The 576,716-nt window shown below is 36.3% G+C and overlaps 2 protein-coding genes and 1 long non-coding RNA gene across 3 annotated transcripts; 2 read left to right on the forward strand and 1 right to left on the reverse strand.

The window, feature by feature from the left end:
* Positions 1–749: 749 nt before the first annotated feature.
* On the forward strand, positions 750–31,108 carry LOC109457094 (uncharacterized). The gene is made up of 3 exons (XR_002138958.3): positions 750–948; positions 27,704–27,779; positions 30,110–31,108. It is a non-coding gene; the product is annotated as an uncharacterized LOC109457094 (long non-coding RNA).
* Positions 31,109–42,302: 11,194 nt separating this feature from the next.
* ELAPOR2 (endosome-lysosome associated apoptosis and autophagy regulator family member 2) lies at positions 42,303–210,617 on the forward strand. Its single transcript, XM_019749771.3, has 22 exons — positions 42,303–42,692; positions 128,891–129,011; positions 148,692–148,887; positions 151,905–152,052; positions 154,820–154,906; positions 156,761–156,866; positions 157,910–158,062; positions 158,661–158,749; positions 167,738–167,918; positions 171,750–171,878; positions 176,064–176,154; positions 176,834–176,936; positions 178,089–178,226; positions 179,728–179,991; positions 180,611–180,784; positions 182,897–183,086; positions 184,326–184,422; positions 184,985–185,086; positions 194,018–194,144; positions 199,034–199,212; positions 200,225–200,390; positions 210,002–210,617. Exons 1-22 carry the CDS (start codon positions 42,444–42,446, stop codon positions 210,059–210,061), a joined length of 3,150 nt encoding a protein of 1,049 aa, XP_019605330.2. The 5' UTR covers positions 42,303–42,443; the 3' UTR covers positions 210,062–210,617.
* Positions 210,618–217,599: 6,982 nt separating this feature from the next.
* GRM3 (glutamate metabotropic receptor 3) lies at positions 217,600–434,307 on the reverse strand. Its single transcript, XM_019749770.3, has 6 exons — positions 433,342–434,307; positions 310,228–310,839; positions 289,630–290,485; positions 242,912–243,978; positions 231,369–231,543; positions 217,600–218,154 (listed from the first exon to the last, which is right to left on the reverse strand). The coding sequence occupies exons 2-6, from the start codon at positions 310,693–310,695 to the stop codon at positions 218,081–218,083; spliced, it is 2,640 nt and encodes an 879-aa protein (XP_019605329.2). The 5' UTR covers positions 310,696–310,839; positions 433,342–434,307; the 3' UTR covers positions 217,600–218,080.
* Between the last annotated feature and the right edge of the window lie 142,409 nt (positions 434,308–576,716).

The following is a 576,716-nucleotide window of genomic DNA, read 5'->3' on the forward strand; positions in this document are numbered from 1 at the left end:
TAAGTACAGAAAAATTGATCAACTTATTTTAAAGAAAACATTCCAAAAGACTCAGGTCTGCTTCCTAATGCCAGGGAAAGTGTGATCTGTCTATTATTACTATGCTTCTGTGAAATGGCAACTGAAAGTTTCCCCCACACTGCTTCTAAGAACACCTACTCCCAACTGCAGTAAACACTCTGTTGGTCCAGGTTTCTGCATATATACCATGGTGTTCCTATCACAAAGCCAAAGGAGTTGGGTCCGAGGGGTCAGACAAAGTCTATAAAATAACGTATTGAAAGGGGAAAAGTAATCGTTGGTTAGGTAGGTGGTATATGGGGGTAACACTGGGATTCTACCCAATAAATGAAAAAAAAAAAAAAAGGGAAATGGGATTTTCCTTTGAGATTTGATCTATAAAATTAATATATATTGGATGGGTCAGACATACAAAATACTATCCAGGAAGACAGAAAGACTTACAAATAAAAGTAAGACATGTTGGTTACCTAATTAGTGATGCATGTATGTGGATATTTGTGAGTATGTGCATATATAAAGTGAGACAATCCAATTTTTCTCATCTGAAAAATGCAAATAATGATCATACCCATTTCACAATTGTGAGGCTTTAAATGGAATGAAGCATGTAAAGCACTTAGTACAGTGTCTGCTGCGTGATAAGAGATTAGAGGAGGCAGAGAAGGTAGGAGCGGCGCCAGAGCACACAGCAACCCAATTGCCCTCTTCTCTGCACTGAGGTGTTCCCAGGAGCTACTCTAAGTGTTTCATGTGTTTTAACTTCCTTAATCTTGACAACAGGCACTTTTAAGTACTACCTCTAAGGAAGGTACTGTTATCTCTATTTCACAAATTAAGAAACAGACACTACGAAGTTACTTAAGCACGATGTCACCAAGGTTACCGAGTTGGCAAGTGGACCAGCGCTGGAGCCAGGATGGACCTGTGAGTCTGTGCTGTTGGCATCTGTGCAGTCTGAGTGTACCCAGAGCCCACTTTGAGGTTCTGGTGGTTTATAGGGGTTCCTACTTCTTGCCGGGAGGCTTTCTTATCCCAGAGTAGTCATTTCGGGGTTCTTAGTTTGTGAAACTCCTTACATAATCAAATAAATTTCCATAACTATAGATTTACAGGAGACCTCTACATTCTTTAATCTTTCCAACCTGCTTCCAGGCATCTAGTGATTGCGGTTTCTCTTAAGAGCTGTTTAGATTTTCTTGGTTCTTTGTATGCCTAGTAATTTTGGATTTTATCCTGAACATTTTGAACATTATGTTATGAGCCTTGGGTCCTGTAAAAATCCTCTGGAAATTGTTGATTTGTTGTTGCTGTTTCAGCAGGTAGTCAGCCTGGTTAGGTTCAGGCTACAAGTCCTGACTGTCTTCTGTGGGCAGTGGTTCAGTTTTTAAAGTCTTTATTGATGTCTCGGTCGCATCCCCTGTGTGATCCAGTGGGTGCCAGTCTGGGACCTGGGTGTGGTTCTATACTGTAGTTCAGTTCTAAAGTCTTTACGGTGTTGTTTGGGTCTCTTTTGCACATGCATATCTCAGGGGTGAACCTAAGACTTGTGTGAGTTCATACAGGGATGCATAGATCAAAAGATTCCCCCCTAGCTCCCTCCCCTGTGATTTTTTTCAGCTTCCAAGTATCTCTTATCCATCCTCTGACTGGGATAGAAAGTTCGAGTTTCTCTTAGAGTTTTAGTCTCCCCAAACAGTTGTGCACTTCCCATAACTGGGGCACAAGGGCAAGAGAAAAAGGAAATATCCTGGATTTTTCACCATGCTTTTTGGGGTGGGAGCAGGCCCTTTCTTGAGTCTTCTGGTTGGAGATAAGGACTTTCTCTCAGGGTTTTAGGAGCCTGTATAACCATAAGTGTCACTGCCTTCACACTGGGGTTTGCTTTGGGGAAGATTAAGATAGAGAAAAAGAAAACAAAGAAACAAACACAGATTTCTTTCATGCTGTCAGGAATGCTGTTACCCCATCCTCTGATCAGAAACAGAGTATTTCTCTTGGAGATTTTCATGTCCACGCCTACTGCACAGTTTCAGGATTTGGGGTACCCTCAGTCTAAGTTGGGAAACTCTCTGCAAAAAAGGTGGTTCTTTCAGTTTTGATTTTCTTCCCCAATATGCCTGCCCTTTATTTATTTTCAGAGTCCTCAGATATTGCTTTTTGTATTCTGTTGTAGGAGTTTTAGTTGTAATCAACAGGTGATTTAAGGTGTAGTGGGAGTATATCATCTTAACTAGAACCAGAAACTTCTTAGTTGTCTTGTAAACTGAGATGTGTGACATTCCTGTGTGACCTGATAAATTCAATATGCATTGTTATGTAAGGAACCTTAATCCACTAGAGTTACTTATTCATTGATTCAGTTGTTCACTAAATACTTGAATGCTTACTATGTTCTACATCCTGAAAAATGTGTTGGAATACATTTATAAATAAGTTCCAATTTCTTCCCAAATTTCTCACAGTCTGGTACCAAAGACAGATAAACCAGTAATTGTGGTACAGATTAGGTGCTGTAGTGGATCTTGGATTTTTTTCCCTGGTTTTAAAAAGATTTTTATTAAAATGTAGCTAACATTCATTATTATATGTAATAGTTTCAGGTGTACACCATAGTTATTCAATATTTATATACCTAAAGAAGTGATTACCATAAGTCCAACAACCGTCTGACATGGTACTATTCTGTCACAATATTATTGACTATATTCTGTATGTTGTACATTACATCCCCATGACTTATACCTGGAAATTTGAACCTCTTCACCTTTCCCCATTTTTAAATTTTTCAATTACAGTTAACATTCAATATTGTTTTAAAGTCTATTTTATGTGGTATTGCTATCCCAGCTTTTTAAAACTTTTAATTTCCATTTTTATGAAATGTCTTTTTTCATCCCTTTGCTTTCAGTCCATGTGTTTTTAGATCTGAAGTGAGTCTGTTGTAGGTAGCATATGTAAAGGTCTTGTTTTCTTATCCATTCAGCCACCCTATGTCTTTTGATTGGAACATTTAATCCATTTATATTTAAAGTAATTGTTGATAGAGATATAGTTATTGCCATTTTATTATTCATATATTTTATCTCGTTTTTCTTCTTGAAAAAGTTTCTCTAACATTTCTTGTAATACTAGTTTGGTGTTGATGCACTCGGTTAGCTTTTTGTTGTCTGGGAAACTATGTCTTTCAATTTTAAATGATAGCTTTGCTGCATAGAGTATTCTTGGTTGTAGATCCTTCTTTTTCATCACTTTGAATATTTCCTGCCAATCCCTTCTGGCCTGCAAAGTTTCTGTTAAGAAATCAGCTGAGAGTCTTATGGGAGCTCCCTTGTAGGTAACTGCTTTTATTTTCTTGCTGCTTTTAAGAGTCTCTCTTTGTCTTTAGTCTTTGGTATTTTAATTATGATGTGTCTTAGTGTGGGCCTCTTTAGGTTCACCTTGTTTGGGGCTCTCTGCACTTCCTGGGTTTCTATGTCTATTTCCTTCACCAGATTAGGGAAGTTTTCCATCATTATTTCTTCAAATAATTTCTCAATTCCTTGCTTTCCCTCTTCTCCTTCTGGTATCCCCATGATGCAAATGTTGGTATGCTTGATGTTCCAGAGTTCCCTTAAACTATCTTCATTTTTTTTTTTTGGGGGGGGTGGATTTTTTTTTTTTCTTTTTGTTATTCTTATCAGGTGTTTTTTGCTACATTATCTTCTAAATCACTGACATGATCCTCTGCTTCATCGAATCTACTGTTGATTCTCTCTAATGTATTTTTTATTTCAGTTATTATAGTCTTCATTTCTGACTGGTTCTTTTTTGTGTTTTCTATCTCAATTTTTATGTCTCCTATCTCTTTGTTAAAGTTCTCACTGAGATCACTGAGCATCCTTATAACCAGCTTTTTCAACTCTGTGTCTTGTAGATTCTTGTCTCCATTTTATTTCAGTTCTTTTTTTCTGGAGCTTTGTTCTGCTCTTTCATTTGGGACATGTTTCTTTGTCTCCCCATTTTGGCTGCCTCTGTGTTTGTTTCTATGTATTAGGTAGGGCTGCTATGTCTCCTGGTATTAGTAGAGTAGCCTTATGTAGTGGATGTCCTGTGGGGCCCAGTGGCACTGTCTTCCTGGTCATCTGAACTGGGTGCTCCAGGTGTATGCCTTGTGTGGGTTGTGTATGCCCTCCTGTTGTAGTTGAGTCTTATTTAGTGTTTGCACATGAATGGGAGGGATTGACTCTTGGGCTGATTGGTTGTGACTACAGTGGAGGAGCTGTTGTGCAGGGGCTGACCCTATGGAGCAGGATTTGCTTTAGCAGGGCTCTGGTGCCTGCTCAATCTGCCCTTAGAGTGTGTCTCCTGCAGAGGCAGCCAGATGGTGCTCCAGGTGGGTCTGAACCAGGTGTACCAGCCCTAGGGTCTCCTGGGAGGGACCCCACCACAGGCCAAGTTCAGCTGCAGCCAGTGCCCATTTCACATCTCTGTCCCTCCGACCAGTCCGGTCTTGAGGTGGCTTCTTCTGTATGTTTTCAGTTGTAGGACTTCTATTCAGCTAGACTTCAGGTGATTTTCAATGATGGTTGTTCTGTAGTTTACTTGTAATTTTGATATAGTCTTGAAAGGAGGCAAGCACAGCGTTTACCTACTCTGACATGTTGTCTGGAAATGCTGATTTTTTTTTTTTTTTTTTTAAATGTAGTCCAGAACCTTTGGTTCTAAGGAACAACTAAATGTCTCTATTTCAAAGACATTTCAATGCATGCATATTGAGCAAAATGGAAAGTAAAGTCTTACTTTACTGGGTTACTTGAGAGTGATTTGGAACCTGGATCCATATTTTCCAATCTTTTCTGCCTTCATTACCCCTTGTTTTCTAGATATTATCTGTTGTCTAAGAATTGATCCTCTGAGTTGTACACTTCACAAATATGTTCTTCCAGCAATTGAACTAATGCTGAGCTATAGCTATGAGTTCTAGTTTAGCTTCTCTTCAGGACTTCAGAACACCCCTTGTTTCAGTTTTCTATCACTGCTTTACAAATTATCCCTAAAATTTAGTGGCTTAAAAGAACAAACATTTATTGTCTCACATTTTCTGTGAATCAGAGATGTTAGATGACTCTGGTTTCAAGTCTCTCGTGAGGTTGCAGTTTAGCTATCAGAAGGGGCTGCAGTCTCATCTAAAGCTTGACTAGGAAGGAATACACTTCCAATTTCAATTACATGGTTCTTGGCAGGATTCAGTTCCTTTTGGGATGCTGGACTGAGGGCTTCCATTCTTTGCTGGCTGTTGGTCAGTTCCTTGCTAAATATATCCAGTTACTTGCTATGTCTCTCCAGAAGGCTGCTCTTAACATGACACCTGACTCCCTCCGAGCAACTGTGTGAGAGAGGGAGAGAGAGCTTCCAAGATAGAAGCCACAGTATTTATGTAACCTAATCTCAGATGATAAGCCATCACTTTTGTCATATTATATTTGTTGGAAGCAAGTCACTAAGCCAGCCCACAATCAAGGGAGGGATTAGAAACCTTGACCACCAGGATCAGTGCATTTCTAACTTGCTATAAACAGGACTTTTCTGCCCTAAGTCATGGACTATTATTATAGTCTTTGAATGCTGTCTTGAAGCATCTAAAATTCAGCAGATATTTATCTCTGTCCTTTTTATTTTGTTTACTCATCTTAGCTTTGAGCTACTTCTTTTCCAATAGGTTGGACTCAATCAAACTAGATCTCACTTTTAAAATATCCTGCAGTAATAAAAATAGCCATCTTCCTAAAAAATTTCTACTCTTTGAAAAAGTATGTGAGATATTTAAGACTCCATATTTACACTTGATTAAGATATGCCTTGTCTGCCTGTTGTTTGATTGTTGCTTCTTATTTCCTAATTACTTTTGGGAGAGAGAGGACCTTTTGTCACAGTGGAAAATCTTTTATCACTCAGGATCACTTGGGTAAAATTTTTCAGGCCATGTGATTCTTTCTTAGAGAACTATAAATTAAACATTGTATTATTATTTACATATTAATGCATACCTAAAGATGTGCTTATAGAAATCACAGCAAGGGCATTACCTCCATGGAAAATATACATATTCCATTTCTATTATGTGATCTGCATTAATAGGATTACCTCTAATACAAGATAATTAACAATCCTAACATTTTAGCATTGTATAAATTAGGACAGGAATTCCACTTATGATTTTTCTGCTTAATAAATTTGTGTCTACTTTAGATTTTAATAAATATATCTCATATCCTACAAATATATTCTTTTTTCTTTTTCATATGATTTAATTTTTCCCCAATTCTTGAAAGTTTTCAGCTTAACAATACGAAATTTAGAGTTTCTTTTTACATCTGTTCAGGCAAAATCTACTTGCTACTAAAGTTAACTGAGCGTTATTGACCATATTATTATCACAGTGCTACAGGAGCACATACCAGCTTTGTTGAGAACCATGTGAAATGAAGGTGTGAACATTTTGTGCTGGGGGTTTAAGAGTCTAGAGATAGTCTCTAAAGACAAGAAAAGTCAAATATAATCACTGTACATAGATAATGCCAAAGTCCAAAAATCAATGTCACCTAAATCCTAGAATAAGCTGTATATTTCATTATCCTGTGTCAAAAAGTTTATTCATTGAACAAAATGTATTGAGTACCTATATGTGCCAATTCGGAGCTAAGAATTGTCAATTCCTTCAGAGCTCATAGTACAATAGAGAAAACATAAATGCTAGAAACAGTGCTATCTCCTTTTTTATTTTTATTTTTTAAGAAAGCTTTTTAAGAAAAAGATTTTGTTATCAAATATAGTACACATACGCATATATAAACTTTGACCAAAAAACATTTACCACCCTTTAGTCAATGAAGAAAATATTGAGTGTAAATGGTTTAATTATGTGATAACTCTTTAAAATCTTCTCACCAAAGAAGGATATGAGCTAGTCATTTTAATTCTTTCCAAATAACATTATCCACAATCTCAGTGCTCTGAAACTGTTATTCCCAGATTAAAGACCATCAGTAGTTCTTTTTTATTCACAGAATATCCCCCAAATGTTTAAACCACAAGTATGAAGCCTCGTGGTCCCAGATGACTTTTCTAACACCATCTTTCATTATTTTATTACTTTCCAGCTTTGACTTTCACAATGAATAGCTGTAACAACACTCTTTTAACCAAACCATTCTCATGCCCTCTGCTGTTTGTCTCCATGCCTTTCCACGTGCTGTTCCTTTTACCTGGTTCTTAACCAGGAGTGATTTTGCCCTTTCCCTCCTCCCCCTACCAGGAACATTTCGCAATGTCTTGAGACTTTTTGGTTGTCACAACTGGAGAGTGCTACTGGCATCTAGCGGGTGGAGGCCAGGGATGCTGCTAACCTCGTACAAGGCACAGCACAGCCCCACCCAAGACAAAGAATTATCTGTTTCAAAACATTCCTAGGCCAAACTTGAGAAAACAGACCCAGACAGTCCTTTCCTTTACTCTGTTCAAATTCTAATCATGAATTTCCTCCATGAAAGCTGGTCTTGATCTTTCCACCAAAATAATCACTCTTTTGACTTTGAAGTTTCCTAGCAAAGTACTTTGGGTACTTAGTACTTATATTTATTTATTCAGTTAAGATGATTTTTAGGTTCACAGAGAAAGAGCTGTTTTAGGTTCACAAAAAAATTAAGAGGAAAGTATAGAGATTTTGCATATACCCCTGCTTCTGTATACACATAATTTCTCCCGTTATCAACATCCCTACCACAGCAGTTCATCTGTTACAATAGATGAGCCTCCATTGACACATAACCATCCAAAGTTCATAGTTTACATTAGGGCTCTTGGTGTTGTACATTCTATGGGTTTGGACAAAAGTATAGCGACACGTATTCATTATTATTGTATAATACGGGGTATTTTCACTGCCCTAAAAATCTCTCTTCCCATTCCCTTCCCCCAAACCCCAAGCCTCTGGCAACCACTGATCTTTTTACTGGCTCCATGGTTTTGCCTTTTCCAGAATGTCATATAGTTGGAGTCATACAACTATAAGTTATTTAATCTTTCCAAATTGGCTTCTTTTGTTTATAAATGTGTATTTAAGTTACTTCTATATCTTTCCATGGCTTGATAGTGCATTTCTTTTTAGCACTGAATAATATTTCATTGTCTGGATTTAACTACAGTTTATTTATCCATTCACCTCCTGGAGGACATCTTGGTTGCTTCCAAATTTTGGCAATTATGAATAAATAAATGTATCTAAAAGACTAATGAGGGGGACTTCCCAGATATCAGAACATAGTATAAAGTCATTAAAACCAAAGTAATATGGAACTGACATAGGAGTACACAAATTATTCATTCAGACATAGAGCAGGAAACATGAAAATTTAACACATGACAAGAGTACTTCATTTCAGAGAAAATATTTATTTAGTAATTAGTGCTGGCACAACTGATTGTCCATGTATAAGAAAATAAAATTGTGTCCCAATATTTCATATGTACAAAAGTAAATTCCAGTTAAAAGACAAATATAAAAATTAAAATGTTAATAATTTTAATAAAAAGCTAGTGATAACATATAAAATCTAGGGGGAGAGAAAGACCTTAATAATAATTTTAAAAAGAATCCTAGGAGCTATTTTGAAAAATTGATATATCTGAGAATACAAATACTAAAAATTTTGTATGCATTATAAACTGTAAGCAATGCATGCAGACAATCATTAGGTTTGGAACAAATATTTGCAAAGCAGATGCTGGATTTAACAATGGTTAATAACTATAATACATAGACAGCTCTTATTTGACAAGAAAGACAACTCAATAGAAAATAAAGGACATAAATATGCAGTTCACAAGAGCAAATCCAAACAGCCTATAAATATATTAAAAGATGCTTTAATGTACTGGTCGTCATAAAAATTCATACTGAGTTAACATTGACATATTGCTTATAACTTCCAGGCTAGCAAATATTAAAATAAATAAAATCGAAAAGAAGGTAAAACAGTTATTGCAAGCAGGGATACAGGAACCAAAAGTACAGTCATCATGTTGGTAGAAGTGAATTTTCATAGTACCTCTTTGTACCCAATGTCACATTCTTTTTTCTTTCCACTTATATAAACCTTTCATTCTCTTCTCAAAGTCAAAGATCTCTGGGTGATGCTCATTCCTCTCCATCAGGTCTCCTTGTGTTTCCCCAGGCTGAGGTGACATATAAGATAAAATACAAGTTATTGTATTGGTTTTCAACGCAATCATATGCAATGATTAAGAAGTAGCAGGAAAGATTGTAATATATAAGCTTCCATTTGGAAAGAGACAAAGTGAAAAACACCTAGCTGTCACTGGCCCATAGCAAATATCACACCCTGATCAGCAAGAATGGCAACGATGCTCTCTGGTGTCAAGGAAATTGCTGCCAATAGCAGCCCCTGTTTCTGTTTTCTGGAAAATCTCTTTCGGTCCATTCCATACCCTCTGGTACTTACTGGGGTGGGAGTAGGGGATTCTTCTTGTCCATTACATTTAATGAACATGGATGCGGTGAGCTGCCCAGTTTTAATAGCTCACTTCTAGTTGGTGTGAGTTTGGGGGGACTGAGGATGGCTCTAGAGACTGATTGATGGAACCATCAATTCGATATGGGGATTGCTGATAGAGGAGTAGGGGGCAGACAGGAAAGGACAAGGGATGTATCTGCTGGCTCCGTTTGTGTCTCATCTCTCAAAAGATGTAACCTCCGCCAAACTCGTGAGCTGTGTTTATCTGACACCGATTCTGGGGACCCTAGCCCTTTAGCTCTTCTTCTGAGCTGAGGTAGGGGAAGAGCCAGAGCGTCAGTGGGTCCCTACAGGTCTGGATGGGACACAGTCACTGCAGGAGCTCTGCTATGATGAGAACAGCGTTGTGGCAGGCAGGCCGGCAACTGGTCAGTCCTTCCAGGGAGGCTGAATCAGCTAGCAGTTGGGAGACACTACAAACCACGTGGATAAGTCTGGACATGAGTCATCACTGTCCCCTGTCAGGGAGGCAGAGGGAGGTTGGAGCAGATCCAGTACAACCAGTTGCCACCAACTGAGAAGGCTGCATCTCATACACTCCCCACTCATTTCAGGCATGTGCGAATTCTAAAATGGCTCTAATCATGTACATAATATTCAGTATCTACACAACTGACTTTTTAACGATTTATGCAGGATTTTACGTTTTATCTCTGTTAATTTCATTTTGTTAATTTAACTTAGAATTGGTGAGATGGATAATAGGAGGGAAGCCAGCTAATCTGTAGTTCAGGTAGAAGAGGGAAAGGAGAGGAACAAACTTTTTTTATTTTTAGGGCAAAACTTTTTTTATTAGTAGCCAGGAATCATGCTAGGCTGGCAATTATACTAATTTGGTGGTTTTCATCCTTGGGCATGTATCAGAATCACCTGGCAACTTTGAATCAAATGAAGATGTGCAGGTCTTACCTTACTTCAGTGAGCCTCTGTGTTTCCTATTAACTTTCCCGGTAGTTCCAATACACACCCAGATTCAGTTCTCTCTGCATTAACTCATTACATCCGAGGTAAATATGCTTTCTCTCTTTACAGAAACCCAAGTTAGGATTCAGAGAGGTTAAGCCATTGCTTCAAAAGAGGCTCAAAGAGACAGAGAAACTTAAGAAAGTAATTTCTGCGTGAATTGGTGGGAGTTTAGGACTTTGGGGATCTAGTTAATGTTACTATGACATGTTCTTGCTCACAGGCTGGTGAGGATTGGTGACATTCCAGGTATGCATAGGAAAAGGTACTGCATACTCAACGAAGAAGCAAATATCCCCAACATGACCTTCCTACCTTATAGTCTCAGTCCACTGTTTTTGTTAAACATTTCAAATATTATATGCACATAGTTAAAAAAAATAAAACAACGAAGAAATTTCTTTCTCAATATGAGGTGTTTTTAATATATTCTGGGGGAGCATGGGGCATGTTTATGCACTTTTTAAGATATGTAAGTCATTTTGGGTCACCCCTCCACCTCAATCCCAGCTTCATTAGTTCGCTACTGTATATGGAATACAATATAAACTCCTTTACACAATCTAAAGACTTTGCGTGATCTAGCCCTGCCTGCTTCTTCAACTTTTCCTGCCAGAATTCACCTCAGTGGCTGTGTTGTCTGAGGGTCTTGCACCGGATGGTTTCTCTGCCTGAAAGACTCTCCCCCAATCTTCTCTGGCTTTCAGGTCTTACCTCAGCCTATCTTATGCAGTTTGTCCATTAGTTTGTTTTATTTTCTTTATAGCATTGATGGCTCTCTGAAAGTATCTTATACATATGTTTACTTGTTTACTGTCTTTCTCCTCCACTCACAAGTAAACTCCATGAGAACAAGAACTTTGTGTTGTTTCCATACTATCTGGAAAAGAACAGTGCCTGGTACATAAGAGGGCATAATGCATATTTGTTGAATGACAGAATATACCTCCTTGAGGACACACATATGACCGTACACACACACACACTTTAAGAAATTTATACCAATAGGATCATGCTATCCTGTTTAAAAAAATTAATTATACGTCCAGAAAAACACAGAGATCTATCTAATACTTTTTATGGCTTACAGATGTTCAGGATATAAAATTTAGTTAAAAATAAAAAAGCAGAAGGCAGAACATAATACTATTTTGTGGATGTACTGTGATTTATTTATCTAGTCCCTCACTGATTGATATTTTGGTTGAGTCCAGGAGTTTGCCGTTTCAAAAATGTAGCAATGAATAAAATCATGCTGGTATCTTAGAATACTTTTGTTTCTCTTTCACTTTTAAAATTTTAATATTACAGATGCATTGATATTTGAACAACATTTTATAAGAATCACCATATTATAACTGTTATTGCTGGTGGGAGGAAGATATTATAATTAAAAGTAATACCTACGGATCTTCAAAGATCAGTAAGATGATTATTAGGGAGAAAACATTCATTTTACTTTAGCTCCAGACTACTACAAGTGATATTTTATATGTGAGATGTCAATTTTTAAATGAATTTCCTAGAAAAGAAAGAAGTGTTTTCCTTCTTACTCTGACTTTTGAAATAAAAATCAAGAATTGGTTAACTTCTCAAGTGTAAAATTCAGCAAGACCCATGCCTGCTGACCCATGAGGAATTTCAAAAGGCTGGCTAATGCATTATTGATTGTATGTTTTCTAATTAGTTCTTGGAAGTGGGCAGTCCTAGGGGTGGTGTAGAGGGTACAGGGCCTGGGTCAGATCACATTGTGTCTCCTTTCCTGCTCCATTGCTCTTGTTAATCTAGTTCTAGTAGGACATGAGCAACACAGACAGCCTTGGTGGCAAAAAGTTTCTAAAAAGGCTATGGCCTAAGGATGGTGCAAGGATGTCAGAGAGAGGCAGTTCCTCCAGCTGAACTTTGTGGATAGGAATAAGACGTACTGTTAGAGAGTGAGTGTTCATATGTAGGACTCAGGCCTAATTAGCCAGCAGCATCAACTTCCGCCTCACCCTGGGGCTGCTTCCTTGAATAGCAAGTCATCTTTCAACCAGAGGAGAGGAAAAGTTGAAGGGCAGGGGCCCAGGTCAATTTATCTGATGTACACATCTTAGACCTGTGTTTCTCAAAGGGTTGCCTTTGTACTTTAATTTATCAGTATTTATTTTAAAAGCATTCATGTAAACCTAAGCAGGGACTCCCGCCTGCTGCTCCCAACACCAGTCTAGTTTTGTCACGTCACTACCCTCTGGGCAGCCACAGATTATGGTAGTGAGAAGCAATGACCAGCTCCCTGACACCTGGCAAGGCCTGCCTTTCCTTGGTGCCAATTCCAGGTTTATTTACACACCCAGCCCCAAGGAGGAAGGCCAAGAGAGAATCTGTGTGTGCCTTATGCACTTTAAATGCACAGCGAATTTCTGTACTTTCAAGTGTGGCCAAACGAATGTTTTGAGTCTTATCAATCTGCTAGCAATTCCTCTTTCCTTGGGGAGAAGAAGAAAGAGGTTCGTATAAAGTAGGGAGAGTGGCAGATGTGTTTTCTCTTCTATATCTAGATGAAGTTTGAAAAGAGATGTTTTCAAGTAGAAATTCTAAAACTGTTTAAGCAACAGAAGTCTGAAAATAGGCAATATTTTGGACCCACTTTGATCTGTGTTCCTCTCCCTTTTGTCTTTCTGTATTGCTTTTATCACACACACACACACACACACACACACACGCACCCCGGGGGTGCCAAAAATACACATGACTTGTTTTCATGTTTTGTTATTGGTATATATTATTACAATTACATTTTTTGGCGCCCTCTGTGTGTGTGTGTCTGTGTGTGCGCATATATATATATATATATATATATATATATATATATATATATATGGAGAGAGAGAGAGAGAGAGAGAGAGAGAGAGAGAGAGAGAGAGAGAGAGATACTTATTATAAGGATTTTGCTCATCTGATTATGGAGACTGGCAAATCCATAATCTGTGGGCTGGTAGGCTAGAGACCCAGGAGAGCCCATGGGGCAAGTGAATTTTAAATCTACTCTGTCAGAAGATTCCTTCTTGCTTGGGAGGCCAGTCTTTTTGTTCTATTCAGGCCTTCAGTTGATTGAATGAGGCCCATTATGGAGGGAAATCTGCTTTACTCAGTTTAAATGTTAATCACATCCAAAAACACCCTCCAAGTTAACATATAAGATTAACCATCACAGATATTAATTCAAAACAATTTTCTCCCTCACCTCAATATTTAGCTTTAATTGATTATGGTTAGATTTTTTTCTCAGAGTCTCCAATGCATATTGCTTTATTGCATAGATTTTTTTCTTTTTTTAGAGCCCACCTGTCTAACAAGCTCCCAGGTGATTCCGACGCTGTTGGTCTTAGGACCACACTTTGAGTACCAAGGGACACTATTTTATGCTATGCTCCTAGCTTCAGAGGGGAAGAGTGTAGAGCAGAGCCAAGGGAATCTGTCTTTTGAGTTTCAAAAGTTTAGGTCTTTGGGGAAATAGGGAAGAAGTTAGTAAAAAATTTAAAGATTGGAGAAAAGTTGTGATGCAAGGAAAATATCCCTCGGACTGGATTACAAAGAAAATCAGAGGGAGATCAAGGAGAGCTACTGTGTCCCCAAGAAGACCCCTTACCATCTCCCCTGTTGGGAGACTCAAAACTCCAAGAGAAATGTTGGGAACTTGTGGAGAGTCATAAGAATCATTCATGTGGTATAGGTGGGGATTTAGAAAGGAAATTAATCAGCCAGTGTAAGATATGTCTGATAAGCTTTTTTTTTTTAATGGTAATGATTTCTGTTGTGCTTACTCTGTGCCAGGGTGCTTTATGTATTTTCTTATTTAATTCTCACAACAATCCCATGAACCATGGGTAGATACTTCTATTATCCCCATTTTAAGATGACGTTCAGCAAGGTGAGGGGTCTCGTGCCTGTCCCATAGTTAGTAAGTAGGGGCCCCAGGATATATGATGATGAGTTTTTTTATGCAGATTAAGTGAACTGGCATTTATAACACACAACAGTGCCTGACATATAATAAATGCTATATAAATGTTAGCAATCATTATGATTCCTTAATTTTAGATTTTAGATCTTCTCCCAATTCTTTCTCTTCCGCCCACAGAGCTCAAGTTCACACCTTTTTCTAACCCTACTTCTAAGGGAGCGGACAGACCCTGAGCCCTGTGTTCACTCCTTCCCTAGCAGAGCCAATGGAGCCAGGTGGAGAAAAGCTGCTATGTTCAAGTTTGTAAGGAATAAGAAGAGAGGGGAAGCACCTTTTCAGAACCGGGAGGAAAGTGGTGACAAAATTAGGGTGAAGAGATAGAAGAGGAGAGGACTGGAGGAATTGGTGGAGAGAAGGGAGACAGCTCGGGAAGGCAGAGCCCTGTGTTTGGCCTGCTTTCTCCAGAGGCTCCAGTCGGGAGGAGCCTCCCTCTTTCGTGTAGTGCAAAGGAATGAAATAGTTACGTTGGAGGCTCTGTGACCAGTCCCATATCCTCACTCCCTAGTTCTCTACATTTGGCACTTTGCACTTGAACCATTGAATAAGAACTGCTTCAACCATCTTGAGGGTCTAGTGGGTATATGTTTTATTTGAGCATAGGTGAAAGAGGAGGTAACTGGAGCAGAGAAGATAGAAGATCCTTTTAATGTGGTCACAGGCAGACCATTAATCATGAAGCACAGGTACCTGATTTCAGCAACAGGCCAGAACAGAGCGTTTCACTGTATCTCCCCCACCCTGAATAACCGAACGCAGGTATACCAGATATATACATAGTGACTGATTTGCATGAACTAATGAATTCTCCTTGTTGTGGAAGCCAATTTGAGTTAGGTTTCTGTCATTTGTAGCCAGGAAGAGTCCTGGTTTGTAGGCCAAATAATTTGGGAACCTAATTGATTTTTTCTGTTTAACTAGAAGGAGAGATTTCCAAGGAACCTGAAGAATCAACGGAGTAGTTGACTTAATTTCCCCGGTTTTATAAGGCAAAAGCTCAGGTGGTGGTCTAGGTGGACTAATTAAAAATGAGAAGATGAAGTCAGGATTTTGACACCCGTGTTATGGAGGGTTTCAGTATTTACAAGTATCGAAAGCTCAAGGTGTAAAGGCTGGGTCAGAACTGAGGATCGAAACCTCTTTTGTTGACCCCCATGGAGGTCTGCCTCCAGCGAGTGCGTGCGCTGATCCTATTGACGTTAGGTATTCTGGTTCTATGACAATTATTTTTTATTGTATAATACAAAGTTGGCCTTTGCTTTTTTTAACGCTTCAGTCTCCTGAGTTGATTAATATGAGTCTACTCTTGGGAGATGGCAGTGCACCAATTATTTAGCTATTGTCATTTCACTCCAAATTTACCTTTCTCTGGTCTGCTCTGTGATGATGTAGCTGGGACTTTTCTGAACTACATTTCTCAGAATGGTTTGCCTGTTAGGTCCAGCAAGTAGCCGGCCCTACACGGAAACTGGAAATTAGGAGGAGGAGAGAAGGGATTTGTTTTTTTTTTTATTCTGTTTACTTGTTATTCCTGTTAGTAAGGCACATCAGCATTTTGTTCTGGTCTCCAGCTTCTTCCAGGTGGTACCTGCACTTACTGTCTCTGGGTTACCTCAGTGTTTCTATTTTGCTCTTTCAGCTTACCAACACCTGTGTAAACAGTTCCTTATATTTAATTCCCTCTTGAAATATTTACTTTGGTATCTGTTTTCCTGACTAGGTCCTAACACGTAGTACTAGGAGGGACCCCAGGAAACAGATCCTGGGATATGTTGAACCAATTCTAGAATTGGATCAATTATGCTCTTGGCCTTGAATACACTGCTTAACTTCTTGACAATAGAAATTAAGTTATGAATAATCCATGTAATGTATTGGTATCATGATTAATTAAATGATCTTCTCTGGTTGAGTGTGATGAAATGTTTGCTAAAGCGTACATCTTGGAGACCAAGTAGCTGTCATACATATCTTTTTGGTAGTAAAGAAAACTACAAAAGCTGGAAGGTAGGATAAACTTCTTTTGAATGCACTGGTGAGCTTACTGAGAGAAATTCAGGCCTTTAAATTCTTAGGTAAAGACATTCTGGAAAATTAGAGAGTTTCTGTAGCAGCCCTACAATGATCTCTTTATTTTCTGCATCCACAGAGCTGACTTTGCTGCAGATGGGTCCATAATTTAATTGCGTAGAATGCAGAATTATAACACAAGTTGGATTTATAACCTACTGATCTCTTATGTGAAAGTTAGGACATTGATTGAGAAAGAGTGAGACCTGGAATGGAGTATCTGTGTGAACTCAGACAAAGCTGAGTCTTGAACCTCTGAGTGTTTCTGAGTTTCCTTTGCCAGTAAAATCAACTCCTCTTGCTGTATCTGAGGAGGCTGGCTTTCCCTTACTCCACGATCCTGTAGTAACCTCACCTAAGGCAATTGCCTTAAAAAGAGATGTGTAGCCTTGACAAGACCCCCCAATACCAACTCTTATGGCCTCTATAACTCAAGTCAGAACAAATACAAGGTATGACTCAGGAGGGTATAGCTGGTGTCAAAAGAATTGTAAAGTTTTGCTTTTACATATGGGCAGAAACCTGGTGAATTTATGTGGGAATGGATTTTCTGGTTATTAGATTAAGATAGATGGAGTATAACATTCGATTAGGCTAAATTTATTGAGATGAGTTCACAGGAAGTCTGGATTTAATATATTAGCTCAAGCAGCTGGAAGTGGCTGTAATAGTTTGCTTGGTTGGTTGAAACATGGACTCAATGGTTGTTTACATTCAATGAGGTTGAGATGCCAGAACTTCTGGGCGTAATGTTGAGGAAGGAATTCAAAGGTTTAGGGTGGAGGGAACTTTGGAGTGGATTAATCATATGCAGTCTCATACTGCCCCACCCTCTCCACTATAACACCAGGCAGGGCCCAGCCATGACTCCCTTCACTAAGGCATTGAGAAATGTATTAGTGAGAAGAGCTCCAGCGTCCATAAAATAACTGCATGACTATAGTGGCTGTTCTCTGGAGGCTAGGGATGATGGAAGCAGAATGCTTTGGCTCACTTTACACAGAAAGACACTTAGGACACCCCAGTTTAAGTTTGTTGGGAGCACAGGTAGAACCAGAATCCAGTATTCTAGTCTGAGACTCCTTTATTAAACGTCATTTGGGCCAAAATCCATGAGATTTTTCTGGTGTGTACTTGAAGACTTAAGGCCGCTTTGATTTTACACATTTGTATTCATGCATGTTATTCTCTCTCTCACACATATGATTTATGGGTAGAAAACAATGAGACAATCCTATAATATACAAAAACAAAAAATTGCAATCCATTGTAGTAACTGCTGCATGCATGTTTGTGATCCTCTCAAACCATCAAACTTAAAATATTTACTATCTGCCCCTTTATGGGAAAAATTAGTCCACTCCTGCTCTAAAAATAAAAACACTGCAGATAAAGTTTAAGTTCCTTTTTTTAAAATTAGTTTCAGGTGTACAGAACAATGTAATAGACATTTACACCCCTCACAATGTGATAATCCCCCCCTTCAATCTACTACCCGTCTAACATCATATATAGCTGTTACTATGCCTTGACTATATTCCCTATGCTGTACTCTGTGTGTGTATATATATAACTATATAACTGTGTGTATATATATTTAACTATAGTTGACAATCAATATTATTCAGCTTCAGGTATAGTGCAGTGGTCAGGCATCTACACAGTCTGTGAAGTGGTCTCCCGAATAAGTCCAGTGCCCATCTGGCACCTTACATAATCTTTACAACATTGTTGATTATACTCCTCAAACAGTTGCTTTTGATCACCCCCTTTCGGTCAGTACAAATTCAAGAATATTGTATTTTCAGTATTGCATTTTCATGTTTGTGGACTATCTACAGGCTTAAATAATCTACAATTTCTTTGGTCACTAGGAAAGATGGGGCAAATTTCCCAGAAGACAGAGCAGAATGACTGTCTCCTAAAGAAGGTGGTCTACTTGGTCTCCCTTTTCACAGGTGTATTTTAAAAAGTATAATTGCTACAGAGAACTTTCACAGGTCACTGATACAATGCAAAATTGCCTCCTGATAATTAAGGGGTAGCTTTACCTTTTCAATTGTTAAGATTCACTATATTAAAAAAACACACCTCTTTTCTCACTAATATTTTAAGGTCTACTAATTTGTCAAATTTAAAAGTGATACACATTCATTATATAAAATTAGAAAAATATAAAAAAAGTAGAAATAAAAATAACTCTCTAGACCACTCACCTAAAGACAACCATATTAACAATTTGATTTCTTTTGTAGCTTTCATTTTAATTGAAAAATGCTAAATAAATACAAAGAAAAAAATGGATACATTCATAATTTTCTGATTATTTCTAGCTTAGCCTCAGATGTAATATTTATAGAATATTTAGTCAATAAATAATTAGTTATCATCTGCCTCTTTTCTTCTTCTGAAATGTAAGATTGCATGTGTTTTCCAAAAGTCAAGAAACATACCTAGGACAGGCCATTATTTACTAAATTACTGAAGTCATCCTGGAGATGAAGCTGTTTTGATGATTGATTTTTTTTTTCATTATCCCACCGGCTTGACTATTTACTGCGCTGTTTCTTTTTCACCATTCACATTTTAAAAGTCTTTTAGAGAAAGGGAAATGTAGAAAGTCCTTAGGGTCCTCCATTTCAGTGCCTCTTGTCTTCTCTGTGGAGTTCCGCCATCGCTTCTCAGTCAGATTTGCTCCTGACAGAGGAACAAGTGATAACCTGTCAGTCTGAAGACCTATTTCAAACACCTTTTCTCAAGTGATTAAACAAATATGTTGATGACTTCAGCCTTGTTTCCCTCCCCAAAGATTATGTTTTAAAAAAAAATACAGGGAACACTAATGTATTAGTTTCCTTTCGCTGCTGAAACAAATTACCTGAAATTTAGTGACTTAAACAACACAAACCTATAATGGTTCTCCCTAGACTAAAGTCAAGGTGTTGGCAGGGCCGTATTCTTTTCTGGAGTCCCCAGGGGAGCAGCCGTTCTGTTGCTTTTTCTAGTTTCTGGGGTTCTCCCACATCCCCTTTCTATCTTCAAAGCCTGCAACGGCATGTCCAGTCTTTCTTACATCACATCATTCTCACACTGGCACTTCTGACTCTCCCACCTTTAAGGTCCCTCATGATTACATTGGGCCCACCCTGAATAATCCTTAATAGTCTCCCAGACCAAGATCCTTAACTTAATCACAGCTGCAAAGTCCCTTTGGCAGTAAAGTAACGTCCACAGGTTCTGGGGATTAGGACAGGGGCATCCTTCTGGTGGGGTGCATTATTCTGTTTACTACAAATACTTAAACAAGTGTGTAATGTTTGAAATAGGACAGAATCATTGAGGATATACTGTTTTCCTTTTGCTAGTTCTCAATCATACTATTTTTACTACTTCAGCTATTATAGTATAAAATACCCTTCAGGAGTAAAATTACTATGCTTGCTCACTTTTTTCAAGTCTGGCCCAAGACAAAATTGTGAAGCAATTTGTTTGGCCTGTCAATTTTTTCCCCTCCAGTTCTATTTCTTCTTTCCCAGAATTCTGCACTCTTCTCTTACTCCCAGTCCTAAGCTAATTCTGACAAGATATTTTAAAATAGGAGCTAAAGAAACGACCCTTCTGAGGATACTTTCATATTATCAAAAGGTTTTGAAAATCAAAAGACTTAAAGACACAGAGTGGAGCTGTAAGTTCCAAAATGATCAGTAACAGACTGAAAGTAAATTGTATTCAATTATTTATTCATTATATGCTATGCTCGTCACTGGGGGGTGGGGTGGGATTCAAAGATAAATAAAGCTCTGTTGCCGTTTTCCAGGAGTTGACAATCTGGTCGATTTAAAATTCTCATTATTGGATCAGAGGAGTTTCAAATTACCCATGTAGGTTTTAGGACTTTGTAGCTAAAACATTCACAGATGTTAGGGTTTAAAAACTAGAATTTTTCTTATGGAATTGCTATGGACCTATATTTACCAATGGTTGCACATTGACTAATACAGTGTGCCAATGAAAGGTAGCCTTAAAGTTTGCTATACCTTCTGATAGCAGAAGTTGGAGAGGAGGGAATGAGACATAGACTTTCAATTGGTCAGTATACAATATCTTCTGGCTTAAATATTCTCTTCTGAATGACTCAGATTCTTAAATTTTAAATTTATTTCCCTTGCTCTATACCTTTCCAAAATAGTATCTGGGTGTGTTTGGGGATGAGGCTTATGTGACTGCATGACCATAGGAGCATAGAGGGGCCTCTGGGTTTTAGCTGATCTCTGCTGTTAGAGTAGCTCTGCTGGTTTTCTTCCTGGCCTAGTATCCACTGAAATGCCTGTGTGGTCATTTGGACACTATGCGAGTATATACCCTGGTTCCAGACATATATTTCTAGAGGTGAAATCTCCACATATTGAGGCATCCCAACCCCAGCTCCAGGTTTTTTGCCGATCCTTCAGCTCTCCCAGAACTTCATGCCCCTTTATCGGGGCATTCGGGAGTGTGTGGGTCCCCTGCATCCTTTGTGTGGGCTATAGGAGGACAGGAGCGCTGCTTCAGGCTCATCTGTCTCTCATCAATGCAGCGTTATTGCATCTGCATCATGCTGGGTGAGGCTGTATGTGGTACTCTAACTAGGGCATTAAGTCTTCCAAGCTACCCTTGGGTGTTGCTCATAAGATTGCCAGGAGACAGACTCTGAGATGGAGATTTGCATGTAGGAATTTGAGAAAGGCTCCCAGAATCTACATCTGTGGAGGAATGATGAAAGCAGGATTGAACTGTGATGGAATGCAGCGAAGGCTCAGCTGACCCTATGGGGAAATTCTGAAGCTGGAATGAACCCCAAAGTTGTCCCAAATTAAGGCAAGAGTGCTGGGTATGTAAAACCCTGTATCGACCAATCACTGGATAAGAGTTACTCCCTGCCCCAAAGGGTGGAATTCCCTCGGGCAATGAGACTCTCTTTTGCTGAGAGCAGTTCCTGGAGAAATATTTAGCTGTGGACTGTCAGATATCCACACACCCACGAGCTGGGGAAATGAGTGCTTTAGTCTTGAAGGAAGGAGGACCTGGGGGCCACGCCACAGCATCCACTGTCCTGGGGAAGCATTGCGTTAGCCTCTCCTGCCTCCCAGTTGACATTCTTGGGATCCCCTTTACCCATCTGGATACGTCTACAGGGTCTTCATTCTCCCAACTCTCTCTAGGTATTCCACCCTGAGAGGGAAAGGGGGAGTATAGGCATTTGATCTTATTTCTCCATTTCCTTGTCATTTCTATTTCTTACACACTCCCTGAACAGTAAGGTGTGGGCTTTTTCTATTCTCCTCCTCTCTGGACTGCACGTTTTTTGTTTTTTTTTTAGGTTCTAACACATTTTTTAATTTAGATTTCTAAGCATTGGCTAGTTATTTTTGTATTTCTGTCGCTTATGAAAGGACGGATGACTGTGGAGTGGACTTTTACATCATATTGTTAAGAATTGTCTAGGGTCTGAGATTTTACCCTGCCTTCAAGCTAGTAAGTTAGCCTGTCACAGTTTCATGGATGCTGGCAGAAGACATGAAACTCCTGAGTCAGAGACTGAGGGCTTTATTACTCATGGCACATCACACAGTGCCCATTGTCCCCAGATTCTTGAATGGGTTCCCTCAAAGAGTGTTGAGGACTACATGGGATGTTTTAGGGGTCAGGCCAGAGAGTGAGGTATATCACCACCCATATTTCTTTGGCCAAAACTAGTTCATGGCCTGACCTAGCCCACAAAGGATTGGGAAATGTAACCTTCCTATTGTCTCTGTCATATTCCTTAATAAGACTCTCAAAGAATCTGACACTCAACAATATTTATTGATGATCAGCTTGGTACATATCATTGTATTAGGCACTGTGAAAATAAAAAGAGCATGAACAATTCCCACGCACGGATATAGAAAATGAATTAAGGCAAGTAGTCTTTTTAACTCATTGTGTTTGAATAATAGGTTGTGTACAAAGCACCACTGTGAGATAGTTGTTTAGAAATTAGGGGCCCATTTAAGCCCTAAAAATAATGTATAAATTATGATGTATGTATCAGATAACATGTTTTCTGGTTTCAAATTCTAGGTGTCCTGATCTCTGGTAGTGGTTGCAGACAGACCTTTATGTTCAACAGCTGAAGCCCCAGAAGAGGTTGGGCCTAAAGCAGTGTAGGAAATTGGGTCTAACAGGTTAATTCTTTGCATAAAAAAAACATGCTAAGCAGTATGTTATGACCTAAAGGAGGGTGGGATTGGAACTTGGGATCTGGGTCATGAGAAAACGATGTAAACGAACAGGAAACAAGTGACAGGACGTGATGATTGTTATCAAATAGGCAGGGGCTCTTATAAAAAATAAGAGGGGGGAATGAACTAGCGTGATTATTGAATATATGGTGATGTTAGCTAAAGAAAAGAAAACATAAGTTAGAATGACCATGACCTCTTTTTTATTGCAACCGACTTATAAATATATTTTCAACAGACTTGGTGACCTCGTAATTATGCAATGAAAGCAAATTAAGCAGCTACTTGTCTTCTGAGGTCCAATTTTGTCCCCCAAGCCCATTCTTATTTTTAAATGATTCAGATGATCAAGTAGCCTAATGATGGAGGTAGGGAACTGATATTTGTTGAATGTCAATCATATGTTGGGCATCACACAGGCACTTTTTTTTAATGTTTATTATTTTAATATTTAGAAGGATACTCGGAGGCAGGCATGATTGTCCCCACTTTTTTAAATTAAAGTTTATTAGGGTGACAATTGTTAGGATTATCTCCATTTTAACAGAAGAGAAAGCTGAAGCCCAGTGAAGTTAAATGACTTGATGAAGGTCACGTAACTAATTGTGGAACTGGAACCAGAAATTAGGTCTTTGGATACGGTTTGTTGTTTTACATTGTAATGCTGACATGAATATAACCGATTATTATCTCCTCTGGTTGATATTGTAAGCATTTTATAAAGCCATATAATGTAGAATAAAAGGTTGCTTACTTGAACTCTAAAAAAGAGGTAAAAGGAAGGAAGGTGAAATACTGAAATGTTGAAATGTATTGATTTTGGCATCAGAGAAAAATATGTGTACCTCTCACTCTGGCATTCACACTCTCATTCTTTTTATCTTTCTTTCTAATTCATATCTGATCAGTTTCTGAAAATGGATTAATGAAAGCTCTATGGCTCCCAGGAAAGTCATAATGTATTAAATTATTTTGAAATTTCTAGATAAATAGATTGCTTGCCTTGAAATTGTGAACAACCAACAATATTGATAAATGAACACAATTTTATGTAGGTAGTACATGATTTTGTGCTTTGTTATATGAATTGAATCATATTATATGTATTTTCTATATCCAGATTTTTTGTTTAATATTATGTCCTTGGGATTCATCCATGTTGTTTTGTGTAGCTGGAAGTCTTTAATTTTTGCTGTTGTATGTGAAATTCCACTGTATGTATATACCACAATTTGTTTATCCTTTGTATTATTGACAGACACTTTGTTGTTTCCTTTATGTTGTTGTTGTAACCAACAAATATTGGTGTGAACATTCTTTTTCAAGTATCATGCTGCACATACGCAAGTGTTTCTGTAGGAGACATATATTCTTGGGAGTATAATTGTTGGGTTATAGGGTGAGTGCATTAATTTTATTAGATAATGGGATAGTGTTTTTCCAGAGTGAATGTTGTATCAACTTATACTCCCAACAGCCATGTAAAAGTTTTCATTTGTTCCATAACCATGTGAGGTGTAATCAAACAATACGGTGAATGTTTAAATTAAAAAATACATGTATTACAGTAAAAGACACATTTCCACCAATCCCCCTCAAAATATACTCCCCCTTGCTTCAAATACACTTATCCCATAGTTCTTGCCACTTTCTGAAGCAGTTCTGGAAGTCCTCTTTATTGAGTGTCTTTAGTTGCATTGTTGTGGCTGCTTCGATGTCCTGAATCATTTTGACTTTGGGGAAGAGCCAGAAGTTACATGGTGCCAGATCCAGTGAATAAGGTGGGTGAGGACACATCGTAATGTTTTTATTTGACAGAAATTGCCATACCAGAAGTGATGTGTGACACAGGGTATTGTCATGATAGAGGATGAAGTAAAGACACTCATGAAAAAGGACTTACGGAACTGCTCAAGGAAGTGGCAAGAACGATGGGATAAGTGTGTTTGAAGCAAGGGGGAATATTTTGCGGGTGATTGATGGTAATGTGTCTTTTACTGTAATAATTTTTTTATTTAAATATTCTCTATATGTTTTGATCACATCTTGTATCTTACACTTGTTATTGTCACTTTTAATTTTTGCCAGACTGGTAGCTCAGTATAGTTTTAATTTGTATACCCTTGAGTACTAATGAAATTAAGTATCCTTTCTGATGTTTTTTGGTAATTCATGTTTTCACCTCTATTACTTTCCAGGACCTTCACCTATTTTCCATTAGATTATTTGTTTTTTTATCATTGGTTTGGACAAGTGCTTTTTTTTTTTTAAACATATCTTCTGAATATTAATCATTTGACAGTAGTTTGTGATGCAAATCTTTTCTTTCATTTTATGATTTATCTTTCATTTTTAAAATGGATTTGTTTTTTAAGCACAAGTGTTAAATTTTAATGTAGTCAAATTCATCATCTTTTCTTATATAATTTGACATGTATCTTAGTTAAAACACTTTCTAACCTAAGGTTGTAAAGATAATTCTCTTACCTCTTCTTCAAAAATGTTTCTTTTTTTTTATATACATGATTTTCTTAGTATATATGGTGTGCTATAGGAAAATAATTTTACTTTTTTCAATTGGTTAACCAGTTAGAATTCATACATTCTCCACCAAACTGGGGTACTAACTCTGTCATATATCAAATTCCATGAATTGTATAATCAAACAACCACTCTCCACTCTTAGATCAAATTCACATTTTATTACATGGTTATGACTAAATGTGCTTTTATTGAAAAATAAAGTGTGGTTAAGGTAGATTAACCTGGTAAGCAGGAAGCAGGAAGGGTGTAAAAGAGAACTGTTGAGGCAGAGAGATCAGTTAGGAGTTTATCACAAGTTCAAGCAAGTGAAGTTCTGAATTATAAAAGTGACATGGTAATGGAAAGGACAAAAAGTGAGAAAATTTGCAGAGGAAGAACTGAATGTATTTAGTAAATAATTGAATATGGAAAGCAAACTAAGGTAAGTGACAAGCATGACTATAACTTTTGAGCATGGATGACTCTGATCTTAGAAAAAAATAAGATTATTTTAATGTTAAATTTATTATAATTGATGTGGCTATTGGACACTGAGGTAGAGATTTAGGAAGTATTTCTATATAGTAGTTAATAAGTCTGTTGGAGGGACTTTTTAATAAACTTTGTTAGTTTCTTCATTCTTATTGTTTCATAAGAATTCTTTATATATTCTGGGAATAAATCCTTCTCTCAGGAATATCTCCTTCCAGATTGTGTCTTTTTATTTGTTTGTTTGTCCTTAATCTTTTTATGCTGTCTTCTGAGGAAGAGAAGTTAATTTTTATGTAGTCAATTCTATCAATCATTTCCTTTATGTTTGTACATTTTATTTAAGAAATTTTTCTGTACAGTAATGCCTTGAAATTATTTTCCTATATTGCATTCTAATTATAGTTTAACAGTCACATATAGATATTTAATTCAATTGAAATTGATGGTTATTTATGGTATCAGATACAATATCATATTTTCCCCTTATTGTCCCATCACCATCTATTGAAAAATCTATTTATCTTTCACAAATTTTTAATACCATCTTGGTTATATATCAAGCGAAAAATGTGTGGGTCCATTTCTAAGCTCTTTATTTTATTTAATGTCTTTAATTGCCAGTCTGTGTCAACACTACCTGATTTTAATTTCTATAACTTTGTAATAAATTTTGATATCTAGTGGGGGCAAGTTCTCAAACCTTATGGTTTTTCTACTTCAATAGAATGGTGTCTTGACAACTTTGATCCTTGAACTTAAATTTTAATTTTAGACTCAACATGTTAATTCACACACACACACACACACACACACACACACACACACACACACACCTGATGGGACTTTTATTGATACTGCATTGAATTTACGTAACAATTAAAGAATTGTAATCTTTATGATACTGAATCTTTTAGTTCATGATCATGGTATAGCTCTTGATTATTTGGTGTTTTTTTTTTTTTTTAAAATGTATTTCATTACAGTTTTATATTTTTGTCCATAATGGTTTTGCATAATTTTATTAAATTTATTTCTGGGTATTTAATATAATTTTTATTTTAGTTTTAAAAAAATTCATTTCCATCTCATATTGCTGGTGTACAAAATGCAATAGACTTTTTTACATACTGATTTTGTACTCTGCAAATTTATTGAATGCTTTTCTTCTAGAAATTATCTATAGATCTTGTTGAATTTTCATAACAAAGCATACCACTTGAAAATAATGATATTTTAATTTCTTCCCTTCTATTCTTTCTACTGTTTATTTCCTTTTATTCCCTTTTGGTAATGGCTAGAGACACTAGTACAAAGTTGAATAAAGTAAGCATTCTGGTCATTGTCCTGATCGCAAAGGGAATGTTATTATTATTAAGTATGATTAGTGGTAGTTGTTTTTGTAGCTAGTCTATCAGGTAAAGAAATTCTGCTAATTAAAAAAAAAGAAAAAGAAAGGCTGACTCATTGGCCTGGGCCAATAGAAAAGGAAAGAGAATGGGAAAGGAGAATCTATTGTATTTTTAATTCCAATTATTATATTTTTAATTTCTAAATGTTCTAGGTAGTTTTGCACTCCATCCCTCTTTTTCTTCTTTCCTTCCTTTTTTTCTCTGTCTTTCTCCCTCTCTCTCTCTTTCTCTCTGTCTCAACCAGTTTTGTCCTTTTAAAATATTGTTATTTCCCCTTATATTTTCAGGGTCCTTTACATTTATTATTTATTATTTGTCTTCTAATTCCAGTATCTGAAGTCTTTATGTGTCTAACTTTGTTGTCTGTTGTTTCTCTCACTCTAGGTGGCTCATTGCCTCAGGCATTTTGTGAGTTTCAACTATGTTTCAACTATGTTCAATTATGTTCAACTAAAAAAACGTAAGTTCATGTTTTTTTGAATTTTATCTGTTCAAAAATTTTCAAGCCTTGTATTGGCAATTTATATCTCCAGTGACTATTTGCATTTGTTTATGCCAAACATTGGGGAACTCTAACAACACATAAACATTGGAAATTAAATTTTCTTGCCTGAGGTTTCTTTTGATATCCCCACGTAGTATGAGATTGGGCTTCAAGCCCAGGTGAGGGTCAGCATGTGGATATGAAGTCCACGGGATGATTTTATGTTTCCTTCTACCTGATGCCACATTCTATAATAGGCAATTTCCCTTGCTGTCCCTTGGATTTATTTCTAGTTCACACATACCTTGAGGGTTTAGGCCTTTGGGGTACCTGATTTATTAAGGCATCTCCTATTAGATTCGTCATCTTGGTCAGGTGCCTCTCAGGATTTATCTCCTGTTACCAGTGACTATAGAAGCTCAAGTTCACCTTCGTGGGTAAATATCCTCAAAGTGAAAGCCAGATTCAAAGCTCAGCTTACCTCTCTGGATTCCTATGGGTTTTGAGCATACTTATTTTTTGCTAACACATTAATGTATTTAGGAATATTTTTTAATTATTTTCAGTGGGAAGGTTGGTTATAGTGTCCAGTGTGTCATATTACTGGAAAATTAATTTTTTAGACTTTGAAAACAATTTATTCCTGTAATAAATTTAAGATAGGCATGAAAAGAATGAGGGGCTCCTTCATGAATAATAGCTAGCATAAATACAAGATCATAGACTATCCATTTATTCATTTACTCTCTTATACATTTTTACTGGGCAATATGTTATGCAAAGTGGTGTGTTACATGACCAAAGATGCCGAAAAGTATATTGAAAGGCCCTAGAATTTCAAAGATAATTTATATCATTTATAGGTATGAATGATTCATTCAATAAAGAGGGTACAAGCTAAATACTCATACTCAATTGAAGAACTAAAGCAAATCATTGTAAAGAAGGTGATAGTTTATCTCAATCTAGAGGATAGACAGAGGGAGATGAGTGGAAGTTTATTCCAGGTAGAAAACAAAACACATGAACAAAGGTGTTGAGGTAAAAAAACAAAACAAAACAAAACAAAACATGGAATGGCTTTATACAACTGTATGTTTGACTGGATTTTAAGGAAATAGTTAATGATAAGAATGGAAAGCCAGGCTGAGGCCCATGTAAGAAGGGCATGAATTCTAGACTAAGCAATTTGAACTTAAATTAGTAGGGGGACTGAGGGTTATTAATAGATGTATAAATCTCTCAATTTTATACAGTTTAAAGTGTGTCATTTACGGGCTGATAGTAGATTTAAACTCTAGCAATTATAAACAGGGGTAAACGAGCATGGGATGAAGCATGGGAATGTGAAACAAGTAAAACACTGTTACTGATATGATGACAATGGCTTTTGATGTAGTTTACATAATTCTGATGATGGCTTGATGTAGTTTACATAATTACTTTCTTCTATTGCTTAGAAAAAATTTATTTATGTTCCGAATAGGTTTGAAACTGCATTTTGGTATTTCCTTCCAGGACCAAGATTCAGTCCTGAGTTGTAACCCTAAGGACACACTATTTAGGAACTAATTTCCCCTCTTATTTTGAGAAATAACTGGGATCGCTCTTGCTCAAACAGTTTTGGTCATTTTATCTTATTTTTTAGATTATGACATTAGCTGAACGTCGCATCACTATAAATTTTGTAGGCCACCTCATTTTATTAATGAGAAAAGGAATCATTAAATGTCAATCAAGATTTGTTGTATCAAAATTCAAGGTCTACTTGATAAATGCCAAGGATCAGAAAATTATTAAAAGGACACTAATAGGCATACTATAAGTGGGTAATGTAATTTTTATTTCTGAAATGGGATAAAAAATGAGAATGTGTGTCTTCTTTACTCGAGTACCAAAACCTCATTAGGTCTGGCTAGCTTCTGGGGAAATGACACAGCTGAGGCTTTCTCAGGCAAAATATATTAACATTACAAATGAAACTCGGTCCGAATTTATCTCAAGGAGCATTTTCTCTCAGAGGTATAGTGAGAATTACATTAGCAGTGCAGTTATTAAGCTCTGTTGAATAATTCCATGTTTTAGAAAAGGAAAGTGACCTTTTGTATCTCTCAGAGGGGTAATAGCTCTACAGAGATATTTAAAATAAAACTAATTGGGACAGGACATCAGATGTACAAAAATATGTGGTGAAATTTGGTATGCAGTTAAAAATATAAAGTATCTTAAACAAAGCATTTCATAATATTTGAGAGATGTATGACCTTTATTACTTCCTAATCAAATAACTTTATCTTCTGTTATAGGTTGTGGATGGGGAATAGAGGACAGAAAAATACTGTTGAAAATTCTCAATTTTGTGATGCTTTGAAATATGGGCACAATTTGTTACTTGAACTTCTTAGTAATTACCGTAACTATTGTTTTCTTCAAATATCAGAGTTACATATTTCTAACATATGACATACTTGAAATCTGAGTGTTTCCTTAAAAGCAATGTCAAAAGAAAAACATGCCCCAATTTCTATGCTTTTTAGTGGTCATTATCTTTGTAAGTGATAATGCAATCATGTGTTGTGGCATTCGGATGCTCAAATTAACTTAATGTTGCCTTAAATGCTTTAAAAGAGATAACACTGTAATATAGAACTGAAAGGAAACATTATTTCATACAAAGAAGGACCATTAAACGCCAAACAATGAAATCAAAGGTGGTAGCAAACTGCCAAATTTATTGAATATAATATGGAGTTTCAAAGCCAGGAAATATTGTGTAATAGATTTGTGGCTTTACAGGATTATTACTCAGATGCCAAACATTTATCTATCATTTATCTATCTATTACTATATTCATCTATTACTATAATATCTATTACTATATTTATCTATCAAAAGGATGACTTTCAATAGAGGATAATTCACGTACAGTGATGGTTAATTCAATTAAGGAGAAAGTGAAACTATCGGCTTAACCAAATAGGAAATGCGAACAAAACCCAAGAATTATACTGTCAATCTTAAAAATGCCCAAGAGGTCAAGGTAACAAGCATGGAATATAAAAAGCAACATGTTGTCACACTGCCTAACGAAATCAACTCAGAAGATCAAAGTCACCTTAGAAGACTGAGTGGGAAGACACTGGAACTCAAATTTCATTTTAATGATGCAGAATGTGCTATGCCCAATTACATGAATAAAAAATATGGTATCATAGGTAATGAAATAACATATGTCTAATTTAGTGTTTTGTTTCTGAAAACATAATAAATACGTAGAAGTAGAAATGTTAATCACCAAGGTCCAAGATGGATTTACTATTTCTACATTACTTCACACTAATATGATATTCTTTTTTGATAGGGTTAATAAGTTTGAGCCGGGATGACAAATCTATATTTCAGTAGGACACATAACAAACTCACTGGATTCTTATAGACAAAATGGAGAAATATGGCCTACCTCAGATAGTATATTGGAAGTTGAATGTGTGCTGATACAGTCTGATGACTGATGGCATCTGCAGAGAGGTTTCTAGTGGCTTGTGGATGACGCTTTCCTAAGCCTTCTTCTATGCAGTGTCATTTGTTGGTAATGAACACATAGAAGCCTTCTTAACAAAATTTGAAGTTATAAAAAAATAAAAATACTTTCGATGATCAAATCAGTACCTCTAAAATTGTTGACAGAGTGATGGACTAAATCCAGTAAGATTAATTTTATAAGGGATAAATATAAAATCCTGAACCTGGGAATATAAGGTAAACTTGTTCAGATAAGCTTGTTTTCAATTTCTAACCATGCTGTTATATCTCTTAGAACTTCAGTTTCCCTCTGTGTAAAATGGGAATAATAATTCTAGCTACTTAATAGTCTGAGTAAGGGCTCAGCACAGTTCTGGCACACAGTAAGTGCTCAGTAGGTGTTAGCTAGTTCTTTTCCAGAAATCCTGGGATTGAATCCAAATTCTGTCACTTATTGGGAAAGGTACTTATTCTTTTTAAGCCTCATTTTCCTCACTTGAAAATGGAGATAAAAATAGTACCTGCCTCGTTTCATAGATGGTTGTCCTGAGAATTAAATGAGATGATACACGTGAAGTCCTCTTCGAAGTGTCTGGCACATAGCGAGCTCCTAATGAAGGAATGTTAGCAATTGCAGTGAACGTTAGTGCAACTTCCAGAAAAATGCACCAGGACATTATATTGCAAAAATAGAACTATAGCTTCTCTAGAATAAGGGAAATTATACTTCTACTCAATTATAGACTAAATCCATGCTATTACTTCAGTTTAAATGTATACTTTTAAGAGGAATATACAATTAAATCCTATGAAAAATGATGTAAGGAACTGGGGATGTTTATCCTGGAGAAGAGAAGAGAAGAGGACAGGAGGAAGTCGGCTGAAGGGTTGTCCTTGGAAGAGGAAGGAGGCTTGTCCTATTTGGGGCCCAGAGATAGAATTATGACAATGATAAATTTTTTGCTCCTCTGATGAAGGACTCTCTCACAGTGAGAGCTGTCCAAAGGTAGGAGGGCTGCCTGGGAAGGTAGTCATTTCTCAGTCCTTGAAGTTTTTTTTGTTTTTGTTTTTGTTTTTTAAGTCTGAGAGTCATTTGAGGGAGAGTTGCCGAGAGGATTTGGGGATTTGAGATGAGATTTGGCTCAGTGATCTTTAAAGGCCAGTTTTTTTCCTGAGGTTCGTGATTCTGCAGCTGTTGACTTCTTTACAGTGCTTAACATTGAAAACATTTTAAAAACCCTGCATCCAATCATCTAGTCTTTTCTCTCAAATTATTTTACTGAAGCATCTCATACTAAGTAAGATGTGCACATCCCTGAATTTTAAGGGCTGAAATTTATTTCCTTCACTATTCTTATCTGAGGTATCTGGGTAAATGGTTTTGCAGAATCTACATGCCAGTCATACTTGCATTTCTTTTAAAATAAGGCAGTTGATAAGGTGGTAAAAGAATTGTTGGGTTACAGGATTTCTGATGGCTCAGCTTTAACAGCCAGCAATGCTCCTGTCCCAAGTAATGTCACTACCAATAGACATGCAAATATCTGGTCTATGGTTTACAAACACGCTTGTTGTCATAGTGCATTCTTTGAGCAATGTGTCTCATGGGAAAAAGTTGTATTGATATTTGCTCTCTCATTCAGTATAATATTCTGTTTCCAGGTGGTTTAATTTTTCTTTGATTTTCAGTTCATGGTTCCTGGCCTTAGATAACTATATGTTAAAAAAACAAAACCTCAAGGGCCATTTCTCTGCTTTTATATTGATTAGCAAATATTATAGCAAATATTGATCAGCAAATAAATCATGAGTGGCTTGAAAGAACAATGGAGAAGGAAACCTCTCCAGTGGGTACAACTTTATGGTGAACTTTGCTTGGAAGAAGGGGACACGATATCGGATCCACACCATTTCATGGGTAGCAGCTAAAGTTTTGGCCATATGGTGAAGGAGTTGGAAGGAATAGGATTGCAGGTTTGCTGATAAGGAGGATTGGGGAAGAATTATGTGAGCGAATCTCTTGAAATGGACCCATCATGTGGGAGTATTAATGTCCTATGTGAATTTGTATCAAGTGTCCGTTCAATAACCAGGTGATTCAACCAGATGACTCACTCTGTTGGTAACAGTCAACTTGTTTCCCTTGTGATCTCACTGTGTCAATGAGCTCAGAAACAGTGGCCCATCATATGAAGATTGCACATGCCTCAATAAAAAATGGGTTGCCTCTCTCCAAGGCTGACTCGGTGCTCCTACCATAGCTGAACACCCCATCTCCCAGCAGTAAGACGCCAATGATGAACTCTTAATATTGTGTGCTAGAATGAGAGAACCAGCCTCCCTCCTGGTGATTATAATGGGCCCCTTCCATTGTAGAGCGAACAATTTTGTCCTCCCTGGAATAAACACTTAATCTGGATATGGTTTGTTTTCCTGGGCCACCATGCTGCTTCCGTTGACTTAATACCTTATTTAACATCCTGCCTTATTTACATCATGTTTTCTCACATGATATTGCTTTTAATCAAGAAACCTCTTTCACAGCTAAATAATTAAGGCCAGTGCTCTTGGGGTTCACTGGTATTCCATAAAACCTTCACTCAGATGCATCTGACTTATGGCATAGTAATGAGCTAAAGAACCAATTTACTGTGTCAGATGGGAAATAATACCTTTTGACACCGGGGTATTGTCCTTTAGGATAAAGTATATTCTCTGAACTAGTGACTAATATATGATGCTGTTTCTTCCAAATCAGAACACACTGGCCCAGAAACCGAGGAGTGAAGCAGGGGTGGTGTTTCTCATTCTTTCACTGAATGACCAATGCACAAAATTTTCCTTCCCAAGTCCATTACTTTAGACCCTGCTTGTTTGAAGTTCTTACTATTCAGTGGAGAAACATTCCACCAGGGAGACAATTGAACTGGGAGTTGAGATGTTGAAACTGCCATTTCACCTTTTGGGCTACTCTTGCCAATGGACCAGGAAGCAAAAAAAGAGAAAAGTTTACTATGATTTTCTATGATGGAGCTCAGGGATTCCTCTGGAGTGCCTCACAGTATTGTAATATCCAGTGATAAAAGTTAATGGAGATTACAGCAACCCCATACAGTTAGGGCCACCAAGGCTCAGATTACTTAGGGATTAAGCTTTGGAGTACCCCACCAGACAAAGAAGTGTGACCAGCTGAGACGCTGCCTGAGTACAAAGGGAACTCAGAGGAAGAAAGGTATCAATACCAAAGGTAATCTCAGAAGCAATTCCAGAAATGAAAGTTATTGTCCATCATATTTTCTTCCATGTATATAATATATTCATTTTCCTCTTATTTCCCGTTTTTTTCCAAAATTAATAAATATTTAATATCTACCAAACCTAACATCTTGTCAACTTTAGTGGCTGACAACTTTAGTATGTATTGGGTTGCAAATTTTAAGTCAGTAAAATTGACTTTTTGGGGATTACAGTTCTATGGATTGTAATGCAATATATAGATTTGTGTGACCACCATTACAATCAAGATACAATTTCATCACCTCCCCCCTCCCCCACCCCCCGGTCTCCCTTGTGATAGCCTTTTGTAGTCACACTTCTTGATCACCACCCCTAGTTCCTGACAACCACTGATTTGATTTCTATCAGGAAAGTCTTATCTTTTTGAGAATGCCATATAAATGGAGTCATACAGTATGTATGCTTTTTAGACTGGCTTTCTTCCCTCAGCACAATGCCTATGAGATTTATCCATGTTATAATGTGTCAATAGTTCATTCCTTTTTATGGCTGAATAGTAATCCCCTAGTTTTTAGTATGTGGCGGATTGATGGTAATTCACTTTATAATTTATCTGATAGATTTCAGGATATCAAAATGGGATTGTCACTGAGCTAGAAGAGAAATGAACATCCCACAGAGATAGAAGTTTTAATGTAGGAATAAGAGGGTTTATGTATGTTGAGTAGCAAGAGGGTGGACTGCTGCAGAAATTGCAGTTTGACTCACTTATACCCAAACAGTCCCACTTTCAGTGTGCCTTCCTGAACCAAAGACGTGAGACAGCTAAAACATTCCTAAATTCCCTTGTAGATAGATTCTATATTAAACTAGGCTTTGACAAGGAAATGTACTCACATGAGACTCTGAAGGAGTAAGTGAGCAATGTGAGATGGCAGCTGCATGAGCGTGGATTCATTCTACTGGCTGACATGGCAACAGGGGCTTTTGGTTCTTCTGCTCTAGTAGGTGCAGAGGATTGAATGTTTAGTCTTTAGCATCACATGTGACGAGTGGTATGTGAAGGCTGCAGTGCAGGTTCCACTACAGTGGTCTTGTGGAGAGGGTGGGTAGAGTGTCACTCCCTGCTGTGTTTACCTCTCTGCATATATCCAAGCTTTGTTCATGGCCCTCCAAGGAATTCTGTAAGGTACCCAACACTGTATAATAAATTCCTTTCTCCTTAAACTGGATAAAGTGAATTCTATTATCTGCAACTAATGCTTTGTTTCTCAAATTGAGGATTTGGGGATTTTCCCCCAAGTTCATCTTTGGATACATTTTAGAAACTATTAAATTAATTGTTGTGTATCTGAAATATTTGATATGAACAATAAAAAATTAATTGCCCTTGGGCCGGCCTGGTGGCTCAGGCGGTTAGAGCTCCACGCTCCTAACTCCAAAGGCTGCCAGTTCGATTCCCACATCGGCCAGTGGGCTGTTAACCACAAGTGTGCCAGTTCAATTCCTTGAGTCCCGCAAGGGATGGTGGGCTCTGCCCCCTGCAACTAAGATTGAACACGGCACCTTGAGCTGAGCTGCCGCTGAGCTGCCGGATGGCTCAGTTGGTTGGAGTGCGTCCTCTCAACCACAAGGTTGCCGGTTTGATTCCCACAAGGGATGGTGGGCTGTGCCCCCTGCAACTAGCAACGGCAACTGGAGCTGGAGCTGAGCTGTGCCCTCCACAACTAAGACTGAAAGGACAACAACTTGACTTGGAAAAAAGTCCTGGAAGTACACACTGTTCCCCAATAAAGTCCTGTTCCCCTTCCCCAATAAAATTAAAAAAAAAATTAATTGCCCTCATTTATGGTGATCACATAATGCATTAATTCATGCCACACATATTCACTGAGTGCCTATGTACTAGATCTGGAAATATAGCAATTAAAAGTGAAACCAAAATCTGTTTTCATGGAGCTTCCATTTTAGTGAGGAGAAATAGACAGGTAAAATAGGCCACATGCAAGATGATGAATGCTAGGGAGAACAATAAAGCAGGAGATAGAGAGTGTCAGGGATTTTAGAAAGGGTAACCAGGAAGGCCATTACTGGGAAAATGACATTTGAGTAAAGACCCAAAGAAGGAGAATTCTGGGCAGAGGGAACAACAAATACAAAACCCTCAAGTAGGATGAAGAAACGACAAGGAGGTTAGTGTGGCTGGTTTGCAGGAGTGAGGTGCCTCTGGTATCAGGAAGTCAAGTGCAAACAAAGGCATTAATATTTTGTGCTAACAATTGACATAAAAATGAGACATATATATATATATACACACACACACATACACACACACATATACACACACACACATCATGGGTGCCAAAAAATGTATACATTTTAAGAGATGTTATTTATGTATTATTTTTTGAAGTTGGATTGAATTATGGTAGCAATGCATGATGTTCACTCAAAAGATGGCGTTAATCAAATCAATGCTGGCGTCATTCATTGTATTACAGTTTTAACACAGTTATTTTCCTTTCTTAAAATGTGTATACATTTTTTTGGCACTGTGTGTATGTGTGTGTGTATCTGATTATCAACAAAGTTCAAATACAAAATATAAAAACTATCAGAGAATACTCCTAATCTCCTGAGAAGACATTGGAGACACCCGCACCCTGCACTCCTTTTTGGGGGGTTTTGGATTCCAGTGGAGAAATACTGGTGTGAATAACTTAAGAAGGGAATATTTATAAATAGCTACAAATATACCAATAAGCATGGTGATGCTTTAGTACAGTGACTGATTATGTATATTAACTTCCTTGCACACCAAGCCTACAATGTCAGGTATTTCTAAGCTCTAATTTGAAGCTAAGGGAGATTAGGTAATGTTCCCAACATCATACAGCTGGCAAGTAGTGGCAAAATGCAAGTTTGTCTGACTTCACATTCTTCTTGAATATTTCCACAGACCTTCACAGTAGGTGCAATTCTATATCCAAGTGAAAAATTTTCTCCTTTAACTAAAAATATTTTTATTTTGATTCTTGAAGGAAGTGGAGAGCAAGGGAGATGTAACCCACTGGTGAAAGGCTTTCATGGACTTAGAGAAAGTAAACCAAGATATCCTAATTTATCTTTTCTTCTATGACCTAGTTTCCATTTTTGAATCTTTTTTTTTTGTTCTTTTAAAAATCCTCTCCATTTATCCTCCCGAATTCCCCATTCTTCTTCCTCTACAAGTTATTTAAAATATGGTGATCAAATGATGTGTAAAATATATAACACGATAGAATAGCTTAAGTATCATACTCCTTTTTAATACACTCCAGCTTTCTTGTTTTAAAAATTGAACTCATATATATTTTCTGTAACACATTTGAAAATGGGGAAAAAAGTATAAAGAAATGGAAAAAAATCACCCATAGCATATTATCCAGAAAATACCATTATCAATCATTTGTTCTGTCCTTCCCATCTTTTTAATAGGATTTAAAACACCTACTTAATATCCTATTGTATGTAATAATTTAAACTTAAATATTTCAAAAATATAGAAAAATATGGAGGGTAGTAAAATTAACCTCCTAAGCGGGTGAACTCTAGAATCACTGCTTGTGTATTATGAAACCCCACACTTCCTCTTGCTGAGCAACTTGTGCCTTTATTTTTCCATCTGTAAAAGGGGGATAATAAGGGTACCTACCTCCTAGGGTTGTTTTGAGGGTTAAATGAACTAGTGCTTAGTAAAGCTTTTAGAACAGTGCTGGGATCTTATTAACTCAATAATTGTTAGCTGTTATAGGTCAATAAGTGTTGGCTATGGTAACTACTACCCCAAACTCCCAAAGAAACAATGTTACATTTTGTCATAGTTGCTTCAGATGTTTCCTTCCTTCTTTCTTTCCTCCCTTCCATCCTTCTTTCCTTTCAGCAATAAAGTATTAGAGGTACAAGTGAAGTCACTTTTACACTCCTTCCCAATCCCATTCTCCTTTCTTTGCCTCTAGGCAATTACTGTCCTGAAATTAATCCACATCCTTTTGTCCATGTTTTATAGCTTTACTATATTGAATGTCTCTATTGTGTATACATTTTGTATCATGATTTTCCCAATTTATCTGAAAGCATTTTCTCAAGAACTTTTCTCTCTGTCAGACACTTTTCATAAAACAATTGTTTGTGTTGGGATAATATACCATTGAATATCATTATTTACGAAGCAGTTTCCCTAGTATTAGCTATTAAGGTCTCATTCATTTTCCTTTACAAATAACACTGGTAAACATTTTTTGTCCTTACATTTTTGATGAGTTCTTCAGGTAGGATTGATTGACATCGAAGGACAGAAACTTCTGAAGTAATTCATAATGATTATAAAAATAATTATAGAAAAATTGCAAATATATCTGTAAAAATGATAGAAAAAACATCCGTATGCCACCATTAAAAGATTATCACTACTAACAAGTTTATTTTCTTCTATTCATATTCCTTCCATAAGGCATACTTAATTCTCCCACCCCCAAGACACACACTATACTTGGGAATATACTGTTTAAGATTTATTTCTATCTTTTTTTTTTTTATATTAAGATTATACAGTCACATTTCCTAAATTCATTTAGTATTCTTTGGAAAACATAATTTTCAATGTCTATATAATTCTTCCATGTGAAATAACATAATTCATTTAGCCATTCCCCTATTTTGGGGCACTTAGATTATTTCGTTTTTAATTGTATTAAATAATAATGTGTATTCTTGTACAGAAACTTGTACTCTACTTATTAGATCCTTAAATTAGAATCCTAGAAGTAAAAATTACTTGATTAAAGCATAAACATATTAAAGGCTCTTAATATATAAAGTGCTCTCCAGAACTACCTTTTCTCCTGAATTATAACCAACAACATACATTTACCAAAATTATTCTCTTTGCTAATTAGATGCAGGAAACACTTCACATTTTTTTTTTTTTCATTTTGACTGTTTAAAACTAATTTTTTAAAAATTTGCTACTTAAATTCATTCAAATTTTTTTTCCTAAGATTAGTGTGCTTAGACAATCTTTAAAAAATTGGGGTTATTTATATCATAATCTGTATTCAGTTAAAAAAGAAAGAACAACACAAATCTATGTGTTTAATATCCCTTGGATATAGCTCTGGTTTTTGTTGATTGTTAATAAAGCTTGATTCCATTTTCAGGTACACACTGCATAAAATAAAGTGCAAATTGATGACCATCTGGACTTTAAACTTTTTAAACCTTCATAGTTGTTCTTCCCTACCCCCAATTCCATTAGGAAATTTCTATTAAAGTAGCTGTTAAAAAATTAGACTTTTAAAGTAAAGTTATTAATGTGATAATCACAAATCATTTGGATAGTCTGCTGTTAGATTCTAAAATGGCAGTTATGAAGGAACTGCAGTTTTCTAGGTATTTTCCTTTCTTTATAAGTCTGTGTGCTAGTTTTGATTACCTAAGGTCAAGATGTTTTCTATAGGTTAGACTCCTATGAGAAATTTATTGACAGTGGCAAATTGTCCCAACCAGGAAAATCTGTAATTGTTGTTTAACCTAGGTGCATTGACTGGGAAAGAAACTGTTTTCAATCCGTTAGTCACATAGTAAGGTTTTACTTAGATGACAAAAATAATAATATAATTTGACTCAAGTTCTAGATGGATTAGAGAATAAAAATATATGTAAAAATAAAATAACAAAATAAGAAAATATAGGCATCTAAATGATCTTGCAAGAGGTACAGGTACATGTATGTGTACAACGAAGGAAGGAATCACAAAAGGAAATGTTGCTGTATTTGTGTACATAAAAATGTCAGTCTTCTGCAAAAACGGTCACCAGAAACAAAGTGAAAAGGAGGACTACAAACGGAGAAAAGTATTTGTGACATATATGGTAAACAAAGGTGTAACACAAAAAACTTATAAAGATTGTTTACATATCAATTAAAAAAAGATGGAACATCAGTAGGAAAATGGCCAAAGAGTGCCAGTGGAAAATTCGCACACACTGACAAGGAAAGGAACTATGTAAATAGTAAATATATATAAAAAATTATTCCGTGTTACTAATTATAAAAATACATTTAAAAATACTAGTAAGATAAGCTTTTTCTCTTCTACCAAAATGGCAAATAGCTGAAGTACTATCTAGAATGTTGTGTACTTATAAACTGCTGGTAACAATTGATATAATAATATTTGGAGGGAATTTGTGCAGTAATTCATCAAAAACTTTAAAAATGCATATCCCAGGTGATCCGATGATTTCCATTTTAGAAAGCATCATAGAAAATTAAAAGGAGATGTATGCACAGAATATGTACCAAGGGTATTATGCTAGAATTATTTATAACATCAGATACTTGAGAAGCAATGCTTAATATCCAATAGTAAATTACATAAATCCAAACAGTAGAAGATATTATACAGTTATTAAAGCTGTGTTGTCAGAGACGTCAATGACTTGAAAAAAAATTCATGTTGCTACGGAAAAAATTAAAGCAGTTTACAAGTTATAATTCTACTTTTTCAATACACACACACATTTAAGACACCAGGAACGAAATCCCTCAAGATGCTAGTATCATTAATAGTGTCATCTCTGGGCGGTGGGATTCCTAACGATTTTGATATTCTTCCTGATACTCTTCAGTGTTTTCCAAAATGTTTACAAAAAACATGCATTATTGTTATAATCAGAACACACACATACGAGACAGAGAGAAAGAAGAAAACTTCTCACGTTTCATGCGGAAACGTTTATTAAAAGGACATTAGAGAGAGTGCCACAAATTCAAGTCAACTTACATTGAGTCTGTCAGGTAGATTTCTGCAGGCACTCAATTATTAGAAATTTGAGGGGCTCCTTCTGAACAGCAGATTAACTCACCCGTTCACAGACTTTTAGACCAAGAAGGAACCCTTGAGATCTACCCCGATGACGGCATCATGTCCATCTTGGTCACCACTTGGTGTCCACCACGCCGCTTAGGACGTTTTTGAATGAAAGAAAAAAATGAAGACCACCTCCGTCATTGTACAGATGGAGAAGCTGCTGCCTCCAGAAACAAAAGGGCTTGTCTGAGGTTAAACATGTTATCCCCAGAAAATAACAGCAACAGCAGCAATGATCCCGGTTACCACTACTACCAACGCATATCGCATCTACTGCTTCCAAGCACTCTTCAAGTGCTGTATGGACATCAATTTAGTCAACCTCCACGACAAGCCAAGGGTTAGGTATTGTTAGGATTCTCATTCAATAGGTGAGAAAACCGAGTCACAAACACTGCATTTGTAGTTCGTCCCCCTTTCTTCCACGCCATTTCCCGCACAGCCTAATCACCTAAAAATTCGATCTGACAGTACCCAGCTTGCATCCTTACAAAGGGATGTTTCTAGGAAGCATCTGGGGTACTGTGAGACGCGGGCGGTAGGGAGATTTTAAAGACCCGCCGCCGGAAAACAACGTCTTGATGTCCTGTGTTTTATTCTGGCTTCGTCCCTGGAGCGCCCCTTCTGGTGGGCCACAGGGCCTGGAGATCGGAGACATAAACGGGGGACGCTGGCCGCTCTATCGCGTAATGAGCCTCCCACCCCCCGCAGCCGTGAAGCCCCTTAGGACCCGCTCCGCCGGGTCGCAGCCCCCGCCTACGCCACCTGCTCCCCGGCACCCGCGTCCCCGCCCTGCGTCCCGCCCCCGCGCCGCGCCCGCGCCCCGCGGTCCCTCCCTCCCGCGTGACGGGAACACCGGCGCCGGCTGCTGGGGCAGCGAGCGCAGCGGAGCTGTCAGCCCGCGGACGGGCAGGGGGCGAGCGAGCGGCGAGTCGAGCGCGCAGCCCTCGCGGCCCGGGAGCCGGGATGCGCCCCACCCGGGGAGGCTGCTTTTCTGCCCGCCCACCCACCGACCGCGGCGGGATGGAGGTGCCGCTCCGCGCTCCAGGGCAGGCGCGCAGAAGGGGCCGGGGGAGGCCGCCGGGGGCTCCCCGCCGCGGACTCTCGCCTCCCTGGAGCCCCGCCTGGCTTTGCTGCTGGGTGCTCGCTGGCTGCCAGGCGGCCTGGGCTGGGGACCTGCCCTCCTCCAGCCGCCCGCTTCCTCCTTGCCAGGAGGTGAGCTGCACCTGGTCCTTTACCTGGACTTAGCGGGGGAGGGGGAAGGAGAGAGCGGAAGATGAGGGATGAGGGTGGTGCCTGTTTATTGCTCTCCGTCTTTTTCCTTCCTGGGAGGACCGGGGTTTTCGTTTGTTTCAAGGGATGAAGTTGCCCGCCCCGGAGAGCTGGCCAAGAGAGTGTGTGTGGCTTTGCCGTTTTTTTCGGGTGATGCTTTTCTGTTCGCGCTCCTGTGTTTTGAGGGCTCTGAAGGACTTTGCGGTGCCGTCTTTGGAGTGCCAGGCTTGAGGACCTGAGGCCCAGTGAGAGATTTCGGCAATAAGAGGGGACTGGGGAAACCCCGCCAGTGGGATTTGGGGATCCGTTCCTTCACAGCTTTTCCAGAGAGCTAGATAACTGCCACGGGAGGGTTTCCCGCTCCTTCCCCCCCATCCCTCCTTTCTCCGCTCCGGGTCTCTACAAACGCCTTCTCCGACTCCCCTGCACTCAGCTTCCTGATGAGGCACTGGGGATATGCTAAGTCAGTGTGTGGTGTCACTTGGCATCCTTCTGGCGAAATATGGATATGAATTAGGAAGAAAAAAGAGTGTGTACTTAGGAAAGAGGCTGGTTGCTGATCTAGAAAATTAGAAAAGACAGAATGAATATGCCCCTTTTGGGGAGGTGTTCATTACCTGGCTGAAGCACTGCCACGGTGCATTTTTATTGCTTGAGATTATATTGTCATACAGCCAAGCTGGATAAATTATGGGTAATGAGAGTTTGTCCTGCTTTTAGGGGAACTGAACTTGGTGTGCCAAAAATTTACAGGGGTGTCATTGGTACTTGTACTGGGTATTTAGTGTTCCAGAAAGTACATCCTCTTAATGAAAATCAATGAGAGGAAGGAAGCAACATTTCTGACCTACTTTGAGTGATTATGTCTGGGAGGATATGAGGAGTGGATACTGTTTTTAGGAAGATTGCTAGGAATCAGGGTGATGGGTCATTTTAATTGATGTAGCAAAAATAGCTTAACTAATAGTCCCTCTGGGAAGAAAGGCCGGACCCTGTTTCTTTGTGTATGATGCTCACTTTTGAGTTTTACCCAGACTTGAATTATAGAACATCTGCCTTCTAGACATCATCTGTTATCCATGGATTTCATCTTCCTCTCCCATAGTACCAGTCCCAGGGCAACCTGAAATGAAGGAGAATAGATCAAAGGCACGTGTGCGAGCACACAGTAGTGTTGAAATTGGGGAAATCAAGGCAAGATCTCAACAAACAGCTGTGCTTAATTTCAGTTTATTAGTATAATTAATAGTTGTTTAATCTGTATTTTTCCACTTTACCATTCACCTGGGAATAATCCATTCTTCCAGTTTCTATTGAAAGCTGATGCTTGGACAGCCTCAGATTGAACAGTTGCAATAGGACGGACTTGAAACCCTGCTTTCAGCCCCAAAGTGAAGAACATATTTCTTTTCTGAAATGAAAAGTCTTAAGCTTCTTGTAATATCAGTTCTTAGTAATGAAGAATCTACTTGAAATGAGTGAAAGTCGGAGCCAGTGGGGGTGATGCTTTTGGTCATGACAAGTAGGCTGACCCTTTCGATGAGCGTGTGTTCTACGCACGTACACCTAGAAAGAATGGAGTGAGAGGCTGGAGTCTAAGACAGGAGTATTGAAATGAAAGGCAGGGGAGATGACAGAAGATCTAGAAAAATGATATCCAATTAATCTCAGCTCCTTGTTGCATGCGACTCAACTCCTTGGGGTCCCAAGTTTGAATTTCCCTCTGAAAATGGGAATAAATAAAATATATAGGAGGATTCTACTGACCCTGCCTGGGGTTGGTTGTGTTTTTAGAAATGATGATGCACAGATCCATGTATATTCCTCCTGATGAGTGAGAAACAGTTGTAAGATGGTTGACTGCGAGTTTGACGTTCTTTTGGAACTAGGAGACGCCAAATGGCCTCCCAGAGGCTGAATCTGGTTCTTGGCATCTGGTCGAACCAGCTGAGCTAATTTATAGAATTGATCATTTATCTCTGACGTCGTTTTTCAGTGGAAAGTGAGAAAGGCAGGTGTTTTTCTGGCTTTGAGGGTATGGGCCTGCGTGTGCTTATGGGTAAGGAGGGGCCTTCCTCCGAGATACAGCTTTGGAAAGGTGGGTCAAACTCCCGTGAACAAAGACATAGCTACAGTAACTATTTTGTGTCTACTCCTGCCCATTTATCCTTTTCCTCTCTTTATGAATGGAAAAGAAGGTGAATGCCAAATGTAAGGGACAGCAGCATGTAGTGTGAGAGCAGTTAAAGCGAGGGGGCCTGAGTCTAGGAACTAAAGCCAGCTCAGTAATATGAGAGAATATGGAAGACAGAATATTGAAACACCTGCAGGTAATTCTAAACTTCATTTTCTCCCAGTAGTTTGAGTCTCTCATCACTTATCAGTGTTTTTAGAAAAATAGTCATGTTTAACTAAGTTATATAGACTCTCATTTTCCTTGCCTGGTTTTAGAGAAAAGCAAAGAAAGGAAAAGGATGAGAAGTACAGAAAATTGGCCTGGGAGTAATCTAGTTATGATTGCCTGAGTTCAGGAATAAGGCCCTTCAAAATGACAATTGGGTTATGGGTAAAGTTTCCTGGAGATTTCTGCAGAGGATTGGACTCTGGGGTAAAACTCATAAAATACAGTTTCCTTTATCGAAGTCAATGGATTATGGAGTTGAAAAGGGGAGAAAAATGATGACTTTGGAATGCTTGGCTGGTGATCAAATCAGCATGGTGGAAGCAGAAACACCAACAGGAAGGCTATAGTTTGGGAGACAGAAATAAAAGTCACATCTTTGTGCCAACAGTTGGAGGACAACCATAGGATGTGACTTTAGTAGACAGTGTTTAAATGAAAAAAAAAAAAAAAAAAATGAGGGCTGGACATCAGAAAGTACCTACAGAGTTAATATTCCTCAGCCTTTTTTTGTGAAGGAACTTACACTTGATCTTAGCCAAAAGGCTGAGAAGCGATGTGAAGGAACTTATAAAGGACAGGTATCATTAGGGTTTCTTGGCATCTGATTTTCACTTGTAAAATGATAGTAATAAAAACTGACCTGCCTATCTTTATTGTGAGGATGAAACGAGACTAATATAAGTGAAAGCAAAAAAACCCCAAAAAACTATACATTCAAGAGTTATTACTAGATGAGTAGACCTACATCCTGATATACGGTGAGACTTCAGAGGGTCACAGGATAGGCTTATCCATAAATTAAATAGAATGGAATTTTTGACTCTGAATAATAGGACTTCATGGGGCTGCCCCTAGGAAGAAAAGATAAAGGCCAACAGATGATTCAGAGTTGGAGTAAGGTATTAGGAGATAGAGTACATGAGAGTAAAAGAGAATAGAACTGAGTGGATATGTATGCATTATTTAAATTTGGAAAATTAAATCACAAAATAGCTTGATTCTTAGTTCACTGCTCTAAAATTCTACATAATACAATTCTGCTGGTCTCTCTGATCTTAAGTGAATCATGACTTTTTGCAACAGTGTTTATTCCACAAACATTTTTTGAGCTTATACCATGTGTCAGGTAAAATGTCAGATGATGTGAAATTGCTAATTAAAAAATAAAATTTAATTGGGTAAGGAAGAGACAGATTTGTAAACAAACAATTAGAATGAAGTGATTTGGTGCCATAAGACCAGAAAGGGGCAGTCACATCTAGTAAGGAGGATCAGAAAAGGTCCTATAGGGGAAATGAGGGAGACTTGAAAGATGAGTAGGAATTTGCCGAGCAGACAAGGGCGAGATGTGAGTGTGGGCTAGCTTGGGGGGAAAGACATTTCTGGTTCAGAGTGCATTGAAAAAGCGCAGAAATACAAATAATTGGTTATAACTGGAGTACACTGTTCTGAGGAGCTTAATGAGAGATGAGTCTGAGAGGAAAGCAGAAGCCTGATGGTAGGGGACTGCATGTTATGCTAAGAAGCTGGTCTTCGTTTGCTAGTTGATGGGAGTGATAGAAGAATTTAACATCAGGAATAATAAACTATGCTTTAGTTTGGCAACATTGGAGGCCACATTAGAGGGGTGGGAAATAAAAAGAGGTGAGACTTGCTAGGAGCAATTTTAATAGTTCACTGAAGGCTGACGGACTCAAGAAGTGGCAATGAAGATGGAGAAAAGGGCAAGATGTTAGAAGACAGATTTGACAGTACGTGGATATGGAGGGTGAGGGGATGAAAGGTTCTGGCTTGGTTAGAGGATGGTGCCTCTAACCTCCAGGAAGAGGAATGTGAGGAAGAGGAGAGAGGGAGCTTGGTTCTGGAGAGGCTGACTTTCAGAGAGCTGTTCAGTAGGCAGCTGGGTCTCAGGCCCTGTTGCTCTGGGCCATGGTCTCGGTCAGTGTGGAGAGGCGGGAGGCATTTGAATGGAAAGCCTGGCTGAAACTGCTGGATTGAATGAGATCATTCAGGGAGTGGCAACAAAGAGGACGAAAGATAGGACTTGGGTTTTATGAACATTACAGGGGGCAGAAATGGATGTTTCTACAAAGGAGACATGTGAATAATAGCTAGTATGAGGAAAATGTGAGAGTTATGAGAAAGGGAGAAAAACCTTTGAAGAAGGAAGGGATGGTTGTGTTTTCAGATGCCCAAAGAAACTCAAATAAGATGAGGACTGAAAAGAGAAGACTGAATTTGACAATTAGGCCAGAGTGGTTCCTGTAGAGTGTTGGAGATGGGTTGAGTATTAACTGGGAGGTGAGGCAGAGGTGATAGAATAGAATTTTATATAGTCTCCCTAGATTTGGTAGGAAATTGAGCCTTCCAAGTCCACATAAATCAGAAAACTTGATGATGGCCTTGCCGTCTGTTTCAGACTTTGATGGGTACAGTTGAGAGATAGCCTTTCTGCAGGAAGTTTCTGAGTATCATAGGCCATGGGTGAGGGTGTCAGAGATTCCAAAGCCACACTCTTGCCGAAGGAGTTAGGACTCAGCCTCTGTTCTCAAGCTGTTAACATAATTAATCTTGCCTGCTATGCTCATGGAGGTGAATTTTCCATTTCAAATTCTTATTCTCAGAACCATTTCTCATGTGTTAGGCAAATGTGAGCAAGTATTCACACCATCAATATTTACAATGTAAAACTAAGAGTTGACAGATGCGTGAAGTGTCATATTTTAGCACAAGGATGAAAATAGCAGAGCATAGTATAGGGTGGCATGTTTTCCTGTCTTAGTGTGTTCTTCATCAGTGTCTTGGATCTTACAATAATTCTTTGTCGCCAGAAAACACCAGTCACATTTTGGTTGTCTTTTCCTTCTCCATGAAGAAACTATGGATAATACTCGTCCCTTTTCACCTTTCTTAATCTAAGTTATGTGTAATATTTCAATATTGAGACCATTTTTGTTGTGTACTTATGTACCAGGTAGTAGCAATAAAATGATGAACAAAACCTATGGTCCCTGATCACGTTGAGCTTTATAATCTCATGGGGCCAGAGTCAAAACAACTCCACGTCATGTAATTACATTTGCCATAGTACTTTTATGGAAAATGACTTTGCAGTGGGAAGGTATAGCCTTTCTAGTATCGGGGATGGGGATCCGGGGAAAAGATGGTTAAGCTAAGACCCAAAGCTGAGTAGGAGTTTGTTGGATTAAGGTCATGGGTGGTAGTGTTAGAACATCTCAGAGAGAGGAAGCCTTGTGGCCTAGATCAATTGCTGTAGCTGATTTAACCCTTCCTGGAGTACCTAAAGACCAGTGCTCTTTTCTCTGGATTCCAGTCACAGCCCATTGTTTACTCTCAGGAATGCATATGCTGTCTGACAAATGTTTTGCACACACAGGACCACCCTGTGTGGATGGGCGAGTTGTACCCTGTACAAGGGCACCCAGTCACGGGGGCATGTAAGAACTAGGATCCATCCAGTGCTCAGTGTCCGCATCCGTCCAGAGGAAGGAGTATCTTTTTCTAATTCATGTGCCCAGAGGGGGTACCATTTTCTAAGTCACAGAAGGGTGCCATTTGCTTTACCAGAGGCTCTGAACACGTACACCCCAAGTACATGTTTGGCTCACAGAGGGCAGGGATTTCATCATCTTGTTCAGCAAACAGGGATTAAATATCTAACAAGGCACGTTAGAGGTTTTAAAAATGGGTGAGATATAGGTCCTCTTCTCTGGCAGCACTAATCACTGCTTTGAAAATACTGTATGGTAGAGTGGATGGCTTCCACTTTTTCAATTATAAAAAGGAATTGATCTTTATAATGCATTTAATCCTAATTGACATCTTTTCTCAGTTGTACCAGATTTAAGACTCTGAAATAAAAACCCAGTGATCAGAATATATTGAAGTTTTTTTCTCAACTCAGTTTACGTCTCTGGAATTCAAGCTACCATTTATTACTTATTCAAGGCTTTGCTTTTATGGGCTTTTTTTCTCTAGGTCACTGGTTCTCCGAGTGTGATCCTAGGACTAACAGTGTCAGCATTACCTAGGAACTTGTTAGAAATGCACATTCTTGGGCCGTGTACACACCCCACTGAATCAGAAACCCTGGGGTTGAGGCCCAGTGAGTTGTGTTATAACCAGCTCTCCAGGGATTACGATGCAAGCTGAGGTGGCGAACCGCTGCCCTAGGTATAACGTGAGGAATACAGTCATTAGCTGAAATCCAGGGACCTGTTTCATTGTTAAAATTCCCTCATCTGTAACCCTCGCTTCCTTCCTGCTTCTAAAGAGCATCTTAGAAACTCCTAAAACAATCACACCAAATGGAGTATGAGCTCCTCTCTTTACTAGTAGGGACATCAGCATGTATTTCTCAATTATCTTCTATCCACCAGGGTACAAGGCAAGATGCTGGTGACAGAACAGGATGCAGAGAGTATTGTCATCTCTCTCTAAGAGCTTATAGCCCATAGAAGATGCGAGCATGGGAATTATTAAGTACCTCTCTCTGAGATAGATATTAGAATAGAAAAACATGGCAAAATTAAGAGGTAATGGACAAATGATAAAACATGGTAATAATAATAATATAAGCCTTCTTGTTTTCTGATGTTTGTTACTTATGAGGAAGGAGTGTTTTTACATTTTGCTCCAACTGCAAAGCCTCTTCTTGTTATAGTGGAAGTAGTATTGAAGGTAATCAAAGAACTTATTCAAATCTGAGTCCTTCCGCTGGTTTTTGTGACCTTCAGCAAATCAGCCTCTTTGAGTCTTCCTGTGTCTGCAAATGGAGATAGTAACTCCTTCCTTTTCCACATTAGCGTTGCTGTGAGGATCCAGCTACCGTGTTAGAAAATGCCTTGTAAATTTTAATGTTATGCCAGTTATTAGTTTTTATTCTTGTGTAAGTAAAGAACAGTGTTTCTAAGGGGATGGATTGAAGTGTGAAAGGACTGGTATGTGGATGGGAACATTTGTTTACTCATAAAAGTATTTTATAAGATTTTTTTTTCTAATTACGGAAGTTGTACATTGTGAAAATTTTAGAACATAAAGAAAGGAAGGTATAGAAAAAGAAATGTCAATCTCTAATTCTTCCACTTAGTGATATCCAGTATTAATGTTTTAGCACATTTCCTACCTATATATACATATTTTTTTCTTTTTAAAAACGAAAGTGAACTCATATTGTATGTAGAAGTTACAACTTTTCCTCTTGTTGTAAGCATTTTCCAATGACATTAACACTTCCTTATGAATATTTTAATATGTAATATATTACAAAATATAGCATCATTTGATTGCATGTCATAGTTTACTTATGAGCCATTTGCTAAATCTATCCGTCATTACTCATCTTTACCTTCCTTATCAGAAACACCAGCCCCAATTGATTGCTCTGTCACCACTGAAACGTTTATCTGGCCAAGCACACCATGCTCTCCTGGTTTTTCTCTTACTCCACTGTGATCCCTCTCTTGGGCTTTGTGGTTCCTCCTCCTTGACATTTACAATGTTGCATTCCAGACCTTAATCCTTGGCCCTCTTATCTTCTCTGTCATCCTCACACTCTTGATAATGTCATCCAGTGTCCTGGCTTTAAATACCATCTACATATGGACAGCTCTGAACTTTCCATCTCTTGGCCAGCACTGAGAATTGTTATTTATTAATCGTTACTAATTTGATGGTGGAAAATGCTATGTCGTTGGTGTAATTTACATTTCTTTAATCACTGCTGAGGGGCAATATTTTTCATGTCACTTAGCTTTTTGTATTTCATTTCTAGTGAATTTTCTGTTTAGGTGTGTTCACTTATTCTTTTCTTTATATATGAGGTCTTCATACAGTACAGATAACATATACATTGAAAATATATTTCCCTTGATTTTTTTGTGTCTACATGGTTTGAGAAAATATAATGCCCAGAGAGAGCAATTAATTATTTAGACTATAAAAATGTATATAACGTATCAAAATAGGAATAAATTTTAATTTTTAAAAACTGATGTTTGGTATATAATATTTTATTAAATTCCTGCAGTAGAAGAAGTCTTTCATGTGTTTGGCTGAGAAAAATACTGAAACAACTGCAAAGTGAACAAGAATTCTTGAGTTTGGATTGACAGTCCTTGTTCTAAGAATGTGTTTTTGAAATTTCAAGACAGCCTTACTTAATTCTCTGTTACTTCTTTTTCAGTGGCCACTCATGTGTTTATTCAGCTAGCATTTAATGAGCTCATATCATGTGGTCTTCTTATAAGAAAATGAATAATACGCAAGTCTGTGATTATAGTACAGATGAATTAAAAAGCACTGTGATGGAATTCTGCACAGGGTTATATAAAAGTACACAGAAGGGGCAACCAAATCAGACTAAGGAGCCCCGGTCTCAAAGAAAGTGCTATTTGACCTGAGTTTGAAAAGATTTCCAGGACTGCTTTTCAGAATGCGCAGAGGCCAGCATATGTCAGTCAAAGAAAATAGGTTGTATAACTGCACAGAGAAATTAAATCATACGACAATTTCCAGGGCTAGTGTGAAGACACATGGGTGGGAGTGGCAAGAGATGACTGCATTATGAAAAACGCAGAGCAGAGGGTCTTGTGAGGAAAGCTATGGGTAGCCATTGACACCAAATTAGAAAAATTATTGTTTGTGAGTGGAGGAAGATAAAACGAGGATCATATTGGAGGCTTGAAGATCCGTTAGGAGACTGTTGCTCCTCCCATGAGGAGAAAATAAAGAGCTAAGCAAATGGCTGGTGGGAGAGGGATTTTACAGCTGAGTGATACATTTCAGTCTACCACAACTTTTCACTGTCGACTACTGGGCAGGTGCTTTGTCTTTCACTGAGACTGAAAATTTAGGGGGAGGAGGAGGTGGTTGGAAGAGAGGATGAGTTTATTGTCGGCATCCTGAGTTTAAAATGCCCAAGGGACATCCGAGCAGTGCTCTCCCAGAGACAGTTAGATGCATGGAAGTGTAACCAAGAGACAACTTGGGAGCCATGAGCACATCGGAGGTAATTGAAGCCATTGGTGTTGATGAAGTCACGTCAGCTCTGAGCACATAGCAAGAGCAATGTGTTGAGGAGAGAGCTCAGGGAAATGCCAGCATTTAAGAAGCAAGCAGAGTGAGAAGTGATTGAGAATGAAACTGAAAAGGCACAGCCAGGAGAGTGACAGCACAGAAACTGGCTGAGGGCTGAAGGGGTCGGTGACCTGTCAGTCTGGAGTATGATATAAACGTGATTCTTGATGTCTGGTAAGGCATTCGAAATGTCATTTCCTTGTGGATTAGATGCACAAGTATATGCTGAATGATGGTAGAACTAGGCAGATTCTTGGCTATTTGAACAAACATACCCTAATGTTATTAATTTAAAGAACTGATGCTAAGCTGGAGGAAGGTCTCCAATGTAATTCCTTTGGTCTTAATATCTAATCTCTGTCCTGTTACTGTTGTACTATTTTAATCAGTGCTTTGGTTTTGAGAAGGCTTAACCACATTTTCTAAAGTCAGAGCGCTGGGCAAGATGCCTAATGAGTTAAAAAGCAGAATTGGGATTCAAATGACGTCCAAAGTCTAGCATAATGGGCAAGTATAATTGTTTTAAATATAGACTGTCCTTTTGGGTTCTGAAATTTAGATGTTCAAGCACAGGATGAGGAAATCTTGCTTAAAACTACTGTTGAAGCCACAGATGTCATGTGGCTGCTAAAAGCAATGATGGGGTGAGGTGGTATCCTAGGTTCTATTAATGTGAGCAGAGTGCTTGGTTCATAGAAAGTAACTTAGGTCAGTAATTCAACTTAGGTGCAGTATTTGAAGAGGGACATTGAAATAAGGAGATGTTGGCTTGAGGTGCAAATTAGAAAGATGAACTATTTGAAAAGTATGTCCAAATAATTGAGAATCAAAGGAATTGAGGATGTTTATTTAGCTCAGAGAAGACTTAATGGGGCCACGATAGTGCTTCACATACATTAAGTGCAGTCATGTAAAAGAGATGTTGGTAAAAGGCTTATTTAGACAGCAAGGCTAGGATTGTGGGTAGTAGAAGAATGCAGAATTTCATTCATCCAAGATGTCTTGTATCTGTATGGTCCTGTGCTGCTTCTTTAAACTCTGAACGTTGCAGAGTTCTTGTTTTGGACAACCTGCTGGCCTGGGTCACATCTATGGGCACCATGAGTTACGATTTACTGCACTGGGCCTATAAACTATGGTGGATTTAAGGTGCTGTGCAATGAATGTGTATATACATTCCTGCTGTAACAGGTGAGAAGGTAAATCTTTATCCTTGGTGCTTCTGTCCTAGGACACATTCTTTCTTAATCCATCATCCATGACACTATATTTTAAGGTTGCTACCATGTAAACATAACACCATGCCCTTTGGTATTTAACATCCTAAAATGAGAGTGGCAAGTCGTGGCCATTTGAAATGTAAGTTTAATGTAGACTTCTATTTAATAATTATTGGCATATCATTAACGGATACGAGGCAATAACTTGAACCAAAATGACAGGTGCTTAAACAGCACTGATTTTGGTATGCTGGGGAAGTGCTTCCCTATCTAAAGAGCAGATTAATATTAACATTATTTGCTGTAATTTTTTTGTGGTTTCATTTTTTACATTTGATCTTTTTACAATTAAAAATAATATATATGCATTCTAGAAAAATGAAGCAATAAAAACACCCATAATCCCACCAAATAAGCACAGCACTCTTAACATCTTTGCATTTTGTGATAGGAATAATAAATAGAACAATGGCCAGGTACAATTTTAAGGCATTTCATGTATTAACTCATCCTCCAAACTCTAATGAGCTCAGTCCTAACACTTCCAGCATGGTTAAATAACTTGTGAGCTGGCTGCTGCTCCGGTGTCCACACTCTTAACTGACATGCTGTATTGTCTCTATCCCATATATCAAATATCGCTGCATATATTTCATTATGAATATACATGTATGTTTACAAAATGGGAATATTTTGTATGTACTGCGTCGTAATCTACCTTTTTTGGTATTTAACAACATGCTATGAACTTATTCCCACATTTCGGCTAGTCTAGAATTTCATTCAGTGCTTGATATAAGGTAAGCCTCTGACATTATTTTCTGAGTAGCCAGTTTTCAACAATAGTATTTTGAGCAATCCATAATTAATCCTTTCTCCATTGATTTCTTTTCTATACTATCTACTGTGTATGTATATAGTACATATACATTATATAATCTATTGCTTTATGTATAATCTATAGCCATACATATGTATATATACATACATATATATGTGTATATATATATTTTTATGTATATATATATACACACACACACACACACAAGCATTTATTTGATTTATTTTTGGGCTATTTTCTAAACTATTGATTTTTTTTTGGTACCAAAATTGTACAGAGTTTTACAATATGATTTTGCATGCTTGCTTTCTTTCATTCAAAGATTTAGTCTCAGCTATTCTCATTCCATTTAGTCTTTGAGTTCAACTTCAGAAAAAAAAATCACAGGAATTTTCTCTTGGATTCTGTTAAGTCTCTTCATTTATTTGGAAAAAATATCATCTTTACAATATTATCTTCACATTTGGAGACATCGTCTGCTTCAGTGTTTGAGGCACTCTATATTTCTCACTTGTACAGTCTTTGTTTTCCTAAGTAATTTTTGTTACTATTTTCTGTGACAGTTTTCCCCTATCATGTTACCTTTTAATTGATTTTTTCCCTGATAGGTTGAAAAGTCATTGATTTTTTGGAAATTAATTGTATGATCTAGTCTCTTTTAGAGCAGTCTTATTAATTCCTCGATTTCCTTCATAACAAGTACCATTCATTGAGTAATTAAATGTGTAAAACACTTTACTTATATTAACTTAAACAATTAACTTATATTAACTTGAACACTTATATTAACTTAAGCACTTATATTAACTTAACTTACTTATATTAACTTAAACACTTATTTCATATTTAAATATATTATATTTTTTACTTATATTAACAGTAATCCTCACAGCAATCTACACCTTTGCTTTTAGAGATGAGGAAACTGAAGATCAAAGGCAATTAATAACTTGCAAAAGATGACAAAGCTAGTGAGCCATAGCTCTTTGTGTCCAGAGACCTCGCTTTCCACTGAACCCCACTGCTTTCCCCTGTGCCTGCACAGAACTGGTCTATACTTACAGCTTTCTACAGCTGCTTCTAAGAGGCTGTGTAGTAAATCTTACTAAGTTCAGCAAGAAGCTACTTATAATTTTTTACCCCTTTTGTCAATCATTTTTAGATTATGCCTTTTCTCAACATAGTAATCCCTTACTCATGTGTTTCAGAAACCTATTGTCTCCTCCAAGGTCGATGTTAGTGTTCCACATGTTTTAACAAAGAGACCTCTCTGGACTGCTTTGTTTTACCCACACACAGGTATGTGCGTGGCCATGACGCTCGGAGGATGCCGTGTCTGTGCAGAGTCCCTAGTTCGATTTCGTTATCTGGCAGACTTTCTTCCCATGCTGTGCTGATCAACCAAGGGGATCTCATTCTGTCTTTACTAGATCTTGATGAGGAGAGTTTTTTCAGAAGAAGAATTTTAGAAAGAGAAGAATTTAGAAGAATTTTTTTTTTTTAGAAGAAGAATTGTTTTAGAATTTTAAAGATGCAGAGAGCTGTCTGTGGTTCTTCCACGGGAAGCACATGACTGGCACTGGGCCTAGGGCGTGCTCTACCTCTGTCTTTACGTACCTGTATAGTTCTGGGAGTAAAGGATGAGACGAAGAGGTAAGCAGGAGTGTGGGGTGTTAGTCCGATGACATCTTAATCCAGAAGCCTATCAAACTTCAAAAATAAAAGACCAAAATGAGTTAAAAAAAAGTATGGTATACCAAAGACAATTTGGAATAAAACTCTGTGGATCATAGTTTGGTTATTTTATAACAATTAGTTTGTTTTTGTTTTCTTCCTTATTCCTCTTTCTTTAAAGACTTAGAATTACGTGTGCCAGACATTGTTCTAAGTGTTGTTCTAAGTTTTTTAGACATATTAACCCATTTAAAAATAATCATTTGTTATTAGTCCACTCATTCAAATGTAAATGATATTGCTTTGAACTCTTATTCAGATATTTTATGGAAAGGTTAAATAATTGCCTCAATCTTTTTTTTAAACTTTATTGATGATTAATTGAAGTACAGTAAACTACATATATTTGAAGTAAACAATTTTGTTAGTTTTAACATATTGTATACACTATACTCATGGAACCATCACCATAATCAAGATAGTCATTTCCAATATCCCAAAGGTTTCTTGCTTCCGCTTTGTAACCCAACCCTTCCTGCGCTCTGTTCCGAGGTAGCCACTGGTCTGTGTTCTGTCACTACAGATTCAGTTGCATTTTCTAGAATTTTATATAAATGGAATCACACGGCATGCGTTTTTTCTTTTTTTGGCATGGCTTCTTTTCACTTAGCATAATGATTTGAGATTGATTCACACTGTCGTGTATTCAATAGTTTGTTCCTTTTGATCGCTGAGTAGCATTTCATTGTATGGCTATACCACATATGCCTGTCTATTTTTAACACGATATAGTTCTAATCATAACACTTGATGTTCTTAAGCTCCAATATGATAATGTAATCTAGGAATATCAAGAACTCGTTAGTGAGTACTCCAAACAGGTTGTTTATAAAGTTCAGCAGCAGCAGCGTAAAATATAAATATAAAAGGGACTCCGGGTGTTCTGAGATATTCTGGGAGGTGATTCCATTTTCTGTCTCACTCAATATTTGGTGCTAATTCAGATACATTTTGACTTTCGAAGAGCTAATCATTTAGTTAGTTATGTATGCTTGCTGTTGGATCTACTTCTACTTGCCTGTCTACCTCCCTAGAGGTCATTTCATGATCAATTAATGAACGCATATCTCTCAGAGTGCAAGTGAGAAAAGCAGCTCTCCCACCCCTCAGTCAGAGACTAACATGAGGACTTTTTTTATGTATTAGTCCATGGTGATGAGCGTTTGTGTACTCTGGATAATGAGAAGTCTTTGTGTTTATGTGGAAGGACAATTAAATATGTTCATTATTAGTTGAGATTATATTTTTATAAACATATTCAGCAAGATAGCTAGGTTTAGTTGTGTAGTTGTATTTTTCTTTTTTGTGGGAGGTGATGGGAATTTGGTTGATTAACATGATTGCATTTAGAACAAGGTAAGTACTCTTTTAGACTAATTGTGGTTCTGCAAATTTGGAGGCCTTTTTTTTTTTTTTTTTTTTTTTTTGCTCTGGAAAGACATAAAGTACTGGTGGGAACTATGATTGTGAGACTGGCTGACGTGTGACATGTCCCATGTAGGTTTATTTCTTTGTCACAATAGGTGATGACTTTGACAGGACAGGGAGAATGTGGCTTGCGTGAATTTATAGCACTGAGTTCTGCTTTGTATGGGGTGGACACAGATAAAGACAGTCCTAACCTGACCGTCTTTTCAGCTGTGACTTTCTTCTGACTTTCCGTTAAAAACCAAACTCTTTACCTTTATTTCTTAATTTTTTACTCTCTGTTCAACTCCCTGTAGTCCGGCTTTTATCCCAATCATTTTCTTCAATCTCTTGTTATGGTTAGTAATCGTCTAATTACCAGTGGTTTCTTTTATCCTCATCCTACTCCATTTCTCTACAGCTTGTTTCCAGGCTGCTCTTCTGTTGCTTTCTGAGATGATGAAATTTTGCATCATTCAATCTTATATCCTTATTTCGTTCGTTAGCTACTCTTCTGTTACTTCTTTGTAAACATTGGTTATTCCAGGTTTTTGCTTTTGGTCTTCTCTTTGGTTTGTATATGTCCTCTCTGACTCTTAACCATATTTTTCTTTCTTAATTCTTATATTTCTGTAAATAGAAATAATACATGCTTATTATAAACAATTTGAATAATTTGAACAAGCAAAACAAATGGAAATCACCTGCAATCCCACTATGGAGAACTAGTGTTTACATTTTTCATTTGACTGTTTGTCTTATCTACAACCGTGGTTTAAATAACTCTTAAATCCAATCTCCTGATTCTTCAACAAGTTTCAAAAGCACATTTACAACTCCTTCAAAGACACCTTTGGTACAGTGTCCGGGAATACTTCAAATTAAATCCATCCTGAACCAAATTCATTATATTCTCCTCCATTTTAAACTAGTTTTTCTTGCTTTCATTTTTGATTGTTTATTAGTGGTTAACTTGATTTCATTAGTACTCTTCTCATCTAGAAACTCTACATGGATCCAGTCAGTCATAAAATAAAGTATCTAAGGTCCTTTATCATGTGGTTTCAGGTGACCTTTTTAGCTTTTTCTTTCTGTCCTTTACTCCCTTCCATTTCACCCCACTTTCTTATTCAGCAATCTAACCACAATTTTCAGTTTCCAGAGTTCATCATGCACTTTCATCCTTCCATGCTTCCCTCATTGCCACATCTGAAAAACCATTTCCTCACTCTCCCTGATGATACAGCTAACCTCTCATTATTGTTCAATACTGAACTCAGTGTCCTTATTTGTGGCTGAGATACCCCTACCCAGGCAAAATGAGTCTGGGGCAAGCACTTCCTACATTTGCTTTATTTTGTCTTGACTAGGGAAGAAGCCCAAAGAAAGGGCTCATTACTGTTGTTTTTAAATGTATGAAAAGCTATCTTTAGAGAATGGACTTCAGGAATATTTCAGGCAATAGACCTGGGACCAATGAGTGGACATGATGGTGAGGAAGATCTTTCCTCAGATTAATGAAGAACTGCAACCTTTAAAGATGTGCAGCAAAGGAAAAGCCTTGCTTTATAAACTAGTTAGTTCTTCATCAATAGAAGTATGTAAGCAAAGAGTAAATGACCATGTGTAATCATTCCTTTAATTATTATTGATCACTTTTCCAACCACTGTGCCAGAGGTACAAAGATGAAAAAAAAAATCATTTTCTTTGGGAGCTTATAGTCTAATGTAGTGGTTCTCAATCTGGCTGCACATTAGAATCACAGACCAATAATTTATTTTCAGTTCAGCAATCTCTGAGGATAGAGTCTAAGAAACAGGTTCCACTGTGTGGCCAGGGTTAAGAATCATTTGTCTAATGGTTATTTTTCGAAGTGCCGTTTATTTCATATCACTTTATGCCAGGTCGTGTGATGTTCGTTTATTCTTTCAACAAATGTTTATTCAGCTCCTCTTTTGTGTTTGTTCCTGGTCTAGGTACCAGGAATACATCAGTGAACAAAAACAGAGAGTTCCTGCTCTTATGGAATTTATAAAATGATAGACTATGCACATACAAATAAATGACAGGTGGTGATGAATCTAAGAAGAAAACTAAGGGAGGTGAGGGGACAGAGGAGGTATTTATCTAAGAGGTCAGGAAAGGACTTTTGATGCTATGACATTTGAGCAGTGCCTGAATGAAGAGGGATTAATCCATATAGTGATCTGGGGAAAGGGCTCCCGAGCCCATGGAATAGGAAGTGTAAAGTCCTTGAGATGAGCATATGCTTGGCATGTCCATAGAAAAGTGACCCCCTGTGTCTGAAGTGGAATGACTGGAGGGTACGACAGGAGATCATGGGTGGAGGGGGTGTGGCAGATCACATGGCACCTTTGGGGGCATGTTAAAGACTTTGACTTTTATTCTGAATGAGATGAGAGCCATGGAGAGTTTTGAGCACAGAAGTAACATGATATGATTCATATGTAAAAAGATCAATATGGCTGCTGTGTGGAAAACAGATGCTGGAGACATGGGTGAAAACAGATGAGTTAGGTTATTACAGTAATCTAGGTAAGGCATTATGGCAACTTAGATTAAAATTTTGGTGGTGGAGTAGTGAGAAGCAGTTGAATTCTGTATATAAATTATATTTTTGTGTTTTATGTATCATACTAATATATAAAAGTAATTACACACACACACACACACACACACACCTCCTAGGGAGTGATTTTAGCTGAGAATGAAGTGGTCAAGAACCAAGCACTGGGGCACTCAGGAGAGTGAAGAGAGCTGATGGAAGAGAATGGTCTCCCAGAGGCCAAATGAAGAAAGTGTTGAAGGCGAAGAAAGTGAAGGACTGAATCTATTGTTCATTTAGCTCTCCTGAGAGCAATGTTGAGGATTGATGGTTGGATTTTGTGAAGTAGAGGTCATCAACAATCTTGAAAAGAGCATTTCTTACGGACTGATAGAGGCAAAAACCTGATTTGAGTGGGTTCAGGAGAGAAGGAGAAGAAAGATTGCAGGCACAGTGAGAAAAGGCAATTGTGAGGAGTTTTGCTAGTAAGGGGAGAAGAGAAAAGTGGCCATAGCTGAATGGGATGTGCGAATAGTTACTGGTAATGCTGAGCAAACTCCGCTGTAAGGTTCCTTCCAAATACAAAATTTTGTTCTATGATTAGTGCTTCTGGTTTTATTTTTTATTTATAATAACTTGTTTAAGAATTTCTTAAGATGAGGGGTACTTGCAGTGTTCTATCCTGTTCAACATGAAGCGTTTTTCAAATCAAGTTCAGCCATTTTATTTATATCACATGATTGTTCCTTCTTTCTAGGTTTGGGATATCTTTTTGTAGTAGTTTTTAGGGCTGCCATAACAAAGTACCACAAACTAGGTGGCGTAAAGAGCAGGCATTTATTGTCGTACAGTTTGGGAGGCCGGAAGTCCATAATCAAGGTATCAGCAGCATTGGTTCCTTTTGAGGAAGGACCTCTTCCATGCTTCTCTCTTTGGCTAGTCCATGGCCATCTTCTCCCATGCCTCTTTACATCTGTTTTCCCTCTGTGCCTGTCTCTATGTCCAAATTTCCTTCTGTTTGTTAGGACCCCAGCCATTGGATTTCCGCCCACACAAATTACTTCATTTTAACTTGATTACTTCTATAGAGATTCTATCTCCAGACAAGATTTAAAGTACTGTGGGTTTGGACTTCAACGTATGAATTTTGTGGGCAGGGGGGTGCATAACGTCTTTATTTTCCCATAGGCTCTTTTCAGAAGTTTTATTCTAATTAAACATCTTCTGCTCAGGTGGTGTTTAGGAATAGTTATTGTTACTTAATCTAGTTGTTTTGGTGACTTTAGGTGTCACTTTAGAGGATTTGGGCCAGGAGGTGGGCTTTCTGATGTAAAATGAACACTTGCTGAATTGGACATTTCAGTGAACTGTCTTTTTGAAAAGAAATATAAAACAAGTTAGAGAGGTGGTTTTTAAATACTTTATATGAACGTGAGGTCAGACTTTTCTTAGACTTTTCAGTTACTCTTATGTTTAAAATAATAGAGTAAGTAAGCAGGTAGATGCAAACTCTTTCTGGGAAGAAGAAGAGATAAATCAAAGTGTCTTCTCTAGGAAAATGTGTACCTTTTATATATGTATCATCTCCCTGGTTTTATCAAGATGGCAGCACAGCCTGATTCTAAATATAGGCCAACATTTGACTCCAGAATATATCACCATTATTATAGAGGTAAATTAAGTTATTATAAGAAGGTTTTGTTGCACAAAGAAAAACATAGAAATTAGCTCATATTTGTATACGTAGGTGTATGGTCCAAGGAAATGATTTCAGCAAATTTCTGGCTATCCTATTTCCTCCAAATACTTGCTGCTTTTCTAGCAGTGGATTTTAGTTGGAATAGAGGCCATTAAGATGTATCCTCTTAAAACAATTTGTGACTGTAATGGATTCTATTTCAATACTGTTAAAATACTGATCATAACTAATGATTGAAATTGTCAGCACATGAACCCATTAGCGCTAAGTTCTTAGCTCAGTAAGGGAGAAAAATGTAAATTTGATTGTGGAATAGTAAATATTTTGTTGTGGTCTTATAGTATCAAGGCAGAAACAGTGCTTTAAAATGAAGAAAACATCTGTGGTGGTAATTAGTGTTAAACAGAATATTTATTTTTATATTTTTCAAATTACTTTTTGATTTAGAAACCTAACCTGGCCATAAAATAGCCACTGAATGAATATCTTGGACATAACCTTGATTTTTTAAACTTTGTATACTTGGTTTAAATAATTTTCAAAAAATTTTATGTTGTATAACTTTAAAAGAAAACTCTGAATAAGAAAGCTAATTCTTCTTTAATGTAAAAGAGCAGCAGACATATCCTCAGTGGGTTTTCCCACTGATTAATCCTTATATGATTAAGGATTAAGCCTGGCAGTAGTTCAGATACTAACCATATTAAAGCAGACAATTTGTTGCAATGGATTCTTGCACTGGCTCTACAGTTTACCTCATTGTTGACCACGGCTCAATGAAATCCAAATTCAATATTCTTTTGCATTCATGAAATCACAACCCTTCCATCTTCTCCCTTTCCTTTTGCATGTTCAGTGAGTCTGGAAAGGCATCTTTTCTTAGTGCTTTCTCAGTGACGGTACTGATGATATACAAAGAGCATATGGAAGCAGATATATGCGTAGGTCTTGATTTCATGTTTTGGTAGACTGGTTTATTTAAGCAAATACAACAGGAGAACATATTTGTTGAAGGTTTTCCTTTGTACCAGCTGCTGCTCCTTCTCTTTCCTAGGCTGGCTTGCCAGAAATGTACACCTATATTCCTATGCTATTTGACAAAAATTTCCAGTTGGAAATTTTATTTAGTGAATTAATTAACTCCTTGAAAAATGTGATGTATGTTCAATGTGTATATTTTAAGAATGTTGAGGCTTTTTGAAGAATTGTGCTCAAATTTGATTTGCTTTGAAATGAAATGTTTTTAATTTCTTAAAATTAGTTAATGATAGAGGCTTAATGTTTTTAAAATATTGTTTACAGAATCAGCTTTAATTTACAACAGCTTAAAAAGCAGAAAGTCTAATTTTAGTAATTCAGAAGAAAAGTTTCATTTTTAATCTCAAATTTTTTGGGGAAAATTAATTGAGAAAGAGATAATATTAAATTGGATATGTATGTACCAAGTGCGGTGGGATGGGCATTGATCAGAGAGTCAAGAGACCCAGATATGGGACTTTTCTTTTGGTAATTGGCTGTGTGACCTGGGGTAACTTGCTTCCTCTTGAGCTGGATCTTCTCATCTGGAAAAGAAAGAGATTGGTTTAGATAATAGGTAAAGTCTTTTGTAAGATCAACAGTTTATGGCTTTCTTTTTTTAGTTTTATATTTTTAGGGAAACGGGTTGTTTTTGCTTCTTGTTGGATACTTTTGACTGAATGTGGAATTTTTTCATGCCCGGTATAGTCATACCGGGTAGAGACATGTACCTTGATAGTTTCTAGAAAATAAACATTGAATACAAATAGTCAACAAGAAAGTTTAGTGAATCTGGTCTATGCTACTTTTGTTTGACAGACACACACATGCACACTCACATAGACACGTTTGCATTTTTTACCAGGAGATGTCTGGTTCTATCATTCATTTAGTTACCTAAGTCAATTGAGTTTAGACATTTAGCATTATATACTGAATATTCGTCAAGACAAGGTTTGGGGGCATTAGAGTGTCTCAGCCTTCTGTAATTCTGCCTTGGGTTATAGGACGATACAGAATAACGAGGACTCAATGTTAGCAGTAAATCACATCCATGACAGTCTATAGGAAAAGACTCACAGGTGAGTGACTCACAGGTTAGGTCTGGGTAAAATTTGATTTTCATTTTATCCCTTCTTAGTTAGTTTGTTCATTGACCTATGACCTTACTTCAACTGCTAAAACCTTGTTTTCTTATTTGGATATGATCCTGCCCCACAGGGATGTTTTATAATAATTATTCCTGACTAGAGATATGCTATACTCTCAGATGGAAAGATGCAAATTGTGAAGATGTCTGTGCTTCCCAAATTAATCTATACATTTAAAAGAATCCCCCAGAGTCCATATATAGTCTCCCTCACACTCTTTGGAGTGTGTCTATTGGAGAGGTAGAGTAGGGAATAAAATCATCCTCAGGTTGGTTCATAAGATAGAGTGTGTTCTGAGACCAACTGGGAAAATTTTGAAAGACAAGTGTGACAGGAGGTACTCCCATAATCTACAAATGGGAGTATAAGCTATTAAATACTTTCTAGAAACAGTTGGGTAATATTGTCAAAACCTTTAAAACATATTCTCATCAAGTATTTTATGTCTACTTCTATAATTATCCTAAGTACATTGGTTAACTGAACAATGATGTACGTATAAGATGGTCATTTTATTTATAAGCAATCCAAATTTTTAATAGGTAACTGGTTAAATAAATTGTTTCTTCTATTAAATAGAATGCTGTGGAACCACTAAATGTGGTGTCATTGCAGTGTATTTATTTACCCGAAAGAATTTTATATATTAAGCAGATTATAAAGCATGTTGTCGTGTAGGTGTATAGATTTATGTATTTATTTGGAAAAGTGTGCAACAGATTTACAGTGGTTAGTCTCTGGGTTGCAAGATTATGGATAATCTCCCTGGTACTTCACACACTTACCTCTATTCCTAATTTTTCTACAAAGCCCGTGGAATCTTTGAGTAGAACAAAATAGTGAAGCACTTCAGAGCCTAGGACTCTGCAGCCAATGTGGTTGGGTTCAAATCCCATTTCAATCACTAGCTGTGTAGTCTTGAGCCAGTCATTTTGTTTTTCTGTGCCTTTCTCATGCAAAATAGAGATAATAATAATAAATAACAATAATAATACCTATCTCATAGAGTTGTGAGGTTTCAATATACTTAATATATGTGAACTCTTTAGAACAATTCATAGTAAGCACCATATTAATGTTAGCTGTTTTTATTTGTGTAATGAAAATAGCGAGTGAGAGACAGATGAGCAGAGAGACACATTAGCATATGAAGAATTCACAGGTAGAGGACAGGCTCTTAGAATATCAAGCAATTGAAACAATTTGTTAAACTTTAAAGAGGAATATGACGATGAGATGTTTACTTTTTTTCTTTACTATTTTTTAGTTTTTTAAAAAAATATTGAGGTGAAATTCACATAACATTAAAATTAACAATTTTAAAGTGAACAGTTCAATGGCATTTAGTATTTTGACAAAGTTGTACAACCACAACATATTTCTATAACTCCAGAGTAACCCATTGGTCAGTTTATGCCCATTTCCCCACTCCCTGTAGCCTTTGCAACAACTAACCTATGGATTTATTTATTCTGGATAGTTTCTATAAATGGAATCATATAATATGTCACGTTTTGTAACTGACTTCTTTGCCTTAGCATGATGTTTGGAGGTTTATCCATGTTGTAGCATGTATCAGTACTGGATTCCTTTTTGTGGCTAATATTTATTGTATACATATATCACAATTTGTCTATTCATTCATCCACTGATGGACACTTGGGTTATTTCCACAGTTTGGCTATTGTGAAGAATGCTGCGATGAATAGATATTTATTTATTTATTTTAAAGATTTTATTGGGGAAGGGGAACAGGACTTTTATTGGGGAACATTGTGTACTTCCAGGACTTTTTTTCCAAGTCAAGTTGTCCTTTCAATCTTAGTTGTGGAGGGTGCCATTCAGCTTCAAGTTGTTCTTTCAGTCATAGTTGTGGTGGGCACAGCTCAGCTCCAGGTCCATTTGCCGTTGCTAGTTGCAGGGGGCACAGCCCACCATCCCTTGCAGGAGTCAAGCCGGCAACCTTGTGGTTGAGAGCCCACGCTCCCACCAACTAAGCCATAGGGAGCTCAGCGGTAGCTCAGTTCAAGGTGCTGTGTTCAATCTTAGTTGCAGGGGGCAGAGCCCACCATCCCTTGCAGGACTCGAGTTGAACTGGCAACCTTGTGGTTGAGAGTCCACTGGCCCATGTGGGAATCGAACCGGCAGCCTTTGGAATTAGGAGCATGGAACTCTAACCGCCTGAGCCACCGGTCCGGCCTAGATACTTATTTTTTATTCAATAAGTTTCTTCTATTAACAGTGGCTTATTATAGAAAATTTATAGAAAATACAGAAATGCAAATAATTCCAACTTAAATTGTGCTATAGGTCCTTTCAGTATGTTTATTTTATTTTTTATTTTATTTTAATTTATTTTTCTGGTTTTTTTTTTAATTAAAGTTTATTGGGGGTGACAATTGTTTATAAAGTTACATAGGTTTCAGGTGTACAATTCTGTAATACATCATCTGTATATCACATTGTGTGTTCATCACCCAGTCAGTTCTCTTTCCATCACCGTATATTAGACCCCATTTAACCTCTTCTAGAGCCTCTCCTCCCCCCTTACCCTCTGGTAACCTCTAAACTATTGTCTATATGAGTTTTTGTTCCTTCATTTGTTTGTCTTGTTCTTTTGTTGTTTTCAGTTTTATATACCACATATCAGTGAAATCATATGGTTCTCTACTTTTTCTGTCTGACTTTTTCACTTAGCATTGTAATCACAAGATCCATCCATGTTGTCACAAATGGTACTGTTTCATCTTTTCTTACTGCTGAATAGTATTCCATTGTGTATATATACCACAATTTCTTTCCAGCATAAATAAAGCTGCAGTGAACATCGGAGCACATATATCTTTATGAATAAATGTTTTCAGATTTTTTGGGTAGATACCCAGGAGAGGGATTGCTAATTCCCTCTGTGAGGGTCATATGGTAATTCTATTCTTAATTTTTTGAGGCACCTCCACACTGCCTTCCATAGCAGCTGCACCAATTTGCATTCCCACCAACAGTGTATGATGGTTCCTTTTTCTCCACAGCCTCTCCAACACTTGTTACTATTTGTCTTGTTCATGATAGCCATTCTAACTGGGGTGAGGTGATATCTCAGTGTGGTTTTTATTTGCATTTCTCTGATGATTAGTGATGTTGAGCATTTTTTCATGTGTCTATTTGCCATTTGTATGTCCTCTTTGGAGAAATTTCTTTTCAAGTCCTCTGCCCATTTTTCAATTGGGTTGTTTTTTTGTTGTTGAGTTGTATGAGCTCCTTGTATATTTTGGATATTAGCCCCCTATCGGAGGCACTGTTTGCAAAAAATCTTCTCCCATTCAGTTGGTTGCCTCTTTATTTTGTCGATGGTTTCTTTTGCTGTGCAGAAGCTTTTAAATTTCATATAGTCCCATTTGTTTATTTCAGCTTTTACTTCCCTTGCCTTTGGAGTCAAATTCATAAAATGCTCTTTGAACCCAAGGTCCATAAGTTTAGTACCTATGTTTTTTTCTATGCAGTTTATTGTGTCAGGTCTTATGCTTAAGTCTTTGATCCATTTTAAATTAATTTTGGTACATGGTGACAGATAGCAGTCCAGTTTCATTCTTTTGCACGTGGCTTTCCAATTCTACCAGTGCCATTTATTGAAGAGGCTGTCTTTGCTCCATTGTATGTTTTTAGCTTCTTTGTCAAAAATCATGTGTCCATATTTATGTGGGTTTATTTCTGGGTCCTCAGTTCTATTCCATTGGTCTGTATGCCTGTTTTTCTGCCAATACCATGCTGTTTTGATTATTGTTGCCCTGTAGTACAAGCTAAAGTCAGGGAGTGTGATACCTCTAACATTGTTCTTTTTTTCTTAGGATTACTTTGACTATTCGGGGTCTTTTGTGATTCCATACAAATCTGATGATTTTTTGTTCTATTTCTTTAAAAAATGCCATTGGGATTTTGATGGGGATTGCATTAAATCTGTATATTGCTTTGGGTAATACGGCCATTTTAACTATGTTGATTCTTCCAATCCATGAGCACGGAATGGCTTTCCATTTCTTTGTGTCTTCTTCAGTTTCTTTTAAAAATGTCTTATAGTTTCAACATATAGGTCTGTCACATCCTTGGTTAAGTTTATTCCTAGGTATTGTATTCTTTTTGTTGCAATTGCAAAAGGAATTGTTTTTTTAAAAACTTCTTTTTCTGATATTTCATTGTTAGTATATAGGAATGCAGTAGACTTTTGTACGTTGATGTTGTAGCCGGCAACTTTACTATATTCGTTGATTGTTTCTAATAGCTTTTTGGTAGAGTCTTTAGGGTTTTCTATATATAGCATCATGTCATCTGCAAAGAGTGACAATTTAACTTCTTCATTCCCAATTTGGATGCCTTTTACTTCTTTCTCTTGCCTGATTGTTCTAGTGAGGACTTCCAGCACTGTGTTGAAAAGCAGAGGTGATAGGGGACAGCCCTGTCGTGTTCCTGAACGTAGAGCAAAGGGCTACAGTTTTTTACCATTAATTATGATATTAGTTGAGGGTTTGTCATATATGGCGTTTATTATGTTAAGGTATTTTCCTTCTATACCTATTTTATTAAGTGTTTTAATCATAAATGGATGTTGTATTTTGTCAAATGCTTTTTCTGTATCAAGTGATATAATCATATGTTTTTTGCCCTTTATTTTGTTTGTGTGATGTATCACATTGATGGATTTGCATATGTTGAATCATCCTTGTGCCCCGGGGATGAACCCCACTTGGTCGTGATGAATAATCTTTTTAATGCATTGCATTCGATTTGCTAGAATTTTGTTTAGGATTTTTGCATCTGTATTCATTAGAGATATTGGCCTGTAGTTTTCTTTTTTGTGTCATCCTTACTAGGTTTTGGTATCAGGGTAATGTTGGCCTCATAAAATGAGTTATGGAGTATTATCTCCTCTTCAATTTTTTGGAAGAGTTTGAGTAGGACAGGTATTAGATCCTCTTTGGAGGTTTGGTAAAATTTACTAGTGAAGCCATCTGGTCCTGGACTTTTGCTTTTGGGAAGGTTTCAGATGCCTGATTCAATTTCCTTACTGGTGATCGGTTTATTTAGATTTTCCAATTCTTTGTTATTCAGCATAGGAAGGCTATATGTTTCTAAGAACTTGTCCATTTCTTCTAGGTTATTGAATTTAGTGGCATATAGTCCTTCATTGTATTCTTGGATGATCCTTTGTATTTCTGTGGCATCCATGATAACTTCCCCTCTTTCATTTCTGATTTTATTAGTGTCTTTTCTCTTTTAATCTTAGGGAGTCTAGCCAAGGGTTTGTCAATTTTATTAATCTTTTCAAAGAACCAGCTCTTTGTCACATTAATTTTTTCTAATGCCTTTTTGTTCTCTATTTCATTTAGTTCTGCTCTGATTTTTATTATTTCCTGTCTTCTGCTGACCTTGGATTTCATTTTCTTTTCTTTTTCTAGTTCTTTGAGGTGTAACATGAGGTTATTTATCTAGGATTTTTCTTGTTTCTTGAGATAGGCCTGTAATGATATAAATTTCCCTCTTAAAACTGCTTTCGCTGCATCCCAAAAATTTTGGTAGGATAAATTTTCATTCTCATTTGTTTCTGTGTACCTTTTGATCTCTCCTCTTATTTCTTCTTTGACCCGGTCGCTCTTTACAAGTATGTTGTTTAATCTCCACACATTTGTGGTTTTTCCTGCTTTCTTTTTGCAGTTCATATCCAATTTCAAAGTGCTGTGATCAGAGAATATGCTTGGTATGATTTCAATCTTCTTAAATTTGCTGAGGCTAGTTTTAATGTCCCAATATATGGTCTATCCTTGAGAATGTTCCATGTACACTAGAAAAAAAATGTGTAGTCTAATATTCTAAGATAAAGAGCTCTATAAATGTCAATTATGTGCATTTCATGGAACGTGTCATTTAGGGCTGCTATTTCTTTATGTAGCTTCTGTTTAGATGATCTATCCATAGCTGTCAATGATGTATTTAAGTCCCCTACTATAATTGTGTTTTGGTCAATTTCTCCCTTTAGTTCTGTTAGTAGTTGCTTGGTATATTTTGGTGCTCCCTGATTGGTGGCATAAATATTGATGACTGTTATGTCTTGCTGTTGTATAGTCCCCTTTATCATTATGAAATGTCCATCTTTGTCTCGTTACCTTTTACACCCTGAAGTCTGTTTCATCTGATATCAGTATAGATACACCTGTTTTTCTCTGGATACCATTTGCTAGGAGTGTCAATTTCCACCCTTTCACTTTGAGTCTGTGTTTATCTTTAAAGCTAAGATGTGTCTCTTGGAGATAGCATATGGTTGGGTTTAGTTTTTTGATCCAGTCTGCTACTCTGTGTCTTTTTATTGGTGAGTTCAGTCCATTTACATTTAGGGTGATTATTGATATGTGAGGATTTCCTATCATTCTATCTTTGGTTTTCTGGTAAGACTGTGTCTCCATTGCTTCTTTGCCTTTTTGTTGTTGTCTATTATATTATTTCTGTGTGGTGGTATTCTATGATTTTTTCCCTCTGTTTATTCTTTTATTACAGTATATATTTCAGTTCTGGATTTTTGTTGAGTGGTTACCATTAAGTTTACATAAAAGAAAGTTTCATATTTAGAGTATTCCATTTTCTTCAGCATGCTTACTTTCCCCATTCCCATATTCCAGTTCAGGCCTTTATTCTTCCCCCTTTTATGTTTTGACTGTCACAGATAATCCCTATTTATGCTGGTCAAATAGCCTCCTTCAGTATTTCTTGTAGTTCAGATCGTGTGTTAGAAAATTCCCTCAGCTTCTGTATGTCTGGAAAGGTCTTTATTCTTCCTTCATATCTAAAGGATATCTTTGCTGGATATATTATTCTTGGCTCATAATTTCTCTCTTTCAGTAGTTTGAATATTTGGTTCCACTCCCTCTGGCTTGTAGAGTTTTTGCTGAAAAATCTGATGGTAATCTAATGGGTTCTCCTTTGTAGGTTACCGTCTTCTTTTCCCTGGCTACCTTGAGGATTCTTTCTTTGTCGTTGATTTTTGACAGCTTTAATACAATGTGCCTTGGAGAAGGCATGTTGGGATTGAGGTAATTAGGTGTTCTATTTGTTTCTTGGATTTGACGATCCAGTTCTTTCCACAAGTTTGGGAAGTTCTCGTTGACTATTTGTTTGAAAATACTCTCTGTTCCCTTCTCTCTTTCTTCTCCTGCTGCTATGTCCACTATTCTTATATTGCTCTTTCTGATGGAGTCAGAAAGTTCTTGTAGCATTCTTTCATTTCTTTTAAGTCTCAATTCTCTTTCTTCTTTCAGATTTCTGTCATTTCCAGATTTCTATCTTTGATGTTACTGATTCCTCTATCTGGTCAACTGTACTACCTAAGCTGGCTATTTCATTCTTCATTTTTTTTTATTGAGTTCTTAATCTCCAGAAATTCTATTTGGTTCTTTTTAAAATTTTAATCTCTTTGGTTGAGCAAAATGAACAAAATGTTCATTTTGTTCTTTGAGTGTGTTTCTGAGTTCATTAAACTGCCTGTCTGTGTTTTCTTGCATTTTGTGGAGTTTTTTAAGAACTGCAACCTTGAATTCTCTGTCATTTTAGTCACATATTTCCATGTCTTTAAGTTCATTTTCTGGACACTTTTCATTTTCTTTCTGAGGTGTCTTGTTACCTTGGTTATTCATGGCAATTAATGATTTATTATTTTTCTTCCTAGACATCTACAGGAGTGGGTTCTGCAACAGGTTGATAGAAAGAGGTCTTTCTGTTGTTTTCCAATAGGTGTTGGTAGAATGTTTTATTTTCTCTCCGACTGCAATCTTTTAGTCTCTCTCACACTGTAGTGTTATGTTTTCTCTGCACTATTCTGGCTTCTCACACAACGAGGGGATTCCTTGGAAGGAGGGCTTCTCCATGTGAACAATTCACCTGGGTCATAGGGCTCCACCTCCATGGGAGGATGTGGAGAGCTTCTGAAGTTTCAAAGCTCTTCCTGCACCAGATTCGCCTGTGTGTTTTAGTAGCTCTGTTTACTCCTGCAGCAATCCGCCCAGATATGTGGGGACAGGGGCAGGGTAGGTTGTGAGAGGTGGCCCAGAGCAATGGGGGCGACCACCTCCACAGCCGGTCCTGCTTCCACGGCTCCCTCCCCTTTGCTGGAAGTAGTTGGGCTGTGAGTCTGTGGCTCTGGACCACAGTTCTCAGAACTGCAAATTTTCTGTTCTTTTGATTTGCCACTGCAACTGTTCCACTTCTAGCACCGGGCAGGTGGGGCGGGGCAAGCTCTGGGAGGGTAGGGAGGGGGCGGCTAGTGTCAGTGCCTAAGGCTTCCGTTTTCTGTGGGCTTAAACCACCGTTTTCAGCGTTCTTACCTCAGTCTTTGCTCCAAGGTGTCTGCCATGAGTGTTGGGTTCAGCTGTGTTATATGCTGTCCCCTCAGCCCTGTGGGTCATAAACGGAACCCTAGCAGTCCGAGTTCTTCCCTCTCCCGCAGCTGCGGTAGTTCCGGGAAGCAGCGAGCTCGGAGCACTGAGCTAGGTCTGCGTCCTGCGCCCATGCGGCCCGTCCCCGCACTTCTCCCTTCCCTCCTCCCCCGCTTGTGCGATTCGCCCACCTTTAGATGGTTTCAGTAGTGGGCCTCTTTGTCTTGCCTGTCTGCTTTGCAGCCATTCCTTTGTGGAGTTATAGTTGTTCAATTTGTTGTCAATTCTAGGGGAGATTTCAAGAGGCTCACCTCATGCCACCATTTTTATGACTTTCAGTATTTTTAAATGCGTATACATTATGTGTGTGTGTAAAAACACAACAGTGTGCAAAAACACACTTTTTTAAAAGAGAAAAATTGACCATCATATACATTATGTTTCATTTCAGTATTTACCATATAATGTTATTAAATCTTTTCTGATGTCTATAAGTATTCTGGTGCATCATGACTTTTAATAAACAATTTATTGTACCAATCTCTATTGATAAAAGTTTAGCTTTTGACCCCGATTTTAAGTAAGCTACAATGAATATCCCTTTATATAAAATAACACAGTTGTTTTCTAAGGGTACAATCCTAGGAATAGGCCTGTTTTGTCAGAGTGTATACTTTTAAGGCTTTAGATGTATGCTGCCAAATTTCCTTCCAGAAATATTAGACTAATTTGCATTCCTACCAGCAATATTGGAGTGTCTGTTTTCTTTTTTACTCACTCATTTTAAAATTCATAATCATTATTTTAACCAAAATGTATCTATTTATATTGTATTTTTTATTTATTTTCATGTGAAATGTTTTACCATATGTTTGTTGTTTTCTTCCCTTTATGAATGCCTGCTTCGTGATCTTTATTGAGTTTGTATTTTTCTTAATGACTAGAATTTAAGATATATACATATAATGCAGATGTAAGTCTTGACAATTTGTTACAAAAGCTTTTTCCTACTTTGTTGTTTGTCTTCTCATTTTGTCTATGGCATTTTGTCACAGGGGACATATGAGTCTTTATGTAGTGAAATCTATCATTCTTTACTCTTTTTGGTTTCTGAATTTTTCTCTTTCTTAGGTGATTGGTATACCTGTTTGATAATGGGCAAAAATCCTATATTGTTTTACATGAACGTGGCTTAAAACATACCTTTTGTTCACAAATACTGATTGTCTCAGTATTTATTTTGCTATGTAAGAACTTTCTCCAATGACTTAGAAGAAACTGCAATGAGCTGAGAGTTTATTGAACCATCAACCTATGATCTTCTGTGCTATTCTTTAGAAACAGACATAGATAACTAGAAAACAAGGACACATCTGGACTTTCTTAGTGTCTATTTCCACAGTGTGTGCTAGAGTCAGAACACATTCCCTTAGTCTTCTCTCCATAGTATCTCCGTGTCCAGAGCCTTTAATTGTGTTGACACTTGATGTACTAAGATCCTCATTCATCAAAGAAAGATTTAATTTTGTTCATCATACTCCATTTACCTGTACAGGAAATTGAACTGGCTCATCTTTGGGGGAAATTGTTTTTACCCTTTGAAAATCATTTAACTAGAACCCATCATTTCTTACACATCCCAATATATTTGTCTTTATTATACATTTGAAAAATATTCTTACACCATAGGGAAGCAGATTACATCAATGCTAACGTAAGTAAGCATCTAGCATTTTTTCTTGCATTAAATGTCAGAATTAGAAGTGACCTTTCCGGTGGTATGAAATGGAACATCTGTTTACTTCAAGCTGAGGATTTAATGACGAGTCACTTAGTCTTTATCTGCTTGTTTTGTATTTTACTTCTCAATGATGTGTCTCTCTTTTTCTTTGTACAAATTATAATACATGTTTATTATAAAGGAAATCAGGAAATATCAGTAAGCCGAACATGCCAAGATGATTACTGTTTATACCTTTTTATATACCCATTCAGATCCTTTGATATACAAATATATGTGGTCATTCACACGTTTTTATATAAATGGAATCATGTTATACTCATCATATAATGAGCATCTTGCCATGCCAGGGATAGATATATACAATTTGAAGTAAGTGTATAGAATTCCACTGTGTGGATCCATTAAAATATATTTCAGCGATTCCCCATTGTTGAGCGAATGGAATGTTTCTATTTTTTACTTTTAGCTATGCAATAAACATTGTTGTAGCTATATCTTTTCTATATCTAGATATTTATCTTTAGATGTTTTCTTAGGACAAATTCCCCAAAATGGAATGTGTCCAATTTCTGAGTCTCATAAGTTTTTTTTTTTTTTTTTTTGAGAAATGAGATTGTCAAGACTGTAGACATTTACACTAGGTGGATGTCTTTTTGAAGTTAATACATAAAGTGAGATAAAACTTCTTCAGTGTAAAGGCATTTTTATCTTTCTAGTTCTCTTTCTCTCTCTCTGGCAATTCATCTTCCACTAGAATTTATTTTCCAGACAATGGAAAACAAATGCAAGAGGGTCAGTGGGATAGGAATTCTAGAAAATTTGGTTCCTATCTACTATTTCGGAAAGTTGATTTTTTTGGTTACTTTTTGAGGGCAAATTTTTTGAATATTTGTTTCCATGCCTGGTCTATCTGTTTTGATATTTAGGAAAATTATTACTATTGGTGTTACTGTTTGCTAATGATGACTCACCTTTTTTGTAACTTCTACATTCTCTGTTCCATGGACATTAAGAACCTACCTTGTGCAGTTGTTGGGCAAGATTACGGGATACAGAGAAGATATCTGAGGATAGTTATATAATCTGGTATGGCAGATACTTCAATAGGGTCAATTCTTATATAGTAGACAAAAGCCAATTGGAACAATTAAGTGTAGGTTGTTTGGGCATTGCCTTGTTTTCTATAATTTCTGACTATCTTGTGCCCTTTCCTTGCAAATCTTAAAACTTTCTAACCTAGAAATTTATAATTTTATCAGTGATGAAGAATCTCATTCTGAAAACAAAGACATAGTTTGGGGCTAAAATATTCCTGTACACTAAACCGTAAAATACACAACAGTTACATTGTCATCAAAGTCTTTGAGAAATGATGGCTTTCTCTCTACCTCTTAAAGGTGAACAAAGAAGTTTCTGCCTGTTTGCTTTTGTAGGTTTAGATGAGTTTTGTCTCAGGTTTCTGTATCACAGCTAATCACTGAGCACAGAAAAGATCACGCCGCTAATTTAGGTAAGACTGGAGAGTGTAAAGGGAATTTTACTTTCAGAGAGGTATTTGTTACCTGGAAGGGAAATTGCTGCTATTATTTCCAACACTTCAATTAAAACAACTGGCCAACGCAGGCCTGTAGACTGATAAATAACTCACTTTATGAAAAACTCTTGTGTTAAGAGCTAACTCTGAAATATGAAAGAGAGAGATATTATCTTTAGAGAAAAGTTTTCAATTTTGAAGGATTCAAAACAGGAGGCTTTTCAATACATAGCTTTTTGTAGTTTTTGTTAGTGAGGCGTTAAATTGTTTGCTTGTTGAAAAATCTTTAGGCAGAGAATAGGAAAGAGCTAGGATTAAAATTGGTGTCAGATAACTTTTAAAGCCGATATAACATATTTTTGTCCATTGACCTTTTAGATATAGTGCAGTTCACAACCAATTTATCAATTTAATTTGTGGTCCCAGATTTTGATAGAGAATATTGATAATGATTATTTTGATAAAAAGATTACAGTCAAAAAAGCAGTTTTGCATATATTGCAAAAATATTTACAAAAATGTGAAAACCAACCATATAATACACTATATGGTTGTTTCCTGGTAGCAGAAATCTGTCATTCTATTAATAAACATGAATATACGTATTAGTATGTTGTTAATTTATAGTCATAACAGTTGCTTTTTTTCTGCAGTGTACCACTTCTTTTTTCTTTTTTAACAGCTTTATTGATGTATAACTGATATACAAAAAACAGCACATATTTAATGTATATAGTTTGATGAGTTTGGACATATGCATACATTTGTTGAACCATCACCAGAATCAAGACAATGAACATATCCATCACCTCCAAAAGTTTCCTTGCATAGAAGTTACTTTCTAAAGTGAATCAGAACATATTAAGTTCACGTTTTTTTTTTAGTGTTTTCTCATGTAAATATAATTTTATAGGAACTAAGAATGGTCATTGCAGTGGGTAAGAGAAAAAGTCTACTAATTTCTTATATTAAATGGTTAATTTGTATAAATCAAGATTTAAATTTTAAAACACCAGTATTTGCTTCACTTCATCCAGCTAAATGTTTTTTTCCAGTTATTTCTTTAACCTTCACATTACTTATAAATCACATTATTGTGATTATGTTTATGAAAAGAGTAGGTACAGTGTGACATTGGTCTGCTTGAAATTCTGGAAATAAATCTGTGTTCAGCCATTACCTTTAGCTTCTTGTAGCTACATCTTACCAAAGTCCAGTATTATTAGATGATTATCTGGAAACGTTATTTATTTAAACACCAAAGCTTTTTTACCATATATAGTTAATGTTCATTAATAGTGGTGTTTTTCATCTGTAAAGGTACAGCAAAAACAGAATTACCTAATAGTGAAACTTTTCTTCTAGGGGAACTACAAGAGCCTTTGGTTACAACCTTTTCATCAACCAATCAAAATATTACGTTGTTTTATGTGTGTTTCTACTTAAAGTCATCTTATTGAATATATGCTGTTAACTCATTGAAGTAATGGGCATGATAACTCACACCCGAAGGAAGCTTATCTAATACATATTTTCTTCATAATGCACATAACAACCTTTTATGAACTAGACAGAACCTCAATACTATACTGGGGTGCCATTTTAAAGGCTGAAATCACCCACATAAAGCAAAAAATCATAAAAAAATCCCACAAAAAACTTGGCACAAAATGTACAGTGAAAAGGATACACATTTTGTTTGACATCAGCTGGGAACATGCGTGTTGGGCAGCTCCCATTTTGTGCTGCTCTGTGCATGTCCATGAATGATGGCCAATGCCTCATGAGTATGGATTTTGGGGTTACAAATACATTTTAGGGCACAGGAGAAGTTGCAAATATAGAATCTTTAAATAATGAGAATCTACTGTAGCTGTGTTTGGTAGAAAATTTTCTGAAATGAAACAGAATTGAACATAATTTAAACTTAACTTGCTGCTTATAGGCTCATCATTATGAAGGTGGTTTGGAAGATAATCCAACATGAATTGAGAGTCTGTCATTGCTGCTCCCAGCGTGTCTGACTCTGTACCAGTGTCCCTGGTAGTTCACCATTATCTCTTTTACCACCTGCTCCTCTTTCATTCCATCCCAGCTGGGGCTTCTCAATGTGGCACCTTTAGTCATCTAGCACCTTCTTCCCTGTCTTGCTGCTCCTCATCTGCTGTCGCCTGTAACCTGGGAAAAACCCGGAGATTTTAGGAGAAAGCAGAAAACCACACTCATTGAATCATTAAGAATAATTCTTAGAAATGAGTTCAACTTAATACACTTTAATATGAGAGTGAGAGCAGGACTTGAGTACATTACCTTTGCAACAGTCATTTCCCTTCTGACTCAGAGGCTTTTGTTTTGTTAGCATTTTGTTTTCCGTGATGCACAAGATGATTTAGAATGGCCGAGTTTTAGCTATTAGATCAGTGTGGACCGTTACTCCAGCTTGGGTTAGTATCTTGAGCTTTATTCTTTTCTTTTGGGATTGTATATAAGCCTATAGAAAGCAGACTCTTGTTGGTCATTTTTGCATACGTTCCTGCTTATAGGTATATTATCTTCATTTTATGATTGGACACTGAGGTCTAGAAACATAATCACATATCACATTTTTGTTGCAGTGCAGTATCAGTTTAGTGTCATACATTTTCTAAATGCAAAAATAATCATCTAGCTCAGGATAGAGAGACACCATATACTTGAATAAAACTTATCACGTGTAGAAAGTGAAGATCTATACTGTTTAATACTGTAGCCACTAGCCATGTGTGGCTATTGACTACTTGAAAGGTAGCTAATCCAAACTGAGATGTGCTGGAAATCTAAAATACACACCAGATTTAAATGATTTAATACCAATAAAAGAATGTAGTTTCCCATTAACATTTTATATGATTATATGTTTAAATGATATTATGTTAAAATATGTTACTATAATTAATTTTACCTGTTTCTTTTTACTTTTTTAACGTGGCTACTAGAAAACTTAAAATTACAGATGTGACTCACATTTGTAGTTTATATTTCTGTTGGATAATATACAACATACAACTGATATGGATGTTATACTTGATGTTTAAAATGTATACACTCTGTCTCTTGTTTCCCTCTCTGATCTTTCCTCCCTCTTTTGAATATAACTGTAATGTCCTGTTAGGTAGAAAGTAAGAAATATAATATGCTTATTCAACGATCAACTCCCTAGTGACCCACCGACCACACTTCTCATTATAGGTAGTTGTTATGTACTTCTGTGAAAGCTCCCAAGATACCAAATTAGTAAAAGCTGGATAATATGAGACCATATTTTTTATGTGATGAAGTTAAATCAATTGGCATTCTTGAGAATGCACTGAAACTGAAACACTGTATTGAGAATTTGCTAAAAGGAGTTGGAAATAAGTATCAGCACCTTTGCTCAAGTATGAGTTGTTTTGCAATTTGTTGCTGTCAGTAAGAACTGGTATTACCAGAGTGCTCAGCACCATTATGAGTTTCAAAAGGCTGGATGCTATTTTCAGGTATCAGAGGTGGATTCAGTCCAGGAAAGATTCTGTCCTTTATTACTTTGCTTGGTATAGCATGAACCATTTTGATTGTTTACAAACGTGTTATGTGGTATTTTTACATTTTCTAACGCCTTTATTATAAAAACAACACTTTACTCATGTAACTTTGGACAATGTAAAATTATGTTTTGTATATCTAATTTTAATATAATGTCTATCATAATTGAGTCTATATCCAATATTTTACACACACACACACACACACACACTCACACACACTATACTAATATATGCTCTTTTAACAGACAATAATTGAGCATGTATAAGGACTTTTAGGCAGCAGTGAAAGTCAATCTCTAATATTTGCTGGTGAATTTAATGTTTGGTACCATGTGATGGAGGAAAAAATGTAATTAAAAGAGAGGACTCATACATTTTCTGACTGTCGAGGAAAACACGGTATATTCTGGCTCAGAAATAATGTTGAGTTAGTGATAATTACAGTGCTCTTTGTGAGTTTTTCCTCAAAGAACTACATTGACTTCTGTCATTTCTTCTGAACATTTTGCCAAACATTGGGTTACTATTTGTTCCATTGTATTAGTTTTAGATTTGGTTAATTTTATTAGGCAAAAAAGTGACTTGGTACAAAATAATTGATAGTTTAATTTCTTATTGATCACAACTGATCAGTTTAGATACTTGATTGTTCTGTTTTTTTCTCTATCCTGGATTAGTGTTCTTTGAAATGTTGCCAAGTTAAAATAGTTGCCAAGTTAGATTCAGCTAGCACTGAGGTCTAAGTCAGTTCTTATGACCTTTTGTGGATTTTTCTGCTTTATTTTATCAGAGGAAGGGGAGATTTTTAAAAAACTTATGTTTTGCCAGTTTTCTTTCTTTGATTGAGTAATTTGATTTTATTAGTATACCCTTTCCACTACACCCTAACCTTCACCCAGGAATATTTGTTCTCAGTTTTTTTAGGAGGCTGGGTTACTGTGTCTTTTAAGTTAGAAAGTTTAGGTTTATTCCTTCCATTAATAAAATATTATAGCTATAGACTAGAAATTATAGGCATGAAGATTAATGGTTTCTGAGTTCTGCTAGCCCTACCCATTCATTGCTTTGTTTTGTTTAAGAATAATAGTTATTACTGAATGCATCTTTGGGACCACAGCTAACCTGTACTGTGCCTTTGTGTGAATTAAAAAGAGGAGGAGGTGCTTTCTCTGGGGGCATAGCTTTCACCAGGGCACGTGCCTTTACCAGTGCAGTGCGGGCTGAATTTTTAAGACCTCACTCATCCCATTCAGGAGGGTATTTTTATGCAGTGTTCAAACTGCCGTCACACAGATTCCCTATTGAGTGTCTTATGTACATTATTTAACTTAATCTTTCAGACATTTCATATCCACCTAAGCATTCAATCCAACTGCTATTACTTATTTTGCTAGAAATCATTTTTATTAAAACTTTTAATTTTTCTATGCACAGATGAGGAAACTGAAATTCTGAGAGGCCACATCTCTTGCACAATCATACCTAGCTGGCAAATGGCGGGAGGGGAAGTCACGCCTAGATTGGTGTTGCTCCAAGTCTGTGCTTTCATCTGTCATCTGCTAATTTCTATGCTAGTTTTATGGCCAGAAGTTAAGAGAAGCTAGAAAATCCATAATCACTGGTTGGATGCTGCTGGGCATCAAATTATGGTAAGATGAATGGAATCTATATGAGTCGTCATGCTTTCATGCCTAAAGAGTTTTTTAGGTAGTATCTCACGCAGAATCTTCAGTGGTTTTATATTTATAAACTAGAATAGTACCTGTCTATGAGTTGTGTGGATTATGTGATAATATTATTCCCTAGAGAAATTAAAGATGGTAGCAAAGGAAGGCTCTTCTCTCTTCTACTCTAAGGTTCATCTCTCCTGTCATCTCCTAAAAACAGGAGAAATTCTCAGTGAATTCAAATTTGTAAAGTTCTTGGTGGCCTTCAATAGAAATGTGATAGAAATGTATAATAGTAATATGTTTGTTCTTTAGCTTTCCCAAACAAAAGTGAGAGTATGCTTAGCTTTCCCCTATGCAGTCTGTCATTTTAATTCTATGTTAGTATGAACACAGATCAAAGTAAGAGATAATGTTTCCAATAGTATGTTTCTACTTCCTATACTGGAGCTTGATTTTACTCCGTTCATAACCGTAAAATCAGCGTTGCCCTACTTGACTCCCAATTTCAAAGATTTCCAACTGCAAAGCTGGCAAAACTTTTGTCAGGTGGGAAAGTATCAAGAATCTTACTTTTAGTCCCTCCTCTCCCTCTTCCTCCTTAGAAAGAATTTATTTGTTTATAAGAATTAAAACTGGTCATAGAAAAAAAACTGGTTGTAGAATGGTGATATGGAGGAACTATTCAATGTAAATTCTGTGAGGTTTGACAATAGCCACGGTTCTGATTCAAATTTCATCAATTGTTCCAATAGTGACCATTATAGTTATTTTCTCCCCATCCAATAAGTAGTCTAGGATCCCATATTGCATCTTGTTGTCTTTGTCTCTTTTAAGCCTTCTTTAGTCTGGAACAGCTCCTCAGTCTTGTCTTTCTTGATTTTGACATTTCTGAAGAGTGCAGATGTGTTATTCTGTATAATATCCCTGAAATTGGGTGTGTGGGATGTTTCTTTATGATTAAATTGAAGTTATATGTTTTTGACCCAATTAACAGTCATAATATATTATGCCCTTCCCAGTACATTATGTCAGGAGACAAATGATATCAATTTGTCCAGTACTGATGATAACTTTGATCATTTAGGTAAGTCTACCGGGAACTTCCACTATAAAATTACTGTTTTCCCTTTGTAATCAATTAGCAATTTGTGGGTGATACATTTAGACTATAAATATCATGGTCCCATCAAACTTTTACCCACTAGTTCTAGCAAACATCAGTGTATCTTCTATGCTTATTGGTTGATCTTCTATTGAAAAGAAGGCCTTTCCATTACACACACACACACACACACACACACACACACACACACACATATAAAAAACAGTATGGACTGATGGATTCTTATTTTAGTCAATAATTTTGATTATTTATTTTGATGTGCACATTTGGCCATATTCAGCCAATCAAAGGCCCGTCATGCTAGCTACTGTGTTACTTTTACCTGTTTCATATATTTTTTTGAACATTTACTTACTTTCTGACACAGGATATTTTGGGGTTATTGTATACTTTTTCTGCTTTGGCCGTTGAATTAGCCTTTTCTTCTAGGAGCCCTGATTCCTTTAATGGCGGATAGTATTTAGAAACAGATCTGGGAGAGAAGCATGTTTGTTCTACTGGGTGTCTTTATTCCCCCTAGATCTTCTTAGTATACAAACCTAGAAAATGTATGTTTGTGTGCATATACATATATGCACATATACATATATATCCTATTTAATTATGTTTCTGTCCATGTTAAAAACTACAAGTTTATTCTAATTACTTCAATTCCCGTCAAACAACACAGGGTACATTCATGTCTTTCTCCTTTATATATTGTAACCCCCTTCTCCAACAGTGAGAAATCTGGTTTCAGTTATGCTCAATGTATATACTTATTTGCTCAAGTCTAGAATACATAGAAAGTAATTTCAGATTTACTAGCCTATACCACTGCAAAACATAAACCTACTAGCTAGAGTTCAATATTTGTTTACTTTTTTGAGGTTCAGTGTACATACAATCAAGTGCACAAATCCTAAGTGTACAATTTGAGTTTTGACAAATGGATCTGTGTCACACATACCGCTATCAAGACAGAGGGTATTCCCATCACTTAAAAAGCTCTCTTGTATTCCTTTCCAGTTAATCCCCTCTCCAGCCCTGCTGCCAAGAGGCAACAACTTTTCTTACTCTTTTAAAAATAGTTTAATTTTACCAATTCTGGAACTTTATATAAATGGAGCTAAATAGTACCTATTTGTATGTGTATGTGTGTATGTTTGTGTGTGTATGTGTGTTTCTTTCACTTAGCATTCTGTTTTTGAGATTTATTTACATCATTATGTATTTCAGCAGTTCCTTTTTATCACTGAGCAGTAATCCTCTGTGTAATTGTTCCACAGTTTATCTGTTTTTCTGTTGATGGACATTTGGATTGGTTCCACTTTTTAGCTATTATAAATAAAGAATGTAACTATTAAAATTTTTGTACAAGTCTTCTTTGTGGACATTTTGCTTATATATTTTGGGAGTAAAATCTTAGGAATAGAGTGGCTGGACTATTGGGTTGGTGTTAATTTAACTGTATGAGAAACTGCCAAACATTTGTTCCAAAATGGTTGTGCTATCTTCACTTCCATCTGTAAGATATGAGTGTTCCAGTTGCTTCACATCCTTGCCAACATTCTGAGTTTTCACTCTACTTAGTTGTAGCTATTGTAACAGGTGTGTAGAAGCACCTCTTTGTCATTTAATTGATGAAAGCACTTTTTTTATGTATGTATTGGTCATTTATATATAAAATATGTATTATATATAAAATACATATTGTATATTATATATAAATTATATTTTATATATAATATATATTATATATTATATATTTGGGAAGTTTCTGTTGAAATGTCCTGATTTTAAATTTGGTTGTTTAAATTATTGACTTGTGTGAGCTCTTTATGTATTCTAAGTGTGAATTCTTTACCAGAGTATGTTTGCAGAGTATTTTCTCCCAGTCTATGACTTGCCTACTCTTTTTTCTTAATGTAATTTGTTGAGCAAGAATTTTAAATTTCAATAAAGTCTAATTTACCTTTTTTCTTTTCTAATTGTTGCATTCTGTATCCTGCCAAAAAAATCTTTACCTACCCCTTGTCATAAAGATATTCTCCAGTTGTCTTCTAAAAGTTCTGTAGTTTTAACTGTAACATTTAGATCTATGATCCATCTTGAATTAATGTTTTTTGTATATAGGTATGACAATAGGGGTTGAGGTTTATTTTTCATGTTGATAATCTATTGTTTTAGCACCATTTGTTGAATGGACTCTTTTTTTCTCCACTGAGTTAGTTTGGCACCATTTTGAAAAATCAGTTGCCATATAAGTGTGAGCTCCCTGAATAATTTTAATTACAGACAGAGCTTTACTTTTCATTGAGTTGTTACTTTATATTTTAAGCAGCATTCATAAAAACTTTCACTCAGCTTTGACCTAAGGAAAATTTGTTGTGGTTTGACCACCCTCTTCATCAAGAGCCAGGATAAGGTGTATGCTTTGACCTGGGGTGAAATCTGTCTCTAGGATCTAGGACACGTACCATTTGCTTTTCTCAACGTCGTCCTTTTGCCAATATAGAAGGCTTCCCGGGTAGTTTCTTTCTCACTTTATTTAGGAAATATAGACTTTAATAATGTAACTAAATCAATCTTTAATTTTTATCAATGCATTATATGCCATGATGCTTATAGTAAATAAATAAAGGCAATTAGCATGCTTCTCTTTTTCCCCCTTTTTTAGGTTCATCTATTCAGTGCATATGTATTGAGCTTCTATTATAGTCTGCTTCACTGTGGGCCCATAGGATAAATGATAAATGGCTTTTTTTGATCACATTTCATAATTCTTTGGCAAGAGTTTAGAGCATAGACAAGACTGAAATTTTTCATAATGGGTACCTGCACCCTGCCCGTAAAATATACACACATGCGAGTATACTTGCCCTACTCCTTAGAAGACTTAGGAAGCTGCCTTGGAGATCTCATTCCTGGTAACTCTGGGCTCTTGTAAAGAGGAATCATAGCTCTCCTTCCTACCACTTACTGTTTAGGATTCATTTTCCAAAGGTTAGCCATTTTTTTTTGTAGTCTAATATTTGTCCCTTAGGAAAATACTTAAAACGGTTTAATTTTTCTTAGTTTTTAGACCTTTTGTGCACAGTAGTTTTTAGGGCTTCCTCTCATTAATTGGTTGGCTTTCACGGTAAGAATGCGATGTCTGTAGTTAGGCGTGTAGCTGATGATGTGCCTCCAGTAGCCATCAGCACGCGCCCTTGACTGTGTGTATTAGTTGTCTTGGGTGACTTGTTATCTCTAATCCACTGCACTTGAACAAGAATAACGGCCCATGAGGGAGCAGGCAGGCACAAGCCTCCCAGGTAGAGTTGCTTTCTGCGGCGTCTTGTGTACCAGGACCTGTCAAAGATGCTTAGAGTTTGTGGGAGCTGCGCATGGCTGACAAGACAACAGCATTATGTTTGGAATGTGGACATGGATTGAATTTGTATTAGCTTCTTTTGTACGGCAAAGTGCAAGTACATAATGAAATAAGTAACGTGTGTAAAAGCATTGATTTTTATTTCATACTGGGGCCCAGAGGCCAGGTCTGTTCTCTGCTCTGGTGTTCAATTGGGGGCTGATCTTTAGCCTGCAGCTCTTTTGCATTCATTTTGGAAACAAGCACATCTTTCCTTTGTTGTCCCCACCCGTCCAGGAAAGAGGGACATCTGTTGTCATATCCATTATTTATCTGTGAGAAACAGTTTTAATTATCTGCTCTGCTGCTGGAGGTCTGGCTTGGCTCTCTCCCTTTTGAAAGGATAATAGAACTCGATGCTGTTAATATGTTTTAATTAGTGAGCTCATGGCACAGCCAATGCCTCACACTTAGCTCTTTAGATGGCTTTGTAGATAAGAACCTCTATGGCAAAATGAAAAGCCTGGGAGTGTGCATGCTTCCTTAGAGTCCTGTCCAACTCTCACAGCAGCTGAGCGAAGTGCGTATTTTCTCAACACCATTTTTCCTGTCCGAGCCTGCCAAAGTGGCAGAGACTGTTTCCGGATTATTTCATGTGGTTCCTTTGCATTGTACCTAGCCTAGCTTTGGAGGAAAACGCAGCTCTTTTCTCTAGCATGGAACAGCTCATATTCTGAGAGAATGCTTCATTTATTGCTTTATTTTCAGAGCTTCCTTCTTTTTAAAACAAGGCGTTTGAACCATGATGAACTTTCAGGCACTTCTGAGGTATAAGTTTAGGATCGTCAATGAAAGTTGAGATTCTGGAGATTTATAAACCATAGCATCAGAAATCCAGGACCCATGGAAAGTGACCCTTGGCTGGTACTTTGCATTTATAGCTTTGGGAAAAGGGTGGGTTGAGCCGGTCCCTGCAATGTTTGTCTGTCTTTGCCTTTGTAAACATGCAGGGTAGGGCCTTCCAGCATCCCACTTCTTCCTTGTCTTTCTTTGAAAATAAACGGTGGGATTTCTCTCTTGGCATGTTAACCTGTGCTTTTAAAACTTTATAGTTTTTGAAATGCTTTCATTAGTCTATGTCACTCTGTGCAGTTTGCTGGGCAGATGATATTTTTCTCTTTTGAGGAGCATAAACCCAGCCTCTGAGAAATTATGTGACTATCCCAACCTTTATCACTCTGCTGGCACATACTAAGGCTGGAGTTGAGAACCTGTTTCTAACTCCTGACATTAAGGGTATCACATGGTGATGTATAACAACACTAAGAGATGCCCTTCTGGTTCCCTTTTGCTGTGGAGACAGCTCGCAGTTGAGAGCACAAGGAAAGGCATTCTCGTATTTTAGATCAGAGAAACGCCCTGTGTTACCAGTCCCATGAAACAGGCCTTGCTAAGAAAGGACATATCTATAGACCTTGTGTAAATCCCTACTTACCCATCCGTGTAGGAGTAGGAAGCCTCTGGGGAGATCTAGGTTGTGGTGTGGTAATTACCTCTTTCCCTCCTCTTGGAAGGGCCATTCATCATGTTTCCATCACCAAAGCCAAGCTCCCAAAGCCAGGGAGAACGTCTGGTCCAATGTGTAGCATGGGAGGTTTCGAAGGGGTGTGCACACGTTCCCTTCTTACCTGGAGTTACTGTTGGCTGGCAACCCCCAGAAGTGCCCCATGCTGTACTAGAGTGAAGAGCTGGGGCATAGGACACTTAGTTGTTTAGGGGGTGAAGGCATCTCACCCCACCTGCCTGAGTTTCATGACATCCCCCAAACTGGGAGGGTAGGGGGACTGTAGTTTTCTGTGAGAATGTACCTGCTTAGGAGCGACCTGCTTACCACTGGTGGGGTCTAGAGGAGATGCAAAACTCCCCTCTCAGCATCTTGTGTACCTTTGTGGAGGGAACAATGCTTGGTAGCATGCTTTGCATATCCCACGAATTCTTGGGTGGTAGAAGGCTTCAGTATTTACCATTCATGCAGGGTGAACTGACCATGCCAGTGACAACAATTATTTGTCCCTGGCATCAGATCGTGAAGTAGCAATGACCAACAGAATGGGGACTACTGTTGCGTAAGCAAACTCCACCCCATCTTCCCTCCACATCCAAGCTTTCTCCTTGCTGTCCTCAGTAGAATCAGTGTATGGGGCAGGGAGGAAAGAGAGCAGGCACTCCCTCATCTCAGGAGGGAACTAGAACTGTGACAAGTACAATCTGTGTTAGCAGGGACCGGCACCCTAGCTTTGAGTTGCATTGGACTAATTTTTAAACTGGAAGTGACTGGAAACATTATTGGATCTGACTGAGATATCTCTAATTGGCAAATTAGTGTGACCTTTGCCTGGCTGGATGGGATCCTTTCTGGGTTGGTAACATTTAATGAAAAAAGTAAAGCACCGTGTTGAGATCCTTCAGCCAAATCTGGCAGAAAAGATCAGCCTTGACTTGCACCTCTGGTGGATCACAACTTACTCTATTACGTTCAGATGTGCATAGAAAATAAAGCTGCTTTATTTTTCATAACTGAGTTTACTCAATCTGTCTAACAACACCTCTACTGCTTTTGGGATTTAACTTAACCGAGGGAGCTTTAGATACACCTGTCTCACCGTTTGCTTATATATCCTCCTTTTCTCCTCACAATAATTTGGGAGCCTGATGTGGTGTGCTTTCTATTTCTTCCAGTTGGACCAAGTTTTCCTTTATGTCATATCCTGGCAGAAATGATTTTCAGGGAGCCTAATTTATGGAAGACACCAATAAACAATACACTGTTATCCCTGTGACACATGATCTCCTGTAATTCTCCCTCAGTTCTGAGCTATTTTTGTGAAGACTGTTTTCTAGATGCAACTCAGAGAAGTAAAGGAAATCTTCCAGGTCACACATCTAGCAAGAGTCAGAACTGATATTTAAACTCCGCACTCCATTATGTTGCCCCCCTGTTCTCTTCCCCAGAATACGTCTTATTCTGGGTCAGTGCTCTTCACAGGGTACATCAACTTTGCCAGAAATTCAGCCATGAAGCCACTTTTTGATATGGGTCAGCAGAGGATATTTTGTTCTCTTGATTGCAAACATTGCAATGATAGTACTTTTCCTACATTTTTAATTAGCCAAGCTGAAGCTTGTGATGTGGAGCCAATGAGGAAAGTTTATTTACTAATGTATATTCTGTACAATATGTGGAATGCGGCTGTCACTTGCTTAGGCTAATAGCAAAGACAGAGTAATGACAACCGCAGCAGCAAATTAAGTGGCTGGCTCAGAATCCCCAGCCTGTCAGAAATACTGCAGCGCTGAATCAGATGCTGACTCCTGGCCAGTGAATGAATCCAGGCCACTCTTCTTTTCTACACTCCTTCCGGAGTCTCTGGCATGAGTTGTATTGACAGGACACCTTCATGTTTACTGGGAAACGGGTTCAGGAGCTTTTGCTTTCCTGGTTTAGAAAGCCACCCTTCAGTCTGTGGCTTGCGGGCATGGAGGGGTTTGCTTAAACAGCCACTCATGAATCTGCAATTACCCAGGGTGTGCTACTTTCACCTCACACCTTTATTTACAACTGTCTCCTTTCCTGTCTTATTTTTTTTTCAAACATGTAGTTTCCTACCGTGTTTCCCTGAAAATAAGACCTACCGGGACCATCAGCTCTAATGTGTCTTTTGGAGCAAAAATTAATATTAAGACCCAGTCTTATTTTAATGTTAGACTGGGTCTTATATCATATCATATCACATAATCATATCATACCGGGTATAATATAATATAATATAATATAATATAATATAATATAATATAATATAATACCGAGTCTTATATTAATTTTTGCTCTGAAAGATGCATTAGAGCTGATGGTTCGGCTAGGTCTTATTTTTGGGGAAACATGGTAAGAGTGAGGGCAGCCTTTGTTGATGAGTATTAACCAGGACAGTTTCACAAGCGTGGTGTGATGGCTTGCAGGGATGGTCATCACATGTCACATTGAGCTTTCGATAGTTCATGCAGCATTTTGTCTTGCATATGGACAGTAATGTGTTCTCCGTGGGTTTAATCTGGCTGTGTTGAATGTGTTTTTCCATCAAATTCAGGAAGTTCCATATGGCATTGTTTTTATTCTTGCATCATCTTTACTAGGTGCTGACCTTTAGACCTGAAGTTGGTCTGTTCTGAAAACAAATGAAATATGAATGAGAATCATATCATATTCATAAATCTTTGTTATGAAAGTGCAAAGAATTTATCTTTAGTGTTCAGCATGCCAAATTAGTCTAAACCATAGGGGTTCACATAGAGGAATAGGATCTATTTGATGTAGTCTAGATTCACCCTCTTAAAACACAGGTGAAATGTGGTGCTAAAACTATACTGAATGTTGCTGTCATAGACAGAGCTTGTTATTGCTCCGTTTTCCCTGGGGAGGCTCCATGCTGTAGTAGGTGTGGTTGATAGAGCTGGCTTTGCTGTCCCCAGAAGCTGTTGCATAATTCTAATGAGCAGAGCAGAAAGGAGACCCAGAATTCATGATTTGGGAACTGACCTATTTTTCTACTTTAAGCTATAATTTCAAATCATTTATATTTTTTACTTTTCATTTTATTCACCCAATTGATTTTTATAGTTGAGTAATGAAGATAGTAATTGACAGACTATATCGTTTACTAAAATTGGTTAAGAGTTGCCATGGAGAGTTTACCAATGGGGGTATACATTTTTCATTTTAACCATTTCCCTTCTAGCTCTTCTGTTGGAGTGATTAAAACAAACTTTCCCCCAAATGGTAGAAAATCAAAATACTGAATATTCTACAGAAGTTAAGTAGGATTACACACTTGATATTCTTAAGTGGCCACACTGGGGAATGCCAAGGAAAGGGTATTGGTGCCAGTAGCCTTCCTTAGCTGATTTGTTCTTGGACAATATTGACTGGGTAATTTATTAGGTGTCTCTTTTTACCTCCCTTCTGCAACTATAAAATATGGATAATACCAGAAGTGGGAAAAGAGGGTGTGGAAATGAAACTACTTTGGAAATTTTATTGTTTGTTAACCTCATTAATATGTAAATGCATTTAAGAAAAAAAAATTTTTTTTAAACCATGAAAGCTCCAGAATACTTCATCAACCACTACGCTCTATTAACTATCACTTTTCTAAATTTATTGCTTGATGTGCTTGTTGCTTATGAGGCATTATAGTTGTCTCAGGTTCTTTGAAAAAATAATCAAGAAAGTATGGAATCCTAAAAAGTATTTGGTAGAGTAAGTTGTAAATTATATCTATATGTCTATATAGATATATACCTATATTTATGTATCATATATATAAATTTTATTTATATATTTACATTTTGTTTATGAGAAATTGATCTAATAAATCAGAATTGCCATGTACTATAAATGTACAGTTTCTATTAATCTGAATACAACCCTAAAAAATAGATTAGATGAGTGGTTCTCAATGTGTGTGAATTTGTCCCCCAGGGGGACATTTGGCAATGTCTGAGACATTTTTGGCTGTCATGACTTGGGGGAGAGAGGCTTTGCTGCTGGCATTCGGTGGGTAGAGGTCAGGGATGCTGCTAAACATCCTGCAATGCGTGGGGCAGCCCCCAGAGTAAAAAATTATCTGGCCCCAAATGTCGGAACTGCCACATGTTGGGAAACCCTGCACCAGATCCAGATGTAGGAACTCTGGGTTTGAATTCGAGTTCCACCACTCAATAACTGTCCAAATTAGGCCAAAGTGTGTGACTTCTGTAGGCCTCAATTTCTTCTTTGCAGAAATATAGATAACGCTTTATCTGTAATTTTCAGCCCTGTAGTGCAGATCGCTGTGAGCTAATGCATGTTAAAAGGCTTTACAAACTAAAGGAAGGGTATGAACAAATTGTGTGAAATAGAATAAAACAAATTTGAGTTTTTTTATATTATCATTGTTTAACCAGACTACTTTCATGATGAATTCAGAATTTTCTGTGTAATGATCTCTTGAAGGATGGGGCTTGTACTTAGTGTTTTTGTTTTTGTTTTTTAACATCCTCAAGTACAATGCCATGTATATAGAGGCACAGTATATTTTTGTTAATTATTTACATGCTTACTGTGGACCTTCCATTAATGAAAATCTAATCTTTCATTTGTTTGTCCACCCTTGCATAGTGCTGTTTAATTCTATCAGCTCCTAGGTAATGGGTGTAGCTACTCTCCAGTTTGCTGGGAGACGTCAATGACACTCCATGGGTTTTCTATATAAACCCATACAAAAGACTTTCATAAACGGTGATTCAGTACCCCGAGTAAGTGATTAGGTTAAGGTTTCTAGAGCAAATCACTTTGTGGGGCAGCTGTCTAGAAGAACACTTGATTAAGAGACCCCTCTAATACTTGTGGGGATTTGAGTCCCCTGGGATCTAGAATGGACCCAGAGATATACCGTGTGTCCCTGAAAATAAGACCTAGCTGGACCATCAGCTCTAAAGCGTCTTTTGGAGCAAGAATTAATATAAGACCTGATTTAATATAAGACTGGGTCCATATAATATAATATAATATAATATAATATAATATAATATAATATAATATATAATATAATAATATATTATATAAATTATATATTATATAATTATGTATTATATAAAAAAGGGTCATATTAATTTTTGCTCCAAAAGATGCATTAGAGCTGATGCATGGTCATATTTTCAGGGAAACACGGTCCCCTTGGTCAAGTGACCATGGTGGGAAGCGGAAGAACTAATGGCAGTTCTTTAGTTAAGTTAGGATTATGCTCATCCTTTGGAGAGGATCTGAATTTCTTAGGTTGATATGAAAGCTCGTCAGCTTCATGGACTATTAATTAAGAATGTTGTTGATGATTTCGTGTCTTTTCATGCCCGTTGAACTACTTTTGCCTAAATTTTCCAAATGTTTGGAGAGATAGGTGGGTAAGTAAGGTTGGAGTTTTTAATGCTGAACGTTCAAATCATTCTGGAAACCATTTAAGTCTGGTAGACCCTTATGAGAGACAGAAGAAGAGTTCCTTTGGGCATAAAGCATGAGCAGAGGGGGAGGCTGGCAGCTTCTGAGCTCTTCTTTGGTTAGTTGAAATCAGATTTAAGTGCTAATTTGAAAAATCCTTGGAGTACGTAGTAGCTTCTCTTTGTGATAAACATCTTTCATTTAAATTTATATATGAATATCACCCACTCAGGGAGGCAGAATATTATTTGTTTATTTAGTCACTTGCCAGCATCTTTCATTGGACAACACCTTTACAAAAGTTTATTTGGTACCTTCCCCTCTAGATGCTTTATTCTAAAAACGTAAATATCCATAGAAAGTATGAAGTATATAGAAAAACGCAAATTCTTCCTCCACTCCTCCTGTTTATTGATTTAATTTTAGGGATAAATAGCTACTTGTAAAAATTAGTGACAAGCTCAGAGAGAGAAATTTGTGAAGTCTATAAATGGGTTTTAAAAGGCTTATAAAAATACATGCTAAATTTGTAAAAAGTATAGCTAAAATCGTGATTTTGCTTGAATGTAAATGCAGTTAATATCATACGTAGAATTAAAATTGTTTCAGGATGTATTCAATCAAAACTTCTGAGTTGGTCTCAGGGTTTTGTCCGTTGTAGACTATATCTAGGAAAAAGTAAATTAATATGATGGTGAATTCTGTGGTCAGACACTATTGTGGAAGGATCTCTGAGGGTTTCTGGATCAAGTTAACATTTGAATCAGTAGACTGAATAAAGCAGACTTCTCAACCTAATTTGAGTGGGTCATATCCAATTAGTTGAAAGTCTGCATTGAATGAAAAGGCTGACCCTCCTGTGAGTAGGAGGAAACAACTCCTAGGCAGGAGTCATTGATCTGGGACCTGAGCAAGGCTGCTTTGATCTGGGACATCAGTGTTTTCCTGCCTTTGGATTCCAACTGAAACATCAGCTCTTTCTAGCTCCTTAGTCTGCTGCCCTTCTGATTAGAATTGAACCACCAGCTCTCTTGGGTCTCCAGCTTACGGACTGCAGATCTTGGGATTTTTCAGCATCCATAATTGTGTGAGCCAATTCCTTATTATCTCTCTATCTCTCTATCTCTCTGTCATCTATCTATCTATCTATCTATCTATCTATCTATCTATCTATCTATCTACCTATCTATCTATCATCTATCTCACCTGTTTATCATCTATCTTGTCTGTCTGTCTATCTCTGTGTCTGTGAAAGTATTATCTATCTATATATCTATCATTTCCTATTGGTTCTGTTTCACTGGAGCACCCTAACACAATTAGTGTTTGTCGGAGGATGGGAAGAGGGATGAATAAAGAATGACTATTAAGGGATAGTGGGCTTCTTTTTCTTGGTGGTGGGGAGAGGGTTATGAAAATGTTCTGTAATTCATTAGTGGTAATGGTTGCACAACCTTGTGAATATACTAAAAAGTACGTTTAAATTGGTGGATTTTTATGGTATATGAATTATGTTTCAATTTTCAAAAAGTCAGAATATATCTGGAATCCACTAAGCGAGGCCACACCACTTTTCTCTCTTGCCTGAAAAACTGCAGTAGCCCCTTAACTGGTGTCCCTGCTTTCCTGCTTCCACTTCCTCTCTGTGCAGCAACCAGTGTGCTGTTTTAAAAAAAATCAAATTTATGTCAAGTTATCCTCCTACTTCAACCTCTTTAATGGCTTCCTATCACACTGAGGACAAAATCCAAACTCCACTCCATGGTCTACAAGAAGACTATCTTCTGGCCTCTTTACCTCTCATTTCATGTTACTCTTCTCCTGGTTCCCCACACTGTAGTCAGATTCACTTTCTTTTGTTCCTCAAACATTCCACCCCTTAGTAGCCACTGGTGTCTCTGCTGGGAACGGTCATCCTTGGGCTCCTTCTCTCTCTGACCAGCTCCTTTTCCCCGTTGTTGGTTCTATATTATCCTTCAGGTCATATCATAATTGCCACCTTACATGCACCTTACCTAAAGTAGGGCACCCTATTTATTTCCAGTATATTTCATAGCCTTAATAATATGATTTTTTTATAGGTTGTGTCTAACTAGAATGTAAGTTTTCCAAAGGCCAGGATCTTGCTGTCTTGTTCTTCCTCAGTTTCCTCACATTTAGCTCAGGGGCTGGTTTCAATGTAGTTAAGAGTTTGGCTCTGGGAGGTAGATGGCCTAGTTTCCCTACAGTATTATTGTGACCATGGTACTTGTATGTCTTTTTCTGTAACATGGGGACTCTATCTCATGGAATTCTTGGGAAAGTTAAATTAGATAATTCATGTAAACCATTTGGCACCAGGCGTAGCACATTAGTAAGCGCTCAGTAAATTTTAACTGTCATATACTACATACTTAAAAATTGTTTAAAAATGAATTAATCCATAGAAATAGACTTGTGGGGAAATTACTTTCAATGATCCTTCTATCTGTCAAGTTTATTTGCAAGTTGCATTCTTTTTCTTGAATCTGATTTCCTTTATAGTCTTTCCCTTACCTCATTCCCACCCCCCTGAGGCAAGTCCCTTTATGTTTTTATTATCCTCCCTAAAAGAGGAAAAGAAACCACCAAAGCATTAAGCCTGATGGGCAGACTGGCCTTACTCATGTTGCTAGCACTAGCATAGAGCACAAAGTAGGCCGCAGCAGACCTAGTTGGTCGCTACTCCCATTTACTCTCTCCCATCTTCCTTCTTTCCTCCTCCATTTTGTTTATAAGTATACAGTGTGCCCTGGGAAAATATTAATAACTCTATATACAACACCAGGAATACCTTCTATTAGTCTAAACCAGGAGTCAGCTAGCTACATAAAACCAAATACAGCCCATTTTTTGTAAACATGGTGGAACACAGCAACTCTCACTCATTTGTGTATTGTCTATTAGAGCTACAATGGCTGAGTGAAACAGTTTGCTAATGAACTGTCTAAATTCGTCATGGAGACCTTTCCCTTGCTAGTGGTTAAAGGTGAGCATGTGATCCGTCCTAGCCAAAGAGAAGTGAGGGGAAGTTTCCTTAACCATAAGAGAGAAAAATTGAAAGATGATTTTTTATTCTGTTGCTGGATGTTGTGCTGTGTGGAGTGATACTTGGAACTACTACAACCATCATCTGGCCAGTTTAAGGATGAAGCCAACCCTGATAGAAAGGAAAAATAGAACCTGAGTCCTTCAGGACATCCTTGAACCATTGAATCAATCAACTTTGAAAAAAAACTCCTATCTTGATTTCTTCATGTTATATGACAAAATTCAGTTTTCTTGCTTAAACCAGTTTGAGCAGGCATTTTCTGTTACTTGCAGCCCACAGTATTCGAACAGATATATTAGTACTTAACATGTTGGAATGAATGAATGAATAAGGTGTGGACCTGGAAGTATAGCCCATTGGTCATGGAGGAGTTGATTTATTTCCTTTATATCTGATTTATGGAATGGCTGCTGAGTATGCCTGTAAAACTCAGATTTTGTTTTAGTACCAGCTGAAAAGTCAACTTTTTCTTACCACCATTCTTGCTTCCAATTCCTGAGATACCACTTTTTTATTTTCTTTTTTCTGTATTGGTAGTGAAATTGCCCACCACCCACCCCAAACTCTAACTGCCATCCAAGCTTAATGACTGGGAAATTCCTTAGAAATGGCTTTCTTGTTGTAAGGTTTTAGGAAGCCCTAAAAGGACATTTCACCATATTTTAGACCAGGATTATTTAACCAGTTCGATTTTTAAGAAGCATATGTGTTTGTGGAGCTGTCCCTCAGGGGCGTGCAAATTTTATTCATGCTTTGCCACATCTTTTAAGCATTTAAGATGATGGATGAGGACCTTATACTAATTTGATAGCTTTTATCTTGGAATTTCTAAACACTTGATAAATGACTTTGATTTACTCATTGTTATACCTCTTAATTCAAGAGAATGTTTTATGCTTATCTTTGCAACTCTCTGTGTGTTTGGAACAAAGATTGGGCTAATGTGGTTACCTCATTTCTCAAGTGGGCATCTCATTTCTAGGGTAATTCTCCTGCTCTTTTTTATATAAGGTAAAAGGATATGATTGATAATTACCAAAATTATCAATATTCACTGAACATCTCTGCTACTCTAGGCTCAGATGATACAAGGAGGTATAAAACTTAATTCCTGCTTCCACAAGAGATTAAAATTTGGCCAGGAACATAAGATTTGTAATAAGAAAGGGAATCTGAGGAATCCTATCAGTGGTACAGGTGTAAAAGCTCAAGATCAAAGAGATTTTGATTTGGGATAGATTTCATTGACAATTGTTAGGTGAGTTTGTAAGAATTTAGCTGAAGTTATATATAATATATACACACACACATATATGTATATATATATACGTATATATGTATGTATATATGTATATACGTATATATACATATATATACATGTGTGTGTATGTATATATATACACACTCACCTCTCTCTCTCTTTCAGAGAGAGAGAGAGAGTGAGAGAGAGAGGTGAATCAATGACTTGTTCATAATAGAGGGGGCAGATGAGCCCAGGGTGCCTTCAGACATTAGTAATTAGATTTGACTGGAATGTTGGAATTGTGTAAAAATTGGATTTTGAGACAGCTTTGAGGGACTATATTATGGAGCAATTGGAATGATGGGCAAGTGGTCTGGACTCTTACCTATTACCGTCTTAAATCCATGATTGTTTCAATCATGCTTTGTAAAAGAAAATGAGAAGCAACAATATAATTCTAATTTAATATAAAAATACAGTTATTAAAATGAGAGATTTATCATTGTTAGTAACTAATTAGTTATCCTCCAAATATTTGAAAGTCCTGTTATTTTAATAACCAAGGTGCATTATTTTCTTCCCTCTTTTGAAATTCTACACTTGGTAGTTACAGTATTGTATTGAAGTAACTCATCATCTCTTGAATTCCTCCATTTGTTCTAGAGGTCAGGGCCATGTCTCATTCACCGTTATATTCCTAGCGCATATTACATACTAGGGGATCACTGTGTGGTAGTTGAAATGAACTTAGTTCTGGATTCCAGTCACTTCATTTCATAGGGTTTCATTTATAGTCTCAACAAAGCTTAGTAGTTTTTTTGCAGTTGTGGTAGTTTTTAAGACGATAGAGGATCATGGCATTCTGTAATTTAAAAAATTCAGGTGCTGCTTTCAAATCATTGTAGGATTTCCAAAATTTAACATTCTGAAGTTAGTTTGGATCAAAACATCAATGAAGACATTAGACAATTTTTTTTTTCCCAGAATGATATGGTTCTGTCCCCATAGCATCACAAATAGGAGGATTTTCACCTTTTCATTTAATGTGATTAGACAGCCCTTGCTGGGAAAGACAAAGAGCATTTACAAGGGCTTAGTGAAAATTACTTTCTCTAATTTTTCCAAATGAACTTAGGAAATAATGTGGGTCTAATTTCTTTAGTAAAATCTTATGGTAAATCTCCATTTTCTTTGGATTTCATCCGGACTGAAGATTCTTTTCTTTTTTCTTTTTTCTTTTTGATGTTCATAGCAGCTTTATTCATAATTGACAAAATTTAGAAGCAGTCAAGATCTCCTTCCAAAGGCGAATAGATAAATAAACTGGTATGTCCAGACAATGAAATATTATTCAGCACTAAAAAGAAATGAGTTATCAAGCCATGAAAAGGCACAGAAACTTAAATGCATATTACTAAGTAAAATAAGCCAATCTGAAAAAGCTACATGCTATATGATTCTGAGTATATGACATTCTGGAGAAAGGAAAACTATGGAGATAGTAAAAAGATCAGTGGTTGCCAAGGGTTCAGGGAGGGGTGCTGATGAATAGGCAGAGCGCAGAGGATTTTTAGGGCAGTGGAAATACTTTGTATTGTACCATAATGATGGATACATGCCATTATACATTTCAGACTGAAGATTCTTGAATTAAATATAGGAATAGTAGATTTTAGAAATTTCTTTTATTAGGAACTAATTTTTTTTCAGTCAGTTTCCTGTTGTCGCAGCAGTTTACTTCCCTTTCCTTCATTGATGACACTATTTTTATTTACACATTGGTTAAAGCATTTGAGGTAATTCTCCCCCAATATTTGTTATTTCTTCTTCCTTAGTGAGAGAAACCTGGGCATCATGCTTAGTTAAAAGACCCCAGGCTTCTTTGAGGCTCATGGCAATGGACCAAGTTTTGGCAAATGACATATAACTAGATGTATTAGATGGAATTTCTAGCAAGGCTCTTTAAAAGGGAGAGGGTGCACATTCTCTCCTCCTTCTCTTTAGTTCTTTTTGCTGACTGTCACATGAATATAATGGCAAGAGCTTCTTGGATCATGAGGTGACCTTGAGGGTGGGAGTCAAGAGGGATGAAGCAGAAAGCAGGAGCCTCATGACTTCATGGAACCTCCAAGCCAGCTCTGAACTGCGTGTTTCTTGCTTGCTTTTACCAAAGAGAACACAAAACAGAGCTGGGGCACATTTTTCTGTCAACAGTAATTGTGTAATTACATTTATAATCAGGAATATCATGCATGTGTTTTGAAGGTAGAAGATTGTAAATTTTTCTCACTGACCCTGTATATGATGATAGTCACTAGAAAGAAGGAAGTATGGAAGTGAGAACCTATTTCCTGGAAAGAGAGGCTGTGTGGGGGTACTAAACAAAACATTAGACTGGGAGTACCATACCTTGGAATATTTATCCTGGTCCTATTACTGACCAGCTATTCAATAACAGTTATATAATAGCATGAAACGCTTGCTTCTTCAACTATAAAATGAATCATCATCCCCCTCTCAATCACTTGACACAGGCACTTACCAAGTATTGGCTCTGTGCCAACTATGTGCAGGCACTTTGCTAGTCCTTGGGACTTCCATAGCATCTAATCTGCATCTTAACTGTGGTACTCGTTGCCTTCTTTTTTGATATATGGCAGATCTAAATATGATACAATTATAAATAAATCTATCCATGATTACATACATTGACAAGTTAATAATATACACAGTGCTGGTGAGTTTATTTACAGCTCTGGTGAATACATTTCATTTTTTTACGGCAAATATATTCTATAGATGAAAGGAACAAACATTTCCTCTGACAGATGATAGGGTTTCTAAGCTTTGTGGCTATAATAAGTGGTATAGTTAAGGGTTATATTCCAGGGAAATTACATAAAATCTTTGTAGTTAGCAATTGGAGAGCTTATTCCTTATCTGCAAACACTGGAGAAAGGAATATTTTATGATGAGGGTCACAGAGTATATAGATTTAAATTGAAATGAGACCTAACTAGTTCTCTAACTTTTTGTTCATTGGGCTCTAATGGTAGTTGGAAAATAAATAATCTTTAACCATTTTTTTTTTAATTCCCTGAGAAGAATAGCAGCTATCATAATACTTTGAATTCTTAAGTAACTAGATTTACAAGATTTTTAATTCCTGTGGCTTCTCTTAAAACACTGTTTTGATTTAGAGTTTTTCTTCAAATTTTATCCAAAGCTGAGTCAAAGTTTTGGGGGTTTCTAATTTTGTTCTACAACAATAAGGATGCATTATTTTCCTTATATTTCAATTTTGTAAATTTTCTACTCTGTGGGATCTTAGTTTAAAAAACAAAACTCAGGGCATTTCACTTGAAGCTTGAGTCAAAGAAGCAAGGAACAAATAATAAGTATCAAAAATGGCCAGATTACAGGGGGATAAAGTGTGGGTGAAAATGAAAATCAAATTCATAAAATCCTCTCTAAGACCAAAGTCCATAAGTTTAGTACCTATACTTTCTTCTATGCATTTTATTGTTTCAGGTTTTGTATTTAGGTCTTTGATACATTTTGAGTTAATTTTGGTATATGGTGACAGATAGCAGTCTAGTTTCATTCTTTTGCACGTGGCTTTCCAGTATTCCCAGCACCATTTATTGAAGAGGCTTTCTTTTCTCCACTGTCTGTTTTTGGCTCCTTTATAAAAAATTATCTGCCCATATATATGTGGGTTTATTTCTGGGTTCTCAATTCTTTTCTATTGGTCTGTGTATCTGTTGTTCCAACAGTACCATGCTGTTTTGACTATTGTCACTTTGTAGTATAATTTGAAGTCAGGGAGTGTGATGCCTCCAGCCTTGTTCTTTTTTCTCAGGATTGCTTTGGCTGTTTGGGGTCTTTTGTGATTCCTTACAAATTGATGATTTTTTGGTCTATTTCCTTAAAAAATACCATTGGGATTTTTGATGGGGATTGTATTCAATCTGCATATTGCTTTGGGTAATATGCCCATTTTAAGTATGTTGATTCTTCCAATCCGTGAACATGGAATATCTTTCCATTTCTTTGTGTCTCCTTCACTTTCTTTTAATAATAATCTTGTAGTTTTCAGTGTATACATCTTTAACAGCCTTTGTTAAGTTTATTCCTAGGTATTTTATTAGTTTTGCTGCAATTGCAAAAGGAACTGTTTTTTTTTTTTTTTCATGGCTTTTTCTGAAATTTCATTGTTAATATATATGAATGCAATGGATTTTTGTACATTTATTTTATATCCTGTGACTTTATTTTTTTATTCCGAATAGTTTTTTGGTGGCGTCTTTAGGGTTTTCTATATAAAGAATCATGTTGTCAGCAAAAAGTTGCAATTTGACTTCTTCATTCCCAATTTGGATGCTACCTCATACCTGATATGATTGCTAGGATCAACAAGACAAGTAATAACAAATATTGGAAAGCTTGTGGGGAAAAAGGAACCCTTATATACTGCTGGTGGGAATGTAAATTGGTACAGCCACTGTGGAAAACAGTATGGAGGTTCCTCAAAAAATTAAGAATAGGGACCGATGGGTGGCTCAGTTGGTTAGAGCATGAGTTCTGGGCAATGGGGTTGCCGGTTCGATTCCCACATGGGCCAGCAAGCTGTACCCTCCGCAACTAGAATGAAGTCAATGAGTGCCGTTGAGTTTCCGGGTGGCCAGATGGCTCAGTTGATTGGAGTGCAGGCTCTCAACCACAATATTGCTGGTTCGACTCCTCCACTCCCTCAGGGATGGTGGGTTCCACCCCCACCCCCCACCCCCGTGACTAAGATTGAACATGGCACCCTCCCAGATGGCTCAGTTGGTTGGAGCACCAGCTCTCAACCACAAGGTTGCCAGTTCAACTACCACAAGGGATGGTGGGCTGCACCCCCTGCAACTAACAATGGCAATTGTACCTGGAGCTGAGCTGCGCCCTCCACAACTGAAATTGAAAAGGACAACAACTTGACTTGGAAAAGTCCCGGAAACACACACTGTTTCCCAATAAATTCCGGTTCCCCTTCCCCAATAAAATCTTAAAAAGAAAAAAAAAAAGAATAGAATTATCATATAACCCAACAATACCTCTTTTGGGTATCTACCTCCAAAATTTGAAAACATATATCCATGAAGATATCTGTACCCCTATGTTCATTGCAGCATTATTCACGGTGGCCAAGACATGGAAACAACCAAAGTGTCCTCCTATAGATGATTGGATGAAGAAGATGTGGTATATATACACAATGGAATACTATTTTGCTGTAAGAAAAGATGAAACACTGCCATTTGCAACAACCTGGATGGATCTTGAGAGTACCATGCTAAGCAAAATAAGTCAGACAGAAAAAGATGAGAACCATATGATTTCACTCATATGTGGGATATAAAACTGAAAGCAACAAAGGAACAAGACAAACAAAAACTCATAGACAGACAACAGTTTAGTGGTTGCCAGAATGACAAGGGGGAGAGGGGGAGGTCGAAAAGCATAAAAGAGGTGAGATATATGGTGATGGAAGGAGAACTGACTCTGGGTGGTGAACACACAATGGAATATACAGATTATAAGAGAATTGTACACTTTAACCCAATATAATTTTACTAACTAATGTCACCCCAATACAGTTAATAAAAAAGAAAAGAAAATCAACTCTGCCTCATGAATTTCTCTTCAGTCACTTCAGCATAAGTGGTAGTAAGCAACATTGGCAATGGCATGGCAGTTTCTTTTCATTAAATATAAAAGGAAAAAATATTACTTTAAATTGCTGCAAATGTTACTTTAAAAATGATCTGTCTATTCTCGTATGCTTGTGTACATTTACAATTATTTAGAAGACTTTGAAATCAAGTAACAGTCCATAGCATACTGCAGCTCACTGTGCTCACTTGCCGTCTGTCCGATGGCCCGGAGTGAGGAGGTAAGGTAGCCCAAAGCCAGCGTGCAAGAACCTCCTATGTTTTGTATGTGTGCATTTGACTCTCTCCATTATAGCTAAGCAGAAAGATATTTAGAGCCCAGAGCATATAGCTGGCATGATTTGAAAGGGAAATAAAGCCAAAATTGATCAAAATTGCATATGGTATTTAAAAAGTATCTACCGTCTGTTGGGTTTGTTAATTATGAAAATCACAAAAACAGTTGATTTGGTTAGCCTTCATTTGTTCATTTTTTAAAATAGAATTTCACTATTTATGGAGGGTTTTGTGATTTTAATTTATTTATAGTTGTATAACACTGTGTTAAGTTGAGTCAGTTCCTACGTAAATTGCGGGCATGCATGGAAGAATAATGAATTTACTCACCTAGGCTTCCTCTTTGCTTTCTTAAAACTTCGAAGGGAATTTTATTTTTGGGTAAGTGATACATATTTGGTTCATTGTTTCATACAACACAACACATACTGGGGATCAGCTGTGTATAGTTTCAGGCTCCACGAGAGGCTCTGAGATATTTATAAAGATAGAGACAGCATTGTCCTTCTTGAGTTGCTTAGATTGTCAGGAGCAAGGGAGACGTGCACATACTGACGTAACAAGAATATGTTATCATTTTGATGCAGACATACTTTTTCAAGCTGTGTTGAAACTGTTTTGTAGTTTTAGTGGCAGTACTTCCATAGTGGTTATTATGATCCAGTGGTTAAATTGTCCTAAGTACTTTTACATATTAATTGATTTCATTTTCACAACAATTCTGTGGAGAAGACATTATTATTACTCCTATAATTGACAAAACGTTAAGCAACCTGCCCATTAATCAAATCAGATCTAGTTTCAGAGATCTGGACTTTTATTAACTCCATAATTCTGCCTCTTGGTTGAAAGAGAAATTACCAATTACGAGTAAATTGTTAGCCAAGAACATAGTCATTAAATATATGGTTTCTTTCAACAATGACCTTAAAATTCAGTGCAAAGGCAAATCAAAACAAACAGTTAAGCGGAAGCAGTTTCACAAAAATGTTAAGGTAGAACTTCACCTTTAAATTTAATTTTTGAGAGGGTGATGGTTTGTTCAGTATCATCTGTGAGTCAGATACTTCACAGTAAATGTAAATATAGGCCATTATTGAAAGATTGTGAAACCTTTATTAAGGCAGTTGTAATTCGATGATGTGATATTGTGGAAGAACTTTGAATACCTTTTTGAGTTCGTTTTGATGAGATTTGGCCTCTCCAATATTGGAGCTCTGGAGTACAGCCTTTGGGGAATCACTGCTCTCCACAGCTCAGCCCGCTTAGGCGTGGAGACTGCCCAGTCTCCGTAGAGCCCGGTGCTGCTCTACGGAATTAGGAGAGAGAGGCTAACTCTGAGTTCTGAAGGTGGTTCTGGAAATTTCAAAGGAAACCCCTATCTTTTTGATATGATTCTGCCTGTGGAGGAGGTGATGGATTAAATGACATTTCAAGATGCCTTTTATCCGTAAGTTCCTATAAGGGATTGACCTAAGTGAAAGGTGTGAATGTTATGTGGACATAGATTTTCAGTCATTGTTATCAAGGGCTCTGCCAGACATTATTGTACTTGAATTAGGTTGCGGACACAAGTTAGTTTTTCTGCTTTGAGGCTGAAACAGCTAATTGGTAATCTTGCCTTATTTGCTTAGTTTAATCACCTTGGTGGGTAGCTGTAATCACAGTTGATTTAGATTTCTTCTTATCAAAACAGGGACTGTAAGAGTTCTTTGTGCTCCTTTGTGTAGGTTCCATACGTGTGGGCTCACCTAAATACTGGTCAGTGATATAAACGTAACGTGAGTGTGGGGCGACGTGAGGATGAGCTTGGCCGTAATGCTGGAGAGCTGCACGGATTCTTCTGAGAATGGTTACTATGGTTGCAAGCATGAACATTTGATTAGTTTCTCTTTATTAATATTGTGTAGAATGTGGGTCCAGTGGGAGATCTACTTTCTAATTATTTGTTTCTGCAACATTCTATTACTATTAGAAAAAATGGTTTATGTCAAATGGCAATATTTCTCATTTTTAAACTGTAAGATTGATCTGGATCAGATGAGTGGGGACAGTCCTGCACGATGAAGAGTGTCCCTCCCAGACAGTTGAGAAACATTGATTGATAAATAAAAAAAACCATCTTAGATTTGGGTATTAGACTTATCTCTGAAAGGAAAGGAATTATAAAAAAAGTTGAACTTATTTGCAACACTTTGGACTCCTGCCATCTAATTTTTAGAAAGTTAGTTCTACTTCTCAGCCTCAGTGTTGGCTGCAGCTTGGTACTATTTACGGTATGGATGCCTTAAGGTACTCCCACTGAAAGATTTAGACTTTTCAATTAGATTTATCAGTTGGGCAAAAGTATAAATTCTTCCTCTTCTAATAAGTTACTCAGTACATATTTATCGAGAGCCCATTATTTTTCTAGAGCTATATGTATAAGTATGTACCATGTAACATTTTAGTCAATGACAGACCACATATAGGAGGGTGGTCCCGTAAGATTATAATGGAGCTGAAAAATTCCTATCTCCTGGTGACATTGTAGCCACCTGAGGTTGTAGTGCAATGCAGTACTCATGTGTTTGTGGTGATGCTGGGGGAAACAAACCTACACTGTCAGTCATATAAAAGTATAGCATATACAGTTATGCACGGTACATAAGGATAACACATAACTTACTGGTTTATGTATTTACTATACTGTACTTTTTATCATTATTTTAGAGTACTCTTTCTACTTGTTGATAAAGTTTGCTGTAAAACAGTATGCTATGTGATGCTGGCAACAGCCTCTTACATCTCGTGTTTATCATGGCTCTTGATCTCATCATTTTCTCTTGTGCTTGGTTTAATCCTGTGTTGTTTTATACATTTAGTGTAGCCTGAATTTACAGGGTTTGCAAAGTCCACAGTAGTGTGCAGTAATGTCCAAGGCCCTCACAGTCACTCACACTCACACTCACTCACTGACTCACCCAGAGCCACTTCCAGTCCTGCAAGCTCCACTCATGGTAAGTGCCCTATACAGGTAGACCATGTTTCTATCTTTTATGTAGTATTTTTTCTTTACCTTTTCTATGTTTAGACATGTTTAGCTACACAAATACTCACCACTGTGTTATAGTTGCCTACAGTACTCAGTATGGGAACGTGTTGTACAGGTTTATATCCTAGGAGCAATAGGCTAGACCATGTAGCGTAGGTGTGTGGTGGGCTGTACCATCTAGGTCTGTAAGTGCACTCCATGGTGTTTGCAGAACGATGAAATCACCTAACAACACATTTCTTAGGACATATCCCCATCGTTAAGCGATGGCTGACTGTACTAAGTTCTTGAACCCCAATCAGTTTAGGCATCCGTTAGATCTGTGCACTTGCTGTGCTGACTGAACAGAACCAGCTTCCGCTGCTCCCACAGTGGTGGCTGACTTGCCTCAGGAGCGTTCCCTCGTGTGGCTTGAAGGAAGAACTCAGCAGCATCTTTCTGCCTATGCCGTGTGCCTCTTGCCTGAAGCCCTAAGCTTTCCCTGTTGCCACTAAAACACAGTGGGATCTGCTCAGCACTCACATGTGAGTAGCCTGCAAGTTGTGGGGAGTTAACATCCCATGTCGCTGAACTCTGACCAATGAGAAAACGGAGTCGATAGATACATTTTTCTTTCTTCTTGCTGCTGGACTGGCTGTTTGAAGATCCGGTAGCTTCATACAGCTTTCCTGAAGGCATTCAGTGAATCTGAGCTTTCAGTTTATAAGGAAGCTGTGGCTAGCTTGGTGACACACTGTCTTACGTTTGCCTTACTCTCCTTTCCTGCCTCGTTCCTGTGTCACTTGAATTGTCTTCTCAACAAAGTGCTACGTGTCATACAAGCTTTTACTCAAGATCTGTTTCCTGGGGATCCTGGGCGCATTCTGCTCTGAAAGAGATAACCGTTTGTTGGGTGGGATTACAGGTAAATCACAGTGATATAATGTGATGAGTACAGAGTTATACACAGGAGCTGGGGGTACAAGTGAGGAACAATTATTTCTGGCTGGCTGAGGATGGGTTAGTAAGGGAAGGATACCCAGAAGGAGGTGCTTCCTGAGTTGCGGCTTAAACAATGATTAGGGGTTCATGAGGTACCCAAAGCAGAAAAGGATTCTCCAGGTGGAGGGAATCCTGTAAGTGGCCTAAGACAACTAGGGGCACTTGTTAGAGCTGGAACACGTGGTTTAATGGCAGATGGTGGGAGATACAGCTGGAAGGTAGACAGGGCCATATCATAAATTGTCCTAAATACCCTACTTGAGAGATTAGTGGATTCATGGGGGACAGAAGCCAGATCATAGTCAGTAGAGGGGTATGAGAGACAATAATGGGAGATAGCATAGACTTCTCTTTCACGAAGTGTGGCTGGGTAGAAATGGAAAGGAGCTGAAGGGAGACATGAGATGTAGCAGAGTCCTGGCAGGAAACAGCTCACACAAAAAGTTCAACTGAAAATAATTTAATAAAGAAACTTTATATGGAGGTGTAGACTGCTCTTAAGGGAACCAACAATGGAGTTACTGGGAACTAGCAAAAGCTGAATGATGATGAATGTCAACTATAAATATATGTATATATATATTCATATTCATATTCACAGGATGTGGAGTACAGCATAAGAAAGATAGTGGAAGTGTAACAGCTATATACGATGTCAGATGTCAGAGGGGTAATAGATTGGGGGAGGGGGTTATCACTTTGTGAGGGGTATAAATGTCTAACTATTACATTGTTTTGTACACCTGAAAATAATAATAAATTTAGAAAAAGAATAGATCAGAAAGGTGTTCATAGTCCTGAAGGGGCAAGGTGGGGAGGGGGAAATGGTGTAATGGAAGCTCAGTGGCTGTGGAAGGTGGAAGGGAGATAAATGCTTCCATCAGTTCTCCTGTCAGTGCCCCCATTGGATGAACATAACCAGAATCCTCAGGACAAAAGAACTTGAGTGATATAGTCAAGAGAGGTTAGCCTCTCCAGGCTGAAATTGGAGCAAATAACCTTGGAGAATAGCTCTGAGGAGCAAATGATGAATCACCAAAAATCTCATTAGAGATTAAAAAAAAAAGGGGCGGGGAGAGATATGACTAAATTATCGGTTGAGAAGAAAGCCAGAGAGAGGCAGAGTAATTAATGAAACAAGTTTGAGGAGAGGATGAGATTTGAAAAACAGAGATACTCATTTTTTAAAGTAGGAAGGATACACTGTTACATGAGACCCAAGGGAAGGAGGCAAGCAGATAAGTAAGTTTGTGCTCACAAAGACACAAACAGAAGAGAGACAATTTGAAGAAATTCCTGCCTGGAGAGCTATTATTTTCTTGTTGAGGTAGGATGCAAGGTTATCTGTTGAGGATAAAGGGACTGAGCTTTTTAGTATATGGCTTGAAAATATTAGTGTTAATTTTAGAATCGTGAGGAGAATGGGAAAGTGAGCTGACTAGGGAAGAAGTACACAAAGCCTGCTGAGAGTGGGTGGGGATCCAGCTGAGATAGGAAGTGCTAAGCACTAAAAGCAGGTAATAAAATAGGGAAGTACCCTATTATGCATGTTAATAAGTAAATTGCTAATGTTAGTATCTGTGATACAGTGAAGAATTTTGTGCTATTTTTGGCTCCTAGCTATGCCTTACACATGCTGCTAGATTTCGGAAATCTTGAGTCTCAGATTTTTCACAACACCATTATTTCCTCAATTCTAAAGCACCATTTATTTTAAAATGCATCAGAGTTTTATAACTTTTTTGAAGTGTGGGAGAAATCTTTACTTTGGTAAATGTACAGTAATAATTTCAACCAACAATAGTATAAATGTAACCACTTAACTATATATTATTCTTTATATCTGTGTGCATGACTGAGTCTGTGCCTTCACCTGAAATATATAAACATTTTTCGGAATTACACTGTCTGTCAGCAGTTTGTGACATCCTAATAGTGGTTATTTCTGGTTGATGGAAATATAGCAGGTATTTGCTTTCTTTGTGTGTTTCTATATTTTCTAAACTTTTCACACTGAACATGTATAGCTTTGCAATAGAAAACAAAACATTAAATATTCAAAACAACATATGAGGAACAAAGACAAAGCTAAATAATTATTAGGTTTATGGTAGAAAATAAAGATATTTTGGAGCAAGAAATGTATGAAGAATTATTTTTAAATTTACTTTGAGGTCACTGATTCCCCCAGACGTGGTGTGGTTTGATGGTACAGAGAGCACAGGGACATACAGGTAGGGATTGAATAAAAGGATTTATGTCTGGCCCAGTTCTGCTTTCTGTGAAATTCAGAGAGGCGTGGTGAGGCATCAGTTTTTATTATGATTTCTGCTTATAAGGTTTTAAGATTTATTGTTAGGTTTTAGGATCTAATAAGGGAACTGTAATGGTCATGATGACGTGCTTTGGAGTCATGCGTGGGTTCTTATCCTGGCTCTGCTATAGATCAGCTGTGTGACATTGGGAGGTTACTTAAACTTTTGCCAGTTTCCTTATTTAGAAAATCTCTACCTCATTAGGTGGTAGACAGCATTGAGATATTCGTAAAGAACTTAGCACAGTGACTGGAATATATTAATCAATAATGAGTAGTAGCTGTCATCACCACCACAGCCAAATTCTACCTGATCTGGGGTTTGAGAGATACATGAGAATGTGTTGGTTTTATAGAATTACCCCGTATCTCAACTGTCAGCACCCAATTTGGCTGCAAGTGACAGCAACCCAGTTCAAATCAGTTTAAGCTCAAAAACAGGGTGTATTTCTGACGTAGCTCAAATAGTTGATTGACATGTGGGGACCTCAGGTCCTTGAGCATCTTTACTTCATGGGGTAATGGTTAAAATAGCTACTTTAAATTCTTTGTTGGATAATTCTGATATCTGTGCACTTTAGTGTTATGTTGTCAAACTCAAGGTACAGAGAACAGATTGGTGGTTGTCAGAGGTGGAGGGTTGGGGTGGGCGAAATGCGTGAAGGTGGTCAAAAGATACAAACTTCCAGCCATAAAATAAATAAATCATGGAGATGGAATGTACAGCATGGTGACTGTAGTTAATAACACTGTATTGTATATGGGAAAGTTGCTAAGTGAGTAGATCTTAAAAGTGCTCATCACAAGAAAGAAAATGTATAACTCTATGGTGATGGATGTTAACTAGACGTATGGTGGTGATCATTTCACAATATGTACGAATATTGACTCATTATATTGTGCACCTGAAACAAATATAATGTTATATAAGAATTACATTTCAATTTAAAAAAATTATGTTGCGAGACTCTGGGTTCCTTTTAAATCATCTGTAGAGCTTTTTGTTTGTTCATCTTAGGAGGCAGTTGACCTGGTTAGGTTCAGCCGACGGTTCACCTTCTGTGTATGATGGTTCCAGTGTTACCTCAGTTTTCAAAGCTTTTGCCCTTGTTTATTGGGGGTGGGAGGAGTTGTCTGCCCCTCGCTTGAGCCATTCAGGTTTCAGTCAGAGTGGTGGTTTATGCTGCAGTTGAGTTGTCCCCCGACGGTGCTGTGCGTCTTTGATTCTATTCCACACATGCCCAGGTGGAGGGTGAGCCTGGGGCTTGCATGGGTTCAAACACCGAACTGGGAGAGCCCCTTCTTGATTACTCTGGGGTATTTTCTCAGGGACTCTTTTTATATTTCCTCTGGCCAGAAAGACGGATTACTGCTTAATTTTAGCGTCCATGCTTTTCAGCAATTCCACCTGACTAGGGTGAAGTGGCGAGAGAAAGAAGGGAGAAAAAGAATAATAAGGATTTTCTCCCAAACTCACCACAGCAGGGCCCCCTCCCTTGTTCCGGTTCCTTTATCCAGAGAGACAGGTTTTCTCTTGGGGTCTCAGGTGCTTGCATCACTGTGGTGCCACCAGCACAATTGTACAGATGGTTCTGGCCTTGCAGGCAGGGATGGAAGAGAAAAAAAGAGAACAAAGGAAGTACATGATTTTCCCTCCACCATTATCCAGCTAACAGGGAGCCTTTCCTTAGGCCTCTGGCCAGACAGATGGGATTCTCTTGGGGTTATTGCAGTCTCCACCTACCAGATGGTTCCCTGATTTGGCCGACCTTCAACTCAAAGCCAGGAAGTAAAGGGAGAAAAGAAACCAGCAAACTGACCACCATTGTGCTAGATGTTACTCAAGTGTTGCCTTTCTTCCCCAATCCACCTGCTATTTATTTAGCAGTCTTGTTGTTTGTATTTTGTGCAGCATGGGAAAGAAAAGCTGTAATGGGTTTTCTCCATCTTGGCTGGCACCAGCAAATAGCTTACTAAAATCAGCCGGGTGACATGTCTGTATTAGGGCCTGGCATCCTGTGATTCACTGCCAATCAGAACTTCATGGAATCTTAGAATAGTTTCCCACAGGGTAATAAGGGCAAGGGGCATGCTGTTACCTGAAGAAATGGGAAAAGGCTGCAAGCCACACAGGGCAACAGGTATCTACTCTTGCTGATTGGAAAGAAAATCTTTTAATATATATTTTAAGTTGTTTTCTAGGAGTGTAGTTATGTCACTAGGTGTTATTAGGATTATAATATTTAAAAAATTTCTGTTAACTTGAGAGATTTTTAGAGGGTCAGTTGAGTGCCAAAGGACTTAAATAACTAGCTTGTTTTTATTTAGCTCACAAAATTTGTGAGCAAAACCATGATTTGGATGTCAAAATTTTCAGCCACTTATCACCTGGGCTGTTTCTGTCGACACTCTTTACAAGTAAAGCTCAATGTCAAGTGGCAGTGTTGACAATTATTAGCATTTGAATTTAAATTGTATTTTTATAAATCTTGTCTGTCTGAACTCTGCCAGTAGCTTAGCTGGATTCAAATGTGGAGTTTGCCCTTTCCTAAGCCAACCTGTGAAGTCAGCAAAGTGTGTTGTCAGAACCCCTCCACCTCCTTGTTCTCTTTTTCCCATTTAACTATTCCTACTTTTCTTTATCTACTTTGCAACAGAAGAAGGCTTTTATCTGCCTGCTGGTACAGTACTTAAGCTCTGGGTCTTCTCCCACAGGGTACCTTGTATAGGATTTACCTGACCTGTGTCTTGTGACCTTTGCCCTCAAAGCCTTGCAATGTTGAAGCTCTTCAGAGAAACTAATCTAGATTGAGGTGCTAATGAATGACAATGGAATGAGCCTTCAGTGTTAAACTTGGAGTTCTTACATGGTACCCTACAAAGTCCTACAAGGTATCTTATCCTGAAGTCAGGAGAAATACGAACTTTTTTTTTCACATCTTGGCAAAGCAACTACCTGAGCTTAGGGAAAGGAATACATTCTCACTGTAGAAAAATTCAAAAATATAAAATCACAAAAGAGAAAATAAAAATCACTATGCTTAACACTCTGTTCACAACTGTAAATCTTTTGTCATACACACCAATAGTCATGTTTCCATGTATTGATTACACATTCACACCCACCCCACACACTTTAAAGGGTTCAGATTTGTTGTTTTATAAGCTTTATATTACACACTTAAATATGTCATAAGTATTTTTTGTCTATATGTCATTGGAATCATTTTGTAACAGACTATATAAAATCCCATGATGAGTGCACAATAATTTATTAACCAGTCCCTTATTGTTGCACATTTAGATTGTTTTCAAGTTTTTACTATTTTAAATAATGCTATAATACAAACCTGTTATGATTTCTTTGGGTTACATGCCTAGAAATGGAAAGGAAATTGTTGTGTATATTTAATACATTTCTGAAACTTTTGATGGAGTTTCTGCTGGTGGTTATTACCAAATTTTGCAGAAGTAAAGGTGCCTTTTCACTTTCAGCCTGATTTATATAGAAAAATTTATAGTTTATATTATATACAGATAAGCTTGCAACCATGTGTAATGACATAACAAGTGGATTTTCAAGGATTTGGTTACACCCCTTTTGGAAAATTGGACTTTTACATACTATTTTCTGTTTTAATTTGGGTTAGGCAAAATGAATGAATGAAGGAGTGAATGAATGACCTCCACCCAAGAATCTTTTAAGAGGTAGACTGATTCTCCCTTCCCTCTCATAGGAAGTTCTATCTTATGATAGTGGTAAATACCTTTCTTGCTGTTCTTTTGTTTGGATGTTGATATATAGTAGAAATCAGTACCGTCTTCAGACCAGGCAAGGGAGCCCCTACCTTGGTCTCTGCTGTAGAGGGCCCCACTTTGGCCTTCCTCTGGCTGTGTTCTTCCTCCTGCCTTGCAGTCTGTTGGTGATGGAGATGTGCCCACTTGGATGTTGTGTCCCCCTTTCCGCTACCCTTTTATACTGTACTCCAGGTAACATGACTTTGGAATTACATTCCAATGGTCCAGGTCTGCTTGCAGGGCGTCATGGGCTTTTTCCAGGTCTGTCCTCCTGGCTGTAGACTGTGTGATTGTGGGAGGGACACTGACAGACCTTGGGTGTGCAGCTGGGGCCGCCATTTGTGTGTGAGGAGGCTGTTTGAGGTGCAAGGTGGGTAGAGAACAGGATGGGGCTCCTCAGTTGATGCTCTTGCCCTTGCCCTGCCCTGCAAATGGCAGGGATGAGCCTGAAAGAGAACCTGTCACACGGTGCTTTATTATTATACAGACTTCCTTATGCTATTCCAGGTATGCGCAGAGACAGCTTCCAGACAGAGAACAAGTCAGGGCCTGGAGACCAGAAAGAGTATAGCGTATTTGATTCCATTGTTTCAATATTTCATACATGAAGAGGTTGAGAAATGAAACTTGGAGAAGCAGGTGGAGAATGAATCAAGAAAGGCCTTTTATGTTATGCTAAGATTATGGACTTTATCCTCAGGCCAGCTGAATGTTGTTGCAGGGCTTTGAGCAGGAATGACATAATTAGAACTGGCTGCAGAGTGTCATGGATGTGGGCAAGAGCAGAAGAGGCATGCCAGTCTGGCTGTTGGTGGTTGTCACCCAGGCCGCAAAAGATGGTGATTAAAATAGGGCAGTGGTGGTGAGGATGGAGGTAAGGCACTTTCTCTATGATGGAGGGCTGTGCTGTGGATCGATTCAAGTAGGATAATGTTATGAAAATTATTTTGGAAAGCTTACAGGATTATGCAAATGTTGTTAGTGTTATTAATAACAAAAATAATAATTGTATTGTGGATGAAGGTTACAGTCCGGCTAGTCTCACTTCTAGGGTAAGCAGACGTGAAAATCAGCTGAAATGATAGGGGTAGCGGTCCTAATGTGAGGTGTCGCATCCACGGGGCCTCCTTTGGGAGAGCAAGAAGGTAGCTGTGCAAGTCTTTGGGGATGGCGGTCCAAGTGGAAAGGGGAGCAGTGTTGGAGTTAGGTGGGTGAGGGTTACAGTGTGGATGGGAACTGTCTTTGAGGTGGATTTCATGATTCACTATGTAGCTGTTCACATGTCTTCTGTTTTCCGCAAGACGTGGGTCCTTCCGTTTTCTGTGCTTCATCTTCCTGAATCTGTAACTTCTCTAGTTCATTTATTCCAAAGGGTATAATTCTTGTCTCTTGTCAACATGTCAAAGGAATTGGAGGGGTCTACATTACATTCAACTAATCTTTCTGTTTGTAGATTTTGTTTACTTTCTGAGATATTTGGTGCCTTCAGATCTGAGACTTTCTGCAGTTCAAATCAGCTTTCTTCTTGTTATCATCTGCCTTTGTAGCCCTTAGCTTTAAGATTTTCTTGCTTTGATGAGTCAACAAAGTTCACTTTATGCTTTCCATCTTCCAAAAAAATTGTTGACCACTGCATCTATTGTTATTTTCACTTACTCTATTTTTGTCACCTTATAGTATTTTTATTTATTTACACTCTGCTTCTTTTAGATACACCCCTCTTTTGCAGGTTTGAAGGGAGCAGAAACAAACATATATTTAATTCAGCATGTTTAAATGTAATTAGATAATGAAATAATGATTGCATGTGTTTAAAGATGTTTGTATGCAAGAGAATACATTTTTTATCTTTTCTATGAGAGTTTTCAAGTTAGTATTTCTAACATTGATATTATTATAGATTGCCTGGCTGCAAGTTTCTTGAGAAAATCTGTTTCTTTCAATTCTTTATGGGTAGATTTGTTTTATTTTTTAAAGATTTTTATTAAAATATAGTTAACATACAATATTATATTAGTTTCAGGGGTACACCATAGTTAGTCAGCATTCATATACCTAAAGAAGTGGTCACCATGATAAGTCCAGCAACCATCCGACACTGTACCACGCTATCACGATACTATTGACTGTATTCCCCACGCTGTACATTACATTCACATGACTTACTTGCTTTATACCTGGAGATTTGAACCTCTTATTTCCCTTCACCTTTTCTCCCCATTTAAAATTTTTTCCATTACAGTTGGCATTCATTATTATTTTATATTTCAGGTGTAAAGCATAGTGGTTAGACATTTATATAATTTAGGAAATGATCCGCCTGGCTAGTCTAGTACTCACCTGGCACTATACATAGTTATTACCATATTGTTGATTATATTGCCTATGCTTTACTTTGCATCCCCGTGACTGTTTTGTAGCTACCAATTTGTATTTCTTCATCCCTTTAACTTTTTCACCCTGCTTCTCAACCCTTCCATCTATCACCACGATAAATCTAGTACCCATCTGACACTACACATGATTATTATAATATTATTGACTATATTCTTTATGCTATACCCTACATCCCCATGACTACTGTGTAACAACAATTTTGTACTTCTTAGTCCCTTCCCCTTTTTCACTCACCTCCAACCCCTCTCCCGTCTGGCAACCATCAAAATTTCTCTTTATCTATGAGTTTGTTTCTGTTTTGTTTGTTTGTTTATTTTGTTCTTTAAATTACACATATACATGAAATCACATTGCATCTGTCTTTTTCTGTCTTACACTCCACTCACCACAATATCCTTGAGGTCTATCCATGCTACCGCAGAAGGCGAGAACCCATTCCCATCCATGGCTGAGCAATATTCTATTGTATATATGTACCACCTCCTCTTTATCCTTCCATCCATCGACACACTTCAGGCAGACTCCATATCTTGAACATTGTAAACAATGCTGTAATGAACATATGGATGCACGCATCCCCTTGAAGTAGTGTTTTGGCTTCAGATAAATACTCAGAAGTGGGATTAATAAATCCTCTTTGTCACTTATTATAGCCTTTGTGTTGAAGTCTCTTTTTTCTGGTATATGTGTAAGTATTGCTACCCCAGACTTTTTTTGTTTGTTTGTTTCCATTTTCATGAGATATCTTTTTATATTTCTTTACTTTAAGTCTGTGTGTGTTTTTCAATCTGAAGTGGATCTCTTGTAAGCATCATATGTAAGGGTCTTCTTTTCTTATCCATTCAGGCACCCTATCTTTGATTGGAGCATTTAATCCACTTATATTGAAAGTAATTGTTGATGGATATGTAGTTATTGCCATTTTGTTTTATTCCTATTTTTGATATATCTATATATTTGGTCTTAAATAAATCCCTCTAAGATTTCTTGTAATTCTGGTTTGGTGTTGATGAACTCTTTTAGTTTTTTCTTATCTGGAAAGCTCTTTATCTGTCATTTGATTCTAAATGATAGCTTTGCCGTGTAGAGTAATCTTGGTTGTAGGTCGTTGCTTTTCATCACTTTGAATATTTCCTGCCAATCCCTTCTGACCTGCAAAGTTTTTGTTGAGAAATCAGCTGGCATTCTTATGGGAACTTCCTTGTAGGTAACTAACTGCTTTTCTCTTGCTGTTTTTAAGATTCTTTCTTTGCCTTTAACCTTTGGCATTTTAATTATTGTATACCTTGCTGTAGGACTCTTTGGGTTTATCTTGTTTGGGACTCTCTGTGCCTTCTGGGTTTGTATATCTATTTCCTTTCCCATGTTAGGGAAGTGTTCTGTCATTATTTCTTCAAATAGGGTTTCAGTTCCTTGCTGTCTCTTCTCCTTCTGGTACCCCTATCATGTGAATGTTGGTACACTTGATGTTGTCCCAGAGGCCCCTTAAAGTATCCTCATTTTTTTGGATTCCTTTTGCTGTTATGTTTTAGTGTTTTCTGCTACCTTATTTTCTAAATTGCTGATTCAATCCTCTGCTTCATCTAATCTGTTGATTCCCTCTAATGTATTCTTCAGTTCAGTTGTAGTATTTATTTCTGACATGTTCTTTTTTTATGAGTTTTTTTCTCCATTTGTATGTTTCCTATCTCTTTGCTGAATTCTCCCTGAGATCATTCAGCATCTTTATAACTAGTGTTTTGAACTCTGTGTCTGGTAGATTGCTTGTGTCCATTTTGTTTAGTTCATTTTGTGGATGTTTATTCTGTTCTATTATTTGGGATATGTTCCTTTTCTCCTCACTTTGGCTGTCTCCCTGCGTTTGTTTCTATATATTAGGTAGGGCTGCTATGTTTCCTGGTCTTAGTAGAGTGGCCTTATTTAGTATGTGTGCTGAGTCTCCGTGGCACAGTTACCTGGTCACCTGAACTGGGTGCAGCAGGTGTTTCCCTTGTGTGGCTTATGTGAGTCCTTCTCTTGTAGTTGAGCCTTGGTTGCTGTTTGCACGTTAGTGGGAGGGATTGACCCTCAGGCTGATTGGTTGTGAGAACTGGCTGTGAATATAGTGGAGGAGCTGCTGTGCCGGGGCTGACCCTGCAGAGCAGGGTTTGCTTTAGCAGGGCTCTGGTGCCTTCCCAGTGTGCCCTTTGGGTTTGTCATTGTTGGAGGTAGCCAGGTGATGCTCTACCTGTGTATAAAGTTGGACACCGGGCAACTTTAATACACATGCCAGCCCGAGGGCTTCCTGGGAGTGGCCTCAGCCTCAGCCTGTTTCCTGCCTGGAGCTACCTGGCATGACCCAAAAAGCAATCTTCAGATGGCTGCTGTGTGCACTTGGCTTGGAAGTAGCTTGAGAGGCCAGGTCGCACACAAACCAAGGTTGGCTCTTGCTAGCTTAGGGCTAATCAGCAAGAGGTACAGGACATGCCAAAGTCAGATTCTGCTTGTTTGGGTTTTGTGAACCTTTGAGAGATTTTAGGCAAGTTCATAGCATGAGCCAAGGGAAGCCGTTTATACAGTAAAACCACTGGAAGTATCTTGGGTAGGCTCGGAAGTTTGGTGGGGCAGGGTATCAGGGAATCAGGACAAAAGAATGGTGTTAACCATATTTATGGAGACTTGGATATGGCAGCTGCCTGAGTCTACATACCAGGAAGCAGGAGAGCTCAACAAAGAAGCAATGGCTTTGTTCATCTACTCCATCTGGGAGAAAGCTGTCCCTCTAGCCCTCACCCTGCAGCCAGATAATTCAGTTCTTCCCTGACAACTTTGGAGCTGCTGCCCCAGGACTGGAGTTCTGAGCAAGTGAGTCTGTCAGTGAGTAAGTTTGTGTTCAGGCCCTCCAAGAGTAGGCTCTGGGACTCCAGCGGCTCTCCTTCTCACTCAGCCACAATCTCCTCTGGTTTTCACAGTCAGAATTTATGGGGGCTTCTCTCCCTTGCACTGAAACCCAGGGCTAGGGAGCCTGGTGTGATGCTGGGACACCTCGATTCTCTCATGGGGGCCCTCTGCAGCCAATGTATCCCTCCTGGTTTTTAATGGTCATACGCAGGCAACCACATGTTCTGCATCTCTGACCCTCCTACCAGTCTCAAGTGGCTTGTTCTATATTTCCTTAGTTGTAGGGCATCAGTTCAGCTAGAGTTCAGGAGATTCTCAATGATGTTTATTCTGTTGTTTAGTTGTAATTTTGATATAGTTGTGAGAGGAGGTAAGCACAGCATTTATCTACTTCACCATCTTGACCGGATCTCTGGGTAGATTTGTTTTAGAATGTTCTTTTTTTTAAACTTTCCCTGACATTGTACGACAGTGAAGGAGGTCGTTGGTTTCCCTTTATCAAGAACAGTCAAAATATGAGATTTAGAGTATAATATCACAAGCCTAGATTTTTCTTTGAAAGATTAAGAGGAACCTGAGTTGCAAAAAGTTAGTTGAGTTGTCCAGGATCTTAAATTTATCACTGACAGAGGTGAGATTGGGATCTAAGCCTGTTGTTCCGAGTTCATTATCTACCCCTTTAGAAGCTTGGATTGAGAGCCATGGAAGGAAAATGGTCTAAGCTGGGTCTTTCCAAGAAACTCTACACAGTTCATTCACATTAAAGTGTAAGCCCCATGAAAGTAGGGTTGTTTTGTTCACTTTAGTATCCCTAGTGTCTGTATGGTGGTAAAGGGGAGGTACTTAATAAATATACAGAGGGTGCCCCCAAAAAGTGTGTACACATTTTAAGAAAGGAAAAAAATTGTATTAAAATTGTAATACTCAATATATACTGAAACAAAAGATGACTACCAATCATGTGTATACATTTTTTTGGCATCCCCCGGTATATTACATTACAAATTGAATTGAGTATCTCTAAAACCTTGTTTACAAAGATAGACACTGAACTCAGGTTTAAAGTAATTTTTTCAGAATAATTTATAAAAAGCAATAGTGTCTACAAATGCAGAGAAAAGAATGTGTCATAAATAGATCAGGTACATATTACTTTACTTAGCCACCAAGTTCCCATGGTAACGGCAGGTTCCTTTTATAAGAGAAAAATCTGAATATAAATATCTGCGTAGTGCTACCATGCTCATGTACTTGATAACGTAGTGTAAGGAAGATTTTATTATAAGTTGCATATGTGTCTGCAGTAAGTATTCTCGTGCTTTTGACCTTCCCATGTAGTAGGATGAGTACACTCACTGGAATTGGAGTTGAAATATTTGTGCCATGCTCCGCAGTTTTGTGTTCTCTGCCTTTTTTCTGCTTGCTGTCTTGCTCTCTCCAATAAGGGTACCGAAACACTTTGCTGAGCACTTAAATTCGAGGACCTGTCTCCCCGAGAAATTGCAGTCTCATCATAGAAAAGACGATACTGTTCTCAACCTTTCACATAACTATTCAGAAAGAAAGAAACAGATAAAGAAAAGGAATTACGTTTGCTTCTTTTTGTCCCTCCCCTCTGTGTGTGCTTTCTTAGGTATCAGCACTTTTTCTGTTTTTGAGGCCAGAGGTCTTCTACCACCTTTGCTGCTTTTGATTCTGTACTAGAATTTGTGGTCATCTACTGGGTCTTCATAATTACCTCTGGTCAACTCTTAATTGACTACAGAGGATAGGCAGGGAGCATCAGAGAGCTGATTTTCTCATTGGTGGGCCAGTAATATAAACAAATCTTAGAGTATAGAAGACCAGGCATGGGGTGGCCGGTTAGCTCAGTTGGTTAGAGTGCAGTGCTCCTTACTGTAAGGTTGCCGGTTCTATCCTCACATGGGCCACTGTGAGCTGCGCCCTACACAACTAGATTGGAACAACTACTTGACTTGGAGCTGATGGGTCCTGGAAAAACACACTTAAAATAAGTAAAAGTTTAAAAAAAAAAAAAAAAAAAAAGACCAGGCCTCTTCATTTGTTTGTACTTTCATTGGTTCACTTGCTCATTCACTCACCTAGTCACCTCTCTATCCTTCCTTAGGCTAATATATTTCACTGTGTGTCTTTAGGCATATTATCTTCAGACTTGATCTCATTGTTTATCACACCCTGTCAAACCCACTATTTATGAAGGAACTGGTAAGCATTAGAACAGCTACAAACCCTGCCTATTGTTCAGGGCTTTCTCAAAGTCTTTCCAGGTGGTTTCAGCTCACAGAAATTTCTTCTGTCTCTAAAATCATAATAATGTGGAGCCGCATAATGCACATTCTACCTTAGTTTTCTAGAAAACATGGCCTCTGAAATGCAAGCCAGTTAGTTGCTAAGAAATAGGTATCCAATAGAGGGCTTAAGGAAAATTGGTTGTGATGAGTTAATTGAGAAGTGGTACAGCGTTGTGCTTTATGGGAGCATTAAGGAATTTTTACTGGTAAGTTTCACCAGATAGAATTTTTACTTGCACACTGACTCTACTTTGGAGCCCTTATTCTTTATGCTTTCTTATAAAATTATATGTTTTTTTGTGTGTGTCTGTATGTGTGTGTGTCCTGTCTACTCTAACAAAATCATAAATTTATTGAGTGCAGACGCTATGTGTTATATTTATTTTAAATCTCCCCCACAGCACTTAGGCCATAGTGCTTATTTAATAATTAAATGCCACAAAATAAAGAATGATATATATTAATGTTAATATATAAACACAATGTGTAATGATACAGACATAAACCATATATTTGATATATGTTAATGTCAGTATATAAAATAATACATATGTATTGTTAATATAATGTCAAGAAATCTGTATATATGCATACAAGTATTATTTTTATATGTGTTATTTATTTGAAACAATACCTAGCCTATGTGTAATTAAACTGTAACAGCTGTCATCATAATTGGAAGATGATACGCTAGGCTTTCTGTGAGCACCATGAAGCTTTTATAGTGTAAATGCCTTTGTGTTTGGGGGGGTTTCAGAGAAAACCAAGGCTGGTCAGTAGTTAAACATGTTTTATTCAGGAACATTTGCAATAGGGGAAAAGAAGCCTCAGTATAGAACTGGGCTCAATTCCAATAAGCATGGAGAAATGGGGATTTATAGGCAAGGAGGGTCAGGAACAGTGGACGGAAAATTACTAAGAGGAAACATCAGGGCTAAGGGAGGAATTTTGTTAAATGACTTGACAGAATTCTTGCTAAAACTGGGTGATGCAAAGATGATCATGGAAGCCGAGAGGTCCAGGCTTCATTGGGAAGAGTTCAGAAGAGCCTGACTAAACATTGGTCAAGGAGAGAGTTTTTGTCAGGGGATACTGTGGGCGTCTAATATTTATTTGAGTGTATCCTTACATTTTGTGTTTTAAGTGTAAGATAAAGCACTTTGTGTTTCTGTTATTAGAGAGTTTGTGCCTATACATTTATTTGTGATCGTGTGTGTGTGTGTGTGGTGTGCCATGATTTCTATTGAGGGATAGTCTTTTCTTAAGTATTTGATGATGAGGAATAATTATTCTCTATTTCTCTTTGGATTTTTTCCTGATTCCCACATATTCACAATGTAAGGTTTTTAAGTAATCCCATCATTTTATTATTTGGGTCAGTGTCTTCAGCATTCTTTCATCTGCAGCTATGTCTAAATAACTGCCATCCTTTGAGTGGGTAGGGCCAAGCACTTCTTCGTTTATAATTTTGAGACTGTGGCTTATGAGCAGATATTCTGTTGTTTAGAGTGTGCTCTGACTCATATCAATACGTTTGATGATAAACTCTCAGGAGCCCTGAAATGTAGGAAACATTGTCAGGAATTTTCCCCCTTCTCAGGAAAAATTTGAAACACATTGAAATAGGCAGAAAAGATTACTGGCTGCACCTTTCTAAATTACCAGTTTCTAGAGGGGCTTGCACCTTTCTTTGTCGTTGAAGTATTTTACAGAATTGTGAGTTGTAGGAAACTGATAGTAATCCAAGTGGTTCTTACCCATGGAAATGAAAATTCATTGTGTCCTTTTGAAAGCAATTGATTTATTATGCTCTGGATATTTACCATTTCTGCATCTCTTAGTTAATTCATTCCACTTTCCTGATTGCCTATTTATGTGTATTCTTTGAATTCTCATTTGAACTGGTGGATTGACTTGGTAATTAATGACTTAAATAAAATCTTTGACATCTGTTAATTTTATATTTGTATGAGAAAAAAAATTTACCTTTTCCTTTTAATTGTTCCGTAACACCCAGAAAATTCTTATTTCCAAAGGATCAGTTTAAGTGCTCAATGTTTAGTTAGGTCTGTGGCTAGAGTTTTAGTGTGTTATCTGTAAATCTGAAAACTTAAATGCTGTCATTCTCTCTATTCAGTACCTTGAATACCACTCAGAGTATTTTGGGGACATATATTGTATCTTTAGTGATTTCACTATGTCACACTCTTTCTTAAATCTTTGCTATGGATTTAAGGGTTGCATTCCGAAACAGATTTTTAAGTTATTATTATTTGTTACCAGCCCAGATAAAATAGCCTGTTATGTAATTTAAAATAAAATCCATCTGGCGTGGGTTACAATATAAATCCCTGACTCCAAGTGTTGTCCTATGCATGAGATACGTTTACATTTATGTACTTTAAAATTTAAGTATTTATAAATAAACACATACAAGCTTCCTGATGAAATCCTAAGAATTTTGTAACTTCACAATAGCTGTGGCCCTTTAGAGTTCAAGGGTAATCTAGAGGAGGAAGATAGGGCAAGGAATCTTAAGAAAATTAATTGGCATACAACATCCACCATTAAGTCAGAAAACACAATACAGATCAACAAATATGGTAAATGCTGTTGCCAAGTGCCATCCAATGGAGAGGCAGGGATCTTCAATATGGGAAGCAGCGTATCGAACTTTAGTAACAGTGTGTGACAAGTTTTAACTTGTTTGATGCAGTCAGTTGGGTGTGAGTTATGGTTAAAAGAAGGTGTGGTTTAAAGTGTGCCAAAATCATGGATCGCGAAAAACACATTAACACAAAATGGGCAAATGGTTTCATCCTCCATCAGGACAATGCTCCATGTCACACATCGCTTCTGGTACGGCAATTTATTTCAAATAAAAACATTACTGTGTGTCCCCATCCACCTTATTCACCGGATCTGGCACCATGCAACTTCTGGCTCTTCCTCAAAGTCAAAATGACCATGAAAGGAAATGTTTTGAATTAATTGAGGACATCAAGGCAGTCACAACAGCCCAACTAAAGACACTCACAAAGAGGACTCCAGAACTGCTTCAGAAAGTGGCAAGCCCGATAGGATAAGTGTGTCAGACGTGAGGGGGAGTATTTTGAGTGGAATTAATGGCAATGTGCCTTTTACTGGAATAATTTTTTAAAACGTAAACATTCACCGTATGTGTTGCTCACACCACGTATACTTTTTCCTTCTGTTTATTTCTGGTCTCATAACTGGCAGCCTGAATATCACAGAGGCAGTGGTGGAAGACAGTTTTCTTGAGCTTACCCATTTTATTCAGAGGCCTGCCTTCATTTGAAATCCATGCCAGACTTCTCAGCGTCATTATTTTGCAAGGATGATAACAAATTATATGAGTTTTACATATGAGAGCCAAGATCTTCTCAGTGGGATATGGAACTAGGAAAGACTTCCTAATACAAATAACTAGTAATAAGAGAAACAAGAGAGCCATTATACAAGTACATGGCTGATCAAGGTTATTGTACAATAGGGGACTATGGTGGGCTGAATAATGTCCCCCTTAATCATCTCCCCCAAATATCCAAGTCCTAATCCCTGGAACCTGTAAACCTGATAAGACAGAAAAGGGCTTTGAAGATGTGAGTAACAATCTTGAGATGGGATATTATCTAGGTGGACCCTAAATGCCATGACAAGAGGAAGAGAAAGAAGGCAGTATATTCACAGAGGCAGAGATTGGAGTGATACAGCCACAAGCCAAAAATTCTGGCGGCCACCAGAAGCTGGAAGAGACAAGGAATGGACTTCCCCCTAGAGCCTCCAGAGTGAACATGGCCTGGTTCATACCTCAGTGATACTGACTTTGGACTTCTGGCCTCCAGAATTGAGAAAGCATACATTTCTGTTGTTTTAAGTTGCTAAATTTGTGATAATTTGTTAACGGCAGTTATAGAACTAATGCAGATTTTGCTACCTGATGGGGGGAGCTGCTGTAACAAATGCATAAAAATGTGAAGGTGGCTTTAGAACTTGGTAATGAGCAGAAGCTGGGAGAATTTTAAATCATATGATAGAAAAAGGTCTAGATTGCCTAGAACAGACTGTTGGTGGAAATATGGATGTTAAAGACTCTGTGAGTGAGGACTCAGGAAGAAGTGAGGAGCACAGTAGAAAATGCCGTATTGACTTAGAGAATATGTAAGTTGTAAATGGAATATTGATAGAAATATTAAAGGTTCTCTTGTTTAGGGCTGAGAAGAAAATGAGGAATATTTCATGGAAATTGGAAGAATGATGATCCTTGTTATATAGTAGCAGAAAGCTTAGCAGAATTTTGTCATATGGTTGTGTGGAAGGCAACACTTGTAAGTGATGAACTTGGATATTTCCAGAGGACATTTACTAGTAAATGTTGAAGGTGTGACTTGGTTCCTTCTTGCTGCTTATAGTAAAATGTGAGAGGAAAGAGATAAATTGAGGGGATAGTTGTTAAACAAAAAGGAATTCAAGCTTGATAATTTAGGAAATTCTTAGCCTAGTCAGAGTACAAAAGATGCTAAAATTAGGAGAGCCACTCCTAGGAAAGTTTGATGTGGAGAGAAGGCCAAGAGTGTGACTAGAAAACTTTGCTAGTGCTAGAGAAATTACATGTATGATTTATGTACTTAGATGTACTACTTAACTATCTCAGCAGAAGCCAGGAATGGAGATGGGATTATCAAGGAAAGATCTGTGGAAGATCCTCCATCTAATGGCATGAATCCTGTGTTATACAAAGGAGACCCACAAGGTTTTTGATAATGTTATATCTGCAAAAATGCTGCCAGCTTGAACTGAAAGGGACAGAGATGGATAAAATGGAGGAAGAGTGTTGGATTCCACAGTTTTATAGGCAAGAAACAGCCCAATAAAACTACTCAACTACATGCATGTTCTATTTAAAAAAAAATAAACATAAGAGTGACTCTGAGGTTGGAGCCATAAACTACAGAGGGTTATTCCCAGGCTTTGAAATTTAATGGAATTTGCTTTGCTGGATTTTGAAATTGCTTGGGACTATCGACTTCTTCCGCCCTCCCTCTCTTCCTCCTTCCCTCCCTCCCTCCTTTCCTTCCATTTTATCCCTTTTGGAATGAGAACGTCTGTAACTGTTGTTAATGTCCCAAAACATTGTATTTTGGAGGCAGGTAACAGGTCTACAAATGGAGAGGAATTTCAGCCCTGTATTGATCAGAACCAGAGTCTCCCTCATATCTGATTTAAATTATTAGATTTGGGACTTTTGAGCTGATGGGAGTACATAAAGTTTTGGACTTTCAGTGGATGCTGTAAACAGTTGAGACTTTAGAAGATTTTGGGATATGGTGAATATATTTTGCCTGTGGCAAGGACATGGATCTTTGGGGCCAGAGGGTGAACTGTGATAGGCTGAAGAATGCCCTCCCCCCAGAAAAGATATGCATGTCCTCATCCCTGGAACCAATGAATGATTATCGTTTACGGAAAGAGATTTGAAGATGTGAATTAGTTAAGCATTTTGAGATGGGAGAATTATTCTTTATTATCTCAGTGGGCCCTAAATGCAATCAAAAGGATTTACAAGAATGAGGCAGAGGGGGATAAGACAGGAGAGGAGAAGGCAGTGTGACTACAGCAGCAGAGAATGGAATGATTTATCCGTAAGCCAGTAAATGCTGTCAGCCACCAGAAGCTGGAGGAGGGAAGTAGCTGAGTCTCCCTAGAGCCTCTGGAGGGAATGCAGCCTGGCTAATACCTTCATTTTGGCCCAATGATACTGAATTTGGACTTCTTGTCTCCAATACTGTGAAAGAATAAATTTCTGTTGTCTTTAGTGGCTGAATGAGTGATAATTTGTTGCCGAGGCCATAGAAAACTAATACAGAAAGAGAGAGGAATCAGATTATTTCCCTTATCTGTGTACTCTTGTATTCTCTTTGCATATGAGACATCTCTATGTTAGACTTCTGTAACCATCAGGCTTTTGTATTTGAAATTTTTCTATTTTAAAACATTCTTTCTATTTTAAAACAGTAACCATCTATTCTAAGCATAATGGCCTTATATAAACTGAAAATGCTGGTAAATAAACTGAAGGCTTGACTTCTTGCTCTTAGCTATGCTCTTTACTGGCTGGGTATCTCTGGGTAAATTATTTACCCAGTCTGAGTTTTAGTTGAACAATGGGAATAATATGGACTGTCCAACCACATATTATAAGTATTTAATGATATAAACACATAATGAAAAATACCAGCTAACTAATATAGATATACAATTCTTTAGTGCTCAACTATTAATTATGCTTCCTCTAGCTACATCAAAGTTATGATGAGTATCTTTGCACATAAGTCACTGGCCACATTCGACATTTTTCCTCTTAAATTAGATTATAGAAGTGAGATTTCAAACTTTTGAATACTTTAAAGCTCTTGATTTATATTGACAAACTTCTCTCCCGGAAGCCTGAACCACTTTACTCTCTCATTGGAAGCACACAAGTGTTTATTTTACTGCACTGTTAACTTTAGAGAGTTTTCAAAAAGTATTTTAAATGTTATACCAACTTAATGAAAATCATTGTTTACATTTATTTGACAAGGTTTAACATTTTTCATTTTTCCTTGACCATTTGTATTAGTCTTTAATGAATTGCTTGTATTCTTTGACTGTATTTCCAAACAATTATTTGTCTTTTTCCTTACTGATTTTTTGAAAGCCAATGTTCTTAAATTCATTAACCTTTGTTGTGTGTTGTTTCTTTACCAGTTTCTTGTTTTGTTATTTACCTTATACTTTAGTTTATAATGACTTTTCATGACTTTTGTGTTTAACATTTATAGGCAGTCAAATTTAGTTAACTTTTATTGTTTATTCCCTACTTTTCCCTTCCCTTCATCTCTTCCTTTCTTTCTTCCCTTCTTCCCTCCCTCTTCTCATCGGTCCCTCTGGAAAGCCTTTCCCATTTGGCTGCTTTTAGTGATTCTTTTAGGTATATAGATTTGCCCTTAATTGGCAATGAAGAGATCCAGTCTCTTGTCAAATAACATCATCTCAAATTATTTGTTGCCAAACTTTGTCAAGAATACCAGTAGAAAAACAATATTCAGAGATGATTGCGTAAAGGGTATATTAAATTTTATTTCTGGGGGAGAGTCTGAATGCAGCATAACGACCTTTGTTTCCAGCCTGATGATTACACCTTCTCTAATTGACAATCCTTTCTCATTTTATCTTATGTATATGCAGAAATTGAAGCAGAGGAAACAGAAACTCAGGTGGTCTGTGCCTTACTATGTCACCACTAGCTCCTTTCTCTGTATCATCCTCTTTATCCCCAATGTCCTTAATAAGCATAATAATTGTACCATTAATCAAATGCTAACTCAGGGCAGCCTACCATGCCTAACATTTTACATGCATTATCTCAGTTAATTTCCACAACAACCATACAAGGTACGACATATTATTATTCAAGTTTTACTAATGAAAAAGACGAATGCTCTGAGAGGTAAAGTGGCTTACTCAATATCACATAGATTGTACGTGGAGGAATGGGATGTGAAATCAAACCCAGATCTTTCTGAAGTCAGAACCCATTTCTTAACTGGTATTCTTACCATGTGGACACACACACATACACAGATACCTCCCCGCCTCCCACACCTGATTTCCCGAAGGTGATGTGACTTGGTATTTTTGTTCTCTTCTGTCATTGATACAGTGAGGGAGGCAAAAATAGAATGAATGAAGCAGAAGAGCAACATCCAAGATATTGAACTGAATAAATAGGATATGGAGCTGATAATATTTGGGGGGAAGACTTAGAACTTCTCTCGTTCTTTAAAGGCTCCAATGGCATTTTGTCTTTGTGCCTCTGAGTTCAAGCATCTCATGGGTGTTATGTGTTCTGACCAATGGAAGACACTGAAAATTTCAAAGCAATCAAAGGCCAGAGACAACTTGGTTTGTCTTAGTTGGACAATTATAATAATAAATGTCTATTTTACAGTCTGTGATGGATGGTAGCCCGCTATGGTGGGTGTGTCTTGAGCTTGGGAGAACTGCTGAAAAAAACTGGTAGTTTTTTACTAGTATTGGGATGATTGTTACAGCTGCTGTTAAATTTTAAACAGAATGAGAATTAGGTCAATGGGGATGGTTCCCTTATTTCTTTGAAAAACTTGGGACAGTGGCAGCATTTAATATCCTAGTGTTATTTTGCTCTTATATTTGTATCTATCACTTATTTAGAACTCTGCAAGTCTTCAAAAGAAGTAGGAAAGTATGCTGTAGCCTTTTTGGGTGGGTGAAGCCAGAGGTCAGTGGACATGACTTGAGAGCATTGACTGCCCTGCCCCTCATCATATCCTCAGTGCCCCTCACTGCCTGGCACGATGCATTTTTAGTAAAAAAACTGCAGTGTGGATCAAGTGGGGGAAGAATGAGAGTCAACCAGAGAGTCAAGACACAAATCAGGCTTGCAGGCAGATTCGGGGGTGATTGAGAAAGCACAGTTGTCGCTTTAAAATTGGCTCTAACAAAGGCTTCTTTTTGTAATTGTTTGCAGAAAGATTACCACTTTGAATACACAGAATGTGATAGCAGTGGCTCCCGGTGGAGAGTTGCCATTCCGAATTCTGCAGTGGACTGCTCTGGCCTGCCTGACCCAGTGAGAGGCAAAGAATGCAGTAGGTTTTGACTTTCTGACCAATTGTTTTCCTGATTAAATCATAGCCCCGTCATACTAGTCCATGAATTTCATTATAATGACTATGAGAACTTTTCAAAAATGAACATGTAGCACTGATGTCTCGCAGAGCAAAAGCACCCCCCCCCCTTTTTAAATTAAAGTTTATTGGGGTGACAATTCTTAGTAAAGTTACATAGATTTCAGGTGTACAATTCTATATTACATCATCTGTAAATCCCATTGTGTGTTCACCACCCAGAGTCAGTTCTCCTTCCATCACCGTATATTTGATCCCTTTTACCCTCATCTCCCACCCTCCTTCCCCCTTACCCTCTGGAAACCACCAAACTATTGTCTGAAAAGCACCCCTTTCAACGCTTGGTGCTCCTATATGTCTGTAATGAGACACAGGCAGTATTAAAGGATGTTGTTTTTATTTATTAAAAAAATATGGCACACTGCTTTTTTTTATTTATTAAAGTATAGTTGACATACAATACTATATTAGTTTTAGGTGTACAAAATAGTGATTCTGCATTTATATACTTTATGATGTGATCACCACGATATGTCTGGTAACCATCTGCAACTGTATAAAGTTATTGCCAGACATATTATTGACTATATTCCTTGTGCTGTATATTACATCCCTGTGGCTTATGTACTTTCTAACTGGAAGTTTGTGCCTCTTACTCCCCTTCACCTTTTTCGACCATCCCTTCACCCCCTTCCTTCTGCCAACCATCAGTTAGTTCTATGTACCTATGAGTCTGTTTCTGTTTTGTTCTTTTTATTCGTTTTTGTGTTTTTTAGATTCCACATATAAATGAAAGCATATTATATTTGTCTTTCTCTGTTTGACTTATTTGTTGGCAAGGCTATGGAGAAGTGCTATACTCCTTACTTGAAATAATGGAGGGCAGAGTGGCAGAATTTCTCTTTAATAGATGTCTTTTTTAAATTTAAATTTCTAAAAGTTTAAAAAATTTTAGTAGAATTTACCATCTTAACCATTTTTAAGCGCATAGTTCACTGCCATTAAGTACATTCACCAACATCCATGCACAGAACTCTTTCATCTAGCAATGGATTTCTTTTTTTTCTTTTAAGCCATAGAACTAAGGTAATTTGCCTTTTTCATGTAAACTATAGAGAGATTGTAGAATTGGTGACCATCACATTCAACAGCTTGTCTTTTAGCAGTTAAGCAGGCATGAAGTGCAACATTATGTCAATATATTTATTTTCACTTATAAACCCTACGTTTTTAAATCCTTTAATTTGTCAAGTTACAGGTTCCTGCAGTAGTCTGGGGGTAGACTGGAGTTCAAAGCTGAAAGTAAGACAAAGAGGTTATTTTGATTTTCCTGCAGTCTTCCAAATGGTATTTCTAAAAGCTTAATTCTTTTGTTCCCAAATGAAAGAGCAGATAAGCAAATTAGTAAATGACAGTTAATTCTTTCCTGTTTTTAGAAAAAATGTGTCTCTGTTACTGGCTGGAGGAGTTTTAGAATAGGTGCTGGGTTTACTGTTAAAAGGGAGATGGGAATACAACAATAGTCTTATGAGGAAAATTAGGGAAGAGAACCATTATTTCTCGATGAGTGATATTAAATGAGTACAGGGAGAACCTGAGAACCCCTAGCCAGGTGAAGAGTTCAGTCTGGGAAGAGTCTTAAGAGGATAGTGGGGTCGGTACAGAAGATGATACAAGGTTGGGTGTATGTACCACCTGTGCAGGGAGAGGGTCAGCTCTGTGAGGAAGGATTGTGAAGGATACTTATGGTATTAGCTCGCTGTATGCCTCAATCATCTTCCTAGAAAATCTGTTTATTATTTATCTCTATTTGTTTTTCACTTTCAGACGGGCTCTGAAACCAGATATGTCTGTATTTAAATCCAAGATCTGTCACATTCCGACTATATGATGTGTTCACCACTTTACTCTGACTTTTCTCATCAGTAAAATGGAAACATTGATAGCACCTACCTGGGACGATTGTTGTGAGGATACAATAGGATAATGATATAAACTCTAGGCACAATGTTTGGCACATAATCAGTACATGAAAAATGGTAGCTATTACTAGCAATGGAAATCTAAGCCACTGAAAAAATGTTCAGTTATTACCATAACTGCCTTCAAGCAGAATTTTAATGACTAGTAATGTGGTAAGCACCATGTTGAATGTTATGAATGAACTGAGCTTCTAAGTTACGTAGATCAATTAAGTTTCTTGTGAGTTTTAAAATAACTTGTCTTTACCATAGAAAGACAGAGTCACATAGTCACTTGTGCGCTAACTCCTTGGTTTCCTTGTAAATACCCCTGTGTAGATGAGCTACCTAACCATGGTGAGTACTACTCCTTGTCTAGGTAATGTGCTGGTTCTGGCTAGCCCTGGCTTTTGAGAGCTGATCGTTAGTTGGAAATGAGTCATGGTGGAGTATTTTACACCACGGGAATTGGCAAACACTATAAATCAGGGGCCTCCATTGGCTTAGGAGTTGGTTGTTAAACATTTACCAACATACCACTGATTAAATTTATTGGCCAAACATTCAAAAATATTTTACAGAATTGATGCGTGAACAGGAATTATTTCTGTTTGAGTGTTGCCATGGATATTCTTGGCTCATTATTTGCTATAATCTTCCACAGATAGTGTTGTGAATATGACACTCCAAGAATTTTTCTAAAAACTCTAATAATCAAGTCACTATTAGATATTACTTTAAACATGATACTTACCCTAAAAATGACAATAGTTATGTGATGGCTGGGGCATTTTTTATCTTGGCATTTTGTCTGAAATCTGAATTTGCAAGTATTTCTGCATTTATACTCACTTATATCTGCTCTGGAAGCTGTGGCTTCTGATATGTGACTCTGTCTTTGTATGGTAAAGACAAGTTATTTTAAAACTCACAAGAAACTTAATAGATCTACGTAACTTAGAAGCTCTGTTCATTCATAACATTAAACATGGTGCTTACCACATTACTAGTCATTAAAATTCTGAAGGCAGTTATGGTAATAACTGAACATTTTTTCAGTGGCTTAGATTTCCATTGCTAGTAATAGCTACCATTTTTCATGTACTGATTATGTGCCAAACATTGTGCCTAGAGTTTATACTATTATCTTATTGTATCCTCACAACAATCGTCCCAGGTAGGTGCTATCAATGTTTCCATTTTACTGATGAGAAAAGTCAGAGTAAAGTGGTGAACACATCATATAGTCGGAATGTGACAGATCTTGGATTTAAATACAGACATATCTGGTTTCAGAGCCTGTCTTTTACCCACTGAGTTAGATCATCACTTGAAGATGACAGCCTTGGGGGAGCTTTTAGGGTCCTACGTGGGTGACATAAAGCTCTGTTGGTGGACATCTTCAAGGGGAGATATTAGAAACGCTAGTGCTTCAAGGATAAAAGATGATAACAGTGTTGTCATTCAGGAATGGCATGGTACTTGCCAGACATGCCTGAGGGAGGCCAAGACCTCAGATGGTGGGATGCCCCCAGACTCTAGAATCATCAGTGATGCCCTCATGATATGGCCCAGCAGTTGGGCCATATAAAAGAAAACAAAAAGATGAAATGTGGCAACTTCATGTGAGTAAGAATTACTTAGGGCAATAGTTGTGTGCGACACAATTTCCCTAGATCCTAATGTCTTTCAATGAGGTCAAACCTAGAATTTGGTCTCAGTTGAAATTGTTATAGTTTCTTCAAACTATAATTGGGTAGATCTTTCTTTCTTTCTGAAAAAGAAGCGGTAGAGAGGGCCTTTCCTTAGAAAAGGGATTATAGGAATGTTCCTGTAGCAGTTGTAAATTTTTTGAGAAAATTGATGGGCAAGCTATATTATATCTTTACTTAAAAAAGGAAATTATGTAAAATCTGGCTGCAAGGCTTTTCTGAATGAAATTAATGAGAAGTTAGGTATCTGTTTTTGTCCTGCTTGAACCACGGAGTATATGTGAGCTTGAAGCTTATAGGGCTCAGGAAATGGGATGGAGAGACCCCTCGTTATTAACTGGTACTGGTCCCCACATTGTCCTCTGCTGTGCAGAGCTCCTAGTCTCAGAGGCAGTGCTGCTTGAGCAGGCCACTGAGATAACTTTATATCTCTTCTCTCTGCCGGCTGCAGGCTTAGCTACAGGGGACTTTGCTGCTTCTTCCATGCTCTGGTGCTAAGAGTCTTGTGTCGGTGGGCATCACCCACCATTTGAAATCTTGACATCATTTAGGCACAGCTTGCAAGTAACATGCCATTCCCGAACCACAACACTTCTTGTCTCTTTCCAGAACAAGGGCATATAACCCCTGTCCCAATTCCATCTTTTCTCTTCTGTTGGGTCACTTTCATCTTGCACAAGAGTTTCTAACATCTTCCCTTGACACTTTGGGGTGCCCTTGACGTTCTTAGATCATCAAACATTATTGTCATTTTGGAATTCTCTCTCTCTCTCTCTCTCTCTCTCTCTCTCTCTCTCTCTCTCTCTCTCTCTCTCTCTCTCTCAACAAACTTTTTGTTTCAATCCAAATCTTAGAAATAAAAGCCTGGCTACTAAGCGTGTGGACAGAATTTCTTTACCTATTTCCTTACATATTGTCAGACAAGTCTAGAACACTAAGGGGGAAATAAGCATAAGATATCTCTTCTGTTTGGGAGTATATGCGTGTATCTTCTAGTGTTTACTCCTTCGACTATTTCTCCGTCCATGACTTCAAGTACAACTTTAACACATTATTTTCTAATTGGGAATGACTATTGAAAATATCTCTAATTCTACATTAGTGTTAGATTAGTCATAGTCTTGTGGGCATTATTTAATCTTGTACTTCACTATTTATATAAACTTCTAATATTTCCTTTTCTTGGATCAAACATGGTATGTTCAGATTAGAAAAAAACCTTGAATATAATTTTTTTCTTTTTCATTGCTTTTCTCAGATGTACTGTTGTCACCCACATTCAATGGGCCTCAAGGACTAAGAGTAAATGGTGACAGTTTAGAGTCAACAGCTTTGGGTTTTAGTTTGAAATTGAAAGCAAAAGGATTCTCATAGAAAGTGAGTTGGTTTTAGCTTTCTGGTTTGTGACAGTTAAAAATCCATTTCTTGGGATCATAACTCTTTCAAATGTAGGCTTCTCTCCAGGATTCAATACATAGTTTGTCTCATTTGTGTCAGGAGTTACTGGTGCAGTAGCAGATGAGGCTGGGTAACCTCAGTGCATTGGCCCTGCATGGCAATGGAATGTCGCTCGAACTCTGTTCTGTAAAATACTCATCCCAGGGTTTTCTGTGGTGAAATACCAGCAAGTCTGGAAAAGAATGAATGTAGTGTACATTTTCAAATTAAAATCTCTGAATAACTTACTAAACATTTATAGAACATTGCTGTGTGTTAATTGCATTCTGTTTTAACCAGTTTCCCAAGTGTATTTGATTATTGAACTCTTTCATCCAATGTGTAGTTGGACCCCTTTGGCTAATTTCTACAGATACTGTTTTTGGAAAATATAGATTTAAACACACATGCCGGGCTAATTTAGTAAATGTTTATATGTTATTACTTATAGTATAATTTAAATAATTGTATATAATTTCTTTGTCCTACAAGAATCAGTTGCAGCATTACCACTTTGCTGTCCAGCTGAAAACCTCCCATGGTTGGTGGCCAGGTGTGGTATACACCTCGGATTAAATCCCGTATTTACAGCTGACTTGTATATCTTGGGAAAATTATTTAGTCCACAGCTATTTATTGAGCTTTATTTTATTTACTGAACACATTTATTTAGTATTTCCTATATTCTTGACAGTAGGAATCCAAAAATAAATGAAAAAAAATTCCTATTTTTCAGGACTTTTCATTCTTTTTTTTAAAAATCCAAGTTTATTGGAGTGACAATGGTTAGTAAAGTTACATAGGTTTCAGGTGTACGATTCTGTATTACATCATCTGTATATCGCATTGTGTGTTCACCACCCAGAGTCAGTTCTGCTTCTATCACCCTGTATTTGATCCTCTTTACCCTCATCTACCACTCCCCTCCCCCTTACCAGAAGGTAAGGACTTTTCATTCTAATAAGGGAGCAGATGGGTAAATAAATTATTTATAGTATAGGAGCGAAGTGCATGATAGATATGAAGACTTGGGGTGATCTTACTAAGGAGGGAAGGCTGCCTTCTGCTCAGAGGGAGTCAGGAGAGCGTCACCGGGAAGCAGGTGTAAGTTTGAAGTTCAGACTGAATTATCCATGCTCTGGCACGTTCACATGGAAAATTAGGTCCTGATTTAGAGTTGAGGCGGGATTAAATGCCATACTTAATGGGCCATGCGTGTTCATTTTTTGAGGATCTCTGAGGCGAACGTGAAGGAAGAAGTTCTTTAACTCGATGCAGCACAGTGGCATCTGAGGCATAGGAAACACAGGCAGACGAGCAGATTAGCGGCAGCCCTGGGTTTTCCTGGGTGTCCTGGGAAATCTGCATGGGAAGATGTGAGGGGACAGAGATTCTGGCAGATCTCCTAGGTCCTGTGTGTCACAGCAAAGACTTTGACCTGGAGAGAGCTGTTCACAGGTGTTTAAGGGGCTTAAATGAGGTGATAAATATAATCTACAGTGCCAGGAATTGTAATTATGTGATAATATAACTGAGTAATTATAACAATGAAAAATTATAATAGCCAATCTTTATTTGCTATATGCAAGGCACAGCTGTGAGTGCTTTACATATATTCACTCAAATTCAGTCATCCTAGAAACCTTGCGAAGTCCGTTCTGTATAACCTCAGACAGGTGAAAGGCCCAGCTGGGATTTGAAACCAGGCAGTCTAGATTGCTGGGTCCATGTTCTTAATCCCTATGGTGTTCTGCCTCTTTGGAATACACTACAGTGTAGGCTGAACAAGTGTTAGTCCCCTTCATGAATGCTTCCCTAACATTTACCTCTTGACAGAAGTGTTATGCAAATTAATATCCCAAATGGGTAAATAGGTTTTTTAAAAGATGGCGTCTAAAGGCTCAGATATATTGCTTTGTGAGTCATTTTAATTGGTTGATTTGTTTGTAGATTTTGTTGTTAATTGTGTATATTTTTCTGAAAGGTAAGAGAACAGTATTCAGAATTTAGGGCACATTTATAGCTATAGCCTCATATACAATGAGAAGTTGCATTTTTTTCTGTGCCTGGAAAAATTTTGGTGCTTGATATGTATAATATGCTTTAATTATTTAACATGTATTAGAAAAATATTGGTGTTTTTTTCAATTGTAGAAATTCTTAATTTAGAATAGAGTCCTATTTTATTCTTCCCAAGAGGAGAGGCGATGACATCCTCTCATGGCTCCTAAAAAAAGCTCCAAACACTGGGGCATTTGTTGATTTGAATAACTTTGGTCTCATCAAATTGGAGACTGACTTTAGTGTTTCATGTCTGTAGGTGAAACGCAGAGATCTAATCAGATTTGTAAAAATTTATTTTATATGTTAAAGGACAGAAACATTTTGTCCTCAATAGGCTTAATTTGGAATGTTGATGCATCAAGTTCCAGGTGGGAAGAGCATTGAAGTTAAATGGGCTCAGCAGCGCACAAGTAGTGGATGAAAGGCAGGAACCAATGAGACTGTTCAAAGAACAGCTCAAAATCCGGCTTTACATCAATTGTAGTGTTTGATGGGAACTATGCTTGAGAGAGCTTCTCTGAAAAAAGTGTTTTCTCAGGCAATAAAAGAACTCAGCCCTGAAAATTGCAGAATCAAGGGCAGAGAGACTCTCAGGAAGTAAAGGGTGCCTGACATTTTCTAAGCAATAAGAAAAGTTCAGGATGGTAAGAATCAAAGTGTTAGGACATAAATGGAAGTTGAGAAAACTGATTTCACAGATGCATTGTTCTTTCTGCCCCCTTTGGTGACCTCATCAAACACTCTGACTGTTTTCCTTCCCCTAACCTTCGCTGTTGTATTTTTTTCCTGTAAGCTTTTTGTCATTCATACCTGATAAATTGGAATTGGTCTCCTACCCCAACAAATATTGAAGTCAAGAAGCCACAATAAAATGCATTTGTATTATTTTTAAAGGCACAAACTGCCTTAGTTACCTTTTGCTTATCAGTTTTCCTACCAGGAGCTGGTAATTTTTTTGGGTAGGGTGGGGTGGGGGAGATCTTCTGGCTGATCAGTTCTCTCTAACAAATACAGTGATGATCATATACCCTACCCTGTAGAGCTATGTGAGGACCCATTCATTGGAAAGGATGTTAGAGGTGAGAATTCATTTTCAGAGATGTACAGGCACTACTTTCACTACTCTTTTCAGAGAACAGTGAATTAGAGAACATTAGCCAGAACTGGTCTGTGTTACTGTACTCTTTCATATGTCTCCTGGGCCAATTTCATTTTTGTAAAATGAGAGGTGAGATTATTTTTTCTTCCTTGTCTGTCAAAGAATTTCACAAATAAGACCTTAAAATTCACATCTCTGTAGCCTCCAACTTCATCCCCCAGTCTTAATGAAAAATTAAAGATTGTTATTGATAGGAATGGGTTTTAAGAATTTAGTTCTAATAATATTTTTAAATTAAAGTTTATTGGGGTGACAATTGTTAGTAAAGTTACATAGATGTCAGATGTACAATTCTGTATTACATCATCTATAAATCCCATTGTGTGTTCACCACCCAGAGTCAGTTCTCCTTCCATCACCATATATTTGACCCCATTTACCCTCTTTTAGAACACCCCTTACCCTCTGATAACCACTAAGCTATTGTCTATGTCTATGAGTTTTTGTTTTTTCATTTGTTTGTCTTGTTCTTTTGTTGTTTTCAGTTTTATATACCACATATCAGTGAAATTATATGGTTCTCTGCTTTTTCTGTCTGACTTATTTCACTTAGCATAATAATCTCAAGATCCATCCATGTTGTTGCAAATGGCACCATTTCATCTTTTCTTATGGCTGAATAGTATTCCATTGTGTATATCACAACTTATTTATCCATTCATTTATTGAAGGACACTTTGGTTATTTCCATGTCTTGGCCACCGTAAATAAAGCTGCAATGAACATTGGAGCACATATGTCTTTATGGATAAATGTTTTCAGTCTTTTGGGGTAGATACCCAGGAGAGGGATTACTGGGTCATATGGTAATTTTTTGAGGGATCTCCACACTGCCTTCCATAGTGGCTGCACCAATGTTCACTCCCACCAACAGTGTATGAGGGTTCCTTTTACTCCACAGCCTCTCCAACACTTGTTACTATTTGTCTTGTTGATGATAGCCATTCTAACTGGGGTGAAGTGATATCTCATTGTGGTTTTTATTTGCATTTCTCTGATGATTAGTGATGTTGAGCATTTTTTCATATGTCTGTTTGCCATTTGTATGTCCTCTTTGGAGAAATGTCTCTTCAGGTCCTCTGCCCATTTTTTAATTGGATTGTTTGTTTTTTTGTTGTTGAGTTGTATGAGTTCCTTTTATATTTTGGATATTAGCCCTTTATCGGAGGCTTTGTTTGCAAAAATCTTCTCCCATTTGTTCTAATAATTTTATCGTGCCACTTCAGAATTTATGTAGTAGTTTGTATGTTACTTCACATGGCTAAGCAGCACTGATGGAACTAGAACTCATGTCTTTTGACATCTAAAACAGAGAGGTTTTTTTAATGCTATTCTTTTTCACTTCAGATAAGGATAGTGGATTTTTCTCAGCTTAACTGTAATAAAATCTTCTGGTTGCATGGTTCTGTAAAAGTCTATTTATAAGGTAGAGCGTGTAGGGGTCAGGAAGTCTGCTGAATAAAGAATCTGCCTGGAATGACTGTAGAAATGTTGAACTAAGTTAGTCAAGGTCACATACGAGTAGTTGAGGAAATTTGGGTTTTGAATTAGGAGAATTTGTACCAGATAATTTCAAAAGTCCCTTTTATTCATTCTGAAAGCTTTTTATTTTTATTTTAAACAATCTTCCTTCCTTCCTTCCTTCCTTCCTTCCTTCCTTCCTTCCTTCCTTCCTTCCTTCCTTTCTTTCTTTCTTTTTCAATTACAGTTCACATTCAATATTATTTTTCATATTAGTTTCAAGTGTATAGCATAGTGATGAGGCATTTATATAATTTACAAAGTGATCCACCTGGTTAGTCTAGTACCCACCTGGCACTATACGTAGCTGTTGCTACTTTATTGACTGTATTGTCTAGGCTGTACTTTACATCTCCTTGACTGTTTTGTAACTACCAATTTGTGCTTCTTAATGCTATTCCTGTCACATTTCTCACGAGCCCCCCCAACCACCCCTCCCATCTGGCAACCATCAGTTTATTATCTGTATCTATGAATCTGTTTTTGCTTTGTTTGTTTATTTTGTTCTTTAGATTGCATATATAAGTAAGTCACATGGTATTTATCTTTCCCTGTTTGACTTATTTCACTTAGCTTAATACCTTCCAGGTCTATTCATGTTGTCACAAGTGGTAAGACTTCATTCTTTTTTATGGCCGAGTAATATTCTTTTGTATATATGTACCACATCTTCTTTATCTAGTCGTCTATTGATGGTCACTTAGGTTGCTTTGGATAGTCTTAAGTATTATTACATATCATGATTTTTTCATTCTATGTCCAAATTATGCCTTATATCCCATAACTTGTGAATTATGTAAATTATAGTGGAGTACCAGTATATTTTTTCAATGCTCATGAATATTTATTCCTCACGGGAACACTGCAGTGTCTGCCACAATTAGAATTTGCAGTGTTACCTTCCATTACCCTCCTTCAGCCTTACATTAAGCATGGCAGGTTTTTTTTGATATACTCACAATCAGCCCACATTATTACTTTGTGTATTTTGACAAGAAAAAAACACTATCTTATGATAAATAAAATCTTCCCAATTAAAGCAAACAAGGATTCCATTTAGCCAAATAAAAGAATACCTTAATGTGAGTCAGAACATTAGCAAGAAATAACCTTTTTTACTGTACTGTTATGGAGTCTTCCTGCCTCACCTTTGTAAAATAAGAGAGAAAAACTAGTTTTTCTTCTCTAACAATTTCGTAAATAAGAACTTAAAAAGATGATGGTCAAGTGTTCTCTTTATCATCAGCAGTGAGGGAGGAAGAAGAGCTGAGATTTGCTGGATTCAGTATGATGTTCAATTTCTCTTAGATGCTATTATCTATTTTCTTTTGTTTTCTGTGAGAAGAATTATAATAATAAATCTGGCAGGCACTTGAAGTTTTAATTATATAATAAGGATAGTTGATTGGCTAAATGATTGATGAAGGTAAAATTTATCAATTTTGAGACCCACAAACTATGCATTATTTTCTTTGTTTGTATAGCCCTTAATGGTGATGAATAGTAATAGTTGTAAGGGTATTCTTATAGAGTCAGTAATAAAGTATCTACAGTCTACAGCTTTAACCTTATTTTATGTATCTTATTTAAATGAAACTGAACAGTAGAAGAAAAGTAGACATATTGGCTTGCTTAATTGTGGACTTGATTTAATTAATAATTTTCCCTAACTATACGTAATTATTTTTTATTTAGCAATTAACTTACGTTAACAGATAAGATAGATTTTGCAGTGAATTTAGCTCAGTGAAATGTAAATTTGATCTATTTTGAGGAAGATAAGTCTAGACTACATGAAAATAGAACATCCATGGTGGAAGGGACTGTTTCTATCTCATTCATCAAAATAGCCGTGTGTGTAGTGTTTGCTTAGCAACTATTAGGTACTCAAAATATTTGTTATGCTGACAAATTGTACAATCTGGAAGAAATGGATAAATTCCTAGAACATGCAATCTTCCAAGGCTGAATCAAGAAAAAACAGAAAACCTGAACTGACCAACTACTACTAATGAAATTGAATCAGTAATTAACAAGCTCCCAACAAACAAAAGTCCTGGACCAGATGGCTTCACAGGTAAATGTTACCAAACATTCAAAAAAAAAAAATTAATACCTATTCTTCTCTAACTGTTCCACAAATTTCAAAAGGAAAAGAGGCTCCCAAGCTCATTTTATGAGACCACCATACCCTAATTACAAAACCAGACAAAAACATTACAAAAAAAGAAAACTATTGGCCGCTATCCCTAAAGAACATAGATGCAAAATTTCTCAACCAAATATTAGGAAACCAAATTCAGCAATACATTAAAAATATCATACACCACGATCAAGTGTGATTTATTCCTGGTATGCAAGGTTGGTTCAGTATTCACAAATCAATCAACATGACATACCACAAAACAAAATGAAAAATAAAAATCATATGGTCATATCAATAGATGCAGAAAAAGCATTTGACAAAATCAAACATCCATTTATAATAAAAACTCTCAACAAAGTGGGAATAGCGGGAACATATCTCAACATAATAAAGGTCATATATGACAAACCCACAGCTAATATACTCAGTGGGGAAAAGCCAAAAGCATTCTCCTTAAGATCAGGAACAAGACAAGGATGTCCACTTTCACCACTTTTATTCGGCTTAGTACTGGAAGTCCTAGCCATAGCAATCAGATAAAAAAAAAAAAAAAAAAAAAAAGGGCATCCAAACTGGAAAGTAAGAAGTAAAACTGTCATTACTTGCAGATTACATGATGTTATGTATAGGGAACCCCAAAGATTCTGCCAAAAAACTGTTAGAACTGATAAATGAATTTAGTAAAGTAGCAAGATACAAAATTAATATTCAGTAATCAGTTGCATTTTTATACACCAATAATGAACTATCAGAAAGAGAAAGTAAGAAAACAATCCCATTTATGATTGCATCACAAAAAATACCTAGGAATAAATTTAACCAAGGAAGTAAAAGACCTGTATTCAGAAAATTATAAGACACTGAAGAGAGAAATTAAAGAAGATACAAATATATGGGAGCATATACTGTGCTCATAGATAGGAAGAATTAGTATAGTTAAAATGTCCATACTACCTAAAGCAATATATAGATTCAATACAATTCCTAACAAATTACTAATGACCAGAACAAATAATCCTAAAACTTATGTGGAATCATAAAAGATCCCAAATAGCCACAGTAATCCTGAGAAATAAGAACAAAGCTGGAGGTGTCACAATACCTGATATCAAATATACTGCAAGGCTATAGTAGTCAAAACAACATGGTATTGGCATGAAAACAGGCACATAGATCAATGGAACAGAATAGAGAGCCCAGAAATAAATCCATGCCTATATGGTCATTTAATCTATGACAAAGGAAGCAAGAATATACATTGGAGTAAAGATAGTCTAGTCAAGAAATGGTGCTGGGAAAACTGGGTAGACACATGCAAAAAAATGAAACTGGACCACCTTCTTACTCTATATACAAAAATAAACTCAAAATGGATTAAAGACTTAAATATAAGACCTGAAACCATAAAACTCATGGAAGAAAATATAGGAAGTAAACTCTCTTAGTAATATTTTTACTGATATATCTCCTCAGGCAAGGGAAACAAAAGAAAAAATAAATGGGACTACATCAAACTAAAAAGTTTTTTTCACAGCAAAGGAAACCATCAACAAAACAAAAAGGCATTCTATTGAATGGGAGAAGATATTTGCCAATGAGACATGTGATGAGAGGTTAATATCCTAATATCCAAAGTTTATTTAAAAAAAAAACAACTTATACAACTCAACACCAAAAAAACAACCCAATTAAAAAATGGGCAGAGGACATGAATCGACATTTCTCCAAAGAGAACATACAGATAGCCAATAGACATATGGAAAGATGCTCAATGTTACTAATTATCAGAGAAATGCAAATAAAAACCAAAATGAGATACCACCTCGCATCTGTCAGAATGGCCATCAATAAATCAACAAACAAGTGTAGGCGAGGATGTGGAGAAAATGGAATCCTTGAGCATTGTGGGTAAGATTGCAAATTGGTGCAGCCACTATAGAAAACAGTATGGAGGTTTCTCAATTAAAAATAGAACTACCTTGTGACCCAGCAATTCCACTCCTTGGTATTTAGCCAAAGAAATCCAAAACACTAATTCAAAAAGATATACACACTCCTATGTTTACTGCAGCACTATTTCCAATAGCCAAGATATGGAAACAACCAAAATGCCTGTCAGTAGAGGACTGCATAAAGAAATTATGGTACCTTTATACAATAGAGGATTACTCTGTCATAAAAAAAAAAAATGAAATCTTACCATTTGCAACAACATGGATGGACCTAGAGGGTATTATGCTGAGTGAAATAAGTCACACTGAGAAAGACAAATACCATATGATCTCACTTATATGTGGAATCTAAAGAACAGAATAAATGAACAAACAAAACAGAAATAGACTCATAGACACAAAGAACAAACTGATGGTTACTAGGTGGGAGGGGGCTTGGGGGGCTGGGTGAGAAACATGAAGGGATTAAGAAGCACATATTGGTAGTTACAAAATAGTACCGGGGATGTAAAATACAGTATGGGGAATATAGTCAATAGTATTGTAAAATTATTTATAGTGTCAGGGGGCTACTAGGCTTAATGGGGGGAACACTTCACAAATTATATAAATGTCTAACCACTATGTTGTACACCTGAAACTAATATAAAATAATATTGAATGTCAACTATAATTAAAAAAAGTAGTCATGGGATATAAAGTATAGCATAGGGAATATAGTCAATAATATTGGAATAACTATGTACAGTGTCAAATGGGTAATAGACTTATTGGAGTTATCACTTTGTGAGGTATATAAATGTCTAATTACTATGTTGTTTTGTACACATGAATCTAATAATAAAAAAGAAATATTTGTTGAATGAATTAATGTAATACACTGTGATTCCAGGTACTTACCTATAATGAGATTGTATAAGGTCACTAATTCATCAACATCTCATTACATAAGTAAATTGAAAATCTTTTTATTGCTAGTTATTACTGTTTACTGTTTAGAAGACAAATTTCAGTAATAATTTTGATTTGAACAGAACAATGGATGAATTATGAATAAATGTAATAGATAGCTGTCACCTTTCAAAGCATGAGGTCTCTGGAGGAGGAAAAAGCAAAATCAAGAGGTTCTTGTGGTGAAAGATTAAAAACAGATATTCATTATAGTTAGGCATAAATCATAGATGATAATCAGCATATAAATGATTCAGTTCAGTAACCATTGTTTGGTACATTGTACTGGGTGATTGCATGATCATAGTAATGCTTTGGATTTTCGTGTCACTTTTACTTTCAGAGCAGTTTCCACAGGGTCTCACAGGACCACAGTCAGTTCTATGAGGGAGGAAGCGGAAGTGGTATTCTCATTGCAATGTAAATGAAAGGAGGCACAGAGGGTTAAATTAAGTAAACGGACCCAGCCATTTGGTAGTTGGTGACAGGCAGATACAAATGTCTTATTCTATATGTGATTCTTCTCACCTGCATATTTTAACCTGTATAGACTCATAGTAGCAGAAATAGATGCCAGAAAAGAAAAGGCATAAAGCGGAGAAAAAGCAGAGTGTAGCACATGACCTCTTATAGTTTAGACTTTAAGAGATTGGGTGCTTAGGTAAACTATTATGAAATCCCAGGTTAAGCCCACTGTTAAGTGTGTGACTTGAGCAAATAAGGTCTTTCTGTTCTCATACCAGAACTTTGCAGTTTGATTATCTTCAATTCAGTTATTCCAGGGATTTGAGATTGTTAAAGAAAAATATTTATTTTAGCAATGACTAATTGTTCAAATGAAATTTACATTTACAACAGATACAATCTCTATTTACAATAACTGTCATCCTGCTTTTTGTTGAAAGTGTCCTATGTTATACTCTAAATAACTGTGAATGAAAAGAATACAGTCCCTAAGATTATGAAACCCCTTAAAATCCAACTAAAAGCCAAAGGCCAAGAAAGCAATGTTAAAGTCGAAAGTGGGTGTGGCTAAGATAGAAGATACCAGAAAAAGGAAAGCTGCTCATTGTTGGTGACACTGGGTGGCAGTGCTGTGTTGACGTAATCTTGTGAAGTAAATTGTGTTTAATAAGAATGTGTGGCTCTTCTCTTCCTTTGACATGTGACTCGAGAGCTGGATTCCAGGATGGGAAAAAATGTTTAGGAGCAGGAAGTGATTCACATACAAAATGCTTTACACTCTTCAGCTCCTTATATTATTAAAGGCCCTAAACCCGTTTTACTAAGTTTGACTACGTAATTTTTCTGAGATGTGGAATCATGAGACCAGTGGCAGAATTCTTGTTGTCCCAGACCCCTGAATTATATCATTAATAGCTGTAGTTAACGTTTGTTATATGCTTTATGCCAGGTGCACTCCTAAATGCTTGATATGGAATGTCTCATTTATTACAACACTTGGAAATCGATATTATTACCATTTTCCTTTTACAGCAAAAGTATTGAGATTTATAGGATTTAGTAACTTGCTAAAATATTTCGTGACTGTATTTTAGGTATGATATTTTTAAAATTCCACAAGAAATTTGAGGATGGGGAATGGTTATTGCTTAATAATGCACATGAGTATTGTTTAACAGTTTAAGACTGGAAATGAAGAATGGTGTAAAATATAATAATGAATTCAACTGGAATTGTTTGCCATTTTTGCATTGATTATAATAACTGCTTTAATTGAATTTTCTTGGGTCACCAGCTTTGAAATCAGAGCTAAATTTGAATATCAGCTTTGCCACTTGTTAACTGAATATCTTTCTAATTAGGTTGTTTAAATGTACTGTGCCTCAGTTTCCTTATCAGGTAAATGGGCATAATATGTTCCTCCTTCACAGTTCTATTATAAATACTTCAATCCTCATTAATCATGGTGTCCATATTTGTAATTCACCTACTTTATAAAATTTATTTGTAACCCCCATATCAATACATAGTACTTTCAGTCATTTGCAGGTAGATGCAATTCAGTAAAATTTGAATCACCTGATCATGTGGTCCCAGCTGAGGTGGAACAAAGTGACATTCTGTCTTCTTATTTCAGTTCTCATACTTTCAACAAGTGTTCATTTCACCATCTATTGAATGCCATGTTTTTTGCATTTTGTGCTTTTTATCAGTGATTTTACTATTTCAAATAGTGCTAAAGTGCTGGCTGGTGATCCTAAGTGTAGGAAGGCTGTGTTGTGCCTTTTGGAGAAAATATAATACATGTGTTAAATAAGCTTAATATAAGTATGATTTATAGTGCTGTTGGCCGTAAGTTCAACGTTAATGAATCAACAGTACATATTAAATAAGATGTTTTTGAACTGAAAAAACACATTAAAAGGTTATGTATTGATCTGTTGATGACGCTATGACCAGAGGTTCTCAGTTGCCTAACCCTGTATTTTCTCCTGAAGCAATGGTTCAGTAGTTGCTAATATAGTATTCCCAACTTTGTATATCTACTGTGTATAAAATGAATTGAGTGTGTAATACAGAATACATTCCCTTTCAACTTCTCAGTGTTGCTTCTGGTCTTAGACAAGGAGACCCCTCTGAAAGAGCTGGGGATATTCTTAATGATTCTAACAGGGCAATGCACACTCTCGGAAATAACACAAACACAATCTTCTCCTTTTTAGCTTCCAGACTCCCTTATAACAACTTGTCACAAAAATATTACATTTTATTAAGTGAAAAATTCGGGTCCAGTTTTGGACCCTAGGCTAAACTGTATTCCAGGATAACTTTATTTTATCAGAAATGAAATATTTTCAACTTAGCAGGCATTGCACTCCCTGTCGCACCTCTTCAACTCTGCCACTGTGGTGGGAAAGCCGCCGTAGACAATATGTAAATGAATGGTGGCGACAGTGTTTCAATATAACTTTATTTGCCAAAGTGGGCAGCTGGCTGGATTTGGCCTGCGAGCTGTAGTTTGCTGATCCTTGATTTAGTGTAATGCTGGCTCTTGGTTTAGGACAGTATTTATCAGTTTACTAGAAGACCTACAAACCATAGAGAGTAAAATAAAAAAATTTCCATAACTGTATTTTTCTGCTGGTAGTACCGGAAGTGATAATACCTGCATGTGGCAAGCATTTATTAACTGCTTGGCACGGTGCTACTCACTTTGCACTATATTTTCTCGGTTTAGCCCTATGACACAGTATACGGTTATTATCTCATTTTTCAGAGGTAGAAATGGAGGCCTGGAGATGTGAACTCATTCAAGGTCACAGAATTAGGAAGTGGTACAACCCGGTCCAAGGATGATTTTGGTCTTGCAGCTAGCATGCAAAATTCTTTGCCTAACTTTTACTTATTTTCTGATATTGTACTAATTTGGGGATGTTGATTTCAGAGTTAGAAGTTCATGGTACAGCGTCTTAAGCGTTTCTGGGGAAAAAAAAGAACATTTCATGGATAAGGACAGGAGTGTGGGTTTTAGCTCTAGTTCTCTAGTTTTTCAAAATTAACTGTATTTTTTTTCTAAGTTTTCAAATGTATTCTAAAGGGGAATCTATCTAAATGTGAGGCTTTGCAGCTTCTATCTCTGCTGGGAGATTTTTTTCCTTTATTGGCTAATTTGAAGGTTTAATTTTGTTCTTGTTTCTATAATATCCTGATTAAAGGATTAGAAAGCCCTTTCCTACATTTGAGTCACTAATACCAGCCTGAGCACAGAGCCACACACTCAGGGATATGGATTTGCATTTGTTGAATGAATAATAACTTAGCAGCAGCACAACCTTCTTTTCTGTGACTGTGTCAACTGTCCTTCACATTGCCCATATCTGCTGGGTACAGTTCTCAGAATTAGCAGAGAACTTGACATCAGTAATAAGATGTAGGTTGTGGAAATGACTAGGTTGGAGTTGTGAATATTCAAAATGTGGGCTCGTGGTTTCGGAGTGGAGATACTTGTTTAGCTGTTGCACGTGAAGCACTGCCCTTGGTATTCCCTTTATGTTTAGTTCTCACTCGCTGGATCAAACTTTTATTTGGACTTAGTATTTGACAGCTACAATTAGGAATCCAAATATAATGATCCTTGTTTTCTGGAAACTCAAAGCCTCACATCAACTGAAAAGAGGTCTCTACTCAAATATCTATCTCTATCATCTCTATCTATCATCTCTATCTCCATCTCCATCTCCATCTCTATATATTTGTATTTACATCTAATCTATCTATTATCTATCTATATTTATCCATCCATCCATCCATCCATCCATCCATCCATCCATCCATCCATCCATCCGTCCATAGAGAGAGTGCTTTAATGGAGATATTATGAGAAGAGTACTGTGAGAGCACAGAGGGAGGCAAAACTGACTGCTTGGTGGGGGATCTGTTATGAAGAGGGTCATTTTTTGAGTTAGGAATGGGAGTTTTCCAAATTGAGTAGGTGAGTTGGTCAGCATTTCTGGAGAAAGAAGACCATAGCAGCAAGAAAGAGGATGAAATATTTTGGGAGTGATAGAAATTTCACTATGGTTGGAAAAGGGTGGGAACAGATTGGGGCCAGATTGTGAACTGCAAGTAGCGATAAAGGAGACTTTGGAAAGCTTTAATCAGGGTGTGACATGATCGGAGCTTTATAAAAACAATTCTGGTGACTTGTGTAAAGGGGAGGAAATGGACAGGGGAATTGGGTGACTGATGGGTTATACATTCTTGTGCCTTCCAGCTTTCTCCTGTGCTTCTGGCGAGTATCTAGAAATGAAGAACCAGGTATGCAGTAAGTGTGGTGAAGGTACCTACTCCTTGGGCAGTGGCATCAAATTTGATGAATGGGATGAATTGCCAGCAGGATTTTCCAACGTTGCGACATTCATGGACACTGTCGTTGGACCTTCTGACACCAGGCCAGTTGGCTGTAAAAAGTAAGAACTGAAAGAAACCTTTGGATCTTGAATCAGTAGTTAAGAAGGGTATAGTTGTTCTTTTCCAGATGGAAGTTGAGGATAATCTTGGCACTAATTGGAATTATACTCGTAGATAGGCTAATTGCAAAGAATCATGTTGTTTTAGACAGTCTTTACAAATAATGTAACTGAATTTTCATGAAGAAAATAATTGTTCTCAGGACATAATAGCTACCATATGCAAAGATGTGATAAAGCTATTACAAAAACAAATTAATTTTATAATCATATACTTATAACTACACTCAAGCCAGTGGTATTTCTACACATGCTTCTCTAATTTTTAGTGGATGATTTCAGATTTTTTTTTCATATGCAAGGAAGACGTGTAACCTTTATTTAGACACTTCATTATCTCCTGTAAGAGAGAGTGTGCTAAGTACCAGAGGTGGAAAGCTCATTTACTTAATTTCTACCTCAGATAGGAGAATATTAGCTTTGTCTATGATACTGCTAGAGGAATATGAAATTGATTTGGAAAAAATACCACACAAAACAAAATGTTTATCTTTGGGCTGTAACCCTTACTGTTCTCTTTGTATTGACTATGTAACATTGCCTTTCATATGACTATGTTTAGAAGAATTACACTTCAGGCTGCTGGCTACCTTCTGACAAGAGTGGCTTCTCAGGAACTCAAAAGTTTTACCATGAGCTAAGAATGCCAGGAATTATTTAGTTGTGCTAAAAGATATGTTCTCTCCCTCCCTCCTCCCCTCCTTCTGTTTCTTGTCTTCTACTTTCCTTATTTTTAATGTAGATCTGCATGTTTATCCAGATTTATTTTTTCAGCCTATAAAATTTCCTTTATTATTTCTTGTAATGCAGATCTGCTGCTTAAAAACTCTCTCAGCTTTGGTGTACCTAAAATCTTTATCTTTATTTTAACCTCATTTTTGAAGAATATTTTGTTGGACATAGGATTCACTCATTGCGTTCATCTTTTATTTAACGTTGATTATATTTGTCAGAGCTGCCTTAAATATTTGTCTGTTTATGTTCCCTGTCTTTTTTCTCAGTTAAGAGTCATATTTTCTCATTTCTTTGCTTGTCTAGTAAATGTTTATTGTATCTTAAGCATTATGAATGTTAACATGTAGGGAAAATAGATTAAGTTTTTCTTCGTTTAAAGCAGGGGTGTCCAAACTGCGCCCCAGGGGCCAACTGCAGCTCACAATCCATTTTTTATTAGTCTGCAGCAAATTCCAAAAATATATTTAGTTTACTTAAATAAAACAGGTGAGGCAATATGTACTTCACCTCGAGTGAGTGGCCCAGCTGTTTGTGTATTTTACCACATATGGCCTTTGGTGAAAAACATTGAAAAAAGTTTGGACACCCCTGGTTTAAAGGGTGTTAAATTTTGTTCTGGCAGGCAGTTTTTTTACTGGAAGATCACCTTGATCTTGTCAGATTTTATTATTGTTTTAGGGTGGCCCTGTAGCGGTTTCTCACTTAGTTTTAAGTTATGGCCTTTCTACTAGGGCAGGAGTCAGTCAACTACAGCCCATGAGCCCTCCCTCTGTTTTTGTAAATAAAGTTTTATTGGAACACAGCTGCACTCCTTTATTTATGCGTTGTCAGTGGCTGCATTTAGAGCTACAGTGGCAGAGTTAAGCATTGCAAGAGACCAGATGGTCCACAAAGCCCAAAATATTTACTCTCTGTCCCTTCAAGAAAAATTTTGCCAATACCTGCTCTAGGGCATGGCCCATATTCCTAAGGTGTGGCAATTTTGGAATCTTAAATTGATGTCCAATATGATTACCACATTTTTCCCTCTCTGGCTGGGTTAGAGCTCTAATGACTCCCATTAAAGTGACTTCTCTGATTATGTCTCAGCTTTGTAGTGGCTGCTAGTCCTATAGACCCTAGCCCCAAACCCATGACCTACAGAGAAACTCCATACAGACTCCTGGAGCCCCTGTTTTCTCGGATTCTCACGCCTGTAAATTACAGCCCTTTCAGCTGCCCCAGACACTCATCTCTGCTCCTCAGATCAGTGAGACTGCTGTGCTTTGCTTGGGTGCTGTCTCCTGGTGCCATCGTCTGAACGTGTCCTGAGGAAGGAGGTCAAGGTCAATTTGGGCTTTACCTCATGTGTTTTAATCCCAGGAATCTCAGTCCTGCACTGCCTGTTATCAATGCCTGAAAGTGGTTGATCTATTTTGTTTAGTTTAATAGATGGTTAAAAAGAAAGGGCAAATCCAATACCAGTTAGTCATGTTGGGATATGGAAGTCTCAGTCTTTTATTCATATTTCCTTTTCTGTTATAAAAAAAGAAAAGAATTACCCAAATTTCACTCTTATCATCAAGATAAAAAATTAAATCTGAAGAGGAGGATGTTAGGTTGTGTTGTCATACAGTTTTGTTAGAATTTTTTTCCCCCCAAAAGTTGACACATGACTCATTATTGGTTAATTCTAAGATATGGTTAGATTTACAACCCAAATTTTGGTAACCAGTGCATTTTCTTAATTTTTCATCTGTTTTTTAGATAAAAATTTCACTCAGACTTTACCTCTATATATACCATGAAACTGTGATCTGTATTTTAGTTAGGTTCAATGGGTTGTTTCTAGAACAATTTCTTCCCTACGAGTATATCAAAGAATCTCCTCATCCTCCTTTCATGTATGTGTATATAAATAGAACTTCAGATGTTGTTTGAGAGAATAATTCTACCCAAGATTATTAGAGTTAGTGGTGGTCTCTTTAGTGATGAATTTTTTGGTGAAAAGTATTAGTTTCATAGCCAGTTGGTCACATAATCTTACCAAGATTTAGGAAGTCATTGCCGTAAAAAATGAACCTTTTCCTAAGAATGGTGTTGGCCTTCAAATTCCACAACAGCTTTTGGTCTTCTCTGCTGTGCCTTGCTAATGGAATTATTTTTGAAATTGAGGTGCATAACTTGTAAACAGAAGAGGTTTCTGAATCCTAACAAAATGCCTCTGGGTTTCCTTTTTGCAGCTCTTCTTGGGTTCCTTGTGGAAATTACATAGAGTCAAATCGTGATGACTGCACTGTGTCTTTGATCTATGCTGTGCACCTTAAGAAGTCGGGTTATGTCTTCTTTGAGTACCAGTATGTCGACAACAACATCTTCTTTGAGTTCTTTGTAAGGCCTTTTATATTCTGAAATTTACTTTTTAAGGGACATTCGTGTAAAATTTCCCATAACCAGTAGTTTCCATTACACTTTATGCCTCCTTGTTTTTTCTTTGTGTGTGAACTGAACCTTTTGATATTAAAAGAAAACTTTAATGTTTTCTATATTTTATTTTCTGGTTACTACTATTTCTTTACTTCTGAGATCTTTGGGCTTGTTTTACTTTTGGTTATGATTGTTAGATGACCATTTGCTGTAGACTTTTTGTGTAACAAATATATTTTCTCCAAGATTCATTTTAATTATGATTTTTATAGCTATAGGTGCTATCTTGTTAAAAATATGTCTTCATCTATTTTAGTTTTTGTTTAAAAAGTTATTTCTCTTTGCAATTTCAAATATTTGAATTATTTAAGTGTATTCATGGGCAATATTTCAGAAGGAGAAGTGACTAAATGTTTCTGATTCTGTCAACCAAAGGAATGTAAAGGACAATCTAAAGGAATCAATGGATGTGGGATAGTTGCTGTCTCTGGCAAGAGATTAAATAGCAGTACAGAATACAGGATAAAATAATAGTCTAATATAATAGACCGTTGCCACTAAAATTATTTAATTATTTTATATAAACTATAAAATTATTTTATATAATCTAGCAAATATGTTGTGTCAGTGACTCAAATGCTTGAGGAAATGTTTTCAGATTGACTTTTTATACTAAAAAATGTATGTATTGTGGAGGTAGCTGGGAAACCATCTTATAAACTGTCTCTGTGGTTAAGATTTCAGGAACAAATATACTAACAATTCTAAAACAAACTTATGTTGCTCTTGATAATGGAAATTTCTAAATCATAAATTTTGTAGGAAGAGAGATTTCCCATGAAAGTATGAGCCTTAAATTTGAAGTCAAGAGATTCTAGCTCTAGTCCCATCTCTGCCAATGGCTAGCTGTGTGTTTCGGGGCAATTAAGTTAACTTTTTAGCCTACAACATTCCCTTTTGTAAAGTGAATTGTGTGACAAGACCTTTTCAGGAACCTCCTAGCTCCAATATCCTTTGGTGAGTTTAAGATGTTAAGCAACATTCAAACAGATTTGCTTTTTAAGCTACTTTTTATTTGCAAAACACTTCTCAGAGTGAATGTTTACCTATGTTAGGGGACATTTTGCAATATTATTAAAACTTCAATAAAGTTAAGCAAAACAAGTATATAAGTGTTCAAATAAGCATTTAGTTTTATATTGTCCAGCAAGCTTTGAGAGTTGTCAATAAAAGTACTCTAGAGGCATGGAATTTCTTTACTTCTTTTCAATGATGCCTTTGCTCTTTTAGTTATAGACTGAAAAGAAACGGCAAGTTCATGTTCCTTCTTTTGTCGATATTTCAGCTTTATAGGTTGCGACTTACTGACTCAGAGGGTCAGCATTTCACGGTCATCATGCTAATGGTTAATGGAAAGGAAATGTCTCCAGACTGAAAGATGCAGTTGTACCTGTGAACTTGACATAATTCAAAGCAATAAAATATTTGATTTTAGAACTATGTGAGACTTGCATTCAGTCCTCCCCATTTTTAATGATGAAACTGAAACCTAGAGAGAATAAGTGATTGGACCAAGGTCATACCATTTCTAGATACTTTTAGAATGAATAACAGAACTCAGGTCTCCAGGATGCCAGCAGAATGTCCAATAACAAATCACACCTGATTTCAGGGCAAAAAAACGCTTTCAGCTTATTCAAACACTGACCACCATATCTATTTTAAAATGGCTTCACACTTACATTAAAATGGCCATTAAGCTTATAATATAAAGAGGATACTTAAATTTAATTATAGCCAATATCCTCAGTAGCGGAAATTCTCTGATACTTGGATGGCAAAATGATCTATTTTCTAGTTAGGAAGTCTTTAGGAAATCTTTCTGATGGAGAACATTTACATGTTGTTTGTCAAGAGGATGAATGAAGTGGCAAAATGATTTAGAGAAGAAAGAAATCGCCATTTTGGCGGAAATAGTACAGGTGATGAGATCTTACTTTAACCCTACTCTGCTGCTGACTATTGTGCAATACTGTAAAGATGGCCTAACTTTTGATGCTTCTGTCTTTTTTGTAGACCTGGAAAAGTAGTGTCCCAACCCCTAGGCATTTTGAAGAATTTTCGGGAAAGCACAAAGTGTTTGGTGCTAAAGATATTTACTGTAGTCATTTGAAATGGCGTGACAAATGATTAACTCTTACCTCCAAATCAAAATCTGGGACTTTGACTGTGACCATAGCCACTTACCTACACATTTGGATTAAATCCCGGGGAACTGAATACAGAGCAGACTTCATTTAGTTATTAATTTAAGATTTTACTGCTGCAAATATTATAAAAATACACTTTATTTTTATACCATTGGGCTTGCATGGTGAATGTAAGCTTTGAAAACAATTTGGTAAGTTTGGTAGATTTTTGTAATGATTTTTTTTCTCTTTATGAAATTTTCAGTATTAACTGCTCTCTCCTCCTCTTCCCCTCCCTACTTCTCAGTGAGCTAACCCTTTTCTTAGCATAATGACAATGGTTTACCTAGAACCACTCACTCATGTGCAGTTGTCACTTAGCCTCCGGAGATCTAGATGTGGTTACTTGTTGAGAATTACTCATGGCCATTGTTTAGTATGTATTGAAAGAGGTTCTTGCAGCCTGTCCTGTGTCGAGTAAGACATTTAATTAAAGCCATTATTCAAGCAGATATACTGGGACCATTGTGTTTAATCCACAGATTCAGAACGATCAGTGCCAGGAGATGGACACCACGGCTGACAAGTGGGTCAAACTCACAGACAATGGAGAATGGGGCTCTCACTCTGTAAGTCTCTCTTTGTTCTTCTCCTCTCCCCCACCTCCCCTTTTTCTCATACCTTTTCCCAATCTTTTTTTAAAGTTTATTTTAAGAGAAAAAGGTAAAAAAAAATGTTTTTTAATTTAGACAATTTCCAGTTGGGGAAGATATTGTTCCTAAGTTTCATAGACTCAGGCTCTTTCTAGGTGTTTTTTCCTAGCTTTCTCTTTCTCCTTAGGCCCTTTCCTTTCTCTTTCCCATCATACTCCAACTTTCCTTTTTCGCAAAGGGAGCATTAACAAGAAATAAGGCTAATAAAACTAATATACAAAACCTCTGAGTATGTAAGTCTACATGGGAGAGAGTCAGTGGCTCTCACATTGGAAGAATCCTTGTTTTTTATCTAGCTTTCTCTGCAGTCTCCCCAATAAGTGATTTTCAAGCTTGTCTCATTGGGGACTGTGCTGACTCTATTGTTTGACAGCTCTGATTATTACAACATTCATCATTTTTGGAGCCAAAAACTACTTCCTATCTGTTTGCCACCTATTGGTCAATGTTTTATGCCCTCTGAAAAAAAATGCCTTCGCATTGAGTAAAGTAACTGCTTAATTCTCCACATGATAACTATAAATGCTTGAAGGCAATTATTAGAGAACACAGAATGTATCTATTATTTTTGAGCACTGTCCCTTTGGAGTGAGACATGCATTTAAAATCTAACTCTGGCTTCTAGAATTTGTATTTCTTTAGGCAATTGACTTAATTTCCTTGAGTCTGATTTTTTTCATTTAAGAAATAGGACCAATCTTGCAGGGTGAAATGAGGTGATATATGGGAAAGGCCTGTGCAGTGTCAGCAATATAGACTGAGCTCTATTTCAGTAAGACAGTCCACCCTTGCCTTTGTGTTGTAGCAGATAGGTACCCTATCTTTGGGTGATTAATACAGTGTACCTTTCAGAGTATCTTTTGATGTGTATGCCTGTAAGTGATATTAGTACCACTTGAGATCCATTCACCTAAGCATTCAGTCAGCTAGGCTTTGAAGGTACAAATGACCGTTGGCAACAAATATGCTTTCTTCACTTCTAAAGACTTCATACAAGTGGAAAGAACTTAACACATTACTTCGTTGGCAGGATGAAGTGACTGGATATGTTTAAATTTATACCACTTGAATTTGGCCAGCCACAGATTGCAGAGAAGAATAAGGGGGTCAAAAGAGAAAGCAAGCAACCCTTAAAATTAGATTTCTTGCCTGAATCAGCATGAAATTTCTCAGAAAGGTAGTTTGATTTATAATTACAAAAATGTCCTGGTGGCAAAGGAAGCATATATTACACACAGTGTCATTTAAATTCTGGAGTCATAGAGTTACATCAAGTTATTCTATAGGAAGAGTCCTATTTTCTCTTGTTGCTGTTGCAGTATTGTTTATTAAATAAATTTAAAATGAAGCAAACTCATTCTGTTGCCTTTTTATTTTCAGAGCTCACAGTCTACATTTGAGTAGTGGCATCCAAATAATTTGTAATAGGGCTGAGTCTCTAAAATGAGTCTCTTTTAAATTTAAACCAAGACTTCATGAAAATGGTTTGAAAATCATTTTATCTTTTTGTTCAGACTTGAGGAATTTTTTTCCTTCTTTATAACTGTATTTTTTAAATTGGCGAACTATTTATTTAGTTTTTTTCTTTTTTTTTAGAAAATGTGAAGTTCAGTACAGCTTAGGTATTAACAGTAGACTTAAATTTGTGGGTTCCAGAATTAATGGTGTTTCATTATAATGCAAAGAAAAATGTATGAGGGATTAACTTTCAGGTATGGTCAGTCGTAGCATGGCTTATCTGACCTGAATATCTTGTGTTTTTCTTTACAGGTAATGCTAAAATCTGGTACAAACATATTATATTGGAGAACTACAGGCATCCTTATGGGTTCTAAGGCAATAAAGCCAGTATTGGTAAAAAATATCACAATTGAAGGTATTTCACAGCAATCTGTTTTAGTAGTCACCTATCACATTTTATGTTGAGTTAAAATATTGAAATTGTTGGTTTGGTTGACTCAAGGGTTCATGGGACAGGAATTAATATATTAGATATCATAGAGGTCTAGAGACTCTGGTTTTATTCTTGGGTTGTTTGTTTGGGTTTTTTTGGTACTCTTAAACTGAATTATTTAATCTGTATGAAAAAATAAACATGATGACAATTTTAGGTGTCTTTAAATAAAAGAAAAAATCTTTATTAATAAGGGATTATTATTCATTTGAAAAATGTCTATTATGCCATTATCAAGTTTACTCAGGTCACTGCTGTCTCCATAAAAATAACAATAAAAGGAACATCTTGGCCTGACTGTCTCCTAAATCTCTTGTACTTCTTCTGAACCAGCTGAAACTTTGTGGCCCAGGAGAGCAGCCAATAACCCCTGGCATGGTTCATTCTTAGTTAGGGCTACTTATAATTAAAGCAGTGAATCTCCTTTATTAAAGTTCGACTTGTGTTTGAATATTTTAAAAGTGCACTTGTTCCTGTGACACTAACTCATTAGTCATAGGGACATCTACTGACAAAGGCTAGAATTACAAGCCAGAAGACAAGTCCAGGCCTTCTCGAGTCTAATTCTTGCCTGTGACTTACTGAGCAGCAGATAAAAAGCGAACCGGTAGCAACGGAGATCAGAGAATGGTCACTCATGGAATTGGAGGAGACAGAGTTTATCCCACTTCTAAAGTAGTGGGGCTGACTTTCAAGAACCGAGTTTATACATTTACTGTAGTTCTAGCAAATCTCACTCTCTTGTTTAAGTGTTTGCTGTACTAAGTATATTTAATTCAGTATGTATCCCCGTCCCTTGCACACAGTAAATAGTTTCCTGGTGTTGTATGAATGAGATAAAGGATTTGGGTTGAGCTTACTGTCCATAACTCGCTCTCAGTTCTGGTAGAAGCTGCAAAAGGGTGCGGATTTGCTTGTTGTTGTTGGGTCCTCTGTCCCATGCTCTGTCTATCGTTACCTTACAGGAGTGGCATACACATCAGAATGCTTTCCATGCAAACCAGGCACCTTCAGCAACAAACCAGGTTCGTTCACCTGCCAAGTGTGTCCCAGAAACACCTATTCTGAGAAAGGAGCCAAAGAATGCATCAAGTGTGCAGAGGACTCCCAATTTTCAGGTATATCTAGTCTTTGCCAGTTTATACTCTTTGTTATTTTCTTTCTGAATTTATGTTTGTCAAGTGTGTAGTTGTCAGCTGGAAGTCACATATAAGTGCGATGGGAACTGTGGGCCAGATACCAAAGTGCTTAAATACTGAGTGGATAAAAATGACTACTTTTATCCCTTTCTGCATGATTTTTCCTCTGGTCTTTAATTTTTTCTATTCCATACCCCACAGGTAATTGCTTTGGATGTGTTTGCACTAATCTAAAATAAGATTCGTATTGTACTTTTAGATGATTTGTGGGCATAGGCATGTATTTAGGAACTTGTAATTTGTTCCAAATGTACAATTTTAATGATAATAGAATAAATCTAATGTCTTCTTGGAAAGGCTATGATATGTCCCATGTATATCCTGGAAACATTTATTGGTTTTAGAGGAAATAAAAATGTAAGCCTTTATTTTCTTTAGCCCTACCTAGTTCTACCTAAATTTTTCTGGGAAGGTTATTTTTACTTTTCAGTTGTCTTCTTTTTTTGTTTTGATTTTTGCCTGTTGTTAGAGTCACAAAGGAATCGACTCATTTCCCAAATGCATTTTTATGTTGCAGAGGAAGGATCCAGTGAGTGTATGGAGCGCCCTCCCTGTACCACAAAAGACTATTTTCAGATCCATACTCCATGTGATGAAGAAGGAAAGGTATTGGCAGCTTTCAGTGGACTCCATTTCATATTTATTCAACCCTCGTCTCAATTTGAGTAGACTAATTTGTTCATGAGCGAGTAAATGAGCTGATTTATAACCCACGAATGTAAGTAGTACAGAGGAAATGTTAAGAGTTTATGTTCGGAAGTCTGCCTTCCTGGCTCTGATTTTCCAATCTACTAATTAGTGCTGTCAGTTTTTTTATCTGTAAAATGGGGATAATATCAGTACCTATTTCATAAGGCTCCTAAATAAATATGAGATATTCAGTGTAAGGTTCCTAGTGTTACCAGAGATCAGGTTCTTGGTTACGCCTCAAGAAGAAATTCGGGGGCACACTGAACAGGCAAGCAAGCAAGCAAAGGGAACCAAGCCGAGCAATGGATTTACTAAAAGAAAGGAAATAGTACAGCACACACTCAAGACGGTGTGAGAGTGGGCAGGCCCAGAAGAAGAGCAACTGCCCTGAAGAAGAAAGAAACTTAGTATTATATTCAAATGAAGGCATGCAATATTTAGAGGTGGTGTTACAATTGTTCCCAGGGTAGGTCTTTGCTGACCACTCCTTCCCATTGGGAGGAGGGATTTTTGTCCTCATTTGGCCCTTGTCAGAACTGTCATGGTGACACAGGGGGTGGAGATTTTTCCCTGCCCCTGATGCTAAGAGCATTATAATCTATTACAATTAGCTGTAGCTGCACCTTTTCTTAAGCATGATCTCACTTCCTCCTTCCTTTGTTTGCCACACTTCTTCCTCCCTTCTTTCCCCTCTCCCCACCGCCCTGTTCTTTCTGCCTACGGTGACACTAACACAGTGTCTGACACACAGTGAGTGCTCCAAAAATTAATGCAATTTTTAACAGCTACATGTTTTGAGAAGTAACAATATCAGGAGTAGCACAACCTTAAAATGTGTCCTGTGACTCATAGGATGGAAACACAGTATGTCCTCACTTAACATCTTTGATAAGTTCTGAGACTTTTAAGGGAAATGATGTATAATGAAACTAATTTTACCATAGGCTAATTGATATAAACAATATTTAAATTCCTACGGCATGTCATCAACAGTATAATGAAACAATGAAACCACAAAGGATGTCAAATGAAACCACATTATTTGTGAAACTGTTGTATTCTGTACCTTCTCTTTAATTATTTGGTTACTCAGTAGGCTTTGTCAATAAAAGCTATGCAGCCATTGGCTAATTCAGTTATGGCAGTTTACTGTGTAATTGCATTTAGAAAATGCAAAGTAATTACCATATGGAGGGCACTTAGCCAGAGGGAAAATGCACACATGAACTCTGCAGTTGACTTGCTATTCTCTTAATTAAAGTGTTAGCCTACACCAGCCCAAGTCAGTAGGAGAAACTAAGATTAAAGTGGCTACAATGCAGCATTCTTTCTGTATGTTTGCATCTTTGAAATCATGATACTTAATTTCTTGACCTAGTTTGGAAAATAAATATAGATGTCAGTATTGCTATATTTTCTTAATTTTGTATCCTTAGGTTCTAATCGAATATAATTTTTATATGGTTATTTTTCTTACCCTTAGTCCTTAAGTTTTTAAAAAGAATTTACTTTTGAATGCTTAAGACCAAGTTCATTCTAGTATTTACAGTATTTACTAACTAAGAATAATTCAAGGGAAGGCCAGTTTAAATTAGTGGAAAATTTCAATGATTAGAAGTATATCTATAACTTTTTTTAAAAATAAATTTTATTGGAGAATATTGGGGAACAGTGTGTTTCTCCAGGGCCCATCAGCTCCAAGTCGTCCTTCGATCTAGTTGTGGAGGGTGCAGCTCACTGGCCCATGTGGGAATTGAACCGGCAACTCTGTTGTTCAGAGCTTACGCTCTAACCAACTGAGCCATGCTGCCCCCTATATCTATTACTTTTAATAAGAGCAGTAATTCAAACTAACAGCTCTTAAATGACAAGGAGTTATGAACTAAGATCTTGATGGCCCTACAATAATGGCCAAGGAAGGGCTACTTCTACTTAGAAAGTAATGTAGAGAGCCACTAAGGTGGGTTTAAAGTAATTTGGAATCACGTTTCTTTAGGTAAGCTTTTCTTAGCTAAACTTGCCATATTAATAAGTAAAGCTAATTAAAGTTAGTTTATTCTATATAATCATCATTAATTCAGCATTATTGAACCATAGATGAATGAGACCTAATACGTATACAAATGGGTCTTGTTTTTGCTATAATAAAAATATTCAAAAGTCATGTTTTATGTCAATGAGTGGTATGAGAAAATCTAGTTGAACAGGGCCTAAAGGAAGTAAGGCCATATATTACATGTAAAATGCACAGAATACACACATATGCACACACATTTATGTGCCCATGTATGCACCCACAGGCTTGTTATGTACATACATACGCACAAGTTATGTTTCTCTGTTGTTCTGCATGAACTCTGAAAGTGTTCTCGGTATAGAACAAACAATGGCTAGCATGCCACAAACTTGGTGATCTTTTAAAAAATGATCTACGACTTATTTCAGGATAAGTGTTTGTAGCTTCAGGAGTAAACCAAAAGCTAATTAAATAACATATGTAGTGAAAAGTGTAGATCACACACGTGAATTTGAAAGGTTTTTGTTTTTATTTGTTCCAATATTTTCATTTGTTCTGGTTTCATCTTTTCAAAGAGCATTTTATTCGTGTTTGGAATAGTCTGGTGATTTGCTGATGGTTTAGTGATGCTTCCGGGGTTGTTCGATGACGGCGTCTTGGCTCTTTTTGTCCTGTCAGGCTCCCTGTGATCTTATTTTCTCTTTGCTTGTAGAGGATCATCAGGGGAAGTGGCTATTGTGATATCCAGACTTTGAACATTATAATTTATGTGACACAGGAATGTTACAAACTTTTATGTTCATTTTGAAGCTAAGTTATTTTGATCATTTCCTGCCTATAGGGGATGATTTTCAGGAAAATTTTAATTGGTAACTGGAACCATCCTAATCCTAATTAACAGACTCTCACTAACATCATGAAAAATGTGGAAAGCCTACTCATTCATTCATTTATTCAGTGAATTTTACTGAGCACTGGCTATATACAGAGTGCTGGGTGATGAAGGCAGAGCTAAGGAAATACAGAGGAATATAAATGTCTGCAGATTGTACAGCAGTGGTTGTCAAGCTTTAATGTGCATCAGACTCACCTGGAAGTTTCTGTCACTTTTTTTGTTTATTTGTTTGTTCATTTCAGTAGCTCTGGGGCAGGGCCTGTGAATTTACATTTCTAACAAGTTTCTGGGTAATTCTGATTCTGTTGGTCCAGGAGCTTTGCAATTTAAGAACGACTGGTCTTGACGTTAAAGGAAGAGATAGTCAATCGAAGAAAATGAATTATTATTTCCAATTGTGCTTAGAGCTACAGCAGAGAAGTTGAATTTTACAGGGATCTGACGTAGGCTGGGGAGGCTTCTGAGCTGTGTGAAGCCCAAGCAAGGGCCTGGGAGAGAGCATTTCTGGAAGAGGGAGCAGGACGGTAAAAACCTGGCATGGGGGGAGTATGGGGTGTCTGAAGAGCTAAAGGGATATGAGCGCGACTATTGTGTGGCTGTGGGCAGGGAGTTGGTTAGTGCTGGAATTGGCATGGTTTCTTCATAACAGTGAGTTCACTTGACATTTTTATGTATGTTTTCTCTCTTTTCAAAAAATTTCTTAGAGATTACTTTATACGGGTATTCAGGTACACACATATAGCTGTATACAAGTACATGCACAGATTTCATGCTTGAGGTTTAAGCTCCAAAGAATGTTGACCAGTGATAATGGGCAAGTATTCACTAAGAAAAGACATCTCTTAGTATTACATCTCTTAGCGTTAGCGAGGCATTTGATAGAGCTTCTCATGATCTGCCTATGGACAGGATAATCGTGGACTAAACGATATGGCTGAGTGGACATATGGCTAACGGAAGAACTGTACGTAAAATGTTTGATTTAAAAAATGGATGTTAACCAGAAATATAGTTGATATTAACTAAGAGTACAATTGGTATCATGTATTTGCCATAGGAATATAAATTTAACAAAGAGTTTATACATATCCTAACTCATACCAAGAATGTGAATTCAGGTGACTTATTTTCAACATTTCATTTTGAAATTCTTGCGTGAAGACATTAGGAATAAGTCAGAATATAAAATTGTAAATCAATAAAGCTGAGAAAAATGATAGAATTGAGAAAGATGCCAGTTTGCTTGAACAGTAAAGTTAAATTAGTAAAATAAAAATTTATTGTGTAAAAGAAAGTCTCAGATGTAAAAGTATTTAGAAAAGAGAAAACATTCCTTGCCAAAAAGATTTCCAAGAGAATCCAAGCTTTAGAAGAGCTGTCTCACCAAATAAAAAGGGCAACAACTTATATCTAAAGGGGAAAATAAACCTCCCAAGAATTCAAAGGATATTTAGATTTTAATTCAACTGTTCATGGTTGAAAAGAAAATCTCTCACTTGTTTATCATAAACCACAAAAGTAGTCTTATATCTGCTTGCAAAAGTCAGGGGGATAAGGTAGTTTTTGTTAGGGAGTCAGCAACTTACAGAAAAAGCTTAGTTTTATTTGTTTTGGGTACTAGAAGTAAACAGTAACTTTTTGTTTGTTTGTTTATTTGTTTGTTTTATTTCAGGGTAAAATGTGGTGTCCCCCTTACCCTCACCCCCGATTGTGGGATGTGATGCACATATTTCCTTGTAATGGTGCCAAAGCAAAGTGATGGTTTTGCTTCTGCACTTGGAGATAATTATAAAATTCTGTTAATGAATTAAAAAAATACTTTTCAGAATTGGGGTAGGGGGAGGCAGGGCAGGAGTGGCTTGCCTCATGCACGTGGGAAGTTAGTGTAGAACAAACAACTTAAGGACTTTCTCTTGCTCTTCTCACTGATATTCTTGACTCATTTGATTTCCTTCTCAGGCAGGCTCTTTCCTGTGAAAACCACTATCATCCTCACAGCTTTTGATTATAGGAACGTAGACCAAAATTTCAGAAAAGACTGCTTTGCCCTGCTTGAATCATGAGCCCATCTCAGATCACCCTTTCAGTCCAGGAGCTACTCTGGGAGGACAGTTTAGTTTAGTTCACCTGATAATCCCTGTGGTGGGGAAGCCAGACTGTATAACTCCCAGTTCCTTTCAGCATCACACATGTCAGTTCCTGAAGAGAAAAAGATGATGTTTGTTAACCACAATAAAAAGAGTGATTCTGTGCAGGTTTACAGCATGTACTCTTCAATAATATAAATAGATCTGGAAAGATTGTCTTGATATATGGAAATCCCATAGAATTTGGTACATATCTCTTGATACTTACATGGTGATCATAGAAGGTGTGCTAGTGTTTTGGTATCAGATCAATTTATTGCAAATACATGTAAAGATGACCGGTAGGGAAGAAAGTTTTAGAAGGAGCCTTCTTCAGAGGATACATTCGACTTACAATTTATTCATCTCTGAGTCTAGGAAGTTGATGGATCATAGAGGGTTTGCAAGTGTTTTGGTATCAGATTGTCTCGCACTTATCTTTGCCCTTTAATGAATTTCAATATTACAAAGTATTCCAAATACTCAGTGTCTGTAACACAATGCTTCTGAATTATACAGCCGGAGAAAGATATAGGAGACATTAAAAAATTGGGTATGAAGGGATATGGGTTTTAGATCTACCTTTCTTTATGATTCAAGCAAGTCAGATATCCTTGTTTCTTAATTAGAATGATGGGAAAACAACGTGGCATTTCTCAGTGACTAGGAATTTCTGCATTTGTTTAAAATAAAAATTTCATGATAGTCTTCTTTGAAATCTTTTTTTTATAAAAAGAAAAAACAGCTTTATTGAGATGTAATGCTCATACCATGTAATTCATCCACATCCACTTAAAGTGTCAATTCAGTGTGTTTAGTATGTTCAACCCAATCTAATTTTAGAATATTTTTTAGCGTAACACCCTGGCTAGAGTGTCCAGTACAATGTTGAATCCTCATGCAATTTAAATCCAGTACAATTTAAAACCCAGTACAACGTTAAATCCCCATGCTGCCTTCTACATAAAGGAAGAGGACCCAGGCTTTCATGTTATTTAGAAAGGGGACAAGGTGGTAACCAGCCACAAGGGAAAAGTGAAAAAAGCAAATGCTTCATAGAAAAGGAATCAAAATGGGTGCTGACATGTAAATAGGTGGGCTGAGAACATGCTCAGAGCAGGCGTGGCTGTTGAGCATGGCTTGGAAGGAGGGGACAAACACATTTGGCAGACTGGTGTGGGCAATTTCAAGAGAAACAAATGAGTGCTCAGTGGGTTGCAACTAGACAGGATGAAGGTTTGGGAGCCGCCTGGAAGCAAGCAGTAGCCTGTCTGCTTGGGACCATCTGAGCTAGAACATCATGGAGCACAGGCAGTTAGGTTGGAGTGGCAATTGGTAGACCCTTTGAAAGCAAATGTAATGGAGCTCTGATGAATTCAGCCAGCCTGCGAAGCCTTGGTGAATGGGTGCAGGACATTTGAAGGAAGAAAGCAGGGAGCCACAAACACATCCAGTCTGAAAAATTTGTCTAAATTTTATTTCCTTATATTGAATTTCCATATAAGAGTCAGCTTTCAATTGATACCAACATGTGTTTCTGTAGCATATTTTATTATGCTTAATATAAGTATAGTTGAACACGACAGTTCTTCTGTAATCTTAATAGCAATCTGGTAGATTTTGCTCTATTAGGGTTTTGGTTTCATAAAACATTTCATAATTTGATCTCAACTTGCCAAACAATGAATTGATTGTTGGTTTTTCACCTGCACTGTGAGCCATCTGGTGCTGAGTGTCATTAATATTACTTACTAGCTTTCCCCAGTCAGCCAGACTGGGAAGCATCTGTCCCCATGAGAAGGCAAGGCACAGAATCAATCTGCCATGTGAATCAGGCTTTGTAAACAAAACTTTTACTAGAGAATTTGAGATTTTTAATGTTTAAAGGTGGTTCACATTTTCTAATTTTTAAATATTTATTGTGCTTGGATTGAAAATCAGGTGGTTAGCTGACCTGTCAAAATATATATTTGTATATTTTTAGTCTTTCTAAGCTGATTCTACTTGACTCATGTTGCTTTACCATGTATCAGCTGTGTATGACATTTGGGCAAGTTGTTTAACAGCTCTTACCTGGAGCTTCCTTATTTATAAACTTGAGGATAATAATACCGACCTCCCAAAGTGGCAGGGAAGAGTACACGGTGTGCCCCAAGATCGGTACTCAGAGTGCTATCTCAGAACCACCCCCATTCCCACGTGGGAAACATGTATTCCCACCACTGCAGTAATTCATATATAACTCAGTGCGATTTTAATTAATGTCAAAATAAATAAGCAGATTTATGAATTGAGGATTGGAGATTTGTTTCCTATACTTGTTAAGCCAGAATTTTAAAAAGAACATCCCCCAAATATAATGATGTGTTGTTGTTTTTGTTTGTTTGTGTGTTTTTTTTGCTTAGATTCTCTGAAATTTATTTTGCCTTTCTCAGCGGAGTTGAGAACTCCTTATGGATATAGGGTCTAATTTATTTTTTCAGCTGTTTAGCAAGCTCCAGCAGGAATGGCCACTATTTTATACATGATAAGAGAGAGGCAGATGGGTGAAGTGACTGGTTAAACTGTTTCGTGACATAGGCAATAAAATGAATGTGGAAAGAGAGTGTTGTAAAAATAAAATATATATATATTATTTATAATTCTGTTGAGACAACTACCTTTTAAATCATTTTCTTAAGCATCCTTTTTCAGATAAGGCTGTTTACTCTTCCATCAGAGAATACTTGAGAATAAAATTGAATGGCCTAAAGGGCTTAATAGAGAACCCTGGATTCTCTATTAACCGGAAATAGCAAGAGAGAATTGGCTTTAATTTTGTTCTCCAGCTTCAGTATTAGACTTATTACAGAAGCTGTTTTAAAGGAGAAAGAATACTTTCTGCAGGTTGTATGTTTAATGAAGAAAGCTTTTAATTTCTTTTTAAAAACTGTATTTAGTTATGAAAGAATCTAATTTTCTCCTTAACCCCCCCTCTGCCCCCGCCACACACACACACACACACACACACACACACACACACACACACTGATTATATCAATTTTGTTTTTGAAATGATTAACCTATTTAATGTTTTGGTTTCAAAAGAGAATAATTTTACAATCACAGCTTTCTGGGTTTGGCTGAGTTACAGCTATTTTGTTGTATTTTGTTTTGTGTGAGGGTGTATGCCTGTGTGAGAGGGAATGAAAGGATAAGGTTTGAAAAGAGTTCCCTCCTTGAGGGTAGAGGCTGTCTTAATTCTGATGTTCGGAGCACATGCAACAAGGCCTAAAAGCCTCAGGAGAAAACATTTTAGCTACAGCTTTTATAGTCTAATATCAGATTATTGGAAAAGTCTCAGAGAACAACTATTAATATTTATGAAATAACAGAATTAAAATGTGAAGCTAGATATATTCTTTAAAAATAATTGTTTTCTTTTGTGATCACCATATAGAAAGCCTGGTGAAATGTACTGTGATTGAGGAAGAGGAATGAAAAAGATAGTCTCTGCATAGAACTTAACGTCGGTTATGGAATAAAGTGAATGAGTGTAGATAGAAGAGTAAGGGCTATACTCACGTTATCTATATTTTAAAGAGGAATTGCATGATGAGGGACATACTATGCATGAAGTAAGGCCACCTGTAGCTCAGGGTAAAACTATTTAGATGTAATTACAGTCATTTTCCCACCAAAGTTTTTTTATTTTTGTCTCTTTTTGTTATTAATGTTTTAGATTCTCTTCAGTTTAGATTCTCTTCAGAATCTCTTCTATTCTGTCACTATTTGGACTTTTTCCTAGGCTGTCAACTTAACATTTTTGTTATTGTAAGTTTAGAGCAAGTAAAGGACGTTTTATGACTTGCAAGCTTTTTTTGCAGACACAGATAATGTACAAGTGGATAGAGCCAAAAATCTGCCGGGAGGATCTCACAGACGCTATTAGGTTGCCCCCTTCTGGAGAGAAGAAGGATTGTCCACCTTGCAACCCTGGATTTTATAACAATGGATCATCTTCTTGCCATCCCTGTCCTCCTGGAACGTTTTCAGACGGAACAAAGGGTAGGAAATCAATTGGTCCAATAACTGAACATTTAGCATTATAATCTTGTTGGACTACTGTGATCTTGCTCTAAGTTGTTTTTATGCAATAATTCTTTAAAATGCATATTTTTCTTATCTCATGGAAACAAAGTTGAGAGATAAGATAATGGCATCATGAGACGGCAATGGCTTATTTAATATATCATAAGAATGGATTTTTAATGGCGTTCTGTGTGACACACTCTTCATGAGATTACTCTGCCTTTGGGTAGTGATAAGAAAATTCCACCATATTAAGTGATTAAGGATAAGCACTCCTTTTCCAGTGTATGTGTACAAATATATTGATGTAAACCTAAAATATAACATCTTCTAATTCAGCTCTGGAATAATAAATCACATTTTGTGCTGCCATAAGAGCAAAAATTGCTCATATTGATCATATGGCAATTTAAAATAGTCCCTAAGTAACTTGTTTCAAAGTGTAAAGTTGGAAAAATTATAGTACTTACCAAATAAATATAGAAAGTGGTTACAGAATTTGTTTTAATTTTGATGGACAAAGATTACATACATTTTAGATGAAGGTGCCTTACTTGAATCAGCTACGCCATATACTGAATATCTAAAGTCTCTAAGAGATAACATAAAAAGAACTGAAGAGTCAAATTTACTTGGGTTTGAATCCAAATCCTGCAGGCCACCAATAGCGTGATTTATCTACAGTATTTAAATCTTTTTAAATAATGTTTTTATTTTATTATTGTAGTTGACATACAATATTATCTTAGTTTCAGGTGTACAACATAGTGAATAGACATTTATATACCTTAGAAAGTGATCACCCTGATAATTCTAGTACCCATCTGACACCATACATAGTTATTACAATATTATTGACTATATTCCTTATGCTGTACTTTACATCCCCATGACTATTTTGTAACTACTGATTTGTACCTCTTAAGCCCTTCAACTTTTACACCAATAACCCTAACCTCCCTCCCATCTGGCAACCCTAAAATTGTTCTCGGTATCTATGAGTTTGTTTCTGTTTTCTTTGTTCATTTCTTTTGTTTTTTAGATTCCACATATACCGTGTTTCCCCGAAAATAAGACATAGCCAGACCATCAGCTCTAATGCGTCTTTTGGAGTAAAAATCAATATAAGACCCAGTCTTATATGATATAAGACAGGGTATAATATAATATAACATAAAATAACATAATGTAATATAAAATATAATATAATATAATACCAGGTGTTTTATAATATAAGACCCGGTCTTATATTAATTTTTGCTCCAAAAGACGCATTAGAGCTGATGGTCCAGCTAGGGCTTATTTTAGGGAAAACACTGTAAATGAAATCATATGGCATTTGTCTTTTTCTGTCTAACTTACTCCACTTAGCACAATACCTTCTAAGTCTATCCACGTTGTTGCAGATGGCAAGATTTCATTCTTTTTTATGACTGAGTAACATTGCATTGTACATACATACCACCTCTTCTTTTTTCATTCATTCATTGACAAAGACCCAGGCTGCTTCCATAGCTTTGCTATTGTAAACAATGCTGCAATGAACATATGGATGCTCATGTCCATACAAAGTAGTGTTTTGGGTTTCTTTGTATAAACACCCAGAAGGGAGATTACTGGGCCCTTGTTTCTTGTTATAGCCTTTTACAGTCTATTTTGTCTGGTATAAGTATTGCTACCTCAGCTTTTTTTGTGGTTGTTCTTGTTTGTTTCTGTTTTCATGAAATATCTTTTCCTTCTCTTACTTTCAATCTGTGAGTGTCTTTCAATCTGAAGTTTTTTGTAGGCAGCATATGTAAGAGTCTTGTTTTCTTATCCATTCAGCCACCTTATGTCTTTTGATTGGAGCATTCAATCCATTTACATGAAAATTAATTATTGATATATAGTTATTGCCATTGTATTATTCATATTTTTTTTTTTTACCTCTTCTTCTTTTTAAAGAAATCCCTTTAACACTTCTTGTAGTACTGGTTTGGTGGTGATGAACTGTTTTAGCTTTTTCTTGTCTGGGAAGCTCTTTATCTGTCCTTTGATTCTAAATGATAGCTTTTCTGGGTAGAGTAATCTTGGTTTTAGGTCCTTCCTTTTCATTACTTTGAATATTTCCTGCCAATCCCTTCTGGCCTGCAGTGTCTTTTGAGAAATTGGGTGACTGTCTTATGGGCCCTCTTTAGTAATAAATGCTTTTCTCTTGCTGCTTTTAAGACTGTTTCTTTGTCTTTAACCTTTGGCATTTTTATTATGATGTGGCTTGATCTGTGTTTGTTTAGGTTCATTTTGTTTGGGACTCCCTGCTCTTCCGGGGCTTGTATGTCTATTTCATTCAGCAGGTTAGGGGAGTTTTCCTTCATTATTTGTTCAAATAGATTTTTAATTTCTTGCTTGCTCTTTTCTTCTGGTACCCCTGTGATGCAAATGTTGGTACACTTGACGTTGTCCTAGAGGCTCCTTAAACAATCCTCATTTTTTGGATTCTTTTTTCTTTTTGCTGTTCTGATTGGGTGTTTTCTGCTACCTTGTCTTTCAAACCACTGATTCTATCCTCTACTTAATCTAATCTACTGTTGATTCTCTTTCATGTATTCTTTATTTTAGTTATTGTATTCTTCACTTCTGACTGTTTTTTTTTTTTTTTTATGTTTTCTATCTCCATTTTTATGTTTCCTATCTCTTTGTTTAAGTTCTCCCTGAGATCACTGAGCATCCTTATAACCACTGTTTTGAACTCTGCATCTGGTAGATTGCTTGTCTCCATTTTGTTTAGTTCTTTTTCTGGAGCTTTGTTCTGTTCTTTCATTTGGGCCATGTTTCTTTGTCTCCCCATTTTAGCTGTCTCCTGTTTTTGCTTCTATGTATTAGGTAGAGCTTCTGTGTCCCCGGGCTTTGTAGAGTGGCCTTATGTAGTAGATGTCCTGTGGAGCCCAGTGGCACAGTTTCCCTGATCATCTGAGCCGGTTGCTCCAGGTGTGTCCCTTGTGTGGGTTGTTTGTGCCCTCCCATTGTAGCTGAACTTTGATTGCTGTTTGCAAATCAATAGGAGGGATTGACCCTCTGGCTGATTGGTTGTGAGGACTGGCTCTGACTACAGTGGAAGAGCTGTTGTGCAGGGGCTGACCCTGTGGAGCAGGATTTGCTTAAGCAGGGCTCTGGTACCTGCCTAGTCTGTCCTTTGCGTTTTTCATTTGTGGAGGTGATTGGGTGGTGCTCTCACAGGGTCTGAAGGGGGCCACTGGATGTGTCTGCCCTGGAGTCTCCTGGGAGAGGCCCTGGTGCAGGCCAAGTTCAGTCTCAGCCTGTACCTTCCCAGAGCCACTTGGTATGAGTTACAAAGTGATCTGCAGATGGTTTTCAATTGTGCTGGGCTTAGAGATGCCTGGGAGAGGCTAAGTTGCGAACTGAGGCTGCCTGCCACTAATGCCAGGCTTGGGACTTCTCGGAAAGAGATATGGGGCACACCAAGGCCAACTGCTGCTTGTTTGGGGTTTGTGAAAGGAAACAGCAAAACTGTTTTTCCCAGGAGCATTTGAGATCTTGCTCCCTGGCATATTTGGTCAGTTTGGCTGAGGTAAACTCTTATAAAAGTTCAAAAAAGTATATATACATGTGTATAATATATCCAAAATTATTTTTCTTTCCAGGCTGCTTTTGGAAAAGTTATTAATTCTTAAGGGACTTGGTGGCTCAGTATCTCTCCTTCCCATTTCCCTCTTGCTAAGTAAAGATTAGTAGTGCTTGGAGCAAAGCAAGTGGAAGGTGTCCAGATGCAGTTTAATTGTAATTGTTCTTCCCACTTGTCCCCTGTAGAATGTAGACCATGTCCAGCGGGAACGGAGCCTGCACTTGGGTTTGAATATAAATGGTGGAATGTCCTTCCTAGAAACATGAAAACTTCCTGCTTCAATGTTGGAAATTCAAAGTGTGATGCAATGAATGGTGAGTTCAGAATCAACCTACATGATGTATTTTGGCAGCAGACTCTCAGACTCAGCTCTCTAAAAACATACTAAATATGAGTAAGAGGAACTTTAATCTTATTTGTCTATTTGCCCGTTTTTCAGCCCTCACATAAAAATAATAAATGTGGTGTTACAGCCAGATGACTTTCTTATAAGAATGTAAACTATTTTGCATTTTTTGGAGTTAGTTTTGAAGTACATATCGAGGACCACCATTTAAGGTTATAAATACCAGAAAAAAGTACCACGGGAAGTAAGGAAACCTATGTTGTTTGCTTTTGAAGAGCAGTGTGACAGCATTTGTCCCTGGGTTGGTTTAGTCTGGTTCTGCACTGAGACATGAGGAGGGGTTAAATCATCTCTACCTTTCTTTGCCTATGAAGTCTGTGACCCTGATTATAAAATATTGATGCATCCCACTTACTGAAAACTTGGAAACATGGCAGAGTTCTATAGGACGGTTGCTAAATTCTATTTGTTCTTACATTTTAAATTCTTAGAGAGCCTAGCAGTTAGTTATTCTGAAATATTTGTTGCTTGACTGAATGAGAATATCTATGTATATATTTTAAACTTGACTCTAGAAATAGCTGTTATAAATACTAGGGTTTTACATCAAAATACATCGTTTACTTTCATAAACTTAGCATTTTTTTAATCAGGTCACTGTTTTCAATATTGTATTTGATCATTGTAAAAAAAAATGCTTTTTAACTGCATCTGTTTTAAATCAGTACCTATCCAAAATAAATAGGCTTCGGATGTAGGAAATGAGGTATACACATGAGTGTGGGGATTGACAAATAATTGGTCCTTGAATAATGTTGGTTAAACAGATGTGTGGAAAAAAACCTCAATTTATATTGAACATTATGAAATGTTCTTCTTTATTGACCAGTAATTCCACTTGTAGGAATTTATCCTAAGGGAAAAGAAAAAAATATATAATAGTTATTATCTGACCATGATGGTTTATGTTCTAAAAAGATCCTATGATTGAATTCTAGGTTGAGGAAGTTGAAGCATTGGAAAAATAAGATTTGAATGACTCTATGAAAACATCAGTACGTGTGTGAGCACATGCATTCATTTACTAGTAAAGATTACCTGAAACTTTCATTGAAATTTTTAGAGAATTTACTCTTTTTTTTTTTTCTTTTCTTTTAAGATTTTATTGGGGAACAGTGTGTACTTCCAGGACTTTTTTCCAAGTCAAGTTGTTGTCCTTTCAATCTTAGTTGTGAAGGGTGCCGTTCAGCTTCAAGTTGTTGTCCTTTCAGTCTTAGTTGTGGGGGGGGCACAGCTCAGCTCCAGGTCCAGTTGCCATTGCTAGTTGCAGGGGGTGCAGCCCACCATCCCGTGTGCGAGTCAAACCGGCAACCTTACGGTTGAGAGAATGCACTCCAACCAATTGAGCCATCCGGGAGCTCAGTGGCAGCTCAGCTCAAGGTGCCCTGTTCAATCTCAGTTGCAGGGGATGGAACCCACCATCCCTTGTGGGACTCAAGGAATTGAACTGTCAACCTTGTAGTTGAGAGCCCACTGGCCCATGTGGGAATCGAACCGACAGCCATCGGAGTTAGGAGCATGGAGCTCTAACTGCCTGAGCCATCAGGCAGTCTTAATCTAAGTTTCATAATGATGCTTGGTTTACCCACTTGCTTACTCATTCACTTAGAAGTAATAATTTAAATTGAACAATTTTCCAAAATGTTCAATTATGAATTTGAAAAGTATACATATATGTACTATTAGTATGTGATGTTGAAATAGCAAACAATAATGTGTAAAATAAAAAGAGAAAAGGTGATGTATATTTTTGTGAATGGGAGGTTCAGTAACCAACCTTGAGGGGAGCAGCACTCAAAGGAATGGGGGTCAAAGAAAGAGGCCCAGCGCAGCCTGTCTCATGAGGTAGTCGTGGTCATGGAGTGAAGGTGGATGTGCTTCGGCCACTATATCTGTTTGACTTGGAGTACCTTGAGATTGCTGTATTCTCAGTTTGGGTTTCACACAATGGCGGAACAGGTATGTAGAAGTAAATCTTCATGAACTGGAATTTTGCCTACGAGGAATTCAAAGTTGAAGACAAGTTACCATTTATTTATGAAGCTGTTCATTGAACATTATCTATAATAACAAACATGGAAATAATGTAAATATCCAGCAACAGGATAATGTTTACAAAAGTTACACCATGCTAATTGGATGAAATATTATGCAGTTATTAAAAATGACAGCCATATGGAAGGTTTGGCAGGTTTCAAGAATTTTGAATGTACCCATTCTTCAACCCAATAATTCTACTTCTGTGAATTTATACCAAATAAAAAATGTGAGGTAAAGAAAGAAATTATGCACAAAGTTAGAAATCAAGGTGTTGACAGGGTCCTGTTCCTTCTGAAGCCTCTAGGGGGAAGATCCTTTCTTGCTTCTAACTTCTTGTAGCTCTGGGCATTCCTGGGCCTGTGGGAGCATAACTCCAATCTCTGCCTCCATCTTCGCATGGCCATCTTATCTTGTGTCAATGTGTCTTTGTGTCTTCACATGGTGTTCTACCTGTGTGTGTGTCCAAATTTCCCTCTCCTTGTAAGGACACCAGTCATATTGGATGAAGATTCACCCTAAAGACCTCACTTTAACTTGGTTGTATCTGCAAAGCTTCTACTTCCAAATAACAAAGTTCATGCACAGGTCCTGGGGGTTAGGACTTCATATCTTTTTTTTTTTTTTTTGGGGGGGGGGCACAAGTCAACCTTTAACAATAGGCAATGTTCAAAACATGAGAAATGTTTGTTTCCTCTTGCAAGGTTTCAGTCTTCTCTAAACTTAGCTTCTTACCATCCATGCACTACTTTCTTTTCTTTGGCCTTCTCTGCTGATCTGTCTCTCCTCTTGATGTTTTTGAACACTAGGAAGGGACCATAGGAAAACTTTTGTTAAGTCCTCCGTTTCTTGGCATAGATGCTCTCCATGTGGGAACATTCCTCTTCCTCTGATCCCAACCCCAAGTTTGTAGTCTCTCTAAACGTAAATGCCTTTACATTACTTACACCGCCGTTAAGGGCCTTGCGCCCTACTGGATCCGACTGTTTTCTAGCTGTTCAGCTCTTAACATTAAGAGTTGATTCCTGCTTGTCTCTCTGTCTACCCACATGAACCTTTAGGCAGTAGAACAATGAATTGGCATTTCTCTCATAAGAAAGTAGATGAGTGCATATTATTTTGAGGACTAGCTTGATTTATGTGAATTCAACACATTGCTTTTCTACAAACTGCTGTTTATAACATTTCACAAATTGCCAAATCATGAATCTAACACTGATATTAATCCCTTCCTCAGTTTCTGTCTTATACCTATTGCAATAGCAGATGTTGACATTGTCTTTTAGAGATGGAAGTGTGAGTGGTAGGTCTGTGCCATTAATTAATAACCTTACTTGATGCTGTGAGGGGGATGCTTCTCCTTTCCTCATTTTATTGTGGTCATTTCAGTCTATGGTGTGTTGATAGTTTCTGTGCAGAGCACAGACCTCCCATCTCCTACACATTTCTCTATCACCCCACACTGTTGGCAAGAGTTCATCTCTGTCATATTCTTCTGATTCCTCAATGAGGGTGGGCCCAGTTTTGTCTTTCTATTCCTAATATGTATCATGGTTCTTAGCACTCAATGAATGCCACTGAATGAATGAATAAGTGAATGAATGCAGAACAGGGGTTAAATTAGGGAACAACAATACAGGAAACTGTAAGAAAGCACTCCAGACCTCAAATCTTCTTCATTAAGTAATTTGAAGTTTCTATTTCCCATTGGTTACCTGGAAACTAAGATTTTCCACTGGATAAAGACCATCTGTTTTAGTTAAAAAAAAGATAATCATGCCTCAGTGAGAAAACTGTTATTAATTTTCACATTAAACAACTTTTATGCAAAAATATACATTATTTGGGGAATCATATGGCGCCCTTGTATCTAGGAGTCTACCTTTATGTGCAATTTTCAACTGCAATTTAGAAATAGGGAATACTTTTGGAGTATTTCTAACTTTGAACATAAGCACTAATGGTCTTTTTTCATTTTTTTCCCCTTATTTAAAAAGATTGCTAGAAATCATTAGTGGAATTTTTTATTAATAAATATGACCTTTATCATTTTCAGGTTGGGAGGTGGCTGGAGATCATATCCAAAGTGGGGCTGGAGGTTCTGATAATGATTACCTGATCTTAAACATGCAAATCCCAGGATTTAAGTAAGGAAAACCAATTCTGATTCCTTTCTGTAAGAATCCTCATGCCTGTTTCCCTATAGAAATAGATGAAGTAGGACTGCCTTTATGAAATAGGTTGATATTGTGATGTACTTAGCAAGTAATAAGTAAGATAATGTATTATATTTAAGAATATCTGTAGAATCAGTGATTGAGAAACTGTAACTATTAATTTTATATTACTTAGATGAAGCTGAAAGTTTTTGACAATAGTCTATCCAAATGTAATAATGATTATGATTCTTGGATGCTTAATGAAGAATTCTTAGGTCAAGTTACTTGCAGTAGTATCTTGTGGTATATATATTTATTTTTCTCTTAGGTCTACCTGTCAATTAGTATGTTACACATTTTAAAATTCTAGTTTGCTTTAGTCCTCCATATTGAAATTTCCCAGTAGGTATCTTTTTCTTGCTTTAAGATGTGTGGCACCATTTATACTAGGACACTCAAGCATATTAACATGGTTATGTAGGCTCTGTATTAGAACTAAGAGTATGGCCATGCGGAGATTAAGTGAGGAAGGAATTGGGTTGGGGGGAGCAATAGATTAGAGAAAGAGAAAAGCATGGCTTTCAGCTTAACAAAAAAAGTAGCAATTTAGTTCCAGATTGTTTTTTAGAACATTTCACAAATATTGTAATTTTAATCTCTCAAATAGACCACCAACATCTATGACTGGAGCTATGGGTTCTGAACTGGGAAGAATAACATTTGTCTTTGAGACCATCTGTTCTGCTGACTGTGTTCTCTACTTTATGGTGGTAAGTGAAAAAATGGCTTTCAAAGTTAGATTTCTAAGCTTAGTGTTGTCTTTTAAGTGTGAATTTATTTATGCATGTTGAGATAAGGACATCATTTCTCTTCCTGGTCTTAGGCCTTCCAAAAAGTGGCATGTCTGATGATTTGGTTGTTGGGTAATGTGGGGAATTCTATAATGTATGACAGGTACATTCTGTTATGCTTATCTATGGAGTGAACTCAAGACACATATTTTTATAGCATATTTGATTACTTTATAACATGTTTAACTTCTATGTTTATATCATACAAAGAAAGAGACATGTCTTAAGCTCATGCTACCATATTGTCAACATCACAGATAACTAACAGAAGCCCACCCAAAATTCTTAAGTCATCTATTAGGGTTTCTGTAGGTTTGACTAATAGAAAATTCAGGGTTAATCTTGGTTTACATTTCAAATAAATTAGATGTGTATTACAGTATTTGGTTGATTTATTATATTTGCTTTCTGACCATGTTAATGACAGCATATGAGTTTGAATGTCACACATTGATGTGATATTCTAAATATTGAATTAAGCTAAGGAAATCAGAAATAAAATATTACACAAATTCATCCCATTGGAATTCAAATATAGAATATTTCATGAACATGAACTAACATTCTTATTATCTGCAATTGGGTATGCCTGCAAGCTGCAAGTATAAATCAGGGAGAACTTAGAATTTCTGTGCATAAGCTGCCTATCAGAATCTCTCAAGGCAAAAGATAAAAATGGAAAGCCTTTCCATTTTATGAGAATCCTAGAAGTTTACTGGGAGAAGTTTAGTGTGAGGAATAATGTTTCCCTAAGTATATTTCCTAAGCTAGAGCTAGACCACACACACACACACACACACACACACCCCACCCTTAAACAAGCTATGATTTGAGACCTCTTTCAGGTTATATTAACAATGTGGTTGATATATTGTAATTACTAAGCTAGTGAGTGCTTGTATAGACTTGAAGGGTCGTTATGAGAGTTGTAGGGTTACATGCTCAGCAGATAAATATTTATTAACCCTATAGGGTTGTTAGTAAATACAAACACATTTTTGTAATATATACACACGTCTATTAATACTGAGTTTGTGCTTTTTTGTATATCTTTTTTCTACTGTATTTTAGGATATTAATAGTAGAAGTACCAACGTGGTGGAATCTTGGGGTGGAACCAAAGAAAAACAAGCTTACACCCACATCATCTTCAAGAATGCAACCTTTACATTTACATGGGCATTCCAGAGAACGAACCAGGGTCAAGATGTAAGTTCTAGGCACTTTTATTTTTTAAACACAGAAATGATGCCCCCATTGGAGATTCATGCAAAATGATCACTGAAATCTCCTGGAGGAAGGACAGCTTTTTACTAATGTGGAATCCAGCTTTCGGTTATGGAGTTGGTTGGTACAAAAATGGTATTTTAGGGGGAGTTTGTTTTTTGAGAGCAAGATTGTATGAAATGGAATAACACAGTGTATCTTTGAATTGTTCTGAACAAGTATAGCTCTGATAGCTTAAGAGAAAGAAAATCTAATTTTGTAGTTATTTTGAAACTTACTTTTAAAGCTTTTTGAGACTCTGCAAAGGCTGGTGACTTTCTTCCTCTTCATCTGAATGATCTGACATTTGTCCAGAAACCATTCACTGATGTTGGTTTATTATTTCATTACGGTAATGTCTCCTTTTATAATTGGGAGAGTGTGTATAGACACATGATCAGAGTAACACAAAATTATTTACTCTCTTTTACTTTTCCTGCTAAAATAGATCTTAATCCTCCCCTAAGTAAATTCCACTGTATATTTCAATAGTAGCAGGACTGTTATTTTCGTGGGTCTCCATAGCTGTGACCTTCTCAAGGTGAGAACAAGGTAAACCATCAGTGCAGAAATAGCCTGAAAGCTGTAGTGGCAAATGTACAGCATTTTCTCTTTTCTCTTCAGGCTTTCACTGGGGAACCCATTCCCCAGATTTTACTTCCTTCCAATTGTGATTGACCAGTGTTCCGATTACCATCAGTGGGGCAGGAACATGCAGTGGAATGCTTCCTTGCCTTCCTTTTGTCTTTGCCCCCAAGAGCGTTAAGCAGTCCAGCGTAAGGCTGCTCTATACTGATAGCGTGATGCCCACCACTTGATGAGAACTGGACCTTAATGGACCCAGTGTCTCAAGAAGGTAAAGTATAGGAAGATCCAGATTCTTGCTCTCCATTCTATATCTTTTCAGTAGAAACCAGAGAATATTGGTTAGAGAAGGTACTAGAGAGAGTGACGAAGGCCCAAAGAAGTGGTATGATTGCATCAGCGTTACAGTTAGTGTTGGGGGAGGACCAGAGTCCTGGTCTTCCAAGGCTATCCAGGGCTTCCACCTGCCACACGGTCAACATCCTATTGTAGCATGAGATTTGGGCTTATATTTGAATAAATCCATGATGGGAGATAAAGTTGCTTCTCTATTAAACCATACCAATTCTTCCAGATATAAAGTCTATAAATATGCCTGAGTTTGTACCAATTATGACATATCTCATGGTGATTATGGCAAATCTGCTAGAACTCCACTTCTGTGGAAATTAGTTTCTAGTGTTAAGATTTAAGGTTTTTAAGGAAAAAAAGAACCCAAAAGGTATAATATTAATCCACTGTCAATGTTACACTCTACGGCTGTAACACTCGGCTTCTTTCGGTGATATCAACATAAAGCAATCTGGTTTATGCAAGTCAGCCCCAAAGCAGAAGTCATTGCTTTCTGCTCTCTTTTTAGAATAGACGGTTCATCAATGACGTGGTGAAGATTTATTCTGTCACTGCCACTAATGCAGTTGATGGGGTGGCGTCCTCGTGCCGTGCCTGTGCCCTTGGGTCTGAACAGTCGGGCTCATCGTGTGTCCCCTGCCCCCCAGGCCACTACATTGAGAAAGAAACCAACCAGTGCAAGGAGTGCCCACCTGACACCTACCTGTCCATACATCAGGTCTATGGCATAGAGGCTTGTGTTCCATGTGGGCCTGGGAGTAGAAGCACTCAGGTGAGTCTGGATCTCATCCCCAGGAAAGCACATTTTAGTAGAGGAACTCAAAAGTTCCCTTAAACGTTTCTCCAGGAGCTATGAGGTTCGTAGTCATAGTTATAAATGACTTCTTCAACACCCAAATAAGAATGCTTTCCAAAAATATTAAAACTGATTTCTTGTGATTCTGTTAAGACCGAGCAAGTAAACGACCTCTATAGGTTGGCTGTAGGCGTCTGTGTAGAGCAGCAAGTGTATCTTATACCATTTTAAGGGCAAAGTTTGATGCTATGTTATGGGTGAAGAAGAAAGTAGTCTTACAGTATATTTAAATGAACATAACAGGGACTTTTGGCTATTTATTAAAAATACGTTTGTATAAGGAACCAACCTTGGAATAACTATTCTTATTTTAAAAACTTTCGCATCTTCTAACCTTTGCCTAAGAAAATCTAGTTAGCATTTAGAAAGTCTCTGTATTAGTATGGTAAAATACATTAGAACTAAGATAAAATTACTGAAATAGATTTTAAACCTAGAAACATTTTTGAAAAACATTTTATGTAGCAGCTAATACTTTCTTTTTCTTTCCTGCTATGTTGTTATTGTTTTTACATTCCTTAATCTTTAATCAAAGGACCACTCGGTTTGCTATAGTGACTGCTTTTTCTACCACGAGAAAGAAAATCAGAGTTTGCACTATGACTTCAGCAACCTTAGCAGCGTGGGCTCGTTAATGAATGGCCCCAGCTTTACCTCCAAAGGCACAAAATACTTCCATTTCTTCAATATTAGTTTATGTGGGCACGAGGTGAGTTATGGCTGTCAAGGTGAGATGGAACTGCATTTCAGCTTTGATTGAGTTGATATTTTCTTTGTTGATGGCCCAGTAAAATCTCTATGGAAACTAATAAACACATGTCAGAAACTGAGCTTTGTTGTGTAAATCCTCTGTTGCCTCCTAGCATGCTTTCTTTCACCAGGGGCAACCTTGTCTAGTTCTCAGTCCATCTAAGCATTCATCCCGTCTTTTGAATCCCAAAGCTTGGAGCTATGGTGTAAGTGCTTTGACGATCTTTCAGTTTTGTAAAAGTGGGTCAGACTTGTCAGTCAATCCCACCTACTCTTTTAGACAGGCAGTTACGGTTTGAGAATGTTTTACTATTGTTTTTGTTGTCCATTTGAAGAAGAGAAAAACTTCTAAGAGGAAGTTTGTCAAAAAATGAAAAGGTGGTAAGCAGGGGACAAGTGTCAGTTGGTACTACCAATGAATAATGGGATTTTATTTTCTGTGGTAAGAAACAAAACCTTAATTGATACTGGTAATGGGGAGAGTCACAGGACTAGATGTCCAATATTTTTATGGGCATACAAGGTTGGGGTTGGGACATGAGTATATATAGTCACCATTAGCAAAGGTGAAAATATAATAAGATCTTCCCTCCATATCTCTTTCCATATTAAACCTTATATCTCCAATGGTCTTTATTATGACATGCTGTGCCAAACTTTGACAAAAGAGATAAAAAGAGATCTGATGGCCACAGAAGTTTTAAAATAAAAAGAGCTATTCAATTTACAGGTTATGACATTCATCTTGTTCTGATTTTAGATGGGGTGATCTAACACATTCACTTGATTGTTCACTCAATAAGTAAATATATGTTAGATGCCTGTTATGTTAAATACTGTGTCAAACAGTGAGAAATATTAATTCTATTATATATCACACTTTTCACTCTTATTCCTATATTACCACTGTCTTTCTTCCATCTTCTCTGTTTTTCTCTTCTGTCTTCTTCTTTCCCTTTCTTTCCTTTATATTCTTGTTCCTTTCCTTTTACTGTTGTTTTCCTTTTTTCTTTATTCAGTACTTTCTTTCTGATCTTTTCCATTGTTTCTCTCCTTCTGGCTTCAACAAGTTATTTTATGCATAGTAAACATATGTTGCACCTGTGTTGGGTGAAAAGGCTTAGTGGAGAGAGAAAATTTCATAGGTTAGGATTGCCAGCTGCATTAAAAAGAAAAATCTGTATTCTTTTCGTTATACCCATCTGTGCACACTCCACATCTAAGACCAATCAAATAGTGTTTCTATTTTCCTTTATACATTTCTTAGTATTAGGTTGGTACAAAAGTAATTGCAGTTTTTGCAGTTATTTTTAACCTTTTAAACCACAATTACTTTTGCACCGACCTAATAGAAATTAAAGAGCATGCTATAGTCATTTGCAGTGGGACTATTGTATATTTCAACATCCTGTATTTAAACTCTTAAAATTTTTATAAATTGTGTCTTCCAACTACCCTACAAATGATTAGAAAAGTAAACCCCTATATTCCCTTCAACTTACCGTGTCGTTGAGAGCAGATACACATCACTGAATCTAAGAGTAGGTGAACAAAGACATGTGTAATGACTAACTAGAATTTAGACGCATCCTAAGACTTTGCTACATTAGGGCTTTTGTGCTTTCTTCATCAGCCTTCACATTACCTTTTTGCCATGTCTAGGCCTATGCAGGAGAAGGAAGAGCAAGCATTTTCCTTGGCATTAAAACCTTCATCAGCAGTTTTCTGGTCTCTTTCATATGCATTTTTGTCCTACAAATGGAAGATTTCATCAGAGACTTTTATTTCCTTAAGTTAGATGGCTTTCATCCAGCGCAGTGATGCTTGTGCTTGGAGGAGCGGGGCAACCTTGAACTAGTGCACGCATTAAAACATCAGTGACCCCCAACCCTGGTTACACATTGGCATTGCCTCAAGAGCTTTTAGAAAATCCTGGTGCCTTGGCCCCACACCAGATCAAATCAGAATAGTGGTGAGGAGGGAACAACTGCCCTATGAGAGTCACTAGATAGCTGAGTCCAGGTCAGACCATGACCTTCAATAAAACCTCTTTATGACTTCGTCCTCCTAGGGGAAGAAGATGGCTCTCTGTACCAACAATATAACCGACTTCACAGTAAAGGAAATGCTGGCAGGGTCAGATGATTACACAAATCTAGTAGGAGCATTTGTATGCCAGTCAACTATTATTCCTTCTGAAAGTAAGGGTTTCCGAGCAGCCTTATCGTCACAATCCATCATTCTGGCAGACACTTTTGTAGGTAAGCTTAATTTGTTTCATATATGCGTGCATGCATTTTCCCCTAAAATTATGATGCTGATGACTTGTCATTGCATTGGTTTACCATAGATGGTTAAAGTCCACAGGTAATTCTATATCACTTTGTAACATGGGTAAAAACCGCCTATAAGTGAGGTCTATTAATCAACCTCAGTGAGTATAAGAAGCTTCTGAATTCATGTGTTAACTCATATGTGATGTGATGTTTTCTGAGGATCTGTGCCTTTCATGAGATTCTCTAGGAGTTTAAAAGGCAAAATAATTTTAAACACCAAGACTGTAAACCAAAGAGGAACAGTAAACACAATATAAACCTAATTCATAATATCTGTCACCAGTTTGCATTATCTTTCTTCACACCAGAAATAAGTCGGTGACAAGTAGCAAGAGTGAATGTATTGAGTTTTAGTCCCTATCTGCTCCTTTTATCTCTATGGTGTCAAAAGCATAGAAAAGTTTTTAAGAAGAATTAGTAATTCGTAGGGATCAAGTTCATTAGACTTTCTGGGGTGGGGATTAGGAATCTAACAAGATGTATAACAAATCCGACGATTGAACAAGCTTCTTAGATGATTCGAATGTGCAGCCAGATTTGAGAACCACTGCTATAGACTCCAGAGGAATTTAGCTTCATTTTTCAGCACCAAGGTCAGTTACTGAGCTTGTACGCAGCGTCAGAACTGTGTCAGAAGCAAGGATTGCTGTTGCTTGCATTTTGGCTCTGCCATCATTGTGCCTAGGAGGGAAAAAAGCCTTATTTTTAGATTAAGCAGACTTTAGAGTTATTTCCTAGAAATTATTAGGGCACGGCAATTTTTGCTTTGTCAAATATGCCTATAATAATCTGAATGAAAAGCTGTATTAGCAAAGTAGACAAGTTCATTTGACAAAAACTCACCAGAGGCTGAGAATTATTAGTAGGTTGTTGAAATGTTAGAAATGGGGGTACTTTAGAGATCGTCTAAATGATTACATGCATTTTATAGATTCAGGACCTAAGACCCAGCAAAGTAAAGTGACTTAAACAAAATTACAAACTAGGGAGTAGAATCTTTTTTTTTTTTTTCTGGAGACTTTGGAAAATTTCATATTGTTATCATCACTGTATTAATTTAGTACACAGCATCAAAGTACAGCTATTTTGTATTTAGATGTACGGAGGCTAAATAAACCTAATTTCCTCATATTGCTTAATAGTGTCTTTTTTATTGTTATCTAGGAGTGACAGTTGAAACCACATTGCAAAATGTTCATATAAAAGAAGATATGTTCCCAGTTCCACCAAGCCAAATACCAGATGTACATTTCTTTTATAAGTAAGTGAAGATGCTGTTTCTCTTGACAGGTGTTTTAATCAAAAGGATGTCACTTCAGGGTGCCCGGCATAGTAGCTTATAATTAATAGATAGTTAGTAATTGATTTTCTTAAATGAAATACTTAGTAAAAGTAGGAAACATGGACTATTTTGAAAGCCTTGTATAATTTCTCTCATATATATAATCTTTTAAATTAGGCAAAAAACAGACTCTATTTTACTATCTAGGCAGTAATTATTTGAAATTCACACATCAAAACATCAGCCTGAGTAAATTTGACATTTTTCCCTTTAAAAGTTGGTTTGATTATAATTTAGATTATAGTTATAAAAGCTTTGCTGAAGATCTTAATAGCTTATTATTTTACCTGGGAAAACAGTTAACTTTTCATAGTCAGTGAAGTAAATGAGCTCAGTTTGCATTAAAATTCTAAATTAGTGAACTTTGATACATTCGTCTTTTTCATTTTTATGGAGCATAGGAGCAATGATACACAGGATATTTTTGTTTTTGTAATCGGTGTCATATCTGTTTTGTAAAATGACATTTGCTTTATAATAGATCTTCTACAACGACAACATCTTGTGTTAATGGCCGATCAACTGCTGTGAAAATGAGATGTAATCCTACAAAACCGGGTGCTGGAGTGATTTCAGTCCCCAGGTATTCTTATTTCTAACTGATTGTTGCACGTTTGTATTTATTATGAGGAAGCAGAACTCTGAAGAATCTTATTATTTTAAAGCGCATTCTTTCTGGATGTAAAGCAGAGCGAGAACAGATGAGTCTATAGATTTTTGTTGTAGGTATATGCTGAGGGTCTATTAAGAGGACTAGGTCCTTGCCCAATCTTTGTAGTCTCTCCTTAATGACATATTCTCATGCTGTTTGCCTGAATCTCTAAACCACTTGAAAAATTATTTAAGTAATGTTGAGACTTTATTTCCTTGAGAGCTGGATTAGGAACTTTCCTGAGTTATAGTTCTTCATCAACAATTAACTATCAAGGTGATCTAGATTAAATAATCTAACCTTTGAGTCATAGTTTCTTTCTGTGTAAGGGGATGAGGCTCAGGGTAGATAATTTGTATGATCCATTTCCATCACTTGAGTTTTCTGATTAATGGTGGTGAAATCACCAAGATAGAGTCTGACCTGTAGAATGCATAATACCATTCATTTGTATTGTCGTTGTGGCAACAGTTGTCTACATTCTAGGTCTGATTAATACAGTCCACTTTGGGTGTGAACTTTGGGTAGGAGAAAATAAACAATTTCATGGACTCAAAAGATCTGTCAACTAAATACTGCTTTCATGCCATGAGTGACAAATGTCTCCTGATTTTTATTTTTCATAGTTGCTCATTGTTCAATATGTAGATTATGTATTTCTAATTTTTTTTAGGGCTAAGGTGCCTTTGGATCATAATTTGATTTGCAGATTTTTCTCTATCAAGCTAGCAAAAGTTTACATTTTTTAAAGGAAATGATTGACTAAACTTTGTTTTTGATAGTTTTTGAGAGATTTTAAGTTATCCTGCTTATTTCACATCAGGATTGGAAATCAGTGGTCTAAGCACTGTTTCAATTACTTGGGCGTCTTAAAAACAATTACACTGGTAACCCAGGATTTGTGACTTACTTCTGGGCATAAAGGCACACTCGCATTCACCTCTTACCAACTATTTCTCTGGTTCTCACAGATCTATGAATTAATTTTTCTTTTCACCTTTTTAAGGTGAGAAAAGAATGTGATGAGAGGGGTACATAATAAAAGGTAATAGACATCAGTAAAATAAACAGAGAGACCCTGAGGATAAAGGGCGTCAGGTGGAGGAGGATCCCCGTCCAGCGTCCACACTTAAGGACAAGGCAGCAAACCACACTTTCTTTATGAGGTGTGTTTAGAGATTCTTTCATCATTCTCCGATGTCCCACCACAGAGCTTTGAGTTCAGATGCTTGTTCTATTTACTGTAGCACTTCTGAGGTCCTTTTTTTTTCTCGACCTAGCGACTAACCTCTCTGGGTCTAGCCTCTAGGAATCTGCCTGGATGACTTCTGAAGCCTCCTCCAGAACTCTGATTGAAACAAACAATGTTACTAAGAGACTAGGTCTGCCCTTTAGAAAATATATCACTAACTCTCCCAAGAGATTTTTAAAGTAATAACAATGAAAAATAATCTCTTAATGTTAAATGATGGCATCTAGAAACTGATCTTTTTCCTCTGGCGAAGAGGGAGAAGTTTCTCCTTTGACCTCTAGCAGTTTTTTCTACTTAGGGCACTTCACTGGCTTTGCAAGAGTTTCTCAAGATCACCTCAGCAGATTACCTTTGGGTGTCTGTTTTAAAATCATTTTCTAGACCTTCTTAAAATCTCAAGAATCTCTGAGTATTCAGCACAGGAATGTTTTTAAAAACACAAGGCAATTCTGATACATATTAAAATTTGAGAAACACTGGTCTTAAGCCTTGTTTTGGAGATTTGGCTTGTTTTTCTCTGAGCCAGATTCTCAAACTTTGTTCTGCATTTTAGTTTTCTGAAAAGCTAATTTAAAACATCATAGTCTATGGGGTGGATTTCTTCACCCAAATTTTGATAAAGCTTTATTTGTAATTGTGATGCACACTGAAGTTTGAGGACCACTCCTCTAGGGAACTGCTTGAACCCCACAACCTCAGTGTGGGTTCTTTCTTGAGTCAGTTTTCCATCAGTGCACAAGGGGGAGCTCTGGGATCAGAACATGAGGAACAGCAGCTTGTCCTGTAATAATTAGAATTATTTTATCTATAAGGCCGAATAAAGATTTACCGTTTCCTACTAACAGTAAAGAAATGTTAACAAAGGCAGATACTTACGCTACTTTTGAAGAGGACTTAATTTGCATTAAAAAAATTTTTTATTGAGGAATATTGGGGAACAGTGTGTTTTTCCCGAACCCATCAGCTCCATATCAAGTCGTTGTTTTCAATCTAGTTGTAGGGGGCGCAGCTCAGCTCCAAGTCAAGTTGCTGTTTTCAATCTAGTTGTAGAGGGCGCAGCTCACTGGCCCATGTGGGAATCAAACCAGCAACCTCAGAACGTGTTATGAGCACTGTGCTCCAACCACTGAACCAACCGGCCACTCTTAATTTGCGTTTTTGAGGGAGCTTTAAATTCTTCAATAGAAAGGAGGATGGTAACCAGGCAGTTTGCCTTGAGATGTCTCAGATGTTGATCAAGGAGTCAAAGAAGGGAAACTTTGGCACCTCAGAAGGGATGCTACCCCTAGGTAGCGTCTTGGCCAAGGATCTTGGCACACCAGGCGAAGGCAACTTTGGCAGTAGTAACATTGCTTGGGGCTCTGTGTCGTGGTAACTGAGGAAAGTGTCACAAGACCCCCAGCCCTGGGAAAATGAGAAAGTCTTAACAGACAGTGAATGGGGCAGGGGCAAAGGGGATATGTGTGTTCTTTGTGTATCTCATGTGAAATTTAGAGAGAGTAGCAACTTATGTGGGTCTTCTACTAATCTGCAATTGGAAACTCCAGCCTGTCTGTTTGGTCTGGCAAATGCAGTTGGTTTCTAATTCCACACAGTGTCTAGAGGATGTGAGACATTTTCGATGAAACTTAGCATGATTTCTGTGACAGATGAAATCTGAGAGCTGGAGTGTATTTTTGAGATTATCTAGTGCAGTTTGGCCAAAGAATAAATTGCTAACACAATAGACCACTAATATCCCTAAATAGATGCCCCACCAGCCTCTGCCTTAAAAGCTTTCCAAAGCCTCTAATCATGATCCTAGGTAGTTAGAGGAATTGAAGCTTCTCCTTTCATTAGCAATAATTAGACCTGAGCATTGTGTCCAAAGTGCTTTTTCAAAAATGAGAACTCTCTGTTAGTGACAAGGTTATAAAAAGCCTTATTAGAAAACAGAGGGAACCATTTTTAATCTGATAATAGAGATATCATAGCACATTAGAGAGCCTTAAGACAAACCTGTTTATTATACACAGTAGGAAACACTGAGGACCCAGGTCGTATAGCTCCAGAGTGGCGCAGTCAAGATGCAGTGATTTCCTGACTCTGTCTGTTGCTCTTTTCATGCCATCATACTTTCATCTTTTCATTTTTTTCTCCTTCCAGTTCTTTATAGGCAGAGATTTGCAAAGAAGCACTAAGCAGAAGCAAATACCACATTTATCCAGGGATAACTTAGCTGATCTGCGTGTTATTTGTACCTTCTTTTAAATGAGTCATCTGTCCTCAAATACAGTCTTCTTTATTAATGCTAGGAGTTAGAAGAAAAATCACCATCCTCTCTCTCTCAAACACAACTTATGAGTATATTTAACTGCTTGAGTAGTTTATAAATTAGACTAAAATAATTTTGTCAAAACCTCCTTCAAATTCCAAATTCATCTTCATTATAAGTGTAGCCTCTGAGAATATTCTTTCATGAAAGGAATATTTCACAGTTCTGTCCTGCTAGCGTTCAGAGGTTGAACATGCCAGGGTTTATTGCACAGGCTCTGATTTAGAGTCTCTCTATCAAAGTCATTGGATGCTAGGATAGTGTTTGCATTTGTCTTTGGGGAAAGACTGTTAAAGCCAAAAGTCTATCCATTTTAAGTTGTTAAGAGCCAGAGAATAATTATTGGTTAAATGAGTTCCTTGTTTTCTTTTTCCTCTGCACTATTTATGGACAAATAATAGGTATGTAAGTCTGTGTAAATTGCAAAGGCAGTGGAAATGGAAAGATTAAAACCAAATATGTCCTTATAGCATTAAAAAGGAAGGAGGCATATATAAAAGCATTATGAGCATAAGTGAAAATAACTAAAACCTGTTCTGATCAAGAAATGGAAAATCTCAAACACAGAATTGTTAAAATTATATAATTCAAACACTATTGAGTAATCTTAGGACATGATATAAAAATATCACAAAAGAGTCATAAAATTTTAGGATCAATTTTGAAATAAGGTTGCTAAAACTTTGACAGGTATTTATTTCCCTGAAGAAGATACAGAGTCTACAGATACCAAAGGAGAAGGGAGTGTCGGTTAATGTAGTTTGTCCAGGTCGTGATCAGATACTGACTTTTGGTTATTAACCTGGGGTAGAATGTTTAGAAAGGGAGGTTTTTGCAGACTGGGAGAATTTTATATCCTTGGATCCAAGAGCTGTGGGTCAAACTCACAATGTGATATATGGATAATGTATTACAGAACTGTACACTTGAAACCTCTGCAATTTTACTAACCATTGTCACCCCAATACGTTTTAATTAAAAAAAAATCTTATGTTCAAATTCAGTCAAAAGGAATTTATACTCTTCAGCCTTGGGGCAAATAAAGTTGGAACAAGATGCAGCAGCATTTTATGGTCCCCACACAAGAGGAGTTTCTGCCAATGGCAAGGCATCCTCAGCAGAGAAAGGCTGACCTTCCTGAGGTGCCAAAGCTGAGGACAGTCACTAGCAGCAGGTCAGAGGGCATTGCCCATGCCAGGGGATGTCAGTCTTCAGACCCTGAGACTGGCAACCTCAAGAAACCCACAAAAGCCCCACATTAAGAAGCTCAGCAACATTAGTGCCCTGACACCGAATGAGAAATGTTCTGAGCACACAAGACTCTGGCTCCCCTGCCCCAATCTCCTGACACTAACTTAGGAAGGGTCAGAAACCTACTGACAACGTAGATGAATTAGTTTAAACTGTGGATTTGAATGAAGCTTAGGCAAAACAATTTTACATTGCTTTATCAACGATCCAAACAATTAATAATAGGTTGAGTAGTAGATCATAATAATTCCAAAGAAAACAATATTCTCCATGAAATTCACAGTATGAACCAAGTAGATCCTGCCCTAGGCAACATGATTCATTTAAAAGAGGAGAGGACACGAATAATTCCATCCACTCTCCCTGGGGAAAATATATTCTAATGTGATTTCCTCAAAAAATATTAAACATTTTTATTAAACATTGCCAGTACCACGGGTTGGTCAGGCAATCCCACAAGCAAAATAAGAAACTGGCAAGTCTCTTCCACATTTACCAACAAAACCAAATCCAAGTCCACCTGGTTGTCCTTTGAATCGGTGGTGGTTTCTCTATCTAGAATTTACAGCACATCTGGTCGTCCTATAGGAGCCTAGCCTCAAATGCCCCAGCTATCCATGACCTTGCCCTGTGTCTTTCAACATTTGCTCTCTGCTTTCCATGGTGATTGTGTGGATCAAAAGTTATAAAAGAAGCACAATTAGTGACCCCTCTAAAAAGCTTGGGGCAGAGGGTGAAGATGGTGGGGACACAGGTCATCAAATGGAAAAGTGTTTCACAAAGTTGGCGATACAGGGCAGGGTTGATTTATCTTACTATTTGCTTTTTGTTCTTCTGTTAGAAGGAAAAATATTTTTTGGGTTTTTTTCTCTTGCATCTTTTAAAAAATTTTCATTTTCTTTATAAGCACTATTGAAATGATTACTGCTTCATACATTCTTGTTTCACAAGGAACGCCTGATTCAAACTGTGAAACTCATGTTTATAACAAAGAACCAAATCTGAATGTTCCACATCTCACATGACTCATTGGGTTAAAAGAATTAAAGAACTGATACTGAGCTAAACTGCTTTTAACCTAAGTTTTAAAACGTGAAGTCTACCAAGGAAAGACACTGAAACATTGTAGTATTTTGACACCTAATGGCAGCTTTGTAAATTGCATCGATATCTTGATATTTTTTTCTATTCCTGCAACTCTCCCAGTTCTTGAGAAAGTAATGTACATTGTTAACAGTGTTTTATATTTTGCAGTGCTTTAAACTTTCCCAAATTGTTCTCTTATTTTAGCCTTTATAACTACTTTATGAAGGCAGTATAGCAGACATACTGCTTTGAACAAGTTACAGAAATGAGATGGTGGGGAGGGGCGTTGAGTCACTTACGGAAAAACAGAGTCATTTGAAAGCCCACTTAGAATTGTAACCCAAGACTTCTCTCTAGAGCTTTCTGCAACTTTGATTAATTTTCTCCTTTTCTTTGTTATTTGTTGGGTTTTTCTTCTCAAGTTTTAGCAGACTTACTTTACCAAGATAAACAGGCTCCTCCTTAAAGCTTCCGTGTGTTGGAAAGATAAAATAGAAAATAATTTGGGGAGATTTGAGCAGGAAAGCAGATTGGTAATGTTTGCTAATTAATCATAAGAATGTAATTATTTTTAAAGTTGCAAATCGTTAAGCAAATAATTATATTCTTGAAGAATTTTTCTAATTGGTTACCCATTTTTTTTTTTTTTCAAAAGTAATTTTGAGTTGCTTTTACTGATCTGGAAGGTGGAAATTGGGAATATTTTTTTAAGTTGACATAGTTTTCATTTATTACATTTATCTTTTTAAAAGGGTAAATGTTTCCTAGAATGTATTTATTACTCCTTTGTTACAGAGAAATTAAGACAGGTAAGAGTTAAGGCATTTTTCCCAGAGTCACTGTTTACCATTGTTCTTGGATCTGACAATACTAGGCCTCTGTTTCTGAAGCTTGTTGTAAAGAACTTTGCTTTTATTTACATCCCACCCATGTCCACTTAGTCTGCAGCACTGTACAGACACTTTGGAAAGATTAGTATGTGAGAATGCACTCAAGTTTTAAGCACTTAGAATTTCTAGGGTAACTTGTAATATACGAGTATTTAGTTAACTAAGAATATGAAATGTTACCTTTCTGGTAGACTGAAAATTATAGTTATGTCATTTGAAGTTAAAACTTAAAGAGAGATGTTTTTGGGATTCTCCCTATTATTGTGTGTTTATCTTCTTGCTATTAAATGTTTCAGTACTCCTGTACTCACTATCAACAACCTCGGAAGGAGGTTTCCAGGGCAATGCCCTGTATTTCCATGGCTTGATTTAAGGGAAGTATAGTGGACAATTTAAGGGAACAATGTTTTCCTTGTTTTAATGAATTTATGAACAAAAGAGTCATTCCCATTAGAATTTTTGCAAAGAGCTTCTCGTGTCAATCAGTAAGGATTCTGTACACAGTAGCAGCAGGTTAATTTTTGAGCCATGCTGTGTTTACCGGTCCCTAAAATTAAAGAGGCAAGTTGACATAGTAGGCCCTCCCACCAGACAGCAGAGTTTCAGAAAGCCTCCATTCAGGCGCTGAATGGCGGTTGCTCCAGTGTGCTTCTGCACTGGTGTCTAAGCCCCATCCATCATTGCTGAGCGGCGAAGGTAAGCACAGCTCAAAAGAAGGTGTCAGGCCTAGGAAACCCAGGATTGAAAAATCATTTGCTTCACTGAGCTGTGCATTGACCTGATGGTGGTTTTGTTTGTCTTTTCATGTTAGCCGATTTTGTTGTCATGCCTTTTCCCACCCTCTGTGGACCATGGTCCTGTGCATCATTCCGCTCCCTAAAGCACCTCGCCTGAGTACGTTACCTTAAACAGAAATCGCAACCACCCTTTATCACCTACTGCCTGCCTGTACGGCCATTGCTCTCACTACCTTGCTCTTGAAGCTCCAGCCACAAGAGCTTGTAATTTCTTTCCAATTCATCTACCGTTTCATCCCTCTAGGAGGAATTGTTTCTTCCCTTCTATGCTGGCTAACTCCTACTATTCTAAAATATTCTAGACTTGGTTTAAGCATCACTTCCACTAAGAAACCTTCCCGGAGCTTTTTTGGTCATTATCTGTGCTTGTCTCTCCTTTAAATTTAAAAAAAAGAAAAAGAAAGAAAGCTTTATAGAGATATAATTCTCATACCATTATAATTCACTCATTTAAAGCATACAATTCATTGGTTATTGTGTATTCAGATATGTGCAACCATTACCATAATCAATTTTAGAACTTTTTCATCATCTCAAAAAGAAACCCCATACCCTTTAGCTATCACCTCCCTAGGCTCCAGCCCCCTTCCTCTCCCTAAGCAACCACTAACCTACTTTCTGTTTATATAGATTTCCCTATTATGGGCTTTAATATGAATAACATCATATAATATATGGAATTTTTGTTTGGCTTCTTTTACTTGGCCTAATAGTTTTGAGGTTCAGCCAAGTTGATGCATGTGTTAGCACTGTACTCCTTTTTATGGCTCAGTAATATTCCATTGTGTGCATATAGCACATTTCGCTTATCTATTTATCTGTTGATGGACATTTGGGTTGTTTCCGCATTTTTGGCTGTTGTAAAGAATGCTGCTATGAACATTCATGTACAGGTTTCTGTATAGACGTATGTGTTCGTTTCTCTTGGTACTTACCTGGAAATGGAATTGCTGGATCATACGGCAACTCCTGTTTAATTGTCTGAGGAACTGCCAGATTCATCCGAAGAGCGTCACCATTTTATGTTCCCATCAGCAGTGTGTAAGGTTTCCAATTTCCTCACATCATTGCAACACTTGTTATTATTTGTCTTTTTGATTCTAGCCATCCTAGTAGGTGCAAAGTGGTATCTCATTGTGTTTTTGTCTCCTTTAAATTATTTTCTTCATGTATGTTGTTTCCCAGTATGCAGTTTGCTCTCAAATATTGATTGGACTCAATTAAATGTGTGGCAAAAGCTGTCATTATTGTTGTTTTTGTTTTTTATTTCAGCAAGTGTCCAGCAGGCACCTGTGATGGATGTGCCTTCTATTTCCTGTGGGAAAGTTCTGAAGCTTGCCCTCTGTGCACAGAGCATGACTTTCATGAGATTGAGGGAGCTTGCAAGAGAGGATTTCAGGTGAGGAGCAAACCTATCGAAGCAGAACTGTATTATCGAAGATATAATTCTTTAGTCCAGCATCACGTTTACATCATAGAACCTCAGACTCAGAAGCAGGGCTAAAGGTTACATTTAAGTTAACGTGACATTAATGTGCATTTTAAATCAAGTGTGGTAGCTAAAGTCCCATATGCTGGGGTAGCTAAAGATGTGCATCTTGTTGGGAAAATGAATTGTGGCAAAGGAGTTGTAGTCTATGAGTACATCTGTATTATAAAGAAATGATATCATTAAAGCAAGGTAAGATGATACAATGAAGTGATAGGTGTAATTAAGCTTGGGATGGTATAACTGACTCAGCACATGAAGCATAGCTAAAGAGGAAAGCAAATACACACACACACACACACACACACACACACACCCACACCCATACCCATATATAAAATCAAGATCCTACTCTACATTGGCTCTGCAATCATGTATGCTTATTTGTATTTTTAAATACAGTTAGAATTCCACTCTACATATTTTTTGTTTTCTTTTTATATTTAATATATTTCCCTTGTCATTAAAATTTTTTTCAAACACGACTTTTTGTTATTGACAAATATTCTATTTTATAAACACACACACATACATATGTACATACATCATGAGGGATTTAATAATTCCCCTGTTGGACATTTAAAAAAAATTGGGAACACTCTTTTTGTAAATAACTTTGTAATGAACATCCTTGTTGGAAATTCGATGATTTCCTTAGAATTTATTACTAGAAATAAATTAACTGGATTCAGGAGATGGACATTTTTAACTGGATTCAGGAGATGGACATATCACTAAAATAATTGCTTTGGTTGCATCAGTTCTATAACACTAGTAGTGTTGGAGAGCACCTACTTCCCTGCACCCCCTTTCAGTCATCCCATATGAAAAACACAAACGTTTCCTCCTTCAGACCACTTGCAAATTACATTGAAATGACAGTGAAGAAGCACAGATGAGAATAAGCCAGTACCAGTGTGGAACCATATTGGTGAGTGGGCATCAGAGGATCAGAGATTCCAATGGTATTACTGAGAGCGGGAGGTAGATGGGATAGGACAGATCTTCAGGTCAGCACGGAGTGGGCAACATGCTGGAGTGCTCACTGCATAAGGGGATCAGAGGGAACCTGTTTTGCCCAGGAAAGTCTTAAAGATCTTATGATTAACAGGTTGGAGGGCAGGAGCCCAAGAAGAAATCAGAATGCCTCCACCCAGTTTCATGCATTCAGCGTATTTGGAAGCAGTAGTGTTCACCTTAGGGAAAATAAAACAACAAACAGCAGTCCAGTTCTCTAAGTTGGTATTTTTCAAACTAATGACAGTGAACCTGTGGTAAGAAATATGTTGTACAGCAAACCTAGTACACAGGTACAAACTCAGACATATAGAGATTTAGCCTAAATTGTTTCATGGGACAATATTTATTTTCATATTTTATGATTAAAGTATAACATTAATATACAATATTTTTATTAATAATTTAATAAAATGGACAAGTTGCCAAATAATCAACACTAAAACAAAAATCAGGAAAAGTTTTAATTAATTAATCAACTGTGCTTACCTATAGGTAGGGCATTCCGGTTTAGAGCATTCAGAGACAATGCTGCCTACACATCTAGTGCACTGTTGAGCCATTTTCTTTTTAACATTTTAAAGTAGGTCAAGGATGAAAATTCCAGGTTCACCAAAAATGGTGTCTTTTAAATCCTCATAATAATAATGATATACTTTTTGTGCTACACTATGGAAATTCATCTTTACCCTTTCTCTAAAATAATGATACATACTATCTTATAATCATTTTTTTAGAGTAAATGAAAAACTGAAATGCATTTCCTTCTTTGGCCACCAAATTCAACTCAAGAGTTTTGAAAAGCTAAACTACCTTTTATTCAAATATTCTGTAATATTTCATATTTCTCTTCTTGAAGGTAATGATTAGAAGTTTAAAATAGTGAGGTTGCAACAATTTTCTAGTTTTATCTCATTCAAACTGTCTTCATTGAAAAAGTTCTGTTCAGCATTTTATAAGACTGTTAGGAACAGATAGTTACCAGGTGACTCTTTTTACATAATTGTTTTGACCTTGAGAATAATATCTTTTGGAACACTTTGATGTGTTTGACGTGTTGAATTACACAATTTCCCCTTTATAGTTCCAACTTAATTTGAGAAATACCAAAATCAGTTAAATATGCTCTTCTGTTATACTTGGATGTCAATTTTGAAAATACAGAGGGTGTCAAAAAAATGTGTACACATTTTAAAATTGTAATACTCAATATATCCCAATAACAAAAGATGAATACAAGTCACGTTTGACTTCTGCCATTACAAGAGGTGCTCAAAGTGGTTACTGTCTGGACACTGCCAGTGTCCAGACACTTCTGATTATGGTGAACTATTGCTTGAGCAATGTTGTCCAAAATGTCCACTTATATATATTTTTTGGGCCCCCTGGTATTTGCCAAATGAAGCTGAGCTTCAGTTAGAAAATTATGAATGCCTTTCCTAAGCTCATACACCGTGCTTAGTATATCCTATGCAACAACCAACAAATGGGTGTGATGTAGTAAGTGCATATGTTTACCTCCAATCTCTGAATAAAATATTTTTAAAAATCTGTTCTTCAATGAGATTCATATAATGCAAATGACACTTTCCACTGTGTTTTCTGTTATGTCCACGAACAAGGGTGGATTTCTTTGTATGCCAAAGCCTTATGATAAAAAAAAAGACAGTGATTGCAAAATATTGCTATGGATATCTTTTAATTTTTAAATAATAACGTGTTTCTATTCTACTTCCTGCTCCATTCTTTACAGTTTTTCACTTTATGTTTACTGAGAGTGCACTTCCCCAATTCTGTAAACATATCTACTCCAGATGTGTATCAAGTTAAAATTACACACTACAATTCTTCCACATGTAGCTGATATAAGCTAGAAGAGCTATCACATCGCTTGTGATAAAAGTGCTCTTATCAAATTGGATCTCAAAAATCTATACCAGCTTCTAAGTATGTATTAAACATTACTTCTAAATGTCAGATAGTGTAAAGATTTGGAGAGATACTGTGTAATCACTAAGAGGGGCGTTTTTCAATTTATCATCAAATTTATCTCACCCTGTTCACAAAATATCCTGACATGCTGGAAGAATAAGTTTTTCAGCTGCAGTGTCAGCCATTTTCTTGTTTGCCAATGACATGGGATGGAATGAAAGGATAAGACTTTCTAATTAATAGAATGGCTAAGAAATTTATCAAATGACTAAGTTATAGAATGACTAAGAAATTCTGTCAATAGCTTCATTTCTTTTTGTTTAACAATTTGAGCAGCTTATTGAAAAGTTAAGCAGACTTGGTTTATAAGTATCTTTTTAATTTTGAAGTTTTAATGGTTTGTTTATAGGATTGTCATTAGACATTAGCGCTTACCATTTTTACTGGGTGTTAGACATTGATAAAACCATATAAACTCTTTACAGTCTTTTTTTTAAATTGGAATGCACTTCAGATGAATTCAACATTTGCTGAGTTAACATTTATCTCTTTATTGTCATTATTGACTCTTAGAGATGCAGCAATTCAACTTGAATATGCATCTTCATTTCTCACCTCGTCTTTCTCGTAAAAATAATGTGACCCATTTTTAAAGTAATTTATTCACACTGAGTTTAATGAAAATGTTTCAATTATCATGTACTAAAAATATTCTCAATTTTAATGTCCTTTTTAAAAAACATGCTGGAAGTTCTTATCCAGAACTTGGTTGCCACTTTTCCTCAGAGTTAATAAATACGATTCTCCTGCACCTCAATCACTTCATGACTAATGTCAAAACTGTGTGTGTGTGTGTGTGTGTGTGTGTGTGTGTGTGTGTTTACAAAATAAAATTAAAATTATGGTGTTATCATTCTGTTAGGGTGTTGATAGTTGATAGAGTGACCATCATATACTGGAAAATTTAATGAGACACCATAAGCAAAAAATTTAATGCCCCATGTCACTTAATGTCAGTGGATATAATCATCACGCACATTGCTATGGTACTGGTCACTGCATATGTTGAAATATTTTAGGAACCATGCACTGGATTCTGATTTGTGTTTCTAATCTGTTTTATTTGATCTATTTATTTTTGAAAATTGCTGGTTGAGACCCAGTATGTTGGTTTTATTATTCACTGTGTAGAACTTGTACTTTGAAAAACATCGCCCTACTAAAATTGACTCATCTAGTTTGAGAGGCAGAGTTAAGAACCCCGTGTGGGTGGTGATGACCCAGAATGATGCCTTCCTTATTTTGGCATGGAGAAGGGGGGTGCAGTCTGTGTGCTTCCCCCCAGACCAGTCACCAAAGCCTGCAGTCATGTTGCACTTACGTGTCCTGGGTCCAGAGTGCTTTTCTGCTCAGAGAAGAGGCTTGTTGGGGAAATGGACCTCCATGATGGGTAGCTGAAACCCATTCCAATCAATTGTATTAAACAACTAAGTTTTCATTTAAAAACATGATTAGAAAGTCGGGATCATCAGAAATTTGAGGAAAAAAGCCCAAATTATGTGTCCAGATGGAGTCATTTTTATTCAACTTCCTCAGCATGTAGCAGGCCTTCTGATCTTATAATCCGTGGTTTTATTTGGTTTCGTTGTATTTTCATTCATCATTTTCTTATTCACGCTCTTTGATCCCTCTTCTATATCATCTGTTTGGCTTCTAAATCTCTGGAGCTTCTATTAGATGAATGCTGAAAAATCCTCTATGCCTACTATGAATAAAGGGTTAGCAAAACCCTTCTCCTTCTGAGTCTCATTTCTCATCTCTGTGTGTGTGTGTTTTTTTTTCCCCCAAAGGAAACCTTATATGTGTGGAATGAACCTAAATGGTGCATTAAAGGAATTTCTTTGCCTGAGAAAAAGTTATCAACCTGCGAAACAGTTGACTTTTGGCTAAAAGTGGGAGCAGGTGTGGGAGCTTTCACAGCTGTTTTGTTGGTGGCTCTAACTTGCTATTTCTGGAAAAAGAATCAGAAGTAAGTAACCTCACTGGAGTGACCATATAAGAATTGAAGGATCTCTTTTGTTGTGAAAATTTTAGACTTAATCATTATATCCAATAGTTTCTCTCAGAGACACAGGGAGTTTCTCCTAGAAGGAGTTGTAGGAAAGGCCTTTTAGAAAACAAATGAAAGTGATTATTATTCTGGTAATAGAGAGATCATAGAACATTAGAGATTATTGAATTAGACCTATTTATTACAAAACAAAGAAAAATGAAGGCAGGTTACTAAGGTCTAAGATTGGAAGGCAGATTTTCTCTCTGTGTTTATTTTTCTTTTCATGACAACATGATGTCTTCTTTCCTCATCTTTTCTTTTTCAGTTTCTTGTGGGCAGGTATTTGCAAAGAAACAAATTGATTGTACAGGCAGATATCACCTTTATTTACTACAGGGCTCCAAGAATCTGGAGTTGAATATTGAGTCTACCTCCTGATTATTTATTGATGTGTTACATGATTGACTTTTTAAAAATGATTTACATGTCAGTGGGGCTGTGAAAGTTCTATATTTACAGGATAATTGGAATATCTGAGGTGCTGAATAGAAAGGAATGAGTGAGATAGAAAAACTTTAAAGACTAAATCAATTGCCTGTATGGTAGTCTTATCCTTTATGAACTGATCTTAGGAACACTGTATAGTGAATTAGCTCCTAAATATTTATAAATTAAGAAAAGGCATTCAGACCTCAGGGTTCCGCTTTGTTTTTCAAAAGTCCATAATTGGACAATTTAGCCAATGTAAAATAAGTGATAGAGTTAACTGTATTGCACTGATTCTCCGAAATCCTGGGAAAAAATTTGTGTGTAGATGGTAGATATATGAGAACAAATAGTGAGATGGCTGTAGGTGAGGGAAATTTGTTGGTAGAACAACTATACTACAAGATGATTTAATGACCTGATGTATGACTGCCTAAAATAGGTATTGATTTATATTAAACCACCACTTTATTTATCTATTTACTTATTTACCACTACTTAGACTGGAGTACAAGTATTCCAAATTAGTAATGACAACTAACTCAAAAGAGTGTGAACTCCCAGCTGCAGACAGCTGTGCTATCATGGAAGGAGAAGACAATGAAGAGGAAGTTGTATATTCCAATAAACAGTCACTACTGGGAAAGCTCAAGTCCTTGGCAACAAAGGTGAGAACAGAATTTTAACCTGGTATGACTATTTATCCATCGGGGGCCATGTTAACCTAATAGTAGTATTCATGCAAACCCTGTCGTTCAGCATATCTGTATCTGTCGGTATTTATCCAACAGAAATACTCTTAGAAGTACGTAAGGATGTAAATACAAGAATATTCACTGCAGCATTGTTTTTGCTGGTTAACCAAATAGAAATAACCTTAAACACCATCAATATGGAGTTAGATGAGAAATTTTCATACATCGAATGATTGCTCGATGCAGCTATTAAAGATAGAAATAGCTATTCCAATAGGTCCGAGATAAAATAAAAACAACGCATAGACTATCACATTTCTAGTAAATATTCATTTATGTTAGTATTTGCATAGAAAACTACAATAGTAGCTGCTTTGGGGGAGTTTTGAACTAATGGATGTCTTTATTCTTTGAAGTAATACATTTTTGTCATGTTTGACTTTTCACAAAGGTAATGTATTATAATAAAAGATCTCATGTTTGTTCAAAATTTAAAAACATTTATAGCAAGATTGCTTCATGTACAGAAAATAAAAGTTATATAAGCTGCTGAGATATTAAACGTATCTTATCAGATGCCATCACATATGTTGGCTTTGAAATGATTACTGTATCCAAACAGATAGCCTGAAGCCTTAAATATTATTTGTAAACACATTTTATTGACATTCTTCTCTATTGACTTAGAAGATGAGAAATCATCATTTTATCCACTCAGGATTAAAAATATAACCAAACAGAGGAAAGAAAATGCATTTCAAATGGTTTTCAGAAGAAAGGACAAGTAGCAAAGGGTTATATTTATTGAGAGTGTTTAGTAACCATTTCCTTTTACTCTCCTAATTTAAGCACATCAATATATCATAGAGGATCACTTAAAAATAAAGTGAATATGCCATATTCCCCTTCTACTAATGGTTAATTTTTCTTCTCTCAATATGGTAGTTTAGGAAGGATACTGTTGCTATGGAATCGTGAATGTACAGTGATTGTCAAGATCTGACGTTTTACCCTACTTTCAGTCTAACAAGTGAGCCTGCCAGTTTCATGGACACTTTAGAAGATATGAGATTCCTTTTCAGAGACAAAGGACAGTGGAGCACTCACAGCAGAAGCACTAGCCAGAGTATCAGCATTTACACAAGTTCCCAAAGCCCCACTTTCCACAGGGCTATGTGAAAAGGGATAGAAGACTCTTGCACACACAGTGACTTGCATTACAAAAAGACAACCCTAAGCCTTGGGAACCTGAATCTTTTAGAATGGACAGTAAGCATCCCTGTCCTTTGTTCCAAAGGGAGACATTGTTGTTATTATACTAAACAGGCAGCGTGCCTGTTCATTGCTTCAGAGGGAGACACTATTTCCAAGACTGTAAGCAAGCCTGCTCTTTGCTCTGGAAGGAGATAATATCTTCCAAGGCTGCTTTCTATACAAATGTCCTTTGGACATTGCTGCTTTCTATACAAATGTCCAAAAGATAGTCTAAACAAAGGCAGATGAGAGTCTCAGTCATAAGATGTGCAGAAATACAAGAGAACCATGGAGAATTGTCGCCCAAAAATACCAAAACCTCGTTTCTATACCATCTCAGCTTCTGGTGAATTTTCCCATTAGTATAGCACTCCATTGACCACTCTGATTAACTGACTGAGGCTGGAATCAAATCTGGTCAATTTACTTCATACAGCACTTAAGTAAAGCTACTACCAACAGAATCTCAAACAGCAAAATGAGGCCAACCTATATTGTTAACCTCAATCATAACCAGAGGTATTCAGACCTAACTATCTGAACAAATCCCATAAGCCATCAGGATCCCCCTTTGGAAACTATGTGGCTTTCTCTTTAAGTCCCAGTACTGAGCTGTCTCTTCAACCTGAGACCTATCAACTGGCACCGAGATCTTTCCTCCAGAAGATTCGGGTGGAAGAGTCAAGAGAGTTTTCAAAAATTGCAGAGACCCAATGTCTCTCCCACTTTTGTCTACTTGGGCCATGGTAGGGGAACTTGGTGAGCAGTGTACTCAATCAAATGGTCATTATCCTTTTGATCTAGAGTGATGCCAATCTAACAAGACAATCCAGGTAGGATTTTAGTAGTTGCACATACTTTGTCTTGGTCCTCAAGGAGGAAGTATAGGGCACTTATATTGTCCATAACAACATGTAGACAGTGAGTTGACGCTGACCTGAATACCTCCAAAGGCTGAAGTGGTGGCATTCATTACTTTAGCTGAAGTCAGAGACAATTTTCGCACCACCTTTTCTAATTGAATAACTGCCCATAGGTTGAGCATAAATCACAAGTCAGTTATTCCTCTAGGAACCTCCTTTCAGTAACCAAAAGTAGTCTTATTTTGGAAAGATCCACGATCTACTGGGAATGTTTCCATAAATAGTCAAATTATGACTACTCCTAGAGTGCAAGTGTAAGCCACCATGTTTTTAGGAGGTAAGCAAGGTAATGGCTGACTTCTACATAAGTATAGTCCTTGAGGTAAACATGGTATCTCTGGAGAGGAAGTATTATTTGCAATTGTTGGGGGCACCAAGTAAGTTAAGCAGTACACGTTAACAGTGCCTGCAGCCTCCTTGCTGCAGGGTTCCCAATTCACCTTAAACAATTGTGTCTCTTCCTTGTCTTAGGGGCGATTGCCTTAGGGCAGTCAGTCCAATTTCCCCTGCTTGTCCACACCACAAACTGTGTGGTATTTGTCCACCTCCTGGAATGAGCAATGACTATGCGAATGGAGGTATTGATTGTTGTTATTCTTGGGCAGGAGCTGGGGCCATTCCCTGCTGTTTTTGTTAGATTTCTCAGTAGGTTTAAGGAGAATGGCAACCAAATTGTGGTTAGAGCATCTGCTGGGTGTGGTAGGCCCAGTTGTCACTTAAGTTTAAGGTACTTAAAACAGTTTGAGAGAGGAACCCTAAGGCATTTTCCTTCCTAGGAAGGTGACAGGTGGCTCTGAAAAACGAACGATGATTGATGTCCCTCCATCTTTCGTACCTCTCAGGGTCTAAGGCATCTCCTCCCCACGTACCTTATTATGACACTGCATTGTTGCTCTCCTTCCACTGCCACAAAATCAATGTGTCCCATTTCAGTAGCTGCAACTTCGCCTTATTTCTACTCATCCCCTACTGGCACCTAAACCTATGTTCCAAACATTCAGGTGTAAGAGGAACAGGGCATTTTGAAAAACGTATGGGCACCCTATGTGTCCCCCACCTTTGTCCGTGTAGGCCTAGGGGGCTTGATGACCAGTGTACTCAACCAAGTGGTCATTATCCTTTTGATTTAGGATCATGACAGTCCAACAGAACAATACAAGTGGCTAACCAAGAATTATATTTGAATCTTCTAGGCTCCTTTTTGGCGGGGCTACCACCAGGCATCCTGGGGATTGCTGGTTGGGGTAAATAAAGACACATCATGCCCAGAAGTAGTCAGAGAAGAATCCTGGATTTTCATGAGTGCATATAACCTTAAGTAGTATCAATCGATTATCTCTCTCCCAGCTCCCATTTCCATTTGCTATGTTGGGCAGCATGATGGATCCATACAGCATTGGTGTGACAATCTGTGTGGTCTTTATCAGATGCTTAATTCCATTTGGTCTTTTCAGAGGATGGGTCCTTACTGTGGGCATCTACATGAGCGACTAAGATGATCTGATTGGCACCTGAGATCTGTTTCCAGAGTTAGTTGTATGAAAGAAGGGTGACTAATATACCAGTCTATGGTTTTCCAAGTGGCAGGCCAAAGACTTAGCAATAGCATAGGTCAGTAAAAATGTAACAAGGCTTATCAAGAGATGCTTGGCCGGAGCTATGAGAATGGCTTTGGGTTCTGCCCACTGAGCTGAGCAATCTTGTAGGTTTTCAGTTTTTCATACCTGGTGCTTGGATTAGGCAGCTAGAGCAGCCAGTGGCCACCATTGAGTTTTAGCTCAACCAAACCATCTATGAATCAGGCCCAGGAATGTAATATAGCATCAATGAATTGAGGGCTCCATGGAGCTAGTGGCATTTTGGTATGTGAGGAAAGGGATAAAGTGTCCCTCAAAGGGAATGCTGATATATTTTCATGTAAGGCTGAGGTGTTGCTTGGGCCAGACCAGCTGTGTTCTGGAATATCTCCTTTATATTAGACAAGTAAAGCTTATTGTGCCCTTCCTACCTTGTTGGCCCACCAGCCTTGTTGGCTGTCAGGCTATAGAGTCACAAGGTGGAAATGGAAATGGCGTTCAGTTTTGACAGAAGCTTATTAACAAGCTAATAGCTGCTTTTTAAAAGAGTAGCCATGTCAAGGAGATGACATGTATAAAACCCCAAAGGATGTCTCTAGGTGACGGCTGCTTCCCATTGCCAGAATCTCTAACTGGCAAAATCATTAATCACAGTGAATTGTATCACAAAGTGGTCATTAGGATTGTGAGATCACAAAGGTATAGAATGGGACTCAGATTGCTGGACAGCTCTTAACATAGCCTGTTGATTTGGGCCCAAGTCATAAAACACTACTTTATGGGTTAGCTGATAAAAAAAAGAGCAAGTAGAATACTCAAGTGAAGCTGTACTGTCTCCAACAGCAGAGTCCAGTGAGGCACTGGTTGTTATTCTTTGCCTGCTGGCTAGAATTAGCACTGAAAATCTGCCCCCATAGTCTCAAGAAATGTTACTTAGTTTGCAGGTCCCTGGATTTTGTGGGGGTTGATCAGCCATCTCTTCAGGCAGAAATCTGATAACATAGGCAAAGCTGTTGAGACTGAGGCTTCTGACTAGACACCAACAGGACATCAGTTATATAGTGACAACTTTGGGTGTCAGAAGTGATATTTGTACAGCCTTGACCCACAAATATGTTGCAGATGGCAGAGGAGTTAGGACCCCTGGGGTGTCCCATTAGCCCTTCTGTGCCTGTGCCTGCTTTTGATTAGAGGACTCTCCTCTGGCACTTAGGATACAAGGAAGGACAAGCATACATGGTCGATTCCTACTATATGTTTAGGCAAAGAAGCAACAACAACAGCATCTTGAATGGGCACATAGAACCCCTCACACAAGGTCACATTATCTTCCCTTCCTCACTTCGAACATGGCTTAAACCCCATTTGTTGTATTTGCATGTCCTTTTGTCAATTTAAGCTTGACTCACATATTATAGTTCTTTTTTTTATTAAGGAATCCACCTATTTCTTGCTCCAATGTCATAACTTTTCAGTAATGACTGGTTTTAAAATAAATGGTCAGGAAAATTTCCAGGGTGAGGACAATCATACTAACTTACCAAGATTCCTCCAGGTCAGTTTCTCATTCTCCAGTGACCTTCTTCCACCTTGTAAACTCAATCTGGGGCAGTAAGAACTCAAATACTAATCAGTGCCGCACTAAGTATTCCTATGGGAATTTGTTGCAGGGAAATTTCCCAGAGAAAGCCAAATCTCTGTCACTGTAGTCAGGACCCACTATAAAATCTCTGTCATCTCTGCATGGATCTGAAGTTGGCATGACAGATTGCAAGAGGGGTTGAACCCTAAGATAGCTTAGCTGTTGCAGTTCTCACTTAACCATCATTGAGTCCTGACATAGTCATCTCCAAATAAACCAGCCAAAATGCTAACAATTCACCTAGTTTCTACCCATAAGTGGATTCCATTTTTGTTTCAGTGCTCATTGTAAGTGCATGTGTCTTTAACTTGTCAGAGAGGAGGTGAAGCTTTCTTTTCTGATCAGGATGAATTTTAGTATTAATGGTTCCCATGGGGCACACCTGAAGCTGATTGCCTGATGGGTGAGGAAGTCCTCCTTCCCAAAGGAGAATTAACAACATCCAGGCCACCATTTAGGCAGTTGAACTGTGAACTCTTTGAACCCACTTCTCAGTACTCAGCCTTCAAGCAGGTCCCCCGTTCCTCTTTATTTCCAGGAAATAAAGTGGAGGACCCTTTTACTGTCTTGTTGACCATACAGTTTAGTCAAAATGTTTGCTACCAATTCTCATGGACTTCCCTCAAATGTTATTAAGCAGTGTGTGGGCCTCTCATCCTTCCTTTTCCAGAAAGACACCTCTCTGTCAATTTCACATTCTCATCAGCAAAGCAGTGAAGAACTGTGGAAATTATGAAATCTCAGTCTACCCGCTAGCCAACAGATTAACCTGCTATAGTTTCATGGACACTTCGGAACTTGTAAAGCTCCTCGGTCAGAGACAAAATGCAGTTCATTACTCAGAGCAATAGTAGTAGCCAAAATGTCCCTGTTTGCTTTGGTTATTGTACACACAGTGGATTACATTATAGAAGAGGAGCCCTTAGCTTGGGGAACCTGGGCAGTAAGTACATTTGCCATTTGCTTCATGGGGAGAGACACTATCCAGTTTTCAGGACTGTAAGCAAACTTTTCCTTTGTTCTCGCAGGAGACATTATCCATCCAATGCTTTTGGGTGTATAAATGTCTTTGAGAAGCTTAGCTAGGAAAAAGGACTGTGTCTTCCTCAATAGACATGCAGAAACATGCGACCCATGGAGAATTATATGCCATCATCATCCGCTTGGACTTCTCAACTAGTTCGATTTTGTGATGCCGTATTTGTAAGGGTGTTGTCTTATAATGAAATAAGCATTTAGATGCCAGGGAGGATTTTTAAGAGAAAGTGACCTCTAAGCTGAATCTAAAAGAATTACATGGGAATTACTCAGGGGAGAGTGTGTGTTAAGAATGACATAAAACTTTTAAGTGTTTCCTCATATTGTAGTACATCCTCTGTTATTATTTTATAGCTAGAGAGTTAAAAGCTTAAAAAGGTTCTTGGAAACAATCACAGGAAAGAAAATGAGGGATAGAGTTTTTCTCTCTGAGAAGGTTCACTGTACATTTTGTTCTAAATAGCAATTTTAGTCAATATAATAATTTAAAACAATTTTAATGAAAAAATTAAATATCAGAAAAGATGAAAAAATTATACAGTGGTATAGCCATATACTTAGGACCTAAGTTTTACTGTATTTACTTTATTGCATATCTCTACATATCTCCATACCTCTATCCATTTATGAATACATTTCAAGGTAAGTTACAGACTTTAATACATTTTCCCTCTAAGTACTTCAGGATACATATAATTAATGAGATAATTTAACATTTTCATTTTTTAGGGTAAAGTGTTTACATAGAGTGAAATGCACACATCACAAATACATAATTTGATGAATTTTGAAAAATGCATATACCTGTAACCACAAATCCTATTAAGATATAAACATTAGTTTCACCCTTAAAGTAAACTCATGTGCTTTTGCATGCATCAATCCCCATTGTCATCCCCCAAAGGAAACTACTGTAATGACCTTTTAAATGATAGATTCGTTTTATCTGTTTTAGACTTCACATAATTGTAATTACATAATATATTTTGTAATATATTTTGTGTAAGTTTTCTTTCATTCAGAAAAATGTTTCTGAGGTTCATTTACTTTATATTAATCAGTACTGGATTCCTTTCTATTCTGGAGTGGTATTCTATTTTATGGACATGCCAAAATTTATCTGTTCTCCTCTTGATGGATACTTGTGCTATTTCCGGTATTTGGCTATAAATAAATCTGCTGTGAATATCATTGCACAAGTCTTATTGTATGTCCTATTTAAAAAGAATTGTTATGCATGGTTTCATGGTACAAAAATGTTTATAAGTTTCTTAACTGCTGTGTCATGTAAAGTTTGCTTTATCTTAAGAATTCTTATTTATGTTCTAAAGACCATGTCTTATTTGGTATTTCCCAATGCACTGGACTTGTGGGGTTTTATTTATAGATTTACCTTTCTTGACTTTTCTCAGCTATCTTTAAAAACACTTTTACTTTCATTTTTACACTTTATTTATTTCACAGTCATTTATGGGACAGTCTGTGTTAGATACTCTGCCAGGTCTTGGTGATATATTAAATTAGACACAGTGTCTTATCTCAAAGACAATCTAATTTATAAGTGGAGGACACATACATGTCACTCACACACACATATGTATCATGTATGTCCCACTATATCAGTGATAGGAGCAAAATCCCCTGTGAACACAGAGTACATAGCAACTAAAGCCCTATGAGGCTAACATGATTTTATAAAGGGGTTTCGATGTTTTACTTTAAACATTACCTTGAGGATAATCAACAAGTCTCTGCCTCCCCTCCCCTGTTCACAGGAACATGTGAATCAAATCTTCTCAAGGAAAGGCCACAAAAGTCTCAGATTTCCTGTTACTTCATGGCCGATACCCTAAAGCTCTTTCTTGTATGAGCTTCTTGAGGGCACACATTTTGTATCCCAAACGACTAATCCTATTCCTGCAAAACAATGGGTGCTTAATAAATATTTGAATTATCAGTGGTTGTTCCAAAAAAATCAAGTCTGGGAAACATGAGACTTCAGGCAAGCTCTTACAGAGCCAGTGAGTTAAAGCGCTGAGATTTGCAGTCTGCTCTCCCAGGGACTTGTCATCTCAGCAGAAGCTGGGAAAAAGCACTATGTTGGTGTTCATGCTGTGATTTTTTTCTTTCTTTCTATAATCCTGTCCCTTAGCCGTTAAGCTTGTCTGAAGTCTTGGACTTCTCCACTCAAATGAGAAAAAACACAAAAGCAACCTTATTCTTCCTGGCAGATACTCAGTGTCAATGTCCTATCACTTTGTCATTTTTACTTCTCTGCTTTCGACACATATCCATTTGCACCTATGACTGGTCTGCTTCCTATTCCCTCTATTCTTAAAATGATCCTAGCTCTCTTCAGCTGTATTCTCGTCAACAGCATAGTCCCTCCCTCCCCCCTACCCCCCATGTACTTCCAGCAGCCTTCGGAAAGCTTTTTTCTAACTTTTACAGTGAAAACATAGGAAGAAATTGCACCACTTATTTTTCTTTATTCTAATGAAGAAAAATTTATTTTAATAGGCTACATTTTGAATGTATTATATAGAAAACACCAGTAATGATATATTTGAGTTAAATTTTTGATTTATTATTGAGGATGACTTGTTTTTAATCTTTGGCATATGTGTACCCAAAAGATTTTCCTAAAACATATCAGTGAACACAAATGATCTTGTCTTATTGATTGGTATTTACCTTATTTATCTCTGCCAGCCTTTTCCTTATTATTTATCCTATGTGATCTTGAGACTATTTAGTTTCTGTCAGTTCTATTTTGTCCACAATTTACCTGGCAAGGTCATCTATTTCAGCACCCAGGTCAGATATCCCCTCAGGAAGGTCTCAGTGGTTTCTTAGCAAGCATCACAGCTACATCTTTTGGTGTCTATTGCAATCATGTGTTTGTTTGCGAAGATACCAAAATTTTTTGCATTGTCTGTCTTATCTCCTGGACATCAAAAGCATCCTTCAGGGTAGGCATGCTATCTGTTTTATAGCTGACACCTTTATTTAAATGTGAAATCCTAATTAGTAGTGGCAGGTACATAGATTACAATGACTGCCAGAACTTTCCTTCTGGACACATAAGATCCTAAAATCTTACTGGAATTTTAGTGAGTTGATTTTGTTTTAATATTTTTTTCTTCGTAGGAAAAAGAAGACCGTTTTGAATCCGTTCAACTGAAATCCTCACGACCCCCAAATATATGAAAAGACAGCTCTGTAGCCTTCAGACTAATGAACACAGAAACCTGCTCTCTCGTTTTCCAGGACTGTAGTTTAGAGCCTGTCCTCTTACCCAGCACGTTGGTTATGTCACAGAGGAGGGCCTTGCCGCTGAAAAGGGAAGGAGGTTGAAATGTTTGATTGCCTTATCACATGGTCAAGTATCTTGCCAAAAATAGGAAAGCAAATGGTTTGAGTCTCAACTGAAGATGAAGCTCAACTCAGGAAGAGATTTATCTGTATATACACATAACCGCAAACCAAGGTTAAGCCCACCAGTGCACTGTTGATGCATGCCATATAGTTAATGGGTAACTTTGATTCTTTATAACGTCTACGTAAAAACTGTGCTTTGGAGGGCAGATGTTAGCATATGCATTGTGATCCCATTTTGTCTTTTCTTTGTTTATATTTTGGGGAAGATTTGAAAAATTTTTAAAGGTATAGTTATTTTTCCCATTATTTATTTTCCTGGCAGACCTTAAAACATCTTTTCTATTAAAAATGCTAATAAAGACAATAAACTTTTCATTTTTCCATAGGTTATCTTTCTTGATTTCAGAAGCCTACATAAGTAGTAGTTTTTTAGGAAGAGTCAGAAGTAGTTTGGGTTATCTACACTTATAATCCCCTTTGAAATTCCATTCTTGTTGGAGCTGGTAAGTGAGCTTAACTGAAAGTATTGAAGGAATCTTAATAAAAAAAAAAAAAATAAAAAAGGCAAGGAGGAACCTTGACTTTCCATTAATACAAACAAGTGATACTATCACACGAGTCAAATGGCTTAAAACAGTTTATGCAATGCTTGAAGAAAAATTGAAAATGAGTGGGAAAGTTTTTGTTTTCATGAGATCACTTTGCAAAATCATGAAGACGAAAGTGGGATAACTTGTGTACAAGTACAGATAACTGTACAAAGGTATTGGGATAATTTTGTGGTTTCCAGAAAATGGCAGTGGGATATTTGCCCTATGTCAAACATCAAAGGTTATATGGTTATTATTCTGCTACAAGATTTTGAGGGTTATGACTTCCATGGAAGTTTTTCTTTTTAAGTCACTAAGGCAGGAATTCAATTTTGGAAAACTGCATATAATTGTATTCATAATAAGAATGTGGTTGTACCATAAGCAGTTATGAAATAAGTGTTGTTCTTATTAAAAAATGATCCAGATAATTGTGATATCTCCTGTGACAGGTTACTAGTCTTAGCACGTCTTAAATATTATTTGTTGAAAGCAGTTTGAATGAAGTTGGATTTGAGCGATTTTATGTAAACCCTAATTGTTTTAGAACTGAGACAGGGGAGTTTCCTGGCCATTGATGATCTAAGGTGCTCTGGTTTGTTTCCAGTAAACAGTAGTCTTTATAGATCTTAATGTAGATTTTTAAAAAGACTGGTGGTTGGCTGAGAGAAGCAGAGCATACGGGCAGGTTTTGTTGAATGTTTTGCCCCATGTCTTTCAATGAGGTATATTTATAACTTTTGATTTAGCAGGTGATGTCTTTATTTTTGAGGAAACTGGGAGAAAATAAATAATTGCATTTATCTGGCTGATAGGTAAAACACTGGACCATGCTGTTATTGTTGAATGAATGAATGTTTGCTTTGTGTATATCTTCTACTGTTGGATTCATAAGTATAGGTGAGGTTGCCATTATTTTATTGTTTGTTGTAAGATTCAGGGAGAACATCACTCAATATAAACCTTTTTCTTGTTTAATTTCTTAAATGTTATTGTAAAGAAGAAATTATTTTGGCACTCCTCATTTTTATCTTGCTAACAGTGCTGATGAACCTTTGCCCATTTTGGCCAAAAATTAAACAGAAGAATGAAAATACATTTGAAATGCACCCTTTTCGAGGAACCCTGCCAAAGTTGTATAGCTGGACAGAGTCAGGAAGTTTCTGCACAGTCACCTGTCAGTCTCTTCATTATCGACTGTGCGCAACATGCATGTACCAAGCCATAGAGATAATTGGAATTTGCTCCAGGTAGCTTCTTTCTTCTCCTGTCACTGAACTAAAATCTCTGACATGTCAAAATGCCTTAAATTTTAATGAACTCTCTGAAAATGCAGTTGGTATTGAAGAATTTATTTATTTCTAATTTTAGATATTAAATAAATTTCATCAGCTCAGTCCCATCTTTGGAATGGAGCTGCCTTTTTTTTTTTTGGATCCCAGTGCTTACCATTTTATTCCAAACACTAAAGAACTATGAGGGAAACAATATTATGAGGAAAACATTTAGACCAGTCCTGGCTATAAAATTCACTTTGGTTTTAAGTCTTGCCTTTGCAAAGCTCATTGGAATACTGCAAGGCATAGACGAATTATCTTGTTTCTATGACTTTTAATTGACATTTGTTGTTTCTTTTCCCCCTGAAGTAATAGAAGAAGTTGTTTGTTATTTTTCTAAAAGGCACAGTTTTGAAGCCTTAAATACTTTATTAAGTCAACTGTCACCTATAATATCTCTTAGCAGTCTGTCAAAACATATTTAAGGCAATTTTCCACTGGATGAGACTATGTCTTCTTTGGATAAATTATATCATGCCATTTCACAATGTTGAGCAATTTGATATGTGTTCACTTGACTGAATTTTATTCTTGTTGACTTTCCCTCTCTTTGGTTACTAGCAATCAAATCCTTTCCAGGATTAAAAATGTTTCATAGTATTTTTGTGTAGCCTTTTGTCATTATTTTCTTCCCAAGGAGAAAAGGTGGTTTAAATGGTTATGTGGAAGAATTGCTTGGGTCCAATAATTTACAAACTGGGGTCTCCAGATTCCCAGGGGATGGGTTATGATTGACTGTGGTTTTCAAGGCCAATATGATCAACTGTCCTTTGACCTGTCAATAGAGCTACTTACTGTGGCTCATTGTTATTCCTAATGAGAGGCTAATGTGCAGATCATTTCTCTCTTCCTCATGAAAGTACATTTCCTAGGAGTTGGGGTGGGAAGATAATTTCATTGTCAAGTGTAAAGTCACGATGTTGCTCACATTTATCTTTTTACACAAAAGGTATGTAGAGTAGACCTTGAGACGACTTAAAATACCTTCACATCTATTTTATAGTAACCATGAATATTATCTCAGGTTTAAAGGCCAAGTTCTAAATTAAGGTTGTCCTAAAGAATAAGTCCCAAGGGTAATAAACTTAAAAAAAAAAAAAAAAAAAAAAAAAAAAAAAAAAAAGTTCTCAGCACCTGACTCACTCTCTGGATGCTAAAATGGAGTTCATACTGTGTTTCCCTGAAAATAAAACCTAACCGGAAAATAAGCCCTAGCATGTTTTTTACAGCATGACATCTGGTGAACATAAGCCCTATTGTGTCTTTTGGAGCAAAAGCTAATATAAGACCCGGTCTTATTTTCAGGGAAACACGGTAGTAAGTGGTCAGAGATTATACTCCTGCTGGATTTTATTTGCTTTGGTTTAACATTTTCAGATGAGTTCATTTTAGGATCAAAAATGAAGGAAATAAAACTTTGTTATGGGGATGAATAATTAGAAATCAATTGATACTGCTATTGCACTTGATATTAATTGATATTACTATTTCGGTTGTTTAGATCAGAGGCCAGCAGACTTTTTTCTGTAAAGGGTCAGATAATAAATATTTTTGGCTTTGCAGGACATGTAGTTTCTGTTGCAACTCTTCAACACTGCCATTGTAGCATGAAAGCAGCCACAGACAATATGTAAACAAATGGGTATGGCGGCATTCCAATAAAACTTTACACTGAAATTTGAGTTTCAGTTAAATTTCACTTGTCATGAAATATTATTCCTCTTTTGATTTTTTCCCCCAACTATTTAAAATTGTGGAGGCATTCTGAGCTCACAAGCCTTAAAAAAACAGGCGCTAGGCTAGGATTTGACCTGTGAGCTCTGGTTTGCTGACTCCTAGTTTAAATCACTGCTATCCAAAAGCAGAATTGTTCAGAAGAATCTGTTCACACACAGAGTCTTTGCCCTTTAGGAGCTTAGTACCTTAAAAGTTTCTCAAGTCTCTAAAGATGTTCAGGAAGAAAATAACCCATCACTCCCTCTTGATGATTTAATCACCCAGCCAAAGACAAAGCCAGGTACTATTCTGAGTTCCTCTTGTACGTTTTGGACTCAGTTATGGTTATTGGTTAGCAACTGGTAAAACTAAATAAAGCAAGAGACCTGGTTCAAAGTAAACCAGCAAGACTAATTTAAAAGCCTTTTCTCATTAGGGTTCACTTAACATTTATTGCTAAGGTAACTGGATTTGAAGATAATATTCAATCTTGTAATAGAGCCACTTAAAGTAACCATATGGAAATAGGGGATGTTGATGTACAAAGTAGCTTCGGCGTAGATTCTTAAGACCCAACGCTGGAGAGGTTTTTTGCTTGGGTTTGGGAAGGACACACCTCAATCCACACACATTTACCAAATCTTGTTTTAAGACGTACTGAGCTGCAAAAGACATTTAGGATTTCTTTAATGATTGGTGGTTCAAAGAAGAGATCTCCAATTTCCTTGAACAAAATGTCCCAGTAAGGCTTTCAATTTGCTGCAGTTTTCCTCTTATTAATAACTGTCGAAAGAAGAGCTTTGTCTAAAACAGCTTGTGGATGTTGATAAATTTGGTTTGGAGAGGGGCAACGTTTCCTTAATCTCAGATGGCTGACTTTATATTACCATTGGTTGAGTTAAATAAATGAGTTAAACTAATGGGAATTATGCAAAGGTAAATTTTCTGTCACAGAACAGGAGTGATAATTGTCTTATTCATGGGTGGGGCCTTTGCTGTTAGAGCAATGATGGTTATAATCCACACAAGTGTTCCTTCTTCGTGGTGCCTCACTTTTCTTGGCTTCTCCATGCTTACAGCCCTTTGCTGAAGAGCTCAGCGTCCCAAAGCTGTCATGGTGAATAAGGGAGGAAAGCAGGGGGCTACCTGAGAGAGAGTGTGAGTTGAAGACTGGAAAGGGACACTGACAATCCCTTTCTCAGGGGAATTACCTCCTTTCTCAGCCACTCTCTTAACTGTCCTCTGTGTGGTTCGCAAACCAGCTTGCTGAACAGCTTGAAAATGAGACCTTTTTCCTTTTACCATGATAAACCTGAGTGGGCAAGAGAATGTATTAACTGTTTAAACTGGAGAGGACACAGCATTTCAGAAACTGTAAAGACTTCGAAAACAAATGATAATCTACCGTATCGCTAGGTTCTGATATGGGTTTTTTTTTTTTTTTTTTTTTTTTATGAGTGGAATATATCGTTCTGCTTGAGTTCCTTAAATTCAGGAAGTTTTTGCAAAGATGGATCACCTCAACCAGTTTTACATTCTGGAAGGGTGAAATGTTGTTACTGGAGTAAAAACAAACAAAAAAATCAACCCCCAACCTATTTTTCTTTAATGGCTTATGTAAAGAAAGCTTTTATGGCAGCTATTTTCCATACATACTGTGAATATTTTTTTAAACTTCATTTCTGGGGATTATGTGTTAGATGATGCACTTTGAAATCGGAAACAATGCTTGTGGCAGGGAAGGAGAAGATGATGAGAGCTGTCAGTGCATTTTCAGTGTACAGGCAGGGTGTGAAATAAAGTGGCCATAGATCAAAATTCAGCCATCAAAAACAGTTTTCTCAAGATTCACCCACAGCCTAATTGTCTTGTTTAAAAAGATCCATGATCAATTTGATTGTTTTAGGCATCAGCTGTGTCTCGGAAAAACCCATCTGATAATTGCCTTCCTCAGACTGTCACATTCCATCAGCAGACTGACTTTATTTTCTCTCAGTCAGCCTACCTCAGCCTTTATGTTGAGCAGATGCTCCTTCTCAGCTCATTTATCTAGCACTCCTGCCAGCTTCACTCACAGCAGAATTCTTTTTTGCCATCTCGTGCTATTGAATCTATTACCCAGCCTACCCCACCCACTCCTAAAAGTCCAGGTTCTTATTTTAATGTAAGAATTCAGGGTCTGGTGAGCACTGTTGTCTTTGAACATCTGGCAAGTTCTGGATGGATTGATTAGGTTGCTGATTCAAATGCATCCAGAAGGAAAAAGAGAATTTCTAACATCTTACTTCTGACTTTATTCCTTCACGGCCAGTCCTGTTGGCTTCTGTATACCTACTCATTTTTGGATGTTTTGAAAATTGTCTTGATTAACTAAGCCCTGGTTATTTAGCCTGTGGGTCTCTCATATCCTTGCTTTTCCTCATCTTTCCTTTCACTGTCTTCCTCAGTCATAGTTCCCTCATAGAATATTTTCCAGCTTTATGCTTTTTTAAAGCCAGGAACTACATCTTATTTCTCTTTGTCTTTGTCATGGATTGAAGAGTGCCCCCCCATCCCCCTCCCCAAAGACATGTCAACATCCTATCCTTGGAACATGGAACATTGGAATGTTATTTTATTTCAAAAAAGGGCCTTTGCAGATGTCATTAACCATCTTGCAATGAGATCATCTGGGATTTCAGCGACAAGTATCATGGTTAGACACACACAGATGAGAAACAGACATAGAAGGAGACAATGGGAAGACGGAGGCAGAGATTGGAGTGATGTGCCATCAGCCAACGAAGCTGGCAACTACCAGAAGCTAAAGGAGGCCTGGGATGGGTCCTCCCCTAGAGCTTCTCAGGGGATGGGGCCCTGCCAACACTTGGATTTCGGACTCTGGCCTCCAGAATTGTCAGAGAATAGACTGCTGTTGTTTTAATCCACTCAGTTTGCCGTGAGTTGTTATATCAGCTATAGGAAATTAATGCATTCTCTATCCATGGCACCTGGCATAGGACCGGATAGGAAGTTAGGTTCTCAGTAAATTTTTCTACATTAATAAATGATCTGTGACTAAAAGGCATAAAGGGAGAAATCGGGCAGTATTGGTAAGAATATGCCAGCTTTTGCTTATTCATGGTTTCTCTGGTCACTGCTTTATTTAGGTTAGTATAATATTCAAGTTTACTGACAAGCCTGTGTGCCTGAGCATTGTTACTAGGACTTTGGAAAAGCATTGGAAAAATAATATATCCTGCATTCTTACTGTCTCATTCAGCTATGAGTGGTGAGTGATTTTCCAGTGGAATGCCAGGATGCTTTCCCAATCTCCTTTCCTACTAATTAATTAAGGTTGTTTTTGGAAGTGAGAGCCATTAAACCTTCCCTGGCAGGCCATAGGCTCTGCATTCAGAATATAGGAACTCTCTCCTTGCCTCGGAGCCCTATCTGGGCAAATTCTGGGCTACCATACAGATGTGGCTTAATGAAATCAATATATGTATTGTCTTCTAGCCACTGAAATGGCTTCATATTTATGGTGTCATCAGTCAATTTCACAGATCGTTATGATCCATGAAGAAGTCCAGATCTGCTCCCAACTCTCTAGCAGGGTAACAGCTTGTGTTCAAAGAGAAGCACAGTTAGGCAGTTTCTTCCAACATTTAGAGTAGAAATGGTCTGAAGTCAACATACTCAAATTACCTGAAGTGATTCAAAAAGAACAAACCATTATCCACCATGCTGGAAAACCTTGACGGTTTTATTCTCAATATCTTTACATTAATACAGACGATTTTTATTTTGTGCTGAGAAAAACAATCTGTTACACTTAATGTAACTTTAATATACAACATAGAAACTCATCCTAAATTAGTTACAACAAGAACCTACAAAAAACTTCATAGGAAAAAAAGTTACCTAATATTGCCACCGTATTTTTTAGTAGACAGACCCTGTCAGACCCTGTCACCAACACTCAGCTCTGTAAACAGTGGTTATTTCCATGTTCTGGAGAATCGTTAATCGTAGGGGCACTAAAATCAGCCTAAAAAGATCTAGCACATCACTATAGCCTGTACAGTCCTCAAAAATAATTTATTGTACTGTTTCTAAAAAAAGGTACTAGGTTGTTCCTTTGCTCTGTTTCCATAGTCTGGAGCTGCACGTGAACATGTTTGTCTAACAGTCTAAAAACACGAGAACTGAACCGCAATTCACAATCACAGAGATGAGGTGGTGGAGTCAAGGACTTCCCGCCCATTGCACACCGTGGGGACATAGGTGCTGGCAGAGGCTGGAAAACAAAGCAGGACAGAAAATTCCATGTTAGTTAAGTGGGCCACATGGGTAACGGCATGGATCATCCCAGACACCAGTGAAAGTTAAAAGCTCATTTTAACTTGGCTTTGGAAAATGCTAAATGAGTTAGTGCTGTAGTAGGTCAACTTTCTAAATCTGTTCTGCTCCCAATTAGTTTGTATCCTGGTACACACCTCCACTAATATCATACCCCTTGGAGAAAGTTTATAAACATAATCGTTGTTGAAAGGAGTCACTTGTGGGTTTAAAATGAGCTTTGGTAATCTATAAACTGCTTAAAATACAATGTACCAAATTAAAAGCTCACTGTAATTTTCTTAAAGATCGTTAAATTAATTACTGTTTTCAATACCTTAATTAATTTGGTTCTCTTTGGGCAGGGATGGCTCTTACGTAGTTCCCACGAGTCATCTGTGAACTGTACTGCCTTAGAGAATGGTTCGATCTATTTTCATTGTTCAAGTGGATAACCTCATGAAAACTCTAGCAAGGCTGGCGTGCTGAGAACTTGAATTTCATAGCAGTTCTCAGAAAGGAAGATATTCCAAAGGGATATGCTCTTGTTAATTGCAATAGTGACAACAGTGTCAGGGTGTGAGTATAATATGGGTATGTATATTCTTTCTTTTTATAGCACTACTTTTCCTACATACAATTCATAGCTCTTAACATGTTTTGGAGGTTTTATTTTTAATGGGAAACCTAGGTACAGCTAAGTTACGTCTATTTCACCCTTAATGCTTTTTCTTTCTACTGAATGAGGACAAAAGCAAGGAGCCCCATTCTCCGTGGAATGAAGCTGTGTCACGAAGACAGTCAGTTAGAGATAGCCCTGCATTACCTCTTAGAGCTGTTTCTGTCCCATCCCTTGGCCTGTGCTTCTGGACATACTCTGCCAGAAGGAACTGATCCTTTTGTCTACCTGACCACAGCCCAGGTCAAACTGACCAGTCAGCTGTCCTAATCCTTAAGGACATATGTCTCGGTTAATAATCACATAAACGAATTTCATGCTACAGTGCTGATGCCTGATAGCAGAAATATTCTTGCCCCATAAAATTGCATTTTTCATAGGAATTTCTTTAAACACAAAGGAGAAACTAATTATGAAATTTGAGATTACGTGGCCTTCAGTGGAGGAGCATTCACCATATCTGAGGCACTGAAGTCAGAGCAGGCCCATCACCAGGGAACCTACAACCTCTCAATTTTGCGTACATTACCGGGCGAGGTATGTGAGAAAGTCTATAAAGTCAAGTCTGTGTGGCTACCTAAGTTTACACTGCAGTCATGTGACATGGTAACTCTTTTGGAGCGTTTTTCCTTTTATCATCTTAATGATGGGCTTCAATTTTCTTTACAATGTGAGCCCACTAAAATCTACAGTGTTTGGGGGTCTGGGATGGCATAATCTACATTTCCCGAAACCCCCACAACCAAGGTATTTTAACTCAGCATGTTCCAGATGAATACTTGATGGAAAATGATAGTGATAATAATTCCAAGGGTGAGGACTTTGCTTTATTCTTTGCAAAGTTTCTTCAAATACTTTATCTAATTCTGGCTTCATCAAAGCTGGATAAGGCAGGAGAAAAACAAGGTGAAGTGAGGTTCAAACCACAGTTCACTGGAAACCTAGGAGAGCACTTTTTGTCCATTTAATATGTGTTCTTTCTGCAGCCTCTTAATATCCAAATGTCTACTTGTCACCTCCATATGGATGTTTAGTAGCGATTTCAGAATCAAGTGGCCAAAGCATAACTCTTGATTCCCTAACCTGTCCCTGTTTAGTCTCCTGTTCGTCAGTGAAAAGTCTCACCATCCAGCCAATTACTCAAACCAAAAGTCTAACATCTATATCTCCTTCTTTTTGTATTCCTTCTCCCACGTCAAACCCAGCATCAGGTCCAATCAACTCTGTCTCCACATCTAACTAGTTCTGTCTCTGCATCCATCACCCTGGGCCAATCCACCATTATTTTATCTGGCAGCTGTGACAGCTGTACCACCTATATCTCTGTTTCCACACTCACTTTTCCTGTAATACATTCCCCATACAGCAGTAAGAGTCTTTTTAGATGTAAGTCACCTACCTGCACACCTCCAGTGGCTTCCTTTTGTGCTCTCCTTACCCTGGTTTATAAATCCAGGGTGATTCAGACCATGCCTCTCTTTCTGTATTTACCAAATTCACGTCCCCACCCCCCTTTCTGCTTTTGTCCTCAAACACAGCATGTCTGTTTCTCAGCTTTAGGCCTTTGTAGTAGCTGTTGCCTCTCCCAGGGATGTTCTTCCTTCTCTCAATCACATGTCTGGCTCCTTGTCATCCAGATCTGAAATTTCACCTCCTAAAAAAGGCTGTCATCAGACTACCTAATCTAATGTAGCCAACCAGTTACTCTGTCCCAGTATCCAATTTTAAAACTGATTTTGTGGTGGTGGTTGCTAGTGTCTTATATCTTACACTCTTGACTAGAAAATATGCAAAGGCTCTGCTTTTCTTTTTCATTATTTTATCCCATTGCTGGTCATAGAATACACTCTCTATAAATATTTTCTGAATGATTGTATAAATGGTTTCATTCAAAGAATGTGGGAACCAAGGGAACCAAGGTTAAACATTTCTTTTAACCTGAAGAAATAACCAGCAAATGTGAGGCCTGTGGGCATCCTTGTTTGGGGATAGGTAGGTCTCTCTGCTTCTTCAGCCCCGTTTGGCATTGACCGGCAAAGGGAAGTGGCTCAGGCTGTGAGCATCCCCTAGCAGGCATGCTGCCTTTGACATTTTGACTAATCTCTTCATCTTTTCCAGGATCAAGTTTTATTACTTCTGTGCAGGTTTTTCATTTTCAGAGATTGAAGAGGAGTGATGTGTCATGGGGGTAAGTCTGGGCGAACCAGGGACTGGTCTGCTAAGGCCCCTTTCTGTCTACCTGGGGCTTGTCTAATACCCTGTCTACCTTCATTTTTAAGGATTTCCAGACACCCACTGTGCTGTTTTCCATAGTGTTGTGGAATTCGATGTAATGCTCTTCTTAAGTGTGCTCTTACGGTCGGTTTGCTCACTGCATTCTAATTTCTTAAAATTGGGTGTATTTTGAGTAGGTAGGTAAGAAGTACAGGGCTGCAAAGGTAGTTGCATGAAAAAATCCTCAAGTTATAGTTTCAAATAATCTTCTACTAGACATTCCATGGGTATCATTATGGGAGTTCACAAAATAACTTTGAATTATCTATCTGCCTCATAGGGACATTAAAGGGAATGCCCTATGTTAGAGTGTCTAAACTATTTGAGAGCAAGACAATATAAATACACGGTCTTCTTATAAGGAATAACAACAGCAAAAACACTCCCAAGACTCTTTTTGCAGCTGTTTTTTTCCCCTAAGCACTTTTTAGTCGATTGAAGGGAACTGTAATTTGTATTTTTCTGCTTCTCTTTTACTGTTTCATCTGTAGCTTTTGCCAGTGCATTTTATTTTATTATGTAAAAGTTATTCTCATTTTTGTACATGCTGCTGAATATAGTAGAGGAAATTACTGTTTTATGGGTTTAGTATCTCAATTATGTTGCCTTTCATAAATATTTCACACGTCTCCCATATTAGCTCATCTTTTATTCCCCAAGGCAGTAAGATATGTGTAAGAGCAAAGTACTATGATTTCTGTGTGTGTTTATGATGAGCTTTTGCTATTATTCTAAAAATCTCATGAGATTTTTAATGGTGTAAGTTTAGACCACTTTCTTAAGTGCAATTAAGCAGATTCCTATAATCATCCTTTCTGTCAGAAATACGAGGCTGCAGACTTATTTTTGCCTTTCCTGGGATGGGGGTGAGGAGTAACTATTAGTTACTCTAGGCGAAGGTGGTGCTTTTTGCTATTCAAAGTGAAAACCGAAGATAACTGAAAAAGACCTAATAAGTCCCACCATTAGTCAGAAAACTGCAATTAACACCATCGATAAGCATATTTTGCTTTACAAATTCAGTGAATCATTGGAGGTCAATGCAACCAAGTGGCAGCTTCATTTTACACGGTGGAATCCATTTCTCTTACACCAGTAATGCTTGGGCTGGCCAGGCTTTGGAGAAAATTACCTTATTTTTCCAGGTAACAGGGCCCTCAATCAATGCTAAACGTATTTATTTAATAGATTCTTATGAATGCCAAGTATGTTAGTCATTTTAGTGGCTAAAATGTGGTTCCTGAGAATCAGTATGTTACTTTAACTGTGTAACATATGAGACTTGGAACAGAATAAAGCAAACATTTAAACAGAACAGACATTCCAGTTTGTCCCCATCTGTTCCATTTCCTTGATCCTGGTGACCCCAAATAATTTTTCACAGCGTGTCTGCTTGTTTGGATATTTTAATTCCATGGTCATGGAATCCAGTTTCCATTAGCCATTGATTGCCTTGTCCTGCTTTGTTATTGAACTTGTTTTCTTATTCATCACCTTAATTTTACTTGTGCTAGGCTCCCTTGGTCCCATTCCAGAAAAAAAAATCATCTGCTAATTAATATATGTTGTCTGGGCAGATGAAGACATCACCACTGGTTTGATAGTCTTGCTATGTCAGAGATTTCACAGTAAAAGATAAGAGAATCTATTATTAAGAAATGTGGGCTAGATACTCAGCTTAATGGTCTTAAACTGTTAAAAGTAGATTTAAGAGGAAACCATATTCCTTATAATGTGGGATAAAAGTCTACAGACCCAAGATTTAATTTCCAAATATGGAGTTAGAAGTTATGAATGCAAAGACTTCTCCATTTAGTGATTCATTTCTTGTGAGATAAGATTCATGGAAAGAGGAAATATAGCATGTACCTTTTTTATAACCCACGATTGACTTAATTACCTTATCAATAGAAATTCCACTTGGTCTTCAAGTAAACCCCTACGTCCATTATTGCCATGTTATGCTGTCATGCTTTCTTTCCAATCATGTTCTTTTATTCTCTCTCCCTCCCACAAGAAGTACAAACCCATGCTGGACACAATAAGTAATTTGTAAATGAAAGGACTCAATAATTTTTGTACTCTTATGCTGATTTCCATTCTTCTTCTTTTCTCCTCTTAGTTGCTCACCATCTCTGGTTTCTCAGAACTCTTTCCCATACAAATGCATTTTCAGGCAAAGATCAGAAACTCATTCACCCTGGGGCTCAAATACCTAATATAAGCGGTATGTGCTACTATGTCTAGGGATCAAAGTCAGAAGCCATAAGTGTTAAACTTGAATAAAATAATGTCAGGCATTAGTCCTTCTGTCTAGTGGAGTTAATCTTGTTAGCTTTACTATCAAATTATACAGCATCTGAACACTTTATTAGTTTTCCAAGCTACCACTCTGAGTTAAGCTAGGACTACATCTGGACTACAATTGCTTTCCTAAATGATGTCTCTGCCTGCTCCCCGTCTTATATTCTGCCCCCACAGCTAAGTTGACGAAAATGATACTTTTAAAGTCAGTTCATGCCACATTTCTGTTGAAACCTGTTGAATAATTTCTCAGTTATTTCAATAGAAAAGCGAAAGTCCTTACAGTGACCCCCAATGTCCTGCATCATCTGCACCCTCTCTATCCTCATCTCCTCTCATGTTCACCCTTATTCATTTCCCTCCAGCCACGTTGGCCTCTTTGATGTTCTTCCAACTTTGGACCTTAGTATTTGCTGTTCCCTCTGTCTGGAATGTCCTCCCCCCAGATATGGACACGATTTCCTTCACGTCTCATATGTCACCAGAGATGCCTTCCCTGGCCACTCTATAAAAAAATATAAAATAATAGTCTCTCTGTACCCAGGACACCCAATTTGTTTATGTCCCATATTATTTTCTACACTTATCAACACCTGAAATATTAAGTATTATTGGTTTGTCTGACTTGCCCTGCCTCTCACCCGATTAGAATGCAAGCACCGTGAGTGCGTGGTTTTTCTGTTTTGTTCATTACTAACATCCCCAGTGCCTACAGTTGTGCTGAGGTCCTAAAGTTTCTTCAGTGAACAAGTGAATTATTCATCCAGTTGGTCATATTTACTTATTAAGAGGTCCCTCCCCTAAAGTCTCTGTAATTACTCCAAGTATAGAAGATACCTTTTTAAGTTTCCATATGATAGACATTTTGTGGTATAGACACACAGATATCTCCATGTTGGGAAGTTATTCAGAGAATTTCACTTAAACAAAATGAAAAGGAAATAGGATGGAGAAACAGCGTAGTACAAAGTGTTGTACTTGCTTTGTTTTAAGGCGTGGATCATCTTAAGTGAATGTATGGGCCGTATTCGATTGTATACATATTTCCTTTTTAGTTAACATGTCTTCATAGTACGGATCACGGTACCACATTCCCAAAGGTGTTAATAAATTTGTGATTACGTGGAAATGCACATGACGATAGGTATCTCTCATACAATATTGAACTCTGGCTTAGGAACCCCTTTTAAGCTACTGAGTTGATGTTTCATTCAAATATATAGGACAGAAGGGGAACTATACAATGTAATCTAATTCAAGAAAGCGATCCTTGTGTTTAAAGAACTATTTAAATGGGAAAAATGATACCTTTGACATAACTTTTAGTTGGTCACCATTAATCATATTTCTTTGTCTTTATCAAAGCTCATTTTCTGAAAAGCTGTGTGGGTAGCCCCTCTGGAACACCGCACCTTTTCTGTGTACAGCCCGGATATAGGGATCACCGGGGTCTCAGACGGACACGATTTATGCTGTTGAACTCCCTGACATGGGCTTTTGAGAGGAATAAAATCTGTACCCTCGCTGGTAGAATAAGATGCTGTCACATATGGCACTGAAGGGGGAAAGCTTTTGACTTAAAAAAAAAAAAAAAAATCATTGAATTTGCAGATACTAGGATTCTCCTTGTCAGAATAATCTCTGCCATGAATTTTGTAACTGACCTGAGGCAGAAAATCCAGAGAGGCCAAAGGAGCCACATAGCAGCTTTTGAGAGTTTTATCTGTGACTTCAGTTATCAAATTCCTTAAAGTATCTAATCGATAGGACCTTGGTAAGAATAAATGATCCTTAGCCTCCCTTCCAGCTCCAGTATGTTTGGTCACTATTCAAGTACCATGTTTCCCCGAAAATAAGACCAGGTCTTATATTAATTTTTGTTCCAAAAGATGCATTAGGGCTTATATTCAGAGGATGTCATCCTGAAAATCATGCTAGGGCTTATTTTCCAGTTCGGTCTTATTTTCGGGGAAACACGGTAGGTGGGCTATATTTGCTTGGGGAAAATCAGCTGAATATTAGAGGTAAAGAGAAAATGACTTAAGGGATGCAAAAGAGTGGTTGCGAGACAAATGCAATGGGAATGTTAAATAGAAGAAAGGAGAGGTATTAAACATCAATTCGCGGATATTTGTAGGGTTACCTATTGTAGCTGGAGACTCTCTAGTCTGTCATCCTCAATGAGGAAGGGAGTGAAGGGGAATGGAATGAGATTCTCAGGAAAGCTATGGACATTCCTTTCCAAAGGGAAAATGGATCGACATCTATCTGATTTGGATGCACCAGGTATACTTAGCCTGGGAGCAGATGGCTTACCTTGCTGAGTAATCTAGGCTTCTCTTGGATTGGCCCACGAGGATTTATGTTTATAGCATACCTATGCCTGTGGTGAACACCATCAGTTCAGTGTGTGTTGCCAAATACCTTGCCAATTTGCCTGGGCAGGGAGCACACAGTGTCATTATGGGACTCCCTGAACTGTAAAGTGCAGGCGTATTGTGTTGTTTTTCTGGACTTGCACTGTACAGAAGAAACCTGGGCATTGTGTGTTATTTTTTTTTCTTTTATAAAGTCATATTTGGAATTGAACAATGGCTCACCCCCTCCTAACGGGGGTGTCTTCAAAGGCTTGGTGATTGGTACGTGAAAAGTGTGGTGCTCATGTGCTTGGTTTCTGTTGCTGCAGCTCTGTGGAAAATTATCCCATGAGTCCAAGAGACTGTTCACTTGATCTTTTTATACTATTACTTTCTTTTTATAATGTGAAAATGCTTTGTAATAAAGAATAATTCCATTAATTGAGCAGTTCACACATTACCACCTAGACAAGTGACTTTCTGCAAGGTTTTAGCAGAAGAAATCAATCTCCATATGTCTACGGCTCCTTGGGGACCCAAATCTGGGTATCGTTAGTTAGTGGAAGCCTCTTGGCTGATCTTAATGGTAATGACATTCGTGCATCTGAATGACCACCATGAATAAGAGAAACACCTATCCCCATAGGACCAAGTCTGGGTATAAAATGGCTTTGAAGACTATCGGGCACATTCCATTGCTCATCTCTCTCCCCAGTCTATGCTGATACAAACTCATATTGGGGAAAACAACATTCTGACCTTCAGGGGTCCTATAGGGTTTTATGCATAGCTTCATGTGTATCTCCAGCTTGCCTTCTTCACAATTAATGCAGTTCTGCTGGCATTTGCAGTATACCTTCTTGATTGCCTGTCTTTGGGAGCCAGCTCTGGAAAGCCCCATTGTTTCTAAAGCTGCACAAAATAAAGAATGACCTCTTTTCTTTCTCATCCCAATACAAGGGATGTTTGCTTATGTGTGTGAGTGTGGGGGCAGCATTACAAGCATGAGTTTAGGACTTTTGGGTCTCTGAGTTATACTGCTATTGGAAGGAACATTCCCGGTTTCAATAAATGTTTTCTGAGTGGCCAGGTGCTTCTATGCCAGAAATGCCTTCTCTGGAAGGTTCCAAGGGGAGCTGGGGAAATAACTGCTTGGGGATGTGGCCGTTGGCATCATGAAAAAAAGGATGTGAGTTCAGAATACTTGCCGTTCTCTGAACCCAGTGCCTGCTTCCTCTTTGAGGGTCATCTAAGAGGAATTCCTGTCCTGCACTCATACCAGTGATGAAGTAGACAGGATGGCTTAGGCTGAGGTTCTCAGAATGCATTCCTCTTCTAGTGAACCAGCCGGGGTATCCGTTACAAACTGGATTTCTTAAGCCCTAGTCTACATGAATCAGAATATTTGTGGATGGGGCCCGAGAATCTCCATTTCAAATAAGTTATTTTTTTGTACACAAGTATTGGGAGCTATTGGCCCAGGGCTATACTTGATGGAGAAAAGTTAACATTTCCTTTATTTTTATTATTCTGACTCCCACTGTGTATAGTTAATCAGATACAACTAAAATTGTCTTTTTTACACCTAGCATTATGTAAACATTTTCCAACAGTGAATTTTCCAAGGTGTTTTCCAAGGTGTCCTTACCCATGTTCTTTCTTCCATGCCTGTTTCTGAGTTTGATCCTGTTTTTCCATCATTTTGGAGCCACTGCTCAGCTTTTAAAAGCCAAGGCTGATACTCTTTCAGTTAGCAACCACCTGAGGGGTTGTCAGGGAGCTCATCTGGGCTCCAAAGTGATGTGGTATTTCCACTACTCTCTTGCTAGAGAATTAACGGGGAAATAATGTGGCTGCACCTTCCAGCCTCAGTGACTTCTTGGCATTGCTTAGGATTATGTGTGTCAAGTTGCCGTAATCCCTGAGAAGAATGCAGTGGTGGATTAATTTAGGATTTGGAGAATGTGGCATAATAAAAATGGCCCCAAATTCTTTGAGAGATGGGGGCCTATTTTCTTCTCCTTGCATCTGGGCAGGCTCTGTCGTGCTCTCCAGGACCCATGTGGTGAAGTGTCCTGCCATGGTGCCAAGCATCAGAGTGAAACCACTGTGGACCCTCCAGGTCAGCTCAGTCTCAGCCGATACCACAGAAGGACTCCAGTCAAGGCTTTATAGAGCAGGTGAACTGCTCGGCCAAGTCTTGCCTGAATTCCTGACCCACAAAATTATGAGAGATAATAAAAGAGTTTTTCTTTTAAGCCACTAAATTTTGGGGAAGTTTGTTTTGTGGGAATTGATAACTTAATGTGTTTGGGGGGGGTGGGGGCGGGGGGGGGGTAACCCTGTTGCTATACTAACTTCCTCTCATCCATACGTGAAGTTTTTGTTTTTGCCACTGGAGGGAGTTAGAAAACCAGCAGCAATATTGGTAAACAATCACCTAATACAATAAAAGGCCTGCATTATACTTAGGAAGAACATAAATTATGTACAACTTAAGTAAAACATGCTTTGCCTAATGAACTCAGAGCAGTTTAACGATTTTTCTTGATTTATAAAACAACATACTTCCCAGTACTTAGGAGGGAAATGGATATAAATTGAGCCAAATATATAACGGAGGAAACACACTGAGGTATTAAACCAGTTGCTTAAATTTTCACCACAGTGAGTCAGTAACATGTTCGTGCATAGAACTAGATCGCGGAGACCAGTGGCTTTCATACTTCTTTGACTGTAAGTCACAGTAATACATGTTTTACCTGCACCTGGCACACATAAACTCTGGAGCAAACTTCATGAAATACTACTTACCCTATTACCTATAATGCATTCTGAGATATTTTACTCTATTTTATAAAATGCCGGTCAAACATATTGAATACATTTTATGACCCACCAATGGGTTGCACCCTCCAGTGTGAAGAAAAGCTGCCCTAGACACTAAGTGTCAAGAGACCAGGGATTCTGTTCCGCTCACCACTGTGTACACAGGTGTTTAGAAATTTCTGGTGTATAGAAAAGATACTCAAGCATTTAATGAATGAATGAATTTCATGACAGTAGTTCCAATTTGTTAAATGGGAAGGCTATTAATCACAAGTGAGAAAACCCAATGCCGACTCTTGAATTGTTGTATATCTTTGAATTTAACTGCTATTCTCTCAACTATAAAATGGAACTTGTGATATTTAGTACTCATGGAATAAAATAAGCCCACAAATATAAGACTATTTTGAATAAAAGATACAGAATTACAAATAAAAGATCAATGTATTATTTCCACACTTTGTAATGCCTAGAGATATTACATAAATACTCACATTGTTATTTTAATACCACTTCATTAATTTGGATTCATTAGAGGAAAAGTGCTAAAAAAAATGAGGTCTAAATTTAGACCTCTTTAAATAAAATTTTTAAAAAAGTTTTATTGAGTAGCAATATGGTCCTAGAATGTTAGGCTGTGTAGATGGCTACCTTGAATTATTAATTGAGACACTGGCAGATTAGCATACTGAGTGTAAGCTTAAGCAGGTCCATTTTTATCGAAATACATTGTTTTTGTGTAAATGAATATTTCTGAAATGCTGAAGAGAAACTTGGTTGAGTAAAGTGCTCTTATAATCGCTTTAGGAGTTTATTGGAAAATGGCACCATTTCTAAATTACTGAGGTTTGGGTGTATGAAATTTTGAACAATGTCTGTGGAAGACTTACAGACTGCTAAATTGTTCCAGTAACAACCAAGAGCTCTGAGCTATCAACAAGACTATTTTGCAAGGGGTAAACTTTGCTGCACATCCTCTGATAACCTTCCTTTTGTTCTCTCTGTAAAGCCTACCAAGTATCTAGCCTCAAGGGAACTTTCCAAGCTTGCATTCTGTGTGAATTAGCATGATACAGTACAGTAGTTGGTGCACTGGCTTTGAAATCAGAGAAACTGACTCTAAATCCTGGTTCTGCCACTTTTAATATGTATGACCCTGGGTAGGTTTTTTTTTTATCTCAAAGAGTTGTGAGCGTTAATAAGATATAGTAGTACGCACACACGTATAAAGTATTTAATGCAATGCCCAGTACATAGAAAACACTCAATAAATGATAGTTCCTGTTAGCTGTTGTTATTGTTTTTATTAGTTATTGCCAGTTCTTCCTTTTCTGGCCTAGCTAGCTGTTACAGTTGGGATGTTAGAAAAGAGATTTGTTTACTCAAGAAATAAGCAGGTTTCTCTAAGACACCCAAAGAAAATTATTTTACAAGTTTTATCATGTCTTGGGACTCAACCATTGTGACACCTGGAAATTGAGCTGAAAAGACAGTAACACCCTCACCCCTATAGCAGCTCTCGATCAAGGAGAGGTATATATACATCACTGAGTGTGCTATCAGCCATCAGTCTTCCCTTTGCTGGGGGAAGGGCTGCCCTGTTCAATTTTGTTTTGATGGAGAAAGTAGGGCACTAATGTGATTGCTCACTCTGTGATGTTGAGCTATTTTGAAGTAGCTTTCGGATCGACTTGAGGCAAAATTGTGAAATAATCATTTGTCTCCGTCCAGTACTCCCTCCTCCTCTCCTGGCTCCCCTCCCCCGCACCCCTCATTCTTCTGTCAGTGAATTTCTCCTACTTCGCACCACAGATTAGCTGAAAATGGCTTAAAAGGTTGTCCCTTTTAGGTATATTTGTGCTTTAGAGGATGCTAAAGAATTAAACGAATGATTCTCTGAGGATAGTGTTTCAGATATTTGTAGGCCAGTTGGAGAGAGAATTTTGGACTGGGGCATTATCCTGGTTCAGTTCAAATTGCCTTTTCAGCTGGTTCTCAGCTGAAAAACATTGTGTCATTGAAAGAGAGGAAGATCTATTCTAGCATTTTCTAAGGTTTGTTCCAGGGGATGTTAGTCGGTTTAACTATCATCCAATACTTTTAAGAAACTCTGAACATAACAAAGTTAAACAGGTTTCTTTGCTGCAGAGAGTCTCAAAACCTTTAACATGCTCACATTAAAGGAGGTATTTTGATCTTCCAAGTAGGTATTTAGGATGTAACATTTTCCATTTTATTTGATTATCTTCCTCTTTTAATTTTTCTTGAAGCACCTTCAGCATCTAGGTTATACAGAGCATATTTTACTGAGCACCAATCTAGTACCACCCTCTAGGCCGATGAGTAAATTGAGGCAGGGGACAATGAAGTGACATGCTCAAGGTTACCTACTGAACTGATTGCAGAGTCAGGACTAGAATCCAGGTTCTCGGACTTGACAACATGGTCAAAAATCCTACTTGCAGTTGCAGATTTAATGTGTGTCTTTCCTGCTGGATTGGACATACTGCCGAAACAGGAACTCTGCCTCTTGCACTCACCACTGTATCCCTAGCACCTAGCACAGGGCCTGGGGCAGTGGTAGAACCAGTACTTATTAAAATCGAATTGAGCTATTCATGGGGACGGGCACGTGTTGTCTGTTCCTGTCTATGTCCATTGCTTCCCCTCCCAGCCTGCTCCCTACTACAATGCTGTGTATGGAGGGGTTAGTGCCAAATCCATACTTACACTGAGAATATGTGGTCCCAGTTCCACTGACACTGAACCTGTTAAGGTGCAGTCTGTGTGTGACCACATTCTTCTGGGGTTGGAACAGAATGATGTGCACCTTGGGTGCAAACAAACAGCCCAGGACCACGAAGCCGCTCAGGCTAACGGAGATACACATGGTTGTCGTCTGCACCTGTAAGAAAAATTGCCTAGTTAAGTGTCTGGCTGTAAATCCAATCAGGTGGCCAATTGGAGAGCACTGATAAAGGACCAAACTGAAAAATCCCAAATCACTCACAGTTCTGTTCTTATTATAGACAAATCGAGGTAATAATTATATTGGATCTTCTGAATTTGAGATGTTCATGGAAACATTGCTTAGGATTTGTAAGCAAACACTATTTGTGTTGGGTGCTCCTGAATGCTTGCCAAGCCTTGACATTGATTTTCTTGTTTGTTTATTCTTTATATTTGTATAAAGATATTTCTTCAGAATCACTGAATTCAGTATCTTAAATAGTAAAATATCAATATTTAGTGATGAAGTGATCAGATTGCTGATGGTTCCAGTCAATCAACTTGGCTTGTTGAAGGTTCTCTATATTATGAACAAATTTAGACTTTTTACATTTTATCATCTCTCTCTTGCTGGGAGTTCTGCTCATCAACTATTGGTTAACTAGTCAATATTTGGGGACACTATCAACTTTCTTCTGAGGTACCTACTCTTTTAATTACTTCATTGACGTCTATCTGGAATTTTGATACATCAGGTACTCACTGTTCAAACTTTTTGTTCTCTAGACTTCTATACAGCCATCTTGACAGAGATTTTTCACTTTCTCCCTCTTTGCTTCTACTGAAAGTATACCTCAGAACTAAGTTTTATCTCTTCTTTTCATTCTCTTGCTCTCACTCTCTGGTTTCATTAATTGTCTTGGCTTTAGCTCCCATAGATTTTCTGAAAAACCTCAAATTAGATTCTACATATTTTATCACTTTCAGTACTGAAAAATGGAAATTAATTATTTCTTCTATAAGTTTCTACTCAGAGTAGCTATGGTAAATCCTAGAGTAATTTTAGCTTTCTTTTTTTCTTTTCTCCCAGGCAATGCTGTTACCAGATAGCATAATTTCTTATACCCTGAAGTGTCTGATACTCTTCTCTAATCAAGGAAAGCTGAAGACTGAACAATTAATTGGAGAAGCCACATAACTTTAGAAGGCTTGATTCTGTTTTTGGAAAAAAAAATTCAGATCACACTTGTAGTATAATTCTTCAGACTCTAGTTTTACTTTAAATGCTGAAAGCACAATCCATCTCCAGTATTATAAAGCTCTTGTCTCCCTTAACCACTCCAGGATCCTACAACTTGGCCCTAAGTTGCAAGCTCCTTCCCCTTTTGTCAATTTTTCAGTAAAGAGTCTACTGTCTAGTTCCATGATGTAAAAGCCTTGACAAATCATAGCTTTGTTATTTACAGTGTGTCCAATTACTGATATAATTTTTTTTACATATATGTATGATATTAGAACTATACACTTTCTGCCTCAGTTTTGACTGTGGAGCCAATCTGAGAGATAGCGGATATCATAGTGAGGCAAGTTCAAATGAGTAAATTTTCAAGGAAACCTTTTCTAGAAACATTTCTTTAACTTTGAAAACTCCTCACACACTTTAAGACATTACAAGGAGAGAAGAGGAGTGTGAGGAGAATATCTTGGAAATGTACTGTGAGTTCTGTCCCCTTAGAGGGGACTGTGACTCTCTCCTCATTTAGAGCCTAGAGAGGGGTGCTTCAATGTGGCCATTCATGGAAGGTTTGAGATTTTTCTGCAGGAGAAGTATGTCCCGGCTTGGGGCCTGATTCCTGTCTTGGAAATCTAAAAGGTGAGAAAAGGCTCATTACTTTTGTAACAGAGTACCGGAGACTTTTATTACTGTGTTGAGATAATCCTTTAATCTAAGAATTTATCAAAGCAAAAGATATATGAGTGGTACGCATGGACAAGATGGGCCACACTATAGAAAACCACCATGGATACTCTTGGGCTCATGTGGAGGAGCCTGGCATCCTTCACAGGAAGAGGTTACAGGGATCTCTCTCTCTCTCTCTCTCTCTCTCTCTCTATCTCTATCTCTATCTCTATCTCTCTCTCTCTCTCTCTCTCTCTCTCTCTCTCTCTCTCTCTCTCTCTCTATCTCTATCTCTATCTCTATCTCTATCTCTATCTATAGCTTGGGACTGAGCATGGAGCCACAAGCGAGAACTCAGAATAGAGAAGTGCCAGCCAACTCACTTAAAGATCTGCAGGAGAAAGGGGCCAGTGGGAAACTTTTGAAGATTGCATGAAAATACCCTTTAATCATCTTCCAGAAAAACATATTCTGAGGATGTGTCTTTAACCACTGTGGACTCAGCAATCATAAAACCATCCAGCCACATAAGAGCTGTTCTACTTCTTCCTTATTACTTTTTAACCAGGGCTGAGAGGGAAATAGCAACTGGTGGATAGGGGAATGTGAGCAGGAGAAAGGAGAAGTCACCCGCTGCAGATTCTCAGCCTGAGGCAGGTCAGACCTCGGGAGAAAATGACATTTAATGGTAAGTCAAGATATGCTTTTGATAATTCCATAGGGCAAGGCATTTAATTTTACGGATAGAGACTATTTTCCATTGAAAATGATTGTAGGACTGTATGTTTCCTAAGAGCACAAAAATTCATGGACCTATGAAGATTGTGAGTGTTTTCATTCACTGCTCTATCCCCAGCACCAGAATGGTGCCTCAGATGTGGTGACACTCAGTGTTTGAATGTCTCCACTGGAATCTTACCCAGGGTTGGGGGATGATCATTCTCACTAAATACTAAAGGGACAATGGGAGACAGAACTAAAATTACATTTTGGTCATAGGTTATGCAGCATATAGTAATTCAATATATCTGTTTTAAAGCCCAAATATCAGCCTCATAGTGTCAGTTGTCCAGTTCCTTCAATAAGTCATGCTGGTAAAAGTACTTATTTATCTATAATGCTTTGCTTTATTGCTTTGTACTCTACTAGTCCAGGCTGCTCTGTTTTCACCTTCTATCCTTTCCTTCTTTTTGGCTGCCTGGTAACATCCTTCCCTCACTGATTTTCCTTGTCTTAGTTGTGTTTGTTGATTTCTTCTCTTCTACCTGAATTTTAAGGGCTGGAGTGTCCCAGACCCATGTTTTGGACTCTCTTCACCGTTTCATTGAGTTCTATGGTGTAAGTAACTTCTATGTTGATGACGTTCAACTATTTATTACTGGATTCAACCTATCTTTTGGGCATCCAGACTCACATATTCAACTGCCATCTTGGCATATTGTTTTGGATATGTAATAGGCATATCAGAATTAATCAAGGCAAAACTTGATTTCTCCCCCACAATGTTTCCATTTCAGTAAATGACACCAAATGCCACCCAATTATGCAAGCCAAAAACCTGGGAATCATCCTTGATTTTGCCATTTCCCTGACACCTACTCATCCAATCCAACAGCAAGTCCTTTTGGTTCTTTTGGAACATAATTCTCTATGTTCCCTTGTGCTTCTACATGTCTTTCAAGCAGAGGCTCTAACAACCTTTGTTCTGGGCTTTCTTTTCAAGGATATTTCTATATCAAAGAGGTTTAAAAGATAGAGAGAGTAACTACCTGCGGATCACAGGGCCCCACATAGCGTCCATTATGAAAGACTCAGGTTCCCTAATTTCACAGTGCCTCCCCTGTAATGCTACCACTGATTATGCAGCAGTCACCCTGTCAACTTTGCATCAACTTTGCGTAGCCTGTGGCAAGCGGAGCTTAGGGAACCTGAGCCAATGCTGACACTCTGGCTGTTGCTGTTGAGTCCTAAAGTCCTTCTTCTCAGTATCAGCAAAACTGTAGCATGATAACATGTTACCTGGTAAGTATAATAGAATCTGAGACTCTGCAGTCTTTGTCAGTTTTGGCAATGAGACTGGGATGGCTTTTTCAAAGAGGGAGTATGAGGGCCTTATGGGCTGAAGAACAGGATTGAAGAGAAGCCCACCCATGGGAATCAGAGCAAACATGTGGAGCTAATTGTATGGCCAAGCAATAAATAGTTCTCCACTTTATTGCCTCCCAATGAGGAGGATTTGGAGAGGGAATTGCAGGCTGATTAACAGGAATTAGGTTCAGATAGTGCTGCATGACTGTGCTGTATCGTTGCTAACTCTTCATTGGGGTGGGAGTAGGTGGCGTGGATTTCTTCCCCAATTTGATTCAGGTCTGCCTAATTGCAACAACTAGTATTCAAATGTATCCTGGGTGGGCAGAAAGTTGTGCTCCTCTTCATATAAAAGTTGCAGAGACATGTACCTATACTGAGCATGAAAAGAGGGACTTTTAGAGAAAGCAGAAACTAGGTGAATTATTTGAACTTCGGCTAGTTCCCTTGGGAGATGAGGGGGCAGGGTGTATAATGCTTATTAAGGAAGAATAACAACAGCTGGGTTCTCTCAGGGTTCATCCCCTGCTGAGGTCTCTCATGCCAAATTTAGATCCATTTCAGGATGACAAAGTCTCAGTTTTTTTTTTTTTTTTGCACTGGAACCTGACTGCAGAGTGGAGCTTCGGTGCTCTCTGTGAGATTTCTCTGAGATGGAAATATGCTCTGAGAAACCATAGATGAAGCACGGACTAGTATTAAGGCTCTTACTGACCTGGATTGGATTTAAAATGCTGACAAAGTTGCTGCCCTAAAGAATGAGAAACTGAGCAGAGAAACTTAGATAAATTCTTGCAATCAGCTGCAGCACTAGAAAACTTGCCTAGCTCTTATGTTAAAACCAGGCAAGACCCTAAGAGTCTAGAATGAGGCAAGAGAGGACCTGCCTGAGATGCAGATGTAAGGGGGTACCTAAGAGATGTTATCATGACGAGACAGCAAGCACCCTGGATTAAGAGGGACTCCTTCTAAAAAGTTGCTGCTGTGTGAGTCAAGGCTGAGTTGGAAGTGCACAAACCATATGCCCAAGCAGATGTTTATCTGGTTGTGGCTTCTGAGTCAAGGGGTCCCACACATTGAAATGAAGATAACATTAATGATGATCTTGCCATCTAATAGGGTTTTAGGTATTCAGAAACACTGGACCTTTGTTTGATTGAGTCATGAGGAGCTGCTGCTTAAAACAGAAAGCCCATGTGCCTTGCTTATTGGCATGGGGCCACTCTCTCCCTCCATGCTGCCTGATTCCTCCTTACTCTGTACCCTGGTCTTAGTTGCTTTAAGGAGAAAAAGGTGCTGAAGGACAGGACCAAAGTCTCCCCATCCCCAAGCGTGGCTGAAGCCCATACGTACCAGATCCAGGTTGCTAGGAAACTTCAGGGAGGGAAGAACTCAAACTTTGATGCCTTGTTAGTTACAGACATCCAAGTCACCACCCTTCCCAGACCTGTTGTGAGGAGGGCAGAGCTGGGCCTACAATGAGGCAAGAGAGGACCTGCCTGAGATGCAGATGGAAGGGGATACCCAAAACTCATTCATCAAGACAAGTGATATTGTATTGTAGTATTTAAAAAAATAAAACTCCACGTGAAAAACTCATGATGAACACAGTTACCAATATTTTAAAAGAGGACAGGAGCAGCAACAGTGCTGTGCTATGACATAGGGAATCTTAAGGCAAAAAGAAAAATTAATAATACTGGTCCTGTCCTGATTCCTGTGTGTGCAGGTGTCACCGAGCCCACTCTGCATTGCCTAGTAGGCTTTGGGACTTGGGGAACTTACATAAATACTGACACGGTGGCTACAGTGATGGCTGTGAGTAACAAAGTCCTTGGTGAATCAGGAGTCTCTACGTAGTCCTACCAGCATCCCTAAAAATGCAGGCTGACTTGTTAGATTGCAAGATGGGTAAAAGCTCTTCACAGTTCTCGGCAGGTTCTCTCTCCATTGTTAACATGCTACCATCGGCTCTGACTGGAACACCTATCACAGCTGCCTAAACACTCCTTCCTTTGCTTTCTGTCATATAATCATAGTAGCTTTAGAAGATGGATTTTCCCCTAAAATGTGAGATTATGAAATGTGAGATCATCAAACATCTCTGCTTAAAATCTTTCACTGATTTCTCATGTGGAATAAAATCTGTACTTTTTGCTATAGCCTACAAAGTCCCACAGGGTCTAGCTCCTCTACCTACCTCTCATGTAAAATCACTCTTCCATTTACTCATTAAACTGTAGACATCATATACCTTTCTTTTCGAAGAAATTTTTGCCTAGATGTACTTGTGTTTCTTCTTCCTAGCACACAGCATTCCTATGCCTGGCTCTCTCCTATCCTTCAGTGGAATATTATGAAATAGGCACTAGTCGGGGTGGTAAACATTTTTTAAAAGAATTTGAGATTCTACATATTTTTTTAAAAAATTTCAAAATTGTCAACATGAGAAAATCAGAATTTCGCTGTAAGCATTTGAACCCTGTCAAAATTCCGGAATCACCTCGAAATCTCTGCTTACTGTAGGTAAAGTGCTTCACAGGTCCCCATCCCAATAACAATCCAGCATTTTGATACTCAAAGGACAGTCCTTTGTCTAGCAGCATCTCCATCCCCTGGGAGCTTGCTAAAAATCCCGAATCTTGGATCCCTTTCCTTCTAACTGAATCAGAATCTTTCATCCCCAAGTGAGTTGTATGCACGTTAAATTTTTGGAAGATCTGCAGTAACATAATCCCCTTTTCCTTCTATCATAGCACTTACCAGTGCATGAATTATCCTGCATTTTTATTGTTCATTATTCACTCTCCATCTCTATCCTCCCTTATTTCCTGCTAGATTGTAAGTTATAAAAGAGGAGGGACTTGTCTATGCTGACAGTTATCTCCCCAAGGCCCATAATAAGTGCTCAAATATATTACTGGAAGGACCACTTCGTAAATTATATAAATGCCTAACCATTATGCTGTATACCTGAAACTAATATAATATTGAATGTCAACTGTAATTGAAAAATAAAATTAAAAAATACGTGCTGAAATATATTTGTAAGATATGAATAAACAAAACACCAGTGATTACTATTAATTACTTCCTTTATGGATAACTTTCCACTAAAACATGGCCTAGTTTTTATTTCCACCATTTAAACTATGTCTCGGATCCCTGATGACTCAGTGTTTGATTCTTGCACTATCTGGGATGGTTTTGTTGTAATATAGAAGACGATGTCCTGGATATTTCTCAAAGATCCTTTGCTTTTCAGATTCTTACCCCAGTTCTTGCTTGCTCTGTCTTGGAGGCGTGTAATAGCTTCAATTAGTGCTGGTTGTTCTAGGCTTTACTCTTTCAAATCCAGCCTCCATATTAAGGATAAATAAGTTTGTGGTGTAATATGAAAGGCATGCGTGTATTTGGATCTGAAAAACTTGCTATTTCCTACCTGTGCCACCTGGGAAGTTAATTATCCTCTGAGTCTGTTTACTAATCTTTCCAGTGGATAATAAAATTTGCTTTCCAGGGTGCTAATGAGGATCAGTGAGCTCATGTATGCGAAGCATTTAGCAGAGTAAGGTCTCAGAGTTGATCAGGAAAGGTTAGTTCCTTTCTTTCCCTCTTACCTTTCATCATGTCAATTTTTGCCTGAGCAAACAACCAAACAAAAGAGAACAAAACAAAACAAAAAATCAAAAATTGCAAGACCTCAAAGCCCTTAAACACCATTTAAATGAATTCCTCTGCCTGGTAAAATCTGACCAAGTTGCCAATTCCCATTAGTTTCTCACTAGGCACCCCCAACCCAGCTTCCACTTGAGAAAGACCAACAGTACTGCATTCTGCTTGGTTCATTTCTGTCTTGGTTCAAAAATATTCCCTGTATGCCCTATATTCTCTAACTACCATAATTACATTTTCTCACCAAGGTACAGGGTGAAATCCCACCTCTTCAATGAGTATTCCTAGAAAGACCAAGCTCTTACTGATCCAACTGTTCTTTGAAACCCGTAGGCATTTCAGAGTTTTGTGTCATCAATTTAATTATAAACTCCTCTGTTTTAATGTTGAATTCTTTCTTGTTTTTTTTTTTTTTTTCCCAGCTGGTAGATAAGATTTTTGAAGACTGGAATCATGCTTTATATTTATTTGTAACTCACAATGGGTGGCAAATACTGAGTCATAAACCCGGTTGACTGTTTGATGCCCAAATTCTTTCTAGCTGCCTTTAAATTATCGGGTACTTTTCTAATGGGTACTTTTCTAATGGGACTGATTCAATCTGAGCCACATGGATTCCCTCTGGGAAATTTTAAATCTCAGTCTTGTTCTGGAATTTTTAGAACAAGGGTCTAAAGTTACGATGCTTATAGGGTCCATGTAGATTCCTACATGAAGGGAGCCGGATGTAAGAATTCAGGGAGTGGTGGGAGTGTGAGCAACAGAAATGAGTGTGCCCTCCTAGGGGCGTAAGCACTTCTCAGGTCCCGCTAATTGTTGCATGTAGGCATTTGAGTCCACATGTTTTACTTTGATAAGAAAAGCCAAAAATCTGGATATTTACATAACATGTCTCAATTTTCTAACTTTGACAAATATTTCAAAGGATTTCAAAACATTGCTGGCCAAATGAAAGCTATCTGTGCAAAAAAAGAGCATGTGATTTGTTAGAGTGGTGGTTTTCAATCTTGTCTGCCAATTGGAGTCACTAGGGGGCTTTGAAAAATCCTGATGTCAAGGCCATAGATAAGGCCGCCTGCATCAGAATGTCTGGGGCTGTACCCCAGATATTAATATTTCAAAGCTACCCAGTTGCTTCAATGTGCAGTCCAATTTGAAAGCTACTGTGTTAGAGGCTCTAGTCTACATTCTCATTTCTTTCATAAATTTAGTATTGGCATTATTTGCAAGGAGTAATTGAGGCCTTAGATGATCTCATTGTGATTACCATGTTTCCCCGAAAATAAGACCTAGCTGGACAATCAGCTCTAATGTGTCTTTTAGAGCAAAAATTAATATAAGACCCTGTCTTATTTTACTATAATATAAGACCAGGTCTTATATTATATTATATTATATTATATTATATTATATTATATTACATTACATTATATTATATTATACTGGGTCTAATATAATATATAATATAATATATAATATAATACCAGGTCTTATATAAGACCGGCTATAATATAATATAATATAATATAATATAATATATAATATAATATAATATAATACAATACCAGGTCTTATATTAATTTTTACTCCAAAAGATGCATTAGAGCTGATTGTCCAGCTCGGTCTTATTTTCGGGGAAACACAGTAGATGACTTAATTAGCATGGACCTTAAAAACACTCAATTCACAACTTCTGCTACATTTGCCTTAGAACTTCTGCCATGTATAATAGTACCAAGTACCTGGTATCTTTAGCTAATTCCATTTCGTCAATTGATGTTAAAAGAAAAAAAAGTCATTTTTTTGGTGTTTTAGACATAAATGCTAATTCATTCAATAAAATTAAATTTTATAATGCTATTTGTTTATTCTCAGTAGTAATTTTTGCTCTATTATTTTAAATTAGCTTTTTTGAGAGTGAAGAGTTTCATATATCCAGGGTAAAATAATTAACACTGTAACTATTCTGCAGTCTCAATATGTTGAATCATGCCTGCTAATGATGGCTTCCCAATAACTTAAAAAACAAAAAAAAATCCTTAAAGTTCTCTAGGAATGAATGTGTATATAAAGACAAAAGGTAAAAACAGGGGCATTAAAATGTGTTAACTATAATTCACCATTTTAACCCCGACGCTCTAAAGCTTCAAACTCCCCTGTGGTTCATGTCATCTGACCTTTGATTTTACTGATTCAGTTCTGATGTTTTCTTTTCTGACAGATTTTTAAAATTTTTTATAGGTAGTCTTAGAAACCCTGACTATTACCCCAACATTGAACTTGCTCTTCCTTTAATGTAGTCCATAGGTTTTAGTCATAGGATTGTAAATAATTTAATAGATTAGATATGTTAAGTATTGCCAGTATCTTGATTCATTCCTTAAATAGCTTTGTCTTTTCTTGAGGTGCAATAATCAAGATTTTAGTAATGTAGGAATTACTGATAAACAGAAGATTTGGGGGCTATTACAGCCTACAGAAGCACTTCATTTTGTGAAATCATTATACAAAAAGGAAACCATTATGCCACTGGAAAACTTTCTTTTCTTTCTTTTCTTTCATTGGAAGATATTAAAATCAGAATTATAAATGCAAAAGCAACTGATAGATGGATTTAACAATTTGAAAAGTTGTGATGGAATAATGATTTTTTTCTTTCAGAAGAGATGGTAATTATATTGAAGCTCAGAAATTCCTTCCCTTCCTTCCTTCCTTCCTTCCTTCCTTCCTTCCTTCCTTCCTTCCTTCCTTCCTTCTTTCCTTCCTTCCTCTCTCTCTCTCTTTATCTCCTCTCCTCTCCCCTCCCCTCCCCTCCCCTCCCCTCCCCTCCCCTCCCCTCCTCTCCTCTTCTTTCCTTTCCTTTCTTTTCTTTTTAAGGAGGGCACAGTTCACAGTGGCCCATGTGGGGATTGAACCGGCAACCTTGGTGTTATTACCACCATGCTCTAACCAACTGAGCTGACTGGCCACCCCTAAAACTTTCAACTGTGATAATTTAAGAAATATAGAGAATAAAAACCAATTGCCTCAAGAGAAAAAAATATACTCACTCATTGGAAGATACTAAAATTAGAATTATAAATGCAAAAGCAACTGATAGATGGTTTTAATAGTTTGAAAAGTTGTGATGGAATAATGAATTGTTTCTTTCAGAAGAGATGGTAATTATATTGAAGCTCAGAAATTTGATCTATATATAACTAAAGACTATATGAATAAAGACGTAATTTGGTTACTTGGATATGAACAGTAAAAAGTATAATTAGTTCAAGGATTATATATGTACACCTTCTGTCTACACCTTAAGTCTAGAGGAACTAAATTTGTAGGAAAAATACAACAAATCACCATAGCATTTTAATCTGTTTTAGAGAAGTAATAATGCTTATTTAAAGCTTGAGAGAAAATTTTTTTTAGATCTTTAAATTGATCATGGCTTAATGCTATAAGCCTATTTTAACTTACAGACAGATCTGTAGTGGCCAGGTCCCCTTGTGTGTAATTTGAAGTACTCTCATTTGGCTTTGAGTGGTTTAAGTCTTATTTCTTGTCATCTACTTTCTAAATTTAATTAAAAGTTTTAGGGGTGTGAGTGTGTATTACATTTTCTCCCACTAGATTATAAATTGCTTGAATGACCATGCATTTACATTTATCTTCCTCTCTGTGCCTAGCACAATGCTTTGCACATAGTAGGCACTAATTAAATGCTTTTAAAACACAGTGAATAAATGTTATATATAATATGGCAGTTCATCGTGACATTTGTAATCACCCACCTAATTGCTGAGATGAAATAAAGGGGGTCTGTTTTAAATCCTACATAACAAAACATTGGCAGGATAAAAGAAGAAAAAGAAGAAACCATTCCAATACTTACTCTGTAGTCACTTGATGTCACATAAAATATAGGGAGGAAGGCCAACCAGATGATGCATGTGGTGTACATGGTAAAACCAATGAACTTGGCTTCATTGAAATTTTCTGGGCACTTCCGCGTTTTGAAGGCATACACAGTGCATAAGATCACCAGGACCACATCGTAGGTAAGTGAGATCAACATGCTGGAATCTTTGACATTGCATTTTAAGATGACTGTTTCCCGCTTCTCTGGAAGGGTGTATCGCCTGGTGCCTGGAGCCTCTAGGATGAGCCACACAGACACCACCACAATTTGCACCAATATCAGACCCAGGCAGATGAAAACCTGAGAACTTGGGCTGATGAATTTTGGCCTCTGAGCGCCATTCTTTACCCCATTGAAGATGCGGGCAATGCAGTTTGTTTTGGTCAGCAGGGCTGAGTAACAGATGGCAAAGGAGGTCCCCAGTCCTAGTCGGCGGAGTGTGCATATGACTGGTGACGGCTTGGCAATGAAGAAGAATGTCATGCAATAGGACAGGCTAACCCCAAACAACAAGATATAGCAGAGCTCCCGACCTGATGCTTTGACCAAGGGTGTGTTGTTGTGCTTGATAAAAACAGTCACAACCATGCATGTACACGCAAAACCCAGGCAGGCAATGGTGACCGGACCAATGGCCCAAGCATCTTCCCACTTGATGTAGTCTTCAGGAAGGTCAAAGCAGCCCGAGAGGTCTGCAGAGGGCCACTGCCCAAGGCCGCAATCCATGCAGGTAAACTCATCAGCCAGGTATTCGTAGGGCTCGCAGGGGATGCAGATCCAGCAGCAGACATCCCCTGGTTGCATATTCTTCATTTCATTGGGAGCACAGGGGTCACTGCACTGGGAAATGGGGATTGAGTTCTGGGACCAGTGGATAGAGTCGACATCTAGCCACAAGGTTTCTGCCCAGTGACCAACCTTCAAGTAGGAATACTTGCCACCCACGTACTGGAAATTAAACACGTTGTATCGTCCCATTCCATCTCCAAAAGTGTCAAACTTGACAATGCTATCTGCACCTTTATTTGGGTTGAATGGAGCTGTGAATGTAAAGTGAAAGAAAGGGAAAAAGAGAACATTGTTTACATGTCTCAGTTAGGATCAGTCAATTACTGTATGTCATACACTTAGCAAAACTGAAATGACAGCAAATAGGGATTCCAAGGCCAAAATAATTTAACAATTACCATTGAATTTATGCACCAAAAACTACTAGAGTACTTGGTATTCATAAATTCATTCACTTAACATTCCTGAGTGCCTCCTGTGTGCCAAGTGCCAGTGACAATTAGGAGCACAATACAGTGCCTGCCTTCAAAGGAGCTTCTAATGTAATGGGAACTGGCAAACATGGGCATTTTCTGAGTGGTGTGGAAATGTTCGTTTCTTGAAATATTTCACAATAGAAATTGGACAAAAATTTGTCTCATCCTTATATTTATTTATATACAGCTGCCTTAGTATTTTCATAAACATGCACAATTAATAGAATTTCTCTCCTTCAAAATGAAGAAAAAAGTTTCATGATAAATGTATGGTATGCTTCTTTTAAACAGTTCAAATGATTCAGCAGGGGAAAAAAATGAAAACTTCAACTCTAATATTTTCATGTTTTAGAGAACATTCATTCTGACTACATATATGCTTGTATCTATATGCAGTATGCTCCTATCCACATAAATGTATAACCTGGATATTTTTAAGGCACCAACAGTGTGAAGAAGGTAAGTAACTATGCTTTAAAGTTTGTTCCTAACTATAAAGAGTCAGTCGTCCTCAGCCCAATGACGTGCCCTCAACTGTGTCCCTTTCTTATAGTCCTCTATGAGTCCCTAAGCAGCAGCTCTCTAAGCACCTGTGTTTCTTTTATATCTGGTGCTCATGTCTTTCTTGCCAATGTGAGCTGCCACTCTGATCACCAATTTTTATGCCACCTGCTCTGGTCTACTGTGTACCTACTACTTCACACTGCCAAACTTTACTCTTGCCTTAGACGTACAAGAATATTGCCTATGTCTACATGATGCACAGACAAACTCTATTAGTCAGAATAGACTCAACTGTATTGGTAAATAAACCCAAAATTGTTTCATGGCTTAAACACAATGGAAGTTTCTCTCTCCCTCATGCAGCAGTCTAAGGTTTTGGTGGGTGTCTCTTCTCCACATGGTGATTCAGGAACCCAAGTTCCTTACCTCTTGAAGCTGTACCAATTCCTAGAGCCTCTTCCTCATAAGTGTCCATCCAGTGGAAGAAGAAAGAGAGTGTGAAACAGGTATACCTATTGCTTAAAAGTGTAACCCTGAAAGGGGCACATGTTTTCATTCCCATTTATTGATTAGAAATTAGTTGTAGGACCACACCCAAGTTCAAGAGAGGTTGGGAATGTGTTTTACCTAATATGCCCAACTACTATCCTATGGAATAAGAATGTAGAATTTTGAGGACACTGCAATCTCTTACTCTGTGGGTATTTCCTGTCTTTCTTGCCTACTCCCTGGGCTTTGGTTCCACCATTTCTGAAGCTCATGTTGTTTCAGCCAGTGGGAAACATCTTACTATTCTTGGGTCCAGTTATTTTATGGAGGAAATGTCCCTTAGTGAGTTACTTGGGTCCTTGATGAAATAAAACTTCACATTTTACCAAATAGCTCTCCTCTGCTTAGGATGCATAGGTGACGCTACATTGCTGGGTTGGGTGGTTTACAGTAACATTTCATACCACATACAAAGTCTGTTAGCAAATGTAGTCCAATATGCCAAATTTATTCCTCACTTATTATGATTTTTTTTCTCTTAATGATCTTGGCTCTCACCTGCCGTTTCACTTTATTAACCTCTATCTAGCTTTCTGCCACATTTGCCAAACCCATCACATATGTCTGTGTATCTGTACTCCAGTTGTGGATTGGCTTTGAATGCATAGTGAGACAGAGTGATGTAGTTGGATGAGTGCACAGTTTTGGATTTAGATGAATTATGTGTGATTCTCACCTCTGCCTTTTGATAGCCATATGTCTTTAGGAAAATTAACATTTCTGACTCTGTTCCTTAATCTGCATATTATAAATGAAAATTATAAAATAATATAAAAATACTAAACAGGTTAAATATTTTCTATTGATTTATAACACTTGCCAAATATTAAATAGCATGATATTCAACTCTCTATATTATTTGTTGTTTCTCTTGCTCTCTTTCCACAGCATTATGATCTCTTTGCAACTATTACAGCTTTTGGCTATGCTTTAATATCTGTTAGGACAAGTGAACATAGGAGTTGAAACATTATTACCATAGTTTCAGGAGTAGGAATCAATATCAGAATTCTTATGTCACATAAAAATAAAGTTGTTTAGTCTACGCTTAGAAAAATTTCATTAAACATTTTAGGGATTCCTTTCATATGTTACAAATATGTAAGTAAAATGTTGAATATTTTAACACATTTCACATCAAGTATAAGAACTTCAGATGTGTGATTAATTTTTTACTCTACGCAATGAATCTCCACCAATGTTCAGTTGATATTATTGAATTTTCAGGAAAATATTTGTAAAAGGAATATGTTTTATATCTCTAATTTAAACATTTCACTATTGTCACAGGTATTCTTGAATGCAGTTTCTTAAAAGTAATATATTTAATAGGTGAAAAAACTGATTGTTTTGTGTGTTCCGAGCTGGAGAGGGATATTGGTAAGATTGTTGGCATGTGAACGAATGACATAAGTACTACAGATGTAAAACATTCTTTTTACAAATCTTTTCTGGAAATCATCTAATATCATCAACTGAATATTGGGGAGACTGGTTGCCTAGTTAAGGATAACAATTTTAATAACACATCTGAGGTTCTTACGCTTGATGCAAGTGTGTTAAAATATTCAACATTTAACTTATTTGTAACATATAAAAGGAATCCCCAAATTTTAAATGCAGTTTTTGTAAACGTAGAATACAAAAATATAGTCTGATATAACAAAAGAATTCTGAAATTGATTCCTACTCCTGAAAATATAGTAATAATATTTCAATTCCCATTTTTTCTTAATTGTTTGAAAATGTTGAGCATTAATAAATTTTTTAAGATGCTATGTAAGGACTTTAGCTCTGGCTTTTACATAATGTTGCCACTATTTTTCATGAGGTAGGTTATTTTATAGTAAAGGGGCAGAATATATTTAGTATTTTCATCAGTTTTTCCCCTCCCTACCTTTTTATTTTGAATACTTTCAAATCTACAGAAATGATGAAAGAGAAGTATAATGGATGTAGTAATATTGGAATAACTTGGACTTAACTAATTGTTAACATTTTGTCACATTTGCCTTTTTTCTCTTTTGCTGTTTTTTTGTTAAAATATTGTTGTTAAATATTTTCTGTTAAAAAAGTATAAAAATATGGAGCATCGATATTGATATAGAGCAAGAGTTGGAAAACTATGGCCCATGGGCCATATTCTTCCTGTTGCCTGTATGGTAAATAAAGTTTTATTGGAACACAGCCTTACTCATTTGTTAACATATTATCTATGGCTGCTTTTCCACTAAAACAGTAGAGTTGAGTAGTTTCACTAGGGATTTTATGGCTTTAAAATATTTACCATATAATGCATTCCATAAAAGTTTGCACATTCCTGAAATAGAGCCAAGGGAACGCATACACAGCAATTTGAAGCATGCAATTTGGTATTAAAGTTAAATATTTGCATATTTATGAGCCAGAAATCACATTCTTCCACATGTACTATAGAGAAATTTTTGCACATATGTGTCAAAAACATGTAGATGAACATTATAAGTACTGTTTATAAGGGAAAAAACAACTGGAAACAACTTTGATTTCCAACAGCACTCAAAAATTATTTTGTGGATTATTCACAATTTTATACTGTTGTAAAATTTAACAACAGTTATAGGAAAGAAGACGAATGTATTTTAGAAATAATATTGTGTGAAAAGAGTGTATAATTCTATTTTTATAAAGTTCTAAGATGAACAAAAACTAAATATATCATTTCAGGATACATACAGAAATGATACACTTTTTAAAAAAAGCAAACGATGACAAAATTCAGGGTAATGTATATTGGTTGGAGCAGTGGTTTGCAGAGGGGTGGGTTAGGGAAGAGCACAAAGGTGGATACCAATTTGATATATTCTGTTTCTATTTTGGATGGAGTGTTATTCATGGATGCTTATTATATTGCTGTGCTTCATAAATTGTATTGAATTAAGCATGTTCTTTGTGTGACTTAGCATTTCATAATAAAAATATTTAAAAATTAAAATTTGGCGATATACTATTCCAAACACACACACAAAATATGAATTTTCTCATTCTAGGGGAATAATGCTGCAAGGTATATTTCTTCTATCACATTTGGGGATTGGGAATGTAGTTATGATCAATTGCTTCTGTTGATATAATGAATTACTAAGAGATTTGCTAAGATATTTTGGAAAAAATAGTTTACATATGCAAATTATAATAAAAAAAGAAACTCTACTACAATGGCATCAAAAATGATAAAAAATCAGGGTAAATTTAACAAAATATGTGAAAGACCTATATGAAAACTAATGAAAGACACAAAAGAATGCTAGAATAAATGCAAAGACACACCATGTTCTTGGATAGGATTCAAGTCTCTCTTAGATGATTTTAATAATAATAATGCATAAATAGTAAATTTCAATAAAAATACCAACTTAGAAAAAAAGAAAAAACAAACAAGTTGATCCCAAAGTTCATATGGAAATATAAATCTGTAAGAATGGTCAGGAGAAAGAAGAAAAATGAGGGATCGTTAGCACTACCAGATATTAAAACATACTACAAAGCCTCAATCATTAAAAGTGTGATACTCAGCAATCCTGAGAAATAAGAACAAAGTGGGAGGTATCAAGCTACCTAACATCAAATCATACTACAAGGCTATAGTAATCAAAACAGCATGGTATTGGCAAAAAAGCAGACATGTAGATCAATGGAACAGAATAGCGAGCCCAGAAATAAGTCCATTCCTATCTGGTCATTTTAATCTATGACAAAAGAAGCAAGAATTTACAGTGGAATAAAGACAGTCTATATGATAAACGGTGCTGGGAAAACTGGAGAGATACACACAAAAAAATTATACTACCTCCTTATTCCATATATAAAAATAAACTGAAAATGGATTAAAGACTTAAATGTAAGACCAGAAACTAAAAAACTCCTACAAGAAAGTATAGGAAGTAAACTTGCAGCCGTTATCCTTAGTAATATTTTTACTGATATATCCCCCTGGGCAAGGAAAGCAAAAGGAAAACTAATCATATGGGACTGCATCAAACTGAAAATGTTTTTTCACAGCAAAGGAAACCATCAACTACAACAAAAGACATCCTACTGAATGGGAGAAGATATTTGCCAATGATACATATGATGAGGGGTTCGTATGCAAAATTTATTAAAAAACACATATAACTCAACACCAAAAAAATAAACACCCCAATTAAAAAATGGGCAGAGGACATGAAGAGATATTTCTCTAAAGAGGACATACAGATAACCAATAGATATATGAAAAGATGCTCGATGTCACTAATCATTAGTGAAATGCAAACAAAAACCAGGAGATACCACCTCATTCCTGTCAGAATGTCTGTCATCAACAAATCAACAAACAACATGTGTTGGAGAGGATGTAAAGAAAAGGGAACCTTCATGCATGGTTGGTGGGAATGTAAATAGGTACAGCCACTATGGAAAATAGTAAGGAGGTTCCTCAAAAAATTAAAAATAGAACTACCTTATGACCCAGCAATTTCATTCCTGGGTATCCAAAGAAATCCAAACACTAATTTGAAAAAATATATGCACTCCTATGTCTATTGCAGTGCTATTCACAATAGCCAAGATATGGAAACAACCAAAATGCCCATCAATAGACGATTGGATAAAGAAACTGTGGTACATTTATACAATGGAGGATTACTCTGCTATAAAAAAGAATGAAATCTTACCATTTGCAACAACATGGATGGACCTAGAGGGTATTATACTTAGTGAAATAAGTCAGACTGATAAAGACAAATACATTATGATCTCACTTATATGTGGAATCTAAAGAACAGAATAAACAAGCAAACAAAACAGAAGTAGACTCAGAGATACAGAGAAGAAAACCTAATGGTTGCTAGATAGGAGGGGGGGTTGGAGGATGGGGGAGGTGAAGGGATTAGAAAGTACAAGTTGATAGTCACAAAATAGTCACAGGGATGTAAAATACAGTATGGGGAATATAATCAGTAATGTTTTAAAGATCATGTAGGGTGCCAGAGGGCACTGGACTTATCAGGGGGATCATTTCATAGATTGTGTAGATGCCCGTCCACTACACTGTACACCTGAAGCTGATGTAGAATAATTAGAATAATATTGAATGTCAACTATAGTTTTATACACACACACACTCACACACACACACACACACACACACACACACATACATCGGGTGCCAAAAAAATTATACACATTTTAAAAAAGGAAAAAAACTGTGTTAATTGTAAAAACTGTATTAATTGTAATACTCAATATGTACCAATAGCAAAAGATGAATACAAGTCACGTTTGACTTCTGCAATTACAAGAGGTGCTCAAAGTGGTTACCATCGGTGTCCAGACACTTCTGATTATGACAAACTACTGGTTGAGCATAGATAACATTTCTTAAAATGTGTATAGATTTTTGGCATGCCTGGTGTGTGTGTGTGTGTGTGTGTGTGTGTGTCTTCATGGGATATAAAGTACAGCATAGGGAATATAGTCAATGGTATTGTAACAGCTGTATACGATGTCAGAGGGTAGTAGACTTGGGAGGGTTATACTTTGTGAGGGGTGTAAATGTCTAACCATGTTGCTTTGTACACCTAAAACTAATATAATAATAATAATAATAATAATAATAATAATAATAATAAAACAGTGTGATACTGACTCATGAATACATAGAAAAACCAATGGAGTTGTATGAAATATCCATAAATAGATCCGATACATGCTACAATTTTACACATGATGAAGGTGGCATCTTAAACAATGAGGAGAGATGTTCAATAAATGATGTCAGGCAACTGTTTAGTTAACTGTAAAAAGGTTAATTGGATTTAAATTTTATTACTTATATCAAAATGAATTCTAAAAGGATAAAAGTTTTATATATGAAAAATAAAACCATACAGTGTAGCAATTTTTTAAAAAGGATGATTACTTTAATATTGGAGTTGGGGAAGTCCTTTCTTTTTAATTAGCATTGAAAACACAGAAACTATAAAACAAAAAATTAAATCTAATTGTATGAAATTAACAAAATCTGAATAACAACCAATATAAGTTTGAAAGGAGCACAAATTACAGGCTAGGAAATAATATTTACAACTGATATTATAGATAATGGGCTAATTTATAATACATAGAAGATTCAAATAAACCAGTGGAGAAATAATCAAAGACTATGAACAGGGATTTCACTAAAAGGGAAAACAAATAGTCCTGAAAAACATGAAAATATGTTCAACATCAGTTAAAATAAAGAAAAATGCAAATTGCTGTAGGTAGAATAATAGTCCCTTAAAGAGATTCTCTAGAAGCTGGAAAAGGAAAAAAAGAAAAAGAAAATAAAGAAAAGAAAGAAAAAGAAAGAAAGAAAGAAAGAAAGAAAGAAAGAAAGAAAGAAAGAAAGAAAGAAAGAAAAAGAAAACAAAGAGAAAGAAAGAAAGAAAAATGGATCCAATGGATCCTCATTTAATGCCTTCAGAAAGCAATGTAGCCCTGCTGACACCTTAAATCTTAGTCAGTGTGATCCATTTGGCTCTAACCTCCAGAACTGTTAGATAACAAGTTTATGTTGATTTAAGTGAATAAGTGTGTGATAATTTGTTACAAAGGCAATAGAAAACTAATAGAAAGAGTAAAACTATTTTGCATTTGTACATGTATTTTGTTAACAAGGCTCTAGTGAAGCAAGAGCAACGTTACGCTGATGGGTAGGTAAAGTGGGATACTTCCAATGGAGGATAACTTGACAACATTTTTCAAAATTATAAACGCATATAACTTTTGATTTACCAATTCCAATCTGTGGAATGTATCCTACAACTATACTTGCATATGTGTGAAATGATGTTTTAACCATGTTTATTGCAACATTGTTGATGATAGAAAAAAAATTGGAAATGATCAATAATGAAGAAAATGGATTACTAACAGCTATGAAAAAATGAGGAAGTGTTCTATGTGACAAATATTATGGAGCTATAAAAATCATCTATCACATTATTATCTGTAAAAAAGCAAGGTGTAATAAAGTACACTTAATATAACACTTAGTATGTTACCTTTTATGTAAATAGGGAAAATAAAATCTATTCTTTTTTCTTTTATGTGCATAAAGGAACTCTGGAAGACTACTCAAGAACAATGGTTACTAATGGTCAAGGAATTGAAAATGGCAGATGATTGCTGAAAATAGGAGGTAAATTTTTACTGAATTCTTATATATACTTCTTGCATTTTGAAGCATGTGACTGTATTACCTATTCAAAACATAACAAAACAAGGAAAACATAATTAGACAATTAAGGATTACCAGACATTTAAATAAACTTCTAACCTGAAAAAGAGAGACTGAAACAACCAGAAAAAGAAACTTGGAGTAAATTAGAGACAATGCAGGGAGCAAAAGACAAAAGCTTTGAAACAATATGTGCTCAGAGAGATAAGAGAAGATGTTGCATCTATGAGATAGGTATGGTGTAGTCTTAAAAAGAAACATTCAGAGAACAAGGATGAGCTTTTGGAAATGAAATAGGAGAAATAGATATTCAATATAAGGATTGAAAGATAAACTTGAGAAAACTCCTGAAGTTTAACAAAAACGCTGAGGTGGAAAGTAGAAAAGAAAAGAGGAAAATTAGAGAATATTTTGTGAAATTTCAACATTAAATCAGCAGCTCCAAAAAGAGGGAGAGAGAAAATAGAGGGAGGACATTATCAAGAATCAAATTGAATAAATGAGAATGGACTTGACCTAAGAAAGGGTGAAGCAAGAAATTGTTCTTCTTATAAGCTTATTGAATTCATGTAAAAATTATGCACATGTATTATTTTGATAAAAATAAATTATAAAGTTAAAAAAGTGTAAATTATAATTGAGCAAGGCAGCACAGCTTATAAAGTAAATTATGAAAATGAGACTACAGCAAATATAACCAGTGCTTGGTAAGTGGGTGGTGAACCAAAGTACTTTTGGTGGAATTTTGTTTTTTAATATAACTTTACCTTTTACTAAATTTGTTTTGTTAAATATGTAACAAAGCATGGTGTTTTTGTTAAATATGTAACAAAGCATGGTCCAGTGTCTAAATCGTTTAAATACATATAACACATTAAAGCAGTACTTCAAATAAGTGCACTAAAAATTCTCAACAAAAGTCCATTGTCCGCTGAAGTGCCCTGATCTTCAGTTTGGAATAAAAGGTTGCTGTGTTTATGCTAGAATGAAAGAGAACGAAAAAAGAACCTAGAAGGAAAAGGTAAACTGTGTCTGTCAAATATTCCGCATGTGAGAATAATCCTGTTTCTGAAGGTTATTCCCAAAATGACTGGCCTATGTAGTGAAGAGGCAGGTAAGATAACCAAGCTCTTTCTCAGAAGCTGCTGGAGTGACTTCAAGTGACAAAGAAGCTTGAAGCCCTTAGAGGGTTGATCCTGTCGCCTTCCTGAGGCACTTAGGGTTGCCTCTAAGTCAAATGACTCACCTGGGAAATAGTTGCAGTCTAGTGAACCATCACCATGGTTGTCTGGTGATCGGTTGAATAATTCTTTAGAGTGAGGAAACTCTTGGGAGTTTCCTATTTCTCGAGTTGAATCTCATCAAGGGAGTAGCATCATTTGAAATGGAAAAACAAATCACCTTTTGTTGTTGCAATAGCATGAAAAACCCAAACTAAAGGGAGAAAAAAGAACTGGAAAGGTGGTGGAATTTTTTTTCAAAAAGACTTAACAAACCTCCAAAATCTAGTTTCAAGCCCCTCACTATGAGGCATAATAAGTAGCCTAGGTGAAGTGCTTCACTGGTTACACGGGTAACAAATGACCACATCCAGCACCTGCAACTGGAGAAAAATAAGAACCAGTTTCATCCAGCTAGGCTAATCCTCTTGACTGGGGACCTGACCTTTAGCTTATTTTAATGTCATTTCCATTGGGATTACTACAACTCCCATCATGCATCTGATGCCATGATAGTTCTGGAGGAACCAAATAGGGAAGAAAAAGCAGGAAATAGAGGGTCCCACCAGGGGAAGAAGATGAATGAACCACTTCAATGGGATGTCACCAATTCCCGCCATGCTAGGGATAAATAACCCTGATTGTGACATCCTCAGAGCATTCTTTCTCTGAGTTCACTCACATTTTCCTCTCATGTGTGTACTTTTCATTTTCAATAAATCTCTTTTGCTTTCCTGCATCCTGTCTAGATCTTGAATTCTTTCTTGTGCAAGACAAGAACCTGGTCACCGCTGCGCCAGGTTGAGCCCTCTCTTGGACATCCCCCTGAGTCTCTGGTGACAACTACTCAAAATCAGGTCCTCACTTTTCGGAAGAAGGCTGATATGGCCTCAAGTCAGGAGGATGACTTTTCCGTTTAGCTCATTACCCAATTAGTTCTGACTCCAGTTTGGAATGGATTTATTTGAAAAGTTTAATACTGGATGATCAGTCCTCCTAGGGCCACTTAGTAGAGATGGGGTCAGTGGCAGGAGAAAATAAAGTCGGCTCATTATTTTTTTCTTCTCAGACGAAGTCCAGTTAAGGTAAGACAATAATGTGACTCAATATCACTGCCACTGCCTGGGTTCACATTCATAAATACTAATGAAAATTGCAAAAGCTACTAATAGCAACATGGCTCCAATTTCACAATATTTCACAACCAGGCCCTCACTGAGGTTTCTGTGAATTTGATGAATTGGAATAAAGACATCTGTAGATGAAGAGACAGAAAATGGCATCTCCCTTGAAAGACCTGTTAGAGGTCAAGAGGGAAAGACATTAAAACCCTTTGGCTAGAGCAAACTGAATCTTTTACAAACACCGTACAGGTGGGAATAGGAAAGAACAAGAATGAATCCTTGGCTGTCAGTAAGTAATTTGTCTACCAGTTAGGAAGAATGTCTCTGATGAATTTCCACGATTATGTACCAACAGAGGGTAGCTGCTGGGGCAAAGGACCACCTAGATGCCTTAGATGCTCCGTGTTGCCTCTGAAAAACGCTTGGTAAGTACCAAAGGTGCACAGTGAAAGTAAGTGTCTGAGAAAAGCTATTGAAAGATCATTGCTATTTAAACAGTGTGATGACTTTCAGTTCTGAAAAGTCAGCATGGCTAATGTTTCTAATGCTTCATTATACATTTTACTTCATTATACATTTTATTGTTTAGGTTCTACATATTATTGCTGAAATTTTCAGCACTCAAAGCCGCTCAGAAAGGAACACTGAGAATGAAAAATATGGAGGCAAGGCACAGACAAAATAGCAGTGAGTGAAAATTAGTGAGCTTCTGATCCCCCCTTCACCCCCATTCCAGGGATCAGGCTCAGAGCCCGTTTTGCTTACTTTATTTAATTTAGCTGGAAATCTCGTGGTAGTCACTGAATCTTTGGTGAGGAACCCTCTTTAATGTGAGCTAATGCTACTGCAACGTCTTTTTCTACCCTCCCTTCCCTAACTCCTGCCCTCTTTGTTACACAATCTACATAATCTTTGTTACATAATCTATTACTCTGCTCACGTTCCCTATGGTAAATGTTTAGATTTTTAAAAACTTTTAATTGAAATACGTATATAGCAAAAGGGTAAAAGTAAGTGAATTATCACAAAATGAACATACCCATGTCACATTAAGGGTGTTAAGAAATGGAATATCACCAGTCATCTTGTTTCTGTCCCAATCTCCCCTTCCTTCCTTCTAAAGGTAGCCACCATTATACCTTTTAGTACCATGAACTAGTTTTGCCTGATACTAAACCTTCCATTAATGTAATTATAAGGCATGTGTTGTTTTCTATTAACATATTTTGCTCAAAATTAAGTTTGGTGAGATTTATTCCAGTAGTGATGCAAAGCTACAGTTGGTTCATTTTTACTGATGCATAGAATTTTATGATATGGATGTGCCACGATTTTTTTAGCCATGTGTTTGTTATGGACATTTCACTTTTTTTCTTTCTTTAAATCTGTAGCCTACGTGAATAACGCTCTGTCTTTAGCTGAGTTATCCCAGAAGCAAACCCCAAGACATACTCGTAGACTTGAGAAGCTGACTTAGGAGTTTATAGGGGAGTGGAGAAATAAGATATAGACAGGAGAAAGGTATCAGTGAGTATGTGCAGGTCTCATTTTCACTGGGGTCCTTTGGTAGACAGCATAGAATGGGAGTTTGGACATAACACCCAGCTTACTCACTAGCTTGGATGGGACAACTTCTCTTTGTCATTGGCTGAGGGCTGTTCCAGGGGTGGTGACATTATGGCATTGTTGACCTGTTCTAGGTACAGGCAAAGCATGTTCCTGTGACTAGAGATAGCTCCCGGGCAGTCATAGATGCTTATATTAAGAAACCATTGGCATGATGAGAAGAGTGAGTGCTAAGAAGATTTGGGTGAGGCACAGAAAGCATCTCTTACCTGCAGCTATGACTTTTCCTATACATGGATGCATTTGTGGTGTGTGTGTGTGTGTGTGTGTGTGTGCGCGCGCACAGGTGTATGTAGTATGTATATGTACACTCTAGTGAAACTGTTATGTATGTGAGTTCCAGTTGCTTCACTACTTTCATGTTTCTGCCTTTGAATTTTAGACATTCTGGTGGAAAGGTAGTATTTTGAATATTGTGCCATTAGTCTACCAGCTCTTCCTCTGTGCTGACAGTGTCCCATACATTCAATTTTAAGGAAATTGACTATAACATAGTGGAAAAGTATCCACTGTATTTCCATCTCTTCACTAGATCCTAAGCCTCTGTAGTCTAAGGACAATGTCTCATTCATCTTTGTACTGTCATCATCTAAGGCAATGCCGAGCACATAGTAGGCATTCTCTAATTGTTTTCTAAAGTGATTATTATACTTCACGGGCTGAATAGCATCATGTCAGGAATTTTAAAAACATGCCAGTAACAACCATACCAGAGACCAATTAAACATCCATCTTAGGAAATGGGCCTTTGCACTTGTATTTTGATAGTTTACTATATAGCTATCCAGCCCAGGTTAAAAACCACTGGTTTCCAGCCAGGGGCGATTTTGCTCCCCAGAAAACATTTGACAGTGTCTGGAGAGACGTTTTTGGTTGTCATGACTTAGGGTAGGCATCTGGTGCACAAAGCATACCCTCACAATAGACAATTATCTCCAGCCCAAAATGTCAGTAGTGCCAAGACTGAGCAAACCTGGTCTAGGACAATACATGTTTGGATTTCTAGAAATAGTTTGATAATCTCAAACCTCTTTATAAATTTAAAACACCCATGCCACATAAATTCTTTATGGTGTTACCATATTGAGGTTACGATTACCTCGTCTTTTTTCTCCCTACAGTCATTTCCAGCTTACATACTCCCTTCAACATTTTCCTTCAAAGCTCTCACCTTTGCACATTCATGAACAGCTTTACAGGACCCTGTTTCTACTTTACCTCCACCTCTACCACAGACCCTATTTTATATAGCTCTCCACAGTTTTCCTTTTATTCCTTTTTGAAAAATCAGTCAACTCAGCTGGATGTCTCCTTGCTGTCAATCATCTTCTAGGAAAGAAGCAATTTCTTGTGTGTAGCAGGAGTAGGTGTCATGTCATACAATCATCCCTTGGTATCTGCAGGAGATTGGTTCCAGGACCCCCACGGATACCAAAATCTGAAGATGCTCAAGTCCCTTCTATAAAATGGCGTATCATTTGCATATAACCTAGACTTGCATAGAGGCTACAGCAAGGTTCACGTGTAGTGGTCGGCATGTGGCAAATTCAAGTTTTGGCTTTTGGAATTTTCTGGGATTTTTTTTTTTTCTGACTGTTTTCAATCTGAGGTTAGTTGAATCCAAGATGTAAAATGTATGGATACAGAGGCCTGGCTGTATACCCTTTTAGAGCAGATTCACAGCAAGAATTGCTGTTCTTGGGGAGTGTTAACTGGCGTCTCTGTGGGAATTTCTCCTATTTAATATGATGTCCCCCAGCATAAACCTATGTACCCCAGAACACTGCGACTCTGCAACACTCACCAAAGGTTTTCAATTTTGTGAAAAGAAATTGTGAATTCTGAGAACAAATTTAATCTGTCCTCACATTTTTAAATGTCAATATGTCAAGTAGTAAAGCATATATTGAAAAAAATAGAATAAAAGGCTTTTCTCAAAATAAAGTTGGATATTAATACATAGCCATGACTTAAAAAATAGATGGCATACAGTTCCCATTGTCCTTCCCTTAAATCACTTCACTTGCTTTGTTACTGATCTAAATGCTGCAGAAGAGTAAACGTGAAATGGACAGAAGGTGAAAATGGCGAAAATCCCTTTCAGAGTCAGCAGTGCAAACTATTCAAAAATGCATCTGAAAAAATGGTAGAGAGCTAATGTTCTGAAGAACATAATCACAGTAACCAGAATACTTAATAAAATGAACTTTCCATTTTAAGCAAACAATATACTACTTTATATAAAAAGCAGAAGAGCAGAAATTTTATTCAGCCTCAAAGATGAACTTTCCAAAAATAAGCACAGCAGACTAGCATGCGGTTATGGAAATTTCTATGAGTGAAGCAAATTAATTTCTATTCTCTTGCCTTATGCAGGCATGGACGTGCATTTGACTTGCTTTCTGTGTAATAGCATGTACAGAGAATACAAGGGAAAATGAATTACTTTTTCTCCCAGCATGCAGGTCTATTGTTAGATTGTCATGTTTTCCCTAAGCCACTGCAGTGTAGCATGGTCTTCTGTCTCCACAGAAGGGTGCTGATTTATTGAATCACAAGATTTTAAGGGACCCTGTCAGGTCATCACGCATATCTGCACAGTGTTAAAAAACTCTAAACTCATCTTCCTGAAGCAGTTTCTTTTACACTGGAAATAATTAAGGTGACAAAATTCAAAGTAATGGCTTTAAATTTTTCTCCTCAATTTTTGCTGTAATTTCTGTTTTGAATTATTCTAAAAATAAGTGTTCTAAGGGTATCATAAATCTGATTATTTTGTTTCTTCTTAGAAAATATTCCTGGAAATTGATCAACCTCAGAAATCATTTTAGCTCATATGAACCTTACTTCTACTCTTCCTCCAATTGTGTTAAATTAATAAGGCAGATAGATAAAATTAACTTGGTAATATATCCCTTAAGCATAACAAATATATCCCTTAAGTACAACAATTATATATATTATATATAATTATATAATATATTGATAGTTTATTATATTATACATATATTATATGTAGTACACAACATGTTACATATAATATATAAATTACAGAATATACATTAATTATAGAATATATATCATACATTTATAGTTATATAATACATTTATTGTATAGTATATTAAATATTTAAAAACATTTCATTTTATATTAATACATTACACACATTACATATTACTATATTAACATTAAATATGTAATATGTACTTACATAATATATAATATATAGTTGTTATGCTTAAGGGATATGTTAGAGTTCTATCACTGTTAATATTGCTTCATAAAATTATATATATGTTTATAATTTTCTTGCTTAATTTCCTACATTTTCTGCATGATATTTTTACTGAAAAATCAGGGGATAGGGCATTGTTAACACCCAGGACTTTAATCAAAGTCATCCTTGAAATTAATGGAGAAAATAATGGCATTTGCATATCAGCATCCAAGCAGGTATGTTATAATGAAGTAGACAGAAGAGCCTCGGGGCTCTTTCATTCCTTTTTTTCTTCCCCTTTTTTCCTTTCAGCACACCTTGTTGCTCCCAATACCCAAGCTTCCTATGTAGCCCCAAGCAAATCCAGTTCCTATTGAATTGGTAAATTCCGTTTTTTTTCTTTAGATTCCATATATAGTTGAAATCAAATGGCATTTGTCTTTCTCTGTCTGACTTACTCCACTTGGCAAATACCCTCTAGGTCCATCCATGTTGTTGCAGATGGCAAGATTTTATTCTTTTTATGGCTGAGTAATATTCAATTGCATATATGTACACCTCTTCTTTATTCATCCACTAATAGATGCCTTCATATCTTGGCATTATAAATAATGCTGCAATGAACATATGAATGCACATGTACCTTCAAATTAGTATTTTGTGTTTCTTTGGATAAATACCCAGAAGTGAGATTACTGCGTCTTTTTTCATCTCTTATTATAACCTTTGTTTTAAAATCTATTTGACTGGTGTAAGTGCTGCTTCCCCAACTTTAAAATTTGTTTTCTTGTTTCCATTTTCATGAAATGTCTTTTCCCATGCCTTTACTTTCAGTCTGTGTGTGTCTTGATCTGGTGAGTCACTTGCAGGCAGCATATGTAAGGGTCTTCTTATCCATTCAGCCACCCTATGTCTTTTGATTTGAGAATTTACTCCATTTATATTTAAAGTATTTGTCAATAGATATGTAGTAACTGCCATTTTACTTTCATATTTTTTATCTTTTTTTATTCTTCTTAAAGAAGTCCCTTTAACATCTTAACATTTTTTATGATACTGCTTTGGTGATAAACTCCTTCAGCTTTTTTTTTTTTGGTCTGGGAAACTCTTTATCTCTCCTTTGATTCTAGATGATAGCTTTGCTGGGTAGAGTAACCTTTATTGTAGTTTCTAGCTTTTCATCACTTTGAATATTTTGTGCCAATCCCTTTTGGCCTGTAAAGTTTCTGTTGAGAAATCAGCTGAAAGTCTTATAGGAGCACCCTTGTAGGTAACTCACTGCTTTTCTCTTGCTGCTTTTAAGATTCTCTCTTTGTTTTTAAGCTTTGGCGTTTTAATTATGACGTGTCCTGGTGTGGGCCTCTTTGGGTTCATCTTGTTTGGAACTCTCTGCACTTCCTGGGCTTGTATGTCTATTTCCCTCACCAGGTTAGGGGAGTTTTCCATCATTATTTCTTCAAATGGTTTTCAATCCCTTGCTCTCTCTCTTCTCTTTCTGGTACCCGTATGATGTGAATGTTGTTACGCTTGATATTGTCCCAGAGGCCCCTTAAACTACCCTCATTTTTTGGGGTTCTTTTTTCTTTCTTTCTTTTTTTCTGTTCTAACTAGGTGTTTTCTGCTACCTTATCTTTTAAGTCACTGATTTGATCCTCTGATATATCTAATCTACTGTTGATTCCTTCTAATCCATTCTTCATTTCAGTTATTGTATTCTTTATTTCTGACTGGTTCTTTTTCTTGTTTTTTATCTTCATTTTTTTATGTTTACTCTCTCTTTGTTGAAGTTCTCACTGGGATCACTGAGCATGTTTATAACCAGTGTTTTGAACTTTGCATCTGGTAGAGTGATTATCTCCATTTTGTTTACTTATTTTTCTGGAGCTTTGTTCTGTTCTTACATTTGGAACATGTTTCTTTGTCTCCCCACTTTGGCTGCCTCCCTGTGTTTATTTCTATGTATTAGGTAGTGCTGCCATCTCTGCCGGTCTTGGTAGAGTGGCTTTATATGGTAGGTGTCTTATGGGGCCCAGGGGCACAGTCTTCTTGGTCACCTGACCTGGGTACTGCAGGTGGGTCCCTTGTGTGGATTGTGTGTTCCCTCCTGTTGTAGTTGAGCCTTGGTTGCTGTTTGCACATCAGTGGGAGGAACTGACTGTCAGGCTGGTTGGTTGTGAGGACTGGCCGTGGCTATAGTGGAGTAGCTGCTGTGCAGGGGCTGACCCTATGGAGCAGGGTTCACTTTAGGGGCAATGTTGAAGGAGAAAGATCCTGAAATTCTGGGAGCATTTGCTTTGGGAAGTTTGTTCTGGTCTGTAGAAGCACCGACATTCTTTTCTATCTCTATCTTTTTTTCTCAGAGAAATTATAAAGTTTCTGATAGGAGAGATTTCATGTTATTATTAGCTACAACCTTAGCACCTATCACTGAAAAATTTGTCCTGGAAGAATGACTAAAGGAACCAGAAAAAGATTAATAATATGGGGCAGAAAGCAAAGAACCTCCCTAAACATCAGCTGATAAGTTGATAAAATTCTCATAAACATATAAGGTAATAGTATATAACTATATGGTGCTATAAATATAGTCATAACACTCTGAAGGAACCTAAGATTAACACTTCAAAGCTTTCATCTGAAACCTGAAAAATGTTGGGAAGTGATGTAAATTGTCTGCTTGTATAAGGTACTTAATACATACTACCTGCTGAATTCATTTGAAAAAAATCCAATTTCAGGTATTTATTTCTGTTCTCTATTTAAAAATGACTCAGAGACAAGGTAGCACCTCCTCACCTCTCCATTCAAGCATCAGAACTGAGCATCTGATGGAAGTGAGAGACTGCACCCTGTCAAGGGACCAGGGCAGATCTGGTCTATTCCAGTTCTGACAAGCCACACTCAGCTATTTCAAGGCAAAATCATTAGATGTTTGAATTTTGACTACCCAATCATGTTTTCCACATCATTTACATCCTTTCCATATGTTGTGAGCCAGATACCTTCTCCACATCAAAACTCGCCCACAGAAAACCATGTGATTATTGGTTCTAGAGACTGAAGTATAAATTTAAAGCACTGCACTGTGAGAGTTTGCTCAGAGTTTCATAAAAGTCTGCAGCCATATTGTAAAACGAAAGCTTTGTTTTAGCTAACAGAATTAAACACGGCCATCCGGGAACAGATCATTTTGGGAAGGGTGGGAAGAGTACATTTGAGGGCAGCAGGGATTCTTTCTCATCCAGGTTCACCTGGAATTTGGCAGATGCCATCCTTACATAGCGCCCTTCTATTCCCACTTTGTTTTCATTTCAGAGTTCCTTCTGTGGAGTATGAAGAGTGCTTTTTTTTTGGTTTGGTTTTCGTTTTGACTATTTTCACTGTAGCAAGTGCTTTCCACTTCAGAACTAATGACAGACAGCTTTGGAAGAAGGTGGAGATGGTTTGTGATTTTAGCATTCATGGGCTACAATGTTATACATTTTGGATCAAATGCCTCTGAGTAATTGCACTACAGAAATCACGGTTTTGAGGCGAGTCCATTCTCTGGTTGCTGATCATGGCCATTGTGATGTGTTTGTGCCCCGAGGCCTGCTGGGCAGCCTGGCATTAGCTTCACCTCAGCTTTTCCACCTCTGATTGTTGCTGCTACAGTGGTCAGTTTTTAGTACTTTTCTTCAAACAGTTTCAAAATTGTCCTAGGAGCATTTCTTTTGTTGGCTTTAGGGTGTATGATTGTCCTTGAATGTACTATATAGTAACTCATTTGAAGCACAAGCAATCAGCAGTAACATTTTTAAGGTAACAATTGGAATGAATGTAAAGCCCTTTTTTCAAAGCTTTTGTTGATAATATATGATTTGAGAAGGAAGAAATTTGCAAAAACTTTGTTGTAGGAATAAAGGGGAAAGGGGAAAAACTCTTAGAAGTACTGTTTCCCACACACGCATAAAGACAGACAATGACAGCTCTTACTTTCTTTTTTATTTTCAGCCTATGAATTCAGCAAATGGCATCAAGCCTCTCTGGGTGTGATAATTGCCATGTAAAGTGAAATGTTCTTTCCAGTAGAGTAGTTGGAGCTGCTCCAGTGGGCTAGGCAGGGGTACAATTTATAAGCGGATGCATCTTGCAACCAGCAAGTCCTAGACAAATGCTTCGGGTCATTGTGTGATGGCTGGGGGGTCTCCTAAGACTTCTTTGACCAGTTCTCATCAGAATTCTGATAAGGGAGATAACGACTTGGTGCTGGGAAGAGAAACTTATTGGTAAACAGTGTACATCTGCATACCCAGAAAGTGGACCCCACAGCATGCGGCATTGCTGGATCAGAACTTCCTCTTTTATTGCTAATTTTTGTATTTAGTTTCTAGAATTTTAGGTGACTAAAGCTATAGACATCCACTGGACATTAAGGCATTTGTATATATACACCTTCTTTTATTGAGTAATAAACACTCTTGCTCTAGTCTACTGGATACCTTCTCAACAGTTCCTTCTTATAATCACATAAGGAAGAAATCATAAGTCATATATTTATGATTACGGCAGCATATACATCTGTTTGAGTGGTGAGTGCTATGTATGCATTCTTGTGTTTTACATACATCACCTTATTCAATTTAACCTGATAACGTGGGTGCTTAGTGACAGTTGACAGATGAGGGAACTGAGCATGAAAGAGATTGATCATGCAACTAGCTAATGAAAGCTTCAGGACCAGACCTAGGTCTGTATGGATCTAGCACTTGTATTTTTTAACTATGGTCTGTCCTATGTCCTACCCTACTCTGATTCTTGGATCCCCCAGTTTAATTTGCATATTTGTTCATGGTAGTTCCATAAGCATTGAGAGAATTCACCCATTGTAGTTATTTTCACATACTGATGTTGTTGCTTAAAGGCAGAAACCTTGTCTTATTTATTCTTAATATTTAGCACAGTAAGAGGCACATAATAAGCATTTCAATAATTACTCATTGAATGAATAAAATGCAGGGCTGGTCTTTCAGAAAAAATAAATGAACACATTCACAGTGTGATTTGAGGATTTCTATAAATGGTTCATCTGAGAAGAATTCATTTTTCTGCTGTCACTATGGAAAGAATGCTCCAGAGCAGAAGGCATGCCCTGGTCTTCAGTTTGAGATAATGTCTAAGGAGACAGGCGTAGGGTGTGTGTGTGTGTGTGTGTGTGTGTGTGTGTGTGTAGTATATGGTTTACTTCAGTAGAACCAAATTCTCTTTCTGGCTCTAGGCTGCATATTAGATAGTTGCTTTTGTGATATAAGTGTTTTCTGGATAGATTTAGTGTTACTGCTGTGAGCATCTCATTTATTAATAACTTTTGAGGCCATACTTGTGAGTTTTAATTGTGAACAATTAGAAAGATTCAATCTTTTTAATTAGGCTGAAAGGAAGTTTAGAAGGCCCTAAATTCTCTGCATATAGTAACGTCACTAGGTGAGTTCCATTACTATTCCATTTACTAACGCATCTCAGAAAGACTACATTGATGTACTTCCAGGGAAGGAGATTTTTCAGCCTAGTAAATGATTTCCCAGACTTTAGGGGAGAACTGCTCCCCCTCCTCCACTGCTGACAATCCATTCTCCACAGAGCAGCAGGAACAACCTTTCTAAAACCACATTTTTTAGGTCACCGTTTTGATCAAAATCTTTCAATGGGTTTTTGCCTTCTTGGATGTCTTTGACAATGTGATGCTTTTACCTAACAAAATCTTAACTGCTCCCTCCTACTCCCTCCTTCTCCCCAACACTTGTCCCCACCACTTCTGTCCCCAGGCCATTCTTCTTAAGGTCTATGCTCCATGAATACTGAACAATTTTTCATGCCCTGAAAGTTCCTTGTTTTTGCCTCTGTTCCTTTGCATATGTAATTTCCTTTGCCTGAGTCCCTCTGTACTTTATTAATTCTTATTTATGTTTCAAGACATGAATTATTTTTTGCTGAACCCCTAAAATTATAAGTGACACGTCTTTGTATTCCTATAGTATTTTATTCTAATCTCAGTCCTTTCATTTATTTATCTAGCACCTAATAGATGCTAAGGCTAAAACTGTGAACAACATGCCCATGATTCTTGCCTCCAGGGAGGTTATCCTAGTGGGTTACAAACAAATAAATAAATAATATAAGTTCAAATTGTAATAAGTGCTGTGACAAAAAGTAAAACAAGGTAATGGTATAGAGAATGACAAGTCATGGTAGTTGGAAGGCTTCTGCAGATAGAGTGACTAAGGAAACCTTTTTTATTCGACCTGAGCTTAAATATAAGGAGCTAGCCATTCAAGGCTTTGGAGAAAGAATATTCTAGATGTACGAATATCAAGATAGAGTGGCAAGCAGGGAACTGGATCCTATAGGGTCTTACAGATTCTGGTAAAGTGTTTAGATTTCATTCTATCATTAATGAAAAAATATTCTGAGGATATGTTATTATGATTAGGTTTATATTTTTAACAGCTTGTTCTGGTTACTATGTAGAGAATGAACCTTATAAGCATAAGAATGGAGCAAGGAAAACAATTCAGATGGTGTTTCAGGAATCGAAGCAAGAGGTAAAGATGGATGGGTTGGAAGAGAAGTATAGATTATAAGAAGTAGTCAGATTTAGGACATATCTTTTGAATGGTGCTCATGAACTGAATACTGGGAGTGAGGAAAAGAGTCAATTTTTAATTGACTATAGACTTATTTAAATGGATAGATCATGGTGCTGTTAACTGAGGAGCAGTTGTGTTTTGTGGTGGTGGTAGGAGAGGAAAGGTGATAAAATAAAGAGCTTTAATTGGATATGTTAAACTTGAGATGTTTTTTAGATATACAAGATGAGATGTCAAGAAAGTCATTAAATATTCAAATCTAGATACCAGCAGAAAGGTAAGGGATGGAGAGAAAACATGTGTGAATCATCATTACATGGATAATGTTCAATGTTAGGGACTTGATGAGACAACTACAGAGAGAGGATTGGTACGGGGGAGCTTTGGGAAGCCCCAACATTTAGAGTTTGGATACAGAATGAGCCTCCCAAAAAGACTAAGAGAGAAGGGCCAGTGAGGAATGAGAAAAACAATGAAGATTTAGAATTGTGGAAGTTATAGAATAGTGTGAATAAGAATAGAAGCCATAGAAGCCTAAAGAGGAATAGATAAGGAAGTGAGTGGTCAGTTGTGTCCAAAGTGGGTTAGATTTATCACACTGTATTGTAATCACCTCTCTTTTCCTCACTCCCAATGTTCAGATCATGAGTACCACTTCAAAAGATATATCCTAAATCTGACCACTTCTTGCAATCTATACTCCTCTTCCAACCCACCCGTCTTCATGTCTTGCTTCAATCCCTGAAACACCATCTGAATTGTTTTCATTGCTTCCTTCTTCACTCATGTGTATTCTCCAATAGATTCTACCTTTCTTGAAGGTAGAGACTGACATCTTCCTAGTCTCAATGTGTAGCGTGCAAAGCCTAACCTGTAGTAGGTGCTTAATAAGTATTTACAGAATGGATAAATGAATACCAAAGCCTACAAAGATGACAGCTGAACTCTGACAGAGCTTGGAAAATTTGGGAAATAGTTGATGTTTCTTGCACTGATCTCCACCCTAAGTTACACTTGAAATTTTCTGTAGTAGTGAACATGAAAAATGATCAAAATCAGGCCCCACTGAATAACATTCATTTAAAAATGATGGACAGCATGACAGAGTACACTATACAGGAGGGAGCTAAGAAGAATAACTGAGCTGTATTTTGAGTTAATTTTATATTCATAGATAAGGATGGAATTATAGCTCTGCTTTGATTCACCTCATTGAAAGTGAAAAGGGAGAATTGAGCATTTCCCCACAGGAAATCTAAAACTGAATATAGCATAGATGGTAATGGAGTTTTTGCTTAACTTTCAGTAATGTATCATTTTATAATTTAATAAGAATCCTAGGTAGATATATTAGAAGGGACACACAAAGCATTTAGAGTTCCTTGGAGAATGATATTTATAATTTTAAAATTATTGTGATAATTATTGGATCATGAGAAAGTTTAAAGCTACATCTGATCTACATACACCTTGACAAGCTTAATTTCCACCGATTTCTACCTATTCCAAACTGGAGAAAAGAATTATATATATATATATATGTGTGTATATAAATATATGTATATAAAAGAATTATATATATATATATATATATATATATATATATATATATATATATATGTATATATATTGTTTTACTGCTAGCATATGAGTTAGTATTTTTTTCTTATTTTTTTCCTCTGAGAACTTCTTATTTCAAAATACTGGAGTAACTCACAATTTAGTTTTGCACCTTTTTCACTTTCCTCTCTACATCTTTTCCCAAAGTGATCTTATCTATTTCCTGTCAGTTTAAATATGCTGATGATTCCCAAGTTTATCTCTAATTCAGAAATGGCCACTGAAATTCAGCTGCTTAAATCCTACTGCTTACCAGGCTGTATATTCTTGAAGGTAGGAATCGGTGTCTGTTTTATCCATCAGTGTGTCAAAAAGTGCTTCACTCTTAGTAGCTTTAAGAAATAATGTTGAAAAAGCAAGCAGTATTGACCATGTGATGGGGCAGCACTATACTTTTCTTGGTTTACCCAGTTAATTATTGAAAGCTTCTGCCTTTGCTGGAGTGCCCACTCTCCAAATCCTGCTTCTCTCTCAATGCTCAATTCAATGCTGCCCTCTCCATGAGACAGTATATTCTCTCAGCTAGAAGTGATTTGTCTCCCTTCTAGGTACTCATGAAATTTATCTGACCTTTTTTTTTTTTAATTGAGGTATAATTGACGTAACATCATATTAGTTTCAAGTATAAAATATAATGATTTGATTGCAAAATGATCACCATTATAGGTCCAGTTAACATCCATTTCTGGCCTTTCTCATGGTGTTTTAGCATTGGGTAAATTCATACATGAGTAATGGAATCAAATAAATCAATGCTGAACATATTTGTGATGAAAACCCGGTTTTTCCTCTGCACTGCCCCAGTCTGGAATCTGTCCTCTACACTGGATCATTTCAATCTTTCATTTTTGTTCTTCTCTATGAATTGGGAGTAGATATAAACTGGGAGGTGGTTTCTGTTTGTGAGATTTGATTACCTATGAATAGAGACATTTTATCCTGATTAGCCCAGGATAGACCCTGTTTGTTCAGGTTGTTCTGATGCAATTATTCACAGTGCTTCCTTTACTCTCAGAAATGTCTGTGTGGAATGACAAAGTCTATAGTCACTCAATTGATAAGGATCTAGAAAAGCACAGTGCTTGACAAATTTCAAGGTGCTTTGTGTACAGAGAATAGTAATAAAACAAAGAGAATAGTAATATGAAAACAAAGAGAATAGTAATATGAAATTGTGTATAATGTAAATAATTTCCCCAGAATTTGCATTTGCATATAATGGGGGGAAATTTGACTGCCCTTATCTACTTTGGTAATAAAACAAAGAGAATAGTAATATGAAAACAAAGAGAATAGTAATATGAAATTGTGTATAATGTAAATAATTTCCCCAGAATTTGCATTTGCATATAATGGGGGGAAATTTGACTGCCCTTATCTACTTTGGCATATAAAGAGGGATGCTGTTTATTTTCTTAGGATGAATTATGCCTATTATAACTTGTAATATTACATTTGGATAGAGAACATAGCTCAAAGTCAAACATACCAACAGAAGGTTCCCTCTTGTTCAAAAATATCATCAAATGAGGCTGTTGGATGTAGCTTAGAGATGCCCCACAGATGAGCTCCCATATACATATCAGTTCGCTGATTGGTCTTATTTGTCCTCATGAGGCTCCTAAACAAAGCCTTCTCCTAATGTTCTAGTTCCTAAAAGTATATACATTCTTTGTCCAGCAGATGGCGTGTTTGCAGCAAACTGTCCTATTCTCCATCCTCCCCCGACCCCCTCCACCTCCCCCTAGGAAATTAACCACCAGGTTTATGCCAGTACCTGCCATATTCAGGATGACATATGATGCTATTAAAATAAAATATAAAGGTTAGAGAAAGATCAGTAATAAGTCCTACACTGAGCATAGATTTCAAGAAACTACCTCTAAAAGAGTCTAGAAATTAACAGTCCACAATATGATGAAAAACCACAGCTGACATCAAAAGGAACCTCTTGCCTTCTTTTTAAAGAATTCTGTTTAATGCATAATTCACTGAACCTGTGAAACATTCTGGGAAGTTTTGGATGGATACCAGCCTTTTAATTCAAAATTATGCACTCTGGGAAATGACTGGCGAGGAAGGTAGCAAGCCTACTAGGTAATTTATACCGATAATCAAATTGCAATTACAGAGGAGATTAAAACACAACTTTAAACAGCCTAACTCCACCCTCAGGGCTACTAGCTGTTTGGTAAACATAGCAAGGGAGCCTGTAATTAAAGGAAACTTATACTTAAAAATTCCGACCCTCTTCAGTTTTGTTAGGGTGACACTATGATATTCCAAGAGAAATGCAAGAAAGCTTCATTTCCAATAGTCTTGGGAGGGCAGCTTTATATATTCAAGAAGGTGTAGTTTTTCTAATATTGTCTACCCCTTTACTAATAGTGTTTTTTTTTTTTTTTTTGAAGTTTATATTACTCTTGTTTTTTTTTTAAAGAATAACTCAAAACTTTTTAAATCTGGAGACTGAATATGGAGGGGTTGAGTACATTAAGACTCACCATACAATTTGAGGTGCTAACTCCAAGGCATAGATAGGCTTTATAAAGAGTCAGTACCATCTGTGCACATCTTTTGATTATACTTAGATGGCTCATATTCTATTAGGTTGGTGCAAAAGTAACTGCGGTTAAAAATGTTAAAAATAATGGCAAAAACTGCAATTACTTTTGCACCAACCTAATACTTCCCTCCGGGGAGCTTTAAAAAACCATCTGGTCTGAATCTGGGGGGAAGCCCAAGGTAGATGTAAAATAATTCAGTGGGAAAGATTATCTTAGCCTTTCTCCTCCCTCCTGGGTGCCAATTCCTCTAGACCCCATCTCCATGTGCATTCCTTCAGGATCCTGCCCACAGCAACTCATGCTCAACTAAGGATCTAGCTGATAAAATGCCACGTCTCTTCGGCGGTCTTGAATTGCCAAGGAATTTTCCTCAGTAAAGGAATGGAGTTAACACGATGGTATGGCAGGCGATGCTGTCAAAGAGGCCTGCCACTATGACATCCTACCTAACATTTGGAGCTTTCACAGAGACCAAGGTGTGGCCTATTAAACAACAACACATCTGTGTGGCCTTAAGGACTTTCTGTGCTTCACTCATACTTTATTAATATTTTTTATTTCAACCAAGCCAATATGTTAATCTGATCCCAAATGAATGGTCACTCTAATGTGGACAATACTTTAAAAATTAGGTTGATTAAAAATTCATTTGGTGTTATTCTGAACGCCGAGGTAAATAACTGATTAAACGATGAATATATATGGGCCTCATTTTAAAGACCTTTAACTCTACCTCCTTCTAGGAACTTGACATGACTCTAAGCAGATGGAGAGATTAAGATATTTTGGATGATGCCCAAGATGTTACATTTCTAAAGACCCAGGAAGCTGGTACAGTGTTTTCCGAAACTCTCAGAAACATAATTAATTACTGAGTTAGGCCCTTAGAGACAGGAACTGCTTCAAGCTGATATGGACCCTTTATCTCGTTAATTAGCTTCAGGGAGAGTATTCTGCACATTTAGCAGATGAGTATAGTAATTTTATTACTTGAAACACAATTCAATTTATTTTACGTTATATTTTTAAATTTTGGGAAATAAAAGAAAATAATCTTGGAACTCTGAAATAACTCCGGAAGTTCTGATAATAATGAGCGGCACTGTGATTAGACTTCATTCTCTCATCTGAATTGTTATTCCAAAGGAAAATAAAAATTTAAGCATAGTGCCCTCCAAATAGACCAATCATTCAAGATAAGGGGATTTTGGTGTGACTCAGAAGTTTAGTTATTCGTTACTATAAATGAACTAGAATCAAAAAGTTGTTCAGAAATCCCTCGGTTCTAAGTCCAAGGTGACTGAGGGGAGTTTATGCCTACAGTTCCATCATTTCCACTACATACATGAAGTGTTAAAATGGGCATATCATTCTCTTCCCAAACAGACCAATTTTTCCACATCAAAAATCTGCTGGAATGGAATAACCCTTGATGTTCTCTGGAAATGCTGTGAAGAATTTCTCAACAGTGATATTCTCCTTCACAACATTGATGCTCATGATGATTCTGTTTAGATTCAAATTTGTTTTGAAACCATTGAACCATCTGTGGCTTGGAAGAAAAGTTTCAAAAGAAACACCTTTATAGTGAGTCAATTATGAGTTCTTGGTTGTAATTCTAGTATCTTTTCGAGTTAACACAGAGGTAACAGGTATCAGAGGAAATTCTGTAGTCACACACTCCAAAGTTTACCTTCTTTTCTTGGCTGGTATTCCTCGTTTCTCAATATGTACAACTGTATCAGCACAAGTGCGTAGGCTTGTCCCAAGTTCTGAGTCACTCTCTGTCATTGAGAATCAGCTGAACTCTGCAATGCTTAATCTCACATATGCATTGCAAAATTGTTCACTTTTCTCAACACTTAAAAAAAATTACATCACACCTCTTTTTTCTTAGAATCACATATATCTTCTTACTAGCACTTTTAACATTTTCACTACTTTTTATCTTTTAAAATGGAGTAAATAATTTTCATAAAAATACTTCAAACTAATAACTAACACATTGTGGTTGTGGACACGATGACCACATGCAATCGCTCATACTCTCGTTTGTTTGGGGTAGAATGGGTAGAATTTTGTTTTAGCTCAACGTTTCTAATCTGAATAAAAATTAGTAAGCTAAAAGTGTGTAAGTAGAGAAATTTCTATTATATAACTTTCTATTAACGTGTATAATTTATATATTCTATATTAATAGGTATTGTATGTCTATTATATAAACTTTCTATTAGGTACATAGATAGAAACAGGCCTCTGTTTTCCTCATCTAGTAAATGAGTATAATGGACTGAGATGGCGGAAGAGAAGGGAAGCAGACTATCAGATGGATGTTTCTAACATCTCCTGAATTCAATCAAAAATGACTCCACTTTTATCTGTTTTAAATATTGTATTTCTTAGTAAATACTGGTTAAGAAAAATTATGTTATTTAAAAAAAGAAAAGCTTGAAAACTTTGACTAAGTAACCTTGAAGTTTTCTTCCCACTTTGGTAATGCGAGAAGGGAAAATCATACACCTCGGACAGGGAAACAAAACAGGTTCGTGGAGTGATTTAATTGCTTTTATTGGTTCTTTTAGGACTAGGCTAAAAATGGCTTAAAGTTCAAAAGTTGATTCTTTACATTAGCAATCCGAAAAAAAAAAATTGAAAACACATAAAGCTAAATGTTTTTCTCTGGCCCTTCAGAAAATTTACTATTGCCCTTTACCACGAACTTTTACTCTAATGATGGCTTATAAAGCAATTGGATGGTACCTCATGTGCAATAAACAAAAATTTATGGTTGAAATAAGTTGCTGTCAGTTCCTGCTCTCCCTTCCCTACTTCTTACCTGATGTTTCCCTTATGGTGAAATTCACACGGAAATAGATGTTATGGGCAATTTTATTATGAGCTCCAAACAAACAGGAAAAATGACACACTGGCCAGTGTCCATTAAAGGTGCTCCCACAGGACAAGAAACAGCATTGACTAGATGAAATTTTGATGAAGTGGGAAAAATGATTCCCTGTTTTAGTGGTACTGAAAGATAAAGTGAAGGTACTAATCTGTGGTGATTTTGTGAAAAAAGATAGGAACTTATTCCAATGGGTGTATTTATATGTGATATGCATGTGACAAACGAGTGTCTTAACTAAAATTTTCCTTTAAAAAAGGTTATTTTCAAGAAATATTTTTAAAAAAATTTGACGTAAGTGAAGCCCAGAGAGCTTGGGTACGTTACTCAAGGCCTCTGGGCCCATTAATGTCGCAACTTGAGGCAGCCCCCCATCTCCTGATTCTCTGTTTAGTGTATTTCATTTATATCATGGTCCTTGGTTATATGCAAATTACCTACAACTACAGTTACCTTTCATGCAACGTCATTAAGCTAAGATTGATTTCAGGAAAGATGACATTTCCAAACTTATAGTGGGAATATTTTTAGTGAATACACTATGTGAGGTGGTTTCCAATGTGGAGGCACCAAGCAAGATTGACTTGTCATTCTTGGTGAAGTAGAACCAGAATATGAAACTTCTGATCACACAGAATCCATCACCATTGTTTTCCTTCATAATAAGGGCAGTAACTATTTATGAATTTCTAGGAGAGTGCCATTTTTCATTTCATTTTATACCCATGTTATTCTTGAAAACAAAATTTGTGCTTGCTGGTCCCCAAATGTTAGTGATGACCACAGTCATATAATGGGTTTCAATATTTTTCTTTTTAACAATTATTGAACAGAATTTTCCAGTATCTTGACTTTTTGACAAGGGATGAGACTGAGTAAACCACTAAAGGCCAGAATCTATGTAACAAGGAACTGGCTCCAGTTTGGGGATCTTTAAAGTATCTTATATATTAAACTGATGTAAGTGTTCACCCAATTTTAAAATGATTTATTCTTCAAGTCTCTTTTGAGGGGATTTCCTTGAGCTACCCCTGCCCAACTTTTCTCAGTCCCCAGTTGGAAACTGCATTACCTTCAACTATGTTTAATAAGCACAGTTTGTTTACAACTGACATAAAAATTAAATGATATTATATATAGAAGTATATTTTTTCAATGTAAACTACCACATAGGTGATTGTATTGCCCTGAAACTTCTGTTATAGCCCTTAATGCATCCTGCCATATGTTATGCTGTAAGACCTATGCTTGCCTCTCCCAGCTTAGCAGTTTTTGGAGGGTAGTGATCATATCTTTTTGTTACCTTTCCAGTGTCTAACATACGAAAGATACTCCAATAATTGTTGCAGAAATGACTTTAAACTTTGATAAATGAAGCTCCTAACATTTATGTTGGTCTTATCATTAATAATAAATTATTATGGGGATAGAAGAAGGAGACATTATTGTCATTATTATGCAAAGGAAGTGCAAGAGGCCAGGACAACTTGAGAATTGCCTGAAGTCACACCATTAGATTGGGTTCTTTGTCCTGTGGGGAAGACAGGTTTACAGAGAGGAGAATATTATTACCACAACAATTCAGGGCTAAGCAAACATCACTCAGTGATTTTTTTTTTTTTTCCTTTTGTAGATAAGACCAGCAGTTGTATGGTAGGAAGTCTGGATGGAGAGTGTACAAATTTCTATAGAAACACATTGTTAGTTCGGTAAGTACTTTTGTCCAGTGTTGAGTCTGCTGTATAAAAATTGCAACTTAATATGAAGAGTACATTCATGTGTACTTAGTAATGTACAATAAAGAGAATTGATTCTGATTCTGATTGAGTACCTTGGAGAGTTTAACAAAAGTCTCCTTAGAAATTAAAATGTCTTAGACTCCTCTGTATTCATGAAAGATTCGTATTAGGATGTCAGCATTGACAGGCCTCTTTGGGTTTCTTTATTAGCTTTTTGGATATGTAACCATAATTTTAAAATGTGCCTTATTCTAAATCTTTGATCTTGTTCTCTCAGAGCCTCCTAATGGCTTCTAATTTAACTCAGAGTAAAAGCCAAAATTGTTACACAGTTCTTCAGGATCTGGACGCCAGATCTGATTTCACCTCCTTTCTCTCTTCCATGCTAACTCCACCCAGCCACACTGTACTCTTTGCTTTCCCTGGAACACATCAAGTAGTCTTCTCACCTCAGGCTTTGTTATTCCCTTCCTGGGGATGCTCTCCCCCATATTCCACATGGCTTCTCCCTTACTTCCTTCAGGGCTCTCTCCTACGTCCTAGTGTCAGTGAAGTTTCCCCTGACCACCTTATATAAAACAGTACCTCCCCGCCCCCAACACACACTCCTGGGACTCCCTTGTCCATTTGTCTTGCTTTATTTTTCTCCATAGCTCATTTATGGAACATAAGCTCTGTGACGGTAGGGCCTTCATTAGGTTTCACTGCTTGATTCCTAGGGTCTAAAGCTGAGACTAATGTAGAGAAGATCAGCAATAAATATTGAATGACTACATGAAATTTATCTGGTTCTTCCAAGTTCATTCCTAATCCCATTTCCTTTAGAAAGTCTTTCCAGTCTGAGTGGAACGTAGATTACTGACTTCTTTAACTACAACCAGAAATATTAATTCTTCCAGAAACAGGAATACCTCAGTCACATGAAGATAAGAACAAAAATACCATATCTGCTAGTTCTGTTCGGCACTCAACATATATATATTTCTAAAATATTAACAGCTGAATCCAAAAGTGGCTATGTAATTCGGCCCAAGCCACAGGACCATGCAGAAGTAGATCTAAAATAAATACGAACTTTGCTGATTCAGTGTTTCTTGCTCTGCTGAGTTGTTTCTTGCTCTGATAAGCAGGCTTGGTTTTGCCTCCAGTTATGTTTCTGCTTTTTTAGACAGGAATCATTATACTGCCTGTTACCTTGGAAATTGAGGGGACATATCACCAGGTAACGAGTAAAGAACATGAATTCTAATCCAAGAGGGGTTCTTTTTCTTTGACCTTAGGCGAGTGACTTCATCTCCCTTATTATCCATTTTCTCATCAATAACATATTAAATAATAACATCTACGCAACCTGTTCACAGGCTTGTGGTAAGGATCTAATTATAGTTTGTTTAAAAGTGTTTTTTAAAAAAATAAAAAATAAAAGTGTTTTAAAAATGATAAAATGCTCAGTGACATATATCTTCACAACTATAATTAGGATTTGGGGATTCTAAATTTTTGGTCATGTCTTCATTTTAACTTCTTGACTGAGTAAACTCTTGTGATGGGCCACCAAACATGAGGGAGAAGAAAATAAACTTCTTGCCACACTGTGACTTGAGATATGGTAAAATAGAATGAGCCTATAAACTCATGAAATGATATTAATTCACTCCCTAGGCTAGTAGTTTGGATGACTAAATTTATATGGTAGATGCCAACAAAAAGGAGTGGAAAGCTGGGATATCAACCTCTTGTTTTCTTACTTCTGTTGTCAAATTTGTTGGTCTTACTAAAAGTGTCTGTCAGAATCCTAAATATTGCTACAATATTTTAAGTAAAATTATAATATGATCTTCCAAAGAAAAATAAAACAAAGTATACTTTCCTTTTTCACACTGTTTAGCGACTGGATTAATTCAGCAGCTACTGGATTAATCAGCAGCAAAAGACCCTCGCAAGACAAAAGACAAAAAAATAACTTAATAAATTTCTGCACTGAAGAGGGAGGAATTAAATGGAGGAGGGATTATCCACAGGTTAAATTCATAAGGAGAGTTTAAGTAGGTAAAAACAGTAAAGGTACTTATCTCTGGAAGGTGGCACTCTTGCTTTCTTTTTAGAAACATTTTAATTATACTTTTTCTGTTTAAAATATTTGTAGAGATGACACAGAGTTCTTAATAAATAAAAATGAAGAGGATATAAATAACTGTATTATCCAAAGGCTTGTTTTTGGGAAATTAAGAAACGATAACTTTGTTTTCTACTTTTATTAAAATTGAGATAATGAAGTTTAAGGTTTTATTAGACTATAAGCATTTTAGGGACAGAGAAGATTTTTTTTTAAGTACCCCAAGAAACTGGTATACTGCTATCATGTGATTATTGGTGACTGGGTAGCTTGTAAACAAAACTTTGTGACAGAAAACCCTTAAGAAGTTTTAATTTATGAAAACGCCAATCATATATTACCATTTTTTAGAAAGAAAATTTGATTTGTGATATGTACTATAAAACAAATTACCACCACCACCCAACAACATGAACAGAATGAGAAAGACTTTCAAATACACCAAAGAAACCCACAAAACTATTATGGTCTTGGATGGAAATTCTGGAAGAGTTTCAGAATTTTTTTTTTTTAATCAATTTACTTTTAATTAAGTATGGAGATTTGTAATTAGAATTAGAAAATGGGGTGACAGGGAAGAAAATGCAGTCTTAAACAGCATTTACGACACAGTGACCTATAGCCTGATTACTTTTTTTTGGTAATTTACTATTGATTCTCAGATATAACAGTATGATATTATGAATATTGAGCTAGTGCAATTTGATGCTCTCAGAGGAAGGAGTTAAGTATACAATTGGAAGCCTTTGCTATGAGTCATTCTTTATTGAAGACATCATTATGGCAATTAATAAAAGAGTTAACACATTCTTTTTTGGATAATGAATATTTGGGGGTAATTGTTTATTACTGCAACTTCACATAACAAGCTAAGCCAATGCTTAGTTTTTCTAGGTACAAACTTACTTTTTTTCTTCTAAGGAAACAGTAATAAAAAATAATGTGTGATTAGAAAACAGATAATCTTGGGTTGACTTTGGAGGCTACTTAGCTTTGCAAATTTAAGAAAGTCATTTAACTTCTCTGAGCTTCATTTAAATCTATAAAATAGAGGCACTAGTCTATATACTTGACAGGATTTTGTTGAAAATTAATCAGTGAAATATATAATATTATATAAAATATATAATATTGTCATTCAGGTAGCAATTGATAAATGAGAGTTTCTCCCCCACCCCCCCGGCCCCATCTTCTTCAGGTTAGAACTTTATCAGTTTTAGTTGATTTCAGGGTGAAAATAATAGGTTAGTGATCATAAATAATGTGATTTGGGGAACATTTCTACATTTTTATAGAGGGGACTGAAAATGTATATTTCAGATTTAATCTAAAATTCAGATTAATACTTTACTGTTTCAATTTAATTTTAATTCCAAAAGAGCTGTGAATTTTAATACAGTTATACAAAAATGAAACATTTGAAAAGTTATAAACATGCATATGTGGAATTATCTCTTCATCTGGAAAATATTTTTCTCCCTCCCTACTTTTAACAAAATCTTAGTCATATCCAGTGTTACATCTTTTAAGAAGTCTTTTCTGACTCCTTGCTCACTGTTGATCTCTCCTTTGTACATACATACTATGCTACTTGTCCTTCTCTTAATGCCAAAGATGAACTGCTGTATAGTATAAAGGTTATATTGTCTTACGGCCCTTACTTCTTGTGAGTTACTTGAAGGCAGAAAGAACTTATCTACTCATTTTTTTTCATCCTTTTTCATACTTGACACTAATTAACACTGAAGACTGAAGAGTCTCTGAAAAGTTTCATAATTATATTATTTATAATATATCGATTATATCATGTTTTATATTTTTATGTATATGTGTCATCATTATCCACAAATTGCCACCCATATTAAAAAAAAACAAATGTTCTGTAGCAGCATTTGGTTTACAACAATCAGCACTAGTTTATAACTAGGTTTATGAAGATAAGTTTATAACAGATGAAATTCCTAATTCCATCCTTGCTTTATCATGAAAAACAAATTATGTAAGAAGTTTGCTGTGGCAAAGTATGAAACCTGTAGGTAACCTACTGACTTACTACAGGGATAGAGTGTGCAATCTTCTCTCAAAGAAGAATCTAAGAAATATGGACTAATAGTTCTCAAACTATTGGGAGTGACAAAAAAATGTACACGTTTTAAGAGATGTTATCTACATATTTCTTTTCGAAGTTGAATTGAATTATGGTAGCATTATGTATCATGACATTCACTCAAAGGATGGCGTTAGTCAAATGAATTCTAGTGTCATTCATTGTATTACAATTTTAACGGTTTTTTCCTTTCTTAAATTGTGTATACATTTTTTTGGCATCCACTGTATTTTCTTGCACTTGGGTTCTATAAATGACGAACTCATTCTACAACTAAAATAGAAATAATGCTCTTTTAAAAATTGGCTAATTAAAGTAATACATTGAATTGCCTTACTTTAAGTTTTTCTACTATATTTTAGAAACTTTTGTTAATTTACTGCTTATCTGCTGGGAAGAGTGAATAAATGGACAAGTAGCAGGCTAATGTTAATGGCCAGTAGGAGACAAACATTTATAAAGGAATCACACTATACTCATCAGGATTCTTGGTTACAAAAATGAAACTGGAGGGCAGTCTTTAAAGAAGGTGACATAGGAGTCTCCTGAACTCCCCTCCTCCCATGGACACACTGAATAGACAACTACACACGGAACAATGTCCTCTGAAAGAAATCCAGAAACCAGCTGAGTGACTTCTACTCATACACGTCAGATAAACAAGAAAATTCTCACATTGAAATGGGTAGGAAAGGCTGGGACATAACTACTTACAATAAATAAAATTAGAAATGAAAGAGGAGACATTACAACCGATACCACACAAATACAAAGGATCATAAGAGACTACGATGCACAATTACATGCCAACAAATTGGACAACCAAGATAAATGGGTAAATTCATAGAAAAAACACCTACCAAGACTAAATTATGAAGAAATAGAAAATCTGAACAGGTCAATTACTAGTAAGAAGATTGAATTGGTAATCAAAAACCTCCCAAAAAACCAAAGTCCACAACAAGATGGCTTCAATAGTGAATTCTACCAAACATTTAAAAAATAATTGATGCTAATCCTTCTCAAAATCTTCCAAAAAACAGATGAGGGAACACTTCCAAACTCATTTCATGAGACTAGCTTTACCTTGATAACAAAACCAGACAAGGACATTAGAAGAAAATAAAATTACAGGCTAATATCCCTTATAAACATAGATGCAAAAATCCTCAACAAAATATTAGCAACCTGAATTCAACAGTACGTAAAAAATTTCCACCATGATCAAGTGGGACTTATTCCAGGGATGCAAGGATGGTTCAATATCTGCGAACAATCAATGTAAAATACCATGTTAACAAAATAAAGAATAAAAATCATTAATGACCTTAATAGATGCATAAAAAGTATTAGGCAAAACTAACATCCTTTCATAATAAAAACTCTCAACAAACTGAGTATAGAGGGAACATACCCTTGTATAATAAAGGCCATATATGACAAGCCCACAATTAACATCATACTCAGTGGTTAAAAAGCTAAAAGCTTTTCATCTAAGATCAGGAATAAGACAAGGATGCCCAGTCTTGCCATTTTTATTCAACATAGTACTGGAAATCCTCGCCAGAGTAATTAAGCAAGAACAAAGCATAAATGGCATCTAAATAAAAAAAGAAGTGAAACTGGATCTATTTGCAGATGACACAATGTTGTTCATAGAAAACCCTAATGACTTCGCCAAAAAAAAAAAAAAAAAAAAACTGTTAGAACTAAACAAATTCAGTAAAGGTACAGGATACAAAAATCAGCTGTGTTTTTATATACTAACAATGATCTATTAGAAAGAGACTTTAAGAAAACAATCCCATTTACAATAGAATCAAAAGGAGTAAAATACTTAGGAATAAATTTAACCAAAAGGATGAAAGATCTGTACACTGAAAACTAGAAGACTTTCATGAAAGAAATCAAAGATGACATAAATAAATGGAAAGGTATTCCATGGTCATGGATTGAAAGAATTAGTATTTTTAAAATGTCCATATTACCCCAATCGATCTACAGAGCCAATGCAATCACTATCAAAATTCCCATGTCATTTTTCACAGAAATAGAAAAAAGTATCCTAAAATTTGTATGGACCACAAAACAAACAAAACAAGCAAACAAACAGAAAACCTCAAATAGCCAGAGCAATGTTGAGAATGAAACAGAAAGCTGGAGGCATAATATTTCCTGATTTCAAATTACGTTACAAAAGTGTAGTAATCAAAATAGTATGATACTGGCATAAACAAAAATGGACATATAGATGAATGGAACAGAATACAGCACTCAGAAATAAACCTATGTATATATAATATGGTCATTTAATTTATGTCAGAATAGCCAAGAATATACAATGTGGGAAAGAATAGCCTCTTCAGTAAATGGAGTTGGGAAAACTGGACAACCATGTGCAAAAGAATGAAACTGGACCTCTATCTTATACCATACATAAAAATCAACTCAAAATGCATTAAAGACCTGAACATAAGACCAGATAAGGTAAAACTCCTAGAATAAAACATAGAGGGTAAGCTCCTTGACATCAGTCTCAGAATGATTTTTTTGGCTTGACATAAAAAAGAAACAAAACAAAAGCAAAAATAAGCAAGTGTGATGACATCAAACTAAAATGTTTCTGCAAAGCAAAGACAACCATCAACAAAACAAAAAGGAAAACTATGGAATGGGAAAAAATATTTGCAAACCATCTATCTGATAAGGGGTTAATTTCAAAAACACATAAAGAACTCATACAACTCAGTAACAAAAAATTAAATAGCCCAATTAAAATATGGGCAGAATAACTGAATAGACATTTTTCCAAAGAAGATATTCAAATGGTCAACAGGTACATGAACAAGTGTTCAACATCACTAATCATCCGAGAAACGCAAATAAAAAACACAATGAGATATTACCTCACACCTGTTAGAATGGCTATCATCAAAATAAGACAGAGCAAGTATTGGCAAGGATGTGGAGAAAAGGCAACACTTACACACTTTGGTGGGGATATAAATTGGTGCAGTCACTATGAAAAGCAATATGGAGGTTCCTCAAAATATTAAAAGCAGAAGTACCATATTGTCCAGCAATCTCATTTCTTGGTATATGTATATCCAAAGGCTGGGAACAGGATATCGAAAATATATCTGCACTCCCATGTTCACTGGAGCATTACTCACAATAGCCAAGTTATGGAAACAACCTAAGTATCTGTCAATAGGTGAACGGATAAAAAAGAGATGTGGCAGATATACACAATGGAGTATTATTCAGCCATGAGAAAGAAATTCCATCTTTTGTAACAATGTGGATAGACCTTGGGGGCAGTATGCTAAATAAAATAAATCAGACAGAGAAAGACAAATACTGTATGATATCACTTACGTGGGGAACCTAGAAAAGTGAAACTCATAGAAACAGAGATTAGAATGGTAGTTACCAGGGGCTGAGGGACAGAAGAAACAGGGAGATGTTGGGCAAGGAATACAAAGTTCAAGGTATAAGATGAATAAGTTCTGGGGATCTTATGTACAGCACGGTGATTTTTGTTAATCACACTGTATTACCTACTTGAAAGTTGCTAAGAGAATAGTTCTTAAATAGTCTTACCACAAAAAAAGACATACTTATGTGATGGGATGGAGGTGTTGGCTAATCCTGTGGTGGTTATCATTTTGCAATAGATAAGTGTATCAAATCAACACATTGTACACCATAAACTTACACAGTTATATGTCAGTTACATCTCAATAAAAGTGGAAGAAAATTTCAAAAAAATTAAAAAATGAAGAAAAAGATTAATGGCCAGTTTTAGAGCATCTAACATGGTTCAGTGGCTTAGTTTGTGTATGAACATAATTTTTTATTTGAGATATTATTTGCAAATTAAGTATATGGTCAACTCTGTGCTAGTAAAATTGTTTATACTTTTTTGATGGAATTAAATCTTTGATTATTCTGAAATGTTACTTGGTACTGTAACTTCTGGGGACTCTGTTACCTTATCAAATTGTAATTTATCTTAGACAGTGGATGAATGCTTTCACTATCACAGTTTTGGAATGAACCAGGCACAAATGGAATGTAGAAATTACCCCAGGTACAATGCTAGGGGTTTGGAAAATCATGTGAAGGATGACTATGTAACCTTTTCTGGTGATGTCACATATGGTGATTAAAGATACTGTAGACATTTGTTAAATGTTTCAAGTAGGAGGGAGGTAAGAACAGTGACCAGTCGTTGCATTTTTTAGCCACCCTTCTCCTCAGGGTGAAAACATCAGTATCCTTAATCTTCAGAAGATATGCACACTGCTCAGGCATTATGAGAATTTTGCATTAAGGCTTACTAAACCCAACTCTGGGAAGCACCTTCCATAGCATCCTGCTTCATTAAGATGACAACCTAATATTTTAAAATTCTTTAGAGAAAAGTCTTCTCTTTCAGTACATGGTTGCCATCCTAATCAAGAATTTTCTTCTGAATCCATTGGAAATGAGCATACTTCCTTTCTCTATTTTGGCTTTCTAGTGTCCTGTTGAGGATGAGTCGTAGCACAAAGATATATGGAAGTGGAAAAACGTGTTCCTGATGCAGCAGAGATTAGAAACCTTTAGAAGTCTAGGTTTTTGTGGGACAATCCCAGGTGTCCTAAAGGTCAGGAATGTAGGCTAAACTTATTTTTAAACTATATATTATAGTTTTAAACAATGTTCAGAGTCTTTCTTCAATCTCAAGACAGCTATGTAAGTGATATTCCCGTAAATATACCACAGTGTCCAAAATGTCTGGAAAGCTCTAGGAAATAATATATTTATCATACTTTGTTTTCTGATAAGCAAACTAGTAGAATCCATTTCTTTTATACTTCATTGAGGGTGATTACTTTTTTCTGCCTGTTAGACTGGGTAGCTCTTCAAATGAATCGATACAAATTAAGGGTTATAAAATAATAATAATAGTCATCATAATAACAACTATATGATAATAATAACAAGCAGCAGCAGCAGCAGCAGCAGCAGCAGCAGCAGCAGCAGCAGCAGCAGCAGAAAGCTCAGTCCAAAGTGGAAAATTACGTTTTCTGAAGGTTTCTGTTCTCCACTGTGTGACCTTAAAATAAGAATAATTTCTCAAGCTTCTAAGACAGCAAAGCACAGATGCACGGTGCATAAACAAATAAGTAACCACATTAGTGGTGTCCTTTGGGGGTTTAAATCTTATTCTTGTGACCCCAGGAAGCTGACCAGAGAGAAAAAGGAAGAGAGAAGTACAGGATATTTATCTTTACGTTTTGGAAATGCTTTTGATCAGGAGAGCTGGAACAAGTTTCTGTGCTTTTGTGGGAACTACAAATGTTCCAGGGGAGGAAGCAAGATCAAGAGCAGCTTGCTCTTTCAGGGACTTCAAAGCCCATTCATCTAAAGATGTGGCCATTACCATTTTGGCTTCCTCGCTGTGCCTTGGATGGCCCTGAACTTTTCAAGAGGAGAGCCTTGCTGGGTTGGGGCCAGCTCAAACATATTCCTTGGAGTGCAGTGTCCCAGAAAATCTGCCCTTCCTGGCCTGTGCTCTGTGATTATGGTCCCATACCAGGAGTGATCCTTGTACTTACTGGATGAGGCTGAGGTGAGTGGGGCAGCAAGGCTAGACTACCATTTGCTGCCTCTGCCCCTCTTCTAGGCATGGAGAATTGTAAACATAAGAACAAAGCTGAAACATCTCTACCGGGCTCCAGGTCTTCTCTGATCTCAGTAGTCTGTCTCTTTGCTGGTACCAAGAAAAGAGCGTGCAAAAAAACCAAAAAACAAAAAAACAACCAACCAACTAAATGAACAAAAAAACTGTCAGAGCTTGCCAATCTTATTATGACCACCAGTCTAGCAGTAACAGGAAGTTGTACTTTTCATTTGGAGTAAGAGTTGTTCAGTAAGCTTCGATTTCTTCTGGGCATAAGATATAAAATAATGTTCCAATCCCAAACAAAAACTGAAACCAAAACAGAACGCAAAACAGAACGCAAGACCCTAATATTTCAGCCCCCAATAATCCTGCCTCTATACTTGTTCTGGTGCCTGAGATGCTGGTATAAGCTCCACGAAGCAGGGACAGCTTGTGTCTTGTTTACTGTTGGGTCCCCAGGTCCTAGTATAAAGTCTAAAAATATCTGTGGAATGAATGATTAAATCAGGAGCCTGCTGGTTTGTTGTATTACCTATTATGTGATACTGAATACATTTCCTATTGTCAAGTTCTCAATTTCTCCATTCTCCAACATTTTAGACCACTCATGCTAATCACACAGAGGAGTGTTATGAATGTTATTCCCAAGATAAGGCCTACTCAACACTGGATGCGTCTGGTAGGACCTCTGGTAGTATATTCAGTAAGTGGAAACTCCTTCTTTTGAATTGGGTGTTCTCTGGTTACATCACCCTGACAGCTGAATTCACTGTTATGTGCTTTAGTGAGAGAAGATAATAAAGCTGACATCCTGAATTTCCACCTCTATCAGGTAAGGAGTAGGGGCAGTTCATCTTTAGGAAGACCTTTTGTAACTATGCTTTTGCTTTATTTCACTTTCTGGAACTGGTCTCAGAATAAAAAGTGAGAGATTATACTGTAGTGTGAACACACAAAATGACAATGATACTGCATTTCTTTAAATGTTTCTTAGCCCTCTCTGTTTCCTCTGCTTTTAACTGTCTCGGGCAGCTTATGCTTTCCTGTTACATGATGAGCACATGGAATTTTACTGAAAGCACTTTTGAAAAGTCACCTGACATCAAACATAATTCTCATTTAAATATTTATTTTAGAATTCTAGATGACATGGCTCTTTCAGGTGGAAATATTTTACTAATAAAAAAATGCTTTGAAACTTTAAGAAAATATCCTAAGGTTTAGATTCTAAGGCTCAACTTCCAAATTATGGGTATTTTATAAACCACCTTAGATCCAAATAATTGAAGAAGGAGATCCCAGGTGCATTAAAGGATCATCAATAAAAAGGAGTACAAAAAGAAACATATTTCGAACCTATTTATTGATCATCTTTCATTCCTTTAATAAACATTCCATTAGTATCTAGTGTGTGTCGGAAACTATTAGGTGTTTGGGCTCCGTGTATACGTACAAAAGCAGCACTGGATCCAGTGACCTGGATTTCAGTCTTGGCCTCCAACACTAGCCAGATGATGGCCTTGGGCAAATCACTTTCAGTTTTGGGGCTTCATCTATAAAGCAGTGATGGATAAAAGATCCAGCACTAATGCCATTTGGATTTAAATTTATCTAAAATGCAATGATAGAACATAACAAAAGGACAGTGTTTAGGTGAAAAATGCAAAAAGCAAGGCATTCTAGAAGTCATATACTTCTCTTTCTTAAAATCCATTTGTTAATGAACAAAACAGATACATTAAATTTTCACACACAAAATATCATATATAAATCTATTTATTGTTTTTCTCATTCCTTATTCCTTAAATAAACATTTATATAATGCCCACTCTGTACCAGAAACTGTGTTAGGCCAGCATGAAACATGTTCTCTGCCATAAAAAAGCTCACAATCTAGTAATGGAGATAGAGAAGGAAATATGAGTTTGGGTGTTAAGTGCTATTCATAATCAAAAAATATTTACTGAGTGCCTGTTATGCTTGGGCTACATTGGTGAACAAAACTGATAAGGATCTGTTTTCATGGAGTTTGTTTTCAAGTGTGAAGATCGAACAATAAAGAATAAGCTGAAAATAATAAATGATGTGGTATGGGAGAAGGTAAAAAAATCCTGGTGAAAAAAAAAGGAGAGCCAGTTAAAGGGAAATGAGGATACCAGTCGTGTGGGTTGGAGCATTACATTGCAATTTTAAGGCTTGTCAGGTGGGCCTCTTTGAGGAGCCAACATTTAAGTGAAGTCTTGAAGGAAGTAAGGGGATTAATCAGCCACAGGGGATATCTGGGTAAAGGGCACTGCAAGCAGTGTGTTGGCGGTGGAAAGTCCCAAAACAAGGGTGGCTGGGATGAAATAAGAAAGAGGGAGCGTAAAATGTGATGACCGGAGAGCAGCAAGGGACGGGGAGGAGGCAAATCAGGTAGAGCCTGGTAGGATACTGTATTATAATGTACATATTTATCTAATTTAGCATACTGGGATCTTCTCATAGTAAAGCGTTTTCTTGTCCAATTCTCACTGCTGAACGTAGTTACCTGGTGGCCGGTCTAAAGTCCCTTTCTTTTCTGTAGTTTAAATCTGTTTTTCATCCTTCACTCTCTTCAGAGATGGAGAATGACTGGTATTGGCGGACAAATCGAGAAAGCTGAAATACCAATTAATGGTCAGGACTGCACAGCCAAACCAAATGGTAGATTCAAAGCCAATAATTGAACAAGGCGGACAAAAAGAAAATACTTTTCTTTTTTTATCCAAATAGTGACCTTATTTCTTCACTTTTCTTTGTCATTTAAGACTCGGTGAGGGAAATGAAGGAAAATATTTTGGTTACATAAAACACCTTTCGAGGGCTCCCTGAAATTTAAGAGTTCCCTTTCTATAAGCTGTTGAGGAGGAGACGTATTTGCATGCTAAGGAGTAAGCAATGAACTAGAATAACAGTTCATTAATACATATGATGAATAAAGATAAATGATTATCCCAAGTAGTCCAAGCGTGGTGGGTACTTTATTTATCTTTAAAAATTACATGCATTGTAGATAAAATTTATAGATACCTGAGAGTTCACTTATATTTAGGGGAAACATATTCTTCTATACTGACTCTATGGTCCATTCTTTTTTTCTGGAGATGTCAATGAGAACTGATCTGTGATTTGGAGATAAAAGCTGATTTGCTATTTTTATATTTTTTGTTGTTTCTATATGGAATATACCTGTTGGAATATAGGGCACATAAAAGGTTTAACCTTTACCACTTATTCTATATTAAGAGATAGTATCCGTCAGGTGGATAGGAAGAAATATTGACATAATTCATTTTTGCTACTTTGGCTCCTTCTGGGTGAACGAAGAAAAGATGTGCAAAAATGCAGGCTGGTCATTTCTGTGCTTATTTTCAAGGCTGGTTTAGCGATTAGAATTCTAAAATAGGAAACAATGGTCATGGAGTTCTCTCTCAGTATTACCAGTGATTTTTCAGGCCATTTTACTTCTGAATGATCATCTATAAGGGAGATGTGAGAACTGCTACTTGCTGCAATGATAGTATGATTTGAGCATGCAAACGTTCATGTCTTGGATGATAAATTAATTGAAACAGACTGTGCAGACTAGAATGATGTTCTAGTGCCATGGGAGATAATTAGCAACTTAGGCAAATGAAAGCATTTTATCACTGTAATATTTCAGACACCAAAATCTTTTGTGCCCACTAATATTGCTTACCATTTTATGGTTTGGAATTAAGCTAAAGTCCCCAGAACCAGTACCTTAATGCGCTGATATCACTTGTACCTTATGCAAACCTGAAAAATGTGTGCTTCTTATGTGTTAGTAATGCAATAAAAAACAATGTTATATTTAAAAATACTTAGGCCATATTTAGAAGAAAATGCAAAGGCAGCAAAAGCCACTTTGAATACACTTTTACATGTTCACTAGTATATCACAATGACTTCCATTATTCTTCAACTTGCTTACACTCAGGCTCCCAGAAAAAGTTTCGTTTCATAACAGAATTTAAGAAAATCCCCAATTCTTAATGCTGACATGGAATTGTTTCTAAGCAGAAGGAAATAAACTCAAATACCTGGAAACCACCATGGTCCGAGTATCTTTCCCTCTCCCCCCTAATTGGATGCTGGGAAAAGAGAGATTTTTTTCCTCCCACGCACTGTAAAAGTTATGAGATTCTGTTGCTCAAATCACCCACAAGGAGGGTTTGGAAGTTCATGTTTCTTATAGGGTTGCCAGTTCTGCTAAAAGACTAAATGCCCTTATCATGGGTGTCATACCGTACGGCTAACAAGAAAGAGAGCAAATGTAGCATAGCCTACATTTGGCAGCTACTGTTGATCAGCCTGGCCTAGGGGGTCCTTTCAATTTCATGTAGTGTACCAACCAAAATATTCACTTACAAATGAGTAAGAACATCAAAGAGCCATCATATTGCATGTCCGAATATTGGGTTAACAGTTTGAATCCTTTGTTGTGGCTCTGACTCAAGGGTTTCTGGGTGTAGTCAAAAGTATTTGATTCCTGTTTGACAATACCTGTTTGCACCATTAGACGATGATTAAAAGGCCCCTTGCTTACCTGTGAAGTTGATTTTCAGCAAGTAATCCTTGTACAACTTCTTCCCGTCCAGGAGCTTCATAGCATCGCAAAGCTTGGTGGTGTTGGGACAGAGCGTGCGCTGCATTTTGTGCAGGGCATGGGCCATGGCATAGACCGCGTTTACTACAAACATGATCTTGGATTCTTGCTCGTAGTTGCTGCTGTCGATGGCCAGGTGCTTGTCGCAAGCGCGCCGGTGGTTCCGCTTGTTCAGGAGGCTGCACTGGAACTTCTGCTCCCAGAAGTCCCTGAACCAGGGGTTGCGGTGGTTGTTGTAGGGGTTGAGGCTCTGGAAGTAGCGGTCAAACTGGCGGACTGGCTGCGAGGCAAGCTCCAGGGTGATGGCACCATAGGCCACGTGCTCGCTGCCCTTTATAATGCTTTCCTGGGCGCCCCAGCCGTCGCTGGCCACCCAGGTGAAGGAGGTGTTGGCGCGGCTGGCAGCGGCAATGAGCTCGCGTGAGTCGTCGGCGCGCATGAAAAGGACCACGACGCGCGCGTTGGGCTTCTGCAGCAGCTCTCGGATCACGCTGTCGTAGGACTTGCGGATGTTGGAGCGACCCACCTTCTCTGCGGTGGCGATGCAGATGTTACGCAGGCGGGCTTCTTGTTCAAAGGCCTCGATCCCGGTCTCCCCGTAGTCACCCTCGGAGGCCACGGTGGACACGTAGGTCCAGTTGAAGAACCGCAAGATCTCGGCCATGGCTTTGGCCTGGTAGAAGTCGGGGGGCACTGTCCTGGCAAAGTAATCATAGCGTGACTTGTCGCTGAGTTTGGCACTGGTGGACGCGTAGCTTATCTGAGGAATCTGGAAGAGCCGGAGCAGGTTGGCTACCTGAGAGAGGGGGGAAAAGGGAAATACCTGTTTCAGAAACTCAGAGGTAAATAACTGGACATAAAAAAAAAAATGAATAATACCAACTTTTTTACCCAGCTCCTTTTTCACTTCTTGCTCGCTAGTCACTAAACTTTTCTTGATGCTTTGCCAGATGCATTCCTGGATACTGTATTTTGGATATTAGGCAGCAGTTTCCAAGCAGGTAGTTTATGCTTCGGAAAAGGTCATGGTGGAGAAAGGAGAAGCGCATGCCCCTGTCTCTTCTAGACTGTATGCTGGACTGTGGACTAGGATCAATTTTGTTCAGGTGTTCTCAGTGTGGTTGTTTGAAGTATCTGGGGTCCTCTTATAACTCAGTCAAACAATGAACTACAGTGAATTGGCCAAATTTAGTTTTTAGACAACTTGGCTGTAGTTGTATAGAAAAAGCCTGCATGTTGTCTAATTCTCACTTCCCCCTCTTTTGCTAAAAATGGCAGTCTCTGAAAGAGTTTAATTTGGGAACTGTATGCCACATGGACAGTCCAAATTAGACATTTATTATCTGGGTTAAGCACACACACACACACCCCAAAAAATCAATTCTATTTGGTCCACCCCAAATTTTAGGCATATACTTTTCTAAATTTCAGAAAAGCTTGACCAATGTTTTCTTTGCTTTCTTTTTCTTTTAAAATTTTTCTTTCTAACTTGAACTATGTGAAAAGAAAGCACACAAATGCTATTTTTATAATATTTTAGATTAAAAAGCAAATTAGAAAGTATTGAGGACCTTGCTAAGAAAGAACCATCTATTTCAAAATGTTTAAAACTTATTCTGAATCAAGAATTTAAATTTCTTATATTCACCTATCAATAATAATTTCATTATTTATTACAGACTAAGACAGTGACACGAGCTTATCACGGAGAATGTTATGCACACAGTTTTATGTAAATATATGTTTTAAAATATCTACACCAATTATATCTATATCTAATAATAAGTTGTTTTTTCTTTCCTGGCTACCCCACATATTCTGAACACGTCTATCTCTATACTGACTTTAGTTATGTAACAGACTAAGTGGACTTTAATCAGAAACAACATCAGTATTCTGATATACTCTGTACTTTGAAATTTTCCTTTTGGAAATTGTGGTTTCAGGTTTATATTCAACATGTAGGAAGCACAGCTTGAAATAGGCAGCTGTTAGCAGAGCACAAGTAATATAAAACAACTGACATCTGAGTCCTGATTAATCATCATTTCAATTGGCAAAGGAAACCAACAGCCAAGTTCATACACAGCCACACAGCATGTTCTTGGAGATCTGGCCTGCTATAAAACCAACACTTCATATAGCCCAGAGCTATCAAAAATGTTGTCTATATTTTTTCAAATCCTGGTACCTCTCACTTAACTATAAATAGAACAGCTAGAAAATCTGGCACTTAGCATGCAACATAATGCAAATTTAGGACCCAAATCTCTCTTGCGTTTTGTATTTGGTAAAGACTTTTTATATTCTAGGAGACAAGTGAATTTTGGGGAATAGAGTGAGTGGAGAGGTTGGTGGGTAGATGAAGGCTATTATACCATTTATTTCTTCTTTCCTCAGGACCCTTGACAAAATGGCCTATACTAATTCATTTGAACATAGGAACATGGCTCATTTACTCAGACTGATTGAGATGGCACTGAGCCACTACTGAGTACCTGGCTTCCTTTGGGTTTATGTACCACTGTGGCAGACTGGTGATAAGAACCCTGTCTGTGCATAGGCATGGCTTGATTATGAAGTTTCTGGGTAGCACTAAAGAGGCCACCTCTTCTTGATGCTACAGTTATATTCATCAGGATCTGAACCCCTCAAGGAAGCAGAGAATGAAAGGATCTAGCAAATGCCCAGAGACATTACTTTCTGGCTGGGAACTACGTGGAAGAATCCTAAACTGGGAACTTTCTTCTTCTGAGGGGTATGAGTAATGAGAAGCTCCTTAAGAAAATAGTTCTTGTCTTTTGACTGATAGAATCCTGTGGCTTCATGTCTACCTCTCCAGAATATGCGAACAATTTACAAATAAGACAGGCTGTACAAGAGAATGAACTAGACATAGAATAATGGCAATATGGCAACACTTCTCTACTGGGAAGGGGCACAATAAGCTATAGCATTTTTGGCAAGGTGGTGGGTTAGAATAAAACTGCAGTTATTGCCCTCATTTTAAGGATAGTCTCTCTCTCTCTCTCTCTCTCTCTCTCTCTCTGAGTGTTTAATGAGGATATTACAACCTACTCTAGAAAAAGGAGGCATGTTCAGTGAGCTGAAACATGAGAATGGAACACTTATAAGGAAATAAGTATAATCTCAATTGTATCATCTATAGTGAATTATAGAACAAAGTGTTGATCCGCTTTTATCATGGTGAGCTGTTCCTTTCATAATTAATTTCCTTAGGTTATAAGAATAAAAATACTTAATGTAAAAATAACCACCACAGAAATCAGCAGATTATAAATTTCCCTTCCTTTCCCTCTTACCCACCTGAACCTGATTTCTAGAAGAATAAAGTTCATAGTTTGGTTTATACATTTTAAAAATGTGTTTCTTCTATTGTAAAACCAGTTATCAATGTACTGGAGATATCTATATCTATATCTCTATATATACATGTAAATAATCTATTCCTTTTACATTCAAAACAGCCTTTTATGATAGATATTACTATCTCCATTTTACAGAGGCAAAAACTGAGTTCTACTAGGTGAAAAAAGTTGTTAATAATTGTATAATTAGAAAGTGGGAGCAAAATCAAGATTTTCACTTTAAGTACCACGGCTATCCTCTCGTAACTTCCGGTCTACCCTCTCCTGTGTGACTGAATCTGAAGTTTGAAGCACAGAAAGGCACCCGGTAGGAAGACTAGAAGACAGAAACCAAAGCAATGTTGTGGCACACACCAGGAAGTGCCTAACTGCCATTAGTAGGAACATCTTTTTAACATAACACTTAAAACTAGGGTTGGGGGATATCCAGATAGTTGTCAGCTGGATGTTCCCTATCTCCGTTTTCTAAAAACTGGGCATCTGAAACATTCTTGACTCTCTTTACTGGCCATATGGTTTCTCTGAGAAAGCATGAAGAATAAGGGGAACTCCTACACTGGACATCATTTTTAAAATAAGTACCATTTTAGGATGGGGAAGTAATGTGAAATTCTGGAAGAAAGTTACCCAATTAGATTATTAGTAGGAGTGGAAGAAGAAAAGACGGGATCTAATTATATATGCTTTTGAAAAAAAAATGTTTTAAATGTAGAGATAAACTTCTCACGGATAGAGACTCTGAAAAGGTATATAGCTGAAGAGAGACAAAAAGACAGAAAATAATTCAGACAATACAGAGTAGTCTCAACAAGTCAGAAAAGACAAGATCTCCAAAGGACCCACTAAGTTGCTAGGCTGCATTGGGGGATTTTAGCGTTAAAAGAACTAGTGGCGAGGGATGGGTGCTATAGGTATACTGGGTCCTTGGGCATCCCCATGGACAACATAAATGATTGGGATGAACCTGTGAGAATTAGGAAGATTAAAAGCACAGAATGTGAAAATGGAGCAAAGTGGATTTTGTTGTTGTCATTGTTTTGTGTGTAAATTATGTTTCAGAAGATGTGGTGGGAAGAGAGAACCACTGGATGGGGAAATTGGTTCCAGATAAGTGAAAAACAGACACTGCCCAGTCCTTCTTGCATCCTGATTCTCCCCAATGAGAATGTTTCCCAACCTAGAATTGGTGATACACTAATATGAAAAAGTTGTTTTATGTCAAAGTAGGAGAGAATAGTGAAAGAAAAGCTCATAATCATAGTAACTGAGTGTCTCCAGTACCGTATCCTGGAAGAAATCACAGATTAAATGATGTAATAACTATCAATAATCTTTGATAAATCAATAATAGGAGACTATTAGAGGGTACAAAGGGTGGTAAGGGCAAATTCGGGAACTATAAATCAAAAATAAATATAAATAAGCATGATGTATTTTGGTAACTTTCTAGAATAGAGTTTTCTAACAGAGGGCATGTAAGCACTTCAAAATGAATAAGGCAGTTGGTTACCAGGAATCAACACAGATTCACAAAAAGTCAATTCCACTAGAATCTCTTCAACATTAGTTGAACCATTTAGTGAAGAGTTGTAGCCATGGAGAACCATGACTTCAACAAGACACTGATGACATTATTTGGATTCTTGTGGAAAAGGAAAAGTGATAGGAATTGGATGACAAAATTAAATATACTAAAAGAGAACAACTTGGAAAAAATTCTGTATGAGATGGTCACGTAAGATCAAATTTTTATCAATGACTTTGGAAAAAAAATATAAATAAGCTATAAGACCATTATGTTGTAGAGCTGGAAGGAGCCATGAAGCTAATAAAAGCCTTTTACTTTTGCTGTATAAGTTAGGAAGCTAAAGCTTACGAATAAGTGGAAAAGCAATGAGTAAAGCCCAGTCACTTGATTTTTCCAAAGGACTAGTCTCCCTCTCTGTCAATAAGATGAAATTACAGAGGGAGAAATACACGTTTTTTGATTTAAGTAAAAATTACACAAATGAAGAAAGAATAAGAAAACTAGGAGAAATGAGGGTACAAATGCAAAGTTGAACATTGCAGAAATTCCCCTGAAATCCAAGGGTGGCAAAAGTCAAAGAGAGATTATTAAGTGGTTTGCTCTCTTTAGATTCCAATTTAGATCCACCTGTTGTAGATGTACTTGTATTATCACCTTTATTTCTCATTATGATCTTATGAAGTAGATACTATTATACTAGTATCCCATTTTAGACTGAGGGACGGAAGCACAGAGCACATAGGGATCTTGCAGAAGAGCCCATAGTTGGTAAAGACAGGATTTCATCCCAGGCATTTTGACACTATGCTCAACTTCCCACACTAATTCAATCATTCTGCAATCCAAGCTCTTAATCTCAGCCATATGCAATTCTTCTCACTACAATGTAGCAGTGATACATTTCAGGTTCTAACATGTTTGTCGTTTTTTTGTTTATAAAGACATGAATTCCTTGATTTGAGGATTATAAGCAATCATTCCTTGTTATTAAAAGTATACTTTTTCATTTCTCAGTCTATGCTTTCTTGTGACTCTATAAACATTTGTTTATTGACTGATCATCTACAGAAATAAAAAGAGTTGTCTAAGAATTCAGGGGAAATTTCAAGTGGGAGGTTGAAAACTTCAAGCTATAAATATCATCATCACGTTTGGTTTTATGATTCATGTGACAGATGCAATGACCTTATGACAGATCCTAGGGACAGTCTGAGAGGCTGCGTGCAGACTTAGCAGAAGCCCTTTCCATTTGCAGCGTGTACTAGAGTTTTATAGTCAATGTTCAGACACCTTGGGATATCCATTTTCTGGATGGCTTGAATTTATCCAGGACTTGGTATTGCAATGTTTTCATTGTAGCCTATCAGGTCACAAATACATTAACTCTTTTTCTGGCTTGATGCGAACTGCATAGGAAGCTGGTCTTGGCCAGGTAACTACTATGTTTTCCAGCAAATGCTAAGATCTCAAATTAGTATTTTTGTCTTTTCCCCAGTTTTCTGGTTGTAAACTGTAGTTATTTAGGCTGGCTTTCACCTACAATAGTTGTCCAGCACAACACTGGTACATGTTGGTGAATGTCTGCTACCATTTTCCCATTGTTTTTCTGTCCAAATGAACTCTATGTAGTTTCTTCAATTTTCTATGTTCTGAAATCTACATGCCTTTGCACATGTTGATCCTTCTGCTTGGAATGACCTTTCTCACTTGTTTGCTCAGTTACTCCCATCAAAAGGCCCCTTTTCTGAGAAACCGTTCTTGAAACCTCACTTCAGACTGAGTTGTATACATTCTCTGAGACTTTCACTCCATGTATTTCCCTCATGACACTGTAATCAAAGTATATGAATAGGTTATTCACAGATGCCTCTACTGGAATGAAAACTCTTAAAGACAGTAGATGTGTATTTGTAATCCCTGTTTCCTCAAAGCCTTGCAGAGTACAGAGGCACTCCATGTTTTTTAAGTGAATGAGTTGATGCATGAATTGATAGTTTCCTGCTCGTCCATGTAACCTTTTCTAATTACAAAGATACGTTTCTGTGGGGAAAAAACAAAAACAAAAACAAAACAGCTGACCACCAGCAAGCAACGTAAAGCCACTCTCAAACACTACTGATAAACAATTTGCTGTATAATGTGTATCCTTCACTGATTATAATCAATTTTCACCTAAATAAGATGGCACATAAGACAAGGAATTGTTGTAGACCCTTAGGAATCTGAAGCAAGGTTTTCGTACCATTAAACACATTTCTCCAAATTATCTCTATGTAACTACCTATGAATAAGGAAGGTAATAAACATCATACCAAGTACATCTAGCCACTGCATCAATTCCCTTTTGGCTAGAAAACTGCCTCTTTGTTCTAACGAAAACAAACTAACAGCCTTATCCAAGCAGTCTTAATCCTCAAACTACATAAACCTAAAATAGGAGTCATATAAACTTATACCTAAGGCAGGCTTCACCATGTGAACTGATACTAACGTCTGCTGGTAAGATAAGGTTTTCCTGGAGACAAATGTACTATGTGCAAGACTCAGAAGCAGCCAAACACTTAGAGCTCATATCAGTCGCTCGCTTATTCTTTTTTTTTTGAGAATGTGTAAAACTTTACCTTTCCCGTAATCATTCGCTGATTGTGGAGTGATGCTACCGTAGGAATCCAGACCATCCTTATTCACTGTTGGAAATTTTGGGTTAAAGACCAATTTATTTGGGAGTTTACTTCTCCTAACATTTTTTAGCAAGTCATGGGTACTGTTCGTTTTAGGATTTCAGGTGCCATGCTTCATTTCAATGGTGTTCTCATCATGGAAGCAAAAGAGTATGAACTATGAGAAAGAGCTCAGGTAGTCTAGTATCCTATGTAGTTGTGAAAAAAAGAAAATATGAATTGAAAATTTCAAAGTCACCTCTGAGTGTCTACTTTAGTCACTCTTCGCATTCGGGACATCGATGACATACCCATTTCAAATATGAGCTTTTTGCCTTCTGTGGTGACATAATACCAAATATTTTTTTAACAGAAGACAAAAAGAAGTATGCAAATTTAGAGTCTAGTAGAAATAAGCTTCCCCCTACGGTAATTGTCCATCATGAGGCTTCTTTTCAGAGCTTCCCTTGCTATTGGCTTCTGAGGCTGTGCTAATACTTTAATGGGAACAACAGTCATTGGTCTTTATGTGGATCTATGCTTAGCTACAAAAATTCCAGATGGCAAAGAGGCATTATATGCTCAATTTCCAAGAAAAGTGCTATCTACAGAGCTGAACTCTATATATTTGAAAAATAACCCACAGCTGTGATGTTGGGAATCAGGAGGCTCAATGATCACCCCCAATTATCACCTCTACATTCTGTGTTGTCCACATATGTCTTTGGGGCTGGTGTCTAAGAATAAGCCTACACCTTCAGTTGTTTTATTACACGTGCAGTGCTGAATGCTTTGTTTCATTTTTTTTTTTTTTTGTAAATTAAATGCTTATATATAAGCCTGGAAGAGAACCACTGCGTGCTGTACTTTGAACCATCTGCTATCTCACAACCCAGGTTATTACATAAAGCAAGTTTTAAAAGTTGTGATGCTAAGAGTCCACAGTGAATCCTCCTGTTCAGGTTGATCAAGTTCCTCTATTAGTTGTGCAGTATCCCAGGTTGGCTTGGATTTTAAATGGGAACTGGAGGTGGTGTGTAGTTGGGAAGCTGCCTGAGGAATTCAAACTGCTCATGTCACATGAGTTATCTGCCTATAAAGGATGCCAATCATATTGTTATTGTGGAAAGGATTAGTCACTTTTTTTGGACCATACTACCTGCAGCAGCACATCTGGGAATGTTTTACATGAAAGGAGTTGACTGAAGCCCATGCCTGAAGGCCAGAGATTAATCTGGATTTAGGAAATCACATAATAGGGGTGTAGTAAATGCCAGTTTTCTCAGTATAATCTGCAAAATCACTGATTCTTTTTAAAATTTAATTTAACTTTTTTTGGTATTAGTTTCAGGTATACAAAACAACATAATGATTAGACATACACACCCCTCACAATCTACTCCCCCAATAGATAACTCCCCCAATCTACTACCCCTCTGGCATCATATATAGCTGTTACAATACCATTGACTATATTCCCTATGCTGTACTCCATATCCCATGACTACATATATATACATATAATATATATATTATATAATATATATTTAATAAATATATACATTTAATACGTCTTTAATAAATATATGTTTTATACATTATATACATGCATATATATATATATATACATATTTAATTATAATTGGCATTCAATATTATTCTATATCAGCTTCAGGTGTATAGTGCAGTGGTCAGGCACCTACACAATCTATGAAATGGTAAGTCCAGTCCCCATCTGGCACCCTACATAATCTTTACAACATTATTGGTTATATTCCCCAAACTGTATTTCCCATCCCTGTGACTACCAATTTGTACTTTCTAATCCCCTCAGGACACAAAAACATTCAAAGATTCATATTGCCATTCCAATTCAACAGCATGACTTAGTCCTGATTCCTGATGGTCTTGCATGGACATTTGAGACAAGATCCCTTAATCATGGCAGAAACTTTCAAAAATGACTCGAAGTAACACGGATTTCTATCCCACCCTCTCCATAAATTGCTGTAGTTGACACCTGTGGTTTAGAACCCAGATAGTCAGACACTTTCATTTTCTTTATTTGTGAGTGAGGGACTTACTATTAATAGTAAGGTTATCCATTTTGTCCTTCTTGTAGCTCATTGCTGAGGCTGAAATTATATACTGACCACATAGAATTCTTTGAATCACACTTTTTTTTCAGAAGACTGGCATTATAAGACACATCAGGTTTCTCATCATGACAGTGCCACTCTGCATTTGACAAGTGTCTGTCTTGTTCCCTTACTAGTAAGGCACTATTTCAGAAACAACTTTATTTCTACCCAGACTTAGCGGGTACTTACAAGAGAAACAAAAATGTATTTTCCCCACTAAATCAGTTTATATCTGCTCTTTGCTCCTTTTTTACCCCAAGAATTAATTTTCAACAGAAATCAAGGAACTGAATTGGTTTGGATTCCAGTCACTGACAATGGGATCAAAAAGTTTATGTCATATCTGGTCCAGAGTGCTTTCATGCTTGCCAGCAACACTAGTAAAAAGCACAACTCCCAGGGTGACTTGACACGGACAGACTTAGTAGAAACATGTCCTTTTTAGTGCCTTAGGTATTGATTTTTGGCAATGCCTCTTGAGAGCCACAAGTTGAACTAATCCATATTTTTCTGTAGCCCCTGAAGTCACTGTCTAATATTAGGTTGGTGTAAAAGTAATTTGCCATTCTAATGGTTAAAAATAATTGCAAAAACTGCAATTACTTTTGCACCAATGTAATAATAATATGACAAATACAGCCTTATCAATAAAAAAGTCATCCCTGTTCTTGTTGGCTGTTAACCAAAGGCCAAAAGCTGTTGGGTTTGCCTAGGGGGATCAGAGGACTGTCGGCTAATTGAAAAAATAAAAGATTATTATTTACTTCTGAGATTCTGTGGCAATAATTAGGGCAGAGGGATATATACCATATTATTTGTAGCCAATAGGATTGTATTGTTCATGTTTTCCTGTTAACTTCATTAATTCAACAGAACCATCAGGTATAAAAGCAGATAGCGTAGTGATTCAGTGCACAGAATTGGAATCAAACAGGCCAGCATTGCAATCCCAACTCCTTTTCTCACTAGCTGTATCTATTGAAGGAAGTTATTTTAATTCCTGAAACTTCAATCTCTTCATCTGTATAAAGGGAATCATAGTAGTCTCTGGATTATGAAGTTACATGAGGATTAAATGATAACCCACATGAAGCACACTGGCTGGTACATAGTAAATGCTCAAAAAGTGATACAGTGATAGAAATGATGAATAATGTTTAATCCAGCAGTCATTCATTTAGCAAACTTTGATCAATGACAATTATACAAGGACCTATTCTAAAATTAAGGTTTTTCTAAGATGAGTAATATGTCCCCACTATCTTCCAGGAAGTTATAGTCTGGTAGGAGACAAAGAAACACAATGAGGATAAATTTTGAGACATATGTATACACACAGATACAAAAACACAGGTGAAGGAGCTACTAATTACATTCAGGTGAGTCATGGCAGGCTTCCATGTAGTGGTGACCTTTAGACTTGATCTTAAGGAGTAAGTAAATTTGTCAGGCAGAGAAAAGAGAAAGTTTTTAGGCAGAAGGAAAAGCACAAAAACAGAGATGGGAAAATGTACAATCGTTTTCACAGTATCAGATAATTCATTATTATCTGGGTACCCAGTGTCTGGTAGGGATTACTAGGGTAAGAAAGAATACAGGGACTGGGGAAAGACTGCTAAGTATTTTATATGCTATGCTAGAGATTTTGTATTTTATTCTTTGAGAGATAAAATGACATTAAAATTATTTAATTAAGGGAATGACATGACCATAGTTATGTTTTAAAAAGACTACAGTGGATGACATCCAATTTGAAAAGAAAGTCAGGGAAGGGTATTCAGATGTACAAAATACTCATTCTGACTTTGGCTGTGTGTGCGTGAAGGCCGAGGACCATGTAATCCCAATAATAATGAATAAGTTATTAATGGAAAGGTCAAGATTGGAGATTTAAAGAAAAATTTGAATCCACTTAAAACCATTTATTTGATTGGTAGTAATTACTCAAATACTTATGTCTTAATTTGTTCTCCTGTTTGTGTCATTACAGGTCACCTTGTATCCTTTTTGGAAGGAAGCAGATCATAATATTCGTTTTTGGAGACTGTAGAAAGGATAAAGAGCTTTTAAATTATTGGTAGCATCTTAGAAAAGATAACATAAAGACTTTCTTTTAGATAGAAATAGAAATTTAGAGTCTGTTAAATAGCCATCGATCACAGTTGAAATTTACTGGATGGCACCAACCTGCATTTATTGTTGCATTTCTTTAAATCTTGTATAAATTATATTCCTTAAAACTACTGTGTAAACCTAAATCATCTGTGCTTAACGCACATCTGTAGTATTTATTTTGATGAAGTTACTTTTTTATAGAAAAATTCTGAACAAATTGTAGATTATGTGTTCAATCACACCTGTTTTCCACATTGGGAGAGCTTAATTGCCTGATTTGCATTCTATGAGGCCACACTGTGAACACAATGGCAGCTACCCAAATTAGAGGCCCAGTGCCTGGGAGGAATCAGCTAGTCCCTGGGATGCACACCTTGCACATTTAACCCTACTGAGTGATGGCAAATGTTGCAATATGCTTTGCCATTCTGACCACTTTGGTAAGGAAATCTGGTTTATATTTGGAATATAATTTTTGTAGGTGTTGCTTCTATAGAATTCCCCCGTATGGTAAGAGTCAGGACTTTGTCACTTGAAACAGAGGGATTTCCATAGCCTACCAGGTGGTGATGTCAAAATAGCACCACCACAAGTTAGTGTTCAAAGTCCCAAGGATACACTGCCCAGAGGATCAATGTTTACTTTGAGTTTAACTGCAGGTGTTTTTGGAACACTGTTCTTAAATTTCCAAAGTTCACTATTGGAAAAATACTGTATAAGTTTTCAACTGCATTTTTCATAGACCAGTAAAAGCATTTCTACTACATTAAATCAATGGACTTCAGTATCAACTGCTAAGTGTTGGCTCTTTCCGTATTGAAATACTGAGCCTTGTGCAGATTGATCTATTAAAAAGGGATACATTTAATGGTAATTTGAAAAGAGAACTTCGTGTTGTTAAAGCAAAATCATAGCTTAGGTTTAACTAAAAGAGTCAGGAGTCCTATTTCAATTAGCTTATCATTTAATCTATAATCATAGCATAAAACATTTGCTGATATCTCAGGAATGTCTGTATACCTTGCTTTTCACTCTGTGACATCCATCATAGACATGTGACCACAATAGAAGCCCTGGGCCATTCTATTTATTGCCCCATGAACAGTGGTTCTGATGATAACCTCCTGTTTTTCACAAGACTAGTTTCCAAACAAACACCGACAGAAGGGGAACTAATTAAATAATAAATTAACTCCAAAGCGAAGGAAAAAATAGTTCACCTTAGATAATACCTCTGGTGATAAATTTCTACAACAAAAGAATGTTAACAAAAGCATTTTTAAATTTGGCTGAATGGATAAGAAAACAAGATCCTTACACATGCTGCCTACAAGAGACTCACTTTAGATTCAAAGATACACACAGACTGAAAGTAAAGGGATGGAGAAAGATATTTCATGAAAATGGAAACAAACAAAAACTATGGTAGTGATACTTATACCAGGCAAAATAGACTTTAAAACAAAGGCTATAACAGGAGAAAAAGAAGGATCCAGTAATCCCACTTCTGGGTATTTATCCAAAGAACCCAAAAAGCTACTCCGAGGGGACCTGTGCATCCATATATTCATTGCAGCATTGTTTACATTGGCCAAGATGTGGAGGCAGCCTGGGTGTTCGTGGACGGATAAATGGATAAAAAGTAGAAGGTACAATAGAATATTGCTCAGCCATAGAAGGGAATGGGTTCTTGCCATCTGCGGCAGCATGAATGGACCTGGAGGGTATTGTGCTGAGTGGAGTATGCCAGACAGAGAAAGACAGATGCAATGGGATTTCACTTACAGGTTGAATCTAAAGAATGAATAATCAACAAAACAGGAACAAACAAAGATACAGAAAACATTTTGATGGTTATCAGATGGGAGGGGCGTTGGAGATGAGTGTAAAGGGGGAAGGAATTAAGAAGTACATAGTGATTATTACACAGCAGTCATGGGGATGTAAAGTAAAGCATAGGGAATGTAGTCAATAATATGGTAATAACTATGTATAGTGCCAGGTGGGTACTAGATTAGTCAGGAGGATCACTTCTTAAATTTACAAATGTCTAGCCACTATGCTGTACACCTGAAATTAATATAAAATAATAGTGGATGTCAACTGTAATTGAAAAAGTAAAAAGGTAGGGAAAAGTGAAGAGGAATAAGAGGTCCAAATTTCCAGGTATAAAACAAATAAGTCATGGGGATGTAACGTACAGCACAGGGAATATAGTCAATAATATTGTGATAACATGGTACGGAGTCAGATGGTTGCTGGACTTATTGTGGTGATGACTTCTTTAGGTATGTAAATGTTGAATAATTGTAGTATACACCTGAAACTAATAACATATTGTATGTTAGCTATATTTTAATAAAAATCTTTTAAAAAGGATAGTAATGGAGGTATGTGTTTATTTAGTGGGAACTTGGGACAGGTTTCTCAAAAGGGTTGGTGTTTGAGCTGAGAACTGAAGGAGGGAAGGATTTGGCAAGGCCTCTAGACAGCTACAGAAGATTACATTCCAGGTGGCAGTATGTTCTCTCTCTTATGAAAAAATATGCAGATACTATCCAGTAGACTATGAGAAATCAAATTTCCAGGAAGATTTCAAAGGCAGATTTTCCGTTTACAAAGATCTAAAAGATTTTTCCTGTTTAACTCCATTCCTTTCTTTTCAATCTGTTATTCTTTCTGATCTCCTAGCACTTGTGTTGTCAACTGATACTCAGGTCTTATACTTGTACCTGTTTTATGTATGGATTTGATATTTCCAAATTTGTTTTCACCTATCTTGGGGGCTCATAAGATGTCTACTATTCAAAATTTTATCTTACATTCTCTCTGCTCCATATTGCCCAGACTTTACACAATAGTGTTCTTGCTGTACCTAAAATACATATGTTTAATAAATACTTATTTTCTGATGACAAATGATTTTATGAGTGCCCTAGTTCTAGTACATAGGTCATGAGATGTTTGACTCACCAACTTCACAAAACTACTGCTATAATTAAGTGAAATAACAATTGACCGGACTTCTTCAAAGTGACCCTGATGGGACAGAGCCTATTATTTATTTTGCTTTATGTTTAGCTACTTCCTTTGTAAACATTCATATCCTAATAGTATTTTGCTTGAGCAAAATTAATTATAAAAATTAAGAAATGCCCTTAAATATCATGTACAGATGGCCTCTGACTTATGATGTTTCAACTTAGAATTTTTTGAATTTATAATCATGTACAAGTGATACACATACAATAGGAACTGTACTTTGAATTTTGATATTTTCCAGGGACAGCCATATGCAGGCCAATACTCTCTCATGATGCTGGACACTAGCAAGAAGATGATTTTGCCCAACTGTAGGCTAAGGTAAGTGTTCTGAGCATGTTTATGGTAGGCTAGGCTAAGCTATGGTGTTCTGTAGGTTAGGTGTATTAAATAAATATGTTTTCAACATATGACATTTTAAACTTACAGGTTTTTTGAGACATACCTGATTATAACTTAAAGAGCATCAAATACTAATATGTACTTCAAATACTAATATGTTGCTTCAGTCTCCTCAATAATAGACCGGTTTTTGCTTGAATAATTCCAGTGACAGAGAACTCACTTCCTTACATACCCCTCCTTCCAGACTATTTCATTCTAAGAACTCTTTCTATATTGGCCCTAACTGTGCCTTGCTCTAAATCAGTTTGTCAGTGGAAAAAAAAGATAATTTTGTAATTGGCAATGTATGGGAATATTTTTGGATGTCACAACTTGAGGTGCTACTGACATCTAGTCTAGTAGGTGGAGGTCAGTGATGCTAATAAACATCCCGCAATGCACGGACAACTCCACACCACAAATAATTAACTGTCCATCCTGATAGTGCCAAGGCTGAGAAACTCTGCTCTACATTCAATTTATTTATCCACAAAAAGTGTTAATTTTTCCGTTCAGTGGGCCATCTGATACTTGGACACAGCTAGCTATCTGAAGGTTTTTATACCTCCACGTCCTTCAACTATTTTTCTGATGCTCCTATAAGAAGACCCAACAATTCACATGTGACTCTTCCCCAAAACATTTGAATTTAGAGGAGGAATGAATAATTGAGAGAAGGCAATGCCGAGTATAAATTGACCAGTGGTGATCTACTTTCACACTATGGAGGAGGAATAATAGAGTAGTATCTTTATGTGTTGTTCTCCTTATCTAGATAAAATCTGTGAAAGTTACTGCAGGGGATTTGTTTAAGGAGTATTCTTCTCAGAGACATGATGTGAGCACTGCATGGCATGTCCAAAGCCATGTCATGATAAGCAATATTATAATGACCATCTCCCAGGGTCAGAGAGTGCTTGGGATGTGGATATTGCTAAAGATTCTATAAAAAGGTCTGATTATACTAGGGATGGGAAGAGGTAGTAAGATCCTTTCAGGGCTCTATTCTGCCCTTTCTATGAGTTCAGCTTTTAGACACCATGTCACCCAAATCCCCATTCGTGGCTGAGGTCACTTTAACACTCAGGGACACAACAATAACCTGTCATGTGCGAGAATTTGCTCCAGCTAGGCAAGAAAGACTGATAAAATGATACCTCCTCTGAAAAGAGTGAGGGGCATTTTTGGAACGTTTCAAAAGACTTTTAGACTAGACAACTTAGAAGCTCTAACTACAGTCTATTTGAAAAAGCACAAACATAAACACTGCTTCAAAATAAGTACCATGGAGACAATTGCATAGCTAAAGGCAACTGGCCTGTTCTCTTCTTGAATAAATACCATTGTCCCTGAAGTGGGCAGATTGCAGGCTTAGAGACAAGAGCAGAACAATCTTAAAAATGCTTGGAAAAGAAACTTATTCACTAGAGGTGACGGATAGATTCCATGTATATTTGCTAATAAAGAAGAATTTTGATGCTAGCTTTCATTGATTACTGAATTAAGGAATCAATACTGTTGCTTTATATAAAGGACCCCCACAGAGTGGTTTGTCTTACTTAATAAGAGTCTTGGTAAATAATTATCCGGGCCTTCATCAGTGGTGATGCAGCTTAACCCAGCAAATCATTAAGCATTTCTCCTTTCATGCTGTTTTCACTATCTGCCAACAGTGCCTATTGTATGAACTAACGCTGCAGGGACTATCTCCTCTGCGGACTTCCAGGAGAATTCTCCTTAGAGGGAAAATAATGAAAGAAGAGGAAGCTGGAGAGAGAGTGCCTCCTGAAGCAATCCCACTGATAAAGCAATCCTGGCCAAAAAGGCAAGATTATAACCTCTAACAGACCCAACCACAAAATGGAAGATGCACAAATGTTAATCATTTTCTATAATTGTCTCTCTCAACAGGCAATTTTATTACTGAAAATTTTGTGACCTGATTTGAAACTGGATGCTAAATTAGATGATAGGAATTCTAAAAATTGTATAGTGGATTTGTAGTAGTATATTTTCCTCTATAGTTTTACGCTCTTTTTCGCCCCCTCCTCAGTTCAAGCAAAGACATTTTCCAGTAAATATTCAGGAAGTCAAAAGCCATTAAAAATGGATGGCAGGTTTGACTGGTGTGCATGGATCTTTGTGGCCACCAGCTACACACTGTCACCACGGTTACCAGACACGGTGAAAGGTTTGCGAACTTAATTGTCTGACCTCGTATAATCAGAATCAGTCCAGAAGCAGAAGTAGGTGAGTGTGAGCGGTACCCCGAAAAAGCCTCTCTGCTAAAATGTTTCCCTCATTTATGTACAAGAGTGCCTTAAAATCATCGTTAGGAATTTATTGCTTTGGATTGCCATTGACTATTTTTTGGAATTCTTATTAGAAGACAGATATGTTTCAAAAGGATAATATACTTAAATTCTTAGCTATATAAGAATCCTCTAAGAGCTCTTTTCATTCATGATGCCTAGCTGAAAAGAAGGCCTGTTGGAAGATGGCCTGGAGTTCACTGTATAGACAAATTGCTCCATCTCCCTGCTTACCTTGGCTGGAACACGTACGGCCTAATCAGAGCCTGAGCAGTCAGGACCTTTGGGGGCCATGGAGGAGGGAGTGAAGCTCTCTCTTTCCCTTCCTCTCCAGTGCACCCCCTTACTCCCGTCAAGGTCTCTGACCTCTTGCACACAAACCTCTGTCACAACCTTCTGATGGATATTCCTCAGATCCAGCATCTCATTTTCACTGTGGCCCAATTACCCCTCCTCCAATACAACTTTCATCCTATTAGTCATCCTCAAAACCTTTCTAAAGGTCATTTCTTACTTGTGAGCCCCATGAACATATTCTGAATTGTAGTCACTGTTATTTCATAGTAATATTATACCCAGAGCCAGATTTTAAGTTCTTGAGGTAAAGACTGTTTGTTTTTTTTATTATTATTTTCATGGTCTCTTTAACAACCACAACAGTGAGAGCTTCTCACAGATTGACTTGCTCATGAAGCGCATGGGGGAACAGTAATGACTTCATGGAACTGCTTAGCCACTGGGAGGGAAAGCCATGGAGTTGGTTTTAGATGTAGCTCTTCCACTGACTTTTTCTATAATTTTACAGGTATAATAGTTACCATTTATTGAATCTGTTAGTTTTTTGGTGAGGCATTTCCCACAAATTCTCTCAATTTATCCTCTCAGCAAGTTTTTAAGATAGAAACTATTTTCCTTATTTTATAGGTAAGCTAGTAACTGCTGGGGTTGGAATTCAAACTCAAGTCTTTCTAGTGGCAAAATCTATACCATTTTCAGTAGAGCATAATAGTTTTCAAGTTTTTAAATTTATATTGTGGAGACAAAAACCATATTAGCATTTGTGACTTTATGGGGATATGGACCAGATAAAACAATAAGCCAGGTCCTTTGATGATTAAGAAATGGCTTCTTCTGTTGTAAACAAGTACAGTATTTTAACAGTCCTCATTCTTTCCCCCTAAAACAATCTGGCCTCTTTTGAGGAGTATATAGGTAATAAAATAGTAAAATTAGGTTAAACATATCTATTTGCCTGGCAGTTTGTTAATTACTTTAGATAAATAGATATTTACACATCTACTGTAGAGTACTATTCACAAAATCCCTTACTAGTGATAATATTGGATATAATATAAATATTTATAAAATGATTCGCATGCATCTAGTGAAATTTTACTGAAAGTATGGCAGATACATATCTTTAATTCTCTCTTTTTAAATAGCAATTTCCATCTCTCCTGATCCAAGTATAGAAATAGTGGCAAAATTAACATGATATGCTTTGAGATGTGTAATATTGTCTATCCATCTAATGAAGTTAAAGGGTGTTTATGAAAAACCAATTATCCTAATTACTCATTATATGAGCATGTGCTCAGAAGAAGGAAATAAATTTGAAATAGCTCATTTAGAACAGCACAGAGCTATATGTAATGTTTTAAATGCCACGAATCTGGGATATAGAAACAAGGTTATTCCAATACAAATAGAGCCAATTTAAGTGGTTTGTGACATATAAATACAGCATGACTGTAATATAGCCTCCTTTAGTGCTTGGAGCTTTGATTACACTAATTTGGTGGGAGGCAAAGTATATGACTCCTAGAATCATGACCTGTTATTGCTGTGACATTAGTGCTCTTATCATAAAAAAAATATATATTGAACTTCAAGTAACATCTAGAAATCATATGAGATGGTTGAAAGAGCACAAAAGTACAAATGATCTACCTGAATTCTAGTTCCTGTGCTACCTACCAATGGGAGTTTCATGAAACCAATCTTTCTGGGACTTGGGAAAATGAGAAAGCTGAGCTGGGTGATTTCTCAGCTCATTTCCATGTCTAAAATTCTGGGACCCTGTAAGTGAGCGTTGCAAGAGTTCAAAGAATACCAGTATGTTCTTTCTTTCCCTAACAAAATTATGAGAGCCAATTACTAGCTTTTTATCTAATTTAAGTTGTGTACAAAATTGGTCCTTCTTTTTTTGTAGTAATTATCTGGCTTTTCTGAATATATTTTGAGATTTATGCCATGAGAAATTGTTGATAATTTACCTCTGAAAAAAACTATGCTTTAGTATAAATTAGTGTGAAAAAATAGAGTTCAGTGACATTGTACTTTCTTGTGGTTGATGGTATCAATGGCTGAAAATCATTACCATACACCCACATCGTTTGTGATGCAAGTTTGCTGCACTTGTCTTGTGGTCTGGGCATATTTCCCTCCTCCTTGTCTCTGGGCTGAGTCCTGTGAGTTGCTTTGATAAGGGGATGTTAGCAGATGTCACGCTAGCAGAAGCTTGGAAAGGGCCTGTGCAGTTAAGTTTGCATTCTCTTGTACTGCTGCCATCACTCTGAGAAGAATATGCCTGGGCTAGCTCACTGATTCAAGGTGGAGGAACAACCTGGAACAGAGCCACCCCCGCCTGAACCCAGCTTTGATCAGCTCATTCCTACTGATCTTCAGACTTGTTAACTATCATAATAAATCATTTTTGTTTTAAGTCACTGAATTTTGGGGTAGGTTGTGACGCTATATGATATACTACTAAACAATTTTCGTTGATAGAGAACTGTTCTGTTTGCAAACCTATCTATGTTATCAAATACCCATCGAAATGAATAATTATATTTTTAATATTATCTATTGATGAAGTTAATAAGATATTCTTTTTTTTTTGTTGTTCCCCCAACACATAAAACCAAAGAGACACAATGATTTAGCAGTAGCATTGGCCAGTCTTACCTGTATGGAAACGCTGCTGTAGGAGCCGCCAATGACCCCCGCAATGAGCAGTGGGATATTTTCTTGAATGGCGTAGGATCCGTCAGGACACATATACTCAGCTTCATCCACTTTAGTCAAAGATGCCCTGACAAATTCCAGTGATTGCTCTAATGCATAAGTATCCCTTGAGCATGTATCCAAAATGTGAACACCCAACTTCACTCCTGGTAGCAAGTAATTGTCTTTGTTGATTTCATCAATAGCAAACAACATGGCTTCCAGGCGTTGGATCCCTCGGTCTTCATTGATTCTCCCACATTCTTCCGTTCCAGTGCCTTTTTCATTAATAGGAAATAGCCCCCCTAAAACGAGGTCACCTTCTATTTTAATCTCCCTCCTCATAAAGTTATGGTCCTCTAAAGAGAGTAAAAATCCCTTTGAAAACAAAGCTAAGGTAAGAACTTGGAGTCTTGTCAACATCTTCATGAATCCTCTTTCTCTAACTCTAGGAAATATCAATGGATGGAGCCAGTGTTGTACGCTAGTCTTCCTCTCTCATTTCCAAACTGGGTCTTTGGCCTGTCCTTCAAATAAGGGAGGAACAGACTAGCAGAGCCTGTCACCAAATTCCTAGAGAGAGAAAAAAAAAATAGGAGTAAAAATGAAAAAGAAAACAACAGTGATTACATTGATGGTCCCCACTCAGACCTTTGATGGGATAATGACGCAAATTACCATTTACTAAACACACTCTGCACTACTGCACCAGGCACTCTACCACAATATTCTCACCTTTACAACCCACTGTGATGTCGATCTTAGTGGTCCCGGCTCCCAGAAATGGACACTGGCGACTAAAGAGGTAAAGTGACCTGACAAAGTGTTCTTAGAATGTTGGTAGTGTTCAGACTCTGGTTTTTCTAATGCCAAGTTCAGTACCCTCTCTACTGAGTCATTTGCTGAGCAATTGGTAGGGTAACAACTTGGTAATGAGTCTTTATCCCCTCTCTTTCAGGTACCTTTATAACCAATCCCTTTTTATCCATTCTTGCCTTTCCATTTGGAAGCAAAACAAAACACAATTGTGATTCTGTCGCCATTTCTGCCTTCCTACCCCCACATCCTTGTGCTCCCCTCACAGGTGACCTCTTCCAAAGAATTGTCCACAGCATTGTCCTTACTTCTCATTCCAGATGCTCTTAGCCCACTGCAACCAAGATCCTGCCTCCACTGCTCTAGCAAAATGGCTTGGGGAAAAGCTACTACTGATCTACCAGCTTGTAAATTCAATACATCCAGGGTAGTCCTCAAGATTTAATTGAAATCTTGACTGTTTTATACTGATTGCAACTTTCTGGGTTTCTGTTCGCATGCTTTATTTTTGACTGCAGCTCAAATTTCATTGTTGCACACTCCCCACCTCTGCCCCATTCCTGGGCTAGCTCATCCAGGGCTTACAGTTTTACTACCACTTAAATGACTCCTAGGTGAACTGCCTGCTTAACAGCTCTATCCTACACATCCCTCTGTCACGTCAAGGTCTATGTGTCCTAAGTTCTCCCTTATCTCTGTGAATAGATCTTCTCTGTACTCAGGTTCTCGTACCTGAAACCTGCCTGCTAGAACCCTTCTCATTTCACCCTCTCCTATTTTCTTTCAATTAAGCCACTAAGTTCTGTAGAATCTACCTGCTTCATATCTCTCAAATCTGTCTCTTCTCTTCTATCCCCACTGTGCCAGGCTCTTACTATCTCTAACAGGACGTAGCAGTAGATTTCTAGAGAGCTGCTGCCAATATCCAAAGCACCTTTCTGTGAATTAGGAAAAGATAACCTTCCTCAAGTACAAAACTTTAAGTGTTATTATTGTATAACCTTTACAGTATAGATAATGGGGAATGTGCTGGTGGCTGCCTCCTCCAGCCATCCAGCGTTATGCAACTCCTGATGTGGCCTTCACATTTACAGTGCAGTGAGCACTAGTGCTAGGGTTTGCGCAGTAGATTGTTACTTAGGAGTTCCATAAATTGAGCTTGTTTTTACATCATAGCATAGAAAATATGCAACTTTTAGGAATCAGGCAAAGCCCCACTGGGAGGATCATGATTTTGACAGAAGGCTACAGTCTTTCCAGGGATCTTTCCAAAACCCTGGTGTGGAACAGCCTGGTTGCATGCACACAAACCAATGGACTGCTCTACTCCTTGTCACCAGCTCTTTAGTCAGCACATTCACTCTGCTTACTTATCCCCTTTCCTCCTAGGTGAGGTGAGCTTCTATAACATTCAGAGTTATGTGAGAGAAGTGGTGACAGGGGCTCCTGGAGCACTCTCCTGACAGGGTGCCGGTCCATGCCCGTGTGTGTGGTTGAGTGTGCCTGTCTGCTCTCCTGCTTTTGTGCATAATTGTGTATTGGTGGGGTTGTGTGAAAGAGGGGGGTCTCCTGGCTGCTCCGCAACTCAATCAGGATGCCTGAAAGCCACACCACCTCCACCTGTGTGCTCTCTGATAAGTTAACAAATGTTAGTAATCTGAATAGTGTCCCACTGGAGGAAATTCTCTGTCTAATGTATAATCTTAGCTGCTACTCAGAGTGGCTCATCTCCTTCCAATCTATTTTTGACTTTCCTTTGCCTCTAGTTTACACAGTTGACTTCTTCATGCCCCATGATCTTGTCTCTCGCTAGCTTTCAAGTCTTACTATTTACCATGCCCATCAACTTCATCCCACTTCTGCCTTCAAACCTTGCACTTCAGCCCTATTGAACTATGTTCACTTTAGTGGATGCCAGGACATTACCTCTTGATTCTGCTTCCATTTTTCCCTTGGCCAGGAATGCCCATCTACACCCATTTATCTGGTAACATCTACTTATCATTTAAGACTCAGTAGTCACTACCAGGAAAGGTCAATAATTCTTTGCAATCTTCCTTCTCTAGTGAAATTTTTTACTTCTTGCTTTATATTCCCGCTGTAGCTAGTTCAAGAAATGTTTGCCATTCCTATTACAATTTATATTTGTTTCCTGTCTGCTCATTGGGAATAAATGAAGTGGCATAGCATATAGAATTTTTAATGTTTGAAGAAAGAAACAAAACTTAACAACAACAACAAAAAGGGACAGGAATGAGTCCAGCGTTCAACATTTTTGACATTTGTCCTTTCTCGTGTTAGCAGTGCCCTTTAAAACCCAGCTTTCCACATGCGTTCTGTTCCTTTTGCATGGAGCAAGTAACGGCTTGTTTTCTTGAGACGTGCAAGTCCTTTGGGTTTTGTTTTGTTTATTTATTTAGGTGTGAATCTTGGCAATGATGGCAGCAGGCACTGGAATGCTCAGTGTTAACCCAGAGCTTCTCTGGGAGATCTGCCACAAGGCTAATAATAATAGTAATTTTAAAAGTTGATACCGTAGTAGAACTTTTTTTGTTTCATATCAATTTCTCGTTTCTCTTTGATCTTTAGGTACACTTAATTCCCTTTGAAGCAAAATTGCCATTGAAGGCAAAAGACACTGTGATCATTATCATTAATGATAAAGAAGCAGAAATTGCTCTATAAAATAATTGTTTTATGTGCCTAATAAAAAAGAATAGTTAATTCAAAGAAGGTCATCAGCACAGTTTTACCATTACCTATGAAAAAATGTAGGTATCTGTTGAATATGAATTTTGACTACACAAAGAATAAAGATGACCTTATAGTTTATGAAAAAGTTCATTCTCTCTTTGGAAAATGCTCTTAGTCCAAGAAAGCTTTCAAAATGAAACACCATATTACACTAAAGTAATAGTATCTATCAATCTACGTATTTCACAAGTAGGGGCTGTGTTTTATTCATCTCTGTGTTTTCAGGGCCTGGCATAATGTCTTCAATCCAGGAGATATTCAACAAATGTTTCCTGAAGCCATGACATTTATGTTTGCAAATGACTCTTTGCTATTTTATTTGTGGCACAGGAAATGGGAGTTCAAGTAGAGAAATGGATTGTTTTATTTCATTACCTACCTAATCGTCGCAAGTGCTCTTACCCTATTATGCTCTTTCAGGATAGGATTGACAACAGGTAGGACTACAGGAATGACTTTTTATACATGAAGGAGAAAATGCTGCCTTTGTATTTGGAAGTTGCAGCGGAGGTGGGTCCCTATAAAGCAAGGAGAGATGTGTCCCCAAGTTGACCTACGTTTATTTTTTTAAGTTTTCAGTCAGGAGAATACTAAATTAGGCACATGCATATTAGCCTATTTAAAAGCTTTGGAGATGCATTCACTCATCAAATATTTATGGAATACTTACTATGTGTGTGCTAGGCCATGAACTGGATACCCAATTGGAAACAAATGACTATTATCCCTGCTGTCAACATTCGAAATGCTTAGATATTTTTATGTAGATTAATGGAAAAGTACTCATCTGTTTCTACCAACTGTCTCTATTGTTTGTGAAAAATCTTAAAAATAAGTATATCGTGGGTTTCCTTTAACATGGCAATTATTATGAAGTGCTTGACTCAAAAAGCAATCCATTATGTATTACGTATAAGATATACCTTTAGAAATTAGATATACAGATCTTAAAAACAACTTGACTAACAACAATATTATGTAAAATATTTTTCCTTTAAGTCCTCTGACAGAGCCTCTTTAAGTAACATTTAATGTAGTATTAGAGAATTACAAATTAAAAATCAATTAGAGTAATGTTTAAATACACTGTCTTAATATTTTCTTATTTACCGTTTCTTTAAAGCAGAATTTATAATGATTATGACTGTAAGGCCATGTATAATTTAAAAATACTTAGCATTACTTAAAATGAAGCCCTAAGAAACTGGAAAAAAACACACGGAAAATTAAAATTTAACATTGAAAAATAGACAAACATGCTTAATTCAATGCAACTGTTTATCTCTGTGTACCAGTTTATCGGATTGTGGGAAAGGGCACCAACTACTTCTTTTCTGGCTCCTTTCGTTATAAATCAGCTAGCAGCACATTCCCCAGATAAACAGGCCCCCTACTGCAACCACATTCATATGCAGCTGGAGAATTGCAGCTCTGCAGTTGCAGTTCTCCATTCAGGGATGATGAGCGATGTGCCAACTATAAACAAGCATGTGTAGCCCTCTCCGCAGGCTACCTGCTCACCAATGTTTTATTAATCCAAGCATTAATGGAATCTCAGAGGTTTGCTGTGAATATAACCCCTAGAATAATATGTGGGCAGGAAGCATTTCTATACTTTGCATATGCTAATATGTATTTTCCTTCATCTCTTGACTTTGCCCAGGGACTTGGTGTCGGAAATAAAATCCAGTTTGACTCAATGAATAAGTAGTTTATCCAAGAGAGATATAATGCCAGAAACCATGCTCACTCTTTCCTGCAAATAAACCTTTAAGTTGCTGAAGGGTTTCTGAGTGTTCAAAGCCTGCACACTCAACTGATCTGGAGAAAACTTAGGGTTAAAGCTAGTATATACAATTTGATTATAAATTTTTCAGCTCTCAGAATTATGGGCAACAAAAGACATGACGTTTTTTCCTTAGACTGCCATTTTCAAATGGGTAAACAGAGACTGCAGCTCTGTTGGCATTTTTAATAGCAGGACGTTATCATTGCACAGTTCTAATTCCTGTACTCTTGCTCGGAAACAATGGGAATTTCATCCAGAAGCCTTTAAGAAATTATTTTGAGTAGCTGACTGTTTCAAATCTAATCATTTTAATCAGATCTAGCTTAAAATTTCTACTCCTTTGTAGCCGTCTACATTCTTCCAGCTGTAAAGGAGTCTCTTCATTTGCTGAATTCCCATGCAGGTTGTTTTATGTTTATCACGATGATCGTATTTTATTTTATACTTATTTGCATAGTTTTTAAAAAATTTAAACTTAATAGTAAAACACGAAAATGGTTCTTTCTTCCCCATTAGAGTGTACGCTACTGGATAGGAAGAGAATTGTATGTTCCTTAGACATTGATGTATTGTCTACAATGCCTCACGTATAGTTGTCAAATGTTAGTGAAATTTTGAAATCCAAATAGCAGGTAAGTTTTTCAGAGATTAGTTATGAGATTGGAAAAATAATTTGGAAATTCTGTTAGAGAATGAAGAAGATCACTGAGAAGACCCAGTTTACTCCACATGATGTTATAGTAAGTCAAGATTCAACTTTGACACTAGAGAAATTCAGCCCAAATAGTTCTGACCTTTCCTTTGACTATGAATTGCAGATTTTTAAGGAAAAATTAAAAAGTAAAACTGGAAAAGTTGAGAGCACTTGGAGAAATTAGAAAGGTTAGGATGTACATTATTTTTCTGAGAGAATTTAGAAGGAATGGAAAGCTACACACCAAATAACAGGTTAAGTTCCTTGAAAACATAAATGGCAAGGCAGAAAAGTGGAGGCCAGGCTTCTGTTTAAGATTTCAAGCGAGGGAGGAGAGCTCTGCTTGAAGAAGTTTGAAATCCCACAATGTGTATATAAATGTATATATAAAACTTCAAATAACCGAAATATTAGTTTGAGTGGTGGGAATGAATTAATCAGACCCTTTCTGATGAGCATGTTTTATTCGTAGAGAAGATAAAAGAAGCCCAAGAACCATAGGTCACTTCATTGAAGTTGGGGACATGGCTTATTTGGATGATGAAGCCAGAAAGGGATGTTGATAATGCCAAAAGGAGAAATGCTTAATTCACTAGTTGGCCTTGGACCCCCCACCCACCCCCACAAAGTCATATCTCCTATTTCCTTTTTCTTATGAATTTAGAGGAAAGTATTTTTATAAGGTAGGAAAACAGATTTACAATTCTGCTGAACTTTGGTCCTTAAGGTAATTGCTAGTAATTTACTTTTAATCAATAATATTAACTTGGTTGGATCGTTCAATGTAGAATATATAAAAGACGTATTCACTTCCCTTCAAAGTGTATCTTTATTTTTCTAAATGCCAAAGTTCAGAGTATTTTCGTGTGTGTGTGTTTGTGTGTGTGTGTGTTGCCATCTCAGCTGTTTTTCACCCTCGAGTTTCCTAACTTCATTACAAAGCCTTGGAACTAGAGTCTCCCCAAACTCCCTGCAGTCTACCTTTGTCTTTTTCCTTTTAGAAGCTGCCAAGTCTAATAGAAGTTACAAGATTGTCAGCATGAACAGAGAGTACAGAAACTGGGATTGTCAAAAGCTTTCCCTCTAGCTCTGGAAAAAATGGTACTGGGGAAGAAATGGAGTAATACTGTTCACAGGAGAACATTTTTACCTGTTGGCAATATGATCCATTAAGTGACTATTATTAATAATGTCCTGTGTGTACACAATGCTTTCTCTTGAATAATATCAAAGTGTTTTGCCCAATGAATTAAGTCTTACTGCCTTCTGGTTAGAAAGACTTACATTATACTAGGGGTGCCAAAAAAATGTATACACGTGACTTGAATTTATCTTTTGTTATCGGTGTATATTGAGTATTACAATTTTGATACAGTTTTTCCTTTCTTAAAATTGTATACATTTTTTTGACACCCTCTGTATATTGCTGAAAAGAGAGAGGGAGAGAGAGAGAGAGAGAGAGAGAGAGAGAGAAACAAATTGTTCAAAGTAGTAGTGAGAACTAAATATAGAATTAGGATTTAAGAAGACTTTTATCATTATTACCCAATCAAGTCTTACAAAAAAGAACACATATCATACATGTTTCCACAACACTATCCCCATCGCTCCAGTTTTCCTCAGCATGTAAATTGTAAAATGTTTGAAATACCACTATCTTTCCCTAATGCTAAATAAAGTCTTCAGAATATCTCTAGCCAGCTTCTGCTTCTGGCCATGTTATAGGAACTAGTATTGTACTTGCCCTTTTTCTAAAAATAGCTGTAAAACTGGACAAAACTGAAAAGGCAAACTATGGTCCTTGAGAGAGAAAAAAAGAAAAACATAAGGGAGGCCTCATGATTACACTATGAATTCCCCCCACTTTTCTGCCATGAGACGGTGGCAGTCTACTTGATCTTAATAGGCAGAAATTAGAGTTCTTGGGTTCTGAAGTGGGTGCAATTTGTGGGGCAGAGAGCTGCATGGAAATGATGAGCACGAAGGTTAGCCTGGATTTCCCCTTGTAGTTGACTGACTAACATGAATATACAAATTTTCTGAAAATCCTAGCACAATTTTCTATTGGGAAAAAATACATATGTGTATAAGGCAAAGCGAATCCATTCCTGGCTTGATACATATATAGCTTGTGACACACATGACTACCCGGAGTGTGGTGTGTCCCTGGCCACAGTGATTGGTTCTGGGATAAGACTGTGACCAAATTATTGTCAACCAGGGTTAATTTTGGAACAAGTTTTAGAACTACCAGGAGGAAAGTATCCTCCTTCTGTTAGAGCGCCTTAGAAAAATGGATGTCAGCCTAGAGCTGTTGGCGTTATCTTACCACCATAGGCAAGAACCTTTCTGAGATGCAGAGCAGAGAGACAGAGAAATAGTGAAACCTGACAATAGTATATGTGCTAGTTAATTCAGCTAAAATTTCCCAGGCATCTGAGATAATAAAGTCCTCTTTATGCCTAAGTCAGTTTGAAATCTGTTTTTTGTCACTTGCCACTAAATGATTCCTGAATAGAACCTCTCCTCTTTTCCCATCTCTTTTCCTTAAAGATACTGAAATTTATTGAGCACCTGCTCTGTGCCAAAAACTGTGATGAATGTTTTACATAGATTATTTTATTTAATGCTGTAACATTCCTCCTACCCAGTTATTGCCTTTCACATGTGCCTGATGCTGTCCTGAATCTCAGACGGCCCCAGGACTCCTGGGGATTCCCATCTTATTTATGATGACTTTTCCTAGAAATGCAACTATTCCAAAGTCATTCCTTCCTTCATACTCTTATCAGAATTCCCATTTTCTCAATTATCTTATTATACTTATCATAAATAAAATCATCTGTTATATTAAGCCATCTGTTTTTAGCACATTAATACAAATTAATTTGTCACACATTTATGAGTGGTCGAATTTTAAATGGGCCAAAACATTAGCTTAAGAAGAAGGAAACATTTTTGATCATGACATTTTAGACACCTCAGTGTACAGACAATGAACTATCGGGGACTAATTGATATTCTTCAAGTGATAGCACTATGAATGAACCCCATACTCAAATGGAAACTATTTGTATATATGAGACACTGTGAGACTGTGGGCTTAGAATAATTGCCATTAAATAGACAATTAAATGACATTGATAAGTTATCTCCATGTCTTCTGGTCACTGACATGACTTTAAAACATTTTTTTTCAGTTCTGTTTTGTTAAAAATTGGGGCGAGAGGTAAATTATTGGTGTACTCTAGTTGGCTGGTATGAGCTCTCAAGAGCCATTTATACTAATTTCTTCCCAAGTCTGTTTAGGAACGTCATGTTGATAGCTTCAAATTGGCCACAGAGGGAGTATTTATATTTCAGAAATCAGCAAGCATTAATAACCAGTCCCCTCACAACTCCTGAATATCTAGTTGTTAAACACTGACCAGCATACCACTGATGGTAAATTTAACAGTGTGATCTTAATAATCCATTCCTAGAGAATCACACTGGAAGAGCCTGGGAAAGCAATATAATATAATGCTTTAGGCCAGCGTTTTTCTAATTGCAGATCACACACTATTCGTGTATCATGAATTGTATTGAATTAATGAACTGTAATGAGCAACTTAAAAGGAAATAGAAATGTTTACAATATAATAGAAAATATGAAAACTCTGATCTAAGGCCTGTAATAAGGGTGAATATGACTTTCTAAAACTTTTTGTTGGGACGTATTTTTGTGTATATGAGTGTATGTTTTGGGTTATAGTATAAAACAGTTTCTTAATGAATTGTGGTAAAAACAATTTTTTGAAAGTTTGAAAGTCACTGTTTTATAATGTGGACTCTTTGTTCAAAAAAATGTTTGAATTTACTTCATGACCTTGGCACAATGCCACCTCTTGGTGCCTCATTTCACCTATATGTAAAGTGGAGACAATATTAGTACCTATCTCATGAGGTTGGTTTCAGTATTAAATGCTATAATTAATATATAGCATTAGCTCAATAACTGTTAGCCACTATTCAAATTCTAGGTAGTGAGGATAATTTTCAGTGACTCCATTGAAATTGGGGGGTATTCTGAACTCTCCTTAAAACTACCTATAGTCCAAAGCCACTGTTCCAGGGTTGGAAAACTTGAACTACCTCATCTTTATTTCCGCATGTAGTGAACAGAGCGGCCTGGTGCTACTCCTCCAGCATCCTGCCTTTGTCCTGGCTGATTTTTAGGAACTATGTGATCTTGGGGAATTGCTCACTGTCTGAATGATACAAGGTGGGGCCTAACCTCTAAGGTGTCCAGTAAATTTTGGTGTTTATGGGTTCTAAAGACCATAAAATGCCAGAAGATGGACAGTGATCACTCAAGAAAAAGATGCAAGGTGCTCACAGCAAATTGATTTATTCTGTTTCTCCGGAAAAATATGTTTTCATCCTTGCTCCATTGATTCTCTCCTGTCATACTGAGTTTTATTAGGAGAGGTTTGGGCACCTCTTGTTCTGAGTCATTCTGAACTAGGACATTAACTGACTCCTTTGCCAAGAACAAAATATTTTCTAAGATGCCGCCAGCCAAATTGTCTTCATTTTTATTATCCCAAGGCATTAGGGGCCTCAGCTACAGAGGTTTTGGGCCCTTGTGGCTGTAACAGTTATTAGTTTTTAAATTCCATAGCAACTACTGTACCTGTGCCAGCAAGTCTGGGCTGCCTTCTGCCTTCTTATCCAGTTACTGCTTGCGTTTCTGGGAGAATTGATCTCTGTGTCTTAGTCCACATCCGCATATGGGAAGCGCCTAACATACGAATTACAGCCATAACTTGAGGCATAGATTTTCAACTGACAAGACTAACGTGTCTTGTATATAGCTTGAACCTTTAAACTGTTCTGACTTTATGTTTTAAAAAGACCAAGAATGACACAAAACCCTCGTATAACACAGCCTCAAGGTGTGCTTTCCTTTTTTTGTGTGTCACACCCAAGTTATCAGCATGAAATTATGGCACTCCAATATTACACAAAGGCCTGTTTCTCCAGGCAATAAAGGGAAGACTGTGAGGTACAAACAGAGTGCATACTGTATGAAGTTGCTTATATAAAAGCCCAAACCAAGGACAATTCATCTACGGTGTTGGAAGTCAGGATGGATTTCACTCTTGGAGATGTGGAAAGCTAGTGACTGGAAGGAAGCATGAGAGTACTTCCTAATAACCTGCTTATTGATCTGCATTCCTGTTCCATGGGCGGGGGGCATTTCAGTTTGTGAAAATTCAGCAAGTTGCACAATTATGGTATATGTATTTTTCTGTATGTATGTCATACTTCAGCGAACATTTAACATGAAAAAAAAAACAGGCTAAAGTGAAAAAGAATAGCTAGTGTGGCTGTGTATTTTTTACAATGGTTTTATATGACAAATTGGCCACAGGGGAATTGACATAAACTTGCAAGTGTGGGCTTATTGAAGACACAAACCCTGATGAGAGAATCCCTTAATGCCTGGAGAGAGGCCCTGGTGTAAAATGAGGTGCTTTACCTCATTGTCAGGGAGTGCTGGCCATGCAGAGACCTCCTTGTCATTATAATAAGAAGTCAGCCACTTTGTTTTCCTTCCTGTATCTAAGCAGAAACCAGGAATCGGAGTGTAAATAAATACACCAGTCACACGCATACAGTCTGACAATCAGTACCTGCGACCTAACAGCTCAGGCTGGATGGGATTAGAAAGGTGCAAAGTGAGCTCCAATCGAAGGAGCTGAACTTCAGGCCCATTCTGAAGTGAGGCAATTGCTGCTTTCACAGTTTGAGTTCTGTAAAATGCATGAAATTAATCTTTGGCTTTCTTGTGTTCCAGTGTTCAAGAAATTGTGTTCGATAATTTAAAAAAAATCACTTATTGTATCTATTATGTGCCAGGCCTGCTGGTAGGATCTAAGAGTATAAGGATGGATGTGATAGCATTTCCTGCTAAATACAATTTAAAAAAAATGTTTCTTGGGGCTGTTAACTATAACTAAATAAGAAGTGTAACCCAAGTTCATTTGGCAGAGCACTCCAATGTGACAAACCTGATGAAGAAGTCCAAAAAAACTCCTCCCTCACTGTGGTAATTGTTTGCTTCTACCGTGCAGGTTGGGTAGACCACTATTTCAAGGTAGCATGGACAAACCATTACGGCAGAGTCCCAAGGGCTGCAGATACCACTGCTCTTTCCAGATGTGGTTAATCTTTGAGTGCTACCATTCTACCCTCTGGGATGCCTGGTGCCATTTTGGATAACTGGGAAACTGATGCCCACAGATGGACCCAAGATCAAAACATCAGTAGGTCGCAGTCCTCAGAATGTATCTCAGACATCAGCTTCTATTATCGTCCTTATGCTCCGTATTTCTGGTTACAACAGACTCTCATATTTGTAAAGGTCACAAATCCATTGTCTAGAAAGTTGATTTGAATTAACCTACCTATTGCAGTCTTTCAGGTACACATTTTTTCTCTATGCTTAAGCTTTCATCAAATCCTGGTTGTTGTTTTGATCACAGTGCTCCAAATTTGGCTTTCTTTTCTCTGTTCCTACCATTAGATAACATCAGTCTTTTACTGACCTTTGTTTCTGACTGAAGTAGCCTTCTTCTATTTGGACCTTATACACCTTTCTTCCCTTCACTTCCATCTACTCAAGATAAGATACTGCTCTATACTTGTATTCTTTATCTGTAGTCACTTGAACAGATTCAAATATCTCTTGTCACTCTAAATTTAGTCTTAGCCTCACCAGTTTCAATCGCTTTACCCATTCACTTGTTTTTCTCTTCTCTTTTACAGGCCATTTTTTTAGGCTCCTAGAAAACACAAAGATAACACTGTATGTTTTCCCTTTTAATTCTCAACTCAGCATATTTTTCTAAGTCTGAACAAGTTAATTCTTTGGTTAGCTTATGGGACTAGTAAGGTCTACACCATTTGACTTATCCAAGTTGTATTATTCTAGAGAACATTCGTGTTACATGTTTGGCCATAGTCTGTATTGCAAAAGCATGCCATTGGTCATAAAGGAAACTGTGGTACACAAACCTGACAAGCTTTGCACAAACCAGTTATCATAACTAAGCTTGTGAGCACCAGCAGATCTAGGTAGGTTAGTGTGATCTTTGCTTATGCTGGATAATGTGTTGCCAGGCAACACATAGCAGGTATGCAAAACGTATTTGCTGACTCAATAGATATTTTCTCCTTTGTTTTATACTTTGCAGTAAATCCGAGTTTTGTTTCTCACTAGTTCCTTTATTCCTAAATGAAAAAAAAAAATTAACATTTTTGAATTCACATGCAAGTTGGTTTACAAGTACTCATTCCTCCCAAGATTTCTGTTGTAAAAAGATGAGTAAAACTGGCTTAGGGGCAAACTTAAGTACTACTTGCCTAGGACTCTTCAGTTACTCAGTAATGGAGCAGATCTGTCTGATTCTGAATTCTTTGGCCTTTCTTTTGTTATTTCCTGCCTTTGGGAATTATGTCTGAACATTCAGAGGACTCTGAAAGGCTGATAAGTAGAGCATGTAAATCACCTTCAGTGGCTTATCTTTCTAGTGCTTCAATTTCCTTGAAAACATTTGTGTTAAATTTGCTTAAATTCCTATAGTATTTTTGCTTCAAAAATAGTTTGTCTTAAGTCTATATATGTTCCAGTTTAATTTCAAGAGACCCTTTTCTCTAGGCCATGACACTTGGAAATGATTCTAACTAGGGAGAGGACCTTTGAACATGAATTTGTCTCCACACCTGACATCCATTAGCTGTCTCATCAGGTTCATCTTTGGGGCCAACTCCACCCACCGCCCAGATGTTTCTTTAATTGTGGTTTTAGTGCAAGACATTTACACCTTGCTGTTTAGCATGCATGTGGAGTAATAACCTTGGGGAATTTCAGAAGCCCTGAACTGCAATTCCTGTGAAATTGTAGGCAAAATTGCCTCAGCAGTGTGGATGCAGAACTAGCCAAGCATCCTCCTCCACCGAATACCAGTGACCCATTTCACAGTAGGAAAGCTGCCACTTTATAGGGCCTGTGGTGGGACACACAGATGTTACCCAAAGGATGGTATTTCACACGACACCCAGAGGAAAACTGAATACCCAAGGGAAAGTAAATTTTTTTAAAAAAAACATTTCTTTATTAGGTAGAAAACTTGTAGTGGGTGTAAGAATTAGACGATGAGCTCTGACTTTTTTTTGCTGAGAAACATTACCTTATATTTTAGTTAAAACTGCACAAAGAATGAGCATGTGGATTTCCTTAAATATTAATGATATTCCGTAGACTTTACATATAATCCCCTTCTAGAACATCAGCATCTGAGTGTGTTAAATGATGTATGTGTGTTGATTGAAACAAATTCTTAAACATTTGCCCTCTAACACTCTTCTAGAATGTGTTAGTAGAGCCGTGGAGGGTTGACATATGGGATGCCAAGAATAATGACGCTTTGTTTGACATGGGTGAGCGAAAAGGAGAAGAGAAGGGTTCTTTTCGGAGTTTTGAGTTGATTTTATGGCAATCAGTAAACAACAGGACAGGAGCCGAATTCTATGAAAATCTTCACAAACAATACACTAGTTCTGTTGCTCCTTTCTCCAAACAGCCACTATTCTCTGCATCACAATTAAATGTGTATTCTTGTGTTTAAAATCTGAATATTTGTAGAGTATAAAATATTTTAGCAGGAAAGCATTAGTAATCATCCAGTCTGACACTGATGCTCTCAATTTTTATATGAAGGATCAGAGTCCCATGGGGTAAGACGGTTCCTATATTAGAGTCTTGCTTTAAAACTTAGTTTTGGGCTCTTTGGCTTGGATGAACTCTAGTCTGCATGTGACGCACATTTGGCAACATCTGTAGATGTAACACACTGTGCTTGGTTCTTCAAATATGTGTTCTTCTAGACAGAAATCTGTTACTGTCCCCCAAGTGATTTGGAATTCCTGCTGACATTTTCCTTCCATTAGACAGTATAGCCCCTTCCCGAGGGGACAATTATTTAAAGACTCAGAGATACTGGCATGGGTGAGCCAGGGCAGAAAAAGGCATTCTATTGTTTAATCACAGGGATTGATGGCAGCCAGCTGTAAGGAGACATAAGATGTGTGTTGGCCACATGCTGCTGCTGTGAGAACAATGGTGAAAAAGTGAGAGGTGAAAACAAAAGCAAAATAATAGGTGTATCCACAGGCTGTCTCCTGCCAGGTGAGGGAAAAAAAAGAAAGAGCATTTCCCTGAGGAAGGCAACCACTTTAGTCTACTGAGCTTTTGAAAAAGGAAAAGTTAACCACAGGGCGACAGGAAAAACAACAGTGGAGCGTACCCAACTACAAATGCTAAGTGTTCCCTCACAGGCGTTAGCTGCAGGCTGTGCTGTTTACTGGGCTGTGAAATCACAATTAACAGAGCAAGGGCTTTGTAAGTGAGCTGAGGCTGCCTCAAATTACATCCTGCTATTAGCTGCTTTTAGAACAACTACATCGAACAACTCCATGCTTATTGGACTGTGATATGGTCTTGAAGAAATCATTAATAAACTCAGTTGATTATAGTTACACTTACTGTGTTGGTCTTTTAGATCTTAACCATTTAGGATGTTTCCCAGTGTGGGATGCAGAAGCAGGAAATGGGTAGAGTTAATGGCAACCAGAGCTGTTGGTACCAAAGTATTCCAAAAGAGCCTTCCTGAGGTTTTCATTTATCTATGTGTGTACTTCTGTTGAGATTATCCCTGCACTCCATTGAATGTGGTTTAAGCTAAAACTCTTTGATACCTATTAGCGTAGACAAATGAATGGGAGCTCAGAGAATACACCTAACCTATAAGGAGGAAAGAGGCGTTGATGTGTATAGAAGATTAAATATATGAAATATCACAATTGCCCATGTAAAAGTCTTTTTATGAAATAAAATCAGTTCATAGAAAATGTGGCCTAAAATATAAAAAAATAAATCCCCTGTTAATTTTCTTCTCCTAAAATAATGGCTTTGAAATCCTTTTTGGCCCTTAAGATATTAAGGGGTCCATTATCATTTCAGTTTTGATACAAATTAGTGAGGGTTTAGAAGCTGTAATGGAGCGCACGTGTTATGGATAAAATGTTTCGTTGAGTGTACTAAAACTTAGTTAAGCTGATGTGGCAGCTAACTTTTCACCACTTGGCTCAAGGGTGCCCTGTCTAAATTTTTCTCATGGTAATTGGATATGTAATGGAATCATGGGCACTTACATGTGGAAGTGAACTTATAAATTCTCTTCCAACTCTGAGGGCCCAGAGCAGTGAGTGGTCTTGTCTACTTTATTAAATCACTTGAAATCAGAGCCAGGACTGGAACTAAGTTTATGACGCTGAAGTCATCTTTGAGCATGTTGTCTGCACTGAAAGGTGTCAATGGTCTCTGCTGTTCTCAATCTGCAAAATCAGTACCGAGTTGACGTTAGAATCTGAAGCCCATATGAGGCACTTGGCTCCTTTAGTTTTTGTCAGGCCAAAGTTGTGTGATGTTTGCCAACCCTATTATTCAAAGAAGCTGATTCCAATTGGTCTGTTTTACCCAAGAATCACTAAAAGTACCACTGGATCTCTGTCCAATATTCTGTTCGAGTAAAGTGATATGAGCCCTGTGAAATCAGTTCTCCCGATCGTGGCGTTAGCGAATGCATCAGGCTAAGAATTCCTCCTGGCTTAGAGCGTGAAATAAAGGTGATGAAGGCCATGGCTGAATTCTAATGAGTTATGTGGCCTTAGAAACGTCTGAGCTTTAGTTTTCCAATCTGTAGTTTAAAGGGATTGAGCTGAATGATCTCTAAGGTACTCTCTAAATTACACATTTTTCTTTTTCCATTCTAATTTCAGTGTTGACAAATATTTCTGAAATTCTAGCAGTCTATTTAACTTAATAGCACTCTCTTTCCCCTCAAACCTTGCATAGATTTTTATCGAAGTCATTCAAAACTATATATACTGTTTTTCTATATGTAACTGACCCTCTACTAGTCATATATTTGGCTTGGTTTCCCAGTGGTAGGGATACATTAGGCCCATCCTGCCATTCAGTCTCATTTGTCCACCTGTCTCCCCCAAGGATAGAACACAAATGAATTAGTCATAAAATAAAGATTAGTGAGCCAAGTGAGGAAAACATTAGAAAAATATAGTCAGGAACTCAATACCATTGAAAGACATTTAATGTTTGATGCCTATCTATAAGACGCTTTTTTATTTTTGGCAATGTTGGAAGAAAAGGAAGGGAGGAAAAAAGAAAAAGAAAAATACTTATTAAGGACCTATGTTGTGTTAAGTATGGGACTAGACATGTGCATACAGTTCTAAGTCGGTCCTCTCCAGCATTCATTCATTCATTCAAACTAATATTCATCAGTGCGCTTACACGCCAGGCACTCAAGAAACAGAAATGAATGGGACAGACACAGTCGTTGTCCTCAGGCAGTTCACCTCAACAGGTAGGTGTTTCTCTTCAGCTTGACACAAAAATCATTCTTGGGACTTTGTAAAAGAATAGATTTCTTTTAGAAACTTGAAAAGGTGGCCCTTCTTTTAAAAATACCTCCTAGCCATGAATATCAAAGAAAGTGGGGAAATACGAGGTCTGACAATTAAATTCGTGAACTTTGCTGCAACGATGTTGCTAACCATTTTTTGATATCAGAGGGATTATTCATTATGAATTTGTACCAACTGGACAAACGGTTAACCAAGTTTACTGTTTGCACGTGTTGAAAAGTTTGTGTGAAAAAGTTAGATGAAAACAACCCGAACTTTTCACCAACAATTCATGGCTCTTGCATCACGACAGTGCACTAGCTCACATGGCACTGTCTGTGAGGGAGTTTTTAGCCAGTAAACAAATAGCTGTATTGAAACACCCTCCCTACTCACCTGATCTGGCCCCCAATGACTTCTTTTTCTACACAAATATAAAGGAAATATTGAAAGGAAGACATTTTGATGACATTCAGGACATCGAGGGTAATACGACAACAGCTCTGATGGCCATTCTAGAAAAAGAGTTCCAAAATTGTTTTGAAGGGTGAACAAGGTGCTGGCACCAGTGTGTAGCTTCCCAATGGGAATACTTTGAAGGTGACCATCGTGATATTCAGCAATGAGGTATGTAGCCCTTTTTCTAGGATGCGTTCGCAAACTTAATTGTTGGACTGCGTATACATTTTACTGTAATGATGCTATAGAACATCTTGCCCCAAATTTTCTAATTCCAGAGGTCCTATTTCTTAGTCTTCTGAGTTCTTGTTAAGCAGCTCTGCAGGAAGGCATTCATGTCATGTTAGAATAGTGAGGCTGGTTGACTTTTCCAAAGTCATAGAGGTGGCAGTAAGCCCTTGATCCAAGGTGTCTATAGATGTATGGGAAAGATTTCTGGTTATATTGTTTCGACCTTCTTGGTGGTTTAGTCAAATTTTCTGGTGTCCAAGTTTCCAGGTTTGGAGGTTAGTGTTCCAAATGTAGGCCTGCCTTTCCCAAGGTGGGCTGGCGCTGACATGAGAGAGGCCTCTCTCTCTATCCCAGGGTCAATGCCCTACTCTATCCCTGCAGCCTGCTGTGAATAATTAGATAAAGCATACCACTCACTGCCCTCAGGGGGTTTGGGCACACCTGCCAAGTCAAACACACTTTATCTCAGTCAAGCATTACTTGCCCCTCTGCTGTGGCCAACTGCCCAGACATTTCGCTATTGAACAAAGCCAACTGGAGAAGAAAATGACCTAAATGCCAGCCCTGGGAGAGTTGTGAGATCTGAGGGAAATTTCCATAAGGTAAAATAGGCTAATAAGAAAGCCTGACTTTCTTTCTCCTCATAAATCAGCCTTATCAATCGGCCATGAAATGCCAAGATAGCCAGTGTGCCCAGATTTGGTCACAGCAAAGGGAACCAACAGGGAATTGGTTAGGAGACCTAGCGCTGGGCATGAGTAAAGCAGAGCCCATTTCTGCTTCTGCTCGTCACCATTCTGTATGCTTCCAAGAGTGCTTTCCTTGTATCTCTTGTATGGCACATTACATTCTGTCAATGTGGTAGAGCATCTATCTCTACTCTTGTTCTGGTCCCATGCTGGACTTCCTCAGTAGCATATTCAGCTCCTTATTCACCTGTTCCTGCTCCAGAATGTTGGCACACATAGTAAACATTGCATTGACTCTTACCTCTGAGATGGCAGTGCTTATCCACACCCTCATGTTGCCGATAAGGGAACAGGAGATTAGATTATCTGATGCCCTAGTAGAGACCCATGGCAAGTGGTCTGTTAGGAAATCTGTGTGACTCCTGCTTCTGAGCCTCATGCTTCTGTGGGCAATATTTCCTCTTGGTGGGGAGTTCTTCTTGGTCTCCACTGCAGAGTCAAATCAACAATATAGCCCTCTGCAATTTTTTTCAGGGACCCAGAGTATCTGGGACAGACACCAATATTACATTAAGTTGCTACAGAGGGTATGAGTTTCTGGCACTGCACATCTGCTATTGAACTCCTTAAAGAAAAGCTTTAGCATTCTCTAACTTGGAGCTTGAGTCAGCTTCAGTCACAACCCCATCCTCCTAGTGCGGGGTGTGAGTTGTGCTGCTGGTGAAGCATAGGGGGGCAGTACTTATAACAGGTGGTGGGGGCTTTTGGTAGTGGCCTTCTAGGGAGAAGGGTTAGATTGGGGCACTGCCACTGCCAAGCTCTTCAGGATCTTCTCTCTTTGTGTCTCAGTTTTCTCATCTGTAAGATAATGCTAGTAACACCTACCTCGCAATGTTGTTTGTGAACTTAAATGTGATATGCTCATAGATGTGCTGTGTAAATTATATATAAAACAAAACCCTTACAATGGAATAACTTATTATCATTGTCTTAGCCAGCTTCCTTCTTGAGGAATTACATATAAAAGTGGTTTGGGTCTGACTTGAAAGGAATTAGTACATTATTGTATTTATGAAGGCTTTGGGGGAGATGCTGAACTCTCCCTTCTAGCCTACAGAGATCCTGTCCCCAGACTCTTACTAGGCCTGCAATCCTACTATAGATCTATTCCTTATACCCGTGAGTCTTTTATTATAATGCTATAAATGCCACTGGCAAGAGTGTATCACAAACCTTTTTTTTTCCAATTAATAGAGGACATTTTTAGATGCCCAGGGGTGAATAGATGCTATAAAAGTTCTAAAAACAAATATTGTCAACCTTCTAATTTGCCCTTGTCACAGGGCTGAGGTGGAGTCAGGGTTGCAGATTGAATCTCAGAATAAGAACAACATATGCAGCTTCAAAAGGAAAGAAATATGAGATGTGCACACTGTGTCTGATGGAGAAGAATGAAGGACCGTAAAATCTCTACAAATTCTCGCCACTTAATTACAGTTCTTTTTTGATTTTTCAGAGAATATGCTTTCCTGAGTCATTTAGGTGTGTTTCTGTGTGTGGCTAGGGAGAGGATGCATCACAGATAATGGTCTCATGGGATTTAGTTCCTACCTTTCCACTTTCTCTCAAAAATTCTTATTCCAGACCCAAAGCAGAGATTTTTATTTGAATCATTCTGTTGATTTCATTTTCCATTGCCTGACTATTCCATTAAACCATATGCACAGAGGGACTAGTGCATTATTTATCTTTTCATATAAAACATATAATCTTATAAAATTTTCATCTTCAAAATGAGGAAGGCATGTAACATGACCTAAGGAGAAAGTCCTCACTTTGCAGTTAGACAACCTTGGGTTTTAATCATGGCTCTATGCTTATGAGCTACTTGACTCTGGGCAAGTTGTTTCTTATTTCTGAGCTTCAGTGTCCTCATCTGGAAAGTGGGGTAACAATATTGACCTCTGATTGTTCTTGTGATATTTAAGTAAGAGAATACATTAAAAAATGTCTGGCATATAGTAGTATGCTAAAGGGCTTCCGTTGTTCTTTTATAATTCATAGGTGTAGAAATGGTGAGAGATCACAGAGAAGAAACAGAACTGAGTTATTTAGACCTAGAAATCACTTTCCCTAAAGAGCTTTGTAAAGCTCACCTTGATTCGCAATATAAGAACATGTGTTACTGGGGTGGAATTCAGTAAGAGTCCTTCGCGCTAAATCTTTGCTCAAAACCCCCTTTGTGGCTCAGTTTCCTACCTAAACATGTCTAAACTCTTCTGTCTGATTTTCAAGTTCTTTTATAATCTTGTGTATGTACCTATCCAGCCCAGTTTCTTACTATCCTCCACTATTCTCCTTCATACATCTATTTTGTTTATTGGTATGGCAGATTGTATTTTCCAAATATATTTCTGGTCCCACATGCTCTTCCAGAGATCCTTGCTACTCTGTCCTCAACAGGCAGGACCTATTTCCCCTCCTCTTGAAACTGGGAAGGACTTTGTGACTTCCTTACGAATAGAATAAAGTGGAAGTGCCAGCTGCTGTGTGACCTGGTGACTAGGTTTTAAAAAAGTATTAAGGCTTCCTGCTCTGCTGCTTTCTCTTTCTAAGGATGCTTACCTTTGGAGCCCAACCACCTTGCTGTGAAGAAGCTGAGCGCCCCCATGGAGAGGCCTTGTGTAAGAGTCAAGCTGGAAGCACTTAGCAGACATCCAGTATTATCAACCAACAGATATTTGTGAACAAGTCTTTAGATGATTCCAGCCCCCAGACTTGAACTGCCCCAGATATGATGAGTGGAAGAGAGTTGAGTTGCCTCCACCAAGCTCTGCCTAAATTGCAGATTCGTGAGAAAAACGAATGTTATCATTTTCAGCCATTATGGTTTGGGGTGGTTTGTTACACAACAATAGATAACTGGAACAGCTGGGGAATACTGCTTCCTATTTCCATTTAAAATTTTGAAAGCCATATCTTCTCTGTCCTTTACTTGGAGGACAAATCAATGCTGGGTACACAACATATACGACGAAAAGAATCTTTAGCGATCATCTAATCCAGTAATTTACAAACCATTTCAGAGCTGAATTTTTTTGAAAAGATATATCCTGGGACCTATTTCTTATTATTTTGATGAAAAAGATCGGGGGTGTTGCCCAGAAATATGGTTAAAGCCTTCTAATAAGTATCTAGATTTCGAAGCCACTGATACAGTTTACTCTTCTAACTTTAAAGTTGCAGAAATCGGCCCAGAAGCAGGAATTAGCTTGTCTTGGGTAGCAAAGCGAATAAGCAGAGCTGCAGGTGGAACTCAACTCTTCGGTCTCTCACAATGGCTCATCTTTGAAAACATTTTTCTTCATTGGTAACTCAACATAGTTGGTTAGGCATATTAACTTACTTCCTCCACCACCTGTCCTTCAGAGTAACTCTATAATACATTTTTCTCTGCCCCAGAACACAATCTATTTTTTCAAGTGAGTGAAGTTTTTCCATGCTTTCTCGGGTAGAAAGTACTCAGGAAAATACTGCTGGAGGGGGAAAATAGTGGGATGGGGAAAGTAGAGATGACTCGTTTCCCTTTGCCTGACTGCCAAGGTCAGTCCCCACACACATATGTTTCTTCTTTCATCTGCTTGCAAAGGTTGAATTAGACATGAACTGCACAGGCTGATCTCTACATCTCCAGCTGACATGCTCACAACGTGCTAAAGAATAAAGCACCACAGGGAAAATGGATGAGGTGAAAACCATTTCCGTCACTCTGGGAGGAAGATGACAGATCAATCAAAACAGGTTCTGGGTGAATGAAGACAATGAGTTCCAAGCCCTTGCAAAAGACTTCTTTCTGCTTTGCCAAGTCTTCAGCCAGTTATAGACTGATTTTTGAAATGACCCAACCATTTTTTTTTTATGTGTCTTGCTTCTCCAAAATCAGCTCTCAGCCTGCCTCTGTCATAATTTGACTTTCAGATCTTCAATTATTTTTCACATTGTTCTCATGGACTTTTTAAAAATTTAGTTGGTTTTGGAGTTACAAACTTTCCTCTGTAACTTAATTTTGAATAGGCAGAGAGATTTATCTTTTTATTCTGGTTAGGTCTTATGTTTTTCACTGGCAACAGAGCTTGCATTGAAAAATTTTCTTTTGTCAAAAATTCTTGCTTTTTACATGGATTTGGTTGCTGTTTTTGCATCAAGACAGTACTGCTATGGGATATATTATCTCATCTTCTGCTCCCTAGTCTTAATTTTCCAGGTTAAGAGAACTTGAGTTACCCTAGAAAGAGTTACTCTAAGGGCAAATTACATTTAATTTTTTTCCCCCTCAAAATGGAAGCTGATTGATGAAATGGTCATCAGATCTCATTAACTACCTCTCCAGTTGTTACTCACTTCACAATTGGGAATTTTTCTCCCCCGCACCCACCCACGTTTGGAAAGTTTCTCATTTATATTTGGTTTGCTATTCTTCTCTCCTGATATGTAAATTTGCTCATTTACACTTGGTTTGTTTACATTTTCTTATCCCTGTGGGCATTTTCTTGAGGTTTGTATGTTTTGTTTTTGGTGTTAATTTGAACTTTTAATAATAATAGCTAATATTTTTAAATACTTACAATTGTGTCAGGCACATTTATGAATGCAAGCATTATTTTGTTTAATTCTCACAATATCCTAGTGAACCAGATATTATTATTATTATTCCTGTTTTGGAGATGAAGAGACTGAACAAAGAAATGAGGATATGCACATTGTTAAAAAACACAAAACTGGTAGAAGGGCTTAACAATTTACTATTGTGCTCTAGGTAATAAATTGACTTTTCCTATCTTCTGTATGCACTTTTGGCTCTGCTTTTACCTTAGTTAAGGTTCAAAAGATGCAGTGAGGTTGCCTTATTCCATAGTTGTTAGAATCACCTGGAGGGCTTGTTAAAACACAAATTGCTAGGTTCTACCCACAGAGTTTCTATTTAAGGAGGAGTGGGCTTGAGAATTTGCATTTTCAACAAGTTCTCCCATCTTGTGGATGCTGCTGGTCTGGGACAGGTCTTTGAGATCCACTGGTTTAGTTCATTGCCTCCAGGTAAAGTTAAGACCTTTCTACTTATCAAATTCCATCCAAATGTGGCAAGCTAGTATATAATATCAATTAATTAAGGAATCCTTCTATTTGTGCTTTCTAGAAACAGAATTATGCATGATTCATAATTTTTCTTTTATCTCTCTCAAGACTGTGGTGGTGTCATCTTCAGATTAAAGCTGTTTCTTCCAGTTTAAGTGATGCTTTTGGCTGAATGGGCCACAGATGGCATGAAGTCAGAGACTTGGAAGATTGATTCTTCCATGTCTGTTGTTGGGCACACCAATCAAAAGACCATCACTTCAAGGGACGTGTCTAATCCTAATGGTTCAAGAACTGCAGGCTGCTGCTCTATAGGCTGAGCCGTTTTCTAGCTCTTTCATTATGGCCCGTAGTACGGCAGACGCTTATGGGTAGGTTGGGTCTAATTTTACTAAGAGGTGATAATTTGCTGAAGCCTTTCTATTTATTATTTTCAGTTCATTGACTATTCTCATTGTTGGCAGTTTTTATCAGAGACAGTTATTCTTAGTTCATGGTTACATTTAGTCTGTTGGTAGAACCTTTAATTGAGGTGAATTATTGATTTATTATGTGAAGTGCTTATGAAAGATATGAGAGGACCAGGAAGATTAGAGGATTCTGGGATTTCCAACTACATGGTGTAAGGGTAGGAAGAGCAACATTAGTGTAAGCGGTAGGCAACAATGCCCAAAGGGCATGTCAGAGGGAAAAGGCCCAGATGTGCTTCCTTGGGGAACATTACTGCCCTTCACCTACAGCTCCACCATCTGATAAGTGTGGGGTAAGTAATCGATGATATGATTTAAACTATTGGTGCATTTTGTAACTCTGAGAAGTACATGGTGTTCCAGGCTACTTTTGGTACCATGGATCATTTGAGTCGACAAATTAAAACACCTGCCAATTCATCCCCATGCCTTACTTCATCTGGAAACTAGATTCAGAGTAAAAATGGCTTGTGCTCTGACATTTATAAAGTACGTGATCTTGAGCAAGTCATTTAACTTCTCTGGGCATCAGTTTTTTCATCTTTAAAATGAGGAAAAGAATATCTGCTTACCAAGAAAATTGTGCATATGAAATAAAACTAAGTGAGATGATGTATTAGAGAGCACAGTGTCTGGCTTTGCGTTTAACTTTCAAGTTTTGTCTTTATCTGACCTTCACAATTAATTTAGCTGTGTATCTCACATCCTGGGTCTCCTCAGAGTGCCACGAACATGCTCCTCTGTTCTCCCTGACTTTGTTCAAATGTGTCCATGCATTTTACTTGCTAAGCCAAAGTATGTGGATTTGGCATCTCCCAGTTTAGTTGCATTTCTCCGTTCTTTCTGAGAGCCAAGGAGTCAGCTGAGGAGGGGGACTGACTACAGAGATAGAGTCCATGTGAAATCATTCAGTCACTAGTTCCTGACCCTCTACTCTCTGGCCATCCCTGGGGTGGGCACTGAGCATACCAAAGAAATAAATACATGTCTCCTTCCTGCCCTTCGCTCCTTGCCATTCAATCAGGGACACTAACTGCACTGCGACACTGCTGCCTACAAAATGTTCCCAGCAGAGCGATAATCGAAATCTGGGAAATGCTCTGTGTCAAATCTGACAAAGGAGCATCTAAATGGTGGGCCAAATGTGCACCATAGATTTCATATAGAACTAAGTGGGGCATGCTGAAATCGTAATGAGAGTATTTATCTTTCTTGTCTGCCAGCTTATCTATTGATAGATCGACCGATGCTGACTGTTTAATTATGGATTTGCCATTATATTTCATCCTCTTTTCTTCTAGAGCTGCTTTAAAGATCATATTTATTTTGTATTTTGACCTGCTCCTATAGAGGCTGCTTGAACCCTTATTAACTACTAGTAAAGCTGCCCCTTGGTAAATTTCGGGAGCTCTCTGTGTCCCAAATGGATGTGTCATAAATAATATTTTTATTAGATTCTTCTCAGATATATTTTTGAAGGTGAATAAAGTAAACTATAGTAAACAGAAGCCTCATCTTGAGAAAGCAGTTATTTCCTGTGCTTCATAATAACTGTACCAAATGAAACCTGTCTTTATGTGCCTGGCATTGTGTTACACACATGCTCATTTACTGTGTGCAGCAAATCTCTGAGGTAGGTATTAATTATTAGCTCTGTTTTATAAGTGAAGTAGCCAGCATTCAGAGAGGTTCAGTAAGTGCCTGAAAAGCACAGAGTTGGAACCTCAGATTTTAAGTTTGAGCCCAGTTCTGTTGTGTCCTGTTGGGCAGGTAAAGCAAGCTATAAAGTCCACTCCCAAAGTGTTGCTGTGAAATGCGTGTGAAGAGCTAACCACTGGCTTGATTCTTAGTAGCTTTTATTAGACATTAGCTGTCACCAATAAAAGGCACAGTCAGGATTCAGATCTGGAGCTTCCCATCTTTTAAGCCCGTCCTCTTAGCCCAAGACTCTACTTGTTTCTGTTTTCATGATGAATTAAACTCTTATCTAGCAAGTGTATTTGGCTATTAAGAAACCACCACAATTACATTTTTGAAGTGGAGTTAAATGGTTTCTATTCTCTATGGGACTTCTGTCACAATAGTAAAGAGAAGTACTAAGTACTATGTTTTTGATGAGCCTAGGAGCAGGATTTCATTAGATATGGATTCAATTGTAAAGAAACATACATACACAAAGTTTGGTTTACGAAAGAAAGCAATATGGCATAGTAGAGTTATGGGGAAGTATGTTATTCACCAAGTCTCGTTCCTCCTCTTCAAGAATGCACAGCAAGATCATAGATCCCAGCCTCCTGTGACCTGAGGGTTGGTTCTGCTCCAACTAGCCTTGGGCAAGTCTACATTTCTCTTAACTCAGTTTCCTTGTCTGTAAAATGTGATGAATTCCTGGGCTGCTTCTCTCCCTGAGATGATTTAAGGATAGACATAAGTTTATGAGAGTGTTTTTAAGGAATGAGGAAGTGCTCTGCAGGGCATTATAACTATTTACATAAAATAATAATGTAAGGGTGGCTGGTTAGCTCAGTTGGTTAGAGTGTGGTGGTCTTAGCAACAAAGTTGCTGGTTCGATCACCACCTGGGCCACTATGAACTGCGCCCTCCACTACTAGACTGAAACAACTACCTGACTTGGATCTGATGGGCTCTGGAAAAACTTAAATAAATAAATAAATACATTTAAAAAAAAAATGTGTACATTGGAGTCTTTATAGTAAAATGGCAATTGCTTAAGTTTTTTTTATGTATGAAAGACAGAATGGTGTATTAAAACAAATTGATAAGCTTTATTTGAATTTTACATTCCAATTTTACATGAACTAGTAATTCATTGACTTAGTAGCTCAATGATTTGTTTGTATTATCTGTAAGTTTTGGACAATAATGTCTGTTTGTCAGAGTGTTCTGAGATCAAATGAGTGTTTGTTAATTAGGCACTGAAAACTTATAAAAATTAATAAATTTGAAAGATTTGCTACAGGTCATATCTTTCCAGCATTAGTAACTGTTTGCATGCATATTAGCAAATATTTAACAATGGAGATAAAGGAGCAGATAAACTTAATTTTGAAAAAATAGAAGTCATAGTCAATTGGAGGTCAGATGAATTATCTTAGAAAGTATAATGCCAATCAATGGGATATTTTTATCTGACTTTCAACATAATTTCTCTTCAAGTCCCTGTGGTCTCTTGTAGATTAAGCCTAACTACCCCATTAAAACTTTTATCTAGTTTCGGATGCAAATTAAGAAATACTATCCTCTCTGCTCCATTTATTCCCTCCCCTCTAACCATTTTAACAAAATGTATGAGACCATTACTGATAGTACTAATGATCAACTTTCACACGTTTTAAACTTGAGAAAAACTTTTATTAAATTCACATATTATTCTCCACTAAGTATAGCAAAAGAAATAAATTTGATTGTGTGTATAAAAGGACATTGTGGCTCCATTTGAGCCAGTCAGTGTGTATGTTGATGAGGGAACGTGCAGGGAGGAGGAGGGGAAGAATGAGGAGGGGGCTGTGGAACTGGAAATACACATAAAAATGATAGATGAGGAAAAAGTAAGAAAATCCGATGAATATTACCAGGTATCCAAAACTAGTCGGGAACAGAAGTACATCTGTCTGTATGCACATTGGTCTGTGAGGACATTTGTGTTGTTAGAGGGCTTTGCTCTGGAATGAAGCTGCCTGTGGAGAGATTTCCTGTGTGACCTTTATGGGACTATGAGGTTGTTTTTCTTTACAAGTAAATATTTGAGTTATCTAACCTTAACATATCTGTGAAGATATTTATGGCTTATGACTAATTCCATGTTATTGATGAGCAGAAAGAGGAGAGAGAAATAGAATTCAGAAGTCATCTCCAAATTTTATTTTAACCCATAGTTTCAAATGGCACAATTGTTAACAAGCAGCTGAACTGATGGATTTAGTGTTGCCTCCTACCTGCCTGGCACATCTCCCAGAAAAGGAACTAATTCAATAATGAAATGGCCCAAATCAGTGAGCAACAGGGATGAGAGAGGGATCAAAAGACTTAGAAATCTCCACATTGTATAATTTATGCTGAACCGATTTTTAACTCATCCTGTTATCATTTTTGGACAATTAGTACTTTGAGGTAGAAAAAAAATGTCTCCTCAGTATCTCACAATGATATATGACACCATTTATCATATCAGGTACTATATGGAGTCCCCAATCTGGCATCCCTTTTTTTCTATTTTTTTCCAGCTACCCTGAATAAACATTATGTCTTAGCAAAACTGGATTACTCCCTATTTCCCTTCTGCATCTTTGCTTCATTCAAAATTATTTTCTTTCCCCCCTTCCTTAAATCCTTCTATTACTTGAATATCTAAATCAAGTCTTATCTTCTCCATGAGGCCCTTTTATAATCCAATATTTGTCCACTCCTAAATTGTGGATGTTGGCCCATTCCTTGTGGAGTTACAGATTCTCCCCATTGGTAGGCTCAGTCCTGCCTGGTGCTTCCAGGAAGGAAAAATGACAAGAACCTCAAGTCCACCATTTTCTGAATCTGAGCTCAGTCTGTTTGCCATAGACTGGGGACCCAGCGTTCTAGGGAATGAGTTTCTGAGTCTCAGGTTTTACTGTCTCCCTATCACTCTCTGTTTATATAATCTTCTGCCTCAGTTTTTCTGCCTAGTATTTCAGGTGACTTCTGAGTTTGGCTTCCATTGTTGGAGTCCATGGAACTGATCTAGATCATGCTAACCCCCTGCTTTTGCAGAGTGTGGTGCTAGATGTTACTTCAGCTCTCTCTCTAGTCTGTGAAATGAATGATCACCCAGGATCATCTTCCATCTTTTTCAAGTGGCGCTTAATTTCCTAGTCTCCAGCTACCATCTACTCCTCCTGCCATCTGTATGCCCATTGGTAAGTTACTGAATCTTTTTAAGCCTTACTTTCCTCATGTGAAATTGGCACAGAACAATATCTATGTGTACTTCACAGGACTATTGCAAGGATAAATTGGTTAATACTTGGGACATTGCCTGCCACACAGTAAATGCTCAAAAATATTAACTGTTATGATTTAAATTTTTAATATCATTATTAACATGCCATATCTGTTGAGCTAGTCTCTGAATTAAAATCTTCTGCTTGAATCACACCTAAACTTGCCATGCTTTTTGGACATTACCAGCTGCCTCTGTAGTCGGGTTCATTTCCCAGCACTCACTCTAATCTGCCATAGATTTTTCTGCTTCTTCAACTTAGATCAGCCTCATACTTAAGTGTGCTTGGGTCCTGACATTGTAGGACTTTGATATTTTTGTTTTTAAAGCACTTAGTACACATCACCTTCCAACTTATTTTACTCATTTGTTTTTTCTTCTCTGCTAACTTGTAGGCTCCTGTGGTCAGGGACCTTATCAATTACATTCTGTGTCTCCTAATAGATCGTATATATGAAAGACCCTGGATATATATTTTTTAAATAATTGAATGATTGTCCATCGAGAATATAATAAACATGTTAAAATTTAATCCTACAACACTTCAAGTCCACATAGCTATTGGAAACAAGGGTTTATATTTTTAATTCCAGGTTCAATGAATATTTATAAATTGCCAATCCTCAGTACCTTAAAAAAATGCAGTGAAATTAAGTTCAACAAATATATATTGACTACCTATCACAAGCGAGCCACTGTATTAGACTTTGGTGATAATAAATAAGAAACAGACTCAGTCACTCCCTTTGGCCTTATTCAATAGAAGAGAATAAATGTGTGGATTCAAATTCTTAGATATACCCATTTAGTCATTCAGTCAGTCATTTAATAGCTATTTGAATACCTGTCATGTTCTTAATGGAAGAATTGAAGAAGAAGAATTCCTGGAACATGACACAGAAATTCACCATCAAGGTTCTCACATTCTAGCATATGTGACTTGGTTACCCTTTAAGATTTTCAAACCCATTTTCTACACATTGAAAAATCCTATGGGATAGGTATGGCAAGCCCAATTAACCATGTTTTCAGATGAGAAATAAAAATTAGAGCGATTAAGTGACTTGGCCAAGATCATGTAAAGAATAACTAACACAGTTAGGATTTAGAAGGCAGATCTCTACAACATAAAATAATCAGATAGAGCATCAGGTTAAACCATGTAGAACTGGCATTTTTTGTTCATCAAAAGTGGTTGAACATTGTTAGTTTCACATAGTTCTAACATAAACAGGGTCTATGTAGTTTCAGAAAGACAGAAAATTCATGGGGAAAGTGGAATTTAATGTATATACTGGAAAATCGATATAAATTAACTGGAAGAGAACAATCAAATAAGTAAAGGTGAGTAAGATGTTTGGCAGAAATTATCAAACTTTATCTGAGGGAACTTTGAATGAACCATAGGTTGGGGATAAATATGTGGAAATATTGGGTTTAGGTTGTGGAGAGTCCTGATTAAAACAAAAAAGAAGTCTAAAGCTTGCATGGTGATTGATAGGTCCTGGAGAGACTTTCTTGTATTGAAATAAGATTATGGAATCCATGAGCCAGGATGGATGTTGGTGTGAATGGATACATGTGAGCACGCATATGCAAATGTATTGGATAGAGCAGTGTGGAGAGACACTGGACAGAGAGCTTGTTAGGAATCAAGTTCAGAAGTCAGGGGTGACTTAATGTTTATGCTGATCTTGGGAACTGGAAGGAAGGCTATCATTGAGAGTCATTTCATGGGAAGAATCAAAAGAATCTGAAAATTGATTTTGTGCAGTGAGTAGGGAGAGAGAAAAATCAAAGATGACCTAGGATTCAAACCCAGATGAAGAGTAGTAGAAAAAGATGGAATTACAAAGAGACAATAGAAAGTTAGGAGGATGATCTTATTTGGGGAAGAAAAGGTGATATGATGAGTTTAGTTTTGGAATTTTCGCAGCCAGTATTTAATCAAAAGTATCCAGTTGGTAGCTGGAAATATGAGTTACAGTTCTAGAGAGGTTGGGAATGGAGTCAAGTTCGTAGTGGTAATGATTGAAACCATGGCATTAAATGAGCTTATTGAGAAAGATGACATTTTACAGGATGGCAGTCAAGAATAGAAATTTAAGAATGCCTAGATGTGACAGAATATGTAGAAACCACAACCAGTCTAGGAGAAAGAGCAAGAACTTTCAGAAAAGTGTCATCATAGAAATAAGTTCATCATGATCTAATGATGACTGACCGTATCAAGTTATCTTAGCAGATTCGGTGAAGATGAGGGCAGGAAAAACGCCATTTTGTGAGTAGTTGACAATTACGGTGCTATTACTGGCTCTCAAAGGATTTTTCCCCCTGTGTAGTTGTTCCAGTGAAAGAATGTTAAAGTTTAGAGAATAAGTGATGAAAAGTAAAAGTAAAAGCAAGAAGTTGAAGGATATCATGCAAAGTGGCCCATTTTTAAGATCTAAAAATATAAACCTGTTAAAAGAAAGTTGGTCTGACCAATGCTTGTTATTTAATTATTTTGAAAGTTGTTTTTAGAGTGTTTCTTCATATATATATTTCAGGGTACAGGACAGTTTCAAGATTCTGTCCTTTCTGTGAAATTTGGGAGAAATTAGATGGAGGTTTCCAAAGTTATTAAGGATATATATATATATATATATATATATATATATATATATATAGTGATTCCAAAAAGCTACTTCTCTTTATGAATGTGAACAAAATAAATGAAATGGAGTAACAAGTGTGATATTAGAAAAATGAATTCCTAGAAGATAGGAATACTGGGTCATTCCATTCCAGTGAAATAACTTTCCACTATGGCAACCAGTTATACTATGTTTAATAGTAACTTAGATATGCTGGGTTATTGAAAGAATGTAGTTGATCTTATATGATCAAAGCAATGAAAGAGCTATAATGAGACAGATTTTTTTCCACGTGGCATGTGGAATTATTTCTGTTGTTTTACACTAACATATAGAAATAACTTGCTCAGATTCTGTTAGAAAAATTTATATATACATATACATATATATACATATAAAATTATATACCTATATATATAATTTTACACATGTATATATAAAATTATAGTTTTCTTTTAAATTACAACCAAGATATAAGACATAAGTGAATTTCTCCACTGATAATGAAAAAGGATAAACTTAACAATTTAGAAATCTCAGCTTTTCTCCATGTCAGAAAAGAATGTGTTTGGAATCAGAAGCATAAAATAACATTTTGTTCAAAACCATTTTTCTGCTGTTAATAGGATAGGGTCACTTCTATGGTGAATAATATGTAGCATAAGGATACCCTCTAAAAAGTATAGATGAATTTGTTGTGAGATGTAATTCTATTGGCACCTGTTATATACCAGGCACTATTCTAGAGTGTTATCTTAGATACATGAAATCACTTCATCCTTCTGACATCCTCATGTAGTAAATCTTTTCATCATCATGTTATAGATGAAGAAACTGAAATATGAAGATGGGAAGAGATTACTTTGCTAGTAGTCACCAGAACTGGAATTTGAACATACGCAGTCCATATAAGAAATACACCTAAACATTACACCGTGCGACTTCTAAAGGCCATTAGCATTCTTCAACTAAAAAAAAAAAATCTGCTTTGAAATGATCTCACAACAGGAAGCTAATCAGAAGAAATTCTGGGTGACTGCATCTGAATTCCCTCTATGAAGGTGGAATCAGAGCAGAAAAAATAGTGCTTCTTTCTTTGGGGATAAATCAATTGTGCCAACCATAAATTCCTTATCTTGGAAGGTACTTTTCTGATACTAAGAAAAAATAGTATATTAACAAAAACTCCTCTGGAAATGAAGGAATTGAGTTTCTTTGCACTCTATGTATCACTACCAACCTTGTAATGATAATTGTGTATTTCCACTGCTGCATTTCACTGTGGGAAGCTTGAACTTAATTGCAGCTACTTTACCAGTTGTATTGCCTACTCATTAGCTAAGTGCTAAAATCCCAATCAATAGAACAGATGTGGACGTGGATGCCCTGCTCTGTGTGTGGTAAATGAAGGGCAGTAAACATATGGGGATAGTCACACCTGAGTACTCACAAGTGACGGGGCATGTGGCAGCTTGCTGAGAAGAGAGAAGAAGATGGTGTGAAGGACTGTTAGCTCAGTAGCAGGGCAGAGGACAGGAGCCAGGACTTCAGAGGACTCCAGACCGGATACCTGATTTGCCTAGTGTAATTCATTGATTTACTCAACAGCCCCACTGCCTGGGAAAGAGGGGGATGAGTCTCAAAATGCTAGTTTCCAAAGTTCTCAAGACATTCCAGTTTGTTCAAACTTTCTGGAAGTAGATTGATAAAATAATGGGCCCAAACTGAATAGTCCAAATATATTTGACTTGCATTAATGTTTTTGTCCATATTCCATGTGAACTGCCTCTGTCACATAGACCATGTTTCCCCTAAAATAAGACCTAGTCAGACAATCAGCTCTAATGCATCTTTTGGAGCAAAAATTAATATAAGACCCGGTCTTATTTTACTATAATATAAGAACAGGTCACAATATAGTATAATATAATACTGGGTCTTATATTAATTTTTGCCCCAAAAGATGCATTAGAGCTGATGGTCCAGCTAGGTCTCATTTTTGGGGAAACAGGGTACTGCTTCCTTGATAGTCTGTGGTTTGCTGGAGGCAGAGGGACTGTTAATGCTCCTGCTAGTTATATTTTTGGTCTTAATTTTAAGTTCCTGGAAAGCAGAGTGTAGGTCTTCTGTGCAGTCATTGTATAGTGTCTATTGTAAGAGACTGGCTAAGCATAGGGGTGGCAGGTATGGAACAGGATCTGGTAGGAACATGGTTATAGGAAGTAGTTAGAAAGTACATAGAGGGATATTCATAGGGGAAAATGGTCTTCTTTGAGCCAATATAAATTGTTTCCAGGATATAATATGCATTTTGAGACATTGTACTTTATTATTCTAAATATTACACATCATGGGTTGGCAAACTTTTTCTATGAAGGGCCAGATAGTCTATATTTTAGGTTTTGTGGAACATACGATTTCTGTTGCAACTACCAAATTCTGCAGTTGTAGTGTGAAACCTGCCATTGATAATACAGAAACAAGAGGATAAAGTTGTGTTTCAATAAAACTTTATGTCCCAAGACATATGGTTTTGTAAAGACTTGGTCTACAGGGCAAAGTCTGTAGACTCCTGGTTTAGTTTATACACACTTAACTCAAGTACATATACATATGAGGACTGAAGAAAAGTAACTTCTCTCTGAATCTTTTTTCTTTAAGTGTTTCTTACTTTGACCAGACCTATGATCTGACTTTAGATTCTGATGTATATATTAAGCATCTGTTTGGTCAGTGCTGTAGTTTCTTTCCTCAAGAATCTCACTGGCTAGCGAGGAAGATAAATTAAATACAGATAAGTACAAATGTATTGTGATATGTGGTATGATAGCTTTATATATTTTAGGCTGAGGGGAGTACAGAGAACCAGTAACTAACTCCTCCTGAGACAGAGATGCCTGAAGGGAGTCTTCAGGAACTGGTGGGATTTAAGTGTTAGTTAGAGAAAGAAGGGAGTAGAACATATGTGAATGGGGGCGGGAGATGCAGGGAGAAAAGTTATACTAGGGATCAGATCATAACAGACTTTGTATGTCCTACCAGAGAGCTTTTATCCTGAGAGATAAAGTCTTGTTTAGTTACATGACATGTCATCTATTAAAACCTTCCACAAATTTCCTGTGAATCTATTTGTATCTTTCTTGTGCTATATCAACTTCTGCCTTGTGTTATAATTATTTTATACTCGTCTTCCTCATGCCTATTTTGTTTAATTTTCCTAGAAAAGAGATCAGTGTCTTACACACATTTGTATTCTCTCCTAATCTCTAGGATCTATACCTGAGACATCGTTTACCACTTAAATTTGATTCCCACTCAGGTCCTTGCTCCCCCTGCCTTAATCCTGGCTGTAACTATGAAATGGGCACTTTATTGTCCATTTCAGTTTTATTCCTTATTCCCAGTACTCAGTTCTGGCCCCTGACACATGGTTATGACTCTAGAATGATGGATGTTGCCCAGTTCCAATAAGACGAGTGGGTCAAGAGAAAATGATTATATCAAAATGCAGTAGATTCCCAGGCTAAGTGCATAGAGAATGTTAACTGGAGCAAGAATTTTTAAATTTGGCTTTAAAAGAACTCTTAGTGCTTTCATTTTTAACTGTGTGCTTGAAAAGTAACTTACTTGAGATGAAGAAGGAGAGTAGAAAGTGACACTTTTGGCATTGGGTTCTATACAATTCTGGGTGACTGGAATAGGTTGTTAAATGTCCAACTGGGGGACATATGGAGGAAAGAGTTAGCGATGATGAACTAGATTCAGAAAAGAATCTGCAGAGGAAAAGGAGTTGTTTGAGAACACTAAGAATGGAATTGAATTCATGCAACATTATTGATCACCAGCTCTGAACCACACTGACATGTAACCCCTATCTAGAAACTGGAGGATAATCAGAGATAGGGCCTTAGACATCAAGGAGTTTGGAGGTAATTTCCCCACCCAGGCATATGAGTCTGTCTTTGGCTCATGAGGAAGAATGGCCTTTTGTTTTGGAAAACCTCTTCATGATCTGAAAGGTCCATTAACTGAAGGAGATGGTTGTTGTCCACACTTTAGGGTAAGGGTCAATACCTCTCTGAATATACTTAGTCATCCTGTGCTTGGGAATGAGGAACTGGGGACACATTCTTAGACTAAGAGGCAGACGTAGATGTAGTTAGAAGATTAAACAATGACCTCTGGAGGACCCAGGATTCAGTTTTTGCCAAAAAAAAGGTAGAGTTGAAGTTGTCACTATAGCATAATCACTAGGTTAATGCAAAAGTAATTGTGGTTTTTGCAATTATTTTTAACCTTTTAAACCACAATTACTTTTGCACTAACCTAATATTTGATAGGTTTCTAGACCACAAGAAAGAGAGAAATAATTATTGTTTGCCTATTGTGAGACTTTATTTCCCAAAGGTGTCTGTTTTGCATGTTCTTCTACCATGGGCTTTGCTATTGTCTCATTGATAAGTGGAGTCTGATTACCGTACCCTTGTCTATGGGAGGATTGTAACCAATAGAATGCAGGAGAAGTGATGCTGCATGACCTTGGAGGCTAGTTCTTGAAAGGAGAAGCAGCGTTCACCTGGCTCATTGATAAACTCGTGTTTGAAGCCTTGAGGTACCACATCAAAAGACTGACTACACTGAGGCTGTCATGCTTTTTCCAAATTCCTGACACACAGAATCTATTGCATAGTGTAATGGTGGTTATTTTGTGCCACTAAGTTTGGGTTGATTTGTTGTACAACAGTAGTAACTGGAACACCTACTGTGTGTCAGGCACTGTGCTTAGGTTTTTATATACATTATTTCACTTACTCCTCAAACCAATCCTTAAAGAGAAGTTTTGTTACCTCTGTTTTCTAGATAAGAAAATCAAGGTGGAGAGAAGTTAAGAAACTTACCCAAAGTTATAACTACTAAGTAGAAGAACCAGGATTCATATCTAGCCAAGAACAAGGCCAGTAACATTTGCTAATGTTAAGAAGTATTTCCAGTTCGATGACAAGAATCACCTGGTAAATGCTAATGTCCAGGCTCCATCTTAATTCTGCTGAATTACTTTGAGCAAACACCTCCGGATATTTTTGTTTTTTAAACAATGGGTAAGTTCAGTAACACTATTTTATGCCATCCCGTGAACTGAACTAAGTTTTCTAAATAATATTGTAATCCTTTAGTGATGCCACTATAAAAGGCCATCTTGAGTACAGTGTTTGGCAGAGAAAAAGTGCTCATTAACTGAATGCTAAATTGAATTGACTTTTGTGAATGGTCTAACACTGGCCCCTCAAGGGTGTGTTCCATGAACCAGCAGCAGAGACATAAACTAGGATCTTGATAGAAACCCAGACTCTCAGGACCCATCTCAGGCCTATTGAATCAAAATCGGCATGTTTAACAATATCCTCAGGTGTTTCACATGCACATTAGCATTTGAAGAATATTGATTCAAGCATTTATTTAGGAAAATGTCCTAGCAATGGGCTAGTTGGGTTATTTGACAATGAGATCCACAATGTGTCACTGTGAAGACATTTAAAGACCTCCTAGGAAAGTGACTCTACAACATGGAGATTGTGTCTTCAAGGAAGTCTTTTTGGCAGCTATCGAGATACACAATATGAGCTCTGAAACCTTGTGGTTATATTCTGTGCTAATGAAAACTAAATTCTGCTATGAGTGCCTTGCCTGGAAAAAGATTTCTTCTTTGCCAGTGGGTGATCTCCCAGGAAGAGAGCAGTTTTATATATTCAAGGTTTGTAAAAGGAATCAACAACCATTCTGCTAATTTGTTCTCAAGCAGGGTCAGAGGGATCTATTGAATCTACTTATCTATGTATCTTTTTGATACCATTGGTTCATACACACGCGCACACACACACACACACACACACACACACACACACACGACTAAAGCACCTTTTAAGGAAGTCTAAAAAAATATAGTATTTTCTCCTTAGATTTACGTCATTTATAATTAATGAGCCTGAAGTGCTGATCTATAATTGTAAATACATGTGATTTAAAATCCATTTTTAACCACACACACTGTCTTTGACACAAATCTTGCATTATGCATCAGCTAGGAGGGTTCAACAAATTAGTCTAGCTCAGTACAATCTATGCCTCCTAAGACCCATGTGAATGTGAAGGCATACCTAGGAAGCAAGGTGAAGACTACAACTGGGATGAGAGAAATCCTCAGAATTGAGGAGACATCCTCAGAATTGTCTTTGCTTAATTAAATGACATTTTCTAATCACTTTATCAAGTGTCTAGAGCAATACATTCACTCTCCCTCAAAGAACCGCCCATGTGGCCCGAGCCACCAGACAGCACCACAACCTATATCTTCACAATGAGATGCAAATATATATTTAGGTTTTTTTGTTTGTTTTTTACTCCTGTAGTAAAAAGTCCTTTAGTGAATGACAATTCCCACTCTATTTTGATAATTAGAAGCTATGTTTAGCAAAGTTTCTTAGCATCAATTTAACTCCTTTTTAAGGTTAGCTCTAAGAAAGAAATGAGTACTCAGGACCATATTTTTTTCTGCTGTCAGTACAAATGGGGCTCAACTGGTCACCATTCTGTGTGTAATATTTTCACTTGCATTAGAAGAAATCATCACTGCCCAGCCTTCTCTTCTATAGACATGCTAATTCTAATTTTACCTTTTCTCACAGGTGTTATTTTCCTTCCTTTTAATTATCATTATGGCTATCATGTGAACCATATTCCTCGTATATATATATGTACATAAATGTGGTACTCCGTAAGAGATGTTATACTGCAGCGGGTTCTGCTTATACTGAGAATAATGGAATGATTACCTCTTTGGGATTCATTCAACAAACACAATTTCTGTATTATCTGTGAATTTTTATTGCTGTTCAAAGAAATAACTTGTACTGGATATGCAACCAAATTTCATAGTGTGGATAGTTATATTATTTGGGGCTATTAGGATTGCATTGAGATTGGTCAATTCTAGGTAATTTTTGAAATGGGCAAATAGCAATGTAGTAGAAATATACTGAATTAAGATCAGAAGTCCTGACCCTCTAATTAAGGAGCTCTGTAATCTTAGAACTAGCATGTTAGAACTACCTAGAAGCACTGTAAGCAGGATCAACAAAAGTGCAATGTGAGATTTTCCAGTCAAGATGGTGGAGTAGGTAAATGCAGTAGTCACCTCCCCTCAGGGCCACATCAATGATAACTACATGACAGAACAACCATTATTGAGAATCACCTGAAGTCTAGCTGAACTGAAGCTTTACAACTGCAGACATACAAAAAAAGCCACCACAACACTGGTAGGAGGCACAGAAAGTAGTAGGAATGGGCAGGTCCCACATCAGCATGTGACCATTAAAAATAAGGAGGGATATCTCGGCTGCAGAGGTCCCCTACCACCACCTGGAGGAGAGAGGGATCCCAGCCCCACACCAGGCTCCCCAGCCCAGGGTTTCAGTGCCAGGAAGAGAAGTCCTCATAACTTTTGGCTGTGAAAACCAGAGGAGATTGTGATTGAGTGAGACTAGGGCAGCTGTAGTCATAGGTGCTCCTTTTAAGGGGACTGTGCACCAACTTACCCATTGACAGACTTGCTCACTCTGAGCTCCAGTGCTGGGGCAGCAATTTGAAAGGTGCCAGGGACATACATATGGGGAAGAACTGAGCTATCTGGCTTCAGGGCCAGGGATAGAGGGTCATTTTTCTCCCAGACAGAGGAGCAGGCAGAAGCCATTCTTTCTTTGTTGAACCCTCCCTGCATGCAGATGCAGGCAGATGCCATATTTGAGTCTCCATTAAACTGACTATCACCTTTCATCTGCCCCCTGCCCCCCAGTTATTCCATGAGACCCTGCTCCACCCAACTTTCAGGCACATAGCCACTTCCAGTGGCTTTCACATATAAATGGCTTGCCTTGGCTCAAGCTGTGGATTTTCCTAAAATTTCTCAAAGGGTCACAAAACCCAAACAAGCAGCATTTGGCTTTGGCATGTCCTGTACCTCTGGCTGAGTAGCCCTAAGCCGAGCACTAGCAATAGCCAGCTTTCGTTGGTGGTGTGGCCTCTTGAGGCACCTCCAAGAACAATGTAGGTGGCGCCCATCTCTGGACTGTTTTGTGACTTATGCCAGATGACCCTGGGCAGGGTACAGACTGGCTGAACTTGGCCGGTAGAGTGTCCCCTTACAGGAGACCGTGGGGCTGGCAGGCCCAGTGGCCAGCTTCAGTATGGGCCAGAGCATCACCAGGCCACCTGCAAGGATGACATATCCACAGGGCAAACTGGGCAGGCACCAGAGTCCTGCTAAAGTGAACCTTGCTCTGTAGGGTCAGCTCTTACACCACAACTCTTCCATTACAGGCACGGACAGCCCTCACAACCAATCAGCTTGAGAGTCACTCCCTCCCATGGGCATGAAAATAGCAATCAAGGTTCAACTACAGCAGGAGGGCACACGCAACCCAGACAAGGTATACATCCGGAGCACCTGGTTCTGGTGACCAGGGAGACTGCACCACTGGGTCTCCTAGGATACCTACTACATAAGGACACTCTACTAAGACCAGGAGGCATAGCAGCCCTACCTAATACATAGAAACAAGTACAGATAGGCAGCAAAAGGGGAGGAATGAAACATGTCATAAATAAAAGAACAGAACAAAATTCTAGAAAAAGGACTAAGCAAAATGAAGAGAAGCAATGTATCAGATGCTGAGTTCCAAACACTGATTAAAAGGATGCTCAGTAATCCCAGGGAGAACTTCAACAAAGAGATAGAAAACATAAAGATGAAGATAGAAAACATAAAAAAGTACCAGTCAGAAATAAAGAATACAATAATGAAATGAAGAATACATTAGAGGGAATCAACAGTAGATTAGATAAAGCAGATGATCAAATTAGCGATTTAGAAGATAACATAGCAGAAAGCATCCCATCAGAGCAACAAAAAGAAAAAAGAATTAAAAAAAAATAGGGATAGTTTAAGAGACTTCTTGGGCAACATCAAGTGTAAGAACATTCACATCATAGGGGTACCAGAAGGAGAAGAGAAAGAGCAAGAAATCAAAGCCTATTTGAAGACATAATGATGGAAAACTTCCCTAACCTGGCAAATGAAATAAATATACAAGCCCAGGAAGCATAGAGTCCCAAACAAGATGAACCCCAGAAGGCCCACACCAAGACACATCATAATTAAAATGCCAAAGCTGAAAGACAGAATTTTAAATGCAGCAAGAAAAAAAGCAGGTAGTTACCTACTAGGGAGCTCCCATAAGAAAATCAGCTGATTTCTCAACAGAAACTTTGCAGACCAGAAGATATTGGGAAAAAATATTCAAAGTGATGAAGAGCAAGGAACTGCAACCAAGATGACGCTACCCCGCAAAGCTATCACTTAGAATTTAAGGACAGATAAAGAGCTTCCCAGACAAGGAAAAACTAAAGGAGTTCCTTGCCACCAAACTGGTATTACAGGAAACGTTAAAGGGATTTCTTAGAGAAGAAGAAGAAGGAGAAGGAGAAAAAGAACAAGAAGAACAAGAACATGAAGAAAAGAACAAGAAGAGAAGGAAGAGGAGGAAGAGGAGGAAGAAGAGGAAGAAGAGGAAGAAGAAGGAGGAAAAGGAGGAGGAGGAGGAAGAGGAGGAGGAGGAGGAGGAGGAGGAGGAGGAGGAGGAGGAAAGATATGAATAATAAAATGGCAATAACTACATATCTATCAACAATTACTGGCAATGGAAATGGATTAAATTCTCCAATCAAAAGATGGGGGGCTGCCTACAAGAGACTCACTTTGGATCAAAAGACAAACACAGACTGAAAGTAAAGGGGTGGAAAAAATATTTCATGAAAATGGAAACAAACAACAACAAAAATCTGGAGTAGCAATACTTATACCAGACAAAACAGACTTTAAAAAAAAAAAAAGATAACAAAAGACAAAGAAGGACCTAGTAATCCCATTTCTGGTATTTATCCAAACAAACTCAAAATGCTACTTTGAGGGGACAAGTGCATCCATATGTTCATTGCAGCATTATTTACATAAGCCAAGATATGAAGATAGCCTAGGTGTCCAGCAATGGATATATGGATAAAGAAGAGGTGGTACATATATACAATGGAACACTACTCAGCCATAAAAAAGAATGAAATCTTGCCTCAATGACAACATGGTTAGGTCTGGAGGGTACTGTGCTGTGTGTAGTAAGTCAGACAGTGGAAGGCAAATGCAATGTGATTTCACTTATATGTGGAATCTAAAGAACAAAATAAAGAAATAAACACAACAGAAACAAACTCATAGATACAGAGAATATTTTGATGGTTACCAGATGGGAGAGGAGTTGGGAATGGGTGAAAAGGGGAAGGGATTAAGAAGTACAAATTGGTTGTTACAAAGTAGTCATAGGGATGTAGGGTGTAGTATAAGGAATATAGTCAATAATATTGTAATAACTATGTATGGTGTCAGATGGTACTAGATTTACTTGGGTGATAGATGGGAGGTGGGTTGGGGGCAGGGTGAAAAAGGTAAAGGCGTTAAGAAATACAAATTGTAGTTATAAAATAGTCACAGAGATGTAAAATAAAGCATAGGGAATATAGTTAATGATATGGTAATAACTATGTATAGTGCCAGGTGGGTACTAGTCAGGGAGACCACTTCTTAAATTATGTAAATATCTAACCACTATGCTTTATACCTGAATTAATATAAAATAATGTCAACTGTAATTGAAAAATTAAAAAGGGGGTAATATGAAAGGGAATAAGAGGTTCAAATTTCCAAGTATAAAACAAATAAGTCATGGGGATGTATTGTATAACATTGGGAATATAGTCAATAATATTGTGACAGAATAGTAAGGTGTCAGATGGTTGCTGGACTTCTGGTGATCACTTCTTTAGGTATGTAAATGTTGAATAACTATGGTGTACACCTAAAACTAATATCATATTGTATGTCAGCTATATTTTCATAAAAGTCTTTTCCTTTTTTTTTTTTTTTTTTTTTAAGTGCTATGTGAGCCTCCTGCCCTGGGTAACTCACACTTGGGGCGTTTTGTTCATAAGCCATTTCATTAGCATCATTGACGAGCTAGAGCTTGCCCAGGGGCCAGTTCCTAGGGAGCAGGAATTATGTCCGAACCATTCTTGTAGCTGCACATACAGTCCCCGACATGTATCAGGTGCTCAGAAGAGCATGTGAGAAAAAAGTAATGAATTTATTAGCTAGACAGTGATAAGACTGGCAACTAGAACATATGAGTTCATGCAGAGGCTTCATGATGAACAAAGGATCTAATAGAATTCATACATCAGACAGGGGGCTCTTTTTCAAATTTGCTAGATAATTGAAATCATTTTTTAAAAGTGAAACTTTCTGAGACAACCCAAGATACCATGAATCAAAATTGCTGGTGGTGGGGAGGGTAAGGGGCTATGAATTTGTATTTTTCACAAGCATCTCCAAGGATTCTTACGGCCAAATTGGGTGTAAGATACACTGGTATTTAGGATTGCGCTCAATCTCAAAGGTCTCTTGGAGCTTTCACTTTCTATGTTCTCAGACAGTTCTTCCCCCTGCCCTCCCCCCACCCCGTTGTCTAGGAGGGGTCTTGGCTTGCTGAACTTTAAGGTTCCTGTCAACTCTAATGTTCCAGAAATCTATGTTCCTCCTTGTGTCTTCCACTCCCCTAGTGGTGTTATTTCCCCAAGATGCTCGGTGATATCACTGTGACGTGGCAGCTCATGATTCTGTGGTGTTGACCAACGGGATCCGTTCTTATACAGTACCTCCCATTGTTGATCATGCCTTTCTCTTTTGCCTCAAAATGCATCTGTCCCAGGAGTCATATCCTTGACAAGTCAACAAGTGCACTTTAATAGAGATTTTTAGTTGATAAGGTCCTTACAAGGATGGCTGGGAAAACATCTGTTGGTTGATATTTAACCCATTAGTGCACTGATAGAGAGATATTTTTATAGTTCCTCTCAAATCTTATGGTATAGCACCGTGTTGTACTCAAATGCAAGCATGTGTGTATTTTTCATGCTCAATTTTCAGTTTAATCCAGTTACCTAAGTTTAAGATCTGAATTACCAAACTGGAATTTCAAAACAATAATAAAATTATCCATTATGAAATAAAAAACTATTCTTTTTAGAGGAGGATGCATATTATGTAGAAGTATGTAGATATTATTTGATCAGATTCCTTTTTTCATTTGTACCAGGAAGGGCAGAAATTTCCAGGGTTTTAGGGGTCAAATAAATACCTTACTTCGTGTTTCATCCAAGAAGCCATGAGGAAGAAATTAAAAACTCATCAACAAACCAGCATGAAGGCTGCGATACTGGAAGCTTTCATCTGTTAAATACTGTGCTCCTATATGACCCCTTTTGAACTCTTCTGCTCAGTAGATTAATTTGCTACTGATTTGGTCCTGAGCTATGGGGATGCTTGAGAGGACAGCTGTCTATACAGCCAGTGAGCATGAATGTGAGTGCATAAGCAAGGTGCATGTCAGTGACCAGACAGCTGATATGGTAGAGCGTTAGCTTCCCGTTGGGGCCTGAGACAAGCAAAAGCTTGTCCAAGCTCCCTAAATCAACTTGCTGTCTGTTCCTAAAACTTTGCTTGTTTATCTCAGAGCATGTAGGGCTTGTTTGTTTATTGTTTTTCTGATTCTCTCTACCAGGTAAATACTAAAAGGCAGAGTGTTTTATTCACTTGTATATCTCCAGTATTTAAAACATAATAGGTTCTCAATAAATAATTGTTGACTAAAGAAATAAACAAGTGAATATTTTCACACATCTCCTACTGTGTGGACCTGTCACTTTAGGTATTGAATACCTAAATACCCAGTTGGTTGGGATATGGACTGGATGCACTGTGCTAGTTAATACTTAATTTGCAACTACATTTTGCTTTGTTGTGGCTCTCTCTGGCAGAATACATATGGAAGAAGTGATGGGTGATTCAGAATGATGGGCTGGGCTCTGTCATACACATCTCAGGGCATGGCCAAGGCAACTAGACTTTCTCTTATTTTTTGGTTTTCTCTCTCTCCCTCTGTCCATCCCTACCCACTCCCTATGTGTGTGTTTTACATTTTCACTTTTCAAGTTCACTCTCATCTACTCCCATAACTTCACTTGTTTTTTTGTTGTTGTTGTTCTAATTTCTATTTATCATCTTATGTCTAAAATTGTTTTAATCAACTGTTCAATGGCACCCCCATTTGGGTGCCTCCCTGGCATGTCAAATGCAACATACTCAATGTGGTACTCTTGCTATTACCCCCTTCCAAATGAATTCAGAAGTGTATTTGATTCCATCTTGCCAGCCAGCCAGTGCCATTCAGCTCAAAAGCAGTGATGGCTCAGTTCTGGTCTTATTTAGAGACCATAGGTGGGCCTCAGCTTTTCTGTCAACACAACAATCCTGACAAACCAAAGAAGTTTAGAATTGTAAGATTTTTTTCACTAATGATTATTCTAACTTCCTGTATTTAATATAGGGTGTCAAGGTCATGTGGGGTTAAGTGAGTTGCCCTTGGTCACAGACTAATGAATAGAGTTTATGCTGCTGGCACCCAGGTGTCCTGAGTCCTGTAGTGTTTTCTCTACGCTGTCTCCTCTACTACAGTGACTTGCCTTTACAGATGGTTGAGAACAATACTCCTGTCCTCTCCTAGCAAACCAGCAATTAGTCTCAAGTGTTTGGAAACAAAACTATTTCTAGTAGAAATGATGTCTGAGATTTACCAAGGATATGCAAAACATCCTTTCAATTTTCCCTTCTCTCTCTCTCTCTCTCTCTCTCTCTCTCTCTCTCTCTCTCTCTCTCTCTCTCTCGCTCACACACACACACACACACACACACACACACACCCTCATCTATCATTCTTATTCAAGGGTCAGATTGTAATAAATCTGAAAGCAAATAGTGTCCTGTTGATTTTCCGGTGTTTATTTAATTGCCTAGGTCTTTACATTTAAATCTTAGGTAGTGGTTAGTTAAAGTAAATTGTGATGTGGAAATCATGCGTGGATAAGCGTGCTTGCTTGACGACACTGAGATAAATGCCAGACTGCAATGATGACTTAAGGTCAGGTAGGCTGCAGAATGTTAATGATAGCAGATTTAAATTTCGATTTTATTGGGGGAAAAGAAAAAAAACTGCTAATATGGCATATATAAAGCCTAAAATATCACACTCAGCAGTGAAGACATTAATTTTGCTTATACAACACTATTCACACTTGTAGAATTTCTGACAGTTTCAGGAACCCATGAGAATTAAGAGGTCTCTAGCAAATGAATGCACATCAATAAAATACCCTTAGTCAGGCGTTTTATTGTTGTTGTTGTTTTTAAAAGCTGATCCCATATTTTCTACTTACAGTCACTGACAATGAAGATAGTATGTGCAATGTTTTACAATGACTTTTTGATGTTTTCTTCCTGTTCTGAAAATTCCCTTTGTGCTTTTGAAGTCAGTAGTGCTGCAGAGTTTTACCTGTTCTTTAATATTTCAAAAGCCCTTTTCCCAGTGCTCATCTTTTTACATCTCGAGTTTAGTAAGCCTTGACAAACTTACATCCTATGTCTTCAAGTAACACGAAGTATTTCCCGCTGCTTCAGTTTACTCTGAGAAGGTGAGGCATTTAAAAATAGCTGTCCATATTTCAGTATCCTCATCATTCCTAGAGAACTCAATGAATTTTTAATTGTTCATATTATTTTAAATGAACAATAAAAGCTTCAAAATATCTTGTTAATAGTTGTATAAATTTATATCAGTGATATAAGGCAAAGGTTCTCCTTTGTGAGGAGAGATGGATGAAGAAAAGTGGACAGAAAAATGAAATGAGATCAAATGATAGCCACTTGCTGATTACTATTCTGCTGTCTGTATGTATCAGACTGTAGGCAGTAAATGCCATTATAGATTTTAATAAAAGTCATTGCTCACACACACTTGAACGGACGTAAGAGGGAACCACTTGGTATATTTCACTGTGGGAACATGGTACTTAAAAGCAATCAAGTTCATTTCTTTGACAATGACATCTCAATTTTTGATCAAACCTAAAATGAATCCTGTCTATTCTATGGTGGGTAGCAAGGTTTCATAAGGCTCCAGTAATAAGAGAACCAAACTTAAAAACTAACCAAGTGATACATTTTGTAATAAGACTAATAGCTAATTTTTATTTTTGTTTACTACGTGTTTGAGCATATATTGACTCAATCTTCATTATTACTTTCTGACACGTGTGCTAGTATTACACTCCATCTTACAGATGAGGAAACTGAGGAAGGAAATAACTAGCCCAAGGACACACAGTTAATAAATGAGGGGCAAGAGTCTGATCCTACATAGTTCAACTCCAGAGTTTTATGTTTTGATGTTAACCTACACTAGGAAAACCAGTCTTTAATCTATAAATCTGGAATAATCACTCATTGATCCCTACGATAGTGATGGGGACACTAAAGGTGAAACTAAATGTTTCATATTTCTTGGCTGGGATGGCTCACACTCCCCCAACAGGGAAATTAGAGATTGTTTTTCCTAATTGCTTTGTAGAAATTATAAGCCTAATATTAGGCAAATGAACAAGCAGACTCTATTTTTGCCTGCAACATCTGGAACAGTGGCCTATTGGGTTACAGCACAGAGTGTTTGCCTTCCATGATCTCATTGGACTCACATATGCAGATGTCCACACACATGCTCACTTTTGCCTTGTATTATAGTGTTAGATGTCTCTTATTACTGTAAGCATCAGTCCTTCGGGATGTTTTCTGGGAAAGGATATTGGGAAAGTTTTGGGCTCTGGTCATACAAAACTGGGTTTGAATCTCAACTTTTTCATCTATTAGGTGTTCAATTTGGACACATTTCTTAGCATTTTTCAGCCTGAGTTCCCTCGCAATAATATCCAGACCAAGGGTTGTTTTGAGAGTTAAGCGAAATAATGCATATACTTAGGAATGTAAGTTCTCAGTATACTCAGTAAATGTTCCCTATTCTGTTTCTCTCTTTATCGTTTCTCTCTTCTCTTTCTCCCCCTCTCTCTCTTTCTTCTTTGTCTCATACCCCACCACTAAATCGATCTTTTATTTACATGTTATGATCAAAGAAGGTCCAGTGCAATGAGCATAAATCTGGACATTCATCTTGACTGTTACTGATATTCTTGTATGACATTGGAAATACATTTGAGGGTCTCTAACTCCACTTATCCAGCTGCCAAATGGTATTCATATTCCTCATTTGCATGCAAAGAGAGGATGTTAATAGTTGATCCAGAGCTTTGAAGATGAAAATTACCATGTAACTGCTTGCTACTATAATTTATTAATCTGTGCTTTGACTGAACCTTTTTAAAAGATGAAATCACCATTGATTTAATATATTTTCCATAGTTTTCCCATCGTCACCCCATCTCACCCCTATTCTTTAAGTCTTTCATGTTTAAATGACATTGCAAGGTGACAAATCAAAATTTTCACTTTGTATCGTAAACTTATATGCCTTGGCCATTTAGAGCAAACTCGCGTTTTGGAATTAGGCTCGAAAGATATGAATCATGGACAAAGGTATGTTAGTTTGGAAGGTCACCCCTGTGAATTTTCACCTGGAGAGTCTACTGTCTAGAACACAAACAATTCATTCATTTATTCATTACATAAATAATTATTAAACATCTGTTGTGTGCCAGGCACTGTGTTAGGTTCTGAGGAATGGCTTTAGAAGGAGCCTATAGTCTGGCAGGGGAGTTGGACTTGTAGCGATAATAAAAGGCATTTACTGAGCACTACTCATAATGACAGGCACCTTACTTTGGATGCTTTGTTTAGTTCTCATATATGTCACATAAGGAAACAGAGGTTCAGAGAGGTTAAGTAATGTGTATATATAATCTGAGTCAGTAAGTGGTAGATGCAAACCTAAATCTATCTGGAGTTAAAACTCATCTTTCTACTATTTTTCACTGCTCCCTAAAATAACAGATTTTTTTTGGTACTGTGCATGAGTGCAACCAAGGTAACCCAAAGATGGTAACTGGTGTTTGAGACTTTAACAGCAGCTGTTCTCTATATGTACAGAGGGTGCCAAAAAATGTATACACATTTTAAGAAAGGAAAAAAGTGTATTACAATTGTAATACTCAAAATATACTGATAACAAAAGATGAATACAAGTCATGTTTGACTTTTGCAATTACAAGAGGTGCTCAATGTGGATACCATCAGCATCCAGACACTTCTGATTACAGCAAACTATGGCTTGAGCAATGTTGACCAAAGTGTCCACTTGTACATGTTTTAGGACCCCCCCCCCCCCCCAGTATTTGGCCTTGATTGGGACCCCCTTCACTTCCTCAGTGGGTGACTGACAAACAAAAGGACACCTGCTGGAAGGTGGGAAAATGAGCCCTTTTGTTCTAATTAGCTATTTCTGACCAATACTATCATCAGGGTCTTAGCAAAGGGAAATGCAGTAAAGGTAATGATTCTAAATTTTTTTTAAAAAGTTAAAGAAATAGGGAAGGGAGGGGGAGATTTTGACCTAAGACTTGTTTTTGTGACAATCAAGTGGTAAAATGGTTGTCAGGAGTTGAATCCTTTTGAAGTAGAACCTTTGCTTTAAGGAATAGGACTCTTCTTTTTAAAATTTACACTTCTTTAAAGAGAGAACAACTTTCTTTGTTATCATAGCCCATTGCCTGGCATCTGGTTGTCATTCAAATATATTTGTTCAATGAAAAACTAATGAATGTCTGCAGCAGCAAATAATATATTCCTGAATGATAGCTAAGTGCAATGTCCACCCTCTTCCTATACTGTTTGGGAATTGGGGGGCACTTTGAGAATTGCTGTGTAAAGAATAAAGTGAATCTTTGCAAATTTTCAAATGGATGTAAAGATTGCACACTTACATAAATGTATTTGATTTGGTAAGTTAATTACTTAGCAGCATTGTGCTCTGAACTCAGATTTTATGGGCAAGTTACTTATTCTCTGTCTCTTTTCTCACTTTTTTTTTTAAGAATTTTTTTTTAAAGTGTGTTTTTCTAGGACCCAGCAGCTCCAAGTCAAGTAGTTGTTTCAATCTAGATGTGGAGGGTGCAGCTCACAGTGGACCCATGTGGGGATCAAGCTAGCAACATTGTTGTTAAGAGCAGGGTGCTCGAACAAACTGAACTAACCGACCACCCCTCTTTTCTCATTTTCTTAAGGTGGAAATAACAGCCATATCTTCCTCATTTGGCCAAATAAGAGAATGCATGCACACTACAAGGTTAACTGTTGTTACTGTTGTTGTTGTTATTATTTATTAGTTGTTAAAGTAGTGACAAAGGCCAGGTTTCCATAGCACTGGATTTAAGAGGAAAGTTCAGGAAAAATGCATAGTCGTATCACGTATAAAATTGGGTCAGTCTGAGAGGCAGAGGCCAAAATAGGATCAAATGTGTAAGAATTTTATTAGGGGAACTATCTGTGTGAGAAAAATGGAAAGATAGCTGGGCAAAGCTGGGATATTCATCAGACTGATACTAGTTTGAGCAGCAGTAAAGAAGAAAAGGCTATTGGGTGGATATGACCTTGTCTCCTGTGTGATGTAAGAAGGCTCAGCAAGGTTGTCCAGGAGCCCTTGAGGCAAAGTTGGCTGTTAGAGGAGTTCCATGTCTCTCAGGAAGGGGCCTGCCTTAGTATTGCTGCCACATTCAGTTATGGGCTGGTAGAGTCCCCTTTCCTTTGGTACAAAACAGAGTCTGTGTCGTGTTTGAGGTACTTGTGACTGGGGAGCAGTAATTTGTCTTAACCATCTTTGCACCTCCTACAACTTCCAGCAAAATAGAAAATATTCAGATGTTGAATTAATGAGTTAATTTCTGTGGCAGCAATGAGAATGGGCCTTACAGACTTCCAATACAGAAAAGGTAATTACCAAGCTCCCCTATTATTGTGTCCTGCTCTGTAGGCTGCAATTGCACTGAGGCCATGCTTCCCAGAGTTCCTACCAGCCCATAACTGGGTAGTTCAGAGAAAAGAAATAAGTGGACTATACAACTTACATTTTTAGTTGGTTGCATTGGCATTATTAAAAAAATATATACGTAAATTAAATTGCCAGACTAATAAAAGAAGATAGAAACTACATTCATAGCCTATTTTCCTTATTATGAACAAATGGTCTCTTCACTATTATATAACTATGGGTACAAGGCCATAGTCCAAATTGGCTTTGAAATAGAAGAAAATTCTCATTTTTAAATGCAGGATAATATAAAATGCTAGTTCAATTTTTTAATAGCAAGATATTCTACTGTGTTGGTTTCTCAAATAGGTTATTTCCATTGCTTGTCCATTCAATTAACCCCAATGGGGACAAATGTCGTTTTCCCAAAGCCATCCAAAGGTAATTCGCACTTCTTGATGCTCTTTCTACTCTTGTCCCCCATCTCCACCACATCTTAGACCATACTTTTTGATATGAATCTTTCAGTTACAGACATTTATGGTAAAACGCAGATATATATCCTAATTTTTAAAATCTCAGCATTCCCAGACCTATAGAACTTATTTTACTTTGGTATTTACTATTATGATGTCATTTCGAGGTCTAAAGTGACCTCTCAGGAAAATGGAAGCCTTGCCCAACTGACAGGCCTGAGCTAATTAAAGAGATGCAGCATTCTTTGGTGGGGGATGGGAGGAAAGTGGCTCATTTGGCTCACCTGTGAAAGTTCCCCAGGACAGCATGTTTCTTACCTGAGGTTGAAGGAATGTTGACATTAAAGGGCCACATGAGGTTGACAATCAAAAGAAAAGTTCGGTTAGGTATGCCAGAGAATAAAATTCATATAGACCTCACTAGACTGAGGGCTCATGGGATCAGTGATTAGATGGTCTGAGAGCAGGGACTATGAAGTAGCGGGTTCTGAGGGGTGGAGAGCATGGATGTCTGGGCAAGCTGTGGAGCTGTGTCGGGGGATGGGAAGGACTGAAAAGAAGGCAGAGAACTAGAGTAGCTGAGAAACTTAGAATGCAAAGGACAATTGGAGTTAGGACTCAGGGTCCAGAATTTTAAGTGCAGGGCCAAGCTCTGACCTCATTACTACTTAAATGCACTCAGATCACAGCACATAGAAAATCTAAGCTTTGGATTACTTTGACTATAAATGGAAGAGGAGACTGTATCAGTTAGAATATAATTCAAGCATTGAAGCAAAACAATTTCTGTAACTTTATAAAAATGCTAAAAATTAAGACATTTTCTTGAATAGTCGTGTTTGTGTGTGTTTGTGAGAGAGAGAGAGAGAGAGAGAGAGAGAGAGAGAGAGAGAGAGAGAGAGAGAGAGAGAGAGAGAGGAAGGGAGGGAGGGAAGGAAAGAGGTGTGAGCTATTTAGCTAATTGGAAAAGTTCTCGCCTACACTTTGCTTATACGGATACAAAGCCTTAAATTAAACAAAGATGATCAATATTTTGTACTCTAAAATTATGCTCAGACTAGATTCTGACCCGCTTCAGTTATGCTCTGGTCAGGAGACCTCCCTAATGATGTATAATTAGGAGTTACTTCCTTATTACCTGGAAACTGGTTTGCTTCTAGATGAATTTCTTTAGCTCTATTCTTCCAATAGTGGACTGGGCAAGCTCTTGCATAGTACTGAGGGGAAATGTGTTTAAATCCAGCTCTGGGTTGGATTAGTTGATGTGGCGTCCGTCTGATCCTCTGCCAGATGTCTATCCCCAGCTGGCAAAGCTCTCCGCCTCCCTTTCAGTGGTTGTTGTCAAGGCCGAGCTTCCTGCCAGCAGGAGCTGGTCTCTCCTCAATGAAGGGCAATATGCCCTCAATCAGCATTTAGATTCTTGTGTGAAGACATTCATGGATAAAACTCCCCACTGTTTCTCATCTGCCTTCTGTTTTTGGAATTTCCCAGACATCTCCTGAACTGTTAGGCTTCTGTTTGTGGCCATTGCAGGGTGGAGGGCTTAGGGGGTGGGGATCAGTGATACAAACTGGAGAGGCCACCGGGCATGGAGCCTGAATGTTTACAGACCTTGTTCCCATCCTTCCTCAAGTGTCAAGATGGGGCTTATGGTGCTTGGCATGTGGCCCAGGGGATTGCATGAGAAAAGGGGCTGTGGGTTGAATGTTTTCCTCTCTTGGAAGCCTTACGGTACCATCATTAAGGGCATAGGATGTAGAGCCGAGAGCCTGGGTTAGAATGCCGGCTCTGTCAGCCACTAGCACTTGGGTGGACTAATTGACAGGAGTCTCTCAGTGACATTAGGCTAGTTACATAACCTCAGTGTGCTTCACTTTTCTCATTTGTAAAGTGGGAAAAACAATGGTACCTCTTTCATGGAGTTCTTATGAAAATTAAATGTGCTACTATTTGAAAAGTACTTGCAACAGTGCCTGGAACTTGGTAAATATTGCGTAATTATTTATTAAATTAACTAGATTCATGTCTCTAAGGTTTAATGAATGAAAACACAAATTGATTACTAGAGGTGATAAAAGTATTCTGCGTCAGTACTGGAAGTAATATCTGTAGTTGCCATTCATTGGCTGCTTACCATGATCTAAATAGTATGATAACCAATTTATGTAATAATGATGAAAATGTACATAACACTTACATGTGTCAGGCACAATTCCAAGTCACTTTCCCTACTTTCTTCCAAACAACAACCTAGACAGGATTAATATATGCCATTAGTATTATCTTCTCCGTTCTACTGATAAGAAAACTAAGGCAAGAAGATGTCAGCTAACCTGCCCAGGATCCCATAGCTAGGAGTAGAACAAAATTTTGTTTCAAGTGGTTTCAGAGTCTGTGTTTTTAACCAAGGGTACACACTGCCTCTAATGGAGCACCCCCCTTAATGCATCAGAGCTATCTTATGAAGAGGTATTACCCTAATTTTATAGAGGTTGAAATTAAGATTTAGAAAGGTTAAGCGAATTGCCTAAGTTTATGTTGCAGGTAAGTGGGAGAATACTTGTATTCAAGCCAACTTGCTAAAGATAAAGAGTAAAAAATCAAGACAAATCAAGAAAATCTGACAAGCCTGAATGTAGTGAAAGTAAGGACGAAGGGGAAGGGGAGTAGAACAATAGAACAAAATATTTGTTATCAGTGCTGCTCTGGAAAATTCAAGATGTGGAACATGTACCATATGCTTAAGATCCTTCCAGAGAATTATATATATTAAAACTCATCAAGAAATAATTTTGGGTTTAACTACTCTTGCTAAGGCAAAATTCTTTTCAGTGTCTGTTTTCAACCTCCTAAGTGTCTGTTATAGGTCTAATTCTGTCTTCTAGGGAAGTGTATTTCCTCAAAGAACATTTTAAAAAGCAGCAAAGAAATGTTCAGTGTTATAACGATCCGTGAAAAAATCTGAGTGCAAAATTGTATGACAACTTCTAGGTAAAAATACTCAGCCATATGGACAAAACCCTGGAAGGGAACACAAAGCAATGAAAATACTTGTTTCTTTCTTTTTAAGGTGGCGAAATAGTGAATTACAAAATAGTTTTCTTTTAATATTGCTATTATTTGATATTTAAAGAAGATAATTTAAAAAAATGAGCCCATATTGTCAATATTGATCGATGGTCAGTGTCCCCAGTTCAAGAGCATGTGTGTGCATTACTACAGTAACCTTTAATCTCAACCTCATATAACTACTGTGCACTTGGTTACCAGGTCCCTCTGCCCCATGTGAGCCTTGCACTTCACTACATTTTCGTCGACTTGGTTTGTAGCATCCTGTGTTTCACCATTTGCACATAGCATACTGCCTCCCATAAACTTTCTTTGACCCAAACCAGCTGGACGTAACCTCCCCTCTGCCAAACTCTGATGATCTTTAACTGCCATTCCACACATGTGGCATATCTGTCCTCTGTTCTTTTAGATCATAAGCTTCTTCAAATCATGGTCTCTGCTCAACCCTTCTTTGCGTCTCTTGTGAAGCTTACAAATTCCAAAGGAAATTCTAGATATAGCTTTGTTGATGGAGATAACAATGAGTTATGAAAAAAGGAGGGGCTCTGTTCACCTTACTTTAAATCTTAAGGAATAGTTCTAGCACTACAGTGTGTCTTCATCCTGGGGAATAAGAGGCTATTTGAAAATATAAGAATGTCAGAGTTGAAAATGGTCTAACATTTCAATGAATTCATTGTAAATTGTCTGTTGGTAATTTTCATTCTATCCTTAGAATTAGAAATACAGTGTAGAAAAATTCTGTTCAAATAGTCCATGAATTTGTATAAACATAGGGAAAGTTTTATCATCCAAACTGGTTTAGCTTAAGACAGGCTGAAGTCTGATGCGACATTTATGGTACTTGGCCACTTTTGGGTTTGCTTTAGTCTTTTATGAACTCATCTTTCAGTTTTATATCTTAATAAACGTCATCATCATATCTTGCCTTGAAGAAGATAAATTCATGATTTAGAGAAATTTTTTCCAAAGGAGAGAGATAAGAGCCCTCAGACGATGTTTATGTGTTATATGTCTGCTGTTACAAGATTATTTAGGAGCCTCAAGAATAAAAATTAGCAACTTGAGTAAATAATTTATAATTATTTTAATTTTTCTCTTTTTCTTTTGTTTTCAACATTTTGTCCAAGCAAGTGTTTCTTAAGATGATGTGGGCAAAACAAAGGAGAAGACTGGTGGGTTTTTCATTTTTATTGCCAGATTTGATAGTATAAGTATTTGTACATGGGTTAGTATTTTCTTTTTTTAAGTTTAGAATTTTTTTTTTTTTAATTTTAGAGCTTTGTCTACTTGCTCACATCTCAGTGTATAGTAGACTTGAACCATGCTGCCAGTTCAGTCTTAACTTCCTTTCAACAAAATGACCGTTTGATTTTCAAATTATTTATCTATTGTGAAGAATCTGTCTCAAAGATGGGACATAGAGATGACTCTCAGTTCTCCAATGAGGGAACCTATATGTTGGTGCCCATCGGCTATCACTTTACTTCTCTGATGTAATGAAAGCCATTTTTTTGTGTTTCACTTTAATGGAAAAATAAATGGTCCAAAGGTTGAAAAATAAATGGCATTGAAAGAAAAAGGCAATACAATTTAAAAGAAAGAATGAAGAAGGAAGGAATGAAGAGAGAGTTTCTGGGTATATCTAACTGGAACAGTTTTATAACACTCACTGTTATTTTAGCATTGCTTCCCATATTCCATACTCATGTCAAAATATATTCTGTGTTATACATAAACTCCCTTATTAAATCTCTCTTTTTGATTTCAGAAAAATGCTGCATATGTGAAGGAACTGTAAATAATTAGGAAATAGATGCCTACATCAGGTTAGCCTAATAATACATTCACACCATTCTCAAGATTGAAGGAATTAGTTCATAGTTAACATTGGTTGACCTGTCTTTAGTTTCTAGAATTTTGTATACTTGAGGTTTCTCTAAACCCCAAGTCTTTGAGAAAATAGAGAGAAGGAAACTACATTAATGGATGTTTGATACAGTCTGAATTGAAGGGAAAAAAAGGAATCTCTAAAGAAATATCAAAGAAACGGGAAAATAATGTTAATTTTCATATAAATGTATTCAGAAGTCTAGGCTTTTCAGTCTTCCAAGGTGTAAGAACTAATTATCAGTTTTCAAGAGCAAAATTTATTCACCGTAAGAGCTGTAGCAATAAAAATCCTTCAGGTGTAAAATTCATGAAATTAATATGGAGCTGATAAAAGTTGAGTAAATAACCATTCTCTCCTTTCCTGTACTGTAAACTTCGAAATATTTGATGGTGCCCTTTGGTATGTTTTGAACAGTATTTAAAGATGGCCATCTGTATTTGGAGTTATAAAGAAGGAAATTAACTGTGTTCTGATTCATGGTAAAAACACATTGGAAAGGACAATTTCTTTTTATTATGTTGTAAATCTTTAAAGAACTATTCAGGTTATAATGGAGCAATATCAGTGTTGCTATCATTGATAACTATGAATGTATTCTTACAAATTAATTATAATAATACTTCTCTAGCCAAACCAAAAAAGATCTAATCATAACTTAAGAATAATTTATCCCACTTTTCTTATCTGTATCTATTAAAAAAAGATGCTTAGTTTAAAAATGTCTTAATATCTATGAAGAAAGGAGAAAAACATTAGTACTTTAGTAATAGATACTTTTAGTAATAGACAGTATAAAAAGATTTAGCTGTTCTGTTTAAATGAGGCTGTATGTGAAATCCAGCAGGGTCAGAATTGATGGGCTAAGGGCATAATGTGTTATACCTACAATCATCACCTGATTAGAAAGATGACTTAAGACCAACAGAAAGGGAGAAAATAATAGAGTTAAACACTGTTATAAATAGAGGTAAATCAGGTAAACTTTAGTAGTTGTTGGCTGGGGATGCAGGAGCAGTATTTTATAAAAGTCTCAAAGCTTCAGTTTATTTTAAAGGTCATTTGAACATATATGTCTGGTGTCTTCTAAGTGCAGATTAAGACTATAAAAGACATTGCTAAAAGGCATAAATACATTTGTCTGCTTCAATGGAAAGGAGTGATGACAAAGTCATGTGTTTTAGTGGAACACACTCAATGGAATGTGATTTTCTGATTGTGCCATCAACTTTGCATGTTTCCTGATGAATCATCTTACTTATCTGAGTCAAAGTTTAGTTTAGTTAAAGGTGAACCATGATGAATAAATGAATGCACATTCCTAGAGAACAAAGTGAAAATTTCACTCCTCATATTCTTTTGGCCATTGTAATTCAGGGCATGGGCACTACATAAGTTCCAAATGACATTTCACTCCTATGGCAGAGGTGGGAAGCAGGCAGAAGGTCTTGCCCTTCTCAACTGAGCCTTTTATTAAACCATCATTTTATGATTAAGGGGTCCTTGTTTCAAACTAAAGTTACAGTTTGTGATAAGACTACTCAGAAGCTTCATGTGTGTGAGGAGATAAGAAATTTGAGAAGAGGCAGGTGAAAAAAAGTGGGACAAGGTGAGATGTTTGGAAACAATCTTTATAAAATGATTACTGAGCTAAGCTGAGCATTTCAGTGAGCTGCTTAAACCTGGATCTCACCAACGTTTAGACCTTTCCCAGGTACACATCCATGTGGATTTAAGGCCAAGATCTTATTTCGACAATGATACATTCTTCTGATTTGTTTTGATGACTTGGATGCAAACTATTTCTCCGAGGACACTTAGTTGCATTTCTCTCTCTCCTCTGTGTACGGAATCTCTTTGCTCCATTATCTGACATTAAATTTCAAGAGAGTTCTCTCAGAGGAAGTCCTCAGAATATGTTGAAATCCCATGAAACTTTCACATTGCAACTTACTACAGGGCAGATTCTCTTCATCTCTGGGATGAGAGGAAGTGGAGTATTAAGATGTCAGTGAGTGGGATATTGTGAAGTGGTCCTTAACAAACAAAAGCTTTGCCTGTCTCAGGTGGAATTTCTGGGGCATTACTTTGAGGATTTGTGCTTTTGACATAAAGTTAGATCTGATGATTACAAAAATCTACATTAAATTTTATAAAATCATTCACATAGGAAATGCTCAGAATCCAGAAATATCTTTTTAGGTCGTTCAGCTGGGAAAAATGAAAAACATGTTTTGTCTGATTGTCAAAGTTTCCAGTGAGAAAAACCACAGGTAATCATGATGTGTCCCCAAAATATGAAAACAAAAGTTCATCTCTAGGTTTATTTGTTTAGCAAAAGAAAGTTTATACAGCTTGTGGGAAATCATCCCCTAGGAGGTTGTTCTCTTTCGTGTATATTCTGCCTGATTTTTCCCCCAGAAGAGCAATTCTAATGTTCCAACCTTCAGCTACTTTTTGACACAGGCTCACTGCTGAACATGGCACTGTATTTTCTCTTGGTTTAGGGAAATGTGTTCAGGTGCTAAGATTGTCAGGTACCTGAGTGTTTACCAGAGCCAAAATGCTATGTTTTTTAAAAAATAAAGATAAAAAAGAAATAAAGAAAGAGGGTAAGGTGAAAATTGACATCATTCTGTTTACTCTTGCCTGATCTTTCATTTACAGTGTAGAGGGGCTTGATTTTTGCAAAGAATAATGGCAAAGGGGAATGATCGCTGAGTCCATTAAGAAGTCTAAAGCTGAGCTTCAGAACCTCATCGGAATATGAATCTTACACCCTTAAGCACTAGGTTAGAATCTTAGGTTATTAAAAGTATAACCCTATGTTTTCCATGTTTCCAAGTAGACACCAGCAGGGGTATGCCGCTACTTATCAAAGCCTGACAAAACCGCCCTCTTCCTCCTGGCACATTGCACTCTGTCCCCAGAAGAGGGTACCCCACAGGTTGCCATAGGAGATGCAGAGATGCAAGCCTAGCCCGCCAGTTTATCAACCCTTGTGATCCTTGGGGCACTAAATGTCCCAGCCAAGGAGTGAAGCAAAGGATTGAGCCAATTCCCCAGATAATCTAGGAATTGGTCTCCTTATTCTTTTCTGTTGTTACATGGCCTCACACTTATTTACTCTCAGGTTGGCTTAGTATCTTCTATTTGGTTAAAATAAGGACTGTAAGAAGGGTTTTTCTGGAAGACCTAGGTCGAGTCCTGGCTCTGTCAAATATTTTCTAGCTGTGTGATCTTGGACAAAGCTCTGACACTCTGCTCCTTTGTGTCCTCAGTGTAATAAGGTGGGGATTGACTCAGATATGCTTACCTCACAGTATTGTTGCCAAGGTCCAACGTGTATGTGTATGTGTATGTATGTGTATGTGTATGTGTATGTGTGTATATATATATAGATGTAGTCCATATAAATATGAGATTGTAGCAATTTTGTGTAAATATCATAATTCTTTTTAATTCCAGCAAGCGGATCCTAGCCTTGGCTTCAGCCAATATACCCTTAAAACAATTGGCTATTCTTAGAAATGGTGTAACACTTATAAATGTATAGATTTTTGTTTCCCCCATAAGAATTTTCCTTTTGGGTCCAAAATTTGAAGGTCAGTGAATAAATTTGAGTAGTTATGGTTGGATATATCTTTCCCATTTTAAATAGTTTGGATTTAGCAAAGCAAACAGTACAAGAAGATAAAGTAGTTAGGCAAATTATGGATGATTCAAAACGAGTTACTTCAGTTTAATTTAAAAACTAAGGAAACATCACGTAGAACATAAAGGAGAAAGAGTCTTAGCTATAACATGCAATAAAACCAAACCTAAACTGTCTTAACCTTTAAGGACACTAGAGAGATTTCCTTAATTTTTTCATTATGAGTATCTCTACCAATCAGAATTTTTCTTATTTTATACAAAATAATTTAGCTTTTATCATTAATCTCTGCATTCTGAGTTCTGAGGCCCTTGCATTCATTCTTCTGAATCATTTCTCAATTTCAGTAAAGTTTCTTTCACCTAGGAGATCAGCAAATTGTTGCTCTGCTTATTATGATATTCTAGTTTAACCATGTATGATATTCAAAAAATAAGAATATAATAAAATGCATTGAAATTGGACATTGTTTATCTTTATCTGATTATATTTAGTTTCTTCCTATGCCTCAGGTCATTGTGATGAGAAATAGTGTTAATGAAAACCTGTGCCTTTCAGTTTAATCTTGGATAACAGCATGCATTTATGGTTTGAATAGTAGTAAAACCTTACTAATTTGGATTGTGTCTGAGATTACAAAAATTCAAAAGTATGGAATACTTAAGTTTAAATGCAGCTTTATTGCATATAACTTCAACTAATCTCAGGTTGAAATGATAGAGTCTAAATTAGAAGAGGATGAATTTACAGCACTGTCATTAATGTAAATTGAGTGCTTTTGAGTTTGTATATCTTAGATCATTAGTGCATATTTTTTTCCAGCCACCAAGAAGGACATATGACAGCAGAAACAGTACTTGTTTTTAGTGACCCCAGTCACATTGAATTATTATAAAAATGTCCAGTATCCTTTGAAAAACATCAGTAAAATGATTCCAGCATTGCTCAGTGCTCCACTTTCTAGCTTCCTTAATTGTGTTCTGTGTCAAGACATTGGGACATAAATAAGGTAACCGTCTGGCTTCACTAAATAGTGTGAGGCAATTTTTGCTCAGACTGAGAAAGGTACAAAACACTTTCCAAGGCTGCTTCAGGGTTGTTAATTAAAACACAGTGCAAATTAAAGGGAAAAATTAAAGTTGTGGTTAGTAGGTGGGGACTGATGTGAGGCTTCTCCCACAAATTTGAAAATAAGATTGTAGCCTCTAGTTTCACCTCACAATTACAGATCAGAACAGAAATTTCCCACATTAACCTTCAGCAGAAATGAAAGGGCCCAGCATTTGGAAAACCATCTTTTAATGAATTCCTTTAGTTTTAACCAACTCTCTTAATTTTGAATTCATGTTACTTACATTGTTTTCTCATTATGAATTGACCTCCTGATTAGGTCTGTCTAAAAGCAACAGTTGGGCTAGTTATACAGAAGTAGGTACTCAAATACTTCTGTCACCAAGATTATTGTGTCTTTTTTTTGCAAATTAATAAAATAATAATCAGACTTTTATACTTCAGTTATATGAACTTGGTTAACAGACACCACACTTACAGATAGACCAGCTCTCAAAGTGTGGGAAATATCTGTGGGACACAGCCAGCCTCTGGACTGTGGTAAATTCACCAAATTCATGAAATGCATTATGTGAAGCCTCCTCACTACCCATCCACCAGAGATCTTTGCAGAATATTCATCGAGGCCACGCAACTATAATAACACTGGACCAAGTCAAGCTTTTCGTGCCCTCAAACAATGATGGATGGTATTAGTAATGATAGGTGTGATTTTTTTTTTTTCAATCTCCTTCATCCCTTGGGAAATAATGATTCTCTTCATCTCATGACACAGAACTTTTTCTCTAAACCGAAATTTTCCCTTGATCAAATTCCTCAAAAACAGTTTGTTTTCAATTTTGGCTGAATTTGTACTAAGATCTATTGGCTTTTTATTTCAGCATGGGATAGAATGTATAACTTACATTCATGTTAAAAAATAACTTTCTTTTTCTGATTAAATAAGTAAAGCATGTTCAAAATTTGGAAAACAAAGGAAATTAAAAACAAAATACAAATTCCCTGTAATACCACCACTTGTAGATACTCTGTTTTTTTGTGTGTTTTTTTTTAATTTTCCAAACCAATTTGCTTCTCCTGACTCGTATTAATTTTATGGCTCCTATCAATATGCTTTGTCATTCAGAAGGAGACACAATGACATTAGGGAGGGAAACAATATTTTAGGAGTAGCCATTAAGAGTACTGGTTGCTCAATTGTTAAACCACCAGAATAAACAGCCAAAGACATATACAGTCAGGTTCTGGAAAACTGGTAATGCTCACATAGGGGTAGAGAACTAAAGATTTTAACTGAATACATGTTGTTTCTAATTATCCTGCATAAACTGGTAGGGTTAGCCCCTAGTAATGAAATGAGTTGAGAGAAAATTTCATTTGTTCTATTAAGGTAGCTGATGTGGTTTGAGTGAATTTTCTCTTTCTGAATCTGTCTCTTCTAATTAATAAGCAGGTCACAGCTCAAGGGTCACTTTCCTGAAACAGTCTAATGGCTTTCCCCCCTGTATTTCTCTTTTATGGTTAAACTTTCATTTTCGACTTTAAAATCTCTGGTTTGGTGTATGTGATTTAAGATCTTTAGAGGCTTGTAAAGAATTTATTAGTGCCCCTTCTCTGGGTAATGACCTCACCACATTTACATGATTGAACAGCTTCCGAGGAAAGAACATACCTTTTGCGAGGCCATGTTTTCTGAATATGGAATTAAGACATGTGGTTTAACAAGGAAGATGGAACACAATGTGAAATGTAACTGTCTGTTGAACTCAGGAGCTGAGGAAGCTGTAAAAATGGCCACTGTGACACTGTTCTGGAGAAGTGTTCCCAAAGGCTCGTGGGGTTCACATCAGGAATCAAACTTGTTCCCTGTCTAAACCAGATATTAATTAATGCTTCAGCAAGCATTCGCCACTTTTTCCAGTTTTTAAAGAAAAATTGACTTTAAAAAATGTCTATTTGCACTTTAGGATTCCAGGTACTTAGTCTTTTTTAAAATTTTTATTTAAGCAAGTTTCCAGTAAGGAAGTTCCATGGCATACAGTAAGAGCTGTGGAAGGGAAGGAGATTATTTCTAAATTTTCTCTGAAAAGGGCTTGAAGGACCCTTTGCTCCCAAACTGTTAACAGGAGACTGTGGTGTAGACACAAAAGTTCATTGTTATGTCAATAGGTTAATACTTGGTTCAGAGAGGAGAAGCCATGAAAGCCTTGGGAAAGCTCATAGTTCAGTTGTTTTTTTCCCAGTTGAACTGTTTCTTATTATAGAAAATGGATGAAGAACAGGAAATTATAGCAAAAATGTCTATTTCAGCTTAATTCTCTGCTGTGGCAGAAACACGTTCTTAGCTCATGCTCAGTTTTTCTTTTTAATATCTGTAAGACTGATCAAGTTCCTTAAATCCTCTGAGCCTCAGATTCTTCATCTGTAAAGTGGAGATAACAAAATTACCCTGTTAGTATTGTGAGGATTAATGTGAGACAAAGATTCGTAGTCAGCGGAGTTCGGGTCACTTTCCTGGCTTTTCTGTCCCCAAACATTTTCTAAACCAGAGATGAGAGCTGGTGTGTTTTAGAAGAGCTTTATAATTCCACAGAGGGAGTTATTGCCTCTTAGAGCTGAGTAAATATCATGTAATACACTGTATGTATAATCTGTGAAAATAAGCTTGCAAAGGGATTTCATTTTTTTAGTAGGGAAATCATTTCAAATTTAAGTAATATTTATTACCTCTAAATTGTGAACTTAAAATAAAAATGAGGAAAATAGTTGTTGCATTAATATCAACATTTCTTAAAGTATCTTCTTCACTTTTCAGGTTAATTCTGAACTTAAACTTTTTGGAAGATCATGTAGAAAAAAGCAACAGCTAAAACAACAATGCCAAAAACAAAAAAAAATCCTCCCTCATTTACTCACAGCTCCCTCTGAAGAATGAACAAAGATTTTCCATCCTCAGACAAATCAAGTCTAAACTCTTGGCAGTTAAACTCTGAAAACTGACCTCTACTTACTTGTGTCAACCTTTTCTATCCTTTCCTAATTTAATTTTTTTGCTTGAATCAGGCTAGTTTTCCATTAGTTCTGCCTACAAATCATGTCTATTTCTATCTTTTGATTTTTTTTTTTTTTTTTTTTTTTTTGCTTACACTTAATCCTACACTATGAATATCCTTACTTCTCTTCACCTTTTCAAAATATTCTCAACTTTCAACGCCCCTGTATGTGAACAGACAATTAAACTTATTTTGGGATAGAGTTTCAAAATTTTCTTGTCCCCTTAGCTCCCTATCCATTTCTCCTTTCCTCCCTTCCTTCTCTTTTTCTAGGTATATATTTAAGAATAGCTTGATTGTTTACAAACGATTATAGGTCAAGGTCTTCATTCTTTAAAAACCTCCCTTTGAAGAAATATAAGAAATAGACATTTTTTGCTTGATTTCCCCCCATGAAATGCGATCTAAGAGGAAAGAAGAGAAGATGGATTAGAAGGAGGCGATCCAGAATAGCACCAGATCCCAATCCAGTGGCTTAGATGATGGATTTTGGCATCAGACAGTCCGGGGCTGGAACCCTGGTCTTTGTTGTCCCATCTGTAAAATGGGTTTAACAGAGGCTCCCTAATAGCACAATGTAGGTAAGATGTCTCAGTCAGTGCCTAGCACAGATCAGGAGTTCTATAAATACCAATTGTGGTCATCGTTGTTGTTCTCATTATTAATACAGAAGAGCCAAAAGCAAGGGATGCATTTCAACTTTATAAAACTGATGAGCTATTAACAGCATAGAGATACATTGATGGTGTATTTGTTTCCTATTGCCATTGTAACAAAATACCATGCATTTGGTGGCTTAAAATGTACAATTTTGGAGGTTAGAGATTTGAAATGCGTACTGTGGGGGCTCAAATCAAGGTGTTGTGCTGTTTTCGGATGCTCTAGGGGAAAAATTATTCCTTGCCTCTCTTGGTTGTATAGACTTCTGGCATTCCTTGGTTTGTATCCTCATTACTCCAATCTGTTACAATTGTCCCCGCCTCTCTGACCTTCCTGAGTCTTTTTTATAAAGACCTTGTAATTACACTCCACCCACCTGGGTAATCCATGATAACCTCCCCATCACAGATTCTTAGTTTAATCACATCTGCAAAGTCCCTTTTGCCATGTATAATAATATTGACAAATTCCAGGGATTAAGGTCGCACATTTTGTGTGTGTGTGTGTTTGCAGTGGTGGTGGTGGTGGGGAGTTTGTCAGAGATTATTCAACCTACCTCAGACTGAGCACTTTGGTGCAAAGGGAGAAATAGATGGCCAGGTGGTAACTTGCCCTTTAAGTGGAACAGAAAGTGTTTATAGAAAGAATTGGTTAATCAGCTTTGACTGAACGCAGAGCAAACTCTTACTCTAACAGCTCTATTTATTATATATAAGTGGAAATTAAGATAATATGTGCTTTTTCCAGGCAAATATGTTTTTGTAGGAAAAGCTTTGTCTGTTATGGGTGGTATTACTTTCCTCTTAGGAGTTTCATTGTTGCTTTTCTACAACTTGAAAAGGCACCATGGTTCTTGCCTTTGATTCAGATTGCAAGTGTTCTAGGAAAAGTGACTGTCTTTTTTGAACATCTAATAAGATTGGCAAATTATTGACATTCTTTGTATCATTAAACCCAATATTCTGCTGAAGAAACTGAAATTTAGAAACCTTAAAATTTAGAAGTTTTTTATGTCCATGGTCTCAGAACAAGTAAGTGACAGTTCATGGTTTGAAGCCATATTGTAACTGAGGCCAAAGCTCATCTTTCCCTCCTTTAATTTGTTGCTTCCATAGAACGAACACTAAATCACCTGTTGCAGATGAATTTGCTAAGTGAGTAAGACCAGGGCTAGGATCTCGGGGTCCTTGTCCCATGCTCTACATTGAAATCCTTCTCTAAATCACTTTTTTTTGTTTTGTTTGTCCTATAAATTCAGGATTTTATTATATTTAATACAGTTCTATCTAGTAGTAATACTTCATTTAATTATTTTTAATTGGAAAAATTGCCAATGCTGCTTGAGGGCAGGGTCTGGGTCTTATATGGTCTGTCTTTTGTACCCTTTTCAGAGTTTAGAATGGTGTTATAATATAAAATATAGTAAATATATTTGGAACTGAACAGAATGGAAATATTTTAATTTGAGGCCTTACGTAATTTTAATTTTCAGAATTGAAACAAAATCTGCTCATGCAGCTATCAAATCAGGTATTCTTTTTATAATGAACACCTTCCCCAAATCCTTTATCTATTTATAGGAAAACAGAAATGGATCATTTTTTCTGTGACAACTTCTCTATTTTTAACCCACCACCAAATTCATTGTCTTTCTTGTCAACAACTCAATGAACTTCAATTGGGGGAAAAAGAGATAAATAAATCAGCAAGATAATTGAAGCACATTTATGGACTCCTTTATTTTAGTTGACTTGTCCAAGAATCAAGCAAATGAGTACTTTTAAGGATTTGATAAGCATTGGTACAAACCACTATTGCAAATGTTCTCTGATTGCAGTAATTAACTTTGTAGTCATGAAAGGGAACCCTTGATCTTCCTTCATTTTCCAACACAAGTGTTCTGAAAAGAATTAACATGAAAGGAGCTTGTGAACAAACATAATGTGTGAGGAAGTGAAGATACCAGTTATTTCCCTTTCAATCCAGAGATGAGCAGTCATTGTGGGGCTCATTAAACAGCAAGCGCTATCTTGGGATTAGCAATTTTCCTTAGGAAAACAGCAGAACCTGAAGAATGACCTACCTTTCATAGCCAAATAAAAAAGTCACTTCTTAAACAAAATCAGGTATTTAAAAATTACCAAGCACCAGTATTTAGTGCTTTTTATATAATTCCCTCATTTCATACCTTGTCCTTTTTTCCTTTTTCTTTTTAAACAGCTAAGAGAAGGCAAAACTTGGCTCACTTTTTTTCTCTTTGTGATTTTTAAGGTTGATACAAAAATACAGAATTTTATGCAGAAGGACTGATTTTTAAGGATGAACAACTAAATCACCTGTTGTAGATGAAGTTGCTTTTGTTTCTGAGAGAATTATTTGGCTAGTCGTTGTTAGAGATAAATCCCATTCTTATTCTTACTTTCAAACTGCATGCATCTTAGTGAGAGAAATAACTGGTGTCAATGTGAATCAAGAATTAACTTCTTTCCTCCACAATCCATACTGGTTTAACAGCCTTTATTACCATTCAGTTGTCTTCTATAATGGAGTGTTAATGAAAACCATTGGAATTCGTAGTGTGGAAGTGATTTATGAACTTAATACAAAGCTACCTACACGAAACAGTGAGGTTGTAGTGAAAGGGAGACTATTTTTCATTTCCAGTGTAATGACTTGAAAATAGGTAATGCAGTTATTAAATGACATACTCTTTAAGTTCAAGGCTTAGCTGTGGTTAAAGGACTCAGAGGAGATAGTTTTTACTTCTTGACACTGCCAGGTCCACCATGATATTCTGTAAAGAGTAGGTACTCAAAAAGTAGTCGTCACAATCAACTGAATTTTTGTAACAGTCTAGCTCTCTTCGTAGGCCTCTGAGATCATCTACCTGTTATACATAAGGTCGCGCCACAAGATACTCCAGGGGCCATTCTTGGCTCTGGTTGTGAGGGATTCCAGGAATTCTAAATGCAGTTGTATGGTAGCCTTCAGAAGATTCTGTTCTAACATCATGCAGTGGTTTCTTATGTTGTTCTTTTGTGAGCGCTTATGTTTTTCAGTATGATCAAACCGTTGTTTCTCATTAGAATTTAGGATCCTGTCTTCCTATTTTTTCCAAAAGTTGGCCATTTTTCCTAGCTCTGATGACTAGTGGCTGTAATCCTGCCATTTTTTTTTTTTTTTTCAATCATCTAGCTTCACCGAGTTCTCCTACTGAATCCTAGCTATGTGTGATTCTGCAATCTGCAGGTGGACCTCTCGTCTTAAAGTATTCCTATTTGAGCACCTATCCCCTGCTGTGTGTATGGGGGGAGATAGTGGGAAGCAGCAAAGGTCAGTGTACACATGGACTGCACATCGATGCATGTCCTAATGCGGGCTCTGCCACTTGCTAGTTGTAGGTGACTTTCACCTCTTGAAGTCGTGGTCTCCTTATTTGAAAATAAGTATTGTATTACTCAACTCAAAGGGTTTTGGTGAAGATTAAATGCGATAACATAGGTAACGTCCCTGGTACACTGCCTCACATCGAGCAAGCTCTCAGTGAATGATAGCAGTCTGTTCCCCAAATTATCCTTAATCCATGTCCACTCACCTATGATATCATTCACCAATCTATTACCAAATAGTCTTTTCTGTTGATGAAAGCACACATGTCTGGATTTGCTCATGTTACAAGCCTCTGAAGGCTGCCTTGATTTTCTGCCATTTCATTGTGGGTCTGTTTAGTCTCCAGGTCCTGACCCAATGTGCCCAAACCCCCACCCTCACCTGCAAAGAACAAGAAGTCTTTCCTTGTCCTTACCGCATGTATGATATATGCTTTCATATTGCTTTCTGAAATTACTTCTTTATTATTTCTCTTTTTGTCTCCTATGACATAAGAAACACTGTTATAAGAGAACATTTTCTTTTTGAGACAGTGCTATTTAGTGTCTATGTACACTTCAGTCATTAATTTAAAAATATGTATTGAGTGCCTATTATGTACTAGGCAGTATTAAAAGTTCCAGGGAAAACTTGAACAACAGAACAGGCAAAATTTCCTTAATATTGAATAAAGGAGGTTGACAATAAACAAGTAGAAACCTAAATAAATATTATTATGTCACATCGTGGTAAGGTCTATGAAGGGAAAAAGCAACAGGATGGAGAGAGGTGGCAAGTGCGTGTGTGGCATTTGAACAGACTTGAATGGCGTGAAGATACAAGCAACTGGTAAATGTGGTGTGAGAACTGTAGGAAAAAAGCAAGAGCACAGGCTGTGACGAAGGCATGTGTGAAGAACAGCCACCTCACTGTGTCAGGATCATAATGACTGAGGGCGAGAGTAGAAAGAGATGTGGTCTAAGAGATAGGAAAAGGCCAGATTATGTAGACTTCTGCCGTCCATGATAGGATAATTGTGTTTTATCACAAGAAAAAGTTTTAAAATAGAGGGATAGAATCAGATTTATGTGTGTTGAGAAGAATTATCACACACTTGGAATCAAGGTCAAAGGATGGCATGTGTGCTTCATTATTATATGGAGGCAATGTTCACTAGGCCCTTTCAGGGATTATTTTATTCTCTAGGGGAACATACCTTTGGTTGACATACTTTTTACTTTTGTTTAAGGTCCTGACTCTGTGAAGTTATGTGTTAATTTGTAGATTTTTGTCCATTAGAGATGCAAATGATTTTTGACTGATAGAAAAGATAACCCCAAAGGTTACAGATTCATTGCCTATAGGACATTAACCAGTTTGGTGTCAAAATCAGCACACTTATTTCAGTATGTCTTTCCCGTATGTCACAATTCTCTAATTATCCTGTGAACCAGCTTTAAAATCTTTCTGGTCTGCCATTAATTGGTTAAACATCTGTAATGTGTGTTTATTCTACATTTGTATGGGAGTTATAGTTTTACCTGTTTGAAGGTTATATACTTTGACATGCTAATAAAGTTCACTTTGGCTGCTGAGAATGAAATGTGTGAAGGTTTTGGGAGAAAGTTGTCAAGAGTGGAAGTAGGGAGACAAATGAGAAGGCTGCAGTGAACCAAGCAATTAGAGTGGTCAAGATGGCCTGGGCAGTTATAGTGGCAGAAATGGTGAGAATTGGATTTTTCATCCGATTTTGAGGTAGAGAGAAAACATGCTGATAAATAGATATGAGGTGTGAGATAAAGAGAGGAATGTAGTATTTTTGCTTGGGTGACTGAGAAGGGAAGTGGTGGTAGAGGGAGAACACAATTTTTGGAGAAAATTAAGAGATCTATTTGGATGTGTTAATTTGAGACGCAATCTACGAAGTTCAGACAATTAAGTTGCAAACTTTCCACCGTGTATGTCTTTGTCAAAGTCCTTTATGGTAACAATGTTGATGTCTATAGTTTTGCAATAATCAGGCAAATCTTAGTTTTTAAAAAATATTTATATTATACTTATGTATATGTTCTCTAAACATAGATAGATACACTTATAATCACACATATTCCATTCATCTGATGTTTAAATGTGTGTGTATGCGTATACACAAAATATTTGGCCTCATTTTTCAAGGAATTGGTAAAAATACTCCCATTTTTCTAAATTATAAAGTTCAGGTTTAAGCATTAGCAGGGGCAAATTATTTCATGAACTGAAGCCCTTTTTGACTTTAAGAATATTTTACTCTATAATATTACAATTCATTACTCAACTGACAAAAAACTGCTTTAAAAAGAAAATACCAATTCCTTAATCTTATTATGCCTTATTTTCTTTATGAGATAATTTCTGTCCTATTTCAATTCATGTATATGTTTATCCAATGAGATAAACAATAGTGTTGAAAACGCAAAGCACTAAAAATATATAGATTATTATTATGTATTAGTATTTGGAGAGGACTTTGCTGAAACTGTTCTTGAACCTCTCAGTAAGGCCCCTGATTACTCTATTTAAATTGCAAACCACGCTTCCCCATATTCTACAACACTGATTGCTTTCTTCTGACCTTTTGTTTTTATGGCACGTCTCACATTTTAATTTTCTGTTTATTTAGGTATTACGTTTATCATTTGTTTTTCCCCATTAGAGTGTAAGCTTCCTGAGTAGAGGGATCTTTGTCTCTTTTATTGACTGAATTAAAAAAAGATGCTAAGTACCTCCAACACATAGCAAATACTCAATTAATTTGATGAATACATGAAGGAATGAAAGAGCCTTTCTATAATTGGGAGAATGCTTTATGATCTTAATCAGTGGAATATAAAAAAAGGTAATTCAATTTGGCTACATAAGATTTAGAATAACAATTTACATAATAGATTCACCTTACTATCTGTTTCTTAGGCCAATGTTAAAATTATATTCAGTATCCTAAACATATAGTATCTAAAGTCTAGTGAAGCAGCCCCAAATATGCTTGGCAAATAAGGAGCCAGCTCTTTATTGGACATGTGATTTCATCTTGAGCAAGTGATTTCAGAACTGTTTTCATTTATTTCTGTTTGTAAAATAAGATTAATAATGATAAAAATACTTAGTTCACAGGGTAGTTATAATAATTAAACAGACCAATATGCGAAAAACCTTGGAACAGTGTTCCGGTACATAGTAAACACTCAATATAACAATTATTATTATATGAATCAGTAGTTTATTATAGTAGGGGAGATAAATAACTATTACTTAAATCCATGAAAATTACACATTATGAAACTTGGCAAATGGATATAAAAACAAACAAACAAAAAACTTTTCCCAGTGTGAAACACTGTTTAAAATCCAGACATAATCCAGGAAAATGACAGGAATTTTCGTAGTTAAGAAAATCAGCTCACATATTAGACTGGTTTTTGAGTTAGCATTTTACTTTCTTCCCTACCTCTAGCTGATCAATTTTTGAGAATAAAGGGTTTTTGAAAGAATTTCTCTTCTTTTTGATGTTCATTTTGTTCCCAACTTTTTGTTTCAGAGGAAATGAAAATGCTGAAGTCCTTAAAGCTTTCAGGACAAGAAAAGACAGTAATCATCCAACAACAATGTCAGGCAAAAACTGCCTTCCCTGGGAAGTTTTATCTTATTAATAACTTCAAAATCTTACAGTTTCATGAGAGGCAGTTGCCCCTTTTATCCACTCAAAGATAGGCTGATGTGAAAATAAAGTGGACTCATTACAGGATGAAGCCATTTGAATTTGTGCATACTTCCCACATCTTTTATACAATCAAATAAAAACGGTTCATGTATATTAGATATATTCTTACAACCTTATAGTTATCCTTTTTCTTAATCTCTTCTGGAGTAAAGGTGGAGTCTACTCCCAGAAGAGATTTAACACTCTTTCCTTGTTCTTTGAAAAATGTGAGATCTCCAACCAAAGCTTTCACATCAGGGTAAATCATACATCCAAGGGAAGGAATGGGGTCAAGTCTTCCGAAATCCCCAAAATGATTTCTTATCTTACATATGAAACTGAAGTTTTAAGCTTCCCTCTCAAACCCCCTCCCTCTTAAATTCAATATTTATCACTAACATTTTAAGCGTACCTAGTCCAACCTAAGGCTCTTGATTCCCACTCTGCAAAGTTGTCCATGTCCCTTTTTCCCCCCACCTCTAGCCTCTCAATCCCAGTAAATGGTACCTTTAGCTACCTAGATGCTCAAGCAGAAATGTCCGGGTTCAGATTGAATCTACCCACAAAATCTGTATGTTGCATCTGTCCACTTTGTTTAATTTTTGTGGTGATGACTCACTCCAGTCCACTCTTCCCCTCACTCAGTGTGCTCTCATGCCAAACACCTTCTTTCAGTTCCTTGGCACCCCAGTTTCTTTCCTGAGCTAGCAAGTCCTGATCCCTCTGCTTGGGACACTCTCTACTCTTTTTATTTAAATGAACAATACCTCAGTGATGGCCCCAATGACCCATCTATCTAAAATAGGTCCCTTGTCTGTTGTTAGTTTGTGTCTCAGAAACTTGTTTTTTTCATTTTTCCTTTGTTTGGGCTTCCATAATTTATTTTTATTGTATTTACTTTATTAACAAAGCCTTTCTGGTTTACCATTTTATCCCCAGCACATAGCTTAGTCCTAGAAAATGAAAAGGCACTTAGTAGTGGATAATTGTTGAATAAATGGATGATTAATTTACAAGATATAGTCTGTCAGATATTTAGATTTTCTAAAATTTATAAGCAAAAATACAAGGACTTTTCTACAAAAGAAAAAAAAAAAATAGGCCCATGAATATGCTTAGAGAAAGCTAAAAAGTTTAAGCTTCCTTTCCTAATTTCTATTGTAAAGCCCAGACCCTCAAGAGACCTCTATGTAGATATATTTTCACAGCTGTGGTTTTTTAAAAATCAGATTCATTCTTTTAATTTCAAAAGTTACATCTTGTACTATTCGCTCACTGTTTAGGCCAGTATCTCATATCTTCTTCAAATTCTATTTGTACAATATCACACTTGTCAGAAACTTGTTTTCTAAATAAGTGCAAAATATTAACATTATGCTACCTCAGCTGAGTTATTTTGGTCCAGAACTTTCAAAGTCAAAGTTATCTGGAAAGCAACTATTTTCTTGAGGAAAAAAAATTTAAAAAATTATTCCTTTTTCTGTTATGAATTTATCCCTAGGCTCTTACTATTGGTGATTAATTTTTCTGCTACATTTTATGTATTTAATCTTATAATAGGATAACATTTGTCTGAAATGAGAATAATTTTAGAATAAATCTGTTTATTGCTTCCTACCTTTTTAATCTCAGAAGGTTAAGAATTTGTGGTAACTTTCTTTACAGTGTAGTTAAATATACTCCTGTTGGGATGAGGATTCAGAATTATTTCCTAAGAATTCATGGTTTTGAATAAATATATAAATAGAATTAATTGATCAAGACTATATCTTAGGACACCAGAGCCTTGGAAAGACTGACTTATAACATGCTTTTTATTTCTAAATACTTTGTGAACATATGAGACCAAATCCTCATTTTAAATTAAAAACCAACAATTTTCTTTTTAAAAGAAAGTAGTTAACACACACACACACACACACACACACACACACACACACACGGTGCCAAAAAAAATGTATACACATTTTAAGAAAGGAAGAAACTGTATTAAAATTACGCGATGGTAACCACTTTGACTACCTCTTGTAATTGCAGAAGTCAAACGTGATTTGTATTCATTTTTTGTTATCTGTATATATTGAGTATTACAATATTAACACAGATTTTTTTCTTAATATGTGTTTACATTTTTTGACACCATGTGTTCGTGTGTGTGTTTGTGTGTATATGTATTCTACAGTTGTTGGGTGTAGTGTTTTATAAACCAAATTAAGTCAAGTTAATTAATAATGTCATTCTAAACTTCTACATGCTTAACTAAGTTTTTGTCTACTTTTTTAAAAAATTAGTTACTGGAATAAGTGGGCTAAAGTCTCCCCTATGACTGTGGATTTGTATATTACTTCTTTAGTTCTGTCAACTTTTGCCTTATATAATTGAAATTTATGCTACTAGGTATTTACACATTTATGATTTTATAATTTCTATAAAATTGACTTTTCTATTACTTTGAAATATGCATCTTTATATCTTGTAATTCTACTTAAGATCTACTTGTCCATTATTAATATGGTCATATCATTTTTATTTTGGTTAATATTTACATGGTAAATCTATTTTTGTCATTTTACTTTCAAGCTATTTGTGTGCATACATTTAAAGTGCTTCTTTTGTAAATAGAGTATGACTTCATTTTATTTTTTATTCATTGTGACATTTTAACTGGAGAGTTGTGTCCATTTACACTTAATATAACCATTGATTTAACTCCCTTAAGTGTGGCAATTTGGTAGCTATGTTTTTTATCCTATTGGTTGTTTATCATAATTTCTCCCTTTTTTGGCTTCCTTTGTAATTTATCAATTAATCATTCATCATGATTATTCCAGTTTTAAAGTCCTTTAAGATTTTAATTTTCCTTTTATTACTGTTTTAGAGGTTACATTATTGATTACAATGTAAATGTATTCCTTCTTGAAAACGCAAAGCTCACTCATTTAATTCCATTTCACCCCTTCAACCTTTTGTGCTAATCTTGACATATATTTCACTTATATAGACTTCTACCTATTTGTTTTTTTGTTTCTTTGTTCTTTTAATAGAACTTTATTGGGGAACAGTGTGTACTTCCAGGACTTTTTTTTCCAAGTCAAGTTGTTGTCCTTTCAATCTTAGTTGTGGAGGATGCCGTTCAGCTTCAAGTTCTTGTTCTTTTAGTCTTAGTTGTGGAGGGCGCAGCTCAGCTTCAGGTCCAGTTACCGTTGCTAGTTGCAGGGGGCGCAGCCCACCATCCCTTGCAGGACTCGAGGAATCAAATTGACAACCTTATGGTTGAGAGCCCACGCTCCAACCAACTGAGCCATCTGGGAGCTCAGTGGCAGCTCAGCTCAAGGTGCCTTGTTCAATCTTAGTTGCAGGGGGCGGAGCCCACCATCCCTTGCGGGACTCGAGTAGTTGAACCAGCAACCTTGTGGTTGAGAGCCCACTGTCCCATGTGGCAATCGAACCAGCAGCGTTCGGAGTTAGGAGCATGGAGTTCCAACCGCCTGAGCCACCGGGCCGGCACCCCCTATTTGTTTTTATACATTGTAAATTCCACAAGACATTATATATGTTTTTTAAATATTTTTTTAAATTACAACTGATGTGCAATATTATATTTCTTTCAGGTGTACAACAAAGTGATTAGATATTTATATAACTTATGAAGTGATCACTTTGATAAATCTAGTACCCATCTGACACCATACATAGATATTACAATAATACTGACTTTATTCCTTAGGCTATACTTACATCCCCATGACTATTTTGTAACTACCCATTTGTGTTTCTTAATCCCTTCCCCTTTTTCACTCATTCCCCCAAACATCCTCACATCTGGCAACCATCAACATATACTATCATGAGTTTGTTTCTGTTTTATTTGTTCATTTAGTGTGGGCTTCAGATTCCACATAAAAGTGAAATCATATGGCATTTGTCTTTCTCTGTCTGACTTACTTATGCCATTCAGAACAATACTAGGTCCATCCATGTTGTCACAGATGGCAAAATTTCATTTTTTATGGCTGAGTAATATTCCATTGTATATATGTACCTCCTCCTCTTTACCCATTCATCTATTGATGGATACCCATGTTGCCTCCATATCTTGGCTATTGTAAATAATGCTGCAATGAACATATGGATGTACTTGTCACTTCGAAGTAACATTTTGAGTTTCTTTGGATAAATACTCAGAAGAAGGATTACTGGGTCCTTCTTTGTCTCTTGTGATAGCCTTTGATTCAAAGTATATTTTGTTGGTATATGTATTGCTACTCCAGCTTTTTGTTTGTTTGTTTCCATTTTCATGAAATACCTTTTTCAATCCCTTTACTTTCAGTATGTGTGTGTCTTTTGATGTGAAGTGGGTTTCTTGTACACAGCATATGTATAGGTCTTGTTTTTTTTATCCATCTTGTCTTTTGATTGGAGCATTTAATCTATCTACATTTAAAGTAATTGTCAATAGATACATAGTTATTGCATTTCATTATTCATAGTTTTGGTCTTTTTTTTTTCTTCTTCTTCTTAAATAAGTCCCTTTAACATTTCTTGTAACACTCGTTTTGTGATGAATTCCTTTAGCCTTTTCTTGTCTGGGAAGCTCTTTGTCTGTCCTTTGATTCTAAATGATAGCTTTGTTGGGTATAGTAAACTTGATTATAGATCCTTGCTTTTCATTACTTCGAATATTTCATGCAAATCCTTTCTGGCCTGAAAAGTTTATGTTGAGAAATCAGCTGAAATTCTTATGGGAGTTTCCTTGTAGATAACTAATTGCTTTTCTTTTTCTGCTTTTAAGCTTCTTTCTTTGTGTTTAACCTTTGGCATTTTAATTATGATGTGTCTTGGTGTGCACCTTATTGGGTTCATCTTGTTTGCAGCTCTCTGCACGCCCTGGGCTTGAATGTCTATCTCCTTCAGCAAGTTGGGGAAGTTTTCACAATTATTTCTTCAGATAGGTTGTCAATGTCTTGCTCTCTCTCTTCGCCTTCTAGTTCCCCTATGATGCGAATGTTGGTATACTTGATGTTGTTCCGGAGGCCACTTAATTATCCTAATTTTGTTTTTGTTTTTCTTTTTGCTGTTCTGATTGGGTATTTTCTGCTACCTTATCTTCTAAATCACTGATTTGATCCTCTGTTTATCTAATTTACTGTTGATTTCGTCTAATGTACTTTTATTTCAGTTATTGTACTCTTCATTTCTGACTTTTTTGTTTGTTTGTTTTAATATTTTCTATCTCTTTGTCGAAATTCTCCGTGAAATCATTGAACATCCTTATAACTAGTGTTTGGAACTCTGCGTCGGGTAGATTGCTTGTCTCCATTTTGTTTAGTTCTTTTCCTGGAGCTTTGTACTATTCTTTCATTTGGGCCATGTTTTTTTATCTCCCTAGTTTTGGCTGCCTCCCTGGTTTTGTTTCTATGCATTAAGTAGAACTGCTATGTCTCCCAGTTTTAGTAGAGTGGCTTTATGTAGTAGATGTCCTGTTGGGTCCAGTGGCACAGTCTCCCTGGTGACCTGAGACAGATGTGTCCCAGGTGGGAGAGTGTGTGCCCTCCTGTTGCAGGTAAGCCTTGATTGCTATTTGCACTTCAACAGGAGGGATTAACCCTTGGGCTGATTGGTTATGAGGACTGGTTGTGACTACAGTGGAGGAGCTATTATACAGGGGCTTACCCTACAGAGCAGGGTTTGTTTTAGCAGGTTTCTGGGGCCAGCCCAATCTGTCCTTTGGATATGTCATTTGTGAAGGTGGTTGGGTGGTTCTCTGGTGTGGTCTGAAGCTGGCCACCAGGTTGGTAGCTTCTGGCTCCTCTTGGGAGGGGCTCTTTTGGAGGCCAAGTCCAGCTGCTGCATGTGCTCTGCCTAGGGCCCCTTGGTGTGAACCACAAAGTGATCTGTAGATGGTTGTCACTTTGGGGTTTGTGAACCCTGAGAGATTTTTAGGAAAGTCCACTGCATGAGTCAAAATAGGCCGTTTGTATGGAAAAGCCAATAGAAACAGCTTGGTTGGGATAACAAGTTGGGTCTCAGGGAATCACTGGGGCAGGGTGAACACCATTCGCTAGGTTGATGGAGACTCAGATATGGCTCCTACCTGCATCTGCAGATTGGGTGGGAGTGGGTGTGCTCAACCGAGGAACATGGCTTCTACCAGCACTTTTGTCTAGGAGAAAGCTACCCCTCCAGCCCTTGCCCTGAAGCCAGACAATTCAGTTCTTCCCTGTATGTCCCTGGAGCCTTTCAAGCTGTTGCCCCAGCACGGAAGTTCAGAGTGAGTGAGTTCCTCAGTGAGTAAGTCCTTGTGCAGGCCCTTTAAGAAGAATGCCTGGGACTCCAGCAGCTCTCTGTGTTACTCAGCAAAAATCTCTGCTAGTTTTCATAGCCAAAAGTCTGGAGACTTCTCTTCCCAGCCTGGAAACTTGGGCTGAGGAGCCTCATATGGGGCTGGGACCCCTTGCTCCTCAGGGGGCCCTCTGCAGCCAAGATATCTCTCCACATGTGGGTGTGGGACCACCACATTCTGCATCTTTGCCCCTCTTCCCAGTCTCAAGGTGGCTTCTTCTGTGTATTCTTAGTTATAGGACTTCTGTTCAGCTAGATTTCAGGTGTTTCTCAATGATGGTTGTTCTATAATTTAGTTGTAATTCTGATGTGGTCGTGGGAGGAGGTGAGCACAGTGTTTACCTAATCTATTGTCTTAACTGGAAGCCATATTTTTGTTTTAATAGTCAATATGCACTTATTTTTACCCGTAAATACATCATTTCTTTTGCACTGTTTCCTGAAGTTCTGTGTTTCTATGAGATCATTTTCCTTCAGCCTGAAGTAGTAGTGTTAGTATTTCTTATGGTGCAAGTCTGCCTGCAAATATTTGTGTTTACATTTTTCTGAAAATGTCTTCATTTTTTTGTGTTTTTTAAAAATATTTTTGAGGGGTTCAGAATTCTAGGTTAGCATAATTTTTATTTCCGACAATTTATATATGTCAGTCCATTGTCTTGTTGTTCTCACATTTTTCTATTGAAGAATCAGTTGTCAATCTTAGCTTGTTTTTTACTGAAGATATGTACTCTTGTTGCATTTTAAAATGGTACTTTTTAAAATGTTCTCTTTGCTTTGGTTTTTAATAGTGTTATTATAATGTGTCTAAGTGAGGCTTTATTCACATTCATTCTACTTAGTGTTTGTACAGTTTTTTGAATCTTAAAAATATGAAATTAGACATTTCTCATTAATTTTATAAAATTCTTGGCCAGTTCTTTTCAAATATTTATGTTTTGCTAGTCTGTCTCTTCTTCTCTAAGTACTCTGATTATATGTGTTAAACCTTTTCATTAAATCCTATGTTTCCTTCATTTCCCATCTTCTTTTCTTTTATAGCCATTATTTGGGCACATTTTATTATCACATCTTCAATTCACTAAATTATCAATTCTGCTATTTCTAATTTGTTGTTGAACCCATCTAATGAATTCTTAATTTAAATTTTTATATTTTTATTTGTAGAATTTCAATTTGACTCATGAATTTCAGGTTTCTGCTGGAATTTTCAAGTATTTCCTTTATTTACTTAAATATATTAATCATAGCTATTTTAAAATCCCGTTAGACAACTTTGATATCTGAACACCTGGACAGCTGTTTGTATTCCTTGTGTTTCTTTTGTTTTCTGATTACTTTGTTATGTTTTTTGTTTGTTTATTTTTGTTTCTTTTTTTTTGAGCAAGGCTTGGATATTTTGAATAAATACTGAACATTATAGACATCAAGTTAAGTATCAGGTTTTCTTTTGCTAGTGGCAGTGGGTTATCTTGATCCTTTAGACGGTAACTTTCAGTCTTTATTAGTGCTGAATTATATCTTATATGCCCTTCCTCTTAAGTAATGCTTTATGAGCTCTTAACTCAAAGCTTGAAGAATTAAACAAGCCCCTCATTTGGAGAGTATTAAACACCCTGATCTCTGTTTTTCTAACATGAGACATCTTTGGAATATCTGCTCTGCCCTTTAGCCTTCAACTGTTGTTTGTGTTGTGTTTCTTGGATGTCCTCTCTATAGACCACTTGAGACAAATTTGGAACCATATTTTGGGGCTCTCCCTTCTGGGCTCTCTTCCTTCTTGAATTTGCCCTGTAACCTCCAGCTTCTCTAGCAGCCCTGAAACCTGACTTTTGTCTCTTCAGTGAAGTAAGACCCCTTCTTCTTAATTCAGCTCTATTTCCCCATGCCAGTGCAAACTGGAGAGAGTCTACAGGAAACAACACCCACTTGAAGTACTGCTCTTCCTTTAAGGGTCATACCTTCTCAATCTGCTGCTTGCCTTAGTTGCTCTTCAGAGACTTTCATTGTTTTTTTATATTTTGTCCAGGATTTTAATTGTTTATAGTCCAAGGGTTAGTCTGACATACTTAATCTATCTTGCTCATTACTGAAACTGAGGATTATTATTTTCAAACTACAGATGAAGTATTCATTATTTGCCAGGTATGTTGCTCAGGGATTTAATTGTATTATCTAATTTAATCCTCCCAGTAGTCTTTGAATTAGTCTCACTTTGGTAGCAAAGAAACTGAAACTTAGAAAGGATAATTAGCCCATATCACACAATCAGTTATGTATCTAGATCTGTCTGATATAGACAGAGGGAGGGGAGAGTGGGGACAAGAGAGCTTATTTCAGGCCCTAACAAAGACCAACAGGGCTTGCTTTACTGTTTTTCTCACAGATAATGCCTTATCATCATGGTCTTATTTTTACTTCTGGTTAGAAACTGAACTGTATAATCTTTACTGGTAATATAAAATAGGATCAAGAAAACAAGAAAAACTTGTTAATTATGTTCTCAAAGATTTATTTAAAAATGCTTTTGAGGAAATAATGTATGTCATACCAACTGTCTTTGCTGCCTTAATTGGTACTTGAAGAAATGTTCAGATAATTCACTATATCTTAAATGACTTCCTTTTGTTTTCTGCAGTTCATGATTTGAGGCTAGAAGACATGCTGCAAGTATAAGCAAAGTGAGGTGTTTTAAATAATGAGAAATTGAACCTACCTATAGCTTTGAATATAAAAGAAAACACTAAGTACCAAAGTCTGAATGAATGTGTAGGATATAAATGGTAACATCTATGTTACTTTTTGCCAAGTACTATAGCGCTTTACTCATTTAATCCTCATACCACCTCATTGATGCAGGTTATCTTGCCATTCAACAGATGAAGAAACTGAGGCATAGAGAGGTCTAATAAATTTCTCAGTATCACAGATCTATAAAGTAGCCGAAGTGAGATTTAAATCATGGCTGTCTGGCTTCTTAACTCCTTGTACAGAAATAAAAATATTCAACAAAATCTCAATTAACTTGAACTCTTGAAGAATAGGATGTTATTAATAATTGATTCTTTGATTAGGTTAGAAGCACCATTAACATATTTTTTACTTTAATGCTAGTTAGAATTTTTGTTTAAAAAAAAAATCAGTCCACTTCACTATATATTTCTCAGATACTGATAAGGAAAAAGAATTGTAACTGGAGGTATGTATTCTAGGGATTTTAAGTAAAATTGAAGGAAATTATGGATGTGAAGAAATGCTAGCTATATAGATTGTGAATGTTTCAAGACGTATAAAAGAATCAGAAAACTATTATTATACGCAAGACTGGTTACCATGTGATCATTATTAACTCATTTATTCATTCGTTCCACAAACACTTATTTATTACACCTATGCGTTCAAGGAAAACTGTTACTGAATATTTAACATGTGCCAAATAATGTACTAGGTAGTTTGAGAAACATGATCACATTTGATACAATAGCACTCTGTTATTATTATCTGAATCTATTACTTTCACTTTCAGTTGAGGACAGTGTGGCTTAGTTGGCATTAATAATTTGTGCATTGTCAGGAAACTAATGGCTGTGCAAATGGCTGAGATGGGCGCTAAGCCCAGGAATGAGACTCCAAGAACAAGGCTATAATGTGGGGTGCTGATTCAGACAATGGGGAAAGGAGATAGCAGTCCCAGGTTAGGGATAAGACAGAGTTGGACCACAAAGGACTTTACAATTTGGTAGAAGAGATAAGAAAACCACAACTATAAATCTAATAGTAAAGAGAATGTGATACATATCATAATTGAGATGCAATATTTAGGTCTTCAAAGAAGGGAGAGATTAATTCCAGCTGTGATAAGCAAAGAAAATTTCTGAAAAAAAACGTTAAGTAAAGATCTGAAGGATACCATATAAACTATAACCCATGATCATGTGTTCATACAACAGCCACTGCAGTGTCTCTTCTGTGTTTGAAATGGAAATGTCTGTTCTCTCCTCTGAGCTCCTAAGCACCTTTTTGTAAAGGCAACTGTCACTTTCTATTTTGTACTGTGATTAAATATGTACATGTTTTTCTATGGCCTCCTTCAAGGTGGAAACTCTTATTCCTCAGGTGGATCTCCACAGTGTCTGGCACGGTGCCTACAACATAGCAGGTGCTTTCCAAAATCCCCTCTCACTTGGTGTCACTGACATCATGTTCTCCTGGCTGTCTTCCCATCTCTTTGTACTCTTCTCAGCCTCCTTAGGCAAGAAGATAGTGTCCTCAGTGTTCAAATTCCTGGCATGTACCTCTCAAACAGAACCTGTTGTACTTCATGCAATGTCACGCTTTGGTGATCCCCTACATGCTAATACCTCCAAAATCCATAGACATCTCTTCCGAGCTCTGGATTGGTTTATACAACTGCCTGATATATACTTATCTGTGTGTCCCTGAGGCCCTCTGATGTCAACACTTCTTAAACTGAACTCATTACCTTCCCTTCCTCCAGACTTCCAACTCTTCCTACATTTCCATCTCAGTGAATGTTAGAGCAAGACCGTCTGGGCACCCATATCTCCTGACCACTTCCTCTTCTCTTCTCCCTGCTTATAGACATCTACACAGTCATAAAGTTCCTTCACAGTTGAGGAGACATTTCTTTAATCTCTGCTCCCATAAATCTGCCTGGACATTGCCTGAGTTCACACTTCGTCATTTCTCATCTAGATTACTTTAGTCTCCCTGACATCAGGCTTGCTCTCTTGCGATCCATGTTTTCAAACTGCTACCCAGAATGATTTTTTAAATGTAAGTTTGAAAATGCCATCCCCTTTAATGTCTTGGCTTTTCAGTGCCTAATGGGTAAGAATTAAACTCCTCAGCATGGCAAATAGGAAGAAACTCCCTTTGTCCACTTCATTCCTTGCTTGACTGTCCTTGTGTGTCTCCTCATTTCACCTTGAGTACTGACTTTCCCTCTTTGTTGGGCTAACTCAGCCTTCAAAAAAAAAAAGCTTAATAGTCACTGACTCTAGGAAGACTTTATAACAGTTCCTGAAGTCTAGATTAGGTGACCCTACTATTTGCTGGAATAGTACGCTGAGCTTATTTCTATCATAGTTCTTATCACACTAGAGCCTAATTTTTTCACTTAACTATCCTCTTTTCCTCACTTTTTGTGAGTATTTTGAGAGAAAGAACCTCGTTTTCTATGTACCATAATGACCAGCTCATAATTACACTGTGCAAGAACTCAATAAATAGTTGCTTAATGAATAGATAAAGAATGCTTGGTGAGTAACTAAAATATCATCTGAGAATAAAGAATTCATACTTTTTGAAATTGATATTAGTTCAGTTTGGGGACATGCTGCATGATTTTTCTATGTCATGGAAATATGCCTTTGATTTTCTAATCCTCATCACTGCTCCACCAGAATTCTTCCAAAACAAAACAATAATGCAAGTGTAAACTAAAACACAATGCAAAGCCAAGGATAATAAGCAGATTCACCCTTAGGTATGCACTAACCTGAATCCAATGGTCATTACTTTCTTTGTAATTTACTTTATCTTTTTAGATACATAGATCATAACCCACACAAGCTGTGGATTATTTAATATTGTGATGCCATTCACATAAAACATAATGCTGTATATACATGATTATGACATGCATTACATTTTAGTTCTATTACATATTTTTTTTGTGACCCCAGATACTGATCTATATGGGATATCTATAGATCTATCTGGAGTCACAAAAAAGCAAAACTAAAACAATTAAATATAATGCATATATATTCTATCTGTCTATCTGTCTATCTATCTATCTATCTATCTATCTATCTATCTATCTATCTATCTATCTATCTATCTATCTATCATCTATCCATCCTCTATCTATCATCTATCTACTGACCTATATATTGGTGTTAGGTTCTCTGCTCTGAAAATGCACTAGTCTAGTTAAGTGTGAGAGTTTTTTAACCACTCAGTGCAGTTATTAAAAAATCCTGAATTTGTTTTTCTTTCAAAGATACTGTACTCCCATGTTACAATTAATGAACTAACCACTGACACTGTGAGTTTGTGGATATGGGCTATAAACTTTAGACAGTGTCACTGATCTACACAGCTTGCTTTGTCAGTACCTGTGATTCTGCACTTCTCACACAGGAATGTGAATGTTAAATACCACCCACTTATCGCAAGAACTCTTTTTCTCAGAAATGTAAGCAAAGGTTGTGCTTTGAAATGGGTTATTTATTATCTGAAATGCAGGGCTAATTCTACATTCAGTTCACCTTTGTCAGTATATCTATGCTTCTTGAAATTATAAAGATGAAATATGAGAGTATAAAGAGAAGACAGGGTTCAAAACAGGAAAACCCAGAGGTAAGTTGTTATTGCCGCATTCAAATATATACCAAAGAATTAAAAATATTCCTTCAGGCATATGTTATGTGTTGGCCATTATTCCATTCATTCATGCTTGCCAGCTGCTACTGACATAAATTCCCCTTCCCACTATACACCCTAACCGTCAAAAACTTGTCTAAATTAAAAATGGAGCTATTGATAAATAATGTAGACATATTTTTAAAAAGCATAGTCATTTCTAATTGATTCTGAGACACACTAATGTCTTTTTCTTTCTATTTCATTCCATTAATGTGATATGGTATAGAAATTTTTCAGAGAAAAAGGAAATGCAAGTTAAATATAGTATCTTTTACTCTTCCAAACTGATGGGATATTAGAATTATTCTAGATGGTTCTATCATCTTAACTACTGTGGAGATCCCCTCTGCTATAATGAATTGTGGGTTCCATAACTTCTGCTGACAGCTTTCTACAGTGCAGAGGTTGCTGTATCACTCTTGTTGTAGCTCTAATTGTCAGAAAATATTTGGGGGAGAAAATCGTCCTGTTTTCTGTGGAGGTGTATTATTCCTGCTACACAAATGTTATGATAATTATGCTGCTTTAAGAGATGGTTGAATATTGAACTTGATTGTGCTTTGCACTAGAGAGTAGGGAGAGAGAGGCTAGGAGAGAGGAAGGTGTGCTTAGTTTCTCTTGATCTGGGCTGCCAAGGGGAATGGTACATTCATGGGCATTACCTATAGGCCAGCCAGTTATTTAGGAATTCTGATGGGTCAAAGAGAGAGACTTTGAAATGGTGTTTGTCCTTTTTGTCGTTGGTGGCTAAAGTGCAGCCAATTCCTGAGAGCGTGTGGAATGCCTTGAGCCCATTTCTTGTACTCTCTGTGAACATTCTTCCTCTGCAGTCATTTAGTGCTTAATAAAGTGTTATTGAAAGCTTTAGTCTGTCTAAATTCCACTATAGGGTACTAAGGAAAGAGGATTTTGTTTAATACTGAGTCTTAAATTGGGATGTATTAAATTGGGAAGAGACCACTACATGCCTGTATAGTGGAGGCTGCTGGAAATAAGTAGTAAAGAACTTTTAGGGGGAGAGAAGCAGTACTGCTCTGTTAGTTGTCTCACCATCCACAGATTTATACTTTGAGGACTGAAGCTTGGAGGTTGGTGTTTTATATTATTAAAATAGGCCATATTGTCCCAGGATTGTTCTTTACAACTTGACCTTATGTTTTGTTCATTCAACTGATTCATCCTCCTAGAGATATTCTGAATAAAGTGTTAAAATGTGTTATGCCAATTATGATATTCCTCCTAAATCTTTTTGTCCAAAATGACCATGGTTTCTTCAGCAATCCTCATGCCTTCTGGTTCCGATGTGCTTTATCATCATTACTCATTTTTAGACCCTTTTATGCCTTTCAAAATGTAGCATGAAGAACTGCTCAAAATACTTGCTGAGCAATGGGACACTGCAGAGGATGTCCTTCCTTGTTCTACATGCTCAATTTTCATACCATTCCATTTTTCCAGTTTTTTGAAAAATTTGATTAAAAATATATTGTGATCATCTCACCTTGTGAGCAAAGAGAAAGAAAGCAAAGTTTCACATTAATTATATTTTGTTTTAAATGTATGGCTTTGAGTAACTAAATCTGAAATAAATTTCTCTGTATTGGTGGGCCTGATCTAGCCACCAAAATAGTTTGATTACTATCTTTGTTTCCCTTAGCAAAATAAGTCAGTTGAATAATTAGATATGAACTTCTCTGGCAGGTTTTGGGAGTAATGAGCCAATAAAGTATAAGCCATGGGAAAGACAACTCAGGGAGAGAATCCAGTTCCTAATGGAAAGGTTAAAGGGATGACAGAGAAGAGGGGAAGACCAGAGGGGCAGGGATTTGTAGTGGGCAACTGGGACCAACACCATTACTTCATTCTATTTTCTTCCTAGTCCACTGTAAGCAATAAAACACCTCTCTTCTTTTTAAAAGTATTGGCTGTTCAATGTGTCCAATGTTATTTGCCCATGTGGGTGTAATAGTATTTGACTAATTGTCTGTCACTTTCCCTCCTTCCCAATTCTTCTGGATTGCTCAGTGGGGTCCTCCAACAACTAGGTCATCCTTTGTCTAAACCGAACTTGCAGATTACTAAAAGTCTTAGGCCTTTTTCATTGGAAATGCTAACAAGGAAATTCCTTCATCCTGTAGCTTTCAAACCTGTATTTATAAAGGCACAGTTCTTGATATTTAATCGAACTGTCTGTGTGTATGTGTGTATATACTGTTAGCTTTGTCACATAACTTACCACAATCTTTTAGAATCCAAGTTAATTTATTTAAATATATTTCCTTGCACAAATTGATAACATCTACAGATATTATGTGCCTGTCATCTACATATTTATCATCCTGATCATATAAAATGGTCAGCTAAGAGATTAGAGGCCCACAGCAAATCACTACAGAGAGTGAGTGAATCAGAGGTTATATGATACATTAATCAACATGATGTGGGTCATTTATCCAGCTATGAATATGTACTTCTAGCCTATTATATTGAGTCTCCACCAATCCATCTTGCCCACAGTGTAATCAAGAAAACCATTGCTTATCATGTAAATGCACAATTAGAAAGAAGTTTAGGAATCATGTAGCATAGTCTCACCTTGGAGAAAATATTGGTCTACTAACTACATTTTATGTTTAACTACATTTGCTTTGCACAGCAAATATTCTGAGTCAAGAGCTCCATGTTACCTTCTAAGTGATCAAAATCTACTTAAACTATATTAGAAACAATGTTATGATCACTACATATAGATTTCATAACACATCTCATTATGTCTTTGTTGGAAAAGTGGATAAATATTTGTTTATTTCCAGATTTTTCACACCTTTCCTAATTGCTATGATTTCTCAGAGATGATGTCTGGGATGTCATGATTGTATCTTTAAATTCCTTCCAGGCAGTAAAATTCCTTGAGCTTGGAGACGTGACATCATTTAACCAAGAATATTCTCAGCCACATTGGAATCCCCCCTTAGCTATGAGCTTTTCCTTCCAATGTGATGACTTGCTTTTCAGAGAAAAAGAAGCCATGTTAACATGACCTTCTCTGCTTGGAGGAATGGGTATAGCCCATTCTTTTCTTCTTGTTTGAAAGATAACTTTTAAAATTCTTTTCATCTTCCTTAGCATTATTCATAAACTTGAATTATTGCTGCTGCATTCCTGACACTTAAAGGTTTGTACCATTCTTTTGTATTCCATTTGTAGTTCTGTGCTTCTCCTTCCACCTTTTGTACGTGACCTTTAAAATGTTTTTTTTTTTTTCTGTTTATAAAAGGAATCTTTACTGAAAAAACATTTGAAAACTGGAAACCAGTGTAAAGAACAAAATAAGAAACAATAACCAACTGAAATTCCACCACTTAGGAATAATTATTCATTTAAAATATAACATGTAAAATGATGTTAAAAATCCTATCATTTTATGCATATGTATTCTTTAGTTAGAGTCATATTCATATTTCTATGCTGCTTTTTAAATTTATAAGATTTTCCCCATAGCATGCAATATTTACATAATTTTAATTGTTTCAAAACATTTTATTATATAAAATTCATTTACCTGTCTCCTTTTTGGGGGAAATGTGGGCTTTTGTAATATTTTGCTCTTACAAATAAAATTGTGTTGAATACTCTATGCTTTAAAAATCCCACCATTGGACAGTTCCTCACCCAGCAACAATAATTTATGTAATGATTTTTATTTTTTCTTATGCGATTATTTAAGTTCCTAGAGTCGTAATTTAATTTTAAGGTTTCTCATCCCTTGTGAGACATTTTTTTTATTTAAACAAAAATCTTCTGTTATTTCTCTGAAATTTGAGAAAAAATTCTTTCCTAGATTAGAGTTTATTTATCTGGCTGGATGACATATTTACCTTCTCAAAACCACCCATCAATTCCCCAGTCAATTCTTCCTTTTCAGCCAGACTTAAAATTACAGAATAGCAAGGTACAAGAGTTGATAAAGATTGTAGCAATTTCTTTTATGCTACCCTTGTTTTCAGATAAATATGTTGTTTATCTGTGGTCTGCTAAAAGAGCAAATTAATGGAGGAGTGACATTTCTTGTACAGGTTTGATAACAAAACATGCTTGACCTGAGCAGAAGTCAAATGGGGCAAAAGGAAAATCTGGAGCTAGAATGCATGGTTTGGTCAGGTGAGGGGAATTGAGTCTCTAGATAATACTAACGAGAGTAATGTTACAATTATGATTGGTCTCTCGGTTTTAAGCAGGGCATTGGCTGGCAACTGGAAGTCTAGGGTTCCAGGACTACTTTCCCCAAAAGATACACCGGGGTGCCAAAAAAATGTATGCAAGTGGAAACTTTGGTCAGTGTTGCTCAAGCAGTCGTTCGTCGTAATCAGAAGTGTCTGGACGCTGATGGTAACCACTTTGATCCCCTCTTGTAATTGCAGAAGTCAAATGTGACTTGTATTCATCTTTTGTTATTGGTATATATTGAATATTACAATTTTAATACAGGTTTCCTTTCTTAAATTGTGTGTACAGTTTTGGGGCATCCTTTGTAGTTTTATAAGGTGTGAAGATACCAAGTGGATTAGTGCTTAAACTAGTTGTCTTGTCCCAATTAGGGCCTTTAGTGATAATCAGAGATTAAGTGGAAGTCAAGTCATATAAATGAAGAAATACAGAATGGGTTGGGGAAGACTCAGGGATAGTAAGCAGGCAGATGCCTAGGGCTCCAGCCAGTTACATCAACACTCAGATTAAGGACACGGATAGGTTTGAATTTAATATATATGATCTGCCCCCAACCAAGATTGGCTTAAGGACTGTATGAGGCTGAGAATGCAGGTTGAAGATTTTGATGACTGCTGTTGTGAAGGACTAGACTGGAGAAAAGGCAAGAATGACCAAAATCAAGGCATAACTGTACTAGATATTCTGATTTTGACCAAAAGTTTTCCAGCAAATAAAAAAAAAAAAATGGTTCAACACTGTCTCCTTGTCATTACTTTGCTCCACTTCTGTACAAGAATCTATTACAAAAGCTTTGTTTATATACTTCATCTAAATATATGGCCTATATTATTGCCCAACTCCCAATAACATTTCTGTCTCTTTTATGCTTACCAAAGTAAATTTTGGTACTCTTCCACTATTATGGCTATATTTTTCAGTGATTGTTTGCATCTCCTTAAAAGAGAATCTAATCTATGACCCACTTAAATTTTTTGTAACGAGGTGTATCTTTTAATTTACATGTTTTTATCATTAGTGACACAGTTGAAATTAGAATATACCTATGCAGTTATATCTGTCTCAAAACAAAATTTATTATGTCTACCAGACTTGTTCTCTCTGCTTTGGTATATTGATTTGAGGATGCATTTTTCATACTCCCCATATCCTGCTGCTTTTTTTATAGAGACTTACTTGGTATTCCTTCTTGGTGTTAGTTTTCTATATATTTTACTATATATATTGTTTTTTATGCTATTCAGTCTTATACTTTTATCAGGATTTTTTCTGCTCTTCACATTTTAATCTAAATGTCTTCTTGATTGGATCGGCAACTCTTCTAACAGAAAATTTTTTTGAGGTCCTTGTGAGATGTACTTCATCTCTTGCCAGAAGCTACATCAGATACTTTGGTAATCTTTACAGAATTTCTTGGCTTGGAATCATATAAACATATTGATGAAATTCATGTAGCTTCTGCTTAGAGCTTTAGCTTAAAAAGAAAAAAGCCTACGGCTTAAAAGTTTTTTTTTGTTTTTTTTCCCCCTAATGGGACAATACAGTGCCTAATACAGTCATGCCCTTCTTTTGATATTTGGGAATTTATTTATTCCTGCTACTGGTTTTTAATACTTGTCTTTCATATTTTCCCATTATTGAAAGAATTCACAGAATAAAGATAGTTTAAAAATGTTTTCAAATTAAATCTCATTATTTTAAAACGTCTATATTATGAATTACATACTTTTGGTATATTTATTCCTTGAACATATTTCACAAGAAAAAAATTCTGAGACATCTAAATATATGGATAAATTTAAAATAAATACAATACTTCCTTTAGCCAGAAGAATCTTGGTTTCTTCATTTTTTTCCTTTAGATTTAGATCTCTACCCAGAAAGTGAGAAAATTAAACTTGACTATAAATAAATACAATCATTATTCTATTTAGAATATACTTTAGGCTAATGGTTTCAGAAAATTGATTGCAATATTCCATCTTGATTTGTTATCCCATTTGCAAGCTCACCCAGGGCACGTTAAGCTTATTTCTGGTTGTCTGTTGTTAGTACTACTTCTCTAGGGTCGCTGGTAGGATATTAGCTCTCACTCTCCTTGGATTTGGTTTTCTGGTTCTCAGTCTAGGATTACTCGAGTGTTGCCTTGAGGCTGCCAAATCAGAACCAGAATGTCCTGAAATTAGGGATATGGTATTTTCCTTAAAGACTTGTAACTAAGCGTGGATCCCTACTTCAGGCCCGCGAGGGAGGGTGGCCTACGTCTATAAATCTTACTTGAAGAAGGTAGTGTCTTTCCAGAAAGGACTACAGATGATCTGTTTAACAAATGTCAGACCTTGACGGTATTCTTGGTTCTCCAAGAAGCACAGAGAATAAAATATGTCATCAAAGTGGAGACACACACTAAGATTTTAGGAACTACTGTGTTTCCCTGAAAATAAGGCCTAGTCGGACAATCAGCTCTTGTGCATCTTTTGGAGCAAAAATTACTATAAGACCCGATCTTATATTATAGTAAAATAAGACCGGGTCTTAACAATCATTTTTGCTCCAAAAGACACATTAGAGCTGATTGCCCAGCTAGGTCTTATTTTCAGGGAAATACGGCATTATAGCAGCTAATATTATCCTAATTTGTTAGAGATACGAGTAATATGTTGCTCTCAGTGCACTTACAATCTATTTTTATAAAAAGAACATGTCTAGGTTATTATAACAGAAAACAGCTGTTGTAATGAGAAGAGGTATTAGGGAAGCAAGATGAGTTCTGAATCTGTGGGTGGGAGTCATATTTCTAAGATGGCTTCCTAGAGTAGGTGATATGTGAGTTGGGTGTAAATAAATGAATATAAATTAGTTACAGAGGGCAGGGAATTCTATGCAGAAATTGTAGCCTGGGAAAAATATTGGGGTCAAAAAACAACATAGCGTATAAGGAACAAAAAGCAATTTAGTGTTTATAGAAGATACTATATGAAAAAGAAGTGATGAGAATTGGAGTTGTAGATAGGCTTAGGGCTCAGATCGTTGAGAGTTTTGTAAGCTATATAATGAAACTTTGACCGTAACTGTGGGCAATGGGAAACATCTTTCAGGTTTTCAGTAGGTGAGGTGATAGATTTATAGTTGTAATAGATCACTGGCTCTGCGGAAGAGAGCTGCCACATATTGTGAGGACACTCAAGAAGCCTTGTGGAGAGGGCCACATGGCAAGGAACTGAGGTTTTTGTTTTTCCTGCCAGCAGCCATGTGAGAAAACATCTTGGAAGTGGATCCTCCAGTCTTGGTCAAGCTTTCAGATAACCGCAATCTTTGGAGAGGCTATGAGCCAGAACCACCCAATTAAGCTCTTCCTGAATTCCTGACATTCGGAAACTGTGTGAGATAATAAATGTTTGTTATTTCAGGTAGCTGCATTTTGGGATAAATTGGTATACAACAATGTTATTACTACACTGACTTTTGAGGGGGGCAGGACTTTAATACAGGGAGACAAATTAGGAGTTATTGTAGTTTTTGTAGACAAATTGTTGTAGTTAACAAGGTTAGAGATGATAAAGGAGAGGTAAAAATGTCTAGGAAGGAAAAGATAAAAACATATTAAGAGTTAAAAATCTCTTGGACTTAGATGATGATTAAATGTGAAGCTAGAGGGAGGAGTCCTCTAACTGACACATTTCTTGCTTGGTGGCCAGGTGGATGGTGGTGCTGAGACAGAGCAAGAACCTATTTTTGGAGAGAGAAAGGATGTGGTTTTGGACACTGAGTTTGAAGTTTCTGTGAGATGTCCAGGTGGAATTTCCAGAATACACCTATCAATGAAGAGGTAGAAATTTAGGAATCATCAGCATATGGGAGGTAGTTGAAATTATAAATATGAATATGATCAATTAAGAAAGGGTATAGAGTAAAAAAAGCAATTGTTTGAGGAAACAACCTGGAAGCATTTGGCCTATCAAAGACATTCAGGAAAGCACAAAGGAAACTAAAAGAGGTAGTTGGAAAAACTTGAAAATGTTGATGGTTTGGTTTCAGACATTAGATAAGGCATCTTATTCCCTGACACTGAGGAGAAGGCAGCAAGAATGGGAATGCATTTTAGGTTACGTTTTGAGCTGGATGCATAGTTGAGAGAAATCGTTCTTGATGGTGCAAGTTTCCCAGATGAAGTAGAAGGCAAGATCACCTGTTTCAAACAAAGGTAATAATAGTTGAGTAAAGAGGAGAAGCTCTGAAATAGCTACAGAGGGAAAACAAAGAATAACATAAGCAAGGACAGTGGATGGATTGTGCTGTGTAGTTAGCGGGGGTTTGGAGCCCATGTCTTTGAAGTAAATGATAGCAGTAGGGAAATATGACAATATATACAACTGGACCTCTTTCTGTTTCACTTCAGCTGGAGCCCTAAAGCTGATAATAATATGACAGAAACAGCTTACTTGTTCAAGATATGCTCAAAGACTGGTTTTGTAAGCCTTAGTTCATCACCTTTCTGGAGTACAAGAGAGAAGTCAATATTGACCTAAGGGATATTGAGGAAGTGGTACAGTTTTAGAGAGTGTTGGTTTTTAGTGTGTTCACCACTTTCAACACACCCAGAGAGAGAGGCAAAGTGCTTTTGCAGGTTTTAAGACAAATGGGAGGAAGGCATTTGAGAAAAGTACCTGGACAAGTTGAGTCTGCTTGAGTTCAGGGGACATAGTCAAAAGTTAAGGGCCTGGCAGGGGCTGGCAAAACAACAAGATAATGCTTTAGAAACTAGTTACATTTCTGTTATTGGTGGATAAAGTTGTGTTTCCCGTTTTCCAAATATATTTCCCAACAAGGGAACCAGGGTATCCCTCCCTGTGGATGAGGTGGCATCTGGAGGAAAGGCACTGGTGCATTTATGAAACTGTAGACTCTCCAGAGTGAAGTCAGGGGAGGGTAAGCATGAGAGTAATGTCCAGAGGAAACTGCAAATGTGGACTATAAGTCACCTTTGGGTACAATTTATGCACAAAAGAAACTGATGCTAAATCACAAATGTGCCTACCAAGATAGGCATTTATTGCCCATTTATGTCTTTTCCCGACATTTCCTACCTCAGCTCTATTGTGGAGGGACAAAGGCAGTATCCATGGAATGGGGGAGGAAGCAGACTAGGAAGAGAAAAAGTGTTAGTTGCAATTCCTCCTCCACTGTAGGTTTCCCAAGTGTCAATAGTCCTGAGCTGCAGGAAGGAAGAAGCTTCATATTTGCCTAGTTGATTTCACACCAGACTGAACTGGACTAGATGGAATTCTCTTTAGAATGGACTGGACATTTTATTACCTAAAACCTATTAGAAAATCTATGCAATCTGGCTGAGGTTTTGTCAGTGGTAGTAAAAAGCAAACAAAACAAAACAATAACAATAACAACAAAAAGCTGGCAGCAGTGGGAAAATGAAGGCTTCTTTCTATTTAAGTCAAACTTGTTTAATAAAGAATAGTGTTGTTTGGTTGGTTGATTTCCAATAGTCCTACATTACCTGATGTTCACTTGAGCCTTTTTCTGTGGTGAGATCAGTAAATAGATGAGGACATAAATGAATCAAAGGTGTCAGGAGAATGGTTCAGATGATTAATCATAAAATTCAGATTGAGTAAAGGAGGAAACCAGGTAGGTTTAAGGCAGGGTTAATGAGCTGAGAGAACTGAATTGAGGGTTGGAATTTTCAGGAAGCTGATGAGTGATGGGGAGCAAAATATACCAGCCCTACCTATCCCTCTTTGGCATATGATTATTTTGAGTTGGTTACTTCTAAGAGACAGAAGACACAGGAGAATCTCTGAAAACTGAGTAGAAGTTACTGTTTTGTAACAGATATTTATATTTATAAGACACACACTTAAAAGTGTGTCTCCCTTTTTGTACCAGGAAGCGAAAGATGATTCTAAATCTCTAGAAACTCATCAATGGAAAAGACACCTGACTCAAATCTGCATAACAACCTTACCCTAGCTTACTCTGCTTTTCCTGGTTACCTTCCATAACTGGCCCTTGCCATCTACCCCCAAACATCTTCTTTTGTCTTTAACTGGAGATGGTATTGAGCCATTTTGGAGAGTTACTTAGTTTTCCTGGGTATCTCCCATGTATACAGGAAATATTCATGGTATTAAACTTCTATTTGTTTTTATCACATTAATTTGTCTACTTATTACAAAGGGGTCTAAGCTAAGAACTTAGAAGGATTGAGGAAAAATTATTTTTTCTTCCCTGGAATGAGCGATTGATATAAGAACCAAAAAGTGAGAAAGTTGAAAGGATTGGAGGATGTACTCAGGCACCTCTAGATTAAAGTAATTCCCAATGTTGACACATCCTAAGTTTTTTCAAATAACCTGAATAATTCATTTCATTTCAGCAGATAATATTGAGTATGTGGTGAATAAGATGGAGTCTACTCTCAAATAGAAATTCTTTTGGGTTTCCAAGGCCATATAATTGTGCATATAAGAATATGAGACTTCTATTTAAAAACATAGGAAAGTCATGAGGAGGTGCTGGTTGATGAGGTAGGATATAATGAATTTGAGGAACTGTCTTGTAGAATTGCCATTGAAAATGGGAATCTGGAGTTTTAGAGGGAGATTGAAATAGAGGGCCAGAAGTTATCTGCTGCCAAATTGATAGTTGTAGCCACTGGAGTAGGTAAGTACTATTTCTGACTGCGTGGATTTATTACAAGTTCTTTACCACATCTGAGTTACGAAATTCTTAGAGAATATGATGATAGCTATGCATCTCCTCACCAGAAAAATGTGCAAACACAAAGACATAAAATTTTGTAGACCATAGTTTAAGATTTCTTGGTACTAAAAGAAAAGAGAGCTGTGGAAAGGACTTTGTAAAATACTTACATGAAGGGAACCAAATAAGGAAATTATTATATAACAATAGAAAAGAAACCATGGTGATGGAAATGTTTTAAAAGATGCTTTAAAGTAGTTAGTGCTACAGAGTGTTTCAAGAGTCTTCAAACTGAAAAGTTGTTGGATTTGGTGATCATTGGCTCAGTTCATTGTTGATTTAAGACTAGGAAGAATTCATTTAGTAGAGTAGTAAGGACAAAAGCCAAATTGCAATGACCTAAGGAGTAACTGGATTGTGAGACTAAGTGGAGATACTAAATGGAGAGACTAACTACATTCTGCTCCTATAATTAAGTTTGCGAACCTAAGAAGAAATTTTTCTGTCCCATTGGACTCCCTGTGGTTACCTGAGCCTAAATTTAAAACTAGAGTCTAGCAGCTGTTTGTTGACAGAAGCCTCTCAAGTCTGCACTCCAGAAAGAACCCCAGATGAACTTTCAACCTCCTGTACTATGCTCCGCCTGTTCATGCTATCTGAATCTACCACGACAGGGAAGCTCCTCATTCTGTTATCACCATGCTATCACCTACCCAATAAACTGGCCTGACCATTCCGAACTGCACAACTTGTTTGCACATACATCAACTAATCAGACTTGAAATCCTCCTTTGCATAAATGGATCTGAATGGGAATCTGGGTGGAAACTTTCCCAATAAGAGACAGCCTCTCCTTTGTCTCAGTGGTTTGGGTTACTACCCGAATCTGCATCTTTCAGATTGCGATTCTTTGCTCAAACGAATGCTTTTCATTGTTATTAGAGCCTAAGATTATTTTTGGTTGACAAGTTTAATCATAAAGGTAAAAAGAGAGCAGTGACTTGAAGAAATATGCAGTCTTGGGAAGAATTTTGGATATCATTTTTAAAAATTGGGCATGTTTTTAGGCAGAAAAGAAGGAACCAGTCTAGATGAAGAAGATATGAGAAAAAATATTCATTAGGAAATTTCAATTATTATTATTTAATTTTGTTTTTCCTGTGCAATGTCACCACTAGCTATGTTTGCAATTTTGGAAGACAAAACAATGATTACCCCATATTAAGGACAGTAACTCACAGCTGAGTCTATAATTCTACTCATGGGGCACAAGGAATCATTGAAAAACAGAACTGTGTAAAGAACAGTGGCCAAGTGTGAAGATTTTCTTGCTCTAGATATAGCAGACAAGTTCCTACAAAAGAGATGTAAAATTGGGCAGCACTGAGCAGAAGCACTTTCTGCAGCAGAAGCTGTTAAGGGTCAGTGTTCTTGGTTATTGGTATAATATTTGTCCTTTCCCTGGTTAGTAATGTCATGTTTCTCAACATTGATTGTCCATTGAACTCATGCAGGGAGTTTTAAAACATATGGAAGCCTGGACCCTAACTCCAGTGATTTTGATTTAATTGGTCTGGGGTCGGGTGTGAGAATGGAGAATTTTTACAGGTGATGCTTTAGTGTGCTTTAGTGTGCAGCCAACCTGGAGAACCAATACTTTAGCATATTCAGTTTCCGCTTCAATATCTTCACTGGAGATAATATATTTCATCTAGGTATTTTGCAAAAGTTACTTGAGGAAGGTGTGGATGCTAGCCAAAGTCTTGAGAGCCTTAGAAGACTCCATTGAGAAATACTCATTCCCTTTGGGCAGTAAGACAGGATTGTTTTCCATTTTTCTCCTTTTACTTAGCTCAATCAAGGCTTTCACCCATAGTCGTGAGTAAGCAAGCACCAGCAGTAGCTTATTATTTGGACATTTGTAAAATTTATGTCCAAGGAAAATTTAATGGATTAAAGCAAGACTCCCAGGAGAAAGACTTCCCTCCTTTTCTAAAATCACCACCAGGCTGCCGAAAAACTATAGTCATTTGCTCTGGATACAGAGTAGACAGTCTATACATGGCAAGTAGGAATGAGTCTCTTCTTCAGAGATAATTATTCTTTCGGGGTGAGGACAATCTGCCACACAAATATATTTTCAGGTTTTATTTTTAGGGTAATTCTACACTAGGCCAGGAATTCACTTCTCTCTCCTCCTCTCCTTCAAGATTCACTGATCTCTAAAGAAGAGGTCATTAGCAAGTGTGAGAATTGCCCAAGGTTTATATGAATTTGTGGCAGCTAAAGTGAATGCCTCATTAGCATGTGAGAGAAAAGCCCCAAACAACACTATCAAAGGGTGTTAAACCCATCCAATGGGGTGGGGAAGGATTGGATGGAATTAATTTAAATCACTTTAAAGCCAACATGAATGAAAAAAGAATTATTTCCCCTAACAGTTTAAATTTAGCCTGCCTGTGAGTGAAGGTATGTACTTTTGCATGTGAATACAAGTTTGATGATTATCTAAATTTGCTCTTAACTGATGGCTTATATAATAAAAACAAAATTAAAAATATTTTGACATTTCAGCTGTCCTTTGGAAACCAGGAAAATCCTAAGGAAGCAGTAACGGGACAAACAACTTGCCAGGAGAATATCTGAGGCAACTTATTATAACATGGTGCCGTTGTTACTAGCATGGTGCATAATTGACATACAAAAGCAGATCAATAGCAATATGATAGGCAGAGCTGAGTTAAGAATCTGATGAAGTCATTTGCCTTTAATTTGTGGTCATAAAACACAAAAATATCCCACCAAATAGTGTCAGACTTGGAAGAATGGAGGGGATGAAGAGGACGGTACAGGAGGTAGGAATGGGAAAAAAAAAAAATTTAAAAAAAAACAGGAAAAAGAAAAGGCTCTGATTAAATATTATACCAAGATTTCCCTTCAATCCATCAGTTTTGCTTTCTCCAGTGTCTGCTGAAAGAGCCTGTTGTTTATTGATTGGGTGAAAGTGACAGGAAGGCTTGGCAGATAATTGTTACAGCTTGCAATGAAAAAGAAATGCCAGCTGGTATTAATGGACTTCATACCTTTCTACTCCAACTGGCATCTCTCAGGAACAGAGCACTTGAGGAGCTGAAACTTTTTTCTAAGTTTCCTGGAGATTTGGGCCTAGGCAGAGGTGTGTAGATGGAAAAGGGGTTCTGCAGGAAAGTAACCTCACAGGGTGCTCTGATCATAAATGCCTAACTGGGCAGATCACACCCCAGGCATGTAACTTCCCTTTAGTAACAGGTTTATCTTTGCCTTAAACAAACCCTGTCCATTGTTCCTGTACATCTAGGTTAACACACCTTTGAAATTAACTGTAACCACCCTCAAGAGAGCACATCATCTTGCTAACTATCCTGTAATCCAATCCCTGCCTTGCTTTCTCCCACTTTATGTAATCTTTCTTACATTCTCTTCTTAATTTCCAATGTATACACGAAACTGCAGAACTTTCTCTGGAGCCTTTGAGAGCTTGTTTCCTGGTCATTGTAATCAGGTTTGGTTCAAATAAACTCTCATAAAAATTTTCTACAGGTTTGGATGTTTCTGACATTGACAGGTGTCTTTGATGCCATAGATTTGGGCCAAGGTACATGAGTGACTGGTAACCCATTGCTTGAGCATACTCAGTTTTGCCTCTGCTGCTTATCCCTACTCCAGGGAGCATCTGCTGAGAGCAGAATAAAACAGTGTGAACCTTCGCTCTCACCAAAAGTCGTTGAAATGTTATGAAGCTGCTATATTGAAAACTGGTCCTATAGAGAGATAATATAATGGGTTAAAGCTCTGCTAAGTGTTTATTGGAATGATCTTCCTCTGCTTGATGAAATCAGAAAAATGCAGGTAGCGCAGGTAGCGCAGCAGGCTAAAGAAAATCCTAAAGGATAAATTGGGATTCTTACTGTGATGTGCACTGGTGCTTCTTAACTAAAAGTAAAACAATCACTACTTGATATCACATATCTCAAACCACAGGTATTTCCCCTCTCTTTGCATATTAGGGCCTTGGTTGATTCATCCACTCTTCTCTTACGCCCTTAATTCTGTAACAATCTGGGCCAGTCAGACATCTCCACTATTCAGGTCAGATGTGAATGTATTGCATTGTTAGTTACCTGGCATATGTAGAACATCAGTCATTTTACAAAACAATTTTGAGGGATTTTGACATCTGCAATAGAGAAGATCCACAAGTCTTTGATTTGATTAGTTGCTTCCTGCTGCCTCCTTCCTGTCAGAGGTACTGAGCTTAAAAATGAGATCAAACTTCTGGAAAGAAATATGCTTTATATAAACGTTCCTACTCAAATTATTTCATAGTCTCCTATGACAACCTTCGCGTCAAAGATTTATTCTGGGTAGTTAAGTTATACAACAAAATATCTGATGTGAATTTTGGCAAGAAATACGCTAAGTGGATCACTTGCCAGGAACAGGTATCCATATGGAATAAACAGAAGTAATGAGAATAGGAAGGGGCATGCTCACGGTGGGGCTATGTCTCTGAATTCGTTTCCTAATTTGTCCTGATAAAATGTCATTAAGCTCATCAGTACCTCAATTTTTTTTTTTTTTTTTTTTTTGGTAAGATGTGCTTCATAAACAAGCTAATTTTCTCATGAAAAAAAAAAAGCTGTTTTTGATGCTACAATTCATTGGAAACTTGAAGGACTACTTGGGAAATGTGAATAAGAAAGAAAAGAAAAATTAGCTCCAAATGATCAAGCTCTGTTTGCCAGAGAGGGATATTACTTCTAAATATAAAACCTCTCATTTAATGTTGCTCAGGTTTTAGATGGAAAAAATACCACAAACATATCAATAATTGTACATATTAGTTCTAGAGAGATTATTTTAATTTTTATTTTTTTTTTAAGGTTAAGAGTGGGAAGCAGAGAGAGGTGATATTTGGTGAATGAAGTCATGTTTTTGGCTGTAAAGGAGCAGTATAATTTCTTGAAGCATCTTTCCATTTGCTTCTACGAATAAGACTTTTTTTGGGGGGAGGGTTAATATAGAGAAAAGGAAGGCTAATCAGATCATTTTCTGTGTTGTGAGATGCTAGAGATTCTCTCTCTATATAAAATGAGTTATTAATTCCCAGAATTTCATCTTAGATTCCTCTTCCTATAAAGTGAAGCTTAAAATCTCTAAGGGATTATTTGACTTCCGATATCTCATGCTTTTGTTAAAACACATTTCAATGTGCTCCTGCAATTAGCATTAACATCAAATTCTTATTTCTGACTTCAAGGCTCTCAGAAAGTACAGATTACAGTACAATTTAGATAAAAATGATTAGAGGGTAAGCGTCTTCATAAAATGGGAATAACAGAAAATATGTCTAACAGCTCATGTTATTATGCAGCCCTCAAACTTGTTCTTCTTAAGATTTTGCCAAATATAAGTAAACGTCTGACACTCTGAGTTAACATTTAAAAATACGCATTAGTTTCATAATCACTGCAGTGCAGAAGTTATTAAAGCTACAGCAGTTCAGCATGAAAGAAACCAGGAAATATTCTGTATTATTTTGCTTCCTTAAACAAATAATATTTTATGTGAAGTCTTCATTTTCTTAATTTTAGATTACATGTAATCTTCATAAACATAAGAAATATAGCATAGGGTTTATAAAGAAGACTATAAAATTCATAGTGGGATCTATAAAGAAAATTCCCAAAAGATAAGTGGGAATCATTTGACTAGTGAACCTATCTTTACTAATATCCATATGAGATTGTAAAAAGAGAGTTGAATGAGTTTGACTGTTAGTGGGGTGTTATTACTATTAGAATGAAGATGAAGAAATTTATGTTAGTGGATTTTACTCTAGGTGGAGACTCGCTTTAGCCTTGGTAAGATTCAGCTAACATTTAATGAGTACCTACTGAGTGCCCTGACCAATTAGGTATTTTTATATCTGTTACCTTCCTTGATCTGAACAACATTGTGAGGCAGAGAGCATATTGGGGTTAGGAGAAATTAATACAATCTTCAGGATAGTACAGTTTATAAGTGAGAATTGGTATTCATAGCACGCGTAGTGCTCATCTTTCTCCCTGTGCTTTATCTCCCAAATACATTCAGTTTGGTAACAGTGAAAGAAAACAGAACTAAAAATATAGATTTTCTCATGTATCAGGTAATAGTTTGACTAATGAAAACTGTCTTTCTAAGCAGCCTTTCACAGCTACCACGATCAGCAGTGATATTGAGAAAAAAAACCCTGCCTTCTAAGACTCATATCAGACTTATTTTGAAGTCTTAGCTATCGTATTCCCAGAGAGATGAGGGAGAGAAAAAAGAAAGCTTAAAAGCAGTTTCTCTCATTGGTGTTTGATTGCTGCTGACCAGAGCTCCCCGAGGTTAATACTGACTCTGCCCCTCAGTCCTACAAAGTTCATTTTGGAGTGACATTAATGACATGCATAGCTAGCACACATGTGTCAGGAGGAGGTGAGTATGTAGTTGAACCTTGCAGTTGTGTTGGTGAATCACCCTCTGTGGGCTTCTCAGCCAACTACAGATTTCATCTGCTTGTCCCACAGGCTGTACTGGGTAGAGATGATTTTGTCATCCTTTTTGGATGAGCCTAGGGTAGCTTCTGAATGCATTGTATTGTTCCAGACTTCCAAAGACACAATGGATATTCATCAACAACGGCTTGTTTCTTTTTCAATGTATCAAAAACAATTTAGAAAAACAATATCTAGAATCTGATCTTGGCTTCTAATGCATAAATAATTTCGAGCCTTCCATAAAAGGAATGATATATTGATGTCATAGTAGGCACTCGATAAATGCTTATTGACTGATTGCTCAATTGAGTCATTGTGAATGTCCTAAACGACTGCATAAACATCAAGATGATATCTAATATCCACAACTCAGACATCACCAGGTCCTTTCATTTCTTGACTAGTAAAATGTTTCTTTAAATCATCCCCGTCTTATCATTTCAACATTTACCAACTTTGCCCAAACCATCATCTTCTGTGTTCTGCACAATTACAAACATCCTGGAACTGGTCTACCTGTATTCATTTTGACCCCTGCACCCTTCTCCATGTTCTGGTGAATGTTTTTTTTTGTTTTCTGTTCTGATGAAATAACAGAATGAATAACCCCACTCCTGCTTTAAGTACTTGAATGATTTCCCATGGTTCTTAGGCTAAGGACAACCCTCTACATATACAATGCTGCTCATTCCAGTTACACTGACATTTCACGTCCTCATAGGTACCATTCTCTCTCCTTTCACAGATTCTGTGCTCCTGCTCAGCCCACTGAATACAACCGGATTTGCTCCCCTCTTCACTGACTCATCCTCCAGTTGTCATTTTTTTCATGGAAGCCTGACTTCTGTGATAACAGTTCCTCGTATTATATATTCCCACAGCATTGTATGCACTTATTTTTAGGCATGCATTACAGCTGCAATTTTATATTTCTTTTGGACATTTGATTAAATTTTCTCTCCCCCAGTAGATAATAAGCTCTACATGGGCAGGAACTTTAATGACTTATCATTACTCTAAGCCTAAAATCTTTTAAACAAAATTCTTAACATGGTCTTTAAGGCCTTTTCGTCTGGCCCTAAGACTACTTCTTCAATCTCATCTCCAAGGAATTATGTCATCTAATTCAGTTAAATTTAAGAAAGATTTATATTTTCTTTTGAACTAAGTTTCCACTCCAACCCCAGCTACCATTCCATTTCATTGCCCACCATTACTGCAAAACTAACTATGCAAATGAGGAGTAGTCACTGTTTCTGTTTCCTCAAATCCAATTTTCAACTCAGTCTTCTCCACACAGTTTTCTATCCTCACTTCATGGTAACTTCCAATGGCTTTTAAGATGCTAAATGAATTGATCTCATTAGTTTTTAGGATCAAGTTGCTAAATCATCAATTCCATACATTTTCTCAGCTAACTTGCCCTCCCAGCAGCATCAGTACAGTTTACCATTGCTTTCTTCTGGGAAAACTTTTTCCCCTTTGTTTCATGATCCCCATTTTCTCTTAAACTTGCTTCTTACCTCAACAGCCACTACTTACATGTATCTTTGGATTGCTCCTTTTTTGTGTGTGACTTATAAATAGCAGTACTCTAGGACTTGGTTTGAGATCCTCCATTTTTTCCTATTTACATTTATACCCTAAGTGATCTCATTGGTAAAATGGTGTCTGCTACTAGATAATATGTAGTTTATCAATGCATTTTGAATTTTTAGTGAGAAGTCATTGAGCATTTGAAAAAAAAAAAACTGTTTAATTTTCACTAATTTTATTAAAATATATTTCCTTACATTAGCCCAATATTTGAGGCAGGTTTTAGGTTTCATGTGATGCTTACTCATAAGAATTAAAAACTACAACAGAAATGAGAAAGTACAGCAAAAAGTCTGAATGAATAAGTTCAATTTAGAAGCAAAATACTAGGGCTGGTGGCTCTTTGGGTATTGGGGGTTAGCTGAGCTGATGATAAAGTGTAAAGACAAGGATACATTATAAATAATTTAACATTAATATATGCGCAGAAGATAATCACGGAAGAAGGCTGTGTTTTGTATGAAGTTTATATCTTCAAAAATTTATCTTTTAAGATGAAAGTTACTCAGGAGACATTCTTTAACAGACAATGTCATAAAAATAGTTGGGTATGCGAGAGGAATATTTGAGCCAAAGACTGACACACCAAGAATCTTGAATACATAGACCTTAGATACATGAAATCTAATATTAAAATATTTTTTACTATTAACATTTAATAACTTCCTGTTGATGGTACAAAAGCAAACACTATAGAAAGATATTAAAACGTTATCACTGAACTATGGCAATATACCCTGTCAGTCAACATAAGCAGCTCATTGTAATTCAACAAATATTTATTGAGGGCTTATTATGTGTCCAAGATTTTTATTCTTCCATTTCTTCCTCCATTATGTCATATATACATTTAACAATAATTAACTACTTTTAAGATATTATTATTATATAGTCCAACAACATAAAAATGATCAGGACGTGGCTTTCCTTACAAGAAGTGTATCAAAATTAACAAAACACCATTCTTGTTTTCAAGCAGGATAATAATGAAGGTATTGAGAGACAATTTCTGATTCTGGTAGTTAGGTTTTTCAAAGCAAGTGGTTTTGGATTTTGAAAGTATATGAAAGAAGAGAGTGTATCATTCCATTTGTAGCAAAATGTGAAACATTAAAAGTAAATTTGGCTAAAAATTTTGTAATTATTATAGAACATATAATTTATAAGATAAGTTGTTATTGTGCTTACAACTACTATATTTCCTTAACTATGATACTATTCATAATAAGATTCACCATGAGTTTAAGAAGAACTTTCTGGAGAAAAATATTAATATATAAAATGTGCACATAAATTGAATTATAGCTCAATTACAGGAACATTAAACTGAAAGTAAAGTGCCTATTAAGCATTATGAAGGAATTATAATAGATAGTAAATCAATTTACTAGCTGGTGGTGGTTTCCAGCTTCAGTTGACTCATTGATTGGTTTAATGATTTTTGATAAGTAATTTAAAAAGAGATAACACACCTTGCAATCAATTTCCCAACAATTCTGGCAGCAAATATACTTTTTATTTTGTAAAATTTGAAATGATCCCATGTACATTTTCCAGTGCCATTTGATTCATATTCGGCAGTTAAAAAACAAACACAAAAAACTGTCAAAAAGTACTTCACCTCCATAATTACACCAAATTCCTTCTAACCTCAGGAAAAGAATATTAAAAAAATATGGTCTACATTTCAGTGAGTGCCTTTTGTGTTTTTAAAAATCCAGAGCACATTATCATTAATAAGTTAAGCATGTGACTTGTTTTCTATAAGTTCCACACAATAAGACCCTAAGCTACCTGAGGTCAAATCTACAGATCCCCAGCACCAACTACAGGGTCAGACATATACAAAAGGTGCTTTGTCAAAGTTTCTGGGAAGAATAGATGGATGTGCCAAATATACTAAGTAAATGGAGGCATTTTTATGGATAGTAAGATATTGAGGACTTGATCCCCAGAGCATTTCCTCAGCAGTCACCTTTGTATTTGACATTGCAACATGTTTATCTTTTTAAGAGCATTAAGCAAATCTTGTTAATAACGGAAAAGGAAAGGTACTTTGTTTGGGGTGACTCTTAAGCCTCGGGCATTGCTTCAGGGAAGCCCAGGGAAGCTGCTCAACTCCCCTATAGACTTGACTAACTCATTATTGCCTAAAATATTAGATGAAGGAAAATGATGCCACTTTTCTTTTTTAAAAGTCTTAAAATGTAGAGTTTTAAATTGTAAATAAAGATCTTGGAAAGCAGAGACCATTTTTTGTTTTGTTTTTTAAATTTTTGCTTGCCCATGCCTAACATAGTACAAATTTAATATATGTGCTTAATTAATAGCTGTTAAATGGAGAAATGAAAGGGTCATCATTAAATGAAGGAAGCTGTAGAATTATCATCATAAGGTCAGTGTTAGCTAGCTATCTGTAATAGTATGTACATGCATGGAAATGTCCAATTTGAGTACGTTAGAATTCTAATTTTTTTTTTTAAGGGGAACAGGACTTTATTGGGGAACAGTATATACTTCCAGGACTTTTTGTTTTCCAAGTCAAGTTGTTGTCCTTTCAATCTTAGTTGTGGAGGGTGCCGTTCAGCTTCAAGTTGTTGTCCTTTCAGTCTTAGTTGTGGAGGGCATAGCTCAGCTCCAGGTCCAGTTGCCGTTTTCTAGTTGCAGGGGGGGCGCAGCCCACCATCCCTTGCGGGAGTCGAACCGGCAACCTTGTGGTTGACAGGACACGCTCCAACCAACTGAGCCATCCGGGAGCTCAGCGGCAGCTCAGCTCAAGGTGCCGTGTTCAATCTTAGTTGCAGGGGGCAGAGCCCACCATCCCTTGCGGGAATTGAGGAGTTGGACTGGCAACCTTCTGGTTGAGAGCCCACTGGCCCATGTGGGACTCGAATTGGCAGCCTTCGGAGTTAGGAACATGGAGCTCCAACCGCCTGAGCCACTGGGCGGCCCAGAATTCTAATGTTTTAATTTTTACTGTCAAAATTAAAACTTAGCAGCATTGCTATTTATCAGCAAATGCTCAAATCTATTTTTTGCTAGAATTGCATGGACTAGTTGATATAGTATAGGTATAATTTTCACTAAGTGCTTTTATAATCAAAGTAACTAGTGAAGCCATGTAAAAGCCAATAATTATTTACTTCATTGATGAGCAAGTTTGGGTTTTGTAGTTAGACTTCTGATGTCACCAGAGATTTTTCTTAGGGATTATTTAAAACCAAATTATCAAAATAAAGGTGTTCAAACATTCTATTCTCCTTTTTCTTTTTGTGGGTGGTTTATTTTGTTCACTTTTTCCTCCTTGCTTGTTTTGGGAATTAAGGCTTTCCAATGAAACTATGTGTTGTTAAAAACTATCTCTAGATATTGAATTTATATTATGAACAAGCAAAAATTCCCAGTCTGTCAGATATCTTCTCCTAGGATACAAGGAAAAGCAAAGTTTAGCTAAACTGCACAATTAATTCGCGATCACTTCTGAACAGAGAGAAAAAGTTGCTCTAAGCTGTTCTGTTCTCTTCCTAGGGACTTAAGGTCGGTTTCAAGAAGCAAAATTACTATTCTTTCAAAGTTATGTCTCTTAATTTGTATTCCTATAATTATCTCCTCAGGACTTCTTCCTTTTTAACTTGTAAACTCAACTTAATAAATCAATTCAAGGATTATATACGTATAAATATATTTACTCTGAGGGCAAGATGGATAGGAAAAGAAATAAAGTAGGACAATTTCCTTTCCTGACCATTGGTTTCACCAATGTATCAATTATTTTTGTTTTACACAAAGGAATTTAAGACTTTTTTTGCCCCAGAAATTAAGAGAAGTGATTCTTAAAAAAAATTCTCTCTCTCTCTTTTAATATAAAGATTAAAAGCATTGCCATTTTGTCTGTTCAAGTAGAGGACAAATTCTGGAGATCAAAATAACAAATTATTTTTAAAGAAATAAAGCCTTAGAAATGGTTCTTTTAGTTATAGCTGACTCAAACTACTGGAATTAGAAGGCTTTAGGGGAAAATAAGAAACATAAACAGTTAAATATATTTTGTTCAATAATATTAACAAATTGAGCCAATATTTGCCTACATTACTGATTTTTATTTTTAACAAAAAGCTCAGAATGTCACTAGGATTTGAGTTGTTTTTTATTTTCAAGTCAAGGAATATAAAATAGTATTCCTTTTTTGTTGTTTTGCGTGGTATGCATTGTAATTTTGGGTTGATTTCACAAGAGGGGCAGTATAGTTAACTGGTCAAGTTTAAGAGCTAAAACTGGTAAAACCTTATCTATATCCTTATCATGTAAATTTGTGTTAGTGACTCAGTGTTTTTCTCTGTAAAATGGGAATAATAATAGTACCTACCTCATAGATAGGATTAAATGAGTTAATATAAGTAAATTGAATAAGCAGTACCTGGCATATAATAATTACTCAATAAAAGTTATTTTTATTCAGAGTATCCTTCTCATTCTCCTAAAAATGCTGTAGAGAATATGTGTGTGAAGAACATTTATTTTATTTTGAGAAGTATTGTGACAAAGATTGCATTAAATGAAACACCTTGAGGTGTTATCTACTGGAGCTGGTGGGAATTAGTATTACCAAAAGAGCTTTATAAATCTTCTTTTATGAAAATGTCTAAAATGTGTTTTCATTTGCGAGAGTTCTGGGAGATAAAAGTCTGCCTGGAAGCTTTCTTGGGAAGTTTACTCAACTCTCATTTTTTATGGTTATTTTCCTCTATTTCCTTGTTACTCATACTGTGTAAGGTGAAGAGGAGATATGTTTGCAGAGTAAGGGTGAGGAATAAGGAACCATATCATTAGTATTGTTATTAATGATTCTGCAATTTAGACAATGATTAAAATGTAAATTTATAAATAAGACCCACCCAATGGCTTTTGGAGAATAATATGCTACTGATTCTAACTTGGGATGCTGAGTTTGTCTTCATTATTGAAAAAGTTTACTTATAAAACGTATATGATTGAAAGGAATCTTAAACATCAATACCCAGTTTTAAAGATGAGAGAAGTGAGCTCAACTGATTTAATTAACCACTCCATTTATTCAATAAATATTTATTGATCTATGTGCTCCTCACTCTGCTGGGCAATAGATACAGCTGTGAATAAGCAGTCATGGTCTCTGTCTTTTTCACACTTACAGACTACGATAGGAAGATAGACAATTACAGTAAAATGTAATGAAGGGAAGTATGGGGAGCTCGAGGAGTGCATAGCAGCAAGAACTAAACTACTATAGGAGGTGAAAGTGGTGTGGAATTCGAGTTGAGCGCTGAACATTCTAACTGAGTGGGCCATTGCTCTGGGAGGTTGCCCGGCCTATGAAAAGACCTGGGGAGAAAGAGGATAAGGCATGAAAGCTGTTCAGTTTGACTGGAAAAACAAGGGTGAGTTGAAAGTGATGAGACATAAAGCTGGAGACATAAGCAGATTGTGGACAAAAAAGGGGCCACATACTAAACATGACAAGCTCAATGGAGGTCTGTGTGGCCAGCCCTACAAATTCAGAAACCAAAAGTAAACACACAGGATGATCTGAACATAAAAATTCCTAACTAAAAGCAGGTCATGGCAGGTAGTCACATTCTTGACCTGTAGCTTCCTTGACAAAGGTCAATCTTTACTTTAAGTGAACCTATCTATTGTCTTTTTGCATCGAAGATAACAAACCTTTGAAATGTCAGAGTGATCTTCTTTTCCAGACTCCTCAGTGCACATACACCACACCAGTGCAAGAGACCACAGAACCCCTCATTGTTATCTCGTTCCCCGAATACCACCTCTATGTGTTGTAAATGTTAATTATTAACTATCCTGTACCCACCAATGTAAAAGAAGTATGTGTCTCTCCATTTTACTTTTTTATCCAATCCCAGAGATTTCCCTGCTTTGCTCTCTTCCACCCTCTTGATCTACCATCAATGGATTTCATGTAACTCTCCTTAAGTCTCCTCCTTTGATTCTAATGTAGAAAATAAGCTGCAAAACCGCCATTCTCCAGAACATTTTCTCAATCCATTGAGATTTTGCTTCCCAGCAATTGTCATCAGTTGGCTCAAATAAACTCATAAAACTTCTCTACAGGTTTGGACCTTTGTTATATCAGCAAGATCATAGTTGGCTGGGTAAAGCATATTTTGGTTATCACAAGAGCAAAGGAAAATCTTTAAGCAGAGAGTAACATACTGAGATTTGTATTCAGATCATTCTGGCTCTAGCCTGGTGGATGGATGTAGAGGGTAAAACAAGGGTCAAGGAAGCCAATCGGTGGGTCTTGCAGAAGCCTGATGAGCATGCATGGTGGCTTAACCACTGCCTGTGGATAAATGTTGTTGATGTCATTTCTAAGTCTTACTTTCAGACTGGTGGTACTTGGATTGTTATATTTTCTTTTGACCCAAGTTCCTAAAAAATAGCCTTTTAAAAAATCCCCGTTATTAAACCAAGGGTTTGATATAGCATGGCCTTTTCTATTGTAGGAGGAAAATGATTAGCTTAATTGTTTTGGCTGGTGTTTTTCACCCAACAGCTAATTCTTACCTACAAGGCACTATTCATTTTTATGTCTGTTAGATTCATTTCGTGTTTTCTATTCCCATTGCCATTGCCCTACTTAGGCCATCATTACCTCTCACCTGAACTATTGCCATAACAAGCCAACTCATCTCCCTGACTCCCAAGGCTTTATTTCCTCATATTTATCTTCACATTGTGCTTTAAGATTCCCCTGCTGAAATGCTTTCAGAGGTTTCCCTCTGCCTTCAGGAGAAATGTTAGCCATTGTTCCATGTGCTCATAGAGCCTCACCTTCTCCCTGACCCCCATACACCTTACTCTTAAAGTAAGCTAGTGTGCACACTGCTCCCCAAACACATTCCACACACTATCTCTCTACCTTTGCAAACGTCTCGAACAGCTTTCTCCACTTTCTGAAATCCTAATCATTTTGCAAGGTCCAGGACAGAAGCAACTTTTTTTATATGATACTTTCTACAGTTATGCCAAGCAGCAGCATTATTATTCACTCAGGGCTCTCACAGATGAGCTCCTGAATTTTCCTGTTACTGTAGTTACACCTACACCTAACTCATCTTCCCTTAAAATGATTAATTCTTAGGGAGATTTCTTCTCTTCTATATCCTCCTCAGTACTTCGCCCCGTGCCTTGAAAGTAGTGGACATTCAATAAGGACTTATGTAATTGAACTGATGTCACTTTCCATAAGAAATTTAAATATTTTTTATATGGAGTTACTTTGTTTGAGATCCAAAATGCTTTTAGGAAATGGTATAATTTATGGATAAAAATGAAGTTTGTAAAAATAATTTTGATCTTTTTAAAGTGCAATGTATACAGGGAGGAAGAAGTTAAGGTTAATATTTCAGCATGAAAGATACCCAGTGAGTAAATATAAAATTTAAAATAGAATTCCTTCATTAATTACGTATGTGTTAAATATTGTTACATGTTCCATTCATTATTATAGGCTGCTGAAAAATACAGACAAGATTTTCATTCTTTTGGAATTAATTCTAGGTAGGGAGATGGATGATCCAGCCACATCTGAAATTGTTTCATAGGCATTGATGTCTGTAGGTCTTTATACAGGTAGCCCCATAAAAAAACAAACAAACAAAGAAAAAAACAAACTAAAAACCATTTTTCTAGGTTATAAAAAAAGTTATAATCTTTTTCACTTGGACTGTGTTACCGCACTCATACATTCTACACAAACATCTCTTGGTATAGGCACTGGTATAGGTACCAAAGCACTTTGCTAAATTCACAGCTAAGTCAGAAACCACAGACATTTAAGCAAGAGAATGTACTATATTCACTATGTTGAAGTATGGTTAAAGTCTGATTACAAGGGAGAGAGAAAGTATCAAGAAATGCTGATGTGCACAAAAGCACATAGCATCACAAAACGGGCTAGGTCTGATGCCAGACTGGCAAATACGGAGGATGAGAGAAGGGCCAGATGTTTAGATGCTTTGGCCATAGAGCAGTAAAGAATTGTTGCTGTATTGGGACTGGTCCACATGCCTGGGGTTGTTCCTGCAACAAATTGTTAATGTTTTGTTGTGGGCCAAAGGCCACGAAACACAGAGAGAGTCTCAGCCCAAGAAAAAGGATGGGAGGGAAAATGGGATCCCAGAAGTGAGAGTCGGTGCAGAGTGAACACTGAGAGAGAATGTGCTGAGGAGTTACGGTCAGACAAAGGAAAATTTGTGTCAAAAAAAGTGAGGTGAGAGACCTCACCAATGGAGAAAGACATCTCAAAACACTCACACGCACACAATCAAAGAGAGATTCAGCTTTAAAAATCTGGGTGCCCAGAAAGTGTGAAGCCTGTCAAGTAAGAACTTGTTTCTCATAACTCTCGTGCCTAAGCCTCCCACCTCTGCCCTCCACTTCAGAAGAGTCAGAACTTGAGTTAATAAGAAAGAAATTAGAAGCACTGGCACTTTCTTTTTCAACTTCTGACCTGCAATAGGTTCCTGCTAGGGACAGAGAGAAGATTCAACCTTAAGAGTTTTAATTATTACACTGGTCTAGGCATACTGAGTTTTGAATGGAGACTGTTTGCAATTAAGGCTTATTGTTTTATTACACCAGAGTGTTATTTTACTGACTACATTTTAAAGGGACAATGACAAATGAAAGTAAATATTCCTTCTGATTTTGTTCCCCAAATTGTTGTTCAACCTACCTATTACTCAGGTCAAAACAGTGTTTCACTATTTAAGCCCACATATGATGGGAATGACATGCATGCTTTGGAGAAAAATTTCTTTGAGAGGGCAGATAAAAACATCATTAGTATGGACTTAGACGAGGGGAGATTTGAAATTGGCCTTAAAATATAGGCTGGTAGAAAGGAGGAGGAAAGTGAGTTCTAAACGAACTTGTGATTATAAAGGTACTCAAAGGTCTATTTTGTGTGCAAATAGAAAATCTGGTAGAGGAGAGGCTCATATTGAGGAAGAAAAGTTGGAAAGCTATGTGGGAAGCCTGCTTGGAAAAGATCTTGATCTTCCAAGCTGGGAAGTTCAAACTTCTTTTTAAAATGATGAGTTTATATTTAATGCTTTTTAAACCAGGGAATGAAATGGAAAAGTCAGTTATTCATCAAGATTCATTACTAAAGTCAGTGATATTGCATTTTTGTGACCGCCCCCCCTCTTTTTATTCACATCATTTTATTTTCTCCATAGCACTGTGGTTCTCTTGTTTATTGTCTGACTCTCACTATTTAGTATAACCTGAATGAGAGCAAATTTCCTTCTAAATTTTTTTTGTTGTTCACTGCTATAATACCTCCAGAATAGTGAGTGGACTCACACTAGGCACTCACTAAGTGCTGGGCACATAAATAATAAATGAAGAGGGAGAGACTAGAGGAGATAAACTGCTCCAAAAGACTGAGAGTAAGTGATGGCAACCTGGGCTACCGTTTTAGCAGCAGCAGGAGAGAAAAACACACTGTACGATGAGTTATGAAGGAGGAATTAATAGAGGACCAAACAAGAGGAAAATGTCTTGGGCAATTCCAAGATTTTGAACTATTTTTTGGGAGATGATGGTGCTCCTCGCAGATTCTGGAAATAAGAAGGAAGAAGCTAGTTCGGGGTGGTGATGGGTTTTTAGCTTTAGCTAGATAGAGCTGTTGTGTCAGTCAGAGAATCCAGTGGATGTGCCATTATCAGGTGTAACCATCACAGAGGGTAAGAAAGCCAGGCTCTGCTAGGGCCACAGTGGATCTTTCAACAATTTAACATTTTGGGCCTGACACAGGCAGCATTTTAAAAATTGAATTGTTTTTTAATGTTTCGAAGCGTGTGGGTGGGTGGGATATGGTCTATTTTACATTGCTTTTTTCCTTCATGAAGTCGGTTATTAAGTGTGGAAAGCAAGTGAACATAAAGGATTGCATAATCCCTTAGGTGGTAAAGCTGGTGGGCCAGCCGAAGCCTCCCCTATCCGCTGCTGTCTGTTCCTCAATCCTTCTTAGCATTTTCCCCAAGTGGCTCTGAATGCTGCTTAGGAAAGTATCTTTGGCAGCATTTGTGAGGATTCTAGGCTTCAACTAAGTAACCATTCACCTGAACGAAGTAGAAGCTGGGTGGAGAATATATAATTGCCAAGTGAAGGTTTTTTTTTTTTTTTCTTTTTCTGGTTTTTTTTTTCTCCCGCTCTTCAGATCCAGAGGACAAAGAGGAGAACTGTGACAAAACAATGTTTTCCCATATCCCCCTAGTACACAAGGATATAGTTATAAAGACAATCTGAGTTTTAAGTAGGCAGTTATCCAAATCTAGAAGCATATCTAGAAAATAAAAATATTGTTTTCATGAATGATACTCTTCAAACACCAGTAACTTTCCTTTCTAACATCTCAGTATGGCAATTATAAAATACAGGATAAAAGATTAAAAAATGTGAAACTTTCCTAATAAGAATATAAAATATATATATACTGTATTTATGTATCTTAGTGGGATTTACTATAGCTAATAGAATAAAAATCCCTTTTCAAGGAAAACCATATGACGTTTCCAGAAAATGAATCTGTTCACACAACTCATGGAGACTCGGCTTTATTAATTGAGCTTAATTAATGAATGAATACTCAGGCTTGCGGAATTTATTCTAGACAACTGCTTAATCTAATTAGAGTGGACTTGCTATAGGGAATAATTTTGTACAGTAATTCACTGAGTATTCTCTGTATGAGCATTATTCTATGTCTAACTGCTGTGGGCTGAATGTTTGTATACCCCCCACCCCCCAATTCATAGACTGAAGCCCTACCTCCAATGTATTGTATCTGGAGGTGGATTCTTTGGAAGGTAATTACATTTAGATGAGGTCATGAGGGTGGAGGTCCCAATAATGGGATTAGTGTCCTTGTAAGAAGAAAAAGAAAGACCAGAGCTCGATCTCTCTCTCTTTTCCCTGTGAGGACACAGCAAGAAGGTGGTCCTTCAGGAAGCGGGCTCCCACCAGGAACCATTTCTGCCTGTACCTTGAACCTGGACTTCCCAGGCTTCAGAAATGTTGGAAATAAATGTCTGTTTTGAAGCCATCTAGGACATGGTATTTTGTTATAGCAATCCCAGTAGACTAAGACAGTAGTGTTTCTCAAATGTAAGTGTGCATAAGAATAATCTGGAAGCTAATTTAATACATGTATTCCTGAATCTAACCTAAAGCAAGTCAGTCTAGGATGCATCTGTCCCAGTATTCTTCCTTTTAAGTAAACTTCAAAGTGACTTTAATGCAGGCAATAATTTGATAAACAGTATTTAGAGCAGAACTAAGCAGATGGTTATTGGTGGTGCAATAGGTGGGAGGGTACAAAGGAAAGGGAGAAGGGAGTTGCTCTGACTTTGTCCTTCAACTTTCTCATTCTTTCCCTATTTCATATGTCCCAACCTTTTCCGTCGAAGGAGCATGCTGAAAATTACCCGATTCCCTACCTACATCACGTGGCAACAAGCAGAAATTTAGGATTTTAGAAGGAAAAAAATGTGGGGAGGGTCACCACTCTATAACACTTCAAAATTTTTTGCTCCCGGGGCTTCATTTATTTAATAACTGCAGGGAAATTCCCTTCTTCTCAAGTTACTGCATCATGTTCAAGAAATCACAGCCAAGGAAGGGCTTTTCACAGGCAAAATTATGAAGTAGGCAAACATTATAATTGTTCACTCTGCCCACTTCCCATCAATTTAGCTTTTCTGAAAAAAAAAAAAAAAAAAAGGGGAACCTACAAATCCATTGTGTTGAAAGGTTAGTGTACTACATGGACTTAGAAATATATGGCCTTTTACCTTCTTAAATGAAATGGTTTAGTTTAAAATTTAGAAAATTTAAGGAACCAAGGCAGGTACTGGAAGAAATGTTTTTTGGGGAAAGTGAGGCTCTTAGCCTTCTTTCTTCAAAACATTTTTCCCGAGGGCAGGCCTTGAGCAACGTCTATGGAGGAGACAGGTTAGGAATCTAAGTTGCATGTCTTGCTTCCTTATTAATTCTGAAGTGTGGTATGGTCTGGTCACCAATACATCTAGACTTGACAGAAATGACTAGGATTAATGCATCAGCATGTAGAGGGTTTTTTGTTTATTCATTAAAAAAAATTTTTTTTAAAAATAGAATTCTTCAAAATAGAAACCAGCAATTATAGTCTCTAAATCTAATTTTCTTCTTGAGGCAGATACAAATTCCAACTGTTCTGACCTTGTAGAGCCATCTCCCAATTTGGCATGTATTTTGACATATTTTGTGAAAGCAGTTTCTATTATGTTGTATTCATCAACACATGGTGAATTGAAACTGTTAAGCAAAATACAAAATATTACTAATAACTTATCTGCTATATAATATTAACAATCAAAAGAAACAATCTTCACCAGATGGTGGGACAGATCTGTAATATCCATTCATTTTTTATGTCCATAAAATACTCTAGCACAAGTCACGAATCAGAGGAAGACTTTCAAGTAAATCCTCATATTTCAGCTCTTTGGTTGTCTGAAGTGAAACATAAATTCATGCAACCAAGGTTTCCCGCCTGTGGGAAAGCACCCATGTCAGAGAATCACGAGATGTAGGTTTTCCCAGAGTAGCTCTACTAACTGAGTCTTTGGAATTGTCAGCAGGTCACTTTGCTCCTCTTGTTCTTGGTGTGTGGTCCTTTTTCAAGTTGTTGTATATAGGTATTATTAATAAATGCCCAAATGTGTAAAATGATGAGTTTCTTACATAAAGATGAATGCTACCTCAGTTGGATAAAGACATTTCAAACTTTTACTCGTCTACAAAACATTTTTACCAGCTCATTTTTGTGGTGGGAGGTGGTTAGTTTGTAAGAGGAGAGAAACATCAGCATTTTAACCTTCACAAGCAGAAATGCTACTCACCTCCATGCTGGCTCTTTGTGAGACTATATTCCTGCCACTGTGTTTAGTTTTGTCGGTTGTGTTCATTGAAATCAGGCTCCAGGAAATAGATTTCACTCCCATTTTCACACCTGGTGTTTATTTCTCAGCTTGTTAATAAACCTGTATCTTCGTAGACTTTTCTGATTCTTATTTCCCCCCCTTAGGTCTAGTTAATTGTAAATATGTTTTTCAGTTTATTTCTTCCATTGCATTTCTTTGTCTCTCAGATGAGACTGACTGGCTGGGGTTGGAGAGAGGCTGAGCCTGTAGAACTCTACTCTAGGTTCCATTTCACAGACATTGCTTTCCTTTATCAAAGTATGTTGCTCTATTTGGAGCTCAGAAATTGTTGATTGAATGAAATGAAGCCCAGCCTAAAACGTAAATTGGGTGGCAATATAACTTAGTAATAAACAGAAGAGGACTTGTAAGAAAGTAAGTTTTAAATTCTAGTTTTTGCCTTGTTAACAACTTGAGCTGAGGAAAATTACTTTATCTCTCTGGGCATCCATTTTCTCTTCTTTAAAATGAGGATCAGAGTACCTACCTCATAGGGTTCTTGTGAGTTTTAAATCAGATAATCCATGTAATGTTTTAGCAGAGTTCTCAGCACATGGAATTGGTCAATAATATCATCTATTATTATGACATAGCATTAATTTTATCACATCACCACCACAATGTCTCCATTGAGTGTCAGAATATCTATATTTGAAATGTATAATCTAAATCCATCTGTTAAGTGAAGGAACTGAATTTTTTGTTTGGTGGATAATTCTGGTAACATCTTCTCTAGAGTTTCAAGTTGGCTTTTTGGGACACCTTCAACTTCATATATGTTTGTGAAATTTTGTATGTGTTTTAACAGCTTTTTGTGTTGCCATTGCATGCCCTGAATTTTGTTTTTGTTGTAATAGGTGCTTAATAAATATTTATTGACTGATGGCTTTCCTATTAGCTACCTTTTCTTTCTGGAAGTAATCTCTCTCTCTCTCTCTCTCTCTCTCTCTCTTTCTTTTGGTGGAGGGAGTCTCCTCAAATTCTTATACTTTTCATAAGCTACATATATAGTTGTAATATTTTTCTAACTACATGTCTAGTATCATGGTTTTGAAATTTTCTGTTCGGTGTATACTTATATTCTTCCAGATGAATTTCCTCAAATGTGTGTGTATGTGGGTGTGAGTTTGTTTAATGCTCTACAGGCAATAATAATGAAGTAAATTCTGGCAAGGAATTAAAAATGAGAGCTATCTTGGGCTTTCTGTGGAGATACCCTCTCTATATATGTTTTTATTTTCAAACATGATGATTTAGTCTGCGCTGAAACATTATAATTGAATGTTTTTCAAGTTTAGTTTTCTGTCCTGTTCTTAAAGTACAGTGTACAATTTTCAGTTCCATAAAAAGATTACTCATTATGAGGAAATATAGTCTGTGTAGACACAGACTTCTTAGAATGCCTCAGTCCCAGAGAGAAGTCACAAGTATATTAATGGCCTACTTTTCCTACACCAAGAAAATTGATTTCCCCTTTGTTTCCAAGGAAAATCATTTTGAGGGTACTCACCACTATGTGATGAATGGCACTATAAAAAACACTTGGGCCTTCAGGATTGAGAATACTGGTTTAAAAATTATTTATTCCATGCAGTCTAATTTTATGGCCTTAAAGATATATCCAGTTTTGGAATGCTACTTCTTTTTACTGTTTCCTTAACTTAACTGGTTTAAGTTTCCTTAACTTTACTGTTTTCCTTAACGTAATCTACATGTACAATCTATTACTCACAAAGCAGTAGAGAAGACAACATTAAATTTTGTTTTTAGCTGCTGATTCACCTTACCCTGAGTCCTATATTTTCTGGACTTTCCAATTGTAACCCAGAAACTTATTTCATGATTTATGTCATTTACTCCTCTACTGACTAGCAGAACTTACATTTTAATGCGTGGAACTTGGAAAAACAATTGAGTGGAATGGTGAGTATACCGATGATGAGTCTATCTTTTACCAAGATATTTACTTAAGAAATAATCTTAAAAGAAGCCTATATTTAGAACCAGATTTTAAGTGAACAAAGTGAAAACCTGTTTCTTTCTTGTGGTTATTTCAGGCTTTTCTATTTTTAAAGTAACCTTCACATATGGTACCTCCATATAAATCTAAATATATACTCTATATTGATATATGCATGATTTTAGCTTGCTTTTCATGATACAGCTTAGTGATGAATTCAAGCTTAATTCTACTGATTTTTTACATTGTCTTAGTATGAAGGGGCTATTGTGTTCTAATAGAATTACTATATCGTGTTAATGTACACATCTAAACTATAAACCCTGTTATATTCCTAACACATTTTATTAATTATGGAAATCACTTTCATTTTAATAGTGAAATTTACATGACAACAGCTTCTGGGGCTCAGTGGAGCATGTCACAGAATTCCTTTGTTGTGTGGGTGTTGACAGTGTTCTGTTGACATCAAATTTGCAATAAAAATGTCTCATAAATGTACAGCCACATAGAACATTACTTAGAAGGGATCATCTCAATATTCACATAGGTCATTAATGTCCACGATGGAAAATTTCTTTACACTTACATTAGTAAAATAAATTATTAAGAATATATAATCATACATATCATATGGATGACCTGAAAGATGTGTCTTAAATATTTAGAAAACATGTCCAGATATAGAACTGTCACCTCTCTGTTCTCTCTGGTAACTGAATGAGATTTTGTATTCTACAAGTCCTGTGTAAATGTTAGATGAAGACTCTAAATCAGGCAAGAGAATGGACTGGTCCAGCGGGGTTATAATAGGGAGTAAGTAACAAGACAAATAGATCAAGGGGAAAATTAGGCTGACTATTACAACAAAGTTCTTAATAGACAAAACTATTAGACTGTGAAATAGACTTTCAAAGGCGCTGGAAGAAGTCATTACTTGAGCCATTTGAAATCAGACTGGACTGAAATACTCCAAAATACAGTATGCTATGGGGACCAAGCCTACATTAGAAGTGGAAGGAGGAGGATGACCTAATAGCTTCTACCGTCTCTGTGATTACTATGATTGTATTCATTTTTATGTGTTTAATCTTGGTGGATAATCTTCTATCATTTTATGCTACTTCTTGGGAGCAATTTCAACAAATTCATCTAATGCACAATTGGATGCATTTAACAGCATCTCAGAAGAGATGAAAATGCACAATAATCTCAGTGTAAAATAGCAAAGCAAGAGAGCTGTGAGTAAACAGTACTCGTTTTTGGGAGTAACCCCTGAAGAAAACAATTCTCACCCTCAAACTCTGGCCACTTTCCAAGGTGCATAAATTGCATCCTGTCTGCCTGGCTTTCAATGGAGATTAGGTATTAATTTTCACTTCTTTTGTTTAATGGTATTTTGGGATGATGTTGAGTGCAGGACAACAGATTGAAGTATTTCATCCCCAAGCTAGGAGGTAGCTAAGATCTGGAAAAAAATCTTGCAACATTTTGTGACTGATGTCTATTAGAGGAATGGACAAGAAAGAGAAAATGGTTAATTTGAAGAATGGAGTTTGATGTGAAATCAGGAAGATGGAAAGGTATCCAGGGAAGCTGTAAAAATGTTATTGCTGGGGATCTTTCAAAATAAGGCCATCATCAATCTTGTGCGGTTCTGGTTGACTACTTGTCATGAAATAGAGAAGTGAGGCAAGTGACCTTTTGACAATTAAACTAGTTCTTTCATTCAATAAAAAATATTAATTTAAATTTAATTAAAACTCAATTTTATCCTATCTTTGCATTTGTTCCACTTACCAATTTTAATTGCAGTGATATAAATTTAGAGATGGGATCATTTTTCTGTTTGGTAATTTGTAAGGTAAATCATCTGATTTATACTCATTTGTTTTCGTGTGTACATCACAACTTTTAAAAAAGAATATTATACACAAACGAGAGGCTCATATATTTTCATTATTTATAATATTTTCTGTTTGTGTAGCTCTTCATACATTTTCTCAACTTACTGATCACATATTCCTGAAGTGTGAAAAATACCACTCATTTTAAATAGAGAGACATCTCCCCCAAGTCCCAAAATTTAACCTATTCCTTGTGTTGGCATAATTTTCTGTCATTTAGATTTCACATTTCATTGGCAAGGATGTAGATCATAGAACAAGAGGTTTTATACCTAGATTTTTCTGTGGGGTGGGGGGGAGGGGCATGAGGACTTGTCAATACTGAAAGGTATTCTTACCTTTTATCCTTCCATTTAGCCCAATGAATATAGATATTCTGGAATTTTCATTCTTTTATTTGTGAAAAATAAGTTTCAATACTTCTCAGTTTCCATCCTGTGTTATTCTGAGTATAAATCAAGACAGCCTTAAGGCATATCTATTAAAAATTTTCTTATATGCCTGCTGGATGATCAGAATCTGAAAGGATGCACATGTGGGAGAAATCTTTGTAAATACAGGGCACTGCCATTGTGAAAGGAAAAATATGATTTTATTAAGGTCTGGTGTGCAATAGCTTCCAAAATCGATTCGAATTCTATTGGACTATTTTGAGAAAGAAAAAAAAAGTGCATAGCACTATAGAATCATTAACTAATAAGTAGAGTGTCCTAAACATCTTTAGAGGGAACTGTATAATCCACAGGAGTTTAGTGTAATGGCAATCTAAGTTTTTTGCCATGCCTATATTTCATATAGTTACACAATTAGATTTCACGTAGCAGCCTTAAAATATGTGATCAGATAAACCAAAGCAGACTTAGGTTTAGGTAAATGAATAATGTTTCTCTACACATGAATGCCATTTTCCTCAAAGAAACACAACCCAGCTCTACTGAATAGTTCTAAGGTCAGATAGCGCAAACTGAAGCAGAGAAACTCAAAGTAATGAACTATTGCTGAGGTTCTTAATTCACAGTAACTTCAACTCACGTTAACCTCAACTTTGAATATAGATATGTAACTGTCTCTCTCTATATGTCAAACATACCACTATTCAAATAACAGAAATATTTCATCAGCAAATTAGCTGAGCACTGACCAAGGGTCTTTAGAAGTGTAAAGTTTTGTTGTTATCAAAATGTACAATGCTTTAAAATGCTTAAAATTCATAGTCATGTCCCCTTAAGATAGCTACCTAAAAGTGTTATTTATACCTTGGGGAGTATTCCACATTTGTTAACCTAGGGAAGAAACTAGAAGGAAATATAAATGAAATCCTTAAGAAACAATCTTGTTGGATATACTACCTAGTCTATTTCTGGATCGCGAATCTCCCGCCCTCTTTGAGTTACCTCACTGTCAGATAAGAAAATGGAACAGGATGGATGAATTGGTATGCTTCCAGGCTGGCTTTTCCATTTTCCCCTCAAGCCAAAGGGAGCAAGGGACATGAGTTAGGGAACCCTTCCAAGTGTGTTTGAAGCGGAGAGAACCTCTGGACGGCTATGGCTGCAGAGCCTATCCCGGCTGCAGCACCGAAAAGGTCCCCCCGACCGCTTCCCACCTTGCCTGGCAACCTCCACACCCACATGAAACAGCCAGTGTGGCAACCAGTCCTCGCACAGTTTCCTGTGCACAAAGCCTAAAGAACCCCCGAATAGAAACGTATTCTGAGCCCAGAGCTGGGCTGGAGGCGGTTGGCTGATGAGACTGGTGTCTCGGGGGTCTGCGAGGTGCTATTTGTCCCTCCACCTCTCTCACTCTGGACCCAGATCTGTGCCCTGAAATCTGGCTCCCTCCCGGAGACACAGAAGTGCGTGCACACACACAAACTCTAACTCACGCACACCCACATCGCCTCTACCTCCACACACCCTCCCCACACCCAGCAGAACTGTAGGGACTGGTCGGTGCTCTGCCTCAACTTTCCCGGCTGCGCCTGCCCCACGCGGCACCCGAGCCTCAGCGCCCTCGCTGGGCGCCCTCCAGAGGGACATGTCTTCCTCTGGGCCCCTTACCTCGCACCGACAACTCCTGGCAGTGACTGGAGCTGACCGTGGTGGCAGCAGCGGCGGCTGAGCCTGCACCCGGGCTCTGGCTCATGGTTGTTCCTCCTCATCCGACACAAAAGAGGTAGCTCGCTGGCTTTGTCCTTCCCCAATCCAAGGGAGAACTTATTTTGCCCCCGAATTGGCCAACTTGTGCGTGCTGCTTCCTGTCACAGTGCCCCCGGCTCTGCCCCCGCCCCCTTCTGGCTGTTCGCTGGACCACTGCCCGGTGGCAGAGCATCCAGGCCTCCGAGGCAGTGGGGAGTGGGAAAAGGGAGGGTAGGAGAAGAGAAGAAGGAGGTTGGGAAAAGGGGGGGACCCAGTGGTCTTCCGCGGAGGGGAAAGGAGTAGTTCCCAGCTGAGCCTCTCTCCTTCTCTTTACAGGCAAACAAACCCACTTCCCAGGCTTGGAAGCAACTTTCCTCCTTCACCTTGGCCAAGCTGAAACCATAGCATCTAACTGGGACTTCCCTCAAAGGCACAGACCTTCTGGCATTCTCTCTTTCTCCTTCTCTCTTCCTCTTTTCCTCCCTCTCTCGTTCTCCTCCCCCCCTCTTCCTCCCTCCCTTTTTAGGGGTGTATCTGCAGTCTTCAATGAGCCAGGGTACCTAGACGAGAGGAAAGCCAAAGGCGTTTTGCCGGCTGCTTCGCCTTACTCTGTTTGAAATCCTTAGGCAGTGCATGCAAAGGTTGGGAATTTCGGAGAGGTGGGGTGAAGGGGCGTGGGGAGGCAGGAGATCATCGGCTCTAACTTTGAAGCTCTTGGCCTGCGGGAGAGCAGGGACTAACAGTTGGCACTGGAAGAACTCTCCCGTGGTCCTGTGCACCGGTCTAACCGCATGCTAGAGGAGAAAGGGAGAGCGGAAGCAGAGAGGGAGCGAGCGAGCCAGGGAGGCCGGTGTGCAGCTCTGCCTCACCGGCAGCTCAACTGCACATTGCAAACCCCTGGAGAGGGCTTGTGCAGAACAATCTCTGGGTCAGGTGGGAGGGAGACGCTCCCGTTTCCTAGCAACCCTCATCAATCATCTTGGGATAGCTCCCTCTAAAGGAATTCGATTGGACAGCCCCTAGAGGGAAACCACGCCCCTTCAAGAATGCTGGGCTGCTGCCTTTTCGCATTCTCCCAAATTTCTTGGGCGGAATAAGATTAGAGGAGAGTGCTGAATTATCTTCTTTCTTATCCTCCTATGCTGCCACACCGCCCCTTTGTAGCGACCCCACCCACCCCCACATTAGTCCTTCTCTAGTTCTACTTGTGGTTAGCAGACACAATGTTCTCCACAGAACCTCTTATTTCCTCTTAAAATTAAATAAATAAAAACCTTAAATCGGTGACGTAGGCACAAAAGGGAAAAAGGCACACGAAAATAGCTTTAATAGCTCCGAGATACAGATAAAATCTTAAAGGTGAAAATTCAGGCACCTTTCTATATTTAGAAACACATTGTGCTTAATTTCAAAATCAGAAATTCACTGTCATTAATTTTCCCACCCTGATATACTTTGTGTTAACCAAGGACTGAGTTATATGTAACCAAAGACAATAAAACTTAATGCTTTAATGCTACGTTTATTTTTAAATAGTTAATGTTAAATTGTTTAAAATGCTTCCTTTGTAACCTAGACAAAACATGTTAACTAAAGAAATAATTTTGCTAGTAATTCCTTTAGAAGCCGGTGATATTTAGAAGACGTGGAATGTGTTTATACATTCCATTGTGGATGCCACTAAAACTAGAAACTTGAATATATTAAAAATTAAAATGTTACTAAGTAGTGAAACTCCAAAAATGCTAGAAGTTCCCCTTCCAATACCATTCTTTCCAGAATGCAGTAGCAGTGCCAAAATAAAAGCAAAATCACTCTTCCTTTGTATTTCATTGCTATTATCTAACATGTATCACTTACCATAAACACATTAGACTTTCTTAAGAGAAAATGTTCACAATGTTTGTCCAATAGACAACTCTACATCAAGGAACAATGACACAACAATGAAGAAAATAAAGCTCTGTACACTGGAAGGGCTTCCAAAGGCATGAAGCCATGTTGGTAGCTTTTGGTTTCTTTCAGAATCTTCTAGAAGGTTCTTTTTTGCTCTTTAAAGATTTTATCAGACTTAGTCAAGATTGGGAGAGGTACAAGAGAGCTGATGTTTTTATCTCAAAAATGTTAAGTAGCTGTGTTTGCACCCCCCCACACACACACAAAACACTGATGTGTAGACTGAACTGCATTCCCATAGCCTGCATCTAAGCTATTTAATACACTAAAGATGGTGATGTGTAGAGACCGTAATACTGAAGCAAGTTATCAGTCTGTTATCAGATCTGGCCTCATGCGACGCTTCCCTGCCACATGTGCACAAAGAAATGATGAACATAAGGGCTTTTTAGCCTGGTGGTAGCATATTACCTGAACTTGAATTGTTAATTACCATCGCTTCTAGCTGTGTGACTTTGGGCAAATTTCTTAACCTCACTAGGTCTTGGTTTCAGCATCTGTAAAACAGGACTAATAATGGCTCATCCCTCTGTTACTTTTAGGATTAGTAAGTACCATGTAAGCAACATGCAAGTGTGTTCGTTATGACTCTTAGTCTCTAGTTTATAGTTAACCAATGGTATTTTAATAGCTGATCCTACATAATATTTCACTGCAGGCAAGTCGTCTTGTGCTTTAATTCTTCCTTTTTAATTTAATTTAAATTCATCATTGACTGGGAACATTAATTTTAACATTTATTTGTTGGTGTATGTGTGTGTGTGCATGCATGCAGGCACACGTGAATGTTTTCAAGTTCCTTTTAAATGCCTCAGGGGATAGGACTAAAGAACAGAGTCTTGGACATATAGACCACTCTTTCTAGTTCATAATTTTATATTAGATTGATTAATTTTTACTAATCTATCTGTATTTATTTGAATGATTAATCATGGTCTTCTATTTCTATTTAGGATCCCTTACAGTTAATGCCTTGACTTCTGCTATAATACCTTTTGTAATATGGCCATACAGCATACCATCCTTCATTCAGAAATAACATTGAGAGTTTATGTGCTGTCATTAATTACAAATAAAATGCCCTCCATGTCCCTGTTCCAACCCAAAGTTCACTCTCACTAGCATTCCCTTGGGAGTGAATCTCTATTGGCCCAATCCAGAAACCAATTTCATTGTTGGTTTCTGCTACCACTCAGCAGTGTGCAATAATTTTCATCATGCATAGGATGATCAGGTGTCTCGTTTGTCTAGGATAGAACTATCCCAGACATCTATTGTGTGGGTGTATTCACAGTGCTCACTGTATTTTTCAAAAGTGTCAAGTTAGAGTATTAAATCATATGGCTACCTGAACCCTCTAATCGCCTGGCTGACATCTCTTGCCTTAGCCTTCCCTTGCTCTATCTGCCATGTAACTGTTAAATTCCTCTGTGTAAATTTTCTAAGATAGGACTGATCCATTTGGGAGGCCTAAAATATATGTCTCTGTAAATATATAATATACATAGAAAAATATTAAAATTCACATTAAATTTGCTTACTAATATCCCTCACTTATTTTTCAACTTCTTTCAAAATTTGTTCTCTTGGATCACCTGTAAAGTCTAATTTTAATTACTGTTACACAATATAAAAACAAAAAGATTCTAGTCTTAATTTTGATTGAAGCTTCCAAGGCAAGAGACACCAACGACTCCATATTCCAAAGCAAGAGTTGCCAGAAGCCCTGTGCTGGGTTTGAGTGGAGTATCTTTAAAGCACATAGATTAAAAAAGAGTTGAATTTCAAGAAGCTGAAAGAGGAAGGAAGTTGGAGTTTAGAAAATTTTTATGCTCTAAATATGCAGGCCCAGGATAGGAGTGTGTGTATTTTTCCTCACTTCAACTCTAGTGAGGGGTGCTGCTGCTACAGCGAAGCCATTGCTATGTTCCACTGGAATTAGGGTGATGCAGTAGACTGCTTTATAAATCACAGCAGAAAAAAAATATTAAATGTAAGAGGATGTGTGCTGATTGGTCTCCCAGAGGGCTGAAAGAAAAGAAGGCTGAACTTAGTGGGTAGCTTGCAGTCTCACCTATGACAGGTAAAAGGGGTTGGTTTCCATTTACATTACTTGATGGGAGAGTGAGCACACAGCAAGGCATGTGTTTTCTTCGACCCTAACCAGAAGGGCCTGGTGGAGAAACTTCAGATCCCCAGTAGACAGTCTGTGGAGGACACAGGACTATGGGAACACAGCTGTGTAGGCTGTGCACTGCTCGAAGATGTCCAGTGGCGGGTGAGAAGGAATTGTGTGCCCAGCTTTCATGTGCCAGGCTGCACTAACCTGATGGATTAATTACAAAGGGTGTCCTTTTATAATTCACCAATCTGGAGGGGGCACCTTTTTCTAACTCACACACAGGGTGCTAGGAGAAGCTAGAAGGTGGAGTACAGATAACCAGGGGCCTTCGGTAGAGTAGTTAAGTGTCCAGTCAGGAAAAACTCATCAGAATCAGGTCAGATTCTGCAACAAGATATCTCCAGAGCCCAAGGGTCTTCAAAGAACTGATTAAATTGGGATTAGAAAAGTCAGCTTTGAACACTTCCTAAGCCCAGGGAAAAGCAATGCCAGATCAGTACTGGTCAAATAGTACTTTTTTTGTCCCTTCTTACCTGCTATCTCTGACTTCCTCAACACTGAGGGATCAAAAGCTCCATCTACGGATTGAGATGGAGGGAGGATGAGGATGAGGAGCTGACTGAGCAAAGAGAAGTGTCTGCCAGGTTCCACTGCAAGCGTTCCTGCTGTTTTCCCAGGCTAGGGGAAGGGAGAAGCTGTTGCTCAGATGGACATTGGGATTTTGATTATTACTTTGCCTTGAACCTAATTCTACCTGAGTCTAGGTTTCTTTTGTATGTTTGTTTGTTTGTTTTTTTGGGGGGCAGTTGGTAATAAAGGGAAGGAAGACATTTTTATCTGGGAATAATCTGAAAGTCAAGGCTCTGTCCTTGAATTATATCCAAGGGGATACAGCAGAACAAGTCCCACAGGCAAGATACGCAGGGGCAATGGTGAGAAGAGAATAAAAGGTTTTTGTGGTGCTTTATGAATCTTACTTGTTAGGTATGTAAATAGTCTCATCAGTACTGTGGATTCTTTTGCATTTCCCTCCCTAATTCTTATAAGGGGAAATAGAAACGATTAGTCTCTGGATATTTACTATGTGTTTTGTTTTTGTCCTGCATATTGTACAGTTGGCAGAGGAATTAAGATTGGTTCTAAACTTGAATATTCAACTATTAAACTTCCTCTTACCCACAGTGGCTTCTTTGGAAGATTTCAATTCTCAATTACAAAATTAGATAGGAACTAAAAGAGATAAAAATAAAATAAATATTAATAAAATTAGTAAATTCTTTGAAAATACTCATCACAAAAATGGAAATACTTGTCTATTTGTCTTCCCATTAACCTTGAAGTTTCATGAGGGTACACTATGGCTGTTATGTTTACTGTTATATCCTGGTACTTATGGAAATGATGTGTCTGTGGAGGCATGGGGGTTGGGAGAAGACTTGTTCAGTGGATATTTGTTGAGTGAATGAATTAACCTTTAAAGATTAAAAGATCATATTGACTTACTTATATTTTATAGCTGAGTGAACTGAGTCCTGGATATAGCATGTGTTGCCAACTTTCTGTGTAGGAAGAGTTTAGAATTGTTAATTTGGCTCATTAATCTGGTGCAAAATTGTTAATCTGGTCACCCACTTTCTGAGGGGAGTGAGTTTTTGTGCTATCACTTATCAATCTCATATGCCTAAAACTGCCTGATATATTATAAAGTTCAGTAGGCACCTGACGAATAAAAGATTAAATGGTTAGAAGCCCTTCCTAGGAGTTTTGTCTCAATTTCATGTTTTCAAACAAGCTAATTTGTTTTTAGTTTTAGGTCTTTTTAATATATATTTATTATATATATATATTACATATTATTTTATATATTACATATTATTTTATACATATTTATATATATTTAATTTAATTACTTTTTTTTTTGGAGGGGTGGGAGTTTGGCAGAGATAATAGGATCTGATGAAGGTTGTGAATTTATTGGGGAAGAAAAGCCACTAGTCATAGCCACTGGTTGTAAGAGTTAATTTATGCAGATAGTGTGTAGTATAATCACTGCTTTTACTCTGGGCACACGACTCAGTCTAAATAAATGATGAAGAGCACAAACATTAGAGGTCAGAGGGGGGACAAGCATGTCAACTGGGTTTGCGTTTCTACCTATAAATTTGATCTCAGAGATTTTGGCAAAGGTTTACATTGTACGTTTTAGATATAATATATACTGATGTGATTTGTTTTGATTTTATTTTGATTGTTTCTTTCCTGAGAGTTCAAATCTATTTTTCATACCTGGAAGTGAGGACATTCTGATTGGGTCATGCCTAAATCAGCCATTCAGTTTAGAACAAGTTTAATTAGTTATGTATATATGTATGTATGTATGTATTCAAATAATATTCATCAGAAGCTATCATTTGCCAAACACTGTGCTAAGTACCTGGAATACCTAGGAGATCAGATAGAGGCCCCACCCATAAAGAGTTCTCTTCTGATAATGGGAATATCAACAAATTGTTAAAAAATCCACACGATGGAATACATAAAAGGGGTCCTTTAAGAAGAGTGGCCTAGTAGAATTGGCCAGTATGTATATTACTCAAGATAAAAGTCCTGAGCTCAAATGGCCTTTTAATATGATGACCAAAAGCAAGAGCCTGTTCCACAAGTTCTCCACTTCAAGACTAAACTTTGAAATACATAGGCATGAGAAAGGGCAGCATATCAGTTAAAGATGTATTTTTGGCTACAACTCACAAACAATGTGTTGAACCCATAGTGATTTTCTAGTTTAGTTTGACATATCAAGACTATGGAGATAGGTATTGCTCCCGAGGCTCTGTGCAGGCAGGGTCAGTATCGCTGTCTTTTCCTTCATGTTGCAATATTGCTGCTCCAGGTCCTGCTATCCCATCATTCATTCAGGAAGTAGGAATAAGAAGGATTAGCAGTGTAAACTACATTTGCCCTGCATATCAAGAGTGCACAATCTTTCTCAGAACCACACAGCATAGCATTATTTATGTCCTTCTAGACAGACCTGTTCATAGGATGGCCCATAGCTACAAATTAGGCTGAAAAAGTATGCAATTAGCTTTTCCAGCCTCTTTAGTGTAAAGTATCAAGAAAATCGGTGAATGGGATTGATAGCTGGGTCAGCCAGCCAGCAGTTGTTTTAGGGAACAATTCACTGCTTCCATTTTAAAGCTTTTCTATACTAGAGATAGTGTTCTAGAGCATAATTTAATTTTTGACTTGAAAGACCACAAATAGGTCTTCCATGGAAAGGAAAATGTTTGTAGTTGCCTACTGAGGGAATTTACTCATTAGTTTTATAGGCTGTGGCCAAGTGACCCTTTTGGGTTAAGGTCAACTGTAGTATCTGTTCTTAATTACATTGATACCTGACTTGTTCTTTATCAGAAAGCTGTATACATCATTTAAGATTTGTAGGACCTAAAAGCATCTGTTTAGAGAAAGTCTTAAATTGCAAAGCAAACTACTTGTATAGATAGGTATGTGTACAAATTCCACACAGAATTGTTCTTTTAGAGCTATTTAGGAGAATGTTCAGTAAATATTAAATGCATTTTAAGTATGCAAAACAAAGCAAAACAACAAAATAAAACAAACAAACTTTTGACTCCTGAAGCATAAATGTTGCATACTGAGATACCTCTAGTGGTTCTGTTTTGGGTATTCATTCAATAATAAATACTTATCGAGGGCCTACTTCGTGCCAGGCAATGTGCTATGAGCTGGATTTGCAGGATGGATTACTTCAATATAGCTCTTGGTGTTGTGCGTCATATAGCCAGAGAAATGCTTTTAATCAATATGGAAATTTATTTTTAGGAATGTTCCAACTATCGCCCTGTGAGTGTGGGAGATGTCACCAGCTCTCACTATGTATTTCAGATTATTTTACTCTAATTCACAATATTCTCTTTTTAAAATTTATTTTATCTTGCTATATTGGAAATATTCTCTTCATTAAAAACAAAAACAAACTACCAAAAAACTTCTATCCACGATCTCAACCTTTCCTTCTGTAACCTTTCATATGTTTGAATAATATCTAGTTAATTCTCCAAGTTCGTAAATGAATCCATTTCTTAGTGTGAAAGGCAATGCACCTACTAGGGAAACCTTACCCATAAGGAAAATCAAGATCCTGAATAATAAATGATTGTGTTTTTTTTTTTGTAGTTGTTTGTTTTTTGTCTGATCTAGTGTGAGGACACCTTAAGAGAGGAAAGATTCTGGGTGGAGATAACACATAAATGTAAATGTAATATGTTAAGATTTGCTGTCATCAGGCCAAAATTTAACAAAATAAATTCAACTTTCAGGAAAATCTTTTCTCAGTCAAAACTTGTTTTGCTTAAATTATCTTAGCATTTCAGTCAAAACCTTAATTAGACAATTGTTTCTATTCTTTAGTTTAATTTGGTAGTGGAGATTCAGTCATTGAGGGCATGGCACTTAAATTAGATGTAGTGTCAAATTAGTAGAACAAAATGCAAATTAAAAAATCCATACTCCTCAAATTGAATATCTCAGATTGAAAAAAAAAGGTTGGATTCAAGTTCTGGGGAAAATGTTTATTAATGTTATGTGTTAGTCAGTCACAAATCTTTAATTTGATGATTCATTATTCTTCCTAAAGCATAATTATCTTGATTCTAAAAGTTGTAGAATAAATGTGCTTTTATCAGTTGCAATGATTAGCGTGTAATGAGAGGTTGTCCCATTTTACTTAAGGTTTGCAGGGAAGAAAGTGAATTATTTTTGTTCCTTAGTTTACTCCTCCAATAATAATGCTGCTCTTGCAAATCCTGACTGTTGCCCATCCATACTGTAAGGGTATGATTTCCAAAACTGATATTTGAGGAATGTGTATAGATCAAAGACTTGCTGAATAAGAACAATGAAAGGCTCATGGAAAAATCAGCTAGTCTCGTGCTTCTCAAACTTTTTTCTGCCCAGAACCGATGTCTGATGATGTTCTAGTTGGTTGTTATTCTTGGAGGTATAAAGTTATTTTGAATTCTGTTGTCAGCTATAATTCAATTCCTTTGTTTTTCCATTGAAGGAGGATATTGGAATGAAGGTGAGTAATAATGACTGTATTCTTGGAGCATCTTTGTATCCCTGCTAATTTACATGGAAAAATTAATTTTATCTTTGTATCCCTGCTAATTTACAAAGAAAAACATTCAGGCAAAGTAAAGCATTCAAAAGCCTTGTCACTGTATGATAAGATGAGAACAGTTGACGTCTTCCATTAGTTATGGTCCCTCCTGCAGAAATAGCCATGGTAAACCTGTGGCATCTATGAAGTCTTCCTGAAGAAGCCTCTTCATGCTTATTAACATTTTTCCTTTGAGTAGCATTTTGGGGTTTTCAAATTTCTTTCACTTCTTGATTTTGCTACAAAGTCCTATTATTCATATTTTCTAGAAGACGAAAGTTAAGTGACTTATTTTGGGTCATATAGCAAATGAGTAGTAAAGAACTTCCATCACGCTAATTGATTTTTAATCTAGTGTGCATTATTCCAATATCCTACACTGCCTCTCATTACTCCTTATTCTCTGGATGATGCTTTTTTGTTATACCCATCCTCACCCTCTATGCTTAAGGGTACTCTACCTGTTGGTGGTGCCTTATAACCCCACCTTCATTCCCCTTCAAAATTCTGCTGAGCTTCTCTTATCCACAAGGCATTAATCTTCAACAGCTTTACAATGTATAAAAAGTGTTATCAAATAAACCCATCCCTACTCAGGGCTGAAACAAGTAATGATTACCACTCCCAGGTAAGTTTTAGCTTGATAGAGTGATACCATTACTGAGAGTTTCAGATACCTTGGAAATCAGTGGGATTATAAACCTATTGTGACTATAATGGTTGGAAGTATGCGGGTGATAGTTTCTCTACATAATTAAAATGAAATAATCAAGCCAAAACCTTATGAGAATTGTTTGGTTAATATCTGTGATCTCCTACTGCCCCCATGATCCAAACAACTTCATATTAAACGATAAGAAAAGGTACCATTTCTACTTGTTTATTGTCCTTTGCCTAGAAGCTGCTGCAGTATATGGAACATATTTGTTGAGTGAATAAACTTAAACAATATTGACAACACCTGCTTGATTATACCCATAGAAGGATGATGTAGGCTACATAAAAGTTGACACTGTGATAATGTGATTATAAAACAGGTGATTCTTAGAGATGAGGTTACCTAGCTGTATCTCTCAGGATTGCCTAAATCGTGCCGTGGTAATAACAATCCCCAAGTCTCTTTGTACAACAACACTCGTACTACATATGGATTGAAGGTTGCCTAGGAGTTCTGCTTTATGTTGTCCTTACCCTGGGATCCAAGCTGGTGGAGCAGCTAGTAGAGGGAACATTGCCAATTGTGGCAAAAGGAAAGAAAGATCTCGAAGGTCTCACATCAATACTGAAATGCTCTGTTGGGGAAGAGACATATTCTATTTACAGCTCATTGGGAAGAACTAATCCTGGTTACCACAAGGGGGTCGGATATGCAATTCTACCCTGTGACCAGAAGACCTGAAATGCCTGTTGAACTGAACTAACAACGAATGATAAAACATCTTGTGTGTGAGCTGTGTCTGCATTGTGTGTTCTCCTATAATAAAAACCAAGAATTTATATTTTTGACCTTTTTCTATGGGTCAGTTACTCTGTTAGTGGTTTATATATATTACCTCATAATTCATACAACCAGCCTGAGATGGAGGAATTATTATTACTTTATATAGGTAAAGAAACTGACGTGAGGTTAAGTAGTTTGCCTGCTTAGTAAGTGGTGGTGTCAATATCAGAGCTCAGGTCTGTCTGATGACACCCTTGATAACTATGTGATACTGCTTTAAATAATACCTCTGAGGCCTTTGGGTGCCATCATTTGGTTATTAATTTACTTTTGTTGGTCATTTTCACCAGGCTCCTGAGTGCTCTTTTATCCATGATGCTGAGCAAGCATGTTTTTAGTTACACAAAATAGAAAATGAGCAACATATTCTTTCTCTAGATACTAAGACTGTAATATCTCTGACTCAAAGGAAACTTAACATGAGCTCATTCAGATAAACAAAGAGTCAAAACTGATTAAACTTACTAAACATGAAATTGTGTTGTTCAGGTAAAAGCAAGTTTTAGATCCTATTTCAATTGATTGTATACAATGCTGGTTTAATGTTTGGAAATTGCAAATAATAGTTCCAAAATGTTTACTATGCTTTCAATATTCTCTTAAAATTGAAATGTCCACATAATATTATCATTTTCATTTTTAAAAATAGATATTAACTTTATGCTTAGATTTTTCCTGGAGAAGTTTTCTTTTATGAAGGACAAGATTTTTTTTCCATATTGAAGGTTTTAGAGATTAGTTTTGGCATTATCTTTCATAGTATTGCACATTCTTTGAAATAAAACATTAATTTTTGGTTGAGTGAGGGAATCTCTTTTCTCTTTGTTTCATATTTCCAAATTACTCAAGAATTAGAATGGCATTGCTTGGCCTCTCTGCCCTCTCTCACTGTTCTCCAGGGGAGGACTCAATCTTCATACTAACGAGGGGGGAAGAGGAGGAATCAAAAGGACTTAAGTGGCTTGACTGCTTCCCTTACTTACTTTGTATGTTACTTTGTAGAGATCATCTTTTCTAAGACACATTTTTTAATACCTTAGCATCTCTGAATAAATATATATCTTATGATTAATGTTAGGTCCTAATTTAAGTGACAGGAAGGATTTATTTCTTTCTTAGTGGTGCATAAAATAATGGCTTGGCTTACACACCCAGTGTTTTTTTTATTTTTATTGTTGTTGTTTTTATTAGATAAAATACGGTATTCTGCTTTTCTCCCTAAGATAGGGTAGATGGCATGATTGTGGTGTATAGAATTAGAAACGCATTGTGGCTCCATCCCAATAGTTTCCTCAGTAGTAAAGGGGGTAGCTCCATCCTCCTGACTTTTTGTTCAGCTGTCACTTGGTTTTGAACTTCGATAGGGGGAAATGAGTATTATATATTAAATCTACAAATGCCCAAATCTTGTACATTGGACCAGATACTTTGACAATAAGTAAGAAGTAAAAGTTGGGAAGAAAGAGAAATGTGGAGATAGAGGCATTTTGAGAATGTAAGAACCTAAACGATCCAACATGGTAGCTTTGGGTTTTGGTTTACCAAGCAGGATTAGAAGTTACAGTCATGGTTTTTTTACTTTGGCAGGTGGTAACTCTCTATAGCTTGCCATATGGTTGCTTTTTATAATTTTTTATAAATTTTGTTATAATTTTGTTATTCGTTTTTAGCTCATGCACCCTGGGTGGGTGGCATTAGGCCTCAAGCTTTAGTAAATTGGCCAGGTGGGATTTTTGACTTTGAGGGGTCACTGAAGCATATAATAACTTTGTCCTAGGAAAGTGACAGTTTTTATTCATGCAAGACTTCAAGCACCTGTGCCTAAGGCACATCTAGCTGCACAGGTGACCTCAACATTCCTGGATATAGATGCCTTTAGGTGAGAGTGCGACAGCAAGACCTTGAAATTCATAGGCACAGATTGGCCTGGTATTTTAGGTGATGCTGAGTTGAAATTAGTCCTTTTCGACCTTGGAAGAAGTGACAATATTTGTTGCTTTCAAACTAAATCTGAAAAATAAAAAGAAAAGAAAAGAAAAAAACTACAGCTGAGTTTTGCATATTCCATACAACACTAGTGAGATTCTGGCTTTGTACTGTTTGTGCCAGGGCAGTATAGGTAGTGCTAGAGCAGCTGACCTACATTCTGTTCATCTTTAATGTCATGTCACCTGCCATCAAGGCCAAGAAAGAAAAGTGTGGAAGGAATGAACTATGTGGTCTTAAGTGGACTTGAGATTTGTTAATTGAATAAACTTTTACTATGGATCCTGATGCCCAGACCATATTATTGTCTTTTCCAGAGAAGCATGGAAATGAACATATAACTAAAAATGAATGGAAGACCTTTCTATAAGCAAAATGTGTTATCCTCTTGGAATAACATAAAGATATAGCTCAAAGTTCTGATGTTGCAAACCCATGGTCTGAAAAGGCAATTAAAAAAGAGTTTTACCTTTAAACTCCAGAAATCAAGGTGTGTTTTTTTTGTTTGTTTTTTATGCAATTAAAAAGCGACTGGCATGATTAGTTCAAAATAAAATAAAGGAAGACTGGCTAAGTAAGCTGGAGAAAGAGTTGCTTATTTAAAAAGTTGATATTTTAGCTGATAGACTAGACAAATATAAAGGGGAAAATGAGATCTTAAAGGCCAGGAGAATCATATATAAAAGGGAAAAGAGTTGAACCTAAACCTAATTGCTCTAAAAAAAGTAATGAAGAGAAAGGAGAGATATTAGTTTAGTTGTTAGTATGACAGAAAGGACGAGTCCTGGGACTCAAAGCATCTGACACAGAGAGAAGACTGTAGTCTCAGAAAGCAGGATTGAATAACTGTCCTGGAAGCATCTAAACAACTATGGGAATCACCATACTTAAATCTGAAGACAGAGACTCTCTTGTAGGAATAAATGTGTAAATATACCTGGAAGATTAAGATAACTATGCCATTTGGTTCTAAGGAAATATGGACACATTTGAGAGGAGAAAATTAGGGAGATTAGTGCAAAATATTCAAGCCATTAGTAGGTTACTAATTTACTTCATTATTACAAGGGAGCATTCAGGTATTCCATTGTCCTGAAGTAACATGCGTGAGAAATTTATGGAATTCTTATTCTATAGGAATGACACAACAAAGATGAGGCAGATAGAACACCAATAGATCCGGGCTTTATCTACATGTCAGTCTAAAGAGAGATATTCTCATGGTTGGGATTACCCAACAAAAGAAGAGAAAATGGACAACGTACTTTGGGCAGAGCCAGACTCACTGATTTTCTATCTCTTACTATAGGAAGCTCCGGAAGATAAAATCTAGAGAAGTACATTAGAAAAATAAGCTTCTTGATTAGAAAAACTCAAGGAAAGCAAATGGAGAGAAGTCACTTAAACTCAGCAAACACACTAGTCCATCAAACAGAGAAAGACAGGAACCAGTTTAAGCAATAATCAAATTGTTACCAGTACTCCTTAAAACAGTCGAGGTCCTCAAAAACAAGGGAAATCAGAAAGTGTCAGCCAAGAGGCACATGAGACTAAATGTAATGTCATATCCTGAGTGGGAACATGGAACAGGAAAAGGACATTAGGTAAAAACCAAAGACATCTAAATAAAGCACGGATTGTACAAAATGTATTAACGTTGGTTAATTATTTGTGGCAAATGTATCATATTGACGTAAGATGTTAATAAAAGGAGAAACTGTATGTGAGTATATGGGAACTCTATAGTATCTTTGCAACTTTTCTTTAAATCTAAAACTATTCTAGAATAACAGTTTATTTAAAAAATTGAATTATTAGAATGGCAGATGAACCTTTGGTCAATTGCAAAGGCGAATATTGGAATGACTGTTCTTTTCTAATTTATTGAGGTATAATTGACATACAACATTATATTAACTTCAGGTGTACAACATGGTTTGATATTTGTATACACTGAAAAATGATCACCACAATAAGTCTAGTTACTATCTGTCATATTACATAATTACAATTTTTTTTCTTGTGATGAGAGCTATTAAGATTTACTCTCAGCAACTTTCAAGTATGCAATACAGTATTATTAACTATAGCCATCATTCTGTAGATTACATCCCCATGACTTATCTATTTTATAACTTTTGACCCCCTTCACCCATTTTGCCCACCCTTCAACCTCCTCCCCTCTGGAAACCACCAATCTGTTCTCTTTATCTGTGAGCATGGTGTTGTTTCTCTTTATTCGTTTTTCGTTCCACATATAAGTGAGATCATATGGTATTTGTCCTTCTCTGACTTATTTCACTTAGCATAATGTCCTCCAGATCCATCTATGTGGTCACAAATGGCAGGATTTCATTCTTTTGTATGTCTCAATAGTAGTCTATTGTGTATATATGTACCACATCTTCTTTATCCATTCATCCATCCATGGACACTTAAGTTGGTTGCATATCATGGATATTGCAAATAATCCTGCAATGAACAGAGGTGTGCATATATCTTTTTGAGTTAGTGCTTATGTGGGTTTTTTGTTTGTTTGTTTGTTTGTTTTTGTTTTTTGGATAAATACCCAGAAGTGAAATTGGTGTGTTATATGGTAGTTCTATTTTTAATTTTTTGAGAAACCGCCAAGCTGTTTTCCATAGTGGCTACACCAATTTACTTTCCCAGCAGTATACCATGGTTCCCTTTTCTCCACATCCTTGCCAGCACTTATTTATTGTCTCTTTCATAATAGTCATTCTAACAGGTATGAGGTAAATAACAGTGTTTGAGAAGCACTATTGGGCTTCACTTGGCTGCTAAGAGCAGGGTATGAGTATTAATAGCAAACAATATAAAACTCCATTGATAATGATTAAATGAGTCAACTGTGGGGGAAATGAAGACCCCTTTCTTAAGAGGAAAATTTAAAAATTAGGCATTCTCTAAGAGGCAGAAGAAATGGCTAATGAAACAAAGAAATGAAAATATCCATTGCAAGTCATTATGGAGGTTGTGTCATTAAACAATGCTGACAATTCAACATGGGGGTGCAAGAAACATAGAGCTCAAAGGAGAAATAAAAATTAAGAGGATTTGAATATACTAAATGGGAAAGAAAGCACCTAAAATGACTGAGTCTGCCACTATTGCAATTTTCTAAACATGGCAAAACAAACAAACAAACAACCAAAAAAGCACAGAAAAAGTGATTTGAGGATGGAAGTTGATGGTATAATTGGATGATTCCTCCGTCCTCCCCGATAAACTTATTGTTATCATTTCCCCTTTGGTGGAATTGAATTTAATCTCAGAGGTTGTAGATTCTGGCCAGGCTGACACCAAGATTCTCTCTGTATCTACCTTCCTTCCCTCAGGTAACACTGAGATGCTACTGTGATATTTGGCATTATAGAGTGCTGAATTTGAAAGCATAATTGCCTATGATAACTTTTAAGAGCCGGGTAATTTTTTTTCTAAATTTCATGGAAATGGGGCAAATACTGTGGTAAGCTTTATGTCTTTATTAACATTTTACACCCTTTAAAAATGTACATTATTAGAGACTTAGTGATAAATGTATTCAATCTTGAGTCTCCAAAGAATGACCAAGGCTGGAGCTACTTCTCTCCAGCATTGAGAATTCACCCTGTGGAGACTGAGTGGAATGAGAAATTGAGGAGGATTAATTCTGGACTAATAATTTTTTAGGAATTTTTAACTCATAAGGGCAATAGGATTTAAATTCTTTTGATTGTGAGTTAGAAGAAATTTCTATTTTTTTACTGTAATTTCTTTGTAAGAAATTTTAAAGAAGGTTATATTTAGGTTGGGGCATATCTTTATTTCTATTTTATAGTTGGAGAATCTTAACGTTGTTATTTAAAATATTTTATATCCTCTGACAGAAAGTACTAAGTACAATGGCTAGATATGTGGGATGGGGGATAGAAAGCTATCAACTTTTCTCATAAAGTGGCAGTGTAACTTGAGATTTATTTAATTAATGCATTGTCAAGACACCTTTAAAATCTAAAATCAGTTACCTTCCATTATTGTGAAAGAAAAGAATATATTAAGGAGGCAGCTGAATACTTTACCTGAATGCTCACAATCAACATTGATGCAGCACTTTAAATTTTATAAAGCATTTTCATGCGTACTCTATAGATTGATTCACCTATCTGTGCATCCATCCACCCATCCATCCTTACCCTGCCTTGAACACATGCTTATACTTCCCAAGCTTGATTTGCTTTACTTCAAAGTTTGATTGGCACTCAGTAAGCAATAATAGTTGAATGAGTAAGTAAATGAATAAGTTTTGTGATAAAAATGCAAATAATTACCTATATTTATAAAGAATTTAAATGTAATTTATAAGTTTAATACCACTTTACATTTATATTGTATAGTAAAGCTATAAACAGATATTCTAAAGAATGAGAATCTGCTTCTCAATAAAATCACATGACTTTTAAAAGATTACATTGCTAGTATGTAGCAGCTCCTGGAACTCAGACTGCATTTTTTCCTCCTAAATGAGGGCCCTATCTATTACATAGCATTACCTCTATCGAAAACATAATTCCAGTTTCTTTTTTTTTTTCTGTTATGTTTTCTTAAAACAAAACAAAACAAAACCCACAAACATATATCTATAAAGATATAAATCCAAGGAAAAACACTTTTTTGACTGGTAGTAATTTACCTTCCTTAAGGTGCCCAATTGTGACATAATTGATTTTGTTGCTGTTGATGAAAAGCTACATTAAGTGTAAAACTGTCAGCTGAGCCCAGAGATAACATTTTCATAATGACTTTTAATAGACATGGAAGAAGTGATTTCATTGCATTCATAAATTTGATTAATGATATTTTCCCAGGACCAAAATAAATGAGCTGTTCATTTGCATGCTTAATTGCTGTGTTACAAGTAGACTCTCCTGCAATACATATTTGGGAGAATCTGTTTACTGGTCCATCTCTGGACAACTCTAAAAATTTATACTATTAGTAACATTTAGAAATCTCCAAATGGCCATTTACCAAAAAAAAAAAAGGAATATTTTGATTGAATCAGATTTTTACTATGATGAAAATATGGATATGATCTATTTTTATCCAGAAAGAATTTTTCTAGTCATCTATTTCTGAACCCTTGACATGCCCGCTCCAATACCTTTTTCTCCTTGAGTCGTCCATATCTCAGTAAACGACAAGTCCATTCTTCCAGTTTTTATTCTCAAAATTTTGACTTAATACTTGACTCTTCCCTTTCTCCACTATCAGCTCTACTTTTAAAGTAAAACTAGAATTTATCCACTTCTCATCAGACCATTGATCTCCCTAATTCTGCTTTTGCACATTTTCAGATAATGTCAAAACAGTGGCCCAAGTGATCATATCCTGTCATTCTTCCCCCAAATCTCCAATATTTCTCCCTTCATTGGAGTAAATCCCAAAGTCTTAACTATAACGGAGACTCTTTATGATCTGTTTCTACCTCTCTAGTCACACTACTTCCCCCCACCCACCCCCCACATACCTAATCTCTAAATATTACACCTCAGGGGTTTTGCAGCTGTTATCTCCTTTTTCCCAGCTCTTGCATGACCAACTGCTTCACTTCCTTCAATCTTTTCAGTAAAGTCCCTGATGCTCTCTAAAATGTCAACACATTATCCCTTACCCTGCTTTATCCCCCCTCCATAATATTTTTAGTTACCTAACATATGTAGAGTCTTTTTTAAAAAGAAGGGTATCTATAAAGTCCAAAAGTAGAGTAATTTTAGAAAAGTTGTACAATGCATACTAATTTCATCTCTGAAGCAAGTCTGATTTTCATAGACGGAAGCCCTACAGAACTGCTCAGATTGCACTGACAGAGAAACAGTTTACCAGAGAGAAAGCTTTCATGGCAGGGGATTGTCTATCCCCGAATTAGTAGGTGAGTACTTTTAAAAATGTGCTCAGCTCATTAGTGGGGACTGAATTCGCTGGGCCTGACTGGACAGAGGACAGACGAAGGGCTTTTTACTTTCTCTGATTCTGTGACTCTTTGTACCTGAAGGACTATGATTTCCTAGAATTCCAAACTATAGTTGGGTTCGTACAGTCCTGCTCAGAACTCCTACTGAGCTTGCTCTCGCATGTTACTGAGAATGCATGTGCTCTACTTATCTTCCCTTTAATACACAAAGTATATGTAAAAATCAAAATATTGTACACAAATGGTTAAAAAAATCAAATGGCACAAAAAACATTGATAGTAAAAAAACAGCTACCGGAGCACCCATGCTCCTCTCCTGGGAGCAATTAAATCCTCTTTTAATTGTTTCCTGTTTTGTGGTCCCCTAATATCTCAAAACAGTATGTTTATACTGCTATTTCTTGATCAGTGAAATGATTATTTCCTTCCTATCATGGTAGAAGAAGATTAACCTATTTCTACCATTTCTGCCTGCCAACTCTCCAACGTACTTACATCATCCTTTTCTAGCTTTTTCCTTGATAAAATATCTAACTATACTCATATAATGTATAGAGAATCTATAATATAGATATATTATTCTTTCAACTGTAGGGAGTATCTCTTGGCTCTGTACTTTATTAAAGTTTATTGGGGTGACAATTGTTAGTAAAGTTACATAGATTTCAGGTGTACAATTTTGTAATACTTCATTTATATATCACATTGTATGTTCACCACCCAGAGTCAGTTCTCTTTCTATCACCATATATTGGATCCCCTTTACTCTAATCTACCACCGCCCACCCCCCTTACCCTCTGGTAGCCACTAAACTATTATCTGTGTCTGTGAGTTTTTGTTTCTTCATTTGTTTGACTTGTTCTTTTGTTGTTTTCAGTTTTATATACCACATATCAGTGAAATCATATGGTTCTCTACTTTTTCTGTCTGACTTATTTCACTTAGCATTTTAATCTCAAGATCCAACCATGTTGTCACAAATGGTACTATTTCATCTTTTCTTATGGCAGAATAGTATTCCATCGTGTATATATACTACAACTTCTTTATCCATTCATCTATTGAAGGACATACAATGGAGAAAAGAAAGCCTCTTCAATAAATGGTGCTGGGAGAATTGGAAAGCCATGTGCAAAAGAATGAAACTAGACTGTTATCTGTCACCATGTACCAAAATTAACTCAAAATGGATCAGACTTAAACATAAGACCTGAAACAGGAAGCTGCATAGAAGAAAAACATAGGTACTAAACTTATGGACCTTGGGTTCAAACAGCATTTTATGAATTTGACTGCAAAGACAAAGGAAGTAAAAGCTAAAATAAATGAATGCGACTATATCAAACTGAAAAGCTTCTGCACAGCAAAAGAAACGATCAACAAAATAAAGAGCCAACCAACAGAATGGCAGAAGAGTTTTGCAAACTACACCTCCGATAAGGGACTAATATTCAAAATATATAAGGAACTCATACAACTCAACAAAAATCCAATTAAAAATGGGCAGAAAACCTGAAGAGACCTTTCTCCAAAGAGATCATACAAGTGGCCAATAGACGTCTGAAAAGATGCTCAATATCACTAATTATCAGAGAAATGCAAATAAAAACCACAGTGAGATATCACCTCACCCCAGTTAGAATGGCTATCATCAACAAGACAAATAGTAACAAGTGTTGGAGAGGCTGTGGAGTAAAAGGAACCCTCATACACTGTTGGTGGGAATGCAGACTGGTGCAGCTGCTATGGAAGGCAGTGTGGAGGTTCCTCAAAAAATTATGAATAGAATTACAATATGACCCAGCAATCCTTCTCCTGGGTATATATCCCCAAAATCTGAATACATTACTCCATAAAGACATATGTGCTCCAATGTTCATTGCAGCACTCTACTTTTTATAGTAAGACTACTAATGCTTCTCTTCTTTTGGCCACCTAATTTTCTCACTCCTATCACCCAGCTTTTGTCAGACACGTCGACTTTTACATTGTTAAAACTTGATAACATTCAAATTCTTTTAAATTTTTAAACGTGATGTTTGTCTATAGGTTAATTGTAAAAGTTGATAACTAATAACAATTTGCTTATGATGATGTAAATATTGTTAAGTGAAGAGAAAATTAAAATTTTAAACTTATATCCTGTTCTCTTGAATTCCAAAACTAGATCCCTGTGTCTAATATCAAATTCAAATGTGTTCTTCCTTTTTGAACTCTACGAGTTGCTGCAAACCATGCCCCATTTTAGTTTGTATAAAATTCTGAAATTAATCTTCTCATACAGTTTTTGTCTCCTGGAGATTTTCATTGCCTTTTTTTTTTTTTTCTTGTTGGGAGAACAAACATATGTCTTTATTACCATTTCCTTGTTATCTTTCAGCTTCTTAATCATTTTGTCTATGTGTTGGAGTGCATTCTATTTTTCTTAAAGCCCTCTTTATCTAATTCAAAGCCATTACCTTATATTGAACCATGGCTTCTGTATAGCTTCTTGTTCATGGAGTTTGTAGTTGCTTTTTATTAACTTTGTATCTTTTGTATCATCATTTCCTGCTCAAACTCTCGATCATAATATTGATTCTCCATAGTTATCCCTCATCACCATCTTGTTTTGTTGAGAACTGACTCTTTAGTGTACTCCCTGCCCTCTTGGACTTTACAGTCTGTTGAGGGATAAAGACAGTCAACAAGATAAAGGCATTTTATAGTTTTGCAGGTTGATTCTACTTCATATTAGGGTGAGGAATATGTAGGAAATGGGAAGTCCTAGCTATCACTTTAGCACTGGATGATGCATTTCTGAAGTTCCAAGGTAGAACTCTGTCATTTATTTATGAAAATCCATACTTAAAATGATGTTTCTATTCTTTATTGCTCATAGAATATGCTATATGTATTAAATTAGGCACTAAATAGGTTTTACTGGTCTGCCTAGAACTAAACCTAACATTGTTTTTAAGCAAAGAAAATAATGTATTCCAATTTCCAAACAAACGATTTGCAAATGAACTTTTAGAACAAAACCTATTTGTTACAACCCATTGGTTAACTTGGCAATTGACTATGCTGCAAAGTTATTCTAAATGAAAAATTATTTCTTTAACAGCCTTTCTAGACAGGAATCAGAAGCTTCTTTTATTCATATAGGTGTTTCAGCATTTAAAACTGATTATTGATTTATAAGGATTATATAACATTATCAGGCTGTAGGTCATTTGCAATGTTGGCTATTTAGATATACAAGGAATCTGTTGTTGTAGTACTTAAATTGACCTATTACTAAAAAGGTCAGTTTAGGATTGTTTTTGCTAAAGATGCATGGAACCATTTTTTTTTTGGGGGGGCTGCTACATGTCAAATGGAAATAAAGTTAAAAAAACATCAACAACAAACCAATATCTAAATGTTCTCATTAATTCAAGATGTGAGGTTCCCTGGAAAGAATTGCAATTACACCCTAGAGGCAGCCAGATTTCTTAGCCTTAAACTTGCCACTTTGGCTATTTTAGCTATTTTGTTCTGTTTATTTCAGATTTCACTCACGCCAAGAATCCATCTGTATATATACCAGCATTTAAATATTTAACCAAGATTTTTGGCTATTTTAGCTATTTTGTTCTGTTTATTTCAGATTTCACTCACGCCAAGAATCCATCTGTATATATAACAGCATTTAAATATTTAACCAAGATTTTAATTTACTATTAGTTGAAATGAAAAACTATATTTCTAAGCAGGTGTAGTTTAATTTTACATTATTTTTAACCTCCTGGTGTTCAGGGGTCTCTTCAATCTAACACACACACACACACACACACACACACACACACACACACACGTATATGTATGTTAGAGTGGCCAAAATAAATAAGTCAATGAGTTATAATATAGCAACATAGCAAAGGAAATATAGCTAATAATATTGTAATAACTTTGTGAAGACAGAAGATTAGTAGAATGTCATGGTAATCACTTTGTAAAGTATATGTATGTTGAATCATTATGTTGTAAACCTGAAACAAATATAAGGTTGTATGTCAACTAGGCTTTAGTGAAAAATAAAACTATAAAATAAAACAATATCTTTAACAAAAGCAAATATTCCCCTTATTGCTACAAATCTTAGAATAAAAAATAGTTATTATACTTGGTAAAATACAAATCAGGAATGAGAAGGAAGACTTAAAACCTTTTGAGACAGTCCTAATTTCTGTAAGACTATTTATTTACACATATTTAAAGTCAAAATAACAGTTTGATTGTTGCACAGTTATGATACGTATAAAGCAAAAAGTCCACTGCTCTTCCTGAATCCTTTCTACCTCTGTTATATGGCCTGTTATGAGCATAATCCTATATGTCTAGATATTTTCTAGGCTTATAAAGACATGTGTTGCCACGCAGCAGCCTACCTGTCTGTCTCCATGTACCTGCCCCTAAAGAAAGGAGAGTCTGTGAGACGGATCCTTTCAGGGACTTTGCTTCACCTTTGTGCTTGTACCTCATGTCTCCTTGTTTGGCCCCAAAAAGATGGCTGGTCAGCCAATGACGAGTAAGATTCCCCATGGGGGGGGGAGCAGGGAGGGGGAGGAGACAACTCAAGCCAGGCACAGTCGAGTGGGGGACCAACAGGAGAACCCATGGATTTCATAGAGGTGGGCACAGCCCTCCACCTTCCCCCATTTAAGGAGAGCCTCTGCATCTGTGGCTGCATTCCTTCCCACAACCTGCAAGGGAGGAGATTCAATGGTGTGCTCTCCATCTATTCATATGCATAAAGGTTTTGTCCTTTGGGAAGTACATACATCCTGAGACTTATGGTTCAGCTGCCTGCAGGCAAGGGTGATTGGCTCAATCAGTTTCCTATTATGATGTGTGGGATTCACAGATCTTGAGATTGACAAGCTTTATCTCCTTTACTTCCCCACCTAACTAATAAAAGCTAATGCATAGGCCCGATTAGGCGCCCAGTCCTTGAGGCTCAGGTCCCTTGACCCTTAAACTCTATTCATGGCTATTGTCTTTTCTTAACCCTGCGCTGCCCTCCTCACTCCACACAACCCTCATAGAGCGGGATGCGACAGACATGTATATGTATGTACTTTTGGAGAAAATTAGAATGATGATATACATATTGTTTTACAAACTGTGTTTTTAGATGATGTATAGTAAACATTTCATGTTAGTGCCTATGGGCCTTCCTTTCGTTTTTTAAGTTTTATTGAAGTATAATTGACATATAATACATTGCACATATCTGAAGTATACAATTAATTTGGTAAGCTGTAAAATACGGGTATTCCTGTGAAAGCATAATTGCAATCAAGAAACTGAACATATTATTCACCAAAAAATTTTATTTTACTTTGTGATCCTTTCCTCTTATGTCTTTCTATAATCAACAATCCCAGACAATCACTGAACTGCTTTTGCTCACTAAAGATTCATGTACATTTACTAGAACTTTATATAAATGGAATCTCACAGTACAAACTCATTTTATGTATAGCTTTTTCAATCAGCCTAATTATTTTAATATTCTTAAATGTTGATATGCATATCAATGGGGCTTTCCTTTTCATTGATGAGTAGTATTCCATTGTATGGATATACCACAATTTGTTTATCCATTTACCTGGTGATGGGTATGTGGATTATTTCCAGTTTTTGGCTGTTACTGATGAAGTAGTTATGAACATTTGCTTCAAGTGCTTGTGTGAACATTTGCTTTTTTCATCCCTCTTGGGTAAGCACCTAGAAATGTAACATCTGGGTCATATAGTGTGTGAGTTAATATATATTTTTAGAAGCTGCCAAAGAATTTTCTAAAATAGCCATCAGTGTACGGAAGTTCCTTCCTTCAAATACTTGACAGCTCTTGATATAGTCAGTCTTTTTTATTTTAGCCATTCTAGCAGGTGTGTAATACTGTATCATTTAAGTTTTAGTTGAATTTCCCTAATCACTAATGATGTTAAGCATTTTTTACATGCTTATTTGCTCTCCAGATATCTTTTTTGACAAAAAACTATGTTCACATTTTTCAGAATCAGCTGTTGTTTTCTACAAAAAGTCTTGCTGCAATTTTCATTGGAATGGTGCTGAATCCATAGGTCAGTTTTGAGAGAGTAGATATTAACAATATTTGAACGTTTAATTTATGAATACACTATATCTCCTCATTTCTATAGGTTTTCTTTAATTTCAACAATGTTTTATACTTTTCAATGTATAGACTTTTCACTTCTTCATCAGATTTAGCCCTAAGTATGTCCTAGTTTTGATGCATTGTTATTGATTTTCAATACAATTTCCACTTTTTCATGACTAGTACATAGAAATCCCCCCCCCTTTTTTTGTATACTGATCCTGCTAACTTCATTTATTTGTTGTAATAGCTTTTTATTTTTTGTACATTTCATAGAATTTTCCACAGTCATTTGCTAATATGGCTGGCCACTTTTACTTCTTCGTTAGCAATGTGCATGCCTTCAATTCTCTTTTTTTATTATGTTGCCCAGGCTGGCGCTAGTAAGCTTCTTGTCCTGTTCATAATCTTATAGGGAAAGTTTTTATTCTTTACCATGAGTATAAGGTAAACAATAGGTTCTGTGTATACACTTTATCAGGTTAGGGAAATTTATTTCTACTCCTAGTTCACTGAGAGTTTTGTGAGGATTGTCAGACTTTATCAAAGCTGTCTCTTCATTTGTCGAGATGATTACGTGTATATGTTTTTGATGTCTGTTAATATGGTGAATTGCATTGATTAACTTTCAAATGTTAAACCAACCTTTCATTTCTGGATTATATATCACTTAGTCATGGTATATTTTTCTTTTTAATGTATCTATTTGATTTGATTTGTTAAAATTTTGTAAAGAAATTTTAAGCAGTGGTGGTCATGAGGGATATTGGCACGAAGTTTTCTTTTGTGGTAATTTTGGATTTGGTATGAGAATAATACGGGATCATAAAGTTAATTGGAAATTATTTTCTCCCCTTCAATTTTCAATTGTAGAAGCAGTATTATTTTTCATAAATTTTTGCTAATGTTCAGCAGTGAAGCCCTTTGGGTATTAAAGTTTCTTTGTAGGAAGATTTTTAACTACAGATTCAAATGCTTTCATTGATATAGGACTTTTTAAATTATCTATATATATTTTTGACTGAGCTTTGTAAATTTGAGTCTTTCAAGGAATTTGTCCATTTCACAAGAGTTGTCAAATATATTGACATGAAATTGTTCATAATATTTTCAACTGCCCTGTAATACTTTTAAAAAATCTTTCATAATATCACTGCTCTCATTGCTGACATTGGTCATTTGTGCTTTCTCTTTTTTTCATGACTAATTTGACTAGAGGTTTATCAATTTTGTTAGTGATTTCAAATAACTAGCATTTGATTTAATAGATTTTTTTCTATTGATTCCTGTTTTCAATTTTGTTGATTTCCACTCTGATCTTTATTTTTACTTTCTTCTGCATAATTTGGGATTTCTTTGCTTTACTTTTTTCAATTTCTTAAGGTGAAATAAAGCTATTGACTTGAGACCTTTATTTTATTTTTTGTATTTATTGCTATACTTTTTTCCCCCCCTAATTTCTCTTTAACAACATATTCTAAATTTTGGTAGAGTGATTTTTCATTTTCATTCAGTTCAAAATACATTCTTCTTTCTTAGGTTTATTAAATTTATTGGGGTGGCATTGGTTAGTAAAATTTTATAGGTTTCAAGTGTACATTTCTATAGTACATCACCATATATTTGACCCCCTTTTCCCTCTTCTACCACTCCCCTCCCCTCTTACCCTCTGGTAACCACTAAACTGTTGTTTGTGTCTATGAATTTTTGTTTGTCTGTCTTTTCTTTTGTTGCTTTCAGTTTTATGTCCCACACATATGAGTGAAGTCATATGGTTCTCAACTTCTGTCTGATTTATTTCTCTTAGCATGATAATCTCAGATCCATCATGTTGTCACAATGGTGGTATTTCATCTTTTCTTATGGCAGAGTAGTATTCCATTGTGTATATGTACCACATCTTCTTTATCCAATCATCTATTGAAGGACACTTTGGTTGCTTATATGTCTTGGCTACTGTGAATAATGCTGCAATTGACATAAGGGCACATATGTCTTTCTGGCTAAATGTTTTCAGATTTTTCTGGTTAGATACCAAGAAGAGGGATTGTTAAGTTTGATAATTCTTAATTTTTTGAGGAAACTCCATACTGTTTTTTACAGTGGCTGTACCAATTTACATTCCCACCAGCAGTGTATGAAGGTTCCTTTATCTCCACAACCTCTCCAACATTTGTTATTATTTGTCTTGCTGATAATAACCTTTTTTTTTTTTTTTTGTAAATTAGTTTCAGGTGTACAAACAATGAAACAGACATTTCACCCCTCACAAAGTGATAATCCCCCTCCCCCAATCTATTGCCCCTCTGACATAGTATATATATATTACAATTCCATTGACTCTATTCCCTATGCTATACTCCATATCTCATGATTATCTACATATTAAATTATAGTTGACATACAATATTATTCAGTTTGAAGTGTACAGTGCAGTGGTCAAGCATCTACACCATCCATGAAGTGGTCTCCCTGATAAGACACATTCCTATCTGACACCCTACAAAATCTTTGCAACATTATTGATTATATTCCCCAAGCTGTCTTTTGTATTCCCTTGGCAATATTGTAGTTACCAATTTATGCTATCTAATTCCTTCCCCTTCTTCCTCATCCCTACCCCCATCCCATCTAACAACCATCAGTTTTTCCTCTATATCTCTAAGACTATTTCTGTTTACTTTGTTCATTTATTCAAATCTTTAGATTCCACATATAAGTGAGATCATATGGTATTTGTCTTTTCCTACTGACTTATTTCACTTAGCATAATGTTCTCTAGATCCATCCATATCCTTGCAAATGGTAAGATTTCATTCTTCTTTATGGCTGCGTAATAATATAATACCCGGTTAGAGTAATGTCTGTGAATTCACTCCCTATTTTTCTAGGAGTTTTATGGTTTCAGGTCTTATATTTAAGTCTTTAATCCATTTTGAGTTTGTTCTTGTATATGGCATAAGGAGGTGGTCCAGTTTCATTGTTTTGCATGTGTCAGTCCAATTTTCCCAGCACCATTTATTAAATACACTGTCTCTACCCCCATGTAAATTCTTGCTTCCCTTGTCATAGATTAAATGACTATATATGAATGGATTTATTTCTGAGCTCTCTATTCTGTTCCATTGATCTATGTGTCTGTTTTTATGCCAGTACCATGCTGTTTTGATTACTATAGCCTTGTAGTATGATTTGATGTTGGGTAGCTTGATACCTCCACTTTGTTCTTATTTTCAAGATTGCCGTGACTATTCGGGGTCTTTTATGGTTCCATATAAATTTTAGGGTTATATGTTCTATTTCTGAGAAAAATGTTATTGGTAGTTTGATAGGAATTGCACTGAATCTATATATTGCCTTAGGTAGTATTGATAATAGCCATTATAATGGTTGTCAGGTAGTATTTCATTGTAGCTTTGATTTGCGTTTCCTTAATAACTAGTGAACATGAGCATTTTTTTATACACATAACCTCTGTATAACACAGTTGTTAGATTCCTAAAAAATGCCATGTTATGTGAATCTGTGTTACACAAAACAAAGAACTGATACAAAATAGGGGGTTAGATTCCAAAAATTAAAAAAAAACACACGTATGATTATATTTTTATAATTCAGAAAAATATCTTTCTTAAAGCAATTTTCACCAAAAGTATAACATATTAATATGTATTAAATAATGTTTTCATCATCATTACTATTAAGTTTTTATTACATTTCATGTTCGGGGACTTTCCTAACTTCGCATGAGATATTTTTTGCTCTTAAAAGCTTTTATTATGCTTCGCGTTGTTTGGGGATTTCTCAAATACTCAAACCGTGTTAGAATGAAAACAACGAGTTATAGAAGTGCCGTGTTATACGGGACTTACCTGTATATCTGTTGGCTGTTTGTATGTCTTCCTGGGAGAAGTTTCTGTTCATGCCTTTTGCCCATTTTCAATTGGATTTTTTGTTGTTGTTGTTGAGTTGTATGAGTTCTTTACATATTTTTGATATTAGCCCCTTATCATTCCCAGTTGGGATGCCTTTTATTTCTTTCTCTTGAGTGATTGCTCTGGTTAGAACTTCCAATAGTATGTAGAATAACAGGGGTGATAGGGGGCACCCCTGTCTTGTTCCTGATCTTAGAGGAAAAACTTTCAATTTTTCACCATTAAGTGTGATATTAGCTGAGGGTTTGTCATATATGGCCTTTATTATATTGAGACATTTTCCTTCTATACCCATTTTGTGGACTGTTTTAATCATAATAGATATTGTATCTTACTAAGTGCTTTTTTTGTATCTATTAATATGATCATATGAATTTTATCCTTTATTTTGTTTATGTGGTGTATCACACTGATCAATTTGCATATGTCAAACCATCCTTGTGCCCTGCAATGAATGCCACTTGATCGTGATGTATAATGTTTTAAATGTAATTTTGTATTTGATTTGCTGCTATTCTGTTTAGCATTTGTGTGTCTGTATTCATTAGAGATATTGGTCTATAATTTTCTTTTTTTGTGGTATTTTTACCAGATTTTGTTATCAGGGTAATGTTGGTCTCATAAAATGTGTTAGGAAGTATTGCCTCTTCTTTAATTTATTAGAAGAGTTTGAGGGGGACAAGTACTAAATCATCTTTGAATGTTTGGTAGAATTAACTAGTGAAGTCATCTGGTCCTGGACTTTTGTTTTGGGGGATGTTTTGGATGATTGTTTCAATTTCCTTTCTGTTGATCAGTCTATTTAGATTTCCCAGTTCTTTGTGATTCAGTCTAGGAAGGTTATATATTTCTAAGAACTTTTCCGTTTCTTTTAGGTTATTGAATTTGGTGCCATATAGTCCTTCATAGTACAGTAGTATCTCGGTTTTTGAAAATCTCCATTGATGAACATTTCTGTTTACAAATGCCATACATTTTATGGCTCTATGGTATCATTAGATAGTAAAATTCATGCTAAATTTGCAGTTTTTGGGGTTGATTTTAAAGGTCTGGAATGGATTAATCCATTTTGTGTTATTTTCTAAGGGGAAACCGTGCCTTGGTTTTCAAACGTTTCGGAACTTGAATGGTCTTCCGGAATGGATTACGTTAGAAAACCGAGGTACCACTGTATTTTTTATGATCCTTTATATTTCTATGGTAACCGTCATAACTTCTTTTTCATTTCTGATTTTGCTCATTCATGTGTTTTCTTTTTTTTCCTTAGTGAGTCTAGCCAGGAGTTTGTCAATTTTATTAATCTTTTCAAAGAACCAGCTCTTTTTTTGAATTAATTTTTTTCTATTGCCTTTTTATTCTCTATTTCATTTAATTATGCTCTAATTTTTATTATTTCCTTCCTTCTGCTGACTTTGGGCTTGATTTGTCCTTTTTTTTTTCCAGTTCTTTAAGATAGAATGTTAGGTTGTTTATTTGGGATTTTTCTTGTTTCTTGAGATAGGTCTATAATGTTATACATTTCCCTCTTAATACTGCTTTTGTCCCAGCCCCATAATTTTGATACTATGTATTTTCCTTCTCATTTGTTTCTATGTATGTTTTGATCTTTCCCTTTATTTCTTCTTCAACGCAGTCATTCTTTGTATCATGTTGTATTACTCCACGGATTTATGGTTTTTCCCACTTTCTTTTTGCAGTTGATCTCCAATTTCAAAGCATTGTCATCATAGAATATGCTTGGTATGATTTCAATCTTCTTAAATTTGCTGTGGCTAGTTTTGTGTCCCAATATATGGTCTATCCTTGAAAATGTTTCATGCGCACTAGAAAAGAATGTATATTGTGGTGTTCTAGGATGGTGTTCTCTGTAAATATCAATTATGTCCATTTAGACTAATGTGTCAATTAAGGCTAGTATTTCTTTATTGATTTTCTGTTTGGATGATCTATCCATAGCTGTCAATGAAATATTTAGGTCCCCTACTATAATTGTGCTTTTCTCAGTTTCTCCCTTTAGTTCTGGAGATCTAAAGGGAGATCCCAGTGTGCATCTTCTCTTTAGTTGCTTTGTATGTTTTGATATTTGCTTATTGGGAGCATGTATACTGATAAGTGTTATGTCTTCTTCTTTTATCATTATAAAATGTCCATCTTTGTCTCTTATTACCTTTTTTTATCCGGAAGTCTGTTTCATCAGATATAAGTATGGCTCCACCCACTTTTCTCTAGATGACATTTGCTTGGAGTATCATTTTCCACCCTTTCACTGTGAGTCTATATTGTCATTATAGCTGAGCTGTCTCTCTTGGAGACAGCATATGGTTGGGTTTTGTTTATTGATTCAGTCTGCCACTCTCTGCCTTTTTATTGGTGATTTCAGTCCATTTACATTTAGGCTGATTATTGATATATAAGGATTTCCCATAGCCATTTTATCTTTTGTTTTTTTGTTAGCTCAGTGTCTCCATTGTTTCTTTGCCTTTGTGTTTCTGTCTGTTATTTTTGTTTGGCAGCATTCTATGCTTTTTTTCTCTTGGTTTCCTTTTTTTTTTTTAAATTTTACGTGTCTCAGTTCTGGATTTTTTCTTTCTTTCTTTCTTTTCTTTTCTTTCTTTCTTTCTTTCTTTCTTTCTTTCTTTTTTTTTTTTTTTTTGAGTGGTTACCATTAAGTTTATGTAAAGGAAAGTTTCATATATACAGTAGTACTTTTTCTTCAGTGTGTGTCTTCTCTTCATTCCCCTTTGCAAATTCATACCATTACTCCATCCCCTTTTATGTTTTTGTTGTTACACAAATTATCCCTATTTATGCTGTGAGTATATTTCTGAGTTGCAATAGCACACTGTCTTCTTCTTCTTTTTATTTTTTAATGTTTTTTTTTTTTCTTCTTTACCCTTTATTTCCTGTCTAAGTGTATAGTACCTATTTTGTGTAGAGGTTGCTATTTCCTGATTCTGTCTTTTTGTTAGTAATCTTACTTATAATTTTGTACCCTTTTGTCTGTTTATTTCAGGTAAAATAACCTTCTTCAGTATTTCTTATAATGCAAGCCTTGTTGTGGAAAATTTCCTAAGCTTCTTTATATTTGGAAAGGTCTATCTGGAAATTTCTTCATTCCTCCTTTACATCTAAAGATAACTTTGTAGGTTATACTATTCTTGGCTGGTAATTTCTCACTTTCAATTGACTATTTGATCTCCCTCCCTCCTGGCTTGTAGAGTTTCTGCTGAAAAATCTTATGATAACCTAAAGAGCTTTCTTTTGTAGGTTATTTTCTTCTTTTCCCTGGCCTTCTTGAGAATTCTTTCTTTGTCATTAATTTTTGACACCTTCAATATAATGTGCTTTGGAGAATGCCTTTTGGGATTGAGATAGTTAGGTGTTCTGTTTGCTTCTTGGATTCAAGGATCCAGTTCTTCCCATAGGTCTGGGAAGTTTCGTTGACTATTTGTTTGAATAGGCCCTCTATGCCCTTCTCCTCTTTTCCTTCTGGTACCATGTTTCCCCGAAAATAAGACCTAGCTGGACCATCATCTTTAATGCATCTTTTGGAGCAAAAATTAATATAAGACCCAGTCTTATTTTGCTATAATATAAGACCAGGTGTAGTATAACATGATATGATATGATATGATATGATATAATGTAATACCTCGTCTTATATTAAATTTTGCTCCAAAAAACACATTAGAGCTGATGGTCTAGCTAGGTCTTATTTTTGGGGAAACACGGTATACCCATTATTCTTATATTGCTCCTTCTGATGAAGTCAGGTAGTTCTTGTAGAGTTCTTTCATTTATTTTAACTCTCAATTCTTTCCTTCCATTGAGTCATTTTCAGATTTCCATCTTTGACATCACTAATTCTTTCCTCCATCTGGTCAGCGCTATTTCCTAAGCTTGCTATTTCATTCTTCATCTCTTTTATTCAGTTCTTCAGTTCCAGAATTTTTATTTATTTATTTATTTTAATTTCAATCTCTTTGGTAAAATATTCATTTTATTCATTGATTTTATTTCTGAGTTCATTAAACAGCTTAATGAATTTTTCTTGCACCTCGCTGACTTTTTTCAGAACTGTTATCTTGAGTTCTCTGTCATTTAAGTTACATATTTGCATGTCTTTAAGTTCATTTTCTGGAGCTTTTTCATGTTCTTTCTGAGCTTCTTTGTTACCTTGGTTATTCACGATAATCGATGAATTATTCCTCTTCCTGGGCATTTATGGGAGTGGATTCTGTAGCAGGCTGATATGAAGAGGTCTTTCTTTTGTTTTTCAGTAGGTAGCACTGGAGCATTTTATTTTCTCTTGCACTATTCTGGCTTCTCATAGTAGAAGACTTTGTGGGGAGGTTGGTGTCTCCTCTGTGACCAGGTTGCGTTGGTCTCAGGACACCACCACTGTGGGAGGATGTGGTGGGTGATGAGGTACTGAGCCCCTTAAATCCCAGTGCTGCCCTGCAACCATTTGCAGAGCTGTGTGCCTTAGCAGCTCTGGGTACCCTACCTGGGATCAGCTGCGAAAAGTGGGGGCAGGGTGTGCTGGGAGAGGCCGCTGGTGTGTTTGTGTCTTTGTTCTCTTCTGAGTAGTAGCAACTTCCAGACCACAGCTACCTGCCCCCATGTCACCTTCCTTGTCACTGGAATTAGCCACAGTGTCCATCTGCCACTCAGGAACTGTCTCTCCAATTCTCAGCACTGTAGGTATTCTGCTCTCTAACCCAACACTGCTATTGCTTCTTTTGGGGCCTGCTGCTAACACTGGGAGGGTGTGGGGGAGGCCAGCTCTGGGAGGGTGGGAGGAGGCAGCCAGGCTCTGTGGCTTTGTTTTCTGCCTGGCAATGAGAGCTGTTAGACCACAATTGGAGCACTTTTGCATTTGGTCTTTGCCCCAGAGGTCTCTGCTGCGATTGCTGGGTTCAGCCATATTATATGCTGATCATTCAGGCAGGAATGCCTGGGGACACAGAGTACACCTGCAGCCTGAATCCTCCCCTCTCCCAGGCCCAGCAATGAGTTCTGAGCTGCAATTGTGGAATCCATCTCTGCTCTTTCCCCTTCCCTTCTCTCCTGTTTGCCCCAATTTGCCCACCTTCAAATGTTTTGATGCACGGATTTCTCAGACATGTTTGTGTGTTGCATAGGGAATCTTTTTGGAATTATAGCTGTTCATCGTGTAACTTCAAGGGGAGAGATCAAAGGGGACCTCTCAGGCTGCCATATTTCTGACACTACTCCAAAGTACTTTCTATTTTTTTTTTTTTTTTTTTTCTTATTTGACTCATGGATCATTTAGAAATGTGCCCCTCCACCGCCACTAAAATATTTGGAGATTTTCTAGAGTTCTTTCTGTTACTGATTCTAATTTAATTTTTTATGGTCTGAGAATATTGTATGACTGGTATCCTCTTAAATTTATTGAAACTTGTTCTATGGCCCAGAATATATTGCTATAGGTTCCTTGCATGCTGGAAAAAAATGTATATTCTGCTATTGTTGGGGAAAGTGTTCTATAAATGTTAATTGGGTCAAATTAGCTAAAATGACATTAATGTCTTCTATATCATTACTGATTTTTTTGTCTACTTATTTCATTATTTTTTGAGAGAAAGTGTTGAAATCTAATATATGCTTCATGTATTTTTTTTTTTTTAAGACTTTATTGGACTTTGTTGGGGAACAGTATGTACTTCCAGGACTTTTTTTCAAGTCAACTTGTTATTCTTTCAATCTTAGTTGTGGAGGGTGCCATTCAGCTACAAGTTGTTATCCTTTCAGTCTTAGTTGTGGAGGGTGCAGCTCAGCTCCAGGTCCAGTTGCTGTTGCTAGTTGCAGGGGCTCTGCCCCCATCCCTTGCGGGAGTCAAGGAATCAAACTGGCAGCCTTGTGGTTGAGAGTCCACTGGCCCATGTGGGAATCTAACCTGTAGTCTTCGGAGTTAGGAGCACGGAGCTCCAACTGCCTGAGCCACCTGGCCCGCCCTGCTTTATGTATTTTGAAGCTTGGTTATGTCCTCTTGGTGAGCTGATGCTTTTATCATTATAAAACAATAATCTTACATAAATAAATATTTAGATTTATATAAATATGACATTTACTTGTGTGGTGACCATATATGGTACTCTTCATTAATTTATATTGATCCAGGTTTTAAAATCCAGTATTATTTTAATTTTTTTGCTTCAAGAACTTCTTTTAATAATTCTTGATTTATTGTGATGTAGGTCTCCTGGCGGTGATTTCTTTCAGCTTTTATATATCTGAACAAGTCTAATTTACCTTTGTTAAAGATATTTCTATTGGTTTAATAATTATGAATTGACATTTTTTTCCTTTTTACTTATTTAAAGACGTTGCTTTGGCATTGTCTTTTAGTTTGCATTTTTTCTTTTTTGATGAGAAACTTGTCATTATTTTCTTCTGTACAGCTCTTTTTCTGACTCTTTGAAAGTTTCTCTGACTTGATTACTGGTTTGAAGCAATTTGATTATGATATGCCTTTGTGTAATTTTCTTCATGTTTCTCATGATTTATATTTGTTGTGATTCTTTAGTTTTTAGATTTATAGCTTTCATCACATTTGGGAAAGTTTTGACAAAGAGTGGTAGTAGGTGATAGGATGATTTTACTCTGCATGTTGAAGTGAAAGGAGGCTATATAACATGTAGACTAAGTGTATAAATACTAATGTTTGCGAGGTGGTTTTTAACAATTCATTCATTCAAAAACATTTTATTGAGTTCCAGCTGTTTGAACAGACTGAAACTCCCAATAGTATTTGTTGAACAAAAATATGTGATATGGAAAATTTATTGATTACAGTCTCCATTACATTTTATAGTTTATATTAGACTCTGAAGATTTTATAAGTTATTTTGTTTTAAACTGTTTTCTTTTAAACAAATGAAAGATACATTTTAAACAAAACAAAAATATGTTCAACAACCTAACATTGTACTACTGAATTTATTTTATTCATTAAGTGTAGTAATTGCCTGTAACAATAAATAGTCTGTCCATATCAGTATTTTACACTAGAATTTACCCTGAATAAGCTCAATTTAATGAATGTGGAAAAGTAGGTTTTCTTTTCTCCTTTTTTTCCCCAATATTTCTACTCATCAGGAAATCTCATAGTAAATGTTGTACAGATAAACATCATGTTTGAGGTTTTAATATTTTTCATAAAGACATTTAGAGTATGGAGAAATCTCTCTTCTATGGTGACAACATCCATATTAGATAAAATTTCAAGTGAAAAATATTTCTTCAAATTATTCAGAGTTCTTATATCTGTATTCATTGCATCAGAGGCACATATTTTTACTAGAAATATTGATAGAGTAGCCCTTTCCAATAGAGATAATTTCTTCCATACAAATCGTTATCATCAGGAGTTCTTTTGAGAAATACCAGAATCAAGTCCTAAAACAATCTTTTTGTTTAAAGAGATTATTTAGTATTAAACTGTGCATTTCTTTCCCTAGAAGAACACTTCCAAATGTGAAAAGGTAAAGTAGATGAAGGGCAACACTGCTGTGAATCACACTATGAAAGAAAAATAATTCACAGCTGGAGATTCTTAGTTAATAAATAAGCTAGTAGGATTTTGCAAATAGGCCTATTGACTTTGTGTTCCAGGCAAAAAGCACTAATTCTGGACTATGTGAAACAAAGCAGAATATCTGGCAAGCTTGGGACCAGGGGTAGATCAGGATTTCGTGGGACCTATAGTTTTTAAAATTATGTTAGGGGCTTCTTAAGAAAAAAATAACATAAAATTGTAAATATCAAATTTGTTGTAAAAGGGGTAATTGTTTCGAACTAGAAATATGTCATAAGATGTTATAAATTTAAAAAAACCTGGCAAATAGCATTAGCATTAAGAACACAAAATCCAGGCATTAATATATGTTTTTAATATTTAACTGTTTGACATGCCTCTGTTGTCATATTGCCTTGCTATTTGGCTGCATACTTTTTATTGATTTCTTTTTTTTTTTTTTTTGTGGATATCAAGTTGTTCCAGCACCATTCTTGAAAGAGTTTTTCCTTTTCTCTTTGAATTTCTCTCCGTTTGTGTCCTTGTCAAAAACCACTTGACTATATACGTGAAGTATATTGTTAAACACTGTTCTGTTCCATTGATCTTTTTGTCTATCCTTTCACCACGAACATACTGTCTTGATTTTTGTAGTTTTATACAAATTTCTGAAGACAAAGGTTAGTTCATCTAACTTTGGTCTTCTTTTTCAAGAGAGTTTTAACTATCCTTGGTCCTTTGCTTTTCCAAATACATTTTTAAACTAGCTTGTCAATTTCTCAGGAAAATAAAAACCACACTGGATTTTATTGGGAATATGTTGAATCTATAGATCAATTTTGGGAAAATTGGTATCTTTTCAATACTTGGGCTTCTGGTCCATAAAAATGATTTAGATCTCCATTTATTCAGTTTTCTTCAATTGTTGTCAGTAACATCTTAGGGTATTAGTATATAACTTTTGTATTTATTTTTGTTAAATGTATCCCTAAATATCTTTTGATGCTAGTTTAAATGGTATTTTACAATTTTATTTTTTAACTGTTCATTTCTAGTATATTAAAAAACATAATTGCTGAAAGTCTATTAATTTTGTATCCTGCAACATTAATTCTATAAGTTTTTCAGGTGGCAGAGTTCTTAGAATTTTCTAAGCACATGACCATGTCAATTGTGAATAATGGCAATTTTTCTCCTTTCACATCTGTTCATCATTTTTTATTTTGCATTTTGCATTGGATAATAACTCCAGTGCCATGTTCAATAGATGTGGCTAGATCAGATATCTTTCCCTTCTATGTCAGTGGGAAAATATTTCATATTTCATTGTTAATATTTCAGTTAGTAGTAAAGTTTTATTATGTCCTTTACAGATTAAGAAGTTCTCTTCTGTTTCTAGTTTGCTAAGAGATTTTTATCAGATATTGTTTTGTTTTTGTCAGATGTCATTTCTTCCTAATGAAAATGATCATATGCTTTTTTGCCGTAAGTTGTTAAAGTAGTGAATTATATTAATAGATTATCACAGGTTAAGCAACCCTCAAATTCCTGGCATATACTTAACTTGATCTTGGTATACAATTATTATATATTGCTGGATTTATTTTACTAATATTGTAAAAAGATTTTGGAATATATTTTCTTGAAAGATTTTGTTTGTAAGTTTATTTTTTGTAATGTTATTTTCTGATTCTGATAATGAATAATATTAGCCTTATAAAAGGAATAAATAAGTTGGTAACTATTCCTTCCTCTTCTATTTTCTGAAGGATTTTGTGTAGGATTGGTATTAGTTTTCATTTAAAGGTTTATTAAGATTCACTGGTGAGGCCATCTGGGCCTAAAAGTTTGTTTGTTTATGTTTTGTTTTGTGGGAAGTTGTTTAATTACAAATTCAATTTCTTTATCGGCTAAAGGACTGTTTAGAGTTTCTATTTCTTTCCTGGGCAATTTTAATAATATGTGTCTTTCAATAAATTTTTCCATTTAATCTAAAATGTTGATGTTATTGGTATGTGACTCACAATATTCCATAATAATACTTTTACTATAAGTATAATAGCATCTGGTGAATTCCCTCCCCCTTTTCATATAAGATGTGGTATTGTGCCTTTTTTCTTTTTTGCCTTGAAGATTCATTCTAATAGTTCATTAATTTCACTAATCACTTCAAAACACTAATTTTGAATTTGTTGATTTTGTCTATTTTCTATTTTTGTTTCTTTAATTTTCATTATTCTTTTGTTTATTCTAATTATTTTGGGTTCTATTTTTAATATTTTAAATAATTTTTCTAGACTTTACACTGGGAAACAAAAGTAATTGCTTTATACCTTTCAAGTATTCTAAGAAACATTTAAAACTACAAATTTCCTGAGAGAAAATTCTGAGAAGATGATAGTATTTCTAGAAGCAGATTTCAGAAATTTGTCTCCCCACCTATATAATAATTACATTGGTAGAATTTGTCTGATGTAACTAGTTTGGTACTTGGGAGTCTATTAAAGTCTTGTAACTTCCATGGGAAGGCTTAGACAGTAAATTGTGATTAATATTGGTTATAACATATAACTTCAGTTATATGTGGATTTTTGACTGCACAGGCAATCAGGGCCCCTAACCCCTCTGTTGTTTAAGCATTAACTGTAAAGTAAATAAAAGGCATTCAAATAACTCAAATCAGTGTCTCGGAGAGATATTTGTACATTCATATTCATAGCAGCATTATTTACAATAGTTCAAACATGTCCATTGGTGGATGAATGAATAACCAAAATGTGGATTATGCATACAGTGGAATATTATTCAGGATTAGAAAGGAAAGAAATTCTGACATGGTACAACATGGACAAAGTTTCAGGACATTATGCTAAGTGAAATATGCCAATCACAAAAAGATAAATACTGTATGATTTCACTTATATGAAGTACTAAAAGTAGTCAAAATCATAAAGATAGAAACTAGGTTAGTGGTTACCAGAGGCTAGAGGGGAAGAATGGGGAGTTATTGTTTAATGGGTATAGTTTCAGTTTTACAGGATGACAAGTGTTATGTAGATGGATGGTGGTGATAATTGTACAACATTATGAATGTATTTATTACCACTGAACTGTACACTTAAAATGGTTAAGATGGTAAATTACATGTTATGCATCTTTCACCACAATTTAAAAAATTGAAAAGAAATATACATTTTCTTTAAGGATGAATTAGCAGCATATCATAAATTTCATTTTGTTGTGCTTTTATTATCATCCAATTGGATATATTTTCTAATTTCCTGGTAATACTATTTATCTTTAAGTCTTTTGGGCTGAGATTATACCGTGTTTCCCCGAAAATAAGACTGTGTCTTATATTAAGTTTTGCTTCAAAAGACGCATTAGGGCTTATGTTTAGGGGATGTCATCCTGAAAAATAATGCTAGGGCTTATTTTCCGGTTAGGTCTTATTTGGGGGAAAACATGGTAGTTATACCAGGTTTCTTATGCTTAATGCTTACATGGTTAATCTTTTTAAAAAATCCTTTAATCTTTAAAGTTTTGTGCTTTGATATTTAAAGTATATTTACTTTTTTGCTAAATAACCATGATTGAGTCTTGGTTTTTAAAATCCAGCTTCACAGTCTGTGATTTAAGGGAAGTATTTTGTTTGTAAAATTTAATGTAATTATTGACATGCTTGAATTTCGTATTGCCATTTGATTTTTTAATTTTTTATATTCATTTTTCTGGAGTTCTTTTCTTTTCATCTTTTTTTGGCGGTATATGAATATATTTTTAAAATTCAATTTTATTCTATCTTATAGCATTTAGGTATTCCTCTTTGTTTTATTTGGGCATTTCTTTAAATAATAAAATATCCGTATATAATTTATTCCAGTGTTCATGAAATATTCTATTACTTCATGAACATTATAAGAAATTTGTAGCATTATATTTTCAGTTGTTATATATTTACTTCTAAATATTTATAAAACCCATTTTTTGTTATTATTTTTACTTTAAATAGCTAACTGTCTTTAAGGAGATAAGAAAATATGTGTGGAACTTTGGGAATAATAGCTTCATTGACCTCTAATATTTACTGACCAATTTTCTTTTTTGTGTTTTTAACTCCTTCTTATAAAACCTAGTTTCTGTCTATCTTTTTCCTTTAGCCTATAGAAGTACTTTTACTGTTTCTTGCAGTGGAGATTAATTCTTTCAGGTATTTACTCTCTGACAATGACTTCGTAAGATGTAATATTTATCAATGAAATTGGCAAAAGAAAAATCAATTGTTTGGTAGACTTCTAAGAAAGGGGCAGCCACACTGCTATCAAGAGCAAAAATGATAGAACTATACAAAGTTGTTTTGTGGCAATCAAATTTAAAAATGGTTTATATTTTGACTTAAATATTAAAATTCTTAAATTTATAAGAAAATTCAGAAATGTTTAGAGATATATCTCTAAGGGTACAACCTGTATCTTTATTTTTAATTGCAAAGAAATGGAAATAACCCCAAAGTTATTTAAGTAAATGACAATAAATTCATATGATAAAATAATACTTAGCTACTAAAATTTATGTTGCAGAATACACTGCTAGATTTGAGAAAATTCTACAGGGAAATATGTATAATATGAAATAACTTAAAAAATACATATGTTTTTACCTACATAGGAAACAGTGACCATACATCAAATTTTAGCAGTGGTGATTTTTTTCATTTGTACTTTTTTTGTGTTTGCCATTTTTTTCTGCCCTGGCTTTGTAATTAAGCTGAAGTCCTGTAATATTTACTCAAGGAAGAATTATCAAGGACAGTAGAAAATATTTAATATATGTAGAGTGAAAAACAATTAGAAAAGAACTACTGACCTTTGGCGTCTCCATAATTCTCCAGGAAGTATAGATGTCTTTTTGCTGAAAGGGCCAACAGTGAAGTATTTAATTTGTGTTTCATATCTTCTCTTTCCCTTCCTTAATGAGCTGTGGTAAAGGGATAAAGGTTAAATTGAGAAATACATAGAAACCACGTAATGTAATCCTGAATAAAACAAGCCAATTATAAGTGGAAGTGTCATTAAATTTTACAGCACTAATTAAAAGCCTGGTTTACATCTTTGCAGGTTCCCAAAATGTTTTGAAGGTAGCATTTTTTGTTTCCTGGAATATGTTATAAGTTTTTTTTTTTTTTAATTATTATATTTATTTATTTATTTATTTATTTATTTATTTATTTATTTATTTTTACTAGAGAACTGAGAACTGGAAATTGTTAGCCTGGTGACTCCGAAGGGATTTTTTTGGCCAGGGACTAATTGACCTGTCTGGCAGATGGTAATGAATAGGAAAAGTTGTCTACAATACTTCAATGTCTATTTTTACCTATGCACATATGCATTACCTTAAGAAGGGATGTATACTGTTGTGCATTTAAGGTCATGTAGCTCTATGGCAAATTTGAAATTCAGCTCTTCTGACAATAGGTTATTTACCAACTCATTCTTTTGGTGAAATAAAAGGTACAAAGGACTTATATTTGAAAGAGAATTGCTAAGGGTGCTGTTTTACCTTAATATATTCTAATATTTTGGAATGCTATTCAAATATTACTTATCACTTGATGGCTGTGGGTGGGAAGAGATATGATCTAATTACTACTTATTTAATTATATAACTTGTTTCTAGTAAGAACAAATTAGAATTATTTATGTTACATCAGGAAAGGAATTTATGTGAATACTTAAACATGATGAGTATATGAGAATATAAATTTTATATTCTCCCACTTAATATTTTATCATGAAATATATATATTTCTCCCACTTAACATTTTATAATGACCATTAGCTATGTCAATAAATATTTTTCAGAAACATGAGTTTCAATGCATATATAGGATTCTCCTCCAGGAAAAGCCGCTTCTTTTCTTCATCAACCAATAGATAGCTGCTGAAATACTCATTCTGTGTTTCAGGACAGTAGAATAACGTAAACCTACATGAGTTTTAAAACGTAGTTTTATGAAACTCCGCAAGTGACAGTGATAACACTAGCAGATTACAAATCAGGAAGGTAATTTTTGGTTAGTCTCTAATTAGATGTGCTTTTCTTAAGCAACTTCCTATTTTTAACTTTTGGATACTATGTGTCATATAAATGACTATATTTTAAATTTTACCTCCTAGAAGACTTGAATATAGTTGTCACCTTACTATGGAACCTATATATAACTTCATTTAATTTTTTTATACTTCAATCTCACTTACTGAAAATTTATTTTAGCTTATTACATGTATCCATCCTTATGTGATATATTAAATTTGTTAAAATTAGTATATAAATAACAACAATAATAAAAATTATGACAAATAAATTATCCAGTTTCTCTGAATATCAATTTTCTAGTCATAAAAATGTGGATAATTATTTCCATCTTTTAGGGTAAAGTCAGTATAAGGTTTAAATTAGATAATTTAACTGAAAGCCTATTACAGAGCCAGAAAGAGAGTAATGTTCAAAATATATCTTTCATCTTTTCTTTAGTGACAGAACTAGTATATAAACTTCATTTTCATTTAGTTAACACACTTGGCGTTAAGTGGAGCCATTCTGAAACCACCCCAAGTAAATGACAGCCATCCCAAGTAAATGACATCCCAAGTAAATTACCAATATTACTCAATATTTTAAATTGAGCAACTTTATATATAAAAATAATTTTAAAATGCTAGTGACGTAAAATAAAAATGTTTTTTAGTTTAAAAATGATTGTTTTTGTAACATATAGAGAAATGCTATTTTCTATTTATTGCAGGGAAGGAATACCATAACCATTTCTTTAGCAATATAATCTTAAGATACTGTAATAAGACTATGGCTATTTATATATAACTTTTTCCCCTTTCTTCTGCCTCCCCCAACCTACCCCAGTTTATAATTTTTATAAAAGAGTTAAAATGTGTTACATTTTAAATATGTTTGACAAAATATCTTAGAAGGATGAATAGTGCAGAGTACTTAGGTACAAAATCATGTAAAGTTTATACCAATAATAAGATTACTAATAAATCAGGAATCACTGTATTTATGAAGAAACTTTTGACATATTGTATGTTTGTATTAATTTGATTTTCACATAGTATGTTAATATTTGATTTGTTTAAATTATTAAAATTTGTAACATGTATGTAATGCAATTATTACTTAATCTTGGTGTTGGGATTAACGAGGGATGTAGCCTATATCATGAGATAGTTCACAAGATGCTTTTAGTTCTCTTTGCTTAAAATTCAAACAAAAAACTTCCCTAATGTTCACAAATAATTGGGGTTTGCCACTTACATGTTCAGACTAAAAATAATATAAATAATATTATAAACAACTATAGTGATCAAAATGTTTCACCCAGGGAAGAGATGTACTTAGTGTTAAGTACATATTTCAAAAAAAAAAAACTTGTTGAGCTAATAGTAGTTGGACAATCTGTTCTTCCTTGCTCCATTTCCCAGTCCTAAGGAGAAATAAGACATGACTGGGAAGGAGTGGAAACATAAAAGATCTGAATTTCTGTCACAGGGATTTCTCTTTTTTTTCCTTTTTCCTTTTTCTTTTTCTTCTTCTTCTTCTTCTTTTTTTTTTTTTTTTTTTTTTTTTTTTTTGCTGTGATTGCCCTATATTCATTATTTTTCAATAACACTCTGATACCCCAATCTATTCTTTCAGTTCTTTTCAGAAACTCTCAGAAGAGATTCTTTGTTTAAGAAGAATCATTAACATGGTGTCCTACCAAAAGCCACATATACTCAGAGAAGGAATGACCGAGTCCATGATAAGCTTTTAATCCTGGGACAAGAGACATAAAATTAGAGAGAGATACTGAGTAAGTTTTTTTTTATTTCTTCCTTCTTTTACTTAACACACATGCATACACATTTGCCTTTTACAAATGAATTAAAAGCAAGATAACTACCTAAAGAAATTTGAGAAACAAATGGAAATCCTAAAGTGTACCTGAATTTAAATATTAGTCTCTGCTTTTGCCTACAGCAAAGATCTCTACAGCAAAAAGGGAGAGAGAGAGAGAGAGAGAGAGAGAGAGAGAGAGCCTTTAAAAAGATAGAAATTTTTCACTGCTTAGAAAATAAATGAGACATTAAAAAATATTGTGTCTATAGTAAGTAATAAATTTCACCATTTAAAAAAATGCATCTTAAGACTGCTAAATTTGTGCATTGAAACTGCTATAATTATGATCTCAATTTGATGAGCTCTTGAAAATAACCTGGCAATTATGCTTGATTACTAGTTTATTATTTAAGTAAATATGATATATAAACACATCTTGACATTTTTTTGTTTTCCTAAAATATTACCTATTTGTTAATTTTAAAATGAAAATATGACCAAAATGACATTTCCTTAATCAGACAAATTCTTAGTTTATAAATTAGGACATGAAATAATTTGGGTACTTTTTCAGACTTCTCAATTATTAGGACATTAGTAGTGAGTAAAAAAATGTATTGTTATCTTTATCAGGGTTACAAATATTTATGAAAGATGTTTACATGTTATTGAGTTTGTGACAGGAATCCATATTTGTCTCAGGCCACTGAATGTACTATTTCAATATTATTGGGTAAATTTTACTAAGTTGGCTTTTGTCAATCAACAATCATTAGACCTTTAGTACATGTACTCATGAGTTCAGGGTTAAGCTAGGCTAGGAATACACATGCATGTGCTCCGATATTCATTGCAGCTTTATTTATGGTGGCCAAGATATGGAAACAACAGAAGTGTCCTTCTATAGATGATTGGATAAAAAAGATGGGGTATATATACACAATGGAATACTATTCTACCATCAAAAAGATGAAATAGTGCAATTTGTGACTACATGAATGGATCTTGAGATCATTATACTAAGCAAAATAAGTCAGACAGAAAAAGTCGAGAACCATATGGTTTCACTGATATGTGGGATATAAAACTGAGAGCAACAAAGGAGCAAGACAAACAAAGAAACAAAAACTCATACACATAGACAATAGTTTAGTGGTTACCAGAGGATAAGGGGGGTAGGGGAGTGGAAGATGAGGGTAAATGGGATCAAATATATGGTGATGGAAGAAGAATTGACTCTGAGTGGTGAACATACAATGTGATATAGAGATGATGCATTACAGAATTGTACACCTGAAATCTATGTAACTTTACTAACAATTGCCACCCCAATAAACTTTAATTAAAAAATAATAATAAGACAAAAAAGAAAGAAAGAAATGAATTTCACTTTTAAGATGTTTACATTGGAAGAAACAGTAATTAAACACAAGAAATAATGGTCAACAGTAAACATTGGTTTCTGATTACACATACAATAATGTGGTATCTATTCTAAATGTTGTAGGTATCTAGACAAGGGAAATGGATCTCTTCTAACCCAGCCATCTCCTCTATACTACCATCTGGTCACCCAGGCTGAGAGTGGCATGGATGGATCATATCAAAACCACTGTTACAAATAACGCAATGAATACTTCTTGAGACAGGTAAAAGATTATATTAAGATATAAAACCACATTCCTCCAGTAGATCATATTCTTCTTCCTTTTACTTCACAGGTGTAAAACTGTAAATTATTTACTGTTAATATTTACTGTGGATATCTCTCTGTGGACTCAGAGGAAATTTCCTTGTGTATTGCCTTCCTCTTGGGTCCCATGCTATTGGCGAACAATATCCAAATTTTACTTTCTGAATTGCGCTAAGGTTCTATGCCTAGTGAGTGGGTAACTAATAAGTATCTGATGCTGATATACATAAGTCACTTAAAGATTAGTCAATGAGTGTTATTTATAAGATTTTTTTCTGTTGAATAGAACTTACAGCTGATTACAAATGTGAGCAGCCCACTTGAGTACCTCACATTTGAAAAGGATTTTAGGAATCATGAATTTTAATCCGGATCAGGGAAGTTTTAACAAGTATTTTAACAGGGAGAGACTTGCTATTGACCAATTTTATTTGTATTGAGGATTCTTAAAAGCAAGAGTGGATTATGTATAATATTAAAGAATAACACTATGCAAATACTGCTGAATATACTGAAGTATTTTAAATTCTGGAGCCTGTTTCAGATTACTGTAATCTTTCAGTCTTATAGGGATATTTTCATTTTAAGTTTTAGTATTTTACACATGCACACATCATTATTCATCTACAAACCAAAAATGAGTGCAAAAGCAGTGTTATATGAGTAAACCTTTAATGACAACATCATTAATATTCTTGATATTATCATTCTGGTTGAATTTTAGTTCATTAGCAACATATATATCATTGTTTTGTATTCTAACTTGTTAGTGTGTGGTTATGTGTTAGATGACTAACTGACTTGCTAGTCTAATTTTTTAAAAACAAAAATGTCTTGTAATAGCCAGATACGTAACCAGAAAATATATCATGTAACTCATAATGAATTGCTCTGGTTGCTGCAATTACGTTGAACAAATTGAATAATAATACTTTATGGCCTCAGTCTAATACCTTTTCCTGGGGCATGCTCTAGCATGATCAGGAATAAAAGTTAAGTAGATCCTTGGCTAGAATTTCTGAAAGTACATTTCCCAATGTAAGAATCACACACGCACACACACACACACACACACACACACACACACACACACACACACTGAGGCTGTGGAACAGAGCTGAAGATACCTAGATTTTTCCAAATTATCAGATTTATTTTATTTGTCCTATGGTCAAAATCCTGCCCTTATTCCACATTCATTGGTTGAAATTACTGTAACTCTAATTATATCTGAAAGTGAAATAGGAAATTAATCATAAGTAAATGTAAATAGAATTGATTTAATAATAGACAAAAATGTTAGTACATTTTATAAATTTCAAAAGACTTCCATATGTATCAACCTCTTGAAGACATAAAATAACTTTATCAATTGGACAGGCTTTGTTAATCCATTTTACAGGTGAGCAAAAATTTTAAAAGACTTACTGAAGACTATGTAATCTGATTCGTATCAGAGACATCTCTAAAAAAATCTTCCTCTTAATTTCTACTGCAGGGCTTTCTTACAATGACAATATTCAAAAAGCACACTTGCCAGTTTATTATTTTCAGCTTAATAATTTCTAAAACTGTTTGAAGGCTGGATGACAAGTATACAAGAGCTAGCTTCATTATAGTTCTTTATAATGTGACTTAGCTTCAGTTTTTCTTTAATTGTTCCAAGTACATAGCATGTATTTGCCTGTGGTGGGACGATACAGTAAGTACAAGATGAAACAAAACTGGTTAAGTTCCAGGTCTCAGATAAAATTCTAGAAAATATCACAAAAGTGGCAAATCTATATAATTATAAAGGAATGTGAAGATAAAAAGGGAACCTGTTTTTTAAAAATACGATTACTAGAATACTACATAATGGGAATTCATGACATTATTTTTCAGTGAAACATTTGATAAAAGTTTCCTACAATTCCTTAAGATTAAAGGATTTAAATTTGAGTAAGATAATATTATTAAGAACATTTACATATTCGTAGCCAATTAGTCGAAGGAGTGGTGATTAATGTCAATTTGAGTGAAAACTTATGTGTATGAAGATTTTTATCATTTTGTTTCCCTGTTAAAAATTATTCCATTTTTTGCGGGGCGGCTGGATGGCTCAGTTGGTTAGAGCGCGAGCTCTTAACAACAAGGTTGCCAGTTCAAATTGGAGCTGAGGTGTGCCCTCCACAATTAGATTGAAGGACAAAACTTGGAGCTAGTGGGCCTTGGAGAAACACACTATTCCCAAATAAAAAATTAAAAAATATTATTCCATTTTGGATGAACTCTCTTCATATTATTTGAATGGCTAAATACATGTCATGGAGGAAACACACACACACATACACACCACCACCACCACCACCATCATCACCACCACTACCATCACCTTAAAAATACTATGATGACTTCTGAGGCTGTTTAGTTTCTGGACATCAAATCTTACGAGATTTATCACCATGTGTAATAAGATACTAGAAGGACACCTAGTTATGAATATTTTATAAAATCAATACAATCTCCATGGAACAAAAGCAAAGAACTCTTTTTAGATTTTAATGAAATTGCTAGCAACATTAAGAACAATTAACACAGAGATGTATCTTTCCTGAAATTTACCACACTTTAGAAATATTCAATCATACATCCATTTCAGGATTTTAATAGAACATAATGTTAATTAAGCTATGCTATTAGCACAGTTCAAGCTTGTAGGATGATTTGTTTTTTTCTGAAACACAGCAAACATCCATCTATTGCTGCTTACAAAGTGAAAAGATGAGAGTATCTCTCCAGTTGATCTATTCCAGAAGATATTTAATAACTCTCAGTATAAAATGCTGATAGTCTTAGTTTTATGTATTTTCAGGACAGATGTAATGTTTGAAATATGTGAAGGAAAATACTCAGAAATGATTAAAATACCATTCATTATTCTGTTAAATAATTTTAGCCACATTCCTCTTAGAGGTTTATTTATTCTGGATGAAAATGAGAATAGCTAATGTAGTACATAAGCTAAAACTGCATACAGAAGACAAGTGTATAATAAATGGTTTTATAATGTCTTGGTAATTTAAACCTCTAAGAATTATACAAAATAAATCTGCTATATGATTTTTAATTCTTAAAAAAAGTAAGGGATTTGTTGCTTAGGAAATTGAAAAAAAAATAATTTTTTTTTCTAATTGGAAACCCACCAGCACGACTAATAATCAAATTATCTCAAGTTTTCCTTGGAAGTGCTTAAAAGGTAAGATCAAGAAAAATATATCTACCAATGCATTCACCCGTGTTGCCCATGTGTTAGGGACTGGTGTTAAAACCCATGGCTATTATCTGCCTCTAGTATGTTAGTAGGAGATAAGATGATCAGAAATACGTTCAAGGATGATTGGCCAAAGTCAGAGCTGGCAAAAACATTAGAAGTACTATTTATCTCCATTGAAATTTTAAAATCTCTGCTAGATTGTGGATTTGTAGAACAAGAAAATTTCACAAGTGGGAAAAGAGGTACTTAATTAGCAGTTTCCATGTGACACGCTTTTTGTGTGTGCGTGATATGGATATTTTCCTTGGTTTTAAATAATATGTTCTTTCAAATAACACACTTCTCTTTGTTCTAATTCTCCACCTGCTAAGCCACTTTCTTAATCATTTAGCAGTATAATTTAAAAATTACTAAATATTTATAAGTAATTTGGTATTCCAGATATCTTGACACTGGGAATGATGCACTCTCAAATCAGAGGTTATCAAAGTACAGCCTCTGGCCCTCCACCTATTTTTGTGTGATCCATGTTCTGAGAATAGTTTTTACATTTTTATAGGGTTGAAAAATATCTAAATAAAAATATTTTGTGAATAGTGACAATTGTGTGAAATTCAAATTTTAGTAAATATATAAAATGTTATTGGAAAACAGCCAGGCCATTCATTTACATATTGTTTTTGCTGCTCTCACACTACAGTGGTACATTGGAATAGTTACAAGACAGACCATATGACCTGCAAAGACTAAAAATATTTACTAAAATGTTTGCTATCCAGTCCATTCTGAAATGTTTGCTGGGCCTTGCTCTGTATTGTAGAAATGATTATTTCCATCTCTTGAAAAAGTGATTAAAAATTAAAGTGATATCTTTAAAGTAAAAATTGCTGGAGAAATAGATGGGATTATAGACTGACCTAGCATGAATAAGGTGGCAGTATTCTCCTTGGTCTAAGATTAGTTTTAGTTTTATTGTATTTTAATTAAATTAAATATTACCCTGGGAAACCGTTTCAACATCTGAAAAAGTTATAACATCAGAAAATTCTGAATTCCAATATTTATGGTTACGGCTTTAAAATAATAAGTTTTCCAAAATAACAAGTAACACACAAATATCCTTAATACCTCTCATTTACAGATGTTTGTATTTGGTAAATATATATATAGGCTATTGTTCCAGTTTTAGAATTAACATCCAGGTCCCACTGAAACTAAAAGCCTGCTATATCAGAAACCTAGGCCAGAAACTAAACCCACAGCCTTGGGTCAAACTCAACCCACGGACATATTTTTTTCTTTCTTAGTCTCTGTGTTGTATTTGAAAAATTGTAAATATTTACCAACATATTCAAAATCAGGAGATTTGACGTAAAATTTTGGCTTTTGAAGTTTTCAAAAGCTCTGACACGCCTTCCCATGTGGAATCCACAGCGATAGCTGAGTAGCAGCTGACCTTTTCATAGGAGGCGGGATCTCCTCAATTAACCACAGTCCTGAGCTGCGTGGCTTCACTTATTTTCATTGCCTACCTGGCCCAGAAACTTCAGAGTTTGGGAGCCTCGCAAGATAGTGTTTCTTTGGCAGACACAAAGAGCTACATTCTCAGGGATCTGGGAAGAGGAAGAGAGTTTTACATGAGATATGAAGTGGCCTATAATTCACACTGACATATTTCATTAGCTAACAGCTTGGTGGAAATATTATTGAAGCAGGAAGAGAAGACCTTATCTAATAGCAAATATAATAATGTTTATTAATATTGTTAATATATTATTTTTGTATGAATTTGAGTTATGGTCTAGTATTCTTAACATTAACTAGAAAAGTTGCCTCAGTGACTTTATATGAAAATAAATGGCTTTACTTGGTATGATTCATTAGACACAATTAGAATGGATAGCAGGAAGTTACAGAAAAGCACATTTTATATGAGTCAGGATTTCAAAGACAGATTGGCCGATGCAGATTATATAATGTGTTCCCCATTATTACAGGTATTAGCAATAGGATGGATGAACTGTTTGCAGGTATTTTTCCTTAGGAAATTTGCTCGTCATTTGAGTTGTTGATTTAGATGTTCCATTAGATGGTGTTTATCTTTCTAATTCAGAGAAGCTATAGTTCCCTGTTCGTTTATATGATTAATTAGTTAGTGATGAAAATACACAAACATATGTGTGTAAATATGTGTATATAGAGGTATGTTATCTATCTATCTATCTATCTATCTATCTATCTATCTATCTATCTATCTGTCATCATCCGTTGTCTATCTAATTATATTGAACCATAACAACATATATACAATGGAAGATCTTAGATATCATATACAAGAGAACTCTTTTGGTTTACACTTAAGGAACAATGAGATGAATTTGGTATGTTATTGTCAGGTATAGTGCCTAGAACTTAAGGCTTTTAAATCCTGGATTACTGTTTTCCTCTTTCCTCCTCTCCCATCTCCTTCTCCTGCTCCTCCTTCTCTTTTGTCACCTCCTCCTTTTTCTTCTGTGTCATATTTAATGGCTCCTAAGTGACTGGGAAATATTTTATTCAGTTAGCCTATCATGTGACATATTTTTTTAAGTTAAAATTAAGACCAATTGTAATTCATAAATCAATCAGTAATTGTTTTCCCTACTAGGTGAATGACATTGTCCTCCTTTGAAATAAACATAGTGAATAAGAAAGAAAACAGTACCCGTCCTCTAGAGATAAAGATAATTCTCTATTGATATTATCAAGTGCAGATGAAAAAGTTAAAAAAATATATATGAAATCAAAACCACGATTTCAGAATATATAGAAATTAATTAAAGTGAAAACACTATGAATTAGAAGTTATGAAATACAAATGAAGCAGTACCCAAAGGAAAATTTGTTGTCTTAGGAACTTTTCAAACAAGAAGTGAAAAATCAGTGTATTAAATATTGAATTAAATGAACTTGGTAAAGAACAATATAAGTTTAAGGAAAGATTAAAATGTATATTGGAATTCAAATGGGAAGAAATTAATAAATTAAAAATAGTATGACGAGATATTTGAGTGGTGATCATTCACTAATAAATCTCATGTACTTATTAAATTTATAGTGTCTATTTTGTTTTATATTTTAGACACTTAAATTTATATTATTGAACATTGGTATTATAACTTGAACTTTTATAATGGTGGAATGACATGTACAGACAAAATTACTATCCACAGAGTTATAAATATTTTTGCTGTCACGGAATTTCTCCATAACATCTATATAATTATTTAGAACTTTTGTTTTTAAATCAAACATTTTATTTATTTACTTTTTAAAAATAAATTTATATTTTTGAAACAAGTTTCTCTTTTAACTTTGGTAGACCTAAACAGTCTTTTAGAGAAAGACACATTTCTACCTATAATTAGAAATTAAAAGGCCAGAGTCTGGTTTCTATTTCAAAATCAATCATGGAATTATTAAGAAATGATCTGTAACCAGAGTCCTTTCCATATGAGCATGGTATTCGTACACACCCTGGAGTTTTATTTTTGAGTATTTACTTTGATCCTGTCATCACATATCACTCATTCATATTCCTCGTTTTTGAACTATTATTGTTCTCTCACAGAGTTGACTGTGTAGGAATGTTTAAAAATAAAACAAATAAAAAAATTCCCAAGTGAACTGATTCTAAATTTCCCAAAGAAGAGAATTCCATCAACGTGGTTATATAATGGTAGGATATTTACCAGGATATAATTATACACTATTAATGAGACATTTAAAGAGTCTGAATAATAGTATTTGTTTTCAAATTGTTACCAAGATTTTTCAATGTTTGCTCTGTTTTATTTATAACAAATACAATAATAGTGATTGAGTAGTTACTATGTATCAAGCACTGTGCCAAGTGATTTATATTCAATATATTATTTAATCTTTAGAACAATTTTGTAGTATCTATTTTATAGATGAGCATACTGCGGCACCGAGTGGTTAAAAGCCTTTCTAAAGGTCACTCATCTATAAGTAGAACCAGAATTCAGACCTAGGCCTTCTGATTTGTAATCGTTATGCTTAATGACTATTCTTTACCTCCTGTCAGTAGAGCCTCTCTAAAGCATTTTAAAGTGCTTTTCCTCCTAACTTTACATCTTTTCCCTTAAACCAGTATTTAGTTGACACTTTCTTTTATCTTTTACTTTTTCAAAGACAAAAGTATCATATAATTTGTATCATGTTATCACTCATATGATTTTCAATGTTATCCCTTTCTTTAGTCCGAAGAGAAAGATTTGGTTTCTTTGATCCTTTGATAAATCTGAAACATTGTTTATCTTGTGTTGTGTTCCTACACAGAAAAGCCACTTGACAGCACCAGCATCCCACTTATCTGTTTGTGGCTTGGCAATATGCATTCATGAAACAAGAAAAACATTTTTTAGGAAGTTTCAATGACTATAATTAGACTTCTCTTTCTTCTGTGGAGTATCTCCCTTTTACAACCTTGATTTTTATCTGAAAGAATTTTGTCTGTGTAAGTTTAGTGTGTACTTACCTAAGTCCATTTTAAGAAAATATGCTCAAAATTTGTTTGATCTCTTTGAGTATTCGCTTAATTTTTTTGTTTGTTTGTTTTGTTTTTTTTTCTGGCTAGAATTTGCTGTGATCATTCTTTTCCTTCACTTATGTTTTATTTCTTCAAATTGTTTTCTTTTGAAAACAGAGTTTCTTTCATTCCTCTTTTGTTTTTATGCTGCCTTTTTGTTACTTGCCCCAACTCTTCCCTTATTCTGAAATATTCTTCCCAATCTCCTTGTTATTATTTTTATAGTTAGGTTGTGTAATGTTGCATTTTTCTATTTTTCCTCTCTCTACCCACTTTCTATTTTTCTTTTTGTTTTTGCCTGTTTGCTTTGCTTTTTTCCCCCTTTTGTTTTGCATGTTACATCTCAGTCAGCATTTTTCCAGTGGTAAATTAGTTATAGGCATCATCTATCTTTTTGGGTGAATCAAGAAAAATAAAGGAAAAATAGAGTAATCAGAAATCTTCATCTCAACATCTCCATTTTTCTTGTTGTTATTATTTTCTTCTGTGTTTAAATGATCATATCTAATTATTTTAGATGTAAATAATTTTGAGTTGATACTCACATGGTGATAAATTACCTAGCAAATTTAATCACTCACATACATCTCTGTGCCTTAGAAAGTTAAAAAAGAAAAAAAAAAGCATTACAAATGTACTCCCTAAAGAAAGTCTTTCTCTTTTTCTATTTACTTATGAGTATACTATAGCAAAAATTCCTTTATCTTTAAATAATGTTCTTTTTCTTTTCTTTGTTCATCTTCTAGGATTATTCCTAAGATTATAACACATTCTGGGGAGGGTCGTGACTATGAACAGATCAAATTGCAGCAAAATCTACTGGGATTTTGTTATTTTCAACATTACTTAAAAATAAGTCTGCTGTAAGTTCAGGAAAGCAAATATTTTTATTATTGCCATTTTTATTCTAAAAGTATATGGAGGAGACTGGTTCTCCTTTACTAATTTGAATCTTTTTCAGGCTATTTAAATGCTGTGAAGGAGTGAAACACAGGTTCTAATTTTGTTGTTGTTGCCGTCAGCAGTCTTTTCTGCCTGGACTCCAGGTACCTTATTAATATTTGTACCTCGTACTTCTATGTTCTAGCTACATATACCACATGTGCTGGAATAGAGTTGATGCTCTCAATGATAAATAAGTTAATAATAATAATAATAATAATAATAAAAACAGTATAAGTCCCAGATTACAAATATCCTCTTTGGAAGAGTGGTAAGAATGGATGGGTAGGATGCATTCTGCTTATATAGTGCTCTAGAGGAAGATGAAGTAATAGGGGGCATAATAATAACAGACTAACAATGATAAAAACTGACGTGTTTTGAATGCCTACTTAACTGTTTTTTTTATTAAGGACCAATTAGTAATAATAACAATGGGAACAATAATAACGTTAAAAACGAACATGTATTGAATATCTACTATTAGCCAGATTTTGTGCTAAGTTCTTTATTTGAATTTTATTTCTTAATCTTTATAAAAATCCTATGCGGTTTTAATGAAAACATTAGCTGCTGCAAAGTAACTTGCCTAGGGTCACATAGCTGGTATATATTTGAGATACATTTTAAATGCATTTCTGTCTGACTCTGCAGACTATACTTCTCAAATCCGCAATTATTTATTCAGTACCTGCTATTGAGTGCTATATATCAAGCGTTACAAAATGTTTTCTTCCCTTGCTAAAATTGTGGGGGTGTTGGTAATCCCTATTTTATAATATATTTTAATTGTTGAATAAAAAGAAATTGTGGGATTAAAGAAAAAAAATTTTTGCAAGTTGTGAAAAAATTGTACAAATTTCCCCGAACTCCTCAATTACACATGTACACAAATCAAGCAGAAGAACCTGCTTCGCCTGTTTATTTGAAATTTAATGTCTGACACTTTTCTATAGATAAAAATTATCTGTGGTCTAGGATTTTAGATGCTATAAATTCTATTTTATGATTGCATTTTCACGCACCATAATGTGTCATCTAAGAAAGTAATAGCTGTACTATTGCTAGTGGGAAATAACAAGTTAGAGAATTATACAGCAGCAATGCAATAGTCCCACAGAGCATGAAGAAAGCAAACAGATCATGAAAGGATAATTAATTTTCTGTACCATGAAAAGTAATGTTGTTCTAATAAATAAGAATTCCTTTCTGTAACTTTGCATGCTGTAGAGTACTGTGACTCACTTGGTCTATTTTTGTTATTCATTCTAAAGTGATATTGCCATTGGAACTTGTGTACAATAATAACAGTTCTAAGTTCATTTTCATAAAAGTAATTAAAAACTTCTTGTTGATGCAACAAGCTGAGTGATAAATGGAGAGAAAAGGTCACCAACACAAACTTTTAATTCAAAATAATGTAACTTTAGCATTTTTTGCATCAAGGGATATACAGGTAAAATACATGAAATTAATCATGTTTTAATAACGAAACAAAAAACTTCCAGGAAAACAGTTATATTTTTTACTGGTTACAAGAGCTACAAGAACATTATTCAAAATAACCACAGTCATGCTATTATTAGCTTGTAATTACTTTAGATAGATTGCCAAAGATGTGGGAAAGATGCACTCTTCAAATACTTCAAATCAGGACAAATTACATCCCTTGGAGTAGTTAAGATAATTCATAAATTCATAACTCAGGCTTACTCTATAGTGTAAATTATGGAGAAAGAATACACTTTAGTGTTGAAGTATGTATTATATTTGAAAGCTCATCTACTTGAGAGGTATGTTGCTTTTATAGATGGTGTGGAGGAAGAAGAAGAAGAAAATGTATCTGTATGATTGATCATTTTCACAAGGAAAACAACCTGTTTCTAAGGGACGTTACTGTTGTGGTCAACTAGAAATTCACGTGCCAATGGAATTTGTGGCATAGGCTTTAGTGGAGAGATAAGTGTTAGTGCATGCGGTTTGTTGTCTAATACCTTTTCCTTTAGGTTTGTCATTTCCAGTTACAACTTGACATGGAGGGATTGAATTTAAATTGCTGTTATTGTCAATTTACGTAACCTTTGACTTTTATGTAAAAAAGAGGTACTTGTAGATGTAATACACAGTTACGTTGAGAACTCCACCCTAACGTTCACCTTCTAGTCTAGCCTTTCCAAAATAAGCACAAAAGTATTATGAAGTTCTTCTTTGTATTAACACACACACACACACACACACACACACACACACTTCATAGTCAGTTTTTAAAAAATCATTGTAGTGACTGAAAGGGTTAACTGAAAATACTGTTACTTCAGTAACTAGTACAGAGTATTTGTTGAATAAATGAAATAGAAAGATTTCAAAAGTGCATAGGCTTCTGTTCCACATATAGGGAAGTACTAGATTCATATTCTGTCAATTACTAATAATAGTGATGGTGGTAAGGCTCCATGTTTGTAAATGATCGCTTGATACACATACTCGTATGACATATTTGTATAACTTTTTATTACTGACTTAATTTAAAGATATTAATTGTTCTTCCAAGGAGCTAACATTGTACAAGTCTTTAAATAATTTAAGCATCTTCTCTGTAAACTGCTTTCAATGGGATTAAATTGAACAACATCTCACAGCTTCTTAGGTATGTTATTTATTGGGAAGGCCTAGACACAAAATCAAGGGGAAAAACTCTTACCCAACTTCAGAGCTTTAAAAAAACACAAATTTTTATTTTTTTGAGCAGTTTTATATTGACAGCAAAATCCAATGAAAAGTGTAGAGATTTCCCATATACCCTCTGCCCCATACATGCATGGCCTCTCCAAAAAGATAGTGTCATTTGTTACAATTGATGATATATAATCACCCAGAGTCCATAGTTTACATTAGGGTTCACTCTTGGTATTGTACTTTCTATGGATTTAGACAAACGTACGATAAAATGTGACCACAATTATAGTATCATGTTGAGTAGTTTCACTGCCTTAAAATCCTCTGTGTTCCACCTATTAACTTCTCACAACCCCCCCAACTCATGACAACCACTGATCTTTTTACTGCCTTCATTGTTTTGTCTTTTACAGCATGTATTATGTTGGTGCAAAAGTTATTGCAGTTTAAAAGGTTAAAAATAATCGCAAAAACAGCGATTACTTTTGCACCAACCTAATAATATAGTTGGCATCATGCAGCATATAACCTTTTTCAGTTTGGCTTCTTTCACTTAGTAATATGCATTTAAGTTTCTTCCATGTCTTTTCATGGCTTGATACTTATTCCTTTTTAGTGCTAAACAATATTCCATTGTCTGGATGTACCATAGTTTATTTATTCACTCACTTACTGAAGGACATCTTGGTTGCTTCCAAGTTTTGGGCAATTATGCATAAAGCTACTATAAACATCTATTGGCAGATTTCTGTGTGGCAGTTCATTGGTTTTCAACTCTGTTGAGTAAATACCAAGTAGTGTGATTGCTGGATTATATGGCATGCATATGCATAGTTTGTAAGAAACTGCCTTCCAAAATGGCTGTACCATTTTGCATTCCCACCCGCAGTACGTATTCTTATTGTCAAATCCTGCCCTGTATTTGGTGTTATCAGTGTTCTGGATTTTGGCCATTATAATAGATGTGTAGTGGCATCTCATTGTTGTTTTAATTTGCATTTCCCTGATGACATATGATGTGAAGCATCTTTTCATATGTTTATTTGGCATCATATATTTTCTTCAGGTAGGTGTCTATTAAGGTCTTTGGCCTATTTTCAGCCAGGTTACTTATATTCTTATTGTTGAGTTTTAAGAGTTCTTTGTATATTTTGTTTAATAGTCTTTTATAAGATGTGTCTTCCAAATATTTTCTCCCAATGTGTTGCTTGTCCATTCATTCTCTTGGCAGTATCTCTTGCAGAGAAATATAATATTTTGCTTTTAATCATTAAATTCCCAAATGACATAGCATCTTCCATCTTTTCTTGGCTACAGTTTGTAGACCAGAAAACACAAAATATTAATAGTAATTTTGAATTCAGTTACGGGTGATTTAAAATTTTCCTTTCAGGTTTTTTGTATTTTTCTAAATTTCTACAGCAAATATAATTTTATAGAGAAAAATTACTAAAATTAAAGTATTCTGGGAAAACTTAAAGACAGTTTAAAGCATCTTTTTTTCTGGAGAATTATTATATATAGTACTATTCAATAGAAATATAATAGAAGCAAACATATATAATTTTGAACTTTCTCACAGTCACATTAAAAAGGTAAAAAGAAACAGGATAAATCAATTTTTTTAAGACTATAACTTATGTGACCAAATACCAAGCATTATAATTTTAACATATAACATGAAATCAATAAAAAATTTATTAATATGGTATTTTACATTCCTTGTTTTTCGTGTTTTTTTTTTTTGTAATGAGTTTTTGAAATTGAATGTAATTTTACACTTACAGCACATCTCAGTTTGGACCATATACTTCTATTGAAAATATATGGCCTATTTCATAAAATTTACATTTGAACAAGTGAATTCATCTATCCAAATTGTTTCAGATTTTTTAAGTTTCAAATAAGTGGATCAAATATAAAAAATGATTTTCCTTCAATATTCATATCCACATTTACAATACTTATTCATAAGACATTCATGGCATGGTGATTAAGAGCATGGGCTGTGCTCCCAGGCACGTTGAGTTCAAATCCCAGCTCTGCTGTTTACAATACTCATTCATTTCTTTAGAAATGATTTGACTTTGAGGAAAACATATCACTATCAAAGTACATTTTAAAAAAAACTTTTATTTATTTTAAGAGTGCTTTACCAGGACCCATCAGCTCCAAGTCAAGTAGTTGTTTCAATCTCGTTGTGGGGGGGCACAGCTTACCGTAGCCCACGTGGGGAGCGAACCAGCAACCTTGTTGTTAAGAGCACTGTGCTCTTTCCAACTGAGCTAATTGGCCGCCCCCTCAAAGTACATATCTTTAAATTAAGAAAATACACTATTTTTTTTGTCAACTGAGTCTAGTAACCTCAAAAGATTGTTGCATAAATTTAAAAGAACACCTAAATTTATCAATGCCAACAAAGCATTCATCACATTTTTCTTGTTTTTTTGGCAGCCAATTTACATAATGTTGTCAATTACAATGAAAATTTTATGCATACTGATTAATGTCAGAGGAGTATGTTAAAACATTGTTAATGGTTTCTATTGTGAGAAATTTCAATTTCAACATAAATTCATGTGGTTCACTACCTAAGTAGTAAACCAACTTTTCTTTTTCTTGAAACTTTAAGATTAGCACATTCATATGCAGTATGGTATCAATGAGAAATTACATGACACAGCCATTTTTTTCTTCCATCATTGAATGGAAAGCTTTTCTTTTCTTTCAAAAAAATCTTGAAGTAGAATTGACAGAACAGTAAATCTTTGTAAACTTGTTCAGAGCTCAACCAATGAGTATTGGCAGAAAAACCAAGATCTTTAAATTCATTACATTCTATATCTTTTCTGAGTTCTGCACACTGGGAATGATTCATAGCATTTGTACACACACACACACACACACACACACACACACACACATCAGTATGTGTATCCCAAAATTATAGTGTCTGTTTTAGAAAATTGAGCACACATATTTTCAATATGCATCATACCATGGAATAAAGTAACACCAGAAACATCAGTTTGTTGTCTTAAAATTCTAGTAAATCCAGATTTTGACCTAATGCAGCTGGAATACTATCTCTTATGATAAAAACAAAATTTTTCATATTCAGGTATAATTCTTCTTTGACAGATTTAAAAGATTCAAAATTATTCTATAGGCTTGATTTTTCAGGCTGTGAATTGACTTTATTTTTTTGTTGTAAATTATAACTCCTTTGAGACAAAACCACCCTAAAATGTTTATCATGCAGTGTGTTTTATATTATATAACTCAACTAAAGCTACAGAAAAGTGATTACAATCAAAATTTCAATAATTTATTTTTCTAATATAATTATCTGATAACTTAATTGAAAATCTTTCACTTTTGTAAAAATATCCTTTTTAGTCTTATAATAATAGTCTTACAATTTCCTTAAAATTTTTTTATAACTAAAACAATAATTTTCTTTACCATATTGGCATCTAAGAATGTTTTCTTTATTTTGTACTAAGTCAAATCATTCTATATATTGTCAAAGTTATAAGCTCAAATTTTGTGTAGAATCATTGAAAATTTTTAAATATTTAATTATGTTTTCAGTCACTAATTTAATTGATTACTTTTTGACTTTTGAGAGGAAACATCAAATTATCTATGTTTTTGCTGAAAAAATCCCTTAATATTGTATAATTTATTTTCTTTATTTTTTATACAATAAACAACTTTTTCGTTTTATTCTGATATAGCAAATACAATGAACATTCCTTGTGAACTTGTAGCATACCTCCTTCCAGTCTCTCTTATCTTTACTGTTCCTGTCAAAGTATGAGTTCCTGAGTCTGCACTTAATTCTGCATCAATAATAAGGCAATATTTAAAATTTAGTGATAGGTTCATACATATTTTTAAACTATAAAAATAATTCAATTATATTCTAATTAAATTATACTGAATACATCAATTTAATTATCAAATACAATTTTATAAGTATCACTTTAACTCATGCTGACTGCATACAATATTCAAATAAACACATTATAATGTTACATTACTACATAGAAAATGTTGTTCAACTTGAATGAATCTATTGATGCCAATGAGATCAGTGATGTGTTTATATGTAATATGTGAAACAGTAACTTTCCCAACACATGACCTACAATGCTACCTTAGTCTACAAAAAGATTGAAGTGAGATGTAGTTCTACAGAAAGTTTTCTGTTTTAAAATTTCAATCATATGAATTAAAATGATATAAAATTAAAAATTAATTTTCTCAGTTGTATTACCTGCCTTTCAGTTGTTCAATACATAGCTACATGTGACCAGTCGCTTGTAGACAGCACAGTTTATAGATAACAGCATGTTTTAGAAAACCAAAATTTATTCATTTAAATATTGAATTAAAAACAATTAGGTTTAAATATTTCAATATATTGCATGCACCTGTCCTTATTATGTCCTTTTGGTGATTTAGATCATTAATATTTGAACTATGTATGTAAATCACGGTGAAGTGCCTATACATTGTACATACAGTGGTTTCATATCCTTTTGTCAAAGTGTGTTTGCTATGTATACTCATTGTTTCCTAAGGATACAAGTACTCATTTGCTTTTAGTATAATTTTCCCGTCTGTTAAATAGGAATAACAATAGTGTTATCTATCTGATAGGGCAAAATGTTATAGTCAATATAAACCACTTAGAACAGTACTTTACATATAGAACATACCCAATGAATTTTATGTATATTTAAATTACAGTAGTCATTATTATTATCTGAAATTTATTTTTCAATTATAGTTGAGATACAATATTACATTAGTTTCAGGTGTGCAACATAGTGATTAGACATTTATATACCTTATGAGTGATCACCCCAATAAATTCATTGTTATTGAGTGTTTTTCTTAACACCCAAAGGCAACAGTCAAAATGTCTTTTGTTTTTAGTGTAATTACCTCCAATATCTTACTCTATTTCTCTTCTGTTTCCATTTATCTGAAGGATAGAAAAACTCATTCTAATTGTACTTTGAATAAAGTTACATGGTTGTGAACAAAGAACTGAGGATTACATTAATAAACAACATGTGTTTAGAAAATAGGTGGCCTCTTATTCAGTTTTACATATATTTTCAGATATCTGAGGTTACTTGATAAGTGGTTTTCAGATACACGAAACATTGCTATATTCTGGTACTCAAGCGCAGTTAATAAATGGTGCATTTCCTACTCAGGAATAGTCACAGGTTTATCATACACAAGTATATATAATAGAAGAAAACTTGAAAACAACTGAAATGTCTATAAGATAAGAAATGGGTAAATAAATACTAATGTATAATATGCAGACATTAGAGTAGTGAGGGCTTAATATGTTTTAGATTTATATTTGTTGATGGAGGAAGATGTGCATAATATACTATTTAATGAAAGAAACAGATTAAAAATAATATGTACAGTGTGATCTAATTTATAATATAGATATATTATACATAGAAAAATCTGAAAGGCAATATACCAAAGTGTCAACATAGTTATTTCTGGATGGTGAAAGTACAGGTGATTTTTCTTATTCCTAATTTTTATACAATGGACATATATTGCTTATATAATAAAAATAATACATTATTAAATGGAGCAGTTACAGAAAAAATTTTGGAAATTTTATTTGTTCCTCCTTGTCTTCTACAGGTTTTTTCAGTAGTAGGTCTTCTCCTAAGAGATTTAGAACTAATTTCAGAATAATTAATTTGCAGGAGAGAAATTTCTTATGAGACTTTAAAAATGCCAGGTCAGTGATCTGTGCATGGTTGGGTAGTTTAGATTTGAAACAGATGATCTTTAAAATCTGAAAAGTTGCTGTCACTTATTGCCCTTCTTTCACCTTACTATAGCTTTTGGCCAAATATACAGTTTTGGTGTTTTCTGATTGATACTCTCAAGAAATTTACTCTTGCAGTAAGGGAGTTGGATAAAAGATACAATTTGAGAAAATTCCTAAGTTGAAAATGCAGAGAAATACTTTAAAAAATATCATTTTAAAGATAATTCGTCATTTAAATATAGAATTATTGACTGTTCATACAGTATGTTGACATAAGAAATGTCCAAACCTGTAGAAAAATTTTAAGAGTTTATTTGAGTCAAACTGATGACAATTGCTGGGAAGCAAAATCTCAATGAATTGAGAAAATGCTTCGGAAAATGGCAGTTTTCCAGTTTATTTCATACATTAGAATCAATGGAGGAGACGTAAAGAGGGTTACATGAAATCCGTTGGTGATAGATTATAAGGGACAGCTGAAAGCAAAGCAGGGGAAATTTCTAGGATTGGATAAAAAGTAAAACAGAGAGACACATACTGCTTTTACATTGGTTAATAATTAACATTTACAAGGCAGACGGTGTTCAGGGAAGGAGATAACAATGAGAGCTTCTGTGGTCTCCTTCTCTGGCTTTGTGGGTGTGCGCTGAGGGGTCTGGAAAAGAAGATTACTCAAAGGAATGTTATCTTAAATGCAAAAAGACAACAGACAGGCTCACTTAAGATAAATATTGACCTTTGTCAAGGAAGCTATAGGCCTACGACATGACTATCTGCTACGACCCATTTTTGTTGGAAATTTTTATGTTCAAACCATCCTATATGCTTATGTTTGGTGTCTGAGTTTGCAGGGCCCGCCATGCAGGCAATCCCTGAACTTGTCAGGTGTAGTCTGTGGTCTCTTTTTCATTCACAGGTATCATTTCAAGGATTCCGATAAAGTTTTCTGTCTCCAAACTTTTGGGGGGATGCCTTAAATTCCTTCAGCAGAAAACAACACATTTTATTCCAGCTTGATTTATAGTTTCATAGTTTCAAACTAAATGTAAACTAATGGGGCAAATGACTGACAGTAAATCCTTTTCTGTTTTTTAACTGCTGGCAGGGAAGGTGAGCAAGAATCAGGCATAGAAGCAGGGTTAGGTGGAGAGATGGGAGGACGCTGAAGCAAAGCTCTACCTAGTTCACGTTTTTTTTCTGGGTCCTCTCTAATGTCTCTTCAAGCTTGGCACAAAAAGAAGATTGGGGAAAAAAATAAAGTGTAGTAAGCCACCAAACTTCCAATTTCCTACAAATAGCACAAAATACCGTTGATATGATAGGTCAGTGTGGGTAAACCAGGCAAAGCACTACTGTACACCTTCAGGCCCAGTTCCACATAGCCAGTTCTGTGGGTCACTTGTTGAATAATTTTATTTTTTTTCCCTAGAGTCCTGCCTATGTACTTTTGAGTAATAAAACACGTATTTGAGATGTGATATAAGTTAAATGAGACTGGAGTATGGAAGAATGCTGGGTTAATTGCTCACTTGGTAAATGGAATACACTCAGTCTTCTGCCTAAGGCTTCACATGTGGCTTCTAAGCACATAACAGAGTTTACAAACACACAATCGGTTGTAGATTACTGAAACTGAGAAACAGTCACTAGGAAACATTACCTTAATATTTATTGCACGCTTGTTGCCAGATTTATCCATAATAGGCATTATTATGGATAAAAATTGTAGAAGACATTTTTTGATTCTGCCTGTCACCCTTTACTCTTACTTTGGTAATTGCACCCCACCTTTCTTTTAGGAATTTCCCCACCTTCATGTAACAAGTCACGAGTCACGAAGGACTTGTTCATTACATGCCCTGCATTTCCCATGTTCCCAAGCCCTGGTTACACTGGCTCCAGAACCCACATGAGAACCTAGGCCGATCTGATTCCTGAAATTTTGAGTCTTGTGCACAGTAATCCACCAAAGGAATGAACTTGGAGTTGAGTCATTCTGATGGCAGAGTCTCAAAGATATTTCCTTTGACATCTGATATTTTTCCGTGAATCTTTCTTCGAAGTTGTTGCTGAGTGAGGTCTCCAAAGGGGTCCTGGTTCCTGTTCTTCTCAAGACCTGGTTGTCCAGGTAGTTTTCTGATTTGTGGTAGCTCAGAATTCTAGTAAATTAAAAAAAATAATAATAATAAATAAAAAAGTTAGCCACAATTGTTTTCTATTTAGCTTGGCTGCTGAATTGATACATAACTGAATCACTGGGATCATCTCATTCTCATCCCTGTTAAGAGGGAGCCTGGACCTCTGGCTGGGATCTGGCATGTCCAATTTCAGCTTAGGCAAAGTGTGAGAGTTAGTGAATTTTACCAAAGACAGAAGTGCCTGGTCTTGAGGTTAAGCTGTGAGACATCTTTCCATTTGTAATCCAAAACCAGGCCAGCCCTCCAGCACAGTCATCAATCAAAACAGCTACGCAGGATGAGCAAACAGAGGAAAGTGGAAGCCTGAAACACAAGCAGGGAGAAGGCAGGAAGAGAGAGCGATATCTTTATTGAAGACATTTTCTGAGTCTTGGAATCTAGCCAGGATATATTTTAAAGTTGACCTATGGCTTCTCTTTGGCCAAGGAAATTGTTATATTGGCTGTAACTGATTTTGTTCAGGTCCTGCTCATCACTGAAATCACGTTGTACTACCGAATTTCCAATTTTTTTACTCTCCTGCTTGCCTTCCCCCTTTTTCCCCATTCCTTTCCTTAGGCTATTTAGCTGTATAAATTTGACTTTTTAATTTACCTAATGAGATACCCATCCTTTAAGATTTATGTACTCTGAGGAATCTTTTTTTTTTTTTTTTTTTTGATTCTGTAATCAGGCATTAGCTTTCATTTATTCAGTATGTTGCAAAATCAGTTCATTATTTTAGAGTAAGAGTTCCCTAACATGGAGGTGGTGGTGGTGAGAGTACTCTAGGCAAATGAAACAAAGCACAGGCAAAGAGCTGGAGCTGAGGGAGTTTCTGGCATATTTAGAAACCTGCTATGCTTATTCATTACTTATTATTGGAATGTGGTGAAGGGGTGGGGTGAGATTGCTGAGAAGATGAGACTAGTATGGCTGACAAGGGTCAGATGCTAGTGTTTTATTAATATCTGTTGAAGGAAGAATGACTCACGGAGGGCCTTGTTTAGATATATTATGTGATTTGGCCTGATTAAGCAGCCAGAAGAATCAGGATTCTAACTCAGTTTGCATCTTACTTCAAAGCCCAACCCCTTTATCTCTATCGTAGTCTATATCCTGAAATAATTCTTTCACCGGAACGTGGAACAGACATATAACACTGCTTAGATAAAAAGTGCAGGAGAGACAGATATGATTTTACAGGGCAAAAAGTGCACCCAGAGAAAGAAAACTCCTTAGACGTTCTATTTCATGAACCTGTAATTAAATGAGAATTTTGAACAAGCATACTCAGAGAGACTGAGAATATTCTGTAATTTGTGTTAAAATTACAAATATAAGGAGGTGGTGATTCCAAGAAAAATATGCAAGATAGTGAGTAATTAGGAAAACAGAAGATCAGTAGACCAGGTAAGGAAGACACAAACAGTTCCTTGTTAATAGAACTGATTCTAAAGGTTCTCATTAGCAAATGTTTATCTAGCAAACCTGTAACTCAATTCAGATCTGCTCTTGGAAAAGGTGAGAAATTTTCCTAGACAAGATGATTTACCAGTAAAAGATCAGAAGTTAAAATCTGAACTGTAGGTATCTTTCTTTGAGAAGCAAATTGAATCATGCTGAACTTAATTGCTTAGTATAATGTATATAATTCTTAGATGTTGGTACAGGTCATATTTTTGGATTGCTATTCTCTTAATTTACAGAGCTAAGTTACTCCTTCAGAAAATGTAAATACTATGTATCTAACCCAGATGAAACTCAACTGAGAAATACTTTCAAACTGTATGTGAAATACCTGTACAATTCTTCTATGTAACCTTAGCTCATTTTCCTCTGACCTGGACTGATTAGGAAAGGAAGGAATAACAGCAATAATTCCCAAATTTGACTAATCATCAGAATCATGTGAATAAATCCTTGACTGAACCTCGAGGTCCTTTCCTGCATGTATGAGCCTCCTTGGCTCACCTGGAACGTATGCATTTTTAATATAATGTCTTAATATACCACAGGTGCTTCTGATAATCAGCCTGGTTCCCAAAAATGAATATATGTTCTCTCTTTGGTGTCAAGAAAATTACTCAGAAAATAAAGGAGAGTGAGTTAGGGTTAGAGCAGAACAGTTTTGATATTATTATGTACCACTGTCCTCCCTATGATCTAGCAGGTTATTTATTTTACAATTAATTTGTCCTTTACCGATAATCTGACAATTTATTTATTTTACAGTTAACACTAAGTGAGCAGGTCATCTCTGAAATGATTACTTTTGGGCCCCAGATTTCTTATTATTACGAGTTTTAATCTACTGAAATCCTTGATGATTTCTAAATATACTTCTGAGAGCAGAGGAGAATTGGTGAATGGCTTTGAGGCATAAACATTACATTGTAACATCCTTTAGAATAAGATCTGTATCTAAATAAACTAGCTTTGCAAACCCTTTCATATCCAGACAACATTGTGCATTGTTCCAGAGTAGTCTTTTAAAAATGAGAAGGGGTGGTCTGCTTTGTGGTTAGGGGAGTGGCCAACACCAAGGGAGTGTGATTTAAGGAGTATGGCAAACACTTTCTCTCTAGCGCAGATGTGATCGCTACTTAGTAGCTAAAGCCTAATCCATGAATCGTGAATCCTTTTTAAAATGCAAATAAATCTCTTTTCAAATATGTCCACTTCGGTGAGAATAAAGAATACCCAGAGTTTCAGTGCATGAGTACCTGTGCAAGTGTGTGTGTGTGTGTGAAAGAGAGAGAGAGAGAGAGAGAGAGAGAGAGAGAGAGAGAGAGAGAGAGAGAGAGAGAGAGAGAGAGAGTCACCATGGGGAAGGGGAAAGAAGAAAGAGGAGGTGAGCTATCAATGAGGAAGAATAAGAAAAAGAACAAGGAGGCTGGGACCCACAGTTCCCTGATTCTTCTGCTGCATTTCTTCTTGATGATGCTTAAACATGAAGGTTAAGTAAGCCAAGGGACACAAGTCTAAGGGCTTCTTTCTGCCCTCTCAAAAATTATAGTTTCCAACTTCTCTTTCCCCCTCTCTAGTCAATAGTTTCTCAATTTTGTGCAGCAGGAACTGCAAAGAACAGTCATTAAGTCAAGGACTGTTTATTTAGTGCCCTCCAGGGTGCCTAGAGAAAATTAATAGTGCTAAACGCTAAAAGTTTGATGCTGGCTCTGAAATACAGAACTGCTTGACACATATTTCCAAAGGGACATTTACACCACTTTTTGATGTGTATAAAGAGAAGAAAAATATTTGACCTTCTGATTGACAGGTTTAATATCTAATGCTCTTTTTTGAAGTCAGATTTATTAAGGTATAATTTACAGATTGAAAAATTCATCCTTTTTAAGAGTACAGTTTGATAAATTTGATAAATATATGTATGCACGTTACCACCACTACAATCAAGATACAGAACAATTTCATCATGCCTAAATATTCGTGCCCTTTCATCATTAACCCCTCCTCCCATAACTAGCACTTGGCAACCACTGATCTGTATTAACTTCCTACAATATTATATCCCATAATAGTATATTAATGAATCATATGTTACCGTGTTTCCCTGAAAATAAGACCAGGTCTTATATTAATTTTTGCCCCAAAAGAGACATTAGGGAATGTCATCCTGAAAAATCATGCTAGGGCTTATTTTCAGGGAAATACGGTATGTAGCTTTTTGAGACCAGCTTCTTTCATTTCAGTGTAACACATTTGTGATTAACCCATGTTATTGTGTGAATCAGAAGTTCATTTCTTAACATTGCAGAAGAATACTTCATTGTTTATCTACTTGCCATTTCAGGAATGTTAGGGATGTTTTTAATTTGGCGTGATTATGAATGAAACTATTTTAAGCTTTTCAACTTTCTTTAATTAGTTTTTGCATGCTATACCTTTCCAACTTTGTAACTTTTAACCTTCCTATTCTTTATATTTAATGTAAGTTTCTTGTAGGCAGCGTAGAGTTTTATGTCTACCAATCTATTTTTTTAACTGGCATTGCTAGACAATTTGCATGTAATATAATGATTTATATATTTGCATTTAAATCAGCATTTAAATCAGCCATCTTGCTAGTTGTTTTCTGTATATTTCTGTATGTTTTATATTTATTTTCTTCTTTTCTGCCCTGTTTGTATTAATTATGTATTTTCTATGATTGCATTTTTATCCTTTATTGCTTTATTAGTTATACCTCTTTTAATTTTGAGGTCGTTTTTAATAAATATCTTTAACATCACAATCTACCTTCAGAAATATGATACCGTTGACATAGATTGTAAGAACACCATAACGTTATAGTCCCATTGCCCTCATTGTATTATTTGTGCTATTGTTGTCATGTATTATACTCACATATTTTATTGAATTTACAATATATTGTCACTGTTTTTAGCTTTGGACAATTATCTTTTAAAATAATTAAAATAAGGGGAAAAAAGTGTTTTATTTTTACCCTTGTTTTTCATCCTTTCCAGTCCTCTGCTTTCCTTTGTGTAGCTCTAAATTTTTATATTTTGTCAGAAGAACTTCCTTGAATAGTTCTTGTAGTGTATGTTTATTGGCAGTGAATATTTTTCTGCTTTTATTTGTTATTTCACTGTCATTTTTCATCTCTCTACCAGTGAATCCAATTATTTTTATTTAGTGAGAAATGATAATTGAGCATTTATCATTCACTAACCCCTATTATTTTATATATACATATATATTCATACGTAGATATATGTATATATATATTCATATGTAGATATAGACAAATATATAAAATCATACATATATACACTCTAATAAATAAGTCAAGCAACTTGGGGCTTAGTCAGTGATACACATAAGCAGAGAAACAATTGTAATGACATGTGATAAGTTCTCTGATAAGGTACGTAGTTAGTGTTACTTGAATACAGAGGAAATACACTTATTCCAGTCCTGGTAAGGAAGAAAGACTTTTTTTTTAGAAAGTAACATATTAGTGAATACCTATAGGCTAAATAATAAGTACAGTGACCAGAGGCACTTAAACAATTAGTGAAAGGTACTAATATTTTTTAATTAGTTAAAAAAAATTAGGGTGTATTATTTTCCAGGGGGCCAGGATTAGAATTTCTTACGGAAATCTGAAGCTTTTGAACTGACTAAATTTTTGGTCACTTCTCTATATATTACAGTAAAATTCTAGTATGTGCTACTGTATTTCACTTTAAGCAAACCAGATAAATATTTGCTTTCCAAAGTGATTTTTTGAAAAATGAATCAGGCTTTTAAAATTGTTTATTGTCCACCATAGAATTTCTATGAAGTTATCAAGAATATATTTATTGCATTGATTATGTGGTATATTTTTAATACGGCTGAGAACAAATTTAATACAATGCAACATTGCTTGCTTGTTCCTCTTCAGTAAAGAAACTAATATTGCATTCTCTCCTCTTTTCCCTGAATATTATCTATAAAATGACAATTGTCAAATCTTTATGGGTTTCTAACTAATAAACAATTGATAACCTGATAGTTCATCTGAAGTTTGAGCTAGATATAACAATTATTTTCACTCATGAGTGTGACAGGGAGATGAGAATAGAAGGAAGGGCTCAGTTTTTCCCCAGTACCAGTCTCTTCTCACTCCAAGATACTAGATTTACAAAATCTAATGTTGTACTTTTCCTATGCAAACACCCAGGTGCCACATAGTTCTGTTCTGCTATTACTTCCAAGAGGAATATTTCCTTTACAATTGGAGATACTGGGTAACTTCATGATCCAATGTCATAGTTTAGTGGCATACTTGTTTTCCCTTTCTCTCCCTCTCTCCCTCCCTCCCTCCCTCCCTCCCTCCTTTCCTTCCTTTCTTCCTTCCTTCCTTCCTCCTTCCTTCCTTCTTTCCTTTCTTTCTTTTTATCTTTCTTTCTTTCTTTCTTTCTTTCTTTCTTTCTTTCTTTCTTTCTTTCTTTCTTTCTTTTTTTTTTTTCATTATGTGCATAATACCAGCATGGGCCAGTGAGCTGTGTCCTACACAACTAGACTGAGAAACAATGGCTTGAACCGGAGTGGAGGGAGGGGAGGTAGAAGAAGGGGGGAAAAAAGAACGAAAGAAATAAGAGAACAATTAGAACCAAATGTTAAAATTTTCACGTATCACAGAAAGGTTATACATAAAGCACGTGACTTGCAACTTTTAAATAAAAAAATAGTCACAAAGTTAAAATTTTGATTAGAATGAGTAAAACTTAACCTGAAGAATTTCAGCAGCTAAGGAGAAGTTGAGAAAGACAAGCTCGGTCACTTGCTTAGGATAGTGGTTGTCGAATTTGGCTGCACATTAGAATCACCAGAGGAGCTTTTAAAAATATCCAAATATCCAGGTTGCACCCCATACCAATTAAATCAGAATATCTGGGGTTTAGAGCCAAGTATCAGTATTTTTAAAGATCCTCAAGTCATTACTATATGCAGGCACATTTGGAATACGGTGGCCTAGACCAACATCTACTTCACTTTATTTCCTTAGGTTCACTTTATGTAGCTAAACTTCACAGTCAAAAAATGAAGCAGAGATGCTTTTTTTCTTTTAAAAACTGCTCACGAATGCTGTCGTCCCCACCAGGAACTAGAATGCCTAATGGAATTTTAGAAGCATACAGAAAATGTCCATGTTGTGTTTTTTCTTATATTATAAAAATACCTATGCTATCTTGTCTATCATCATATATTTTATAATAAGACATGACTGATGACTCACTATTATGTGCTGAAAATCAGAGATGACTAATGCATGCAAAGAACTGGACACAAGGCACACTGCCCAGAACGCCTAAGTCACAAGAAAATATTATCGTGAATTCCACTTTGTTCTATAGGTTGGGACAATGATCTTACCATTATTTTTATGAAAGAGGAAAGTGATATGTAAGTAACTGAATCTAGAATATAGGTTTATTGATTTTCACGCCCAGATTGCATCTATTGTCCCTGTACTACCTGATAGATCAGCCAAAGCAGAATGTTCACATGATTAAAGCTAGATGTCAGAAATGCTATTTTTAGGTAAGCAGTAGCAAGTTAAACATTTTGCTTTGAAATCAATATATTTACCTTAAAAGTATCATATTTCTAAAGAAAGCTGGAGGTTAAAGTAAGATCTGTAAGGAGGCAACACTTAAAACTAAAGGCTAAGGAAGAAAGATTACCATTCCTGGGGTAATTCTAGGTATATTGTCTTAGTAATTCTGAGCTGCTATAACGAAGTACCATTGATTGGGTGGCTTATAAATAACAGAAATCAATTTCTTACAGTTCTGGAGGCTGAATCTGAGATCAGCATGCCAGCATGGTCAAATTGTGGTGACAACCCTCTCTGGGCTGCAGACTACAGACTTCGTTTCATACCCTCACATGGTAGAAAGAGAAAGCTAGCTCTATGGCCTCTTCTTATAAGGGCACTTGTCTCATTCAAGAGCATGCCACACTCATGATCTAATTACCTCCTAAAAGCCTCACCTTCAAATAGCATCACATTGGGGATTGAATTTCAACATATGAATTTTGAGGGGATACAAACGTAAAGTCTGTAATGTATTAATCCACATACAAATCAAGAAGTACTTATTGCACACCTCTAGTGTCCTTAACATTCACTGGGCACCATGGTGTAAACAAACAGAAGACAGTTTCCTGTATGAAGAGTTTGATATATATTGCTGAGAAAATGACAGCACCTGCTGTAAAATCATTTTACACAGTAATATAGTGTGTAATTGTTTGGTGATGTTAATGAGAGAAACTTGATCTTGTCCAATCATAGTCACTTCTCTTTTATTATCCCTCCTGAATACTACACAAAAATATGTTAAACTCGTTCTTCAAAAGATATACATCAAAAGAGTCTGAAGAAGAGATTAATACAAGAAACTTTAAGAAGGTTTTGCTTTGTCTAAGTGGAAGGGAAGCCTATGGAGAAAAAGAGAGCTCCTCAAACAAAAGACCAATAAAATACCAGATATAAAATCCATTCATGTTCATCTAAATTATTCCTCATATTATAAGATATAATGAATAGGGCCAACAAACAAACAAAGCCCCAAAACTGCATGTCACAATGTCTTTTTAATTAATAAATTCCTCCATCAGCTGCTCCTCCACCAGACTGTGAGTTCCTTGTTGACAGGGACATTTAATTTTAATTCCTCTGCACAATACAGAGACCTGCATATTAAAAATTTGTAAATTGTAGAACTTACTTTAAATTAAGAAAAAAGACACTGCTAACATACTAAATCATGAAAAACTGAAAACTTTTTCTCTAAGATCAAGAATAAGACAAGGATGCCCATTGCTTATCACTTTTTAAAAACATAGTATTGGAAGTCCTATTCAGTCTAATTAGGGAAGAAAAACAAACAAAAACCATCTAAATTAGAAAGGAAGAAGTAAAATTATCTTTTTGCAGATGACATGATCCTCTGTATATAGAAAATCCTAAAGACTCCACCAAAAAAAACCTGTTAGAACTAATCAATAAACTCAGTAAAGTTTCAAGATATAAAATCAATATACAAAAATCAGTGCTGTTTCTGTACACAAACAATGAACTATCCAATAAGGAAATTAAGAAAACAATGTCACTTACAATAGCATTAAAAACAATAAAATAGGAATAAACTTAACCAAGGAGGTGAAAGGCTTGAATACTGAAAACTACAAAGCATTGATAAAAGGAATTTAAAAAGACACAAATAAGAGGAAATATAGCTCATGTGCATGAATCGGAAGACTCACGATGACCCAAAATGACCTACAGATTCAATGCTGTCCCTATTTTTGAAAACTGAAATAGAAAAACAATCCTAAAATTCATATGGAGATTCAGAAGAAGCAGACTACCTTAAGTATTTGTTGAGAAAGAAGAACAACTCTTGATTTCAAAATGTCTTACAAAGCTGCAGTAATTAAAATAGTATGGTCCTGGCATAAGGAGAGACATATAAAACAATGGAACAGAATAGAGAGCTCAGAAATAAATGTATGCATCTACAGTCAATTGCCCTTTGACAAGGAAACCAACAACACACAATGGGGAAAGGATAGTCTCTTTAATACATGGTATTGGGAAAACTGGATATCCACATGCAGAAGAATGAAATTGAACCCTTATCTCACATCATATACAAAACTCAACTTGAAACAGATTTTAAAAATTAGATGTAAGATCTGAAACTGTAAAACTACTGGAAGAAAATATAGAGAAGTAACTTCTTGACATCAACTTGACAATGATTCTTTGGATATGACATCAAAAGCATGGCAAAAAAAGCAAAAATAGTGAAGTGAAACTACATTAAACTACAAATCTTCTGAACAACAAAGGAAGAAATCAACAGAATTAAAAGGCAACCTACAAAATGGAGGAAACTATTTACAAACCATTTAACTGCTAAGGGGTTAATATACAAATTATATTTGTGAAAAAACTCCTACAACTTAACAGCAAGAAAAACCTAATAACCTAATTAAAAAATGGGTAAAGACTTGAATAGGCATTTCTCCAAAGAAGGCCTACACATAGCCACTAGGTGGATGAGAAGGTTCTTCACATTACTAACCACCAGGGAAATGCAATCAAAACTAGGAAGAGGTAGCACTTCACAATTGGTAGAATGTCTATTATCAAAAAGATAAGAGATAGCAAGTGTTGGTGAAGATGTAGAGAAATAGGAGCCTTCTACACTGTTAATGGGAATGTAAAATGGTGCAGCAATGTTGGAAAATAGTATGAAGGTTCCAGTAAAAATTAAAAACAAAATTACCATCTGATCCAGCAATCTCACTTCTGGGTATATATATCCAAAAAGAGATGAAATCAGGATCTTGAAGAGATATCTGCCCTCCCATCTTCATTGCAGCATTATTCACAATAGCCAAGATGTGGGAACAATCTAAATGCCTATAGACAGATAAATGGATAAAGAAGATGTGGTATATATATATATATACAATGGAATATTATTCAGTCTTCTAAAAGAGGGAAATCCTACCATTTGCAACAAAAAGATTGAACCTGGAGGACATTATGCTAAATAAAATAAGCTAGTCATAGACAAACAAATACTGCATGATTCTATTTATATGAGATATCAAAAATAGTCAAACCCACAGAAGCAGAGAAAAGGATAGTGGTTGGCCAGGGACAAGGGGAGAGGAAATGGGAAGTTATGCTCAATGGATATAAAGTTTCAGTTATGCAAGATGAATAAATTCTAGAGACCTGCTGTACAACATAGTGCGTAGAGTTAACAATACATTATTGTGCACTTATAATTTTGTTAGTAGGGCAGAAGTTATGTTAAATATTCTTACTAAAAGAGAAAATACAAAAAAAAAAGGAAGGAAAAAGAAAGAAAGAAAACCCCACGAAGTGACACCAGGAAACTTCTGGAGGTGATGGATATGTTTATTACCTTGATTGTGGTGATGGTATTACAGGTATATGCATACATCCAAACTCATCAAACTATGTACATTAAATGTGCAGTTTGTTTGTTTGTTTGTTTGTTTGTTTTTGTTGTTGTTGTATATCAACCATACCTCAATAAAGCTGTCAAAATATTTAGAAGAAAAAACAATGAAGCATCACTTAAGTTGTTCTTGGTCCACCCATTTTATTCCACGTTAAAAATTTTTTCTCTTCCAATAGCAATTCCTGAGAACATTGAGTTTGGGTTGGGTAGAACAAACTGAAGTTTTAAATTCTTTATCCTGATATAGAAGTTGAAATCCTTTCACTCATCATTTAGATACGTTGTGTACATACATCTTATATTAACTTACTTTAGTAAATAATGCATTGAAAATTCACTATGACATAAAGTGAATTCTGTAACACAGGGAAGCATACTTTTGCTATGTAAAACAGGCCTCTAATGTACTCCTAGAGTAACACCAAGTGTGAAATGAGGCAGCATATTTTTTTCTATTGTAAATGCAATTAATTTTTTGCTTGTCTACTTGAGAAAAACCTTTAAATGTGTGTTTTTAGCTCTGCGTTTTTGTATTCTTAGAATGTACAAATTCTGGGTCTTAAATAAAAAACATGGTTCCTTCAGTTTTGCTAACCTTCCACAATAGATCACTGGCTTTCCCTTCTGTAGTTTCAGCGGAAGGGCATCATACAGTGGCACACACCATTGGATTTTTTAATTAAAATGGAAAAATTAATCCTTTAGTGACTTTACTTTAAGGCTTGAAGAAAGTCCAGTATGCTCAAAGAAAGTTTAAAGGTAGCGGAACTTCCTTTCACATGGTGCCTAATAGACAATTCCTAAATATGGACCAAAAATAGAGTGTATCTAGGTGTAAAATTACATATTTGTATCTGCATTCTTTAATATTACTGACTAGAATGAAACTAACATTTATTCTGTGTCGGGAACTGTATCATTTCATTAACAATAGAGCAAAAAATATTCAGGGTGGGCTAAAGTGACCAAGTTATAGAACAAAAGTTGATTTAAACATAGATTATTTGGTATTGATTTTTATTATTTTCCTTGTACATGTTTTAAGTGTACATTCCTGTAACCTCCACCATAATCAAAATACTAAAAATTTCTATTATCCCCCAAAAGTTTCATGTCCATTTATAGGAAACTTCCCTCCAAACTCAAGCCCACGCAACTACTGTTTGATTTCTGGTTTCCCAGAAGACCTAAGCCACAGGAAATATGTTCTCTTGTTTTGCCTGTTTTTAAATTTAAGATAAATAAAATTGTACAGTATGTCTTCTTTTGAGTCTGGCTTCTCTGTCAGCATAGTGTTTTGAGATTCAATAGTTTGTGTCATTAGTTTGCTCATTTTTATTGCTGAGTAATATTCCATGTAGGGCATACTGCAGTTTCTTCCTCTATTCACCTGTCAATGGGCATTAGGTTGTTTTATGGTATTGGCTACAATGAGTAAGCTGCCTGTGCACTATTTATGCACAAATATTTGTGTGGGGAGGTGTTTTTCATTTCTATTGCTGGGATACCGTGGAGTGGAATAACTGGCTGGTACAGGAGGTATATGCTTAATTTTGAAGTCTATGCTTAAAGTTTTTCAAAGTGGTTGTACCATTTTATATTTCCAGCTGCAAGACATGCAAGCTACAGCTGCTTTGCATTCTCAGCAAAACTTGGGAGAGTCTTTTTAGTTCTCAACTGTTCAAGTGGATCTCATTTAACTTACCATGTTTCCCCCAAAATAAGACCTGACCGGACAATCAGCTCTAATGTGTCTTTTGGAGCAAAAATTAATATAAGACCCGGTTTTATTTTACTATAAGACCAGGTCTTATATAATACAATATGATATAAGACTGGGTCTTATATTAATTTTTGCTCGAAAAGATGCATTAGGGCTTATGTTCAGGGCATGTCTTATTTTTTCATGCACAACAGTCCACATTTATTCAAATTCAGTCATGTCATCTTTTGGAACATTGTTATAACGTACTAAATGTGTCCGTCTGGCTGACGATCTTAACTGGGGCTTATTTTCGAGGGAACATGGTATATTTAACATGCATTTCCCTGATCTAATGATATTGAGCATCTTTTTATGTACTTTATGATCATTTATATATCCACTCTTGTGAAATGTACATTCAAATTTTGCCAAATTATACTGTGTTGTTTCTCATATTGATGAATTATAAGAGCTTTTTAAATATATTCTGGATACAAGCTCTTTGTTAAATGTATGTACTGAGAACTGGGAATTATCCTCTAGATTGTGGATTGTTTTTATTTTTATTTTTAATTTTGGTGATGGTTTTCAAAGATCACAATGTTTTAATTTTGATGAAATGTGATTTTTCTTTATTTTAATGGTTGTGTTTTTTTCGATTCCAAGAAGTCACTGTCTAACCCAAGTTTTTCTTCTATGTTCTTGGGGGCTGGGATCCATGTCAATTTAATTTCTGTATATAGTGTGAAGTAGAGTTAGATTCCTCTTTTCCCAAAACAGGTGTTTAATTTTTCCACCACAGTTTGTTGAGAAGACTATTCGTTCTCCATTGATTTACCTTGGAACCTTTGTTGAAAATCAATTTATTGAATATGTGAGTTCAAATTTTGGACTTTCTGTTCTGTTCCATTGATCTCCCTAACTATCCTCATACCAATAACACACTCTCTTGATTATTATACTTAGGTTATTTCTATTGGTTATTTAACATGAAAAAGTAAATTTTTCTATTTCCTCTTATATTCCATTATACTCCATTCCTCAGCTTGTCAAATCCTCAGAAAAACCTGCTAGAAATTTGGGATTACATTAAATCCACATATCAATTAAGGGCAAATTGGTATCTTAATATTATCAAGTTTTCTAATGTATTTTAATTTTTTTGATACTTTGGTAAAGTATATTTTTTATGTTATTCTCTACCTTTTTGTTATTAGAATGTTGAAATAAATTTAATTTTTAGGTTTTGCTCTTGTAACTTGTAAAAATCACTTACTGGTTATAGTAGTTCTTTTGTAGATTCCTCAGGCTTTTCTATATACATGATGATGTGAACTATGAGGGAAAAGAGTTTACATCTTTCTTCCAATCTTCATGCCCTTTATTTCTTTTTATTGCCTTAGTGCACTGTCTAGGACTTCTATTGCAACGTGTAGTAGAAGTGTTGAGAGTGAATATCCTTTACTTTTTCCTGGTCTTAAGGGGAAAACATGCAGTTTTTCACCATTATTTTTTTTTATGGATATCTTCTATCAGTTTGAAAAAGTTTCTTTATATCTCTAGTGAATACTTTATTTCTATTCTATTCAGAGGAATACAAAGTTTCTTTCCATTGCTAGTATCTATTCCTAGAAAAACATTTGTCTGTAGGTTGCTTTCTTGTGATATCTTTGTATGTTTTTGATTTCAGGGTAATATTGGCCTCACAGAATGACTTGTTATGTTTTTTTTCCTTCTCCAATATTTCTGAGATATTTTTGTATTATTTTTTGCCTTTAATGTTTGGCAGAGTTAGCCAGCGAAGCTTCCATAAGCTTCACTGTTATAGTTGTATGCTGCAAATGTCAGTATCTTGTGTTTTCATAATCATTCAGTTCACTATATCTACTAATTTTCTTCCATGACTTCTTAGACTAAATGGCATTATTGAAAAATTAGTGACTCCATTTCCAAATATTTTCTATATTTGTTAGTGATTTCTACTTTAATTCAATTGTTGGAATATTTAATTCATTTTAAATTTATTAAGACATTTTAAGTCCCAACAAATTTTCTATCTTCATGACTATTCCATGTAAGCTTGAAAAGAATGTGTATTCTGCTGTGGTTTGCTGGAGTAATTTATCACTGTCAGTTAGGTCAAGTTGGTTGACAGTTTTGGCCACATCTTGTATATCATTACTGATTTTATGTCTACTTGTATTATCAATGACTGAGAATGGAATATTGACAGCTCCAACTTAAAATTTTGGAAATGTAAAAATGAAGATTTGAAAAATTTTGCATACTTTTATCATTCTGTTGTTCTTCATTCCTTTGTATAGAAGCAAGTCTCCATCTGGCATCAACTTTTCTCTTGTGGAGAACTTCCTTCAATATCTGATGACTTCCTCATCCCCCCTTCCCCCCCATTGATCTCTCCTTCACTAATTTCCAAACTTTGATTCAGTATGAAGTAATTTGAATTTTTATCTGGTAGATGAAAGTATGTGGGATGTACTAACAAGTATTGCAATTATTTAACTGCAGCTACTAGTAATCTAAATGCCAGGGCCTATTATGTATGAATTTAGATTTACAACCTAGGTACAAAGTGAAAGACCAGTTATACTTTGATGTGGTTGTGAGTTAGATATTTACTATCTGGTCTAAAATATGATATGGAATCATAATGGGAAAAATAAAACTGTATTGAATTTACTTAAGCTTGTAGAAATTATTTAAAGAACAGACTTTTGAAAAACCTCTGAAATACATACTGAAGAGAGATGTTCTTCCATGTCGATATCTAGTAATGTTCTAGTTATAGTTTATGATATAGATTTGAGTTTAACCTCATAATGCTGTCAATTCATGAGCGAAATTTACTACCATGTTTTTGTTTTGTTTTGTTTTTCCTGTTTGGCACTATATGTGTCCGTTGTTTTCCACTTAGGAAAAATAACTGAGGCTGAGTTCTCTGTAGGAAGATGTTGATGTGAAATTGCTTCATATTGCATTGCTCTCAGTAAATAGAAATCATTTTAGGTGAATTTGGAGTAACTTTTATGGAGAGAGAAAATATAAGAACTGTAAACCTAACACAGTAGATGGAGATTTAAAGACAGCTGAAAACGTATGTTTGAGAATTCCTGAGCTGGTTTATTGATGTGGAGTATCTAGTTTCACACTTTTTCTTTTTTGTTTTTTTTAACAACTTCAGTTTATTTGTTTAGTATTATCTAACAGCTGAAAAAGAAGGAGGAGAAGAACAAGAAGGAGGAGGAGGAGGAGGAGGAGGAGGGGGAGGAGGAGGAGGAGGAGGAGGAAGGGAAGGGGGAGGAGGAGGAGGGGGAGAAGAGGGAGAAGAATTGTTGGCATTTTATATTATTTTATTAAATTCTCTCAACATCTTAAATAGATGATAAGCACTTTTAGAGACATATAAACTGAAGGTCAGGAAGTTAAATGATTTGCATGATAAATGAAGAACTAATATTCAAACTCTTTTCTTTCTTTTCCACTTTATATCACCCACAAACCAGTAATAGAAATGTAAAATTTGATATTCAATTTTTCATCAAATTTCCTTTCTTTCTTTCCTTCCTCCCTCCCTCCCTCCCTCCCTCCCTCCCTCCCTCCCTCCCTCCCTCCCTCCCTCCCTCCCTTCTTTCCTTCCTTCCTTTCTTTCTTTTTGTCTCCATCTCTCTGTGTCTCTGTCTCTGTTTTTCAGTTTTCTCTTTCTTTTGCTGCACTTATAATGATGGTTGAGGAATACAATATGGACTCTGATTTATCAGGTCTAAAACTTTGGAGTCTTCCGTTTCTCTTCTCCATCTTACCCCACAGACATCTGGTTCGAAAATCCTGTTGGCTTTTACTTCAAAATATCTTCATTCTATGACCATTTCTTATCACTTATACTAAAATAGTCCTACCCCTTGGTCTGGGCCACTGTTAGTTCTTCCCTAGATTACTGCAATAGCCTCTTGTTTGTAGTCCCTGCTTTTGAATCCTGCTTTCAAGATAGTAACTTGAAAACTTAAGGTAGATCATGTCAATATTTTTGGCTCCCTTTGTTTCAGAGTGAAAGCCACATTCCTCCCATTGCCTCTAAGGCCTATGTAACCAGACTTACCTCTCTAGCTTCATGTGCTATGCTTCTTATTTACTCTCTCCAGGGTTAGGGACCTTCTTTACATTCTTTGAACATGTTAGTTTTATTTTATTCCTGACTCAGGCCTCTGTACTGACTTACCTCTGCTTGGCATGTTCTTCACCCTGTTTAATTTACCTAAATGTCTTTTTTTTCCAACCAGGCCTACCCTGATAACTGTGTTTAAAATTGCAATCCATAGCCCTAATCACCCCACCCTTTATTTTATTTCCATAGTACATATTACTTTCTAATATATGATATAATTTATTTTTTCACTCTTTATATATGTTTCTATACCGCTTTGTGACAAAATATAACTTCCAAAGGGGAGAGATATCTGTTTCAATCGTTGATCTCTCCAGTATCCAGGAATGGCTTAGGACCCGGTACATACTCAAGAAGTGGATGAACAAGTAAGTGCTATAACAGGAGTTGTTTGAATAGGGAGTTGTTAGAGGTAGAAAGTGGGATAGAGGCTGGAAGCAGGGCAGAGCAGGAAGATACAGTGTATAGGTTTAAATCCTGAAATGGGTAGCATAGTTCCAAAAAATATCTGTGTGATTTAGTTTGAAAGGGATGCGACTATAATTGCTGAAATGCATAAGCCCTTATAGGTCTATGAAATAATAATGATTTGGAGTGATGTCTTCTTTTTCAGGTGATCACTGAAATATTTGGTCTAAAAGAAGTTCTAAATTCTTCCTGGCCTTTACTGAAGTAGCAGAAGGAAGGAGTGAAATCCTGAAAATTCTCCTGATGTTTAGCTTGGATTATGGCTGAGAGAATGTCTTATCTCCTCGAGACTTTACTATTTAAAAAACAGGGGGCGGGGGAGCTTTCTTTATTTGTTCCAGGAAGAAATATTTTGCCATTTTAGTACTTTTGAGTGATAAGCTTGTAGGAACACAGGCTCTCCTCTGACAACCCAATAGATTTTGTGGGGAGAAAGCACATACAAATAAAAACAATTTATTCCTCACTACCACAAGATGGATCAAAAGATATATGAAGTTTTAGAGACTCATCTGGGGTCAAGAGGTTGAGGATGTGTTCCTGGAGGCAAACTGATATTACTTTATGTTCCTTGGCTTTCAACTAAGCAAAACTATCATTATTTAGAGAGAATCAACCAGGAGAAGAAAAGCCGAATATGTTTCATTTTACAATTCAGGATAAGCCCTTTTTGAAAGGAAATGTTTAGTGGCAATGTATTAAATTGAATTGTCTCAAAAATGGCCATCTTGAAACATGGATCTTAAACTAGCTACAAATACCATTTTTTAACCCTGTGGAGATTGGTGCTAAACCTATCTTCAACAATGAAAAAAAATTAAAAGCTGTCTTTATAATTAAAATACACTTTTAAAAATCTAGTACAATATTCAAATTTCATTTTCAGTTATCTTTAGTATATATCTTTTACAAAGCTGAGAAAACATTGATCTCATTTACTATTAATAGGTAACTGAATGTTTAGCAGCTACATTCAGATACTTATTATTCCAATAATTTGCACCTGAATTTGCATATATTAGTAGAAATCAATTTTTAAATTTACAAATGAAAATGTTTTCTCCTTTATCTTGACCTCTGCTTTTCCACAACCTAAGACAATTCACAGGTGAGATATTCCTATCATTCCATCTTAACTTTACAGAATTTTTGAGATGTAAATTTATAAAATTTTGTGTCCTTCAACCTGTTTTGAATGACTATATGCATAGATATTTTCAGCTTTCACATCTTGAAATTCCATATGTATTTGTTACTAAAGATGATCTTAAAATCATCTGAAAAGCAATGGTGTTCAAATAATTTTCTCCCCTTTTATAGAAGATAAGCATATCCCTCATCTACCCCAAGGCCTGCTAATGGACATTGCTCCAGCATTTTAAAATACAAAAAACATCAAAGTAAGGAAATACATTTTTAAACTTATCTTCCCCTGCCATATTTTCTGCTAAGTGTGAAGCCTGGCTTTAAAAACAGTTTTGGAATATGTAGCGTGTGTCTGAATTCAGATATATGGCGGAGTGTGGGTAATAGAGGTCATGCAAATTTTCAGTTAGCAACTTTGCCTCGTCTATCCCTTGATGGAAATGTCAAAAAATGCCTAGTTTTGGAGCAAAGCACCAGAATGATAAGAAGTGATCAATACTAAAAACATCCCTTTCCATGAGTTTAACTATAACTAATACTTAAAACTTCTCAATATTAATTCCAAAATATGGTGAAGATTAGTAGTGTTGACTCTTATTAGAAATACCAAATTGTATAGCATACTGGATAAGACACATAGACAAAATTTTGTGTAATTTCTTTTAGAATCTGTGTGCATTATAAGATAGCTAAGAAATATTTTATTAATAATGTGATCAAATTTTGATATACATTTAATCCTCATTTTAAGTTATCTAAGATATTTAATATTTTCTAATTCCTATTAACAAAACTCAAAATTTATGCTAGCTACCAGACTGCTTAGTTTTTTGCCAAGCATATTTTTCTCTTTCACTAAGTACAAGAGCAAAATTTAAATAAAGAACTTGGGGCATCTATCTACTATCTGTCTATCTATCTATCTATCTATCTACTATCAATCTATCTATCTATCTATCTATCTATCTATCTATCTATCTATCTATCTATCTACTATCTATCATCTATCTATCTATCATCTATCTATCATCCACACACACAGTGGAATATTATTGGGCCATTAAAATGAAATTATACTATTTGTGACAACATGGATGGACCTAGAGGGTATTATGAAATACAATAAGTGAAATAAGTCAGACAAGGAAAGACAGATCCCATGTAATTTTACTTACAAGTGAAACTGAAAGAACAAGCTAAACAAACAAAACAGAAACAGACTCATAGACACAGAGAACAAACTGATGGTATCCAGAAGGGGAGAGGGTTGGGGAAGCTGGGTAAGAAAGGTGAAAAGATTAAGAAGTAAAAATTGGTAGTTACAAAATAGCCACAGGATGTAAAGTACAGCATAGAGAATATAGTCAATAATATTGTAATAACTATGTATGGTGCCAGGTGTTTACTATACTTATTAAGGGGGATCACTTTGTAAGTTATATAAATGTCTAATCACTATGCTGTACCTCTGAAACCAATATAAAATAATATTGAATGTCAGCTGTAATTGAAAAAATAAAAATTAATTTAAAAAAGCAGCATGTGTTCATTATATATAAAAAACTAATGTAATTTTTAATTTTAATTTTTGGTTTTTATGTAAGTAGTTCTTCAAGGTAAATAACAAAGTTCCCTATATACATACAGGGATATATCATTATAATCTTAATTAGCTTTTTCATAATTTGTGATACTTTTGAACTTTTTTTTTTTTTTTTTGCTATTTGGATATGCTGTTTATGAAGTGCCTATTCAAATATTTATTCCATTTTCAATTGACTTGTCATTTTTTCCTTACTGATTTGAAGAAATGCTTTATATATTCTTGATATGAGTCTTCATTTGATGTGTGTACTGAATACTGTCTTTGAGCCTGCTGTGTATAGTTTCACTTTCTTAATGGAGTCTTTAAATATACAGAAGTACTTAATTTTATTAATGTTCAATTCATTATTTTTTCCTATATTGTTAGTGCTATTAAGGAAATATTTCATTACCCAACATAATGGTGATATTGAGAATATTTATTATTTTACCTTTCACATTTAAGTCTGTGGTCCATCATAAACTAATTTTCATGCATGGTGTGAGAAAAGAGTCAAGATTTATTATTTTTTCTTTGACCTATTCATTGATCCAATATCATTTATTAAAAGTACCATCCTTTCCCAAGTCAATTGTGGTTATTTTCCTCAGTCCCTACCAGAGACACGAGGAGATGTTTCTCTAATCTTTATAACAAGACTTGGTGATGTCCCTGGACATAAAGCCCGCAAAAATGTGGGGCTCCCTAGGATGACCCCCAGTGAGTTTCTGGGTCTCATACTCAGTTTTATTCAGCCTCCTCAATTCATCAAAATTACCATTTAAGAGTACCTACAAGTTTACAGCGCCAGCAGCTTCTTCTCCACATAGGTAGCTCTCAGGGGTTGTGTCTCTGGTTGAATCTGTCTCTTCAGATTTCAGGATGGTGGTTTGTCTTGTAACCTCAATTCTTTGATATGTGCAAGACAAGTCAATGATTTTCAACTTGTCCCCCCACCCCCTTTCTATCTAATTTTTTTAAGCATCAGAGTGACAACTTCCAGGGTTTTCACTTGTTAGATGTGAAATTGGAAGGTCCTCTGAACTTATATTTTTGAACTTATAGAATATAATTATAACTGCTCTAATGCTCTTGTCTGTTAATTTTCATATCAGTGTTCATTCTGGGTTGGTGTCAGTTGATTATTTTTCTTCTCACTATGGGATATATTTTCTTGATTATTTGCAAGCCATGTAATTTTTGTTTCGAGGCCAGATATTGTAAATTTTACCAATTTATTTGCTGGATATTTTCATAGTCTGTTAAATATTCCCAAGTTTCATTTTGGGACACAGCTAAGTCATTTAAAAATAGTTTGGTCCCTGTGGGTCTTGCTGTTAGATTTTTTTAGGAGGGACCACAACGGTGTCTGTTCTAGACCTAATTATTACCAACTACTGAAGCAAGACACTTCTGTGTATTCTCTTCAGGAGCCATTAAGTTTTGAGGTTATCCAATCCAGCTGGGTGGAATAAGCACTATTCCTGGATTTGTTTTAGTGTGAATCTCCTTTAATCCTTTCATGTGATTATTTGCCTGACTTACCTCCTTTTCTTACACACATGCTGACCCTTTGATGATCCCAAGGGTACTCTCTATGCAGCATTCTCCTCTCTGGTACTTTCTTGAGAACTGTAATTACCTTGGTCTCCTTGGACTCTCAGGCCCACTCCTCAAATCAGGGGGTCTGCCAGACTCTTGTTGGGTTCTTTCTCCTTGTTCAACATCCTGGAAACTTTCCAGGGAGTAAGCTGGGGCAGTAGTAAGGCTAACCTCACTTGTTTCTTATCTCTAAGGAATCCCTGTCCTTTGTTCCCTAATGGCCAATGTCTTGAAAACCATTCTTTCACATATTTTGTCCAGTTTTTTTTTTTTTTTTCTGCTGTTGACAGGAGGGTAATTCTGGTTCTTGTTACTTCATATTGGCCAAAAGTGGAAGTTCACACGTTACTAATAAATACTTGAGATGTGGCTAGTGCAAATTGAAATGTGTTGTTTATATAAAATACAGACTTGATTTTGAAGTCTTAGTATGAAGAATAATGTAAAATATCTAAGTAATATTTTTATAGCGATTACATTTTGAAATAAGAGTTTTGGATATTGGATTATATAATATATACATATATTTTAAAAATCCATTTCCCCTGTTTCTGCTTTTTAAATGTAACTGGTGGAAAATTTTAAATTATTTATATATTTCCATTATGTTTTCATTGGACAGTAATGATTTAGACATTCCACAGAACATCATGTTAATTCACTGTAAATTAATAACATCATATTAATAGGATTGGGGAGCAGGAAGTAGAAAATATTTTGGATGCTGTATTAAAATACATATGCTCCAGAGAGTGAGACATAACATAGTAAGATTTAGGGACCTCCTACCATTACGAATTTTTTTAGGAGTCCTATGTTCTGTGCATACTCACACTTTGTGATAGATTTCTATGATCAAGGGATGTAAGTGGAAAATAGCTGATGGATGGCTTAGCTTGACAGGCTGGTATGAGCCAAAAATGGATTGCTGCTACATTTCAGCAGATGTGGCTCTTAAAGACAGTGCTGAAGGAAGATCCTCCTGCTGGGGATATAGTACTTTAGCAATAGCCTTGGGCTTTTACTTGCTTAAGATCCAGACCCACTTTACAATGAGGATCTGACAATGGGCACATGACCATATCTATATCACCCAGAAGCTAGGGACCTCATAAAACAATGGGATAATCTTTTAAAGATATAGAGGAGGATCCAGCATAGACATACACTTTGAAATAACTGCCAAATGTGCTGAGCCCTTGAAGAGTAGAATAGGGAGGTTCAGGGACCCAGTCACTCCTAGTGATTCCTTTCGGGAATTTGCATTTCATATCCCTGAAAATTTAGGCTCAACAGGACAAGAGGTCTTCATTCTCAGGGAAAAGATGCTTTTGCCAGCAAATATAATACAGTTATAGTTGCAACTTCTGATAAAGAAACAAGGCAAAAAGGCCATTCTATGATGCTAATGGTTGCAATTCAAAATTAAGATAAAACTATGTACTTGAAAATACAGCATAAATATTTAATCAGTAGGAAATATAATTGATAGAAAAACATAATTTACAAACCTGACCCTAGAAGAGATAAAATATAGATTTATCATAGAAGAAAAAGTTTTAATTCTTAGGTAAAAGGTAATGAATGTGATTCTTCTGATTAGTTTGAAAATGAAGACTAGTGTGCTTCTTAGTTTCAAGGGAAGTAATTTTCCAAAACTTGAATCAGATGGTATTGTGGCTCTGAAGTTTTTATACAAATATATTTAAATTATATGATGAAATTATTTTTATAAAACACTTTTATATTTACAAAGGAGTGATGAACCATACAATACTTTGATTTTCTCGCTCTTTCCTGAGTATATCAGGTTAAATTAGGTGCTTCTAAAGGAGTGTATTGGAAAGTATGATTAATAGTCATTTGATAATCCCTATTGGAACATACTCCGCAGAAATGAAGAGAGCAAAAGAATCATGCCTGGAAGCAATCCTTTTACTCCACTTCTTCTTTGTGTATCTATCCCACAAATAGAGGATTTCTCTCAGCCGTGGATAGTCTATGGAGAAATAACTAGTCAGTTAGATGACACAATGCAAAATATAAAGTTTAAATTTATGATTGGAAGGAAACAACCAGATAGTCAAGTTTTTTTTTTATTTCACCCCTCTTGCTCACAGCATCAGTAGAAGAAGTAGCAAGTTATTCAGTCTCATTTTTAAAAAATACTCAATGAAAGCTCAATTTGAAATAGATTTAAATTATTTTTTTAGAAAAATATATGAATTTTAAACTGCTTTTCACGAAATTGTATGAAACTACAGTAATAATTTAATACTTCAAATTCTCATTGCTAAAGGTTTTGATGAGTTTGATGTAATTTAAAATAACCATAATTCACAAAAAAAAATCTATAATCAAGTATGTAGAAAAGTTTATTTTTCAGTTAGGGGGATTACTTTTCAGACCAGAGAAATGTTACAATTACAAATCCTTTAATTTTGTAGATATGTCTCCTATATATGATTTTACAACTATTATTCTACAAATGAAATTATCCTTTAACCTACATGAATTTTAACATAAAAGTCCCATATAAACTAAAGGTAGACTTCTTACTCATTGCACCACGAGGTAGTTGTTTTATGGGATTTCTATATAGGTATAATCAGATGTGTCATCCTTCTGAGATTGAGTTTTGAAAGAGCTACTGAAATAGATAATAAAGTTAAATAAATAAAAACTAACCGATCATTCAGTTCAGAATCTTTAAGAATAAGATGGTATTTTCGGTTCAGTGTTGAAGCAAGAAAATTCGTTCTCTTTATATTTGCAAAGGAAAGGGGAAGCAATTTCCTTTTTATTCCTCAGGACCAATATTTGGGGAAAATGTAATTCCAGCTATTTTTTTTTTTTTAATTCAGGTGTATTGGGGTGACAATGGTTAGTAAAGTTACATAGGTTTCACATGTACAACTCTGTAATACATTATCTATTCTTTCTCTTACTGTTTCCTAGGGGCAGGGAATAATATTTTTGGCTAGTTTGTTGGGAAAAAGAACTGAGATGCTTAGCGTGGCCACTTCGGGTCATCTCTGTATTCATTTTCCTAGTGATAGTGTATTCTGGTCGGCTCTCTGCTTTGTGATAAACTGCCTTCCTCCAAAGGGTGATCTGAGTTGTCTTAGCTTATGTCTGGAACTGAATATATGAATCAGGGTGAAATATTAGCAAGTCTGTTGCAATCCCCACAATCCCTGCCATTTTCCTTTCTGGCTGCCTTCTGTACTTCTCATTATTTCCAAACTTGGGAGAGATACAGGGGTTACTTATTGATCTGGAATCCTTTAGTATGGATCATGTTTCACTGTCCACTGGAAATATTAAGTTTTCTACACCAAATAAGAGACGCCTACAACTTAGACTCCATATGTTTGGATATATTACCAGGTCACTGTTCTCATGTTTTTGGGGGTTTGATTTTATGTGTGCTCACTCCTGAGAGGGTCAGTTGATTTCAGTGCATTTGGAGAAATTTGGTCCAATCCAGTAAATCAATGTCTGGTAAAAAGGGGTGAATAGGGAAAAATCCTCATTACTAATGCAAAAATACTGCAATTACTCACTCATAATTGGTCAGCAGTGTCATATTCAGAATCAGGACAGTGCATTACTATGGTGTTTGTAGACCTACCTCAAGGCAGAGAAATGGATACCTTGTTTTCTTAAGATTTCTCTTAGCCCCTCACGGAGGAAAGAATGACATTCACTTTCATTTCATATCCAAATAATTGACTGCATGACCTTGAATTTTCTTATTTTCACAGCTTATGACTGGGATTTCAGGTCACATAATAACAATCCTCATAACAGATTATTAAATATTAATAGTGCAGATTCAATTTATCTGAAATATATACCCTAATTCAATAGCTAAATTTTATTTGCAGGGTAAATTAAATTATCATTTTTACAGTTATGATTTTAACATTTATCTTTCTCTAGTGCAGATTTCTTTTCAAGTAACTTATATATAAAATAGCTTGGTATTCAACATGGCTCTGAATTAAGTATTGCGCAATACATTGTAATTATTTTCCAGGCAAGTTTTTGTTCCATAGAGTGTGTTAGAAAATATAGTAGTGTCATGGAAGTGGTAAGTGTGAGGTTGATCTTATACAATGATTAATGCCGTCCTTACAGAGTGCCACAATTTGGAAGAGATGAAGATCTGATGAGTTCTAGATTCAAGAATTGGGGATGCATCAATATCAATATTAATGAAAAGGTAAAAGACTCTTATGGTAAGAGGTCTTATGTGATAGTGTGCTAATCTAAATTATGATTGTTATAAACATATTATCTCCAGAATGCAGGCATTTCTACATATGTCTATTGCAATGGTGGGGTGAGGCTTACTTGGGATTTATTTTAATAGGACTTAAGAGCTCTTACAAAATACTCATTCTGAGGGAATAGATATGTAGCCCACAAACTTGAAATTGGCACTATCCTTGAACATAAGAGGAGAGTGATAGTGAAATATATTGTACAATATATGTCATTCAGATCATTATTAAAACTATTCTAGTGAAATACAATCTGAACCCTTAGGAGAAGGTACAGTGAACATGAAAGAAGCATATTTTTTAAAAAGGAGCTCAAAGTTAATACTGCCTTATAACCCTTGCTTAAGAGTTCAGCCTTGGTGGTGAGAAAGAGGGTGACAATTTGGAAACTCAAAATGGATATTAATTGCTTGAGCATAAGTCTGAAACAAAATATTCAGACACTGTGAATAGCAGTAGTAGCCAATAGCAATAGCAGAAGTGGCGGCAGTTGCAACAACTAACCCTTTTATAACACTTTCTATATATTATATACAACTCCAAGCTTTTTGGTAAAGCATATTTTAATGAACAAGCCTCAGAACCTCAGAGAGAGAGAGAGAGTTGGCAGCATTTAGGAGCCACTGGTGCCTACTAGTCACTCTAAGGCACTTAAACCCTAGCAGGAGATATGGATGAAATAAAAGGAAAATGGTGGGATTATAGGGAGCCAAGAGGACAATATGCATGAGCCCATGTGAAACATACCCTGAGGACTTTAGGAATAGTTACTGGCTGTGATCCTAAAGAAAGAGGTCAGAGTTCTATCAGGATGAATGGGCATTATTGATCCTTTGGTTGGCAAGACCCAGAGATAAATGTTATGTAACTGAAAAAAGCTAGAAAAGTCTTCTGAACCAGGAACTATCACCCTATTCCACTTGTCTGAAATGTTCACTTCACTGACCCTGATTTAAATCTAGAAATGTTACACCGGGGATTGAGGATGCCACTAGGTTACTCCAGCCTTGTAAGTTCCTGACTCTCTATGTCTCTTAGTAAAAACAGTACTAACTGTTGTGATAAAGTCAAAAGTAGTTCATACATAGTCTCATTTACATTACTATTCATTAAAGAGTATCAAATAACCATACTGCTAATTTTCTTTTTGGCAACTCACTCTGGTCAGCTGTTCTGGAAGATGTCTGCTATCTTTTGAGGTACCCTCCAGATTCTCCCAATTTATTACATCAATGTACCACATAGTTTGTATCGAGGACAAAATATTGGAAACTTAAACTCTAACTTGCTATGATCTGTCTCACTAGTTTCTGGTAATAGTGTAATGGATAGATAAATAAACAGAAACTTAATTTACATATTTATTATACTTAACACATTGTATAATCAGATTCCCGACTGAATTACACCGAAGAACTGAATTCAACATGATGAAGGAAGCATTAGAAACTTTCCTTGTTCTTTGGAAACTTTCATTAAACTTGCATAAGAGAAAAGACAATAGGTGTAAATTTTTTAGCATTATCATTCTGAGACTTACAGAAGCTTTCTAATATAATAAACAACTCCAATGCTAAACTTGACCAAATTATTTTTCTCATTTGCCTCTTAGATCAAGAAAATGAATCTTACAAAAGTATAGGGAAATGATGGATAGGGGTGGTGTACTACACTGGAGAGAAAGTGAATTAACCACAATAACATTATAGTCTTCCATTACGGTACATCTTTAATGAATGTTCAGTTTACAAAATCATAATTTAATGACCTTCTTAACCAGAGGATAGTTAAACCCATAATGAGTACTAATTATGTTTCCTATGACTGTCACAAAAAATTATTTATCATTTCTTGAGGGCATATGAACATTCTAATATTTTCTCCTTATAGTGAAAGACTCCTCAGGAAATACAGTTGTTTGCATTGGTTCAATTGTTGGATAGGTTTGATTTACTTTATTTACATGTGAACTTGTCCCCAGCCACAGACTGCACCCTTAATTCCCAAAGTCTTTGCTCTGTTATTTTCTTTCTTCTAAATGCTCTTTCCCTAAATCTTCAAAAGCCTGGCTCCATCACATCGTTCATGTCTCAACTCAAATGTCAGCTTCGCTGTACGGGCTCCACTAAACTCCTCCATGCAAAGCAATGATTCTCATCACCCTCTTACATTATACTGTCTTAAATTTCTTCAATTCATTAACTACTACTTATTTATTCAGCAAATATTTTTTGAATACCTACAGTGTGTCAGGCACTTTTGAAAGGTTGGAGGGTAATGCAGCAGTGAAAGGGGATAAATTCCTGCTCTCCTGGAACTTACATTCTAAAACCCTTTTTAGTTTATTTGTTGAGTTTTTACTGCACTTCTGCAAGAATGTGAGCTCCCTGAGGGCAGGAAGCTTGTCTCAATTGTTCTCTATTATATAGCCAATTTCTAGAATTATGCCAATGAATAGGTGCTCATTGTGAATGAATGAACCCAATTTGTAAAAGTGTTTAACAATTTCAATATGCCTCTATTTCACTGGCTTACCAGACTGTAATGCTGTCCATTCCTTCTGTGCAATGTACTGACTGAAGACCCTGAAAGTACCATGATACTGGCTTATTCCCTAGTGTATCTGATTATCCGACCCTTAATATTTGAGTTTATCTAGAATTCGCCTTGATGTTTCTCAAACTTGTTTATGGCAGGTTTATTCGATTTTTGTTGGTGTACAACAAATCACCATAAAGTTAAAAACTTAAAACAATGCACTTTTATTATTATATCATTTCAGTGGGTCAAAGATCTGGGCACAGCTTAGCTTGGTCTCCCCTTCCAGGGGCTCTCACAAGGCTGCAGTGAAGGTGTTAACCAGGGTTGCAGTCTCATTGAAGGCTGTGCTTCAAATTCACATGGTTTGGGGAATAATTTACTTCCTTGAGAGTTGTTGAAATGAGGGTTCTTAGCCGGCTGTTGGCTAGGGGCTGCCTTTAGTTCATTGCCACATTGGCTTCTCCAACATTACAGCTTGTTTCATCAAAGCATGTAAGCCAAGAAGACCATAGCATCTGATAGTAAAACAGAAATCACAATTTTATGTAGATTAAGCATAGAAGTCACATCCCATTCTCTTTGCCATCTTATATTAATTAGAAGCTAATCACTAGATAGCCCATATTCAAGGGGAAGGAATTAAAGAACACCATGGATATTAGGGTTGAGATTATTCAGAGCAGCATAGAGTCTACTTGGCACAACAATTTTACGCATGCTATTTTAAAGATTTGATTTAAATAATATTAAAGACCAATGATATGTAAGTGGGAAAAGAGAGTTGTTGGCATAAAAACTATTATGCTTTGTAAAGACAGGATAAAGTCAGCTTGCTAAATAAAATGTTTCTAAATTATGTGTCAGCTAGAATATCGTAAAAAAACAATAACAATCTGTAAATTTGTATACAGGTTTATTTCATAAGTGGTTTTTAGAAGTGCAAATTGAAATTAAATTATAGCCTACCCATTATGGATATTTCTTCTGCAACAGAGACAACGTGGAAGTTTTATCAACCATACTTAAGAAGGTCCTGCCATTGTATAAAAAATATGAATAGCCCAAAGTCTTTATTTGACTTTGGTGTACATGTTAGAAAATATTCATGGGATCCATAGATTGAACACATGGATTGAGGGAAATTTCCTGCTGATACACATGTTGCTCAGAGACTCACAGAAAAGTTGAAGCCATTTATCAATAGAGAAAATTGGATTAGGGAGTAACTATAAAATTGGAGAAACAGGTCTAAATGAGAATGTCACATTTACTTTTAAAAATAATGGCATAAAAATCAGAGTATGCAGCATCTAGAATCAGAAATTCAAAGAAGAAATCACAACCACCACTCACAGCAATACAGATTATATCTAAAATTGCAATTAAAAAAAAAAAATCAGCAATCCCTAGAAGTTTAAAAACATAATTCTTTTGTCTTTATCAGTGTTGTACACCGCACAAAAATCAGCATGTATGGATGGTGACTTATTCAAAGAAACGTGAAAAAAATAAAGTAACACGAAAAGTCATTTTTTTTAGATACCACACTATCACAACTCAATGTGAAAATCATTTAAGGCACCATAAGGACTTTTTAGTTTTCTCTTCAATGTTGCATTCTTGGTTCAGACTATACAGTAAGAAATGCTAGAGTATTTTTAAAAAGATAACGTAGGCAAACGTTTTCCTGTTTTGGAAAAAATATAAGACAAGAATATGTCATATGACATCATTAACATTCAATAAACAAAGACTTTTACAATGTATCATTGCCATGGATATACATTCCTGCTTCAGCCTTTGATAAATGTGGGTGAAAATTATCACCTGAGAGTTATAGTGCTATAATCAACTCTGAATACAAGAAATAATTAAGAGTAGAGGTTTAGCTGATTGGGGCTACTTAGAGTGCAAAGATTTACTGGAAGACAATATATAACAAAGAGTTTGTGGTAAATGTCCTGTCAAGTTAAATGATTGAAAATGTAGAATTCTTACATGTATTGCCAGAAAAAAAATAAAATTAAATATGAAGAAGTTATAAAATTTAATCCTGAACAAAATACTGCTTATGCATTACTCAAACAAATAATAGATGTAATTATATATTGTATTATACTTACAACTGAATGAGCCAAGAATATTCTGATAAAATGTTGGAGGGAAGCTCCTAGAAAGGTGTAGTTCTTCTTCTAAATAACTTAAAATAATTAATATCATTAAATAAATGTTAAGATAAATAAATATTAAGTTAAAACGATAGATCTTCAATTTCTTTGATTAATATACCTTTTAATATACCACTTACCATTTATTATCTGAACAAGTGCTAATCCATATAGTATTAGATATGATAACTTCAGCCAATGTAGCTTATAGTCAAACTGGACATCTGACTCAGCTGGAGCCTTAATAGCATTTGTGAAAGCACTGCTTCTATGTTTATCTTACTGATGGTGGTTTAGCTGCATGAAATATAAGGAAATAATGCTTTTGATAGAATAAGAATCTCAGATCTGATTCCATAACAGTGGCTAAAAAAATAGCACTGTTGAAGTGATCCTTTCCGTTGACCAGTGAGTGGGAAAAACAGAATATGTATCTTTTGGGTGTACTGCCATGTAATTTACAGTAATTGGTTAAAATCTGAAATCGCAACAGATCTGAAATATTTTTTGGTATATAATATACCAAGCACAGAAAATGTAACCTCTATTAAACTGTGGAAATGGCATCATTCACATGAAAAAAAAAAAATTAAACAGATGACTTTGTTGCCTCCTTTTCATCTCTTCTGCCTTGGTCCTATGTAGCAGCCACAGCCACTCAGCAAAATCACAACTGTCTTGCAGAATAATTGATCAAGGATGGGTCTGTGACCTAAGTTGGTCCTAAGTGAGGGAAACTCAGAGCTTTTGATCAGTGGTTGGAGAAGAAAAACTATCCGTCTTTTAGAGGATGTGTTATGTGGCTGGTGGGTGATACTATTTCAGCCAATTTGCTACATGATAGACACTGGACTGAATATGCAATGGGCAATGACGAGGCTGGAGCAGAGAGAATCAAAGAGAAATGGAGCCTAAGGTGGGATAAAACATACCTGAAGCCAATTCTACCTCGAAATGTTTCGGTAACAAGAACCAAACCATTTGTAAGACAATGTACATTATATTTTCTGTTCCTAACAACAAAAATGTCCTTATACATTAAACGGGTCTTCAAGACACTGAAATGACATTGTAGGATTGAAGCTCCCAGAGTCTCCCACAGTCACTTTAAAGATGAAATGGTTGTTGTGTGTCCTGAGCAGCAGAGGCTTCTGAGCCAGTGAAACCGTCTCCCGGGAGGGCCTGGTAACGACAAGGCAGACAGAACCTTATCTCTGGTGGTGCTGCTGCAGTTTAAAGCTGATTGCGTCTTTATATCTTACGGTCAGTTATGCTGGATACATGGAGAGTTTTTCACTTCAAAATAAACTAGACTGCTATCTTCCTCCCCTTCTTGATTATTTTTGGCTAAAGATATTAAATATTTATTGAAGTTACACATAACTGTGAATTATGAGTGATTGACCACAGCTATAACCCATAAAATATTCATTATCTATCTTTGAATTATTGATTGATATTACAAATGTACAGGCATCATAATAGAATGAACGTTTAGTATATTTTTCTACTGACAAGAGTTAAATAGAAATTCTTCACACATGTTCTTTTTTCCCCTCATTATAGAAAACTGATAATACTATTAGTAAACTATATATTTTTTATTTCTTTTGATAAGGTCTTGCCAGATATCAAGAATCCTATTTGGAAGACTGATGGATAGGTAAAATAAGGCCAAAAACAACAAGTAATAAAAATAATAGCTAACAGTTACGTGGCACCTATTTTAGCACTATTTTAGCACTTTCTGTGTGTCAGCTCGGATACTCCTTATGACAGCACCAAAAAGTAAATAGTATTATCTCCACTTTGGAGATGGAAAAGTTGAGACACAGGGAATCAAGTTGCTTGCCCAAGAATACAAAGCTTGACGGTGGCAGAACTGGGATTTAAACCCAGGCAGTCTAGCTCCAGAGCCCATGCATTTAACAATTACTGCCCACTCTGCTTGTAAACCTAGACACTACCAGATATTGCAGAGCAGACACCTGTATAAGGCTAGTCTTTCTTGGAGCTGATCATAGATTGGAAACTGACATTGTGAAAAGGAAGCTGACATTGTAATTTTCTAACTAGAGACGTAATAAGAGGATATAAACTGTTTCTGTATTCTTAACTTTGGCTCACAGGAAGTTTGTGGTTCGTCAGTGAATGCAAGTTCGAAAGAAAGTGACCACGTCCATTTTAATTAGAATAGACACAGAAGGTAAATTTGGGACTATTCAGATATGGGGAAAGTTTTCATTAGGATAAGTATGCTCCAGAATGGATGCTTCTGAGGCAGTCGACATCTGACACTCAGGTGCCAGCAATGCCAATGAGAAAACAGGTGGGAAGGCATGGAAAGCACCCATCTGACTTTATAGGAAGCCTTTTATCTTTAGATTTTGCAAGATCATGTGGCTTCAACTGCCAATTTATACAATTTTAGGAACTGTGAATGAAAATCCGGTTAAGATTTCTGTCCCCAGCTGTGTCCTGGTGCCTATTGAATATCCACGTGTGATGCTGTGGATTTACTCTTTTTGCAAATGATGTCACATATGTAAATTCCCACTTAATATTTAAGGCTTAATATAATTGGCTCTATAAATTAAAATGACTTCGTGTTTTCCTTTAAGTGCACTTATTCTTATTATAATTTGTATAAATATCTATCTTCTCTCAATATTTTGCTTGTAGTAAAATGCTTTCTAACTCTAATTAGTATATTAATTACCAGTGGATTGATAGGATTGTTTTTTATTGACTACTAAAACTTATTGCCTAAGCTATTTATCTCAGGCTTGCAAAATTAAATAAAAATTACTAGCCATACCTGAAAAAAAAAGAGTGAGATGAAGCCTCGCATAATCCTTGATGCCTCCACACCCCACCAACCTCATCAAATTTAACTCTAATTCTATATATACCCCAATTATGACCTTTCTCTATAAGTTCACCACCTTAGAGTAGAACATCATCATTTTCAAATAGATGATTGCAACAGTCTCACAATATATCCTTCTGCCTCTTTTGCTACCAAACCATATTCCTTCTAGTCAACAGAGTGATGATTTTATACAACAATCTTTATTTGCACTCTCTAGGCTCTGAAGAGAGTCAGTACCCCTGAGATGATACATAGAACGCTTGGATTTGGTTCTTGCCCAGTGACCAGAATTATCTGTCACCATTCTGCATTTGTATCCTTTCTTTCTGAAAGGCATTCTGTAGTTAATTTCTAAATACTTATTCCTGCATGGCTACCGCACTCATTTTCACTGTGTGTGTGTGTGTGTGTGTGTGTGTGTGTGTGTGCGCGTGTGTGCATGCACACAAAAACATATTTAATAGGGCATTGAGATTTTTATTGCTATAATTATATATTATGGTGAAATTTGTGATTTGGAGTATTTATGGGATCTAGGATACATTTTCTGTGAAAGATCCACTTCTGGTATGACCAAATCTGAAACAGTCTTTAGTTTTTGGTGCCAAATTTTAAGGAATAAATCAACAGCCAAGGCATGAAAAAAAAAATATATATATATATATTATGATATATATATATATATATAATATATGTCATATATATAGTCTAAAAAAGATTTGTCTGGCTGTGCTCATGATAACTCTCATCAATTGCTGAAGGCCTGTTTTGTAGATGAGATCTTTGGCTAAATTTACGTAGCTCCTTTTTGTATAACTTAAGTAAAGTCAGTAGGGACAAATGAATATAGAAAGACATTTCAACTTAATAAGCTGCCTTGTGAGGAAGTATTAGAGTGGAGACTCTTATTTAAGAAGGGAGGTGACACTAAAGCAATTCCCCACACCTACTTTCAGTATGAATATCCTTTTAGAATTTAATTCATTTTTCATCTTAAGATGGTATATTTTGACTGCCTCAGTGTGTTAATCAGTGCCTCCATTCCGGAACCATCAACAGTCAGCTAAAAACAAATAGATCTTCATCTACTTTTTGAGAAACAGAGCTTGTGGACCTTAATATCTTATTTTCTGTATTTTCAGATTGTGATCTAACAAACACTGTATTCCCCCCCCCATACCATGTGACTAATAGTATATATAAAAAGGTGGTTAAATAAAAAAATGAAGACAGTGTCTCCATTAAATTCTAGTATTCCCCATTGACTTTTCCAGTTGTTTTAAAATAGCATTGATTGTTAAGCTGTAAGTTCAGCATTGCTAAATAAGTCTTTTTTGATCATTTGGTCTTGGGCTATTAGCTTAAATTTTCCTTATTTCATATTTTAGCTTTATTTTGCATATCTAACTGTATATACTTTTGGTATTACTCTATTTTAATGAAGAGATAGTTCCTTATTGAAATAAGCATTTTAGAAAACAGGAAATAATACAGAAGTAATTTCAAAGTAACTTTTATTTCTTCCACTCAGGCACAACTCTTAACACCCATTAATTTTGTTCTATTTATTTTTTGATCTGTTTTTCTAGGCACATATATTTATTTTTAAATTGTTTCTTTCTCACCTTATTTATAAATTTTTATACTCCTCTTTTTAGATAACATTATATTATGTTCATGATTACATATCATTAAAAAGTTTTCACAAATATGTTTTTATTAATCCACAATTGTTGGAAACAGAATTTCTGAGCAATTCCCAAAAATCTGAAAATGGAACTACCTTATGATCCAGCAATCCCACTCCTAGGTATCTATCCGGAGAAATCCAAAACTCCAATTCAAAAATCTTTATGCACTCCTATGTTTATTGCAGCACTATATACAATAGCCAAGACCTGGAAACAACCGAAATGCCCATCAGTAGATGACTGGATTAAGAAACTGTGGTACATTTATACAATGGAGTATTACGCAGCCATAAAGAAGAAAGAAATCTTACCATTTGCAACAACATGGATGGACCTAGAGAACATTATGTTAAGTGAAATAAGTCAGAAAGAGAAAGACAAATACCATATGATCTCACTTATATGCGGAATCTAAAGAAAAGAATAAGTGAATGAACTAATCAGAAACAGTTTTGGAAACATGGAGGAAAAACAGAGGGTTGCTAGAGGGGCGGGGGGGTGGGGATAAGGGGAAGGTGAGAGGTTTTGGGAACGTACAGAGGGATAGTGGATGGGGGGAGGGGGGTTCACACAGTGTGAGGGATATAAATGATAAGTGTCTAAGTTTTGCTTTGTCTTGTGCACCTGAAACTAATTAAAAAAAAAAAAATAAATAAATAAATAAATAAATAAATAAATAAAAAGAAAAACAAGAAAAAAAAATTATATATAAATGCTTTTTATCAAGAAGAATGAATAGAAAATGGCTGCTCAATAATTACCATTCTAATGAACTTGGATAAATATAATTAGACAAAGAGAGGAGAGAAATCTCAGTCAGCTCAGACCACGCAGGATGTCTCTGATAAAATGTCCACCATCCACTGATTCCTTCCACTGCATTTACATTAATTTTAGCCCTGTCTCTCACCTTTAAACCTTTGTTATTAACCTACAACTCTTTCTCAAAAATCAAATCACTTGACTTATTTTTGTTCTTACATCTATGTTGACCTATGTTGCTTATATCTCATATTATTAAACAGGGTTTTTCTTAATTCTGAGGTCCTAAATTAAGGATAATTATTAGACCATATTTTTTTTCCTATTGCTCAATAAAAATAGAGAAGTCACTGGAGATTTAAAAATTGACTCATTCTTGTCTGGCTTACAGGCTCTGAAAACAGGGCTGCACATTTTATTTCATATATGTTGGCAGCTTAGCACATTGCAGGCACTTATCCAATGGCATTTAATAAAGTGCCGTAAGTAATTTTTTGTTGTTTTCTTAACTTGCTGTTAAAAATGAAGGAAGAGTATAGAACAAAAAAAAGTGAGAAAAATGAGAACATGAGTAGACAAATGAAGTTGGCATGTGGATGTTTTGCTGCATCTTCTTAAACATATTCACCTTCCTGGGTTCTGCAAATGTGTGAATCCAACCAACTAAAATGCATAAGACAAATCAACTCAACTTAGATCATTACTTGTAAAGCAAAATTAGGCTAAATCATTCCTCCTTTAATTTAACAATTCACCAATTAAAAAAGTATGGGTAAAATAGGTATTTTTACATTATTTTAAAAATGAAAATAACAGTGTGTTTTAAAAAAACAAGCCTAATATAAAATGCTTAGAAATTCTTTTGATTTACGAATGCAGTTTGGAAGTAGTCTGGCTTCCTTATTAGTGCAATTAATCCAATTCACTGGGGGAAAATTTGGAAAGTGTAGAAAATAAGATCATTTGCACTCATCACCTAGAAATAAGCAATGCTAATTAAAAAAAAAAAAAAATTCCTTTGTCTTTTATTCACTGTCTACGAAAGAATGTCCACCTTAAGAAAATATTTTGTAAAACTTTATATGAGCCAAACTGACAATTGCTGGAAAGCAAAATCCCAACAGATTGATAAAATGATCCTAAGAATGGCAGTTTAGAGCTATTTTATACATTAAATTCAAAGGAAGAGATATAAGAGGGTTACATAAAATCCATTGGTGGTACACACTAGGGAGGTGGGAGAAAGCAAAACAGGGAAATCTCTGGGATTGGATAAAAAATAAAATGGAGAGACACATACTTCTTTTACATTGGTGGGTACAGGATAGTTAATAATTAACATTTACAGTACAGAGAGATGCTATTTGGGGGAACAAGATAACAATGAAGAGTTCTGTGGTCCTCTGCTCTGGTGTGAGGTATTGCCCTGAGGGGTCTGGAAAAGGGGATTACTTTGACATTTTAAAAATATGTTGTCTTAGATGCAAAAAACGACAAGGCAGGCTTACTTAAGGTAGACTGACCTTTGTCAAGGAAGCTACAGGCCTAGGACGTGACTACACCCCATGACCCGCTTTCAGTTGGGAATTTTTATGTTCAGATCATTCTATGTGGTTTCTTTCAGTCTCTGAGTTTGTAGGCCTGCAATGCTGGCCGGCTCTGAGCTTGTCAGGTTTAGTATGTGGCCCCTTTTTCATCTGCTCCATATATATTGACACTCATTTTTCCCAATAAAATTGAGAAAAAAAATATATATATATATATATTTCAACTTGCATATATATATATAGATATACATCTATATGTATATCTATATATGTATATGTATATGGAGACAGAGAGAAAGAGAGAGAGAGAGAGAGAGAGAGAGAGAGAGAGAAAGAGAGAATATAAAAATATTGAATATATTCTCATGGCTTTATTATTTAATAGTCTTGTATACTATTTTAAAAATAACCCTGATTTCATATATTAAAATCAGGATCAGTCTGGAAATTATCTAAATTTTCATTTTTATTTAAAATGTTTTAAACCTTCAAGTTTAAGGTATTTCAGATGATAAATTAAAAAAAAAAAAGTAAGATGAATTTATGATTCTTAACATGTCAAGGGCCATCTTTAACTATTTGGTGGTAGGGATAACTACTATTTGGTAGTAGGAGCAATTTGAGCACAGAAGGGGAAGTTTGACTTTGCACTGTCCAGTCACGCCCTAAGACAGATAGGTATGGAGAGTGAAACAATCAGAATTATTGCTAATGGTAAAAACATAAAAATAAAAAAATAAACAAATTCCAACACACACACACACACACACACACACACACACAAGCAATACCAGTGAGCGGGTGTGAGTCACTTACACAGCCTGATGGAATTAACATAAGCTATTCATGTGATAAGACAACAATCCAATAGCAAGCGTTTTCTGCATATGTGAAAGTGATGTCTTTTTCCTACAAACCAGGTATCTCAATGTTGCGCCAGCATTAGAATTACCCACTGAGTGTCTAAAACATGTAATAGTCCAGCTCTACCCCTCAAATTGGTCTGTAGTGGAGCCTGAAAATTAGTATGTTTTAAGAATTTCCCTAATGGGTCTTAGTTTTAACCAGGGATGAAAGTACTGCTTAAATGAATATGAAATTTTAAGATTAGAGCAAGTAAAATACAGTTTTTCTTTTTCTAATTAAAGAATGAATGAAAGGAATAAGATGAAGGCAATTAACAGGGTAAAATGTATTTTTAATTTTTCATGTTCACCTGGGCAGATGCCATCTATGCAACATTTAAAATGAACACAGAACATGTGTCTCTAGAAAAGTTTAAGTTCAATCTGCTAGCTTTTTCTAAATAATATTACATATATGTTGACATCTGTTCTTTATTGATGGAAAAATCCAAAATGCAAACAATTTGCTTTTTTGTTGAAAATAAATCTATATATGTGTAATGGAGATGGTTGACCTCACAGTCTCTTATTTACCGACCAATGGCAAACAAAATAATCATTCAGCTTTGTGATGTTATAAAAATATTCCAAAATAAGTATTTTAAAATTTACATTTTATATCTTGCACAAAAAGATCTCCATCTATTTCAAATTTGTGAACAGAGGTAAAATAATCAAATACTTTTCTTTTGGTTAAAACTTGATTAAATCAACTAGCTGTTTCAAGTTGTGTTTATTTAAATTAAATCCTTCCTTAAATCAAGATAGTAAAAATGTTCCATGCTGATTCTAAATCCACTCTGAGAATACTGGTAAATCCCTCTATAATTAACTTACCTGAAGCAAATTCAGAATGAAATTTCCTTTCTGGCTTCTCTACAACTGGCAAGAAAAATAGCACCCAAGCTGATTATCCAAATATTGTTTGCCTATATTTTATTTTAAGCTTTCTACCTAACATAATTTCTTTATGTTTTATTTAGCTAATAGATCTTGAGTATTAGTGTTCATAAGTAGTTATTTAGAGTTGTTGGTTAAAAATTCAGATTCCTGGTCTCCAACCTGGTGGTTTGGAAGGATGGAGTCTAAGAATTTGCATGTTTTAAACAAACTGCTCTGTCTATATTGAGGTAAACGATAGTGGCTCGCACTTGAGGAAATGTTAATCTTGTCTTTATTCCCAGATGTTTTGGGAAGATGATGCTGTGAAGTATACTTCGCACATATTTGGAGGAAAATCGTTTGGTTGTTACTTCCTTTCCCCTTGCAAATCCAGAGTTATCCTTATTAAAGAGTGGTCCTGTGCCCTCTGGTTTTTAGGGCAATTCAAACTTTTTCTTTTTCCCTAAGTATTTAAACTTTTTCCCTGTGTCGATGTACTTTATATCCAAAATGTAAAGCCTTTAATCTGTTAGAACTAAGGCTTAAATTAGAAATACCCAAGACAATAATGTATCTATTTAAATTTACACTTAGGTGTAAATAAATGGAATTTTTTTTGGAAAAAGAAGTTCAATGGGAAAAGGAGTATAAGAATGTAAGGGTGCTGACATAAGACAGTGCGAAGATGTGGGGATAGGAACTATGGCTCAGCAAGCAATGTCTTCACACATTGAAGAAACCATGCCATCTAATAGATTTGCTCCATTTTGGGCTTAGCATTCTCTACCTATCCATTAGTTCCTGAGGACAGTGTCTCCTTTACACTTCTTTGAATTTTTCTAAGTGTGTGTGTGTGTGTGTGTGTGTGTGTGTGTGTGTGTGTGTGTGTGTGATTATCTGTGTGTGTGTCACCTAAAAGGAAGAAACCAAGTACCTGATTTTAAATGATAAAGCCTCTGGATCATGTTAAACTCTTTTCTCTCCCTCTTACATCCCACCATCATTTCCTTACTTATCACTCCAGTCATTTCCTGCCTGGTGTCCCTAATGGAGTCTTTTTTTCTCCTCAAATTAGTCGTCCATATCAAAAGCAGAGTTAGCCCCCATTGCCTACAATAGCCTTCTCTGAATTGTGTTCCTGAGGAAACTTATTTCTAGAAAATGGAATTCTATTTGAATTTGTTTATTCAAATAAGTTTGGAAAATAGTTTCTTTTCTTTGTGACTTCTTAGAGCCTTTCTATGCAATGTACTCTCCAAGGAGATGAGCTGTTCAGCATTTCCGAAGCTTAGTGACCAGAAGTCCATCTTTTTGTGGAGCATTTCTTGACCTTTAAGAAGAACTATACATTTCTTACCATGGCATGAAAAACTTTGCAAGACTTTCTTGACTGCCTATATATCTGTGTTCTCTTTCATCACGTTCTCCCATATAGGCCACAAACAGCAATGCTGAGATTATTTTAATTTCCGAGACAAGCTATACTCATATGCCTGTCAGTGTTTTTGCAAAGTCAATTGCTTTGCACGGGCAATTGCTTTGCCTGGAATGTCACCTGCTTTCAGCTATCACTCCAACATTTACTCTTCTTTTGTGTCTTTGTATTTTTACTTCTTTTGAGAAACTATATTTATTATGTTTCATGTTATCCTCCTCTTGTCACTACATTTCATTGCATCTGCTGAGGCTTCATTAGAGCACAAAACAGTCTGATTTTATATGGATACTTGTTCTTTCTCTAAAGTAAGCTTCCTAAAGCCAGTAACTATTCATCTTGTTTTCCCAAGAAAGTTTATCCTCAGTATATGCTAAATAAATGACTAAGTGTAAAAGTAAATCTTCAGCTCAACTGATACTTGTTTATTGGCCAGACATCCTGAATTTAAGTGAAGTTTGCCTTTATATGACCTCAAAATTCCACTTGAATCCAAATTAATATTATAAGAGCATAGTAGGTTTCATTCCAAATTATTCTCATCCCCCATTCAAATATGCACTTGTTTCAACCAGTGCTGTCTCTTGGAGTGCCCACTGTGCTTCTCCTGGACACAAAAGAATGTGCTGTGTTTTAGAACAGATGAGTTAATCCGTATAGGATCCCGAGATGGAACACTTAATATGACCAAGAAGATCTCCTTTCTCTTTTATGGTTGGTTTCTTTAAAAAAAGAAAATCCATCTGAGAGAGCTCTGATCCTCATATGAGGTTCAGAGCTCTCTCAGATGGATTTTCTTACACACACACACACACACACACACACACACACACACATATCACATACATATAAATCTGGTACTTCAGGAAGTTTCCCTTGTTATTTATATTTCACAGATGAGGAAACACAGGCACAAGAGATGAAGTAAATTGTGAGGGTGGTGCTATTAAGAAATAAGAATAGAATTAGATTCTAAACGGTCTGGCTCCTAGGATTGGCACTCCTAAGCACTCACATATGCTACCTCTCACTGTGGTCTAAGTCTGTAATATTTTTCAGCTCTGTGAGGAAGAATCACTGAGCAATTCTTAGAAGCAGGTATCACTTCATTGAAATTATTTAAATGCTCTGTGAAAAAAGAGTATTGTTTCCCCAAGTTAGCCAGTTGGTAAAGAAATAACATAAATCCATAAAGAAACATAGAGGTTATTAATAGGATAAAATGTTTGTTTCCAAATGTAATCATATGAACTTTTAATGTCAAGAAAGTAAACAGATTTTAAATGAGGAGGAACACTGCAAGTCAGTTATAAAATATTTATTAAAAAAATTAAAAAATATAACTGGACTAGGTTTTATCTGAGACTCAATGATCTTAAACATACTAAGCCAATGGTAAAAACTCTTAGATGGGTACAATGGACATGTCTATTGGCTATAGACTTTCTAATCCTGATAAATCTTTTCAATGACATAATAAGGTAATGCAGCTTCAAAAACATAGTGTGCAGCAGTGATTGGAGAAGGATGGCAGAAAGACAAACACTACAAGAAATAGAGAGAATTACAAGTCATAAGGTTGGGCCCTTCCTGTTCATTTACCTTATAGACCTAGTGTCTATATATTAATAGTCTATATAAAAGCAAATAGTAGGCATTTAATACATATTTCTTGAACAAATGCTTAAGACAGGAGAATGAAATAAATAAATGTGAAGAAAGGAGGAGAAAAGAACTAAAGTGGAAAATGTAAATGTAGGGAGGCAAAGAAGGGGTAATTAAAGCAGCTAAATCACAGAACACTAAATGTCAATGAGAAAATTTAAGTTACCATCTTATTTAATTACTCCCCTGGCCTATGTGTAGATGCTTTCATCACAAGTTATTATAATACTTGTAAGAGTCAGATCAATGATTCACACTCAGATATGAAGCATCAGAGTCAGTGTTCTAACCATTACGTATATTACCTCAGAAAAGAAGAGGAGCCTGGGAGGCAACCGCCTTGAGATAGAAATCAAATAATGGCATGCTTCTCAGAGTTGATTTTTGTACTAGTTACAAACAACTCCAAAATTTGTCAGCTTAAAGCATCAAGTATTTATTATTTTACAGATTCCATGGATTAGGAATCTAGGTGCTACTGATTCAGGGTGTCACATAAGGTTGCAGTCAAGTCAGCCCAAACTGAAGCTGTCTCAATGTTCAACTGGGGCTGCAGAATCCTCTTTGAAAGTCCCTTCCATAGCTACTATAGGCCTTCTTCAGAAGATCATTTCCTAGCTCACTCATCTGGCCCCTGGCAGGCTTCACCACCAAGTTCACCATGTGGCCCTCTACGTAGGCTGCCTCCACCACAGGGCAACTGGTTACTCAAAAGAGAGATAGAGCTGGAGTGTGTCCAAAATGAAAGCCACAGTCTTTTTATAATCTATTCTGGGAAGCAACATTTCCTCACTTTTGCATATTTTATTTGTTAAACTAAATTGATAGGTCTAGCCCATCATCAAAGTGAGGGGATTACAGGAGAGCGAATACCAGGAGGAACAGATCACTGGGGGCCATTTTAGTTTGCCAACCAAAATTGCGATGGGTTTGTTAGATATTGTTCATTTTGCCTGAGTCATGTTTCTGATATCTTCAGGATTTTAATATAAGATGTTTGGAGTTGAAAGAGTTAAGTGTCGATTAAATCTAACTTAATTATTCTAAAAATTAGAGTGTCAAAGACTTATTCAATGTGATTTTTCCTGTGGTATCATTTTTAAATTTTGTCACAATGAAAGAACGTGAGAATTTGTCAGGTGTCTCAAGACTAAAAATAGGATAAGAAGATTACTAAAAATCTGAATGCATTATTTTGTGAGGTTGACAGGTTTAAAAAAGCAAAAAAAGTGTTAGTGCAAGGAAGCATCTTACACTAAATGATTTACTGAATCATTTTCACAAAGACAATTTAGCATAAAATGAAAGCTGGAAGTGTAGTCATATTTCATGGTGGCCTTTAGAGAAATTTAATGGAGTGAAATAATTATTGTTTCCTTATGACAGACACTAATTAATATTCATGTACGATAGTCATATAGCTTAGAATTTGGGTAAAGTGTGATGAACACCATTCTTTTTAGGGGATCATTGATCAATAATTATGTTTTGAGGCCCTTCTGTGTGTAAGGCTCTTTGGAAATATAAATGAGATCCCTGAACTCTCCTGGTTGGCAATTCCTTCATTTATACACTTATTCATCAAGATGCTAGTAGAGAACCTATTATGTGTACCGTAGTACTTGCTGGAGTAATAATAGTAGGATGGAAAAAAAGATTTTAAACGATCCATCAGTCTGATTCCTGCCTTCCAGGACCGCATGTTCTTGGATATCAATCTAAGTCATCTTTGTATGTTTTATAACTCATTGTCAGCACTTTGCTGCTAGTGGAAATTTAGTAGACCCATGCTGAATTATCTATTAGGCTTCTTTCAGTTCATCAGTGTGCTATACTCTGTGTACTTTCTGCCACCCTTCTTCTGGAAGATGCCTATTATTTTCAGTTCTTAGTTTAGAAACCATTTCCACGGGGAACTCTTCTCTGATCATTGCAGGCTGTGTGTCTTGTCTTCTTTTGGCTCTCCTAGACGTATGGACTATTCTTATATTGTTAGGTGCTCACTTTCTGTTTAAACCCATGAATCCCATTCAAAAGTAAGCTGGCATGAGACAAGCAGGCATGGATCATCTTGTTATCATTGCTTTCCTATCTGTTCAACAGTATTTTATTTAGTATCTATAATATGCCAAGCACATCTCTAGACACAAGAAAAATAGCAGTGAATAAAACATAAACTCTGCTTCCATAGGGCATATATTCAGTGATATGAGACAGACAATAAATTAATAACTGTATACTAACTTGAGTAGTACTAAGTGCTGTGGAGACAAAGCAAGGTAAAGGGATTGGAGATAAGGGAAGTTTCTTTTAGATAAGAAGACAAGAAGCCTTCTTTGAGGTGATATTTGAGCTGAGAACTAGAGGAAGGGAGGGAGGAAGCCATAGGGGCAGAGTGTTCCTGGAAGACATAGAATGGGTACAAAGACTTGAGTGCATTGATGTGCTGAAGGAGCTATAAGGAGGCCAGTGTGGCTGGAGCAAAGTGGTGGTGGACAGTGGAGCAGAGAGTTTTAAGATGTGAGGTCAGCAAGATTTCCAGAGGTCAGATCACACAGGACTTTGCCCGCCAGAATACTACTTGTACCTAGCACACAAGATTGGTGTTTAATGAGCATACTTGAGTATTGTTAGATCAAGGTTCAGAGTATAAGAAAAAGTATTGTCTAATTATATATTATTAGTACTATCGTCATTAAATAACTTTGAGTAATTGATCAAAAATTTTTCTGCACATTAGAATCACCCAAGGATCTTTTAAAAAAAGCTGATAGTAAGTCCCGTGGCAGACACATGACATCAGGATCTCTATGGGTGGCATCGTATTTTGAAAGCTCCTTAGGTGATTTCAGACAAGCATGAGAATTATTAACTTAGCTCCATGGTTCTGGAAGTGTGCCCACCAACAGCAGCACAGGAGATAATTAGAAATACAAATTCTTCGGCCCCATCTCATACGTACTGAATCAGAAACTCTGGGGTTAATATTAAGAAGTTTGTGCTTCACATGTGTGCTAACATTGGAAGACCACAGTCTTAGAGGAATGGGGGACATGGATGCCAAACAAATGATATCTTTTGTGACTTTAAATGTAGAGGTCCTGTTTCTATAATATGTGCACACTGGCAAGAATACCTAAAATTTTACCATTTAAGAATTATTTGTTTGGATTAAACTTTCTCTCCCTCATCGCCCTTGGTTTAAATAAAACATTCCGCTGGGTAAAATATCAAGCCAGGGTTACTCATTAGCACTTTAATATGAATGAGCTCATTAGACTAATTTAGCTGATAGAATAGGTAATTTTGAATATAAGAATGGCAGAAGCTAGAAAAATTTTCTAGAAAAGGCTGGAGATGGGATGATGGCACAATTTTTCTCTTGTCTCAAAAGTATGATTAGTAATCATTAGTACTTGATGAGGTTCAGAAAGTATTTAATAAGATTTTGAAATAATCTAAATATAATTTTTCGATATTTTTTCAGGGATTGAGAAATGTGTTGACTTCTCTTTTAGTTAATTGTGCACGTAATTCTGTATTATCTGAGTCTAAAAATAATGATTTAGACATTTGCAGATTTAAAATTAACACCAATATTTAGTATATAAAATAATTTAAAAACAGAAGATTTCTCAGATGCTTTTTTTTTCTTTCTTTTTCTTTTTTTAACATTAAAGCCTTTCTGCTTGGGTTTCTATCTGGCATCACTCTTTAAGCAATTTCCATATGGAAAAACCTCATCATCATTCATCCTCCTTGAGAAAGGTACATTTTCTTTCATAAAATCCAATATTAATGTGTACATTGAAGTTTCTTTTTCCTTTCCCCTATCTAGGGATAACAATGAATGAAAGAGAGAGAATTATATAGCTCAGAGGTGATGCTGAAAGCCTGAGTTTGAGCAATATGCTAATTCTGGTTTTAAGTGTTCTTATCAATCCAGTGGGCTCATTCAGATTCAAGAATGCAGTGTGAAAGTCTTTTGTTGTCCTGCTACACAAGTTTTCTCTTATATAGAAAAAGCAGCGTTTTCATAAAGGCTTAACCAGAGGCGATACCTGATATTGTCTGCGAAGTGCACGCAATCTTTGAAGCACTTGAATAATATTAGTATCTTGGCTGAGAACAGGGGAAAAAATAATCTATAAAAATAGGGATAATACAATTTTAAAAGGGAACCTTTACATGCCAGAGGATTTCATTCAGCTTGGTGACAAAGGACTCCAGATATAAGTAGCACTTGAGATGGAGAAAATGTAAATGCAGAAAGTATGTCTTGATATCACCACTTTGTGTACTCATATGTTCCTGATCTGACTGATGAAAGCATTGCTGAGATTTTTAAGCGAACAGTTTCCCTCTATAGCATTCAGCCAAGCAATATGCTTTCTTAATTTTTCCTCTTGTTTTTTTTCCAGATAAATCCACACCCTTGCTGGGGAGGTGAATGTAACCTTTACAATGTTGTATTGCCCTCCTGGGAATCCTTCTCCTGACAAAACAATGTTTCCTCAAATGTCAAATTCCTCTCATCTACTGTTTTTGCATCATAAATAAACTTTAGCAAAACTAGAAAGTCTTTTTTTTTTTCTTCTTCCCGTATTTCTTTTCAGCCCACTTAAAGCAGTGCCATTTAGTGGAGCGCTACATAGTTTGATGTCTTCAGTCTGAATTCTCCACCTATAAATAGTATGAAACTGTAAAATGTCTTTCCTCCTTTGCATATTTGAACACCTTGTTATTGTAGTTTATCACCCCTTGGCATTTATTAGAAAACATCAGTGGCCTAGTACTTTGTTACTGGGTCATAATGGACAAGTATAAACGTGCTCTTATGCTAATAACTCTTCCCAAAGTTAAAGTAAGGTATCCTAAAACCAATATAAAGGTAATTTTTATATAATATAAAGTAAAATCATTGTATTACTGATTGGAACTACAGAGTTAATGAAATAGTGAAACAGCTATTATTTCATAATTTAAAATTATGTACCTGTGCTTCCTGTGGTCTGAAAGACCAGACCTCACATTCTTATACTTACAGAATTCACAAGATGCATACATGATACATCTACACATAGACAAGCATTTTTTCTCACTTTTTATCATTTTTTTATACACATTGTGCATAAAATGCATCAGGTCTTAATGTCTGTCACATATTATCCACATATTTACTCACTATTTTTTGATTTAACAAGTATTTATTGAAGGCAGGGTTCTAGTTGCTGTGGATATAGGTGTCTATGTGTATAGATAAGTTCTGTGTGATCAGGGATCCTATTTTCTAGCGGGCAAAGCAGGAAATAACCAAGTAAACAAATAGAAAAGATAATAAAAGGTTCTTAGATGGTAGAGAAAAGAACAACAGGATAATGTAATAGAGATTGATTGTGGATGCTACATTAGATTAATAGATAACACATTTGTCTATAAATGGTAAGGCATTTGAGGTGAGACCTAAATGGCGAGAATGAACCAGTGGGGGAAGTGTGGCAGAAAAGGGAATGCGTGTAAAATCTGTAGGTGGAGAAGGGCCAGCCATGCTCAAAGAAGGCTATTGTGGGTGGGATATAGTGATCAAGGTGGGAAATGTTATGAGACGATGGTGAAGAGGTGGTAGGAGCCAGACTCTGAGGGCCGTGTGGGCCAAACAGTATTTTGGGGTTCAGTCTGTGAGCAACAGTGCATATTTGAAGGGACTTATATAAGTTCCTCGGTGATGGAAAATAGTCTTGGACAAGAACTTTGAGAACAGACATACCAAATATATATTTTAAAGATAGAACAAGATTGACTATTCACAGTTCTCATACTGATTTACTTAACTGTTCCCTTTAGATAATCTAAATATAGCACAAAGGATATTCCTTTTGAATGTCTAAAATACTAACTTGGAACTGTAGGGACTGAAAAAATAATAATTTTCCTCCCACCTTCCAGATTCGTCTAGCTGGGCTAATAATCATATTAATAGAGACAGATAAATAGGAGAAAATCAGATTTTAATACGTGTGCACAAGGAATTCACATAAGCACAAAAATTCCAAAGAGACTGAGGCAAAATTGGGTACATATGTCATTTTGGATAAGGGAAACGGGTAGGTAGAAGTCTGAGATTTTTCAACAGTGAGACTGGGTGATTTACAGGTAATTTAGGAAAAGCAGAAAACACGTGGCAGGTCAATTTTTGCTTCAGTGGATGATGTAGTTACCAGGTACCTGCCTGCAGCCCTCTTATCCACCATACTCAGTTCAAATTAGGCTGAGGCAGACAGGGCACATCCTAAGGTTTTCTTCCTGGAGTAGGCCTTTCTATCTGAATCTTTTAGTTAAGAAGTGGGGAGGGTCAAAGGTTCTTTCTGAGTCTTTTGTTTTCTAAAAACCAGTTTCAAATCAGTATCTCCAAAGGCAAAAATTTGATCCCTTTCAGAACAAAGATTAGTTAACCCTCAAGGAAATAGTTTGATAAAAATTAGTTATTTAATAAAGATAGTGGCAAACAGGCAAAAAAAAAAAAAAAAACCCTTGAAGACTGGAATATTTCAACATATACATATTAAATTTAGTTTCCTAAATCATGAAGGAGTTGAAATATTTCACCAGGAAAGATATAATTTTACACACACACACACACAAATTGTGTTTTATATCCACCACATCTTAAAGAGTGAAAGCATCATTGCCTGGCATTTTGGCAATTTTAGGAAGCACTGTATTTGGTTCTGTTAATGGAATTTTTGTGTCCCCCCAAATTCATGTTAAAATCCCAACTCCCAAGGTAATGGTGTTATGAAGTAGGACCTTTGGGAGATGATTAGTGCCCTATGAAAGAGGTCCCGGGAGATCCCTTGCCACTTAAGCCACATGAAGTTATAGTGAGAAGACGGTCATTAAACATCGGCAAATGAGAAATTGTGATTTCAACTACTGACAGTCACTAAAAACAGCACATATCTTTTGGAACTTGGCATTATTGTCTAAGGGCAACATTTCGGCTTATATTACATGTAGATGATTGCCTGCGCACATTAGTTCAGACTGACAATCCAGGAAGAACTATATAATGTGTAAATGGAGGGAGCACAACTAGATGCATTAATTTGATAAATAAAAATATGGCTGCAGAAAAAAGGGATCATGTGAAATGGATAAGAGCACTGGCTTTGGACTCAAAGAAACCTGAATTTTATTCATGGCTCCACAATCTACCTAATGACTGTGTGATTTTAAGCAGGTTGCTTTACCTCTTTGAGCCTCAGTTACTTATCCACATCATGTAAGTAATACCCAAAGGCTGTGAGGGAAAAAGGAATGAAACAATACAAAAAACATGCAGAGCAGAGGTCAGATGAAAGATCCCCTGATGACTTTATTTGAAATTGTAATTCCTTTACCTCTCCCAATATTCTGTTTTTTTCAAACTTTTAAAAAAAAATTATTTTAAGTGTGTTTTTCCAGGACCCATCAGCTCCAAGTCAAGTAGTTGTTTTAATCTAATTGTGGAGGGCGCCGCTCGCAGTAGACCATGCGGGGATTGAACCGGCAACCCTGGTGTTAATAGCATCATGCTCTAACCAACTGAGCTAACTGGCCGCCCCCTTCTCCCAGTATTCTTTATCTCTCTTACCTTGCTCTACTTTTTCCTTTTTTGTATAGCACCTTATCACCTTTTAATATTCAATGGCATTTATTTGTTTATTGTATTAATTGTTTATTGTGTCTCTCTTGGCTAATGTAAGCTTCACAAGAGAAGAGACTGTTTTGTTGACTGCTGTATTCTAAGACTCTTGAACAATACCTGACACATCATAAATACAAATCAACATGTTGATGTAAGAAATGTCCAAACCTGTAGAGAGTTTTTATGAGTTTATTTGAGTCAAACTGACGGCAGTTGCTGAGAAGCAAAATCTCAACGAATTGAGAAAATGCTCTGGAGAATGGTGTTTTTCCACCTTGTTTTATAAATTAGAATCAAAGGAGGGTTACATGAAATCTGTGGGTGGTAAATTAAGGGGGGTGGGAGAAAAACAAAGTGGGGACATTTCTGGGATTGGATAAAAAGTAAAAGGGAGAGACACATATTTCTTTTACACTAGTGGGTACAGGATAGTTAACATTTACAGCATATAGTCATGGTATCTGGGGAACAAGATAACGATGAGGGGTTCTTGGTCTCTGCTCTGATGTGGTGGGTATACCCTGAGGGGTCTGAAAAATGAGATTATTCTGGTATTTGAAAGTTATGTTATCTTAGAAGAAGAGAATAGACAGGCTCACTTAAAGTAAAGATTGATTTCTGTCAAGGAAGCTACAGGACTAGGACATGTCTACCTGCCATGACCCAATTTTAGTTAAGAATGTTTGTGTTCAGACCATCCTATGTGGTCACTTTTGGTCTCTGAGTTTGTAGGGCCCACCATGCAGGCCTCCCCTGAGATTGTCAGGTTTAGTATATAGCCCCTTTTTCATCCACAACTGTATTCAATTGTTAAAGAACAGAATTCAACAGAATAAGTTGAAGATCTAACTGGCTTTATTAAGCAATACATGAACCAGCAGCAATTTATCCAGCAACTAGAAGGGCTTTCAAAGGGGTTGTATAAAATAGGAGGTTTTTGTAGGAAGAAGGGTGGGGCTAGGGAGATATTAACCAAAGAAAATAAAGAATTATTTTTAGGCCTTGATACCTTTTTTGGGGGAAGGAAGCTGTAAGGGTTTTATCATGCAGATTGCCTCTTCTTTCTACAGGGAATAGAGAGAGCCCACATGACAGATTTCCTCATCTATGTGACCAAAAAATTCCAGATTGGTTGGTTGAAAATTTAACTCCTGGGAGAGGCTGACATTACAATTAGGTTAGTTATGAAGTTTGGGTTTGGTGATATGACTTTAGCAAGTGACTCCATTTGGCCTGTTGTTTATGTTCTTTCCTCCTCCTCCTCTTCCTCCTCCTCCTCCTCCTCCTCCTTCTCCTTTTCCTCCTTCTTTCTTCTTCTTTTTTAAACACAATTTCCATAATAAAGTCCATCTAATAAGTAATAATCAGTGTTGACTCTTACTTGTACTCCCCTGGATTCTCACTCTCCTCTTGGAGAGGATCAAACTCCCTGAACAGTGGAAAGAAAGTAAGGAGAAAAATCCAACTCAATGCTTCTCAGCCTCGGCTGTGCAGGAGAATAACCTAGGGAGCTTTTTAAAAATCAAGATTTCCAGGTTGCAGCCTTCATCAAGACAACCAGAATGGGTAGGGATGAGAATCAGGCATCAGTATTTACTTATTTTCTCTATAGTTCAATATTTATGTATATATGTAGACAAGCTTGAGAATGACTGATCTCCACCATAGACTGCTGCAGTTGCTATGGTTACCAACCAAATTATGCTGGTCAGTGAGACCCATCATTTCCCAAGCCAGCTCCTTATTCCTGGCAGCAAAGAGTGGAAGGGTGATGGCAGGACAATGTAAGAGTACAGTCCCTTGATATTTTGGTGCTACTAGTAAACAAATTGATGGGAGAAATAATATATTCAAGACCCAGAAGCTGAGAGAATGCAAACTCAATTGTAATCCTTTTTCATTCAAATTCTTGTCTGTCATTATCTCACAGACTCTTAAAATACTTGTTTATTAGACTTCTCTTAGATCTTCTCTCACATAAGACACTTCTTTCTCTGATTCAAATAAGTATTTGCTTCATCTGCATGCGATTTATCTCATTGCAATGTGATTAAGGATAATGTGTGGCCTCATTTTCAGGACAACCAGGAGTGGTGCTTATTCACCTTCACTGAAACCTTAATCCTCCTGGGTCAGCTGTTTTGTTGGTTATTCTCACTCATATAGTCCAAAGAATGCAAAATACTCTTCAGTGCTGTTAGCTTTCCTCCTTGTTTTGTCTGTTTTACCACAAAGAATGAATGAATAGTGCATTGGTTCACTTAATTTACTGTATTTCTATCAAACAAAATATAACAAATTCCATTCCTTTTTAATATTGCCCACAAAACTGTTTAATATAATAGCTATCACCAGTATTACTATAACTACTAATAAGGGAAATGTAATTTGCTGAAGTTCATGGACTCAGTGACAGTAAAGCTAGAACATGAGCATTTTGATGAAAGATGAAAAAAAATTAATCCCACATCTGTACAAATAGCATAAAACATTAAATGTTGAAATTTTATCTGGTTCCTATCCCTTTGTCATTATCACTGTTAATCAAACATATCTCCAGAAATAAGTGTAGCAAAGACTAACAGCCCACCAAATCAGATTCCTCTTCTTCCTGATACGTTTCCCAAATACACTTACAATTAAGTAAGCTCATGTGACTGAGTTCTAGCCAATAAGATTTGAGGAAAATTGATGCACACCGTTTCTAGGCTAGGTTCAGAAAACCACCAACACACAATTTATCTTTTCCTCTGTTGGCCAAATGTAGAAAACTCTGAAGCCCTAGAAAAGAGAGGAACCACAAGATAAAAGGCTCAGGGCATGACCACTTGGAGGGCTGACCCCCAATGAAGGATAATCTATTAGACTTCATGAGAGCAAGAAATACTTGTTATGTAAAGCCACTGAGGTCTGGAGGTTTATTTATTATAGCCACTCATCAAAAATTTTCTCTCTTGATAAACACATATTTTATTCCTAATAATGACAGTACAATTTAAGAATGCCCAATAGAGCTTAAGGATAAAAGTGGCCCTTTTCCTAGATTTCTGGTATACTACATTATTCTCTGACCTTTTATTATTGTGTTCTTTCTTTCTTTCCCTACTTCACTCTTCTCTAAGGAGACAACCTCCAAGGTAATCCTTACTTCTCTATTCTTCCGTGTTTTGGAAACATCTTCAACACTCAAGAACTAAAGTAACCTTTTTACTAATGCTTCACAAATCTATTATATCTAGCCAAACCACTCATCCAAGATTTGCTCACACATTTTAATTGCCTTAGATAATACCCACTTGGGTATTCCTTAGTTATATTATATGTCTCCTTTGAACTTTGTTTATAATCCACTCTCAGTATTTTGTACATCAACTTGTCTTTTTACACTTCAAGTTTACTTTATTGCATTTTTCTGTATTCTCATAGTCCTGAAAATTTGCATCAAATTTAACTCATATCTTCTTTATCAAATATCCAATTTATCATTAAATTATACCATTTTTTCACTTGAAATAGATTTTCGATTTGCCCCTGACTCTCAAATCCTATTGCTACCACCTTAAGGAAAGGCCCTATCACTACACAAATGAACACATACAATAGTTCTTTAACTCACTAGCTCCCGTCTTTTTCCCACTGATTTATTACTAGATTGGTATGCCATTGAATATTTTATCTACTCTACTCAAGAATTTCACACTTATTAGCTCTTTAATAGTTTTATAATGTATCTTCTTGAAATAATTCTCATCTAGCTTTATAATAAAACATATTCAGTTTTTAAGTTGTCTGGTCATTGCATTTGCCCATGTTTCTCCTCCCTCTCTCCTCTTCTATATCTGTATAGTTTTTATTTTATTAATAGGGGTACAAATTGTAGACATTCTTCTAGGTTTGGTTCATCATGTTTCAGTTTCTCCCTTAGTACTTTTCTTCAATGTGTTCAATATTTACTATGAATAAATCTTGGAATTTGCTTTGTCTAGAGAACTCTCTGAGGGCAGAAACTCAGTGTTATATTCCTTTCATTATAGAAAATATATACATACACACAATAGAAGCAACAATACCAAAAACATAGCTGCTTTAATATCTTTGCTTTCTCAAAAGCTTTCATAAAATTCTTCAGATTTATATCCACTTTTACAAGACAACCCTGATTAATATGCTCTGTATCTAGTGTTTCTTAACCATGAAATCACCAAATTCTTGTTTCTTTGGTGTGTACCATTAAAATGTTTATAAATTACATTAGTTATACTTTATTTCCACAAGTACCTTTCATATGTTATGTCAAACTGTATTATTTTTCCCTAAATCTCTAGATTATAAATATTCTCAACTCTTCTCCCTGATGAGAGATCTACGGGGAACTAGATTTTTTGCTCTTAACTCCTGGTTATTTCTTCTAAGAAATCATATTGAGGACACTCAAAATATGGCACCTAGAAACCTCAATCTCTGCAATGAAAACTAATGTAAGTTTATCTCCTTATAAGTTCACAGAGCTGACATAAATAAGCTTCCTAATGGAATCATTCATACAATTTAAAAGCTGTATCAGTCTAACTTTCTAGATTATATTAGACAGTGTTACCATGGCTCTGAGCTTAAGGTAATTATCAAAACATATTTGCAAGGCACTTTTCTTGATAGACCTATTTTTCTCTGTGACTTTTCAAATCTTGAAAGAAATTAATTCAGTGGAGGAGGCGAAGAGGTTGTAATTTGAGAAGTTTATTTTAAAAGTCCATATTTAAAGGTATGACCTCAGCTGAAGAGCAACTGTAGGTAAGCAAAAATTAACTGCCCTTTAGTGTATTATCAATCGATACGTGTTGAGGAAAAAGTATAATTAATAAAGACATAATTTTCAGTTAATTCATTTTCATCAGCTCTTGGTGCTACTGAGGCCAGAGTCTGGGTTGATCTTTGTATAAGATTAGTGAGCTGTAGAAACCATAGCTGATGTCACCAACTCCAGTTTATTCATTAAAAGCCTTTTATTAATAAGGAGACACTGACTGGGGTTGGAAGGAATATTTACCACATTCAAATTCATCACAAAGACTCGAAAGACGGATGAAGTACAGTCAGTGTCTAGCACTGTACGTGTCATTAAAGAGGCTATCAATATGCTCTATTGAACGTGAATTCATTATAGAATGTCAGTGGTTTAGTCACCTCAAATAAAAAATAGCTCAAGGTAGGAAACATTATCTGAATAAAACCCCTCTTTATTAGTGGATTAAAACAAGTTGTTTCAGTAAATTTCGAAACTAGATGTGGAGATTCACATTAAGTAACTGGGTGTGCATACAGTTTTCTAAAATTGAGCTTCCTGTTATATCGTTATATTATTGTTTATTGGCTTATATATACTTTCATTAAAATGGGTGCTGAAATACCAGGGGTGCCAAAAAAATGTATACACATGACTTGTATTCACATTTAGTCATTGGTATATATTGAGTATTACAATTTTAATACCACTTTTTCCTTTCTTAAAATGTGTACACATTTTTTTTGGCACCCTCTGTATAACGCTGTGCCAGACTGAGTGCTGGACAAATAATGATTTGAGCCTCAGGATTGGAACTTTACCTTGCAGTAACATAGAGACTTCAGACTGAGGTAACTGCAAAGCTTATTTGATAAGAACTATACCCCAGTGACCCTGGAGGGATTAGCTGAACCTTTTATTATTGAGCAGTCGAGAGAAATAATGAGAAGATAAAGGGAAGTAAACTAAGAGAAAGGCATTCATACTAAGGAAAAAAAATATGAAAGGCTGAAAGTGAAGTTCAGTTTTAGAGACCTTGTTAACTTGGCATTTCTTTTTAACTGGCGTGAAGCTTCTGTGTAGTATATGCCACGGTTTGCCTTCGTGTTGCATAGGCTGGCTCTATTCAAGTTTAACTCCAGAGCATATGTCAACTGTACCTGAACAATACCTTTGCTTTATACTATGTCTAACAAAGAATATTTAAAGAAAATATATCTAAAACATGAAAACTAGATTAAAAAGACATGTATATTTTGATCCTCAATGTGTTTACAATTTTTGATTTATTAGTTCATTACAACTGACACTTTCTTTTTTACAGCATAATGACCCCTTCGTATTGAAGGAGGAATTATTTATATCACTTCAATAAATATTGAGCAAAGTACTTATTAGAATCCTTGGGGACTAAAAGATAAGTGAGACACAAACTCCCTTAAGAGCTTACCATTTTTGTGAAAATCACTCTTCAGGTTGAAAAATATATACTGTACATGTCAAAAGGGAGATGGTAGAAGGTTTTATGGGTGGGAGAGATTGTATTTAGCTAATGGGGGATCAGGCAATGCTTGGAGAGAGCGGCAGCATTTAAGGTACACCTTAAAAGAATGAGTGACAAGTCAAAATGCGTGGGAGAGAGAGAACCATTGAAAGTTTCAGACAAAAGTCTCTTAGTAAACACCAAAGCATATTTAAGATATTTTAAGTGGTTCTGTTTGGGAAGGTATGCTGAAATACAACACAGAGTTTCAAATTTATTTTGAAAATGAGGAGAAATCCATTTACAGGTGTTTTTTCTTAATTTTAAATTTTGAAGTAATTATGGATTCATAGGAAGTATGTTTATAGTACAGAGTCTCATGTACCCGTTACTCAGCTACCCAAATGGTGACATCTTATACAGCTGTAGTATAGTATCAAAACCAGGAAATTGACTTCAGTACATTACTGTTAGCTGGAATGCAGACCTTATTCAGTTTTCACTTGTTTTTAAAACAGGTATTCATTTGTGTGAGGTGTGTGTGTGTGTGTGTGTGTGTGTGTGTGTGTGTGTGTGTGTAGTGTTTTTACTTTTAAATCAGAGGAATAATATAAGTGGAGTTAAGCTTTAAGAAGATTATCTGGCCATAGTATACAGGCAAGGTCGGAAGTGGACGACCAAATCAAAAATTATTACCATAGCATAGAAAAGGAATAATGAGAGCGTGAAATAGACAATGCCCAGCACAGTGATGGATACAAAGAAACTGCATAGTGAGTCAGATTCATATTTTCAGACTATATTTTTTCAATGATAATAAAAAGAACCCGATCCCTTTTCAATCTGACAATGTGTGTACTGGCAGGAGTCAGAAGAATAACAACACATAGTCAGAACACAGTGAGGTTCTCAGTCCAGCGCACTAAACAACATACTGCAGAAGACCAGTATACAAACATTGGAAAAGCAGGACAATTCTCATTTGGAATGAGGTAAATAGCACAGGTCAGAAAAATACCAGATCAAAATTCCCAGCCCATAATTGCCAATTAGAGTAATATTGTGAGAAAAGTGAAGAACCAGGTGTTTCTTGCCCTAACTTCTAGTAGACAGCTGATCGTTGTTTCTACATTAGAGTGCTAATAGCTACGTGTAATTTCAAAATAAAAAACCTGTTTTTTAAATTCAAGACCTTTTAAAAATCTGATGTCTTGTGAGAATGTTCAAAAATAGTTTCTTACTGTTTTTAAAATTGAAATAAATGCTAAGATAATTTTTCAATATTTTATTTTTCCTCCTTTATTCAATATAAGAATTGGATAACTTTGTTTCTCGTCTGCCTCAGAATCTCCTGCGAAGGTCACTATTTGCTGGGTAGACAAACTGGGAGTTGCAGAACTTAAATATGTCATTTGCTGGCTGAGGGATTATGAATAAGTTATGTAAACATACTCTAAATGTTGATGACCTTGTGAGTAATATAAAAATGTTGGAGTCAAAGCACCCTTTCCATTCTAACACTCTCAAAAAAAAAAAAAATCTGAATTTATGTATTCTCATATACTTTTTTTATCACTGTCCAACTTTTGTTTAGCCTTTAGTATGATGACTGGTGACTGGCACATATTAATTCTGAATGAATTATTTGAAGAATCTGAAGTACAAAAAAAAGCTTCTTTTAAGAATTTTAAGTAGTTTTTAGATCTTAAAAGAGTAAAATAGTTTAACCATGAAATCTTTACAACTTTGCAGTTTTGTTCTTTATTTTTGTGTGTTTAAAAATATTAGAGTCACTTAATCACTTTTGGACTCAATGTCTTTATCTGTATGCATGGAAGCTGAGCTTTTAAAATTGTTTCTATTTCTAAAAATCAATGGCATTAATGAGTGGAAAAATTATGCACATCTCATGTAGCATTATTTCAAATTAAATTCCACTTAGTTCCTTAACTTCTTGTGTAAGTTGGAAATGTACTTTTAATAAAATTTACTAAATAACACACTTAAATTAAATGTCTAAACATTTAATCATATAACTTTGATAATAAGTGGAAATATAATGAAGTAAAAAGAAGAGCTAACATTTAGTGAGTCTTTTAGTAAATTTCAACCATTGAGGTATTATTTTATGCAGGAAATCCAAGGCCATAGAGATCAAGTAACCCATCTAAGGTGACACATCCAGTAAAATGTTTGATCAGGATTTTAACGCAGGTAGCTGGGCTCTGGAGTTAGGTAGCTAACCACCACCCTACGTTGTATTTCACTGTGTGCCACTTCCAAGATAGGAAAAAAGCCCTCAGCAATACTTCTTCTTCTTATTTTTTTTTTAAGGAGGGCGCAGCTCACAGTGGCCCTTGCGGAGACTGAACCGGCAACCTTGGTGTTATTAGCACCACTCTCTAACCACCTGAGCTAACCGACCACCCAAAGCAGTAATTTTTGAGTTGGGTAACAGGGCAGTGATTGACATTTTCTTGGTAACCTTAACCAATAGCTTAGACTCTGAACTTTTACAGTAGTCACCAATTTCTGACCCTAGAAACTCTAAAGAACTGTAAATCCAATTTGCATTTGGGGACAGTCCAACTGTCCCCATCTATATCCCTGGGATGCAGATAATTTAATAATCAGAAATAACTTTTTGACTTATTTTATCTGAGGGGAGAATCTTTCATAAGTAGCCTGCTTACTGTTTTACCATCCAAACTGTTTATTCAGTCTCTTTGATTATTTGTTCTGAATTGTCCCTCCTCTGAAAGATGAGAACATAGCTGGCAAATTGCTTTGATTATTAATCGTGAGTCTCTTTTCAATGTACATAAAATTTTCCAAACACCATATGCTCCACATTTACTTGCTATTCAAGAAGGTAGATTTCTGTGGAGAAGTTTTAGGGAAATAGTTAAATATTTTATATATTTATATATAAAAATGAGTTTTCTACAAAATGTGAACCTAATTTTCATGATTTTTCAGATACGGCCTGTCTTCACAATATACATAGTACATAAAATAGAGTGATTCAATTCTATTTATGCTATTAAGTCATTTTACATAATGTTGTGTAAATAAATTAATCCTCATATATTAGAATGAAGAAACCTTTTTTATTCAATAAAAGAGTTATATTTTTGGGTTTTTCTAGCTCTCTCTCTCTAGTGCCTCAAATAATGATTAAATTATTCTATGTTGACCATTTGGTTCTTATTAATATGTGTAGTAATCTAATACTGAATAGATTGTCTTGAATTTGAATTTTAAGCTCTTGACTGTGTCCTGAATTCAACAGTTTAATAGTAAAATAAAAATTTAAATAAAAGCACACAAAATAAGTGTCATTAAACTTATTTTCTTCCCTAGAACATTAGATCTCAAAATTGTTACATAGAAAAATAATTCCTTGGGCTCTTAATAGGTGTTTCTCCAAATAGGTATTATTCCAAAAAGTTTGAGAGACTAGTTAAATAAGATTAAACAACACTTCTTTCTTACAGAGTTCTTATTGTCTTTACCATGTAATTTATTTAATTAAATTCTTTCCAAATCTAATTTGACCATTATTGAACATTTCATGGGTATAATGTTTCATGGAACCCTGATAATATTTAGATCAGCATTTCCCCAATGCAGCTGGACATTAGAATCACTTAGCGATTGTGTGAAGCATATCCTTACCAAGAGCAATTAAATTTGAGTCTTTGGAGGGTGGGAGCCTCGCAAAGATGTTTAGGTCCTAATTCCTAGAACCTGTGAATTTCTTGTAAAGCAAAAACTGAGGTAACAGGCGGGGTTAGGGTTGTTAATCAACTGATTTCAGATTATTCTGGTATGTCCAGGTGGGCCCCATGAAATCACGGGGGTCTTTAAATGTGGCAGAGGGAAGGAAGCCAGTGAGTCAGTGTCAGAGTGGTGCAGTGTGGGGGAAGTTTGCCCAGCCCGCCATTGCAGACTTTGAGGATTGATAAAGGGGGCCACCGCTGAGAAGTACAGGTGGCCTCTTGAAGCCAGACGAGGCAGAAAACGGTATTTCCCCTAGAGCCTCAAGAAAGGAACACAGTCCTGCTGACATCTTGAGGTTCATCCAGAGAGACTCCTTTTGGACTTCTGACCTCCCGAACTGTAAGTTAATAACTCTGTGTTGTTTGGACTATTAAGTTTGTGGTAATTTGTTACAGAAGCAATGGGAAATAACACAGAGCCCAAGCCTGGTTGTTTCTAAGAGCTGGGAGGTGATTGATGTGCAGCCTGACTGAGAACTGCTGATTTAAATGAATGGCTGCTCACTGGCATCACCCAGGAAACTTTTTATTAAAAACTAATGTCTGGCACCCACCACCAGGGACTCAAATTCATATCTAGACTATTAACTGATTTAATCCCCATAAGAACTTCATAAGATAGGCATCACCATTTTTGGAATCACAAATTATTTGTAAGTAAGTTGTCTAATGTTAACCCAGCTACTAAGTGGTAGCTTCAAATCCCTGTCAGCTGGCTCCATCACGTTAACTTACACGCTTGTGTAGAACCCGGTTAGTCCTATTTTCAACATCATCATTACAATTATTGGCTATGGTCTGAGTTCCCCTTTCATGGAAAAAGCATGAAGTTAGAAATGAAAGGTGCCAGCATAAGAATAAAAACATTGATGTCAGTAAACTTATGTATGGAAAACTCATGGTGAAGGCTAAGAATAAAAAATATAAAATCCTTCAATGTTGAAAATTGTGGAAGTCTGAGGGATTTTTAGGGTGTAAATGTTTCTAAATGTAGCAATATTTAGTGTTATTGAGAGTATTAATGTATTTGAATAGAATTCATACTAATTAATTCACTTTTGCTCTATATACTTTATTCGCAAGAAGAGGTATATATTTAAAATTTTCTAATAGTAACATAAATAAATGTTTATACAGCAAGAGATAAACATTAATTGTCTGAGTATTTAGTAGGTGGGCCAGTTTTCAGGATGAAATTCAGTAAAATGTTTTGCGGTGTATACATATGTATCATATGGAAAACCTGTCTGCTTGCAATCATACTTATTCAATTTAAAAAAACATCAAAGTCCATTAAAAACTAACTGAAATGTCTATATACTTTGACATTTTGGTGACATACTTGGGGGAAGCACAAAGACACCAAAATAAAGCTATAACATCCGGTAGAAGATTTATTTCTAAAGCATTAGATTTTTAAGAGTGAGAAAGGGAAAGATAAATAGCAAAACCATTCCCCCTGTGTGTAGGCACTTGCCATTTCTGTTCTTCCACATTAAAGTCTAAAATCTTAGTATGTTAAATCTTTCAAGTTGTCTTCTGTTCCTCTGAGTATTGTAGTGGAAAGAGCATTGAACTAAAAACAAAAACATGAGCTGGTTGTGTGACCATAAAACCACAGCAGTTTCTCCTGATCTATAAAATGAGTATTGCACCTACCTTTTGCATCTCAAATGATTGTTAAAAATCAAATGACAATACATGGAAAAGTGCTTTTGAAAATCGTAAAGCACCATGTAAATAATTATTCCCAGCAATTTGGACTGCAAAAGTTACCTATCCCTACATAACAAATTATCCCCAAACTTAGGGGTTTAAAACACTAGTTGTCTCATGTTTCAGACATACCTCTTTTTATTGCACTTGTTTTTATTATGCTTCACAGATGTTGCATTTTGTAAAAAAAGGTATCGCCTTCCATTTGTAAAGTTGAAGGGAAGACCCTTCATCAGCAAAAAGAGTGTAATTCACTTTACTGTGCCAGTCTGGAACCAAACTGCAATATCTCCGAGGTATGCCTGTATCTTAGGTCGGAGATCTGCACATGGCTTAATTAAATCCTCTGCCTTAAGGTCTCTCCAAGGCTGCAGTCAAGGTGTTTGTTGTGGCTATAATCATCTCAAGGTTCAACTGGGGAAGGATCTGCTCCCAAGGTCACTCACGTTTTTGGTAGGATTCAGTTTCTTGCAAATTATTGGACTAAGAGCCTCAGTTTCTCAGTTCTTTGGCACGTTGGCTTTTCCAATATGCACCTTGCTCCATCAAAGTTTGCAAGCCAAGGAGGCAAGAGAGAATACAGCAATATGGAACTCATCTGTAACCTTACTGTGGGAATGACAGTCCATTGCTTTTCATTTACTGTTAATTAGAAACAAGTTACTAGGTCCATCACACACTCAAGGGGTGGCATCAACATGATGGTGCAAAATCAGGAGGTGGGGATCATTGAGGATCATCTTGAAAGCTGCCACTCACATGGACCAGCCTTTATTCCCTAAACATCCTGAGGTTGGCTCTCTGAGTTGTTGTTTGAGGATTTTTCTTTCTTTGTTTAGAAGTTCCCTCATATTCAACTCAACCTTCAATGTCCAATTCAATCATGATCTCTTTTTTGGGTGAATTCCCTTGAATTCTTCAGTTAAATGGGATCCTCCTAATATCAACATTCCTAAAGCATTTGGCATATATCGCCTGTATATCTCACATGCTATCTTCTGCTTTTGGTAATGTTTGTCATAACCTTCGGACCTATTCATTTATAAGGGCCCTAAAGGCAGGAATTGAGTCTTATACCTCTTTGTGTTCTCCCATAAAGCAAAGGACATTAAAGACGAATACAAAATGAGCGATCTATACATATTTACTGAATTGAGTCTTTTTTTATTCAAAGGTTAAAATTGGCTGTATTTTGATCTTTCTGCTAAAGGGCTTACTTGAAGCCACCAAGAATCACTAATATCAGTTCTGAAATAGTCTCATTTCAGGAATTCCTGCCAGTTTCTTGTTTTTCAAAGTACATTTGTGGTCTGCTCCTCTAATGTCCTGATTCATTGAGAGCATGGACCTGCAGAAAATAATGGAACCGTTTGACCTCAACAGTAAGGTCCCAGATTTTCTGGAGCCTATGTATGATAAGCGTACACTTTTGTACACTGTGGCTAAACACATTCAGCTATTAAAATGTTCTAGAGCAAGCTTAATTTTCAGACAATAGTTCCCTTGAGTATGAAGTTTTAATGAGAAATCTTTCATTTACATTAACTTATTAAAAACTTTATGTAAGTGATGATTTTTTAGCCATACCCTGTTTGTGTGTAAATAGACCTGTACTCCAAAGAAATCACTTAGAATAGCCAGAACAAAAGAGTATCTGGGGATGTATAAAATTATATTGGCATAGTAGAGCCTGTGTCAAGATTTCTACTTTTTTGAGGTATTTATTTTTATGAAGTTGGGTCCAACATTTTAAATATTATTATCTTAGAAGCTGATGGAAGATTAATTCTTTTCAATTCAAGAAATTTCAAAGGTTTTACTGGCCTTTACTCAAGAACACTTATATGGCTTGATAATACATTGAAACTGGCTCCCAGGGTTTTGGTTTAGTCAATCTATTTTAAGTTCTCTTTATTAAACTTAATCCAAAAAAAGTCTTGGGGAGAGCATATTTCAGAGCTGCTCACTATTAAGTTCTCTACAAATCCCTCCTACAACCTCCTTCTCCCTTCACTTTTTGATTATCATTGCCATTTATTCTGGGGAGAATTTCAGAAGGCCTGGGCTGAATTTGGCTTATCTTTGAGAATTTCTCCCATCAGTCGTCCCTGTGTAGGAAATGGCCAAGGTTTAAAGTTAAATTTTGGGCTAAGAAAATGGGACTTACTCTACTTGTTCAGTGGTCCATGTATTCTAAAGCTTCATGGGGTTTAACTCTGTGCTGAGTGCCAAGTCACAGGAAGCAGTTATCTTCCCTGTGATATTTCATTGCATTTTATGCTTCAATGCATAAGAGAGAGGAACTGTGAATTGATGAAAAAAAAAAAAAAATTTGGCAACAAAATTGGGAGGTATTGTTTTTTTGTCCAGGCCACATTGATAACTTTCATTATATCATTGGTTAAATTATCATACCTTTATTTATTTAACAAAACAAACTAACAAACAAAACAAAAAATACACTTTTTTTTTTGAGCATGCTGAGTTTAGTACTATTTTAGGCAATGGAATCAAGCAGTGAACCAAACAAAGTTCCAGCTCTCATGGATCTTACATTTAGTCAGGAAATAGATAATAAGCAAATAATCAAGTAGACCTACATTATGTCAGGTGGTGATAAGTGCCATGGGGAAAAAAAAAAGCTTGTAAAGAAACAGAGAGTAACAGTGGGGGGTGAGGGTGTGTGTCATCCAAAAGGAACAGAAAGAAGGTAGACACTAATATGGGGAAATTTTGTGTGTTTAAAGAACTTCAAGGAAGCTGGGGTAGAGATATGGAGAGAAGAATAAGAAATAAAATCAGAGAGGTGAAGGTTGGGTGTGGATCACATGGGGCTATTGTAAGGAATTTAAATTAAATTTTGAATGAGATAGTAAGCCATTAGAGGGTTTTAAGCAACAAGATGATTTGTTTTATATTTTAAAAGGATCGATCTGCCTGTCATATGGAGAATGAACTTCAGGAGAATAGTGATGAAAGAAAACAAGAGGCAATAGTAATAATGCAGGTGCAATAATAGTGACTATTGGACCAAGTTGGTAGCAATTGAGATGGAAGAACAAGTCTGATTATTGATCTATTTCATGGTATAAACTGATAGGATTTCCTGAGGGTGTTGGAGAAAGTGAAGTGTCCCCAATACCACACACAATTGGAAGGATGAAGTTGCCATTACTGTACATGGAAAAATGGTGAGAGGAAGAGATTGTGGGGAACACAGCTCAGTTTTACACATTTTAATTATGAGATACACAGTTAAATAAGCTGGAGATGTTAAATTCATAGTTGAATAGATGAGTCTGAGTATATGAATTTCAGACTGAAGAAATAAATTTAAGTGTCCCAGCATTTAGATAGTGTTTAGAGTCAAGGGACTGGGTGAAATCATTTAAGAAGCAAGTAGATAAATGAAAAAGAAATTCAAGGACTGAGCTCTGGGGCATGCTAACATTTAAAGAGAAAATAGTTATGGAGGACTCCATGAAATAGGAGAAATGAGACAAATGTGTAAAATATTTTGAAAGATTTATTGAAACACTAATATATAGTAGGCACTGTGATCGGTACTGTGATTCAATGGCAAATAAAATATTTCCTGCCCTTGAGGATTTCTCAGTTTACTGGTGCTTTAATAGTTATTTATATAGACAGTTATATAGAATGTGCTCTGGGCTCAGGGAAAACAAAGCTGCTATCTCTGCCTTTGGACATCAAGAGAAGAGAGGTGACATTTGAGCTGGCAGGGAAATGTGAGATTCAGTTTTCCACGTAGATTGGAGAGTGAAGGGTATTCCAGGTGCAAAGAATGGCAAGTACAAAGGTGCAGAATTGGAACAGGTATGTCGACAAGAGTGCAAGGAGGCTGCATAAACCTAAGAATAAACTCAGACTTTGGAGTCGCAGTGAACTGGCATCTGCCACCTAGTGGCTGTGTTATTTGGGGCAACTTAGTTACCTTCCATTACCCTTTGGTTCCTTATTCATAAATCATGGTAATAATTTCTGGCATGATTGCTATGAGAATTAGGAGTATCTCTAGTACTTCCCTCCATGATTACAGTGTTGTAGCTACACCGTACAAGGCAGTTTTGCTGATGTTGTTATAACTGCATCTACCATGCTCGAAGAGTTACATTGAGAACAAAGACAGAAGGAGTTGGATATTTATCTTTACACGGGGGAGAATTTGAACAATTTAAACGAGGAGTATTATGAATGGAACTTTATTACGTAAAAATATCTATCACAACTGCAAAGGAAAAATTAGAAGGGGAAGGAAGGAGGAATGAGGAGTAGGGAATAAAGGCATAGTCCAAGGAAGAAGGGAATAATGACAAGAGGGCAGAGAGAAGGAAGGGAAGCACAAAAAAGAAAAAAAGAAAACAATACTTCAGTGTATGGTGTGCCATCCAGTATTTTGTATCCATTAAGGTGCAAAGTACCTTAATATACATTATCAGTTTATCCTCATAGTCCCACAAAATTCGTACTATCATTTTACACCTAAAGAAACGGATTATCTCTGTTTCTCCTCTGTGGTAAATAATTTGCCCAAGTTTCCCCAGGTTGAAAATAGGGTAGAGGCTGGAATGCAGGGGTCATGAGGAAAGACAGGATTCAAAACAAAGCTTGTCCGACTCTAAACACTAGGCAGGAAGACATGGCTACTCTCAGTAGGGTCAAAAGGAGAGCCGGCAGAGTGGATTTGTAGACAAGGGGTGGATTGGTAGAAAGAGACCTAAATCATTTCAGTTGAGGCATTGCTAGAGAAAAAAGTTTTGTGGCTTTAATATATTGAATACATAATGGTTTCATTTATTGAAGAAAACTGGGGGCAACAATGAGGGAAGTGGCATCTTTCTAAGATTAAACTGTCCTTGATGGCTCAAGATGACTGATTCACGTCAATTGGATAAGCAAAAACTGAACTTTTTGCCTACTAGCTTCATAAAATTTTGTCTCTCGACCCCTAGAATTTTAAAAACATAAAATAGAGAATGTTTTTCTTTTTAATTTACTTACAGCTAAAAGAACTCAGAGCCCCTGCAGTTTACTTAAAACCTCAAAATCTCTCAGCATTTCCTTTTTTGAAAATAATTTTCCCCGCCCCCCGATCCTCCAACACCTACCCAAAGATAGAAGCTGTACCCAAAAGTAGTTCTCTCCTGGAAAAGAGGGCACAGGAATTTAAATTGGGGGGGATTAGTAGAATGCAAGGAAAGATAAGGCTTTAGCAATAAAGTGATTAAAATAATTACAATAAAAAGGCAATTTAAAATTTCTGATGCTTGAAGCTGGAAATTTTGGTACAAAGCTGAGGTTTTAATGCTCAGACCTTTCTCCTGAGTTCCAGACCTAAATATCTTTTGCTGGGAACCCCTGTGTGACTGGTGCCCAGGATGCTTGCACATCTCAGAGGCGTTAGACTAAACATGTCCAAAACTGAACTCGCTGTAGATTTTGTAAGATCTCCCTTTCTCTTTATCTTAAAAGCCAAGTCCCAGTGAAAGGCAGTTAGAATACTTCAGCTGTTCCTTGACTCCTCCATTTATTTTAACTTCTTCATTTTTCATGTCCAATCAGCTACCGAGGCCAGGCTCCACGGTTCCCAATGCATACTCAGCTTTCCTAGTTTAGCCAGACCAGGATGAACCCCTTTCCTCACCCCCCAACTTTAGAGTGCTTGTCACATGTATTAATGAGTGAGGTATGGAGTCTACATGACGTGTGTGTGTGTGTGTGTGTGTGTGTGTATGCATGGTGGACCCATACACATATTTTTTGTAACTTACTCATGACAGGAGATGTCCCTAAAGATAACTAGGCCTCCTATAAACCCACTTTGTTCTTTTCATGAGCTTCTCTATGGGAAGAAGTTGAGGTGATCTTTAAGGTTAATTAGGAAAAAAATAAAAGAAGGCTTTTGTATACCTTCGTAATTCTTCTAGGCTACACAGAGCTTCTGAGCGGTTAAGTGATTTAGATGCACAGTAATATATTAACATATTGTACTTTTTTTAATGTTTAGCTGATTATTATTAATAGTAATACTATTAATGCTATAGATTCACCATAGTGGCCAGAATTACATTTGTAAGGTCTGGGCTCTTCCTTGCTCCAAGGGAAATAAATGACTTTTTGGAATTTTAGAGAAAGAAAAGTTTTCCAGATAATGTGAGGGAAAATCAGGTGAATACTAATCCACATGTTCTTTGTTTAGAAGGTGTAAAGTATTGGTCCATTTAACAAATGGGTTGGATGTTGGGAGGGAGGGAGGGAAGCAGAGAGGGACGGATGAGAGATGCTTTTGTGTTTTGAGGTTTGGGAAAAAAAGTAGTCTGTCACAGACAATTGAAATTCCTGAGACTGGGATACCTGAGACAGGCGAGTGGACTGGTCTGAAGTTTTAAGAACTGGTTCTTGAGTCATTGAAGCATCCCTAGAGTGATGGAGTCTTGAAAGTGGTAACTGTGCGAGTCCCTGAGAAGACTGTGTTGGGAAGCATAATTCAGAGGCCCTTGAAAAGATCCCATTGCTTGAAGGCCTTTGAGAAGTTCCCATAACACGCTTGATCCAGAACTGACTAAAGGAATGCAGAATGGTTATCTTCTAATCATCCCTCAGGCCTGAGTAAGGGCCAGTGGCTCCAGTGCCCAACATGAAGGAGCATGTATGGGGGTGGGGTTGGGGCAGGGCTTCCTTTACTGAACTGCATAAATGTCAGTGTTTTTCTGTGATCTGTCGCATTCGCACTACAAGGGTTGTGGGGAGGCAGAAGGGTGGTGCAGGGCTAAGAAAAGACAGTAGCCATGAATAGAGTGCAAGAGCGCAGGGCCAAGGGTAACAGCCTAAGAGACTGAACCCCGCATTGGGCCAATGCATAGTTTTTATTGGTAAACTTCTAAAGAGGTAAAAGATTGTTAATCTCAAGATCTGTGTGTTAGTAGCCTGTTGGCTGTATTTCCGAAAGTTCCCATTGTGTTCCAGCCTGAACTTTGTCTCCACACACAAGCACATCTCCAAGGAATCCATTGAAGGGGAGGGACCTATATAATTCCATCGGGCCTCAGTTTGCTGAGGTACTGTCTTGTGAAATCCTGGGAAGAGCGCGCGGGGGGGGGGGGGGGGGGGACAAATGGTTTGGCAGCTATAAGGCAACACTGATCAGTAGTGAGGAGTGAAACTTGAAAATGATATTGGCTTTATCAACTATGATGACTGGCAGCTGGAATCCAGTTTGATTTGACTGAAGATAAAGCAATGTGAGGTATCTGACATTCTGAATGTTGTAGAACAGTTCATACTTATTACACACAAATTCACAGTGATCAATAGTTTAGCTGCAATCCAATGACTAGAAAAATAAATGACTCATTTAAAATGTTGATGGAGTATTTAAAAACATGAGCTCTTGAGATTGTGGTAGCACTAATTTGTTTCATAGCCTGAAGAATAGTGAATCCAAGCTTTTGATGCTGGAAAACAATGAACCCTGGCTATTGTTCAGGCAACATACTGAATTCATTATAATTTTACTTCAGTTGCACACCTCCATAAGTCAGTATCCTCCGTATAGATGAACTGGTTTTCTTATTTTATTATCACAGCTCGGAATTCCAAGTGCTATTTCTTTCTTTATTTATTTTTTATTAATTTTATTGGGGAATATTGGGTAACAGTGTGTTTCTCCAAGGCCCATCAGCTCCAAGTCGTTGTCCTTCAATCTAGTTGTGGAGGGCACAGCTCAGCTGCAAGTCCAGTTACCATTTTCAATCTTTAGTTGCAGGGGGCGTAGCCCACTGTCCCATGCAGGAATTGAACTGGCAACCTTGTTGAGAGCTCACACTCCAACTGAGCCATCTGGCCACCCCAAGTGCTATTTCTTAAGATATTTCTTTCCAGTGGGGATTGATAGAATAGAAAATCAATGCCTTTCTTTGCCTCATCTTGGAAATAAGGCTATGTTTTCAGTTCAATTACATAAATATACTGTATATTGCAATGTATAATGCTCACCCACATATTTGGCCCAAGCTTTCAGGGAAAAAAATCTTTTGCTTTAATCCAAACTTTTATTAGTTTACATTTATGTACTTGTTTTTTTTGTATTATAAAGGAATTTTAGCATTTATTTTTTTAACATATAGTACAAGAAATTTTATGTAACAAATAATTACAGATCACAATAACAGATACAAGGTACAAGAAATTTTATGTGCCGGTAACAAATTTATGATATTTATGCATCATAGAAGGCCAAGAACTCTTCGTTGTTGCACATTTGTCATAAGTTCAACAAAACTGATTATCATATTCCAGGGTATTATTTTGTATATGGATATTGTCATTGAGTTACACTTTAAACTCATAAGCATAAACAAAAAATTAATTAAAAACATTTATATAGATACAGAATTAGCACCACCCATGTGTAATATGCATGCTTATACTTCCCTCACAAATTTGGGCAAAAAGGTGCGCATTATACATGGCAAAATACGGTATATTGAATGCTTACTATGTATATACAATAGACTAGGCAGTGGGGTCTAATGTAAAGAGCATGGGATTGGGATTTATAGTACATGGCTTTGTAATCTGAGCCTAAATACATATTACCAGATGACTGTCTATCAAAAACTCACTTAATTTCATTTCCTCCATTTATTTTGTTATAACAGTAATGTCTATCTCCCAGTGATCTGACAAGATAATATTTGGGAAAGCTGTGTAACTATTTAGGGCTCTGTTATTGTGGGCAAGACTTCCTGCTCAATTTTCAAAGTGTACTTTTCCTTCTCATTTGATCTGTCTATAACATGAAGCAAAATTATCACCCTTAACTAGTCCCCCTGAATTCTGTGATTTCCATAAAAAGGAGAAATTTTCAAAATTTACGAACGGGTATTTCTGAGAACAATTTATTTGGGAAATACAGTCCTTTCATTAAGAATGTGTTTAAGCTTAACCCATTGCCTATGAGATCTATAAGGATACGCTAGAGAAAATACTACATTTATAACCATTATTTATTAACAAGTACATAACTTGTTTAAAATCATAAGAGATCCCAAAGGCATAATAGATTGGTTATATTGTATCTTCCATAAGGCTAGGGATCTTATCTTGTTTACATGTTCTCAAAATAGTGAGCATTTGATTAATGTTATTGCATTAAATGAATTTGCAGCTTGTTTTTCAGAACCACTGGTTCTCAAACATTACCTTCAGCATGATTCAGCATCACTTAGAGGACTTGTTAAAATGCAGATTTCTGGGGCCCACCCCCAGAATATTTGATTCCCGTCTGAGTGATCTCTGATAATCTGTATTTCTAACAAGCTGCCAGGAAATGCTGACACGGTTGTTCTGAGGACCACAATTTGAGAACCAATTCTTTTCATACATCAGTTTACTTACTTGTCTAAAATGAGATATGTAGGAATCACCAGGAAAGCTTTTAAAATAGATTCCAGGCCTTACCCTCAGGGATTCTAATTCTGTAGGTCTTGGCTGTGACAAAGCCATCTATATATTTTAAAAACTCTCAGGACATATTAATAATCCATTTTTGGAAACTGCTTCTCTATATAGAGCTAAAAAGGCTTGTTGAATTTACATGATGGCGTTCAAGCTTTTCTTAAGTTTGAAAACACAGAATAAACCCAGCAATAAAAAATAATAAAACACCTTTCTGATGTAAAGGGAGAGAACAGTGACTAGAGCTTTGTTCCTACATAAGAAAATATTGGTTTGATTTCCATTAAATTTAAGACAACTTTGTATTTATATTTAATATAAACTCCCTTCCAAAAGATGACACTGTTTTGGGTTTTATGTCCTTAAAAGCGTACTGAAGCCAATATGCTGAGATTTCACATATATGCTGTGATACACATAGTACTGTATAATAATTCTTATGATTCTGTTCTTTATCCCTTTTAAAACTGGTTAAGCAAAATTATCACAGAAGATATTTTGTTTGTTAGAAATTTATCAGTGATCTGCCAAACAGTAATCCAAGACATGAGGAATGAGGCAGATGAACTCTCACCTAAGAACATTTGGATGATGGATTATACTCAGTTACCTGTTAAAGAGTGTCACACTAAATCATTTACCATGGCCCTTTAAACCTTTGCTGTTAATACTTCTTCATATCAAATGTCCCATCTACATGTAAAGGAGATTTCATTTCATAACTAATAGTTTTGCAAACTTCACGTGGTGTCTTCGAGCATCAAACTTTATCTTCTATAACATATCTCTGGACACTGAAAATTCTAAGTCAGAATTTAGCTGTAAACTCAGCAGATAATGAAAGGAAAATCTAAGCTGACTCTTCCATAACTGTTTCAGTTATGTAATACAGAAATGAGTAAATGTTTACTTTGGTCGATCAAGCAAGCAGGTGTGGCTTGAAGATAGGCCAGGATGAGCTAAATTAAGTAAGAGGTGGTGTTTTTACATAATTACTTTTCTGATCACCATGGAAATTTATATTGCACATTTGAGATGAAAGGTATTTCACATTTGAAGATGAATCCAGGGAATTTTATTTTCGAGTAAAGTATATATACTTTCCAGTTTTATTTTTCGTTTCACCTTCAGGCAGGATGGAATTTAAAATGATGTTTACAGTTTCTTCAGATTTTCTTTTATAATCAATCTTAAAAAAAAAAAATTTTTTTTCCAGCCCTACTCAAGGTATCATTTCTTGTAAGTAAGGATTTAAATTTGCCATGTATTTGACATGAATGTACCTAAATCATATGGAAGCACTGAGAAATCTGGTTTCTGAAGCATTTGAAAACCATACCTGGAAAATAGTTTTTCAATAAAAGTTGGCTTCATTTTTCTATGACAATATTGTGCTAAATTAGAAATTAAACACCCTTTTCAAAGGGTCACACACATCAATACCTACATCATGTGTTTGTGGGCTAGAAGCACAGTAAGTACTGTGGAAATCCAAAGATGTAAAGGTAACATCCTTGCCCCATAGAACTTACCTTCTAGAAGGTATGTTAGGTATGGAAAAGGACAATTGGAATGAGATCAGTTATATCACAAAGGACCACATAGCAAATTGAGTAGGAGTCTATGCAGGCTTCATAGGGACATAACTATTAAGTTAAAAGATGTAGGAATGTTCAGTGTAGCCAAATGAGTGAGAGAATTATGCCTTCAGAGAAGAAGCTCATGAGAGAATACAGTACTTTTGCATAACACCAGTTGTTCTTTATGGAAGGATATACGAGGAGGGTGGGATATTGCGAAGGGTCTCATCTCTCATGTATATTAAATATAGGACCATTTGTACTTATCTTTTAAAATCTGGATAACTCATTTCTTCACATGGTAGAAAGTGATTTACTAAGTAAGCTTCTACAGGCCATTCCCTGCCTTATTGTTTTCTGCAGATGGACACTTAACTCACACAGTTGTAAATGCTGCCAAGTCACGTGTGAGAAATCAACCACTAGGTGGCAGAACTGTACTGCATTCTGTGGCTAGGACCAAAAAGCTGATCTCTTGATGCCTTCCGTCTACTCTTTATTCAAAGCCAGGTTGGCTCCAGACTGATGCTGGAAGTCTAGGTTTATCAGGAGCTTTGTTGGAGATTGAACAGCAAATTATAAGGAGCTCTTGTCACTGCAGACAACTTGCAGCTTCCAGCTCTGTTCTCTTTCACTCCCCACAGTGGACATTAGTTATTGGATGAATACAGCATAGAAATAATACCTTAAATTACTTATTTGATTAAAAATGTAATCAAGGCTCATGCATCAATAGACACATATAACTAGCTCATAACTAAACTTAGCAGTGTGTGCGAAAATAAAACAATGTGTCTATCTGATTTCAGTGGAAATTTCCTGTTGCCAACATAAAATAAATCCATCACCATATAGTCCACCAATGCAGCAGAAAACATGGGGTCTAATGGTATTTTGTTAGCAAACTCTTGTAAGTGATTTATTTTTCTAAGCTACTAGCTGGATTGTTATTTTGTCATACTATCACTAAGTATATTTAACTGGGTTTTTTTGGTTCTTATTTTGAAGAACATACAATCAAAATTCAAAAATTCTACAGTAATTTCAGATTTGCCAATTTAGAATGGCAAAGTGTTGAAAACAGTTTGTTATATTCAATATTTTAATGTTTTTCTTCAATATAATATAAATATGTCTAAATTTAGGCAACCTCTATGTTTAGGCAACAATTACTTATGGATGATCTCTTATTTGGACTATTTTTTAGTTAATGGTACATTAATTAACTTAACTCATTCATTAAATCTATGAATAAATTGTTAATTTAGTTATTTGTTTTGTGGGCATGTTCCTTTGGTGATACAGTCATGATCTCATGACTATATTAAGTGATTAATGTGAGGTAATTATTAGGTTGGTGCAAAAGTAATTGCGGTTTAAAAGGTTAAAAAAAAATTGCAAAAACTGCAATTACTTGTGCACCAATCTAATAATACCCTGAAGAGGTAATTAATGCCTTGCTGTTGTAGGTAATATTCAAAATAGTTTTATATCTAAACTATAGTACTTTTTTTATAGGCATTGCTAGCATAGGAAGGGTTTTAAAGAAATGAGAGCTTATTTTGTATGTGTGTGAAGGCATATAGGTATGAGATTTTCCAATATTCTTCCCTAACTGTGAAATAAATGTTAATATTTTTAAATTTACTTTTTTTAACCATACATCTTGTAAAACAACAACAACAAAACTATAATTAGGTATGGAGATACTTTTAGACTCTCTCCAAAGTCATTTAATACGTAGTAACTATTTGAGATACACACGTGCACACACACACACACCACTCATTTTAAGTATAATCCCAATATCTTTGCGACCAATCACTAACAACGCAGAGTTTCTAATTTCACATTACTAAAATGAACTAGAATGCATCACTGAAATCTAAAATTGTTTATGTTGTAATGTTATTTATTCTGTAATGTTTCTAGTATAGGGAATCCCTATTGTTTAGGGTATCATTATGGCCTGTTGGAAACACATAATTATGCAAAGCTTTGGTTTCTCTCCTTTCAAAATAAAATAATTACACAAAGTGATATTGCAGAGCTATGGGTCAACATATTCTCCTATCATAATCTTTCCCTTCCTTCATTGCCTTTTCTTCTGCCCTTCCCTTTCTTTGTAGAAAATTTGAAATTATTTATTTATTTCTCAGTCAAGACAAGAAAGTTGAAAAACTGCAATGGAATTAATATATATCCCAAGTTTTCTTTTCCACTTACCAATAATAGATATAGTATGCTAAAAGCTTTCTAAATTATTAAAAAGCAAACTAGGTATATACAACTTATTTTAATTAATGCTATGTGAAAAACAAAAACCTTTTAATGCCATGAAACAATACAACTTTCTGATTCAGAATCTTTATAGACTGGAATTTTATATGTCTGAGTAGAACTGAATTCTGTCTGATTTTAATAATAATGGTTTCTAACTGACCATGAAATAACCTTTTCATCTCATTCATCATATATGAAGTAACTTAAATTAACCTTTGGTTATCTAAGAGAAGATAGAAACATTTATACTTATGGCCAACTGTCTTTAAAATAAAGCGAAGTGCCATGCAAAATCCCTCCAATTGGCCCTGCTTCTGATTTCTCCACATTGTTTTAGGAAATACAGAAAGCTACATGCTGCATGTTTCTGCAGCATGAAACATTCCTTTAACTATGGGTAATATTAAGTTGCTCTGGTGATACAATTATGATTGGAAACTTTTGAATTTTACCTTGAGAAGTTGAGTAAATTATTCTCCATCTAGCATTCTTCATGAGCACATCTCAATTTCTTATCTTTCTGCCTGTAGACTAGGTCATATATAGTGTTTTTGTCTGGTGAAATCTTAATCCTATTTTTAAATGCTTCCAGTGCATATAAGTTTTCTCCCACCCCCACACAATCACACCGGCCATATTTCTCAGCCACCTTTATTGGCCCTGTAATCAAAACAGTAGATTTAGGCTTAAAGGGAAAACCAGCATTGGATAGACAGGAAAGAATTTTGTAAATATCACTGCTCTAGAGGGCCATGCAGAACCATCTAAACTTAGCTTTTGTATGTTTGTGTGTTTTTGGAAAGTAATATTTTTAAAACATTTTATCATATAAAATATCTATCATACGCACATGTAGAGAGAATAATGCCATAAACCTAACCACTCAGCTTTAAGAAATGATCAACACAGCCTCACCTACAAGACCCAGTTCTTCCTAAAACAAATCTGAGACACTTACCATTTTATCTATAAATGCGTTGGTGTGTGCCCCTTAATGGTGATTTGTAAATAGCCACAATATGATTAACACACCTAAAAATTAATAAGAATTACTTAACATTATCAAATGATTAGTCATTCAAAATTTTCTGTAATATTTTATTATAAGCATATCATGCCTATTTATACAATTTTGTATATTTTTAACAGTCAATAGTTGTGGTTTAGGTCCATTATTTAATTTGGGGTTGTAAAATAGAGATATTGAAATTCTATCATTCTTTTTTGTTTTTTCTATCATTCTTTATTAGCAAGAATACCTATACAAAGAAGAAACTTACTTTGTATTTCATCAATATGTCAATATGTGGTTAACCCAAGGAATGGGTACATGATTGATAGCTTCCCTTATGGACTAATTTTAAAAATAGCATCTGACAATGGTGGGCAATCTTCCAATGATGGTTATGAATTCATACATTTAAACATACTTGCTGTGTTTCAATCCATTGTAGTTTTTATAATCCTCAGTTATTCCTATTTTTGTATAATGGGAACTCTTTGATTTGCCTCCTGGCTTGGGCCATTTTACATGCCTCTCCGTAGTTGTCTTTGCTAGCTTCTTGTTTTGTGTTATGACAAACGTTTCCAGGGAATCATGCCCATTTCCTGTCCTAGACCCTAAATCCGTCTTGCCCCAGCAAGACCAACTGCTTTAGTGAATCATAGTACTTAAAGCTCATTAAAGATGATAATCTGGGTACTAAGGGTCATTATTACTACTAATTAGTCATTGTTTCTAGTTTTTTTCAGTGAACCTGAGCTTGGGGATGTTACTTTACTTTATAAAAGCTAAAGTTATAAATTTATGCTAACATTTCCATTTCAATTTAGGCCTACAGGGTTTTATTTCACCTATCAATCTCACGTTTCCATCTCCAATGCATGACATCCTGGATTTCAAAGACACCAACATAATTACTTAATTTCTTTATCCCACAATACATACTATGTAATAGTATAAGAATGAAAACTACTGACACTGCCATAAAAAATATAGTGAAAAGAGTTTAAATTTTTTTATCAGTTTCGAGTGTGCAAATCAATGTAATAGTTAGACATTTACACCCCTCACAAAGTAATAACCCCCTCCCCCAATCTACTACCGCTCTGATATGGATGGACTTAGATAACATTATGCTAAGTGAAATAAGTCAGACGGAGAAAGACAAATACATATGATCTCACTTATATGTGGAATCTAAAGAACAGTTTAAGAATTTTTAAAAGCCCCTTCTTTTTCTTTTTGGGTTAGTGCATATAGCACTTGACATATATGAAATTATCGTGTCTCAAAGTATCTTGAAATAGTTTCTCTGTTATTACGCTATTGACTTAATGCATGATTAAGTTTATTAATATCATAACAAATTTTAATTTTTTGAGATTACTTTTAAATTTATTTTTGTTTAACAATTATATAAAATATTTAGAGTTCCACATTAAAGTCTACAAAATCATATATATAGAGAAATCTAAATATATCTACTATTTAGATATTACTATTTAGATATTCACTATCTACTGAATCTTATTTTTTCACTCAATTTTAATTCAAAAGTATGGTTTAAGCTTCAATTACAGTTAAAATATATACATTTTTATCTTATTTTCTTAGATATCCAATTTCTCCATCTTTTTCCCCCCACATAAAAATAACTTTCTACAGTGACAGGTTGTGGTGTTCACATTATAAATTACATAAATGTCAAATAAACTATGTTGTATACCTGAAACTGATATTGTATGTCAACCATGCTTAATGAAAACAATTAAAGAACACATATTGGAGGTCATTCAGTCATAAAGCTTTGTGTTTTATTTTTTTGCAGCTGCATAGTATGCCACTCTAAGGACAAATTGTAGTTAATTCAACCAGTCCCCTCTTGTACATTTGCTGTATGAAGATCATTGTACATATGCCTCTTTAAAAATTTTGCAGGTGAACCTTCGGGGTTTATCACTAGAGGTTGAACTGGTAGGCCAAAGGGTAAATGCTTACACAATTTTGCTAGATGTTTCCTCATCAGATTCCTTATATGTGTTTTATTATTTTGCATACCTACTAGCTACAGCTGAGAAAGACTATATTACCCAACCTTGCTTGCAAAGTGTAGTGT

The sequence above is a fragment of the Rhinolophus sinicus genome, chromosome 4 (assembly GCF_057876585.1).
Source record: "Rhinolophus sinicus isolate RSI-liver-muscle chromosome 4, RSI-T2T, whole genome shotgun sequence".
In the NCBI taxonomy this organism is placed as follows: Eukaryota; Metazoa; Chordata; class Mammalia; order Chiroptera; family Rhinolophidae; genus Rhinolophus; species Rhinolophus sinicus.

What these genes read in the sequence shown, in the direction of transcription:
- ELAPOR2 (XM_019749771.3), top strand. Translation starts at nt 42,444, where the DNA reads ATGCGCCCCACCCGGGGAGGCTGCTTTTCTGCCCGCCCACCCACCGAC. An exon ending in ATGCAAATCCCAGGATTTAA is followed by an intron (nt 176,155 to 176,833) that starts GTAAGGAAAACC and finishes TCTCTCAAATAG; the next exon opens with ACCACCAACATCTATGACTG. An exon ending in CTGGGAGTAGAAGCACTCAG is followed by an intron (nt 179,992 to 180,610) that starts GTGAGTCTGGAT and finishes CTTTAATCAAAG; the next exon opens with GACCACTCGGTTTGCTATAG.
- GRM3 (XM_019749770.3), bottom strand. Translation starts at nt 310,695, where the DNA reads ATGAAGATGTTGACAAGACTCCAAGTTCTTACCTTAGCTTTGTTTTCA. An exon ending in ACAGCAGCGTTTCCATACAG is followed by an intron (nt 290,486 to 310,227) that starts GTAAGACTGGCC and finishes CCCCTCTCTCAG; the next exon opens with GTAGCCAACCTGCTCCGGCT. An exon ending in GCTGAAAATCAACTTCACAG is followed by an intron (nt 243,979 to 289,629) that starts GTAAGCAAGGGG and finishes TTACATTCACAG; the next exon opens with CTCCATTCAACCCAAATAAA.